At 41.7% G+C, this 558911-nt stretch overlaps 51 protein-coding genes and 5 long non-coding RNA genes across 105 annotated transcripts; 32 read left to right on the top strand and 24 right to left on the bottom strand.

Annotated features, from left to right (window-relative positions):
* Positions 1 to 39850: 39850 nt before the first annotated feature.
* Positions 39851 to 161407, top strand: Dus3 (Dihydrouridine synthase 3). 7 transcript variants are annotated; one of them, XM_089856199.1, is made up of 11 exons: positions 39851 to 40135; positions 42328 to 42590; positions 51624 to 51683; positions 51755 to 51802; positions 54694 to 54843; positions 156589 to 156750; positions 156816 to 157966; positions 159005 to 160100; positions 160176 to 160490; positions 160707 to 160835; positions 161271 to 161407. In XM_089856199.1, exons 7-11 carry the CDS (start codon positions 157905 to 157907, stop codon positions 161379 to 161381), a joined length of 1713 nt encoding a protein of 570 aa, XP_089712325.1. In that variant the 5' UTR covers positions 39851 to 40135; positions 42328 to 42590; positions 51624 to 51683; positions 51755 to 51802; positions 54694 to 54843; positions 156589 to 156750; positions 156816 to 157904; the 3' UTR covers positions 161382 to 161407. The 7 variants fall into 7 exon arrangements, with proteins under 7 accessions (XP_089712325.1, XP_089712300.1, XP_089712320.1 ...); XM_089856174.1 differs by lacking the exons at positions 39851 to 40135; positions 42328 to 42590 and adding exons at positions 50513 to 50850; positions 160571 to 160623; XM_089856194.1 differs by lacking the exons at positions 39851 to 40135; positions 42328 to 42590 and adding an exon at positions 160571 to 160623 and having other exon boundaries at positions 156816 to 157793; positions 157860 to 157966.
* On the bottom strand, positions 53177 to 53900 carry LOC149709604 (uncharacterized). Its single transcript, XR_016375803.1, has 2 exons — positions 53650 to 53900; positions 53177 to 53541 (listed from the first exon to the last, which is right to left on the bottom strand). It is a non-coding gene; the product is annotated as an uncharacterized LOC149709604 (long non-coding RNA).
* Positions 161408 to 161419: 12 nt separating the features above from the next.
* LOC149709605 (protein white-like) lies at positions 161420 to 165305 on the bottom strand. The gene is made up of 17 exons (XM_089856153.1): positions 164589 to 165305; positions 164283 to 164521; positions 164144 to 164215; positions 163969 to 164067; positions 163662 to 163900; positions 163479 to 163581; positions 163354 to 163416; positions 163251 to 163282; positions 163075 to 163186; positions 162875 to 163006; positions 162697 to 162789; positions 162567 to 162624; positions 162420 to 162497; positions 162202 to 162307; positions 162021 to 162121; positions 161613 to 161689; positions 161420 to 161550 (listed from the first exon to the last, which is right to left on the bottom strand). Exons 1-17 carry the CDS (start codon positions 164683 to 164685, stop codon positions 161446 to 161448), a joined length of 1806 nt encoding a protein of 601 aa, XP_089712279.1. The 5' UTR covers positions 164686 to 165305; the 3' UTR covers positions 161420 to 161445.
* Positions 165306 to 165363: 58 nt separating this feature from the next.
* Positions 165364 to 167675, bottom strand: LOC149709606 (protein white-like). The gene is made up of 14 exons (XM_089856267.1): positions 167628 to 167675; positions 167501 to 167575; positions 167344 to 167442; positions 167043 to 167281; positions 166878 to 166980; positions 166724 to 166819; positions 166530 to 166658; positions 166327 to 166470; positions 166159 to 166251; positions 166034 to 166091; positions 165880 to 165957; positions 165702 to 165807; positions 165549 to 165649; positions 165364 to 165479 (listed from the first exon to the last, which is right to left on the bottom strand). The coding sequence occupies exons 3-14, from the start codon at positions 167440 to 167442 to the stop codon at positions 165370 to 165372; spliced, it is 1356 nt and encodes a 451-aa protein (XP_089712393.1). The 5' UTR covers positions 167501 to 167575; positions 167628 to 167675; the 3' UTR covers positions 165364 to 165369.
* A 585-nt stretch (positions 167676 to 168260) lies between these two features.
* LOC149709607 (epithelial sodium channel subunit beta-like) lies at positions 168261 to 174815 on the bottom strand. 2 transcript variants are annotated; one of them, XM_089856256.1, is made up of 12 exons: positions 173169 to 174815; positions 171191 to 171245; positions 169917 to 170047; positions 169750 to 169838; positions 169520 to 169677; positions 169336 to 169440; positions 169152 to 169260; positions 168997 to 169075; positions 168894 to 168926; positions 168724 to 168814; positions 168619 to 168643; positions 168261 to 168554 (listed from the first exon to the last, which is right to left on the bottom strand). In XM_089856256.1, exons 1-12 carry the CDS (start codon positions 173411 to 173413, stop codon positions 168328 to 168330), a joined length of 1347 nt encoding a protein of 448 aa, XP_089712382.1. In that variant the 5' UTR covers positions 173414 to 174815; the 3' UTR covers positions 168261 to 168327. The 2 variants fall into 2 exon arrangements, with proteins under 2 accessions (XP_089712382.1, XP_089712372.1); XM_089856246.1 differs by having other exon boundaries at positions 168879 to 168926; positions 173169 to 174814.
* Positions 174816 to 175030: 215 nt separating this feature from the next.
* Positions 175031 to 177210, top strand: LOC149709608 (uncharacterized). The gene is made up of 9 exons (XM_089856288.1): positions 175031 to 175466; positions 175550 to 175601; positions 175667 to 175725; positions 175802 to 175884; positions 175972 to 176045; positions 176119 to 176189; positions 176254 to 176425; positions 176508 to 176599; positions 176674 to 177210. The coding sequence occupies exons 1-9, from the start codon at positions 175388 to 175390 to the stop codon at positions 176841 to 176843; spliced, it is 852 nt and encodes a 283-aa protein (XP_089712414.1). The 5' UTR covers positions 175031 to 175387; the 3' UTR covers positions 176844 to 177210.
* A 520-nt stretch (positions 177211 to 177730) lies between these two features.
* On the bottom strand, positions 177731 to 178872 carry LOC149709609 (uncharacterized). The gene is made up of 5 exons (XM_089856338.1): positions 178635 to 178872; positions 178378 to 178439; positions 178197 to 178298; positions 177993 to 178109; positions 177731 to 177931 (listed from the first exon to the last, which is right to left on the bottom strand). Exons 1-5 carry the CDS (start codon positions 178759 to 178761, stop codon positions 177875 to 177877), a joined length of 465 nt encoding a protein of 154 aa, XP_089712464.1. The 5' UTR covers positions 178762 to 178872; the 3' UTR covers positions 177731 to 177874.
* Positions 178873 to 180902: 2030 nt separating this feature from the next.
* On the top strand, positions 180903 to 188582 carry LOC149709610 (uncharacterized). 3 transcript variants are annotated; one of them, XM_089856210.1, is made up of 9 exons: positions 180903 to 181271; positions 182572 to 185545; positions 185606 to 185839; positions 185904 to 186122; positions 186198 to 186516; positions 186921 to 187060; positions 187122 to 187249; positions 187312 to 187539; positions 187597 to 188582. In XM_089856210.1, exons 2-9 carry the CDS (start codon positions 185399 to 185401, stop codon positions 187712 to 187714), a joined length of 1533 nt encoding a protein of 510 aa, XP_089712336.1. In that variant the 5' UTR covers positions 180903 to 181271; positions 182572 to 185398; the 3' UTR covers positions 187715 to 188582. The 3 variants fall into 3 exon arrangements, with proteins under 3 accessions (XP_089712336.1, XP_089712342.1, XP_089712330.1); XM_089856216.1 differs by having other exon boundaries at positions 185077 to 185545; XM_089856204.1 differs by having other exon boundaries at positions 180903 to 185545.
* On the bottom strand, positions 188533 to 192271 carry LOC149709611 (DNA repair and recombination protein RAD54B-like). Its single transcript, XM_089856143.1, has one exon. The coding sequence runs from the start codon at positions 191328 to 191330 to the stop codon at positions 188589 to 188591; it is 2742 nt and encodes a 913-aa protein (XP_089712269.1). The 5' UTR covers positions 191331 to 192271; the 3' UTR covers positions 188533 to 188588.
* Mi-2 (chromodomain-helicase-DNA-binding protein Mi-2 homolog) lies at positions 191615 to 204827 on the top strand. Of its 11 annotated transcripts, none has more exons than XM_089856132.1 (29): positions 191615 to 191726; positions 194425 to 194840; positions 194914 to 195223; positions 195294 to 195406; positions 195477 to 195668; positions 195745 to 195888; positions 195986 to 196162; positions 196617 to 197056; positions 197127 to 197418; positions 197496 to 197888; positions 197954 to 198091; positions 198163 to 198284; positions 198360 to 198477; positions 198563 to 199010; positions 199091 to 199215; positions 199284 to 199920; positions 199991 to 200038; positions 200126 to 200217; positions 200569 to 200660; positions 200857 to 200898; positions 201157 to 201343; positions 201413 to 201776; positions 201848 to 202175; positions 202260 to 202493; positions 202561 to 202655; positions 202724 to 202960; positions 203816 to 203912; positions 204096 to 204210; positions 204289 to 204827. In XM_089856132.1, the coding sequence occupies exons 2-28, from the start codon at positions 194541 to 194543 to the stop codon at positions 204160 to 204162; spliced, it is 5832 nt and encodes a 1943-aa protein (XP_089712258.1). In that variant the 5' UTR covers positions 191615 to 191726; positions 194425 to 194540; the 3' UTR covers positions 204163 to 204210; positions 204289 to 204827. The 11 variants fall into 11 exon arrangements, with proteins under 11 accessions (XP_089712258.1, XP_089712191.1, XP_089712200.1 ...); XM_089856065.1 differs by lacking the exon at positions 191615 to 191726 and adding an exon at positions 192763 to 192990; XM_089856074.1 differs by lacking the exon at positions 191615 to 191726 and adding an exon at positions 192763 to 192990 and having other exon boundaries at positions 199991 to 200032.
* Positions 204828 to 205137: 310 nt separating this feature from the next.
* On the top strand, positions 205138 to 208406 carry Pgd (phosphogluconate dehydrogenase). Of its 2 annotated transcripts, none has more exons than XM_089856235.1 (6): positions 205138 to 205445; positions 206534 to 207041; positions 207102 to 207236; positions 207316 to 207770; positions 207834 to 208056; positions 208129 to 208406. In XM_089856235.1, exons 1-6 carry the CDS (start codon positions 205432 to 205434, stop codon positions 208246 to 208248), a joined length of 1455 nt encoding a protein of 484 aa, XP_089712361.1. In that variant the 5' UTR covers positions 205138 to 205431; the 3' UTR covers positions 208249 to 208406. The 2 variants fall into 2 exon arrangements, with proteins under 2 accessions (XP_089712361.1, XP_089712353.1); XM_089856227.1 differs by lacking the exon at positions 205138 to 205445 and adding an exon at positions 205501 to 206417.
* On the bottom strand, positions 208268 to 209155 carry LOC149709614 (transmembrane protein 186). The gene has a single exon (XM_089856332.1). It carries the CDS (start codon positions 209017 to 209019, stop codon positions 208426 to 208428), a length of 594 nt encoding a protein of 197 aa, XP_089712458.1. The 5' UTR covers positions 209020 to 209155; the 3' UTR covers positions 208268 to 208425.
* Positions 209156 to 209224: 69 nt separating this feature from the next.
* On the top strand, positions 209225 to 210189 carry LOC149709615 (translocon-associated protein subunit gamma). The gene is made up of 5 exons (XM_089856349.1): positions 209225 to 209359; positions 209481 to 209607; positions 209681 to 209773; positions 209843 to 209974; positions 210058 to 210189. Exons 1-5 carry the CDS (start codon positions 209230 to 209232, stop codon positions 210122 to 210124), a joined length of 549 nt encoding a protein of 182 aa, XP_089712475.1. The 5' UTR covers positions 209225 to 209229; the 3' UTR covers positions 210125 to 210189.
* An 83-nt stretch (positions 210190 to 210272) lies between these two features.
* Positions 210273 to 211519, bottom strand: LOC149709616 (uncharacterized). 4 transcript variants are annotated; one of them, XM_089856296.1, is made up of 2 exons: positions 211364 to 211519; positions 210273 to 211241 (listed from the first exon to the last, which is right to left on the bottom strand). In XM_089856296.1, the coding sequence occupies exon 2, from the start codon at positions 211210 to 211212 to the stop codon at positions 210502 to 210504; it is 711 nt and encodes a 236-aa protein (XP_089712422.1). In that variant the 5' UTR covers positions 211213 to 211241; positions 211364 to 211519; the 3' UTR covers positions 210273 to 210501. The 4 variants fall into 4 exon arrangements, with proteins under 4 accessions (XP_089712422.1, XP_089712429.1, XP_089712446.1 ...); XM_089856303.1 differs by having other exon boundaries at positions 211360 to 211512; XM_089856320.1 differs by having other exon boundaries at positions 211305 to 211504.
* Positions 211520 to 211755: 236 nt separating this feature from the next.
* LOC149709617 (uncharacterized) lies at positions 211756 to 237892 on the top strand. 3 transcript variants are annotated; one of them, XM_089856043.1, is made up of 27 exons: positions 211756 to 211949; positions 222366 to 222527; positions 222604 to 222645; positions 222728 to 222961; positions 223027 to 226542; positions 226617 to 226868; positions 226945 to 227182; positions 227249 to 227337; positions 227417 to 227597; positions 227669 to 228951; positions 229026 to 229102; positions 229754 to 229807; positions 230684 to 231033; positions 231365 to 231547; positions 231623 to 232845; positions 232912 to 233253; positions 233338 to 233466; positions 233591 to 233626; positions 234484 to 235524; positions 235591 to 235752; positions 235825 to 235975; positions 236050 to 236423; positions 236496 to 236648; positions 236718 to 236900; positions 236965 to 237400; positions 237473 to 237596; positions 237660 to 237892. In XM_089856043.1, exons 1-27 carry the CDS (start codon positions 211902 to 211904, stop codon positions 237769 to 237771), a joined length of 11175 nt encoding a protein of 3724 aa, XP_089712169.1. In that variant the 5' UTR covers positions 211756 to 211901; the 3' UTR covers positions 237772 to 237892. The 3 variants fall into 3 exon arrangements, with proteins under 3 accessions (XP_089712169.1, XP_089712171.1, XP_089712179.1); XM_089856045.1 differs by lacking the exon at positions 229754 to 229807; XM_089856053.1 differs by lacking the exons at positions 222366 to 222527; positions 222604 to 222645.
* LOC149709618 (G protein-coupled receptor Mth-like) lies at positions 212133 to 213875 on the bottom strand. Its single transcript, XM_089856277.1, has 2 exons — positions 212892 to 213875; positions 212133 to 212710 (listed from the first exon to the last, which is right to left on the bottom strand). The coding sequence occupies exons 1-2, from the start codon at positions 213638 to 213640 to the stop codon at positions 212356 to 212358; spliced, it is 1104 nt and encodes a 367-aa protein (XP_089712403.1). The 5' UTR covers positions 213641 to 213875; the 3' UTR covers positions 212133 to 212355.
* A 127-nt stretch (positions 237893 to 238019) lies between the features above and the next one.
* Positions 238020 to 241153, bottom strand: tra2 (transformer 2). Of its 7 annotated transcripts, none has more exons than XM_089856559.1 (10): positions 240967 to 241153; positions 240742 to 240783; positions 240462 to 240658; positions 240328 to 240393; positions 240246 to 240260; positions 239982 to 240177; positions 239685 to 239873; positions 239507 to 239622; positions 239329 to 239423; positions 238020 to 238116 (listed from the first exon to the last, which is right to left on the bottom strand). In XM_089856559.1, exons 1-10 carry the CDS (start codon positions 240979 to 240981, stop codon positions 238100 to 238102), a joined length of 948 nt encoding a protein of 315 aa, XP_089712685.1. In that variant the 5' UTR covers positions 240982 to 241153; the 3' UTR covers positions 238020 to 238099. The 7 variants fall into 7 exon arrangements, with proteins under 7 accessions (XP_089712685.1, XP_089712699.1, XP_089712678.1 ...); XM_089856573.1 differs by lacking the exon at positions 238020 to 238116 and adding an exon at positions 238687 to 238736; XM_089856552.1 differs by lacking the exon at positions 238020 to 238116 and having other exon boundaries at positions 238687 to 239423; positions 239991 to 240165.
* Positions 241154 to 241341: 188 nt separating this feature from the next.
* On the top strand, positions 241342 to 253966 carry Khc (kinesin heavy chain). The gene is made up of 17 exons (XM_089856362.1): positions 241342 to 242066; positions 242393 to 242480; positions 247278 to 247456; positions 247525 to 247573; positions 247666 to 247809; positions 247891 to 248015; positions 248093 to 248197; positions 248275 to 248423; positions 248491 to 248890; positions 248960 to 249166; positions 249250 to 249884; positions 249957 to 250058; positions 250150 to 250607; positions 250691 to 250772; positions 250863 to 250906; positions 251384 to 251464; positions 251548 to 253966. The coding sequence occupies exons 1-17, from the start codon at positions 241941 to 241943 to the stop codon at positions 251550 to 251552; spliced, it is 2979 nt and encodes a 992-aa protein (XP_089712488.1). The 5' UTR covers positions 241342 to 241940; the 3' UTR covers positions 251553 to 253966.
* A 188-nt stretch (positions 253967 to 254154) lies between these two features.
* LOC149709621 (uncharacterized) lies at positions 254155 to 278839 on the top strand. Its single transcript, XM_089860735.1, has 13 exons — positions 254155 to 254374; positions 254709 to 254899; positions 254981 to 255181; positions 255238 to 255515; positions 255579 to 255757; positions 255839 to 255909; positions 255990 to 256383; positions 261922 to 262384; positions 273787 to 276575; positions 276653 to 276662; positions 276723 to 277287; positions 277376 to 277431; positions 277532 to 278839. The coding sequence occupies exons 2-13, from the start codon at positions 254791 to 254793 to the stop codon at positions 278633 to 278635; spliced, it is 6219 nt and encodes a 2072-aa protein (XP_089716861.1). The 5' UTR covers positions 254155 to 254374; positions 254709 to 254790; the 3' UTR covers positions 278636 to 278839.
* On the top strand, positions 263954 to 267475 carry LOC149709622 (uncharacterized). Its single transcript, XM_089856026.1, has 6 exons — positions 263954 to 263974; positions 264416 to 264445; positions 264501 to 265087; positions 265314 to 265368; positions 265436 to 266467; positions 266670 to 267475. Exons 1-6 carry the CDS (start codon positions 263954 to 263956, stop codon positions 267345 to 267347), a joined length of 2403 nt encoding a protein of 800 aa, XP_089712152.1. The 3' UTR covers positions 267348 to 267475.
* LOC149709623 (uncharacterized) lies at positions 271676 to 279886 on the top strand. The gene is made up of 2 exons (XM_089856592.1): positions 271676 to 271810; positions 279067 to 279886. Exon 2 carries the CDS (start codon positions 279085 to 279087, stop codon positions 279796 to 279798), a length of 714 nt encoding a protein of 237 aa, XP_089712718.1. The 5' UTR covers positions 271676 to 271810; positions 279067 to 279084; the 3' UTR covers positions 279799 to 279886.
* On the top strand, positions 272644 to 273705 carry LOC149709624 (uncharacterized). Its single transcript, XM_089856582.1, has 2 exons — positions 272644 to 272814; positions 272890 to 273705. Exons 1-2 carry the CDS (start codon positions 272788 to 272790, stop codon positions 273598 to 273600), a joined length of 738 nt encoding a protein of 245 aa, XP_089712708.1. The 5' UTR covers positions 272644 to 272787; the 3' UTR covers positions 273601 to 273705.
* Positions 279887 to 286471: 6585 nt separating the features above from the next.
* On the top strand, positions 286472 to 288152 carry LOC149709625 (uncharacterized). The gene is made up of 2 exons (XM_089860736.1): positions 286472 to 287137; positions 287239 to 288152. The coding sequence occupies exons 1-2, from the start codon at positions 286484 to 286486 to the stop codon at positions 287881 to 287883; spliced, it is 1299 nt and encodes a 432-aa protein (XP_089716862.1). The 5' UTR covers positions 286472 to 286483; the 3' UTR covers positions 287884 to 288152.
* Positions 288153 to 288270: 118 nt separating this feature from the next.
* LOC149709626 (uncharacterized) lies at positions 288271 to 302139 on the top strand. The gene is made up of 9 exons (XM_089856518.1): positions 288271 to 289797; positions 289858 to 290003; positions 290068 to 290360; positions 290435 to 290482; positions 299836 to 299890; positions 299952 to 300083; positions 300143 to 300228; positions 300674 to 300760; positions 300860 to 302139. The coding sequence occupies exons 1-9, from the start codon at positions 289656 to 289658 to the stop codon at positions 300957 to 300959; spliced, it is 1089 nt and encodes a 362-aa protein (XP_089712644.1). The 5' UTR covers positions 288271 to 289655; the 3' UTR covers positions 300960 to 302139.
* On the top strand, positions 290491 to 291652 carry LOC149709627 (uncharacterized). The gene is made up of 2 exons (XR_016375889.1): positions 290491 to 290644; positions 290707 to 291652. It is a non-coding gene; the product is annotated as an uncharacterized LOC149709627 (long non-coding RNA).
* Positions 291128 to 299785, bottom strand: LOC149709628 (uncharacterized). Of its 3 annotated transcripts, none has more exons than XM_089856397.1 (10): positions 298556 to 299785; positions 298343 to 298367; positions 295603 to 295795; positions 294875 to 295090; positions 293225 to 294598; positions 293056 to 293158; positions 292925 to 292980; positions 292642 to 292844; positions 292409 to 292568; positions 291128 to 292061 (listed from the first exon to the last, which is right to left on the bottom strand). In XM_089856397.1, exons 3-10 carry the CDS (start codon positions 295793 to 295795, stop codon positions 291748 to 291750), a joined length of 2619 nt encoding a protein of 872 aa, XP_089712523.1. In that variant the 5' UTR covers positions 298343 to 298367; positions 298556 to 299785; the 3' UTR covers positions 291128 to 291747. The 3 variants fall into 3 exon arrangements, with proteins under 3 accessions (XP_089712523.1, XP_089712518.1, XP_089712510.1); XM_089856392.1 differs by having other exon boundaries at positions 293056 to 294598; positions 298556 to 298616; positions 298683 to 299783; XM_089856384.1 differs by having other exon boundaries at positions 293056 to 294598; positions 298556 to 299783.
* Positions 295793 to 297449, top strand: LOC149709629 (uncharacterized). The gene is made up of 2 exons (XR_016375886.1): positions 295793 to 297335; positions 297398 to 297449. It is a non-coding gene; the product is annotated as an uncharacterized LOC149709629 (long non-coding RNA).
* Positions 301185 to 303700, bottom strand: LOC149709630 (PAT complex subunit CCDC47). Its single transcript, XM_089856485.1, has 11 exons — positions 303551 to 303700; positions 303035 to 303329; positions 302681 to 302960; positions 302419 to 302600; positions 302240 to 302341; positions 302071 to 302178; positions 301920 to 302002; positions 301790 to 301848; positions 301612 to 301721; positions 301348 to 301515; positions 301185 to 301271 (listed from the first exon to the last, which is right to left on the bottom strand). The coding sequence occupies exons 2-11, from the start codon at positions 303281 to 303283 to the stop codon at positions 301200 to 301202; spliced, it is 1413 nt and encodes a 470-aa protein (XP_089712611.1). The 5' UTR covers positions 303284 to 303329; positions 303551 to 303700; the 3' UTR covers positions 301185 to 301199.
* Positions 303701 to 303795: 95 nt separating this feature from the next.
* LOC149709631 (glycoprotein-N-acetylgalactosamine 3-beta-galactosyltransferase 1-like) lies at positions 303796 to 314249 on the top strand. The gene is made up of 5 exons (XM_089856508.1): positions 303796 to 304200; positions 306341 to 306704; positions 312569 to 312935; positions 313006 to 313312; positions 313397 to 314249. The coding sequence occupies exons 2-5, from the start codon at positions 306362 to 306364 to the stop codon at positions 313631 to 313633; spliced, it is 1254 nt and encodes a 417-aa protein (XP_089712634.1). The 5' UTR covers positions 303796 to 304200; positions 306341 to 306361; the 3' UTR covers positions 313634 to 314249.
* Positions 314250 to 315019: 770 nt separating this feature from the next.
* eIF2Bgamma (eukaryotic translation initiation factor 2B subunit gamma) lies at positions 315020 to 316625 on the top strand. The gene has a single exon (XM_089856497.1). The coding sequence runs from the start codon at positions 315202 to 315204 to the stop codon at positions 316567 to 316569; it is 1368 nt and encodes a 455-aa protein (XP_089712623.1). The 5' UTR covers positions 315020 to 315201; the 3' UTR covers positions 316570 to 316625.
* Positions 316565 to 319509, bottom strand: LOC149709633 (uncharacterized). Its single transcript, XM_089856449.1, has 9 exons — positions 319320 to 319509; positions 319061 to 319193; positions 318643 to 318760; positions 318370 to 318581; positions 317934 to 318295; positions 317537 to 317880; positions 317425 to 317470; positions 317086 to 317364; positions 316565 to 317026 (listed from the first exon to the last, which is right to left on the bottom strand). Exons 1-9 carry the CDS (start codon positions 319461 to 319463, stop codon positions 316613 to 316615), a joined length of 2052 nt encoding a protein of 683 aa, XP_089712575.1. The 5' UTR covers positions 319464 to 319509; the 3' UTR covers positions 316565 to 316612.
* Positions 319510 to 319581: 72 nt separating this feature from the next.
* On the top strand, positions 319582 to 337555 carry LOC149709634 (BMP-binding endothelial regulator protein-like). Of its 3 annotated transcripts, none has more exons than XM_089856435.1 (11): positions 319582 to 319612; positions 332369 to 332454; positions 334441 to 334540; positions 334645 to 334727; positions 334797 to 335015; positions 335086 to 335298; positions 335356 to 335662; positions 335736 to 336059; positions 336135 to 336307; positions 336376 to 336557; positions 336634 to 337555. In XM_089856435.1, exons 1-11 carry the CDS (start codon positions 319597 to 319599, stop codon positions 336968 to 336970), a joined length of 2040 nt encoding a protein of 679 aa, XP_089712561.1. In that variant the 5' UTR covers positions 319582 to 319596; the 3' UTR covers positions 336971 to 337555. The 3 variants fall into 3 exon arrangements, with proteins under 3 accessions (XP_089712561.1, XP_089712551.1, XP_089712557.1); XM_089856425.1 differs by lacking the exon at positions 319582 to 319612 and adding an exon at positions 326999 to 327649; XM_089856431.1 differs by lacking the exon at positions 319582 to 319612 and adding an exon at positions 327708 to 327887.
* On the bottom strand, positions 319815 to 326746 carry LOC149709635 (uncharacterized). Its single transcript, XM_089860726.1, has 15 exons — positions 325035 to 326746; positions 324851 to 324975; positions 324688 to 324794; positions 324194 to 324495; positions 324029 to 324129; positions 323706 to 323961; positions 323465 to 323652; positions 323226 to 323396; positions 322080 to 322326; positions 321899 to 322023; positions 321167 to 321273; positions 320797 to 321101; positions 320608 to 320723; positions 320267 to 320522; positions 319815 to 320202 (listed from the first exon to the last, which is right to left on the bottom strand). Exons 1-15 carry the CDS (start codon positions 325280 to 325282, stop codon positions 319836 to 319838), a joined length of 3021 nt encoding a protein of 1006 aa, XP_089716852.1. The 5' UTR covers positions 325283 to 326746; the 3' UTR covers positions 319815 to 319835.
* Positions 337556 to 337727: 172 nt separating the features above from the next.
* Positions 337728 to 339229, top strand: LOC149709636 (death-associated protein 1). The gene is made up of 4 exons (XM_089856616.1): positions 337728 to 337889; positions 338067 to 338193; positions 338259 to 338304; positions 338369 to 339229. Exons 1-4 carry the CDS (start codon positions 337838 to 337840, stop codon positions 338480 to 338482), a joined length of 339 nt encoding a protein of 112 aa, XP_089712742.1. The 5' UTR covers positions 337728 to 337837; the 3' UTR covers positions 338483 to 339229.
* A 154-nt stretch (positions 339230 to 339383) lies between these two features.
* Positions 339384 to 343409, top strand: E(z) (histone-lysine N-methyltransferase E(z)). Of its 3 annotated transcripts, none has more exons than XM_089856403.1 (8): positions 339384 to 339742; positions 340000 to 340129; positions 340192 to 340320; positions 340407 to 340767; positions 340846 to 341097; positions 341144 to 341509; positions 342147 to 343116; positions 343206 to 343409. In XM_089856403.1, exons 1-8 carry the CDS (start codon positions 339699 to 339701, stop codon positions 343264 to 343266), a joined length of 2313 nt encoding a protein of 770 aa, XP_089712529.1. In that variant the 5' UTR covers positions 339384 to 339698; the 3' UTR covers positions 343267 to 343409. The 3 variants fall into 3 exon arrangements, with proteins under 3 accessions (XP_089712529.1, XP_089712540.1, XP_089712533.1); XM_089856414.1 differs by having other exon boundaries at positions 341162 to 341509; XM_089856407.1 differs by having other exon boundaries at positions 340849 to 341097.
* Tpr2 (Tetratricopeptide repeat protein 2) lies at positions 343278 to 345875 on the bottom strand. Its single transcript, XM_089856460.1, has 8 exons — positions 345625 to 345875; positions 345344 to 345432; positions 345019 to 345257; positions 344754 to 344947; positions 344362 to 344680; positions 344115 to 344280; positions 343740 to 344048; positions 343278 to 343674 (listed from the first exon to the last, which is right to left on the bottom strand). Exons 1-8 carry the CDS (start codon positions 345723 to 345725, stop codon positions 343541 to 343543), a joined length of 1551 nt encoding a protein of 516 aa, XP_089712586.1. The 5' UTR covers positions 345726 to 345875; the 3' UTR covers positions 343278 to 343540.
* Positions 345876 to 345897: 22 nt separating this feature from the next.
* Arl5 (ADP-ribosylation factor-like 5) lies at positions 345898 to 359567 on the top strand. The gene is made up of 6 exons (XM_089856604.1): positions 345898 to 346096; positions 358127 to 358187; positions 358281 to 358428; positions 358504 to 358587; positions 358666 to 358817; positions 358920 to 359567. Exons 1-6 carry the CDS (start codon positions 346051 to 346053, stop codon positions 358969 to 358971), a joined length of 543 nt encoding a protein of 180 aa, XP_089712730.1. The 5' UTR covers positions 345898 to 346050; the 3' UTR covers positions 358972 to 359567.
* A 23-nt stretch (positions 359568 to 359590) lies between these two features.
* LOC149709640 (GPI ethanolamine phosphate transferase 2, catalytic subunit-like) lies at positions 359591 to 362848 on the bottom strand. The gene is made up of 2 exons (XM_089856374.1): positions 362703 to 362848; positions 359591 to 362628 (listed from the first exon to the last, which is right to left on the bottom strand). The coding sequence occupies exon 2, from the start codon at positions 362546 to 362548 to the stop codon at positions 359684 to 359686; it is 2865 nt and encodes a 954-aa protein (XP_089712500.1). The 5' UTR covers positions 362549 to 362628; positions 362703 to 362848; the 3' UTR covers positions 359591 to 359683.
* A 98-nt stretch (positions 362849 to 362946) lies between these two features.
* Positions 362947 to 364530, top strand: eIF2Bbeta (eukaryotic translation initiation factor 2B subunit beta). Its single transcript, XM_089856527.1, has one exon. The coding sequence runs from the start codon at positions 363081 to 363083 to the stop codon at positions 364113 to 364115; it is 1035 nt and encodes a 344-aa protein (XP_089712653.1). The 5' UTR covers positions 362947 to 363080; the 3' UTR covers positions 364116 to 364530.
* Positions 364531 to 364541: 11 nt separating this feature from the next.
* Positions 364542 to 365626, bottom strand: LOC149709642 (uncharacterized). The gene is made up of 3 exons (XM_089856629.1): positions 364996 to 365626; positions 364766 to 364924; positions 364542 to 364698 (listed from the first exon to the last, which is right to left on the bottom strand). The coding sequence occupies exons 1-3, from the start codon at positions 365039 to 365041 to the stop codon at positions 364565 to 364567; spliced, it is 339 nt and encodes a 112-aa protein (XP_089712755.1). The 5' UTR covers positions 365042 to 365626; the 3' UTR covers positions 364542 to 364564.
* Positions 365627 to 365722: 96 nt separating this feature from the next.
* LOC149709643 (cytochrome P450 2U1-like) lies at positions 365723 to 367844 on the bottom strand. The gene is made up of 7 exons (XM_089856472.1): positions 367555 to 367844; positions 367366 to 367487; positions 367189 to 367295; positions 366820 to 367115; positions 366633 to 366739; positions 366309 to 366564; positions 365723 to 366238 (listed from the first exon to the last, which is right to left on the bottom strand). Exons 1-7 carry the CDS (start codon positions 367806 to 367808, stop codon positions 365878 to 365880), a joined length of 1503 nt encoding a protein of 500 aa, XP_089712598.1. The 5' UTR covers positions 367809 to 367844; the 3' UTR covers positions 365723 to 365877.
* Positions 367845 to 368139: 295 nt separating this feature from the next.
* BI-1 (Bax Inhibitor-1) lies at positions 368140 to 369789 on the bottom strand. The gene is made up of 5 exons (XM_089856651.1): positions 369579 to 369789; positions 369326 to 369434; positions 368988 to 369258; positions 368747 to 368927; positions 368140 to 368675 (listed from the first exon to the last, which is right to left on the bottom strand). Exons 1-5 carry the CDS (start codon positions 369626 to 369628, stop codon positions 368570 to 368572), a joined length of 717 nt encoding a protein of 238 aa, XP_089712777.1. The 5' UTR covers positions 369629 to 369789; the 3' UTR covers positions 368140 to 368569.
* Positions 369790 to 383003: 13214 nt separating this feature from the next.
* On the bottom strand, positions 383004 to 389574 carry Rab5 (RAS oncogene family member Rab5). The gene is made up of 6 exons (XM_089856673.1): positions 389420 to 389574; positions 388457 to 388725; positions 387815 to 387966; positions 387448 to 387570; positions 385313 to 385406; positions 383004 to 385227 (listed from the first exon to the last, which is right to left on the bottom strand). The coding sequence occupies exons 2-6, from the start codon at positions 388623 to 388625 to the stop codon at positions 385112 to 385114; spliced, it is 654 nt and encodes a 217-aa protein (XP_089712799.1). The 5' UTR covers positions 388626 to 388725; positions 389420 to 389574; the 3' UTR covers positions 383004 to 385111.
* Positions 389575 to 389766: 192 nt separating this feature from the next.
* Positions 389767 to 393807, top strand: Taf5 (TATA-box binding protein associated factor 5). The gene is made up of 16 exons (XM_089856662.1): positions 389767 to 390733; positions 390788 to 390879; positions 390947 to 391025; positions 391191 to 391269; positions 391335 to 391577; positions 391648 to 391725; positions 391801 to 391901; positions 391971 to 392062; positions 392137 to 392256; positions 392339 to 392484; positions 392557 to 392694; positions 392761 to 392842; positions 392902 to 393013; positions 393102 to 393270; positions 393354 to 393573; positions 393654 to 393807. Exons 1-16 carry the CDS (start codon positions 389915 to 389917, stop codon positions 393763 to 393765), a joined length of 2682 nt encoding a protein of 893 aa, XP_089712788.1. The 5' UTR covers positions 389767 to 389914; the 3' UTR covers positions 393766 to 393807.
* Positions 393808 to 394441: 634 nt separating this feature from the next.
* On the top strand, positions 394442 to 395127 carry LOC149709647 (uncharacterized). The gene is made up of 3 exons (XR_016375899.1): positions 394442 to 394601; positions 394762 to 394852; positions 394924 to 395127. It is a non-coding gene; the product is annotated as an uncharacterized LOC149709647 (long non-coding RNA).
* Positions 395128 to 395679: 552 nt separating this feature from the next.
* On the bottom strand, positions 395680 to 397980 carry LOC149709648 (major facilitator superfamily domain-containing protein 12-like). Its single transcript, XM_089856765.1, has 2 exons — positions 396834 to 397980; positions 395680 to 396756 (listed from the first exon to the last, which is right to left on the bottom strand). Exons 1-2 carry the CDS (start codon positions 397443 to 397445, stop codon positions 395818 to 395820), a joined length of 1551 nt encoding a protein of 516 aa, XP_089712891.1. The 5' UTR covers positions 397446 to 397980; the 3' UTR covers positions 395680 to 395817.
* A 116-nt stretch (positions 397981 to 398096) lies between these two features.
* Positions 398097 to 471326, bottom strand: by (focal adhesion protein tensin). Of its 11 annotated transcripts, none has more exons than XM_089856690.1 (32): positions 470111 to 471326; positions 468428 to 468628; positions 452819 to 452945; positions 449314 to 449351; positions 425951 to 425989; positions 407725 to 407763; positions 406373 to 406416; positions 406247 to 406308; positions 405908 to 406179; positions 405777 to 405841; positions 405610 to 405693; positions 405430 to 405542; positions 405176 to 405236; positions 404893 to 405104; positions 404634 to 404822; positions 404446 to 404481; positions 404091 to 404351; positions 403217 to 404019; positions 402931 to 403103; positions 402414 to 402816; positions 402210 to 402357; positions 402066 to 402117; positions 401801 to 401914; positions 401479 to 401645; positions 401321 to 401407; positions 401133 to 401258; positions 400971 to 401063; positions 400827 to 400904; positions 400687 to 400752; positions 400409 to 400577; positions 400238 to 400345; positions 398097 to 400129 (listed from the first exon to the last, which is right to left on the bottom strand). In XM_089856690.1, exons 2-32 carry the CDS (start codon positions 468470 to 468472, stop codon positions 399967 to 399969), a joined length of 4437 nt encoding a protein of 1478 aa, XP_089712816.1. In that variant the 5' UTR covers positions 468473 to 468628; positions 470111 to 471326; the 3' UTR covers positions 398097 to 399966. The 11 variants fall into 11 exon arrangements, with proteins under 11 accessions (XP_089712816.1, XP_089712866.1, XP_089712848.1 ...); XM_089856740.1 differs by lacking the exon at positions 470111 to 471326 and having other exon boundaries at positions 404091 to 404183; positions 404265 to 404336; positions 468428 to 468635; XM_089856722.1 differs by lacking the exon at positions 470111 to 471326 and having other exon boundaries at positions 404091 to 404183; positions 404265 to 404351; positions 468428 to 468635.
* Positions 471327 to 471757: 431 nt separating this feature from the next.
* Positions 471758 to 473593, bottom strand: LOC149709650 (uncharacterized). The gene is made up of 7 exons (XM_089856801.1): positions 473343 to 473593; positions 473182 to 473279; positions 472965 to 473112; positions 472873 to 472905; positions 472722 to 472784; positions 472461 to 472574; positions 471758 to 472287 (listed from the first exon to the last, which is right to left on the bottom strand). The coding sequence occupies exons 1-7, from the start codon at positions 473364 to 473366 to the stop codon at positions 472168 to 472170; spliced, it is 600 nt and encodes a 199-aa protein (XP_089712927.1). The 5' UTR covers positions 473367 to 473593; the 3' UTR covers positions 471758 to 472167.
* LOC149709651 (uncharacterized) lies at positions 472487 to 472800 on the top strand. Its single transcript, XR_016375948.1, has 2 exons — positions 472487 to 472621; positions 472690 to 472800. It is a non-coding gene; the product is annotated as an uncharacterized LOC149709651 (long non-coding RNA).
* A 571-nt stretch (positions 473594 to 474164) lies between the features above and the next one.
* Positions 474165 to 480032, bottom strand: Cdc27 (cell division cycle protein 27). 2 transcript variants are annotated; one of them, XM_089856794.1, is made up of 13 exons: positions 479767 to 480032; positions 478410 to 478485; positions 478193 to 478340; positions 477951 to 478115; positions 477672 to 477876; positions 477306 to 477604; positions 476954 to 477232; positions 476575 to 476861; positions 476177 to 476502; positions 475911 to 476119; positions 475529 to 475850; positions 475292 to 475448; positions 474165 to 475219 (listed from the first exon to the last, which is right to left on the bottom strand). In XM_089856794.1, the coding sequence occupies exons 1-13, from the start codon at positions 479788 to 479790 to the stop codon at positions 475083 to 475085; spliced, it is 2634 nt and encodes an 877-aa protein (XP_089712920.1). In that variant the 5' UTR covers positions 479791 to 480032; the 3' UTR covers positions 474165 to 475082. The 2 variants fall into 2 exon arrangements, with proteins under 2 accessions (XP_089712920.1, XP_089712911.1); XM_089856785.1 differs by having other exon boundaries at positions 476954 to 477247.
* A 1949-nt stretch (positions 480033 to 481981) lies between these two features.
* Positions 481982 to 492960, top strand: kkv (hyaluronan synthase-like protein kkv). The gene is made up of 11 exons (XM_089856815.1): positions 481982 to 482375; positions 486916 to 487107; positions 487303 to 487702; positions 487771 to 488472; positions 488545 to 488813; positions 488878 to 489311; positions 489404 to 489666; positions 489740 to 490546; positions 490614 to 491773; positions 491840 to 492156; positions 492228 to 492960. The coding sequence occupies exons 2-11, from the start codon at positions 486983 to 486985 to the stop codon at positions 492623 to 492625; spliced, it is 4875 nt and encodes a 1624-aa protein (XP_089712941.1). The 5' UTR covers positions 481982 to 482375; positions 486916 to 486982; the 3' UTR covers positions 492626 to 492960.
* A 345-nt stretch (positions 492961 to 493305) lies between these two features.
* On the top strand, positions 493306 to 497845 carry LOC149709654 (ceramide synthase 1-like). 2 transcript variants are annotated; one of them, XM_089857044.1, is made up of 8 exons: positions 493306 to 493447; positions 495196 to 495349; positions 495408 to 495783; positions 496103 to 496259; positions 496325 to 496505; positions 496688 to 496849; positions 497263 to 497416; positions 497726 to 497845. In XM_089857044.1, exons 1-8 carry the CDS (start codon positions 493408 to 493410, stop codon positions 497786 to 497788), a joined length of 1287 nt encoding a protein of 428 aa, XP_089713170.1. In that variant the 5' UTR covers positions 493306 to 493407; the 3' UTR covers positions 497789 to 497845. The 2 variants fall into 2 exon arrangements, with proteins under 2 accessions (XP_089713170.1, XP_089713178.1); XM_089857052.1 differs by lacking the exon at positions 493306 to 493447 and adding an exon at positions 494603 to 494816 and having other exon boundaries at positions 495196 to 495294.
* A 151-nt stretch (positions 497846 to 497996) lies between these two features.
* Positions 497997 to 500892, top strand: LOC149709655 (ceramide synthase 1-like). Its single transcript, XM_089857103.1, has 5 exons — positions 497997 to 498296; positions 498356 to 498512; positions 498656 to 498998; positions 499057 to 499210; positions 500629 to 500892. Exons 1-5 carry the CDS (start codon positions 498075 to 498077, stop codon positions 500716 to 500718), a joined length of 966 nt encoding a protein of 321 aa, XP_089713229.1. The 5' UTR covers positions 497997 to 498074; the 3' UTR covers positions 500719 to 500892.
* Positions 500893 to 501264: 372 nt separating this feature from the next.
* Positions 501265 to 507932, top strand: LOC149709656 (chitin synthase chs-2-like). Its single transcript, XM_089856776.1, has 13 exons — positions 501265 to 501970; positions 502048 to 502289; positions 502360 to 502526; positions 502594 to 503543; positions 503801 to 503888; positions 503963 to 504132; positions 504191 to 504270; positions 504374 to 504509; positions 504579 to 504940; positions 505005 to 505199; positions 505259 to 506326; positions 506485 to 507312; positions 507387 to 507932. The coding sequence occupies exons 1-13, from the start codon at positions 501849 to 501851 to the stop codon at positions 507617 to 507619; spliced, it is 4641 nt and encodes a 1546-aa protein (XP_089712902.1). The 5' UTR covers positions 501265 to 501848; the 3' UTR covers positions 507620 to 507932.
* A 176-nt stretch (positions 507933 to 508108) lies between these two features.
* LOC149709657 (chitin synthase chs-2-like) lies at positions 508109 to 513068 on the top strand. Its single transcript, XM_089860737.1, has 12 exons — positions 508109 to 508337; positions 508411 to 508667; positions 508745 to 508911; positions 508974 to 509920; positions 509988 to 510176; positions 510243 to 510331; positions 510391 to 510502; positions 510574 to 510733; positions 510797 to 511004; positions 511063 to 511652; positions 511718 to 512313; positions 512371 to 513068. Exons 1-12 carry the CDS (start codon positions 508201 to 508203, stop codon positions 513020 to 513022), a joined length of 4104 nt encoding a protein of 1367 aa, XP_089716863.1. The 5' UTR covers positions 508109 to 508200; the 3' UTR covers positions 513023 to 513068.
* LOC149709658 (uncharacterized) lies at positions 513034 to 514081 on the top strand. Its single transcript, XM_089855974.1, has 2 exons — positions 513034 to 513382; positions 513447 to 514081. The coding sequence occupies exons 1-2, from the start codon at positions 513103 to 513105 to the stop codon at positions 513803 to 513805; spliced, it is 639 nt and encodes a 212-aa protein (XP_089712100.1). The 5' UTR covers positions 513034 to 513102; the 3' UTR covers positions 513806 to 514081.
* The last annotated feature ends 44830 nt before the right edge of the window (positions 514082 to 558911 follow it).

The following is a 558911-nucleotide window of genomic DNA, read 5'->3' on the forward strand; positions in this document are numbered from 1 at the left end:
GAAGTAAGTTCCCGTGGAGACGGGAAGTAAGTTCCCTCTGAGACGGGAAGTAAGTTCCCTCTGAGACGGGAAGTAAGTTCCCTCTGAGACGGGAAGTAAGTTCCCGTGGAGACGGGAAGTAAGTTCCCGTGGAGACGGGAACTAAGTTCCTTCGGAGACGGGAACTATGTTCCTTCGGAGACGGGAAGTAAGTTCCCTCTGAGACGGGAAGTAAGTTCCCTCTGAGACGGGAAGTAAGTTCCCTCTGAGACGGGAACTAAGTTCCCTTGGAGACGGGAACTAAGTTCCTTCGGAGACGGGAAGTAAGTTCCCTCGGAGACGGGAACTATGTCCCTTCGGAGACGGGAAGTAAGTTCCCTTCGGAGACGGGAACTAAGTTCCCTTGGAGACGGGAACTAAGTTCCTTCGGAGACGGGAACTATGTTCCTTCGGAGACGGGAAGTAAGTTCCCTCTGAGACGGGAAGTAAGTTCCCTCTGAGACGGGAAGTAAGTTCCCTCTGAGACGGGAAGTAAGTTCCCGTGGAGACGGGAAGTAAGTTCCCGTGGAGACGGGAAGTAAGTTCCCTCTGAGACGGGAAGTAAGTTCCCTCTGAGACGGGAAGTAAGTTCCCTCTGAGACGGGAAGTAAGTTCCCGTGGAGACGGGAAGTAAGTTCCCGTGGAGACGGGAAGTAAGTTCCCGTGGAGACGGGAAGTAAGTTCCCGTCTCAGAGGGAACTATGTTCCTTCGGAGACGGGAACTATGTTCCTTCGGAGACGGGAAGTAAGTTCCCTCTGAGACGGGAAGTAAGTTCCCTCTGAGACGGGAAGTAAGTTCCCTCTGAGACGGGAAGTAAGTTTCCTCTGAGACGGGAAGTAAGTTCCCGTGGAGACGGGAAGTAAGTTCCCTCTGAGACGGGAAGTAAGTTCCCTCTGAGACGGGAAGTAAGTTCCCGTGGAGACGGGAAGTAAGTTCCCTCTGAGACGGGAAGTAAGTTCCCTCTGAGACGGGAAGTAAGTTCCCTCTGAGACGGGAAGTAAGTTCCCTCTGAGACGGGAAGTAAGTTCCCGTGGAGACGGGAAGTAAGTTCCCTCTGAGACGGGAAGTAAGTTCCCTCTGAGACGGGAAGTAAGTTCCTTCGGAGACGGGAAGTAAGTTCCCGTGGAGACGGGAAGTAACTAGTTACCGTATGTGGCTCCCGTGTTCCCTTAGGCGTGACCACACTCTCTGAAGGGAACTAGACTTACGGTAACTAGGTTCCCTCGGAGACGGGAACTATGTTCCTTCGGAGACGGGAACTATGTTCCTTCGGAGACGGGAAGTAACTAGTTACCGTATGTAGTTCCCGTGTTCCCTTAGGCGTGACCACACTCTCTGACGGGAACTAGACTTACGGTAACTAGGTTCCCTTGGAGACGGGAACTATGTTCCTTCGTAGACGGGAAGTAACTAGTTACCGTATGTAGTTCCCGTGTTCCCTTAGGCGTGACCACACTCTCTGAAGGGAACTAGACTTACGGTAACTAGGTTCCCTTGGAGACGGGAACTAGGTTCCCTCGGAGACGGGAACTATGTTCCTTCGGAGACGGGAAGTAACTAGTTACCGTATGTAGTTCCCGTGTTCCCTTAGGCGTGACCACACTCTCTGACGGGAACAAGACTTACGGTAACTAGGTTCCCTTGGAGACGGGAACTATGTTCCTTCGGAGACGGGAAGTAACTAGTTACCGTATGTAGTTCCCGTGTTCCCTTGGACTTTAAAACTCGCAGAAGGGAACTAGACTTACGGTAACTAGTTACCGTATGTAGTTCCCGTGTTCCCTTGGACTTTACACTTTCACTTAGACTTACACTTGACACTCGGAGAAGGTAAAAACCCATGTTATTTTCCCATAGAACACACAGGTCACTACCTGATCATTAAAAATCTTAGGCAACGTTAGCCTAACTTGATTTTAACATGTAAAAATTGCTATTCAATGCCTAATAAATTCTATAAGACCTAACCTAACCTAACCTAACCTAACCTAACCTAACCTAACCTAACCTAACCTAACCTAACCTAACCTAACCTAACCTAACCTAACCTAACCTAACCTAACCTAACCTAACCTAACCTAACCTAACCTAACGATATGAGTTCCCATATTTTCTCTGCAAATATTTTCAGGTTGAAATATGCAGTTATGTATAAAAATACCTTGTTTCGTTTTCACTTTGCTTTTAGCTGACTTATGGGTAACCGATATGAGTTCCCATATTTTATCTGGGACTGAACGACGAGCCGCGGCTCGAAACGTCTCATTTTTAATTTGGATGTTTTAAATAAATTATTATTTAACTCTAATTACACGTGGTTTATCTCCGTAAATTTCTTCAATTTTCTAAATTACTTCACACCCGTGTATAATAATAGTTATGTTTGACCTTTTAAATATTTTCATGTTGAAATATGCAGTTATGTTTAAAAATATCTTGTTTCGTCTTCACTTCGCTTTTAGCTAACTTATGCAGATAAAATGTTGGAATTCATTTCGGTTACGCTGATGTTTACCTTTTGAAATATGATGTATGAAAATATATTCTTTCGTCTTCACTTCGCTTTTAGCTGACTTAAGGGTAACCGATATGAGTTCCCATATTTTATCTGCAAATATTTTCAGGTTGAAATATGCAGTTATGTGTAAAATAATCTTGTTTCGTCTTCACTTCTCTTTTAGCCGACTTAAGCCTAACTGATATGAGTTCCCATATTTTGCCTGCAAATGTTTTCCTCTTGAAATATGCAGTTATACAGGGTGTTTGTGAAAGGTCTATCAATAATGAAAGGGCGTATTTATTGGGCCATTTTGAGTCGAAAATGTTCTATGACATTTTGCCGTCCGAGCCACTGTTTTCAAGTTATGATTGGAGTAATTTACGGATGACCCCTTAAATTTAATTAAGAAATTGAAAGACAGCGCTAATTTAATGAAGGGGTCATCCCTAAAATATTCAAATCATAACTCGAAAACCGTGGCTCGGACGGCAAAATGTCATAGAACATTTTCGACTCAAAATGGCCCAATAAATACGCTCTTTCATTATTGATGGACTTTTCACAAACACCCTGTATATAAAAATATCTTGTTTCGTCTTAACTTCGCTTTTAGCTGACATAAGGGTAACCGATATGAGTTCCCTTATTTACTCTGCAAATATTTTCAGGTTGAAATATGCAGTTATGTGTAAAATAATCTTGTTTCGTCTTCACTTCGCTTTTAGCCGACCTAAGGGTAGCCGCTATGAGTTCCCATATTTTATCTGCAAATGTTTTCCTCTTGAAATATGCAGTTGTGTGTAAAATTATCTTGTTTCGTCTTCACTTCGCTTTTAGCTGACTTAAGCGTAACCGAAATGAATTCCAAAATTTATCTGCATACGTTTACCTCTTGAAATATGTATGAAAATATATTGTTTCGTCTTCACTTCGCTTTTAGCTGACTGAAGCGTAAACGATGAGTTCCCATATTTTCTCTGCAAATATTTTCAGGTTGAAATATGCAGTTATGTATAAAAATACCTTGTTTCGTTTTCACTTCGCTTTTAGCCGACTTAAGCCAAACCGATATGAGTTCCCATATTTTATTTGCAAATATTTTAATGTTGAAATATGCAGTTTTGTGTAAAATAATCTTGTTTCGTCTTCACTTCGCTTTTAGCCGACCTAAGGGTAGCCGCTATGAGTTCCCATATTTTATCTGCAAATGTTTTCCTCTTGAAATATGCAGATGTATGTAAAATTATCTTGTTTCGTCTTCACTTCGCTTTTAGCTGACTTAAGCGTAACCGAAATGAATTCCAAAATTTATCTGCATATGTTTACCTCTTGAAATATGACGTATGAAATTATATTGTTTCGTCTTCACTTCGCTTTTAGCTGACTGAAGCGTAAACGATATGAGTTCCCATATTTTCTCTGCAAATATTTTCAGGTTGAAATATGCAGTTATGTATAAAAATACATTGTTTCGTTTTCACTTCGCTTTTAGCCGACTTAAGCCAAACCGATATGAGTTCCCATATTTTATTTGCAAATATTTTCATGTTGAAATATGCATTAATGTGTAAAATAATCTTGTTTCGTCTTCACTTCGCTTTTAGCCGACTTAAGCCTAACTGATATGAGTTCCCATATTTTGCCTGCAAATGTTTTCCTCTTGAAATATGCAGTTGTGTGTAAAATTATCTTGTTTCATCTTCACTTCGCTTTTAGCTGACTTAAGCGTAACCGAAATGAATTCCAACATTTTATCTGCATATGTTTCCCTCTTGAAATATGATGCATGAAAATATATTGTTTAGTCTTCATTTCGCTTTTAGCTGACCTAAGGGTAGCCGCTATGAGTTCCCATATTTTATCTGCAAATGTTTTCTTCTTGAAATATGCAGTAATGTATAAAATATCTTGTTTCGTCTTCACTTCGCTTTTAGCTGACTTAAGAAAACCGATATGAGTTCCCATATTTGCTCTGCAAATATTTTCAGGTTGAAATATGCAGTTATGTGTAAAATAATCTTGTTTCGTCTTCACTTCTCTTTTAGCCGACTTAAGCCTAACTGATATGAGTTCCCATATTTTGCCTGCAAATGTTTTCCTCTTGAAATATGCAGTTATATATAAAAATATCTTGTTTCGTCTTAACTTCGCTTTTAGCTGACATAAGGGTAACCGATATGAGTTCCCATATTTACTCTGCAAATATTTTCAGGTTGAAATATGCAGTTATGTGTAAAATAATCTTGTTTAGCCTTCACTTCGCTTTTAGCCGACCTAAGGGTAGCCGCTATGACTTCCCATATTTTATCTGCAAATGTTTTCCTCTTGAAATATGCAGTGTGTAAAATTATCTTGTTTCGTCTTCACTTCGCTTTTAGCTGACTTAAGCGTAACCGAAATGAATTCCAAAATTTATCTGCATACGTTTACTTCTTGAAATATGATGTATGAAAATATATTGTTTCGTCTTCACTTCGCTTTTAGCTGACTGAAGCGTAAACGATGAGTTCCCATATTTTCTCTGCAAACATTTTCAGGTTGAAATATGCAGTTATGTATAAAAATACCTTGTTTCGTTTTCACTTCGCTTTTAGCCGACTTAAGCCAAACCGATATGAGTTCCCATATTTTATTTGCAAATATTTTCATGTTGAAATATGCATTAATGTGTAAAATAATCTTGTTTCGTCTTCACTTCGCTTTTAGCCGACCTAAGGGTAGCCGCTATGAGTTCCCATATTTTATCTGCAAATGTTTTCCTCTTGAAATATGCAGATGTGTGTAAAATTATCTTGTTTCGTCTTCACTTCGCTTTTAGCTGACTTAAGCGTAACCGAAATGAATTCCAAAATTTATCTGCATTAGTTTACCTCTTGAAATATGACGTATGAAAATATATTGTTTCGTCTTCACTTCGCTTTTAGCTGACTGAAGCGTAAACGATATGAGTTCCCATATTTTCTCTGCAAATATTTTCAGGTTGAAATATGCAGTTATGTATAAAAATACCTTGTTTCGTTTTCACTTCGCTTTTAGCCGACTTAAGCCAAACCGATATGAGTTCCCATATTTTATTTGCAAATATTTTAATGTTGAAATATGCAGTTTTGTGTAAAATAATCTTGTTTCGTCTTCACTTCGCTTTTAGCCGACCTAAGGGTAGCCGCTATGAGTTCCCATATTTTATCTGCATATGTTTACCTCTTGAAATATGACGTATGAAAATATATTGTTTCGTCTTCACTTCGCTTTTAGCTGACTGAAACGTAAACGATATGAGTTCCCATATTTTCTCTGCAAATATTTTCAGGTTGAAATATGCAGTTATGTATAAAAATACCTTGTTTCGTTTTCACTTTGCTTTTAGCTGACTTATGGGTAACCGATATGAGTTCCCATATTTTATCTGGGACTGAACGACGAGCCGCGGCTCGAAACGTCTCATTTTTAATTTGGATGTTTTAAATAAATTATTATTTAACTCTAATTACACGTGGTTTATCTCCGTAAATTTCTTCAATTTTCTAAATTACTTCACACCCGTGTATAATAATAGTTATGTTTGACCTTTTAAATATTTTCATGTTGAAATATGCAGTTATGTTTAAAAATATCTTGTTTCGTCTTCACCTCGCTTTTAGCTAACTTATGCAGATAAAATGTTGGAATTCATTTCGGTTACGCTGATGTTTACCTTTTGAAATATGATGTATGAAAATATATTCTTTCGTCTTCACTTCGCTTTTAGCTGACTTAAGGGTAACCGATATGAGTTCCCATATTTTATCTGCAAATATTTTCAGGTTGAAATATGCAGTTATGTGTAAAATAATCTTGTTTCGTCTTCACTTCTCTTTTAGCCGACTTAAGCCTAACTGATATGAGTTCCCATATTTTGCCTGCAAATGTTTTCCTCTTGAAATATGCAGTTATATATAAAAATATCTTGTTTCGTCTTAACTTCGCTTTTAGCTGACATAAGGGTAACCGATATGAGTTCCCTTATTTACTCTGCAAATATTTTCAGGTTGAAATATGCAGTTATGTGTAAAATAATCTTGTTTCGTCTTCACTTCGCTTTTAGCCGACCTAAGGGTAGCCGCTATGAGTTCCCATATTTTATCTGCAAATGTTTTCCTCTTGAAATATGCAGTTGTGTGTAAAATTATCTTGTTTCGTCTTCACTTCGCTTTTAGCTGACTTAAGCGTAACCGAAATGAATTCCAAAATTTATCTGCATACGTTTACCTCTTGAAATATGTATGAAAATATATTGTTTCGTCTTCACTTCGCTTTTAGCTGACTGAAGCGTAAACGATGAGTTCCCATATTTTCTCTGCAAATATTTTCAGGTTGAAATATGCAGTTATGTATAAAAATACCTTGTTTCGTTTTCACTTCGCTTTTAGCCGACTTAAGCCTAACTGATATGAGTTCCCATATTTTGCCTGCAAATGTTTTCCTCTTGAAATATGCAGTTATATATAAAAATATCTTGTTTCGTCTTAACTTCGCTTTTAGCTGACATAAGGGTAACCGATATGAGTTCCCTTATTTACTCTGCAAATATTTTCAGGTTGAAATATGCAGTTATGTGTAAAATAATCTTGTTTCGTCTTCACTTCGCTTTTAGCCGACCTAAGGGTAGCCGCTATGAGTTCCCATATTTTATCTGCAAATGTTTTCCTCTTGAAATATGCAGTTGTGTGTAAAATTATCTTGTTTCGTCTTCACTTCGCTTTTAGCTGACTTAAGCGTAACCGAAATGAATTCCAAAATTTATCTGCATACGTTTACCTCTTGAAATATGTATGAAAATATATTGTTTCGTCTTCACTTCGCTTTTAGCTGACTGAAGCGTAAACGATGAGTTCCCATATTTTCTCTGCAAATATTTTCAGGTTGAAATATGCAGTTATGTATAAAAATACCTTGTTTCGTTTTCACTTTGCTTTTAGCTGACTTATGGGTAACCGATATGAGTTCCCATATTTTATCTGGGACTGAACGACGAGCCGCGGCTCGAAACGTCTCATTTTTAATTTGGATGTTTTAAATAAATTATTATTTAACTCTAATTACACGTGGTTTATCTCCGTAAATTTCTTCAATTTTCTAAATTACTTCACACCCGTGTATAATAATAGTTATGTTTGACCTTTTAAATATTTTCATGTTGAAATATGCAGTTATGTTTAAAAATATCTTGTTTCGTCTTCACTTCGCTTTTAGCTAACTTATGCAGATAAAATGTTGGAATTCATTTCGGTTACGCTGATGTTTACCTTTTGAAATATGATGTATGAAAATATATTCTTTCGTCTTCACTTCGCTTTTAGCTGACTTAAGGGTAACCGATATGAGTTCCCATATTTTATCTGCAAATATTTTCAGGTTGAAATATGCAGTTATGTGTAAAATAATCTTGTTTCGTCTTCACTTCTCTTTTAGCCGACTTAAGCCTAACTGATATGAGTTCCCATATTTTGCCTGCAAATGTTTTCCTCTTGAAATATGCAGTTATACAGGGTGTTTGTGAAAGGTCTATCAATAATGAAAGGGCGTATTTATTGGGCCATTTTGAGTCGAAAATGTTCTATGACATTTTGCCGTCCGAGCCACTGTTTTCAAGTTATGATTGGAGTAATTTACGGATGACCCCTTAAATTTAATTAAGAAATTGAAAGACAGCGCTAATTTAATGAAGGGGTCATCCCTAAAATATTCAAATCATAACTCGAAAACCGTGGCTCGGACGGCAAAATGTCATAGAACATTTTCGACTCAAAATGGCCCAATAAATACGCTCTTTCATTATTGATGGACTTTTCACAAACACCCTGTATATAAAAATATCTTGTTTCGTCTTAACTTCGCTTTTAGCTGACATAAGGGTAACCGATATGAGTTCCCTTATTTACTCTGCAAATATTTTCAGGTTGAAATATGCAGTTATGTGTAAAATAATCTTGTTTCGTCTTCACTTCGCTTTTAGCCGACCTAAGGGTAGCCGCTATGAGTTCCCATATTTTATCTGCAAATGTTTTCCTCTTGAAATATGCAGTTGTGTGTAAAATTATCTTGTTTCGTCTTCACTTCGCTTTTAGCTGACTTAAGCGTAACCGAAATGAATTCCAAAATTTATCTGCATACGTTTACCTCTTGAAATATGTATGAAAATATATTGTTTCGTCTTCACTTCGCTTTTAGCTGACTGAAGCGTAAACGATGAGTTCCCATATTTTCTCTGCAAATATTTTCAGGTTGAAATATGCAGTTATGTATAAAAATACCTTGTTTCGTTTTCACTTCGCTTTTAGCCGACTTAAGCCAAACCGATATGAGTTCCCATATTTTATTTGCAAATATTTTAATGTTGAAATATGCAGTTTTGTGTAAAATAATCTTGTTTCGTCTTCACTTCGCTTTTAGCCGACCTAAGGGTAGCCGCTATGAGTTCCCATATTTTATCTGCAAATGTTTTCCTCTTGAAATATGCAGATGTATGTAAAATTATCTTGTTTCGTCTTCACTTCGCTTTTAGCTGACTTAAGCGTAACCGAAATGAATTCCAAAATTTATCTGCATATGTTTACCTCTTGAAATATGACGTATGAAATTATATTGTTTCGTCTTCACTTCGCTTTTAGCTGACTGAAGCGTAAACGATATGAGTTCCCATATTTTCTCTGCAAATATTTTCAGGTTGAAATATGCAGTTATGTATAAAAATACATTGTTTCGTTTTCACTTCGCTTTTAGCCGACTTAAGCCAAACCGATATGAGTTCCCATATTTTATTTGCAAATATTTTCATGTTGAAATATGCATTAATGTGTAAAATAATCTTGTTTCGTCTTCACTTCGCTTTTAGCCGACTTAAGCCTAACTGATATGAGTTCCCATATTTTGCCTGCAAATGTTTTCCTCTTGAAATATGCAGTTGTGTGTAAAATTATCTTGTTTCATCTTCACTTCGCTTTTAGCTGACTTAAGCGTAACCGAAATGAATTCCAACATTTTATCTGCATATGTTTCCCTCTTGAAATATGATGCATGAAAATATATTGTTTAGTCTTCATTTCGCTTTTAGCTGACCTAAGGGTAGCCGCTATGAGTTCCCATATTTTATCTGCAAATGTTTTCTTCTTGAAATATGCAGTAATGTATAAAATATCTTGTTTCGTCTTCACTTCGCTTTTAGCTGACTTAAGAAAACCGATATGAGTTCCCATATTTGCTCTGCAAATATTTTCAGGTTGAAATATGCAGTTATGTGTAAAATAATCTTGTTTCGTCTTCACTTCTCTTTTAGCCGACTTAAGCCTAACTGATATGAGTTCCCATATTTTGCCTGCAAATGTTTTCCTCTTGAAATATGCAGTTATATATAAAAATATCTTGTTTCGTCTTAACTTCGCTTTTAGCTGACATAAGGGTAACCGATATGAGTTCCCATATTTACTCTGCAAATATTTTCAGGTTGAAATATGCAGTTATGTGTAAAATAATCTTGTTTAGCCTTCACTTCGCTTTTAGCCGACCTAAGGGTAGCCGCTATGACTTCCCATATTTTATCTGCAAATGTTTTCCTCTTGAAATATGCAGTGTGTAAAATTATCTTGTTTCGTCTTCACTTCGCTTTTAGCTGACTTAAGCGTAACCGAAATGAATTCCAAAATTTATCTGCATACGTTTACTTCTTGAAATATGATGTATGAAAATATATTGTTTCGTCTTCACTTCGCTTTTAGCTGACTGAAGCGTAAACGATGAGTTCCCATATTTTCTCTGCAAACATTTTCAGGTTGAAATATGCAGTTATGTATAAAAATACCTTGTTTCGTTTTCACTTCGCTTTTAGCCGACTTAAGCCAAACCGATATGAGTTCCCATATTTTATTTGCAAATATTTTCATGTTGAAATATGCATTAATGTGTAAAATAATCTTGTTTCGTCTTCACTTCGCTTTTAGCCGACCTAAGGGTAGCCGCTATGAGTTCCCATATTTTATCTGCAAATGTTTTCCTCTTGAAATATGCAGATGTGTGTAAAATTATCTTGTTTCGTCTTCACTTCGCTTTTAGCTGACTTAAGCGTAACCGAAATGAATTCCAAAATTTATCTGCATTAGTTTACCTCTTGAAATATGACGTATGAAAATATATTGTTTCGTCTTCACTTCGCTTTTAGCTGACTGAAGCGTAAACGATATGAGTTCCCATATTTTCTCTGCAAATATTTTCAGGTTGAAATATGCAGTTATGTATAAAAATACCTTGTTTCGTTTTCACTTCGCTTTTAGCCGACTTAAGCCAAACCGATATGAGTTCCCATATTTTATTTGCAAATATTTTAATGTTGAAATATGCAGTTTTGTGTAAAATAATCTTGTTTCGTCTTCACTTCGCTTTTAGCCGACCTAAGGGTAGCCGCTATGAGTTCCCATATTTTATCTGCATATGTTTACCTCTTGAAATATGACGTATGAAAATATATTGTTTCGTCTTCACTTCGCTTTTAGCTGACTGAAACGTAAACGATATGAGTTCCCATATTTTCTCTGCAAATATTTTCAGGTTGAAATATGCAGTTATGTATAAAAATACCTTGTTTCGTTTTCACTTTGCTTTTAGCTGACTTATGGGTAACCGATATGAGTTCCCATATTTTATCTGGGACTGAACGACGAGCCGCGGCTCGAAACGTCTCATTTTTAATTTGGATGTTTTAAATAAATTATTATTTAACTCTAATTACACGTGGTTTATCTCCGTAAATTTCTTCAATTTTCTAAATTACTTCACACCCGTGTATAATAATAGTTATGTTTGACCTTTTAAATATTTTCATGTTGAAATATGCAGTTATGTTTAAAAATATCTTGTTTCGTCTTCACCTCGCTTTTAGCTAACTTATGCAGATAAAATGTTGGAATTCATTTCGGTTACGCTGATGTTTACCTTTTGAAATATGATGTATGAAAATATATTCTTTCGTCTTCACTTCGCTTTTAGCTGACTTAAGGGTAACCGATATGAGTTCCCATATTTTATCTGCAAATATTTTCAGGTTGAAATATGCAGTTATGTGTAAAATAATCTTGTTTCGTCTTCACTTCTCTTTTAGCCGACTTAAGCCTAACTGATATGAGTTCCCATATTTTGCCTGCAAATGTTTTCCTCTTGAAATATGCAGTTATATATAAAAATATCTTGTTTCGTCTTAACTTCGCTTTTAGCTGACATAAGGGTAACCGATATGAGTTCCCTTATTTACTCTGCAAATATTTTCAGGTTGAAATATGCAGTTATGTGTAAAATAATCTTGTTTCGTCTTCACTTCGCTTTTAGCCGACCTAAGGGTAGCCGCTATGAGTTCCCATATTTTATCTGCAAATGTTTTCCTCTTGAAATATGCAGTTGTGTGTAAAATTATCTTGTTTCGTCTTCACTTCGCTTTTAGCTGACTTAAGCGTAACCGAAATGAATTCCAAAATTTATCTGCATACGTTTACCTCTTGAAATATGTATGAAAATATATTGTTTCGTCTTCACTTCGCTTTTAGCTGACTGAAGCGTAAACGATGAGTTCCCATATTTTCTCTGCAAATATTTTCAGGTTGAAATATGCAGTTATGTATAAAAATACCTTGTTTCGTTTTCACTTCGCTTTTAGCCGACTTAAGCCTAACTGATATGAGTTCCCATATTTTGCCTGCAAATGTTTTCCTCTTGAAATATGCAGTTATATATAAAAATATCTTGTTTCGTCTTAACTTCGCTTTTAGCTGACATAAGGGTAACCGATATGAGTTCCCTTATTTACTCTGCAAATATTTTCAGGTTGAAATATGCAGTTATGTGTAAAATAATCTTGTTTCGTCTTCACTTCGCTTTTAGCCGACCTAAGGGTAGCCGCTATGAGTTCCCATATTTTATCTGCAAATGTTTTCCTCTTGAAATATGCAGTTGTGTGTAAAATTATCTTGTTTCGTCTTCACTTCGCTTTTAGCTGACTTAAGCGTAACCGAAATGAATTCCAAAATTTATCTGCATACGTTTACCTCTTGAAATATGTATGAAAATATATTGTTTCGTCTTCACTTCGCTTTTAGCTGACTGAAGCGTAAACGATGAGTTCCCATATTTTCTCTGCAAATATTTTCAGGTTGAAATATGCAGTTATGTATAAAAATACCTTGTTTCGTTTTCACTTCGCTTTTAGCCGACTTAAGCCAAACCGATATGAGTTCCCATATTTTATTTGCAAATATTTTAATGTTGAAATATGCAGTTTTGTGTAAAATAATCTTGTTTCGTCTTCACTTCGCTTTTAGCCGACCTAAGGGTAGCCGCTATGAGTTCCCATATTTTATCTGCAAATGTTTTCCTCTTGAAATATGCAGATGTATGTAAAATTATCTTGTTTCGTCTTCACTTCGCTTTTAGCTGACTTAAGCGTAACCGAAATCAATTCCAAAATTTATCTGCATATGTTTACCTCTTGAAATATGACGTATGAAATTATATTGTTTCGTCTTCACTTCGCTTTTAGCTGACTGAAGCGTAAACGATATGAGTTCCCATGTTCTATATGCAAATATTTTCAAGTTGAAATATGCAGTTATGTATTAAAATATCTTGTTCGTCTTCACTTCGCTTTTAGCCGACTTAAGCCTAACCGATATGAGTTCCCATATTTTATCTGCAAATGTTTTCCTCTTGAAATATGCAGTTATGTATAAAAATATCTTGTTTCGTCTTCACTTCGCTTTTAGCTGACTTAAGGGTTACCGATATGACTTCCCTTATTTTATCTGCAAATATTTTCATGTTGAAATTTGCAGTTATGTATAAAATTATCTTGTTTCGTCTTCACTTCGCTTTTAGCAGACTTAAGCCTAACGGATATGAGTTCGCTTTTGGTTTGCCATATTCATGGTCAGCGCTACATAAAATAAGTTAAACGTCAATTGCCACACTATTCCTCAGAAAATGCTTCCATGTAATTACAATGTCTATGTTATGTAATACGAGTATACCACAATTTCATTATTATAAAATCCTTCCATTGCAAGAAATGTCACAGTTGCAGTTGTACCTCGCCAACATTTCGCCTTACGCGAACTGAATGCGAATTGCTTAACATGCTAGGGTGAAAAGTCAAAGACTTGTAAATACGCGGAAAACTTCGCACATTACATACTACATAACGTGCAAAATTCTAACTTGCCATAGTGCTCCGAGTGAAAAGCGCTTTAATGCCTTCTAGCGCAAACATTTTCAGGTTGAAATATGCAGTTATGTATAAAAATACTTGTTTCGTTTTCACTTCGCTTTTAGCCGACTTAAGCCTAACCGATATGAGTTCCCATATTTTATTTGCAAATATTTTAATGTTGAAATATGCAGTTTTTTTGTAAAATTATCTTGTTTCGTCTTCACTTCGCTTTTAGCCGACCTAAGGGTAGCCGCTATGAGTTCCCATATTTTATCTGCAAATGTTTTCCTCTTGAAATATGCAGATGTATGTAAAATTATCTTGTTTCGTCTTCACTTCGCTTTTAGCTGACTTAAGCGTAACCGAAATGAATTCCAAAATTTATCTGCATATGTTTACCTCTTGAAATATGACGTATGAAAATATATTGTTTCGTCTTCACTTCGCTTTTAGCTGACTGAAGCGTAAACGATATGAGTTCCCATATTCTATATGCAAATATATTCAAGTTGAAATATGCAGTTATGTATTAAAATATCTTGTTCGTCTTCACTTCGCTTTTAGCCGACTTAAGCCTAACCGATATGAGTTCCCATATTTTATCTGCAAATGTTTTCCTCTTGAAATATGCAGTTATGTATAAAATTATCTTGTTTGGTCTTCACTTCGCATTTAGCGGATTTTAGGGTAACCGATATGAGTTCCCATATTTTATTTGCAAATATTTTCATGTTGAAATATGCAGTTATGTGTAAAATAATCTTGTTTCGTCTTCACTTCGCTTTTAGCTGACTTAAGCGTAACCGATATGAGTTCCCATATTTTCTCTGCAAATATTTTCAGGTTGAAATATGCAGTTATGTATAAAAATATATTGTTTCGTCTTCACTTCGCTTTTAGCTGACTTAATGGTAACCGAAATGAATTCCCATACTTTATCTGCAAATGTTTCCCTCTTGAAATATGCAGTTGTGTATAAAATTATTATGTATTATATAGACATTAGAACCTTCGGTCGTCGTGGCGCTTGTTGGTTTTTAGGACTTAAAACATTTGTGTATTAACAATAAAAAATGAAAACATTTGTGTATTAAAAATTAAAGCATCAAACATTCTACGTAAAGACTTCGCTTTAAGCTAATTGTTTTTATATATTTTCAGAGCTTTTCAATTCTTTATTTAAAAGCTAATGGTTTTTATAGTTTCATAGCTTTTAAATTCCTAAAAACCAACGAGGGTCAAGACAATCAAAAGTTAAATGTTATACGCTATGAATTCGCCAAACACTTAATATTAGCCCATCGCCCCACTTTATGTAAAATAACAATAAATGCGTCAAATATTCTACCTAAAGACTTCGCCATAAATATTTGAGAATCGCTTAACTAGCTGAAAATAGAAAAAAAACATGAAACAGTAAAGACTAACTATTAGTGTCTGCTATATAATTTCAAAGCTTTACTGTTCTAATATTTTATGTTGTCCTATAATTCAAAGTCACAAGTTCACAACTGAAGGTTCTAATTGTATACGATAAGAATTCTTCGGACGCTAAATATTTGCTAAACGCTTAGCTAGCTGCTAAAAACTAAAAAAAAAGAATGAAACATACTACGTTTAGTTCGCTTTTGGTTTGCCATATGCGAGGTCAGCGCTACATAAAATAAGTCAAACTTCATTTGCCACACTAGCCTACAAAAAATGCTTCCATGTAATTATTAGTTAGTTTTCAATTCGATATATCCCAGGTCATAGCTTTATACACCTGCCTACTAAGCACGCACCATCAATGTTTAGATCTCTTTTAGTTAGCCATAATGTCAGACTTTAGAATAATAAATGAACGAACATTTCATTTGTTATTTTTAGCACGCTGATTGAGACTTAGTTTTCTTGAAACATACAAGGCAAAACTGGAGATCCTATAAAGCATTCTTTCTTACCGCGATTTCTATGTTATGAAATCCGAGTACAACACAATTAATGAGTTCGCCTTACGCGAACTGTTTACGAACTGCTTAAATTTCTAGAACATAACAGAGTGAAAAGTAAAAAGACTTCTTAATACTCGGAAAACTCTTCGCACATTACATACTACCTAACATACCGTATGTGTTTCGATTGAAAAGCGCTTTAATGCCTTCTAGCGCATGACAGCTCAGAATTTTAGGTACCTAAAAAATTAGCTAACACTTCGCCTTATGCGAACTGTATGCGAATTACTTAATTTGCTACAAATAAGTGACATGAAATGTACTTCGCTTTTAGCCGACTTATGGGAACTCATTTCGGTTACGCTTATTTTATTTGCAAATGTTTTAATCTTGAAATATAAAGTTATGTATAAAAATATCTCGTTTCGTCTTCACTTCGCTTTTTGCTGACTTAAGTGTAACCGATTTGGGTTCACATATTTTATCTTCAAATGTTTTCCTCTTGAAATATGAAGTTATGTATGAAAATATATTGTTTCGCCTTCACTTCGGTTTTAGATGACTTAAGCGTAACCAATATGAGTTCCCATATTTTACCTGCAAATGTTAAGAACGCACCATCAATGTTTAGATCTCTTTTAGTTAGCCATAATGTCAGACTTTAGAATAATAAATGAATGAACATTTCATTTGTTATTTTTAGCACGCTGATTGAGACTTAGTTTTCTTGAAACATACAAGGCAAAACTGGAGATCCTATAAAGCATTCTTTATTACCGCGATTTCTATGTTACGAAAACCGAGTATACCACAATGTCTGTATTACGTAATCCGAGTATACCACAATTTCAATGTTATAAAATCCTTCGATTGCAAGAAATGTCACAGGGGCAGGATCCAATATACTTCGCCAACACATAGCCTTACGCGAACTGTTTGTGAATTGCTTAAATTGCTAGTACATAACAGCGTTAAAATTAAAAAGACTTCTTAATACTCGGAAAACTCTTCGCACATTACATACTACCTAACGTGAAAAATACTAACTTGCCATATGTTTTCCGAGAGAAAAGCACTTAAATGCCTACTAGCGCATGACGGCTCAGAAATAAAGGTACTAAAACAATTCGCCAACACTTCGCCTTACGCGAACTGTATGCGAATTACTTAATTTGCTAAAATAAGTAGCATGAAATGTACTTCGTTAGGACATCGATTTGCAAGAATTCCTTAGGTTTTGCGAAAATTTACACATGATATAATAAGGTATACTCATATAAATAAGAAGTAAATCCGAGTATACCCGAGTAATCATTCAATTAATCGGAGCATAGTCAATTATATATATGTGATAAATCCGAGTATACTAGAATATGTGGGAAATCAGAGTATACCAAAATACATACGTTATATATCCGAGTATGCTCGAATATGTGATAAATCCGATTATACTCGAGTACGCTATAAATCCAGGAATACCCAAATATATATGTTATAAATCCGAGTATACCCAAAAACATGCTACCAATCCGAGTATACTCGAATATGTGATAAATCCAAGTATACCCTAATACATCCGAGTATACACAAATACATCCGAGTATACTTGTTTCTCTATGGGTGTTCAACATGAGAATATTTCTACCGTGAGACACCAAAGGCGTTGCGGGAAATCGGACTCAATCCTCGGGAACAAGTTAAAACACCGTTGACTATGTGAACCGGGGAATATGGTGTGAGAATATGTTAAGTGACGAAAAATCCCCTAGACCTAACCTAACCTAACCTAACCTAACCTAACCTAACCTAACCTAACCTAACCTAACCTAACCTAACCTAACCTAACCTAACCTAACCTAACCTAACCTAACCTAACCTAACCTAACCCGAACCTCAATCATCACTTCCAACATTTAAACTATAGTGCTGAGATTAAACTGTTTGAACCCAAAATATCAGCCCATTTCAGATAACACTAAGAGCTCGCCTTTGGCGATACGATTGCTGTTCTTCAGAAACATAATAACTAGAGTTCCCTGGCAGAAGGGTAAAAAGGTTCCCTCGGAGCCGGGAAGTAGGTTCCCTTGTAGACGGGAACTATGTTCCTTCGAAGACGGGAAGTAGGTTCCCTCTGAGACGGGAAGTAAGTTCCCTTGGAGACGGGAACTAAGTTCCTTCGGAGACGGGAACTATGTTCCTTTGGAGACGGGAAGTAAGTTCCCTCGGAGACGGGAAGTGAGTTCCCGTGGAGACGGGAAGTAAGTTCCCGTGGAGACGGGAACTATGTTCCTTCGGAGACGGGAAGTAAGTTCCCTCGGAGACGGGAACTATGTTCCTTCGTAGCTAAAATTATGCAAGAGGTTAGGCGCCTAATTTCTTGCATAATTTTTTGCTAAAAAGTTTTGCATGAGGGTTAGGCGCCTAACCTTTTGGGATTCGGAGACGGGAACTATGTTCCTTCGTAGACGGGAAGTAGGTTCCCGTGGAGACGGGAAGTAAGTTCCCGTGGAGACGGGAAGTAAGCTCCCGTGGAGACGGGAAGTAAGTTCCCTCGGAGACGGGAACTAAGTTCCCTCGGAGACGGGAAGTAAGTTCCCGTGGAGACGGGAAGTAAGTTCCCGTGGAGACGGGAACTAAGTTCCTTCGGAGACGGGAACTGTTCCTTTGGAGACGGGAAGTAAGTTCCCTCGGAGACGGGAAGTAAGTTCGATCGGAGACGGGAACTAAGTTCCCGTGGAGCCGGGAAGTAAGTTCCCGTGGAGACGGGAAGTAAGTTCCCTCGGAGACGGGAACTAAGTTCCCTCGGAGACGGGAAGTAAGTTCCCGTGGAGACGGGAAGTATGTTCCCTCTGAGACGGGAAGTAAGTTCCCTCTGAGACGGGAAGTAAGTTCCCTCTGAGACGGGAAGTAAGTTCCCTCTGAGACGGGAAGTAAGTTCCCGTGGAGACGGGAACTAAGTTCCTTCGGAGACGGGAACTATGTTCCTTCGGAGACGGGAAGTAAGTTCCCTCTGAGACGGGAAGTAAGTTCCCTCTGAGACGGGAAGTAAGTTCCCTCTGAGACGGGAAGTAAGTTCCCTCTGAGACGGGAAGTAAGTTCCCTCTGAGGCGGGAAGTAAGTTCCCGTGGAGACGGGAAGTAAGTTCCCTCTGAGACGGGAAGTAAGTTCCCTCTGAGACGGGAAGTAAGTTCCCTCTGAGACGGGAAGTAAGTTCCCTCTGAGACGGGAAGTTAGTTCCCTCTGAGACGGGAAGTAAGTTCCCGTGGAGACGGGAAGTAAGTTCCCTCTGAGACGGGAAGTAAGTTCCCTCTGAGACGGGAAGTAAGTTCCCTCTGAGACGGGAAGTAAGTTCCCGTGGAGACGGGAAGTAAGTTCCCTCTGAGACGGGAAGTAACTTCCCTCTGAGACGGGAAGTAAGTTCCCTCTGAGACGGGAAGTAAGTTCCCTCTGAGACGGGAAGTAAGTTCCCTCTGAGACGGGAAGTAAGTTCCCTCTGAGACGGGAAGTAAGTTCCCTCTGAGACGGGAAGTAAGTTCCCTCTGAGACGGGAAGTAAGTTCCCTCTGAGACGGGAAGTAAGTTCCCGTGGAGACGGGAAGTAAGTTCCCTCTGAGACGGGAAGTAAGTTCCCTCTGAGACGGGAAGTAAGTTCCCTCTGAGACGGGAAGTAAGTTCCCTCTGAGACGGGAAGTAAGTTCCCTCTGAGACGGGAAGTAAGTTCCCTCTGAGACGGGAAGTAAGTTCCCTCTGAGACGGGAAGTAAGTTCCCGTGGAGACGGGAACTAAGTTCCTTCGGAGACGGGAACTATGTTCCTTCGGAGACGGGAAGTAAGTTCCCTCTGAGACGGGAAGTAAGTTCCCTCTGAGACGGGAAGTAAGTTCCCTCTGAGACGGGAAGTAAGTTCCCTCTGAGACGGGAAGTAAGTTCCCTCTGAGACGGGAAGTAAGTTCCCGTGGAGACGGGAAGTAAGTTCCCTCTGAGACGGGAAGTAAGTTCCCTCTGAGACGGGAAGTAAGTTCCCTCTGAGACGGGAAGTAAGTTCCCTCTGAGACGGGAAGTAAGTTCCCGTGGAGACGGGAAGTAAGTTCCCGTGGAGACGGGAAGTAAGTTCCTTCGGAGACGGGAACTATGTTCCTTCGGAGACGGGAAGTAAGTTCCCTCTGAGACGGGAAGTAAGTTCCCTCTGAGACGGGAAGTAAGTTCCCTCTGAGACGGGAACTAAGTTCCCTTGGAGACGGGAACTAAGTTCCTTCGGAGACGGGAACTATGTTCCTTCGGAGACGGGAAGTAAGTTCCCTCGGAGACGGGAACTATGTCCCTTCGGAGACGGGAAGTAAGTTCCCTTGGAGACGGGAACTAAGTTCCCTTGGAGACGGGAACTAAGTTCCTTCGGAGACGGGAACTATGTTCCTTCGGAGACGGGAAGTAAGTTCCCGTGGAGACGGGAAGTAAGTTCCCGTGGAGACGGGAAGTAAGTTCCCGTGGAGACGGGAAGTAAGTTCCCGTCTCAGAGGGAACTATGTTCCTTCGGAGACGGGAACTATGTTCCTTCGGAGACGGGAAGTAAGTTCCCTCTGAGACGGGAAGTAAGTTCCCTCTGAGACGGGAAGTAAGTTCCCTCTGAGACGGGAAGTAAGTTCCCTCTGAGACGGGAAGTAAGTTCCCGTGGAGACGGGAAGTAAGTTCCCTCTGAGACGGGAAGTAAGTTCCCTCTGAGACGGGAAGTAAGTTCCCTCTGAGACGGGAAGTAAGTTCCCGTGGAGACGGGAAGTAAGTTCCCGTGGAGACGGGAACTATGTTCCTTCGGAGACGGGAACTATGTTCCTTCGGAGACGGGAAGTAAGTTCCCTCTGAGACGGGAAGTAAGTTCCCTCTGAGACGGGAAGTAAGTTCCCTCTGAGACGGGAAGTAAGTTCCCGTGGAGACGGGAAGTAAGTTCCCTCTGAGACGGGAAGTAAGTTCCCTCTGAGACGGGAAGTAAGTTCCCTCTGAGACGGGAAGTAAGTTCCCTCTGAGACGGGAAGTAAGTTCCCTCTGAGACGGGAAGTAAGTTCCCGTGGAGACGGGAAGTAAGTTCCCGTGGAGACGGGAAGTAAGTTCCCTCGGAGACGGGAAGTAAGTTCCCGTGGAGACGGGAAGTAAGTTCCTTCGGAGACGGGAAGTAAGTTCCCTCGGAGACAGGAACTATGTTCCTTCGGAGACGGGAAGTAAGTTCCCTTGGAGACGGGAATTAAGTTCCTTCGGAGACGGGAACTATGTCCCTTCGGAGACGGGAAGTAAGTTCCCTTGGAGACGGGAACTAAGTTCCCTTGGAGACGGGAACTAAGTTCCTTCGGAGACGGGAACTATGTTCCCTTGGAGACGGGAACTAAGTTCCCTTGGAGACGGGAAGTAAGTTCCTTCGGAGACGGGAACTATGTTCCTTCGGAGACGGGAAGTAAGTTCCCTCTGAGACGGGAAGTAAGTTCCCTCTGAGACGGGAAGTAAGTTCCCTCTGAGACGGGAAGTAAGTTCCCTCTGAGACGGGAAGTAAGTTCCCTCTGAGACGGGAAGTAAGTTCCCTCTGAGACGGGAAGTAAGTTCCCTCTGAGACGGGAAGTAAGTTCCCTCTGAGACGGGAAGTAAGTTCCCTCTGAGACGGGAAGTAAGTTCCCGTGGAGACGGGAAGTAAGTTCCCTCTGAGACGGGAAGTAAGTTCCCTCTGAGACGGGAAGTAAGTTCCCTCTGAGACGGGAAGTAAGTTCCCGTGGAGACGGGAAGTAAGTTCCCTCTGAGACGGGAAGTAAGTTCCCTCTGAGACGGGAAGTAAGTTCCCTCTGAGACGGGAAGTAAGTTCCCTCTGAGACGGGAAGTAAGTTCCCGTGGAGACGGGAACTAAGTTCCCGTGGAGACGGGAAGTAAGTTCCCTCTGAGACGGGAAGTAAGTTCCCTCTGAGACGGGAAGTAAGTTCCCGTGGAGACGGGAAGTAAGTTCCCTCTGAGACGGGAAGTAAGTTCCCTCTGAGACGGGAAGTAAGTTCCCTCTGAGACGGGAAGTAAGTTCCCTCTGAGACGGGAAGTAAGTTCCCTCTGAGACGGGAAGTAAGTTCCCGTGGAGACGGGAACTAAGTTCCTTCGGAGACGGGAACTATGTTCCTTCGGAGACGGGAAGTAAGTTCCCTCTGAGACGGGAAGTAAGTTCCCTCTGAGACGGGAAGTAAGTTCCCTCTGAGACGGGAAGTAAGTTCCCTCTGAGACGGGAAGTAAGTTCCCTCTGAGACGGGAAGTAAGTTCCCGTGGAGACGGGAAGTAAGTTCCCTCTGAGACGGGAAGTAAGTTCCCTCTGAGACGGGAAGTAAGTTCCCTCTGAGACGGGAAGTAAGTTCCCGTGGAGACGGGAAGTAAGTTCCCTCTGAGACGGGAAGTAAGTTCCCTCTGAGACGGGAAGTAAGTTCCCTCTGAGACGGGAAGTAAGTTCCCTCTGAGACGGGAAGTAAGTTCCCGTGGAGACGGGAAGTAAGTTCCCGTGGAGACGGGAAGTAAGTTCCCGTGGAGACGGGAAGTAAGTTCCCGTCTCAGAGGGAACTATGTTCCTTCGGAGACGGGAACTATGTTCCTTCGGAGACGGGAAGTAACTTCCCTCTGAGACGGGAAGTAAGTTCCCTCTGAGACGGGAAGTAAGTTCCCTCTGAGACGGGAAGTAAGTTCCCTCTGAGACGGGAAGTAAGTTCCCTCTGAGACGGGAAGTAAGTTCCCTCTGAGACGGGAAGTAAGTTCCCGTGGAGACGGGAAGTAAGTTCCCTCTGAGACGGGAAGTAAGTTCCCTCTGAGACGGGAAGTAAGTTCCCTCTGAGACGGGAAGTAAGTTCCCTCTGAGACGGGAAGTAAGTTCCCTCTGAGACGGGAAGTAAGTTCCCTCTGAGACGGGAAGTAAGTTCCCTCTGAGACGGGAAGTAAGTTCCCGTGGAGACGGGAAGTAAGTTCCCGTGGAGACGGGAAGTAAGTTCCTTCGGAGACGGGAACTATGTTCCTTCGGAGACGGGAAGTAAGTTCCCTCTGAGACGGGAAGTAAGTTCCCTCTGAGACGGGAAGTAAGTTCCCTCTGAGACGGGAAGTAAGTTCCCTCGGAGACGGGAAGTAAGTTCCCGTGGAGACGGGAAGTAAGTTCCCTCGGAGACGGGAAGTAAGTTCCTTAGGAGACGGGAAGTATGTTCCCTCGGAGACGGGAACTATGTTCCTTCGGAGACGGGAACTATGTTCCTTCGGAGACGGGAAGTAAGTTCCCGTGGAGACGGGAACTATGTTCCTTCGGAGACGGGAAGTAAGTTCCCTCGGAGACGGGAACTATGTTCCTTCGGAGACGGGAAGTAAGTTCCCTTGGAGACGGGAACTAAGTTCCTTCGGAGACGGGAACTATGTTCCTTCGGAGACGGGAACTATGTTCCTTCGGAGACGGGAAGTAAGTTCCCTCGGAGACGGGAAGTAAGTTCCCTCGGAGACGGGAAGTAAGTTCCCGTGGAGACGGGAAGTAAGTTCCCGTGGAGACGGGAAGTAAGTTCCCTCGGAGACGGGAACTATGTTCCTTCGGAGACGGGAAGTAAGTTCCCTCTGAGACGGGAAGTAAGTTCCCTCTGAGACGGGAAGTAAGTTCCCTCTGAGACGGGAACTAAGTTCCCTTGGAGACGGGAACTAAGTTCCTTCGGAGACGGGAACTATGTTCCTTCGGAGACGGGAAGTAAGTTCCCTCGGAGACGGGAACTATGTCCCTTCGGAGACGGGAACTAAGTTCCCTTGGAGACGGGAACTAAGTTCCTTCGGAGACGGGAACTATGTTCCTTCGGAGACGGGAAGTAAGTTCCCTCTGAGACGGGAAGTAAGTTCCCTCTGAGACGGGAAGTAAGTTCCCTCTGAGACGGGAACTAAGTTCCCTTGGAGACGGGAACTAAGTTCCTTCGGAGACGGGAACTATGTTCCTTCGGAGACGGGAAGTAAGTTCCCTCGGAGACGGGAACTATGTCCCTTCGGAGACGGGAAGTAAGTTCCCTCGGAGACGGGAACTATGTCCCTTCGGAGACGGGAAGTAAGTTCCCTTGGAGACGGGAACTAAGTTCCCTTGGAGACGGGAACTAAGTTCCTTCGGAGACGGGAACTATGTTCCCTTGGAGACGGGAACTAAGTTCCCTTGGAGACGGGAAGTAAGTTCCTTCGGAGACGGGAACTATGTTCCTTCGGAGACGGGAAGTAAGTTCCCTCTGAGACGGGAAGTAAGTTCCCTCTGAGACGGGAAGTAAGTTCCCTCTGAGACGGGAAGTAAGTTCCCTCTGAGACGGGAAGTAAGTTCCCTCTGAGACGGGAAGTAAGTTCCCTCTGAGACGGGAAGTAAGTTCCCTCTGAGACGGGAAGTAAGTTCCCTCTGAGACGGGAAGTTAGTTCCCTCTGAGACGGGAAGTAAGTTCCCGTGGAGACGGGAAGTAAGTTCCCTCTGAGACGGGAAGTAAGTTCCCTCTGAGACGGGAAGTAAGTTCCCTCTGAGACGGGAAGTAAGTTCCCGTGGAGACGGGAAGTAAGTTCCCTCTGAGACGGGAAGTAAGTTCCCTCTGAGACGGGAAGTAAGTTCCCTCTGAGACGGGAAGTAAGTTCCCTCTGAGACGGGAAGTAAGTTCCCGTGGAGACGGGAAGTAAGTTCCCTCTGAGACGGGAAGTAAGTTCCCTCTGAGACGGGAACTAAGTTCCCTTGGAGACGGGAACTAAGTTCCTTCGGAGACGGGAACTATGTTCCTTCGGAGACGGGAAGTAAGTTCCCTCGGAGACGGGAACTATGTCCCTTCGGAGACGGGAAGTAAGTTCCCTCGGAGACGGGAACTATGTCCCTTCGGAGACGGGAAGTAAGTTCCCTTGGAGACGGGAACTAAGTTCCCTTGGAGACGGGAACTAAGTTCCTTCGGAGACGGGAACTATGTTCCCTTGGAGACGGGAACTAAGTTCCCTTGGAGACGGGAAGTAAGTTCCTTCGGAGACGGGAACTATGTTCCTTCGGAGACGGGAAGTAAGTTCCCTCTGAGACGGGAAGTAAGTTCCCTCTGAGACGGGAAGTAAGTTCCCTCTGAGACGGGAAGTAAGTTCCCTCTGAGACGGGAAGTAAGTTCCCTCTGAGACGGGAAGTAAGTTCCCTCTGAGACGGGAAGTAAGTTCCCTCTGAGACGGGAAGTAAGTTCCCTCTGAGACGGGAAGTTAGTTCCCTCTGAGACGGGAAGTAAGTTCCCGTGGAGACGGGAAGTAAGTTCCCGTGGAGACGGGAACTAAGTTCCCGTGGAGACGGGAAGTAAGTTCCCTCTGAGACGGGAAGTAAGTTCCCTCTGAGACGGGAAGTAAGTTCCCGTGGAGACGGGAAGTAAGTTCCCTCTGAGACGGGAAGTAAGTTCCCGTGGAGACGGGAAGTAAGTTCCCTCTGAGACGGGAAGTAAGTTCCCTCTGAGACGGGAAGTAAGTTCCCTCTGAGACGGGAAGTAAGTTCCCTCTGAGACGGGAAGTAAGTTCCCGTGGAGACGGGAACTAAGTTCCTTCGGAGACGGGAACTATGTTCCTTCGGAGACGGGAAGTAAGTTCCCTCTGAGACGGGAAGTAAGTTCCCTCTGAGACTTGAAGTAAGTTCCCTCTGAGACGGGAAGTAAGTTCCCTCTGAGACGGGAAGTAAGTTCCCTCTGAGGCGGGAATTAAGTTCCCGTGGAGACGGGAAGTAAGTTCCCTCTGAGACGGGAAGTAAGTTCCCTCTGAGACGGGAAGTAAGTTCCCTCTGAGACGGGAAGTAAGTTCCCTCTGAGACGGGAAGTTAGTTCCCTCTGAGACGGGAAGTAAGTTCCCGTGGAGACGGGAAGTAAGTTCCCTCTGAGACGGGAAGTAAGTTCCCGTGGAGACGGGAAGTAAGTTCCCTCTGAGACGGGAAGTAAGTTCCCTCTGAGACGGGAAGTAAGTTCCCTCTGAGACGGGAAGTAAGTTCCCTCTGAGACGGGAAGTAAGTTCCCTCTGAGACGGGAAGTAAGTTCCCGTGGAGACGGGAAGTAAGTTCCTTCGGAGACGGGAAGTAAGTTCCTTCGGAGACGGGAACTAAGTTCCTTCGGAGACGGGAACTATGTTCCTTCGGAGACGGGAAGTAAGTTGCCTCTGAGACGGGAAGTAAGTTCCCGTGGAGACGGGAAGTAAGTTCCCGTGGAGACGGGAACTATGTTCCTTCGGAGACGGGAACTATGTCCCTTCGGAGACGGGAAGTAAGTTCCCTTGGAGACGGGAACTAAGTTCCCTTGGAGACGGGAACTAAGTTCCTTCGGAGACGGGAACTATGTTCCTTCGGAGACGGGAAGTAAGTTCCCTCTGAGAGGGAAGTAAGTTCCCTCTGAGACGGGAAGTAAGTTCCCTCTGAGACGGAAAGTAAGTTCCCTCTGAGACGGGAAGTAAGTTCCCGTGGAGACGGGAAGTAAGTTCCCTCTGAGACGGGAAGTAAGTTCCCTCTGAGACGGGAAGTAAGTTCCCTCTGAGACGGGAAGTAAGTTCCCTCTGAGACGGGAAGTAAGTTCCCGTGGAGACGGGAAGTAAGTTCCCTCTGAGACGGGAAGTAAGTTCCCTCTGAGACGGGAAGTAAGTTCCCTCTGAGACGGGAAGTAAGTTCCCGTGGAGACGGGAAGTAAGTTCCCTCTGAGACGGGAAGTAAGTTCCCTCTGAGACGGGAAGTAAGTTCCCTCTGAGACGGGAAGTAAGTTCCCTCTGAGACGGGAAGTAAGTTCCCGTGGAGACGGGAAGTAAGTTCCCGTGGAGACGGGAAGTAAGTTCCCGTGGAGACGGGAAGTAAGTTCCCGTCTCAGAGGGAACTATGTTCCTTCGGAGACGGGAACTATGTTCCTTCGGAGACGGGAAGTAACTTCCCTCTGAGACGGGAAGTAAGTTCCCTCTGAGACGGGAAGTAAGTTCCCTCTGAGACGGGAAGTAAGTTCCCTCTGAGACGGGAAGTAAGTTCCCTCTGAGACGGGAAGTAAGTTCCCTCTGAGACGGGAAGTAAGTTCCCGTGGAGACGGGAAGTAAGTTCCCTCTGAGACGGGAAGTAAGTTCCCTCTGAGACGGGAAGTAAGTTCCCTCTGAGACGGGAAGTAAGTTCCCTCTGAGACGGGAAGTAAGTTCCCTCTGAGACGGGAAGTAAGTTCCCTCTGAGACGGGAAGTAAGTTCCCTCTGAGACGGGAAGTAAGTTCCCGTGGAGACGGGAAGTAAGTTCCCGTGGAGACGGGAAGTAAGTTCCTTCGGAGACGGGAACTATGTTCCTTCGGAGACGGGAAGTAAGTTCCCTCTGAGACGGGAAGTAAGTTCCCTCTGAGACGGGAAGTAAGTTCCCTCTGAGACGGGAAGTAAGTTCCCTCGGAGACGGGAAGTAAGTTCCCGTGGAGACGGGAAGTAAGTTCCCTCGGAGACGGGAAGTAAGTTCCTTAGGAGACGGGAAGTATGTTCCCTCGGAGACGGGAACTATGTTCCTTCGGAGACGGGAACTATGTTCCTTCGGAGACGGGAAGTAAGTTCCCGTGGAGACGGGAACTATGTTCCTTCGGAGACGGGAAGTAAGTTCCCTCGGAGACGGGAACTATGTTCCTTCGGAGACGGGAAGTAAGTTCCCTTGGAGACGGGAACTAAGTTCCTTCGGAGACGGGAACTATGTTCCTTCGGAGACGGGAACTATGTTCCTTCGGAGACGGGAAGTAAGTTCCCTCGGAGACGGGAAGTAAGTTCCCTCGGAGACGGGAAGTAAGTTCCCGTGGAGACGGGAAGTAAGTTCCCGTGGAGACGGGAAGTAAGTTCCCTCGGAGACGGGAACTATGTTCCTTCGGAGACGGGAAGTAAGTTCCCTCTGAGACGGGAAGTAAGTTCCCTCTGAGACGGGAAGTAAGTTCCCTCTGAGACGGGAACTAAGTTCCCTTGGAGACGGGAACTAAGTTCCTTCGGAGACGGGAACTATGTTCCTTCGGAGACGGGAAGTAAGTTCCCTCGGAGACGGGAACTATGTCCCTTCGGAGACGGGAACTAAGTTCCCTTGGAGACGGGAACTAAGTTCCTTCGGAGACGGGAACTATGTTCCTTCGGAGACGGGAAGTAAGTTCCCTCTGAGACGGGAAGTAAGTTCCCTCTGAGACGGGAAGTAAGTTCCCTCTGAGACGGGAACTAAGTTCCCTTGGAGACGGGAACTAAGTTCCTTCGGAGACGGGAACTATGTTCCTTCGGAGACGGGAAGTAAGTTCCCTCGGAGACGGGAACTATGTCCCTTCGGAGACGGGAAGTAAGTTCCCTCGGAGACGGGAACTATGTCCCTTCGGAGACGGGAAGTAAGTTCCCTTGGAGACGGGAACTAAGTTCCCTTGGAGACGGGAACTAAGTTCCTTCGGAGACGGGAACTATGTTCCCTTGGAGACGGGAACTAAGTTCCCTTGGAGACGGGAAGTAAGTTCCTTCGGAGACGGGAACTATGTTCCTTCGGAGACGGGAAGTAAGTTCCCTCTGAGACGGGAAGTAAGTTCCCTCTGAGACGGGAAGTAAGTTCCCTCTGAGACGGGAAGTAAGTTCCCTCTGAGACGGGAAGTAAGTTCCCTCTGAGACGGGAAGTAAGTTCCCTCTGAGACGGGAAGTAAGTTCCCTCTGAGACGGGAAGTAAGTTCCCTCTGAGACGGGAAGTTAGTTCCCTCTGAGACGGGAAGTAAGTTCCCGTGGAGACGGGAAGTAAGTTCCCTCTGAGACGGGAAGTAAGTTCCCTCTGAGACGGGAAGTAAGTTCCCTCTGAGACGGGAAGTAAGTTCCCGTGGAGACGGGAAGTAAGTTCCCTCTGAGACGGGAAGTAAGTTCCCTCTGAGACGGGAAGTAAGTTCCCTCTGAGACGGGAAGTAAGTTCCCTCTGAGACGGGAAGTAAGTTCCCGTGGAGACGGGAAGTAAGTTCCCTCTGAGACGGGAAGTAAGTTCCCTCTGAGACGGGAACTAAGTTCCCTTGGAGACGGGAACTAAGTTCCTTCGGAGACGGGAACTATGTTCCTTCGGAGACGGGAAGTAAGTTCCCTCGGAGACGGGAACTATGTCCCTTCGGAGACGGGAAGTAAGTTCCCTCGGAGACGGGAACTATGTCCCTTCGGAGACGGGAAGTAAGTTCCCTTGGAGACGGGAACTAAGTTCCCTTGGAGACGGGAACTAAGTTCCTTCGGAGACGGGAACTATGTTCCCTTGGAGACGGGAACTAAGTTCCCTTGGAGACGGGAAGTAAGTTCCTTCGGAGACGGGAACTATGTTCCTTCGGAGACGGGAAGTAAGTTCCCTCTGAGACGGGAAGTAAGTTCCCTCTGAGACGGGAAGTAAGTTCCCTCTGAGACGGGAAGTAAGTTCCCTCTGAGACGGGAAGTAAGTTCCCTCTGAGACGGGAAGTAAGTTCCCTCTGAGACGGGAAGTAAGTTCCCTCTGAGACGGGAAGTAAGTTCCCTCTGAGACGGGAAGTTAGTTCCCTCTGAGACGGGAAGTAAGTTCCCGTGGAGACGGGAAGTAAGTTCCCTCTGAGACGGGAAGTAAGTTCCCTCTGAGACGGGAAGTAAGTTCCCGTGGAGACGGGAAGTAAGTTCCCTCTGAGACGGGAAGTAAGTTCCCTCTGAGACGGGAAGTAAGTTCCCTCTGAGACGGGAAGTAAGTTCCCTCTGAGACGGGAAGTAAGTTCCCTCTGAGACGGGAAGTAAGTTCCCGTGGAGACGGGAACTAAGTTCCCGTGGAGACGGGAAGTAAGTTCCCTCTGAGACGGGAAGTAAGTTCCCTCTGAGACGGGAAGTAAGTTCCCGTGGAGACGGGAAGTAAGTTCCCTCTGAGACGGGAAGTAAGTTCCCGTGGAGACGGGAAGTAAGTTCCCTCTGAGACGGGAAGTAAGTTCCCTCTGAGACGGGAAGTAAGTTCCCTCTGAGACGGGAAGTAAGTTCCCTCTGAGACGGGAAGTAAGTTCCCGTGGAGACGGGAACTAAGTTCCTTCGGAGACGGGAACTATGTTCCTTCGGAGACGGGAAGTAAGTTCCCTCTGAGACGGGAAGTAAGTTCCCTCTGAGACGGGAAGTAAGTTCCCTCTGAGACGGGAAGTAAGTTCCCTCTGAGACGGGAAGTAAGTTCCCTCTGAGGCGGGAATTAAGTTCCCGTGGAGACGGGAAGTAAGTTCCCTCTGAGACGGGAAGTAAGTTCCCTCTGAGACGGGAAGTAAGTTCCCTCTGAGACGGGAAGTAAGTTCCCTCTGAGACGGGAAGTTAGTTCCCTCTGAGACGGGAAGTAAGTTCCCGTGGAGACGGGAAGTAAGTTCCCTCTGAGACGGGAAGTAAGTTCCCGTGGAGACGGGAAGTAAGTTCCCTCTGAGACGGGAAGTAAGTTCCCTCTGAGACGGGAAGTAAGTTCCCTCTGAGACGGGAAGTAAGTTCCCTCTGAGACGGGAAGTAAGTTCCCTCTGAGACGGGAAGTAAGTTCCCGTGGAGACGGGAAGTAAGTTCCTTCGGAGACGGGAAGTAAGTTCCTTCGGAGACGGGAACTAAGTTCCTTCGGAGACGGGAACTATGTTCCTTCGGAGACGGGAAGTAAGTTGCCTCTGAGACGGGAAGTAAGTTCCCGTGGAGACGGGAAGTAAGTTCCCGTGGAGACGGGAACTATGTTCCTTCGGAGACGGGAACTATGTCCCTTCGGAGACGGGAAGTAAGTTCCCTTGGAGACGGGAACTAAGTTCCCTTGGAGACGGGAACTAAGTTCCTTCGGAGACGGGAACTATGTTCCTTCGGAGACGGGAAGTAAGTTCCCTCTGAGAGGGAAGTAAGTTCCCTCTGAGACGGGAAGTAAGTTCCCTCTGAGACGGAAAGTAAGTTCCCTCTGAGACGGGAAGTAAGTTCCCGTGGAGACGGGAAGTAAGTTCCCTCTGAGACGGGAAGTAAGTTCCCTCTGAGACGGGAAGTAAGTTCCCTCTGAGACGGGAAGTAAGTTCCCGTGGAGACGGGAAGTAAGTTCCCGTGGAGACGGGAACTAAGTTCCTTCGGAGACGGGAACTATGTTCCTTCGGAGACGGGAAGTAAGTTCCCTCTGAGACGGGAAGTAAGTTCCCTCTGAGACGGGAAGTAAGTTCCCTCTGAGACGGGAACTAAGTTCCCTTGGAGACGGGAACTAAGTTCCTTCGGAGACGGGAAGTAAGTTCCCTCGGAGACGGGAACTATGTCCCTTCGGAGACGGGAAGTAAGTTCCCTTCGGAGACGGGAACTAAGTTCCCTTGGAGACGGGAACTAAGTTCCTTCGGAGACGGGAACTATGTTCCTTCGGAGACGGGAAGTAAGTTCCCTCTGAGACGGGAAGTAAGTTCCCTCTGAGACGGGAAGTAAGTTCCCTCTGAGACGGGAAGTAAGTTCCCGTGGAGACGGGAAGTAAGTTCCCGTGGAGACGGGAAGTAAGTTCCCTCTGAGACGGGAAGTAAGTTCCCTCTGAGACGGGAAGTAAGTTCCCTCTGAGACGGGAAGTAAGTTCCCGTGGAGACGGGAAGTAAGTTCCCGTGGAGACGGGAAGTAAGTTCCCGTGGAGACGGGAAGTAAGTTCCCGTCTCAGAGGGAACTATGTTCCTTCGGAGACGGGAACTATGTTCCTTCGGAGACGGGAAGTAAGTTCCCTCTGAGACGGGAAGTAAGTTCCCTCTGAGACGGGAAGTAAGTTCCCTCTGAGACGGGAAGTAAGTTTCCTCTGAGACGGGAAGTAAGTTCCCGTGGAGACGGGAAGTAAGTTCCCTCTGAGACGGGAAGTAAGTTCCCTCTGAGACGGGAAGTAAGTTCCCGTGGAGACGGGAAGTAAGTTCCCTCTGAGACGGGAAGTAAGTTCCCTCTGAGACGGGAAGTAAGTTCCCTCTGAGACGGGAAGTAAGTTCCCTCTGAGACGGGAAGTAAGTTCCCGTGGAGACGGGAAGTAAGTTCCCTCTGAGACGGGAAGTAAGTTCCCTCTGAGACGGGAAGTAAGTTCCTTCGGAGACGGGAAGTAAGTTCCCGTGGAGACGGGAAGTAACTAGTTACCGTATGTGGCTCCCGTGTTCCCTTAGGCGTGACCACACTCTCTGAAGGGAACTAGACTTACGGTAACTAGGTTCCCTCGGAGACGGGAACTATGTTCCTTCGGAGACGGGAACTATGTTCCTTCGGAGACGGGAAGTAACTAGTTACCGTATGTAGTTCCCGTGTTCCCTTAGGCGTGACCACACTCTCTGACGGGAACTAGACTTACGGTAACTAGGTTCCCTTGGAGACGGGAACTATGTTCCTTCGTAGACGGGAAGTAACTAGTTACCGTATGTAGTTCCCGTGTTCCCTTAGGCGTGACCACACTCTCTGAAGGGAACTAGACTTACGGTAACTAGGTTCCCTTGGAGACGGGAACTAGGTTCCCTCGGAGACGGGAACTATGTTCCTTCGGAGACGGGAAGTAACTAGTTACCGTATGTAGTTCCCGTGTTCCCTTAGGCGTGACCACACTCTCTGACGGGAACAAGACTTACGGTAACTAGGTTCCCTTGGAGACGGGAACTATGTTCCTTCGGAGACGGGAAGTAACTAGTTACCGTATGTAGTTCCCGTGTTCCCTTGGACTTTAAAACTCGCAGAAGGGAACTAGACTTACGGTAACTAGTTACCGTATGTAGTTCCCGTGTTCCCTTGGACTTTACACTTTCACTTAGACTTACACTTGACACTCGGAGAAGGTAAAAACCCATGTTATTTTCCCATAGAACACACAGGTCACTACCTGATCATTAAAAATCTTAGGCAACGTTAGCCTAACTTGATTTTAACATGTAAAAATTGCTATTCAATGCCTAATAAATTCTATAAGACCTAACCTAACCTAACCTAACCTAACCTAACCTAACCTAACCTAACCTAACCTAACCTAACCTTGACTTCGAACTTCAAACTTGCAACTTCGAAATACGAAAAACGAAATAGAAACTTGGAAATACAAACTTGGAACTTGGAAATAGAAAATCTTTTAAACCGTAATAGATAGCGTTAATTTGAAAGCAGAATTAAATAGAGCACTTAATTATCTTAATTAGTTGTAATTTTCATTAACTTTAAATGATAATTAACTTAATTACAAGCAAAATAAACTTTCAATGTATTTCCTATGGCCCCTTGCTGGGTGTCTTCTACGCTATACATATCTTAAAATCGCTATATCTTTTATACCGTAATAGATAGCGTTAATTTGAAAGCAGAATTAAATAGAGCACTTAATTATCTTCATTAGGTGTAATTTTCAGTAAATTTAAATGATAATTAACTTAATTACAAGCAAAATAAACTTTCAATGTATTTCCTATGGCCCCTTGCTGGGTGTCTTCTACGCTATACATATCTTAAAATCGGTATATCTTTTATACCGTAATAGATAGCGTTAATTTGAAAGCAGAATTAAATAGAGCACTTAATTATCTTCATTAGGTGTAATTGTCAGTAAATTTAAATGATAATTAACTTAATTACAAGCAAAATAAACTTTCAATGTATTTCCTATGGCCCCTTGCTGGGTGTCTTCTACGCTATACATATCTTAAAATCGGTATATCTTTTAAACCGTAATAGATAGCGTTAATTTGAAAGCAGATCTAAATAGAACACTTAATTATCTTCATTAGATTTAATTTTCATTTAATTTGAATGATAATTACCTTATTACAAGCAAAATAAACTTTCAATGTATTTCCTATGGCCCCTTGCTGGGTGTCTTCGACGCTATACATATATTAAAATCGCTATATCTTTTAAACCGTAATAGATAGCGTTAATTTGAAAGCAGAATTAAATAGAGCACTTAATTATCTTCATTAGGTGTAATTTTCAGTAAATTTAAATGATAATTAACTTAATTACAAGCAAAATAAACTTTCAATGTATTTCCTGGGTGTCTTCTACGCTATACATATCTTAAAATCGGTATATCTTTTAAACCGTAATAGATAACGTTAATTTGAAAGCAGATCTAAATAGAGCACTTAATTATCTTCATTAGGTTTAATTTTCATTTAATTTGAATGATAATTAACCTTATTACAAGCAAAATAAACTTTCAATGTATTTCCTATGGACCCTTGCTGGGTGTCTTCGACGCTATACATATATTAAAATCGCTTTATCTTTTAAACCGTAATAGATAGCGTTAATTTGAAAGCAGAATTAAATAGAACACTTAATTCTCTTCATTAGTTGTAATTTTCATTAAATTTAAATGATAATTAACTTAATTACAAGCAAAATAAACTTTCAATGTATTTCCTATGGCCCCTTGCTGGGTGTCTTCTACGCTATACATATCTTAAAATCGGTATATCTTTTATACCGTAATAGATAGCGTTAATTTGAAAGCAGAATTAAATAGAGCACTTAATTATCTTCATTAGGTGTAATTTTCATTAAATTTAAATGATAATTAACTTAATTACAAGCAAAATAAACTTTCAATGTATTTCCTATGGCCCCTTAATGGGTGTCTTCTACGCTATACATATCTTAAAATCGGTATATCTTTTAAACCGTAATAGATAACGTTAATTTGAAAGCAGATCTAAATAGAGCACTTAATTATCTTCATTAGGTTTAATTTTCATTTAATTTGAATGATAATTAACCTTATTACAAGCAAAATAAACTTTCAATGTATTTCCTATGGACCCTTGCTGGGTGTCTTCGACGCTATACATATATTAAAATCGCTTTATCTTTTAAACCGTAATAGATAGCGTTAATTTGAAAGCAGAATTACATAGAACACTTAATTCTCTTCATTAGTTGTAATTTTCATTAAATTTAAATGATAATTAACTTAATTACAAGCAAAATAAACTTTCCATGTATTTCCTATGGCCCCTTGCTGGGTGTCTTCTACGCTATACATATCTTAAAATCGGTATATCTTTTATACCGTAATAGATAGCGTTAATTTGAAAGCAGAATTAAATAGAGCACTTAATTATCTTCATTAGCTGTAATTTTCATTAATTTAAATTATAATTAGCTTAATTACAAGCAAAATAAACTTTCAATGTATTTCCTATGGCCCCTTGCTGGGTGTCTTCTACGCTATACATATCTTAAAATCGCTATATCTTTTATACCGTAATAGATAGCGTTAATTTGAAAGCAGAATTAAATAGAGCACTTAATTATCTTCATTAGGTGTAATTTTCAGTAAATTTAAATGATAATGAACTTAATTACAAGCAAAATAAACTTTCAATGTATTTCCTATGGCCCCTTGCTGGGTGTCTTCTACGCTATACATATCTTAAAATCGCTATATCTTTTAAACCGTAATAGATAGCGTTAATTTGAAAGCAGATTTAAATAGAGCACTTAATTATCTTCATAAGGTTTAATTTTCATTTAATTTGAATGATAATTAACTTAATTACAAGCAAAATAAACTTTCAATGTATTTCCTATGGCCCCTTGCTGGGTGTCTTCTACGCTATACATATCTTAAAATCGCTATATCTTTTAAACCGTAATAGATAGCGTTAATTTGAAAGCAGATTTAAATAGAGCACTTAATTATCTTCATTATGTTTAATTTTCATTTAATTTGAATGATAATTAACTTAATTACAAGCAAAATAAACTTTCAATGTATTTCCTATGGCCCCTTGCTGGGTGTCTTCCACGCTATACATATCTTAAAATCGCTATATCTTTTAAACCGTAATAGATAGCGTTACTTTGAAAGCAGAATTAAATAGAGCACTTAGTTATCTTCATTAGCTGTAATTTTCATTAATTTAAATTATAATTAGCTTAATTACAAGCAAAATAAACTTTCAATGTATTTCCTATGGCCCCTTGCTGGGTGTCTTCTACGCTATACATATATTAAAATCGCTATATCTTTTATACCGTAATAGATAGCGTTAATTTGAAAGCAGAATTAAATAGAGCACTTAATTATCTTCATTAGGTGTAATTTTCAGTAAATTTAAATGATAATGAACTTAATTACAAGCAAAATAAACTTTCAATGTATTTCCTATGGCCCCTTGCTGGGTGTCTTCTACGCTATACATATCTTAAAATCGGTATATCTTTTAAACCGTAATAGATAGCGTTAATTTCAAAGCAGATCTAAATATAACACTTAATTATCTTCATTAGGTTTAATTTTCATTTAATTTGAATGATAATTAACCTTATTACAAGCAAAATAAACTTTCAATGTATTTCCTATGGCCCCTTGCTGGGTGTCTTCGACGCTATACATATATTAAAATCGCTATATCTTTTAAACCGTAATAGATTGCGTTAATTTGAAAGCAGAATTAAATAGAGCACTTAATTATGTTCATTAGGTGTAATTTTCAGTAAATTTAAATGATAATTAACTTAATTACAAGCAAAATAAACTTTCAATGTATTTCCTATGGCCCCTTGCTGGGTGTCTTCTACGCTATACATATCTTAAAATCGCTATATCTTTTAAACCGTAATAGATAGCGTTAATTTGAAAGCAGATTTAAATAGAGCACTTAATTATCTCTATTACGTTCAATTTTCATTTAATTTGAATGATAATTAACTTAATTACAAGCAAAATAAACTTTCAATGTATTTCCTATGGCCCCTTGCTGGGTGTCTTCTACGCTATACATATCTTAAAATCGCTATATCTTTTAAACCGTAATAGATTGCGTTAATTTGAAAGCAGATTTAAATAGAGCACTTAATTATCTTCATTGTGTTTAATTTTCATTTAATTTGAATGATAATTAACTTAATTACAAGCAAAATAAACTTTCAATGTATTTCCTATGGCCCCTTGCTGGGTGTCTTCCACGCTATACATATCTTAAAATCGCTATATCTTTTAAACCGTAATAGATAGCGTTAATTTGAAAGCAGAATTAAATAGAGCACTTAATTATCTTCATTAGGTGTAATTTTCATTAAATTTAAATGATAATTAACTTAATTACAAGCAAAATAAACTTTCAATGTATTTCCTATGGCCCCTTGCTGGGTGTCTTCAACGCTATACATATCTTTAAATCGCTATATCTTTTAAACCGTAATAGATAGCGTTACTTTGAAAGCAGAATTAAATAGAGCACTTAGTTATCTTCATTAGCTGTAATTTTCATTAATTTAAATTATAATTAGCTTAATTACAAGCAAAATAAACTTTCAATGTATTTCCTATGGCCCCTTGCTGGGTGTCTTCTACGCTATACATATCTTAAAATCGCTATATCTTTTATACCGTAATAGATAGCGTTAATTTGAAAGCAGAATTAAATAGAGCACTTAATTATCTTCATTAGGTGTAATTTTCAGTAAATTTAAATGATAATGAACTTAATTACAAGCAAAATAAACTTTCAATGTATTTCCTATGGCCCCTTGCTGGGTGTCTTCTACGCTATACATATCTTAAAATCGGTATATCTTTTAAACCGTAATAGATAGCGTTAATTTCAAAGCAGATCTAAATAGAACACTTAATTATCTTCATTAGGTTTAATTTTCATTTAATTTGAATGATAATTAACCTTATTACAAGCAAAATAAACTTTCAATGTATTTCCTATGGCCCCTTGCTGGGTGTCTTCGACGCTATACATATATTAAAATCGGTATATCTTTTATACCGTAATAGATAGCGTTAATTTGAAAGCAGAATTAAATAGAGCACTTAATTATCTTCATTAGCTGTAATTTTCATTAATTTAAATTATAATTAGCTTAATTACAAGCAAAATAAACTTTCAATGTATTTCCTATGGCCCCTTGCTGGGTGTCTTCTACGCTATACATATCTTAAAATCGCTATATCTTTTATACCGTAATAGATAGCGTTAATTTGAAAGCAGAATTAAATAGAGCACTTAATTATCTTCATTAGGTGTAATTTTCAGTAAATTTAAATGATAATTAACTTAATTACAAGCAAAATAAACTTTCAATGTATTTCCTATGGCCCCTTGCTGGGTGTCTTCTACGCTATACATATCTTAAAATCGCTATATCTTTTAAACCGTAATAGATAGCGTTAATGTGAAAGCAGAATTAAATAGAGCACTTAATTATCTTCATTAGGTGTAATTTTCATTAAATTTAAATGATAATTAACTTAATTACAAGCGAAATAAACTTTCAATGTATTTCCTATGGCCCCTTGCTGGGTGTCTTCTACGCTATACATATCTTAAAATCGCTATATCTTTTAAACCGTAATAGATAGCGTTAATTTGAAATCAGATTTAAATATAGCACTTAATTATCTTCATTAGGTTTAATTTTCATTTAATTTGAATGATAATTAACTTAATTACAAGCAAAATAAACTTTCAATGTATTTCCTATGGCCCCATGCTGGGTGTCTTCTACGCTATACATATCTTAAAATCGCTTTATCTTTTAAACCGTATTAGATAGCGTTAATTTGAAAGCAGAATTAAATAGAGCACTTAATTATCTTCATTAGGTGTAATTTTCATTAAATTTAAATGATAATTAACTTAATTACAAGCAAAATAATCTTTCAATGTATTTCCTATGGCCCCTTGCTGGGTGTCTTCTACGCTATACATATCTTAAAATCGCTATATCCTTTAAACCGTAATAGATAGCGTTAATTTGAAAGCAGAATTAAATAGAGCACTTAATTATCTTCATTAGGTTTAATTTTCATTTAATTTGAATGATAATTAACTTAATTACAAGCAAAATAAACTTTCAATGTATTTCCTATGGCCCCATGCTGGGTGTCTTCTACGCTATACATATCTTAAAATCGCTATATCTTTTAAACCGTATTAGATAGCGTTAATTTGAAAGCAGAATTAAATAGAGCACTTAATTATCTTCATTAGGTGTAATTTTCATTAAATTTAAATGATAATTAACTTAATTACAAGCAAAATAATCTTTCAATGTATTTCCTATGGCCCCTTGCTGGGTGTCTTCTACGCTATACATATCTTAAAATCGCTATATCTTTTAAACCGTAATAGATAGCGTTAATTTGAAAGAAGAATTAAATAGAGCACTTAATTATCTTCATAAGGTTTAATTTTCATTTAATTTGAATGATAATTAACTTAATTACAAGCAAAAAAATATTTCAATGTATTTCCTATGGCCCCTTGCTGGGTGCCTTCCACGCTATACATATCTTAAAATCGCTATATCTTTTAAACCGTAATAGATAGCGTTAATTTGAAAGCAGATTTAGATAGAGGAGTTAATGGGCATTATTATCCGTAATTTTCATTTAATTTGAATGATAATTAACTGAATTAGAGCCAAAAAACATTTTCAGTGTAATTCCAATGCGAAAACCGTTAGTTAGTTTGGTGCTACGCCATCTATAGCGAGATAAATGAACTGCGTTAATGTTATTTAAACTTTCAAGTTTCAAAGAAATAATTGCGTAGTTAATTACGACTATTTAAGCTTCAATTGCCTCTCTAATCAAAATAATTAAACATTGTAGTTTTGAACATCGGCGCTTGCCTTGTTTAGATGTCGCCACACTATTAGTCCGAATTCTATAAATCGTTATATCTTTTAAACCGTAATAGATAGCGTTAATTTCAAAGCAGATTTAGATAGAGGAGTTAATGGGCATTATTATCCGTAATTTTCATTTAATTTGAATGATAATTAACTTAATTAGAAGCAAAATAAGATTTTATGGTATAGGTGTTTTCGGATCTCAAATTTCAAAAAAAGCCGCTGCGTTAATAGTGTGGCGACATCTATACAATACAAACTCAAATATTATTTGAATTTAAAACTACAATGTATAATTATTTTGATTGCAGGTAGAACTGAACCTTATTTAGGCAAAAGTAATTCTGCAATTAGTTCTTTGAAACAACAAAGTTTTAATTAATCACAATGCAGTTCAATTTTGCACATATAGATGGCAAAACCCGCCTATCAAGATACAAGTATAGACGGAGTAGCAAGAATATGTGTAGCTAGAGCGAGAATGAAGAAACTCATAGCTGGAATCGCCTTCTTTGTGTCGTTACTGCCGTCGTGACGTCGTAATCAATCAAAACTACGCAATATTTATTGGCCAGAATGTCCAGTGAGCCCCCCTTTAGTTTTTAAAAGCATTATAGGACATTAAAATATTATTAAACAATGCTTAATTCTCTGTGCTTATTTCCGGTCCTATCTGTGGCCGGCATCAGCTGAGTTCATCATGGCAGCCTGTGCTTAGCTCCTGTGTGACATTTCGTGTTTGCACCTTTATTTAGTTTAATTAAACCAAGTTCTTTCGTTAATTGCAATTAAAAATGGTTAAGAAGTGTTCAAACCATGATTACGCGAAAGAAACTTTAGTTTTTTATTGAGTTTTAAAGGCCAAAGGTAATCGAAAAAGCAATAATTATGGAAAAGTACCAAGGCTTAAGCAATGTTTAGATCAGTGGTGGGCAAATCGCGAGTGTCACTCGCATTGCGAAAGATCTTTCGTCTCTCTTAAAGAAGTCTCTCGCGCCGAAAGAGTGAGACAAGAATGAGTGACTTGTTAGCACTCGTGGCTTGAGAGTTTCATACACGCGAATTACAATATCTCACTCTCGCGAAGTAATGTTTTTCCAAAAGAGTGATAAGGTTTCTTTCACCAATGCCTCTTTCTATTGTCGGGAGTGACTTTCATAAATCGAGACGAAATCACTCTTAAGGACTTATAAATATAAAAAATTCGAGAACTTCACTCACTCTCACTCTCATTCAGTGAATGAAAATTATATTAGTTTGAAAGTGATTTTAGAGAGCGAGTGAAGTCCTCTTTTATTATGAAATTTTTACTGGGAATTGGGATAATCTGGTTTAGGAAATCTACTAGATTGAGTAAGAAAGAATCTCTAACGAGGGAGTCGTCACATGAGAAAGCTTATGAGTTAGCTTATTTAAGTGATTTGGATGACTAGGGTGATATGAATTATTTTTATTTATTTCGTTTATTTGAATTATATTGTTGATTAAGATGATTTAAATGACTTTGAATGACTATGCAGATTGATTTGATTTGAATGACTTTGCAGATATTTGATTTGAATGACTATGCAGATATTTGATTTGAATGACTATGTAGATATTTGATTTGAATGACTATGTAGATATTTGATTTGAATGACTATGTAGATATTTGATTTGAATGACAATGGTGATTTGAATGGGTCATTTGAATGACAATGGTGATTTGAATGGGTCATTTGAATGACAATGGTGATTTGAATGGGTCATTTGAATGACAGTCGTGATTTGAATGGGTCATTTGAATGACAGTCGTGATTTGAATGGGTCATTTGAATGACAGTCGTGATTTGAATGGGTCATTTGAATGACAGTCGTGATTTGAATGGGTCATTTGAATGACAATCGTGATTTGAATGGGTCATTTGAATGACAATCGTGATTTGAATGGGTCATTTGAATGACAATCGTGATTTGAATGGGTCATTTGAATGACAATCGTGATTTGAATGGGCCATTTGAATGACAATCGTGATTTGAATGGGCCATTTGAATGACAATCGTGATTTGAATGGGCCATTTGAATGACAATCGTGATTTGAATGGGCCATTTGAATGACAATCGTGATTTGAATTACAGTTGTCATTCAAATGACCTATTCAAATCACAATTGGCAATCAAATCACCGTACTCATTCAAATCAAATATCTGCATAGTCATTCAAATCAAATATCTACATAGTCATTCAAATCATCCTAATCAAAAATTTCAACCCTATAATCCAAATCAACAAATTCAACCCAATCAACAGTCGTTCAAATATCCCATATCAACAAAGTCATCACGATAATCCTAATCATTATTGCCATCCAAATAATCCTATTCAGCAAAATTATACCGATAATCCTAATCATTGTTGCCATCCAAATAACCTTAATCAACAAAGTCAAAAAATTCAAATCAATGAAGCCATTCAGAGCGACGAAGTCATTCAAATAATCTAAATCAACAAGATAATTCAAATCAACGAGGTCATTAAAATAATTAAAATTATCATTGCCATCTAAATAAACAATGTCATTCAAATCATCTAAATAAACAAGGTCATTCAAATCATCTAAATAAACAAGGTCATTCAAATCATCTTAATAAACAAAGTCATTCAAATCATCTTAATCAACAATAAGCTTCTCATGTCATACGCTATAACGCTGAGTGACGACTCCCTCGTTAGAGATTCTTTCTTACTCAAACACCTCCATCTAGTAGATTTCCTAAACCAGATTTTCCCAGTAAACATTTCATGTTAAAACAAGACTTCACTCGCTCGCTAAAAATCCCTAGCTCAAAGCCTTTCAAACTGAGTGAGAGAGTCATAACATTAATAGGTTATTCTCATTCATTCTTCTATAAAGAGTGAACAAATATTTTCTCTACTCTCTCACTCTTTTCTAATGAAGGAAATCGGAAGCGCGCGCTCACTTTCCCTCGCGGAGTGAGATTTTCAAATTCCCGAGATTTCACTCTCAGTTTGCGAGTGAGAGTGAGAAGGGTCAGTTAATAGAATTATCATTCACAGAGTGAGAGTGACAAGCATTTCAGAAGTTCGCGAATTTGCCCACCACTGGTTTAGATAGTGTAGAACACAAGATAGGCCTTTTTAAATGTAATTAACGCATTTTAATTTAATATTTGGGGCAACCCGCTGCTATAATGGATACAAAACAACCCCCAAAAGTACTTGGGGCGTTTAAAACCAGTCGTGTTATCCAAGTAGAGACTGTTATCAAAAGATATGCATGGCAAGGAGCTGTACAGCCGCTCGTTCTCCGCTGAAAGATCACTTTGTGTGGGCTCCTACAGTTTGAAGAAACTCAAGAAACACTTCGCTTAATGCCTGGTAAGTACCTCTTTAATTAATTATAGTGTCCAATTATTATAGCATTAAAATGTAAAGAACTCAAAAGGTACAGGCTCCAAATGGTTTACGTTAGGCTTAGGTTTTATGGCTTGTAACTCTGGTTCTACTAGAGATAACGGGATGTCCTTTGAGTATGTTGTAGTCCTATTTGTCCCCCATCCAACGATACTAAAAACATAGGACTACGACAAACGGGGGTCGAGTAATTAAGCAAAATTTTAATAAACATTCGCTCCGTTGAATTAAGACGGACTTATTTTACAAAACACCCATTAACTCCGGTTCTACTAGAGATACGGGGTTGTCCTTTGAGTATGTTATAGTGCAATTTGTCCCCTTTCCAACGATACTAAAAACTTAGGAATAGGACAAACAGGGGCCGAGTAATTGAGCAAAACGTAAACAATCAAACCCCCACCATAGGATTAACATTAGACTATACTTTGCAGGCTCGTAACTCTGGTTCTATGATCCAATAGTCCAACGGGGCAAGAAGGGCAGGTCCAGTCTAAGAAGGCCAGTTTCAAAAATACTCACCAAGGAAAGAAATGAAAATGAAAACTCATTCAAATTTGTAATTTTTTAATAAAATTCATGGAAATCTCAGTGAAACTTTTTTAATACGCTTCTGAAACCATTTTTTTCCGATTCCTTGCCTTGAAATTAATCAGGAAATATATTTTCCTTGTTAATGTACCTTAATTAGAAGCAGTAATTAAGGAAAATGCTCAACTGGGGGAAGCGTCACACTTCTACTTAGACTGTTACTTATAATTTTCACACTAAACTTTGGAGGCTCGTAACTCTGGTTCTATTAGAGATACGGGAATGTCCTTTGAGTATGTCATAGTCCTATTTGTCCCCTCTCCAAGGATACTTAAAACATAGGGCTAGGACAAACAGGGGCCGAGATATTAAGCAAAACGTAAACAAACCCCCCTCCATAGGAATAACATTACACCCAACTTTGGAGGCTTATAACTCCGGTTCTGTTATAGATACCCGGATGTCCTTTGAGTATGTCGTAGTTCTATTTGTCCCCTTTCCAAGGATACTTAAAACTTAGGGCTACGACAAACAGGGGCCGAGTAATTAAGGAAAATGTTCATAACCACCATACCCTCCGTTACACTAACCTTTGGAGGCTCGTAACTCTGCTTCTAACCTTTACGTGTTACTGTTATGACGTTTAGCTTAGGATAGGGGTGTTTTAGAGACATTTTGACCCTTAGAAGGGCAGATACGGAAGGTTTTTCCCGTTTTATGGCTCTATCTATCTCACTCGTTTAACCAACCCACTGCGTCATTCGTTTAGCTTACCCACCCCTCGACACAAAACTTAAAAGCGCCATATCTTTTAAACCGTAAAAGATAGAGCTAATTCGAAAGCAGATCTAGATAGAGCACTTAATGGAGATTATTAGCTGTAAATTTCATTAAATTTTAATGATAATTAACTTAATTAGAAGCAAAATAAATATGGCCAATTGCTGGGTGTTCTCGGATCTCAAATTCAACAAGTTTAGATGGCGAGGGGACCGTCACTACGCATCAGAGCGTACGAGATTTGAAATCACTACCGATTTTGATGATTTCAATACGATTAATGTGATTTGAATGATTTGTACGATCATAAGTTTATAAGATATGTTCCGTAAGTAAGTCACTACCTACACTTCGTAATGCCAAAGGCTTAATGAGAGCTAGTTCAATAAGGACAAGCGAGAATTGACTATACCTGGTTTTGCAGTCCATCCTCCTATTTAGTCTATGGTAAACCTTTGACAGCGCCCCAGTCACCACGCGTCGCTTTACGAGAATCTATGACTTTTCTCCTACGTCACTTCATGACAAGCTCTCATTAACACTTAAGGAACACATATCTTATTTACTTATGGTACGACTCGAATGATTTGGCATTGATTTGAATGATTTGAATTCTTAATTTGACTGCTTTGGATGGTGATTTCACTGATTTCATAGCGATTTTAGTGATTTTCTAGATTTGGGAAGTGATTTATGTGATTTGAATGATTTGAAAACCTAGGTGTATGAGATTTGAAGGAGTGACGGCCCCCTCGCGTCCCAATACACTGATTCGGACAGACAAACCTCGCTTCGGTTGACTCTCAGTGGTACGACTTGTTTCGTCCAAGTTTTCCCGCCGAACTATTTTCGACCTCCGCCTTTTCAACATTGCTTATCCCTCCGCCTTGAGTCAGTCCCGTTACCGTTGTCTACCCCCCCTTCTATTTGTAACCGCGCTACAATGTAGACGTAAACGTCAACTAAACTAAAGTGAATATATTGGTCGCCCATATTCCTCCCTGCGCTTGGTAGCGCTATCAGGTTAGCCGCGTCATAAAATAAAGAGACGATAAATTTCAATCTCTCTTTTTTTTCTTTCACCCCGCAGTAGTGGCAGCGCTGTGAGTTACTAGCGTTAAACCTTCCGTACATTTAAAACAGGGTGCCATTCGAGGGGGAAACCACTTGTGAAATCAGGTGTACAAAATTTTTGAAATCACAATTGAAGTCCATAAATTGTTTTTGAAGTCTCTATAAATCGCAAAGTTTAGTTGAAATCTCGGAAGTCTTAGGAAGTCCCTAGAGAATCCCTTGAAGTCATGCGAAGTCCCTTGGAAATCGCTTGAAGTCATTCGAAGTCTCTCGGAAGTCTCTTGAAGTCATACGAAATCCCTTTGAAATCTCTTGAAGTTTCTCTGAAGTCATACGAAGTCCCTTTGAAATCTCTTGAAGTCTCTTGGAAATCTCTTGAAGTCTCTTGGAAATCTCTTGAAGTCTCTTGGAAATCTCTTGAAGTCTCTCGGAAATCTCTTGAAGTCTCTTAGAAGTCATACGAAGTCCGTTGGAAATCTCTTGAAGTCAAATGAAGTGCTAGAAAAATCCCTTGAAGTCTATTGAAATTCCGTCTTTCATAAGTGGAAATTTCCTTTTCTTCAAATTTTATTTTCAATAGTCTTGATCAGGGCCGGAAATAAGCATAGGACACTGGAATTTTAAAATGTGCCATAATTTTGTTAAAAACTAAGGGGGTCACTGGACAGTTTGACCAATAAAATTTTGGAAGTTTTGATAGTTTGACTATGGAGATGTGATACTATTTCTCCACACTACAGTGGACAATGTCCTATAAATTTTCCAGTCAAACAGGGGGGGCCCTGGTCTTGATCCCTCAATTTTCAGCCGTTTTCGGAGGTGCAATGCTACCAGACTCTTGTGCCAGACACTCTTCCCCAGAATTTTTTCCTTTTTGGACTTATTGTCGTCTGCTAATCATTCCGTTTTCAAAGAATATTCGTAAAATCTATATATTTTTGTTTGTGGCGAAGTTTAATTGGCTTAATTTAAACTACTATTTAACTAAATTGGGAACCTTCAAAATACAGCATACAAGCAGCCAATTTAAAAATTGTGTCTTCTAGTTCTCTGAACTATGAATTCGAGTATGAATCAGACGATAATCAGTTTCAAAAACCTGAGGGGTCAAACGTTTTGGAAAAAGTGTACGGGATTTCGAAATCCAATTTGATTTCTTCGGATTTCGTTTGATTTCGTCGGATTTCCATTGATTTCGTCGGATTTTGTTTGATTTCAAAGTTCGATAAAATGCAACGGATTTTGCAATTTTCCCCGTGATTTCCTCGGATTTTTTCCATGATTTCGGCAGATTTTGGGATATTTCAATTGATTTCGTTGGATTTTGTGATTTCTTTTGAGCTTGGATTTCGTGAATTTTCTAATGGATTTCGCGATTTCGTTACTGATTTTGTGATTTCTTTGTTGATTTTGTGGTATCTTTACTGATTTTGTGATTTCTCTACTGATTTTGTGATTTCTTTACTGTTTTGTTATTTCGTTATTGATTTCGGATTTTTTGTGAGATTTCTTAAGTTGGATTTCGCGGGTAGCGTACGGAATTTCATGAATGACCGACCCCTTGCAAAAATTCTATTGAAGTCACTTGAAGTCTATAAAATGTAATGAAGTCACTTGAAGTCTATAAATTATATTGAAGTCACTTGAAGTCTTTATAAATTGTATTGAAGTCACTTGAAGTCTTTATAAATTGTATTGAAGTCACTTGAAGTCTTTATAAATTATATTGAAGTCACTTGAAGTCTTTATAAATTTTATTGAAGTCATCTGAAATCAAATACAGTTAGTGAAGTCTTTGAAGTCAAATGAAGTCTATGATAGTTCAATTGAAGTCATTTAAAATCTGAAATCAGGTGTACAAAATTTTCTTAGTGGTTTCCCCCTCGGTGCCATTAATCGAAACCCAATTCATTATTTGGGCTTAAAAATTATTTTAATTGATTTTAACCGCGATTTTTTTACTGATTACTGTTAGTTACGAAGTGCAACGTAGGATAGGGTTATTTTAGAGACATTTTGACCTTTAGAAGGGCAGATACGGAGGGTTTTTCCCGTTTTAGGCCTAAAATTAGGCCTAAATTAATTAACCCGATATGGATTTCGGGTTAGTTTTAGATGAGAAATCGATTGGTGATAGGCGAATCGGCCTAAAATGAACAAGGTGGCCGAAAATGTGGCTGTACGCTTCTGAAACCATTTTTTTCCGATTCCTCGCCTTGAAATTAATCAGGAAATATATTTTCCTTGTTAATATACCTTAATTAGACGCCTTAATTAAGGGAAAAACCTATTTTAAAAACTCCAAAATCAAGTCTTTGCAAACGCATGAAAAGTCTACGGACGGGAGACGCGAGGGGGAAACCACTAAGAAAATTTTGTACACCTGATTTCAGATTTTAAATGACTTCAATTGAACTATCATAGACTTCATTTGACTTCAAAGACTTCACTAACTGTATTTGATTTCAGATGACTTCAATAAAATTTATAAAGACTTCAAGTGACTTCAATATAATTTATAAAGACTTCAAGTGACTTCAATACAATTTATAAAGACTTCAAGTGACTTCAATACAATTTATAAAGACTTCAAGTGACTTCAATATAATTTATAGACTTCAAGTGACTTCATTACATTTTATAGACTTCAAGTGACTTCAATAGAATTTTTGCAAGGGGTCGGTCATTCATGAAATTCCGTACGCTACCCGCGAAATCCAACTTAAGAAATCTCACAAAAAATCCGAAATCAATAACGAAATAACAAAACAGTAAAGAAATCACAAAATCAGTAGAGAAATCACAAAATCAGTAAAGATACCACAAAATCAACAAAGAAATCACAAAATCAGTAACGAAATCGCGAAATCCATTAGAAAATTCACGAAATCCAAGCTCAAAAGAAATCACAAAATCCAACGAAATCAATTGAAATATCCCAAAATCTGCCGAAATCATGGAAAAAATCCGAGGAAATCACGGGGAAAATTGCAAAATCCGTTGCATTTTATCGAACTTTGAAATCAAACAAAATCCGACGAAATCAATGGAAATCCGACGAAATCAAACGAAATCCGAAGAAATCAAATTGGATTTCGAAATCCCGTACACTTTTTCCAAAACGTTTGACCCCTCAGGTTTTTGAAACTGATTATCGTCTGATTCATACTCGAATTCATAGTTCAGAGAACTAGAAGACACAATTTTTAAATTGGCTGCTTGTATGCTGTATTTTGAAGGTTCCCAATTTAGTTAAATAGTAGTTTAAATTAAGCCAATTAAACTTCGCCACAAACAAAAATATATAGATTTTACGAATATTCTTTGAAAACGGAATGATTAGCAGACGACAATAAGTCCAAAAAGGAAAAAATTCTGGGGAAGAGTGTCTGGCACAAGAGTCTGGTAGCATTGCACCTCCGAAAACGGCTGAAAATTGAGGGATCAAGACCAGGGCCCCCCCTGTTTGACTGGAAAATTTATAGGACATTGTCCACTGTAGTGTGGAGAAATAGTATCACATCTCCATAGTCAAACTATCAAAACTTCCAAAATTTTATTGGTCAAACTGTCCAGTGACCCCCTTAGTTTTTAACAAAATTATGGCACATTTTAAAATTCCAGTGTCCTATGCTTATTTCCGGCCCTGATCAAGACTATTGAAAATAAAATTTGAAGAAAAGGAAATTTCCACTTATGAAAGACGGAATTTCAATAGACTTCAAGGGATTTTTCTAGCACTTCATTTGACTTCAAGAGATTTCCAACGGACTTCGTATGACTTCTAAGAGACTTCAAGAGATTTCCGAGAGACTTCAAGAGATTTCCAAGAGACTTCAAGAGATTTCCAAGAGACTTCAAGAGATTTCCAAGAGACTTCAAGAGATTTCAAAGGGACTTCGTATGACTTCAGAGAAACTTCAAGAGATTTCAAAGGGATTTCGTATGACTTCAAGAGACTTCCGAGAGACTTCGAATGACTTCAAGCGATTTCCAAGGGACTTCGCATGACTTCAAGGGATTCTCTAGGGACTTCCTAAGACTTCCGAGATTTCAACTAAACTTTGCGATTTATAGAGACTTCAAAAACAATTTATGGACTTCAATTGTGATTTCAAAAATTTTGTACACCTGATTTCACAAGTGGTTTCCCCCTCGGGGAGACGTGGTTGATACGCGAGATGAGAGAGAATTTTTCGCAATTTCAATTTTCGGTTATTTTTAATTTCCCATCGAAATTAACTTAATTAATTAAATTAAATACACTTAATCTGAATGATTAAAACCTCCTGATTCCGATGGTACTAGTCGCGTCTCTCTACGACTAACCGTTAATTAACTACGTCATTAAACGTCCCGAAACGCAGCCCGTTTTTTCAGTTTTTCTACTTTCCAACCTCTTTTTGCCATTTAAATTTAAATTAATTAAACTTAAATTAACCGATTCGGACGTAGAGAACTCTAAGGAATCTAATGGAAGTGGTCCCAATATCGTGCGACTAGCGGTTCATTAGTTATTGCACTAATTACGGCTATGTCCGTTTTTAGTTTCAACCTAACTGTGTAGCGACTGTAAAGGTTATGGTCTACGGCCTCGCAGTACTTCCTGGTATCGAGTTATGTTGATTTTCATTAATTAGGGTTAAAACCTTAATTATCTTAATTTTTAGCGGAATATTTTTATTGAATAGTGTCTTTTGACCCGTTAAGAGTGTCATATTGAAAAATCAGACTGATATCTTTAGAAACGAGGTTTAAAACTGATTATTAGTGTTCCTTGTTTAAATATAATTTATTTTGATGAAACTGATATGGATTATATACTGATTTGAACTGATTTACACATTTCCAGCATTTTTGTGTTTGTGCCGCCATTTTGAAAAATGGCGGGAAACTAAATCTCGAGATAGGGCTCAAACTACTAACGCGATCTGTACGGGGTTACTCGCGTTGGATTCCCCATCAAAGTATCTATAAAATGACGTAAAGAAAGTTTCAAAATTCTTTATAGAATTTGCATAATTTCACTTTTAATATTTCAAATTCGGAGGTCAATAGTTCAAAACCTATCAGTTCTACGAACTCAAAACCAACATTTTCTGCTTTTTCGGACTCTGTTTAGTTTATTTAAGTTAATTTAAGCCATAAATTAAATTTAATTAGGGTTTAAAATCGAAAATGAAAATTGAAAGTAAAAATGACAGAGATCTGAAATTCAAAAAACCCGCCTAGCCAGCCACAAGTATTTACGGAGTAGCAAGAATGTAGACAGTTTGAGCGAGAATGGGAAACTGCATCCCCGGAATGGCCTTCTTTGCATTGTTACTGTCGTCGTGACGTCGTAATCAATCAAAACTATACAATATTTATTGGTCAAAATGTCCAGTGACCCCCTTTAGTTCTTAAAAGCATTATAGGACATTAAAATTTTATTATAAAATGCTCAATGCTGTGTGCTTATTTCCGGTCCTATCTGAGGCCGGCATCAGCTGAGTTCAGCATGGCAGCCTGTGCTTAGCTCCTGTGTGACATTTCGTGTTTGCACCGTTATTTAGTTTAATTGAACCAAGTTCTTTCGTTAATTGCAATTAAAAATGGTTGAAAAGTGTTCAAACCATGATTACGTGAAAGAAACTTTAGTTTTTTTATTGAGTTTTAAAGGCCAAAGGTAATCGAAAAAGCAATGTTTATAGAAAAGAACCAAGGCTTAAGCAATGACAGTTTGGAGAAAGGGCCAAGGCTTAGTGAGTGTCTTCAACTCTTCATAGAAAAGATTGGAATTTGGCGGGATGGTTAAATGTTACGTCAGTAGAGTATGTTCGGAACATTTTTATAGCAGGTAATATATGCATAATTTAATATTTAAGACTATTCAAAACATTTCTGTGTTCCCAAACTGTACTTTAGCCCTTAGCACATTAAAAATACACAGTTTTTTCAATAAATATCATTTATTCAAGGTTAATTATAGCATAATTAATTACATTTAAGTCGCGGAAATTAATTAAAATATACATTTTCCATGTTTTTTGTCTATATATTACCCTTCATATTATAGATTAGGTTAAGTTAGGTTGGGTTTGATTAAGCTAGGTTACTTTGCAGGCTTATAACTCTGGTTCCACTAGAGATACGGGGATGTCCTTTGAGTATGTTATAGTCCAATTTGTCCCCCATCCAACAATACTTAAAACTTGGATTTCGTCAAACAGGGGCCGAGATATTAAGCAAAATGTTCAAAAACATGCTGTAGGGAGAGCGTCACACCCAACTTTAGAGGCCTATAACTCCAAAGTTGGGTGTGACGCAAATCCTATGGAGGGGACGATCATTTTCCTTAATATCTCGGCCCCTGTTTGTCGTAGCCCTACGTTTTTAGTATGGTTTGATGGGGGACAAATAGGACTATGACATACTCAAAGGACATCCCCGTATCTGTAGTAGAACCAGAGTTAATGGGTGTTGTGTAAAATAAGTCCGTCTTAATTCAATGGAGCGAATGTTTATGAACATTTTGCTTAATTCCTCGGCCCCTGATTGTTGTAATTATTTAAAATAGTTTAATTTAATTTGTACTCCAATTAATTGGCTTTTTTCTTTTTATTTTTCAAGAAATTTGACCTTATAACGAAGTATTGCTTTTCCAAGTAACGAAGTTCTTGGGCCTGGAGAGTAAGTTTTAATTTCAAACCTAATTTAAAGTTATTAAGATATGTTTTTAATTTGTTTTTGTCTTTTTAAAGAATGCTCGAGAGTCCAATGGAACCTTTTTACGAAAATGCAACAGTTTGGCAAGTGTTTTTAATTTATTTACATTATTTTAAAGTTTTCGGGCCAAGGCTTAATGATTTAGACCCAAAAACGCAACTTTTATTACCAGTTTTGAAACATAGATGGCGCCACGTTTTCAGACAAAGGCGCCTTTTAACCCTGAAAACGCAACTTTTAATACCAGTTTTGAAAAATAGATGGCGCTAGTTTATCCACTAGGTTAGAATTTTCCAAGGAGTAATAATATTTATCGGGGTTGGGAGTTACAATGGAGTGTTCCTTGAAAGGCCAATATAATGCAATTAGGTATCTTTAGATATTGCTCCATGGTAAGTTTCTCGCTAGCAGCCAATCAAATCTGACTAACCACGGCCAACTTAGATACTCGACAAGCTCGCCAATAAGGCCAGCCAAGATTTATCGCCCTCTATGTTAACGAGCGTATGAGAAAAACCCGGAAAAAAATATGAAGCCGGGACAAAAAGAGACGAGCTAAAATTTTTTTATAATGTTAATCCTATGGGGCATGGTCCCGAGAGCGGATTCTGTCAGCAATTAAGAGTCCTTTTTACAATGTTTCCAATTTTTGTCAACTCTGGGGATTTTATGAGGCGTGAAGTAAGTTTTGAGCTTCATTTTGAACCTAATTTCATAATTTTACATAAATTATTTCGCTTTCAATAAATTATTGTTCCTAAGCCTTGGTCATGTTTTTGTTTAAGCAAGCCGGGACAACTCGGGACGAGCTAAAATGAGATTCTAATGCTATTCCTATGGAAAATGGTTTCGAAACTGGATTCTACCTTTAATTAGGAGTCGTTTTCAAAATGTTTCAGATTTTTATCAACTCTGGAGATTTTATGAGGCGTGAAGTAGGGTTTAAGCTTCATTTTGAACCTAATTTCATAATTTTAAATTGCATTGTTTCACTCCCACTAATTTTCTAAACTTGAACTTCAATTTGAAGGCAAGTAATTATGAAGCCTGGCTTCATTTCCCGCGAAATTTGAATTTGTAAAAAATGTAAATATTGCAATGTCAAAACTCAATAAATTTGAAAAATAATTTTTTTGCCGTTTTATTTTATCACAAAAAGTCATCTTATGTGTAATTTAATAATAAAAATACTTGTCAAGCTTCTAAAGGAAATCTTCGGTACCCAAGCAGAACTTTTGTAGCGAACCTTCAAAATTATGTTGAAGCTTGCCAAAATAAGATTCCGGCAAAAAGTAAAGTCTCTGTTACTTCTCAAGCTTGAAGACTGCGGCAATCAGCAACACATCCAGAAAATGGCATATCATTTCCCAAAAAATTAAAATGTTACCAAAGACCTCACGAATAAACCCATTAGTCGTAAAGTTTTGAAATTGTAACTACGAGTCATATGACAAACATTCAGTTTAAACATTGTTTATTTAAATGCAATGCGCTATTTAACATTTCATACATTTAATATAATATTAAATCTTATTCCATAAAACAAACAATTCCGTAGTGTAATATTTTAAAATAACACAGAGACGAGCCAAGGTCCAAGTTTAGAAAATTAGTGGGAGTGAAACAATGCAATTTAAAATTATGAAATTAGGTTCAAAATGAAGCTTAAACCCTACTTCACGCCTCATAAAATCTCCAGAGTTGATAAAAATCTGAAACATTTTGAAAACGACTCCTAATTAAAGGTAGAATCCAGTTTCGAAACCATTTTCCATAGGAATAGCATTAGAATCTCATTTTAGCTCGTCCCGAGTTGTCCCGGCTTGCTTAAACAAAAACATGACCAAGGCTTAGGAACAATAATTTATTGAAAGCGAAATAATTTATGTAAAATTATGAAATTAGGTTCAAAATGAAGCTCAAAACTTACTTCACGCCTCATAAAATCCCCAGAGTTGACAAAAATTGGAAACATTGTAAAAAGGACTCTTAATTGCTGACAGAATCCGCTCTCGGGACCATGCCCCATAGGATTAACATTATAAAAAAATTTTAGCTCGTCTCTTTTTGTCCCGGCTTCATATTTTTTTCCGGGTTTTTCTCATACGCTCGTTAACATAGAGGGCGATAAATCTTGGCTGGCCTTATTGGCGAGCTTGTCGAGTATCTAAGTTGGCCGTGGACTAACAGACTAACAGCCCGGTGGTGGTACCGTGCCTGCTGCGACGTCTCTAATTTTTTTAAGCCTTTGTTTTGCGTGGTTAATTATAACTTTTAATTGAGTTTCAATTATATTTAACGTAATTTTATTGATTAGTATAAAATTTGTGGATTCCGCGTATGAAGACGGGTTCATTTAAAAGACTTCCAGGGCCAAAGTAATTAATAGTTGTAGGTTTAAATGTTGTTAGGCCTACTTTTGGGTGGATACTGAAAATATTGGGCTAGATTTTACTTTAGCCCTTTGCACATTCAAAATACACAGTTTTTCAATAAATATCATTTATTCAAGGTTAATTAAAGGATAATTAACTACATTTAAGGTGTGGAAATTAATTAAAATATATATTTTCCATGTTTTTCTATATTTTACTCTTCATATTATTGGTTAGGGTAGGTCAGGTAGGGTTAGGGTTAGGGTTAATTTAGGGTTGATTGGGTTATATTTTATGGTATTTGGTGGCTAGGAAGAAGGAACTGGGTATAATTTTACGCTCATTAAATTATCGATTTAAGTTAATTTCCGCCGCGACTTAAATGTAATTAATAACCTTGAATAAATGATTATTTATTGGAAAAACTGCCGTATTTTGATTGTGCCAAGGGCTAAACCGTAAAGTAAAATGTTTAATAAGTAATTTTAACGCGATTTCATCTTATTAAGTAAGCGTAAATTATTCTAAATAATTTTAAGTAATCCTAAATCAATTTAAATAAGCCTAAATCCGTTTTACTTCGTTTATTTATTTATTAGGTGTCCGTGGGTTTAAGCGGTATAGGGTAATGGCAGCCCTCTGCCTTCGACTGTATTAAGCTCTATGGGGAAATAACATGGGGTGCCATTAGACCATAATGAAATACAACCACTCCAGCCCTCGGATCTTTCAAACTCAAGGGTCCTATGGTGAGTGAAATGTTTAGTTTTTTATTTTGTAAGGGAAGTTTTAAGGGTTTTGCCCGATAATTAAAATTAATTATTAAGTTGTTTGTTAATGTTTAAATTATTAATTACGTTACCAATAAATAAAATTGATCAAAATTATAAGCGCGGCGGCGGCGGACAACAACCAACCAACCAACCAACGTCTAGGGCGGGGCGGGGTTTTCATTGTCACGTGATACCACCTATCAAAGGAACAAATAGATCTCCTTATCTTAGGCCTATTTCCTTATCTTATCTGATATCCAAGGGGTAATAAGCGGAGTTGCGGAGTTATCAACCCCTTGGGGGTCAAATAAACGCGCCGATCTAGTAGTTGCTGGGCGGGGGTGGGGGCAGGGCGAGGGCGAGAGATTGGATGGACATCTCCCCCCAAATACGAATCTCCAAGAGGATTGAGCCCACAGTTCGATTTGAACGAGACACGAAGAAGACCAAGCTGGTAGAGTCAATTACTTGGAGCCAAGGCACTGCCAATATTTTCTTGGAAGAAATGAATACCAGGCTCTCATTGACCAGCCAATGGGGAACACGATAGGACACTGGCTCCCGTCCAACAATCGCCTCGGGCAAGCAACCAATACGTACTTTAACGCACTTTTGCAATACTCAAATTTTTTTGTATAATTTTAAATATATATAATGCCATAAATATATTATTTTACAAATAATAATAATAACGATGTCGATAATAATGTTACGCTGTGTATTTTCCGACCTTGTACTGTCAGGGCAACGTACTTGCGTGTTTCTTTTCTTAAATAAAGTATTTCATCTCTGTGTCTCTTTCATTCTACATTCCCGTTTCACCCTTTGCGGTAGTGGACTACTCGAGGGGTCGGACGGGGATGTCCTTAGGATATGTTATAGTCCAATTTGTCCCCCATCCAACCATACTATAAACTTAGGGCTACGACAAACAGGGGCCAAGTAATTAAGCAAAACGTAAACGAACAACCCCTCCATAGGAAAAGCGTTTGACCCAATTTTGGAGGCTCGTAACTCTGGTTCTAGTAGTGATACGGGGATGTCCTTTGAGTATGTTATAGATCAATTTGTCCCCCATCCAACCATACTATAAACTTAGGGCTACGACAAACAGGGGCCAAGTAATTAAGCAAAACGTAAACGAACAACCCCTCCATAGGAAAAGCGTTTGACCCAATTTTGGAGGCTCGTAACTCTGGTTTTAGTAGTGATACGGGGATGTCCTTTGAGTATGTTATAGTCCAATTTGTCCCCCATCCAACCATACTATAAACTTAGGGCTACGACAAACAGGGGCCAAGTAATTAAGCAAAACGTAAACGAACAACCCCTCCATAGGAAAAGCGTTTGACCCAATTTTGGAGGCTCGTAACTCTGGTTCTAGTAGTGATACGGGGATGTCCTTTGAGTATGTTATAGTTAAATTTGTCCCCCATCCTACTATACCAAAGGTTTGGGGTTGCGTCATATAGGGGCCGAGAAATTAAGCGAAATATTCAAAAACATGCCATAAAAATAGCGTCACACCCAACTTTAGAGTCTCGTAACTCTGGTTCTAATAGACATAGGGGGATGTCCTCTGAGTATGTTATAGTCCAATTTGTCCCCCATCCTACTATACCAAAGGTTTGGGGTTGCGTCATATAGGGGCCGAGAAATTAAGCGAAATATTCAAAAACATGCCATAAAAATAGCGTCACACCCAACTTTAGAGTCTCGTAACTCTGGTTCTAATAGACATAGGGGGATGTCCTCTGAGTATGTTATAGTCCAATTTGTCCCCCATCCAACCATACCAAGAACATAGGGCTACGACAAACAGGGGCCGAGATATTAAGCAAAATGTTCGTCAATGTATGGTATCTTCTCACCTTTATTTGCTATGTTACTTATGATTTTAGCACTGAACTTTGTAGGCTCATAACTCTCGTTCTATTAGAGATACGGGGATCTCCTTTGGATATGTTATAGTACTCTTTGCTCCCCATACAAGGATACTTTAAACTTGAGGCTACCTCAATATCGTCGTCAACTTATTTTTTGTCTCACTTATTGTTAGGAGGTTACTTTTGATTTTTGAAAATAAACTTTGCAGGCTCGTAACTCTTTTTCTAGTAGAGATACGCGGATGTCCTTTGAGTATGTTATAGCCCAATTTGTCCCCCATCTAACCATACTAAAAACTTTGGGCTACGACAAACTGGGGCCGAGTACTTAAGCAAAACGTAAAGAAACAAACCCCTCCATAGGAAATGCATTAAACTAAATTTTGGAGGCTCGGAACTCTGGTTCTACCAGAGATACGGGGATGTAAATAATGTGACCTTGACACAAATGTTCGGATAATTATAAAGGTCTTTACATATCCCAAGCGAAAAAAAAAACTTCGCGGTTTCGAACCTGTGGCCTTCCGTGAGTGAGGCGGATGTGTTAACCACTACACTACAGATATGTTATTATGGGTGACCGAGAATACAGGGCCGAGTAATTAAGGAAAAAGTAAAGAAACAACTCCTTCCATAGGAATAGCATTAGACCCAACTTTGGAGGCTCGTAACTCTGGTTCTAGTAGAGATAAGGGGATGTCCTTTGAGAATGTTATAGTGCAATTTGTCCCCCATCTGACCATACTAAAAACGTAGGGCTACGACAAACATGGGCCAAGTAATTAAGCAAAACGTAAACGAACAACCCCTCCATAGGAAAAGCGTTTGACCCATTTTTGGAGGCTCGTAACTCTGGTTCTAGTAGTGATACGGGGATGTCCTTTGAGTATGTTATAGATCAATTTGTCCCCCATCCAACCATACTATAAACTTAGGGCTACGACAAACAGGGGCCAAGTAATTAAGCAAAACGTAAACAAACAAACCCTCCATAGGAATTGCATTAGACCCAACTTTGCGGCCTCGTAACTCTGGGTCTAGTAGAGTTACGGGGATGTAAATAATGTGACCTTGACACAAATGTTCGGATAATTATAAAGGTCTTTACATATCCCAAGCAAAAAAAAAAAAAAAAAAAAACTTCGCGGTTTCGAACCTGTAGACTTCCGGGAGTGAGGCGGACATGATAACCACTGCACTACAGATATGTTCTGATGTTTGATCGAAAATACAGGCCAAATATTTAAGCAAAACGTGAACAAACAAACCCCTCCATAGGAAATGCATTAGACCCAGTTTTGCAGGCTCGTAACTGTGGGTCTAGTAGAGATACGGGGATGTCCTTTGAGTATGTTATAGTTAAATTTGTCCCCCATCTAACTATACTAAAGACTTTGGGCTGCGACAAACAGGGGCCAAGTAATTAAGCAAAACGTAAACAAACAACCCCTCCATAGGAATTGCATTTTAGACCCAACTTTGCTGCCTCGTAACTCTGTTTCTACTAGAGATACGCGGATGTCCTTTGAGTATGTTATAGCCCAATTTGTCCCCCATCCAACCATACTAAAAACTTTGGGCTGCGACAAACTGGGGCCAAGTAATTAAGCAAAACGTAAACAAACAACCCCTCCATAGGAATTGCATTTTAGACCCAACTTTGCAGCCTCGTAACTCTGTTTCTACTAGAGATACGGGGATGTCCTTAGAGTATGTTATAGCCCAATTTGTCCCCCATCCTACTATACCAAAGGTTTGGGGTTGCGTCATATAGGGGCCGAGAAATTAAGCGAAATATTCAAAAACATGCCATAAAAATACCGTCACACCCAACTTTAGAGTCTCGTAACTCTGGTTCTAATAGACATAGGGGGATGTCCTCTGAGTATGTTATAGTCCAATTTGTCCCCCATCCAGCCATACCAAGAACATAGGGCTACGACAAACAGGGGCCGAGATATTAAGCAAAATGTTCGTCAACGTATGGTATCTTCTCACCTTTATTTGCTATGTTACTTATGATTTTAGCACTGAACTTTGTAGGCTCATAACTCTCGTTCTATTAGAGATACGGGGATCTCCTTTGGATATGTTATAGTACTCTTTGCTCCCCATACAAGGATACTTTAAACTTGAGGCTACCTCAATATCGTCGTCAACTTATTTTTTGTCTCACTTATTGTTAGGAGGTTACTTTTGATTTTTGAAAATAAACTTTGCAGGCTCGTAACTCTTTTTCTACTAGAGATACGCGGATGTCCTTTGAGTATGTTATAGCCCAATTTGTCCCCCATCTAACCATACTAAAAACTTTGGGCTACGACAAACTGGGGCCGAGTACTTAAGCAAAACGTAAAGAAACAAACCCCTCCATAGGAAATGCATTAAACTAAATTTTGGAGGCTCGGAACTCTGGTTCTACCAGAGATACGGGGATGTAAATAATGTGACCTTGACACAAATGTTCGGATAATTATAAAGGTCTTTACATATCCCAAGCGAAAAAAAAAACTTCGCGGTTTCGAACCTGTGGCCTTCCGTGAGTGAGGCGGATGTGTTAACCACTACACTACAGATATGTTATTATGGGTGACCGAGAATACAGGGCCGAGTAATTAAGGAAAAAGTAAAGAAACAACTCCTTCCATAGGAATAGCATTAGACCCAATTTTGGAGGCTCGTAACTCTGGTTCTAGTAGAGATAAGGGGATGTCCTTTGAGAATGTTATAGTGCAATTTGTCCCCCATCTGACCATACTAAAAACGTAGGGCTACGACAAACATGGGCCAAGTAATTAAGCAAAACGTAAACGAACAACCCCTCCATAGGAAAAGCGTTTGACCCAATTTTGGAGGCTCGTAACTCTGGTTCTAGTAGTGATACGGGGATGTCCTTTGAGTATGTTATAGATCAATTTGTCCCCCATCCAACCATACTAAAAACGTAGGGCTACGACAAACATGGGCCAAGTAATTAAGCAAAACGTAAACGAACAACCCCTCCATAGGAAAAGCGTTTGACCCAATTTTGGAGGCTCGTAACTCTGGTTCTAGTAGTGATACGGGGATGTCCTTTAAGTATGTTATAGATCAATTTGTCCCCCATCCAACCATACTATAAACTTAGGGCTACGACAAACAGGGGCCAAGTAATTAAGCAAAACGTAAACAAACAAACCCTCCATAGGAATTGCATTAGACCCAACTTTGCGGCCTCGTAACTCTGGGTCTAGTAGAGTTACGGGGATGTAAATAATGTGACCTTGACACAAATGTTCGGATAATTATAAAGGTCTTTACATATCCCAAGCAAAAAAAAAAAAAAAAAAAAAACTTCGCGGTTTCGAACCTGTAGACTTCCGGGAGTGAGGCGGACATGATAACCACTGCACTACAGATATGTTCTGATGTTTGATCGAAAATACAGGCCAAATATTTAAGCAAAACGTGAACAAACAAACCCCTCCATAGGAAATGCATTAGACCCAGTTTTGCAGGCTCGTAACTGTGGGTCTAGTAGAGATACGGGGATGTCCTTTGAGTATGTTATAGTTAAATTTGTCCCCCATCTAACTATACTAAAGACTTTGGGCTGCGACAAACAGGGGCCAAGTAATTAAGCAAAACGTAAACAAACAACCCCTCCATAGGAATTGCATTTTAGACCCAACTTTGCTGCCTCGTAACTCTGTTTCTACTAGAGATACGCGGATGTCCTTTGAGTATGTTATAGCCCAATTTGTCCCCCATCCAACCATACTAAAAACTTTGGGCTGCGACAAACTGGGGCCAAGTAATTAAGCAAAACGTAAACAAACAACCCCTCCATAGGAATTGCATTTTAGACCCAACTTTGCAGCCTCGTAACTCTGTTTCTACTAGAGATACGGGGATGTCCTTAGAGTATGTTATAGCCCAATTTGTCCCCCATCCTACTATACCAAAGGTTTGGGGTTGCGTCATATAGGGGCCGAGAAATTAAGCGAAATATTCAAAAACATGCCATAAAAATACCGTCACACCCAACTTTAGAGTCTCGTAACTCTGGTTCTAATAGACATAGGGGGATGTCCTCTGAGTATGTTATAGTCCAATTTGTCCCCCATCCAGCCATACCAAGAACATAGGGCTACGACAAACAGGGGCCGAGATATTAAGCAAAATGTTCGTCAACGTATGGTATCTTCTCACCTTTATTTGCTATGTTACTTATGATTTTAGCACTGAACTTTGTAGGCTCATAACTCTCGTTCTATTAGAGATACGGGGATCTCCTTTGGATATGTTATAGTACTCTTTGCTCCCCATACAAGGATACTTTAAACTTGAGGCTACCTCAATATCGTCGTCAACTTATTTTTTGTCTCACTTATTGTTAGGAGGTTACTTTTGATTTTTGAAAATAAACTTTGCAGGCTCGTAACTCTTTTTCTACTAGAGATACGCGGATGTCCTTTGAGTATGTTATAGCCCAATTTGTCCCCCATCTAACCATACTAAAAACTATGGGCTACGACAAACTGGGGCCGAGTACTTAAGCAAAACGTAAAGAAACAAACCCCTCCATAGGAAATGCATTAAACTAAATTTTGGAGGCTCGGAACTCTGGTTCTACCAGAGATACGGGGATGTAAATAATGTGACCTTGACACAAATGTTCGGATAATTATAAAGGTCTTTACATATCCCAAGCGAAAAAAAAAACTTCGCGGTTTCGAACCTGTGGCCTTCCGTGAGTGAGGCGGATGTGTTAACCACTACACTACAGATATGTTATTATGGGTGACCGAGAATACAGGGCCGAGTAATTAAGGAAAAAGTAAAGAAACAACTCCTTCCATAGGAATAGCATTAGACCCAATTTTGGAGGCTCGTAACTCTGGTTCTAGTAGAGATAAGGGGATGTCCTTTGAGTATGTTATAGATCAATTTGTCCCCCATCCAACCATACTATAAGCTTAGGGCTACGACAAACAGGGGCCAAGTAATTAAGCAAAACGTAAACGAACAACCCCTCCATAGGAAAAGCGTTTGACCCAATTTTGGAGGCTCGTAACTCTGGTTCTAGTAGTGATACGGGGATGTCCTTTGAGTATGTTATAGATCAATTTGTCCCCCATCCAACCATACTATAAGCTTAGGGCTACGACAAACAGGGGCCAAGTAATTAAGCAAAACGTAAACGAACAACCCCTCCATAGGAAAAGCGTTTGACCCAATTTTGGAGGCTCGTAACTCTGGTTCTAGTAGTGATACGGGGATGTCCTTTAAGTATGTTATAGATCAATTTGTCCCCCATCCAACCATACTATAAACTTAGGGCTACGACAAACAGGGGCCAAGTAATTAAGCAAAACGTAAACAAACAAACCCTCCATAGGAATTGCATTAGACCCAACTTTGCGGCCTCGTAACTCTGGGTCTAGTAGAGTTACGGGGATGTAAATAATGTGACCTTGACACAAATGTTCGGATAATTATAAAGGTCTTTACATATCCCAAGCAAAAAAAAAAAAAAAAAAAAACTTCGCGGTTTCGAACCTGTAGACTTCCGGGAGTGAGGCGGACATGATAACCACTGCACTACAGATATGTTCTGGTGTTTGATCGAAAATACAGGCCAAATATTTAAGCAAAACGTGAACAAACAAACCCCTCCATAGGAAATGCATTAGACCCAATTTTGCAGGCTCGTAACTGTGGGTCTAGTAGAGATACGGGGATGTCCTTTGAGTATGTTATAGTTAAATTTGTCCCCCATCTAACTATACTAAAGACTTTGGGCTGCGACAAACAGGGGCCAAGTAATTAAGCAAAACGTAAACAAACAACCCCTCCATAGGAATTGCATTTTAGACCCAACTTTGCAGCCTCGTAACTCTGTTTCTACTAGAGATACGGGGATGTCCTTTGAGTATGTTATAGCCCAATTTGCCCCCCATCTAACCATACTAAAAACTTTGGGCTACGACAAACAGGGGCCAAGTAATTAAGCAAAACGTAAAGAAACAAACTCCTCCATAGGAAATGCTTTAGACTATACTTTGCAGGCTCGTAACTTTGTTTCTACTAGAGATACGGGGATGTCGTTTGAGTATGTTATAGCCCAATTTGTCCCCCATCCTACTATACCAAAGGTTTGGGGTTGCGTCATATAGGGGCCGAGAAATTAAGCGAAATATTCAAAAACATGCCATAAAAATAGCGTCACACCCAACTTTAGAGTCTCGTAACTCTGGTTCTAATAGACATAGGGGGATGTCCTCTGAGTATGTTATAGTCCAATTTGTCCCCCATCCAACCATACCAAGAACATAGGGCTACGACAAACAGGGGCCGAGATATTAAGCAAAATGTTCGTCAACGTATGGTATCTTCTCACCTTTATTTGCTATGTTACTTATGATTTTAGCACTGAACTTTGTAGGCTCATAACTCTCGTTCTATTAGAGATACGGGGATCTCCTTTGGATATGTTATAGTACTCTTTGCTCCCCATACAAGGATACTTTAAACTTGAGGCTACCTCAATATCGTCGTCAACTTATTTTTTGTCTCACTTATTGTTAGGAGGTTACTTTTGATTTTTGAAAATAAACTTTGCAGGCTCGTAACTCTTTTTCTAGTAGAGATACGCGGATGTCCTTTGAGTATGTTATAGCCCAATTTGTCCCCCATCCTACTATACCAAAGGTTTGGGGTTGCGTCATATAGGGGCCGAGAAATTAAGCGAAATATTCAAAAACATGCCATAAAAATAGCGTCACACCCAACTTTAGAGTCTCGTAACTCTGGTTCTAATAGACATAGGGGGATGTCCTCTGAGTATGTTATAGTCCAATTTGTCCCCCATCCAACCATACCAAGAACATAGGGCTACGACAAACAGGGGCCGAGATATTAAGCAAAATGTTCGTCAACGTATGGTATCTTCTCACCTTTATTTGCTATGTTACTTATGATTTTAGCACTGAACTTTGTAGGCTCATAACTCTCGTTCTATTAGAGATACGGGGATCTCCTTTGGATATGTTATAGTACTCTTTGCTCCCCATACAAGGATACTTTAAACTTGAGGCTACCTCAATATCGTCGTCAACTTATTTTTTGTCTCACTTATTGTTAGGAGGTTACTTTTGATTTTTGAAAATAAACTTTGCAGGCTCGTAACTCTTTTTCTAGTAGAGATACGCGGATGTCCTTTGAGTATGTTATAGCCCAATTTGTCCCCCATCTAACCATACTAAAAACTTTGGGCTACGACAAACTGGGGCCGAGTACTTAAGCAAAACGTAAAGAAACAAACCCCTCCATAGGAAATGCATTAAACTAAATTTTGGAGGCTCGGAACTCTGGTTCTACCAGAGATACGGGGATGTAAATAATGTGACCTTGACACAAATGTTCGGATAATTATAAAGGTCTTTACATATCCCAAGCGAAAAAAAAAACTTCGCGGTTTCGAACCTGTGGCCTTCCGTGAGTGAGGCGGATGTGTTAACCACTACACTACAGATAAGTTATTATGGGTGACCGAGAATACAGGGCCGAGTAATTAAGGAAAAAGTAAAGAAACAACTCCTTCCATAGGAATAGCATTAGACCCAACTTTGGAGGCTCGTAACTCTGGTTCTAGTAGAGATAAGGGGATGTCCTTTGAGAATGTTATAGTGCAATTTGTCCCCCATCTGACCATACTAAAAACGTAGGGCTACGACAAACATGGGCCAAGTAATTAAGCAAAACGTAAACGAACAACCCCTCCATAGGAAAAGCGTTTGACCCAATTTTGGAGGCTCGTAACTCTGGTTCTAGTAGTGATACGGGGATGTCCTTTGAGTATGTTATAGATCAATTTGTCCCCCATCCAACCATACTATAAACTTAGGGCTACGACAAACAGGGGCCAAGTAATTAAGCAAAACGTAAACAAACAAACCCTCCATAGGAATTGCATTAGACCCAACTTTGCGGCCTCGTAACTCTGGGTCTAGTAGAGTTACGGGGATGTAAATAATGTGACCTTGACACAAATGTTCGGATAATTATAAAGGTCTTTACATATCCCAAGCAAAAAAAAAAAAAAAAAAAAACTTCGCGGTTTCGAACCTGTAGACTTCCGGGAGTGAGGCGGACATGATAACCACTGCACTACAGATATGTTCTGATGTTTGATCGAAAATACAGGCCAAATATTTAAGCAAAACGTGAACAAACAAACCCCTCCATAGGAAATGCATTAGACCCAATTTTGCAGGCTCGTAACTGTGGGTCTAGTAGAGATACGGGGATGTCCTTTGAGTATGTTATAGTTAAATTTGTCCCCCATCTAACTATACTAAAGACTTTGGGCTGCGACAAACAGGGGCCAAGTAATTAAGCAAAACGTAAACAAACAACCCCTCCATAGGAATTGCATTTTAGACCCAACTTTGCTGCCTCGTAACTCTGTTTCTACTAGAGATACGCGGATGTCCTTTGAGTATGTTATAGCCCAATTTGTCCCCCATCCAACCATACTAAAAACTTTGGGCTGCGACAAACTGGGGCCAAGTAATTAAGCAAAACGTAAACAAACAACCCCTCCATAGGAATTGCATTTTAGACCCAACTTTGCAGCCTCGTAACTCTGTTTCTACTAGAGATACGGGGATGTCCTTAGAGTATGTTATAGCCCAATTTGTCCCCCATCCTACTATACCAAAGGTTTGGGGTTGCGTCATATAGGGGCCGAGAAATTAAGCGAAATATTCAAAAACATGCCATAAAAATACCGTCACACCCAACTTTAGAGTCTCGTAACTCTGGTTCTAATAGACATAGGGGGATGTCCTCTGAGTATGTTATAGTCCAATTTGTCCCCCATCCAGCCATACCAAGAACATAGGGCTACGACAAACAGGGGCCGAGATATTAAGCAACATGTTCGTCAACGTATGGTATCTTCTCACCTTTATTTGCTATGTTACTTATGATTTTAGCACTGAACTTTGTAGGCTCATAACTCTCGTTCTATTAGAGATACGGGGATCTCCTTTGGATATGTTATAGTACTCTTTGCTCCCCATACAAGGATACTTTAAACTTGAGGCTACCTCAATATCGTCGTCAACTTATTTTTTGTCTCACTTATTGTTAGGAGGTTACTTTTGATTTTTGAAAATAAACTTTGCAGGCTCGTAACTCTTTTTCTAGTAGAGATACGCGGATGTCCTTTGAGTATGTTATAGCCCAATTTGTCCCCCATCTAACCATACTAAAAACTTTGGGCTACGACAAACTGGGGCCGAGTACTTAAGCAAAACGTAAAGAAACAAACCCCTCCATAGGAAATGCATTAAACTAAATTTTGGAGGCTCGGAACTCTGGTTCTACCAGAGATACGGGGATGTAAATAATGTGACCTTGACACAAATGTTCGGATAATTATAAAGGTCTTTACATATCCCAAGCGAAAAAAAAAACTTCGCGGTTTCGAACCTGTGGCCTTCCGTGAGTGAGGCGGATGTGTTAACCACTACACTACAGATATGTTATTATGGGTGACCGAGAATACAGGGCCGAGTAATTAAGGAAAAAGTAAAGAAACAACTCCTTCCATAGGAATAGCATTAGACCCAATTTTGGAGGCTCGTAACTCTGGTTCTAGTAGAGATAAGGGGATGTCCTTTGAGAATGTTATAGTGCAATTTGTCCCCCATCTGACCATACTAAAAACGTAGGGCTACGACAAACATGGGCCAAGTAATTAAGCAAAACGTAAACGAACAACCCCTCCATAGGAAAAGCGTTTGACCCAATTTTGGAGGCTCGTAACTCTGGTTCTAGTAGTGATACGGGGATGTCCTTTGAGTATGTTATAGATCAATTTGTCCCCCATCCAACCATACTATAAACTTAGGGCTACGACAAACAGGGGCCAAGTAATTAAGCAAAACGTAAACGAACAACCCCTCCATAGGAAAAGCGTTTGACCCAATTTTGGAGGCTCGTAACTCTGGTTCTAGTAGTGATACGGGGATGTCCTTTGAGTATGTTATAGATCAATTTGTCCCCCATCCAACCATACTATAAACTTAGGGCTACGACAAACAGGGGCCAAGTAATTAAGCAAAACGTAAACAAACAAACCCTCCATAGGAATTGCATTAGACCCAACTTTGCGGCCTCGTAACTCTGGGTCAAGTAGAGTTACGGGGATGTAAATAATGTGACCTTGACACAAATGTTCGGATAATTATAAAGGTCTTTACATATCCCAAGCAAAAAAAAAAAAAAAAAAAAAAACTTCGCGGTTTCGAACCTGTAGACTTCCGGGAGTGAGGCGGACATGATAACCACTGCACTACAGATATGTTCTGATGTTTGATCGAAAATACAGGCCAAATATTTAAGCAAAACGTGAACAAACAAACCCCTCCATAGGAAATGCATTAGACCCAATTTTGCAGGCTCGTAACTGTGGGTCTAGTAGAGATACGGGGATGTCCTTTGAGTATGTTATAGTTAAATTTGTCCCCCATCTAACTATACTAAAGACTTTGGGCTGCGACAAACAGGGGCCAAGTAATTAAGCAAAACGTAAACAAACAACCCCTCCATAGGAATTGCATTTTAGACCCAACTTTGCTGCCTCGTAACTCTGTTTCTACTAGAGATACGGGGATGTCCTTTGAGTATGTTATAGCCCAATTTGCCCCCCATCTAACCATACTAAAAACTTTGGGCTACGACAAACAGGGGCCAAGTAATTAAGCAAAACGTAAAGAATTATGCATCGCGCCGTCGTCGTGAGCGGACGTGTTTCTGTGAGCTCTCGTTAGGAACGCTAACCCTTGGTCTTAACCCTAAAGTAAACGCGGTCCAGGCTTTGGATCTTAGCTTTATCTTAAGTTTTATTCATTTATTTTATCTTAATTTTGACTAGTTATTATTTAACTTTAAATAATTAATTTTAACTATGCCTAAACATTGTTGTGCGGATTGCAAATTTAACGGAGGAAATCAGAGACATGGGGCTATGATACATTGCGGTATGTGTAATGTATGGTTTCATTTGACTTGTTTGAACATTAAAGACGAGGTAGCTGGAGCATTTTGGATGTGTGCGGGGTGTGTGTCAACCCTAGTTAAGCTAAAACAATTTGCTGATGAGTTTTCTCAAGCCAAAGCATCTATTGATGAAAATCTAGACATTTACGCGGAACAAATATCAACTTTGTCTTCAAAACTTGAAATACAGCAAACAAGTATCGACGACCTTAAAGAACATAAAGATGAATTCGATACTGAATCAATTAGTAACCAACTTAACATACTGGACGAAGAATTCAAAACTTTTCGTGAATCTACCAAAACACAAATGCAAACATTGGAAACTACGTTGCGTGGGGAGGCAAATAAGGAGATCCACCTGACGGGAGCTTGTCCACTTGTTCGCAATGACAATATATCAGTAAGACCAAACATTAGCAACACTTTTCAGACTCAGACTTTTCCAAAAAAACTATATACTGATTTATTCATAAATCAAAGACCCAACACCAACAAGGATGTTGGTGTGGCACAATCTAGTCAGCCACAAATCCATAAAGGTTTCTTAAAACGAAAAGTACCCACACGGCCTGTAGGTAGAATGCCTGAAAGCAAAACTGAAAATTCACGTTTTAAAGGGGTATTGTCTCAAAATGATTACTTCGTCGGTAACTGTTCTCGATCAGCAACCGTTGAGACAATGAGAACCTTTATCACTAAAAGAAACATTAACGTTATAAACATAAAACTCTCTAGAAAATCTGAAGACCCTACATCAAAATATAACTGTTTTATATTTCAATCATCGTCAGGATGTAACGATATTCTAAAACCAGAATTATGGCCGTCTGGTATTTCCTGTCATAAACTATCTACCGTTCCTAACAACACAAGAGTATGGGGAATAAATGAAGACTCTGATGGAATCAGTCTATCAAATTCACCAACATCGAAGTACGTGTTATCAAACTGCCCAGCAAATTCATCCGCAGAAGAGGTAAAATTACATCTTCAAGATCTTGATGTCACAGATGTTACAGTATCAGAATTGGCTACTGTATCACAATGGAAGAGGTCATACTTAATAGAAGGCGGGCAAAAGTACGATACTATTATTTTAAATTTGGAAAATTGGCCAAATCCATTCAGAATTCATCGGTATCGAGAAACCAATAAGTTCAACGATGACCCAGTTATGGTCTGACTTGAGAACTTGTCTTCAAACGCCTCGGTTAAAAACAATGACATTACATCCAACAGTGAAACTAAATCAACTCGTGGTGGCTTGAAAATCGCTCATATTAATATCAGGAGTGTAGTACCTCATATTGAGGATATTATTTTCTTGCTAACTACCCATGACATTGACATTCTTTCTATAAGTGAAACTTGGCTTAAAACAGATATTCCAGACAGTCTAATTAAGATCGACGGATATGACGTAATCAGACTAGATAGGAGAAATAAGCGTGGCGGAGGTGTCTGTCTCTATCATAGGGATCATCTCAACCTTTCCATTGTCGACAATATTACGCAACATACAGACAAAGATTTAGAACTATTATGGTGTTTGTTAAAAGAAACAAACACTAAACCTCTTTTAATTGGAACATGTTACTGCCCCCCTTGTTTTAACCATGAAGAAACATTTGAAGAGCTAGATGCCCAACTCTTGCAGTTTCATAATATCTATCAGGATATCGAAATAATGATTTTGGGTGATTTTAACTGTAATTTCCTCCATAAACCAGTACTACCAAGAGTACGAGCGCTGAAGAAAACTCTCCTTAACTTTAAACAATTAATTGAAAGTCCCACACGTACAACCTTAACAACGCAATCGTTACTAGATCTAATTTTTACAACCCGTCCAGATAGAATCCTGTACCAAGAAGTTATACAAACCGGTGCATCTGATCATGACCTAATTATGTGTATAAGGAAGAAAAAAGCTCCGCGTAAAGAAAAAGAGATTAGTTTTATACGGGACTACAGAAACTTTGATAGTGACGAGTTTGTAAAGGACTTAATCAGTAACCTCGATCATTTAGGATTAGAAAACATAGATGATGGTGTCTCTTCTTTACAAAATACTATAAAAAGCACACTTGACAAGTATGCCCCACTACTATCAAAACGCAAATTTATAAATAGCCCACCTTGGCTTTCCAATGAGATAAAACATGTTATGCACCTTAGGGATATGGCCAAAAAGAAATCTTTTAAACAACCATTATTTATTGATAAATATAAAAAATTACGTAATTTGACGAGTAACTTGGTTCAAAAAAGTAAAAAAGATTATTTTCATAAAAAATTAAAGGGTGGGGCTAACTTATGGAAATTGGTAAAGCCCTTCATGAAAGCCAAATCTAAATCTATTGTCATGATACGTAATAATGGAATAGAATATACAACTCAATTTGAGATAGCAAATAACCTAAACAGGCATTTCACGAAAAATCCATGTATAATTAATCCACAGTTAACAATCGAATTGAATGATGTATGTAATTTAAAATTAGTAGAAGTATCAGAAAGCATGATTTTTACTTATTTAAAGAATTTAAAGTCTTCGAAAGCAACAGGGTCAGACGGATTGTCGAGTGACCTGATAAGGGGTCTAGCTATAGTAATTACGCCATTCTTAACTAAGCTAATTAACTTATCCATAAACAGTCACACCTTTCCAAATCAATGGAAAGATGCCAAAGTAGTCCCTTTATATAAAAAAGGTGACCCAACGGAACCTAATAACTATAGGGGCGTTTCAGTCCTGCCAATTCTTTCAAAGATCCTTGAAAAGATCGTATACGACCAATTGCTGGCACATGTTATCGATAATAATTTATTATATGAAATGCAGGCTGGCTTCGTACCGGGTCACTCGACGACCACGTGTGTCATGAACCTTTTTGAGACTATAATACAAAGTATAGAAAAAGAGTGGTATGTTGGAATTGTATTTGTTGACTTGTCTAAGGCCTTTGATTGCGTAAACCATGAAATATTGCTTAATGAACTTAGATCATGCGGGGCAGATACGGGCACCCTTAAATGGTTCACGTCTTATCTTAGTCAAAGAACACAATCCGTAATAATTGGTAATACAAAATCTCAATCAATGACTGTATCTACAGGTGTTCCTCAAGGTAGTATCTTGGGGCCACTATTATTTAACATATATACGAGACATAATCATAAATGCTTAAAATTTTCAAAGTCTTTTGAATACGCGGATGACGATGCCCTTCTCTCTGTATCAGATGACGCTTCTAAATTGATCACTGAATTAGAATCGGACGTAATAACTCTAAAGAAAATGTTAGCCTCACGAGGCCTTATTTTTAATGAATCTAAAACTGTTTTTATGATTATTGAACCTAAAAAATTAAGAGGTACAACGCAAGACATAAACAAACTTGGGTCCCTAGATATATCACGGGTAAAATCATATAAATATATCGGAACCATCATAGATGAAAAGTTAGATTTTATTGATCACATTGAATATGTACTAAATAAGGTAAATAAGAGACTCTGGCTCGTCCATCCACTTTATAAATGTTTGAACATTCAAAGTAAAATTACGCTACATAAATCTATGATCCAACCCATCTTTAATTACGGTAATTTATTTTACAATATTGGCCCCAAAAAATACTTACATAGACTTCAAATTATACATAATAAATGTGCCAAATTAATATTACTCCGAAATAAGAGATCATCTGCCACAGAGGCTCTTAAAAACCTAAATTGGATGACCCTATCTCAAGAATATGAATATCAGCTATTAGTACTAATGTATAAAATCTATAATAATCAAATGCCAAAGTATATCCTTGATATGTTTCATTTAGTCGATCATAACTATAATACCCGCATAAATCTTAAAACCTTTGTTCTGCCATCAAAATTAACGACAACCAACTTGAAAAGTTTAAAAAACAGGGGAATCCAATCTTGGAATAACTTACCATGTGATATAAAAAATATAGCTAACATTAATGAGTTTAAGAGAGATGTAAAACAGCATATTTTTAATTTTTAATGTTTAACAATTAATTTAACGAACGGACCCCTTTGTAAACCAGTTTCGACTGAACAGGGATATCCAATAAAGCTTTAATTATTATTATTATTAAACAAACTCCTCCATAGGAAATGCTTTAGACTATACTTTGCAGGCTCGTAACTCTGTTTCTACAAGAGATACGGGGATGTCGTTTGAGTATGTTATAGCCCAATTTGTCCCCCATCCAACCATACTAAAAACTTTGGGCTGCGACAAACTGGGGCCAAGTAATTAAGCAAAACGTAAACAAACAACCCCTCCATAGGAATTGCATTTTAGACCCAACTTTGCAGCCTCGTAACTCGGTTTCTACTAGAGATACGCGGATGTCCTTTGAGTATGTTATAGCCCAATTTGTCCCCCATCCAACCATACTAAAAACTTTGGGCTGCGACAAACTGGGGCCAAGTAATTAAGCAAAACGTAAACAAACAACCCCTCCATAGGAATTGCATTTTAGACCCAACTTTGCAGCCTCGTAACTCTGTTTCTACTAGAGATACGGGGATGTCCTTAGAGTATGTTATAGCCCAATTTGTCCCCCATCCTACTATACCAAAGGTTTGGGGTTGCGTCATATAGGGGCCGAGAAATTAAGCGAAATATTCAAAAACATGCCATAAAAATAGCGTCACACCCAACTTTAGAGTCTCGTAACTCTGGTTCTAATAGACATAGGGGGATGTCCTCTGAGTATGTTATAGTCCAATTTGTCCCCCATCCAACCATACCAAGAACATAGGGCTACGACAAACAGGGGCCGAGATATTAAGCAAAATGTTCGTCAACGTATGGTATCTTCTCACCTTTATTTGCTATGTTACTTATGATTTTAGCACTGAACTTTGTAGGCTCATAACTATCGTTCTATTAGAGATACGGGGATCTCCTTTGGATATGTTATAGTACTCTTTGCTCCCCATACAAGGATACTTTAAACTTGAGGCTACCTCAATATCGTCGTCAACTTATTTTTTGTCTCACTTATTGTTAGGAGGTTACTTTTGATTTTTGAAAATAAACTTTGCAGGCTCGTAACTCTTTTTCTAGTAGAGATACGCGGATGTCCTTTGAGTATGTTATAGCCCAATTTGTCCCCCATCTAACCATACTAAAAACTTTGGGCTACGACCAACTGGGGCCGAGTACTTAAGCAAAACGTAAAGAAACAAACCCCTCCATAGGAAATGCATTAAACTAAATTTTGGAGGCTCGGAACTCTGGTTCTACCAGAGATACGGGGATGTAAATAATGTGACCTTGACACAAATGTTCGGATAATTATAAAGGTCTTTACATATCCCAAGCGAAAAAAAAAACTTCGCGGTTTCGAACCTGTGGCCTTCCGTGAGTGAGGCGGATGTGTTAACCACTACACTACAGATATGTTATTATGGGTGACCGAGAATACAGGGCCGAGTAATTAAGGAAAAAGTAAAGAAACAACTCCTTCCATAGGAATAGCATTAGACCCAACTTTGGAGGCTCGTAACTCTGGTTCTAGTAGAGATAAGGGGATGTCCTTTGAGAATGTTATAGTGCAATTTGTCCCCCATCTGACCATACTAAAAACGTAGGGCTACGACAAACATGGGCCAAGTAATTAAGCAAAACGTAAACGAACAACCCCTCCATAGGAAAAGCGTTTGACCCAATTTTGGAGGCTCGTAACTCTGGTTCTAGTAGTGATACGGGGATGTCCTTTGAGTATGTTATAGATCAATTTGTCCCCCATCCAACCATACTATAAGCTTAGGGCTACGACAAACAGGGGCCAAGTAATTAAGCAAAACGTAAACGAACAACCCCTCCATAGGAAAAGCGTTTGACCCAATTTTGGAGGCTCGTAACTCTGGTTCTAGTAGTGATACGGGGATGTCCTTTGAGTATGTTATAGATCAATTTGTCCCCCATCCAACCATACTATAAACTTAGGGCTACGACAAACAGGGGCCAAGTAATTAAGCAAAACGTAAACGAACAACCGCTCCATAGGAAAAGCGTTTGACCCAATTTTGGAGGCTCGTAACTCTGGTTCTAGTAGTGATACGGGGATGTCCTTTGAGTATGTTATAGATCAATTTGTCCCCCATCCAACCATACTATAAACTTAGGGCTACGACAAACAGGGGCCAAGTAATTAAGCAAAACGTAAACAAACAAACCCTCCATAGGAATTGCATTAGACCCAACTTTGCGGCCTCGTAACTCTGGGTCTAGTAGAGTTACGGGGATGTAAATAATGTGACCTTGACACAAATGTTCGGATAATTATAAAGGTCTTTACATATCCCAAGCAAAAAAAAAAAAAAAAAAAAACTTCGCGGTTTCGAACCTGTAGACTTCCGGGAGTGAGGCGGACATGATAACCACTGCACTACAGATATGTTCTGGTGTTTGATCGAAAATACAGGCCAAATATTTAAGCAAAACGTGAACAAACAAACCCCTCCATAGGAAATGCATTAGACCCAATTTTGCAGGCTCGTAACTGTGGGTCTAGTAGAGATACGGGGATGTCCTTTGAGTATGTTATAGTTAAATTTGTCCCCCATCTAACTATACTAAAGACTTTGGGCTGCGACAAACAGGGGCCAAGTAATTAAGCAAAACGTAAACAAACAACCCCTCCATAGGAATTGCATTTTAGACCCAACTTTGCAGCCTCGTAACTCTGTTTCTACTAGAGATACGGGGATGTCCTTTGAGTATGTTATAGCCCAATTTGCCCCCCATCTAACCATACTAAAAACTTTGGGCTACGACAAACAGGGGCCAAGTAATTAAGCAAAACGTAAAGAAACAAACTCCTCCATAGGAAATGCTTTAGACTATACTTTGCAGGCTCGTAACTCTGTTTCTACAAGAGATACGGGGATGTCGTTTGAGTATGTTATAGCCCAATTTGTCCCCCATCCTACTATACCAAAGGTTTGGGGTTGCGTCATATAGGGGCCGAGAAATTAAGCGAAATATTCAAAAACATGCCATAAAAATAGCGTCACACCCAACTTTAGAGTCTCGTAACTCTGGTTCTAATAGACATAGGGGGATGTCCTCTGAGTATGTTATAGTCCAATTTGTCCCCCATCCAACCATACCAAGAACATAGGGCTACGACAAACAGGGGCCGAGATATTAAGCAAAATGTTCGTCAACGTATGGTATCTTCTCACCTTTATTTGCTATGTTACTTATGATTTTAGCACTGAACTTTGTAGGCTCATAACTCTCGTTCTATTAGAGATACGGGGATCTCCTTTGGATATGTTATAGTACTCTTTGCTCCCCATACAAGGATACTTTAAACTTGAGGCTACCTCAATATCGTCGTCAACTTATTTTTTGTCTCACTTATTGTTAGGAGGTTACTTTTGATTTTTGAAAATAAACTTTGCAGGCTCGTAACTCTTTTTCTAGTAGAGATACGCGGATGTCCTTTGAGTATGTTATAGCCCAATTTGTCCCCCATCTAACCATACTAAAAACTTTGGGCTACGACAAACTGGGGCCGAGTACGACAAACTGGGGCCGAGTACTTAAGCAAAACGTAAAGAAACAAACCCCTCCATAGGAAATGCATTAAACTAAATTTTGGAGGCTCGGAACTCTGGTTCTACCAGAGATACGGGGATGTAAATAATGTGACCTTGACACAAATGTTCGGATAATTATAAAGGTCTTTACATATCCCAAGCGAAAAAAAAAACTTCGCGGTTTCGAACCTGTGGCCTTCCGTGAGTGAGGCGGATGTGTTAACCACTACACTACAGATATGTTATTATGGGTGACCGAGAATACAGGGCCGAGTAATTAAGGAAAAAGTAAAGAAACAACTCCTTCCATAGGAATAGCATTAGACCCAACTTTGGAGGCTCGTAACTCTGGTTCTAGTAGAGATAAGGGGATGTCCTTTGAGAATGTTATAGTGCAATTTGTCCCCCATCTGACCATACTAAAAACGTAGGGCTACGACAAACATGGGCCAAGTAATTAAGCAAAACGTAAACGAACAACCCCTCCATAGGAAAAGCGTTTGACCCAATTTTGGAGGCTCGTAACTCTGGTTCTAGTAGTGATACGGGGATGTCCTTTGAGTATGTTATAGATCAATTTGTCCCCCATCCAACCATACCATAAACTTAGGGCTACGACAAACAGGGGCCAAGTAATTAAGCAAAACGTAAACGAACAACCCCTCCATAGGAAAAGCGTTTGACCCAATTTTGGAGGCTCGTAACTCTGGTTCTAGTAGTGATACGGGGATGTCCTTTGAGTATGTTATAGATCAATTTGTCCCCCATCCAACCATACTATAAGCTTAGGGCTACGACAAACAGGGGCCAAGTAATTAAGCAAAACGTAAACGAACAACCCCTCCATAGGAAAAGCGTTTGACCCAATTTTGGACAGGGTTGGCAAAAATCCGGCAAAAACTCGTTTTTGCCGGGACACGTGGCAAAAAGTGGAAAAAACCGGCAAAAACGGAAAAAACCGGCAAAAAGTGGCAAAAACCTTTTCCCTATTGAAATGATAATTAGAAATGCTAACTTTGGCTTTGTATTTGTCATTCGTGTTATTATATGTCTTCCAACAGCTAATATGTCTCAATCTTAATCAGTTTTATAACATTTATTGTGTTTTAAACGTTCGAGCTAAATCCACTTTAAACTTACAACTTATGAAATTTTGCTCACATTCCAAAGATCCGGCTTGCTTCGCATTTGATAACTAAACAATAATTTTTAAGCAGTTTCTAGCTTCAATCTGTTTCGAAAACTCAATATTAGCGACTTGAAAAAAATAGTGTTGAGCGAAAAATAAGGACTGATTTTTCATTTATTTGTATAACAAAGCCAAAACGTTCTTTGCCACGCGGTTTTTATCTCCATTTTATACTGAGAATGTAACCCACATCGTAAACCTATACAATTATGATAGAATTTTGGACGTTTTATTTTCATTTCAAATCCGAATTTTTTTATTTTCAAAATTTAGTTCGTTATTTCCACATAAAGTGGAAAAAACCGCGGCAAAAAGGTTTTTGCCGCGCGGTTTTTACCTGGAAAAAACCAGGTGGAAAAAACCGCGGCAAAAACTAGTTTTTGCCGCCCGGTTTTTTCCAGGTAAAAACCGCGGTTTTTTCCACCCCTGGCAAAAACGTGCCAACCCTGATTTTGGAGGCTCGTAACTCTGGTTCTAGTAGTGATACGGGGATGTCCTTTGAGTATGTTATAGATCAATTTGTCCCCCATCCAACCATACTATAAACTTAGGGCTACGACAAACAGGGGCCAAGTAATTAAGCAAAACGTAAACGAACAACCCCTCCATAGGAAAAGCGTTTGACCCAATTTTGGAGGCTCGTAACTCTGGTTCTAGTAGTGATACGGGGATGTCCTTTGAGTATGTTATAGATCAATTTGTCCCCCATCCAACCATACTATAAGCTTAGGGCTACGACAAACAGGGGCCAAGTAATTAAGCAAAACGTAAACGAACAACCCCTCCATAGGAAAAGCGTTTGACCCAATTTTGGAGGCTCGTAACTCTGGTTCTAGTAGTGATACGGGGATGTCCTTTGAGTATGTTATAGATCAATTTGTCCCCCATCCAACCATACTATAAGCTTAGGGCTACGACAAACAGGGGCCAAGTAATTAAGCAAAACGTAAACGAACAACCCCTCCATAGGAAAAGCGTTTGACCCAATTTTGGAGGCTCGTAACTCTGGTTCTAGTAGTGATACGGGGATGTCCTTTGAGTATGTTATAGATCAATTTGTCCCCCATCCAACCATACTATAAGCTTAGGGCTACGACAAACAGGGGCCAAGTAATTAAGCAAAACGTAAACGAACAACCCCTCCATAGGAAAAGCGTTTGACCCAATTTTGGAGGCTCGTAACTCTGGTTCTAGTAGTGATACGGGGATGTCCTTTAAGTATGTTATAGATCAATTTGTCCCCCATCCAACCATACTATAAACTTAGGGCTACGACAAACAGGGGCCAAGTAATTAAGCAAAACGTAAACAAACAAACCCTCCATAGGAATTGCATTAGACCCAACTTTGCGGCCTCGTAACTCTGGGTCTAGTAGAGTTACGGGGATGTAAATAATGTGACCTTGACACAAATGTTCGGATAATTATAAAGGTCTTTACATATCCCAAGCAAAAAAAAAAAAAAAAAAAACTTCGCGGTTTCGAACCTGTAGACTTCCGGGAGTGAGGCGGACATGATAACCACTGCACTACAGATATGTTCTGGTGTTTGATCGAAAATACAGGCCAAATATTTAAGCAAAACGTGAACAAACAAACCCCTCCATAGGAAATGCATTAGACCCAATTTTGCAGGCTCGTAACTGTGGGTCTAGTAGAGATACGGGGATGTCCTTTGAGTATGTTATAGTTAAATTTGTCCCCCATCTAACTATACTAAAGACTTTGGGCTGCGACAAACAGGGGCCAAGTAATTAAGCAAAACGTAAACAAACAACCCCTCCATAGGAATTGCATTTTAGACCCAACTTTGCAGCCTCGTAACTCTGTTTCTACTAGAGATACGGGGATGTCCTTTGAGTATGTTATAGCCCAATTTGCCCCCCATCTAACCATACTAAAAACTTTGGGCTACGACAAACAGGGGCCAAGTAATTAAGCAAAACGTAAAGAAACAAACTCCTCCATAGGAAATGCTTTAGACTATACTTTGCAGGCTCGTAACTTTGTTTCTACTAGAGATACGGGGATGTCGTTTGAGTATGTTATAGCCCAATTTGTCCCCCATCCTACTATACCAAAGGTTTGGGGTTGCGTCATATAGGGGCCGAGAAATTAAGCGAAATATTCAAAAACATGCCATAAAAATAGCGTCACACCCAACTTTAGAGTCTCGTAACTCTGGTTCTAATAGACATAGGGGGATGTCCTCTGAGTATGTTATAGTCCAATTTGTCCCCCATCCAACCATACCAAGAACATAGGGCTACGACAAACAGGGGCCGAGATATTAAGCAAAATGTTCGTCAACGTATGGTATCTTCTCACCTTTATTTGCTATGTTACTTATGATTTTAGCACTGAACTTTGTAGGCTCATAACTGTCGTTCTATTAGAGATACGGGGATCTCCTTTGGATATGTTATAGTACTCTTTGCTCCCCATACAAGGATACTTTAAACTTGAGGCTACCTCAATATCGTCGTCAACTTATTTTTTGTCTCACTTATTGTTAGGAGGTTACTTTTGATTTTTGAAAATAAACTTTGCAGGCTCGTAACTCTTTTTCTAGTAGAGATACGCGGATGTCCTTTGAGTATGTTATAGCCCAATTTGTCCCCCATCCTACTATACCAAAGGTTTGGGGTTGCGTCATATAGGGGCCGAGAAATTAAGCGAAATATTCAAAAACATGCCATAAAAATAGCGTCACACCCAACTTTAGAGTCTCGTAACTCTGGTTCTAATAGACATAGGGGGATGTCCTCTGAGTATGTTATAGTCCAATTTGTCCCCCATCCAACCATACCAAGAACATAGGGCTACGACAAACAGGGGCCGAGATATTAAGCAAAATGTTCGTCAACGTATGGTATCTTCTCACCTTTATTTGCTATGTTACTTATGATTTTAGCACTGAACTTTGTAGGCTCATAACTCTCGTTCTATTAGAGATACGGGGATCTCCTTTGGATATGTTATAGTACTCTTTGCTCCCCATACAAGGATACTTTAAACTTGAGGCTACCTCAATATCGTCGTCAACTTATTTTTTGTCTCACTTATTGTTAGGAGGTTACTTTTGATTTTTGAAAATAAACTTTGCAGGCTCGTAACTCTTTTTCTAGTAGAGATACGCGGATGTCCTTTGAGTATGTTATAGCCCAATTTGTCCCCCATCTAACCATACTAAAAACTTTGGGCTACGACAAACTGGGGCCGAGTACTTAAGCAAAACGTAAAGAAACAAACCCCTCCATAGGAAATGCATTAAACTAAATTTTGGAGGCTCGGAACTCTGGTTCTACCAGAGATACGGGGATGTAAATAATGTGACCTTGACACAAATGTTCGGATAATTATAAAGGTCTTTACATATCCCAAGCGAAAAAAAAAACTTCGCGGTTTCGAACCTGTGGCCTTCCGTGAGTGAGGCGGATGTGTTAACCACTACACTACAGATAAGTTATTATGGGTGACCGAGAATACAGGGCCGAGTAATTAAGGAAAAAGTAAAGAAACAACTCCTTCCATAGGAATAGCATTAGACCCAACTTTGGAGGCTCGTAACTCTGGTTCTAGTAGAGATAAGGGGATGTCCTTTGAGAATGTTATAGTGCAATTTGTCCCCCATCTGACCATACTAAAAACGTAGGGCTACGACAAACATGGGCCAAGTAATTAAGCAAAACGTAAACGAACAACCCCTCCATAGGAAAAGCGTTTGACCCAATTTTGGAGGCTCGTAACTCTGGTTCTAGTAGTGATACGGGGATGTCCTTTGAGTATGTTATAGATCAATTTGTCCCCCATCCAACCATACTATAAACTTAGGGCTACGACAAACAGGGGCCAAGTAATTAAGCAAAACGTAAACAAACAAACCCTCCATAGGAATTGCATTAGACCCAACTTTGCGGCCTCGTAACTCTGGGTCTAGTAGAGTTACGGGGATGTAAATAATGTGACCTTGACACAAATGTTCGGATAATTATAAAGGTCTTTACATATCCCAAGCAAAAAAAAAAAAAAAAAAAACTTCGCGGTTTCGAACCTGTAGACTTCCGGGAGTGAGGCGGACATGATAACCACTGCACTACAGATATGTTCTGATGTTTGATCGAAAATACAGGCCAAATATTTAAGCAAAACGTGAACAAACAAACCCCTCCATAGGAAATGCATTAGACCCAATTTTGCAGGCTCGTAACTGTGGGTCTAGTAGAGATACGGGGATGTCCTTTGAGTATGTTATAGTTAAATTTGTCCCCCATCTAACTATACTAAAGACTTTGGGCTGCGACAAACAGGGGCCAAGTAATTAAGCAAAACGTAAACAAACAACCCCTCCATAGGAATTGCATTTTAGACCCAACTTTGCTGCCTCGTAACTCTGTTTCTACTAGAGATACGCGGATGTCCTTTGAGTATGTTATAGCCCAATTTGTCCCCCATCCAACCATACTAAAAACTTTGGGCTGCGACAAACTGGGGCCAAGTAATTAAGCAAAACGTAAACAAACAACCCCTCCATAGGAATTGCATTTTAGACCCAACTTTGCAGCCTCGTAACTCTGTTTCTACTAGAGATACGGGGATGTCCTTAGAGTATGTTATAGCCCAATTTGTCCCCCATCCTACTATACCAAAGGTTTGGGGTTGCGTCATATAGGGGCCGAGAAATTAAGCGAAATATTCAAAAACATGCCATAAAAATACCGTCACACCCAACTTTAGAGTCTCGTAACTCTGGTTCTAATAGACATAGGGGGATGTCCTCTGAGTATGTTATAGTCCAATTTGTCCCCCATCCAGCCATACCAAGAACATAGGGCTACGACAAACAGGGGCCGAGATATTAAGCAACATGTTCGTCAACGTATGGTATCTTCTCACCTTTATTTGCTATGTTACTTATGATTTTAGCACTGAACTTTGTAGGCTCATAACTCTCGTTCTATTAGAGATACGGGGATCTCCTTTGGATATGTTATAGTACTCTTTGCTCCCCATACAAGGATACTTTAAACTTGAGGCTACCTCAATATCGTCGTCAACTTATTTTTTGTCTCACTTATTGTTAGGAGGTTACTTTTGATTTTTGAAAATAAACTTTGCAGGCTCGTAACTCTTTTTCTACTAGAGATACGCGGATGTCCTTTGAGTATGTTATAGCCCAATTTGTCCCCCATCTAACCATACTAAAAACTTTGGGCTACGACAAACTGGGGCCGAGTACTTAAGCAAAACGTAAAGAAACAAACCCCTCCATAGGAAATGCATTAAACTAAATTTTGGAGGCTCGGAACTCTGGTTCTACCAGAGATACGGGGATGTAAATAATGTGACCTTGACACAAATGTTCGGATAATTATAAAGGTCTTTACATATCCCAAGCGAAAAAAAAAACTTCGCGGTTTCGAACCTGTGGCCTTCCGTGAGTGAGGCGGATGTGTTAACCACTACACTACAGATATGTTATTATGGGTGACCGAGAATACAGGGCCGAGTAATTAAGGAAAAAGTAAAGAAACAACTCCTTCCATAGGAATAGCATTAGACCCAATTTTGGAGGCTCGTAACTCTGGTTCTAGTAGAGATAAGGGGATGTCCTTTGAGAATGTTATAGTGCAATTTGTCCCCCATCTGACCATACTAAAAACGTAGGGCTACGACAAACATGGGCCAAGTAATTAAGCAAAACGTAAACGAACAACCCCTCCATAGGAAAAGCGTTTGACCCAATTTTGGAGGCTCGTAACTCTGGTTCTAGTAGTGATACGGGGATGTCCTTTGAGTATGTTATAGATCAATTTGTCCCCCATCCAACCATACTATAAACTTAGGGCTACGACAAACAGGGGCCAAGTAATTAAGCAAAACGTAAACGAACAACCCCTCCATAGGAAAAGCGTTTGACCCAATTTTGGAGGCTCGTAACTCTGGTTCTAGTAGTGATACGGGGATGTCCTTTGAGTATGTTATAGATCAATTTGTCCCCCATCCAACCATACTATAAACTTAGGGCTACGACAAACAGGGGCCAAGTAATTAAGCAAAACGTAAACAAACAAACCCTCCATAGGAATTGCATTAGACCCAACTTTGCGGCCTCGTAACTCTGGGTCAAGTAGAGTTACGGGGATGTAAATAATGTGACCTTGACACAAATGTTCGGATAATTATAAAGGTCTTTACATATCCCAAGCAAAAAAAAAAAAAAAAAAAAAACTTCGCGGTTTCGAACCTGTAGACTTCCGGGAGTGAGGCGGACATGATAACCACTGCACTACAGATATGTTCTGATGTTTGATCGAAAATACAGGCCAAATATTTAAGCAAAACGTGAACAAACAAACCCCTCCATAGGAAATGCATTAGACCCAATTTTGCAGGCTCGTAACTGTGGGTCTAGTAGAGATACGGGGATGTCCTTTGAGTATGTTATAGTTAAATTTGTCCCCCATCTAACTATACTAAAGACTTTGGGCTGCGACAAACAGGGGCCAAGTAATTAAGCAAAACGTAAACAAACAACCCCTCCATAGGAATTGCATTTTAGACCCAACTTTGCTGCCTCGTAACTCTGTTTCTACTAGAGATACGGGGATGTCCTTTGAGTATGTTATAGCCCAATTTGCCCCCCATCTAACCATACTAAAAACTTTGGGCTACGACAAACAGGGGCCAAGTAATTAAGCAAAGCGTAAAGAAACAAACTCCTCCATAGGAAATGCTTTAGACTATACTTTGCAGGCTCGTAACTCTGTTTCTACTAGAGATACGGGGATGTCGTTTGAGTATGTTATAGCCCAATTTGTCCCCCATCCTACTATACCAAAGGTTTGGGGTTGCGTCATATAGGGGCCGAGAAATTAAGCGAAATATTCAAAAACATGCCATAAAAATAGCGTCACACCCAACTTTAGAGTCTCGTAACTCTGGTTCTAATAGACATAGGGGGATGTCCTCTGAGTATGTTATAGTCCAATTTGTCCCCCATCCAACCATACCAAGAACATAGGGCTACGACAAACAGGGGCCGAGATATTAAGCAAAATGTTCGTCAACGTATGGTATCTTCTCACCTTTATTTGCTATGTTACTTATGATTTTAGCACTGAACTTTGTAGGCTCATAACTCTCGTTCTATTAGAGATACGGGGATCTCCTTTGGATATGTTATAGTACTCTTTGCTCCCCTTACAAGGATACTTTAAACTTGAGGCTACCTCAATATCGTCGTCAACTTATTTTTTGTCTCACTTATTGTTAGGAGGTTACTTTTGATTTTTGAAAATAAACTTTGCAGGCTCGTAACTCTTTTTCTAGTAGAGATACGCGGATGTCCTTTGAGTATGTTATAGCCCAATTTGTCCCCCATCTAACCATACTAAAAACTTTGGGCTACGACAAACTGGGGCCGAGTACTTAAGCAAAACGTAAAGAAACAAACCCCTCCATAGGAAATGCATTAAACTAAATTTTGGAGGCTCGGAACTCTGGTTCTACCAGAGATACGGGGATGTAAATAATGTGACCTTGACACAAATGTTCGGATAATTATAAAGGTCTTTACATATCCCAAGCGAAAAAAAAAACTTCGCGGTTTCGAACCTGTGGCCTTCCGTGAGTGAGGCGGATGTGTTAACCACTACACTACAGATAAGTTATTATGGGTGACCGAGAATACAGGGCCGAGTAATTAAGGAAAAAGTAAAGAAACAACTCCTTCCATAGGAATAGCATTAGACCCAACTTTGGAGGCTCGTAACTCTGGTTCTAGTAGAGATAAGGGGATGTCCTTTGAGTATGTTATAGATCAATTTGTCCCCCATCCAACCATACTATAAACTTAGGGCTACGACAAACAGGGGCCAAGTAATTAAGCAAAACGTAAACGAACAACCCCTCCATAGGAAAAGCGTTTGACCCAATTTTGGAGGCTCGTAACTCTGGTTCTAGTAGTGATACGGGGATGTCCTTTGAGTATGTTATAGATCAATTTGTCCCCCATCCAACCATACTATAAACTTAGGGCTACGACAAACAGGGGCCAAGTAATTAAGCAAAACGTAAACAAACAAACCCTCCATAGGAATTGCATTAGACCCAACTTTGCGGCCTCGTAACTCTGGGTCTAGTAGAGTTACGGGGATGTAAATAATGTGACCTTGACACAAATGTTCGGATAATTATAAAGGTCTTTACATATCCCAAGCAAAAAAAAAAAAAAAAAAAAAACTTCGCGGTTTCGAACCTGTAGACTTCCGGGAGTGAGGCGGACATGATAACCACTGCACTACAGATATGTTCTGGTGTTTGATCGAAAATACAGGCCAAATATTTAAGCAAAACGTGAACAAACAAACCCCTCCATAGGAAATGCATTAGACCCAATTTTGCAGGCTCGTAACTGTGGGTCTAGTAGAGATACGGGGATGTCCTTTGAGTATGTTATAGTTAAATTTGTCCCCCATCTAACTATACTAAAGACTTTGGGCTGCGACAAACAGGGGCCAAGTAATTAAGCAAAACGTAAACAAACAACCCCTCCATAGGAATTGCATTTTAGACCCAACTTTGCTGCCTCGTAACTCTGTTTCTACTAGAGATACGCGGATGTCCTTTGAGTATGTTATAGCCCAATTTGTCCCCCATCCAACCATACTAAAAACTTTGGGCTGCGACAAACTGGGGCCAAGTAATTAAGCAAAACGTAAACAAACAACCCCTCCATAGGAATTGCATTTTAGACCCAACTTTGCAGCCTCGTAACTCTGTTTCTACTAGAGATACGGGGATGTCCTTAGAGTATGTTATAGCCCAATTTGTCCCCCATCCTACTATACCAAAGGTTTGGGGTTGCGTCATATAGGGGCCGAGAAATTAAGCGAAATATTCAAAAACATGCCATAAAAATACCGTCACACCCAACTTTAGAGTCTCGTAACTCTGGTTCTAATAGACATAGGGGGATGTCCTCTGAGTATGTTATAGTCCAATTTGTCCCCCATCCAGCCATACCAAGAACATAGGGCTACGACAAACAGGGGCCGAGATATTAAGCAACATGTTCGTCAACGTATGGTATCTTCTCACCTTTATTTGCTATGTTACTTATGATTTTAGCACTGAACTTTGTAGGCTCATAACTCTCGTTCTATTAGAGATACGGGGATCTCCTTTGGATATGTTATAGTACTCTTTGCTCCCCATACAAGGATACTTTAAACTTGAGGCTACCTCAATATCGTCGTCAACTTATTTTTTGTCTCACTTATTGTTAGGAGGTTACTTTTGATTTTTGAAAATAAACTTTGCAGGCTCGTAACTCTTTTTCTACTAGAGATACGCGGATGTCCTTTGAGTATGTTATAGCCCAATTTGTCCCCCATCTAACCATACTAAAAACTTTGGGCTACGACAAACTGGGGCCGAGTACTTAAGCAAAACGTAAAGAAACAAACCCCTCCATAGGAAATGCATTAAACTAAATTTTGGAGGCTCGGAACTCTGGTTCTACCAGAGATACGGGGATGTAAATAATGTGACCTTGACACAAATGTTCGGATAATTATAAAGGTCTTTACATATCCCAAGCGAAAAAAAAAACTTCGCGGTTTCGAACCTGTGGCCTTCCGTGAGTGAGGCGGATGTGTTAACCACTACACTACAGATATGTTATTATGGGTGACCGAGAATACAGGGCCGAGTAATTAAGGAAAAAGTAAAGAAACAACTCCTTCCATAGGAATAGCATTAGACCCAATTTTGGAGGCTCGTAACTCTGGTTCTAGTAGAGATAAGGGGATGTCCTTTGAGAATGTTATAGTGCAATTTGTCCCCCATCTGACCATACTAAAAACGTAGGGCTACGACAAACATGGGCCAAGTAATTAAGCAAAACGTAAACGAACAACCCCTCCATAGGAAAAGCGTTTGACCCAATTTTGGAGGCTCGTAACTCTGGTTCTAGTAGTGATACGGGGATGTCCTTTGAGTATGTTATAGATCAATTTGTCCCCCATCCAACCATACTATAAACTTAGGGCTACGACAAACAGGGGCCAAGTAATTAAGCAAAACGTAAACGAACAACCCCTCCATAGGAAAAGCGTTTGACCCAATTTTGGAGGCTCGTAACTCTGGTTCTAGTAGTGATACGGGGATGTCCTTTGAGTATGTTATAGATCAATTTGTCCCCCATCCAACCATACTATAAACTTAGGGCTACGACAAACAGGGGCCAAGTAATTAAGCAAAACGTAAACAAACAAACCCTCCATAGGAATTGCATTAGACCCAACTTTGCGGCCTCGTAACTCTGGGTCAAGTAGAGTTACGGGGATGTAAATAATGTGACCTTGACACAAATGTTCGGATAATTATAAAGGTCTTTACATATCCCAAGCAAAAAAAAAAAAAAAAAAAAAAACTTCGCGGTTTCGAACCTGTAGACTTCCGGGAGTGAGGCGGACATGATAACCACTGCACTACAGATATGTTCTGATGTTTGATCGAAAATACAGGCCAAATATTTAAGCAAAACGTGAACAAACAAACCCCTCCATAGGAAATGCATTAGACCCAATTTTGCAGGCTCGTAACTGTGGGTCTAGTAGAGATACGGGGATGTCCTTTGAGTATGTTATAGTTAAATTTGTCCCCCATCTAACTATACTAAAGACTTTGGGCTGCGACAAACAGGGGCCAAGTAATTAAGCAAAACGTAAACAAACAACCCCTCCATAGGAATTGCATTTTAGACCCAACTTTGCTGCCTCGTAACTCTGTTTCTACTAGAGATACGGGGATGTCCTTTGAGTATGTTATAGCCCAATTTGCCCCCCATCTAACCATACTAAAAACTTTGGGCTACGACAAACAGGGGCCAAGTAATTAAGCAAAACGTAAAGAATTATGCATCGCGCCGTCGTCGTGAGCGGACGTGTTTCTGTGAGCTCTCGTTAGGAACGCTAACCCTTGGTCTTAACCCTAAAGTAAACGCGGTCCAGGCTTTGGATCTTAGCTTTATCTTAAGTTTTATTCATTTATTTTATCTTAATTTTGACTAGTTATTATTTAACTTTAAATAATTAATTTTAACTATGCCTAAACATTGTTGTGCGGATTGCAAATTTAACGGAGGAAATCAGAGACATGGGGCTATGATACATTGCGGTATGTGTAATGTATGGTTTCATTTGACTTGTTTGAACATTAAAGACGAGGTAGCTGGAGCATTTTGGATGTGTGCGGGGTGTGTGTCAACCCTAGTTAAGCTAAAACAATTTGCTGATGAGTTTTCTCAAGCCAAAGCATCTATTGATGAAAATCTAGACATTTACGCGGAACAAATATCAACTTTGTCTTCAAAACTTGAAATACAGCAAACAAGTATCGACGACCTTAAAGAACATAAAGATGAATTCGATACTGAATCAATTAGTAACCAACTTAACATACTGGACGAAGAATTCAAAACTTTTCGTGAATCTACCAAAACACAAATGCAAACATTGGAAACTACGTTGCGTGGGGAGGCAAATAAGGAGATCCACCTGACGGGAGCTTGTCCACTTGTTCGCAATGACAATATATCAGTAAGACCAAACATTAGCAACACTTTTCAGACTCAGACTTTTCCAAAAAAACTATATACTGATTTATTCATAAATCAAAGACCCAACACCAACAAGGATGTTGGTGTGGCACAATCTAGTCAGCCACAAATCCATAAAGGTTTCTTAAAACGAAAAGTACCCACACGGCCTGTAGGTAGAATGCCTGAAAGCAAAACTGAAAATTCACGTTTTAAAGGGGTATTGTCTCAAAATGATTACTTCGTCGGTAACTGTTCTCGATCAGCAACCGTTGAGACAATGAGAACCTTTATCACTAAAAGAAACATTAACGTTATAAACATAAAACTCTCTAGAAAATCTGAAGACCCTACATCAAAATATAACTGTTTTATATTTCAATCATCGTCAGGATGTAACGATATTCTAAAACCAGAATTATGGCCGTCTGGTATTTCCTGTCATAAACTATCTACCGTTCCTAACAACACAAGAGTATGGGGAATAAATGAAGACTCTGATGGAATCAGTCTATCAAATTCACCAACATCGAAGTACGTGTTATCAAACTGCCCAGCAAATTCATCCGCAGAAGAGGTAAAATTACATCTTCAAGATCTTGATGTCACAGATGTTACAGTATCAGAATTGGCTACTGTATCACAATGGAAGAGGTCATACTTAATAGAAGGCGGGCAAAAGTACGATACTATTATTTTAAATTTGGAAAATTGGCCAAATCCATTCAGAATTCATCGGTATCGAGAAACCAATAAGTTCAACGATGACCCAGTTATGGTCTGACTTGAGAACTTGTCTTCAAACGCCTCGGTTAAAAACAATGACATTACATCCAACAGTGAAACTAAATCAACTCGTGGTGGCTTGAAAATCGCTCATATTAATATCAGGAGTGTAGTACCTCATATTGAGGATATTATTTTCTTGCTAACTACCCATGACATTGACATTCTTTCTATAAGTGAAACTTGGCTTAAAACAGATATTCCAGACAGTCTAATTAAGATCGACGGATATGACGTAATCAGACTAGATAGGAGAAATAAGCGTGGCGGAGGTGTCTGTCTCTATCATAGGGATCATCTCAACCTTTCCATTGTCGACAATATTACGCAACATACAGACAAAGATTTAGAACTATTATGGTGTTTGTTAAAAGAAACAAACACTAAACCTCTTTTAATTGGAACATGTTACTGCCCCCCTTGTTTTAACCATGAAGAAACATTTGAAGAGCTAGATGCCCAACTCTTGCAGTTTCATAATATCTATCAGGATATCGAAATAATGATTTTGGGTGATTTTAACTGTAATTTCCTCCATAAACCAGTACTACCAAGAGTACGAGCGCTGAAGAAAACTCTCCTTAACTTTAAACAATTAATTGAAAGTCCCACACGTACAACCTTAACAACGCAATCGTTACTAGATCTAATTTTTACAACCCGTCCAGATAGAATCCTGTACCAAGAAGTTATACAAACCGGTGCATCTGATCATGACCTAATTATGTGTATAAGGAAGAAAAAAGCTCCGCGTAAAGAAAAAGAGATTAGTTTTATACGGGACTACAGAAACTTTGATAGTGACGAGTTTGTAAAGGACTTAATCAGTAACCTCGATCATTTAGGATTAGAAAACATAGATGATGGTGTCTCTTCTTTACAAAATACTATAAAAAGCACACTTGACAAGTATGCCCCACTACTATCAAAACGCAAATTTATAAATAGCCCACCTTGGCTTTCCAATGAGATAAAACATGTTATGCACCTTAGGGATATGGCCAAAAAGAAATCTTTTAAACAACCATTATTTATTGATAAATATAAAAAATTACGTAATTTGACGAGTAACTTGGTTCAAAAAAGTAAAAAAGATTATTTTCATAAAAAATTAAAGGGTGGGGCTAACTTATGGAAATTGGTAAAGCCCTTCATGAAAGCCAAATCTAAATCTATTGTCATGATACGTAATAATGGAATAGAATATACAACTCAATTTGAGATAGCAAATAACCTAAACAGGCATTTCACGAAAAATCCATGTATAATTAATCCACAGTTAACAATCGAATTGAATGATGTATGTAATTTAAAATTAGTAGAAGTATCAGAAAGCATGATTTTTACTTATTTAAAGAATTTAAAGTCTTCGAAAGCAACAGGGTCAGACGGATTGTCGAGTGACCTGATAAGGGGTCTAGCTATAGTAATTACGCCATTCTTAACTAAGCTAATTAACTTATCCATAAACAGTCACACCTTTCCAAATCAATGGAAAGATGCCAAAGTAGTCCCTTTATATAAAAAAGGTGACCCAACGGAACCTAATAACTATAGGGGCGTTTCAGTCCTGCCAATTCTTTCAAAGATCCTTGAAAAGATCGTATACGACCAATTGCTGGCACATGTTATCGATAATAATTTATTATATGAAATGCAGGCTGGCTTCGTACCGGGTCACTCGACGACCACGTGTGTCATGAACCTTTTTGAGACTATAATACAAAGTATAGAAAAAGAGTGGTATGTTGGAATTGTATTTGTTGACTTGTCTAAGGCCTTTGATTGCGTAAACCATGAAATATTGCTTAATGAACTTAGATCATGCGGGGCAGATACGGGCACCCTTAAATGGTTCACGTCTTATCTTAGTCAAAGAACACAATCCGTAATAATTGGTAATACAAAATCTCAATCAATGACTGTATCTACAGGTGTTCCTCAAGGTAGTATCTTGGGGCCACTATTATTTAACATATATACGAGACATAATCATAAATGCTTAAAATTTTCAAAGTCTTTTGAATACGCGGATGACGATGCCCTTCTCTCTGTATCAGATGACGCTTCTAAATTGATCACTGAATTAGAATCGGACGTAATAACTCTAAAGAAAATGTTAGCCTCACGAGGCCTTATTTTTAATGAATCTAAAACTGTTTTTATGATTATTGAACCTAAAAAATTAAGAGGTACAACGCAAGACATAAACAAACTTGGGTCCCTAGATATATCACGGGTAAAATCATATAAATATATCGGAACCATCATAGATGAAAAGTTAGATTTTATTGATCACATTGAATATGTACTAAATAAGGTAAATAAGAGACTCTGGCTCGTCCATCCACTTTATAAATGTTTGAACATTCAAAGTAAAATTACGCTACATAAATCTATGATCCAACCCATCTTTAATTACGGTAATTTATTTTACAATATTGGCCCCAAAAAATACTTACATAGACTTCAAATTATACATAATAAATGTGCCAAATTAATATTACTCCGAAATAAGAGATCATCTGCCACAGAGGCTCTTAAAAACCTAAATTGGATGACCCTATCTCAAGAATATGAATATCAGCTATTAGTACTAATGTATAAAATCTATAATAATCAAATGCCAAAGTATATCCTTGATATGTTTCATTTAGTCGATCATAACTATAATACCCGCATAAATCTTAAAACCTTTGTTCTGCCATCAAAATTAACGACAACCAACTTGAAAAGTTTAAAAAACAGGGGAATCCAATCTTGGAATAACTTACCATGTGATATAAAAAATATAGCTAACATTAATGAGTTTAAGAGAGATGTAAAACAGCATATTTTTAATTTTTAATGTTTAACAATTAATTTAACGAACGGACCCCTTTGTAAACCAGTTTCGACTGAACAGGGATATCCAATAAAGCTTTAATTATTATTATTATTAAACAAACTCCTCCATAGGAAATGCTTTAGACTATACTTTGCAGGCTCGTAACTCTGTTTCTACAAGAGATACGGGGATGTCGTTTGAGTATGTTATAGCCCAATTTGTCCCCCATCCAACCATACTAAAAACTTTGGGCTGCGACAAACTGGGGCCAAGTAATTAAGCAAAACGTAAACAAACAACCCCTCCATAGGAATTGCATTTTAGACCCAACTTTGCAGCCTCGTAACTCGGTTTCTACTAGAGATACGCGGATGTCCTTTGAGTATGTTATAGCCCAATTTGTCCCCCATCCAACCATACTAAAAACTTTGGGCTGCGACAAACTGGGGCCAAGTAATTAAGCAAAACGTAAACAAACAACCCCTCCATAGGAATTGCATTTTAGACCCAACTTTGCAGCCTCGTAACTCTGTTTCTACTAGAGATACGGGGATGTCCTTAGAGTATGTTATAGCCCAATTTGTCCCCCATCCTACTATACCAAAGGTTTGGGGTTGCGTCATATAGGGGCCGAGAAATTAAGCGAAATATTCAAAAACATGCCATAAAAATAGCGTCACACCCAACTTTAGAGTCTCGTAACTCTGGTTCTAATAGACATAGGGGGATGTCCTCTGAGTATGTTATAGTCCAATTTGTCCCCCATCCAACCATACCAAGAACATAGGGCTACGACAAACAGGGGCCGAGATATTAAGCAAAATGTTCGTCAACGTATGGTATCTTCTCACCTTTATTTGCTATGTTACTTATGATTTTAGCACTGAACTTTGTAGGCTCATAACTATCGTTCTATTAGAGATACGGGGATCTCCTTTGGATATGTTATAGTACTCTTTGCTCCCCATACAAGGATACTTTAAACTTGAGGCTACCTCAATATCGTCGTCAACTTATTTTTTGTCTCACTTATTGTTAGGAGGTTACTTTTGATTTTTGAAAATAAACTTTGCAGGCTCGTAACTCTTTTTCTAGTAGAGATACGCGGATGTCCTTTGAGTATGTTATAGCCCAATTTGTCCCCCATCTAACCATACTAAAAACTTTGGGCTACGACAAACTGGGGCCGAGTACTTAAGCAAAACGTAAAGAAACAAACCCCTCCATAGGAAATGCATTAAACTAAATTTTGGAGGCTCGGAACTCTGGTTCTACCAGAGATACGGGGATGTAAATAATGTGACCTTGACACAAATGTTCGGATAATTATAAAGGTCTTTACATATCCCAAGCGAAAAAAAAAACTTCGCGGTTTCGAACCTGTGGCCTTCCGTGAGTGAGGCGGATGTGTTAACCACTACACTACAGATATGTTATTATGGGTGACCGAGAATACAGGGCCGAGTAATTAAGGAAAAAGTAAAGAAACAACTCCTTCCATAGGAATAGCATTAGACCCAACTTTGGAGGCTCGTAACTCTGGTTCTAGTAGAGATAAGGGGATGTCCTTTGAGAATGTTATAGTGCAATTTGTCCCCCATCTGACCATACTAAAAACGTAGGGCTACGACAAACATGGGCCAAGTAATTAAGCAAAACGTAAACGAACAACCCCTCCATAGGAAAAGCGTTTGACCCAATTTTGGAGGCTCGTAACTCTGGTTCTAGTAGTGATACGGGGATGTCCTTTGAGTATGTTATAGATCAATTTGTCCCCCATCCAACCATACTATAAGCTTAGGGCTACGACAAACAGGGGCCAAGTAATTAAGCAAAACGTAAACGAACAACCCCTCCATAGGAAAAGCGTTTGACCCAATTTTGGAGGCTCGTAACTCTGGTTCTAGTAGTGATACGGGGATGTCCTTTGAGTATGTTATAGATCAATTTGTCCCCCATCCAACCATACTATAAACTTAGGGCTACGACAAACAGGGGCCAAGTAATTAAGCAAAACGTAAACGAACAACCCCTCCATAGGAAAAGCGTTTGACCCAATTTTGGAGGCTCGTAACTCTGGTTCTAGTAGTGATACGGGGATGTCCTTTGAGTATGTTATAGATCAATTTGTCCCCCATCCAACCATACTATAAACTTAGGGCTACGACAAACAGGGGCCAAGTAATTAAGCAAAACGTAAACAAACAAACCCTCCATAGGAATTGCATTAGACCCAACTTTGCGGCCTCGTAACTCTGGGTCTAGTAGAGTTACGGGGATGTAAATAATGTGACCTTGACACAAATGTTCGGATAATTATAAAGGTCTTTACATATCCCAAGCAAAAAAAAAAAAAAAAAAAAAACTTCGCGGTTTCGAACCTGTAGACTTCCGGGAGTGAGGCGGACATGATAACCACTGCACTACAGATATGTTCTGGTGTTTGATCGAAAATACAGGCCAAATATTTAAGCAAAACGTGAACAAACAAACCCCTCCATAGGAAATGCATTAGACCCAATTTTGCAGGCTCGTAACTGTGGGTCTAGTAGAGATACGGGGATGTCCTTTGAGTATGTTATAGTTAAATTTGTCCCCCATCTAACTATACTAAAGACTTTGGGCTGCGACAAACAGGGGCCAAGTAATTAAGCAAAACGTAAACAAACAACCCCTCCATAGGAATTGCATTTTAGACCCAACTTTGCAGCCTCGTAACTCTGTTTCTACTAGAGATACGGGGATGTCCTTTGAGTATGTTATAGCCCAATTTGCCCCCCATCTAACCATACTAAAAACTTTGGGCTACGACAAACAGGGGCCAAGTAATTAAGCAAAACGTAAAGAAACAAACTCCTCCATAGGAAATGCTTTAGACTATACTTTGCAGGCTCGTAACTCTGTTTCTACAAGAGATACGGGGATGTCGTTTGAGTATGTTATAGCCCAATTTGTCCCCCATCCTACTATACCAAAGGTTTGGGGTTGCGTCATATAGGGGCCGAGAAATTAAGCGAAATATTCAAAAACATGCCATAAAAATAGCGTCACACCCAACTTTAGAGTCTCGTAACTCTGGTTCTAATAGACATAGGGGGATGTCCTCTGAGTATGTTATAGTCCAATTTGTCCCCCATCCAACCATACCAAGAACATAGGGCTACGACAAACAGGGGCCGAGATATTAAGCAAAATGTTCGTCAACGTATGGTATCTTCTCACCTTTATTTGCTATGTTACTTATGATTTTAGCACTGAACTTTGTAGGCTCATAACTCTCGTTCTATTAGAGATACGGGGATCTCCTTTGGATATGTTATAGTACTCTTTGCTCCCCATACAAGGATACTTTAAACTTGAGGCTACCTCAATATCGTCGTCAACTTATTTTTTGTCTCACTTATTGTTAGGAGGTTACTTTTGATTTTTGAAAATAAACTTTGCAGGCTCGTAACTCTTTTTCTAGTAGAGATACGCGGATGTCCTTTGAGTATGTTATAGCCCAATTTGTCCCCCATCTAACCATACTAAAAACTTTGGGCTACGACAAACTGGGGCCGAGTACTTAAGCAAAACGTAAAGAAACAAACCCCTCCATAGGAAATGCATTAAACTAAATTTTGGAGGCTCGGAACTCTGGTTCTACCAGAGATACGGGGATGTAAATAATGTGACCTTGACACAAATGTTCGGATAATTATAAAGGTCTTTACATATCCCAAGCGAAAAAAAAAACTTCGCGGTTTCGAACCTGTGGCCTTCCGTGAGTGAGGCGGATGTGTTAACCACTACACTACAGATATGTTATTATGGGTGACCGAGAATACAGGGCCGAGTAATTAAGGAAAAAGTAAAGAAACAACTCCTTCCATAGGAATAGCATTAGACCCAACTTTGGAGGCTCGTAACTCTGGTTCTAGTAGAGATAAGGGGATGTCCTTTGAGAATGTTATAGTGCAATTTGTCCCCCATCTGACCATACTAAAAACGTAGGGCTACGACAAACATGGGCCAAGTAATTAAGCAAAACGTAAACGAACAACCCCTCCATAGGAAAAGCGTTTGACCCAATTTTGGAGGCTCGTAACTCTGGTTCTAGTAGTGATACGGGGATGTCCTTTGAGTATGTTATAGATCAATTTGTCCCCCATCCAACCATACTATAAGCTTAGGGCTACGACAAACAGGGGCCAAGTAATTAAGCAAAACGTAAACGAACAACCCCTCCATAGGAAAAGCGTTTGACCCAATTTTGGAGGCTCGTAACTCTGGTTCTAGTAGTGATACGGGGATGTCCTTTGAGTATGTTATAGATCAATTTGTCCCCCATCCAACCATACTATAAACTTAGGGCTACGACAAACAGGGGCCAAGTAATTAAGCAAAACGTAAACGAACAACCCCTCCATAGGAAAAGCGTTTGACCCAATTTTGGAGGCTCGTAACTCTGGTTCTAGTAGTGATACGGGGATGTCCTTTGAGTATGTTATAGATCAATTTGTCCCCCATCCAACCATACTATAAACTTAGGGCTACGACAAACAGGGGCCAAGTAATTAAGCAAAACGTAAACAAACAAACCCTCCATAGGAATTGCATTAGACCCAACTTTGCGGCCTCGTAACTCTGGGTCTAGTAGAGTTACGGGGATGTAAATAATGTGACCTTGACACAAATGTTCGGATAATTATAAAGGTCTTTACATATCCCAAGCAAAAAAAAAAAAAAAAAAAAAACTTCGCGGTTTCGAACCTGTAGACTTCCGGGAGTGAGGCGGACATGATAACCACTGCACTACAGATATGTTCTGGTGTTTGATCGAAAATACAGGCCAAATATTTAAGCAAAACGTGAACAAACAAACCCCTCCATAGGAAATGCATTAGACCCAATTTTGCAGGCTCGTAACTGTGGGTCTAGTAGAGATACGGGGATGTCCTTTGAGTATGTTATAGTTAAATTTGTCCCCCATCTAACTATACTAAAGACTTTGGGCTGCGACAAACAGGGGCCAAGTAATTAAGCAAAACGTAAACAAACAACCCCTCCATAGGAATTGCATTTTAGACCCAACTTTGCAGCCTCGTAACTCTGTTTCTACTAGAGATACGGGGATGTCCTTTGAGTATGTTATAGCCCAATTTGCCCCCCATCTAACCATACTAAAAACTTTGGGCTACGACAAACAGGGGCCAAGTAATTAAGCAAAACGTAAAGAAACAAACTCCTCCATAGGAAATGCTTTAGACTATACTTTGCAGGCTCGTAACTCTGTTTCTACAAGAGATACGGGGATGTCGTTTGAGTATGTTATAGCCCAATTTGTCCCCCATCCTACTATACCAAAGGTTTGGGGTTGCGTCATATAGGGGCCGAGAAATTAAGCGAAATATTCAAAAACATGCCATAAAAATAGCGTCACACCCAACTTTAGAGTCTCGTAACTCTGGTTCTAATAGACATAGGGGGATGTCCTCTGAGTATGTTATAGTCCAATTTGTCCCCCATCCAACCATACCAAGAACATAGGGCTACGACAAACAGGGGCCGAGATATTAAGCAAAATGTTCGTCAACGTATGGTATCTTCTCACCTTTATTTGCTATGTTACTTATGATTTTAGCACTGAACTTTGTAGGCTCATAACTCTCGTTCTATTAGAGATACGGGGATCTCCTTTGGATATGTTATAGTACTCTTTGCTCCCCATACAAGGATACTTTAAACTTGAGGCTACCTCAATATCGTCGTCAACTTATTTTTTGTCTCACTTATTGTTAGGAGGTTACTTTTGATTTTTGAAAATAAACTTTGCAGGCTCGTAACTCTTTTTCTAGTAGAGATACGCGGATGTCCTTTGAGTATGTTATAGCCCAATTTGTCCCCCATCTAACCATACTAAAAACTTTGGGCTACGACAAACTGGGGCCGAGTACTTAAGCAAAACGTAAAGAAACAAACCCCTCCATAGGAAATGCATTAAACTAAATTTTGGAGGCTCGGAACTCTGGTTCTACCAGAGATACGGGGATGTAAATAATGTGACCTTGACACAAATGTTCGGATAATTATAAAGGTCTTTACATATCCCAAGCGAAAAAAAAAACTTCGCGGTTTCGAACCTGTGGCCTTCCGTGAGTGAGGCGGATGTGTTAACCACTACACTACAGATATGTTATTATGGGTGACCGAGAATACAGGGCCGAGTAATTAAGGAAAAAGTAAAGAAACAACTCCTTCCATAGGAATAGCATTAGACCCAACTTTGGAGGCTCGTAACTCTGGTTCTAGTAGAGATAAGGGGATGTCCTTTGAGAATGTTATAGTGCAATTTGTCCCCCATCTGACCATACTAAAAACGTAGGGCTACGACAAACATGGGCCAAGTAATTAAGCAAAACGTAAACGAACAACCCCTCCATAGGAAAAGCGTTTGACCCAATTTTGGAGGCTCGTAACTCTGGTTCTAGTAGTGATACGGGGATGTCCTTTGAGTATGTTATAGATCAATTTGTCCCCCATCCAACCATACTATAAGCTTAGGGCTACGACAAACAGGGGCCAAGTAATTAAGCAAAACGTAAACGAACAACCCCTCCATAGGAAAAGCGTTTGACCCAATTTTGGAGGCTCGTAACTCTGGTTCTAGTAGTGATACGGGGATGTCCTTTGAGTATGTTATAGATCAATTTGTCCCCCATCCAACCATACTATAAACTTAGGGCTACGACAAACAGGGGCCAAGTAATTAAGCAAAACGTAAACGAACAACCCCTCCATAGGAAAAGCGTTTGACCCAATTTTGGAGGCTCGTAACTCTGGTTCTAGTAGTGATACGGGGATGTCCTTTGAGTATGTTATAGATCAATTTGTCCCCCATCCAACCATACTATAAACTTAGGGCTACGACAAACAGGGGCCAAGTAATTAAGCAAAACGTAAACAAACAAACCCTCCATAGGAATTGCATTAGACCCAACTTTGCGGCCTCGTAACTCTGGGTCTAGTAGAGTTACGGGGATGTAAATAATGTGACCTTGACACAAATGTTCGGATAATTATAAAGGTCTTTACATATCCCAAGCAAAAAAAAAAAAAAAAAAAAACTTCGCGGTTTCGAACCTGTAGACTTCCGGGAGTGAGGCGGACATGATAACCACTGCACTACAGATATGTTCTGGTGTTTGATCGAAAATACAGGCCAAATATTTAAGCAAAACGTGAACAAACAAACCCCTCCATAGGAAATGCATTAGACCCAATTTTGCAGGCTCGTAACTGTGGGTCTAGTAGAGATACGGGGATGTCCTTTGAGTATGTTATAGTTAAATTTGTCCCCCATCTAACTATACTAAAGACTTTGGGCTGCGACAAACAGGGGCCAAGTAATTAAGCAAAACGTAAACAAACAACCCCTCCATAGGAATTGCATTTTAGACCCAACTTTGCAGCCTCGTAACTCTGTTTCTACTAGAGATACGGGGATGTCCTTTGAGTATGTTATAGCCCAATTTGCCCCCCATCTAACCATACTAAAAACTTTGGGCTACGACAAACAGGGGCCAAGTAATTAAGCAAAACGTAAAGAAACAAACTCCTCCATAGGAAATGCTTTAGACTATACTTTGCAGGCTCGTAACTCTGTTTCTACAAGAGATACGGGGATGTCGTTTGAGTATGTTATAGCCCAATTTGTCCCCCATCCTACTATACCAAAGGTTTGGGGTTGCGTCATATAGGGGCCGAGAAATTAAGCGAAATATTCAAAAACATGCCATAAAAATAGCGTCACACCCAACTTTAGAGTCTCGTAACTCTGGTTCTAATAGACATAGGGGGATGTCCTCTGAGTATGTTATAGTCCAATTTGTCCCCCATCCAACCATACCAAGAACATAGGGCTACGACAAACAGGGGCCGAGATATTAAGCAAAATGTTCGTCAACGTATGGTATCTTCTCACCTTTATTTGCTATGTTACTTATGATTTTAGCACTGAACTTTGTAGGCTCATAACTCTCGTTCTATTAGAGATACGGGGATCTCCTTTGGATATGTTATAGTACTCTTTGCTCCCCATACAAGGATACTTTAAACTTGAGGCTACCTCAATATCGTCGTCAACTTATTTTTTGTCTCACTTATTGTTAGGAGGTTACTTTTGATTTTTGAAAATAAACTTTGCAGGCTCGTAACTCTTTTTCTAGTAGAGATACGCGGATGTCCTTTGAGTATGTTATAGCCCAATTTGTCCCCCATCTAACCATACTAAAAACTTTGGGCTACGACAAACTGGGGCCGAGTACTTAAGCAAAACGTAAAGAAACAAACCCCTCCATAGGAAATGCATTAAACTAAATTTTGGAGGCTCGGAACTCTGGTTCTACCAGAGATACGGGGATGTAAATAATGTGACCTTGACACAAATGTTCGGATAATTATAAAGGTCTTTACATATCCCAAGCGAAAAAAAAAACTTCGCGGTTTCGAACCTGTGGCCTTCCGTGAGTGAGGCGGATGTGTTAACCACTACACTACAGATATGTTATTATGGGTGACCGAGAATACAGGGCCGAGTAATTAAGGAAAAAGTAAAGAAACAACTCCTTCCATAGGAATAGCATTAGACCCAACTTTGGAGGCTCGTAACTCTGGTTCTAGTAGAGATAAGGGGATGTCCTTTGAGAATGTTATAGTGCAATTTGTCCCCCATCTGACCATACTAAAAACGTAGGGCTACGACAAACATGGGCCAAGTAATTAAGCAAAACGTAAACGAACAACCCCTCCATAGGAAAAGCGTTTGACCCAATTTTGGAGGCTCGTAACTCTGGTTCTAGTAGTGATACGGGGATGTCCTTTGAGTATGTTATAGATCAATTTGTCCCCCATCCAACCATACTATAAACTTAGGGCTACGACAAACAGGGGCCAAGTAATTAAGCAAAACGTAAACGAACAACCCCTCCATAGGAAAAGCGTTTGACCCAATTTTGGAGGCTCGTAACTCTGGTTCTAGTAGTGATACGGGGATGTCCTTTGAGTATGTTATAGATCAATTTGTCCCCCATCCAACCATACTATAAGCTTAGGGCTACGACAAACAGGGGCCAAGTAATTAAGCAAAACGTAAACGAACAACCCCTCCATAGGAAAAGCGTTTGACCCAATTTTGGAGGCTCGTAACTCTGGTTCTAGTAGTGATACGGGGATGTCCTTTGAGTATGTTATAGATCAATTTGTCCCCCATCCAACCATACTATAAACTTAGGGCTACGACAAACAGGGGCCAAGTAATTAAGCAAAACGTAAACGAACAACCCCTCCATAGGAAAAGCGTTTGACCCAATTTTGGAGGCTCGTAACTCTGGTTCTAGTAGTGATACGGGGATGTCCTTTGAGTATGTTATAGATCAATTTGTCCCCCATCCAACCATACTATAAACTTAGGGCTACGACAAACAGGGGCCAAGTAATTAAGCAAAACGTAAACAAACAAACCCTCCATAGGAATTGCATTAGACCCAACTTTGCGGCCTCGTAACTCTGGGTCTAGTAGAGTTACGGGGATGTAAATAATGTGACCTTGACACAAATGTTCGGATAATTATAAAGGTCTTTACATATCCCAAGCAAAAAAAAAAAAAAAAAAAAAACTTCGCGGTTTCGAACCTGTAGACTTCCGGGAGTGAGGCGGGGACATGATAACCACTGCACTACAGATATGTTCTGGTGTTTGATCGAAAATACAGGCCAAATATTTAAGCAAAACGTGAACAAACAAACCCCTCCATAGGAAATGCATTAGACCCAATTTTGCAGGCTCGTAACTGTGGGTCTAGTAGAGATACGGGGATGTCCTTTGAGTATGTTATAGTTAAATTTGTCCCCCATCTAACTATACTAAAGACTTTGGGCTGCGACAAACAGGGGCCAAGTAATTAAGCAAAACGTAAACAAACAACCCCTCCATAGGAATTGCATTTTAGACCCAACTTTGCAGCCTCGTAACTCTGTTTCTACTAGAGATACGGGGATGTCCTTTGAGTATGTTATAGCCCAATTTGCCCCCCATCTAACCATACTAAAAACTTTGGGCTACGACAAACAGGGGCCAAGTAATTAAGCAAAACGTAAAGAAACAAACTCCTCCATAGGAAATGCTTTAGACTATACTTTGCAGGCTCGTAACTCTGTTTCTACAAGAGATACGGGGATGTCGTTTGAGTATGTTATAGCCCAATTTGTCCCCCATCCTACTATACCAAAGGTTTGGGGTTGCGTCATATAGGGGCCGAGAAATTAAGCGAAATATTCAAAAACATGCCATAAAAATAGCGTCACACCCAACTTTAGAGTCTCGTAACTCTGGTTCTAATAGACATAGGGGGATGTCCTCTGAGTATGTTATAGTCCAATTTGTCCCCCATCCAACCATACCAAGAACATAGGGCTACGACAAACAGGGGCCGAGATATTAAGCAAAATGTTCGTCAACGTATGGTATCTTCTCACCTTTATTTGCTATGTTACTTATGATTTTAGCACTGAACTTTGTAGGCTCATAACTCTCGTTCTATTAGAGATACGGGGATCTCCTTTGGATATGTTATAGTACTCTTTGCTCCCCATACAAGGATACTTTAAACTTGAGGCTACCTCAATATCGTCGTCAACTTATTTTTTGTCTCACTTATTGTTAGGAGGTTACTTTTGATTTTTGAAAATAAACTTTGCAGGCTCGTAACTCTTTTTCTAGTAGAGATACGCGGATGTCCTTTGAGTATGTTATAGCCCAATTTGTCCCCCATCTAACCATACTAAAAACTTTGGGCTACGACAAACTGGGGCCGAGTACTTAAGCAAAACGTAAAGAAACAAACCCCTCCATAGGAAATGCATTAAACTAAATTTTGGAGGCTCGGAACTCTGGTTCTACCAGAGATACGGGGATGTAAATAATGTGACCTTGACACAAATGTTCGGATAATTATAAAGGTCTTTACATATCCCAAGCGAAAAAAAAAACTTCGCGGTTTCGAACCTGTGGCCTTCCGTGAGTGAGGCGGATGTGTTAACCACTACACTACAGATATGTTATTATGGGTGACCGAGAATACAGGGCCGAGTAATTAAGGAAAAAGTAAAGAAACAACTCCTTCCATAGGAATAGCATTAGACCCAACTTTGGAGGCTCGTAACTCTGGTTCTAGTAGAGATAAGGGGATGTCCTTTGAGAATGTTATAGTGCAATTTGTCCCCCATCTGACCATACTAAAAACGTAGGGCTACGACAAACATGGGCCAAGTAATTAAGCAAAACGTAAACGAACAACCCCTCCATAGGAAAAGCGTTTGACCCAATTTTGGAGGCTCGTAACTCTGGTTCTAGTAGTGATACGGGGATGTCCTTTGAGTATGTTATAGATCAATTTGTCCCCCATCCAACCATACTATAAACTTAGGGCTACGACAAACAGGGGCCAAGTAATTAAGCAAAACGTAAACAAACAAACCCTCCATAGGAAAAGCGTTTGACCCAATTTTGGAGGCTCGTAACTCTGGTTCTAGTAGTGATACGGGGATGTCCTTTGAGTATGTTATAGATCAATTTGTCCCCCATCCAACCATACTAAAAACGTAGGGCTACGACAAACATGGGCCAAGTAATTAAGCAAAACGTAAACGAACAACCCCTCCATAGGAAAAGCGTTTGACCCAATTTTGGAGGCTCGTAACTCTGGTTCTAGTAGTGATACGGGGATGTCCTTTAAGTATGTTATAGATCAATTTGTCCCCCATCCAACCATACTATAAACTTAGGGCTACGACAAACAGGGGCCAAGTAATTAAGCAAAACGTAAACAAACAAACCCTCCATAGGAATTGCATTAGACCCAACTTTGCGGCCTCGTAACTCTGGGTCTAGTAGAGTTACGGGGATGTAAATAATGTGACCTTGACACAAATGTTCGGATAATTATAAAGGTCTTTACATATCCCAAGCAAAAAAAAAAAAAAAAAAAAACTTCGCGGTTTCGAACCTGTAGACTTCCGGGAGTGAGGCGGACATGATAACCACTGCACTACAGATATGTTCTGATGTTTGATCGAAAATACAGGCCAAATATTTAAGCAAAACGTGAACAAACAAACCCCTCCATAGGAAATGCATTAGACCCAATTTTGCAGGCTCGTAACTGTGGGTCTAGTAGAGATACGGGGATGTCCTTTGAGTATGTTATAGTTAAATTTGTCCCCCATCTAACTATACTAAAGACTTTGGGCTGCGACAAACAGGGGCCAAGTAATTAAGCAAAACGTAAACAAACAACCCCTCCATAGGAATTGCATTTTAGACCCAACTTTGCTGCCTCGTAACTCTGTTTCTACTAGAGATACGGGGATGTCCTTTGAGTATGTTATAGCCCAATATGCCCCCCATCTAACCATACTAAAAACTTTGGGCTACGACAAACAGGGGCCAAGTAATTAAGCAAAACGTAAAGAAACAAACTCCTCCATAGGAAATGCTTTAGACTATACTTTGCAGGCTCGTAACTCTGTTTCTACTAGAGATACGGGGATGTCGTTTGAGTATGTTATAGCCCAATTTGTCCCCCATCCTACTATACCAAAGGTTTGGGGTTGCGTCATATAGGGGCCGAGAAATTAAGCGAAATATTCAAAAACATGCCATAAAAATAGCGTCACACCCAACTTTAGAGTCTCGTAACTCTGGTTCTAATAGACATAGGGGGATGTCCTCTGAGTATGTTATAGTCCAATTTGTCCCCCATCCAGCCATACCAAGAACATAGGGCTACGACAAACAGGGGCCGAGATATTAAGCAAAATGTTCGTCAACGTATGGTATCTTCTCACCTTTATTTGCTATGTTACTTATGATTTTAGCACTGAACTTTGTAGGCTCATAACTCTCGTTCTATTAGAGATACGGGGATCTCCTTTGGATATGTTATAGTACTCTTTGCTCCCCATACAAGGATACTTTAAACTTGAGGCTACCTCAATATCGTCGTCAACTTATTTTTTGTCTCACTTATTGTTAGGAGGTTACTTTTGATTTTTGAAAATAAACTTTGCAGGCTCGTAACTCTTTTTCTAGTAGAGATACGCGGATGTCCTTTGAGTATGTTATAGCCCAATTTGTCCCCCATCTAACCATACTAAAAACTTTGGGCTACGACAAACTGGGGCCGAGTACTTAAGCAAAACGTAAAGAAACAAACCCCTCCATAGGAAATGCATTAAACTAAATTTTGGAGGCTCGGAACTCTGGTTCTACCAGAGATACGGGGATGTAAATAATGTGACCTTGACACAAATGTTCGGATAATTATAAAGGTCTTTACATATCCCAAGCGAAAAAAAAAACTTCGCGGTTTAGAACCTGTGGCCTTCCGTGAGTGAGGCGGATGTGTTAACCACTACACTACAGATATGTTATTATGGGTGACCGAGAATACAGGGCCGAGTAATTAAGGAAAAAGTAAAGAAACAACTCCTTCCATAGGAATAGCATTAGACCCAACTTTGGAGGCTCGTAACTCTGGTTCTAGTAGAGATAAGGGGATGTCCTTTGAGAATGTTATAGTGCAATTTGTCCCCCATCTGACCATACTAAAAACGTAGGGCTACGACAAACATGGGCCAAGTAATTAAGCAAAACGTAAACGAACAACCCCTCCATAGGAAAAGCGTTTGACCCAATTTTGGAGGCTCGTAACTCTGGTTCTAGTAGTGATACGGGGATGTCCTTTGAGTATGTTATAGATCAATTTGTCCCCCATCCAACCATACTATAAACTTAGGGCTACGACAAACAGGGGCCAAGTAATTAAGCAAAACGTAAACGAACAACCCCTCCATAGGAAAAGCGTTTGACCCAATTTTGGAGGCTCGTAACTCTGGTTCTAGTAGTGATACGGGGATGTCCTTTGAGTATGTTATAGATCAATTTGTCCCCCATCCAACCATACTATAAGCTTAGGGCTACGACAAACAGGGGCCAAGTAATTAAGCAAAACGTAAACGAACAACCCCTCCATAGGAAAAGCGTTTGACCCAATTTTGGAGGCTCGTAACTCTGGTTCTAGTAGTGATACGGGGATGTCCTTTGAGTATGTTATAGATCAATTTGTCCCCCATCCAACCATACTATAAACTTAGGGCTACGACAAACAGGGGCCAAGTAATTAAGCAAAACGTAAACGAACAACCCCTCCATAGGAAAAGCGTTTGACCCAATTTTGGAGGCTCGTAACTCTGGTTCTAGTAGTGATACGGGGATGTCCTTTGAGTATGTTATAGATCAATTTGTCCCCCATCCAACCATACTATAAACTTAGGGCTACGACAAACAGGGGCCAAGTAATTAAGCAAAACGTAAACAAACAAACCCTCCATAGGAATTGCATTAGACCCAACTTTGCGGCCTCGTAACTCTGGGTCTAGTAGAGTTACGGGGATGTAAATAATGTGACCTTGACACAAATGTTCGGATAATTATAAAGGTCTTTACATATCCCAAGCAAAAAAAAAAAAAAAAAAAAAAACTTCGCGGTTTCGAACCTGTAGACTTCCGGGAGTGAGGCGGACATGATAACCACTGCACTACAGATATGTTCTGGTGTTTGATCGAAAATACAGGCCAAATATTTAAGCAAAACGTGAACAAACAAACCCCTCCATAGGAAATGCATTAGACCCAATTTTGCAGGCTCGTAACTGTGGGTCTAGTAGAGATACGGGGATGTCCTTTGAGTATGTTATAGTTAAATTTGTCCCCCATCTAACTATACTAAAGACTTTGGGCTGCGACAAACAGGGGCCAAGTAATTAAGCAAAACGTAAACAAACAACCCCTCCATAGGAATTGCATTTTAGACCCAACTTTGCAGCCTCGTAACTCTGTTTCTACTAGAGATACGGGGATGTCCTTTGAGTATGTTATAGCCCAATTTGCCCCCCATCTAACCATACTAAAAACTTTGGGCTACGACAAACAGGGGCCAAGTAATTAAGCAAAACGTAAAGAAACAAACTCCTCCATAGGAAATGCTTTAGACTATACTTTGCAGGCTCGTAACTCTGTTTCTACTAGAGATACGGGGATGTCGTTTGAGTATGTTATAGCCCAATTTGTCCCCCATCCTACTATACCAAAGGTTTGGGGTTGCGTCATATAGGGGCCGAGAAATTAAGCGAAATATTCAAAAACATGCCATAAAAATAGCGTCACACCCAACTTTAGAGTCTCGTAACTCTGGTTCTAATAGACATAGGGGGATGTCCTCTGAGTATGTTATAGTCCAATTTGTCCCCCATCCAGCCATACCAAGAACATAGGGCTACGACAAACAGGGGCCGAGATATTAAGCAAAATGTTCGTCAACGTATGGTATCTTCTCACCTTTATTTGCTATGTTACTTATGATTTTAGCACTGAACTTTGTAGGCTCATAACTCTCGTTCTATTAGAGATACGGGGATCTCCTTTGGATATGTTATAGTACTCTTTGCTCCCCATACAAGGATACTTTAAACTTGAGGCTACCTCAATATCGTCGTCAACTTATTTTTTGTCTCACTTATTGTTAGGAGGTTACTTTTGATTTTTGAAAATAAACTTTGCAGGCTCGTAACTCTTTTTCTAGTAGAGATACGCGGATGTCCTTTGAGTATGTTATAGCCCAATTTGTCCCCCATCTAACCATACTAAAAACTTTGGGCTACGACAAACTGGGGCCGAGTACTTAAGCAAAACGTAAAGAAACAAACCCCTCCATAGGAAATGCATTAAACTAAATTTTGGAGGCTCGGAACTCTGGTTCTACCAGAGATACGGGGATGTAAATAATGTGACCTTGACACAAATGTTCGGATAATTATAAAGGTCTTTACATATCCCAAGCGAAAAAAAAAACTTCGCGGTTTAGAACCTGTGGCCTTCCGTGAGTGAGGCGGATGTGTTAACCACTACACTACAGATATGTTATTATGGGTGACCGAGAATACAGGGCCGAGTAATTAAGGAAAAAGTAAAGAAACAACTCCTTCCATAGGAATAGCATTAGACCCAACTTTGGAGGCTCGTAACTCTGGTTCTAGTAGAGATAAGGGGATGTCCTTTGAGAATGTTATAGTGCAATTTGTCCCCCATCTGACCATACTAAAAACGTAGGGCTACGACAAACATGGGCCAAGTAATTAAGCAAAACGTAAACGAACAACCCCTCCATAGGAAAAGCGTTTGACCCAATTTTGGAGGCTCGTAACTCTGGTTCTAGTAGTGATACGGGGATGTCCTTTGAGTATGTTATAGATCAATTTGTCCCCCATCCAACCATACTATAAACTTAGGGCTACGACAAACAGGGGCCAAGTAATTAAGCAAAACGTAAACGAACAACCCCTCCATAGGAAAAGCGTTTGACCCAATTTTGGAGGCTCGTAACTCTGGTTCTAGTAGTGATACGGGGATGTCCTTTGAGTATGTTATAGATCAATTTGTCCCCCATCCAACCATACTATAAACTTAGGGCTACGACAAACAGGGGCCAAGTAATTAAGCAAAACGTAAACAAACAAACCCTCCATAGGAATTGCATTAGACCCAACTTTGCGGCCTCGTAACTCTGGGTCAAGTAGAGTTACGGGGATGTAAATAATGTGACCTTGACACAAATGTTCGGATAATTATAAAGGTCTTTACATATCCCAAGCAAAAAAAAAAAAAAAAAAAAAACTTCGCGGTTTCGAACCTGTAGACTTCCGGGAGTGAGGCGGACATGATAACCACTGCACTACAGATATGTTCTGATGTTTGATCGAAAATACAGGCCAAATATTTAAGCAAAACGTGAACAAACAAACCCCTCCATAGGAAATGCATTAGACCCAATTTTGCAGGCTCGTAACTGTGGGTCTAGTAGAGATACGGGGATGTCCTTTGAGTATGTTATAGTTAAATTTGTCCCCCATCTAACTATACTAAAGACTTTGGGCTGCGACAAACAGGGGCCAAGTAATTAAGCAAAACGTAAACAAACAACCCCTCCATAGGAATTGCATTTTAGACCCAACTTTGCTGCCTCGTAACTCTGTTTCTACTAGAGATACGGGGATGTCCTTTGAGTATGTTATAGCCCAATTTGCCCCCCATCTAACCATACTAAAAACTTTGGGCTACGACAAACAGGGGCCAAGTAATTAAGCAAAGCGTAAAGAAACAAACTCCTCCATAGGAAATGCTTTAGACTATACTTTGCAGGCTCGTAACTCTGTTTCTACTAGAGATACGGGGATGTCGTTTGAGTATGTTATAGCCCAATTTGTCCCCCATCCTACTATACCAAAGGTTTGGGGTTGCGTCATATAGGGGCCGAGAAATTAAGCGAAATATTCAAAAACATGCCATAAAAATAGCGTCACACCCAACTTTAGAGTCTCGTAACTCTGGTTCTAATAGACATAGGGGGATGTCCTCTGAGTATGTTATAGTCCAATTTGTCCCCCATCCAACCATACCAAGAACATAGGGCTACGACAAACAGGGGCCGAGATATTAAGCAAAATGTTCGTCAACGTATGGTATCTTCTCACCTTTATTTGCTATGTTACTTATGATTTTAGCACTGAACTTTGTAGGCTCATAACTCTCGTTCTATTAGAGATACGGGGATCTCCTTTGGATATGTTATAGTACTCTTTGCTCCCCATACAAGGATACTTTAAACTTGAGGCTACCTCAATATCGTCGTCAACTTATTTTTTGTCTCACTTATTGTTAGGAGGTTACTTTTGATTTTTGAAAATAAACTTTGCAGGCTCGTAACTCTTTTTCTAGTAGAGATACGCGGATGTCCTTTGAGTATGTTATAGCCCAATTTGTCCCCCATCCTACTATACCAAAGGTTTGGGGTTGCGTCATATAGGGGCCGAGAAATTAAGCGAAATATTCAAAAACATGCCATAAAAATAGCGTCACACCCAACTTTAGAGTCTCGTAACTCTGGTTCTAATAGACATAGGGGGATGTCCTCTGAGTATGTTATAGTCCAATTTGTCCCCCATCCAACCATACCAAGAACATAGGGCTACGACAAACAGGGGCCGAGATATTAAGCAAAATGTTCGTCAACGTATGGTATCTTCTCACCTTTATTTGCTATGTTACTTATGATTTTAGCACTGAACTTTGTAGGCTCATAACTCTCGTTCTATTAGAGATACGGGGATCTCCTTTGGATATGTTATAGTACTCTTTGCTCCCCATACAAGGATACTTTAAACTTGAGGCTTCCTCAATATCGTCGTCAACTTATTTTTTGTCTCACTTATTGTTAGGAGGTTACTTTTGATTTTTGAAAATAAACTTTGCAGGCTCGTAACTCTTTTTCTAGTAGAGATACGCGGATGTCCTTTGAGTATGTTATAGCCCAATTTGTCCCCCATCTAACCATACTAAAAACTTTGGGCTACGACAAACTGGGGCCGAGTACTTAAGCAAAACGTAAAGAAACAAACCCCTCCATAGGAAATGCATTAAACTAAATTTTGGAGGCTCGGAACTCTGGTTCTACCAGAGATACGGGGATGTAAATAATGTGACCTTGACACAAATGTTCGGATAATTATAAAGGTCTTTACATATCCCAAGCGAAAAAAAAAACTTCGCGGTTTCGAACCTGTGGCCTTCCGTGAGTGAGGCGGATGTGTTAACCACTACACTACAGATATGTTATTATGGGTGACCGAGAATACAGGGCCGAGTAATTAAGGAAAAAGTAAAGAAACAACTCCTTCCATAGGAATAGCATTAGACCCAACTTTGGAGGCTCGTAACTCTGGTTCTAGTAGAGATAAGGGGATGTCCTTTGAGAATGTTATAGTGCAATTTGTCCCCCATCTGACCATACTAAAAACGTAGGGCTACGACAAACATGGGCCAAGTAATTAAGCAAAACGTAAACGAACAACCCCTCCATAGGAAAAGCGTTTGACCCAATTTTGGAGGCTCGTAACTCTGGTTCTAGTAGTGATACGGGGATGTCCTTTGAGTATGTTATAGATCAATTTGTCCCCCATCCAACCATACTATAAACTTAGGGCTACGACAAACAGGGGCCAAGTAATTAAGCAAAACGTAAACGAACAACCCCTCCATAGGAAAAGCGTTTGACCCAATTTTGGAGGCTCGTAACTCTGGTTCTAGTAGTGATACGGGGATGTCCTTTGAGTATGTTATAGATCAATTTGTCCCCCATCCAACCATACTATAAGCTTAGGGCTACGACAAACAGGGGCCAAGTAATTAAGCAAAACGTAAACGAACAACCCCTCCATAGGAAAAGCGTTTGACCCAATTTTGGAGGCTCGTAACTCTGGTTCTAGTAGTGATACGGGGATGTCCTTTGAGTATGTTATAGATCAATTTGTCCCCCATCCAACCATACTATAAACTTAGGGCTACGACAAACAGGGGCCAAGTAATTAAGCAAAACGTAAACGAACAACCCCTCCATAGGAAAAGCGTTTGACCCAATTTTGGAGGCTCGTAACTCTGGTTCTAGTAGTGATACGGGGATGTCCTTTGAGTATGTTATAGATCAATTTGTCCCCCATCCAACCATACTATAAACTTAGGGCTACGACAAACAGGGGCCAAGTAATTAAGCAAAACGTAAACAAACAAACCCTCCATAGGAATTGCATTAGACCCAACTTTGCGGCCTCGTAACTCTGGGTCTAGTAGAGTTACGGGGATGTAAATAATGTGACCTTGACACAAATGTTCGGATAATTATAAAGGTCTTTACATATCCCAAGCAAAAAAAAAAAAAAAAAAAAAACTTCGCGGTTTCGAACCTGTAGACTTCCGGGAGTGAGGCGGACATGATAACCACTGCACTACAGATATGTTCTGGTGTTTGATCGAAAATACAGGCCAAATATTTAAGCAAAACGTGAACAAACAAACCCCTCCATAGGAAATGCATTAGACCCAATTTTGCAGGCTCGTAACTGTGGGTCTAGTAGAGATACGGGGATGTCCTTTGAGTATGTTATAGTTAAATTTGTCCCCCATCTAACTATACTAAAGACTTTGGGCTGCGACAAACAGGGGCCAAGTAATTAAGCAAAACGTAAACAAACAACCCCTCCATAGGAATTGCATTTTAGACCCAACTTTGCAGCCTCGTAACTCTGTTTCTACTAGAGATACGGGGATGTCCTTTGAGTATGTTATAGCCCAATTTGCCCCCCATCTAACCATACTAAAAACTTTGGGCTACGACAAACAGGGGCCAAGTAATTAAGCAAAACGTAAAGAAACAAACTCCTCCATAGGAAATGCTTTAGACTATACTTTGCAGGCTCGTAACTCTGTTTCTACAAGAGATACGGGGATGTCGTTTGAGTATGTTATAGCCCAATTTGTCCCCCATCCTACTATACCAAAGGTTTGGGGTTGCGTCATATAGGGGCCGAGAAATTAAGCGAAATATTCAAAAACATGCCATAAAAATAGCGTCACACCCAACTTTAGAGTCTCGTAACTCTGGTTCTAATAGACATAGGGGGATGTCCTCTGAGTATGTTATAGTCCAATTTGTCCCCCATCCAACCATACCAAGAACATAGGGCTACGACAAACAGGGGCCGAGATATTAAGCAAAATGTTCGTCAACGTATGGTATCTTCTCACCTTTATTTGCTATGTTACTTATGATTTTAGCACTGAACTTTGTAGGCTCATAACTCTCGTTCTATTAGAGATACGGGGATCTCCTTTGGATATGTTATAGTACTCTTTGCTCCCCATACAAGGATACTTTAAACTTGAGGCTACCTCAATATCGTCGTCAACTTATTTTTTGTCTCACTTATTGTTAGGAGGTTACTTTTGATTTTTGAAAATAAACTTTGCAGGCTCGTAACTCTTTTTCTAGTAGAGATACGCGGATGTCCTTTGAGTATGTTATAGCCCAATTTGTCCCCCATCTAACCATACTAAAAACTTTGGGCTACGACAAACTGGGGCCGAGTACTTAAGCAAAACGTAAAGAAACAAACCCCTCCATAGGAAATGCATTAAACTAAATTTTGGAGGCTCGGAACTCTGGTTCTACCAGAGATACGGGGATGTAAATAATGTGACCTTGACACAAATGTTCGGATAATTATAAAGGTCTTTACATATCCCAAGCGAAAAAAAAAACTTCGCGGTTTCGAACCTGTGGCCTTCCGTGAGTGAGGCGGATGTGTTAACCACTACACTACAGATATGTTATTATGGGTGACCGAGAATACAGGGCCGAGTAATTAAGGAAAAAGTAAAGAAACAACTCCTTCCATAGGAATAGCATTAGACCCAACTTTGGAGGCTCGTAACTCTGGTTCTAGTAGAGATAAGGGGATGTCCTTTGAGAATGTTATAGTGCAATTTGTCCCCCATCTGACCATACTAAAAACGTAGGGCTACGACAAACATGGGCCAAGTAATTAAGCAAAACGTAAACGAACAACCCCTCCATAGGAAAAGCGTTTGACCCAATTTTGGAGGCTCGTAACTCTGGTTCTAGTAGTGATACGGGGATGTCCTTTGAGTATGTTATAGATCAATTTGTCCCCCATCCAACCATACTATAAACTTAGGGCTACGACAAACAGGGGCCAAGTAATTAAGCAAAACGTAAACGAACAACCCCTCCATAGGAAAAGCGTTTGACCCAATTTTGGAGGCTCGTAACTCTGGTTCTAGTAGTGATACGGGGATGTCCTTTGAGTATGTTATAGATCAATTTGTCCCCCATCCAACCATACTATAAGCTTAGGGCTACGACAAACAGGGGCCAAGTAATTAAGCAAAACGTAAACGAACAACCCCTCCATAGGAAAAGCGTTTGATCCAATTTTGGAGGCTCGTAACTCTGGTTCTAGTAGTGATACGGGGATGTCCTTTGAGTATGTTATAGATCAATTTGTCCCCCATCCAACCATACTATAAACTTAGGGCTACGACAAACAGGGGCCAAGTAATTAAGCAAAACGTAAACGAACAACCCCTCCATAGGAAAAGCGTTTGACCCAATTTTGGAGGCTCGTAACTCTGGTTCTAGTAGTGATACGGGGATGTCCTTTGAGTATGTTATAGATCAATTTGTCCCCCATCCAACCATACTATAAACTTAGGGCTACGACAAACAGGGGCCAAGTAATTAAGCAAAACGTAAACAAACAAACCCTCCATAGGAATTGCATTAGACCCAACTTTGCGGCCTCGTAACTCTGGGTCTAGTAGAGTTACGGGGATGTAAATAATGTGACCTTGACACAAATGTTCGGATAATTATAAAGGTCTTTACATATCCCAAGCAAAAAAAAAAAAAAAAAAAAAACTTCGCGGTTTCGAACCTGTAGACTTCCGGGAGTGAGGCGGACATGATAACCACTGCACTACAGATATGTTCTGGTGTTTGATCGAAAATACAGGCCAAATATTTAAGCAAAACGTGAACAAACAAACCCCTCCATAGGAAATGCATTAGACCCAATTTTGCAGGCTCGTAACTGTGGGTCTAGTAGAGATACGGGGATGTCCTTTGAGTATGTTATAGTTAAATTTGTCCCCCATCTAACTATACTAAAGACTTTGGGCTGCGACAAACAGGGGCCAAGTAATTAAGCAAAACGTAAACAAACAACCCCTCCATAGGAATTGCATTTTAGACCCAACTTTGCAGCCTCGTAACTCTGTTTCTACTAGAGATACGGGGATGTCCTTTGAGTATGTTATAGCCCAATTTGCCCCCCATCTAACCATACTAAAAACTTTGGGCTACGACAAACAGGGGCCAAGTAATTAAGCAAAACGTAAAGAAACAAACTCCTCCATAGGAAATGCTTTAGACTATACTTTGCAGGCTCGTAACTTTGTTTCTACTAGAGATACGGGGATGTCGTTTGAGTATGTTATAGCCCAATTTGTCCCCCATCCTACTATACCAAAGGTTTGGGGTTGCGTCATATAGGGGCCGAGAAATTAAGCGAAATATTCAAAAACATGCCATAAAAATAGCGTCACACCCAACTTTAGAGTCTCGTAACTCTGGTTCTAATAGACATAGGGGGATGTCCTCTGAGTATGTTATAGTCCAATTTGTCCCCCATCCAACCATACCAAGAACATAGGGCTACGACAAACAGGGGCCGAGATATTAAGCAAAATGTTCGTCAACGTATGGTATCTTCTCACCTTTATTTGCTATGTTACTTATGATTTTAGTACTGAACTTTGTAGGCTCATAACTCTCGTTCTATTAGAGATACGGGGATCTCCTTTGGATATGTTATAGTACTCTTTGCTCCCCATACAAGGATACTTTAAACTTGAGGCTACCTCAATATCGTCGTCAACTTATTTTTTGTCTCACTTATTGTTAGGAGGTTACTTTTGATTTTTGAAAATAAACTTTGCAGGCTCGTAACTCTTTTTCTAGTAGAGATACGCGGATGTCCTTTGAGTATGTTATAGCCCAATTTGTCCCCCATCTAACCATACTAAAAACTTTGGGCTACGACAAACTGGGGCCGAGTACTTAAGCAAAACGTAAAGAAACAAACCCCTCCATAGGAAATGCATTAAACTAAATTTTGGAGGCTCGGAACTCTGGTTCTACCAGAGATACGGGGATGTAAATAATGTGACCTTGACACAAATGTTCGGATAATTATAAAGGTCTTTACATATCCCAAGCGAAAAAAAAAACTTCGCGGTTTCGAACCTGTGGCCTTCCGTGAGTGAGGCGGATGTGTTAACCACTACACTACAGATATGTTATTATGGGTGACCGAGAATACAGGGCCGAGTAATTAAGGAAAAAGTAAAGAAACAACTCCTTCCATAGGAATAGCATTAGACCCAACTTTGGAGGCTCGTAACTCTGGTTCTAGTAGAGATAAGGGGATGTCCTTTGAGAATGTTATAGTGCAATTTGTCCCCCATCTGACCATACTAAAAACGTAGGGCTACGACAAACATGGGCCAAGTAATTAAGCAAAACGTAAACGAACAACCCCTCCATAGGAAAAGCGTTTGACCCAATTTTGGAGGCTCGTAACTCTGGTTCTAGTAGTGATACGGGGATGTCCTTTGAGTATGTTATAGATCAATTTGTCCCCCATCCAACCATACTATAAACTTAGGGCTACGACAAACAGGGGCCAAGTAATTAAGCAAAACGTAAACGAACAACCCCTCCATAGGAAAAGCGTTTGACCCAATTTTGGAGGCTCGTAACTCTGGTTCTAGTAGTGATACGGGGATGTCCTTTGAGTATGTTATAGATCAATTTGTCCCCCATCCAACCATACTATAAGCTTAGGGCTACGACAAACAGGGGCCAAGTAATTAAGCAAAACGTAAACGAACAACCCCTCCATAGGAAAAGCGTTTGACCCAATTTTGGAGGCTCGTAACTCTGGTTCTAGTAGTGATACGGGGATGTCCTTTGAGTATGTTATAGATCAATTTGTCCCCCATCCAACCATACTATAAACTTAGGGCTACGACAAACAGGGGCCAAGTAATTAAGCAAAACGTAAACGAACAACCCCTCCATAGGAAAAGCGTTTGACCCAATTTTGGAGGCTCGTAACTCTGGTTCTAGTAGTGATACGGGGATGTCCTTTGAGTATGTTATAGATCAATTTGTCCCCCATCCAACCATACTATAAACTTAGGGCTACGACAAACAGGGGCCAAGTAATTAAGCAAAACGTAAACAAACAAACCCTCCATAGGAATTGCATTAGACCCAACTTTGCGGCCTCGTAACTCTGGGTCTAGTAGAGTTACGGGGATGTAAATAATGTGACCTTGACACAAATGTTCGGATAATTATAAAGGTCTTTACATATCCCAAGCAAAAAAAAAAAAAAAAAAAAACTTCGCGGTTTCGAACCTGTAGACTTCCGGGAGTGAGGCGGACATGATAACCACTGCACTACAGATATGTTCTGGTGTTTGATCGAAAATACAGGCCAAATATTTAAGCAAAACGTGAACAAACAAACCCCTCCATAGGAAATGCATTAGACCCAATTTTGCAGGCTCGTAACTGTGGGTCTAGTAGAGATACGGGGATGTCCTTTGAGTATGTTATAGTTAAATTTGTCCCCCATCTAACTATACTAAAGACTTTGGGCTGCGACAAACAGGGGCCAAGTAATTAAGCAAAACGTAAACAAACAACCCCTCCATAGGAATTGCATTTTAGACCCAACTTTGCAGCCTCGTAACTCTGTTTCTACTAGAGATACGGGGATGTCCTTTGAGTATGTTATAGCCCAATTTGCCCCCCATCTAACCATACTAAAAACTTTGGGCTACGACAAACAGGGGCCAAGTAATTAAGCAAAACGTAAAGAAACAAACTCCTCCATAGGAAATGCTTTAGACTATACTTTGCAGGCTCGTAACTCTGTTTCTACAAGAGATACGGGGATGTCGTTTGAGTATGTTATAGCCCAATTTGTCCCCCATCCTACTATACCAAAGGTTTGGGGTTGCGTCATATAGGGGCCGAGAAATTAAGCGAAATATTCAAAAACATGCCATAAAAATAGCGTCACACCCAACTTTAGAGTCTCGTAACTCTGGTTCTAATAGACATAGGGGGATGTCCTCTGAGTATGTTATAGTCCAATTTGTCCCCCATCCAACCATACCAAGAACATAGGGCTACGACAAACAGGGGCCGAGATATTAAGCAAAATGTTCGTCAACGTATGGTATCTTCTCACCTTTATTTGCTATGTTACTTATGATTTTAGCACTGAACTTTGTAGGCTCATAACTCTCGTTCTATTAGAGATACGGGGATCTCCTTTGGATATGTTATAGTACTCTTTGCTCCCCATACAAGGATACTTTAAACTTGAGGCTACCTCAATATCGTCGTCAACTTATTTTTTGTCTCACTTATTGTTAGGAGGTTACTTTTGATTTTTGAAAATAAACTTTGCAGGCTCGTAACTCTTTTTCTAGTAGAGATACGCGGATGTCCTTTGAGTATGTTATAGCCCAATTTGTCCCCCATCTAACCATACTAAAAACTTTGGGCTACGACAAACTGGGGCCGAGTACTTAAGCAAAACGTAAAGAAACAAACCCCTCCATAGGAAATGCATTAAACTAAATTTTGGAGGCTCGGAACTCTGGTTCTACCAGAGATACGGGGATGTAAATAATGTGACCTTGACACAAATGTTCGGATAATTATAAAGGTCTTTACATATCCCAAGCGAAAAAAAAAACTTCGCGGTTTCGAACCTGTGGCCTTCCGTGAGTGAGGCGGATGTGTTAACCACTACACTACAGATATGTTATTATGGGTGACCGAGAATACAGGGCCGAGTAATTAAGGAAAAAGTAAAGAAACAACTCCTTCCATAGGAATAGCATTAGACCCAACTTTGGAGGCTCGTAACTCTGGTTCTAGTAGAGATAAGGGGATGTCCTTTGAGAATGTTATAGTGCAATTTGTCCCCCATCTGACCATACTAAAAACGTAGGGCTACGACAAACATGGGCCAAGTAATTAAGCAAAACGTAAACGAACAACCCCTCCATAGGAAAAGCGTTTGACCCAATTTTGGAGGCTCGTAACTCTGGTTCTAGTAGTGATACGGGGATGTCCTTTGAGTATGTTATAGATCAATTTGTCCCCCATCCAACCATACTATAAACTTAGGGCTACGACAAACAGGGGCCAAGTAATTAAGCAAAACGTAAACGAACAACCCCTCCATAGGAAAAGCGTTTGACCCAATTTTGGAGGCTCGTAACTCTGGTTCTAGTAGTGATACGGGGATGTCCTTTGAGTATGTTATAGATCAATTTGTCCCCCATCCAACCATACTATAAGCTTAGGGCTACGACAAACAGGGGCCAAGTAATTAAGCAAAACGTAAACGAACAACCCCTCCATAGGAAAAGCGTTTGACCCAATTTTGGAGGCTCGTAACTCTGGTTCTAGTAGTGATACGGGGATGTCCTTTGAGTATGTTATAGATCAATTTGTCCCCCATCCAACCATACTATAAACTTAGGGCTACGACAAACAGGGGCCAAGTAATTAAGCAAAACGTAAACGAACAACCCCTCCATAGGAAAAGCGTTTGACCCAATTTTGGAGGCTCGTAACTCTGGTTCTAGTAGTGATACGGGGATGTCCTTTGAGTATGTTATAGATCAATTTGTCCCCCATCCAACCATACTATAAACTTAGGGCTACGACAAACAGGGGCCAAGTAATTAAGCAAAACGTAAACAAACAAACCCTCCATAGGAATTGCATTAGACCCAACTTTGCGGCCTCGTAACTCTGGGTCTAGTAGAGTTACGGGGATGTAAATAATGTGACCTTGACACAAATGTTCGGATAATTATAAAGGTCTTTACATATCCCAAGCAAAAAAAAAAAAAAAAAAACTTCGCGGTTTCGAACCTGTAGACTTCCGGGAGTGAGGCGGACATGATAACCACTGCACTACAGATATGTTCTGGTGTTTGATCGAAAATACAGGCCAAATATTTAAGCAAAACGTGAACAAACAAACCCCTCCATAGGAAATGCATTAGACCCAATTTTGCAGGCTCGTAACTGTGGGTCTAGTAGAGATACGGGGATGTCCTTTGAGTATGTTATAGTTAAATTTGTCCCCCATCTAACTATACTAAAGACTTTGGGCTGCGACAAACAGGGGCCAAGTAATTAAGCAAAACGTAAACAAACAACCCCTCCATAGGAATTGCATTTTAGACCCAACTTTGCAGCCTCGTAACTCTGTTTCTACTAGAGATACGGGGATGTCCTTTGAGTATGTTATAGCCCAATTTGCCCCCCATCTAACCATACTAAAAACTTTGGGCTACGACAAACAGGGGCCAAGTAATTAAGCAAAACGTAAAGAAACAAACTCCTCCATAGGAAATGCTTTAGACTATACTTTGCAGGCTCGTAACTCTGTTTCTACAAGAGATACGGGGATGTCGTTTGAGTATGTTATAGCCCAATTTGTCCCCCATCCTACTATACCAAAGGTTTGGGGTTGCGTCATATAGGGGCCGAGAAATTAAGCGAAATATTCAAAAACATGCCATAAAAATAGCGTCACACCCAACTTTAGAGTCTCGTAACTCTGGTTCTAATAGACATAGGGGGATGTCCTCTGAGTATGTTATAGTCCAATTTGTCCCCCATCCAACCATACCAAGAACATAGGGCTACGACAAACAGGGGCCGAGATATTAAGCAAAATGTTCGTCAACGTATGGTATCTTCTCACCTTTATTTGCTATGTTACTTATGATTTTAGCACTGAACTTTGTAGGCTCATAACTCTCGTTCTATTAGAGATACGGGGATCTCCTTTGGATATGTTATAGTACTCTTTGCTCCCCATACAAGGATACTTTAAACTTGAGGCTACCTCAATATCGTCGTCAACTTATTTTTTGTCTCACTTATTGTTAGGAGGTTACTTTTGATTTTTGAAAATAAACTTTGCAGGCTCGTAACTCTTTTTCTAGTAGAGATACGCGGATGTCCTTTGAGTATGTTATAGCCCAATTTGTCCCCCATCTAACCATACTAAAAACTTTGGGCTACGACAAACTGGGGCCGAGTACTTAAGCAAAACGTAAAGAAACAAACCCCTCCATAGGAAATGCATTAAACTAAATTTTGGAGGCTCGGAACTCTGGTTCTACCAGAGATACGGGGATGTAAATAATGTGACCTTGACACAAATGTTCGGATAATTATAAAGGTCTTTACATATCCCAAGCGAAAAAAAAAACTTCGCGGTTTCGAACCTGTGGCCTTCCGTGAGTGAGGCGGATGTGTTAACCACTACACTACAGATATGTTATTATGGGTGACCGAGAATACAGGGCCGAGTAATTAAGGAAAAAGTAAAGAAACAACTCCTTCCATAGGAATAGCATTAGACCCAACTTTGGAGGCTCGTAACTCTGGTTCTAGTAGAGATAAGGGGATGTCCTTTGAGAATGTTATAGTGCAATTTGTCCCCCATCTGACCATACTAAAAACGTAGGGCTACGACAAACATGGGCCAAGTAATTAAGCAAAACGTAAACGAACAACCCCTCCATAGGAAAAGCGTTTGACCCAATTTTGGAGGCTCGTAACTCTGGTTCTAGTAGTGATACGGGGATGTCCTTTGAGTATGTTATAGATCAATTTGTCCCCCATCCAACCATACTATAAACTTAGGGCTACGACAAACAGGGGCCAAGTAATTAAGCAAAACGTAAACGAACAACCCCTCCATAGGAAAAGCGTTTGACCCAATTTTGGAGGCTCGTAACTCTGGTTCTAGTAGTGATACGGGGATGTCCTTTGAGTATGTTATAGATCAATTTGTCCCCCATCCAACCATACTATAAACTTAGGGCTACGACAAACAGGGGCCAAGTAATTAAGCAAAACGTAAACAAACAAACCCTCCATAGGAAAAGCGTTTGACCCAATTTTGGAGGCTCGTAACTCTGGTTCTAGTAGTGATACGGGGATGTCCTTTGAGTATGTTATAGATCAATTTGTCCCCCATCCAACCATACTAAAAACGTAGGGCTACGACAAACATGGGCCAAGTAATTAAGCAAAACGTAAACGAACAACCCCTCCATAGGAAAAGCGTTTGACCCAATTTTGGAGGCTCGTAACTCTGGTTCTAGTAGTGATACGGGGATGTCCTTTAAGTATGTTATAGATCAATTTGTCCCCCATCCAACCATACTATAAACTTAGGGCTACGACAAACAGGGGCCAAGTAATTAAGCAAAACGTAAACAAACAAACCCTCCATAGGAATTGCATTAGACCCAACTTTGCGGCCTCGTAACTCTGGGTCTAGTAGAGTTACGGGGATGTAAATAATGTGACCTTGACACAAATGTTCGGATAATTATAAAGGTCTTTACATATCCCAAGCAAAAAAAAAAAAAAAAAAAAAAACTTCGCGGTTTCGAACCTGTAGACTTCCGGGAGTGAGGCGGACATGATAACCACTGCACTACAGATATGTTCTGATGTTTGATCGAAAATACAGGCCAAATATTTAAGCAAAACGTGAACAAACAAACCCCTCCATAGGAAATGCATTAGACCCAATTTTGCAGGCTCGTAACTGTGGGTCTAGTAGAGATACGGGGATGTCCTTTGAGTATGTTATAGTTAAATTTGTCCCCCATCTAACTATACTAAAGACTTTGGGCTGCGACAAACAGGGGCCAAGTAATTAAGCAAAACGTAAACAAACAACCCCTCCATAGGAATTGCATTTTAGACCCAACTTTGCAGCCTCGTAACTCTGTTTCTACTAGAGATACGGGGATGTCCTTTGAGTATGTTATAGCCCAATTTGCCCCCCATCTAACCATACTAAAAACTTTGGGCTACGACAAACAGGGGCCAAGTAATTAAGCAAAACGTAAAGAAACAAACTCCTCCATAGGAAATGCTTTAGACTATACTTTGCAGGCTCGTAACTCTGTTTCTACTAGAGATACGGGGATGTCGTTTGAGTATGTTATAGCCCAATTTGTCCCCCATCATACTATACCAAAGGTTTGGGGTTGCGTCATATAGGGGCCGAGAAATTAAGCGAAATATTCAAAAACATGCCATAAAAATAGCGTCACACCCAACTTTAGAGTCTCGTAACTCTGGTTCTAATAGACATAGGGGGATGTCCTCTGAGTATGTTATAGTCCAATTTGTCCCCCATCCAGCCATACCAAGAACATAGGGCTACGACAAACAGGGGCCGAGATATTAAGCAAAATGTTCGTCAACGTATGGTATCTTCTCACCTTTATTTGCTATGTTACTTATGATTTTAGCACTGAACTTTGTAGGCTCATAACTCTCGTTCTATTAGAGATACGGGGATCTCCTTTGGATATGTTATAGTACTCTTTGCTCCCCATACAAGGATACTTTAAACTTGAGGCTACCTCAATATCGTCGTCAACTTATTTTTTGTCTCACTTATTGTTAGGAGGTTACTTTTGATTTTTGAAAATAAACTTTGCAGGCTCGTAACTCTTTTTCTAGTAGAGATACGCGGATGTCCTTTGAGTATGTTATAGCCCAATTTGTCCCCCATCTAACCATACTAAAAACTTTGGGCTACGACAAACTGGGGCCGAGTACTTAAGCAAAACGTAAAGAAACAAACCCCTCCATAGGAAATGCATTAAACTAAATTTTGGAGGCTCGGAACTCTGGTTCTACCAGAGATACGGGGATGTAAATAATGTGACCTTGACACAAATGTTCGGATAATTATAAAGGTCTTTACATATCCCAAGCGAAAAAAAAAACTTCGCGGTTTCGAACCTGTGGCCTTCCGTGAGTGAGGCGGATGTGTTAACCACTACACTACAGATATGTTATTATGGGTGACCGAGAATACAGGGCCGAGTAATTAAGGAAAAAGTAAAGAAACAACTCCTTCCATAGGAATAGCATTAGACCCAACTTTGGAGGCTCGTAACTCTGGTTCTAGTAGAGATAAGGGGATGTCCTTTGAGAATGTTATAGTGCAATTTGTCCCCCATCTGACCATACTAAAAACGTAGGGCTACGACAAACATGGGCCAAGTAATTAAGCAAAACGTAAACGAACAACCCCTCCATAGGAAAAGCGTTTGACCCAATTTTGGAGGCTCGTAACTCTGGTTCTAGTAGTGATACGGGGATGTCCTTTGAGTATGTTATAGATCAATTTGTCCCCCATCCAACCATACTATAAGCTTAGGGCTACGACAAACAGGGGCCAAGTAATTAAGCAAAACGTAAACGAACAACCCCTCCATAGGAAAAGCGTTTGACCCAATTTTGGAGGCTCGTAACTCTGGTTCTAGTAGTGATACGGGGATGTCCTTTGAGTATGTTATAGATCAATTTGTCCCCCATCCAACCATACTATAAACTTAGGGCTACGACAAACAGGGGCCAAGTAATTAAGCAAAACGTAAACAAACAAACCCTCCATAGGAATTGCATTAGACCCAACTTTGCGGCCTCGTAACTCTGGGTCAAGTAGAGTTACGGGGATGTAAATAATGTGACCTTGACACAAATGTTCGGATAATTATAAAGGTCTTTACATATCCCAAGCAAAAAAAAAAAAAAAAAAAACTTCGCGGTTTCGAACCTGTAGACTTCCGGGAGTGAGGCGGACATGATAACCACTGCACTACAGATATGTTCTGATGTTTGATCGAAAATACAGGCCAAATATTTAAGCAAAACGTGAACAAACAAACCCCTCCATAGGAAATGCATTAGACCCAATTTTGCAGGCTCGTAACTGTGGGTCTAGTAGAGATACGGGGATGTCCTTTGAGTATGTTATAGTTAAATTTGTCCCCCATCTAACTATACTAAAGACTTTGGGCTGCGACAAACAGGGGCCAAGTAATTAAGCAAAACGTAAACAAACAACCCCTCCATAGGAATTGCATTTTAGACCCAACTTTGCTGCCTCGTAACTCTGTTTCTACTAGAGATACGGGGATGTCCTTTGAGTATGTTATAGCCCAATTTGCCCCCCATCTAACCATACTAAAAACTTTGGGCTACGACAAACAGGGGCCAAGTAATTAAGCAAAGCGTAAAGAAACAAACTCCTCCATAGGAAATGCTTTAGACTATACTTTGCAGGCTCGTAACTCTGTTTCTACTAGAGATACGGGGATGTCGTTTGAGTATGTTATAGCCCAATTTGTCCCCCATCCTACTATACCAAAGGTTTGGGGTTGCGTCATATAGGGGCCGAGAAATTAAGCGAAATATTCAAAAACATGCCATAAAAATAGCGTCACACCCAACTTTAGAGTCTCGTAACTCTGGTTCTAATAGACATAGGGGGATGTCCTCTGAGTATGTTATAGTCCAATTTGTCCCCCATCCAACCATACCAAGAACATAGGGCTACGACAAACAGGGGCCGAGATATTAAGCAAAATGTTCGTCAACGTATGGTATCTTCTCACCTTTATTTGCTATGTTACTTATGATTTTAGCACTGAACTTTGTAGGCTCATAACTCTCGTTCTATTAGAGATACGGGGATCTCCTTTGGATATGTTATAGTACTCTTTGCTCCCCATACAAGGATACTTTAAACTTGAGGCTACCTCAATATCGTCGTCAACTTATTTTTTGTCTCACTTATTGTTAGGAGGTTACTTTTGATTTTTGAAAATAAACTTTGCAGGCTCGTAACTCTTTTTCTAGTAGAGATACGCGGATGTCCTTTGAGTATGTTATAGCCCAATTTGTCCCCCATCTAACCATACTAAAAACTTTGGGCTACGACAAACTGGGGCCGAGTACTTAAGCAAAACGTAAAGAAACAAACCCCTCCATAGGAAATGCATTAAACTAAATTTTGGAGGCTCGGAACTCTGGTTCTACCAGAGATACGGGGATGTAAATAATGTGACCTTGACACAAATGTTCGGATAATTATAAAGGTCTTTACATATCCCAAGCGAAAAAAAAAACTTCGCGGTTTCGAACCTGTGGCCTTCCGTGAGTGAGGCGGATGTGTTAACCACTACACTACAGATATGTTATTATGGGTGACCGAGAATACAGGGCCGAGTAATTAAGGAAAAAGTAAAGAAACAACTCCTTCCATAGGAATAGCATTAGACCCAACTTTGGAGGCTCGTAACTCTGGTTCTAGTAGAGATAAGGGGATGTCCTTTGAGAATGTTATAGTGCAATTTGTCCCCCATCTGACCATACTAAAAACGTAGGGCTACGACAAACATGGGCCAAGTAATTAAGCAAAACGTAAACGAACAACCCCTCCATAGGAAAAGCGTTTGACCCAATTTTGGAGGCTCGTAACTCTGGTTCTAGTAGTGATACGGGGATGTCCTTTGAGTATGTTATAGATCAATTTGTCCCCCATCCAACCATACTATAAACTTAGGGCTACGACAAACAGGGGCCAAGTAATTAAGCAAAACGTAAACGAACAACCCCTCCATAGGAAAAGCGTTTGACCCAATTTTGGAGGCTCGTAACTCTGGTTCTAGTAGTGATACGGGGATGTCCTTTGAGTATGTTATAGATCAATTTGTCCCCCATCCAACCATACTATAAGCTTAGGGCTACGACAAACAGGGGCCAAGTAATTAAGCAAAACGTAAACGAACAACCCCTCCATAGGAAAAGCGTTTGACCCAATTTTGGAGGCTCGTAACTCTGGTTCTAGTAGTGATACGGGGATGTCCTTTAAGTATGTTATAGATCAATTTGTCCCCCATCCAACCATACTATAAACTTAGGGCTACGACAAACAGGGGCCAAGTAATTAAGCAAAACGTAAACAAACAAACCCTCCATAGGAATTGCATTAGACCCAACTTTGCGGCCTCGTAACTCTGGGTCTAGTAGAGTTACGGGGATGTAAATAATGTGACCTTGACACAAATGTTCGGATAATTATAAAGGTCTTTACATATCCCAAGCAAAAAAAAAAAAAAAAAAAACTTCGCGGTTTCGAACCTGTAGACTTCCGGGAGTGAGGCGGACATGATAACCACTGCACTACAGATATGTTCTGATGTTTGATCGAAAATACAGGCCAAATATTTAAGCAAAACGTGAACAAACAAACCCCTCCATAGGAAATGCATTAGACCCAATTTTGCAGGCTCGTAACTGTGGGTCTAGTAGAGATACGGGGATGTCCTTTGAGTATGTTATAGTTAAATTTGTCCCCCATCTAACTATACTAAAGACTTTGGGCTGCGACAAACAGGGGCCAAGTAATTAAGCAAAACGTAAACAAACAACCCCTCCATAGGAATTGCATTTTAGACCCAACTTTGCAGCCTCGTAACTCTGTTTCTACTAGAGATACGGGGATGTCCTTTGAGTATGTTATAGCCCAATTTGCCCCCCATCTAACCATACTAAAAACTTTGGGCTACGACAAACAGGGGCCAAGTAATTAAGCAAAACGTAAAGAAACAAACTCCTCCATAGGAAATGCTTTAGACTATACTTTGCAGGCTCGTAACTCTGTTTCTACAAGAGATACGGGGATGTCGTTTGAGTATGTTATAGCCCAATTTGTCCCCCATCCTACTATACCAAAGGTTTGGGGTTGCGTCATATAGGGGCCGAGAAATTAAGCGAAATATTCAAAAACATGCCATAAAAATAGCGTCACACCCAACTTTAGAGTCTCGTAACTCTGGTTCTAATAGACATAGGGGGATGTCCTCTGAGTATGTTATAGTCCAATTTGTCCCCCATCCAACCATACCAAGAACATAGGGCTACGACAAACAGGGGCCGAGATATTAAGCAAAATGTTCGTCAACGTATGGTATCTTCTCACCTTTATTTGCTATGTTACTTATGATTTTAGCACTGAACTTTGTAGGCTCATAACTCTCGTTCTATTAGAGATACGGGGATCTCCTTTGGATATGTTATAGTACTCTTTGCTCCCCATACAAGGATACTTTAAACTTGAGGCTACCTCAATATCGTCGTCAACTTATTTTTTGTCTCACTTATTGTTAGGAGGTTACTTTTGATTTTTGAAAATAAACTTTGCAGGCTCGTAACTCTTTTTCTAGTAGAGATACGCGGATGTCCTTTGAGTATGTTATAGCCCAATTTGTCCCCCATCTAACCATACTAAAAACTTTGGGCTACGACAAACTGGGGCCGAGTACTTAAGCAAAACGTAAAGAAACAAACCCCTCCATAGGAAATGCATTAAACTAAATTTTGGAGGCTCGGAACTCTGGTTCTACCAGAGATACGGGGATGTAAATAATGTGACCTTGACACAAATGTTCGGATAATTATAAAGGTCTTTACATATCCCAAGCGAAAAAAAAAACTTCGCGGTTTAGAACCTGTGGCCTTCCGTGAGTGAGGCGGATGTGTTAACCACTACACTACAGATATGTTATTATGGGTGACCGAGAATACAGGGCCGAGTAATTAAGGAAAAAGTAAAGAAACAACTCCTTCCATAGGAATAGCATTAGACCCAACTTTGGAGGCTCGTAACTCTGGTTCTAGTAGAGATAAGGGGATGTCCTTTGAGAATGTTATAGTGCAATTTGTCCCCCATCTGACCATACTAAAAACGTAGGGCTACGACAAACATGGGCCAAGTAATTAAGCAAAACGTAAACGAACAACCCCTCCATAGGAAAAGCGTTTGACCCAATTTTGGAGGCTCGTAACTCTGGTTCTAGTAGTGATACGGGGATGTCCTTTGAGTATGTTATAGATCAATTTGTCCCCCATCCAACCATACTATAAACTTAGGGCTACGACAAACAGGGGCCAAGTAATTAAGCAAAACGTAAACGAACAACCCCTCCATAGGAAAAGCGTTTGACCCAATTTTGGAGGCTCGTAACTCTGGTTCTAGTAGTGATACGGGGATGTCCTTTGAGTATGTTAAAGATCAATTTGTCCCCCATCCAACCATACTATAAACTTAGGGCTACGACAAACAGGGGCCAAGTAATTAAGCAAAACGTAAACAAACAAACCCTCCATAGGAATTGCATTAGACCCAACTTTGCGGCCTCGTAACTCTGGGTCAAGTAGAGTTACGGGGATGTAAATAATGTGACCTTGACACAAATGTTCGGATAATTATAAAGGTCTTTACATATCCCAAGCAAAAAAAAAAAAAAAAAAAAAACTTCGCGGTTTCGAACCTGTAGACTTCCGGGAGTGAGGCGGACATGATAACCACTGCACTACAGATATGTTCTGATGTTTGAACGAAAATACAGGCCAAATATTTAAGCAAAACGTGAACAAACAAACCCCTCCATAGGAAATGCATTAGACCCAATTTTGCAGGCTCGTAACTGTGGGTCTAGTAGAGATACGGGGATGTCCTTTGAGTATGTTATAGTTAAATTTGTCCCCCATCTAACTATACTAAAGACTTTGGGCTGCGACAAACAGGGGCCAAGTAATTAAGCAAAACGTAAACAAACAACCCCTCCATAGGAATTGCATTTTAGACCCAACTTTGCAGCCTCGTAACTCTGTTTCTACTAGAGATACGGGGATGTCCTTTGAGTATGTTATAGCCCAATTTGCCCCCCATTTAACCATACTAAAAACTTTGGGCTACGACAAACAGGGGCCAAGTAATTAAGCAAAGCGTAAAGAAACAAACTCCTCCATAGGAAATGCTTTAGACTATACTTTGCAGGCTCGTAACTCTGTTTCTACTAGAGATACGGGGATGTCGTTTGAGTATGTTATAGCCCAATTTGTCCCCCATCCTACTATACCAAAGGTTTGGGGTTGCGTCATATAGGGGCCGAGAAATTAAGCGAAATATTCAAAAACATGCCATAAAAATAGCGTCACACCCAACTTTAGAGTCTCGTAACTCTGGTTCTAATAGACATAGGGGGATGTCCTCTGAGTATGTTATAGTCCAATTTGTCCCCCATCCAACCATACCAAGAACATAGGGCTACGACAAACAGGGGCCGAGATATTAAGCAAAATGTTCGTCAACGTATGGTATCTTCTCACCTTTATTTGCTATGTTACTTATGATTTTAGCACTGAACTTTGTAGGCTCATAACTCTCGTTCTATTAGAGATACGGGGATCTCCTTTGGATATGTTATAGTACTCTTTGCTCCCCATACAAGGATACTTTAAACTTGAGGCTACCTCAATATCGTCGTCAACTTATTTTTTGTCTCACTTATTGTTAGGAGGTTACTTTTGATTTTTGAAAATAAACTTTGCAGGCTCGTAACTCTTTTTCTAGTAGAGATACGCGGATGTCCTTTGAGTATGTTATAGCCCAATTTGTCCCCCATCTAACCATACTAAAAACTTTGGGCTACGACAAACTGGGGCCGAGTACTTAAGCAAAACGTAAAGAAACAAACCCCTCCATAGGAAATGCATTAAACTAAATTTTGGAGGCTCGGAACTCTGGTTCTACCAGAGATACGGGGATGTAAATAATGTGACCTTGACACAAATGTTCGGATAATTATAAAGGTCTTTACATATCCCAAGCGAAAAAAAAAACTTCGCGGTTTCGAACCTGTGGCCTTCCGTGAGTGAGGCGGATGTGTTAACCACTACACTACAGATATGTTATTATGGGTGACCGAGAATACAGGGCCGAGTAATTAAGGAAAAAGTAAAGAAACAACTCCTTCCATAGGAATAGCATTAGACCCAACTTTGGAGGCTCGTAACTCTGGTTCTAGTAGAGATAAGGGGATGTCCTTTGAGAATGTTATAGTGCAATTTGTCCCCCATCTGACCATACTAAAAACGTAGGGCTACGACAAACATGGGCCAAGTAATTAAGCAAAACGTAAACGAACAACCCCTCCATAGGAAAAGCGTTTGACCCAATTTTGGAGGCTCGTAACTCTGGTTCTAGTAGTGATACGGGGATGTCCTTTGAGTATGTTATAGATCAATTTGTCCCCCATCCAACCATACTATAAACTTAGGGCTACGACAAACAGGGGCCAAGTAATTAAGCAAAACGTAAACAAACAAACCCTCCATAGGAATTGCATTAGACCCAACTTTGCGGCCTCGTAACTCTGGGTCTAGTAGAGTTACGGGGATGTAAATAATGTGACCTTGACACAAATGTTCGGATAATTATAAAGGTCTTTACATATCCCAAGCAAAAAAAAAAAAAAAAAAAAACTTCGCGGTTTCGAACCTGTAGACTTCCGGGAGTGAGGCGGACATGATAACCACTGCACTACAGATATGTTCTGATGTTTGATCGAAAATACAGGCCAAATATTTAAGCAAAACGTGAACAAACAAACCCCTCCATAGGAAATGCATTAGACCCAATTTTGCAGGCTCGTAACTGTGGGTCTAGTAGAGATACGGGGATGTCCTTTGAGTATGTTATAGTTAAATTTGTCCCCCATCTAACTATACTAAAGACTTTGGGCTGCGACAAACAGGGGCCAAGTAATTAAGCAAAACGTAAACAAACAACCCCTCCATAGGAATTGCATTTTAGACCCAACTTTGCAGCCTCGTAACTCTGTTTCTACTAGAGATACGGGGATGTCCTTTGAGTATGTTATAGCCCAATTTGCCCCCCATCTAACCATACTAAAAACTTTGGGCTACGACAAACAGGGGCCAAGTAATTAAGCAAAACGTAAAGAAACAAACTCCTCCATAGGAAATGCTTTAGACTATACTTTGCAGGCTCGTAACTCTGTTTCTACAAGAGATACGGGGATGTCGTTTGAGTATGTTATAGCCCAATTTGTCCCCCATCCTACTATACCAAAGGTTTGGGGTTGCGTCATATAGGGGCCGAGAAATTAAGCGAAATATTCAAAAACATGCCATAAAAATAGCGTCACACCCAACTTTAGAGTCTCGTAACTCTGGTTCTAATAGACATAGGGGGATGTCCTCTGAGTATGTTATAGTCCAATTTGTCCCCCATCCAACCATACCAAGAACATAGGGCTACGACAAACAGGGGCCGAGATATTAAGCAAAATGTTCGTCAACGTATGGTATCTTCTCACCTTTATTTGCTATGTTACTTATGATTTTAGCACTGAACTTTGTAGGCTCATAACTCTCGTTCTATTAGAGATACGGGGATCTCCTTTGGATATGTTATAGTACTCTTTGCTCCCCATACAAGGATACTTTAAACTTGAGGCTACCTCAATATCGTCGTCAACTTATTTTTTGTCTCACTTATTGTTAGGAGGTTACTTTTGATTTTTGAAAATAAACTTTGCAGGCTCGTAACTCTTTTTCTAGTAGAGATACGCGGATGTCCTTTGAGTATGTTATAGCCCAATTTGTCCCCCATCTAACCATACTAAAAACTTTGGGCTACGACAAACTGGGGCCGAGTACTTAAGCAAAACGTAAAGAAACAAACCCCTCCATAGGAAATGCATTAAACTAAATTTTGGAGGCTCGGAACTCTGGTTCTACCAGAGATACGGGGATGTAAATAATGTGACCTTGACACAAATGTTCGGATAATTATAAAGGTCTTTACATATCCCAAGCGAAAAAAAAAACTTCGCGGTTTAGAACCTGTGGCCTTCCGTGAGTGAGGCGGATGTGTTAACCACTACACTACAGATATGTTATTATGGGTGACCGAGAATACAGGGCCGAGTAATTAAGGAAAAAGTAAAGAAACAACTCCTTCCATAGGAATAGCATTAGACCCAACTTTGGAGGCTCGTAACTCTGGTTCTAGTAGAGATAAGGGGATGTCCTTTGAGAATGTTATAGTGCAATTTGTCCCCCATCTGACCATACTAAAAACGTAGGGCTACGACAAACATGGGCCAAGTAATTAAGCAAAACGTAAACGAACAACCCCTCCATAGGAAAAGCGTTTGACCCAATTTTGGAGGCTCGTAACTCTGGTTCTAGTAGTGATACGGGGATGTCCTTTGAGTATGTTATAGATCAATTTGTCCCCCATCCAACCATACTATAAACTTAGGGCTACGACAAACAGGGGCCAAGTAATTAAGCAAAACGTAAACGAACAACCCCTCCATAGGAAAAGCGTTTGACCCAATTTTGGAGGCTCGTAACTCTGGTTCTAGTAGTGATACGGGGATGTCCTTTGAGTATGTTAAAGATCAATTTGTCCCCCATCCAACCATACTATAAACTTAGGGCTACGACAAACAGGGGCCAAGTAATTAAGCAAAACGTAAACAAACAAACCCTCCATAGGAATTGCATTAGACCCAACTTTGCGGCCTCGTAACTCTGGGTCAAGTAGAGTTACGGGGATGTAAATAATGTGACCTTGACACAAATGTTCGGATAATTATAAAGGTCTTTACATATCCCAAGCAAAAAAAAAAAAAAAAAAAAAACTTCGCGGTTTCGAACCTGTAGACTTCCGGGAGTGAGGCGGACATGATAACCACTGCACTACAGATATGTTCTGATGTTTGATCGAAAATACAGGCCAAATATTTAAGCAAAACGTGAACAAACAAACCCCTCCATAGGAAATGCATTAGACCCAATTTTGCAGGCTCGTAACTGTGGGTCTAGTAGAGATACGGGGATGTCCTTTGAGTATGTTATAGTTAAATTTGTCCCCCATCTAACTATACTAAAGACTTTGGGCTGCGACAAACAGGGGCCAAGTAATTAAGCAAAACGTAAACAAACAACCCCTCCATAGGAATTGCATTTTAGACCCAACTTTGCAGCCTCGTAACTCTGTTTCTACTAGAGATACGGGGATGTCCTTTGAGTATGTTATAGCCCAATTTGCCCCCCATTTAACCATACTAAAAACTTTGGGCTACGACAAACAGGGGCCAAGTAATTAAGCAAAGCGTAAAGAAACAAACTCCTCCATAGGAAATGCTTTAGACTATACTTTGCAGGCTCGTAACTCTGTTTCTACTAGAGATACGGGGATGTCGTTTGAGTATGTTATAGCCCAATTTGTCCCCCATCCTACTATACCAAAGGTTTGGGGTTGCGTCATATAGGGGCCGAGAAATTAAGCGAAATATTCAAAAACATGCCATAAAAATAGCGTCACACCCAACTTTAGAGTCTCGTAACTCTGGTTCTAATAGACATAGGGGGATGTCCTCTGAGTATGTTATAGTCCAATTTGTCCCCCATCCAACCATACCAAGAACATAGGGCTACGACAAACAGGGGCCGAGATATTAAGCAAAATGTTCGTCAACGTATGGTATCTTCTCACCTTTATTTGCTATGTTACTTATGATTTTAGCACTGAACTTTGTAGGCTCATAACTCTCGTTCTATTAGAGATACGGGGATCTCCTTTGGATATGTTATAGTACTCTTTGCTCCCCATACAAGGATACTTTAAACTTGAGGCTACCTCAATATCGTCGTCAACTTATTTTTTGTCTCACTTATTGTTAGGAGGTTACTTTTGATTTTTGAAAATAAACTTTGCAGGCTCGTAACTCTTTTTCTAGTAGAGATACGCGGATGTCCTTTGAGTATGTTATAGCCCAATTTGTCCCCCATCTAACCATACTAAAAACTTTGGGCTACGACAAACTGGGGCCGAGTACTTAAGCAAAACGTAAAGAAACAAACCCCTCCATAGGAAATGCATTAAACTAAATTTTGGAGGCTCGGAACTCTGGTTCTACCAGAGATACGGGGATGTAAATAATGTGACCTTGACACAAATGTTCGGATAATTATAAAGGTCTTTACATATCCCAAGCGAAAAAAAAAACTTCGCGGTTTCGAACCTGTGGCCTTCCGTGAGTGAGGCGGATGTGTTAACCACTACACTACAGATATGTTATTATGGGTGACCGAGAATACAGGGCCGAGTAATTAAGGAAAAAGTAAAGAAACAACTCCTTCCATAGGAATAGCATTAGACCCAACTTTGGAGGCTCGTAACTCTGGTTCTAGTAGAGATAAGGGGATGTCCTTTGAGAATGTTATAGTGCAATTTGTCCCCCATCTGACCATACTAAAAACGTAGGGCTACGACAAACATGGGCCAAGTAATTAAGCAAAACGTAAACGAACAACCCCTCCATAGGAAAAGCGTTTGACCCAATTTTGGAGGCTCGTAACTCTGGTTCTAGTAGTGATACGGGGATGTCCTTTGAGTATGTTATAGATCAATTTGTCCCCCATCCAACCATACTATAAACTTAGGGCTACGACAAACAGGGGCCAAGTAATTAAGCAAAACGTAAACGAACAACCCCTCCATAGGAAAAGCGTTTGACCCAATTTTGGAGGCTCGTAACTCTGGTTCTAGTAGTGATACGGGGATGTCCTTTGAGTATGTTATAGATCAATTTGTCCCCCATCCAACCATACTATAAGCTTAGGGCTACGACAAACAGGGGCCAAGTAATTAAGCAAAACGTAAACGAACAACCCCTCCATAGGAAAAGCGTTTGACCCAATTTTGGAGGCTCGTAACTCTGGTTCTAGTAGTGATACGGGGATGTCCTTTGAGTATGTTATAGATCAATTTGTCCCCCATCCAACCATACTATAAACTTAGGGCTACGACAAACAGGGGCCAAGTAATTAAGCAAAACGTAAACAAACAAACCCTCCATAGGAATTGCATTAGACCCAACTTTGCGGCCTCGTAACTCTGGGTCTAGTAGAGTTACGGGGATGTAAATAATGTGACCTTGACACAAATGTTCGGATAATTATAAAGGTCTTTACATATCCCAAGCAAAAAAAAAAAAAAAAAAAAACTTCGCGGTTTCGAACCTGTAGACTTCCGGGAGTGAGGCGGACATGATAACCACTGCACTACAGATATGTTCTGATGTTTGATCGAAAATACAGGCCAAATATTTAAGCAAAACGTGAACAAACAAACCCCTCCATAGGAAATGCATTAGACCCAATTTTGCAGGCTCGTAACTGTGGGTCTAGTAGAGATACGGGGATGTCCTTTGAGTATGTTATAGTTAAATTTGTCCCCCATCTAACTATACTAAAGACTTTGGGCTGCGACAAACAGGGGCCAAGTAATTAAGCAAAACGTAAACAAACAACCCCTCCATAGGAATTGCATTTTAGACCCAACTTTGCAGCCTCGTAACTCTGTTTCTACTAGAGATACGGGGATGTCCTTTGAGTATGTTATAGCCCAATTTGCCCCCCATCTAACCATACTAAAAACTTTGGGCTACGACAAACAGGGGCCAAGTAATTAAGCAAAACGTAAAGAAACAAACTCCTCCATAGGAAATGCTTTAGACTATACTTTGCAGGCTCGTAACTCTGTTTCTACAAGAGATACGGGGATGTCGTTTGAGTATGTTATAGCCCAATTTGTCCCCCATCCTACTATACCAAAGGTTTGGGGTTGCGTCATATAGGGGCCGAGAAATTAAGCGAAATATTCAAAAACATGCCATAAAAATAGCGTCACACCCAACTTTAGAGTCTCGTAACTCTGGTTCTAATAGACATAGGGGGATGTCCTCTGAGTATGTTATAGTCCAATTTGTCCCCCATCCAACCATACCAAGAACATAGGGCTACGACAAACAGGGGCCGAGATATTAAGCAAAATGTTCGTCAACGTATGGTATCTTCTCACCTTTATTTGCTATGTTACTTATGATTTTAGCACTGAACTTTGTAGGCTCATAACTCTCGTTCTATTAGAGATACGGGGATCTCCTTTGGATATGTTATAGTACTCTTTGCTCCCCATACAAGGATACTTTAAACTTGAGGCTACCTCAATATCGTCGTCAACTTATTTTTTGTCTCACTTATTGTTAGGAGGTTACTTTTGATTTTTGAAAATAAACTTTGCAGGCTCGTAACTCTTTTTCTAGTAGAGATACGCGGATGTCCTTTGAGTATGTTATAGCCCAATTTGTCCCCCATCTAACCATACTAAAAACTTTGGGCTACGACAAACTGGGGCCGAGTACTTAAGCAAAACGTAAAGAAACAAACCCCTCCATAGGAAATGCATTAAACTAAATTTTGGAGGCTCGGAACTCTGGTTCTACCAGAGATACGGGGATGTAAATAATGTGACCTTGACACAAATGTTCGGATAATTATAAAGGTCTTTACATATCCCAAGCGAAAAAAAAAACTTCGCGGTTTCGAACCTGTGGCCTTCCGTGAGTGAGGCGGATGTGTTAACCACTACACTACAGATATGTTATTATGGGTGACCGAGAATACAGGGCCGAGTAATTAAGGAAAAAGTAAAGAAACAACTCCTTCCATAGGAATAGCATTAGACCCAACTTTGGAGGCTCGTAACTCTGGTTCTAGTAGAGATAAGGGGATGTCCTTTGAGAATGTTATAGTGCAATTTGTCCCCCATCTGACCATACTAAAAACGTAGGGCTACGACAAACATGGGCCAAGTAATTAAGCAAAACGTAAACGAACAACCCCTCCATAGGAAAAGCGTTTGACCCAATTTTGGAGGCTCGTAACTCTGGTTCTAGTAGTGATACGGGGATGTCCTTTGAGTATGTTATAGATCAATTTGTCCCCCATCCAACCATACTATAAACTTAGGGCTACGACAAACAGGGGCCAAGTAATTAAGCAAAACGTAAACGAACAAACCCTCCATAGGAATAGCATTAGACCCAACTTTGGAGGCTCGTAACTCTGGTTCTAGTAGAGATAAGGGGATGTCCTTTGAGAATGTTATAGTGCAATTTGTCCCCCATCTGACCATACTAAAAACGTAGGGCTACGACAAACATGGGCCAAGTAATTAAGCAAAACGTAAACGAACAACCCCTCCATAGGAAAAGCGTTTGACCCAATTTTGGAGGCTCGTAACTCTGGTTCTAGTAGTGATACGGGGATGTCCTTTAAGTATGTTATAGATCAATTTGTCCCCCATCCAACCATACTATAAACTTAGGGCTACGACAAACAGGGGCCAAGTAATTAAGCAAAACGTAAACAAACAAACCCTCCATAGGAATTGCATTAGACCCAACTTTGCGGCCTCGTAACTCTGGGTCTAGTAGAGTTACGGGGATGTAAATAATGTGACCTTGACACAAATGTTCGGATAATTATAAAGGTCTTTACATATCCCAAGCAAAAAAAAAAAAAAAAAAAAACTTCGCGGTTTCGAACCTGTAGACTTCCGGGAGTGAGGCGGACATGATAACCACTGCACTACAGATATGTTCTGATGTTTGATCGAAAATACAGGCCAAATATTTAAGCAAAACGTGAACAAACAAACCCCTCCATAGGAAATGCATTAGACCCAATTTTGCAGGCTCGTAACTGTGGGTCTAGTAGAGATACGGGGATGTCCTTTGAGTATGTTATAGTTAAATTTGTCCCCCATCTAACTATACTAAAGACTTTGGGCTGCGACAAACAGGGGCCAAGTAATTAAGCAAAACGTAAACAAACAACCCCTCCATAGGAATTGCATTTTAGACCCAACTTTGCTGCCTCGTAACTCTGTTTCTACTAGAGATACGGGGATGTCGTTTGAGTATGTTATAGCCCAATTTGTCCCCCATCTAACCATACTAAAAACTTTGGGCTACGACAAACTGGGGCCGAGTACTTAAGCAAAACGTAAAGAAACAAACCCCTCCATAGGAAATGCATTAAACTAAATTTTGGAGGCTCGGAACTCTGGTTCTACCAGAGATACGGGGATGTAAATAATGTGACCTTGACACAAATGTTCGGATAATTATAAAGGTCTTTACATATCCCAAGCGAAAAAAAAAACTTCGCGGTTTCGAACCTGTGGCCTTCCGTGAGTGAGGCGGATGTGTTAACCACTACACTACAGATATGTTATTATGGGTGACCGAGAATACAGGGCCGAGTAATTAAGGAAAAAGTAAAGAAACAACTCCTTCCATAGGAATAGCATTAGACCCAACTTTGGAGGCTCGTAACTCTGGTTCTAGTAGAGATAAGGGGATGTCCTTTGAGAATGTTATAGTGCAATTTGTCCCCCATCTGACCATACTAAAAACGTAGGGCTACGACAAACATGGGCCAAGTAATTAAGCAAAACGTAAACGAACAACCCCTCCATAGGAAAAGCGTTTGACCCAATTTTGGAGGCTCGTAACTCTGGTTCTAGTAGTGATACGGGGATGTCCTTTGAGTATGTTATAGATCAATTTGTCCCCCATCCAACCATACTATAAACTTAGGGCTACGACAAACATGGGCCAAGTAATTAAGCAAAACGTAAACGAACAACCCCTCCATAGGAAAAGCGTTTGACCCAATTTTGGAGGCTCGTAACTCTGGTTCTAGTAGTGATACGGGGATGTCCTTTGAGTATGTTATAGATCAATTTGTCCCCCATCCAACCATACTATAAACTTAGGGCTACGACAAACAGGGGCCAAGTAATTAAGCAAAACGTAAACAAACAAACCCTCCATAGGAATTGCATTAGACCCAACTTTGCGGCCTCGTAACTCTGGGTCAAGTAGAGTTACGGGGATGTAAATAATGTGACCTTGACACAAATGTTCGGATAATTATAAAGGTCTTTACATATCCCAAGCAAAAAAAAAAAAAAAAAAAAAAAACTTCGCGGTTTCGAACCTGTAGACTTCCGGGAGTGAGGCGGACATGATAACCACTGCACTACAGATATGTTCTGATGTTTGATCGAAAATACAGGCCAAATATTTAAGCAAAACGTGAACAAACAAACCCCTCCATAGGAAATGCATTAGACCCAATTTTGCAGGCTCGTAACTGTGGGTCTAGTAGAGATACGGGGATGTCCTTTGAGTATGTTATAGTTAAATTTGTCCCCCATCTAACTATACTAAAGACTTTGGGCTGCGACAAACAGGGGCCAAGTAATTAAGCAAAACGTAAACAAACAACCCCTCCATAGGAATTGCATTTTAGACCCAACTTTGCAGCCTCGTAACTCTGTTTCTACTAGAGATACGGGGATGTCCTTTGAGTATGTTATAGCCCAATTTGCCCCCCATCTAACCATACTAAAAACTTTGGGCTACGACAAACAGGGGCCAAGTAATTAAGCAAAGCGTAAAGAAACAAACTCCTCCATAGGAAATGCTTTAGACTATACTTTGCAGGCTCGTAACTCTGTTTCTACTAGAGATACGGGGATGTCGTTTGAGTATGTTATAGCCCAATTTGTCCCCCATCCTACTATACCAAAGGTTTGGGGTTGCGTCATATAGGGGCCGAGAAATTAAGCGAAATATTCAAAAACATGCCATAAAAATAGCGTCACACCCAACTTTAGAGTCTCGTAACTCTGGTTCTAATAGACATAGGGGGATGTCCTCTGAGTATGTTATAGTCCAATTTGTCCCCCATCCAACCATACCAAGAACATAGGGCTACGACAAACAGGGGCCGAGATATTAAGCAAAATGTTCGTCAACGTATGGTATCGTCTCACTTATATTTGCTATGTTACTTATGATTTTAGCACTGAACTTTGTAGGCTCATAACTATCGTTCTATTAGAGATACGGGGATCTCCTTTGGATATGTTATAGTACTCTTTGCTCCCCATACAAGGATACTTTAAACTTGAGGCTACCTCAATATCGTCGTCAACTTATTTTTGTCTCACTTATTGTTAGGAGGTTACTTTTGATTTTTGAAAATAAACTTTGCAGGCTCGTAACTCTTTTTCTAGTAGAGATACGCGGATGTCCTTTGAGTATGTTATAGCCCAATTTGTCCCCCATCTAACCATACTAAAAACTTTGGGCTACGACAAACTGGGGCCGAGTACTTAAGCAAAACGTAAAGAAACAAACCCCTCCATAGGAAATGCATTAAACTAAATTTTGGAGGCTCGGAACTCTGGTTCTACCAGAGATACGGGGATGTAAATAATGTGACCTTGACACAAATGTTCGGATAATTATAAAGGTCTTTACATATCCCAAGCGAAAAAAAAAACTTCGCGGTTTCGAACCTGTGGCCTTCCGTGAGTGAGGCGGATGTGTTAACCACTACACTACAGATATGTTATTATGGGTGACCGAGAATACAGGGCCGAGTAATTAAGGAAAAAGTAAAGAAACAACTCCTTCCATAGGAATAGCATTAGACCCAACTTTGGAGGCTCGTAACTCTGGTTCTAGTAGAGATAAGGGGATGTCCTTTGAGAATGTTATAGTGCAATTTGTCCCCCATCTGACCATACTAAAAACGTAGGGCTACGACAAACATGGGCCAAGTAATTAAGCAAAACGTAAACGAACAACCCCTCCATAGGAAAAGCGTTTGACCCAATTTTGGAGGCTCGTAACTCTGGTTCTAGTAGTGATACGGGGATGTCCTTTGAGTATGTTATAGATCAATTTGTCCCCCATCCAACCATACTATAAACTTAGGGCTACGACAAACAGGGGCCAAGTAATTAAGCAAAACGTAAACAAACAAACCCTCCATAGGAATTGCATTAGACCCAACTTTGCGGCCTCGTAACTCTGGGTCTAGTAGAGTTACGGGGATGTAAATAATGTGACCTTGACACAAATGTTCGGATAATTATAAAGGTCTTTACATATCCCAAGCAAAAAAAAAAAAAAAAAAAAACTTCGCGGTTTCGAACCTGTAGACTTCCGGGAGTGAGGCGGACATGATAACCACTGCACTACAGATATGTTCTGATGTTTGATCGAAAATACAGGCCAAATATTTAAGCAAAACGTGAACAAACAAACCCCTCCATAGGAAATGCATTAGACCCAATTTTGCAGGCTCGTAACTGTGGGTCTAGTAGAGATACGGGGATGTCCTTTGAGTATGTTATAGTTAAATTTGTCCCCCATCTAACTATACTAAAGACTTTGGGCTGCGACAAACAGGGGCCAAGTAATTAAGCAAAACGTAAACAAACAACCCCTCCATAGGAATTGCATTTTAGACCCAACTTTGCAGCCTCGTAACTCTGTTTCTACTAGAGATACGGGGATGTCCTTTGAGTATGTTATAGCCCAATTTGCCCCCCATCTAACCATACTAAAAACTTTGGGCTACGACAAACAGGGGCCAAGTAATTAAGCAAAACGTAAAGAAACAAACTCCTCCATAGGAAATGCTTTAGACTATACTTTGCAGGCTCGTAACTCTGTTTCTACTAGAGATACGGGGATGTCGTTTGAGTATGTTATAGCCCAATTTGTCCCCCATCCTACTATACCAAAGGTTTGGGGTTGCGTCATATATAGGGGCCGAGAAATTAAGCGAAATATTCAAAAACATGCCATAAAAATAGCGTCACACCCAACTTTAGAGTCTCGTAACTCTGGTTCTAATAGACATAGGGGGATGTCCTCTGAGTATGTTATAGTCCAATTTGTCCCCCATCCAACCATACCAAGAACATAGGGCTACGACAAACAGGGGCCGAGATATTAAGCAAAATGTTCGTCAACGTATGGTATCTTCTCACCTTTATTTGCTATTTTACTTATGATTTTAGCACTGAACTTTGTAGGCTCATAACTATCGTTCTATTAGAGATACGGGGATCTCCTTTGGATATGTTATAGTACTCTTTGCTCCCCTTACAAGGATACTTTAAACTTGAGGCTACCTCAATATCGTCGTCAACTTATTTTTTGTCTCACTTATTGTTAGGAGGTTACTTTTGATTTTTGAAAATAAACTTTGCAGGCTCGTAACTCTTTTTCTACTAGAGATACGCGGATGTCCTTTGAGTATGTTATAGCCCAATTTGTCCCCCATCTAACCATACTAAAAACTTTGGGCTACGACAAACTGGGGCCGAGTACTTAAGCAAAACGTAAAGAAACAAACCCCTCCATAGGAAATGCATTAAACTAAATTTTGGAGGCTCGGAACTCTGGTTCTACCAGAGATACGGGGATGTAAATAATGTGACCTTGACACAAATGTTCGGATAATTATAAAGGTCTTTACATATCCCAAGCGAAAAAAAAAACTTCGCGGTTTCGAACCTGTGGCCTTCCGTGAGTGAGGCGGATGTGTTAACCACTACACTACAGATATGTTATTATGGGTGACCGAGAATACAGGGCCGAGTAATTAAGGAAAAAGTAAAGAAACAACTCCTTCCATAGGAATAGCATTAGACCCAACTTTGGAGGCTCGTAACTCTGGTTCTAGTAGAGATAAGGGGATGTCCTTTGAGAATGTTATAGTGCAATTTGTCCCCCATCTGACCATACTAAAAACGTAGGGCTACGACAAACATGGGCCAAGTAATTAAGCAAAACGTAAACGAACAACCCCTCCATAGGAAAAGCGTTTGACCCAATTTTGGAGGCTCGTAACTCTGGTTCTAGTAGTGATACGGGGATGTCCTTTGAGTATGTTATAGATCAATTTGTCCCCCATCCAACCATACTATAAACTTAGGGCTACGACAAACAGGGGCCAAGTAATTAAGCAAAACGTAAACGAACAACCCCTCCATAGGAAAAGCGTTTGACCCAATTTTGGAGTCTCGTAACTCTGGTTCTAGTAGTGATACGGGGATGTCCTTTGAGTATGTTATAGATCAATTTGTCCCCCATCCAACCATACTATAAGCTTAGGGCTACGACAAACAGGGGCCAAGTAATTAAGCAAAACGTAAACGAACAACCCCTCCATAGGAAAAGCGTTTGACCCAATTTTGGAGGCTCGTAACTCTGGTTCTACTAGTGATACGGGGATGTCCTTTAAGTATGTTATAGATCAATTTGTCCCCCATCCAACCATACTATAAACTTAGGGCTACGACAAACAGGGGCCAAGTAATTAAGCAAAACGTAAACAAACAAACCCTCCATAGGAATTGCATTAGACCCAACTTTGCGGCCTCGTAACTCTGGGTCTAGTAGAGTTACGGGGATGTAAATAATGTGACCTTGACACAAATGTTCGGATAATTATAAAGGTCTTTACATATCCCAAGCAAAAAAAAAAAAAAAAAAAAACTTCGCGGTTTCGAACCTGTAGACTTCCGGGAGTGAGGCGGACATGATAACCACTGCACTACAGATATGTTCTGATGTTTGATCGAAAATACAGGCCAAATATTTAAGCAAAACGTGAACAAACAAACCCCTCCATAGGAAATGCATTAGACCCAATTTTGCAGGCTCGTAACTGTGGGTCTAGTAGAGATACGGGGATGTCCTTTGAGTATGTTATAGTTAAATTTGTCCCCCATCTAACTATACTAAAGACTTTGGGCTGCGACAAACAGGGGCCAAGTAATTAAGCAAAACGTAAACAAACAACCCCTCCATAGGAATTGCATTTTAGACCCAACTTTGCTGCCTCGTAACTCTGTTTCTACTAGAGATACGGGGATGTCCTTTGAGTATGTTATAGCCCAATTTGCCCCCCATCTAACCATACTAAAAACTTTGGGCTACGACAAACAGGGGCCAAGTAATTAAGCAAAACGTAAAGAAACAAACTCCTCCATAGGAAATGCTTTAGACTATACTTTGCAGGCTCGTAACTCTGTTTCTACAAGAGATACGGGGATGTCGTTTGAGTATGTTATAGCCCAATTTGTCCCCCATCTAACCATACTAAAAACTTTGGGCTACGACAAACTGGGGCCGAGTACTTAAGCAAAACGTAAAGAAACAAACCCCTCCATAGGAAATGCATTAAACTAAATTTTGGAGGCTCGGAACTCTGGTTCTACCAGAGATACGGGGATGTAAATAATGTGACCTTGACACAAATGTTCGGATAATTATAAAGGTCTTTACATATCCCAAGCGAAAAAAAAAACTTCGCGGTTTCGAACCTGTGGCCTTCCGTGAGTGAGGCGGATGTGTTAACCACTACACTACAGATATGTTATTATGGGTGACCGAGAATACAGGGCCGAGTAATTAAGGAAAAAGTAAAGAAACAACTCCTTCCATAGGAATAGCATTAGACCCAACTTTGGAGGCTCGTAACTCTGGTTCTAGTAGAGATAAGGGGATGTCCTTTGAGAATGTTATAGTGCAATTTGTCCCCCATCTGACCATACTAAAAACGTAGGGCTACGACAAACATGGGCCAAGTAATTAAGCAAAACGTAAACGAACAACCCCTCCATAGGAAAAGCGTTTGACCCAATTTTGGAGGCTCGTAACTCTGGTTCTAGTAGTGATACGGGGATGTCCTTTGAGTATGTTATAGATCAATTTGTCCCCCATCCAACCATACTATAAACTTAGGGCTACGACAAACAGGGGCCAAGTAATTAAGCAAAACGTAAACGAACAAACCCTCCATAGGAATAGCATTAGACCCAACTTTGGAGGCTCGTAACTCTGGTTCTAGTAGAGATAAGGGGATGTCCTTTGAGAATGTTATAGTGCAATTTGTCCCCCATCTGACCATACTAAAAACGTAGGGCTACGACAAACATGGGCCAAGTAATTAAGCAAAACGTAAACGAACAACCCCTCCATAGGAAAAGCGTTTGACCCAATTTTGGAGGCTCGTAACTCTGGTTCTAGTAGTGATACGGGGATGTCCTTTGAGTATGTTATAGATCAATTTGTCCCCCATCCAACCATACTATAAACTTAGGGCTACGACAAACAGGGGCCAAGTAATTAAGCAAAACGTAAACAAACAAACCCTCCATAGGAATTGCATTAGACCCAACTTTGCGGCCTCGTAACTCTGGGTCAAGTAGAGTTACGGGGATGTAAATAATGTGACCTTGACACAAATGTTCGGATAATTATAAAGGTCTTTACATATCCCAAGCAAAAAAAAAAAAAAAAAAAAACTTCGCGGTTTCGAACCTGTAGACTTCCGGGAGTGAGGCGGACATGATAACCACTGCACTACAGATATGTTCTGATGTTTGATCGAAAATACAGGCCAAATATTTAAGCAAAACGTGAACAAACAAACCCCTCCATAGGAAATGCATTAGACCCAATTTTGCAGGCTCGTAACTGTGGGTCTAGTAGAGATACGGGGATGTCCTTTGAGTATGTTATAGTTAAATCTGTCCCCCATCTAACTATAGTAAAGACTTTGGGCTGCGACAAACAGGGGCCAAGTAATTAAGCAAAACGTAAACAAACAACCCCTCCATAGGAATTGCATTTTAGACCCAACTTTGCTGCCTCGTAACTCTGTTTCTACTAGAGATACGGGGATGTCCTTTGAGTATGTTATAGCCCAATTTGCCCCCCATCTAACCATACTAAAAACTTTGGGCTACGACAAACAGGGGCCAAGTAATTAAGCAAAACGTAAAGAAACAAACTCCTCCATAGGAAATGCTTTAGACTATACTTTGCAGGCTCGTAACTCTGTTTCTACTAGAGATACGGGGATGTCGTTTGAGTATGTTATAGCCCAATTTGTCCCCCATCCTACTATACCAAAGGTTTGGGGTTGCGTCATATAGGGGCCGAGAAATTAAGCGAAATATTCAAAAACATGCCATAAAAATAGCGTCACACCCAACTTTAGAGTCTCGTAACTCTGGTTCTAATAGACATAGAGGGATGTCCTCTGAGTATGTTATAGTCCAATTTGTCCCCCATCCAACCATACCAAGAACATAGGGCTACGACAAACAGGGGCCGAGATATTAAGCAAAATGTTCGTCAACGTATGGTATCGTCTCACTTATATTTGCTATGTTACTTATGATTTTAGCACTGAACTTTGTAGGCTCATAACTATCGTTCTATTAGAGATACGGGGATCTCCTTTGGATATGTTATAGTACTCTTTGCTCCCCATACAAGGATACTTTAAACTTGAGGCTACCTCAATATCGTCGTCAACTTATTTTTTGTCTCACTTATTGTTAGGAGGTTACTTTTGATTTTTGAAAATAAACTTTGCAGGCTCGTAACTCTTTTTCTAGTAGAGATACGCGGATGTCCTTTGAGTATGTTATAGCCCAATTTGTCCCCCATCTAACCATACTAAAAACTTTGGGCTACGACAAACTGGGGCCGAGTACTTAAGCAAAACGTAAAGAAACAAACCCCTCCATAGGAAATGCATTAAACTAAATTTTGGAGGCTCGGAACTCTGGTTCTACCAGAGATACGGGGATGTAAATAATGTGACCTTGACACAAATGTTCGGATAATTATAAAGGTCTTTACATATCCCAAGCGAAAAAAAAAACTTCGCGGTTTCGAACCTGTGGCCTTCCGTGAGTGAGGCGGATGTGTTAACCACTACACTACAGATATGTTATTATGGGTGACCGAGAATACAGGGCCGAGTAATTAAGGAAAAAGTAAAGAAACAACTCCTTCCATAGGAATAGCATTAGACCCAACTTTGGAGGCTCGTAACTCTGGTTCTAGTAGAGATAAGGGGATGTCCTTTGAGAATGTTATAGTGCAATTTGTCCCCCATCTGACCATACTAAAAACGTAGGGCTACGACAAACATGGGCCAAGTAATTAAGCAAAACGTAAACGAACAACCCCTCCATAGGAAAAGCGTTTGACCCAATTTTGGAGGCTCGTAACTCTGGTTCTAGTAGTGATACGGGGATGTCCTTTGAGTATGTTATAGATCAATTTGTCCCCCATCCAACCATACTATAAACTTAGGGCTACGACAAACAGGGGCCAAGTAATTAAGCAAAACGTAAACGAACAACCCCTCCATAGGAAAAGCGTTTGACCCAATTTTGGAGGCTCGTAACTCTGGTTCTAGTAGTGAGACGGGGATGTCCTTTGAGTATGTTATAGATCAATTTGTCCCCCATCCAACCATACTATAAACTTAGGGCTACGACAAACAGGGGCCAAGTAATTAAGCAAAACGTAAACGAACAACCCCTCCATAGGAAAAGCGTTTGACCCAATTTTGGAGGCTCGTAACTCTGGTTCTAGTAGTGATACGGGGATGTCCTTTAAGTATGTTATAGATCAATTTGTCCCCCATCCAACCATTTTATAAACTTAGGGCTACGACAAACAGGGGCCAAGTAATTAAGCAAAACGTAAACAAACAAACCCTCCATAGGAATTGCATTAGACCCAACTTTGCGGCCTCGTAACTCTGGGTCTAGTAGAGTTACGGGGATGTAAATAATGTGACCTTGACACAAATGTTCGGATAATTATAAAGGTCTTTACATATCCCAAGCAAAAAAAAAAAAAAAAAAAACTTCGCGGTTTCGAACCTGTAGACTTCCGGGAGTGAGGCGGACATGATAACCACTGCACTACAGATATGTTCTGATGTTTGATCGAAAATACAGGCCAAATATTTAAGCAAAACGTGAACAAACAAACCCCTCCATAGGAAATGCATTAGACCCAATTTTGCAGGCTCGTAACTGTGGGTCTAGTAGAGATACGGGGATGTCCTTTGAGTATGTTATAGTTAAATTTGTCCCCCATCTAACTATACTAAAGACTTTGGGCTGCGACAAACAGGGGCCAAGTAATTAAGCAAAACGTAAACAAACAACCCCTCCATAGGAATTGCATTTTAGACCCAACTTTGCAGCCTCGTAACTCTGTTTCTACTAGAGATACGGGGATGTCCTTTGAGTATGTTATAGCCCAATTTGCCCCCCATCTAACCATACTAAAAACTTTGGGCTACGACAAACAGGGGCCAAGTAATTAAGCAAAACGTAAAGAAACAAACTCCTCCATAGGAAATGCTTTAGACTATACTTTGCAGGCTCGTAACTCTGTTTCTACAAGAGATACGGGGATGTCGTTTGAGTATGTTATAGCCCAATTTGTCCCCCATCTAACCATACTAAAAACTTTGGGCTACGACAAACTGGGGCCGAGTACTTAAGCAAAACGTAAAGAAACAAACCCCTCCATAGGAAATGCATTAAACTAAATTTTGGAGGCTCGGAACTCTGGTTCTACCAGAGATACGGGGATGTAAATAATGTGACCTTGACACAAATGTTCGGATAATTATAAAGGTCTTTACATATCCCAAGCGAAAAAAAAAACTTCGCGGTTTCGAACCTGTGGCCTTCCGTGAGTGAGGCGGATGTGTTAACCACTACACTACAGATATGTTATTATGGGTGACCGAGAATACAGGGCCGAGTAATTAAGGAAAAAGTAAAGAAACAACTCCTTCCATAGGAATAGCATTAGACCCAACTTTGGAGGCTCGTAACTCTGGTTCTAGTAGAGATAAGGGGATGTCCTTTGAGAATGTTATAGTGCAATTTGTCCCCCATCTGACCATACTAAAAACGTAGGGCTACGACAAACATGGGCCAAGTAATTAAGCAAAACGTAAACGAACAACCCCTCCATAGGAAAAGCGTTTGACCCAATTTTGGAGGCTCGTAACTCTGGTTCTAGTAGTGATACGGGGATGTCCTTTGAGTATGTTATAGATCAATTTGTCCCCCATCCAACCATACTATAAACTTAGGGCTACGACAAACAGGGGCCAAGTAATTAAGCAAAACGTAAACGAACAAACCCTCCATAGGAATAGCATTAGACCCAACTTTGGAGGCTCGTAACTCTGGTTCTAGTAGAGATAAGGGGATGTCCTTTGAGAATGTTATAGTGCAATTTGTCCCCCATCTGACCATACTAAAAACGTAGGGCTACGACAAACATGGGCCAAGTAATTAAGCAAAACGTAAACGAACAACCCCTCCATAGGAAAAGCGTTTGACCCAATTTTGGAGGCTCGTAACTCTGGTTCTAGTAGTGATACGGGGATGTCCTTTGAGTATGTTATAGATCAATTTGTCCCCCATCCAACCATACTATAAACTTAGGGCTACGACAAACAGGGGCCAAGTAATTAAGCAAAACGTAAACAAACAAACCCTCCATAGGAATTGCATTAGACCCAACTTTGCGGCCTCGTAACTCTGGGTCTAGTAGAGTTACGGGGATGTAAATAATGTGACCTTGACACAAATGTTCGGATAATTATAAAGGTCTTTACATATCCCAAGCAAAAAAAAAAAAAAAAAAAAACTTCGCGGTTTCGAACCTGTAGACTTCCGGGAGTGAGGCGGACATGATAACCACTGCACTACAGATATGTTCTGATGTTTGATCGAAAATACAGGCCAAATATTTAAGCAAAACGTGAACAAACAAACCCCTCCATAGGAAATGCATTAGACCCAATTTTGCAGGCTCGTAACTGTGGGTCTAGTAGAGATACGGGGATGTCCTTTGAGTATGTTATAGTTAAATCTGTCCCCCATCTAACTATAGTAAAGACTTTGGGCTGCGACAAACAGGGGCCAAGTAATTAAGCAAAACGTAAACAAACAACCCCTCCATAGGAATTGCATTTTAGACCCAACTTTGCTGCCTCGTAACTCTGTTTCTACTAGAGATACGGGGATGTCCTTTGAGTATGTTATAGCCCAATGTGCCCCCCATCTAACCATACTAAAAACTTTGGGCTACGACAAACAGGGGCCAAGTAATTAAGCAAAACGTAAAGAAACAAACTCCTCCATAGGAAATGCTTTAGACTATACTTTGCAGGCTCGTAACTCTGTTTCTACTAGAGATACGGGGATGTCGTTTGAGTATGTTATAGCCCAATTTGTCCCCCATCCTACTATACCAAAGGTTTGGGGTTGCGTCATATAGGGGCCGAGAAATTAAGCGAAATATTCAAAAACATGCCATAAAAATAGCGTCACACCCAACTTTAGAGTCTCGTAACTCTGGTTCTAATAGACATAGAGGGATGTCCTCTGAGTATGTTATAGTCCAATTTGTCCCCCATCCAACCATACCAAGAACATAGGGCTACGACAAACAGGGGCCGAGATATTAAGCAAAATGTTCGTCAACGTATGGTATCGTCTCACTTATATTTGCTATGTTACTTATGATTTTAGCACTGAACTTTGTAGGCTCATAACTATCGTTCTATTAGAGATACGGGGATCTCCTTTGGATATGTTATAGTACTCTTTGCTCCCCTTACAAGGATACTTTAAACTTGAGGCTACCTCAATATCGTCGTCAACTTATTTTTTGTCTCACTTATTGTTAGGAGGTTACTTTTGATTTTTGAAAATAAACTTTGCAGGCTCGTAACTCTTTTTCTAGTAGAGATACGCGGATGTCCTTTGAGTATGTTATAGCCCAATTTGTCCCCCATCTAACCATACTAAAAACTTTGGGCTACGACAAACTGGGGCCGAGTACTTAAGCAAAACGTAAAGAAACAAACCCCTCCATAGGAAATGCATTAAACTAAATTTTGGAGGCTCGGAACTCTGGTTCTACCAGAGATACGGGGATGTAAATAATGTGACCTTGACACAAATGTTCGGATAATTATAAAGGTCTTTACATATCCCAAGCGAAAAAAAAAACTTCGCGGTTTCGAACCTGTGGCCTTCCGTGAGTGAGGCGGATGTGTTAACCACTACACTACAGATATGTTATTATGGGTGACCGAGAATACAGGGCCGAGTAATTAAGGAAAAAGTAAAGAAACAACTCCTTCCATAGGAATAGCATTAGACCCAACTTTGGAGGCTCGTAACTCTGGTTCTAGTAGAGATAAGGGGATGTCCTTTGAGAATGTTATAGTGCAATTTGTCCCCCATCTGACCATACTAAAAACGTAGGGCTACGACAAACATGGGCCAAGTAATTAAGCAAAACGTAAACGAACAACCCCTCCATAGGAAAAGCGTTTGACCCAATTTTGGAGGCTCGTAACTCTGGTTCTAGTAGTGATACGGGGATGTCCTTTGAGTATGTTATAGATCAATTTGTCCCCCATCCAACCATACTATAAACTTAGGGCTACGACAAACAGGGGCCAATTAATTAAGCAAAACGTAAACGAACAACCCCTCCATAGGAAAAGCGTTTGACCCAATTTTGGAGGCTCGTAACTCTGGTTCTAGTAGTGAGACGGGGATGTCCTTTGAGTATGTTATAGATCAATTTGTCCCCCATCCAACCATACTATAAACTTAGGGCTACGACAAACAGGGGCCAAGTAATTAAGCAAAACGTAAACGAACAACCCCTCCATAGGAAAAGCGTTTGACCCAATTTTGGAGGCTCGTAACTCTGGTTCTAGTAGTGATACGGGGATGTCCTTTAAGTATGTTATAGATCAATTTGTCCCCCATCCAACCATACTATAAACTTAGGGCTACGACAAACAGGGGCCAAGTAATTAAGCAAAACGTAAACAATCAAACCCTCCATAGGAATTGCATTAGACCCAACTTTGCGGCCTCGTAACTCTGGGTCTAGTAGAGTTACGGGGATGTAAATAATGTGACCTTGACACAAATGTTCGGATAATTATAAAGGTCTTTACATATCCCAAGCAAAAAAAAAAAAAAAAAAACTTCGCGGTTTCGAACCTGTAGACTTCCGGGAGTGAGGCGGACATGATAACCACTGCACTACAGATATGTTCTGATGTTTGATCGAAAATACAGGCCAAATATTTAAGCAAAACGTGAACAAACAAACCCCTCCATAGGAAATGCATTAGACCCAATTTTGCAGGCTCGTAACTGTGGGTCTAGTAGAGATACGGGGATGTCCTTTGAGTATGTTATAGTTAAATTTGTCCCCCATCTAACTATACTAAAGACTTTGGGCTGCGACAAACAGGGGCCAAGTAATTAAGCAAAACGTAAACAAACAACCCCTCCATAGGAATTGCATTTTAGACCCAACTTTGCTGCCTCGTAACTCTGTTTCTACTAGAGATACGGGGATGTCCTTTGAGTATGTTATAGCCCAATTTGCCCCCCATCTAACCATACTAAAAACTTTGGGCTACGACAAACAGGGGCCAAGTAATTAAGCAAAACGTAAAGAAACAAACTCCTCCATAGGAAATGCTTTAGACTATACTTTGCAGGCTCGTAACTCTGTTTCTACTAGAGATACGGGGATGTCGTTTGAGTATGTTATAGCCCAATTTGTCCCCCATCCTACTATACCAAAGGTTTGGGGTTGCGTCATATAGGGGCCGAGAAATTAAGCGAAATATTCAAAAACATGCCATAAAAATAGCGTCACACCCAACTTTAGAGTCTCGTAACTCTGGTTCTAATAGACATAGAGGGATGTCCTCTGAGTATGTTATAGTCCAATTTGTCCCCCATCCAACCATACCAAGAACATAGGGCTACGACAAACAGGGGCCGAGATATTAAGCAAAATGTTCGTCAACGTATGGTATCGTCTCACTTATATTTGCTATGTTACTTATGATTTTAGCACTGAACTTTGTAGGCTCATAACTATCGTTCTATTAGAGATACGGGGATCTCCTTTGGATATGTTATAGTACTCTTTGCTCCCCATACAAGGATACTTTAAACTTGAGGCTACCTCAATATCGTCGTCAACTTATTTTTTGTCTCACTTATTGTTAGGAGGTTACTTTTGATTTTTGAAAATAAACTTTGCAGGCTCGTAACTCTTTTTCTAGTAGAGATACGCGGATGTCCTTTGAGTATGTTATAGCCCAATTTGTCCCCCATCTAACCATACTAAAAACTTTGGGCTACGACAAACTGGGGCCGAGTACTTAAGCAAAACGTAAAGAAACAAACCCCTCCATAGGAAATGCATTAAACTAAATTTTGGAGGCTCGGAACTCTGGTTCTACCAGAGATACGGGGATGTAAATAATGTGACCTTGACACAAATGTTCGGATAATTATAAAGGTCTTTACATATCCCAAGCGAAAAAAAAAACTTCGCGGTTTCGAACCTGTGGCCTTCCGTGAGTGAGGCGGATGTGTTAACCACTACACTACAGATATGTTATTATGGGTGACCGAGAATACAGGGCCGAGTAATTAAGGAAAAAGTAAAGAAACAACTCCTTCCATAGGAATAGCATTAGACCCAACTTTGGAGGCTCGTAACTCTGGTTCTAGTAGAGATAAGGGGATGTCCTTTGAGAATGTTATAGTGCAATTTGTCCCCCATCTGACCATACTAAAAACGTAGGGCTACGACAAACATGGGCCAAGTAATTAAGCAAAACGTAAACGAACAACCCCTCCATAGGAAAAGCGTTTGACCCAATTTTGGAGGCTCGTAACTCTGGTTCTAGTAGTGATACGGGGATGTCCTTTGAGTATGTTATAGATCAATTTGTCCCCCATCCAACCATACTATAAGCTTAGGGCTACGACAAACAGGGGCCAAGTAATTAAGCAAAACGTAAACAAACAACCCCTCCATAGGAAAAGCGTTTGACCCAATTTTGGAGGCTCGTAACTCTGGTTCTAGTAGTGAGACGGGGATGTCCTTTGAGTATGTTATAGATCAATTTGTCCCCCATCCAACCATACTATAAACTTAGGGCTACGACAAACAGGGGCCAAGTAATTAAGCAAAACGTAAACGAACAACCCCTCCATAGGAAAAGCGTTTGACCCAATTTTGGAGGCTCGTAACTCTGGTTCTAGTAGTGATACGGGGATGTCCTTTAAGTATGTTATAGATCAATTTGTCCCCCATCCAACCATACTATAAACTTAGGGCTACGACAAACAGGGGCCAAGTAATTAAGCAAAACGTAAACAAACAAACCCTCCATAGGAATTGCATTAGACCCAACTTTGCGGCCTCGTAACTCTGGGTCTAGTAGAGTTACGGGGATGTAAATAATGTGACCTTGACACAAATGTTCGGATAATTATAAAGGTCTTTACATATCCCAAGCAAAAAAAAAAAAAAAAAAAACTTCGCGGTTTCGAACCTGTAGACTTCCGGGAGTGAGGCGGACATGATAACCACTGCACTACAGATATGTTCTGATGTTTGATCGAAAATACAGGCCAAATATTTAAGCAAAACGTGAACAAACAAACCCCTCCATAGGAAATGCATTAGACCCAATTTTGCAGGCTCGTAACTGTGGGTCTAGTAGAGATACGGGGATGTCCTTTGAGTATGTTATAGTTAAATTTGTCCCCCATCTAACTATACTAAAGACTTTGGGCTGCGACAAACAGGGGCCAAGTAATTAAGCAAAACGTAAACAAACAACCCCTCCATAGGAATTGCATTTTAGACCCAACTTTGCTGCCTCGTAACTCTGTTTCTACTAGAGATACGGGGATGTCCTTTGAGTATGTTATAGCCCAATTTGCCCCCCATCTAACCATACTAAAAACTTTGGGCTACGACAAACAGGGGCCAAGTAATTAAGCAAAACGTAAAGAAACAAACTCCTCCATAGGAAATGCTTTAGACTATACTTTGCAGGCTCGTAACTCTGTTTCTACTAGAGATACGGGGATGTCGTTTGAGTATGTTATAGCCCAATTTGTCCCCCATCCTACTATACCAAAGGTTTGGGGTTGCGTCATATATAGGGGCCGAGAAATTAAGCGAAATATTCAAAAACATGCCATAAAAATAGCGTCACACCCAACTTTAGAGTCTCGTAACTCTGGTTCTAATAGACATAGGGGGATGTCCTCTGAGTATGTTATAGTCCAATTTGTCCCCCATCCAACCATACCAAGAACATAGGGCTACGACAAACAGGGGCCGAGATATTAAGCAAAATGTTCGTCAACGTATGGTATCTTCTCACCTTTATTTGCTATGTTACTTATGATTTTAGCACTGAACTTTGTAGGCTCATAACTATCGTTCTATTAGAGATACGGGGATCTCCTTTGGATATGTTATAGTACTCTTTGCTCCCCTTACAAGGATACTTTAAACTTGAGGCTACCTCAATATCGTCGTCAACTTATTTTTTGTCTCACTTATTGTTAGGAGGTTACTTTTGATTTTTGAAAATAAACTTTGCAGGCTCGTAACTCTTTTTCTACTAGAGATACGCGGATGTCCTTTGAGTATGTTATAGCCCAATTTGTCCCCCATCTAACCATACTAAAAACTTTGGGCTACGACAAACTGGGGCCGAGTACTTAAGCAAAACGTAAAGAAACAAACCCCTCCATAGGAAATGCATTAAACTAAATTTTGGAGGCTCGGAACTCTGGTTCTACCAGAGATACGGGGATGTAAATAATGTGACCTTGACACAAATGTTCGGATAATTATAAAGGTCTTTACATATCCCAAGCGAAAAAAAAAACTTCGCGGTTTCGAACCTGTGGCCTTCCGTGAGTGAGGCGGATGTGTTAACCACTACACTACAGATATGTTATTATGGGTGACCGAGAATACAGGGCCGAGTAATTAAGGAAAAAGTAAAGAAACAACTCCTTCCATAGGAATAGCATTAGACCCAACTTTGGAGGCTCGTAACTCTGGTTCTAGTAGAGATAAGGGGATGTCCTTTGAGAATGTTATAGTGCAATTTGTCCCCCATCTGACCATACTAAAAACGTAGGGCTACGACAAACATGGGCCAAGTAATTAAGCAAAACGTAAACGAACAACCCCTCCATAGGAAAAGCGTTTGACCCAATTTTGGAGGCTCGTAACTCTGGTTCTAGTAGAGATACGGGGATGTCCTTTGAGTATGTTATAGATCAATTTGTCCCCCATCCAACCATACTATAAACTTAGGGCTACGACAAACAGGGGCCAAGTAATTAAGCAAAACGTAAACGAACAACCCCTCCATAGGAAAAGCGTTTGACCCAATTTTGGAGGCTCGTAACTCTGGTTCTAATAGACATAGGGGGATGTCCTCTGAGTATGTTATAGTCCAATTTGTCCCCCATCCAACCATACCAAGAACATAGGGCTACGACAAACAGGGGCCGAGATATTAAGCAAAATGTTCGTCAACGTATGGTATCTTCTCACCTTTATTTGCTATGTTACTTATGATTTTAGCACTGAACTTTGTAGGCTCATAACTCTCGTTCTATTAGAGATACGGGGATCTCCTTTGGATATGTTATAGTACTCTTTGCTCCCCATACAAGGATACTTTAAACTTGAGGCTACCTCAATATCGTCGTCAACTTATTTTTTGTCTCACTTTTTGTTAGAAGGTTACTTTTGATTTTTGAAAATAAACTTTGCAGGCTCGTAACTCTGTTTCTAGTAGAAATACGGGGATGCCCCATCCAACCATACTAAAACTGCTATCGTCTCATTTATAGTTATCATGTTATTTATGATTTTTGACACTGAACTTTAAAGGCTCATAACTCAAGCCCCACTATCTCTCCTGTCTTATTCCAGGACAAGTATCCCTGAGTTTTGATCCCCTTGGAGTCTACCCACTGTGACGAAGAGAAAGGAGTTTAGTGGCAGTGCATCGGTATTTTCAGGAAAAAAATTGGGATGGAGAGGTAGAATTTGTGCAAATGGATTTCTGCAATTGAACAAGATTAAGAAATCAACGTAAGTTTGAAAACTAAGTTTTACATATTAAGTCGCTTTTTAATGACGGTGTGCAATTATTATAGTGTCAAAATGAAAAGAACTCTTTGAGTTTTAACCCCCAGTGGCCTAACATCCTCAACTTTGATAGGATTTTATGGGAAAAAAGTCAAAAATTGAATTTGCCACTATTTTTAAATTTTTACAAACTTCTCCAGAAATGGGGTTTCCTCCGTAATAATGGTACTAATTAGTGTCAAAAATAATTAACAATAATCTAATTTGCAAGATAGGTCTCAAACTACGAACGCGATCCGCGTCAAATTATCTACAAAATAAGGAAGAGACATTTTCAAAATTCTTTATAGAATTTGACATAATTTCACTTTGAAGGTTACAAGTTCGGGGGTCTACAGTTCCAAACCTGTCCGTTCTACGAACTCAAAACCAACGTTTTCGGATTTTTCGGCCTCTGTTTAGTTTATACAGTTTAACTTAAGCCATAAATTACATTTAAGTATGTTTGAAAATTGAAAATAAAAATTGGTAAAAATGACAGAAATCTGAAATTGAAAAAAGCCGCCGCGTTAATAGTGTGGCGACATCTATACGGTGCAAGCTTCAATATTATATGAAATTTAAAACTACGATTTTTAATTATTTTGATTGCGCGATAAAATTTATCTTAATTAGCCGCAATAAGTTACGCAATTATAAATTTGGAAGTAACGTTTTTAATTAATCCCAATGCGGTTAATTTATTATAGTATAGATGACGTAGTAATATCGGGCAATGCCTTTAAGGGTGACGTTGCCACAGGGAAGGGCGTTCGCCAGTCGCGTGACGTGATCCAGCATCCAGGAGGCGACGCTCTATTTGACCATGAACCTTTTATTTTGACGGTTCAGGGTTTGACTTTGACCATCACTGAACTGAACTGAATCTGAATCAATGGGAGAGTAGCTTGGATTCGGTATCGAGTTAGTTTGTTCGATTAACAGCTAGTGCACTGTTTAAATACGGTAAATAAACCCCTCTCAAGGCCGAAGACGTAATTCGCGAGGTTTTAAACGGGTTAAAAGTTTAAATACTATCACCGAGTTTAATTTTAATCGCGATTTTCGTTAAGCCTTTGTATCGGAGTAGTGGGAAATTAGGCTTAAGATTTGAAAGCATGGCGGCTTCTCCTGGTAGTAGCCGTAGTAGCGCCGGCGGCGTTGCTCAAATAAAAGAAGAGTAAGTGGAGCGCCTTTAGTCACAGGGTTCGTACACGACCTGGAATTCCTGGAAAAGTCAGGTAAATTGAAAATGGATCTAAAAAGGGGTCCGGGAAATGTCGGGGAAAGAAAAATATATTGGAGGGAAATTGAAAGTCTGGACATTGTTGTCTGAGCGGGTTAGACCAAATTCGCGGAGCTTCTTCGCTCTGATTATTTATGATTTACTTACAACGAAATAGTTGGCTGATTTTTAGGAAAAACTTTACTTTAATTAGCTCGCACCTTGAAAATACAGCTTTTCCAATAAATATCATTTCTTGGGGGTTAATTATATTTAAGTCGAAGCGGAAACTATTTTAATCCATATTTTTATGACCATAAACACCACCCGACCACTTCCTTCTTCCTAGCCACCAAATACCATAAAATAAGGTATCTAATAATATAACCCAACTTAATCCAACCCAACTTAACTTAACCCAACCCAACTCAACCCAACCCAACTTAATCCAACCCAACTTAACTTAACCCAACCCAACTCAACCCAACCCAACTTAACCTAACTTAACCCAACCCAACTCAACCCAACTTAACTTAACTTAACCCAACCCAACTTAACTTAACCCAACCCAACTTAACTTAAGTTAACCCAACCCAACTTAACTTAACTTAACCCAACCCAACTTAACTTAACCCAACCCAGCCTAACTTAACCCAACCCAACTTAACTTAACTTAACTTAACCCAACCCAACTTAACTTAACTTAACCCAACCCAACTTAACTTAACTTAACCCAACCCAACCTAACGTGACCCGACGGTCCGACCTAACTTAACACGACCCAACCTAACTTAACCAATAATATGAAGGGTAAAATATAGTAAAACAAGAATAACAGTAGCGGCAACTCGTGCAAAAGTGATTCGAGTGAATTTCGATTGGTTTTCATATATTTACGACACGTCGGGGAATTTCATTTCGTAAATTTTGTACGAACCCTGTTGGATATAATCTAAGAATGAGGAAAAGAGTCGGAGTATTTTGTTTCGACAGGTTCTTAGCGAAAGAGCGCGTTCGCGAACTGAACCTGGAATTCGTCTCCAAAGATGACGCTGGGGAGGGGGAGGAGCGCCGGGGGGAGGATGGGCCACCCCGCAAGAAACTCAAGGGCCAGAACAAGAAAAGGCCCAGGGCCCCTAGAGTGGCCAAAAATGAGAAAATCTGCCTGGGAATTATGTCGGAGACGGGTTGTCCTTACGGCCAAACTTGTTGTTTCAGTCACGACGTTGAGAAGTTTCTTTCTCGACGTCCGCCCGATATCGGAGAGAAATGCTACGTTTTCGAGACATTCGGTTATTGCCCTTATAGTTTTCAATGCCGTTTCGGAGCTAGTCATTTTAGCGAGAAGAAAAACGTCACCAATGACGCGCTGCGAGATAAAACCAGGGACTTTGCGTCCACGCTGAACAATTTGAGTCAAGAGGTTCGAGTGGCCCTGCGCAAACGAAACTACGACTTTAAAAAATCCGACGACGTCTTGAAAGAAATTGGCAAATTAAACTCGGGCGAAGGGAAGGGGGGAGGGGCCATGCCGCTGATGGGAGCTTTGACCGACGAGGGACTGGTCAAATTGAGAAGTCGCGAAAAGAAGAAAGTCGACTTTGACGACAAGTTGTACTGCGCCCCTCTGACGACGGTGGGGAACCTCCCGTTTCGAAGGATATGCGTGGAATACGGGGCGGACATCACCTGCGGAGAAATGGCCATGTGCGTCAATCTCTTGCAAGGACAGCCGTCGGAATGGGCCCTCTTGAAGAGACACCACTCGGAAAAAGTCTTCGGCGTCCAAATCTGCGGAGCGCACGCCGACGTCATGACCAGGTGCGCCCAATTGTTGAACGAGAACGTGACGGTGGACTTTGTGGACGTCAATATGGGCTGTCCCATCGACTTGGTCTTTCAAAAAGGAGCCGGCTGCGGACTGATGGGGCGCGCCAAGAAACTGGAGGACATCGTTTACGGGATGAGCTCCGTCATGGACACGCCCTTGACCCTGAAGATGAGGACGGGCATTCGCAACAACAAGAATATCGCCGACGCCCTCATCGCTAAAATCCGTTCTTGGGGGGACAGAGTGGCCATGATCGCCGTGCGTATTTCCCCCCCCCCCCCCGCCTTAATGCCGCCACCGCCTCTTAACCCGGCCCCTTTCTAATCCAAACAGTTGCACGGTCGTTCGCGAGAGCAGCGTTACACGAAAGAGGCCGATTGGAATTACATCGGGAAGTGCGCGGAAGCGGCCAAACCCATTCCCTTGTTTGGCGGCGGCGACGTCTTGTCCTTCGAGGACTACAATCAGCGGCGCCGAGAGAATTCGGCCGTCTCGGGCGTCATGATCGCCAGAGGGGCCCTCGTCAAACCCTGGATTTTCACGGAAATCAAAGAGCAACGTCATTGGGACATTTCCTCCCAAGAACGATTTGAAATCCTCAAGAAATACACCAATTACGGCTTGGAACTTTGGGGTTCCGATAACGAAGTGAGTTCATTCGGATGCAATCTCTCTCTCTCTGACCAACAACGGAATGGCGACGTTACAATTTCTCTTTTCAATGACAGGGTGTCGAAAGAAGTCGACGATTTCTACTAGAGTGGTTGTCCTTTCTCTACCGGTAATTCCCTCTCTCTCTTTATTTAATGACGTCGTTTCTTTCCGGGGGGGGGAGCTTGACTGTTTCTGTTTTATTACGTTTAGTTACATCCCGGTTGGCGTTCTGGAAAGAGTTCCTCAGAAGATCAACGAGCGACCACCACCCTTTTGCGGACGGGACCATTTGGAAACGTTGATGGCCAGCCCCAGCTGCTCCGATTGGATCAAGATCAGGTAACGCCCCTCCCCCTCTCTCCCTTACTTTCTTGGCGCGCTTAGTAACTTGATGGCGCTTTTCCCTTGACACGCACGCACGAACACGCCTTCCTTAATATAGCCTCGTTTTTATTTGTCCGTTTAACCCGAGATTGGTTGAGGGGACACGCTCTCCTCTCGCCCCTGTACTATTTATTTTAGCTGGCCAAATGGTTGGCGCCATTCCTCAAGCCCGCAACCTTTCCCCCCCCCCAACCACCACCATCTCCAGCAATCCAAATTCCAATAGTCCGAACTATCCTGGGCACTCATTTATTTTGTCGTCAACGTGACAATGTTTCCCCTGGTTGTTGTGTTGCTGGTCCTTTCCCCCGTCCCCGGTCCCCGTCTCTCGCGCGTCTTGAGATGGTATTTCTGACGCTTTGCAACGGCGTCTTTGTTGACTCGTTTCAGCGAAATGTTGCTGGGTCCCGTTCCGGAGGATTTTACTTTTCTACCGAAGCACAAAGCCAACGCTTACGATTAAAAATATATTTATTATTCTTAGCGATGGAACATTATTAAAAGAGTAACGTGGGGCCGCCACTGCCTTTCTTTTGACTGTTTTCGGGGTCAGGGGGGTCAGGGGTTATTCTTTGAAGAGTCTGGCGCGAATGTTGAAGAGAATGTTGCCCAAAATAATGTAAATCAGGGATAATAGAACGAGGAAGGCCACGTCGTACCCGAAATTGTCCTGCAATACAAAATGAATGAAGACAACGCGGAGCTGGGGGGGGGGGGCAGGGGGCGCCTGACCTTTTCAAATCCGATTGTTTTCAGTAACTTGATTCCGGTGTCGGCGCAACTTCCGTCGCTCGATGGTTGTTTGCATTCTTCAAAACGGAAATCATAGTTTTTTTAGAGACACTGATTATTAAAGGGACTGTGAAGAAGGGCGGGTGGGTGGGGAAATACGTCAGGGGCACCACGTGACCGAGGAGAGGCGTGGTTCAAAGAAACTTAGTTCGTTTTATTTCGAACGCTACCACTTGACGGAATGGGTTGTCCTACTGCAATCTCGCGAAAAACCAAGGACTAGACGTTAACTAGTTCCACCGCATGAGGAGTCTTTGTATTTTGGCGTCACGTGATGTCTGTGACGTATTTCAAATGCCTTCTTTGCAGTTCCTTTAATATATATGACCACTATCGTTTCGAGTTTACCCAAGGGTCCGAAATCCTTCCATACGCTCGTATAGACGTTGTCCAATAGATACGAGAACCAAGAGATTTCTTTTATCCACTTGAAATAAGTCGGAATGGTCCTGTACCAAGAATACCCCCCCCCATTAACAATTCAACCCCCTGAACTCTTCGACCTTCGACCTTAGCCGTATATAATTACCTGACGTTGACCCAGAATCCACTGGGAATGATTAGCAAACTCAAGAGGATATTGGAGAATTGCGTCATCAAGTAAAAGTTATTTATGAGCGGAACATACAAAATGGCTGCCAAATTAGGCCCAAATATTACTTTTAAGGCGCTGAATCGCGCTCCTAACCTAATTAAAACTAAAGCTGACCAATGTCCTTGGCGCCGCTTGTCCTTCTGTCAACTTACCGAAACACAAGGAGGCTATAACTGACAAATAGATTAGGAGTAGAACTTTAAAGTAGACGACGACTGACGCTGGCAAACCTAACGAAGCGGCCAGCGTTAATTATTATTATTATAATTAGCGTGGGCGCTAATTATATTTTAACTTACCGATACACCAATAAATAATATTGATATTTAAGAGTAAGGGAAGCGTGTACCAAATTACCTAAATATTAATGGGATTAGAATTGAATTGGAGCCTCGTGGCAATTTACTTTGGTCGCTGGCGGCGTCTTACCCAACTGAAAAACGAACTGAATAGGAAGACGACCGTCCCGTACAAGTTTTGGTTGCGTTCCTTGAACGTTAACCTTTGATTTATCGACAAACCCTAACGCCGAGAGAGAGAGAAAGAAAGAAAGAACGTTAGGGTCACTTTACTATTGTCTCTTTGGTCGCTCGCCAATTCTTCTGACCAGAGCTTCGTGTATCAAGTAAAAGAAAGACAATCCCAGTAATAACATGAAGAGGCCGTTGTTGGTGTTGGTGGCGCCGACGTCACTCGCCTCCTGTTGCCAGTATATCGTCACGTAGATGACGGTCACGATCTGTATTGAAAGGGAACGCCCATTTAAGCGAATGAGCTTTGGCTTCCAAAACTACGACGCTACTCAACCAATTGAGTGGCCAAGGTACTGAGCCAGCTCCTTTCGGTTCTCCATTTCATGATGAGACTTCTCCACATTAGCAGTCGCATTTGCGCGACAATCGACGCTCCCTCGCCTTTCCTACGATAAAATTAAGCTATTAGTCCTCGGTGTTCTTTAGGTCTCCAATAAGGTTCCAGCTTACCACCCTTTTTCCTTGTCACCGGCGTCCACGTCCTGTCGCGGTTAATGACGTTCAGGTAAGAATTAAAAACTTAAAGGGTTGCGTGTGCCAATCTTATTATTACCTTTGTTGTCTTGGGAATAATTCTCGCGGAGGGTTGGACGTTTCGAAAGCGTTGACATATCATCTGAAAAAAAATAGTTTTTATCATACATACACATTAGTCAATGGGGGGGACGTGTTTTGTACTCTGTTTCGAGCGCGACACGCTTCTTCGTATCCGGGTTTGACGGCCAGTGTCCGAATAAAGAAATCGGCCGGGTTGATGTTGGCGGGTTGCGTCAATTCCAACCTGAACGGTAAATAAGGTCTTAGAAGAGACGCCATAGATGGACAATAATGTTAGTGTGGGGGGGGGGCGAGGATACTGACGAGTTGAAGAAGGCCGTGGCGTCCTCTCTGTTTCCGTTGTAAGCCACTCGTCCGTCACTCAGCAACATCAGGCGGTCGAAGAGGGAGAAGACGCGCGAGGACGGTTGGTGAATGGTGCAGATGACCACCCTCCCGCGGTCGGCTGTCAAACGTAAGGCTTTGACGACTTCTTCCGCCATGTGACTGTCCAATCCCGTCGTTGGTTCGTCGCAATTTATCACTGAGACATCGGACAGAATCTAAATAAAAAGGCGACCCCTATTATTTTCCCCTCTAGTTGAAAGAAGGGGTGAGATCTTGTCCTTACTTCGGAAGCCAAAACCAATCTCTTGTACTCTCCGCCCGAGAGCGTTTTCATGGCGCCGGGAATTCCCACGTAGTTTGAGGCGCAGTTTGCAAGTTGCAACTACGCGAAAAGAAGAAGCCCCCCCCCCCGTTATTCATTTGCCAGAAGCGGCAATTTTCGTGGCAATTTTCTTTACCTCGTCAATCAAATTTTCCACCTTTTTCGCAATCTGTTGTCCACTTAGTTCTCCGCCCAATTTCAGTTCGGCCTATTTAAAAGCGATGACGCGGCGATGAGTGTTAGGCCGGGTCGGCATTTCAAAGAGTTACGCTTACGTAGAATTGTAGGTGTTCCCTGACCGTTAAGCACGGATAATAATCCTCGAATTGTCTGACGTAAGCCGTCTTCCTCCGGAGTTCCTCCCGACTGACCAATTGACCGTTTATTTCGATACGGCCCGAGTATCTGACGCTACTCGTTTTGACTCCCGTTAGAATGTTCAAGAGAGTGGTTTTGCCGGCGCCGCTGGCCCCCATAATCGCCAATAGTTGACCGGCGTAAGCTTCTCCGGACACTAAAAGAAACGGTTCGAGATGATAGGTGACGAGACTCTTTCGTGGGCAAATGGCGCCTATACTTACCGTCGTCCAAAATGATCGTCTGGGAATTTCCTGGAATTTGGACGTCGGCCTTTAAGTGATTCCAAGTTAAGACGGTACTGCCGGTGCCGGAATCCATTTTTCTCGTCTAGATATGTAACGACGAATGAAACGTTGGCAATTTCTGTAAAGTAGCGAGCCGTGCGACACCCGATTAACAGTGTAGTGGTAGGAAGTTTGTTGTCGCGTTGTTGATCGTTAAATCGCTAGTTCTAAAACAGCTGCAACTGTAAAATATTCTTTTTTACCTCTACTGGCGTAAACTTTTGGTTTTCCAATTAATTTGTCAGAGTTTTAGGATTCTGCGAAATATCTCTGTCGTTGAAGCCCTCCTATCAAATTGACTTAAGAAGAATAATTCGCGGGCTCAACCACCTACCATATTTTTGTTTTGATTTGTCAGTCTAGATTTGGTTAGCTAGCGGAAACGTTATAACGCGGAAGAGGCAACTGCTGGTCTCCAGCAGCAGTTCGGGACATCCGCGTTAGCTTAAAACTCGTTTACTCGCTCTGAAAACCCCGTTTTATTTTCAAATGACAGTTGACGTTGATATTTATTTCATAATTTTAATATCGTTCGAGAATCCAAATTGTAGCGGTATACGCTTGAAAATAGAATGAGTGCTAATTCTTGTTTTTCCTCAAACGAACGTACAAGACCAGACTGGCAATCGTGTAGAGGATCAGGCTCATCAAGCCCAGTACGGCGCAGTCCCGCCAGATATTCTCCTGTTGTCCAAAACAGAGACTTATTAAGGATATGTTATTCGCCTAAATAAATGATAGTTGCCTGGGAGAAGCCGTAATAATCCAATAGGGCCTTTCCCGACTCGAAACACGTCGCCTCCTCGTTATTAATCGCCCCGGAACATTCTAGAGAGAGAGAGAGAGATAGAGAGAGAGTTAATTAGCCATCCCACAAATTGCGTAAGGATAACATACCGATGAAAGGGATATTCCTCCATTGATTGGCCATGAAAGCTTCCATAGAGTAATGCATGAATGAAATGTCCCTGAACAGGGACACTATCCAATTGACGTCTCTGAAATGCCAATGTTAGCCTTTCATCACGTCATGGTGAAGAACTCGGTTACTTTGTGTTAATGAAGTAGCCGCTCATTAGGTTAAAGGAAAGCATGATGGGGGGGACGATGGCCCTCAGAATGACCCACGAATCGATCAAACAAACGAACAGGAAACCTATATCCGAAATATTAATTCCTTCAGCCAGATTACGTCCGAGGCCATGGTCTTGCCTATTTCATTCATTACCCATAGTTTTCGAGCAAATAGCACTCAGTATCATAATTAGGAGGAAGATAGCGAAGGCTGACCCACTCTGGTACAATCCTACATAGAAATAGACCTTTTTTAATATATAAAGATGAAGTTGGCTGTTGTAAAGCCACGATGGATTCTCGTCTACCGACACTCCAGTAAAAGATCAGGCTGTGAAGAAAAGTACTGGCCACGTCCAAGGGCATCTGTTCCGAATGGAAGGAAGGCGATAAGTCGTTAGCTTAGCGGCGAGCGACTCTATCTGTTTATCACCTCGGAGACTAGTTTGGTGGTGACGTAGGCGAAACAGGAGTACATTCCGGCTCGGTTCTCTTGGAAAATCGGTGGAAACTCCGTCATTAAGCTCTGAAAAAAGCGTAGCCAGCCTTAAAAACGTAAGAACCACCGGCAGCTATTAAAATGGAAACTATTCAAGATTACGAAAACTTCTCTGTTCATGTTGAGAGCGTTGAAGAAGTTGACGAAGAAAACGAGCGCCCCGCATAGATCCACGGCCTCTTTGGCCCGGAAGGAGACTCCTATTCCCGGGTTCCAGAACAGGGCCGACGCGCACAGCGTCACGGTCTGCCAAACAGCGAACCCTTAGTCAATTAGTTAATGGGCAAGCTGGTTAAGGCGCTAACCCAAGACGTGGCTTCCAGTCCAATCATATTCCTGAATTTGCGTCGACCCACCAAGAAACTCCTCCACAGGAGAGCGGTCATCTGCTGAGACAAGATTGCCCGCCATTCGGCCCCTTTATCTCCGATTCTCTGTACTCGAGAAGAGTAGAAGCGTTTAGAAGCGTACAACTATCGTCGTAATGAACTGAGCTAACCGTCATCTGAACTGATGGATTCTCACCGGATCTTTCGGGAAATGTCGGCTGACACGCTAAAGCGTAAGGGCTTTTCCGGAACTCGCTCTGGATCATCTGAGGAATAGAATTATAATTCAACAAGTAAAGTTTGGCCTTGATGGACTTGGCTTACCCGAACTCTATCTTGGCATAGCGCCACCTGTCCGGGTTGAATTGCCAATAATCTGACGAAGAAGTCGGCCGGGTTGAAATTATCCGGACATGAAAATCCTAAACTGTAAAGGGGTCGAGGGGTTCGACAATTTTCGACCAATTGTTGATTTGCCGTCGATTTTACCTTTTAAAAAAGATCAGAGCGTCACGGGGTTGTCCGAAAAAGGCCAGGCGTCCTTGGGAAAGTAAGAGAACCCTGTCGAATTTGCCGAATGAGGATGAGGAAGGTTGGTGGATGGTGCAAATGACCGTTTTCCCCTTATCGGCCAAATTCCTCAAGACCCCGACGACTTCGGCGGCCAAATAATGGTCCAGACCACTCGTCGGCTCGTCGCAAACCAACAACGGCGCCTCGTTTAAAATCTAACGAATAGAAAACGTTAATTGTCTCGGAGACATGAGCGCGAAGCTAGATTTATCGGTACTTGCGAGGCCAGCGCTAGTCTTTTCATTTCCCCACCGGAAATGCGTTGGTTTCGACGCGGCAAACTGATAAAGTTATCTCGACACTTTTCCAAGTGCATCTGCGCGGTAGAAACTCGGTTTTTGTTCTGATCCAAGAAAAAGGACTTGGTAACTTACTTCGGAAATGATTTGATCGACGACTTTCTTTCGCTGTCCGTCTTCGTAATTGCGGGATGGTAGTTTTAGCCTGGACTGAGAGAAAAGCGATAAATATTGAATAGTATAAGATTAATGTCTGTCTGACCACGAAGTACAAATGTTCCGTGACGGTCAAACATCCTATGAAAGATTGAAACTGGGGAACGTAGGCGCTGACTTTGGAGATATCTTTCGGGAGAAATGGCGTCCCGTTCACCAAGATGGTACCCTCAGTCTTCAGGTTTTTGACGAAGCGTCCCGTTAAGGCGTTTAACATGGTGCTTTTTCCCGTTCCACTGGCGCCCATGATCGCCAACATTTCACCAGCTTGAGCCCAACCTGTAACTATCAAAGCCAAGTACGCCTAAGTTTTCCAGGTACCCCAAGGTGTCCCTCCTTCCCTCCCTGACTGTCGCGTACCATCTTTGATGATTTCAACGGTGGTTTCGCGGGCAAAAACATTGAAATTCTGCAGGAAGTTCTTGGAGGCTTTCTTTGTTCGAATGGAAACTCCGAGCTTCTCCCAGCTGAGAGTTACTTTCTGATAGGTCGCGCCTTCCAAAGAGCTCATGGTCGACTAGCTTACAGTTACGTCTCTTTAATGACCATTTCCGTCTTTATATATAGATGGCTTATTAATTAAGGTACTGGTATATCCAATTAAGTTAATCGGTGTTTGGGAAAACAATGGCAAATTGCTCGTTATGTCGAGAAGGAAGCTTTAGCCGTTTGATTTTGGTACAAAAAGAAACATCTTTATTGATCTATCGTAGATTACACGTTTAATTATAATAGTATAGTTGATCCTAATTGACCCTGACGGGACTATGTCTCGAAGAGGGGGCGTGGTTAGAGCGCAGTTGTCGCGTCATGATGGACGTCGAGATGACCCTCATTTCCCTATTGTTGGTGGTCGAGGAAGAGGGCGGGGTTTTCCTCTTGACGTAATGTTTGTAGAGGTCCACCAATAAACGGACGAACATGTCGTATAGCAAAGGAACTGACATTCCCAGCCAAATTCCCAGGTATCCTCCTGTTAAATAAAGGACCGCTCAAACGCCACCCCTGTCAAATCAATACTAGGCCTGAGAACTTACCGATATTTGAAAAGATTTCTACTGGCTGTAGATAGATATCATTATTATGATCATTAGCGCCGTCTTAAATGAGGGGAGGGAGTAGGAAAATTAGGGTATATTTACCGAAATTTGTGGTTTGTGATTAAAAATGACCACGACGTTTCCTCGCAGTTCGTGATAAACCTCGGCGATTCTGAGCCTGTCAGATTCGCGTCTAGTCATGAAGAAAGAGAAATTAGTGGCGTGGTTAGGCGCTGGTACGTCGTACCAGAACGTACTTGGCAAAATCGTACAGTTTCGTGATGCTGTATTCGTAATATTCCGTGCTGCGAAAAGAAGGGAAAAAATGGTATCAGTTAGGAGCGCGAGACGCGTCCAGCAAATGAATGAACTGACTGGCATCCGATCGGACATCGATCTTTACAGATTTCGTCCCGCTCCGTCAAACCATCCTTTAGTAACGGTTGACACGTTTCTGTTAAGTGGCCATTAAAGTAACGAACCATTAAACGAATGTAATGGAAGGAGACGCCGCTAATGGCTAATCTTACGCTTTTCCGATCGGTTGCAGGCGTAGTAACCCTCGTGAAAGGCGTTGGTCGTTGGAATGCAACCGCAACTCGAGTTTAAGTAGGTCAGAAGACAACTGTGATAGCAGGCCTTTAACAAGAACATGGCGCCATTTCAGTTGTCGCTTAAAATAATAATAATATTGGGGGGGGGGGCGTGTCTTACCTCCTGACTGACTTCAAAGTTGTTTTCAATGTCATTGAACTCTGAGATTTTGGAGTAATTAAAACAGTTGGTCTTGTAGGGTCTTTCTAAGCGATTGACGATAGTCTGGGTGTGACCAATTTCACATTAGCTATAGGGGGAGACGTATCTCGCCTCGAAGGGGTCGGGTGTCGGGGTTGCTTACCTTTTTGAAGGAAGCCTTGTAGAGGGCGTTGGGCGAAATGAAAAAGGAGCGGATTTCTCTGGTAGGGTAGACTTGGGGACTGTGGAGGAAGATGTCCATTCCTTGGATGCGCTGGTTTTGAGGTTGTTCCACGAACGTATCCACGCTGTACATGAATTCTGCCCATGCAAAGAACGATTAAACTTAATTTTTGGGGTTAAAGGTCGAGTGAGAGAGGGGGGGTTGCGTACCAGCGTAGCTACTTTTGTTTCGCAAGGAATTGTTACCCCAGTCTACGTTTATGACGACGCACGGTTCCTGACCGTTAAAAACCCAAGCGCTGCAAAAAGCAAATGGCGTCTTTTAATTCATTTCGTAAGGGGTTGAGCTGGTAAGGGTGGGGGGGTTGAGCTGGTACCTTTGACATTCCTCGGGTGTCAAGACGTCATCGCTGTTGTTCATGTAACGGAATTTGCACTCTTTGATCATCTTGACCCTGGCCTCGTCTCGCGTCACCACGTACGCCTGGTTCTCGAAGTTGCTCATACTCTGGGGGGGAAACGAGACATAAAAGGCTTCCGTCGTAATCGTGTTCCCACGGGGGGGGGAAGAATCGGCCTAACGGGGGTTTGATTCATTTAAGATAGGACCTTCAAGGTCAATTTCGAAGGAGGCGATCCTTCTCGACCAATGAAATTGATCCTCGCCTCTTGGACCGAGTAATGGTCCGAGAGACACACACCTGTCTCTCCCACCCCACCCCACGAGCGTCCCCCGTCCTAACCAAAGGAATCCTTGGGGGGGGGGGTTGAATAGGTAGGTGAGGCGGCACGCAGTTTGTGGGAAATGTAACACCTGTTATTTATGCCACCTTGATCATTCTGACGTCATTGGAGAAGCCCTTTCTATCGGGATCCGATAAACGAGGATATTGTTTACCTGGAGGGGGTGGTGGGGGGTGAGAGGGCGGAAGAGGGTTAAGCTTTTAAAGGAGACCCCTATCATCTCTATTGTAATGCGCCTAATCGATATTCGGCGGTGTTCGAAAGGACACCAGTTCGATCATGCCACTCGCGACAGCCCATCCATATTTTACAAGTTAAAATGCAACCCCATTACTACAATACAACAATCCCCTGGAAATTCAAAGAAAACGATACGTAATCGTTCTGTTTTTTCATAGACGAGAAAATTTGCGAATTTATACGTTTGTCCAGTCGATATTCTATACTACCATAAGTTCCTAAGATATGTTCCATCCATAAGTTTGTCACTGGTAACTTTGAAACTTTAGCTTGTCACGAAGTGAGTGAGGTATAGTCATAGATTCAGGGTAAAGCGAGGGATGCCCCTGGTGAGGCGCTGCTGTCAAATTTGGGCTTAGTACCTAATTCAGACTAAATAGGACCTAGATGGAACTTGGTCCTGCATGCAAAATTAACCACCGAGTGTAGGACTTCCGTCGTTCTCGAACTATAGCTCGAGCTGTCTCTAGCATTACGAAGTATAGGTAGCGTCATACTTATGGAAGGAACATATCTTATTAACTTACGCTACTACATTTGAAAGAAGTAGGTTTTAGCTCGGATAAGTTCAAACGGGCTCTAGAAGCTTAGTAGATTGGGGTGGTACCGCGTGAAGGGGCTTTCATTTGAAGGTTTAATATGAAGAAAAGAAAAGGATTGAACTTACGTGTAGGTCGCAGTAAGAGTTTGATTTAGTTTGGCATAGAATTTTGTACAGCAAACTGCGAATAAAAAGAAGAGAAAGCGGGTTTAAAATGGCATGCACCCTTGGAAGGAAGTTATTTCTAGGGTTTCTATTTGAGGACATCCATTTTTAGGGAGTCCCCATGAACGCCCCGCCCCCTCTCTCAACTTGATTGCTTGAAATATTCGATTTTATACTTTGCGTGAATTGTCGAGTAGCGCTTGAAAGACTTTCCATTGTTTGTTTATTTATTTAATCTCAATTATTTTGAAACGTTTATTATGGATTTTTCTCTGGCCGAATATGGATTGCTTTGGGGAGAAGGTTTTACCCTATATTGTTCGTCCACGATTAACCTATAACCCCATGGTCAAGCGCGGCCAAGCATAGACGTCTCACTCCGCCAAAAAGTTTTAACTAGTTTCGGTTCGCAGTCCTTAAAAAACTGCGTTTATAGTATACGCGATACTTGGCGACACTTTTTCAAACCCACAAAGAAAGGGGGGGGCAGAAATTAGAAATTATTATGACGTGTATTGCAGTTTGAAATTAAGTTTAATCGATATGGGAAATTTGGTTTTTATCGCGTAGTTCAAACATTCGTTATGATTCGAAATTTTACAAGAAAGACGGGTATAAACGCGGCGGAGTTTCGAGATAATTGAGCTTAGATTTTCACGTACGAAATTGTTCTAGTAAAAAGTTATCCGTGTCAAATAATTAAGGCGAACAAATACAATTTAATGAGCTTTTAGCATTTACATTTTTCAGGGTGGAACGGAACACTTATTTAGTACAGGCAAAGGCAGGGCAATATAATAATGATAGTAATAGTATGAATTCCACCATTACGATAAAAATTTATTATTTTTATTAAGAAAAAAAATAAAATACTGTTATTTTGAAAAATTCCCGTTAAACTTGTCTCTAAGGCGAAGGCCTAAATCATCAACTCCTTATAGGGTTTTACGGTCAACTAACAATGTTTCCAAATATATACTCCACGCACGAGGATTCCCCGGTATTCGGAAGGGAAGGCGCACGCGCGGCGGCACCTTTGAGCTTTGAAGTCTGGGCGCAAGCGCGGTGGCAGGGGTTTCCCAGCTGCCAACTTCAAAGATGCCGCTTTAACAGTGCAGATACTACATACCAACGGAGGGTTTCCCCCAAGAATGCGGAAAAGAGGTACCGGAAACAGACGCAATAGAAGCACGCCGACCTTTTTGGGAATGCGGAAGGATTACGTAACACTTCCTTTTTAGCTCCATCCACAATTATATATAATTATGAGTGACTTATAATTTAACGCCCAGACCGAACCGCTTTACATAGGAAGTTGAAATTTGGCAGGGACGTTATACTTAACTAGTAGATGATCATTAAGAAATATTTTTGTAATCCGCTGCCATCTTGAAAAATGGAGGCCATCCCTACCCTAGTCGTTATTTACGTTAATCGCGTAGTATATTAAGTATATGATTGTAACTAACCGATAGACGGGCGACAATTCTGACCAGAGATTTTTAGAAACGCCGCCGCGTTTATACCCGTTTTTGTTGGAAAAATGTCTAATCATAACAATCGTTTGAACTACGCGATTAAAAGCAAATTTCGCATATCGATTAAACTTAATTTAATTTCAAACTGCAATACACGTAATAATAATTTCTAATTTCTGGCCCCCCTTTGTGGGTTTGAAAAAGTGTCACCAGACCAAGGACTGCGAAGTGAAACTCGTGTTTTTGTATAATATCTGGTCCTTTTTGAGGAGAAACGTTTCTTTAGGAAATAAATTAGTTCAAAAAGAGGATATTTTTAGCGCACTGCCCAGTAAATTTCCAAATTGTACCTATTTTGTTGAATGAGTCTTATGACGTCATGGTTAACTGCCCAGCGTCCAACTTAAGATTGAGGGAGGGAGAGGGTGGGAGGGGGGAGGGGGGTGTCTGGTCATACTCACTCGTTATTGTAACAAATGGTGATGGCCGGAACTTCGGTGTTCCTGTCGGTGAGGACTTCGGCGTCGACTGAGGTGGGGAAGGCAAAGTAGACGATTAAGAATTCGACCAATTGGTACATGCAGATGAAGAAACACGTCGAGCAAACGACGATCTTGATCTTGCGATGGGTCGAAGCCCACGTTGTCTTTCGCAGACTCTCCATGCCGTAGATGCCCCGTCGCATTTTCTCCACTTTGTTACTCATTTAGAATTACGGCTTAAAGAATGACGAGGACACGTAGATTTCACGTCGGCGTCACACCAACATTCCCCCATTGTAAAGCCGACCCCCTCTCGGCCATCCTTATCTTTCTCAACTTAAATGCTTCAACAAGTTTCTTGAAGACGCGACTTGAATTTAGTTCTTGGCTCTCTCTCTGTCTCTCGTCGGGCGCTCGCTTTACTCGAGAGATGACCACGAAATGACCGGGACCCTTCTAGCTCTTGTCCCTTCCACACCCCCGCTTTTTCCCCGCTGACCAGTGGCCGCCGCTCCACGGAGAATACGAACGAATCAATACTTAAAGAAACGGGGGAGAATGAGGGGTGTTAGTTATTTAGAATTCCTTCTTTTTCAGGGTCATCTCCGTACTAGTCTTTCCGTTATCTCCCTAAAATTTTGATGTTGTCGTTGGTCCAAACTCGGGTCCCTGTTTGTTGTAAGCTGCTGGTATCTCTTAAGTTATAGAATCGGCCGGAGTTACGAGCCTACAACGTCGCGTGCAAGTAACTCCGTGGAACGAATACAAACCAATTAGTTTTGCTTAATTACTCGGGCCCTAATTGTCGCAACAAAAAAGAGACCTATAACATACGCGAATCGTTCGCATGCACTATCTCTTTTAGAACCTCGTTTAATGTAGCATAAAGTTTCACAAATTTCCGTGATCTCTTTCTCTGAGCGACTGTGACGTAATTTTTTTTAAATAACTTGAGAAAGCATTTAAAATCTGCAGTTTTAAAGTTGAGTAATGGTAGTCACCAGCTTACAGTGGTGCCACTAGTGTCTCTAGGCTGACTTCTGCCCTATCCATGGCTGTGGAAGGCGTTATTTGCGCCCCTCGTTTGACACCGCTTATTTGGTCAGTCACGATCTTTTATAGATTCTGTTATTAGCCGGGCCGTAGCTGAGGCAGCGCCCGGACGTTTTAAATAAATTGATTCGAAAGAGTACGGTCCTAAACTCGTATAGTAATGTGTCCGAACGTGAGATCGCCAACAGGTGCTATCCCTAGTAGCTACGAGAGGAGAGAGAGTGCAGTCGCGAAATTGCACGCTTTATGGATATCCGGCACGGAATATTACTTTTGCATATATGATTGCCAAGGCATTAATCATGTATATTTGCCACTCATATTTTCCCAACTATTATAGTGTTATTTTTGGGTTGGGCAAGCCGCTCAAATACTATAGGCGGACCCCCCCCCCTCCCTCTACCCTTTTGGTCAGCTCCCCGTCTTTATCAGCGATTGTCAATTGTGTGACAGACAGTCTGTCATAGTTGACACCGCTGGCTGCTGATTTATCTTGTTAATTTTAGGCTTCTTAATTAGCTTTCAAGTTCACCTTCTAACAAATAGACCCAAATTATTTTCCAATTTATTTATTAGGATATGATTCACTCTTTTTTTTGCCGTTTTTTCATTGGTTGCTCGCAACTGAAAACATGGAGTAATATTCATTTAGACATGGATGCGTTTAATGCAATTTTAAGGGAACTTTCGTTTCACCGGGAAACGGCAAATGGCATTATTTATTTTTCGATAAATATCTCTCCCTCCACCCCCCTTCCTCGTCTAACATTATGCAAATTAAGTCTTGATGAACAGACATCGTTAATACTCGTATAAGGCTGTGTTAATCGTGCGCGTAGAGATACGGTCGACTTGTGTGTCTCTTTTCGCTTTCGCCTCCTTTCTCCCTTCATCCTCCCTGGTGTACTGTTATTATCGCGTCGTCTGCTAGGAAGTAGGTGTAAAGGAGCCCTTTAAACGTCAAGCCGGTGAGCGGGTGATACTGGACTGGAGAACTGGATTGGTTCGTATTAGTTTAAAATTGGCATTTAATCGACTCGAAACGATTAAATTAGTAATAATAATTGAGGAATTGGATCATTGGCGTAAGTTGTAAGTCTAGATTTTGCTAGTTTTCATTTTAAAAAGGGAAAGTCGGTTTAAAAATGAGTGAAAGTCAAGAGCAGGGGGCTGACTCCTTGATACTGAAACGTGGTAACGCGTCGGCCGAAATCAAACTATTTGGTCAGTTTTTATTACCAATAATTTAAGCTTCTTTTTGTAACCCCTTAATGAATAACATCGGGTCGGGCCTATCCCGTTTTTAGGGGCCACTCTCGTCTCTTGGAAAGTTGACGAGGCCGAAATATTGTTCGTTAGGTAGGCTAGGTACATTCATACCCCCACTTGTCCACTTAGTTACCCAGAATGTGTCCCTGTTTCAGTAAAAACGCCGTCTTTGACAAGAAAAAGGCCATCAGAGGAGGCGTACCCTTTGTTTTTCGTAAGTCCGACAGTCGCTGTCGTTTTCACTTAGAGTTATAAAAGTTCTAGCTGGGATAATGTTCGTTTAACGGTAGCTCATTTTGGTGCCTGGCCTTTGGGAGCGCAACACGGTTTTGCCAGAACTAGTACGTGGTCTGTCGTTCAAGAACCACGAGAGGTGATAATAATAATAATAATAATAGCTAATTAGGGGCAAAATAGGAACCATTTTATAAACCCAGGTTTTAATTATTTAATGAATTAGTTAGAAAACGGTGATATTGAAGCCATTTTAACGTTAGCCGATAATGAGAGCACAAGATCAATGTGGGATTTCAAGTACGATTTTTTCTCAGTAAATTAGATTAAAAGTAGTTGGAATTAATTAAGGTTATCGCGTATAAAATTATAGTTTCAAAATTTTGTACACGATTACGTTGGGAGAAGATGAACTGATTACCGATGTCAGAGTTAAGAATGAGGGTGAGATCTTATCAAATGATTGCGGTTGATTGCGGTTGATTAAGTCGTTGGTTTAATTGAATAGGAGATAAAACGTTTTCGTTTACGCTCCTTTTGCACACGTATTTCAACGTCCCTGACGTGACGAAATGCTTGGTGACTGGTTTAAGCGGGAACATTTACCAAGATAAAGTTAAAAACGGAGAATCCTTTACCGAAACGAGATACGACGTCTCCGTATCCGAATTTACCGATAGGTAAAGAAAGAGTTAAACTCTTGTTTTTAGTTTCATCAATCCAAATTGAGCTGCAGTGTTGCCATTCATTTTGTTATTAAAGAGTGTATCAAAATACGGGCAACGAACACTTACTAACCAACGTCAACGGAGGACGAAGCGTCAAAATTATTAAGGATAATTTCCCCGACACCGGTGAGATTTTTCATCCGTCTACTCTTAATTGAGAGAGATTAAATTGACCCCCCCCCTCCCACGTGACGTCATAGTTATTTGGAACCCCTGGAAAGAGAACGCCCTGAAAATGTCGGACTTTGGAGACGAGGAATATAAGAATATGATTTGCGTGGAATCCGGTTGCGTCTCGGAACCCTTCATTTTGCCTCCCAAAGAAATCTTCAAAGCCGCTCAAATGCTACGATTAGTCAATGGATTATAAAATGACCACTCTGTCTCTTCTTTTTGCGAACGAGTTAGCCACAAACTGAACTGAACTAAAATCATTGAAAACCTTGAAATTAATTCATGAAAATTTAGATGTGAAAAAAATTTACGTTTCGAGTACATTCCTTCAATTATTTCGTTACCTGAATTAAAAAGTTTATTATTCTTATTAATTAGAAATTCCGCGCCTACGTTCAATTCAAAAAATATAATTCCTAACAAGCCACTGAAGGAGTAACGCAACACTACGCGGCCACTGAGCTTACTTAACATTCTTTTGCCTGCTTTGTGCAAGGTGATTTTTGCGCGCGGAAGAACCTGTAACCCATTTTATCAAATAAAATCCAAATTATACTCCTTGAGCGACTTGACCTGTGCCGTTTTGACAATGGGGGTGAGAGGGAGGGGGGGATTGTTTGCATTTTAGGCCTATTAAACTTGTCTTTCCTCTCTGCTTTTTATACTGTAATGTGAAAGTTACAATTACACTCCTTGAGCTGCTTGGCCTGTGCCCCGTGTTTGGGGTTTTTTTTTTTTCAGTTTCATTTGACAATGGGGGCGGAGAGGGGGATGGGGGATTGTTTACATTTTAGGCTTATTAAACTGTTCCTCGGGACACGTTATTGATCGCTCGGACTGACCTTGACGTCATGAATGACGGTGACGTCGTAGGCCTCTTGTTTATCGCGGAAATCGACCAGACCCGCGCGCGTTAATAGGTGATTATCTTGAAAGCCAAGGATTGGGGGGGGGTGTAATTAGGAGGGGGGGCGATAATGGACCAATGGCTGCCCTCCACCTTGGACTGTATTAAGTTCGACGGGGGTTGCCGCTACTCCATACTCGGATTAAAGTAGTAACTTTATCAACATTTAAGAACAATTTTTACGGAGCAAATGTTATTTTGTCAACTTTTATTGTTTTCTAAGGAAAATTTTCAATGGTACAAAAAATGTCTGAAAGCGGGGGGGGGGCGAATATTTGGGTGGGGGGACACCTTGGTTTTATTTGGGTGCGGCGGTTCCTTCAGTCGCTGCAATAAAACTTGGCCGGGAATGTCCCGTAAACTTGATGGTAACATTTCTGTATAAAAAGAGAGAGATGGTCAGTTGGTTTGAAGCCAAGAAAGAGTTTCTTAATTTACCAATATGTCGTAGTCCAGTTCGTCAATGGCGAAGGTGGCGGCTGGACATCCGGTCAGACTGCAACCGGCAACCGTCCCAAAATAATTGGCCATACACCCGAACATCGGCGAGGCCGTCTAATCAATAATTGCAAGGGATATTTTGTTTAAGTGGGACTGTATCACCCACCAGTGGCGGGGGTTGGGGAAGGGGGGGCAATTTACCCTATTGGTGTGCATGGCGCACATGCGCGCTGCGGCGGCCGGCTCGTTGGTCGTGTCGATACCCGTGAAGTGGGAAGTGCAGTTTTGAATGCCTGTGATGAACTGTCACAATTAATTAGACAGGAATTATTAATTAGATGAATAATTTTAAGGACACCCCCAATTATCTGGCTGGCTTTACCTGATATTTCGATCCACGGACGCAAGTGACGAAGTCGGCTTTTTTCCCGTCCCGGTATCCATCTGTTTATGTAGAATTATTTCAAATTCACGATTAAAATTATTTGGTAGGGAACAGTTTCTAGCTCCGTGTCTCGGAGACGCTCTCGTGTCCCCCTCCCCCCCCCCCCGAGAGACGTTTTTTCGGGGAGCGCTCTCGGATCATCCCAAATGGAAAACGTTATAAGCTGGACTAGAGGGGTGAAGGTTGTAACTCACGACAGGCGTAGTGGGCTGTCCTCCGAAAGCTTTCTCCGGCTTGACACTCTTGCTCTGTGGAAGCGGCGCTGGTCTCGGGGTCGCAGAAGGCGCCCGTGACGCAAAGGAAGAAGACCAAGAATTTCATCGTGCTATACAGTAGTTCTCCGAGCAAGCAGGGGAGTGGGCAGCGGTTGATTCGACTTTAGGAGTCGAGGGTAATCGAGTATGCCTCTTGGACAACTTTCCCCGGTCTTTTATAGCTTAGGGGCTCCACTCGAGATGGTACGGACCCGCTTGTTATTCTCGCTCTTTGGCCGCTATCGTGGGGGAAAATGGTTATCTTTTTGGGCTCCTTGAATATTGCACTTTTTCAAAAACCTCGACGACTCGAGCACTTTAAAGTCCACTCGTGATTTTCCTCTTTGGTGGCCCCGCCTGACCCCTCCAGTCTCAAAGTCGATGAACTCTCTCTCTCTCTCGATTCCTTTCCACTCGAGTAGAGATATGTAAAATTAGACGCTCTTAAGTAATCGAAAGAATTTCTTCTCGACGCTTTAAATAATAATCCCTCATTTCTCGACGATCACTCTCGTTTCTTATCAATTTCACTCCAAAACAACAACAACGATACTTAAACTTCGGGCTACGTCAATATCTTCAACTTATGTTGGTGTCTCACTTATTGTTATAAGGTTACTTATGATTTCCAACACTGAATTTCAAAGGCTCGTAACTCTGGTTCTACTAGAGATATGGGGATGCCCTCTGAGTATGTTATAGTCCAATTAGTTCCCCATCCAACCATACTATAGACTTAGGGCTACGAAAATAGGGGCCGAGTAATTAAGCAAAACGTAAACGAACAACCCCTCCATAGGAAAAGCGTTTGACCCAATTTTGGAGGCTCGTAACTCTGGTTCTAGTAGTGATACGGGGATGTCCTTTGAGTATGTTATAGATCAATTTGTCCCCCATCCAACCATACTATTAACTTAGGGCTACGACAAACAGGGGCCGAGTAATTAAGCAAAACGTAAACAAACAACCCCATCTATAATAATAGCATTAGACCCAACTTTGGAGGCTCGTAACTCTGGTTTTACTAGAGATACGGGGATGTCCTTTGAGTATGTTATAGTCCAATTAGTTCCCCATCCAACCATACTAAGAACTTAGGGCTACGACAAACAGGGGCCGAGTAATTAAGCAAAACGTAAACAATCAACCCCATCCATAGGAATAGCATTAGACCCAACTTTGGAGGGTCGTAACTCTGGTTCAACTAGAGATACGGGGATGTCCTTTGAGTATGTTATAGTCCAATTTGTCCCCCATCTAACCATACTAAAAACTTAGGCCTACGACACACAGGGGCCGAGTAATTAAGCGAAATGTTCAAAAACATACCATAGAAATAGCATCACACCCAACTTTGCAGGCTCGTAACTCAGGTTCTACTAGAGATACGGAGATGTCCTTTGAGTATGTTATAGTCCAATTTGTCCCCCATCCAACGATACTAAAAACGTAGCCCTACGATAAACAGGGGCCGAGAAATTAAGCAAAATGTTCGTCAACTTTGGTATCTTCTCACTTATTGTTATTGGGTTACTTATGATTTTAACACAGAACTTTGGAGGCTCATAACTCTTGTTCTATTGGAGCTACGAGGATCTCCTTTGGATATGTTATAGTCCTCTATGCCCCCCATTCAAGGATACTTTAAACTTGAGGCTACCTCAATATCTTAGTCAACTCATTTTTTGTCTCACTTATTGATATTAGGTTACTTTTTTTGAAAATAAACTTTGGACGCTCGTAACTCTGTTTCTACTAGAGATACGATGATGTCCTTTGAGTATGTTATAGTCCAATTTGTCCCCCATCCAACCATACTAACAACTTAGGCCTACGACAAACAGGGGCCGAGTAATTAAGCAAAACGTAAACAAACAACCCCATCCATAGGAATAGCATTACACTAAATGTTTGAGGCTCGTAACTGTGGTTCTACTAGATGACCTATCGTAGGAAATTGAGCATTACACACACTTTTACCTTAGTTTCGCTCTAATTGATTGACATTGTATTTCCATCTCTAAAGTCTTAACTACATTTAGTTTGGAACTCGCCATGCAAGATTGTATCCCTTGGGACTCGAGCCCGAAAGCCTTGATTACAGCGGGGGGGGGGATTGGTAGGTGAATAGCCCTAAGATGATGGCGCTTTAAATGTCGTCCGAAGAGTCAGTCAGCGAAGGCGAGAGAGAGAGAGGGGGGGGGTCAGGGGAGGGGTGGTCAGGGAAGCGTTTGCAGCTCCTCCACGGAATCCTTAGTGTCGTAATAAAACGATCCCTTTTGTGGCGCATGCGTCTGACCATCGCCGATCGGAGATGCCGGGAGTGAGTGGACCGATGCTCTCGTTTCGAAGCATCACCCTTCCATAGTGAAATCACTGCCTTCTTCCGAGTTATTTTGTGAGTGAGTGCGGGCGGTCGGTCGGTCAGTCGCCGGTCAAGTGGCGCTATAACGGAAATGTCCACGTCTTTTTCTCTATTATTATTACTATTATTCCGTTCCCTAGTACAATACGCGGCGGCGGCGGCGGTCGAGATTGGAAGGCGCGAGTGGTGACCCTTCTTTCTTCCCAAGAAAGGTATTTCATTTGCCATTTCTAGTTTTTCCTTTGGAACCCTTCAAAGTCATGTCAGCGTGTAGGACAGTAGGACAGTGGGATGAGCGATAGCTAGTTAGTTTATATTTATTTTGCTCCTTGAAAGTGAAGTGATGGTGCGACGCGTTATTTTTTAGTTTTCCTCCGCTTGAACGGGCTGGCTTCAGCGGAGTGAAACGCTTCTCTCTCCCTGTGGAGTTTTGGGGCCCATTTTTATAATCTTTATCGCCCTTATTATCCGTCTTTCTTCAATTTTGGCCCCGTCTCAGTTAACTTAATAATTACTGGTGGGCCACGTAGATCGGAGTACCTAGACCATGCAGGGCCTGGAATATTTGCGTAGGAGCTAGACTCCACAGACTATCTTTCCTATAACTCTATAGAGAACGGTATGGGCTTATGGTTATCGGCAACTTGAGGCTCTTTTTCATGGATCGCGTGCTTGAATGTCGTTTGTATCTGTTGATGTCTTTCGTTTCGTTGCCCCCGAACCTTTTTATGGTCATTCTTTTTTATACGCTATATTTTACGTTGACAATTTTATTATTAAACGTTTATGAAGTCCTCTTTTGCAAATGCCAAAAATGACAGGAATGTTTTAATACTGGTCGTGGGTTAAATTAGCCACGGTAATTAATGGGGCCAATATTATCTCTGGCCTGTTTTATTGTCGCAATTATTTTTTTTGTGTTCCGTTTGTTTGTCAAATGGGCGTCAGTGGGACGCCCAACTAGGAGCCTTTACAGTGAGTGGTCAAACTTCGCTTAGAAGCTGGGCTGGGCAACGGGGGTAAAAATAATTTGTAAAGTGCGCGGAGACAGTCGTCCAATTCTTTCTTTCGTTAAGGGGGAGGGAGGTGTAAGTAAGATCGTTAGTGTTCCTCTTTATTCTAATAGGACACTCGAGGAGTGATAATGGTGACCTTCGGTTGACTCTTATCCGAAGAGGGGGGTGGTCCTTTGATTACTCGTCCCTTAGATAGTGTCTGTCCGCTTCTCAATTGCGGGGCCGGGATCTTTTTGTTGTCGGCAAGACGACATGCAGTAGTTGGGGCGGCCATCTTTCCTCCTAATGTTGTTCCCCCCCCCTCGGCCTTCGCTCCTTGGGGCAAATCAATAGCCGCGTGTCGAAGGGGAGGGGAGGGGAGGGCAGATAGAATGTAGCCGCCGCCGCCAAAATGAATCCCCTCAAGTTTCGAACGACTTCTATCGTCGTCGTCGTCTCGTTTTAACGCTAGTCCTATTGGAAACTTTAGCTGATCAAATTTTCCCCTTTATTTTAGATTATAAAATAATGAAATGGTGGCGTTTATTTTGTAACGTAACAATTTTTTCGTTGCTCCTAATGGCTGGCTTCTCCGCGAACACCGGTGTGCTGAGGGGTAAACATTTCTACAGGCGCCGCTACAATTAACCCACCAGGCTTTTCCCCTGGATGTTGGCTTAACCTTGTTGACTTTTTTTTTGAGGAGTGTAGTGTTTGAGGGGCTTGTTGAGAGCAGGATTAATGTGTATCAAGTTATATCGGCTGATATTTCTTAAGAAACGTGACAACGAAAGTGTAACGGTTGAAAGATTCTGTGTTAAAAGGTGGGTGATGGTCAGGCGGTGGCCAGGTGGGCGTGTCCTGCCCACTGACAAGAATAACTCAACAAAGAAGGGATTATTCGAAGCCTCTTTCCGTCTTATCCAGTCGCCTTTGTTGTCTGTCTGTTTGTCTAATCCCAAAAGTGACGCTTCTAAAGGATCCCGTAATCTTACCAGAAATTCTAGTTCAAGTAGTCATCCGCTTTGGAGTCCCTCCCTTTAGGGTCAAAGAAGGCCCAATTCGATTCTCGTTTTCCGCTCGAGTTTAGTCGAGGTCATATCCTAGACAGACAGACCAACCCAACCCAAGACGGGACGACCAACCTGAAATCTATTCTCTTCTCTTTCGTTTTGAATATTTTTGGGCGGTTCAACTCTTGCTCAGACGAACCCCTGATCATTATTCATTTTAGAATAAAAAGCAAAATGATGTTCGGTCGTAGAATGCTTTATATCTAAAGGCCAAGCGAGGTAAAGCGGGCGGGCGTCAACGAGGAAGATACCAATTGGTTCCTTTTAATGGAATTCGGCCAAAATTCAGTCTTTCGTCGCGTCACGTGGCCTTTAGAGAGAGAGTGGGGGGGGGGGGGTAGCTTAATTAGCGCGTATTCCTTGCCTGAGCGACTAATTGATCTCTTTATATCCGCCAGTTCTTTTATGATTTTTCTTCTTTCGAAGGCCTCAAATCTAATTTGGTCTCCTCCTTCTTATCGGCCCTAATTTTACATTTTCGGTACTTGATAATATTCCGGGCCAATTTTTCCCCCATTCATTCCCACCGTGCTTTGAATATTTTAAATACTTTTCAAATGAAGCATATTTGAGGGAACGAAATTTTAGCCGGAAAAAGAAAGAACATTTCAATCAATGCATTAGGCTTTGTTTCTAGTTGTTTAATACGTTGAGTATCCTTCTCTCTCGGCCGGGAAAGTCTTTTATCTGGCTTATAAAATTGTACGCGGCGGTATCGGTGTGTCTTGCGATCGAGTGCCGTTCCGAACGGTTAGATCTGCCGTCCCGTGGCCGGATTAATTCGCTGGCTAGATAGTGACTCTCGGGTTCGGTGCAACTGGTTGCCGCTAGCAACGCCTTATCTTCTTGGTCCCTACCTATTTCTCGGGTGCACACACTGCTGCTTCTATCGGGCGCGCTCTGTCTCTTTCTCTATTGATTGAGAGTACTGGCCAGTGCTACCTCGGACCAGCCAGAGAAAGAGAGAAGAGCCTTACCGCCTTTAATGGTACGACGGACCGAGCGGTACCCCAGCAGCCTGGCTTATTATTACCACTTTAAGATGCGAGAAGAAGGAGCTTCTCAACACTCCGTTTTCTCTCCATTCTCTATTAGTCTCCATTCGAACACATTGACCACCACCGTCGTTTTACCGGTAAGCCTATAGCTCCTCTATTTTATGGTCCTTCCAGATGAAACGAATTACGTAATCTTAGATCTAGCAGTCCCTTCTTTTAGACATCACCTGTTGAGTCGGATAAATTAGACCAAATGACGTCGTAATTGCGACGAACGAAATACCAATAGCTAAAAGTCAACGTATTGAGCGAGACAGATAATAATTAATTAGGTTGTTCCTAAAAATGTTTCGCTTAATTGGCTCTCGCGTACGTCATAAGCGAACGGACGTTGTAATTAAGGGTTGCGGACGGACTAACGGAGATATCGCTCGGTCCCTCGTATTGGGGGGAGGCGAGTGGGGTATCATTTTTCCGCCTGTCTTTTTGACTCTATAGTTCTATTATTCAGTCTCTCTTTGTTTTGAAACCTGGACTGTCTGTTAAACCCTTCCTCGGTTCAAAAATATCTTTTTCGTCTGATTTTAATGAAAAATTGTGGTAAGCGATACGTACTAGCCGCGAATGTCGCTCTGGGAGTTAAATTATAATTCAAGGCTCGCTAGCGTTTGACAGGATTTTTTGGCAAAGGTATCTTCCCGAGAGAAGAGAGAGAGAGAGACATTTTCTTGGGGCTTATTTTTAGTTCATTTTCAAGGTATTTCATTCCCTCGTTTAGGCTGTTTCGCGAAAACGAGCCATTTCTGAGCTTTTTAATCGATAAACTCCAAAGAAATGAAAGAGTTAGAAGGCGGCGCTTCATTTTTATCAGTTAAAGCAACAGTGGTCCTATCTTGAAACGTTAACGTCATCGACGTCATTTTGTTATCTTTTTAAATTTCTCGGATGAAGGAATAAGCGTCGGTCATTGGGTGAGTGGACTCTGAACAGGCACCGCGAGGATATCCGGTTAAAAAAAAGTACTACGAGAATAAAGACGCAACTTCTCCCTCCAATTTTTATCGCGTGTCTCTCGCTTTTCATTGCCATTTGCGGCGCCCGCTTTCGAATGTCTCGAGTTTTACGGCTCTCGCTCCTTCGTCCCGGAATTGGCCTCGTCCCGGAAGAACTTTTCTCGGCCCATCATACGGAATAAGTGCTAGTTCGGACGCTACTGCTTTTAAAGCTGTAACGAGATGTGATATCTTCGATTAAAGCCCGAAATCTCTCGAGCATGAGTGGTAGTGAGAGTCAGGCGGCGCCACTCCAAGATGTCCTCGTTGCCAACCAGACTGATCTCTCCTCGTTCCCCAACAACAACGCCACTTTGTCCGACAGCGACGCGCCCCCTTTGGAGGATTGGTGGCGCGAACGAGTTCAGGTAAGTACCGCGCGCCAATAGCCGGAAACAAATTAGAGTAACGCTATGATTGACGCTTAGGTAGCGCCAGATTTCGAACGCGTCAGTGCCGAGTTGACTTGGATGTGGCAGTTGCACATTTTAGGCGTGGCCAGTCTCTTCTTGGTCTTGTGCGTCGTGACGTTCTTCACCATCTTGGGTCTGCGCGCCCAGTTGTCTTCCCGACGCCATCTTTCTTCGCTCAATCTCTTCGTCTGTTTGCTGTCGGCCTCTCGATGCCTGATCCTCTTCATTGACCCCTACGCTTCCACCAGGGTCAATATATTCCTTGACCATCATCGTGAACCAAACTCATTTGCGTATCGTTACTTTCGATCAGGTGATGCCTCGAGTTATGTTCGCGATTTTGTGGGACTTGGCCTTCCCGTGTCTGCTGTCGGCATTTGCCCTGTTGCAACTGGCCTTTCTGCAGATGACGCGCGTCAAGCTGGGCTCCAGTAAGATCAGCAACGAAACGTGCGTGACGCTGGTCGTCACTTCTCATTTCTGCTTGGTCATCGCCTCGGACATTCTTTGGTCCTTGCAAAATTCCCTCCGGGTGACGCATTTCTCCTTCTTTCTCGGGGTTTTCGATGTCCCGGGGTAACTCTAGTGTTTACGGTCGCTTTTGCAGATGCTTTGGTTGGTGACGCAGATGTCATCGGCGCTGTGGGGCATCTTGCTGTGCTGTTCCTTCGTCTGGGGTCGCGTCCGTCTGCGACGTTCGGCGGCGAGGGAGGAGTGTTGCTGGGTGGAGGGCGAGTCGTTGAGGGCGCCCGTCCTCTTGGGTCCCGTCAGTCGTCAACAGAGCGTGGCCTCTTCGTCGAACGGGACGACGCGCTCCGTCTCCACCAAGGGTTCGTACACGCCCAAGATTCGCATCACGGACGAGAATGAGCGGACTTTCATTTACGCCGCCAGCGACGCTTCCCAGCACCCGAATGACGTTGCATGTGAGTCATGATGGGAGCGTCGGCCTTTCAAACTTAACCCCGGGTAGCACGCGCCGCCTCCCCCATTTAATTAAAACCCTCTTCTTTAAAGGAAGGCTTTAATTAAACCCCCCGTTTTTAATTCTTCTCAATTAATTTACTAATATTTGGATTAATTTATTGGCTTCGTCGCGCTCGTCGTTTTATCCGAGAAAAGATACTCGACGAGCGCGAACAATATTAAGTTTTAACAATAATTATTCCTATTTTAAAATGTGGTTAATTTTATTACTGATGATTTAAGTCGCGCATGATCTGCCCTAATTAATTAGGCACGTTCAATTAACCTTTAGTTATTTTAGCGTTTAAACGTTGAATACGGAACGATGTAATAATTAATTAGCCTAATTAAGAATTAATCGTAGGCGTCGTTCACTCAGAATCGGTGGTTGGCACGAGCGGCGGCCAACGAGATGGCAAGTCGCAATGGGCCAGAAAAAGTTCAAAGGTCATCGGCTCCCAGAAAGACGGAGCCGCCGATATCTCCCAATGCTATCCTCTCATGGTTAGTCCTCGACTTTATTCATTCCTCCTTCTTAATGAATGCCCCCCCCCTTTTTCTTTAGGGTGAGAAGGTGGTCGAGGAGGAGGAGAGTGGTGGGGGTGGCGTGGGAGGTCGCCCTATTTCCGTCATAAGCGAAGACATCATCAGCCGGTCGCGACCACCCAGCATCATCAGTAAAAAATCAGCCAAGTCAGTCTTAAAAACATTCTTTATTGTATCTGGTTAATAATTTGTGATGACGCCGATGGCAGTTGCGCCATCAGGGTGGCGGAAGGGGATATATGCCGCTTCCCAGCGACCAAGTACAAAGAAGGAGAATCTCGCCTGGATAAACTGATCCGCAAGATGACCTTGACGGCCGCCATGGGCATCCTGGTCTGTTTGTTTCAGATCTACGGGGTCTTGGGACCGCACGGATTGTCGGCCTCCCGAGGCAAACCCGCCATCATTCCTTGGTTTTGTTACCAGACCATTTACAGGTAGGTCGACTGACTGGCGTGGGCTGGCGTGTCGTTGACTCATTGGGCCCGTTTCAGAATCAGCGAATTCGTCATGGGTTGCGTCATGGCCAGTATAAGCCGGCAGTCGTTTCACATGAACTGTTATCCGCCGTTCAGTGTTGGGGCCAAATACAGAGAATCTCTTTTCAGTTAAAAAAAGAGACGCGAGTTTATTTTGTAAAACTAGAGCGATGAGCGCGCCAAAACCCGACAATTACGGCCATTTTTTAATCTTAGCTCGAAAATGTTCAAAGTTATCTACGTCTCTCGATCTCTACCAATCGATAATATAATTGTATTATAAAAGCTCTTTTAGAAATTGTACGAAATGGGCTCCAAGGCTTTGAATGGAACTTCTTTCGACGACTACAACTCGAAAACATTACGTCCCTCCCGAACACAATGGCCATTTTTTAACAATATTTGTCAGTCAGAGCTGGTTGGCTGAAATCAGCCGTTTCAAATCATTTTTTTTAAAGAAAACGCCAAATAACGAGTTAAGGAGCTTAATTATTGTCGAGTCATTCGTTTCGTTGTTGGTTAATTAAGAGGCCAAGGCCCCGAGAATTTTTGTTCATTTTTAAATGCCGTCCACGTAAAAGACAAACGCGATTCTTGGATAATCTCATCTGACTCAAGATAAAACAATTGACCGAGAAATGACGTGTGCCAATTAATATTCATTCGTTTCGAAACTATAGCTTACCAATAGTCACTCGGCTTCTCTTGGGTTGGCTTGGAGCCACGGATTTACTTACCATTCTTCCGAGACCGTCGATACTACGCTGATAAACTAATGTCGGATTCAGTTGGCCTAACCTTAATCTGCCCTCATTGTTATTTCCTTAGAAATTTATTGTAATATAAAAGAAACAAGCTTAGCCCCGCCCCTAAACGAATGATGTCCAATAAAAGAAAAGTGAAAGCGCGACGGGAACCCATTGTTGAAAGAAAAGAAAACAAATGATGATATTATCTTGGAATATAAAGATTTTAATGAGAATACAATTATTGAATTAATTAATTATTTATTGGTTCTTTGTTTCGTCGCGAAAGACAAAGTTGATCTTTTCGGAAGCAGCCAATAAACATTCGTCTCGAACGGAAGCGGAAATGGGTTGGGAAATGTGATCCCATCGCGACAGTTCCTCCATTCCGCGCTCTTTACTCGGGCCCGAGAGGCGGGATACCGATTTGATACCCTTGCCCAGTTGACACTGTCTTCTGTCCTCCTCCACCTCCTCCGGGGGCAACTCGTCTCTCGGGACGCTGGGCGTTTGACAAGGACATCGCATCGAGTCGTGCGTTTCACTCGCAGAGTCTTCCTTCAAAGTGAAGAGATCTCTGAGCATTTCCAGGCTGAAGCGAACTTCCTTTCCTCCGTAATTTTTGTCGTCCAAGACGGTGGCGCTCAAACTCTGCTTCTTCACTTGTCTTTGGTACATTTTCTCTTCCAGAGTGCCGGAAGTCAGGAGGCGGTAGCGATAGACGCGTTTCCGTTGACCATCCCGCCAAACGCGCCCTAAGGTTTGCAGGTCGGTGGCCGGATTCCAGTCAATGTCGTACAGGACCATCCTGTTGGCTCCGATCAAGTTTAAGCCGACTCCCCCGGCTTTGGCGCTCAACAGGAAGACCGAGGACGAAGAATCGCCTTTGCCCTCGTTGAAACTGTCCACCAGCGATTGGCGTTTGGCCGTCGGCGTCGTCCCGTCCAGCCGCGAGAAACGGTAACCTCGCGATCGACACAATTCCTCCAGGACGTCTAAAGCGCGCGTCGAATGCGCCGCGATGACCATTTTCTCTTGGAAATTTCGCTCGGACAGTCGCTTTAACATCGAGGCCACGACGCCCAACTTTCCCGAATCATCTTCGGACCGACTTAAGTCGTACTTGTCGGGAAAGAGCGACTGGATCTCGTCAAAAATGCTCCCGTCGTCCTCGTCATCATCTTCGTCGTCCTTGGTGTGATAATGGGTGCCGCTTGGCGGCTTTTCGTACAAAAGGTAAGGATGGTTGCAAAGTTTCTTCAAGGCCGTTATGAGAGCCAGGTGACGCGCCCCGTTGCGCCCATCGGCGCCCGCCTCCCTAAAAGCGGCCAAACAAGAGCCGAGGGCTTTGGAACTCAGGATCTTCCGGTATAGATTCAATTGCAAGTGACTAGCTTTGCAAAAAACCACGTAATCCACCTTAGTCGGCAAGAATTCGTTGATGACGTCTTTGGTTCGCCTCAGGACGAAGAGGCTGGTCAAACGGGACAATTCGGCCGCGCGCTCTTCGCCGATTTGTTTTAGGGCGCCGGAGGCGTTGGCCTTTTGACTTTCCAAGATGGGCTTCTCGTAAATTTGTTGGAATCGAGAACTGGAACCCAAAATTCCCGGATTACAGAAGTCTATGATCGAGTAGAATTCTCGGAGGTCGTTTTGCACGGGCGTCCCGCTCAGCACGATTCGTTTACTCGTGGACAACTGGCTAATGGCGGCGCTGGCCTTGATGGCGGAGTTCTTCAATCGATGTCCTTCGTCGCAGATGACCAGGTCGAAGGCGATTCGGCCCAATTCCTGGCAGCTTCGCACGAACATCTCGTAGGAAATGATCAAGACCGGGTAGAAGCGCGACGAGACGTAATCCTTGACGTGGCCGGCTCCTTCCACGGCCAAGGGTCTCAACTTCTCGCTGGGCAACCATTTCTTAAACTCTCTCTCCCAGTTTTTGACCAAGCTACTCGGCGTGATGACCAGGACGCGGTTGGCCATCGGGTATCCGCCGTAGGGACCTTGCTTCAAGAGAGTCCAGATCAAAACGATACATTGGAGGGTTTTTCCCAAGCCCATATCGTCGGCTAAGATAGCTCCTTCTCCGCCATACTCGCGCATTCCCATGACGCACTCGTACAGAAAGATGACGCCCCGCTTTTGGTGCTCTCGAAGATGGACGGCCAGTTGGGGGTCAACAACGACGTCGATGATGGGAAAACCTTTCTTGTTGCGCGCCCATTGATGGCGGGCGTTGGGCCTCGGCAGAACAAAGGCTCCCGGTGACGAGACTGGGTAGCGGGGACTCGTGGTCAGGGGACCATTCTCTTTAGTCACTTTGGATTGATCCAGTAAAGGATTACGGAACTTTTTGTTGGCTGGGGGAGCGGCGTTACTAGTTTGTTCGGCCAGGACGGGTGCTCCCTGAAAGCAACGTCCGCTGAGGTAATCGGCGGTGGTGACGCTTCCCTGGATTTGGCATTCTTTGCCGCCAACCTTTAAGGTCGACCCATCCTCTAGTTCCTCTAGATCTTTCAGTTTGTAACCCATTCCACTGCCGATGACTTTACCGTCGGTGTCTTTGAGCGTCACTGATCTCGTTTTCACTACGAGAATGGCGTCGCCTTCCCATTTTTTGTGTTTTTTCGTGGATAGTTTGCACCACATGACGCTGTAGTATCGCTCGTTTCCAAGTGACTCGGCGGCGGCCTTGGGCTCGCGTCCTTCATTCTCCTTGGCCGTTCCGAGTTCCTCTTCAACCTGCTCGACCTCTTTCTCGAGATTCAGAAGGTTGAGAATGTCATTAGTCCCTCGTACTTGAGCTGATGATGATGGTGGATAAGTAATTGAGACGCTTGCTGGTAAGGATGATTTTGTTTGGTCTACAGATTCGATTTTGGTGACTTTGCAAGGTCTGTCCTCAGTTTCAGTTTCGGCCGAATTTGTGGCGTTTTTGTTTAGAAACGGAGAAACGAAGGCGCTTCTTTTCCGTCCTTGTAGAATTTGCGAGCGACGCATCGTGTTTACTTTTTTTTAAATCTTCCCGCCCACCGGTATCAAAGGCTTACCACTTCCGGGCATCCAACGACTTTTAACCCTATAAATCGATCGGCTAGCGAATGAACCGTTACTAAGCTTTAGAATGTTGATTTTAAATATTTTATACGCTTAAGTAATTAGAATAATCAGAATAATCGCCATTCTTCTTCAAAACTATCCCTTTTTGCCGCCTAAACTTACGTCGTCCGCTTATAACCGTCAGCTCTCGTCGACAGATGTCGCCGGTAACTGAGTAAGTCAATATTATCTTATCTTTCGCGCCAAAATCATTAACTTGAAGTTGAACTGTTTGTGGGCATCTAATTTACGCGCTAACTAATTAGTACTTTCAAATAACTAAGTTGCAATTTTCCGGTAAGTTAACTTAACTTTAAAACTTTATATGGCTTGCTATCAAATTGGAACGGTAATTAGCCAGTATTCGTAACATGAATAATGACTCGTGGTCATAAAAATTATCACCATGCCTAAAGTTCTCCCTACGCCACTTCACTCCTATCATTTGTACTCCTTGGTCGGTTCTGATTGGCTTTTGGGGAACCTATCCGGTACGAGGCGGCAAAATTTGAACCTAGAAACGTGGTTACTCGAAAATGTATCGGGAAAACGTTTCCACCTTCAAAGTTTTGGGAGATAGGTCAAACATCATCCTTGAAAAGGGTTATCCCAGATAGGACTTTGACCTTTGGATGGCGTAATTTTTTTGTACTCGTATAAACTAGGCCTAATTGAATATTTTTTTAAACTCCGGGGCAAAGATCTCTTTCGATTCGAGTCTATTCTCTCGTTTTTATAATTTTAATCAAAGCGATTAATGGAATGGTAAAATTTGGATGCAAAAAGGTTTTAATGGCTTTTTGCGAGAAATGTTTTAGTAAAAGCGAATGATTAATCGTCGACATCTGTCATTTGTTCATGTTATTCATTATTTATTCCAGAGGTGGGGGGGGGTAATCAAAGCCCCCTTACTAAATAGTATAGTGGTACATTTGGGGTAGGTGTACATTTGATGCCAGTTGTACAACACCTACACGCTACACCTTTGGTCTCGATTAAGCAATCTTTAATAGAGATAAATAAGCGGCCGCTTGATTATTTACAGTTTATTGGTCCTTAAAATTATAATTTTTTGTCATTTTTTGGTCTCGAAACTTTTTTTTCGCGATGCCGGATTGATTCGAAACGTTGTTAAAAATATAGGTAATAAATCGTTTGAAATTAATTTTTTTTTGGAGTAAAAGTGAAGATAATAGTTATCCCATAGTTATCCCGAATGCGAAATAATATGGGATGTCGCGCCTCCCCCCTTTTTGCCCCCCGCTCGGCTCGTAGCGCCTGCGCGGTGACGTCCTCGTCGAGAGGGTGGCGGGGAAAGGGGCTCGAAACGGCGGAATTATCGCGGACATCTTAGAAGATTGTTGTGCCTCGTCAAGGAAGGGGGTGGCCTACCTGGCGCGTTGTTGTACTCTACTCGAGTCGAGAGATCACTTTTACGCGTTACGACTTTTGTTTAAATTTTAATATTGTGGTGGCCATTAAATCATTAAAATGCCGACACCTCGCGCGGAAGATTCCGACGATCAGGAAATGAACAACGAGGACGACGATTCTTTAGCCGGTAAGCCATATAATTCTAAACCCTGGAACTTCCAACCAAACCGCGACGTCGTTTCGGGCCGATTTTTTTGCATTTTCAAAATGGGTCTGTTTCCTCCTGGCATTATTGACCTCGTCATCGATAGCTAAGCTACCAAGTCACTTAGTCTCTCGCCGCCACAGTATAGCTAGCGTCTTTATAGGCCTAACGAAATGGCCCGTTTGACGGACGGTCCCCTTCATTCTTCCTGTCATTTTGGCGCCCAAATCCCGACACACATTTTTGGGGGTCTTTTTAAGTACTTTGAGTGTTCGTGGCGTTGCGGCTTTTCCGCCGCGTATTTCGGCCGATTCCGCGGCCGCCGGTTCAAGCAACGAACTGGGATGAGCACATGGTTTTGTTTTGATTTTCGGCCAAATGTTGGGCATTTTATGCTTGGAAATGGGTTATTTTTTCGTCTAATCACTCTTTTCGAAGTGTGGGGACAAATCGATATTTTCAACGCTAGATTGAGAACTAAGGAAAGTAACGGATAAGTATTAGGATAACTATTATTCATTAGCATACGGATGCCGCTCTGCCACCAGAACGCCAAGGCGGGCGGGGGGCGAGGGGGAGGCCGCTTTAAACGGGGAGAGAGAGGACGGGGCCATTTTTGACTTTAATGGAGGGGTGGAAGGAAGGCTAAACTCATTAGCATTTTACAACATTAAAATTTGTTGATTCACTTTACAACATGGAACCATACCTATTTAAATTTCTTTATCATTGGTGGGTCCTCTTAAAAAAATAAACTTCTATAGACTAATGGCACCCCATGTTATTTCCCTACAGTCGAAGCTAGAGGGCTGCCATTACCCCATCCTTAAATCAGGGTTCATACAGAACCTGGGTAACCGGTCCTCTTAAAAAAAAAACTTCTATAGACTAATAGCACCCCCATGTTATTTCCTCGTAGAGCTTAATACAGTCGAAGGCAGAGGGCTGCCATTACCCTATCCTTAAATCAGGGTTCATACGGAACCTGGGTAACCAGGATAAGTCGGGGATTTGGAAAAATGGAGGAAACGGTCAGGGATTTAAAGTTTTCTTCCTTAAAAGTCGGGGATGGGTCAGGGATTTCGTTTGCTATATTAAACCATGATTGCTTCGAAGTTCGTGCAATCGGCTGTGTATGGGCCCGCGGGTGTCGTTATGAAGTGGACACCTTAAAATGGTCAGGGATATCGCCAAATTTCGTCGGGGATTTTCAATATAAAAATTTCGACCGAACCCTGTAAAATAAGTATTGGCGAGTTCGTTTAGTCGCCCCGTTTTGTAGACGCGTATAATTACGCGGTGTAAGTGTCGTTACCTTTAAGATAAATTGAAACGAACGAACCGAGAGCCTAGAATTGGTCACTTCGGTCGTAGGGATTGTGGTCAGTTTCTCGAGTTTGTTTTAATTTACGGTAGAAACTGAAGGAGAGGAAGAGTGCGACGAAGGCGAAGCGACCTTAGGAGAGGAAGAAGCGGATGTCCGACGTCGTTACGGTAGTAATACGGTGACGGACGACGACCAGTTAGTTAACATGGGGGGAGGTCCCGAGGATCCCGACCCCCCGCTCTCGGACGAGGAGGCCAAGGAAGAGGAGTCCGAGGAAGAAGTGCCCGTCATTCCGCAAAGCAAGCCCAAGAAAGAAAAGGGCAAGAAACGAAAGGCCAAAGCCGACGGAGAACGCAAAAAGGGCAAGAAAAAGAAGAAAAAGAAAGCCGTCTCCGAAAGTGGGGAGGAAAGCGAACCAAATCCCATCGTCAATCAAACTTACTCGGACAATGACAGCGACTACGTCATGGAGACTAAAAAGTCCAAGAAACCCAAAATAGAAAAAGTAATTGCCGAACGAGAGTCCACGGTTCGCGCGCATCCGTTTAATGAATTTATTTATTTGGGTGGTATCGCAGGGCGCCACTTTAGGCGGCGTCAGTACAGGCTCAAAATCGTCGGCGGACGTTTGCGCCGAATTAGGTTTAAAAGACGTCGAGATGGATTTCAGCGACGCCGACTATCAAAATTTGACGACGTACAAGTTGTTCTCGCAACACGTGCGTCCGCTCATCGCCAAAGAAAACCCCAAGATCGCCATGTCCAAAGTGGTCTCCCTCATTTCGGCCAAGTGGCAAGAGTTCTTGGAGAATAACCCCAACAAAGAAAGCATTCTCGAGGAAGAAAAGTCCGGCAAAAGCAAAGGAGGCGGCGCCGCCACACCAACCGGTAATGACCACCCCTACCACCACGACCACCAACACCCTAATGACCCCTTTACGCGTATTTTGTCTGCCAGAAACGGAGAAAAGCTCGGGCAAGAGTAAAAGCTCAAAATCAAAATCCAAAAAGTCGGTTCCGCTACTTAAAATTAAACTGGGCGGAATTGGAAAACGGAAAAAACATAGTTCGGTAAGTTTTTATAGAAGTGGTAACGCACGGACTTGACTAAGAGGTCGCGATGACGCTGCCGCTTCTTTAGGAGGACGATAGCTTCAGCGACAATAAAAGCGACGCGGACTTTGAAGCGGCTCTAGAAGAAGCTCAAAACTACACTCCTCCCCCCAAATCAGAGTCGAAAAAGAAATCCAAAACTAAGAAGACCAAGAAGAAGAAGAAGACGAAAACTACGTCGAGTTTCCCGGGATCCGAGGGCGAAAATGAAGGCTACGAGGTAAGCCAGCCCCCGTGCCCCCTATTTTAAAGCGGCCCGCCCCCCTTAACGCCATTGTTGTCTCCCCTATTTTCAGACTGATCATCAAGACTATTGCGAAGTTTGTCAACAAGGAGGCGAAATCATTCTGTGCGACACGTGTCCGAGAGCGTACCATCTCGTCTGCTTGGACCCCGAACTGGAGGAAGCTCCCGAAGGAAAATGGAGCTGTCCTCATTGCGTAAGGACGCCTCAATTTAGCCAGAGATTCGTTTTTCCGGTCCCAATTAGGGAGGTTTCGTTAACTCTGGTGTCTTTGTTGCTTCGTTCGTCTTTAGGAAGGAGAAGGGATTCAAGAACAAGAAGAAGACGAACATATGGAGGTCTGTCGTGTATGTAAAGATGGCGGAGAGCTCCTTTGCTGTGATAGTTGTCCTTCGGCTTACCACACACACTGTCTCAGCCCTCCTCTTAAGAACGTACCAGATGGGGACTGGCGTTGCCCGCGCTGTTCAGTAAGTTGAGAACGTGTACCCGTACGTATAGATTTGCCCAAAACCAATAATCAATGGCGCTGAACTAAAAAACGAACCTCGGCCGTCGCTAAAAACTAAAATAATAAATAAATGATTAATGACCATTTGAAAAAGTCAATGCTCAATCAATATATCAATTTGGAGACATACCGGTATACGTTCTAATCTAGTCACTCTGGAATGAAACAGTGTCAGGAAGCCTCGAAACCATAAATTACACACACACCACGCAAATACTACATTCTTTTTTATTATTATTATTATTACCATCTCATCTTACTTCAACCAGATACTCTTGGTTTTTACTTCTACCCACATCTTTTTTTTATTTTATTTGAAACACTTTACTTTTAATTATTTTCCTTCAAAACTTTCCGCGGCGGTTCATTTTTTTAATTTTATTTCGCTCTTTGTTTCGTGGCGTTTATCGCAGGTCGAACCCCTGAAAGGTAAAGTGGCCAAGATCCTGACCTGGAGGTGGGCGGAAGTGCCCAAGGAGGAAGGGTCCGGCGCCGCCGAACAGAACAAGGACGATATTCCCGCGGCCCAACCTTCCACCAGCAAAAAGGTTCAACCCAAACCGCAACGAGAGTTCTTCGTCAAATGGCACGAAATGTCCTATTGGCATTGTAGTTGGATCTCCGAGGTGCAATTGGACGTTTATCATTCCATGATGTATCGCAATTATTGTCGCAAGAACGACATGGACGAACCGCCGCCCTTGGATGACGGAAGCAGCTTGAACGCTGACGGAGAAGAAGTGGCTCCCAAGAAGTTGGACCGCGCCGAGGACCCCCAGAATTTGGAGGAACGATTCTATCGTTACGGTATCAGACCCGAATGGCTTCAAGTCCACAGAGTTATTAATCACAAGTAAGATCGTCGTCATCCGGTAGTGGTGTGGCGATGGGCTTTTCTCGATTGATTCCTTTTGTACTTGTAGGAATTTGCGCGATGGGCGAACGATGTATTTGGTGAAATGGCGCGACTTGCCCTACGATCAAGCGTCCTGGGAATTTGGCGACATTTCCGAGGAGTTCGAGATGGGCCCCGACATGCAAAAGGCCATCAACTTCTATTGGGATTTGCGTAACTCGATCGAACAAGGAGATACCGGCGGCGGTGGCGGCAAGAGCAAGTCCAAGGGCAAGAGCAAATCGAAACGTTCCAGGGAACTGAAGGATGACGATCGCGAACGAAGAATGACTCCGCCTCCCGACAAACCCACAGTTGACGTACGCCCTTTTCCATCCTATTCATTAAGGCGTGGCGAGGTGAGGCCTAACGAACGAAGCTTCTTTTTCATTTGTAGCCCAGGAAGAAGTACGACAAGCAACCGCCTTACATTGAAAGTACGGGCATGATGTTGCACGAGTACCAGCTGGAAGGTTGCAATTGGTTGCGATTCTCTTGGGCCAATGGAACCGACACGATCTTAGCGGACGAAATGGGTCTGGGCAAAACGATTCAAACCATCGTCTTTCTGTATTCGCTGTACAAGGAGGGACATTGTCGGGGTCCCTTTCTGGTCAGCGCGCCCCTCTCGACCATCATCAATTGGGAAAGGGAATTCGAGACGTGGGCGCCCGACTTTTACGTCGTCACCTACATCGGGGACAAAGATAGCCGAGCCGTCATTCGCGAGCACGAACTTTCCTTCGAAGAAGGCGCCGTTCGCGGTGGCAGCAAAGCCGGACGGATCAGGGTAGGACGCCCCCATGTCCCTCTTAGGGCTCATTAATGATTTCATCTTCTTCTCGCCCCGAGCAGAAAGACTGTCGCGTCAAGTTTCACGTCCTTTTAACGTCCTACGAGTTGATTTGCATCGATACGGCCACCTTGGGTTCCGTCAACTGGCAGGTTTTAGTGGTGGACGAGGCCCATAGGTTGAAGAATAATCAATCTAAGGTAAAGTTAATCTTATTCTTATTGAGAAGGCGCGAGTGTCCCTTTTAATCTCGCTCTTTTATTCTACGCAGTTCTTTCGAATTTTAAATTCGTACAAAATCGCCTACAAACTCTTACTGACGGGAACTCCCCTTCAAAATAACTTGGAAGAACTTTTCCATTTGTTGAATTTTCTCAGCCCCAGCAGTTTTAAGTAAGTTTCCCTCGAGTAAACATATCCTTTGGTGGGTCCTAACGCACCCCCCCCCCTCTCGCTCTCTCGTTTCAGCGATTTGCAAGGTTTCCTTAATGAATTTGCCGATTTGGCCAAAGAGGAGCAGGTGAAGAAACTGCACGATCTTTTAGGATCCCATCTGCTTCGGAGACTCAAAGCTGACGTTCTTAAAGTAATTGGCCCTTATCCGAGCTTTCTCTCTCTCTCTCTCTCTCTCTCTCCATCTTAATACACGCGTATATTTGAAAAATCCGTAGAACATTCCAGCCAAGAGCGAGTTCATCGTTCGCGTTGATCTGGCGCCCATTCAAAAGAAGTACTACAAGTTCATTCTGACTCGCAACTTCGAGGCTTTGAACGCGAAAGGGGGCGGCCATCAAGTCTCCTTGCTCAACATCATGATGGACTTGAAAAAGTGCTGCAACCATCCTTACTTGTTCCCGGCGGCCGCCTTGGAAGCGCCCAAGATGCCCAACGGCGCCTACGAAGGCTCGGCCTTAACGAAAGCTTGCGGAAAATTGCTTCTACTGCAAGGCATGATGAGGAAGTTGTACAACGAGGGACACCGAGTTCTCATTTTCTCGCAAATGACCAAAATGTTGGACCTTTTGGAAGATTTCTTGGAACACGAGGGCTACAAGTACGAACGCATTGACGGAGGCATTACTGGCAACATGAGGCAGGAAGCCATCGATCGTTTTAATGGTAACGTGATATAATAATAATAATAATGATAACGACGCGCACCCCCTCTAACATACCCCCCTCCCCCTATTTGGCCGCAGCGCCCGGCGCTCCACAGTTTTGTTTCTTGCTCTCGACGCGTGCCGGTGGACTCGGGATTAATTTAGCCACGGCTGACACGGTCATCATCTACGATTCCGATTGGAATCCTCATAACGATATTCAGGTCTGTTTCACTCTGGATGATATTAAGGAGCGCGTCTCGACTTACATCTCTTTGTTACGGGGGGGTAGGCTTTCAGCAGAGCGCATCGTATTGGTCAGGCCAACAAAGTCATGATCTATCGGTTCGTGACGCGCGCCTCCGTCGAGGAGCGCATCACGCAAGTGGCCAAGAAGAAGATGATGTTGACGCATTTGGTGGTCAGACCCGGAATGGGACGCAACACCAACACCATGTCCAAACAAGAACTGGACGACATCTTGAGGTTCGGAACCGAGGAACTCTTCAAGGACGAGGAGAACAAGAAAACTTTGGAGAATCAAGACTTCCCGGAGGAAATCATTCATTACGATCAAAAGGCCATCGACGACTTGTTGGACCGAACGAACGAGGGCATCGAGCAGAAGGAATTGTGGGCCAACGAGTATTTGAGCTCCTTCAAAGTGGCCGCCTACGTCACCAAAGAGGTCGAGGAGGAACCCGAGACGGAGATCTTGAAACAGGAAGTGGAATCGGCCGACCCGGCTTATTGGGAGAAGTTGCTGAGGCACCATTACGAGCAGCAACAGGAGGACATGGCCAGGACGCTCGGCAAGGGCAAACGCGTCCGCAAACAAGTCAATTACAACGACACGGTCGGCAATCAAGACGACACCAACTGGCAGGATAATCTCTCGGATTATAACTCTGACTTCTCGGTCCCGTCAGGTGAGGGTACCATTAATAGGCCTTTGTCGCGCCATTGTCCTCGCAATTGTCATATTAACCTTTCTTCTAGATGACAATGAAGATGACGACGATTTTGAAGAGAATAAAGAAGGTAAAGGTTCGCTAACGTCACTTTTCTCATTCCCTTTTTTTATCCATCTTTGTTAGTCCAGTCTTTTGTCTTTAACTCGAATGCCTTTTGCAGAAAAGAGTTCTCGTAACAGGAAGAACCGCGGCTTGAACGAGAAAGACCGGCCCTTGCCGCCCTTGTTGGCTCGAGTCGGAGGAAACATTGAGGTAATTAACAATGAGGGGGCGGTGGTGGTAGTTCGGGTGGGCGGGCGCCGCGTGATGAAGGACCATTCTTACTCATTTGACGAGGACCAGTCCGATTTTAGTATCAGTTTTCCAGCTAGAGTTAAGTTTGGGGAAATATTGTTTGGACTGAAATTAAGTCTCGGGGCGTCGAAGTCCAAATGGAGAATGCGCGCGCAGATTGGCGTTTTTCTTAAAGGCGACTTCGTACAGTTTAATTAACTCTATGATAAGACGTTAGCGACTGACGGGCGCAAGAATTTAGACCGGATCTTGTGGTGGTAATCTCTTTGGGACACGCGAGTGTTAATTCGGTTTCGTCTTTAACATTAGGTGCTGGGATTCAACGCCCGACAGAGAAAGGCTTTCTTAAACGCCATTATGAGATACGGAATGCCGCCTCAAGACGCTTTCAATTCGCAGTGGTGAGTGTCTTCCGTTATTCGTCATTGGTTAACCCTCCAAATGGCGGACGGCCGTGTCCCTTGATGGCCGACGACGCTTTTGGAGAGTTAATGGCGCAAGCGCGGATAAAAAAGTGTTTTAAAAAAGATAGATTAGACGCTGAATTCATTTTTCATGATGTAAAGTAGTATATTGTAGGTATCTCACTTTTTACAGTGTTTCAGATGCTAAGTTGTTCAAACATTTTAAACTTACCTGGTAACAACTTTTTTGGACATTTTATATCATGTTAATTACTATTGTTTTTTTTTGATCTCGAAATTAATTATTTCCGGGACTTTTAATTTTAATTTTGCCTGCCATTTTGAATTCTTTCCGTTTTAATTATTTTTGAGTGTGCTTGTGTATTATATTTGTGGAAGGGGAAGGGGACTCGTGATGACGTGTTATGGAGGGGGGCGGGGCGTCGATTGCCAATTTTTTGCTGTATCTGTTCGCTTATTGTTCTTACTGTAGGCTCGTTCGAGATCTACGCGGCAAATCTGAAAAGAACTTCAAAGCCTACGTTTCGCTTTTCATGAGACATTTGTGCGAACCGGGCGCCGATAACGCCGAAACCTTCGCCGACGGCGTCCCCAGGGAAGGTTTGTCCCGGCAACACGTCTTGACCAGGATAGGCGTCATGTCCTTGATTAGGAAAAAGGTACCGTTTAAGATCATTTAAGAATCATTCCGAGATGGGGGAGATTAGCTAACGCGCGTTTTGGGTCAGGTTCAAGAATTCGAAACCATTAACGGGACCATGAGTATGCCAGTGGAGATTCTGGACCCGAAAGTGGTGGCCGAGGGGCAAGTGGGGGGCGCGGCCGCCGCGGCCGGTTCCACCACGCCATCCACGACGCCGTCGGACAGTAAAGCTTCGACTCCGGCGCCCACCCCCGTCGCTACCCCCGCCCCTTCCGGCCTGTCGGCGGCCAACGAGGAAAGCTCCGTCAAGGACGAGGAGAAAGAAAAGAGCGAGGAAAAGAACAAAGACGAGAAGAGCGACTCGGACAAGAAGGACGAAGCCAAATCGGAAAAGAAGAAAGGCGCCGACGACAAGGCGCCAGTCAAAGACGAACCAGACACTACTGATGGTCAGTCACTCTCAATAAGACTAAAATTGGCGGCCTAACCAACTCTTTTATGGGGCGGCGCTTATTTTCAGAGAAACGCAAAGAAAAGGAAGAAGAGCAAGTGGTGGCCATCGATTTGAAGAAAGAAGCGGCGGAGAGCAACGCCGACGAAGAGACCCCGAACAAAGAGGCAGCTGATAAAGCGTCCGCCAGCAAAGACGACGTCAAGGAGAAAAGCATCTCGCCCGAAATGGTCAAGGCCGCCGTCGGAAAACAAAAGTTCATGTTCAATATCGCGGATGGCGGCTTCACGGAGCTGCACACTTTGTGGCAAAATGAAGAGCGCGCCGCCGTTCCCGGAAGGGAATACGAGATTTGGCATCGAAGACACGATTACTGGCTCTTGGCCGGCATCGTCAAGTATCCTTTTTCTAGTTTTTAGTTTCCCCACTAGGCTCTCCTACTAAGATTGTCGCGTTTTCCTTAACTGGCGCTCGTTTGAAGGCACGGCTACGGTCGTTGGCAAGACATTCAAAATGACATCGCTTTCGCCATCATCAATGAACCTTTCAAGATGGACGTCGGCAAGGGAAATTTCCTCGAGATTAAGAACAAATTCTTGGCCAGAAGGTTTAAGCTTCTAGAGCAGGCTTTGGTCATCGAAGAACAGCTCAGGCGCGCCGCCTACTTGAACCTGACGCAAGACCCCACTCATCCCGCCATGGCCTTGAATGCCAGGTACTCCTCGACTTCAATGTCGCCAACAGACTCCTCCCCCTTCTCTAACGCATTGGGACCATTTCAGGTTTGCCGAGTTGGAATGTCTGGCCGAGTCTCATCAGCATTTGTCTAAAGAATCTCTGGCTGGGAATAAACCGGCCAACGCGGTCCTTCATAAAGGTAAGGTGTCTCTCTCTCTTTAGGAATGAATGGACCGAGTGTTTAAACCGTGTATCCTCCGATCTCAGTGCTCAATCAACTGGAAGAGCTGCTTAGCGATATGAAGTCTGACGTCAGTCGCTTACCGGCCACGTTGGCCCGGATTCCTCCTGTGGCTCAGCGCCTGCAGATGTCGGAGCGCAGCATTTTGTCGCGCCTGACGGGCCAGCCTCAAATGGGGCAAGCGGCCATGAACCCTCCGATGGCGGCGGGCGCCCAGCTACAACACCCCGCCTTTTCGCAACAAGCGGCGGCGGCCCAACAAGGTTTGTCGAAACCTTTCAATATACATTCTCTTTTACAAAGTAGGCAAATGTAACGAAATAAAAAAGCGACAAAAGACTTTACTCGTCTAAAAGAGACGAATCCTTTTCACCAATCATCCTCGTCTTTTATTTAAGAACATTTTGTTTTTGCGCGAAACCATTTTTGTACTTCTCCTCCTCTCATTTTAATCGCAGATAATTCGCTGTAAATACGGCTTCATTTAAGCGACCCTTAACCCTTCCAATCCAAAAACCTTTAAGTATTCGTTCTCAAAACCATTTGAATCCCGTTTTAAAAGGGCGTGTCCCGTTCGAAGCCGCTTTAAATTTTTATCCCAACCAAATTGAAATTGAATAAACTTGTAACATTTTGCGAAAAGACTGAAATGCGTTAATAATAAACGAGAAACCTTGGCTCCCCGATTGATTTTAAAATGACGTCATTTTTTGGTCAATATTACACCCTGAATAAATATTTTGCAGTCTCTGTAGACGTAGCCGAAGGTGAGTTGACGGTGACCTTTAACACAATACGATTGCGACTGCACCCTTAGATAGATTGCCCCCCCCCTCCCCTTTCCTCCGGCATGATTGTTGATGTTGAAGTAGTTTTAGCACGCACCCTTTGATCCCCGCTTGTCGCCCCCCCCCTTTTCGTGGCATCCCTTCGTAGCATTTTGATGCGGACGACGGATTCGAATGGCTGCTCGAGCATGACCTTGACGTCATTCTCGAGTCATTCATTCATTGGTGTCGTTCGCGTGTTGCGTTTGTCGTTGCTCGAGTTGTCGCTGCGTTTGCGCGCTGGCTGGTCTGGCTGTGTATTCCAAAAAGAAATGTCTGCTTTCCATCTAGGCTTTGCTTCGGCGCACCATTTTTCCGGAACCAATTTCCCCTACCATAGCCAGCTGCAGCCTCTTCCCCAGTCGGCTTTCCCTGGCGGCGGCGGTATGTGAGTAATTTTTCTTCCATTGTTTAGTTTGCCCCTCCCCCGCCGCGCGAAATCTCCGCCGTGGGGCGCGCCCCTCCCCTCTAAAGTCTCAAGACGGATACATTTGTTTACTTTTTACACTTGGGGGGCCTACGGGTTCTTGACGCGTCTTTATAAGTCTCTTTTTGCGTTCTTCTTTGGTAGCCGCGTTGAAACAACAGTTTCAAGGAAGAAGTCATCCCAGTCTCGGCCTGGGGGGGACACCCTTTAAAGGAGAGATTCCCGCCGAACTCTTGGCTCATCTGGTAGCGGCCAATTCGTAAGCCAACCGCACTCGAGAGAGTGTCCGTCCTCTTTCAATATTGAATTCGAAACTAATTGAACTCTTTCATTTCAGTGGCAATAGAAACCAAAGCCATCATGATAACCATTAACGTCACTTTAATAAAAACCAAAGCCAAGGGCAGGCGACGACACCAATTTCTCTCGCGTTCTATCGTTAAAAATAATTTCTGTAAAAAGTTATCATCGACGAAAATTTATACATTTCAATTGAAAAAAGTGTTTCGTTATTTTATTCTTTTTTTTATTATTACAACATAATTTATAAACGAAATGAGAACAAAAAGATGTTATTTGGGGGACCAGTTCGTTAATTCACTTGATTTGGTTCTTCGGTCAAAAAGAATTGAAATTTGAACAGTTGTTTTTTCTTTGAATCATTATTCATGAGTTGACAAAAAGAAGCAGCACCGCGCTTGGAATCGAGTTGTCGCGACAATATTTTATAAAAACAAACTGAAAAGTCTCGGGGCTCGGAGCCTCCGAAATGAAAACTTTTACAAGACGGATTATAATAATTGTACAAAAGAACTCCGTTGATTGATAATTCCTTCTTCTTCTTCTTATAATAAAACTAGTGCGAGTTCCGTTTGAGTCGCCTTTCGTTTCCTTGGAAATTAACAGGAATCGGAGGAAGAAACCAATGATGACGTCGCTATGACGCTGCTGGGTGGTGCCCCTGCTAAGGACAAACACGTAAGCAAACTAGTGGTGAGCTTCGGAGTCTGAGGAGAGAGAGGGTTGTATAATTAATCTTCATTATTCAATAGTACTCGTGTTGTGACTGAATTTTTATTAAAATCCAAAGAATGGGGTAACGCGTCATTGTAATCACCTTTGTATTTCGTTAGGATGTAAAATTAGTGAAGTTTCCCACGCTTTAAGAAATCTTACGTCACCGTTGTCACGTGCTTTGTGGGTACAAAACGTGCCTTATCGGTATTCGCAATTGGCGCGCTTTCCTCGTTGGTCGAATGTCTTTCGACGTCATCGGGTGACCACGTGATAGATTGGTTGGGTTCGGAGGCGTTGATTGGCGCGTTTCGTTAGTCACGCCATTGCGTGGAAGCCGGTGTGTATGTACATAAGCTGACTGAGCTAAATTTTGTATCTCATTCATCGTAGAGTTTTCATCGTGATTAAACGCCGGCTCTTATTTAATTTAATCGAACTACGTTAATTTGGAAATTAAGCGAAGATGTCCGAAGCAAAGTGAGTATAATATTTACTACTTTAATTTCTTTTAAGGCCATTTAAAAGCGTCTTACACGGACTAGTTCACCCTCCGTGACCCCTGGCTGGTATTGGCCGGCCCGCTCTGCGTGGACCCTTTCTTAATTATTTTATTTCGCGCTTTTTGACGCTAAATTAATTTGTCATCAATTAAAATTAAGTAGGCGTTCAAAGTCGAGTTCGATCCTTGATAATCGTGATAATTCCGAGTAATCTCTGAACGGAAAAGCCCGAGAGTCCAAGATTGGTACTTATTATTCGGTGGGCACACGCTATAGTTGACCTACTGACATTCTACCACCCGCAATTAAGGATATTACTGAAGAATGAAATTATCTAGACATAGGCTTAAAAAACTTAAATAAATCTCGGTTATTTATCTACATCTACCTGCTTTTATAAAACGTTCCGCGGGTCGGGTGGGGGAGGGAGGGTTGTGACGCGGTCTGGCATTATTCTCGGAGTTGCGGAAATATCGCGGCGGCGTAAATGTTAGTGAAAGTGAAAGTAGGTTCCTGAGGAAACCAGTTAAAAGGCGGAGCCTAAAGGCCAAATAATTACGCAATGTCGCTCGTAACAGGATTTAGGAGAGTCGAGTTTTTTAAACTTATTTTCAATCACTTCGTATCCCTCCCCTCCTATCCCCTCCCTCCCGGGGTGACCATGCTTACTAAAGGGTGACCACCGTGATTCGACCCACTTTCAAATGCCTCTATAGTAATTTACGCGTTAGCTTGCCAGGGGAGGCGGGGGGGGGGAGATTTCGAATTAATTTATTTGGCTTTCCACGCCTCTGATTTAGTTTAAGAAACTGGTCACTCGGTTAATCTTTCTCAAGAAGGTTGAGTGACAGTAATACTAATAGGTTTCCCCCGACTCTCGCGTTATTCCGTATTTTATAATGGGTAATGGATTGTGTAAATTTTCTCGCGAAATGAAGCTGGAACCAGTGTGAGTTGAATTGATTTTTAACTTTTAGAGTTAATTGTTGGTGCCCCAAATTATATTAAGCTTATTTAAATGACCTTTATGGGGGATATTAATGAATTTGTCGTGGGGTTACCTAGGGCCGATATCGCTTTGATCGGGTTGGCCGTCATGGGTCAAAATCTAATTTTGAACATGAACGATCACGGATTCGTTGTCTGCGCTTATAATCGAACCACGGACAAAGTTGATCAGTTTCTAAAAAACGAAGCCAAAGGAACCAAAGTCATTGGCGCCCATTCCATCGAAGAAATGGTGGCTAAACTGAAGAAACCGCGCAAAGTCATGCTCCTGGTCAAAGCTGGCGACGCCGTCGACGCTTTCATCTCCAAGCTGGAACCTCTGTTGGAAGCCGGGGACATTATCATCGATGGGGGCAATTCCGAATACCAGGATACCAACCGCCGATGCAAAGCCTTAGCCGAGAAAAATATCCTATACGTTGGTTCGGGGGTCAGTGGTGGCGAGGACGGCGCCCGATACGGCCCTTCTCTCATGCCAGGAGGAAACTCGGCCGCTTGGCCAGCCATTAAGGACATCTTCCAAGGCGTCGCCGCTAAAGTCGGAACGGAACCCTGTTGCGATTGGGTAAGACGCGCGTCACTTCGGAATCCAACAGGAATCGACTGACGATGTTTTCTCCGTTAGGTTGGTGAAGGGGGTTCGGGTCATTTTGTCAAAATGGTTCACAATGGTATCGAATACGGTGACATGCAACTTATTTGCGAAGCTTATCACTTGATGAAGGAGGCCTTGGGAATGACGCCCGACGAGATGAGCCAAGTAAAGACATCTTGTTCCTCCTCCCTTAAGTGTCCCTCCGCCCGCCGCCATTCTAAATACGCCCACCAACCTTTTCTAGGTTCTGAGCGAATGGAACAAAGGAGAATTGGATTCGTTCTTGATCGAAATTACGACGGACATTTTGAAGTTCAAGGACACCGACGGTCAACCTTTGGTGGATAAAATTCGAGATTCGGCCGGCCAAAAGGGAACGGGCAAATGGACGGCCATCGCCGCCTTGGACTACGGCGTTCCCGTCACGCTAATTGGCGAGTCCGTCTTCTCCCGGTGCCTGTCATCCCTGAAGGAAGAGCGAGTGGCCGCCAGCCAATTGCTGAAAGGACCCGCCACCAGTAAGTACAGCGGCGACAAAAAGGACTTTGTGGAAGACATCCGAAAGGCTTTGTACGCGTCCAAGATCGTTTCGTACGCCCAAGGCTTCATGTTGTTGAGGGAAGCGGCCAAACTGTTTGGCTGGAAGTTAAACTACGGCGGAATCGCTCTGATGTGGAGAGGCGGTTGCATCATCAGAAGGTAAGACCATCCCCTACCGCGGGTTGAAGACGATCCTCGGCAATTTGGTTTTTGCCTTTCTAGCGTTTTCTTGGGAAATATTAAATCGGCCTTTGACAAAAACGAGAATTTGAGCAATCTCCTGTTGGACGACTTCTTTCGCGACGCCATAGAAAAATCGCAAGCGTCTTGGAGACGCGTGGTGGCCAACGGAGCTCTTTTGGGAATTCCCACGCCCGCTTTTAGCAGCGCTTTGGCCTTCTACGACGGATTTAGATCTCGCGTCCTGCCAGCCAACCTGATCCAAGTATGAAACGACAAGACGGGACGTCGTCCTAGTTCCTCAAACTTAATGGATTCTCTTATTCCGTTTTGTTAGGCGCAAAGGGATTACTTCGGAGCGCACACCTACGAATTATTGGCCAATCCGGGGACGTTTCATCACACCAACTGGACCGGACACGGTGGCAATGTCGCCTCCTCTACTTACAACGCTTGAAGGGCAAAAACTAATCGACTTAATCAACAATCTTTATTATCTATTTAAAAAACAAAACGTATTTACACTGTGTTATTGATTGTTATATTTTTTCAAAGCAACGTTGTTATTTTCAAATTAGTTTCGTAGTATTTAATAAATAAAGTCTTTTTCAAAAACGCTTCTTTCTTTCTTTCTTCACGTAATTCTCGGAGGATTTCCAAATATTTTAACAAATCTTTCCCGATCAATTATTCCTCCGTATCTAAGAACGAAGAACAATTCTTCGGCATTATCGTAACGTTTCAGTTTATATAATAGGTCTCGGGGATCAAAGTCAATCTCGGAAAGTGGAATGATGGACTGGGCGGGAAGTCTTTCGACAACCTTGCCGCCGAAGAATGTTAAGCGCGATACTCGGACAATGTCCCCTTTCTTGTTGAGGTCCATGATGCCGATCAAACGACGGAAAATGTTTCCCATGACGTAAAGCATAGCACAGGCCAGACTAGCCAGGCTGACCAACTGAAGGCAATCGTCTCGCGTCGCCAGATCGTTCGAATATAGCGCCAAGGAGACGGGAACGCTACTTATGGTCAGCGCCGTTTGGTACAGTTTTAATCTGTTTAATAAACGGGCTTGATTGATGTAGGGAAACCTGTAAAAACGAATCCATTCTTCCCGGTCTGTCTCGGAATTCGTATTTGACGAATAATATTTAAGGTTTAATCTCCTAAATAGGATGATGTTTCTCGATAACCCAATAGGGTATTTAAATACGCCAATATTCATAATAACGAAGTCGTGGTCGTCCGAAACTAAGACCACGTGCGTGTCCTCTAACTTTAACCTTCTTAACCTTTCGACTCCTCCGTTGCCGGCTGATCGACCAATCAGATTGTCGGATTTCTAAGACACGAACGCCGTGACGTGTCAATAATTTTCCAGTCGCCGCGTACGAAACGAAAGTTGAACGTCTCGATTAAGTTATCGTGTTTAATTATGGCAGGCGGACGTAAATCCTTAACTAAGGAAGAAGAATTGCTTCTTCAAGATTTCAGCAGAAATGTTTCCACAAAATCTTCCGCTTTGTTCTACGGAAATGCCTTCATCGTTTCCGCCATTCCGAATTGTAAGTAAACCGAGGCTTAAGTCAAACGGAGACGCGTGGCCAGCTGGTCAGTGACCATACGAGGAGAGCGGCGACGTTATCACTGACCGAAATTGATGTCGTTCTCCTTGAAATTAATTAGGGTTGTTTTGGAGGATACATCAAATGGATCCTTACCAGTCAATCGCCCTATTTGTCGTTGTGACCCTAGTAAGCACGTGGCTGGTGGCTTTCGCCTACAAGAACGTCAAATTTGTTTTGAAGCATAAGTACGACTCCCTCTCGTTTGATACTAGCTTATTTTCAGGCCTGAAATAATAATAAGGGAATTTTCCGTATCAGGGTGGCGCAGAAACGAGAGGAAGCCGTAACTCGGGAGATCACCAAGAAGCTGGCCGATGATAAGAAAATGTCCAAGAAAGAAAAGGACGAGAGGTTTGAAAAGTACCTCGTCTTATTAAGAGTAACGAGGGGCTGAGCTCTCTTTCTCTTTTATTTAAACAGAATCTTGTGGAAAAAGAACGAAGTGGCGGATTACGAAGCTACAACTTTCTCCATCTTTTACAACAACGCTTTATTCTTAACCCTGATCATTTTCACCTCCTTTTACGTCTTGCGTTCGCTAACCCCCAGCGTGTATCCTTTAAAAACGCCCAATTATTGATTGATTTAGAGCACCACTTTGAGGTCAATCTTTTCCTTAACTCTATTTTCTGTAGGAACTACGTTTTGTCAGCGGCCACCGCCAGCGGTTTGTTAGCCTTGCTGTCAACGGGATCGCGTTAAAATCTGTAGAAATTGCGAGTGTGGTGGCAATAAATGAGGCTTTTTTGTACCTAAAGGGGAAACAATTGCGTCTTAACAATTATTTTCAAAGCCTACAATTGCATTTTGCATTTTGATAGGTCGGAGTGTGAGTCAAATAAGGAGGCGATTTTTTGACAAGCTTCAGTTTAATAAACATTACAAACTTCTTAACTATTATAACAATGACGTCGAGTAATGGCACCGGGAACAACTTGGGTTTTATCAATTTTGAACAATTATTTCCTTCCGAAGTTAAAAAATAATTCTTTATTTCGATTTAAATACTAAATTTGATAGAATAATTAATATTAGACATTATAAATGCGATCATTTTTCGAGTAGATCTAGTTCATTATTTAAGGCGCCGTTTGGTTCTGAAAAATTTGGTTGGAGGAGATTCTGAGTGCCATTTCTTTATAATTTTTGTCCGTTTCTCTGGCCAATTCTTTGGCTTTATTGAGCTGAAAGTCCAGCAAGGCCAAGCTGCCGTCTTCCACGCTATCGCGATTCTCGATTTCTTGATCGATGCTCTCGTTTTCGTCGAGGGTGCGCGCCGCTTCTTCCAAACTGCGCGTGGCCGCCTTCAGGCCACTCTCCGACTTGCCCAAATCCGCCTCCAGAAGTTGAACGCGATTGTTCAAGGCCACGATCTCCCCTTCGGCCCGCTTTAAATAAACGTTCATGATGTTGTGCAGTTCGTTCGAGATGATGCGCAGTTTCATCATAGTATTTGATCCAAAGACGGAATTGCCGAAGGACAAGCCAGGGTAGCCCGCGCTAGATTGTCCCGTCCGACGATTTCTTTCCGATATAACTTCCGTTTGAATACTAGAGCAACGTAATCGAGCTAGTTCCGCCGTTTCGGGGTCTTCCTCGTTCGTCACCGCTACACTATGCTCTTCCCTATTGGTAGCTTCCGCCCCGTCAACCACCCTTTCCGAGCTGGGTCCATTCTCCCCAGGCTGCACACCCGACGCGCTTTGAGTTTGTCGGACTATGCTCGGACTTCCCCTCGTTGTCGGCCGCCTGGAGCTTTTAGCGGGTGATGTGGAATTTCTAGCGCTCATAATTGTCGTAGTCACCCGTTCTTCTCAGCCTGTTCGGGTAAATGTTTGTTAGGTTAGTGGATAGGTATGTCTAAGCCCCGCCTCTAACCTACGTAATTTGACGAAAAAGTGTTATTATTTATTAAATAGGAAAAAAATCAACTTCACCCACAAAAATTATCATCATTTATTGGCAAAATTAAGTCAACATTAGATAACCAATGTAATTATGTCAGTCACCAAATCAGGTACACACGCAGGGGTGTATTTTTCTATCCCGTTTCCCCGAATCCCTGCGCTCAGTGCGCTGTCTGTTTTTCCAAAGTCGTCTGCTACAACTTCGTATTTAGCGTCATAAGTGACTGGTGCCTCGACTTTGTAATATATTTAACGTAATTAAACTCATTAGACGTCCAATAATTAAAGATTATTTATAGTATTAGATCGTTGCGCAACTACTTAAATCAAGAACAATTTATCCTGGAGAATAATAAAAGAGAAAATAGCCTATAAACTTATTCGTAGGGACGAGCTACAGTTTCCACTCCCGTTAAGTATTCAGGCTCCATGGTAAACGCAATTTGTGTCGCCGTTGTCAAAACATTTGCGGGCTGCGGCGGTTTTTCGTCAAAGACAAGGACTAATTTTAGTTTAATTATTCGCGTGATTTATGTAAAATATAATGAAGTGGAACGAAGAAAAGTGATAAAATGGACGACGAAGAACGACGCGTCAAACTGGAGGCTGGAAAAGCTAAGGTAAGCGATTGTTTTAGTCTTAGCATGGGTCACCATTTTTAAGCCTTGGTTGACGGACTCTCTATGGAGCGGGGAGGGGGCCCAGGGGGTGGGAAGGGGAAAGCGAACTGGGGGAAAATCATTATTTTTTGGTGTAGGCGTAGGAATGGGCTCGCCATCGATTAAAGTAATACTGAATGCGTGTCAAGGGCAGAAAAATACATTGATTTTTTATTGTAAAATGGCATTTGAGTACAATGTTGGGTCACTCTGTACTGACTGACTGTACGTCACTGGCTTCCACTGCTGAGGTGGGCTGGCACCTTACGATTAACTATTCCGACCACGGTCTGGTGTAGGATGGGGCGTTAATTACTGGCCTCGTTTTTTGGGCACGAAACCCTTAGTTCCAACGCGAGTCGTTATTCTAAACGATACTGGTATTAAAGGATACATTTCCTTGACTATTGGATAAGCTAGTGCTATTTGTGGTAGTATAAGATTTGAAAGTACTTTGACTGACGGTACTCGGTAGTTGAGTAAGTTTACCACCGTTTTTGACGCAAAATCGGTCCCAATCAAAGCAGCGTACTCCCATTTCTCGCTTCAAAGATCGAAAGACGGATTTTTTACAAATAAATATAATGAATAGGAGAAACCCGTAGAGAGAGGTGACAATACCAGCCACCATGTAAAGTTGAAAGTAGCCGGTCATCCAAGGAATGAACTCGGATAGCCAAACCATGCCCATGATTACGAACAGCTTCAGATACAAATATAACCTGTTTAAATCAATTTGAGAAAGAAATCGTATTAAAATCATCTTCTACGCATAGTGTTTAGACTAGGAGGGTTGATACCATTTACACTGCAGGAGACGAGGCTTGGCGACGCGTTTTGTCCACCAAGTAGCCTGTTGGCCACCCGCAGTGTAAATGAGGTATCAGTCCTCGGATCATAGACCTTTTTCTGTGTTGACTCATGTTAAATTTGGCCGTCATCTTGCCAATTTTAATCAAAGCTCGGGCTGTTAGTCCAAAAAACGTAAAGTTGCTTATTAAAATGATTCCGACGGGGCCGTTGAAGTAGATTAGAAAAGCGGGCGTTCCATTCAGCCAACATCTTCTGGTGGCGAATGAGGGCGAAACGCCGTCGCTCAGTACACTCGAGGCGTCCACTATGATGGCCGGTAGGGCCAAAATGACCGTCCCGACCCAAGCGTAGAGCGCGTACTTCCAATACTGCTTAGATCTCCCGGTTTTTGAAGCGGGGTGGGCGGGTCCGTTTGAACTGACCACCGCTCGCCAAATATCGAAAGATAGAACGTTGGTCCACATAAAAACGCTTAGAAAGGCCAGATGGGTTAGAATGGCCAGGCTTTTGCAAAGGGATTTGTTCAGGCGACGGTTTAAGATAAAATCCAGCGTTAATAAGGCGTAAGTTAGGATCAAACAGCTTGACAACGATATCAAGTTCTTTCCCGGGATGTTTTTGAATTCGGCTAATTTGGCGTAAATGATAATTGTCACCAGTAGACAGACGATGGATAGAGTTAGAGTGGATATTAGTATGGGGTAATACCATTTGGGTAGAGTTCTCTTGATGGCCAAAGACGTCATTTGGCCCACCGTGGTGGTGCAATCATTCTCGCCTCCGTAACTTTCATTCATTTCTGCTAATAAGCATCGCGTCTCGTTCCACAAATCATCCATTCAAATCCTAAAATATTTAAACGATTGTAATCGACTATCTTCTTCCGTCGCTTGGTTGGTAGTGAGAGTGACATTGGCTTTTTCACTTTGTCGAATTTGTCATAGGCGGCGGCGGAAATGTTTTTGCTCCGCTAGCCCAACCTCCCCCCCCCCCCGGGACGGGTTAAGGGATTTCCCCAAAAATAAATAAATAGATGCGTGAAATTATTCGAAGCGGATCTCAAGGAGAAAGAGAGGAGGTGGAAACGGCATCCGATAAACGAGAGCTCGTCTTCTCTCTCTCTCTCCGAAGACCGAGGGGATGCCCACTCGACGGAATTACGCGCCGCCTCATGACGAGTGTACAGGGAGGGAATTGTTATTAGACCCCTCGAATTTCTTATTCCTCTTCCTGAATCGACACGGGGTGTCGTCTTTATTTTCAAGGTTTTCCACCCCTGGCGTTACCCCGTTGTCAAACACTCGTTTCTACAAACGTTCTTGCCCCCAAGAACAGTCGAGGTACGAATGACGTTGTATTACGCCAGCATTTATTACCCTAAGAGGGTCTTCAACATTTTTGGGTTTTTTTCTATCTTACTTTAAACCAAATTTTATCTCGATATAATTGTAAAATGGACACTTACCCGCCGCCGCCGCGTCCTGTTCGTCAATTACGCGAGACTTTGCTTTCTGACAAATTTCCCTTCGTGTAAAAAATGTGCGTGGGTTTTTACCGTTTGTCAGTTCCTCCTTTGGAAACGCCAAGGAAATGAGCAATATTGCCTAATAATAATAATAATAATAATAATATGGGTTCAAAAATCTCATTGGTTTGAAGGGAATTCCTGGAAAATTTTACTTTCGTCTCTCTATCCAGAATGACACATACATCGCGAACGAATGTAATATTTTACGCTATGTTATAGTCCTATTCGTCCCCCATCCAACCATACTAAGAACATAGGGCTACGACAAACAGGGGCCGAGAAATTAAGCGAAATGTTCAAATACATGCCATAGAAATAGCATCAAACCCAACTTTAGAAGCTAGTAACTCTGGTTCTAGTAGAGATACGGGGATGTCCTTTGAGTATGTTATAGTCCAATTTGTCCCCCATCCAACCATACTAACAACTTAGGCCTACGACACACAGGGGCCGAGTAATTAAGCAAAACGTAAACAAACAACCCCCTCCATAGGAATAGCATTAGACCCAACTTTGCAGGCTCGTAACTCTGTTTCTACTAGAGATACGGGGATGTCCTTTGAGTATGTTATAGTCCATTTTGTTCCCCATCTAACCATACTAAAAACTTAGGCCTACGACACACAGGGGCCGAGTAATTGAGCAAAACGTAAACAAACAAACCCCTCCATAGGAATAGCATTAGACCCAACTTTGCAGGCTCGTAACTCTGTTTCTACTAGAGATACGGGGATGTCCTTTGAGTATGTTATAGTCCAATTTGTCCCCCATCCAACCATACTATGAACGTAGGCCTACGGCAAACAGGGGCCGTGCAATTAAGCAAAACGTAAACAAACATGCCATAGGAATAGCATCACACCCAACTTTGCAGGCTTGTAACTCTGTTTCTACTAGAGATACGGGGATGTTCTTTGAGTATGTTATAGTCCAATTTGTCCCCCATCTAACCATACTAAGAACTTAGGGCTACGAACAACAGGGGCCGAGATATTAAGCGAAATGTTCGTCAACTTTGGTATCGTCTCACTTATTCTTATTATGTTACTTATGATTTTTACGCTAAACTTTGGAGGCTCATAACTCTTGTTCTACTAGAGATACGGGTATCTCCTTTGGATATGTTATAGTCCTCTTTGCTCCCCATTCAAGGATACTTTAAAGTTGGGGCTACCTCAATATCGTCGTCAACTTATTTTTTGTCTCACTTATTGATATTAGGTTACTTTTTTGAAAATAAACTTTGGAGGCTCATAACTCTGTTTCTACTAGAGATACGGGGATGTCCTTTGAGTATGTTATAGTCCAATTTGTCCCCCATCCAACCATACTAAGAACGTAGGCCTACGACACACAGGGGCCGAGTAATTGAGCAAAACGTAATCAAACAACCCCCTCCATAGGAATAGCATTAGACTATACTTTGCAGGCTCGTAACTCTGTTTCTACTAGAGATACGGGGATGTCCTTTGAGTATGTTATAGTCCAATTTGTCCCCCATCCAACCATACTAAGAACGTAGGCCTACGACTCACAGGGGCCGAGTAATTAAGCAAAACGTAATCAAACAACCCCCTCCATAGGAATAGCATTAGACTATACTTTGCAGGCTCGTAACTCTGTTTCTACTAGAGATACGGGGATGTCCTTTGAGTATGTTATAGTCCAATTTGTCCCCCATCCAACCATACTAAGAACGTAGGCCTACGACACACAGGGGCCGAGTAATTGAGCAAAAAGTAAACAAACAAACCCCTCCATAGGAATAGCATTAGACTCAACTTTGCAGGCTAGTAACTCTGTTTCTACTAGAGATACGGGGATGTCCTTTGAGTATGTTATAGTCCATTTTGTCCCCCATCCAACCATACTAAGAACGTAGGCCTACGACACACAGGGGCCGAGTAATTAAGCAAAACGTAAACAAACAACCCCCTCCATAGGAATAGCATTAGACCCAACTTTGCAGGCTCGTAACTCTGTTTCTACTAGAGATACGGGGATGTTCTTTGAGTATGTTATAGTCCAATTTGTCCCCCATCTAACCATACTAAGAACTTAGGGCTACGAACAACAGGGGCCGAGATATTAAGCGAAATGTTCGTCAACTTTGGTATCGTCTCACTTATTCTTATTATGTTACTTATGATTTTTACGCTAAACTTTGGAGGCTCATAACTCTTGTTCTACTAGAGATACGGGTATCTCCTTTGGATATGTTATAGTCCTCTTTGCTCCCCATTCAAGGATACTTTAAAGTTGGGGCTACCTCAATATCGTCGTCAACTTATTTTTTGTCTCACTTATTGATATTAGGTTACTTTTTTGAAAATAAACTTTGGAGGCTCATAACTCTGTTTCTACTAGAGATACGGGGATGTCCTTTGAGTATGTTATAGTCCAATTTGTCCCCCATCCAACCATACTAAGAACGTAGGCCTACGACACACAGGGGCCGAGTAATTGAGCAAAACGTAATCAAACAACCCCCTCCATAGGAATAGCATTAGACTATACTTTGCAGGCTCGTAACTCTGTTTCTACTAGAGATACGGGGATGTCCTTTGAGTATGTTATAGTCCAATTTGTCCCCCATCCAACCATACTAAGAACGTAGGCCTACGACTCACAGGGGCCGAGTAATTAAGCAAAACGTAATCAAACAACCCCCTCCATAGGAATAGCATTAGACTATACTTTGCAGGCTCGTAACTCTGTTTCTACTAGAGATACGGGGATGTCCTTTGAGTATGTTATAGTCCAATTTGTCCCCCATCCAACCATACTAAGAACGTAGGCCTACGACACACAGGGGCCGAGTAATTGAGCAAAACGTAATCAAACAACCCCCTCCGTAGGAATAGCATTAGACTACTTTGCAGGCTCGTAACTCTGTTTCTACTAGAGATACGGGGATGTCCTTTGAGTATGTTATAGTCCAATTTGTCCCCCATCCAACCATACTAAGAACGTAGGCCTACGACTCACAGGGGCCGAGTAATTAAGCAAAACGTAATCAAACAACCCCCTCCATAGGAATAGCATTAGACTATACTTTGCAGGCTCGTAACTCTGTTTCTACTAGAGATACGGGGATGTCCTTTGAGTATGTTATAGTCCAATTTGTCCCCCATCCAACCATACTAAGAACGTAGGCCTACGACACACAGGGGCCGAGTAATTGAGCAAAACGTAATCAAACAACCCCCTCCATAGGAATAGCATTAGACTATACTTTGCAGGCTCGTAACTCTGTTTCTACTAGAGATACGGGGATGTCCTTTGAGTATGTTATAGTCCAATTTGTCCCCCATCCAACCATACTAAGAACGTAGGCCTACGACTCACAGGGGCCGAGTAATTAAGCAAAACGTAGTCAAACAACCCCCTCCATAGGAATAGCATTAGACTATACTTTGCAGGCTCGTAACTCTGTTTCTACTAGAGATACGGGGATGTCGTTTGAGTATGTTATAGTCCATTTTGTCCCCCATCCAACCATACTAAGAACGTAGGCCTACGACACACAGGGGCCGAGTAATTGAGCAAAAAGTAAACAAACAAACCCCTCCATAGGAATAGCATTAGACTCAACTTTGCAGGCTAGTAACTCTGTTTCTACTAGAGATACGGGGATGTCCTTTGAGTATGTTATAGTCCATTTTGTCCCCCATCCAACCATACTAAGAACGTAGGCCTACGACACACAGGGGCCGAGTAATTAAGCAAAACGTAAACAAACAACCCCCTCCATAGGAATAGCATTAGACCCAACTTTGCAGGCTCGTAACTCTGTTTCTACTAGAGATACGGGGATGTCCTTTGAGTATGTTATAGTCCATTTTGTTCCCCATCTAACCATACTAAAAACTTAGGCCTACGACACACAGGGGCCGAGTAATTGAGCAAAACGTAAACAAACAAACCCCTCCATAGGAATAGCATTAGACTCAACTTTGCAGGCTAGTAACTCTGTTTCTACTAGAGATACGGGGATGTCCTTTGAGTATGTTATAGTCCATTTTGTCCCCCATCCAACCATACTAAGAACGTAGGCCTACGACACACAGGGGCCGAGTAATTAAGCAAAACGTAAACAAACAACCCCCTCCATAGGAATAGCATTAGACTATACTTTGCAGGCTCGTAACTCTGTTTCTACTAGAGATACGGGGATGTCCTTTGAGTATGTTATAGTCCAATTTGTCCCCCATCCAACCATACTAAGAACGTAGGCCTACGACACACAGGGGCCGAGTAATTGAGCAAAACGTAATCAAACAACCCCCTCCGTAGGAATAGCATTAGACTACTTTGCAGGCTCGTAACTCTGTTTCTACTAGAGATACGGGGATGTCCTTTGAGTATGTTATAGTCCAATTTGTCCCCCATCCAACCATACTAAGAACGTAGGCCTACGACTCACAGGGGCCGAGTAATTAAGCAAAACGTAATCAAACAACCCCCTCCATAGGAATAGCATTAGACTATACTTTGCAGGCTCGTAACTCTGTTTCTACTAGAGATACGGGGATGTCCTTTGAGTATGTTATAGTCCAATTTGTCCCCCATCCAACCATACTAAGAACGTAGGCCTACGACTCACAGGGGCCGAGTAATTAAGCAAAACGTAGTCAAACAACCCCCTCCACAGGAATAGCATTAGACTATACTTTGCAGGCTCGTAACTCTGTTTCTACTAGAGATACGGGGATGTCGTTTGAGTATGTTATAGTCCATTTTGTCCCCCATCCAACCATACTAAGAACGTAGGCCTACGACACACAGGGGCCGAGTAATTGAGCAAAACGTAAACAAACAAACCCCTCCATAGGAATAGCATTAGACCCAACTTTGCAGGCTCGTAACTCTGTTTCTACTAGAGATACGGGGATGTTCTTTGAGTATGTTATAGTCCAATTTGTCCCCCATCTAACCATACTAAGAACTTAGGGCTACGAACAACAGGGGCCGAGATATTAAGCGAAATGTACGTCAACTTTGGTATCGTCTCACTTATTCTTATTATGTTACTTATGATTTTTACGCTAAACTTTGGAGGCTCATAACTCTTGTTCTACTAGAGATACGGGTATCTCCTTTGGATATGTTATAGTCCTCTTTGCTCCCCATTCAAGGATACTTTAAACTTGGGGCTACCTCAATATCGTCGTCAACTTATTTTTTGTCTCACTTATTGATATTAGGTTACTTTTTTGAAAATAAACTTTGGAGGCTCATAACTCTGTTTCTACTAGAGATACGGGGATGTCCTTTGAGTATGTTATAGTCCAATTTGTCCCCCATCCAACCATACTAAGAACGTAGGCCTACGACACACAGGGGCCGAGTAATTAAGCAAAACGTAATCAAACAACCCCCTCCATAGGAATAGCATTAGACTATACTTTGCAGGCTCGTAACTCTGTTTCTACTAGAGATACGGGGATGTCCTCTGAGTATGTTATAGTCCAATTTGTCCCCCATCCAACCATACTAAAAACTTAGGCCTAAGGCACACAGGGGCCGAGTAATTGAGCAAAACGTAATCAAACAACCCCCTCCATAGGAATAGCATTAGACTATACTTTGCAGGCTCGTAACTCTGTTTCTACTAGAGATACGGGGATGTCCTTTGAGTATGTTATAGTCCAATTTGTCCCCCATCCAACCATACTAAGAACGTAGGCCTACGACACACAGGGGCCGAGTAATTGAGCAAAACGTAATCAAACAACCCCCTCCATAGGAATAGCATTAGACTATACTTTGCAGGCTCGTAACTCTGTTTCTACTAGAGATACGGGGATGTCCTTTGAGTATGTTATAGTCCAATTTGTCCCCCATCCAACCATACTAAGAACGTAGGCCTACGACTCACAGGGGCCGAGTAATTAAGCAAAACGTAGTCAAACAACCCCCTCCATAGGAATAGCATTAGACTATACTTTGCAGGCTCGTAACTCTGCTTCTACTAGAGATACGGGGATGTCGTTTGAGTATGTTATAGTCCATTTTGTCCCCCATCCAACCATACTAAGAACGTAGGCCTACGACACACAGGGGCCGAGTAATTGAGCAAAAAGTAAACAAACAAACCCCTCCATAGGAATAGCATTAGACTCAACTTTGCAGGCTAGTAACTCTGTTTCTACTAGAGATACGGGGATGTCCTTTGAGTATGTTATAGTCCATTTTGTCCCCCATCCAACCATACTAAGAACGTAGGCCTACGACACACAGGGGCCGAGTAATTAAGCAAAACGTAAACAAACAACCCCCTCCATAGGAATAGCATTAGACCCAACTTTGCAGGCTCGTAACTCTGTTTCTACTAGAGATACGGGGATGTCCTTTGAGTATGTTATAGTCCATTTTGTTCCCCATCTAACCATACTAAAAACTTAGGCCTACGACACACAGGGGCCGAGTAATTGAGCAAAACGTAAACAAACAAACCCCTCCATAGGAATAGCATTAGACTCAACTTTGCAGGCTAGTAACTCTGTTTCTACTAGAGATACGGGGATGTCCTTTGAGTATGTTATAGTCCAATTTGTCCCCCATCCAACCATACTAAGAACGTAGGCCTACGACACACAGGGGCCGAGTAATTGAGCAAAACGTAATCAAACAACCCCCTCCGTAGGAATAGCATTAGACTACTTTGCAGGCTCGTAACTCTGTTTCTACTAGAGATACGGGGATGTCCTTTGAGTATGTTATAGTCCAATTTGTCCCCCATCCAACCATACTAAGAACGTAGGCCTACGACTCACAGGGGCCGAGTAATTAAGCAAAACGTAATCAAACAACCCCCTCCATAGGAATAGCATTAGACTATACTTTGCAGGCTCGTAACTCTGTTTCTACTAGAGATACGGGGATGTCCTTTGAGTATGTTATAGTCCAATTTGTCCCCCATCCAACCATACTAAGAACGTAGGCCTACGACACACAGGGGCCGAGTAATTGAGCAAAACGTAATCAAACAACCCCCTCCATAGGAATAGCATTAGACTATACTTTGCAGGCTCGTAACTCTGTTTCTACTAGAGATACGGGGATGTCCTTTGAGTATGTTATAGTCCAATTTGTCCCCCATCCAACCATACTAAGAACGTAGGCCTACGACTCACAGGGGCCGAGTAATTAAGCAAAACGTAGTCAAACAACCCCCTCCATAGGAATAGCATTAGACTATACTTTGCAGGCTCGTAACTCTGTTTCTACTAGAGATACGGGGATGTTCTTTGAGTATGTTATAGTCCAATTTGTCCCCCATCTAACCATACTAAGAACTTAGGGCTACGAACAACAGGGGCCGAGATATTAAGCGAAATGTACGTCAACTTTGGTATCGTCTCACTTATTCTTATTATGTTACTTATGATTTTTACGCTAAACTTTGGAGGCTCATAACTCTTGTTCTACTAGAGATACGGGTATCTCCTTTGGATATGTTATAGTCCTCTTTGCTCCCCATTCAAGGATACTTTAAACTTGGGGCTACCTCAATATCGTCGTCAACTTATTTTTTGTCTCACTTATTGATATTAGGTTACTTTTTTGAAAATAAACTTTGGAGGCTCATAACTCTGTTTCTACTAGAGATACGGGGATGTCCTTTGAGTATGTTATAGTCCAATTTGTCCCCCATCCAACCATACTAAGAACGTAGGCCTACGACACACAGGGGCCGAGTAATTAAGCAAAACGTAATCAAACAACCCCCTCCATAGGAATAGCATTAGACTATACTTTGCAGGCTCGTAACTCTGTTTCTACTAGAGATACGGGGATGTCCTTTGAGTATGTTATAGTCCAATTTGTCCCCCATCCAACCATACTAAAGACTTGGGGCCGGGTCAAACAGGGGCCGAGTATTTAAGCAAAATGTTCAAAAACGTTCCCTCCATTGGATTAACATCAACTAGACGATTTAATGAGGGAAATTCTGTATAATATTGACGGTGTTATATCTTTGATTGGCGCGAAGCTTACGAGAGACGCGTATCAATGTTGTTGTATCGTAGTTTGCAAAGTTTTTGAAAAAGAAAGGCGGAGGCGAAAGGAAAAGAGAGAGCGTCTCTAAGGAAGCTCGCGAAAGAGCTCCCGCTGACCAGCTTGACCATTTCGGTCGAGCCGAGACTGAAAGCCTCGATAACAGCGAGTGTTTGAGTTCTAAAGATGAAGAGGTACATTTTGCAAAACCTTAAACCTCCCGCGTCCGCCAAATTGGTTTTAATTTCGTTATTAATTAAAATAAATTAGGGGGATCCGAAATCTTCTCTGAGCGACGAAATATCCTGGGAGGTAGGTCCTTTTTTTGTTATCCCCCCTTCTTTGAGAGGTAGTCAGTCTTAGGGCTCGGTTTCAAAGAAATTGGCACTCGTAGGGTTCTCCGTCGAAGGAGCGTTCGAAATGCGATTTGGTTATCGCGCGACAAAGAATTTTAGAGCTACAAGAATTGGTGGACGGCAAAAATGAAACGGTCGAAATGACCCTCGAGGAAAATAAAGATCTGAAATGCGAATTGTCGCGAATGCGAGAAAGATCTCTCAGCCCCCCAAATAGTAACGATGACCCTTCAAGTTGCGCTGGCTCCATTGTCGAACGATATAGCCAAAAAGTACGTCCACTTTTGAGTAATCACACTCTCTATCGGGGAATTAAATGTTAATTAAATGAAATTAGGTTGAAGAATATAAAATGGCCTTGATTCAGAGGGAAGAAATAATCCAGCAATTAACGGATAGGTTAGTGGCCACTTTGGCCAGCCGCGACGAGGTCCAGAAAGACGCCTTGGTTCAATCGGAAAGCTTGGCGCGCGAAATTAGCTCCTTAAAGTCGCGATTGAAACAAGCGACCGAAGTTCTTTTGAAACAAGAAAGCGGAGCCGGAATTTCGCCCCAAGAACTCTTGGAGGCCCGAAACGAAGTGGCATTTCTTAAGCGAGAAATCCTGGCCAAAGACGCCCTAATAGAGACGGCCAAGTTGGACGCCGATCACGCCAGAGAGAACTACCATTCGGAGTTGTCGCGTTGTCAGTCCTTGGAAGCGGAGATGGCCCAAATTCGAGTGTCAACTGAAAGTCGCGTACGAATGGCCGAGGACCAAATTCATCTCTTGAGCGAAGAAAATCGAGAACTGAAGCTGAAATTAGTTGGAGCCTCGAAAGGCGTCGTGTCCAGTTTCGAGGAAGACGAAATAAATCGGACGAATTCCGACGATAGCTGCTCGTCTTTGGGAAGTCCTTCCAAACAACAAGGACTTATCGGCAAAGAACTCTTTAACTTAATCGAGCTCGAGATCGACGAGGATGATATTGGCAAAATTCAGCTGGAATCTGGGAAAGGTCGAGCTTCTATTTACGCGTTGGCACCGTCGGATCGGGAAGGCATGGGCTACTCGGAAAGCGATTCGAGGACTGAACCCACTTCGAGCGAACTCTTAGAGGGCGAGTCGATTCGGAGCAAGGACGTCTCCTTCAGCCTGAAGGCTTTCGAGTCCGAGAAACAAGCCTTGCAAAGCGAACTCGAGAATCTCGCTCGACTCTTCTCCGAAGTCAACGAACTCAAGAACTTCCTGTCCCAAGCGCAAAAGGCCACCCTCGAGATCGGATCTCAAGTACCCAATTTACTCGAAACGCGCGAAAAATTGGCCGAAATGCAACGCCTAATCGACGGTGAGAAATTGAGCAAAGAAACTTTGTTGGAAGATTTGACTCTGGTTCGAAGAGAAAACGAAACTTTGAAGGACAAAGTGGCCCTTTTGGAAGAGAATTTGAAAAACAAGTCGTCGGAACTCGGACGCTACGAAAGCGAGGTCCGCAAGTTGGAGGAATACGTCAACGGGTCAATCGTCAGCGACTATTCGACGGACTCTTCCATCGAGGCTCTGGTGGGCGTCTTCAAAATGTTCCAAGAGCTACGGTCCCAAAACCAGTGCCTGAACAGCGTCCTGGAAGAAAGCGAGTACAGCAAGGCGCATTTGGAGAAATCCCTTCTGCAACTGACCGAAAAATACCAGAACGAATTGCAGGAGAAAGAGTTGGCTCTCATTACCGTCTCGGAAAATTGCCTCGATAATCATTTGAAGAACTTGGAAATTTGCAATACGGGAGCCACTTCCGCTAACCACGCTAATTACCAAGGCGAAATTGACGAAAGCGCTTTGGCCGAATTGGAAAGAATGTCCAACGCCGTCTCCCAAGTACAGATCCTCAATGGCCGCCTGCGGGAAGTCGAAGACGAGAAAATCACCTTGGAGCGCCAGGTGGCCCAACTGGCCCACGATTTGGAGGAATTGGTGGAAGCCAACGCTCAGTTGAAATCCGAAAAAAGTAGAATCGAAATTGAACTGAAGGAAAAAGTCGGCGATCTGGAGGAAACGAAGCGAGATTTGGAGGCTCACGCCGACAAACTCAACGTCCAATTGAATCTGTTGGAAAGCGCCAAGGAAGAACTGGCGCGAGAAGTTAATCTGTTGACGGAGAAACACGATAAGTGGTTGCTGATGAGCCGAGACCAATTGGCCGAGGCTCTACCCAATTACGTCGTGGAAGAACACAGGAACTGCGCCGCCGCCTTCCTGCTCTTGGAAGAGCGCTTGAGGATGGAAGCCGAACGGAAAAACGCCATTTTAGCCCAGTTGGCCTATTACTCCAAAAGAAACGAACAACACGAGATCATGTACCGAGAAATTCTGAAACGCTACCACGAAATGAAAGAGCGGCTAAGACACCTTTGGGACGAACGCGACAATTTAAAAAGGCAGTTGATGGAAACCAAATACGAGAAGGGCGCCTTGGAAGCCAACGTATCCACGCTGAAAGAGTCCTTGGCCCAACTAGTCTCTAGTAAAGAGTCCGGGGAAATTGTGGTCAAGAGGGTGACCGATTTGGGAGTCTTTCCCGCCCCCATTCAAAACTCGAGGAATTTCTTGGGCGAAGAATATTATTTGGATCTAGTCGGCAGCCAGGCTCGAGGACAAGGTGACTCGGCGCTGGCCGCCGTATTCGGCGAGACGTTACTTAACAATATTCATCAAGTGGTTAACTTGAAGAAGCTTTACAAAAATGGCTCGGAAAACGAGGCCGTCCGGGAAAAAGTCGAATATTTTTGTCAGCACGAATCGGAGCGATATAGTTTGTACAAAAGCGTCATCGAAGACTCCCGCAAAACGCTGAAAGACTTAATTTGGTTGAGGAACGCCTTGGAAATCCTCGAGAGCGACATCGAGTACGAAGAGAGCGAGACCCGCGAGAGAGAAGCCGAAATCCGCCAGTGTCAGAACCAACTCTCTTCCGTCGTTGACGCCTTCGAGTCCGACAGCACCGTCGTCAAACGCGTCAGTAACTTGGGCGCCGATCATCGGACCACCTCGGAGGAGGGAGACGAAGCCAAAGATAGGTACAAGGAATGTCGCTTTGATTTGGACGAATCGTGGTGCCAGAAGACGGAACTGGATAAGAAGACGATGTACGAGATGGCTCTCGGGAAACTTTGTGATATTGAAAAGGAGTTGCGGGTGGATGCCTTGGAGAAATGGAACCGCTCCTGCTTGACTTACTTGGAAATAACTGTGATAAAACGGAAGGAGATGGCCAAACTGGAAAGCGTTAGGAGTCGCCTGGCCCAAGCCGTCAACCAAAAAGAATCTCGGGATTTTGTCGTCAAGAACGTCCCCGATCTGGGAGGAGGCGACGCCGAGGACGACGACAACTACAGTCAAGGACACCACGACAATTACGATATTTTGAAGGAAAACTCCTCGTTAACGGACGATACTCAATCCCGGTCACAAATGAATACCGTCGTCTGTCCGGATCAGGATAAACTCGACAGTAGCGGTCACGAAGGGGAGCCGAAGCGGCGCCCGGAACTCTTCTCGGACAATTCCTCGTCCATCAAGGAAGAAATCGAGGAGTTGAGCGACTCGTGCATCTCCGACGATCTCTACAATATCTTGGAAAACCAGTTTCTGAACGGCGCCGCCAATGACTTACTGGAAAACGCCGAAGCCTTCATGAGCGTGCCGCCCGAAATGGACGCCGACAAACCGGACCAGGATGAAGAAATGGCCGGAGATACGAAACACGGGGAACTGGAGGCGCATTCGGGTCTGGCCGACAACGCCCGACTTCTGATGGAATTACAAAACTCGCACTTTGAGTTCATCCGTAAAGAAATCGAAACGCACACCGTCAAGGTAAAGAGAGACCCCCCCTTCTTTACCAGAAAGTAAGTAAGCGTAGTTCAAGCGTCGTATGATCCCTTTACCAGATGGAATCGGCCGTCAAAGAAAGCTACTTGGAAATGATACACAAGGAGAAACTGGTCATGATGAGGGAAATTCTGACCAAGGAAAAACTAGAATCATTGAGACGACTTAAAAACCAAATGGACGAATTCCACCAGAAAGTTGTACGCGGCGTGAAAATGCAACTAGAAAAAGAGTACGTTGACAAGGAAAACAAATTGAGAGAAGAATTTAACCGGACACTCTCGGAAACCAACGATTCTTACGTCGAAAAGGTATTTAGGATTAAGACAATTCTCGCCGCCGCGTTTGCCAAGAAAGGGGTAAATGGTCAACCTTGTTTTTGGGCAGTTGAGCGATTTGCAAAGACGAGCCACGGACCGAGACGAAGATTTTAAAGAGGCCCTACTAGCGGCCGTCAACGAAGCCAATTTACAGGTGAAAATGGTCGAAATGAACGAGCGAATGTTTGACGAAATGAACAAGTACAAGGAAGAGATGGATAAGAGGTACCAAGAACAAACTAACATCGACCGCGAAATTTCTGACATTAAGAAACAAATTGAGGAAGGGGTGGCCGAGAAAACTGGTAAGTTAAGTGAGATTATACGCACGTATCTATGGCCCACACCCTTCTTTGACATTTCTTGGACAGTTTACGGTTCGGCAACTTACGCCGAGACAGGGACGCCATTTTATAAAGTACTTAACGATATCGCCAAGGAAGTGACGGAACATTTGAACGTACGTCACTCGATCGCGTCCCTAATTCGAGGCTTACGCTTAACTTAAAACAAACCCCCCTCGTTTTGACGCGTAACAGAATCTAATCAAGAGATGGTCGTTAAACGTTACGTTCAACTTGGACGCCTTGCCCAAACTGGACGACGTATTTTCGCCATCATTTTCCTTTGAGGACAGTGACGAGGTTGAAAAAATGATGGCCCTACAAAACGCCAGTCTTATTCTCGACCAAAAGGAGAAATTGTTGCAACAAGCCAAAGGTAAGCCCCGCCTCCAGTAACTTTTAGTTTCAGTTTGTTCATATACAGGTACTGTTCATTTTGATCGAAAGATGCCCAAGATTATTTGGAAACTTATTCGGCTCGCTTGAAAAAGTTGCTCAAAGCCATGGAAAATGATTACGAGTTGATTCTAACCAAGAAAGAGGAGATGAACAGAGAATGCACCGAAATATCCGATCGAGAAACCCAAACTGATTCCGATTGGCCAGAAAGCGAGCTACATCCGGCCCCTCAAGAAAGGCTCGAAACCAAAGAAGAGTTTTGGCAAACTGACGCCCCTAATCCTAGGGTTGTTCATGACGAAGAGATCGAAGAGAAATACCGAGTGCAAATTGACAAACTTTGTTCGGAAAACGCCGCCAAAGTTGGACAACTCGTCGCTAAACACAACTCCGAAATGAAGGGGTTAACGCGGGAATTGGAAGTCCTGAGGGAGAAAGAACGGCAAACGGGAGACTTGGGACTCGAAATGAGTCACCTGATACAAGACCATAAATCGCAAGTCGAGCAATTGGAGGAACAAGCGCGGTTGGAGGCCGACAACTACGAGAAAAGAGTGGCTCAGATCCGGGAGGAATACCAGATCCGAGTGGAAGCTCTCGAACTGGAATTGGAATCGGAGAAACGGAAATTGACCGAGATCGGGGCTGATCACAGCGTCATAATCAGTCAGTTGATTCAAGATCATCAAAGCGAGCTGCAAAATTTGAACCAATTGTTGACGGAGGCGCGGAACCAAGCTCGGAAACTGGAAGAAATCGTCGACGAGATGAAGACGCGTATCGAAGGCGCCGAACAGACTCGTTCTAAAGAAATTGAAGAATACCGGAAGCAAAAATTAGAGACCGATGAAGAAATAGTCAAGTTGAAAAGCCAAATTGATTCCTTGAAAATGGAAGTCGAGGTGAGCGAAGAATTGAGACGAGAACGCGACCGATTGAACGCCAGATTCTCCAAGACCATAAGGCTTTACGACTATCTGATGACCAAATTGTCCGAACATTGCATCCAAATGGCCAACATCAACCTGGACGAAGACGGAGTCAAGACACGCGCCCAAGATTTTACCAAGAACATCCTCGACCAAATCAACCAGTTTGAAAATTCAACCGAAACATCGGAGGACGCGGATTTGGAATTGAAGATTTTGAACTTGCAACAAACGGTGGCCCTGGACCTGGAAACGCTGATCCACGAGAATCAGCGAGAATGTGCCACCAACAGCACCCAGGAGGAGGGGTCCGCGGTGTCCCTGACGGAGGAGATCGGAATCCAACAGGAAAACGAAGCTTTGAAGACTGAAATTGGACTTCTTGAGAAGCGAATGATAGAAGTAGGAGAGCGTGTCTTCTCGCCTCCTTGGACCAATTAATGAATGCGGGCGTGTGTTTGTTATGATTTTTGCAGTTGGAGGAGGTCATTTCCAGTCTGCGAGAGGAACTTCTGAAAGCCAACTCTTCAAAAAGCCAGGCCAAAAGCTCGAGGTAAGCCCTACCACATTTTCTTATGGCCTTTTCAGTTTTTTCTTTTTGTAAAAGTCGTCGGCTTTCTTTCTCGCTTACCGTTGTTTTTATTGATGGAACAACAATTACGCCTAACAATTAATAAGCCTATTGAATTGACACCCAAATGGTTAAAGTTAACGACATTTACTAACCAAGGTCTTTAATAGTCCATCATGAATAGCTATTTATTAATATTAAGTTATTAACATTCTGGTAAATCTCGAGGACGTTACGCGTTTTTATTCAAGATTTGTGTCCGATATAGCTTAAGTAACGGAACAACGACACCGGTATGATGATAAGGGATGGCCCCGAATTACGTTCGCGTTTCACTTTATCTCGGAAGTCTTAGTGTGACGTCACCCACGCTAATTATTCCCTAGAATCAAAACGGTACCTAGTATGGCCGGCCGTGATGTCACAACGGAGATTTAGGTTACTATGGGCGTAATCTCGGGTGTTCCGGGTGGGTACTTGAGCGTTGTGGCGTACCGTGTCCGAAACATCTGTTGTCGCTAATTAATTTGTTTTTATCCCGATTAAATGAACGGTGGTCGGAGATTGCGAACTTACTAACCGAGTCCAGACCTAACTGACCCTGTTTTTTTGCTTGTGTCCTCCCCCCTTTAGGGATTGGCTAGCAGGTACTGACTTGTCAGCGGCTGACATTCAAACGTGGCAGGTGTAAGTCATCCATTACAATCACATCCTCTCTCTCTCTCTCTCTCTCTCTCTATTAACAATAGATCCTGTCATTAATATTCAATATCCTCTCGATACATTTACTAAAAAATTCCCCCCTCTCTCTTCACACACTCTCTCTTTAAACTGAGTAGTTTATAGTTGTTATTTTCGATGGTGTTGGGATGTCTCTAATATTTATGTCTAGTCCTCTATTTTTGTTGTCTCGGGTATCTCTCGGGTGTCACGTTACTTATGTCGTGGTCTCGTGGCTCACGACGTACTGGCAATAGTTTCGTTGTGTCGACCCCCTTGATTTTAAGCCTAGTATTACCGGTCTGTCAATCTGCAGTCTTTCAGTGGTTTGAAAGATATCAAATTTATCAATGATAAGTGCAAGCCCCTGAAGGACTTTTAAATATCTGGTATCCTTATCGTTTGTATCGGTATCTTTTCCTTATCCGGTATCCTTATGGTTTGTATCGGTATCTTTTCCTCCCTGGTGGTGGTGGTGTAACCATTTGGGTCCACGCTGCTTCTTTAAAAACGGGTATTTTGTTTGAACGCGCTTAAATTTCGCATCTGTTGTTAACGAGGCGTGAAGGCGCGGCTTGGTAGCGGCGCTTGCCATACTTATGGGCTTCTACATGTTTGTTTGATTTTTTATCTCGGATCCAGTTTTTAAAACTAGTTATTTGGGAGATAAAATTGCTGGGAAATCTTTGGCTTTGCCGTCATCCTATCTCTTTTCTATTGTTGCCCGCAGTTTTTAAAAAAAACGCCACTTGAGAATGAATATTTGTCAGCTTCTTGTTTAGTTTGTAAGCGGCGCGTTTAATATGGTTCCCATTTTGTCGTGTCTGTCGGCGGCGGGTACAGGCATACGGCGCAAACCAATTCACGTCTTATGAATGTCTTGTCGGACCTGGTGAAAACCTTCGTGGATACCGAACAAACGATCGAAAGGCATTTGTCCAGTTTGGGTTTGGGGGCGCAACATTCCTCCTCCGAAGGCGCCAGTCTCCACGAAGACGAGAATGGACCCCTTTCGGGAACCTTTCACGGATCCCGCGAAGACTGCACCCAGCTGTCTTCCTTGGGTGACACTATTCCTTTGGAAATGTGCGACGATATCGGCGATTTGACGCCCAGAGCTTGGGACGCCGTCACCAACGCCATCAGCGGGATACAACAGGAACCGGAAACCGAAGGAGAAGACCTGGTTCTCGGTAAGTACCGCACCGACTTTCGCCTTAATTCTATTGTACTTGTACGAGTTCGCGTCGACCGAAACCTCCGGAAACCCTTGCCTCTTTGCGCTTCATTATAACTTCGGTTTAATTAAATATTTTTGACTCCATTTATAGCTTGCAAAGTTAAAGCGCTAAGTGAGTAGAGTCATTATTAGTAATTGCTTAAAAATGTCTTCATTATTATTTTGATTTTGATTTGGGAAGGGGGGGGCGTTGCGTTGCGTTCTTGTTTGTGATACGTAGGATAAATACGTAGGAAATTCTTAGCTTTTTTTGAAATGGTACGTTTGTTTGCGCGTTTGTTCAGGAGCCAGTCGTCGGTTGAGGGCCGCCGTTGATCGCGTCCTGTCGCTTTTAACGGAACTGATCGAAAACTCGTCAAACCACGAAATAACCGATCTGATCCTTAAAAATCATAAACTAGTCGTCCTCTTGAAGGAAGAGTCGCGAACAAAGTGGCAATTGCAACAAGCCTTAAACAAAGCCGAAGGTAAGCCCCCCCCCCCCACGACCTTTCTTCCACTCTCGCGCGCTTAACACTTTCGCGTGACCATTGTCGCTTTAGAAATTTTAGCGTCTTTGAGGGCCGAAGATGGTGGTGGTAGTTGGTCTTTGCGGGACAGTCAAGGCGACGTCTCTAAAGCGTACGTCTCCGCCAGCGAGACTAGTCCCAAACAAGTGGTCCAATGTCTGCGAAAAAGTAAAGAAGATATCATCGAGGACACGACGGCCTCCGAGTCCTATTCCGAAGTACTTAAGAGAGACGTTGAAAGTCTGACTCGAATGGCCGACAGCGGAGAAATGAAGGAGGATTGGAAACAGTTGCTGAAACGAGTCCATTACTTGGAATTGGCGCTGGAAGAACTCTCCAATCAGAAGGAAGAGATGGCCGAAGAGAAGCAGAAGGAGATCGACGATCTGAAGGAACAAATGGAGGCCATGGAGAAACAGATGCAATCGAACAAGAGATTCATCGAGGAACAAGCCCACGAACGCGAACAAGAACAGGAAGAGTTCTTTCGGGAACTGGACAAGATTCGAGACTCTTTGAGGGAACGAGAGAAAAGCCACTCCGAAGAGGACGAGGACGGCGCGCTCCTGGGCCAAGTAGAACTCCTCGAACAACAACTGAAACTGAAATCGCAATCTTGCGACGACCTCCGCGACAAGACGAGCCAATTGGAGTCGCGACTGCGAAGCTCCGAAGAGAAAATCAACGACCTGCGAGAGGTCATCTCCGAAATGGAGAACCAATTGGAAAACAAGAACAAAGCGAACGAGGATCTGAACGCCGAGTTGGAGGCCTTGAGGACACTCGTCACGGAACACGAACGAGCTCAAAGCGAAATGACCAATCGGATCGAGGAACTGAAAACGTCGCTAAAGAAAGAATACGACGATCACGTGGCTTCCTTGGAGGAACGACTCCAGTCGAAAAACCAGGAGATGGAACAGATGGCGCATTGTCAAACCTTGATGCAAGAGTTTCGCAGTCAGATTCACGTCTTGGACGAAAGACTGGAGAGCAAGATCAGGATGTTAGAGTACTTTTCGTGGCACGCCAGTCCGGGAACCAGCGAGGACAATTCCCTGAGCGACTCCCGGGACCAGGAAGAGAGGTTGTTGTTGATCCAAGAAGGACGCGTCCTCTCGCCCAGATCCATTCACGGCGAAGAGATCAAGAAACTCGAAACGAAAATCGATTCCCTACTCAACGCCACCGACGAAGCCATCAAGAGACTCAAGGACTCGGAAATTCAAATCAGAGACACCAAGTTCAAAACTGACGTCAGTCTCCGTTTAATCGCGCCTTAATCGCAATCACTTACTGACCGGGTAAGATTTATTTTGTAGGAACTTCAAACGGAACGGGCTCTCCTTCAAGAACAGTTGAACGATCAGTTGTACCAAATCTCCACGTTGAAGACGCGAATGGAAGACGCCAGATACGACGTCAAGAGCAAAGTCAGCTCCAAGGAGTTGGCCCAACTCAAGGAGACGCTCAACCTCGAAAAGGAGAAAGTCAAAGACTTGAAGCGAGAGCTGGAAACCTTTCGAGTCAATTACCCCAAAATTGAGAAAGAACTGGTCGACGCGAAAGATACCCACTCTAACCTGCAACGGGAAATGTCAGAGCAAATCGAGCGTTTGGAGAAAGACAACGCCAGAGCGAAAGAGGACTTGATTCGAGTACAGGTAAGGAAGGACACGGTTGCCAACTCGCCCCCGCTCTTCCTCGAGCTTTAAAGACGCCTCTCTTTATTTATTGGTGTACTTTAGGAAGAGCTGAAGGTGGTCCTTAGTGAAAAAGAACTGATCTCCAATGAAATGCGCGAGCTTAAGTCTGCCAATGAGAAATTGGTCCAATCCCAAGAGGCGACAGACGTCGTCGTCGCGCAAAAACAAGAGGTTTGTTTGCCAAAGTGTTAAATAATTAATCGTGCCAAGATTTGCCCGCCGCCTTATCCGCCAGTCTTACGAACCCAATCATTTAGGCTACTTTGTAGTTTTTAAGTAATTTTAATTCCAACAGGTAACGCTTCTTCAATCGTCGTCTTTCCAGGCTCTGGTAAGTCACTCTTGTTCTTTTTTATTGGGTCAAAATATGACCTATTGACTGTCGTGGGGGGATTTTATTAGTTTTAGTAACGCGCGCGGCACTTGGCAAACATTCAGGGTGTAGTCGTGAAAGTTCGATATACTTGCGTCTCGATCGCGCTTGCTAAGTCCTCATTTTAAATCTGTTAAGAACGGAATAGCTCTATGGTCCCGGGGTTATCCTCTCAGTGCCAACCAACCAAGCGCGCCTGGCTAGATAAACTTAATAAGAACAGTACTGGGCCATTTGCCAAGTTTTAATATAAATAGATTGAATTCGTTCGCGCCGCGCTTCATCCATTTTAACTCGACACAGACACAGAGAGCAACGGATATTTAATTAACTGTTCGGGATGTTCTCGGGCTCGGAAGTTAAATAATTAGTTTAATTAATCGCAAACATGGCGAGGGTCGAGTGGCCCTACGTTACTCGTATCTTCAATTATTTATACGCGACAAACGCTTCTAAAAGGTAGTCCCTAATTCGCTAATTAACTACGAACTTAACTAAATTAGAATTAAAAGCGTTTATTGCTAATTATAGTTTCTTAAACTGGCTATTTTGGTCATCGATTAAAAGCCATCGTATTAACAAGGACTTTATCAAGGTTTTTGGTAACTTACGCCTCTTCCAACCAACCATAGGCCCAATTAGTTTTTTTATTGTTAATTGGATTGGACAATGGATTTGATTGTTTCAAAGAATATTTGCTTGAGAATGAATGTGATCGTCATTAAAAGAGTGTTTGACGCGTGTTTGTAACCAGTTGAAAGGACGCCTTCTTACGTCCCGCTAGTTTATTAAGGATGAATTAATTTGACGCGTAGGAAAATGACGTCAGAAATTTAAAGGCCTCGTTACTGAGCGAAGAAAAGCTAAGGTTGTCTCGCGATCGAGAGATTGACCAACTCGAAACCAGGGTGAAGGAGTTGAACGGGGTGGCCGAGGAATTGAGAGGCGAAATCGCCGCCAGAGACGAAGATCTGAGAGAAGAACGGAAGCGACGTCAAAGAGAGTTAGAGGAAGCCACGCTCGCCTTCCAAAGAGAAATGGACTTCAAATTGAGAGAGATCCAGAGCTTAAAAGAAAGCGTGACGCAAAATGAAAGACGAGTCGAGGATCATTTTCGAGAAAAGTTGGACGCGGAATCTCGAGCTCTGCGCGACACTTACGAACAAAGTTTAAACAAAATCAGGGCGCAACACGAAGAGAGCGTCAAAGAATTGGAGGAAAGACTCGGCCAGTCCTTCGCCGATCAATTGGCCGCCCTCAAGGACACTCACGACCACGAGTTAACGGCCGAAAGGCAAAAATGGAGCAAAAAGTTGGAAGAATCCGGAGATTCGCATCTGTCCAATCAGAAGTGTATCTTCGACGATTACGAGGCCCAACTGGAGAAATTGACGGACGAAAATAAAGCGCGTCAAGAGGCTCTGAGCCAATCGGAACGGCTCTTGACGCTCAAGGAAAATCAGTTGAAGGAATTGACGGAAAAGTGTCGTCGATTGGAAAGCGAGTTGGAAAGATTTCGAAATAATCTGTTGTTGTCTCGAGATAGCACTCCCGAATCGGACGCCACGGCCACCACCGCCACTTCAACGGGGGACGAAGGAAGCGGCACCGACTCCGTCAAACTACCCAATCATATGCAGAAATTATTCGATAAAGTTTTGAAGGAAGGACTGGAGGTCTTGTCCCTGACTGAACGCCGACAAATAACGCGTCACGTTGAACAGGAAGCGCCCGGCGGCGGCGCTCCTCGCTTCAACGTCGAGGAGAACGCGCCGGCCGCCTTTCACCAACTGTGGCTACAAGCCAAAGAACAACTCTTGGAGGAAGCCAAAGCTCTGAGAGAAATAACCGTCGAAGTACGTTCGACCACGACGCGCGCTTGACCATCGAGGAATATTTTAATGATAAAAGGAATTTTGCAGGAAAATCGGGGTAAGAACGACGAATCGATTTCCGTCATCCTGAGGGACTTTTTGAAACGAGAGAAGAATCGTTTGTTGATCGAATTGCAAACCTACTCGACCAAAGAAGGACATCGGGTTCTCTCGAATTGTAAAGAACTCGAAGACAAAATCTATTCATTAGTACGACGCCGCGCCTACTTATTATTAACTTAATTAACGAACGAACCGATTTAATTTTAATTAAAATTGTAGGAAGATCGGCAAGAAGCCACTTTAAAGGAATTGTACGAATTGGTTCATTCGCAATTATCCAAAGAAAAAAGTAACAACCTTCAAATGGAACGAGAAATACTCGTCCTCAAAGATCAAGTGGAAAAAGCCGATTGGCAAATCAAAAAACAAAGTAAGTAGGCCTAGTGTCCGAAACTCGGGCCTTCCAAGAAGGCGCTCAATTAGTAAGTCGCCATTACTCCCCAGGGGATCTATTGGAGTACAAAGTGAAACAAGAAAAATTGTTGAGAGACGAGTTTCAATCGTCTTTGGAAAGGGAACGAGTCAACAACGAACAACTGAGTCAACAATCGCGCCAAATGAGAAGTAGGTGCTCGGAACTGGAGCTGTCGCTGTCCTTGCGTCAAGCCGAGTTCCAAAAGATGCAAAATGAACTGGAGAGAGCCAGGAAGGAAACGGAGAACTTCCGGTCGAACGCGGAAGTCGAGAAGAACCGCGCCAACTCTTTACTTCAAGCCCTGGAAGCGGAACGCCTCAACTTTAGTCAAATTCATATGGCGCTCGATTCCGAAAGGGAACACAGAAAAACGTTAATGACGCGAGATCAACGGATTATAAACGTAATTAATCAATCTTGAGGTGGGTGATTGAGGTTAGGTTTACGATTAAATCCCCCCGGGATCGATTTGTAGAAATTACAAGCTTCGGTGGACGTTCATCAGAGTTACTCGGAGTCGGTGGTCTCTTCGCGTACCCTCTCTCCCGAAGTGGCCAGGTTCCGAGACGATGACAGTTCCTTTAATCTAGTCTTGTCGGCCAATAATTCCGCCATCGTACCTGTCAAGGTATTTATAGACAGTTTATAATCGTAGTCCTTTAGTCACTTTGAAGAAACGGTTAATGATTCGTTTCAGGATAAATGTCTGAAATGCGGTTTCTACGAGAATATGTTGAGTCAAGAACGAGGTAATTGGCAAAAACACGAAGAGACGATGACGCGATTGTTGGCCAGCGCCGAGAACGAAGTGGCCCAATTGAAACAGAGAATATTGTTATCCTCTTCCAAAAATGACGCCGCCTCTAGTCAAAGACAAAAGGTGAGCGGCGAACACAAAGACACTCGTCCCTTCAGAGACTCAAATCTTTAAAACTTGTTGCCAGCTTTTGCAAGTTCATTGGAAGTACCGCAAATCGGAGAAACATCGGGCCTCGCTCGTCTACCAGAAACGCTATCTTTTGAAATTGCTTCAGGGTTACCAGAAAACGGAGCGCGCCACTCTGTCCGTTTTGAACGAAATGGGCGTTTGCAGTCCGACATCCTCGACCCCCGGAAGTCTCTACGAAGAGAGTTATTACTCGGTGTTGACGCCACGTCCTCAGAAGCGTCCGAAATTCCGCAGCGTCGTTCAACTGGTCATTGGCGCCATTCGCTTCAAGTTTCTCCTGGATCGATCCAATCAAGCGCGACAGTTCTTTATCTACGGTAAACAGCAACAGCAATTGGCGGCGGCCACCGCCAATCAAGTTCTTCCCCAACACACCACTGAACTGACCCCACGCAAGTTTGCAAATTTCGCACCCTACAACGAACCTTACGGTAAGCGATTGTCCGCCCAACCCAGGCCTGCCTGATTTCAATTTTTGGCGACGGGTGGCGTTTGTTTTGCAGGATTGTCGCACCTGTTTTCGAGCACGAGTTGCAGTTCTTCTTCGAGCGCGTCTGGCACACACTACACCGGTAAATTGCATCAACAATTAGTCTTTGACCCCACCAATGACGACCAGTCTTGCGGGTAAGAGCAATTTTTATTTTAAAGCAAGTCCGAAGTGAGTGAGACTCTCTTTTTTCCTTTTAGTTCGGGTCAGAGCGAGACGAGCAACCGCGACTTGACCCGGGGTCAGCGCAAACTCCAGGAGTGCGTTTTAAGATTGGAGCACATGCATAAGGCTCTCGGCCTCGACGCTTAAATAAATTATTAAAAATACAATACGGAAGACGCACCGCGAGCGACCAAAATGTTCTGTATATATTATTAACGTTTCGCTTAATTAATTGTCCTTGTAAATAAAATATTTTTCATAATGTAAACTGGCGCGCACACGCAACCATAAATAACGTCTGCCACATTATTTACCCGACAAAAACAGACAGTTCTACGAACAAATTGAATCGAGAGACGTCGTAATTGGAAGGTATATAATAATAATTGGACCAATTTTAGTTTTAAATATTTTATTTCCGAGTGTGTTTACAAGGTTAATTGGTGTCTTCAGTGAGAATGAATCGTCCCGGCTCTTAGTGGTGATGATGACCTGTAAAAAGCAAAGGACAATATGAAAGCCCGTTTATTTTAGCCCCTGAAGACAAACCATGCTGCGTGTTCCAGGCGATGCCGTCCAGACAACGTTGAGGCGACGAGATAGGCTTAAAGTAAGAGTAAGTAAGAAAGGAACCCTAAACCCCTATAATGCCAAGAGAAGAAAGGCAAACCCTTCCTCCTCAAACTTGTTCCGTTTTCTCTCGCAATCAGCTTCTCTCTGTCCCTTTCTTTCCCTCTTTTTCTCTTGCACTCGTTTCATTTTGAGGTTGACTCGCTTCGCCCGAGCAATCGTCAACTTGCAAATTCTTTTCTCCTCTTCCCAATTTTTTTATTTTCCTTTTGTTCTAAATTCTCTTCTAATAAACTAATCTTCCCCTCTGTCTGTCTCTCTCTTGAGATATTTCCAAGGAATCGGCGCTAAAACTGTTTTTGGTTCCGCCTCGAACCTTTCTTGAACTTTTTTTGTTTAATTTTATAAATTCTTCTACGGTAAAATGTTTTCAAGGTATTTTTTTTCTCTTGACTTTTGTTTGTTAAAGGTAAATAAGTAAAGTCCGATATCTTCGGTATCTTCCAGTTTACTTTTTTATTAAATTTTCTTTCTTCAAAACCCTTTGAAATGTTAAAAACAAAAGGTCTCCATTAAAGGTGTGTCATTGGCCCGCCGCCGCCCGCCGACCTTACAATCTTACGAAAACTTACACAAACAAAAGAATTTTAGATTTTTTGTTTTCAAAAAAGAATAATAATGATACCGGACAATCAATGAGTAGTTAATTACAATGCACACAAAGAGATATTAATTATAAAATGACCGCGAGTGAGAGAAATACGCGACTGGCGTCAGCCAATTACTGACTGGCGTGGGGCGAAAAGGTATTTAATCTTTTACCATAATTGCGGTAAATTACGTCGGTAACGATCACTCGTTAAGGGTGGGGGGTTAACTAACTTTACAATTAATTCCCCCTCAAATTTAATTAAACTATTTTTCATGTTATGAGTATGAAAAGAAAAAATGTATTTAAATGTACAATTGGCGTATTTTAATTTTGCGTTAGGAAGCGAACAAAAGTGTCTATTTGGGGGTGTTTGGGGGTGGGGGGTGTTTTGGGGGGCGCGTGTGTGGTTTAAAAAATGTCCCTCGGTTAATAATACGAGGCGTATTTGCGGGGTGAAATGGATCGCGATCGGGAATACCTACGTCCACGGTAATAAGGCGAAGGCGATCTCCCTCCTCTGTAGCTGCCACCTCCGCCACCCGCGCTGCTTCCTCCTCCGCTACCGTTACCCCCGCTACTGCGCGCGCAAAGGTAAAAAACAAACGGGTTACTTCTTCCCCTTCCTTCTTTGACAAGTACAATGACGCGGCGGCGACTTACTACGTGGGTTTTCCCATGTAAATGCCGGGAGTCGGCGTATGAGCTCTTTGGGTGATGGAATAATCGACTCGGATTTTACGTCCGTCAATTTCAATCCCGTTGCAACGTTCTTTCGCCTGTTGAACATAAATAATTTGACGATTCTAAAGGGTTTCTCGTCCTCTTTAAGAGTACTCACGGCTTTAGCGTCTTCGACATTTTCGAAATAGACAAAAGAGAATCCCCTGGATCGTCCACTCTGGGCGTCGTAAACGACTTGCACGTCTTCGATTGGTCCGTATTTGGAAAAGACTTCCTTCAGGTCGCGTTCTTGGGTGTAAAGACTCAAGCCAAAGACTCCGATGCAGCGACTGGGAGCCGGGTTGTCCTGTCGTGGTATAAAAGCGAACAAAACGTTTAAAGATTCTCAGATGAGAGTTGTCCTTTGTCAAAATGATATAAATGGATGGAAAAGAAAAGAAAAGATGTCGCTTACGATTCTTACCCTGCTTCCAACATGCCTGCGCCTGTTGGACATAGGGGAACGACTGTGGCTGCGGTGGTACTCGCGGTGACGGTCATTGTAGCCGTAATAGCGACTTCCTCCGCTGCTGCCGCCATAGTAGGGCGAGCGTCCACGCGGACTGTAAGAGCGACGAGGCGAACTCGACCTCCTGGGGCTGTAAGAACGACTAAATGTAAAACACCTCCGTTACTGAAACCGTCAAGTCTCAGGGACCCAAAGAGAGACGCGACTTACCTTCTGCTACGAGAACTGTTGAAAAAAAAAGAAATAGGGTATTAGTATCAATGTAATTTCTTTTGTTAGTTTCAACACTCACTATCTGCGGCGTCTCGGTGATCTAGAACGAGATCGACTGTAATAATGGTGACGATGTTTTCCAGATCTACAATGGCGTCATTAGTGTCAAGTGACGAGCTTATCGTTGGTTACGAACAATCTTTGGTCTCTTACCTGGAACGCGAGTACGAGTGTCTGCGATGGGAATAGGATCGAGAATATGACCTTGACCTTGAACGGGACCTGGGAGTTGGGCTATGGACCGAAGCGGACCTCCTTCCAGCCTCGGGGGAATGTGAACCGCCGTGAACCGAGGGCGATTTCTCGCCCGAATGGTGAGAGCCACCATTTTCTTGACCACTAGGGCTTGCCTAATAAAAGCGGAGCAAAACAAACGGGCTACAGTTTAATGGCGGGTCGCGTTAGCGTCATTCTTAAATGATTGAACAGCTACCCTAATTGCCTTTTTCTTTGCTAAGCTTACGTCGTGTTTGAACTATTAATGGAAATGGTGGTTTCGGTCACCGTGCAAAATAAAAACAATCATTACAAGTAGCGGGAGGAACGCGGCGGTGGCGGCGGCGGGACAAAGGAAATGGTCGCCCATAGCCGTGCGCATTTTTTTTTTTTTTGTTAAGCCTAACACCGTAAAGTAAAAGAAACAATAGCTGAAACTTACCTCACGATCACTCATTTTGACTTTATTTTGTCGAGCGAAGTTTCCTTCTCTTTGTACGACAAGAGTTTGACAATATTCGCGAGTAAATAATACTTAAAGTCGAGCGTAATTAGCTCCCGCGCTTTGCGGAGAAAATGGCGCCGATTGACTCGATCAGTGAGCAGTGCTGCCAATCGTCGCGATACACGTGAGAGAAAGCTACGGCCCACGCGCCGAAAAACGCGCCAAGATTTCCCTTTCCCAATTGGTTAATTCTCTAATTGGCGCGTGAGTTGGCGGCAATTTTGAATCTCGACCTCGGTACGGTAGATGGCGACAGGCTCTACGTAGATAAGACTTTAATGACGTAATTCCTCGGAGTGACGCAATTTGACCTACTAGCTCGTGCATTTCGGTCGCCGTTGACGTCGTTCGCGGTCCTTAGTTCAGTGCGCGTTTTCGACGTACGATTTTATAGGATAATTTCAATAAATAGTATTAAGTTTCATTATTTATTTACAAATTTATTCGCGTTTATATAATATATAATATTTTTTAGTCCGTTTGTACCGCGAAAAACCGGGTGGTGTGGAAAGTAATTTTGACGCTATGGAAAGTTGACGTGAGCCAGCCTATAATTGAGTAGAATCGGGCCTTGGCTCGAGTTGCGCGGAGTTCAACCCACGGTTCGCCTGCCTGACGGCCGCGGAGACCGTGCTAACCCTAAATATTTTTTTATTCGCCGAGGCTTAAAAGAGAAGGATAATAAATCGAAAGATTATAAATCTTTACACCCGATAGCGAAGGGTTCTAAATATTGAATCGCCGCGCCGAAAATAGTGAAATATTGTTGGTTTTCTTTTGGTGAAATGAACCGAATGAAGTGTCGGAAAGTCAACTTCCGGTAGCCTAATTAATTATTCCAAAGGATCCTAGAAAAATCCAGTCAGTCAGTGTGATATTACGATAATAGACGAGATAAAAAGCCTGAAAATATGGCAGACGAGTGTAATATTAAAGTGGTGTGTCGGTTTCGACCCCTCAATGACTCGGAAGAAAAAGCCGGAAGCAAATTTATCGTCAAGTTTCCTCCGGGATCCGAAGATTGCGTGAACATTGCCGTGAGTACTCTATTTTTACAACTCAACTTTCGCATTCTATAGGCCTATTCTTTTAAAGTTTGACCACTTTATCATCCCTTAATTCGTGAAAGAACACTAAAAGCGCGTTATCCGAAAGCAATTAGTAGCAAAAACGTGTCAGTGCTATATGTATAATGATTAGATTAATCATTCAACAAGTTTTTTTGGCTAAAACAAAGTGACCCCACCCTCTTGTTTGTTTTTAACCTATCAAACGCGGTTGTTGAAGTATCGTTAGGCCTAAATCATTAAGTTATCTGTAATCCTGGCTTGATGCTAAAGCGGTATCATGATATAATTTTCAGGGTAAAATCTACATGTATGACAAAGTCTTTAAACCAAACGCGACTCAAGACAAGGTTTACAGTGAAGCGGCAAAAGCCATCGTTAAAGGTAAACACCATTTTTTCTTTTAAATTTCGGGTCAAATGGTTTCACCCCCCCCCCTTTTGTGCCAACATAAAGACATTCTTAAACGTCCGCGAAAGTATTTTGAAGAGATAAAGAGATAATGTAACTATGAACAAAATGTATATATTTTGAGTATCCCTTTAAATTTTAATGGTCATTATAAATTTGAATCGCTTCGGTGGGAGGGGGGGGGTGTTTTTTCACGGTGTTTGGTTTATGTCACGCTTGAGAGTGTAGTAGAGCCTTTCAGGCGTCCCCACCAGGCCCCGAAATAAGGAGAAATTTAGAATTTAATGCTTAAATAGAAGTAGATTTATTTATTTAAAAATGAAAATATATTTTTCAACTTCCTGGGGAATACAATAGCAGCGTATTAGTCCGATGGCATCCCACGCGGCGGCAGAATGCATTGCATTGCAGCCTTTCCTTTAATGAGATTATCATTTTCAAGGCGTCTTTCGTTGTCGTCTCGTCTATTGTGGCGTAGGAGGAGTGGGGGGGGGTGGAGGAGTGGCGGCCTCTTTTAACTTATTGCGGCGCTCAGACGGTCGTGTCTGACGTCATCTCTCGGGGCGTTTTTCGATTCGTTCGGGTGGGGTAGCCAAGACGGCGAACGCTTCTTTACAATGCCCCAAATTTCTTCAGGGGGGGGGGGGTTCTATTGTCGTTTTTCTTTGGTGCGTTTTATTTAAAATTGGAGGAAAAACGATGTCTTTGTTGGCAATGCAATTTGAGGAGGAGTGCCGTGACCCCGTGTCAATGCGCTGGTCACGGCGCGTCTCCAGCAAATTGACCACCTCTCTTGGGATCTAGGGAAAGCGCCTCTAAATGTTTGACCCCAAAATTGGAAGAAATTTCACGGGGATGATTTGATTGGCCCGTCTAAATATTTGTTTTTAATGTATCTTGATGCTATGAGTCATCGTCTTTAGCTATAAATAATCCTCTCCGGGAGGGACAGGGGGGGGGGGGGTTGGAAGGAGGATTGTGATTGTCCGCTTCCGATAAGACGCGTGAGATCGGGCTAGAAGCCGGCCGAAAAACAGGGTTCTTACAAACCTGGAAAACTCGTGGAAATAAATTGTTGACAATAAAAACCTCCGGAAAATTTTGAATTTTTAGTAAAATTCAGGGAAATTTTTAAGGTTTGAGTAAGTCGAAGCCCCCAGAGGTCCTATAATTCCTACGTGGGGTCACAGCAAACAGGGGCAGAGTAATTACGAAAAATGTTCGTTAACATTCGTTCCAAAGGATATATTGGAGGGGGGGACGTGAAAAACTCGGGGGGGGGGGGAAGACGTGGTAATGTGAGGAAGGGAGATTGGTTTTCCAAAAGTTGTAGGAACCCTGGAGAAATCTCTGGAAGCCGCACACGGGCTTACTCTTTTCAATCTAGGGAGGGAGGAGGGAGAGAGAGAGAGAGGTCTTGGACGTTTGATATCCCTGCTCCTCATTTTCGATTTCCCAAGTACTCCAACTCGCTCTTCTCTCCAACTTAGTGAACGATATGTTTTTCTATGGTTTCCTTCCATCTGGCACGCAAATTCTACTGGCTACTTTTCAATTCCTTTCCATAGAAAATCATCTATTCCAAATATTATTGACATTCTTCTTAAAAGAAGGTGATTTCTGAGAACCGAAACCCCGATCCGTGGTGGTATCGTCGAACAACCCCCCTCCATAGGAATAGCATTACACCTAAACTTTGGAGACACATAACTCTGGTTCTACTACAGATACGGGGATGTCCTTTGAGTATGTTATAGTCCAATTTGTCCCCCATCTAACCATACTAAGAACATAGGGCTACGACAAACATGGGCCAAGTAATTAAGCAAAACGTAAACAAACAACCCCCTCCATAGGAATTGCATTAGACCCAACTTTGCAGGCTCGTAACTCTGTTTCTACTAGAGATACGGGGATGTCCTTTGAGTATGTTATAGTCCAATTTGTCCCCCATCTAACCATACTAAAAACTTAGGCATACGGCAAACAGGGGCCGAGTAATTAAGCGAAATGTTCAAAAACATGCCCTAGAAATAGCGTCACACCCAACTTTGCAGGCTCGTAACTCTGTTTCTACTAGAGATACGGGGATGTTCTTTGAGTATGTTATAGTCCAATTTGTCCCCCATCCAACCATACTATAAACTTTGGCCTTCGACTAACAGGGGCCGAGATATTAAGCAAAATGTTTGTCAACTTATGGTATCGTCTCACTTATTTTTATTATGTTACTTATGATTTTTAAACTAAACTTTGAAGGCTCATAACTCTTGTTCTACTAGAGATACGGGGATCTCCTTTGGATATGTTATAGTCCTCTTTGCTCCCCATCTAAGGATACTTTAAACTTGGGGCTACCTCAATATCGTCAACTTATTTTTTGTCTCACTTATTGTTATGAGGTTACTTTTGATTTTTGAAAATAAACTTTGCAGCCTCGTAACTCTATTTCTACTAGAGATACGGGGATGTCCTTTGAGTATGTTGTAGTCCAATTTGTCCCCCATCCAACCATACTAAAAACTTAGGCCTAAGACACACAGGGGCCGAGTAATTATGCAAAACGTAATCAAACAACCCCCTTCATTGGAATAGCATTAGACTATACTTTGGGGACTTGTAGCTCTGTTTCTACTAAAGATACGGGGATGTCCTTTGAGTATGTTATAGTCCTATTTGCCCCCTTTCCAATGCTGTAACCGAATGCTTTTACAAGTGTCAGGTGCGTGGAATTTTCGCCACGTCGTATGATGTATATCTGGGATGGTGGGGGGGGGGGGCGCCGTTTCACCCCGTTAGATTTGTAAAAAGGCATTCAGCCGTTGTTGTTTATTGTTGGCGAATCGAATCGCTAATCAGCGTGCGGGTTTGTTGTTTCTCTTAGCCATCGAGGAGGGGAGAGGGAGCGATTAATGTTTTAGGATTTGGGTTAAAATGCGCCATTCTTTCATGCTCGCTACGTGTGTGATTGACCTCTGCCCCAATCGCCACTATTTTATAATGGCGCTACCATAAGGTCGTAAGATATGTAGGCCATAAGTTTGTCACTGGTTACAAACTGGAGCTTGTCACGAAGCGAGTGACGTAGGCGAAACGTCGTAGACGCTTGGTCAGGCGCTGCTGTCAAATGGGCTTAGTAACGCGGACTAAATTGGAAGATGGACCTCGTAATTAACCAGCGATTGTAGTTCTCGAACTAGTCTCTAGCATTACGAACTTGTCATCCTTATCATTGTTGATATCTTACAAACTTATGGCTCTACGGACTGAATCGGTCGAAATATTGGGACGGCGGAAATTCTTTCTTTTTGTTTTCAATTTGCCGTCTTTAATTTGAACTACGATTGGCGGAAAAACGAGTAAAAACCAGGAGGAAACGAGTCCATTTTTAATTTCAAAATATTTTCGTTCCGGGCGAATAAATTTCCGAATCTCATGATTTTTGTCGATAAGATTACGTCAACTAAAACTTTTGCTCGAGATTATTTTATCCGTCAGTTCTAATTTTAAACACTGACAAACGAGTTAGTTGACTTTGAAAATTACCCCCCCCCCCTTCCCCTAATAGACCCGAGATATATGGGTAGAATTGACACTAATCGTGTGACACTAACTAAACACTGTACTGTCGCTTTGGAGGCGTCGGATGAAGTATTTATTATTATTTTGAATGGAGTCTAAATCGTCCTCTTTTCATTGTTATACTCGATGACTCCATAATTTATAATAACGATGATTGAAATAATTTATTAATCAATGGACATGTTTATTCGCCCCTCCCCCGTCGAGGGGCCAAACACTGTGACGGCTGAGAAGAATAGAAATGGGAAATTGTTCGAATAGAACAGTTCCTGTTTAGGTAATCGTGTAGCGCGTGTGAGCATCCCCTCGGAGTGAAACGCGGCGCTCGAATGACGAGTTGTTATTTAGATAAGATGTTGAAAAGGGTCCCGAGTGGTGCTGGTGGTGACTCCGTTCCTCCCTAATGGTACAGCTGGGATTCAGTAAAGAAGTGGCAGAGAGAGGGAGGGAGGGAGGGACTTAGCGGGGTCCCGTTGACCGCTACGTTGGCGCCTGCCACTCGCTCTGCCGCTGCTGCTGCCTATTCTTTGAGTGCCTCGAAAACGGCGGCTTTGACCCTGGACTGACTATAGGGTAGGGTGGAGCGATCGATAAATACGGGCGGAACCTTACACCGGCCGCCTGCCTGCCAGCTCTCTAGAGTAGAAACAACAATAATCCCACTACACTCACTCCCAAGTTTCTACCAGAATGTAAATTCTCGCTCTCCTCTGCGCCCCCCCCCCCTCCATTTCTTTGGCCGCCTTCCAACCAGGGTCAACCCATCCCAATTGTCAGGGAAGTCCCTTTCGGAGAAATTGTACAAATTGACCGCGGGTCAAGTTTATTGAGCGCGTTTTTATAGATTGGCCTACATTTTCAATGTCAATTCAAATAACTCGATGAGAAACTTCCGCCACATTTGATGATTGTTAGTTCTCTCTTTCATCTCGCGCTGCTGGTGGTGGGTCTAAGTTCTTAATTTTGGGAGAAGAAGGTAAGGTGGGCGTATTAAGGAGAGGCCATCTTTCACGAGATGACGATCGCTTTCGCGGAATCAATTTATTTCTCGTTGACGAGTCGAGACATCCTCCTCTAGAGATTTTAGGCTAAAAATAGGCTTTCATCGCGCTAATCTTTTCGAGGCGATAAGCTCCAAATTCCGAGAGCGTCTCTTTACCGGCGTGTGTCACCTTGGGTTTGTTGTAGATGTGCTCAGTGGTTTCAATGGGACGATATTCGCTTACGGTCAAACCTCTAGCGGTAAGACGCATACGATGGAGGGTGTTTTGGGTGATAGCGTACATCAAGGTATTATTCCGAGGATCGTCAATGATATATTCAACCACATTTACTCCATGGATGAAAATATCGAATTTCACATCAAAGTAGGCTCATACCCCCTTCGAAATTAATGGACACCACTAAAACCAAAAAAATCTAAAATTTAAAACAGGTCTCCTACTTTGAAATATACATGGATAAAATTCGGGATCTACTCGATGGTAATTAATTCGTTTAAGTAAAGCTCGTTAATGATGAAGTCAGGCTAATTTTCGTATCTCTCTCTCTCGCGCGCGTCATGTGACGACTGCAGTATCCAAAACTAATTTGTCAGTCCACGAAGATAAAAACCGAGTTCCCTTCGTGAAGGGAGCGACCGAAAGGTTCGTTAGCAGCCCCGAAGAAGTCATGGAGGTTATCGACGAAGGAAAAGCGAATAGACACATAGCGGTCACCAGTACGTTACCACTTACCTCGATTTGAATCGCTACAACCCTTCTTCGCCCTCGGTCAATCTTCAATCTTACTTGTTATTTAGATATGAATGAACACAGCTCTAGAAGCCACAGCGTCTTCCTCATCAACGTTAAGCAGGAAAACCTAGAAAACGAGAAGAAACTTAGCGGGAAATTATATTTAGTCGATTTGGCTGGTAGCGAGAAAGTGCGTTCTATTATTGGTTCTGATAGTGTCGCGTAGGTGCCCATATTCTAAAGTCGTTGGCCATTCATTCTCGTTAGGTTAGTAAAACGGGAGCGGAAGGAATGGTCTTGGACGAAGCGAAAAATATCAACAAGTCCCTTTCGGCGCTAGGAAACGTCATTTCCGCCCTAGCCGATGGAAACGTAGGCTCCCCTATATAAATTTGCCAATTACTTGGGGTTTTTTAGGAGTAATTAATCGAAGCCTACTTTGAACGCAGAAAAGTCACATTCCTTATCGTGACAGTAAATTAACTAGGATCTTACAAGAGAGTTTGGGTGGCAACTCGCAAACCACCATCATTATCTGTTGTTCGCCGGCTTCTTTCAACGAGGCCGAATCCAAATCGACGCTCGATTTCGGAAGGAGGTAAGGTTGTAGGGTTGGTCGCCTTCAAAGGCGGGGGTTCATTGGTGGTGTGGTCGTTCTCGCGCAGAGCCAAGACCATCAAGAACGTCGTGATCGTCAACGAAGAGCTGACGGCCGAGGAATGGAAGAGACGCTACGAGAAAGAAAAGGAAAAGGTCAACAAGTTGAAGACGCAGTTGGCCAAGGCCGAGAGCGAACTTAGCCGATGGAGATTGGGCGAGTCGGTGCCGTCGGACGAACAGCTCAGCATGAAGGATCTCGAGACCAGCACCTTGAGTTTGTCGGAAGCGCCCGTCGCCCCCGTCATCCAGACCGTCTCGGCCGAACCCATCAGCAACGAGGAGAGAGTCAAGTTCGAGGAGGAACGAGTCCGACTCTACGCCCAGTTGGACGAGAAGGACGACGAGATTGACAAACAGTCGCAACTTATCGAGAAGATTAAGGAACAGATGCTCGAACAGGAAGAGGTAAGTCGTTTTACGCCCAACTAACTCTCGTCAACCGCGACTAACCTTTGAAATCGGACGCGCCGCCAGCTTATCACGTCGACGCGTAAAGATTACGAGACTCTTCAACAAGAGATGAGCCGCATTCAACAAGAGAACGAGTCCGCCAAAGACGAAGTCAAGGAAGTCCTTCAAGCCCTCGAGGAATTGGCCGTCAACTACGACCAGAAATCCCAAGAGGTCGAAAGCAAGAACAAGGAGTACGAGAGTTTGAGCGAAGAGCTCACTCAGAAACTGGTAAGTTTAAGCGAGGGGGTGGGCGGGGGGATCTTAAGTGGGGATTTGCGCTTATCGAGTTGACACGATGACGCCCTTGGCAGTCTCAATTGAACACGACGCAGAACGAACTGCAGCAAGTTCGAGACAGCAGTTTGCACCAACGTAAGAGGATCACGGAAATGTTGACCAATTTATTAAAGGATCTGGGAGAAATCGGGCAAGTTTTGGGGGGAAACACGGCCGACATGAAACCGGGCGGAGACCCCAACTCGAAGATCGACGAGGAATTCACGGTGGCCAGACTGTACATTAGCAAGATGAAGTCGGAAGTCAAGGCCTTGGCCCAACGTTGCCACCAATTGGAAACATTCCAAGTCGATTGCAATAAGAAGATCGAGATTAACGAGAAGGACTTGGCCGAGTGTCGTCTGCTGATCAGTCAGTACGAAGCCAAGATGAAGTCGCTGCAAGAGTCCATGAAGGACATCGAGACCAAGAAGAGGTCCTTGGAAGAGGCCGTCGACGCCCTGAACGAGGAGTGCTCCAAGTTGAAGGCCGCCGAAGAGATGCACATCGTCAGCACCAAGGAGAAGGAGAAGGAGAAGGACTCCGCCGAGAAGATGAGAGAGGCCTTGGAGGAACAGATCGAGAAACACCGCGAATCACACCAGAAACAACTCTCCACGCTCAGGGACGAAATCGCCGAGAAACAAGCTCTTATCGAACAACTCAGAGAGTAAGTCTACACCCCCGATTTTTAATTAATTCATATGATGGCGTTAAATCGCGATTCATTCAATCTTTGCAGCACCAATCAAAAGCTGTCTTTGGCTCAGGAACGATTGCAACAGGATTACGAGAAGCTAAAACAAGAAGAACACGATAAGAGTCAGAAGCTTCACGAACTCATGTAAGGCATTTTTCTTCTTCTTCTTCTTCGTTAAGGAATTAATTAGACGAGAAGTAATTGGGGGAGTTTGTTTTTGTCTCTTGGGGCGCAGCACGCTAAGTGATAAACGCGAACAAGCTCGTCAGGATCTTAAGGGGTTGGAGGAGACGGTGGCCAAGGAACTGCAAACGTTGCACAACTTGCGCAAGCTCTTTGTGCAAGATTTGCAAAGTCGCGTCAAGAAATCGGCGGCCGGCGAGGACAACGAGGACGCCGGCGGCAGTTTGGTGCAAAAGCAGAAGATCGCCTTCCTGGAAAACAACTTGGACCAACTGACCAAAGTGCACAAGCAACTGGTCAGGGACAACGCCGATTTGCGCTGCGAATTGCCCAAGTTGGAGAAGCGACTCAGGGCCACGATGGAAAGGGTCAAGGCCCTGGAATCGGCCCTGAAGGAGGCCAAGGAGAGCGCCATGAGGGACAGGAAGAGGTATCAGTACGAGGTCGACAGGATCAAGGAGGCCGTCAGGCAGAAGAACTTGGCCCGACGAGGACACATGGCCCAAATTGGTAAGATCACTCACTCACTCACTCACACGACGTCGGACGGGGCTCGAGAGGTTAATTAAAAACGTCTCCTTTCATTTTCTTAGCTAAGCCAATCAGAGCGGGCGGAGGACAGGGCAAGCAGGGAGTCATCTTGTACCCTCGACCAGCCACTGGTGTCGAGAAAATGTAAGTACTTGCCGCCTCTCCCTCCTTTCTTAATTCCTTTCTAGACTTAATTTCATCATGGTGCAATAACTGTCATGTTTTGGGTGTTAGGAACATCAACAATTTAAATGCTTCTGAGGAAGGACGCAAAATGGGTAATGAAAATAATATTTCATTTCTAATGTCGGCCTATTCTAGCGAATTTAACGGCGGATTGTTGCGAATTTAACGGCGGATTGTAGCGAATTTAACAGCGGATAGTGGCGAATTTAACGGGGGATTGTAGCGAACTTAACGGCGTATTGTAGCGAACTTATCGGCGTATTGTAGCGAACTTATCGGCGTATTTTAGCGAACTTATCGGCGTATTGTAGCGAACTTATCGGCGTATTGTAGCGAATTTAACGGGGGTTTGTTGCGAACTTAACGGGGGTTTGTAGCGAATTTAACGGGGGTTTGTAGCGAATTTAACGGGGGTTTGTAGCGAATTTAACGGGGGTTTGTAGCGAATTTAACGGGGGTTTGTTGCGAACTTAACGGGGGTTTGTTGCGAACTTAACGGGGGTTTGTTGCGAACTTAACGGGGGTTTGTTGCAAATTTAATTGCAATTAAAGTTAAATTGAATTTTCAGCGCAAAATATGTCGGACGCCGACTTAAAGAATAAGAATAAGAAAATTATAGGTGGAATGAAAAGCCCGATCATTCAGAAAGGTAAGATCTTCATGAGGCCTTTGAGTTCTCTCTCTCCTTCTGCATATAATGACGCCTTATCATTCTTCCTTTTTCCTTTTTAGACTAAAAATTAAAACGGAAATCTTTGGTTAATGTCATTTAATCGGGCCGCGCTCTCTTTTAAAACAAAGAGGGCTGCTCCGTCTTTCCTATCCTATCCCACTATCCTATCCCCCCTCCCCCCTCCCCTCCCTTGGAATTCCCCGATGAAATCTATTATTGTCATAAATAAGTACAGACTATTCTAAAAAAAAACATCTAACGCTAAAATATTAATCGTAGTTTAGAAGTAACAAATAAATGTCACACACCACAAACCAACCAACCGACCAAGATCGGGCGCACTTTCCTCCTCCGCTGATATTTTGGGATTAGCCCCTTCCCCCCCCCCACGCTGAATCTATTTAATTAAAGTAATTAACCCACTTAGGTAGATTAAAATTAAATATTAAAAAGTTGATCAACTTTGCGCGTCTAAATACGTTGAAATTCTCGAACCAAAGACTAGCTAGGACTAGAGGATTGGACACTATCTAATTCTTCTTCGTTAATTGATAATAATTAACGAATTATATAATATTAATACGGATCTAGGTTTTATTTAGGATGACGTACGTTTCGAAATTGAACCAATTTTAAATTGTCGCTGAGGGACACGAGAAAGGTTTGTTTGTTGTATTGTACAGGTCTTAATGGGGGGCGGGGCGAAAAAAAAAGAGGCATCTAAGTTAGAAATTTTATTCAAAGTGAAACGAACGCTAATTTTCTCAGAAAAAATATATTTAATCTCGTGATTGTCGATGTGCTTATGTAAAGAAATAACAAACGCAGTCTGGGACAACATAATTTGGTGCTTAGCTAGGACATACATACCTACATACATATATATAGATATATTATACATACATTATACATACGTAAGAAACTTAAAAAATGACCAACCAAAGCCAGCCCCCCCCCCCCTCGCACTATTTCCTCTCCGAGAGACTCGCTAGAATTTAGACCTCACCCACCCCTAATACCCCTTTTTGATGGCTACGCTGAAAAACCAAAAAAAAACAAATATTAGAATGAATTATACACTTATAAATGAAATATACATCCTACGATTTAGAACTTATTATCATTTACTCTCGGTTTTAAAAGTTATTCCCCCCCCTCCGGGGGCGTCTTAGCTTCATTTCTTCATTGGATAAATAGGCCAGTTTGTCAGGATGATCTAAGGAAGGATAAGAACTTATTATCATTTACTCTCGGTTTTAAAAGTTATTCCCCCCCCCCTCCGGGGCGTCTTAGCTTCATTTCTTCATTGGATAAATAGGCCAGTTTGTCAAGCAAGGATAATGGGGGGGACGCTTGAAAATGGGGGAGGAATAAACGGAACAATGGCGGGGGGGGGGTCTTCCTGATGGACTGCCCGCTATTTTTCCGAGTATTTTCCCCCTTTTCTACCCTCCCACTGGGCCTGAGGCGTTCCACAGTACAGCGTGACCCGTTTCCCTCGGATTACGCGTCCCCCCCCCCTCATCCTTGACCAAATACTCCCGAGTTTTTATAAGAACTAAGCCTAATTTATCCAGTTAAGGAATTTCCTGAAATTATTTGAAAAAGGCTTTTTCAGAGATGGGTTCTTGTATTACAGGAACGTGAGCCCTTAAATTTGGTTGCTACTCTTCCCAACTAGCTAATTCTAAATCCCTTTGCCCCCCCCCCTACTCTTTTGTTAGTTAAAATTAGTTTAATTTGAAAAAAGGAGCACTTCGCTATTACGACGTTAATGGAAAATCTGAAATCAGTTCAGATGCGTCTAATACGCGCGAGTTTGAATCCTAAATGAGATGTTTAATTTCTGTGATTTTATTAATTATTATTTAGTAAAAATTGATCTTTGATGGTTTAAAGCGGGATGATACGCTTAACGTAGTGACTCGAAAACTTTTGATTTTGAATGATTAATGACGAGTGAATGTTTCCACTTTTTTTTTCGTTGCGAATAATTATCGGGCTTTAATTTTAACGACGGGTTTAATTAATTAATTAATGGGTTGTGTATGATTTTTGTTTATAATTGGAAGAAAATGAAATCTAGTTGGCTCGCGTATTTATAACAGTGCAATCTTTGTGCATAAAAAATTTAAAACCTCTTCTCCTTTTACGCTAATTGATAAAAATAAAAACAACAAATCTTGTATAAAAATAATATATTTTTAATTTTTTTGTTAATGTTTTGAAAAAGAAATGAAAAATTTTTTCGCAATTTCTTTAGGGATTTATTGTAGTTTATTTTTTCCCTTTCGTTCCTAATACCCCAAATATAAAAAAAAATTAAGATGAAATAAAAATTAATGCAATTGTAATTAGGTAATCGTTAAATCAATTTCAATTTAAAAATATTTTTTTTTTTTATTTCGTAAATTATCTCGGCTGTACCACCACTCTGTGGCCTAAAAATCATGAATAAACAGTTTTTTTCTTTGAAAATCTGCGTTTACAATTAGGCCTAAACAAAAGTGTCTTATCCCTCTTTTAGTATCCCCGATGAAGAGTCGTCACACCCCGGGTCACGTGTCATCCTCGTCTAGTACACCGTCCTATCCCTAGTTTTTCTACGAGACTATTTTCTCGACGGGATTTAATATATAATATCCCTCCGCTACAGAGTTGGACACGCTGAGCTTTGGGGTGGCGGCGTATATCTTCCCATCCGCCATTTTTCGCATCCGTTCGGTCTGGCACTTTGGCGGCCATTTTTGGTCCCTCGAAAAAGTGAAAAGCGGCATCGATAAAAGGCAAAGCCGTTGCGCCAGCGTCGAGGGCTCGGCAGCTTAACTCTTGTAAATTGTAATTAGTAATTCTAAACGTTTATCAACGTTGTACGATAGTTTTATGGCAAGTATTAAGTTTCCTATATTAATGACGTTCGTTTAATTTGTGGGTTAGGAATTGCGGCGTTAAATTGCGAGCGATTTTTTTTTGACCGAAATTTGAGTGTTTGACATATTTTAATAAAGATGATGATGATGCTAGTGTGTTTAATTTATTGATAGCCATAATAATAAAGATTTGGTCGTGTTTAGCGTTATTTTTCGTTCCATTATGGAAATTGTTTCCTATATTTTTCGTTGTTATCGCCTTGTTTTCGTTGTATCGTTTGATCTGTCAATGTAAGCCGAGAAAAGGCAAAGGGGACGATATTAGAAGGATTCCGTTGTATATTTTGCAGATTATTAACCACATTCCTACGCGGAAATGTCCCAAAATTACGGATAAATTAGCGCGTTCCATTTCCGTTTCCTTAAAAAAACATGGAAGAGGAAGATCTTCCTAATGTGAACAGGGCCAAACACGCGGCGTTCTACTTGCATCAACACTTGTTAGCCAAACCAGATACCGGAACTGCAATTACTGGAATGGGTAGGCAAAGGCCTAAAATTGATTGTTTATCGGTGGTTATAGAGAATAATAAAGAAATTAAAACGGGGCGCGATCATTTAGCTTCATCCTCTCAATGCAAACCATCAAAATGCGTTCAGACGGATCCGGTTGAGATTGGCGACGGTGGCGTTGTGGCTAATGATAAACCGGCGGAAGAAGGCGGCCCTCCTAATCCTAAAAAATGGTTGTCCCTCTTCCAAGAGACGCCACCCTTTTCGGCACTTTCCGATTTAGTCAATCACCTTTCCACTAGAAATATAGGTAGGCCAAAGTCACCAGGCGCCCTCGCCCTGGTCTAACCCGTTCTTCCTTTGCAGACAAATACTGTTTTAAGTATCGTAGAAATCGCGACGGAGCGATTGAACAATTGGAAGTGGCGTTGGAGAACGCGGTCATCACGGTGTCAGCGTTCAGCGACGTGCCAACTAGACTCTTATTTTCCAAAAAGGGCAAACTGACCATTCTGACGTTGTTTCGCGACCCTTTCCAAACGGAATACATCGACCTCGTCAGTGGCGAGGTTTTTGACAATGTTGTCGAGAACGCCTTTCTCACGCTCGATAACGAACAACTCTTCTGTCCCGGAGTTCCTAAAGTAAATAATTGGGACCCAAATTTAAATAAAAGCGCTCTGTTTAATTGACGATTGATTTGGCAGGACATTGCTTCGAAACCGAGTATCGGCAAGAAAGTTCAAAAATTTCGTTTTCCCTTTGAAAGATTTCAATCGCGCGGTTGTCCCGTCTGGTTCGACCCCCCGCAGGACGAAATCTTCGCTCAGGATATCTTAATACGCAAGGGAATTCATCCTTGCGAAAAATGCTTTAAACTCTACAGGTACCGCCCGCCTTGACCACCCACCTTGACCACCCCACCTGCTGATCAAGTTTAACCAAACCGGCGCCAATTTCTTTTTAGTTTGGCTTCTAACGACGTTGAATCGGACGATGGCGCCAATGCCCCTGGTGAGGAGGAACCAACGGCCACCAGTAAGTACTCGACCTAGATCTACTCCGCCGCCCTAGTAGACGAAAATAGGTCTAACGGCGTCGTCTCTGTTTTGTTTCAGCGTCAACGAAAGACGAATCTCCTTCTAAGAGAAAAACGGGGGCCAAACGAAAATACGTCAAGAAGAAAGGAGCAGCGGATCCTTCGCCCACCATGGTTCCGCGCGCCGCCGCCGCCAACATTCCCGGCGGGAGTCAAGAAGGGGACTCCCTGGAAGGAGGCGAAGAGGGGGCCGGCGCCGCCCTTGGAGGGGAGGGGGCCGATTCCGGGGACGAGGACTTTGATCTGGGCGGAGGCGGAGCCGAGGAATCGGGCGATTCCGATCAAGGGTCGGACTACGCGCCCAGCCCCGAACCCCAAACTAGGAATAAACGCAAGAAGTCCGAGGAGAAGGCCACGCCCAAAGCCAAGAAAACGCCCAAGAAATCCAGCTCCGAAGATGAAGCCACGTCGGGGTAAGTTCAATTAACTCTTTTTAGCGCGCGCGCGTCTGCAGCCCGGGCTTTCAGTTGCTCTCTAACCCTTTAAGTTCGGTAAATCGCGCTTGCGAAGCTTAATTATTGCGTTACACTAAACTTTGGAGGCTCGTAACTCTGGTTCTACTATAGATCCAGGGATTCCCTTTGAGTATGTTATAGTCCAATTTGTCCCCCATCCAACCATACTAAAAACTTAGGACTACGACAATCAGGGGCCGAGTAATTAAGCGAAATGTTCAAAAACATGCCATTGAAATAGCATCAAACCCAAATTTGGGGGCTCGTAACTCTGGTTCTACTAGAGATACGGGGATGCCCTTTGAGTATGTTATAGTCCAATTTGTCCCCCATCCAACCATATTAAAAACTTAGGACTACGACAAACAGGGGCCGAGAAATTAAGCAAAATGTTCAAAAACATGCCCTAGGAATAGCGTCACACCCAACTTCGCAGGCTCGTAACTCTGGTTCTACTAGAGATACGGGGATGTCCTTTGAGTATGTTATAGTCCAATTTGTCCCCCATCCAACCATAATAAGAACGTAGGCCTACGACACACAGGGGCCGAGTAATTAAGCAAAACGTAAACAAACAAGGTAGGATTTCGGTATGAGTGAATAAGGTCAAAAATAATTTTAGAGCAAAATCGAGCACACCATTCGATAGAGCGTAAAATTTAGATCTAAAATAACCCCCGCTTTTTTCAAATTTCCAAAAAAGAAAATTTTGCAGTATAGGTGAACAAGGTCAAAAACAGTGTAAAATATTCAGAGGGCCAATAATTTGCCACCTTTTCCAACCTAACCTAAGCTAACCCTAAGCTAACCTAAGCTAACCTAACCTAACCTAAGCTAAGCTAAGCTAACCTAAGCTAACCTAAGCTAAGCTAAGCTAAGCTAAGCTAACCTAAGCTAAGCTAAGCTAACCTAAGCTAACCTAAGCTAACCTAAGCTAAGCTAAGCTAAGCTAACCTAAGCTAAGCTAAGCTAAGCTAACCTAAGCTAACCTAACCTAAGCTAACCTAACCTAAGCTAACCTAAGCTAAGCTAACCTAAGCTAACCTAACCTAAGCTAAGCTAAGCTAACCTAAGCTAAGCCAACCTAAGCTAAGCTAACCTAACCTAAGCTAACCCTAAGCTAAGCTAAGCTAACCTAAGCTAACCTAACCAAACCTAACCTAAGCTAAGCTAAGCTAACCTAAGCTAAGCTAAGCTAAGCTAAGCTAAGCTAACCTAAGCTAAGCTAAGCTAACCTAAGCTAACCTAAGCTAAGCTAACCTAAGCTAACCTAACCTAAGCTAAGCTAACCTAACCTAAGCTAACCTAAGCTAAGCTAAGCTAACCTAAGCTAACCTAAGCTAAGCCAACCTAAGCTAACCTAAGCTAAGCTAACCCTAAGCTAAGCTAAGCTAACCTAAGCTAACCTAACCAAACCTAACCTAAGCTAAGCTAACCTAAGCTAACCTAAGCTAAGCTAACCTAAGCTAACCTAAGCTAAGCTAACCTAAGCTAACCTAACCTAAGCTAAGCTAACCTAAGCTAAGCTAACCTAAGCTAACCTAAGCTAAGCTAACCTAAGCTAACCTAAGCTAAGCTAACCTAAGCTAAGCTAACCTAAGCTAAGCTAACCTAAGCTAACCTAACCTAAGCTAAGCTAACCTAAGCTAACCTAACCTAAGCTAAGCTAACCTAAGCTAACCTAAGCTAACCTAACCTAACCTAAGCTAACCTAACCTAACCTAAGCTAACCTAACCTAAGCTAAGCTAAGCTAAGCTAAGCTAAGCTAACCTAAGCTAAGCTAAGCTAAGCTAACCTAAGCTAACCTAAGCTAACCTAACCTAAGCTAACCTAACCTAAGCTAAGCTAACCTAAGCTAAGCCAACCTAAGCTAACCTAACCAAACCTAAGCTAAGCTAAGCTAAGCTAAGCTAACCTAAGCTAAGCTAAGCTAAGCTAAGCTAACCTAAGCTAACCTAAGCTAACCTAAGCTAACCTAAGCTAACCTAAGCTAACCTAAGCTAAGCTAACCTAAGCTAAGCTAAGCTAACCTAACCTAAGCTAAGCTAACCTAAGCTAAGCTAACCTAAGCTAAGCTAACCTAAGCTAAGCTAACCTAAGCTAAGCTAACCTAAGCTAAGCTAAGCTAAGCTAACCTAAGCTAACCTAACCTAAGCTAACCTAAGCTAAGCTAACCTAAGCTAACCTAACCTAAGCTAAGCTAACCTAAGCTAAGCCAACCTAAGCTAACCTAAGCTAAGCTAACCTAACCTAAGCTAACCCTAAGCTAAGCTAAGCTAACCTAAGCTAACCTAACCAAACCTAACCTAAGCTAAGCTAAGCTAAGCTAACCTAAGCTAAGCTAACCTAAGCTAACCTAAGCTAAGCTAACCTAAGCTAAGCTAAGCTAACCTAAGCTAACCTAACCTAAGCTAAGCTAACCTAAGCTAAGCTAAGCTAAGCTAACCTAAGCTAAGCTAACCTAAGCTAACCTAACCTAACCTAACCTAAGCTAACCTAACCTAAGCTAAGCTAACCTAAGCTAAGCTAACCTAAGCTAAGCTAAGCTAAGCTAACCTAAGCTAACCTAAGCTAAGCTAACCTAAGCTAAGCTAACCTAAGCTAAGCTAACCTAAGCTAAGCTAACCTAAGCTAAGCTAACCTAAGCTAAGCTAACCTAAGCTAACCTAAGCTAACCTAACCTAACCTAAGCTAACCTAACCTAACCTAAGCTAACCTAACCTAAGCTAACCTAAGCTAAGCTAAGCTAAGCTAAGCTAACCTAAGCTAAGCTAACCTAAGCTAAGCTAAGCTAAGCTAACCTAAGCTAAGCTAACCTAAGCTAACCTAAGCTAACCTAACCTAAGCTAACCTAACCTAAGCTAAGCTAACCTAAGCTAAGCCAACCTAAGCTAACCTAACCAAACCTAAGCTAAGCTAAGCTAAGCTAAGCTAACCTAAGCTAACCTAAGCTAACCTAAGCTAAGCTAACCTAAGCTAAGCTAACCTAAGCTAAGCTAACCTAACCTAAGCTAAGCTAACCTAAGCTAAGCTAACCTAAGCTAAGCTAACCTAAGCTAAGCTAACCTAAGCTAAGCTAAGCTAAGCTAACCTAAGCTAACCTAACCTAAGCTAAGCTAACCTAAGCTAACCTAAGCTAACCTAACCTAACCTAACCTAACCTAACCTAAGCTAACCTAACCTAACCTAAGCTAACCTAACCTAAGCTAAGCTAACCTAAGCTAACCTAACCTAAGCTAAGCTAAGCTAACCTAAGCTAACCTAACCTAAGCTAAGCTAAGCTAACCTAAGCTAAGCTAACCTAAGCTAAGCTAAGCTAACCTAAGCTAAGCTAAGCTAACCTAACCTAAGCTAACCTAACCTAAGCTAACCTAACCTAAGCTAAGCTAACCTAAGCTAACCTAACCTAAGCTAAGCTAACCTAAGCTAAGCTAAGCTAAGCTAACCTAACCTAAGCTAAGCTAAGCTAAGCCAAGCTAACCTAAGCTAACCTAAGCTAACCTAACCTAACCTAAGCTAACCTAACCTAAGCTAACCTAACCTAACCTAAGCTAAGCTAAGCTAACCTAAGCTAAGCTAAGCTAACCTAAGCTAAGCTAAGCTAAGCTAACCTAACCTAAGCTAAGCTAAGCTAAGCTAAGCTAAGCCAAGCTAACCTAAGCTAACCTAACCTAACCTAACCTAACCTAAGCTAACCTAACCTAAGCTAACCTAACCTAAGCTAACCTAACCTAAGCTAACCTAACCTAAGCTAAGCTAACCTAACCTAAGCTAAGCTAAGCTAACCTAAGCTAACCTAACCTAAGCTAAGCTAACCTAAGCTAACCTAACCTAAGCTAACCTAACCTAACCTAAGCTAACCTAACCTAAGCTAACCTAACCTAAGCTAAGCTAACCTAAGCTAACCTAAGCTAAGCTAACCTAAGCTAAGCCAAGCTAACCTAACCTAACCTAAGCTAACCTAACCTAAGCTAACCTAACCTAAGCTAACCTAAGCTAAGCTAACCTAAGCTAAGCTAAGCTAACCTAAGCTAAGCTAAGCTAACCTAACCTAAGCTAAGCTAACCTAAGCTAAGCTAAGCTAACCTAAGCTAAGCTAACCTAACCTAACCTAACCTAACCTAAGCTAAGCTAACCTAAGCTAAGCTAACCTAAGCTAAGCTAACCTAACCTAAGCCAAGCTAACCTAAGCTAACCTAACCTAAGCTAACCTAAGCTAAGCTAACCTAAGCCAAGCTAACCTAAGCTAACCTAACCTAAGCCAAGCTAACCTAAGCTAACCTAACCTAAGCCAAGCTAACCTAAGCTAACCTAACCTAAGCTAAGCTAACCTAACCTAACCTAACCTAAGCTAAGCTAACCTAAGCTAACCTAACCTAAGCTAAGCTAACCTAAGCCAAGCTAACCTAAGCTAACCTAACCTAACCTAAGCTAAGCTAACCTATCCTAACCTAACCTAACCTAACCTAAGCTAAGCTAACCTAACCTATTCGGCCTCTTAAGTGAAAATGAGCCCTAACGTTAAACATCAATATTTTGGAAAAGGTGGCAATTCTTTTGGGGGATAAGACATTTTTTTTTTTTTTTGGAAATTTGAAAAAAGCGGGGGTTATTTTAGATCTAAATTTTACGCTGTATCGAATGGTGTGCTTGATTTTGCTCTAAAATGATTTTTGACCTTATTCACTCATACCGAAATTGTACCACAAACAACCCCTCCATAGTAATAGCATTAGACTATATTTTGCAGGCTCGTAACTCTGGTTCTACTAGAGATACGGGGATGTCCTTTGAGTATGTTATAGTCCAATTTGTCCCCCATCCAACCATACTAAGAACGTAGGCCTACGACTCACAGGGGCCGAGTAATTAAGCAAAACGTAAACAAACAACCCCTCCATAGGAATAGCATTAGACTATACTTTGCAGGCTCATAACTCTGTTTCTACTAGAGATACGGGGATGTCCTTTGAGTATGTTATAGTCCAATTTGTCCCCCATCTAACCATACTAAAAACTTAGCCCTACGATAAACAGTGGCCGAGATATTAAGCAAAATGTTCGTCAACGTATGGTATCGTCTCACTTATATTTGCTATGTTACTTATGATTTTTGCACTAAACTTTGGAGGCTCGTAACTCTCGTTCTATTAGAGCTACGGGTATCTCCTTTGGATATGTTATAGTACTCTTTGTTCCCCATCTAAGGATACTTTAAACTTGGGGCTACCTCAATATCGTCGTCAACTTATTTTTGTCTCACTTATTGATATTAGGCTACTTTTTTGAAAATAAACTTTTAGAGGCTCGTAACTCTGTTTCTACTAGAGATACGGGGGTATCCTTTGAGTATGTTATAGTCCTATAGGGTATTATATGGGGAAATCGGTTTTCCCAAAGTTGTACGCGCCCTGTTATAAGACTAGGCCAACTCCGCGTACTCCTGTTAACGCCGGGTCCTAATTCCGTTTTGTAAATTGTGTCTCGGTCTTCAGGGAGGACTCGGGCAAAGAAGGAGGTGGCGGTGGCGGCGGGGAATCCAATTCCAGTTCGGAGTCGGAATCGGAGAAAGAGGCGGCGGCGGCGCCCAAGAAGACGAAACAAACTCGCGGTCGCAAGAAGAAGGAACCGAAGGAAAAGTTCCGATTACGCGAAGTGTTTCGGTGCGAGGATTGTGATAAGAACTTTGCCCAAGAAAAGCCTTGGAAGACGCATCGAATGAGCGAGCACGCCGACGAAAAACCTTACAAGTGCGACTTGAACTGTCCGTTCACCACCCCGGACAAAACGGAACTGATCGACCATTACGCGTCCGCGCACGCCAACGACCAAGTCCTCAAGTGTCGTTTCTGCTACAGACAATACATCAAAGCGGGAGAACTGAACGCGCACACTCGACACCACAAGGGCGAGAAACCCGTCAAGTGTCAACAGTGCCCCAAGATACTCAGCAACGAGGTAAGACCACAACCCACTCTCTCTCTCTCTCTCTCTTACACTTAGTCCGTCACTTTGCTGGCGCCAATTCGTACGCCTCTTAAAATGGTAATTGGTAACGCTGAATAGTGGTAAAATACCAATTCCGAGCGAGGAGGCGCCTCTTTAAGAATAGGTGACGTCGCTTGGACGGTGCGCGCGCCACCAAATGCCATTTTATCTCTTATTGGCTGGACTGAATTGAGATTATAATGAAATGCTCGGAGCATTTTATTATAATATCAAAGGGTTCGTTTTAGTTTGCAAAAAATTAAATAAGCAACATTGGTGGATCAAAAATCTCAATCAAAAGCGAGCCACTTCATTTCTGATGATTATTTAATCATTCGTTGTCGAGTTTTAAATACTCTGACCAATTGAACTCGCACTTTTGATCCGTATCTTCGATTTAGCCAATGTCTATTTAGAGAGCGGCGCCCCGTGTCTTAGCTAGAATTGAATCGAATGAGAACGAAACCATGTTGATGGATTTACGCTCCACCAATAATTAATTAATTAATTAATTTGATAAGAACGCCATTTTACATATTGATGGAAATTAAATTTAAATTCCGCGTAAATTCATCAATGTTTTTTCGTCTCGAACGAGTCGGGTCGCTAGATTATTCCCACTGCGCATGGCCGTATTGCTGCCATTTAAATCTTGACAATTAAACCTTCGACTTAATTAATTAACTTTATTGTTTAATTATATTTAAAATGGGGAATAATCTATCGACCGGCGCAATCTAATACTAGTCTAGTTTCACACAATTTTCGAACGTCTTTTGCATTTGCTAATAGAGCTATCTCAGTTATGACGTCACTGCCCAAGTAAAACGTCACGGGCTAAGCTTTGGCATTCTGTGGCCATTCTTGGTACCATTTAATTGGTTCTCCCGTGGCTGACGTCGCACTAAGGCTTCTGAGATAGCTCTATTATTTGACTGATCAAGAGCGTGGCCAGATTCGGTCGCTAGATCGATAGAGTAATGGCACTTTAAATTCCCCCGTCCGTCTTTGGCTACGTAACGTTCTACCGGAAGTAAACGTCACCGCGGAGTGCCCTTACTCTTTGTAATTATTGGCTATAAAAAAATGTGTGTGAAATTAAGGCTGAGGTGACATCTTGATATCGCCAGCGGTTGTCCTTGGCGCTTTCAAGGTGATTTCCCCGGATGACGGGGCCGTTTTTTGTGGAGTGTATTAGTGGAATAGGCATATTATACGTAGATTTCCACACTACAAATGCTTAAGAGAGCCCAGGTCAACCTTCTAACCAATAGGAGCTTCGATTACTACCAATTGGGTTGTTTTGTTTTAACGAGCTAGTCGCGCCCCCCCTCCCTCCCTCCCTAACCCCCTTCACTTTAAACGCACCATTTCGTGGAAATAAGAGCTCGAATCGCATGGTAAGTACACTTCACTTCCGGATGTAGCGACGAAACGCGGTGGCGTCGCGCCAACGCAACCGCGTCCAACAAAAAAACTCCAGCGTTTAATTCGTTCTCGCGTTCTTCATCCAATGATAACTCGCGCCATCAATCAAGAATGGCCGCGACCATCGACCAAGTTTTAGGTTGACAACGTTTGTTCGTTTCTTCAGTCATAACGGGTTGTTGTACCTACTTATTGTACTTGTACTTGTTGTTGTATGACGGCAGTTGGGCGCGCAAATACTCAAGCGTGTTTCTTGACGCGTCACTCTTGTTTAGTGTGGAAATCTTCACTCTCAGTAATCATTGTATTCGCGAGAAGGGATTCACTTTCCCACCGAAAAGCTATTCGCGCACCCTAGTATTTATGGTGTGGAAATCTTATTAAAATTAGTCGTAGCATTTTCGTCAGCGCATGAGCGCCAGGGGAGAGTAACGACTCAACAAAGGCCCCGCCCCCTCTCCACTCGTCACGTTGTTGTACTTAACCTTATTCGCGTCTACACACGCCAATAAATAGTTAAGGGAAGGGGACACGCGTGCATTGTAATTCCCGTACTTAATGGCCTTTGGTTAGGTGGTCTTCGATGGCTTGGGACTGGAGGTGGTAATTATTCGGTTGGCGATTTAAAATAGGGCCAAAAACCCCGTTGTTTGTTTAGGGTCGATTGAAAGAACATTTGAAAACGCATACGGGAGAGAGTCGTCGTAAACGGCACGTTTGCGAATTGTGCGGAGCGGCTTTTACTCAAAAGATCTATTTCGATATTCATACGCGCTCCAAACACACGGGTCAACGACCTTTTAAGTGCGCCACTTGCCACAAAGACTTTGCTAGTAAAAATATCTATAAAGATCACGTCAGGACGCATTCCCGACTTAAGAAGCATCTTTGCAACGTTTGCGGAAAAACCTTCGCGCAAAGTTCCTCCTTTTACAAGCATAAGCGACAACACACGGGGGAGAGACCCCACAAATGCCAGCTATGCGGAAAATGTTTCGCCTTCAAGAAGGGACTGAAACGTCACGCCTACACCCATACCGGCGAAAAACCCTACGTCTGCCCGATTTGCCATAAAGCCTGCTCGCAAAGAGGCAATCTAAACATTCATATGCGCACCCATAATAAAAGACAGCCTCTTCCTCCCGCGGAGAATAAAACCGCCGCGGAAAATACTCTTCCCCTCGTTTATAATTACGCTTTAGGGTACCCGGCTGCTGAAATGACGCGAGAATATTTCGCCAGAATGTAACTGTTTGGGGAAAATGATAATATTAAGCCGTAGTTTAGCTTTGATAAACTTTGACCCATTTGGCACGGGTTGCCAAACAGTTTAAGACGCTAATCTTTTTAGGTAGTCAATGCGGGAAACCAATTTTACGAATGTTTCTTAATTGTCCAAGCGGTTCCCAAAATATAATACGTATCTAGGTTTTATCTGGGTCGACCCTTAAGCATTTGCGTGACCTTTAAGTTCTCGTCTCCCACGGCACGCTTCCCTGAACGGAAGTTGGCCTAGCGTGACGGGGGTGACCTTCTTGGAATATACAACCTTGTCTCGGATGGGGTCGGTTCCCCCCCCCCTAATTATTGTAGGAATGTCTTGGTCAAGGCGTCAAACGTCCCGCCATCGACAAACCGATCGTTTGCGAAGCTTGTGGCAAACGCTACCAAAGCAATTCGCAATTGCGAGCTCACCTTCGAACGCATACGGGCGAGAAACCCTTTCAATGCCCAACGTGTCAGAAGAGTTACTTTACCAATATGGACTTGAAAAAGCACTCGGAGATTCACGCCGGCGACAGACCGACTTATTTGTGCTCGAAATGCGGCAAGAGTTTGTTCAGCAAACAAGCGCTGAAGAATCACTCGCGACGTCACGACGGCGTCAAACCCTTTCAATGCGAAACGTGCGGGAAACATTTCGGATCTCGCGATAATCTGAAGACGCACGCCCGGTACCACGTGGCCGAAAAACCCAATCAATGCGAGTTTTGTGGAAAGTCCTTCTACGAGAAGCAAGCCTTGAAATTGCACGTGGCCAAGATACACGAAGGAATCGAAATCGAGCCGAAACCCAGACGCTTTCGTTGCCACATTTGCGACCGGGCCTTCGTCCGTCAATCGCGCTTGCAAAGCCACGTTCGCACTCATACGGGCGAACGACCCTTCCAATGCCCCTCCTGCGACAAATCCTTCTTTTCCCAAACCATTTTGAATTTGCATCGACGAATTCATAGCGAAGAACCCGAGTCCAAATGCGAAATTTGCCAGAAAACCTTTTCCTCGAAATACAATTTGAAAGTTCACGTCCGGCGGCATACGGGCGAAAGACCTTATCAATGTGGCGTTTGTTCCAAGAGCTTCACCCAACAGAACGTTCTGGCGGCCCACGCCGTCACACATTCCGACGACAAACCCTTTATATGCGAGATATGCGGAAAGGGATTCGCCGCCACCAATTACTTGAAGAGTCATATCGCGCGCATTCATAGCGGCAACACGCCACGAACCTCGGCCAAAAAATGTAAAAATCGCGACGAAATGAAAGAAACCGCCGACCACGACGATGAACCCGTCCAAGAGGAATGTAGTAGCGTGGATTTTGGGGCTTACAAGGACAGTACGTAGACTCTCTTAGCGATTAATTACCTTTGAAGGCGGTGTATCCGTTGTTATCTATTGTCCCTACCAAGCTCTTAATAAATTTGACCGTAGCTGGAAACATTGAATTAGTTTATTTTTTATTTGACTTTGACTCTCTTGAGAATGTCGGTAGTGTGTTCTTTTGTCCCGTTGTCCTTTCTAAAACCAATGCCATCTTTCTTAGTACGCCTTGAAACTTCACACGAAGTACCATACGGGCGAAATCACCCGCAGCTTCGTTTGCGAAACGTGCGGTCGCGGCTTCACCACCATGCGCAACTTGACCACTCACAAACGCACTCATACGGGCGAGAAGCCGTACCAGTGCGACGTTTGCGGTCGCCGCTTCGCCTACCCCAACATTTTGACCCAACACTCGGTTATCCATACCGGCATCAAAGCCTACTTGTGCACCATTTGTGGCAAGTCCTTCACTCAAAGTAACGCCCTGCAAAAACACGTTCGAATTCATACCGGCTACCGACCCTTCGCCTGCGAAACTTGCGGCAAGACTTTCGTGACGCGCGATAAGTTGACGCGTCACAATATGACGCATTCCGGGGAGAGACCCTATCAATGCGACGTTTGCCAGAAACGCTTTCGACAAAACGCTCATTTAACCGATCACATGCGCAGTCATACGGGGGAACAGTCGCGTAAAAGGGCCAAGAAAATCAAAGCGGCCGCCGCTAGCCTGGCCGCCGCCCACCAGACCCCCGAGGAAGCGTCATCGGCTGGGACCACCGGCACCGCGACGACGCGCGAGAAAGCTTTCCCCGAATATAACGAATTCTATTTGAACTATCCTTACGGACACCCGCCTTCCATGGCTCCGCCCGCTAATTACTATACTCAGTTGTAGACAGACACTCCCCTTCTTCGATTGGCTCTCGCTCCCATTGGTTAGACGGATGGGCGTTTCTTAAGCATTACTCGCAAAGTAGTATGTGGAAATTAGCTCGCCCCTCCAACTTGTTCTCTCTCTCTCTGTACTAGAAATGTCTGAAGCTTCACATGAAATACCACACGGGCGAAAGGGTCAAGAAATACATTTGCGAAATCTGCGCACGCGGTTTCGCCATCAAACAGAATTTGAAAACGCACATGCGCAGCCACACGGGCGAGAAGCCTTACCAGTGCGAGATCTGCGGCAAGAACTTTCCCTATCATAACGCCTTGAAGAAACACGCCGTCGTTCACACCAAAATCAGAGCCTTCCTTTGCATGCTTTGCGGAAAATCTTTCGCGCACCCCGAAACGCTGAAGAAACACGTCAAGAACCACTCGGGCATTAAACCTTTCGTTTGCGAAGTCTGCGGAAAGTCTTTTACGTCGCGCGATAAACTAAAACGACATTCGATGACGCACACGGGCGTCCGACCTTACCAGTGCGACGTTTGCGGCAAAGCTTTCATTCAGAACTCGCATTTAACCGAGCATAAACGAATACACACGGGCGAAAAGTCGCCGCGAAAACCGCGTAACCACGACGCGGCGGCGAAAGCGCGTCAGAAAGCCGCCGCTAACGCCCTTCCCCTGGAGGAAGCCTCGCATTCCGAACACTCTTTTCCCCTTCCTCAACATTCTTACAATTACTTTAACTACAATTACCAACAACCTTTTATACCACCGGCCGCTAATCCCTATTATACGCAATTATAAACCAACCCACCCGGACATTTTAATTCGACGGCGAAATACGTTCGTCACAGTGACAAATAAAAGTAACGGAAAGCGACCCAAGGGTGATGATGAACTGTTCCCCCTTTTTGTCGTCCCCCCACAGTTAGCCCCCATCATTCTTGAGCGTGCGGAAGACGCTCTGTGTTTAGATGCCTTAAATTTTCATATTATGTTCCCAGTATAGAGTAATGTCAGTTCTAACAGAAGTATATAATACTTCTCTTCGAGAGAAGTGTACAAGCACAAAGCGGGGTAAGTGTAACGTCACTCTTCCCAACATCGGATCATTTAGAGCAAGGTTACTAAACCGAATCACATACACGATAAATAGTTCCCTCAACATTACTCTATTAGCGTTTAAATATTTGGCAAGACGCATGCGCTTGTGCATTTTTGTCCCACGTCAAGACGAAGTTTGTGGGATGATTGCTGGGGATTTAGTGCCAAACATTTATAGAATTCACCTTACGATGCGATGCCCGTTTGTAGTTTGATGAGCGGGAAAGCAAACTAAAAGGGTGAGGGGCCTGGGAAGAATGACGTCACGTAACTAAAGCATTAAGAGGATACAGAGCGTCATCCTTCTTCTATTATCCCCTTCTGATTCTACATATGCAAACGTCATACCCTTCTATCTCTTTGCTCAGTGTCATCCCCCCTTACTGGGAGCGTACAGTATCCCCTCTTACAAAAGCGCGCCTAGAGGGAGGGAGGGATACACAGTCTACTCCCCTCTCTACCGACACTACTCTATAATGAAATATCCTAATTAATTTTCATCTGACGTCTTATTTTTTTTTTAATTGACCAAACGGACGAAATGACCTAATTAGGTTCATTTGAATAATTTATCGTAGCGTAAATTGTAAATTTAATTCGACGGATGACGGCGTTACTAGGCCCAAGCGCTTTCCGTTATTTCTATTTGCTCTTGACCCTAGTGGGGGGGTCACTGCATGGGGGAAGGGAGTAGCTCTCGGCCAATGTCGTACTGATGACGAAAAAGCCAACGGACAATTATGTAAATCCAGTGTGTGAAATTAATAATCATTTTAAGTTTTTAATGTTGTATCAATTGGAGTTTAAGAAATAAAATTGAGCATTTTCGAGTGTAAACGCGACTCCTCGTCAAGCCTGAAATGGGATGTAAGAGTTGAATGTTATTTGAGCATTTCTAGTGTGGAAAACTAAGAGTAGGCGTGTCTAGACGATGACGTGTTTTTAACGCGTCCATGATATTGAATTCCCGATAGAGAGCGCTGATATTGCACACGAAATACCGTCACAAGAATAACGGGGAAGACGACGAGAAGTCGGGGGCGGGCTCGCCTAAGAGCAACGTTTGCGACATTTGCGGAAAACGCTTCGCCCTGCCGCGACATCTCGTCATTCACAAACGAACGCACACCGACGAAAAACCCTATCAATGCGAAACGTGCGGAAAAGATTTCCGTACCCAAAGTAACCTAATCAATCATAACGTGACGCATACGGGCGTCAAAAAATATCTCTGTACTCTGTGCGGAAAATGCTTTCCGCGCGCCAACGCCCTGAAAGGACACATGGAAGCGCACGCCGGCATTAAACCGCACAAATGCCAAGTTTGTGGAAAATCTTTCCGCACTCCCGATAAAGTACGCCAACACATGGTGACGCATACGGGGGAAACTCCCTTTCAATGCGAATTATGCGGAAAAGGTTTCAAGCGGAACGACGGTCTGGCCAAGCACATGTTCGTTCATTCCCCCCAATTCGGAGACAAGCCCTTTCAATGCGAACTCTGCCATCGGACTTTTAAGCAAAGCGAGTCCTTGGCCCGACACGAGCTGAGTCATTCCGCCAAAGGTTCCGCCGCCCAAAAACCCTTTCAATGCGAACGATGCGGAAAAAGCTACATCAATAAAATGACTCTGACCTTACACATTCGCACGCACACGGGCGAGAAACTGTTTCATTGCGATCAGTGTCAACGCTCTTTCACCAACGGAACTCATTTGCGAATTCACGCCCGCTCCCACACCGGCGAAAAACCCTTTCAATGCGAAATCTGCTCGCGATCTTTTCCCCTGAAAACCAATTTGGCCCGACACAAACTGACGCATACGGGCGAGAAGCCTTACCAATGCGAGATCTGCGAGAAACGTTTCGCCCAAAAACCCCACTTGGAAACGCACCTTCGAACCCATACGGGCGAGAGACCCTTCCAGTGTCCCGTCTGTCAAAAGGCCTTCGCCATGAAGGGCAATTTGAACGACCACGTTCGCAGCGTACACGATGGACAAAAAACTCGACGCAAAAGCAAATCCGCGCGGGTGGTTGCCCCACCGAAAGTCGTCGTGGCCCAAGAGCAGCCTTCCGCCGAGGCAAAAACCTTCGCTGAAAACAGCGACGTTATTTATTACAATTTCGGGTACGCCCATCCGAGCGTGGCCACGCCAAATACGAACTACGCCACTCGCTTTTAACCAAATGAAGAAATATAATTAATATATTTGTCATTTGTAACGTACCGAGTAAATTTCTCTGGAAAGTGTCTACCTGATTATTATTATAATTTTCACGGAAGTTTGTAAGCTTTTAAGCATTCCTAGTGTGGACATCTACGTGGTGGTATTCGTTGTGTCCACAAGATGAGGGAGCTATCCATATACCTTTTGTAGGTAAGTCTCGAGGGTCATTCGGTCAGCGACGTCCTCCCCCGAGGGAAGAAGAGTCAACCGATCAAGGTGACGTGCGATATTTGCGGAAAAGGTTTTCCACACGCCTCCAAATTGTTACGACACAAGCGAGCGCATACGGGCGAAAGACCCTTCCAATGTCAAGTGTGTCAGAGGCGGCTGACTGACGAGCGCTCTCTGGAAAAGCACAAGTTGGTTCACGGTGGCGCCAAACCCTTTCTTTGCAGTATTTGTGGCAAATCTTTCATGAAAAACGAGACATTGCGCAATCATTCGCGAGCCCACGCCGGAATCCGACCACATCAATGCGAAACCTGCGGAAAAGCTTTCGTGACGCGAGTTCAGCTCCAGAGTCACAATCGCACGCACACGGGCGAGAGACCCTACCAATGCGACAAGTGCGGAAAAAGCTTCATCGATCAGATCGGTTTCAATCGACACGTCGCGGCCCATCATCCCCAAGAGGGCGGCAAACCGTCGCTTCCTCGCGACAAACCTCATCAATGCGAATTCTGCGGGAAACGCTACTCCATCAAGGCCACTTTGACCATCCATCGACGGAGTCATACGGGCGAACGCCCCTACCAATGCGACGTCTGTCACAAAGGTTTCGCCCTGAAGGCTTACCTGGGTCGACACAAACGCTGTCACACGGGCGAGAAGCCCTTTCAATGCAAGTACTGCGAGAAGCGATTCCGACAAAGGAACCACGTCGAACATCACGAAAGGACTCATACTGGCGAACGGCCTTACCAGTGTCGCGTCTGCCAAAAGGCCTTTGCCTTGAAATATAATTTGGACGAGCACTCACGCATTCATAGCGGTCAACCTACCAGAAGGTCCCGTCAGAGAATGGCCGCGCCCCACCATGAACCCCCGGACCCCGATCAACCCCCCGAAGAATATCGGCAGACTGATTATTTTAATTACCAAGAAGAATACGGTCGCTTTTCATAAATAATTGGTAAAAAAATAAACCTTTATTGATTGATCCCAAAGTAACGCGACGTGTCTTTGACACTGCTTCAATTTTCAATTAAATGTTCCTTTTGAAATTACGATGCTTTAATCGGGGGGGCGGGGGGGTTAAGACTTGTATGGTAGACGAATGAACGTCAAAATCTCGTAAATGAATATCGGACTTTGTTTTTCGTTACTGTTCTAAGTTGGGTTTTCAAGGTACGACGAATCTCTGCTAAACTATTGTTTCATGGATTTATTTAAGTAGTATTTAGGATTGCTGATCATTTTTAGTGTGGAAATCTGGAATCGCGTTAATCAGGGTTTCTAGCTAATACCGTCTTATATGTATATTATGTACCGTGCGTAGCGGACTTTGAAAGACCACGTCAAACAAATTCACAGCCAAGATGGTCGCGTCAAAAAATTCGTCTGCGAAACGTGCGGCGCGGCTTTCACGCAAAACACCTACTTTTTAGTTCACAAGCGAAAACACACGGGCGAAAAACCCTTCCAATGTACCGTCTGCTCGAAAGGCTTCACCGGCAAGAATAGTTTGAGAATTCACATGACGACTCACACCCAAGTCAAACCTCATTTGTGTACGGTCTGTGGAATGGCCTTCCGTCAAACTTCCGGTTTAGATCGACACACCATGAAGCATACTGGTGACAAACCCCACGAATGCCAGACGTGCGGAAGATGTTTTAACACTCCGCGAGCCCTCAGGTTGCACGTCATGACGCATCTAGGTGAAAAACCGCACGAATGCCAAGTGTGCGGGCGCCGCTTCACCCAAAAATATAACGTCACCATTCACATGAAAACTCATAATCGCGTTGGTGGAAACAGCGCGCCCGCCAAGAAGAAACCATCATCGGCATCGTCGGGTCCCGTTGGCGACGGCGCCGAGTTTTTCGCGGCGGCAGCGACGGAGGGCTATTTCAATTTTGGTTATCAAGGCCCTGAATTTTGAAATAAATGAATTTAGCGAAGCTACTGTTGTTGGTGGGCTCTTTTTAGTATTGATAGTGTGTAAATGCTCTCATTAATCTTGTTAACTAATGGCGTCTTTAATTCAAGATAACGTTGAAAAACCACATGAAAACGCACACCGGAAGTACTCGCGTTAAGCGTTTCGTCTGCGAGACGTGCGGACAGGGTTTCACGCAAATGAACTACCTGTTGGTTCACACGCGAAAACACACGGGCGAGAGACCCTTTCAATGCGAAACGTGTGGCAAGTCTTTCACCGGCAAACAGAGTTTGCGTATTCACGTGGCCATTCACACGGGCTCCAAGCCTCACTTGTGCACCTTTTGTGGGAAGGCTTTCAGTCAGCGCTGCTACTTGAACCGGCACGTCTCCTGGCATACCGGCTACAAGCCGCACAAGTGCGAAACTTGTGGACTTAGTTTTAACGTCCCGCGAGATCTGAGGCGTCACGCCATGACGCATTTGGGCGTCAAACCGCACGAATGCGAAGTCTGTGGCCGTCGCTTCACCCAGAGATACAATATGAAAGTTCACTTGAACACTCATAACCGCGATCGAGCTAACGTGGCCACCACCCCTAGAAGGAAGAGCAAGTCTTCATCCTCCTCGCCCAACAAAAGTCCTCGAATGAGCGCCCCCAATTACCCCCAGCAAAATCAAGCCCCCGCCGCCCAATCGTCGCGGGATCAGACGTTCGCGGTGCAAACGCCGCCACCCCCCACCCAGACTTACTGCAATTACGAGTACCAAACTCCGACCATGTTACCGCCATCCAATTACTACACCGGACAGTTTTAGGCCGAAACATTTAGCTGACAATCGCCTAGGCCTATATTTAAATTGAAAGCTTTAAGATCCTTGTACGATTTATGATTTTATAAACGTCATTAAAATAAAGAAGCATTTTTAGTGTGTGAAAATCCAGCACTTGCACTAGGCCTAAGTTAATCGCTTAATTTCTTAAACACGTTCCTGAAAATACAGAAATTGTTGAGTTTTCACTTGAAAACGCATTCGGGGCAAAAGGCCAGAAAACCTTTCGTTTGCGAATTATGCGGAGGCGATTTCTCTAAAGCGAGCTATTTGGCAGTTCATAAGCGAAGACACACGGGCGAAACGCCCTTTAAATGCGACACTTGCGGCAAGGCTTTTTGGTCCAGACAAAATCTAAGGAAACACCTCAAGATCCATAACGAATTGAAGGAATGCTTGTGCGCCATTTGCGGTAAGGGCTTCCATCGAGCCGGGGACTTGACGCAACACGTGCGCACGCACACCGGCGATCAACCCTATAGGTGCGACACTTGCGGGAGAGGCTGCCTAACTCTTTATAAACTGAATCTACACGCCATGACTCATACCAAAGAGAAACCTCACAAATGTCGCGTCTGCGGACGGGGATTCACTCAAAGGTACAACGTCAAAATTCACATGAAAACTCATCGTGACAAAGGAGCTAGTGAAACCAGCGAGGCCGCCAAAGAGATCGTTGTTCAAGCCACTAACGATAACGAGGTAATTGTTGAAACCGAAAATGGCAAGAAAGTATCGCCAAGAATCGCTAATGCCGAAAAAGTATCGCCTCGAATCGCTAATGCCGAAAAAGTATCGTCTCGAATCGCTAATGCCGAAAAAGTATCGCCTCGAATCGCTAATGCCGAGAAAGTATCGCCTCGAATCGCTAATGCCGAAAAAGTATCGCCTCGAATCGCTAATGCCGAAAAAGTATGGCCTCTAATCGTTAATGCCGAAAAAGTATCGCCTCGAATCGCTAATGCCGAAAAAGTATCGCCTCGAATCGCTAATGCCGAAAAAGTATCGCCTCGAATCGCTAATGCCGAAAAGGTTTCGCCTCGAACCGCTAATACCGAGAAAATATCGCCTCGAACCGAAAAAGTTTCGGAAGACGCATCTGATGAAGCCTATAAATGTGAGACTTGCCCAAAAAGTTTCACGACTCGTTATAGACTGATTCGTCATTCCATGACGCACCTCAGAGACAAACCACACGAATGCCAAGTTTGCGGGAGAGGATTTTCTCGAAGATCCGACGTCACCGTTCACATGATATCTCATACGCGCAGGAAAATTGCACCGAAAGTCAATGGACCCAACTGTAGCGCCAAAGACTTAGCAGTTACGCAAATTACTGAATCCAACGATGTTATTGATGCTCAAATTTCTCAATCCAACGATCTAATTCATGCTCAAATTTCTCAATCCAACGATCTAATTCATGCTCAAATGACTGAATCCAACAATGTAATTGCTGCTCAAATTTCTCAATCCAACGATGTAATTGATGCTCAAATTTCTGAATCCAACGATGTATTTGATGCTCAAATTACTGAATCCAACGATGTTATTGATGCTCAAATTTCTGAATCCAACGATGTATTTGATGCTCAAATTACTGAATCCAACGATGTTATTGATGCTCAAATTTCTGAATCCAACGATGTATTTGATGCTCAAATTACTGAATCCAACGATGTTATTGATGCTCAAATTTCTGAATCCAACGATGTATTTGATGCTCAAATTACTGAATCCAACAATGTATTTGATGCTCAAATTTCTGAATCCAACGATGTATTTGATGCTCAAATTACTGAATCCAACAATGTAATTGATGCTCAAATTTCTCAATCCAACGATGTATTTGATGTTCAAATTTCTAATTCCAACAATGTATTTGATGCTCAAATTTCTGAATCCAACCATGTAATTGATGCTCTAGTTAACGATCCCAAAGATGTAATCGTTGCTCAAGTGAACTATCCCAAAGATGTAATCGTTGCTCAAGTGAACTATCCCAAAGAAGTAATCGTTGCTCAAGTGAACGATCCCAAAGAGGTAATCGATTCTCAAGTGAGCGAACCCAAAGATGTAATTGTTTTTCAAGTCAATGAACCGAAAGAGGTAATCGTTGCTCAAGTGAACGATCCCAAAGAGGTTATTGACGCTCAAGTGAACGAACTCAACGATGTAATTGACGCTCAAGTAAACGATCCCAACGAGGTACTTGATGCTCAAGTAAACGATCAGAATGCGTTGTTTACGCGAGTAAACGATTCCAATGAGGTAATTGCGCAAACCACTGCCAACAAGGTAGTAATAACACAACGGACAAATTCGAATACGGATGATAAACTCTTTAAATGCGACATTTGCGGAAAAGCGTTCGTAAGTCGTTCTAAATTGAATAGACACGTCAAGATGCACAGCGAAGAGAAGCCTCACGAATGCCAAATATGCGATAAACGTTACAAGCATAAACATACCCTGACCCTTCACCTTAGGACCCATAATCCCGAGACTAACGAAGACGGATCAAATGGCGCGCCTTCTAAGCGATATTCGCGGCCGCATCCACGCCCTAAACCCCATAAATGCGACACTTGTGGAAAGTGTTTCACGGAGCGTGGTAGACTGGCGAGACACGCCAAGACGCACACCATGTCCAACCTTTACGATTGCCCGGTTTGCGGGAGGCGATTCAAGCAAAAATCCAACGTGACAGTTCACATGATATCTCACGAGCGTGACAAATCAAAGTCTTCGAAAGCCGAAGAGACGGTAACCACCAACAGCCCCAACGACGTAGTATGTCCGCAAACGCTAACGGTCAATGCCGACGAGTTAATATACGCCGAAATAAACGAGGCCAACGAGTTAGTTCTTCCGCCAAATGCCGCCAACGAGCTTTCTGGGCAAACAACCGGCTACATTGTCCTTGATTACGAAGATTTAAATCACTTTCCCCCGGCTCAGTTTTAAGACACTCTGTAAATTTACACTCTGGGCAATTGCACGTTAAAATTTGTCGGTTGCACGGGCTCTATTTCAGCATTTTTAGTGTGGAAATCTTTAAAGACATCGAGGAGGAAGCCTTGTTGAAATACGTTTGACCGATTTAGGCTTGTTTGAAACAACACGCGAAAACGCACACGGGCGAGAGCCTTCTGAAACGATACGTCTGCGAAATGTGCGGACAGGGTTTCACGGAGAAGAAGTACTTGGACGTTCACGTCCGAAAACACACCGGCGAGAGACCGTTTCGATGCGAAACGTGCGGAAAATCGTACGCCTGCCGGAACATTTTGCGAAACCATTTGGTCGTCCATAGCGGCACCAAACCCTATCTGTGCGTGCATTGTGGCAAGTCTTACTCCACTAATTCGGCGCTGCAATCGCATTCGCGATCGCATACGGGCTTCAAGCCCCACGTTTGCCAAACTTGCGGAAAGGCTTTCGCCGTCAAAGAGAAATGCCAACTGCACGTGTTGACGCATACGGGGGAGAGACCTCACGCGTGTCGCCTATGCGGAAAGAGGTTTAGCCAGAAATACAACTTGACGGTGCACACGCGCACCCACGCTAAAGACAAGAAGGACTCGACGACCCCACCGACGCCGACCCAAGATCCGAGAACTTTCGCTCCGCCTCAAACTACCGATCATCACCTTGATTATTTCAAGTTCTGTTACTAATTTTTATCGATAACGGAAATGGTTATTTTCAATTGAATGCCTTTGTAAAATAAAAGTATACGAAATAAATTTATTTAAAGTTTCAATTTCAATCGTCAGTTACGGAAAAGAAGCTCGTTTGAAAGAGGTTTTCTCGGTCGCTGATTGGCCAGATTCTTTTAAGCATTGAGTGTGGAAATTGACGATAGTTTTTTGGTAGTTACGATCATGTCTGTGAAACTTTCCACCACCTCTAGCTGTGTTTGAGACGTCACGTCAAATTGCGTCATACGGAGGAAGGCCTTCGCAAAGACGTCGTCTGCGAAGAATGCGGGAAGGGCTTCGAAAACGCCTCTCGCCTCCAAGTTCACAAACGAACGCACACCGAAGAGAGACCGTATCAGTGCGAAATCTGCGGGAAAGGTTTCAATTACCAACACGTCTTGAAGAAGCACGCCGTCGTCCATACGGGCGTCAAAGCCTTCCTGTGCACCATTTGCGGCAAATCCTTCGCGCAAACCGCTTCCCTTCTCTCCCACCAACGTTTGCATTCCAACGACAAATCGTTCCAGTGCGACGTTTGCGGAAAACGCTTTACCTCCAAACATAATCTCATCCAACATTCGCGAATTCACACTCGCGATAAGAGCGAACTGCGACGTTGGCGATCGCGCGTCGATCCCAGCGAACGAGTCCATCATTGTCAGTTTTGCGAAAAGAGCTACGTCACCAGAAGCAATTTGGTCTCGCACATGAAAATCCATACGGGCCAGTTGCCCTTTCAGTGCGAAATTTGCCACAAGAGATTCCAATTCAAATACTACATGGATTATCATAAGAGAACGCATACGGGCGAACGACCTTACCCTTGCAAAGTGTGCGGAAAGAGCTTTATCACTCAGGGGAACTTGAATTTGCATACGCGAACGCATACGGGAGAGAAGCCCTTCAAATGCCAGTATTGCGAAAAGGCCTTCACCATGAGCACGCATTTGACTTCGCACACGCGCACACACACCGGCGAGAAACCCTACAAGTGCGACGTCTGCGACAAGGCCTTCGCCCTCAAGTACAATATGGTCGAACATCGACGCATTCATACCGGTGAAAAATCCAAAAGGAAACGAAACGCCAACGCCAAACCTCGGAAACCTCGCGTCCCTCCTCCCACCAACACCAACACGGCAGCCACCGCTACTTTGGTCACCTCCATGACTCAAGAACCAACGGCGGAAATGGTGCCGTCGCAGGCCCCGCCTCCTCATAACGTTGTTGAAGGGAACGCCCCGGGGGGGACGGAAGGCAACGCGGAATACGCCACGCCTTCCAATTATATACATTTTAGTTACATGTATCTCTAAGATCTCGGTATAGACGGACAATGATCGTATTTATAAATGGATGTCTAGCTTAGTTTCGAGAGACGTTTCGTCGTAGCCGGTGTAAGAATTCTAGACTTAATTATCGTCATTTGTAAAATTATTTCATCCAGTTGTTGATTTTATTGCCCATTCATTTGTGAATATCCCGCCAACATAGTAAAAAAGATTCCATCGCGTAATTTACTTTGGAATATGTTCATTAGATTAAAGGGATTACTATAAAATACTATGGGTTTCGGGATTTGGAACGTGTGGGAGGCGTGAGATTGACGCTGACTACAAGCGCTCGAGTCGAATCCCCCTTAAAATAAGTTTGTAGATCTGGTTGGAGCTTAAGCATTTCTAGTGTGAAAACGTATCATTCATTTGTACAATTAACTATATTAATATATTGGTATGGGTCCACGTAGAAAAACTTGAAACGCCACATGCGACTTCACACGAAAGAAAGCCAAGAGAAGCGTTTCACGTGCGAATTGTGCGGACAGGGTTTCACGCAAGCCGCCTACTTGAAGCTTCACAAACGAAAACATTCGGGCGAACGACCCTTCCAATGCGAAATATGCGGCAAAAGTTTCGCCTACAAATTCGTTCTGGAAGATCATTACGCCACGCATACGGGAGTCAAGGCCCACTTGTGCACGCATTGCGGCAAAGGCTTCGCGCAGATGGCCTCCCTCCGGACGCACACGCGCAGTCACACCGGAAATAAACCCCACCAATGCGAAACGTGTGGAAAGGCCTTTGCCGTGCGCGAGAAACTCCACTTGCACAAGTTGACGCACACGGGCGAGAGACCCCACGCCTGCGACGTCTGCGGCAAGAGGTTCAGTCAGAAGCACAACTTGAAAGTGCATACTCGCACCCACTTTAAGGATAAAGGCGGACAGAAATCCAAGATGCCAAGAGGGGGAGGGGGAGGGGGAGCGGTGCCGCCACCCTCCAAGGAAACGGCCCCCTTACAAGAGGAGGCGTCAACGTCGCGCGCCGACTACTTTAAAGTTGGCAAGAAGAAGACTACGACGGAAGTTTCGGCGCCCGAAGAACGCTTATTCGCGGAACCCCCGGCCACGGCTTATTTTAATTTCGGTTATCAATTACCGACTATGGTACCGCCCGAAAATTACTATAATCAGTTTTAAAAATAGTCGCGCGTAAGCATTTTTAGTGTGGAAATCTGTCAGTTTCTAGACTCTCTGAATGAAGTGATAATGAATTGGCCTTTGATATGTCTAGAAATCTCTGAAACAACACATGGAACTTCACAGCGGCGTCAAACGGGAGAAGCTGTTCGCGTGCGAGCACTGCGGCCAGGGGTTCGTCAACCGTAGCAAGTTGGTCATTCACGAACGGACGCACACGGGCGAACGACCCTACCAGTGCGAGGTTTGTGGCAAGGGCTTCATTTACAGCCACGTCCTAAAATCGCACGCGGAAATCCACCGAGTGGGCGGAATCGTCAAGAAACACTTGTGCGATACGTGCGGCAAAGGCTTCAAAAAGGCCTCGGAACTGAAAGTACACACGCGCAAACACACGGGCGAAAGACCCTTCAAATGCGAGTATTGCGGCAAGGACTTTGCCCGCAAGTGGAGTTTCAAGTACCACGTCAAGACGCATAGCGGAGAGCGCTCGTACGTCTGCGCCATTTGCTGCAAGACTTTTACTCATCAACAGAATCTGAGCGCGCACATGAGTTTGCACACGGGCTACAAACCGCACGAGTGCGCCACCTGTGGAAAGAGATTTCGGACCAAAGTGACGCTGACGACGCATATTCGCGTTCACACTGGCGAGAGACCTTACGTCTGCGAAATCTGCGGCCGAAGCTTTTCCCAACGACAGAGTATGAAGACTCATATGGGGACTCATACGCGAGACGGCTCTAGAATCGTTAATTACTCCCCCAAAAATAAGAAACCCCCCGTTGTTAAAATGCCAGTGGCGCCACCACCGGTGGCCGAAATTAGCGGGCGGCAAAACGCGCCGGGCACCTCTTCCGGCGCCACCTCTGCCGCCGCCGCGACGACGCAGGACGCCTTCGCGGAAACGGCCAGGAACGTCGGTTACTTTAATTTCGTCTATCAGCCGTCTGTTTATCAGCCACCCGATAACTATTATCATCATCAGATGTAACCGGTCAATAACAAACAACACAAAATGTATAAAATTTATTAGTCCTTGATTGTTCGAAATAATCCAATTATATAAACCACGATCGAGACGCGGTTTTCGTTACGCAATATTTTCAACAAAAAAAATATGAAATAAAATGCATATTAAAATCATTTTCCGGTTATTTAGAAGTAATTTAAGCATTTTCAGTGTGGAAATCTGTAAAAGCGGCAGTGGCAGTGGCGGATTGCAGAGTAACGATTTAATCTTTCCCCGTTTTATAGCGCATGTTAAGGCAACACATGAGAATTCACACGGGAGCCAACCTACTTAAACCGTGCGTCTGTGAAATCTGTGGCCAGGGCTACGGCAACTCGAACAGGTTGGCCGAACACAAGCGCAAGCACACGGGCGAAAGACCCTATCAGTGCGAAATCTGTGGACGAGGATTCGCCTACCAACACGTCCTGAAATCGCACGTCCAAACTCACGTCGACGGAAGAATTAAATCGCATCTTTGCGAGGAATGCGGAAAGGGTTACGCCAACGCCCGCGATCTCAAAACGCACAAATTGTCGCACACCGGCGAGAAGCCTTTCAAGTGCGAAATATGCGGAAAAGAATTCGCCAAACAAGCCTATTACAAATCGCACCGGGCCATTCACAACCAAGAGAGGGCCTACGTCTGCACCATTTGTGGAAAGGCCTACACACATAATCAGAGTCTGTACGTTCACGCCCTGGTTCACAAGGGAATCAAACCGCATCGTTGCGAAACGTGTGGAAAATGTTTCACCACGAAACAACTCTTGAAGATGCACACCAGGATCCATACGGGCGAGCGACCCTACGTTTGCGACGTCTGTGGACGGGCTTTCACTCAGGGTCAAAGTTTGAAGACGCACAGACGCTCGCACGACAATCAGGCCAACTCCCTACCCTTAACGCCCAAGAAATCCAACGCCAGAAAGACCAACGCCGAATCCGTTGGAAGGAAAAACGCTCCGGCGGCGACTACTTCTTCCGCGGCGGAAAATTTCCCGGAAACGGCTCCAACAGCTGCCCCGGCTTTGGCATATTTCAATTACGCTTACCAACCGGCCATGTTGCCGCCCCAAAATTATTACCAAGAGTTTCGAAACTAGTCTTCAACTCAAATTTCGTTTTTAACGCGCCATTAATCGTCACAAATAAAATTTTATCGCTTCAAAGAATATCGTGGCGGAAAAAGTCTATTCACACCGAATTTTGTTTATTATTTCAGCTAGCCTCGCAACGTGACCTATTTCTATTATTAGCCAAAGATTTTAAAAGTTCATTTAATTCGAGGTTTAAGCGTCAAAGGTCAACATCGTTAGGCCTAACTCTTAAGCATTTTCAATGTGGAAATCGGTCACTTTTAGGAAGCGAAATTAACGTCGGGCCGTTTGACCGTTTAGCGTTGTTTGAAGCGACACGTCTTGACGCACACCAGGGAAAGCGTCAAGAAAAGATACGTCTGCGAAGTGTGCGGCCAATCTTTCGCTCAAATCGGCGACATGAAGATCCACGGGCGGAAACACACGGGAGAACGACCCTACAAATGCCAAGAATGCGGCCGGGATTTCGCTAAAAAATCCAATTACGTTCGACACGGCGTCATCCACAGCGGAATCCGAGCCCATTTGTGCGTCATCTGCGGCGCCTCTTTTCGACACGTCACCAACTTGCATAGCCACACGCGCTCACATACGGGCGATAAACCTCACGTCTGCCTTCATTGTGGCAAGGCCTTTAAAACGCGCAGACTCCTGGTGACTCACGTTCGAATTCACACGGGCGAAAAGCCCTTCGCTTGCCAAATATGCGGAAGGTCCTTCACTCAGAAGCATAGCGCGCAATCGCACGCCCGAACTCACGCCTCCACTCGAAATGGCCAAACTGAAGTGGGCGTGGCATCTGATTCTCAATTAAATACTTACTCTTATCATGACCGGGGGCAATGACTTGTAGTTTTACAATCCCTTAGTAGACAGCGGCCCCGAAATTCTTAAGCATTTTAGTGTGGAAATAACTGACATAATTTGATTAACGCCGATCGCTCTGTCCCACCCAACTACAGCAAAACCTGAAGCGTCACATGAAAATCCATACGGGTGAAAACTTGGAGAAGCGTTTCGTCTGCGAAACGTGTGGTCAAGGATTCCGGGCCATCGCCTCCCTGACCGTTCACAAGCGAAAACACACGGGGGAACGACCTTTTCAGTGCGAAATTTGCGGCAAGGGTTTCGCCAAAAAGTCCGTTTACGTCGATCACGCCGTCATTCACACGGGGGAACGACCCTACCTATGCGTCATTTGTGGAAAAAATTATCCTCAAAAAACCTCCCTAATTGGACACATGCGCTCCCACACGGGCGATAAGCCTCATAAGTGCGACGTGTGCGGCAAAGGTTTCGGCGTGCGAAAAACGCTGGCTTTGCATATGCTGACGCACACGGGCGAGAGACCCCACGCCTGTGACGTCTGTGGCAAGAGGTTCAGCCAGAAATACAACCTAACGGTGCACACGCGCACCCACAATAAAGACGGAAAAAACGCCCGACGAATCGCCCCGGTAGCTACCGCGGAAAATAACGCCGTTGCCGCCACCAGCGCCGCCGAATGTAAAACGAAACGGAAAGCGATAACGCCGGCGGTGACGGGGGGTACCGCGGTTGGGGCCACTCCAGCCACTCCGGAAGATCGCCTTTACCCCGAAAACAATCAAGCCGATTTGTCGTATTTCAATTTCGGTTATTATCCTTCCATGGTCGCGCCGTCGAATTACTATACTCAGTTGTAGCCAACAAAGACTAATTCGAATTGCATTCTGGGAGGGAACTTTTTTTTATATATTTTAACGTGTAAATATTTGCTCAAATGAACTTGAAATAAAACCAGAACGGGAAAATTAAATAAGCTTTTGTAGTGTGGAAGCCATGTTTTAGCCCGAGGTATTGAACATGACCTTTGACCCTTCCAGAGAAATTACAAAACGCACCTGAAACTGATGCACTTGGCGGAAAAAATTCAATCGATCTGCGACATCTGCGGCAAGGAATTTCGCAAGAAGAGTTACTTGAAAATCCATAAGCGCTCTCATACGGGCGAAAGACCTTGCGTCTGCGAAATTTGTGGCAAGAATTTCGCCTCGGCAGACGTCATGAAGAAACATTCTAAAATCCACGTGGCGGTCAAGCCCTATTTGTGTTCCGTTTGCGGAAGGGCCTTTAGCTTGACCAACACTCTGAAGCAACACATGTTGACGCATACGGGCGAGAAGCCGTACCAGTGTCTGACTTGCGGAAAAACTTTCCCTCGTCAACCTTCTTACAAACTGCACTTGCGAACCCATACCGGCGAGAGACCCTACGAGTGTCCCGTCTGCAACAAGAGATTCAGCCAAAAGTATAATTTGACGGTGCACTCCCGGACTCACACCCGGGCCAAATTGCGTCACAAGAATAAAAACCCGCCCCCGGAAACCAAAGATTCCGAGACGGTCCTGTTCTTTCCGCCTCAAAGCGTCGATTACTTTGGGTACGCGCCACCTTCCGCCAGTACTTATTACGCCCAATCGTAGAGTCACCATTACCGTGTCAATATTCGATTAAAAGTTCAAGTTCCAAACTTAAAAAGCGTAGCGTCACTTTTATTTGATAGAGTATGGGTAGTGACAATTTCCGGAGCGTTTAAATAGTGTGGAAATCTTCGTGGTAGAGTTTTAATGTTGATTAGGGCGAAGTCATCATTTTCATTTGTTCCCCCCCCCCCCGTAGTACACCTTGAAAAAGCACACGCAAATTCATACCGGGAAAACCTGGATCGTCTGCGAAATCTGCGGAATGCGCTTCACCGAGACGGGATACTTGAATATTCACAAGCGAAAACATACCGGCGAAAAACCGTTCGTCTGTGAAAGTTGTGGCAAAGGGTTCGCTCGCAAATCGACGCTAACGGCGCACGCCTTGATTCACACTGAGGAACGGCCCCATTTGTGCGGAATCTGTGGAAAAGCTTTTAAGCAGAGCTCCAATTTGTTTTCTCATCAACGGATTCATACGGGTGACAAAAAGCACCGATGTCAGACTTGCGGAAAATCTTTCGGCGAAAGATTCAAGTTGGATCTTCACGCGTTGACCCACACCGGACAACGACCACACGCTTGCCCAATTTGCGATAAAAAATTCAGTCAAAAATCAAACTTGGCCGTTCACCTGAGGACTCATAACAAAGATCGTCAGAAACCTTTAAAAAAACCGCTCCAACTTGAAGAAATTCCGCAAACAAGGCGGGCAGAATCGGCAGAGGGTGGACGGGATTTTTTCTCTTTTGGATCTCAGCAGTTTTATACGCCGGAACCAGCTTCCCCTACTTATTTTAACCAGAATCAGTATTAAAAAACATGAGTCATGTGACATGTCCAACTCGTATTCGGTATTAAACATTATACCGTTTGAGTAACGCGTCCGTAAGACGTTTTCCAAGCCACCAAATATATACTAATATTTATTTTATCAAAATAAATCAATTTAGGGGTACAGCCAACATTTAGGGGCGGAGCTCTCCGTGTATTTTGCCATAGCCCCTGTAGAAATGTTGTTCCTGCCGCACACCCGTGTCCAATCGCCAAATTTAATTTCCCTAATTGGTGGCTGGCGCGCAAACTCTACCAGGGAGAAAGAAATAATTATTCCACTAATTAATTTCACGTTTAACATTACCCTCAAAGTCAAAACAACGCGAGAATAAATGAGAAATTAATTTGAAAACTAATCATACTCCCCTTTATAATAGTGGCTTATTTACATGACACCCTTTAACTCTGGTTCTATAAGAGATACTAGGATGTCCTTTGAGTTTGTCATAGCCCTATTTTTCCCTTTACAACGATACTAAAAACTTGGGTTTCCGTCAAACTGGGACCGAGAAATTAAGCAAAATGTTCAACTAACTTATGGTAGCGGCACACTATGGTATTATGTTACTTATGATTTTGGACACTATACTTTGCAGGCTCGTAACTCTGTTTCTACTAGAGATACGCGGATGTTCTTTGAGTATGTTATAGTCCAATTTGTCCCCCATCTAACCATACTAACAACTTAGGGCTACGAACAACAGGGGCCGAGATATTAAGAAAAATGTTCGTCAACTTTGGTATCGTCTCACTTATTCTTATTATGTTACTTATGATTTTTACACTAAACTTTGGAGGCTCATAACTCTCGTTCTATTAGAGATACGGGTTTCTCCTTTGGATATGTTATAGTCCTCTTTGCTCCCCATTCAAGGATACTTTAAACTTGGGGCTACCTCAATATCGTCGTCAACTTATTTTTTGTCTCACTTATTGATATTAGGTTACTGTTTTGAAAATAAACTTTGCAGGCTCGTAACTCCGGTTCTATAAGAGATACGAGGATATCCTTTGAGTATGTCATAGCCCTATTTTTCCTCTTTTCAACGATACTAAATACTTGGGGTTACGGCAAATAGGGGCCGAGTAATTACTATGCCTAGTTTCAAAATTGTTATTTTGGTTTTCCCAACTTATATTTGAGCTCCGTTTATTATTCTCCAGAGCATTATTAGTGTGGAAATCTAGGCTAGGCTTCTCGTTACATTTACTTATAAAACGGAACCAATTATTCTGTTGATATAACCGCGTAGTACCATCTGAAAAATCACATGTTAATCCACACGGGAAAGCGGCTCTTAATATGCGAGATTTGTGGCAAGGGCTTCTCGGAAACTGGCTACTTGAACATTCACAAACGGAAACATTCGGGGGAGAGACCGTACGTTTGCGAAGTGTGCGGCAAGGGTTTCATGGAGAAAGCCACGCTGAGAAGACATTCCGTCGTTCACACGGACGTCCGAGCGCACCTGTGCGTCATTTGCGGCAAGGCCTTCAAGCAGAGCTCCAGTTTGTTGTCGCATTCCTTGATTCACAGCGGCGACAAGAAACATCAATGCGAAAGCTGTCCCAAACGGTTCACCAGTCGATTCAAGTTGGATCTTCACACGCTGACGCATACGGGCGAGAGACCTCATCAATGTCCGGTTTGCGACAGTCGCTTCAGTCAAAAGTATAATTTGACGGTCCATTTGCGCACGCATAACAAAGACGGCGCCAGGCAAAAGAGAGTGAAAAGCGGCAAGACGGACTCGCCCAAGAAAGACGCGCTTCTCCAGGAGGAGGAACAAGAATTTCGAGAGAAGACGGTGGCCGAATCGACGGATGCCAACTGCAGCAGCGAGGGCGGCGCGCGAGACTATTTTAATTTCGGGAGCCAACCCTTTTTCGCTCCCCCTCCTTCGACGGCCTACTTTAACCAGTATTGATTACATAACGGGCTCTCGATTTAAATTGTAGTGTGGAAATGTACAGACTCAACAGCTCTAAGCCTAATTACAATAATAATGATGATTCATTTATCTAGCAATATCTGAAACAGCACATGAAAACGCACACGGGCGAGAGCCGGGTGAAACGCTACATTTGCGAGCTGTGCGGGCAAGGTTTCGCCATGAAGATTCGCATGACGGAACACAAGCGGAAGCACACGGGCGAAAAACCTTTCTGTTGCGAAATTTGCGGAAAGGGATTCGCCGTGAAAACCGTCTATCAGCGTCACGTCAAGACGCACGACGGAGTCAAGTCGTATCTGTGCAACGTTTGCGGCAAGGCCTACTCGGCCAGCGCCGCTCTCTTTATGCATTCGCGCACGCACTTGTCCGTCAAACCGTTCACTTGCGAGGTTTGTGGGAAAGGGTTCGCGCGTCCGGGACATCTGTCGTTGCACGCCTTGACGCACACGGGCGAGAGACCGCACCAATGTCAGGTCTGTGGCAATCGCTTCAGTCAGAAATACAATCTGACCGTGCATTTGCGCACGCACAACAAAGAGGGGGGACATTCCAAGGCTCCCAAGAGGAAGACGCCACCGACCGCCGAAGATCAACAAGATGCACCCAATTCGGCGCGGAAAAACTTTCAAGCTCGCAATTCCGCCGATCTAGCCACCTTTGCCGAATACACTGCCGTTAATTACTTTAATTTCGGTGGTTATTCCAACCAGTTTTAGTTTGAAAAACAACAACTTCTAATCGTAAATTTACGCCTTTCTCGAAGCTCAACAAAGAGTATGGGGGTTGGCAATGTATTTTAACTTTCCACGGAGTTTGGTACAGTCAAAGGTTGGAGCTGCCATATCCCTGCAGGATTCTAATTAGGTTCTTGGCTTAATCATATCTCCCTTAACATTAAAAGTTTCAATTATATATAAAAATTAAATACATTTTTTTGTAATATCATGATAAAGAAAAATCATGCTATTAAATGAATAACTTTAAATTGGTGGTTTCTAGCCAATGGGAAGAGCTCGCGACCCATGAAGAGTGCATGAAGGGGAGGTTTTTTCCAAGCCTTATAGTTCTGTTTGCTTAAATCTCGTCGTTTGCTACGCGTGTACCACCTGGTACCCCTTTGGTTGGTGATTTAAAGGATTGTTCATAGCCAAGAATGAAGCCGACATAGAGTTTCATAGACATCTTGGGAAATCGTTCTAGGAGCCGCGATGAGGCAAAGGTAAGATATTTTCCAAGGTCAGTATCTTTCTCTTTATTTTTTCAGGGTTCATACAAACCTGGAAAACTCAGGGAAATAAATGGTTGAACAGAAAACTCTGGGAAATGTAGAATGTTTAGTAAAATTCAGGGAAATTTGTTAGGTTTGAGTTACTTTGCAAACAGGGACCGAGTAATTAAAAAAAATGTTCGTAAACATTCCCTCTCTACGCGATTTTTCATATTATACTTTGGAGGCTCGTAACTCTGTTTCTATTAGAGATACAGGGATGTCCTTTGAGTATGTTATAGTCTAATTTGTCCCCCATCCAACCATACTAAAAACTTAGCGCTACGACAAGCAGGGGCTGAGTAATTAAGCGAAATGTTCAAAAACATACCATAGGAATAGCATCAAACCCAACTTTGGGGGCTCGTAACTCTGGTTCTACTAGAGATACGGGGATGTCCTTTGAGTATGTTGTAGTCCAATTTGTCCCCCATCTAACCATACTAAAAACTTAGGGCTACGAACAGCAGGGGCCGACATATTAAGCAAAATATTCGTCAACTTTGGTATCGTCTCACTTATTCTTATTATGTTACTTATGATTTTTACACTAAACTTTGGAGGCTCATAACTCTTGTTTTACTAGAGATACGGGGATCTCCTTTGGATATGTTATAGTCCTCTTTGCTCCCCATTCAAGGATACTTTAAACTTGGGGCTACCTCAATATCGTCGTCAACTTATGTTAGTGTCTCACTTATTGATATTGGGTTACTTTTGATTTTTGAGAATAAACTTTAAACACTCGTAACTCAGGTTCTACTAGAGATACGGGGATGTCATTTGAGTATGTTATAGTCCTATTTGTCCCCCATCCAACGATACTAGAAACTTGGGGTTACATCAAACAGGAGTCGAGTAATTAAGCAAATTGTTCGTTAAGATCGCTCCACAGAATACTCCATGTCAGGGATTGGTTTTGCGAAAGTTGTAGGAACCCTGTTTTTTCCTCTCTGGCTTAAAATGCTGACGGGTGATTGGCTGAATGATATGGCGGGCCATTCAAGGTCTCTGAAGGAGCAAGGTCCGCCACCCACCGCATTTTTGTCCGCGTTTAATTTATTTACGCGTAGGTGTAGAATTTTATGTTGATAAGCAACCAGAACGCTATGTCTAGATCTAGCTCTCCCCTTTATCATAGTCTCTTAATGCTCGAGTGCCACTTTGCGTTGAAATCAGTAGTCAAATAGGTCAACCACCACCACCAGCAGCTGTAGCAGCATGAATAGGCCAGATTTTTTAGATTTATCGTTAGATTTTCCACCTACTTACGTGAAAGGATTGCACCGAGCCCAAGATGTCATTAAAATGCCTTATAAGACGCTGGGAAACACCGACATGAAAATATCCAAATTTGGATTTGGTAAAATTGAAAGTAGGGATGAAGAATTTTTCGCGCGGGTAAGTGAACTTTTCATTTTAGGTAGTTGTCAACTGGGTCATCTTTTAAACACCGATAAAGAGTCGGAAGCGATTAGGGTGGTAGAAGAAGCCGTCAAAATGGGTGTCAATTACTTTGACGTGGCTCCATGGTACGGTTTTGGCACGTCGGAAATCGTTTTAGGGAAAGTAGGTGAAATTTTCAACCGCGTCGTGTCGAAGTGTCCATCGACTTAATTGTCTAAAAACGCAGGCTTTGAGACGACTCCCGCGACAATCTTATTACATCGCGACAAAGGTTGGACGCTACCAGTCCGATTACCCCAATATGTTCGATTTTAGCGCCGAAAAAACTTTGGAAAGTGTCAATATCAGCCTGGAAAAACTGGGTGTCGATTGCGTCGACTTGATTCAGGTTCACGACGTCGAATTCGCTCCGTCAATTGATATAATTATCAACGAGACTTTGCCGACTTTGCAAAAAGTCAAAGAAAGTGGTAAAGCCAGATACATCGGAGTCACGGGTTATCCTTTGAGCAAACTAAAGTACAACTTTTAATTAACAAACTCGAGGTGGTGGACTTCCCTTTATCAACGATTCTTTGTTCGCTGGTTTTCAGGGAAGTTATTGAGAAAAGTCCGGTTAAAATTGACACGGTTTTATCTTACTCCCCTGTAACAAAATAGACGTTGGCCCGACTTCGTCCGACCGACGCAACACCGACAGACGCAAAAGGGTCGGTGAACATGCAGTTTGACCGTCGAAATGTCCTAGCCATGAAACGGTTGGCCAGACTCTTGCCCGACTGTATTTTGCCAACTCCGAAAACGTAACATTACCACCCCAAAAAAACATAGTTTTCCGACTGTATTCTGTACCACTTGCCAACAGATAAGAATCTTAATGGGCGTCTAAACCGACTATTAATGGTGTTCCTATCCGACTGCTAACGGTCGTCCGCCCGACTGTTAACTATAATCACGCCCGACTGCTAATGATCGTCTTGCCCGACTGCTAATGGTTGTCCGCCCGACTGTTAACTATAATCACGCCCGACTGCTAATGATCGTCTTGCCCGACTGCTAATGGTCGTATCGTCGGACTTATATCTGTTGACTCGCCCGACGTTTAACTGTCTTCTCGCCCGACCCTAAATATTCTTTTTGCCATACTGTAAATATCCTTTTTGTCCGACTGAAAATCGTCCTCTTATCCGACTGCAAACGATTGCCTTACCTGTCTCGTTATCACGCTGCGGGCAGCGAAGTTGGTTTTTCCTTAGGTCCCAAAAATTGTGAATTTTACACATATATAGATTTCAAGAACATAAAAATAGTTTTATTCCAAGGTCACTTTAGCATCTCACACATAGTCATATCACATCTTTTAACATAATGGTATCACTAAATGACCGTTTTTTGATCATGTGGGAAAAAATTGGAGGAAAATGAATTTTTTGTAAATGCAATATTTTGTTAGGACCAATGAATTAGAATACTAAATTTCATGTACAATATAGTTTAGGAACATTAATTACATGAAATACAAATAGTTTTGAGGAGTAACAATGACTTAAATATTTTGTTTGGACCAAATAACTTGAAAACTTGTTTTACTATTTAAACATTGAAGTTTGAAAACACTTCAACTTATATAGTTAAGGGATAATTAAATGACGAAAACACTTTCATATTATGCAGCTCAAAAGCTTTAAAGGGAGAGTTAATTCTGACATAAAGTGATATAACAGAGTCCATGTTCCAAAAAACGCCCAATGAATCCAGTTTATTTATAAATATAAAGGAATTTATAAATATAAAGGAATTTATAAAAACCACTTTTTGCTAGAATAGTCTATAATCCCTTAGGATACTTGGAAAAGTTCGTATTAAAAATACTCGTCTGAAAAGATAAAGTGAAGTCTCTATATACTTAATCAGTTAAAGAATCTTCACTGTCGAAACGCCTGCTTTCATCATTGGACGTTTGGCACTTTTCATAGTTCAAACCCTCATCTATGTTCCCTTTATCTTCAGGGTTTTCTTCTTCATTACTGTTTTCGTCGTCATCAATTCGTTCATCTGCATCAACACTATCACCATCTTGGGAAATTATCTTATTTTCTTTCTTTCTTCGATCCAGTCGACCCCCATCGCGGTCAGACTTATGTTTAAGCCATTTTTTAATGACACATTCAACATCATATTCCGTAGATCTTCTTAACTTCGGATTTGCCATTACTGCAGCTACAAGTAAATAAATTATTTTATCTCTCTGAATAAAAACAGGAATGTGATAAATACACATTCCAACAATATATAATTACTTTAAACTAAACTTACCAAAACCTTTCCGTTAATTTAATATTGTTTTTCAAAGTTTCAAAAGTTGACTTAAAAAGTCAAAATTTAAAAGTTTGAAAAACTATATAAAATGAACGAACAGATTTTGATAAGTTTTGTTATTGATTTTGATGTTATTTTAACAATCTTAATCGATTTAAAAATGGTTCTGAGATTATTTCTTTATCCCTTTATGATGAATAGTTGTTGAAGATTTATGCGCTTCACTAGCACTTAAAAATAATACTAACCATTGATTACATCTCTTAAAATTAATTTTGAATAGCCAATTTTTCCATTCGATCCCATCCAGTTCATTTGCAAAACTAAACCATGTTTGAAAGTTTTCGCCAAGGCCCTCCTTATAATATCATCCGGATACTTTCCACCCCAAGTTCTGATCATGGCAATCTTCAAATAATAAATTACACTCATTTCATGTCACAACCGTTTTTGAGTATTAATTGGGAAAGGATTTACTTACGGCTTTTTCTCTTTCTTCTTCACTTTGAAGGAGTTCTTCAATTTGTTCTAGCACTTGTATATCTGGAATTGGTAACTTTAAACGATTTGATGTAGTCGATGACGTTGTATTAAATCCAAAATTTTCCGAAAGAGCCTTTGACATTTGAGCAAACTTGGAATTTAAGTCGGTAAGCATAAGAACTACAGTTTTTTGAAATTTTTCTGTAATCCAAAATTTTTTATAAACCAAAAAAACAAAATATTTATAAAATCAATGAAGTAAAAAGCGTTCTCATTTTTACCTTGAGACATTATATTTCCAGTTAAACTGCAAGCTGTGTCGTCAATATTCATTGTACTATGATAAATAAATTAGAATAGGCTGTTGTAACTTGGCATTTTGAGAGTTATATTGCTTAAATTTTACTCATACTTCATTTGAGTGGATATACTTTCTGGGTTACTAGTCGATCCAATAAAACCATATTTTTGAGTTGATTCGCTATCTAAAGCTCGAGTTGATCCGCCTGATGCACCTATATGAGTTGAACCGCTAGGTAATCCTTTCCTGCCATTACGGAGTAATTCGCTTTCGCTTTCACCTTTTCGAAATGATTGGCTTTCACTTTTGCGAGACGATCCATTTAGACTTTTGCGAGATGAACCGATAATATCTTTGCAAGGTGATACGGTTATATCTTTGGAAAATGATCCGGTTATACCTTTGCGAGCTGATCCGGTTATACCTTTGCGAGCTGATCCGGTTATACCTTTGCGAGCTGATCCGGTTATACCTTTGCGAGGTGATCCGGTTATACCTTTGCGAGGTGATCCGACTAGACCTTTGCGAGGTGATCCGACTAGACCTTTGCGAGCTGATCCGGTTATACCTTTGCGAGCTGATCCGGTTATACCTTTGCGAGCTGATCCGACTAGACCTTTGCGAGGTGATCCGACTAGACGTTTGCGAGGTGATCCGACAAGACGTTTGCGAGGTGATCCGACAAGACGTTTGCGAGGTGATCCGACAAGACCTTTGCGAGGTGATCCGACAAGACCTTTGCGAGGTGATCCGACAAGACCTTTGCGTGTTGATCCGACAAGACCTTTGCGTGTTGATCCGACAAGACCTTTGCGTGTTGATCCGACAAGACCTTTGCGTGTTGATACGACTAGACCTTTGCGAGATGATCCACTACTAAATAAATGAGGCCCCGATTCGCTGACAACTGATTTAGTTGTTAATCGGTTAAATGACTTTGAGGTTGAAGCCCTATCTATGGGTTTATGAACCCATCCGCTAGCTCCATTCTTTTCAGTACTTCCGGTTTCATTTTCATCCACAATTTTTTTATTATTTATCCCAATACGGGGCTCTTGCTCGTCATTTTGTTTCTGCAAGTAATTTTCTGCATTATCGTTTAAGACGTCTTCAACTACGCCTATTTTTGAAGATGTTATATGCATTTCTCTTTGAGATGAGATTTTTTTATTTTTATTTTGCAAAGAAGTGTTAATAGCTTCCAGTTTTGTTCCTCCTATGTTGCTATTTAAGCTTAGAGGTTGCACGCTGAAAGGCAAATTCAGATCTTCGGACCTTCCCTCAGACGAATTGTTGTAAGTTGTATTTTCTTGTGATTTATTGTTGAAAGCCCCTGGGGATACATAGTTTTCATCCGAGCCATTTTGTGCACTGCTTTGAGTTTCTGTTTCTTGTAGTGAAACTGTAGGTGAATCTTTCACTAGAGATGACGAAACATTTTGAGGAAACTCAAATCTGGATTTTTCCGTTATAGCCGGTGGCAATATCTCAGATAGATCCCTTTCGACTAGATTAGTTGAATCCATACTCTGCCCTGACCTTAAAAAGGTTTTTTGACTAGTCTGTTTGTTTGGATTACTTTCCGGAAATGGAACAAATTCCGGTGGAGATGGAAACTTAATGACGGTAGAGCCCTTGGGTTTGAGAACCAAATCTGATAATATATTAGGAAAAAATTAGTACAACCTTTTAAGGGATACTTAAACCCAACCCAATATTTTCTTATTGAAAATTCATAAAATGAGTCTTTTTGAAACATGAATAATAAAAGAAATGAAGAAAATTTAGTACCTCAACAATTACAAAACATAAAAATGTTTTTGACAAATTGTAAAATTGTATTTATCCCCGATTCTCCAGAAAGTATATCAATTTAATCTCCTAATTGCTGTTCTCATTTTTAGTATTGAAATAAGATATTTTTATTTACCATTTGATATCTCCTTTTTTTTCTTAAACTTCTTTTTTCGTTGAGTCAGTTCATTATCAGAACGGCTCGATTCATCTCCATCTCCTCTGTCACTTTCTTCGTTGCTTAGATAGGCTGTATTTCTCTTTCTCTTTCGTTTTCCGTTTTCGATTTCACTTTGCAAATCCGATGTATCTTCCGCCCTCTTGCAAAGTTGCCTAGCTTTATTGTACGTCGCTTCAGAAGAAAAACATGGAATATGAAATTAATTACCATTTGAGACCGGGTAAATCGAAAAATAACTATACTTTTATGCGGTACCGCATTTAAGACTTGTTTACATAATAATAACGCATGCATTTTTTGCAAATGCTTTGAATTTTGAACTATTAGATGTCTTAATCTACCATTCACGTGCGTGTCAATGCAAATCGATCTTTGTAGTTAACCTCTCATTTAATTCTTTCTTCATCATCCCATTTAAGGGGTTCTTCACCGAAGATGAAGAGGCAGAGCATATTTTGCAATTTTCGGCGAAAAAATTTCGTCTACAGAGTATGCACGACTTTCTAACCAATGAAATCACCTCTCGTCATACCAGAGGGCGCTGCTGGTTGGTTGGCAAGTCACGCATGCTCTGGATATGAAAGTTTGCGCCGGAAATTTCAAAAAGGCTCCTCGTCTTCATACTCGGTGAAGGCCCCTTTAATAATCATTTACAATAAATTGAAACACTTTTAAATACTTACAGGCTTTAGATAGAATCTTTACGTTGAATGATTCCCAGTTCATTGAGGGAGGATGACAAGCAATTTGTAACTTAGATATTTCTCCGCGCTTAGATTTCATTGGCCATAAGCACTTGTTTTTGGCAACACACCAAGATGATGGCACAATATCAATAGCCCCAGGCTCATCGAGAAAACTAACTATTGCATACATCTGATTCAAGAAAGATTGAAATTTAACTTACATTGCTTAAATTAGATCTTAAAATCATCTTGTCATTAATAATTTTTTTAAACAAAGAATATACGCTTCTCTTTATTTAAAAAAAATACCAATGGTAGGTTCATTTTTCAACCACAGGCGCTTATTTTGAATTTGTAATATCAATGGGGTTTTAAATGTTAAAATCCAATCAAGCAGAAAAATGTTTAGTTAATTTTTGTTACTATCTAGGCATCATGCATCAAAGGAATCACGCTGAATAAATTATTCTCTATTGGCAACAGTAAACACTTCATCTTTAGACTTGAATAACTGTAAGTGCTAATTTGTTTTGAAAACCGCCCTATAAAAATACCTAATTTGGAAGATTCCAGGGGATAGTCAAAAAGGTCATTGACAAATTTACAAACACTTCCGCAAACAAATATTTCACTATCTAAATTTTTAAAAATCGCTTTTATAACCAATGTTTCACCAGATTCCAACAGAAAACAATTATCCCCGTTTGATACTGACACAACAAATTTTTGTGTATGAAGTTTTTTGAACGTTTCTACATTTGGAGGTAAAAATGGATAGTTGGCTTTAAAACGTTTCTTTAGACTTAGACCTTGCCTAATTTGGGATTTGGAAAATGATTTGGATTCTTCAATCCTTTTAATCAGTTGCTGAAGTGGTTTGTTCGGACTTCTTAAATGTTTTTTAATGAAATGCAAATGATTTTCGAATGGAAAGGCACTATAAGAATCTAGTGCTCCAAACATCTTTACATCCTGAACAATATGAGAAAGAGAATGGACATTCATTACAATGAACTCTAATCCATAAATTTCTTTTGACATGTTTATGAATATTTTCAGTAACTCTCCTGCATAATCGGCATATTGTTTGTGCAAAATTGGGTGTGCTAAAATATAAATTGCGCAGTGAAGCAACCGGAAATGTTTTAAAACATCATCTTTGAGTATGCCTATCAAAATTATTGGACCAGTATACAATAGAAACTGCCTAAGTTCTGTTGCTTTCCACAGTTTAATGTGCTTTACAGCTCGGGGTTTTCTCGCAAATTCATTTGGAACATACTGTCTACAGTTTAGGAGTTTCTCAGATAGACGTTCACATAAGTGGTTAGTTAATCTAACATTAAGTTTTCCGGTTAACCAACACTTGGCCATCCTTCTCATCACACCAAGGCAAACCAAATGCATGTAATCCAATGGAAACTGCCGAACCATGTTTACATTCAAGTCTATTAGGGGAGACATGTTACCAACTAAATGATGAAAATCATCATCTTGGATTCGAAATAATTCATTAGTACGAGGTGGCGTGCTAAATTCTTCATCAAAAAAAACAGTTCGGCGGAGATGTCTACTGCCTCTTATAGAACATTTGTCACATGAGTTGAAACCTGTGTGACCCTTTGTATTCTTAACAAAAGCCCGAGCAGGAGTGTCAAGAATAAAGGGCCCTTTAACATTGCAGATATATTTTTTATTTTCATATTCAAATCCGTTGACTTCTAAATTTTGTAAGTCAGTAATCAACGGCCTCAAAAATTCTTCTAGGTTACCAGGTTTAACTTCCCCGCAGAACACACCGACCACAAAAGGCTTACCTATCATCCCCTGAGAAAAACTAAAAACACTAGCTAATATGGGCCAAAAGTGTTTGGCATCACTATGGAAAATTGGAAGGCCATCTATATTTATGGCAAAAGATATTTCACGATCATAATGGGGATTTCCTTGTAAAAATGTTTTTAAACCTTGACTAAACCCGGCATGATAATATTCGCCGTTTTCTATATTTACTACCATAGCTGACCTTGGAGTCTTTAAAAGAGTACGTGCATCCTTTGGCAGTTCCATACCATTATCTCGCAACAACACCAGTAGGGCATTAATAGTAACGTGATTAACACTGTGATTTAATGCCCAGTTACGCAAGCCCGAACGAATGTCTAACAATTCCTCTTCCGATGAGCTACTCGAACTTTGCTCTGAATTTAAACTACTAGGGTCTGAACTATTGTCAATATCAGAACTTATTGAATGACGTGAACCACCAGAATTAGAAGTATCTCGATTGTAATCGTCACGATGAGAGTTACTCATATTTGAATCATTGGAACCTGGAATATTTTCCCCGCTAACACGAAGCGGACCTTCTGCATCCGAAGAACTTGACTGCGTAAACTCAGGGGTCGAACCCTCTAAAGACGGACTATTACTTCTTTTGGAGAAAGTGTTAGAGCTACTGCCCTGATTTTCGCTAATTGTGTCATTCAATGATACCTTATTAACATCATCAACTCGATCTAAAACACTCGCAAGATATCTAGCTCTCTTTCGACGTTTCTGCCTATCACTCAAATTATTCAACGACTTATAACTACCCCGTGGAGCTTGGCTATCATCCATTATCTAATAGCTGAACCAATAACCCAACTTAACAAACTAATTAATGCTTAAAACTGTAAACTCACCTAATGTATGTTGGTTAATCTTTTGAAATTCTATTTAAATACTTTCTTACCTTTATTAACAACACAGTTTCAAACCTAAAGAGAGAAATATAATATTTAGATTAATGGAGTCATAACTTACAGTTTAACTAGCTTAATTTTAGCAAAAGAGCAACATTCAAGTCCCCTCTGTAGAGGCACAGGCTTAAATACACTATCAAAATCAGTTCTTTCTTTGTCATTCTGTAGCAAAGGCTTAGCGAAATTATATACAAAGAACTCACCTCTTTACACAAAAGCGTTTGTACAATAAATGCTGAGTTTCATTAGGTCTCTCTTAAATACCTTTAGAATTTAGAGCTGCAGTTAAAGAAGTATCATTAAATTTAAGTTTAAAGGCGATAAACCCACGGGCCACAGCAGTATCAGGCTCTATCAGCGCAGTAAACACGAGACAAACGCGGAGCGAAGAAAGCGCGAGAAACGTTAAGAGTCGGCCGCGTAAGTGAGAGTGGGAGACCTTAACGTGGTAAAACCCGACACAATCAGCGCCGAGGATGAGACAGAGCTACCAGATTTTTTATGGATACCGCACAATCCAAAAAAATCCCGCACAAATAAAATAGGTTTTTCCGGGAAACCGCCAATAAAATTCCATGAAAAAACCACAATTATTTACATTTATATATAAAAGTTTTCTTCAATTAAATATATCTTGAGCAACGAACTCTATTGGCATATTTCTCTTTGTCTACTGAAATATAAATTCCAAAAAAGCCAAATTCGAGATGAAAACCGCCCATCCGGAAACTCTGGAGTGAGAATGGATCAAAATTCAAAATTTATTTATCAAAGACTATATAACATTTCTCCATGAGCAAATGGACTCACAAACTCTATATTTTATATGGTTTAATAACTTCCTGCTCAGTGCCGGAATAATTACACGGAGTTTTTACACCATTTATATTAACTAAGAATTTTTTTGTATATTTTTATTAAATACGTAAATGACTATTTTTATTTCCTCATCGTTTATACTACAACTTAATTTTTTATTTTTAAATAAACGACTTCTCGACCTTTTACCAACCTAAAAGCGGTACGACTAGCTACATTCAAAACGGCCGACTCCTTACCAACCCTTTAAAAATGATTTAGATTTAATCTAACTAAACGTAGTTCATAGCATTGTGTCAGGACGAGAATTAATTATTGGCGCGTTTTCAGATATTTTAAATATTTAGAAATGATTAATTTTCGTTAAGGTCAGACCACCCGCAATAGAGTCGGTAGGAAGTCGAACATTCCGACAGTTTGTTAATTCGAGAGTTAATCCAAACTGCATCTCGGTTGATAAGAATTGAGAAATCGATTGGAACTTAAAAACTTCTTGCGACTACGAACCGTAACATAAGCCGACCATTATTTCGAAGTACTGTTAGCCGACCTTATAACGGCGTAGTCAACTAATGTCGGCATTTAGTCGTTAGAGAACACTCAACGGACAGCCGACGATTCGACCAAAAACCGACGAAAATGCGGAGAGCTTGTGCTACTGGGGCTGTCGCTACAATCTGATTGACCAGGAACTCTTAAATTATATACCATATTTTAAAGTATTTGAAGCCTTAAATATTAATTTTTAATTATTATTTAATAGAATTAAGTTAATTTTAGGAAAAGGGAATCGGGATTATCAACGCTTCTTATTTAGGAATGGGATTGTTGACGCCCTACCAACTTCCTTCGTGGCATTGCGCCACGTCAGAAATTAAAGACGCCTGCCAAAGAGCCAACCAATATTGCCGCGTAATTAGTTATAATTAACGTAAATTAAGTCTATCCGCTATTATTTATTCATGTTTTAGGAGAAAGGAGTTTCATTGCCAAGATTGGCCGCGTCTTACGCTCTAGAGTTGGACGATCCCGCGACTCATCTTGTTGGATTTGCTTCGTAAGGCTCTCTCTCTTAGTTTTCTTACGAAACAAAAGTTTATAAGATATGTTGGCCATAAGTTTGTAATGTCTGGTAACTTAGAAACGGGAGCTTGTCACGACGTGAGTGAGGGGGTAAAGCGACGCCTGGTGAGCGATTCACTGCTATCAAAGGCTTAGTAACGCGGACTAAATAGGAACTAGATCGAAGGGGCGCAAAATTAACCGAACCAAGTATGCAATTCTCGCTTCCGTCGAGCTGTAAGTCTCTCAGTAGCAATACGAAGCGTAGAAAGTGTCAAACTTATGGAACGTATCACGTATAAACTTATGACGCGATGGATATTGACGCAAAATTCGTGGTTTTTGCCTGAATGATTGAACACACGATGATAAATTTTTCAATATTTTTTATTCGATAAATTAGAAAAGAAACAATTGTATTTTATTATAATTTATTTCAGATTGGAACTTTTGAATGACAATATGAGAAATCTCTTTGAACCATTAGACGAAATGGAAGGACAAATACTCGACTACATTTTAGAAACGTCAGTCATTCAAAAAAATGAATCAACAAAAACCAAAAAACAAGATTATTTTATTTCTCGATTCTAATAATAGTAATTTATTTATTTTATTTATTATAGATATTTTAAACCTTTAAAAGTGAAAAATTGGGAAGGAATTGAAGTGGCCAAATATTGGCGCAAAATTGACGCCTACAACAAGCAATCCAAAGTGGCTTGACAACCCCCGGGTGGCCACACACACCGACACGAGAGAGAGAAAAATCATTTCATCTAACCAAAACAAAAACGAAAAACGAAAAAAAACAAAATTAAAACGAAGCTCTCTTAATTAATTAATTAATTAATTCTAATTGGGGTAAGTTCTAATATCTACATTAGTTAGTTTAATTTAGAAGAGAGGGGGGGGGGTAGTTAGTATTAGGACGTTGACGGACTGTTCTAATAGAGAAGAAGATACTTATATCGTTTTTACTTTCAGTTGCTTCATTTTGGGCGCCTTCTTTTTCAATTCGCGACGATGTTCTCGTTCCTGTCAATACATTGTACTCGTTATTTAATAAGAAGATCTATATATATATATTTTTTGAATGCAATTGGGGACTGACTTCCCACTTCCTTTGTTTGTCAGGGTCTTCTTCGTTCATGATTTTTTCTTTTTCAGCGCGTCTCTTATCTTCCCTTCTTTGTTGGGCAGCTTCTTGACGTTGAGCGTGCGTCGTCTTCAAAAACGCCTCTTCCACTCTCTGGCGATTCTTATCCGATTTAGTTTTGGCCTACATTTTCAAATGGGTGGGCTCTCTTATTAGTTCCGCCCGCGTCGCCCCGCCCCCGCCCCCGCCCCGTCTCCGCCCACCCCCCACGTGACTCACTTCCTTGGACAATTTAAAACGTTTTATTTTATCCATAAAGTAGAAGACCAATTGCAAGAGGGGTTTGACATTTTCCATCGCTTCCGCGTTGACGTGTCCGCGACCAGGAACTGAAAAATGACCGGTAAAGGCGTCAAGGACGTCACCCAACAACACCCCCCCACTAATTATTTTTTACCATTGAAAGCAAAAATCAAAGTTTTCTTGACCTCTGGTAATTTAGTGGCCTGAGATTCCCTGCAAATTAATTATTAATGATTAATGATTAATTTAATGTCGCGAGTGGCGTCCTGGCGTTGGCGTCTTACTCTTGAACTTTGGCCCCCGAATACTGGTCTGAGAAGTGAAGAAAATCGATGCATTCTTCGTATTTTTTAAGTATCGAAATTACCTAAAAATATAATTTAATCTAATTAGACTTAAATTAATCTAAGGGAGATTAATTTAATTTTGTCGTACCCTACTATCCAAAAGAGTCGAAGCCACTTCTCCAATTTCATTCATTAAATAAAAATTGGAAGACAATCCGTATTTTTCAGCAGATTTTTTCTCAGGACAAAACGTGATCTAATTAAAATACTTCATTAGGGTTAAACCAAAGATAATTAATTGGGGTTAATTAACGTACAATATCATTCATATCTTTCATGAGTTTAACCGCCGTTTTCTTGCCAGCCAAACAAAAGACAAAATTATCCATGGCATCCGCGTTCATGTTAACTTTAACTATCTGCGGCAAAGTTAATTTAATTTAATTTTGAATTAATTTGAGTTTAATTGAATTAAGTTCAAGACGACGAGTCATACAATTTGGTCACAGGCTGGCCTTAAAAGATTGGACATGACGCTAACTAGATCTTGTCGTTTTAGGAACTTTAATTCCACTAACATTCCTTCCACGCAAACGCGACCGCTACACCACAATGTGTAGACGTTTTCGGATACTTTGATGAAACCCGGGTCTTCGATCTCTTTTTTCCCATCGTCCCCTGACAAGAAAAAACCACGCCCTCTTTATAAGAGCTGGACCCTAAATTTAAAGGGGGGGGGGGGTGTTGTTGTTTCTAACCGACTAACGTAAAGTTGTTTTCAAGTATTTGTCTATGAGAATTGAGCCAAGCCACGGCAAGATTTTGATTTTTTGTTCTTCCCGAAATGAAGTTGATAAAGTAGACGAGTAATCCCGCGATAAAGAGAAATTCCAAGTAGAAACTTTCCCAGTTGCTTCTCAAATGTAACGGAACTTTGGTGATTTTCAAATCAGGTTTTTCCGTTGGTTTCCCTTTCTGGATTTTATCCACATCCAAACCTTCAAATTCCTCTTCGTCAAAATCGTCGTCTAAATCCTCCTAAAACAATCGAGACCATCCCATAGTTGGCTTATTTAGATAGATAAGAACTATGAATAGATCGAGTAACTAACATCAACTTTAGCCTCATCTTCGTCATCATCAACTACGACTCTTTTAGTTTCTTTGGGAGCTGCGAAGTTGGGTGCTTCCGAGGGTTTTTTGGAAGCCGGTTCCGTTTCTTTAATGACGACGACGTCCTCCTCCTCGTCAAACTCTTCAAATTCCGCAAACTCATTGTCCTCAATTGGGATTTTACGATGATCTATGGCACTGACTGAGTAAATGAAAAAGCCACAAAGGACGAGCGGCCACAAATTCATCTTGAAAGCTTCTACGAAATACGGGTTTGTTCGATTATATTATTATCTATCGCGAAAAAGGGGAGAATTTCGCGGGAAAAAGATTAAGGTACGAGTTTTATCGCTGATAAGCAATTCTATTTTAGATATTTTTAGGGTTTCTTTGACCTAAATCGCTTTAAAATGACGATTTAAGACGATTACGCTTCAATTATCGATCAAAAATAACTATCCAAATCTAATATACTCTATATTAATAAATAAATAATAAAAATAAATCTCATTTACCGGATTAATGACCCCAAACTGTATGCCGGTCGTAAAATTACCACGCGCTTACCACCATTTTTAAATGGCCGGTCTCTTACGTCATAGATGGCAACACCGTCAACTATTTTTCTTTCCCGGAGCACAGCCCAGTCGATCACGGCCGCGAGCTACTTGGTCTAGCCTATAGTGTATATAGGCTCGTATATAGGTCGAGCCGCCGCCAGCTCGCGTTCCTAAGCGGGGATCGGGTGGGCTATTGGATGAAAGAGAGGAAATTATTTCTGCAACTCTCGTTCAGTGCGGTAATCAACTCCTATTACGCAAACCTTAACCGATGGGTCTGTTGCCAAAAGGGAACGTTCCGAATTAGGAAAACCGATGGTAGGCGTGGCTTCTTCGGTCCGCGGCTCATTTCACGGCGGCTTTGAAGTCTCTCCCATCAGAGTCGTAAGATTTTCGGTCGTTCAGGGAGTCGTCTGTAAGTCGGATCGTGCTTCGAGCGAATCTAGACGGATTCGCGTAAAAATCAGCGAGAAAAATTTACGTAAACATGAAACAAATTACGAAATATACGCGGCGTTAGTTAAAAGACTTGATTAGCGTGGGAAAATGACGGCGTTGAATACTTTGTCACCAAGCCTTGGCTAATTCTCTTTAAATTTATTCAGGTAGGACCCTTCCTTCCTTCTCGGGCTATATTTTGATTCTCTACCTCCGGGACTCTTCTAGGGGGTATCCGCGAATGTAGCGAGCGCCTTTTTATGGGGGGAGACGCGTGAAGCCCGATTTTGTCTAATTAAATATGCACGAACATTGTGTAAGAAATTCCCACATTCGTGGTAGCGTGATAAGAGCGCCTTAGGACTCTCGCATTCGCGCCTTTTCAATTTCAAGAACGTTGACCTTCGCTGGTTTTTAAATACTCCCAATAAAAGATGATTTTTCTCGAGCCCCGATTGAGATTAAGACCTTGTATCTGATGTTATTTTATAGAGGTCAATCGGCGCTACCTCCTAGCCGGAAGGGATTTCCCCCAATTTTATGTTATGATGTTTTAAAGTTGGGGACTCTGGTCAGGCGGGACTCGGGCCAGGGGTCAAAATCGATATTTTTATTCAAAGACGATACTTGGGTTTAAATATTTCGTAAATTTGAATGAAGGGTGATTTTAGGTATCAAATTATGGTTACATCATTCTTAGAATAGATGTAACTGTTAAAATAATAATTATATTTATTTCGTAACCAACATTACTGGCAAACATTTGAAGTGGCAACGAAACAATAAACACACATAAATTAACATTCAAGGTTCATACAAACCTGGAAAAATCAGGGAAATAAATAGTAGATAAAAACCTCAGGGAAAATTCAGGGAAATAGGGAAATTTGCGTCAAACAGGGGCCGAGTAATTAAGCAAAATGTTCATAAACATACCCCCCCCCCCTCCATAGGATTAACATTACACTATACTTTGGAGGCTCGTAACTCTGCTTCTACTAGGGATACGGGGATGTCCTTTGAGTATGTTATAGTCCAATTTGTCCCCCATCCAACCATACTAACAACTTAGGCCTACGACAATCAGGGGCCGAGTAATTAAGGAAAACTTAAACAAACAAACCCCCTCCATAGGAATAGCATTAGACCCAACTTTGCAGGCTCGTAACTCTGTTTCTACTAGAGACACGGGGATGTCCTTTGAGTATGTTATAGTCTAATTTGTACCCCATCCTACCATACTAAAAACTTAGGCCTACGACACACAGGGGCCCAGTAATTAAGCAAAACGTAAACAAACAACCCCCTCCATAGGAATAGCATTAGACCCAACTTTGGACGCTCGTAACTCTGTTTCTACTAGAGATACGGGGATGTCCTTTGAGTATGTTATAGTCTAATTTGTCCCCCTTCTAACCATACTAAAAACTTAGGCCTACGACGCACAGGGGCCGAGATATTAAGCAAAACGTAAACAAACAACCCCATCCATAGGAATTGCATTAGACTATACTTTGGGGGCTCGTAACTCTGTTTCTACTAGAGATACGGAGATGTCCTTTGAGTATGTTGTTGTCCAATTTGTCCCCCATCCAACCATACTAAAATCTTAGTATGGTTTATGTATGGCGCTCCTTGAAAGGCCCAGGCCAGATAGGGGCCCCACTTCCACGAGCCACGTGGCTAATATAGTAAGAGAAACGTGGGAAACCGATAGTATGTCAAATTTTGTAAATAGGTTGTGAAAAAAAAACCGTCCTCTAGTGTAAATGGCGTGAATCCTCCATGTGTGTAAACTATCTATTTACGCGACCTGTACATCAAATTGCGTCCTCACTCGCAACTTGTTTATATATAAATTTGGGTTGATATCTGACTAACGTGGAAAGTTTGCATCGGTAATTATCGTTACCCTGATAAAATGTAGGCGGCGCGTCACCTTCTGGTTAAAGGTTAAATTTAGCTCTTTAGTCGCGTACTGTACATCGTTCGAAGGAAGGACGTTGGAATGACAAACAAGAATAGTTGTTTTCGTCGCCTGCCTACTCAATTTGCGAAATTGTTTTATGATTTGGCAAAGTTTAGGGTTTATACGTTGACGCGTTTTTCCAATAGTATCCTTTCGGTCGATGGTCCAATATCCATTTTGCAACCACTGGCTTTAAAATTAATCTATACGTAGCTTAATGAATATTTTAAACGGCAATCCTCAGGTTAGCCCATTTTGAAAGTGCCAGCTTAGTCCGTCGCTTAATGAGAGGTCCGTGTTCGGACTGGTCGTTGATGATGATGGTGGTCTCTTTTCAGAATAATCGTCGCCGCGACGTCATGGTGACGTGTAAATACGAAGCCGCGAGTAAGGGCGAATCGAACGGACACGCCACTTCGAGTTCCTTTCGGGGGTCCGGGGTCTGCCAGGCGGTGACGAGTAACGGGACGATGTCGCGCAAGTTCTTGTTGACGCTGGGCATCGGGATCAGCTTCGGCTTCGGTTTCGCCTACATGATGCTGAACGTGGTGTCGTGGGAGCGCAAGGGGGGCCTGGGCTTCGTCTCGTCCTACGTCTCCGTCCCCAACTGGAACGACCCCCACTCGCACGCCGACCTCGAGGACGCCGCCGGACCTCAACAACCCGTGCATTTTCACGGGACGGACGAAGACGCCCATAAAGGTAGGCTCTCCTCTCCTCTCCTCTGTCTCTTGTTCGTTCGTTCGGGCCTTATCCTCAACTAGTGTCAAAAATCTAACCTGCTGGGCTCCCCGTTAGCCACCGTTCGGCAAAGGTGCCCCCTCTCAACTCCCCCCCCCCTGGCTATAGGCCTATTTGAAAATTTGGGGGTTCCGTTTGCTTTAAAAGCGTCATCATGTATTTACCATGGGTTGGGTTGGGTGTGCTGTCTCCTCTGAATGAATATAAGAAAAGCGTGACGTTTACTTTCTGGGAAAATAAATTCCGACGCCTGCCAATAATAGGCAATCGCGTGGTAGGTGGTAGGCCAAAAAGAATCCTGCTAAGCAAATCGGATTTTGAATAATTATAAGTCACTACTGTTCACTATTGGCGTTTCAGCCGCAGTCGGTCGGGGTGTAGGGACTAGTTATTTCTCTTGGTAAGAATAGTCGGACACCTTTTAACAAAACTGTCATTAAATTGAGTATAGGCCTAGTAATGTTCGGGTAATTGCAGCTGCGTTTCACGCGCTAACAAAGCAATAAATAACCGGCTTTTTCTAGGCCTGTCCGCGGTCTGCCACCTTTTCCTTTATTAACACAATGTAACCCATTCGTTATGGACTTGACCAAACAGACAGCTCTTTTTTTTAAAAAAAATCGAGGGGTTGGATATTATTTGCCACGTCATTACGCCTAGGAGTTGGCCTTTAGCCGTCATCGGCGTACCGCGGTTCCCGTAGGAGAGTGATTAGCCTCTCGGATGAATTAAAGCGGCCCGTTTCGTTTGACAGCTTGAAAATATTCGTGGATTTGGGTAAAATTATTTTTTCCGCCTTTGAAAAATTGCCAATTATATGAAAATGAGTTTGAAATGAAGAAGAAATTCGCTGACATATTTCCCAAATCCATAAATAATTTTGGAATGTCATCGTGAATGCCACCTAAAACCACCCTTTCCAACAACTACTCGCACCTTATCTCCCTCCCTAATAGCCTAGGCCCTAACTAACTTGATTCAAATTTGCTAGCTATTCAAAATTTAACTTCCCCTCGCTCGTAATCCTAGAGCCGCGGTACAGCCTGGAATTTCGTGTAAATTTCACTTATAGTTGAAGTATTTTCGTCAACCAATTAAAATGAGAGGGATATCTGAAGCGAATAGGGTTCATACAAACCTGGAAAACCGGGAAAAATCAGGGAAATAAATAGTTGACAAAAGCCTCAGGGAAAATTCAGGCAAATTAGGATTAACATTAAACTATACTTTGGAGACTCGTAACTCTGTTTCTACTAGAGATGCGGGGATGTCATTTGAGTATGTTATAGTCCAATTTGTCCCCCATCCAACCATACTAAAAACTTAGGCCTACGACAAGCAGGGGCCGAGTAATTATGCGAAATGTTCAAAAACATGCCATAGAAATAGCATCAAACCCAACTTTGGGGGCTCGTAACTCTGGTTCTACTTGAGATACGGGGATGTTCTTTTAGTATGTTTTAGTTAAATTTGTCCCCCATCCAACCATACTAAAAACTTAGCGCTACGACAAACAGGGGCCGAGAAATTAAGCAAAATGTTCGTCAACTTATGGTATCGTCTCACTTATTCTTATTATGTTACTTATGATTTTAACACTGAACTTTGGAGGCTCATAACTCTTGTTCTACTAGAGATACGGGGATCTCCTTTGGATATGTTATAGTACTCTTTGCTCCCCATTCAAGGATACTTTAAACTTGGGGCTACCTCAATATCGTCGTCAACTTATTTTTTGTCTCACTTATTGTTAGGAGGTTACCGTTTTGAAAATAAACTTTGCAGGCTCGTAACTCTGTTTCTACTATAGATACGGGGATGTCCTTTGAGTATGTTATAGCCCAATTTGTCCCCCATCCAACCATACTAACAACTTAGGCCTACGACAATCAGGGGCCGAGTAATTAAGCAAAACGTAAACAAACAAACCCCTCCATAGGAAAAGCATTAGACTATACTTTGCAGGCTCGTAACTCTGTTTCTACTAGAGATACGGGGATGTCATTTGAGTATGTTATAGTCCAATTTGTCCCCCACCCCCCTCTTTCGTTAACATTTGCTCCATAGGATACTCCATATAAGCAAGGGAAAAACCTGTAAAATTCAGGGAAAAACCTCATGGAAATCTCATGGCAATTTGTTGTTTTCCAAAAGTTGTATGAACCCTGAGCGAAATATTTGTTCGGACAGCGACCTTTTATGGGTCCAGGCTAATATATATCGTATTCTGTCTGTCTCGTAAACAAACAAATAGGTTTTAGTCATTATTCCATGATACAAATGGTTCGCCACTCGCCCCCGCCCCCATTCTGCCCAATTGTTAGTTATTCAATTACATCGTTTCAAATTTCCAGAGACTAGAATCTAGTAGAATGTAGAACTCTTTCCTCTCTCTCCCTACGAAATAAATGAAGTTACGGTTGCCATGAATTCCGTCCGTCTTTCCGCTTGAATTAGTGGATTTAATTGACGTATATCCGGTGTTGATACTCTCTTCCCCCCCCCCCTCGGCCCCCTCTTTGTATTTTGGAGCGCGTAGCCGGTAAAAGGGGGACAAGGGGAGGGGGGTGTCGAGATATAAGGACGCTCGACGTGGGAATTGTACCGGTCACCGACAGACGTCATCTCCTATGACCTCACCTCTATTTACCACTAATAATACGCCGACTCGAGCCACAGCTTCTATATCTCAAAGACTCGGGTTTTCATTTAGGCCTATTTGAAATGTTTTTAGCAGCGACTAAACTATAGGCCAGTTTGACTGTTTTTGGGCGACATTTCCGGTATGGGTAATTGAAGAATGCCCTGAGAATCTCCCCAGGGTTGCTATATAGTTAAAGAATCGATCAACGTTCTAATCAATGTTAAATCTTTCAATCTGCATGGGGCTAGATGTCTGAGGGGAGAGCGTTGTTCTATAGTTTGGCCTCCAAATGGAAGATGTTGATTTTCCCCGTCTTATCTAACGAATATCATTGTTAAAACTAATAAAAACTTGGCTGGTTTATGCTAATATTTCAATCTCCTCGTTATCCGCTCCTTCTTCCGCCCACGCGAGAAGATAAACTTAATATCTTTGGAAAGGGGTAAAAATGGGACGTACTCAAAGAACTCCCCCCCCCCCAATTAAGAAAGGCGTTGTCGCCAAGTTAATACTACGGAGAGGACGTTCGTAAACGTTTCGCTTAATTAGGTTCGGGTCTGGAACCAAAGTTAGGGGCTCGTCACCGTCACGCGATAGACGTATTTGTGTTCCAAGTAGCCTCGACATTTTTTTTCGGAAGAAATTAGTCGCTGCTGATCTTATTGTTGTCTTTTGTTGGCTGCTGGTGAAGAAGAAGAATGAGAATTTGAAATGATTTTCCATCGGTCTGAGTTTCGGGGTTAATCGGAAGCGGCGCGATGCCGTCACGATGACAAAAGGCGACAGACAACTAATCCCCAGATATATTTAGCCGTTGACGCGAAAGTAATACTTCGTTGGTTGGTTGTTGTTAGCGACGTCTCGAATTTACTCGGGTAGTTCCGCCCACTAGCTCTTTCTCAATGAATTATGGGTCGCGTGGTCGAACAAAGTCAGGAAGACTTTCGCGCTCTTTAATCAAACGGGAAAGGATTAAATTTCCATTATTCTTCCGTCCTTGATACGGCGGCTGAAACCGGCCCTTTGAGTATTTCACTCTCCCTTTAAACGAAAGCGGAATAGTACCTTCGAAGATGTCCTCCTCACCCCCCCCCCGTGTTGACCTTTCCCCCGACCTCTTTTAATCGTATTGAAACTATTATTCGCATCATTCCTTTAAATTGTATTGTTCGAATGGACTTTCCCCTATTTGAGAAACACTTTCTACGACAAAATAACTCCTCCTATATTGTTGAGAGATATTAAAATTTTATTCTTCAACTTCTTTTATCGCGTTGGACATCGGATGAGAGAGGGGTCCAGCAGCAGTCTGTTAGGGAAACTCAAGGCCGCGTTCTATATATTAAAAGAATTTGACTTTTTTTTTCTGGTCTTAGACCCTGGGATTGGAAAGGTTAGCCAATCTCTTAAGCAACGCTTTCTTTAGCAATTACGCGCAGTCTCTAAATTATAATATAAAAATTTCGTATGAACCCTGGAATTATTTATTAAATTTACTTATCCGATTCCCTGTAATTATTTATTGGATTTATTTACTTAGCGTATCCGATTATTTGCCTAAGAGAAATTAATGAAAATAGTACAGATTTCTCTCTCTCTCTCTCTCTCTCTCTCTCTCTCTCTCTCTCTCTCTCTCTCTCTTTATTGTTCCATTGCGGTTTATTCAGCTGGCCTAAAAGTGCAGCTTGATATAATATATTTAGTTTTAGCAGCGTGCTTGTTTTGCGAGTGTAAATGTTTGTCACGTTGTTTTTCGAAAGAGAAATTTCGATCAGCAGCAGCAGGCTAAGCATGAGCAGTATGTGAATATTGCCAGCCCAGTGCATGGGAAAATTTTAAATTGGTGCCGGCGGCTCAAATCATTATCGTTATCGGTTGGTTTTACAACCCCCCTCCCCCCTAACACCCCCACTATCACTTATCGCCGCTTGTCTGCATTTCTCGAGCCAAACTTTAGTTTGATATCCGACTACTTGTTTATCAATTTAAGTACCCTATATTTGAATTTTTCTTTTTCTTTTTTTCCTGCCTGTTGTTTGAATTGACAATCAATGTAATATTTGCGAGTTTGTTTGGCGCCTGTTATAGCCTTTTGTTTACGTTGACAATCGAGTCAACTGTTCAAATTTTACAATCGTCAGGAACAACCTTCCCTATTGTCTTTTCGAGTATCTCTATCGTTATTTGTTTGGAATGGTCGACAAATTAAAAGATGTCCGCCCATTTCGAGGGCCTGCGAGTACAAGATATGTTCCTTCCATAAGTATGACACTACCTATAAAGTTCGTAATAGCTAGAGACTTACGCTTCGAGAACGACGGTGGTTAATTTTGCAGCTAGGACTTCCATCCAGTTCCTATTTAGTCTGTACATACTAAACCTTTGACAGCAGCGCCTCACCAGGCCTAACTCGCTTTACCTTGAATCTATGACCTACCTCACTCACTTCGTGAAAAGCTCCGAGTAACTAGTTACAAACTTATGGAGGAACATATGTTACGAACTTGATACGTGGAATTTGCCTTCTTTGCGAGTGCTCAAGGTATGGCATCGAAAGAGGAGAGTACTTGTAACGACCCTGCTTTATAAATTGCATTTTATTGAACTGACAAGTGTTTCTAGGTAATTTAGGTACAAGTACCGTACTTGCTAAAATGCATGGTGAAGGGAATTTTTCCGAACTAAAGTATTTTTCTGGAAGGTTTGGGAGGGGGGGGGTGGGGGTTGGCGGCGGCAAAATCGGGAACGAGATCGTGTTTAAAGGAGACTTGCCGCGAAATCTCGGGGTTTGATGCCCCCAGAACTCCCCGCGTACTCTTCCATTTACTATCTGACGCTACTCTATGGTTGGTTGGCTGCGGGTGGGCAGCGGTCAGCTAGAGCGTGACCGAGTTGTCCTCTTTCGTTAATGCTCTCTTCTATTTCGGTGCTAAAATTGGGCATTTGTTCGCGAGCCAAGAAGGCACTCGTAATAATAGTATGGTATAGAAAAGCGAGATGGTTCGCTCGTTACGCCCATCGAACCAATTGAAATTTTTCTTCATTGTCTATTTCAAAGTTATTCCCGTATATATATTTTTAATTAGACAATACAAGGATTGGTTGTTTGTTTTTTAAGTTAGCGTTCCGTGAATTTATCGTAATTTGCTTTCTTTCCTTTCTCTGTCTCTGTTTCTGTCAGACGAAGATCTGATAGCCAAAGAGATGTTTGAGAAAGTTCGGGTCTTGTGTTGGGTCATGACGAGTCCCAACAACCACGAGAAGAAGGCGCGTCACGTCAAAGCGACGTGGGGTCGTCGATGTAACGTCCTCTTATTCATGAGTTCCTCGAAAGACGACGATTTGCCCAGCGTGGCCCTCAACGTCTCGGAGGGACGCGACCATTTATGGGCCAAAACGAAACGAGCCTTCCAATACGCCTACCACCATTACGCCCAAGAAGCCGATTGGTTCATGAAAGCCGACGATGACACCTACGTCGTCGTCGAGAACCTCCGCTATATGCTGGCCACGCACGACGCCAACGAAGCCGTTTACTTCGGCTGCAAGTACGTATCCTCCGAGGGTCGAAGCGAGTTAACCGGTCCCTTACTTTCTTATCCCCTCCCCCCGTTCCAGGTTCAAGCCTTTCGTGTCGCAGGGGTACATGAGTGGCGGAGCGGGTTACGTTCTGAGCAGGGAAGCTCTGCGCAAGTTCGTGGAAGAAGGCGTGGAGAAAAAGAGTCGTTGCCGTCAAGACGACGGTGGCGCCGAAGACGTGGAGATGGGCCGTTGTTTGGAATCTCTGTCCGTCAAGGCGGGCGACAGTCGCGATAGTTTGGGCCGAGGAAGGTTCTTCCCCTTTGTGCCCGAACACCATTTAATTCCCGGTCACGTTCCTCAAAATCATTGGTTTTGGTCCTACATTTATTATCCCAGCGAACTGGTAAGTCCGCCCGCGACCCCCAACTTGGCCTTCTCTCCCCTCCCGGAAGCCAACTAAAAGGTGGGTCCTGGTTCTCTTTCGCAGGGCATGAATTGCTGTAGCGATTCGGCGGTTTCCTTTCACTACGTCAACCCTAACATGATGTACGTCTTAGAGTACCTAATATATCACTTGCGGCCGTACGGGGTCCATTCCCAATTGGTGGCCACCACAAACACCAACAAAGCGACAACGCCGCCACGAACTTTACCCCCGGTGGTCGTGAACTCGAACGCGAAATCATCATCCGATGACGACGTCGCAGACAAAAATAAATTATGATTCTTTTAAGTGATACATTAAAGTCGGATCCCCACAGACGGTCGAATCCCTTCCTTCCTTCGTTCTAGGCTTCCTTAACCCTTTAAACCGGCCCCCCCGGGCCCCCCACCGTCTTGAGAACGAAATCCTGGCGCCAAATTGATTGATGGTTCCGAACTAAGAGAAAATTTTGATGATGGACTCTCGGGAGATGATCCAAGATATGTTGTAATATCTTAACGCAAAAAAAATCATCGGTGATTTTATTTTTTAATTTCTGTTCAAAATTTATTTAGAAAGTTTATTTTATTATAATTATTATTTGGATCCGAATTTAATTAAGATTAACGCTAGTCCCGGTTATTGTCGTTACTAATTATTTATCTTCGATTAATTAAGAAACTCCGAGTGTGTTGTGTAAATAATGGTCATTAATTATCTCTTTAATATGTATTTATGAGAAAAAGGGAAAACATTTCAGCAACGAGTGTGTTCACATATACTTCCATTTAATTAATTCTGGTTTAAACGGACTTAAGAGTATGACGCCGAGTTTAATTTAAATAGTCATTGTATTTATCTATTCTAGTCAAGTTTTTTTTAAATTTGTCGGATTATTAAACGTTTAAAACAAAAATTTCGTTTCATTTCCGTTAAAATTGGAAACTTCCTTTTTTTTTCTTCTAGGGTTCCAATTTATATCCTTTAATTCGCGCCATTTTCCATAGCCAATCAACTTGGGGTATCCAAAGTCCGAGGCATAGGTTATTTATGTCATTCTTATTGGAAAATTTATCATGAAAAGGTAAGGACTAGCGGATACTAAATCGGTAATTTACAAAGGTAATTGTAGTTCACGAATTTGCCTGGTTATTTACGAAAAACGATAATTACGCGAGCAGCTTGCGTCGTGACGCGCGTGATCGAGTGGGCTATGACCTAGGCGAGCGGGCGCATGCGCCAGTTTTAGCTCGACAATTGTTAAGCCTAAATTCTTTTGTTTCAAATGAAGTTCGTGGTGCACGAAAATGCTTTAAGCTTGAACAGTCACGTAATTATTTTATTCATCAATTAAAAGTAATGGAATTAGGCCTAGCCTAGTAGTAATTGAAGGAAATTATAATCTAGATCGTGGAAATAATTAACCGCGATTCACGTATGAAAGTGGAGTAAGAACGGCAAAACTAGTCCTTGGAAGTTCAAAGGCTAACTTAGGCTGCTAAGTCGAGTTGAACACGAGTTACGTTTATCGTCATTAATTATAATTAACAATAAACGAGTACGGACAGTGATTCAAATTTAAAGTGAAAGAAGAGTGGACGAGCTACGTTGCCAAAGTACGCTAAATTTCTTTTACTACCGCGCGTTAACCACGAACGACGAACCACCATTGCCAACAGTTGGGGTTTTTATATTTCGCGCTCTCTTAAGCCTTGGTCATAACAAAGCTAGAGAGAGATCAGAGACACGTTATGGTATGCTTAGTAGTCGCGCAATCATAACCAAACCAGTAATTAATTGACATTTCGGTATTTTAAGTCGCTTATTTTATAAAATAAACCCTGTTAGTGAGATAAAGCCGCGTAAACATGGCTATAACGCCCGAATTTCAAGCGGTGGTGATGGCAGCTGGTAAAGGTTCGAGAATGACGGAAATAACGTCTGGTTGCCACAAATGTTTGCTACCCGTGGGAAACACGCCCCTTCTGTGGTATCCCCTGATGTACTTAAAGAACAACGGCTTTCAAGAAGTTATCGTCATCGTACCCGAGAATGCCAAGTCGAAATTAGACGCCGCCTTGAAACCCCTGGAGTTGAAGCTGGACATCGTGACGGTACCCGGCGGAGAAGATTGGGGAACGGCCGACAGTCTCAGACATATTAAGGATAAAATCACCTCGGATCTGGTCGTCTTGAGCTGCGACACCCTCACGGATTACCCTCTGTATTCCTTGGCTAATTTGCATCGGGTCAACAACGCCTACGTCACCATACTTCTCTCGGAAGGTCATCTCTCTTTGGGAAGCCGCGAAACTCCCGCTCCCGGACAAAAGGGCAAACATCGTCAAGAGAAAGACATCATTGGGCTGGAAAGCGACTCGGAGAGATTGATGTTTCTCAACTCGGAAGCCGATTTTGAAGAAAACATTAGCGTCCGAATGTCCCTGCTAAAGAAACACCCCAAGATTGAAATCACGACAAATCTTTTCGACGCCCACTTATACATCTTGAAGAAATCCGTCTTGGACTATTTGGTCCAACACGAATCCATTTCGACCATCAAAGGAGAACTCTTGCCCGCTTTATTGAGCAAACAATTCAGCGCCAAACGCGCCGAATCCGAAGCCTCTTTGCTGTCCAAAAAGGAAGACGGTGCCGGTGGCGGCGCCAATAAAAACCAAGGTGGCAAAAACTACGAAGAGTTAATCGCGGAACTGTCCACTTGGAACAACGGCCGGACGAATCTGAAAGAGTACATGGGTCCGGAAGAAACGAGATGTTTCGCTCGAGTCAGCAAGGAAGGTTTCTGCCTCAGGGTTAACACCCTCTCGGCTTACGTCGAAGCCAATCGGCAAATTGCCAAATTGCGACCGGCCTTTGCCAAAGAGGAGGCGAAAGCCACGTCGACTCCCACCACTCCCAAGTCTCAGATTGGCAACGATTGCTTATTAGGAGAGAATGCCAAAGTGGGAGAGAAAGTTTCGGTCAAAAGATCGGTCGTGGGACAAAATTGCCACTTGGGAGAGAAGACGAAAGTCATCAATTGCATTCTGATGGACAACGTGACCATTCAAGACGGTTCCACCGTTCAAGGCTGTATCGTTTGCGGAAACGCCTTGATCGGGAAATCGTGCGACCTGAAAGATTGCGTCGTGGGCAAAGGAATGCAAGTGGGCGATTATTCAAAGGTCAACAACGAGGTTTTGCAAGAAATGGACGAATACATGGAAATTTGATTTATTGGAAATGTTTATTTAATTTGAAATAAAAATACACGATTTATGTCATGAGAGTTCCGCAAAGAGTACAATGAGGTTTCAGATACCAAATATTTTCCCTTAGCGCCAACGTGTTGCAGGCGACGCATTTGACGTAACTACGCGAGTCGATGACCAAGAGGGAATGACAGCAACGAGCGAATTTGTGTCCGGTGGGGCAGGAGGCCTTGAAGATATGCTCGAAGGCGATGGCCTCTTGACAAATGTTGCAGCGTTCTTTGGTCGCGTCGAAAATCTCCTCCAAATCAAATTCGCTGACTTTGACCTTGTAACTGCTTTGAAGCCAATCCGACATTAAACGCAGCGAGAGTTTCTGCAATTTCGTCAGTTTCTCTAAGCGACTCAAAGTCGTCGTGCAGATTTTCAGACAGTGGTTTTTAACCATTAACATTTCCAGCTTTTTCACTTTTTCAGGCTGCAAAATAATAATTAGGCTTAGCGTCCCGGGACGGTTAATAATTCCCACCAACTTACGATATTTTCAATTTCCGATCCGAGAAAAATGAGTCCGTTCTGACTGGCTTTTAACAGGAAGCGAATTAGTTGCAATTTGCAAATCGATTGGTATTCCCAATTAGAATTAATTAGTTCGATTAAGAAGGCGAAGGGTTTCGTCTCGCTCGTCCATAAACTGACCAAACAGTCCAAGATGTCCGAATAATGATTGGCGAAGGGGATCAGGACGTTCCCCGATAACTGCGATTCCAATTTGGACATGACGTCATCCATTTTATCGAGAGTGAAGATGATTAACTGCGAAATTACTTAATAACGATCGAGAGAATTGGCCAAAAAGGAAGAGGAGATAATTACCAATATGGGATCTCGTCTGACCAAATGATCAAATAACGGCGTCGTACTGAAAGTTTAAATTTAATAATTAATTACCAATGTAAAGGACGCGGTACCAACAGGGAGGACCAACTTGTAAGCGATTAAATGAAGAGTATGATTGGGTGAAGTGGCAATTCCTTGAGGACACAATTTCGGGTTATCCGCGCTCAATTTGATCTCCTCTTGCTTCAAGACTAGCGCCGTTTCGGTCGGGTGAATGGTAACCCGGACTGTCCTGCCATCCATAGAAGTGACCATAAACCTCCTCTGGGGCGTTTCCCCGTCGACGGCCATTAAACCGGTGGCTGGAAGACTATGGAGGCCGGCCACGCAACTGACCTTTTGAACTTTCATCTCCAAATTGGCGATGACAATCTCGCACGTTCCTAAGAAGCGACCTTTCGTGAAGACCACCACGAAGCGATTTCTGGCTTGCTGCGAAATAAACTCGGTCATTGTGGATTCGGGATACGAAGATGACAACGTACCTTGAGGACTTGAAGACAAGTTGGAATAACCTTATCGCGGTCCTTCCATAAGTACAGATTGGCGGAGATGAGAGGACACGACCTTCTGGTTTCGCTGGTCGACTCCGTGATGCAAAGAAGCAAGACTTCTCCGCTGTGACATCCGATGACCAGGAAGCCCGACGACCTCCCCGTCGGTTGCCAATACAAGGATTTGGGGTTGACGATACTGCCTTTCCACTCGCCGGCGATTTCCACCTTCAGCTCGCGACCGAATATGACGCGCCAAAGAATAAAATGGCCGCTTTTACTGCCCACAATCAAGTAACACCATTTCCCCAGAGAGGATATGTCTTTATCGAAGATGTGCGTCCAAACCATGACTGCGTGCGTCACGAAAACATCGAGAGAAAAATAAATAATCAAGGTGACGACTGGAAGTCGAGACTGCAATTACCATTGGCGGCCATTTTATAAATTTCGTCTCTCAGAGCGTAATAATTATTCAGGGCTTCTTGTTCGTTGGAACTTCCGAATTCCGTTTGAGGGAACATGGTTTTGCAATGGTTTAACAGGAGTTCCGTCAAATCGGCCACCATCACCCAGTTGTTGTTCAGATCTTCGTACAGGTTGACCGCGTGGTCATTCGTCAAGGTCGCCAGTAAACAGCTAATACGGTTTATCAATATTAAACGAGGAATTATTTTGGAATCCACTTTAAGTTAGTTACCGTTTGAAACCAGCGGCACCGACTGGTGACCAAATGGCTGACCGAAAGATGGTAAAAGGCGAGGGACCCGCGATTTTAGGGCTGACTGTATGATCCATCATCATTTCAAATAGTTGGTCTATCAAAGAGGTCGGATTTATGTTCGCGTGACATTGAAATAAATTCACGCTGGCTCTTCTATAGAGTAATGTCAGTTCAACGTATGCAAACGTCATACCCTTCTATCTCTTAGCTCAGTGTCATCCCCCTACTGGGGCGCGTACAGTATCCCTCTTACAAAAGCGCGCCTAGGGGGAGGGAGGGATACACAGTCTAATCCCCTCTCTACCGACACTACTCTATAGTAAAAATTTCGAGGGGCCAATCACAATCACGATCTGGATTATAGTGATTGTCCCCTCGGAAATGTTAGCCGTACCTTTGGGTAAATGGAGATGCAAGTCGGCACGGTTGACGGGAAATTCCAACTTTTGGGGTTTTTGCGGACACGCTATGAATTGTTTGTGGATTGAAAAGGGGCTTAACGCTTCCGAAGGAGACGAGTGCGAAGACTGAAATCGAAAATTAACACTTTCAAGTACTCGAAGCGATTTGAATTTGGCGCCTACTATTTTAAAGGGCAGACCACTACCACCACCACACCAGGGGCCCCCGGATGCGTTAAATTTCTTACTCACCAGGATGTGTATCCCTTGTTCCGTACATAATGCGATTTTATTATTGCCGGACCAATTAATGGCATTTTGACTGTTAATTGAACCCGTAAATGTTAAACTATTAATTACGTTAAAATCGTTCCCCTCCGTACTGGGTGACGCCATTTTCGCGTCTCAACTCAAAATTTCCATCGATTAAAAAAAGCGAGGTTTGAAACTAGTTTCGCCGATATAGGCCGAGATGGCGACACTTAACGCTCTACACCAAAGTCACCAATTTTGAAAAACCAATTCACACATGATGTCACTTTGCTATGGGTAGACCTTAGTTTGACCGTGTTTGATTCGAAATTAATACTTTTTATTATGAAAATCTCGATGAAATGAAAGCCCAAATAATTTTCCCGACGTACCTTGCGGGTCCCAAGCTCTTTAAGACTATTTAGTATTTATTAAAAGCTGCGGAAACGAGACTTTAGTTTATAGACTTTATTTTCTAGAAAGTTGAAGCTACAGTTTGTAAGTTACAGGCTACGTTTAATATCTGGTCTCGACTCTGATGATTGGTTTGACGACCATTTGCGTCAAGACGGTCATTTCGTCCATGCAGACGAAGCCGTTTTCGGGGGGCAGAAATCTCAGTTTTTGTAGCAAGGTCGTGATGAAAAGAAAGACCTCGACTTCGGCCAGTTTCTCCCCCGGACACATGCGCTTTCCCACCCCGAATGGGATGACGCGTTCCACGTTGACGATCGACTTGAAGTCCTTGGACAAGAAGCGTTCCGGTCGGAAATTCTCGGGGTCACCCCAATATTCCGCGTCATTGTGAACGGCCCATAGGTTCAATATGATAAAAGTGTCCTTGGGAATCGAGTAGCCGGAGACTTCCGTGTCCTCCGATGTCCTATCAAGGTAGATAACCATTCCTTTAGCGAGAGATATCATTTAAGTTGGATGGGATATGTTACCAATGGGGGTCGCTGAGCGTCACCAAAGTCTTAAATCGCGAAACTTCGAGTATGAGCGCCTGCACCAAGACTAGTCTTTCCCTATCCTTCCATTCCACTTGTCCGTCGGTTCCCAAGACCTCGATGATTTGTTTATGCACCAGTTCTTGGAATAGTTGGTTCCTGGCCAAACAGAGTAGCGTCCACTCGATCGTGCTTCGCGTCGTCTCGCTACCGGCCATCAGTATGACTTGCGCCGTTCCCAAGAGAGACGGAACTGAAAACGGAAATAAACCCTTCCTCGCTCGCTCGTCAATGCCCTAAGATGTAAATACTTATCGAGAGAATTAACTCGCTTATACCGGTGAAAGTGGTGCCGGCTTCGTCCGAGTTCCGTTTGATTTCCTTCAAGAAGAACTCGATGTAGTCGGCTGGTCTCTCTTCGGCCGGATCTTTAAGACGTTGTTTGATTTCTTCGCTAAATAATGGTAGAACCAACCGTGTGAAAAGGATTGATTATATCCGTTTTGATATCTTTACTCCGCACTTACCCGAGAACGTTTTCAAAGGTCATCAAGTCTCTCCTGATGTCTTTGAGGGTGCCGCTGTATTTCCATAAGAGTTTTCGAATCAACGGGAAGAAATAAGCCAATTTACTCCTCTCGAAATATTCGAGCAATTTAAATTGGTAGTCGCTGAGCATTTTATTCTGTTCGTGATTGGCTTCGTACGTTTTCCCGCAAATTAGTGATAAAATGATATTGTTGATAGCCGGGGATAAGATGTCTCGCATATTTATGTCCGTCTCGGACTGCGATCTGATTTTGAATTGCTCCACCGTATAGTCGATTTGTTCCTATGGTGTAAAAGTTAGCTAGGCTAAATCGCGAACCGCCCATCCTCTGTCCAATTGACGCTTACCTTGATACTTTCCTCGACTTTTAACTTGCCCATGCCGACGTTGCGCAAAGTACTCAGCAAGAATCTGCGTTGTTCTTTCCAGGGTTTTCCACTCATAACGCCAATGTCTTTAAGACGTTATTATTAGGTATCTTTAGTAAGCATGGGCGAATACCAGTTTTTGACTGTCGAGACGAATATCGAATAGTGAAAAATTTTCTTATCGAATACCGAGACGAATAGTTCTTTGGGAACCGAATATCGAATAATTAGGCTTAACTTAAAATTGCCCTTATCGAATAGTTATCGAATAGTCAGAAATAGAAGGATTAATTAAAATCAATTTAAATTATATTTAGAATTTAGATGCGCTATAGAGTAGTAGCACTTCAGGCCTATTTTCCCACAGAAACTTATACATTAAAAAGTGTAACTGCCAAACTGCCATTACTTTTTTAAAACATTTTTAGGGTTAATATTTTTGTTTTCTTGAATAGTTAATCGAATATTTAACGAATAGTTAATCGAATATTTAACGAATAGTTAGTCGAATATTTAACGAATAGTAGGCCCGAATAGTAAAATTCACTATTCGTTATTCGTTCGAATACCCGAAATGGGGCTTATCGAATATCGAGACGGTTATTCGTCTCGATATTCGATCGAGTTATTCGTGTTACTCGAGTATTCGCCCATGCTTAATCTTTAGATTTTATGTCGCTTGCATGGAGACGTTTCGGGAGTCGGACTTACGAGTGTTGCTATCGCTCCAATGAAAAAAGTCGGGTGGTCTATTGGAGAACTCGTCTTTGCGACCAGATTCTTTCAGGGCGTCGTAATTGTTAATAACCACGGCGTTTATTTGTCCAAACTTGACGCTGGACCGAGAACCGGTTAAAATAGTCCCTCTGGGGAAAAATTGTTTTTACAATACCTGAAAATGTCTCCGTATTTCTTGCTGGTGGCCGTTAGCGTCTTGTGAAGTTCTTCATCGAAAAAAAGTGGCGGGTAGCCGATAATGGGCAGTCCCAGGGGGCCAGGTGGGTATTTGCCGCTTCTACGCCAGTACGCCCATATTCGGGACGCGACCAAAGCGGCGAAAACGCTTATTAAGGTCCCGAGAATGGGCTGAGCCCCAAATAGATCCCTTAAATAATCCAACATGTCCGTCTTCTGTCGTTCTTTATCCCGTTATGGCGTCGAGATCGCCGACCGAGATTTAAGAGGAAAGATTATTAAACGTGTTAAATGAGATTAGATTGTTTTGACCCTCAACCGAGATTCTTTTATTCTCTTAGCAACTAGCCACTCTCTCTCTCTCTCTCCCTCGTGGCCTCGACACTCAATTTAAATTGTCAACCGCCGTAATACCCCTACTTCTTTTGACTGTTCGTTATATAGTTACGAATACGGTGTTTACTAAAACAAGGATGACAAAAAAAAAATCCAATATTCATAGGCGCAAATATTTTTATTCGAGATTACATTTGTTTTATCTGAATTCTAGTCGTACCATAAGTTTATAAGATATGTCCCATAAGTGTGTCACTCGTTAATGAGAGCTTGTCATGAAGTGACGTAGTCGAAACGTCATAGATTCGAGGTAAAACAACGCCTAGTGAGGCCCTGTCAAATAAGGCTTAGTACAGACTAAAGAGGAGGATGGACTGCAAAACCGAGTGTAATCCTTTCTCACGTCGTTCTTGAACTAGCTCTCATTAAGCCTTTAACATTACGAAGTATAGTAGTGACATACTTATGGAACATATCACTTATAAACTTATGGTCGTACTAAAGGTACAAAAATATCCGCGCGGTTCAAGCCATCATGCAGCTGGCTTCTAACCCGCTATACGCCTATTTCGAGTCATCGCAGCCGTCTATAGTTTCTTTGCCCCCCCCCCACCTTCACACACAGACACACTCGTCTATTAATAAGTACGCCATGTTTATTCATCTGAAAACATTAACCTTGGAATTTCATATTTCGATTAAGGAATGAAGCCTTCAAAGAATTAAGTTGTGTGTTTATCGCCTTTATTCAAATATTATTACATTAAATTTGAATGACCGGGTCATCTGCGTTCCAAGCGGACCAAAGGACTGATTACCATTTGGTTGAAAACGCAGACTTCGTCCAAACAAACGTGGCCGCTTTCGGGTGGCAGGAATCGGAATTTTTGTAGCAAGGAGGTAATGATTAGGAATAATTCGACTTCAGCCAATTTCTCTCCGGGACAGTTGCGTTTACCTGTGATTTAAATTTAAATGAAAATTGAAACGACGTTCTTGTATTAATAAACAAACAAACAAACATACCCGATCCGAAGGCCACAACCCTCTCAGAATTAACGATTGATTTGAAATCTTTGGAAAGGAATCTTTCGGGTCTAAAATTCTCGGGGTCACCCCAGTAACCTGGGTCATTATTGACCGCCCATAAATTAAGCAGTATATTCGTTCCTTTCGGTATTTTGTAGCCCCCCAGTTCAGTGTCCCTCGATGTCCTGCAATTCCTCGCTTCAGATTCGATATAGTAACTTGAGGTTAAGTGACTTACCAATGAGGGTCGGTGACGGACGCGACTGTCTTGTAGCGCATGGCCTCCAGGATAAGCGCTTGTACTAGAATTAAATTCTCTTTGTCCTTGTATCGCGGTAGTCTTTCTTGACCTATGACCTCGACAATTTCTCGATAGACCATCTCTTGTATTAGTTGATGACGCGCTAAAATGAGTAAGGTCCATTCGACGGTACTGCGAATGGTTTCTCCGCCTCCCATGCTGATAATTTGACTGTTCCCCAGAAGTAAACTGTCTGTCCAGTCAATTAAAAGCGGCTCGTTTCAGTTAGGACTCCGATATAATTTCCTGTTTAATATTACTGTAGAAATTCTTGTTGCCTTTCTTGATTTCTGACAGGAAAAAATCCATGTAATCTTTTTTCTCTGGTTCCGGAGATTCTTCGTGTTCTTCGATCTCGGTCCTGAAATATTTGAAAATAATGATCAATTGAAAGATAATTGGGGGTCGGCCTCGGCGAGTCTTACCTCAAGACCTTTTCGAGCCAACCGAGTTCTTTTCGAACTCTTTTCAAGAAGGGGCTGTATTTCTCGTAAAGCGCGCAAAGTCTCGGGAAGAAGGAGGCGATGCGAATGCGAGCCATGTAGTCCAGGATGTCGTACTGACATTTCGTCAGGGTCACGTGGAATTGGTCGTCGGCCTCGAAGGTTTTCCCGCAGATTAAAGACATCATGATATTGTTGGATACTGGTGCCAAAAAGTCCCTCAAGTCCACGTTGACGTCGCTAGGTTGCGCCCCGAGCTTTTCTACCAATACCTCTATTTGTTCCTGCGTAAATAGGGGGCGGGGCTTAGAATCGGGCTTGACTTTACTAACGCTACCAAAAGCAAATAGAAATGACAGAAAGTTCGCCTGTACTGACTGGGGTGGACGAAAGCCCCTAATGACGTCAGCGATCGAGGCTTCCTCTCGCTGTTTTTTCTATTTGCCAGCGAGTATATAAAAAGAGAGCTCCCTGACTTGTAAACTGTCCTCGACCTTCAAGTTGTTCATACCAACATTGCGTATGGTTGTCATGAGGAATTTGCGGTGCTCTTTCCTGGAGTCACCGCTCATCCCACCCATGTCTGGAAATATAGTCTTTGAGCCACTAGGGCGGCTTAAACCCCAAAATTCATCTTACGCGGTATATCTTCGTTCCAAACGAAATAATGCGGTGGTCTGTCCGAGAAGGCTTCATCGCGACCTTGTTCTTTCAGTCCTTCGTAATCGTTGATAACTACGGTGTCGACGTCGCCTAATTTTAAACTAATTACGAAGAATCATTAAGACATTCTCGATGTAGTAAGTCGGGGGATTATAGCTACCTGAAGATTGGTCCGTATTTCTTGGCTAGTTTGGCGAAATCCTTATGTAGATCGGGACTCTTTAGTATGAATGGAAGGTAACCAACTATGGGTAGACCAATAGGTCCGGGCGGGTAGCGGCCACCCCGTTTCAAGTAAGTCCATAGACTATTGGCGGCGATTAAGCACGCGAGTATTACGGCAAGGCTTAGCAGGAACGGTTTAATTCCACCGATGCTAAGCTGCTGTAATACTTCGTCCCCCAACATTCTGGGTAACGACTGAACTTACAATGAACAGCCTTGAGTTTTACCACTGGCTTCACGTTATCGACGAAGCCGCCTCTGCGCTTATTCAAACTAACGTAACACAACTCCTCTCTCTCGTCTCTCCGGCTAAGACTTAGATTACTCTTTCGCTGCTGGAGAATTTAAAGCATTTCATTATCTTTTTAATTAATTTTATCGGTTTTTAAACCTTTAAAATTTCGTCGAAACAATGGAATATCTATACCGAAATCGGTACTTAGTAACGAATTTTGTTCTTATCATCGAATTCAATTATTTAATACGATTAAAATCTTATCTCGTTTTAACGTAACTAGTTGCGTAAGTAAGGCGATAACGGGAGTCCATCGAGGACGGGGGGGGGGGGTTAAGGACAACCTTAGTGATAAAGATCAATAAGTATGATTTGACGACACAGTTTTCCTTTGAAGGAACGCTCCAAGTGTCTCGGTTTCATCGTAACAAGGAGAAACGTCCATGTAAAATAAACGGGGGGAGGGAATATTATAATAATCGGCCGTGGTGACTAGTCGACAATGGCTTAATTATCAGCCAGGCAGAGAACTTAAAGACGGATGTGGTAAGAAGAGAGGCAACTGCAGCTCATTGGCGCACTATAGCGGACAAGAAGGAGGGGGTGGGACGGGGGCCCACTGTTATTTGTACGCGGAAGCATCTGGTGAAATAAAGAAAGTTGACGGAACGCCGAACAGACATTAGCCACATGCCTGTGCATGGACGCGAGCCTTTTCTCTCCCTCTCTCTCTACAAGGGACATGTATCAGCCAAATCTATTTGCGCAACGCGTAAAATCAGTTCATTAGTGACCAAATGCGACTATCGTCAATTATTCGCTTCCTTACACTCGTACTTAATTAACTACGGTTGGGAATTAAGCGTCGAGCGGGGCTGGTCGGAATTTGACCAAATTGCTTATTGTTGTTATTAGTAACAAAGGGGTAATTAAGCGAGTACTTTATTTGGTCGAGAGGAAGAAAAGCATTAGCCATTAATCCTAGTAGCTTTCGACCAACGTTCTGTTCTAAATACCCGGACCCAAAGACCATATAGCGCGTGTCTCCCTAGACTGGAGGACAGTTTAAGGTGCCACTTGCACGACAGAAGTTGATCCAATTACTTAATAATCACCCGGTGTAAAAATGTAAAGAAATTTGTTAAAAATTTCAGCCCGCACTTTTTCTCTCTCTCTCTCTCTCGCCCTCTCTCTCTCTCTCTGGTATTTTTCTTAGCGTCTTCTGGAAGTCGAGTCGAGTTGAGTGGCTCGTGGCCAGCGAGGGGAGGGACAAAAGAGTCTCTCTCTCGAAGAAGGAATAGCGAAACCTTTTTCAGCTTAAACTAATATAACTCGACTGGGCTTAATCTTTCTGGCGTTTTCTTCGCTTGCCTTCTACTGTTCCCAGCCCGTATATTGTACGTGTCAGAAGGAGACTGACTGGAAAAGAAGTAGTTCGTTCGCCTCCGGGCCTTTTCTTAAGAATCTCTTTGCCCCCCCCGGGTCTCTCTCTCTCTCTCTCTCTTGGCGTTCGTGTCCCTCCCCTCCCGAAGCCTGTTATTTGGTTGACTGGTGCCAGTGCCGACGGCGCTCTAGCTTAGCCTAGCTACTATAGAGCAGAGCGACGCGATAGCGAATAGCAGCGCTAACGGAAAACGTTGGATTCTAAGAAAGGCCTTGGTCATGGAAGAAGGAAGGGGCAAGACGAACGGCGCTCGGCTAGCGAGTACCGCCTTGGCGGGACAGTTCCCACTTGACTCTCCAGCTCAGTATTAGTTCAGCAGCCACGGAGTGCGCGCCGCGTACTACTTGACTCGACTTCCCAATCGTCACTCTCAAAATTCCACTTTATTTTAATTAAGAGTAATTAATATTGTGTTCGAATTGAAGATGCGTCAATGTATTGGCGTGAAATTAAGCCTTCTTCGTCCTCCTCGATGATAACGTCCAAGGGTATTTAAGTTAAGGTTGCCAGATATCGTCTGGAGTGTTCGTTCCATCGCGGCGGTCCACGCGTCTCGTTCGTTCGAGTGGCCCCGTTTTCCCCTCGTGCAACAATTTAAAACTCTCGATGTATTGACATTCCTATTAAGCCGTATACGAAAGAAGAACTCTTGGTCGTGAAAGTGTACTTGCGCGGGACACGGACGGTGCAGTGCGGAGTGAGTGTAGTTAGCGTAACGCGGTAGCCACGTTGCGGTTTATTATTAGGAGAATGGCTCCACCACCGCCTCGGCTCCTTAATCCGTCCTTTCTGACGGATATCTTACTAATCGCCTTTATCACCTCCTGTTGTTCGTTCTGCCTCTCCAACGCCAACGCTGGCTTTATGAAAGGTGATTATTCCTCCAGCCTGCCTTTTAACCCTGCCCTTGACCACCAACAGTTAATTGGTCAATACGACGCTCTAGCTGGCCTCCAATATGTCATTATTAATTGGCGTATTGATTAATTGAATTCGTTTGTCCGAGGAGGTGACTCATCTCTCCGTCCCTAGAAATCTCATTAATACCGTTGAATATATGGACATGGGGCGAATGAATCGAATTCGGCCACCAACCCAAGACGGAGACGGTCGGTAGTATTTTCATTCAGAAGGTTGTAGGCCACGGGGGGTGTCCGACCCTGGTCCGAATGAACGAGCCTCGGCTTTGTTCCCTTTGAAAAGGTCCCATCCGATATATGATATATAACAGACTTTAGAGAGGTTAAAAGGTTGACTTTCCATTCCTCCGTTATTAATACCAAGTCTGAGGGAGGGGGGGTGTTAAAAGGCCCGTATACTCATTTTCGGCCAGAGTGCTTTTTCTTCTTTCCTGGACCTTAATTTGTTTTATTCGAAACACGAGCGAGCCAAGTGTGCGCCAACAAAACCAGCTATAGCCCCCGCTTAAGCCAGCTCCTTGCAAGACGCCAAATTAAAGACACCTTAACCACCGTGCGGGTATTATAAGTCACCCTTTCATTTTATTATTATTATGATAGAAAAGTGGTGAAGGCCCCTTAACACTCGCGCTCCACATATTTCGCGAAATATTTCTCTTTTATTTCGGGACATAGCCTCTACCTCTACCCCCCGGGTTAAGAGGGAGGGGGAGGGGAGAGAACGGCCACTTTTGATTGGCCCGTCCCGTGGAATCACGTCATCAGATCGTTAGTAGTAGTAGTAGTTGTAGTTTGGGGAAGGAGGGGTGTAAGGGGGTAAGGAACCGAGAGCGTAATTAATGCCGGTGCTCATTAACTTAAGTCGTTCTGGACAGAGTCGCGTACGACCGACAAAAAAGTAAAGACTTCTTTTTTAATATTTTCGCCACATGTTGGTTCAATCCATTCCTGACCAAACTAAAATGAAATGTTTATCCTCTTATAGAAGCTATTAATAATTGTCCATTGATACATTTTGCCTTCTCTCTCTCTCTCTCTCTCTCTCTCTCTCTCAGCAACGCTGGAGGCATCTCCCCTTTCGATATAGGCCTCTGGGGGGTGGGACGTAAAGGGGGGCTGACGAGAACACTTAAAAACGATTGAAACGAGTCGCTTCGAGTTACGTTAGGCTATGAATTGATTAATATATACAGGAATAAACCAAAATTTTAATAGATTTCCTGGTAACAATTGAGGATATTATTTAGTAAAATTATTTTAAGAACTTAGTGGAGGGTTGGGGGGTGAGTATTTGTTTATTAAGAGTGTATAGCAATTTTTGAATGACGCATTTTCAAAATTGTGTTGTTATTGTTATTTGGTGATGGTGGTGCAAGGTTTTCCATAGAGTCAAGGCGGGCAGGCAAATGGATGATGATGATAGGCCAAATGCGAGACGGCGGCGTGGTGCTGGCTTTAGAGTAGCTTATCCGTCGCCAAATTCAATTCGGCTTTAATCATTTCGAAAAGATTGCCGTCGCGTCGCGCAATTTGCGCCCAAATCTCGACTCTCTAGCTATTATTAAAACACCGAGCTTGGCCTGCGCTTGTACGCGCGCGTCAGACGGACGCCATGCACAGCCTTTTAACAAAGCCAAACCAATTAAGGCGGCTATACGCGGCGTATCTTGCCGCTCGCTCTTGTTGCACCACACCATGGCTCGAATTCGCGCCCGCCTTTCATCATAATATAATTTCAGAATGTTGGCGCATTCGTTTCATTTCCGAATTTGATTAGAAAAAGCGAGTATCAGCTTTTGCTTAACTTTGAAAGTGTTTCGCCGGGTTCAGTTCTTCTCGAAGTTCGGACAGAGCTGGCGTGGCCCAACCCCCTATCACCAATTAAGAACGTTGTCCTATATTCTAGACTCCCGTTAAACCTAAATTATACAGATAATAGAGTAGTTTCTAGTTTGGATCGACCAAAGACTGCTATTTCATAGTCTTTGGGTAGACGCGGGAAACGTTTTGTCGGTTTCGAGTCTCCCTCCGTTGTTTCGTTTATTTAATTTTAAATGATATTTTCATTAAAAAGCTGGCGTTCCGAGAAACGACATCATCGGGTTACTAATTAACGTACATCCGCTTTAACGCGCGTTGACTACTCGACTAATGTCTCATTTTCTTATAATCGCGCCGGACATTGACTCAGCGCGCTCAAAAGCCCAACAGCAGCTTGGCTTATGACTCGGTCTTCGAGTCGCATGCATCGAGTCACACTCCGGCTAATTAGACCATCTTAGTTAATTGTAAATGAAGAGTCGTCATTCCGTTATCGAAGCGGTGGTGATTGCGCGTTGCGATGATGACACATATCCCTGGACACTTTTTCGATATCAATCTTGGCAATCGCCATCTCTCGACTCTCGTACTCGAAATTAGAGATGCTAGATTATACAGAGAGAGAAATGCCTCTCTCCGGCCGCCACTTTCTTTAATACGGAAATAGATATAAGTCGACGACTATCATCTCACGGTCGTTAATAATTATTACTCCATCGATTCATTATCTCTTCATCCATCCAGAGTCAGGCTGTAGTCGATATCGGCTGATGGAAAAGTTTCTCACGGACGCGCGCTCGTAAAATTCAATTCAAAGCCCGGAACCTTGTTTATACTAATTTAAACCGGGCTTTGACGCGTAATCGACAAGAAAATCGCCGCTTCTTTACGCGCCATTTAATAAATAACGGAACCTATTGGCTAATTAAATTGAACGGCGGTGATCTGACGAACGCTTCAATCTGATGGCAAATTATCCATTCTAGTCGATCTTGGTAGTCGCGATACATGTTCCAAAAATTGAATACTTCAACTTTAAGGGGGGACCATCCGATGTTCGCGAGTCGTTTAGGGTCTGGCAAAATCGGTTGTGTACAAGTGACATTTTCTACTATATGGGCTCGAGTAGAAGCAGGGTCATTTTTGGAAGAGCCTGCTATATAAATAGGTCTATTTGGCGGTATAAATGGCGTCTTTTTCGTTATATAACGTTGTTTGGGGGGGGGGGGTATGAGCGGCCTCCGGGCTTAAGAAGTTACTTGCCCATAAAACACGTTTCATCCCTTTTTTTCGGTGGTGGTGGTGCTACAACGGAATGCGGATTCGCTTTTCCGAGCAGCAGCGCAAAGTACTTTATTCCGCCCCCACCGTCCCCGCCACCGAGTTAAAGGCCATCCCGAGGAATTATTCATTTTTGGCGCGTTCTTTTTCTAACTAACCACCGGCTCAGAATGCAGCGGCAATCTCATCCGCTCAAGAAGAAACGCCGGCTAAAACGGAGCCTCGATCGTACCAAAAGTATATACACATATAAAAGAAAGTACGCTTTGTTGAAAGTCGCTCGCGCCGTGTAGAGAAGAGGGGAGAAGCCCCCCCCCCCTTCATTCCAGAATAGTGTCTAAGGGAACTTATATTTCTGGATAAACCGCGTGCCATTTTGTCCAAGCATATCTTAAGCGAAGCATTGGCGGGTTCGGGCTTATTAGCGTTGATTATCAGTCGCAGTCAAGAGGGATTATTACTCGGTCCCTTTCACCATCATTTCATTTCATTTCCTTGGAAGGGATGGATAGGGAAGGGTGGTAAGGGTAAGGGTGGTACCAAAGAGGAAAGGAGCTCATCGGGGGGAACCGCGCTGTCTGAGAGAATCGGAAAACGAAGATGAGTCGCTTCAACAACAACAAATAGGGCTGACTTTTTTACCAGAGACCGAAAGAGAGAGAGAGAGGGAGCTCGGAGTTTTTATTTATACACATTTTAGACACGCGGTGATGGGATGGGGGACCACTTTTAAAGGCCTAGTATCCGACGCGTCCTAGCTCTTGGAATTAAAAGCTTTCGAAAGGATTATAAGTTACGCCGAAAGGAGGAGACTTGAGGAGGAGGAATACTCTATCCCTTTAGGAGACGATGAATCCACGCTCTCTGTCTTTCCGTCATCGTTCTTGCAGGTGCCAACGACGTCTTTCGCTAACGAGACTATCTCACCCCCCCCCCCCCGGGTTTTTCTTCTTAGTTTGTTTGTTTTGACAATATGCCTTTTCGTCTCTTCTTCAGCTTGCAGCTCTTTTGGCACCGATTACGAAACAACCCGCGGATTGCCGCGCCAAGCTAAATTAGCGTCTTTTAAAACAGACGGCAGCAACGCGCTGCAACTTCAAAAAATATATATTGCCATCGGCTAAGAAATCTACTTAAAATATCATCATTTCACAAGTCCTATTTTCTAATTCGAACTCTCACCCCCCCCCTCAATGATAACGCGAGTTTATAGCTGATATGTTCCTTCCCTAAGTATGACACTTCCTATACTTCGTAATGCTAGAGACAGCTCTAGTTAGTTCGAGGGAGAACGACACGCGATAATTGAAGTCCTATACGCGTTTTTTGCAGTCCATCTTCTTATTTAGTCTGCCTTTGACAGCGCTTGACCAATCGTCGCTAATCTATGACCTACGTCACTTCGTGACAAGCGAGTCATTAACCCGTGATAAACTTATGGGGAACGTATCTCACGAACTTATGCTATAAATAATAAGGCGATATTTTTATACTACGCTGGTTGCTATCAAAGTGTTTTTAATTCGAGGGAAATCAAAATTAATTGTGTATTATTTTGTCGTTGACAGGGAAAACGATTACGTGCAGAAACGAGGGAGAGCTGGTGGAAATTCCCGCCATTTCGGACAATCCTTGCATCACCTGCCGGTGTCAGGTAATCCAACGTCGTTCTATCAACTTCGGAGACTCGAAGGCTCCCTCATTCGTGACGCAACCCGAAGAAGTCGTTGATACGGCCTTTCTTTTTGGGGGTAGAGGGGCCGGGAAAGTTCATTTGAATATATATTTGTCGGTTAAAGTTGTCGACCTCGATACTGTAAGAGTGGCGCGGCCCTCAACTTTCTCTGTCCTTGCCGATAGCGACCGAAAACCTTGGGACAAACCAGGGATAGTCTACTTGAAAGTTAGCCAATGACCTAGCTTCTTCCCTTTCATCATCTATTAACACGAGCTAGTCCCGAGATTCGATCGCCATGTCCTAAGAATTATCATTCAATCGGTGCCAATTAGCATCAACGGTGGTGTAAAACGCCATGCAAATCTGTACGGACGCCTACCACTTGTCACGTCATCTTTTGTCTATCGCGTATATTATTGCGGGCCCGCTGATTTCGAGATATCTCCAGTTTGTCGTGGTATCCTTGCGCGCCTAGTTTAGGCCGGCCACGCTCTAAGAGCGTGTACAGTTACAATTAACCAACCGAGTTCTGTTCTGGGTGTGGTAATTTCAATTCCAGCAAAATTCCTTTCGTACCCCCCTCCCCTCGTCTTGTTCTCCCCCCCCCCCCCGGGGCCGTTTTTGTTTTGAGATCGGAGAATGCGCGCGTGGGATTCTTAAAAGAAATTCACCCCCCCCCCCAAACACCACCACCTTACTTTTAAAGACGGCCCGTTCGCACTGGCCTTCTTTCTTTCGTCGACAGTCTTTTGGCAAAATCTAACGTAATGAGTCTCTATAGTCAAGGTCGACCCGCAGCGGGAATTTCTTTTAACAACGATATTAAATGCCTCTGTCTCTTTCTCTCTAGTCTTTTAGCAGCTTGGGAAATGTTTGTACGTACGTTTGTACTAGGAGCTTAAAGAGTAGGTTAGTTCCGTGGATGCCTGTCGTCGTGCCAGAGTACAATAGAAACTCTTTGTTAGTCTTTTTTCGTACTGCGTCTTTGGCCCGGTTGAAAGAAGTCTTTTGTCGGTGTCATTTCTTTTTGGGTTTTAAAGAAACGAATGTCATAGTTCAGACATTTTTTTGGTTTTGTTACGGAAACCTTTTAAAGGCCTTTTCAGACGATACGACTTTTGACTCGACTACTAGATCCGGGTCAAAAATTGGTCAGTCGTCAATTTTTAATTTGTTCGGTGGTTCAACTCGCGCAACCAACTTCCGTTCACGCGACTAGTTTACTCAACTCGAATTGACTCGTCTAAATGAGTCAAAAAGTGGTTTCGTCTGAAAAGGCCTTAAGTGTGGGTTGTAGGAGTTACGTGGCGGGCAAACAAGCCAAGAGTTATTTTTTTAATTGTTCCAACGTCTTGGTTAATTAATCTTGGCCGCGCGGCCTTAATTCGGCCTGCTGGCTACCAATTCTTTGCCTTTCTTTTATTTGATTAATCTCCCCAAATAGAAACTCGGCCATCCTTTGCCATGCACTGCACCACGACATTACACCTAATTAGTATTTAATTTTAATCGAATTTTTGAAGAAAGACACGACCGTTACGACGTTGTTCGTTTTGAGGAGCATTAATGAAAGAACAAGAAGGTCTCTTGAATTAAACTGCTCATTTTTATTTAGACGAATTTAATACGGTGTGTAATTGAAATTTGGGAACGGTTGAGAGACGGGACTGCCACGAAAGTTGAGGCGCGTGAAGAATTAAACTAGTCTTTGTCCTACTCGCGATTGGTGCGTGTTTGTCTCTTCAATTAAGATCGTTGGTTGTTTGCGAGACGATTTCCGCACCCCGCGTGGCCCTTGCCAGTAATGGCGTGAAAAGCGAATTAAGATTCTTAAAAAGCTTTAATTTCCGCTTTGTCAAATTTGATTGCCTCGAAATTAGGAAGTCATTTTTCTTCTTCTTCTTCATCGTTGTCGTCGTCAAATCAAATGGTTATTTTTTCTTTATTATTATTTTGACGCAGAATGGAGTCGTGGCTTGTGATAAGAAAAGTTGTTCTCTGTCGAGTTCGTGCCATTTCGCCACGCCAGGAAACGAAAGCGCTTGTTGCGACGTTTGTAAAGGTCAGTAAAGGTCAATCATTGCTTCCTTCGTTGATATAATTAGGCCTAACCGCGGTCTCGAAAGGTTCGATTGACCAAATGGCACTCGCCACAATTCCGTTAAGATTGCCACTGGAGAGGGACGCGGCGAGCTAACGACGAAGTCTGGACGGACCCCGACGACCCTTGTCAGGTCTACGCTTGTCAGGTTCGTTTCCCCCCCACGACCCCGGCTCCTTTCCCCCCGCCTTCAATTAAATTACCGACTTTAAATCAGTCAGGTGTCCTAACGCGAACGAAAATCGAGTGCCACGTTCAATGCGGCGAAAAGAAAGCCTCACCGCCCTTGCCCGGACAGTGTTGCCCCAGTTGCCCTTCGCCCAGCTGCCAAGCCATCGCCGACGCCTTGGGACAGCGCGACAACGTCCCTCGATCCTACACCATTCCCGTCAGCGAGAAAGAAACCACCGACCCCTGCGTTCAATGCCAATGCTTGGTACGCTGCCCCCCCCCTTAAGGCTCCAGATACTCTGGGTTTTCTTTTAACGAATGATACTCGTCATTAGAACGGTTTCTCGACGTGTTGGAAACGAGCGTGTCCCGTCCTGCCCTGCGCCGAGACGCGAGTTTATCATCGTCGCGGCGAATGCTGCCCGCAGTGCCAAAGAGGCTTCAGGAGAGTCCGGGACGTTCCGGGAGTTTGCTACTTGAGGAAGTTGGAACTGAGGAACGACGGGAGGTCTCATTACGAGGATGACTGCACCGACTGCGTTTGCAAAGTAAATCCAATTACAGTCGGAGATTTTTAGGCGCTTATTATTAATATTCCGTCTCAGAACACGACGGTCAGTTGCTTCCGCAAAACGTGTCCCAGTCTGTCGTGTCCTCCGGAACACCGGACGAAAGAGGAGGGGGAATGTTGTTCTCGATGCCGCGACCACCAAGAGCAAAAGCGCGTTTGTAACGTCCGGGGCAAGATCTACAAGGAAGGCGAGAGTTGGTGGGCGGCCAATTGCACCAAGTGTTCTTGCCACAATAACAAGATTCATTGCGAAGCCGTCGATTGTTCCCGGTTGAACCCTTGCCCTCCTGGATTTCAGGAGAAACTTCTACCCGGGGAATGTTGCAGAACCTGCGTCGAAGGTAATTCATTTATTTACTTCTTTTACTCTCTTTCTCTTCATTTGCTTAAGATCCTCGGCGGTATATTTCTCAGCCGACGCGGTTTGCTCCGTCTTCGGCGATTCGGGCTACAAGACTTTCGACGGCGCCGTCTTCGGCTTCCGCTCGTTACCTTGCCGCTACTTACTGGCCAGGGATTGCAACGGCAGCAACTTTTCCATCAGTATCGTCAACGACTTGAAACACGGAACGACCAAAACGAGATCCGTCGTTTTAAAAGTGGAAAACACCAAAGTTCAATTAGGTAACAACTTTCGCGTCAAAGTGGGTCGAAAACGCGTCAAATTGCCGCACGTCATCCTGAGCGTCCTGTCCATTCGCTCGGAGAACAATCAGATCGTCGTTCGTACCAATAATGGTAAGTTTAATCGTTGGCGGCTCTCGTTGCTCGATCCGATTGCTTAACGAGGCCCCCCCCCCTCTATGTCGTCAGGGATCAAATTACTGTGGGACGAGGAGAACTACTTGGAAGTTCACTTGGCGACCACTTTTAAGAAGAAGGTCTGCGGTCTGTGCGGAAATTACGACAACGACCCCAAGAACGATCAGATGACCAAAAAAGGACAACAGGCCTCGAGTATCGCTTCCTTGGCGCAATCCTGGATGGTCAGTAGTACGCGTTGACCACCGAGAATTTAACCGAGTCTAAAAAATGTTTGCCTATTGTCTCGCAGTCTGGTAAGAAGGCCGAATGCAAGTCAAAGACGCCCGTGACGGTCAAGGAATTGAACGATTGCGATCGTCGTTGGGACATGAAATGGGACAGTCGGCGAAGGGCGCGTGTAGATTGCAACCGCCTGAGTGACCCTCCTCTGGCCGCTTGCCATTCCAACATTGACTCGGCGCCTTACATCGTGTAAGTAACGCTTTATTTATCGGACAGATGAGACGGGTTTCAGTTCAGTTGAGGAATTATTATTGTTGTTGATCAGCGCTTGTATGACGGAGCACTGCGACTGCCAGTCGCGTCCCAAGACGTGTCACTGCCAAGTCTTGAAGGCTTACGTCAGCGAGTGCCAACGCATGGGCGTCTCGTTGAGCAACTGGAGGAACGCCACCAATTGCCAAGGAGGCGGAGGCCGATGTCCGGCCGGCTCCACCTTCACTCCGTGCGGGGCTTCCTGTCGCAAAACGTGTAAAGACATTCAACAGCGGCGGAATCGGGCCGTCAATTGCCAGGACAAATGCCAGGCCGGTTGCGAATGCGAGAAAGGCGCCGTCTGGCATAGACACCGGTGCGTGGCGCCGCAGTTCTGCCCCAGGACTTAGCCGCCGGTGGGGGCGGGAGGGGGGAAGGGGGGGGCGTGGCGCCGCTAGATTTAGATTCGGATCAATAGACACTGTCAGGATACGAACTTCCAAGCTACCTCCGAGTATAATTTGCAATATTTTTTAACGAGAAATCGCGCTTCCATATTAATTATATTTAGTTTCTACTTAGTGGAATTCCAGCCGCGAACGCCACAGTTAGGCTTAGGAATAGGCCTCGCGCTTCTCGGGCTTCGTCTCTTGGAGGAGGAAAGCGCGCTTGTATTAATGGTGTGGAGAAGCGGCGGCGGCGGCGGCGGCGAATAAGTTATTTATAGGCGACGTAGATGGGGCGCCAGAATGTCGCGTATTTATATGACGGAAACTTGACTATTTTCCCTTCTGCAAATTTTAGTGAACTGGGAAAGATTTCCGCCATTTTTTATAAAATCAAATATAATATTATCAGTGTTCTCGTTGGTGCTTGTTGCTGATCTCAATTTTTATTTTGTATTTTGTATCGTTGTAAAAAAAAATCAAAAATATCCCGTCTCATTTACGTAATTATGTATTTTTAATCTTATAAAAATCTTTAAAAACTTTCAATCGTCAACCTTCGAAGTAAATTGAATTTCCCGCCAATCTTTTCCATTTATTGGACCTCATTAAAGTTAAAACTGAACTGAACTGAACTAAACTATCATAAAAATAATTTATACTGAAACTGAACTGAACTGAACTGAAGTGTAATGAAATATTTTCAAGGTCATTAACCTAGTACGTCTTGAACAACGTCATAGTAAGTGCCGCGTAGTTGTTGTTTCGACTTTCGAGCATCGTGGTCGTATCAAAAGGGATTAGTTTGAAGTGTTATGGTTTAAAATTACGATGTCGTCAAGCGAAGAAACGAACGAATTAAAGGCGGGACATCCCCCAGCTGGTAATTATAATTAAAATTAATCAATTACAATTAGTTTTTTCGAATTTGGAAAGTTAACGTATGGACGAACCAAGGCTTAGCGTTGCTCCCCCCCCCTGCACCAATAACGGGCCCATAATATTGATAACAATGGTGATTTTGGTCATTTTAACGTAATTACGTTATTTTTAATGACAGTTAAAGTGGGTGGTATGAGGATTACTCAACACAAACCGCCAGCGCAAGAGAAAAAAGAGGAAGCTGTCCCCAAGAAAGAGGGTGAAGGTGAAGAAGGGGAGGTGGAAGATGAGGAAAATGCTGAAATGTAAGTTGACCAACACCATCCCTAGTATTTAATCAATTCTTAATTAATTTCTCATTCTTTTAAAGTACTCCTAAACAACCCTCTCTAGTTATATCAGGCGCAGTTGCTAGGGTATGTTATTTGTGTTAGTGGTGGGATATTGACAGAGACTAGAAGAGTTTATTTCCACGAGTAGGGAGATGCTGATTTTCCAGCGGAAGCTGTTCAAGCATTCCATACCAAGCCAGCACCCATTCACGATTTCCGTCCCGTTTCCAAACCCAATATAATTCACCAACCTAGGAAGTAGATTAATCCTAATCTATTCAAATTGGAGATTCATTAATATACGACTGATTGAAACGGAACTTTGAAAAATGGATGAATGGATTTAATAATTAATTTCTGGGACCCAATTAATAAGGGGCGGGGCTTGTTTTTTTTTTACGAATGCCATAATGAAGAGTACATGGACAATTTTTTTGAAACTTTTTGTTCAACACGAAATGCCAATTCTTTGGCTGTATCTTTTTCATCAGAGGACAACATTTTTAGTTTTAATGGAAAGTCAATTACTTTCCCGTAATTTTGCAAGATTTTGAAAACAATGGCAGCCTCTTCATCTTCTTCTTCTTCTTTGAATAAAGATAATGCCTTGAAAATTTCACTCATTTCCAGTGTTTGAAGCCAAAACTCAATGACACTGTGTTTGTAAGCTTTTAAAAGAGCTTCAAACCGTTCTTTGTTGTTGGCTCTTCGCCAAAAACGAATAATTTCTTGTTCGTTAACCTCGGTTATATCAATCTAATTATAATAATTCCATAAAAATTCATTTTAATTGAAAAAAAAAAAAAATACAGAAAAATACCAGTGATTTTGCATGATTTGTAATTTCAAAATTTGTATTTTGGTGTTTGAAATTTGAGGAGAATTTATTCCAAGTTTGGTTTCTATTTTTTTTATCGATGTTATCGTCTTTTTTTATCGCTTTCAAATGAGCTGTTTCAACTGTTTTTCTGTAATTAAAAAGTTGTCATTAAATTTTCAAGTACTCTCACACCAAGACTGCTCTATCTTTGTCTCTAATCCAAGTACCAAATGGTATCAACCCTCCTAGTCTAAAAACTATGCCTGCACTGTACTTGAAATCCTCGTAATTTTTGGCCTCTTTTATCGCCCTGAGTTTCGCCTCGTTTATCACCCGATAATTTTCATCTTCGGCGCTTTTTAATCTCATTTCATTTTCAATTTTAGCGTAAACGTTTTCCATTTTTATAATATAAACAATATTATCGTGTTGTAGAATACGTAAGCGTCGTTGTCGTCGCCTAGGCAACGAAGGTAGAGTGCGTTCAGTGTAAAGTATCTTATTGAAAGAAAGTATCGGTTGTTGATCCGTTGACAATGGAGGATGTATCCTAGGCGCGAGCTTGGCCTCGGAATTTTCAATAATTGGTATTGGAAGGATATTTAATTAGGTTTAATTGGATTTTAAGGCGTTTTAAGTAATAAACTATAAGTTGAAAATGCCAAATCAAATGAACCCTCATCATACTGCCAGCACGTCGAGGTAAATAATGCTAAGCCTTGGCTTCTCTATTGTTTATTATAGAGTAGTGACACCGCGTGTTAACTACCCATATATTTTAATATAGCCAAAGGTATATAGGTGCCATTACTACGGTTTGACGGTTTAATATTTAAGTTAATTGACCACAACCCTCCCCCCCCCCATTTTGAACCTGACCTAACCCAAGTAGATCTAAAATATTGGGGGATACGTGTTGTTAATTGTCATTATCCCCCATATATATGAAAAATGAACAGGCTGCCATGCATGAAAACCAAGTGCGCGATTGATGTCACGAAAATCTCTATTGAATGGCGTAAAAGGGTGAAATCGGAGTACATGAGACTTCGACAGTTAAAAAGGTTCAAACGTCACGATGAAGTCAAAGTAAGCCGAAACATTCATTCCAGTTGGTGGGCGCGATTAGTCATTGATAAACATGATTTTAGGCCACTTATGTTTCAACAAGATCTTACATTAGTAAAACATTGGCGTATTTGGCCAAGAAAGCTCCCGAAAAAACCGCCATCTTCGCTTTTCCCCTAGAAGCATCGCCACATTCTTCCATTATGAAGAAGGTAGATTAAAACGCGATCCAGTTGGACGCCCCCTCTCCCCTCCCCCCTTTTCATTCATCCGTCAATCAATCTTGTCCCCGCCTTAGTGCGAAGTTGAACAAGCGGACGGCGTGACGCAATCCAAACCAGTTCGTTATATCTACGCCGTTTCGCCCATTCCCACCATGTACACTTGGGCACCGACCCAACAGAATTTCATGGTGGAAGACGAAACGGTTCTTCACAACATTCCTTACATGGGAGACGAAATATTAGACCAAGACGTCTCCTTTATCGAAGAGCTCTTGAAAAACTACGACGGTAAAGTTCACGGAGATCGAGACGGAGGCTTCATCAATGACGAGATATTTGTGGAATTGGTTCAAGCGCTCATTCCTTATCAGGACGCCGCCGAAGACAAAGACGATACCAATGGAAAAGCCTTACTCGAGAAACCTAGTACTTATAGTAGGTTTCCACGCACGCACCCGCCCGCCCACGCGTCGACGCGCCTCTTTAATAGTTCGGGTGGTGCTTGTTTTTCAGAAGAAGGTAGTGGCGTCCCCGGTGACATCGTTTTCGCCGCCATCTCGGCCGTTTTTCCCGACAAGGGTAGTCCCGAGGAACTGAAAATTCGCTACAAAGAGTTGGGCGAAAAGTTGGACCCGGTCTCCGTCTTGGAATGCACGCCCAACATCGACGGTCCCAACGCGCACAGCGTGCCCAGAGAACAAAGCATGCACTCCTTTCACACGCTCTTCTGTCGACGTTGCTTCAAATACGATTGCTTTTTGCACCGTAAGTGACGGGGATTTTTTCCGTGGCAAATAGCGCCTTAAAATAGACTCTGACCACCCCTTAGCGTTTCACCCGACTCCCAGTCAGTTGAAGAAGCGAAAAAGCTGCGATTTGAAGTCGGACGGCGAAGCTTGCGGTCCTCAGTGCTATCTGCATCTGGCGCAAGTTCGCGAGAAGATGAAAATCGAGCAACAACGCCGCGAAGAACAAGATCTGGTCGAGAGGAGGAAGATCAGGAAGCAAAACTCCGTCGATAGCGGAAACGAAGCCAGCAGCGAAGACAGCAACGACAGCGTCAGACTTCACAATGCCAGTCATTCTTCCAACGAGAATGAGACGACCACTTTGCGCCTCAGCTCGGAAAATAACAGCAACAGCAGTTGCGGAGCCAACAAAGAGACTGATAACGATGGTAATTATAGCGTCCACCTTCTCCTTTTCGGAAAGTCTTTCTTCTCTCGTCGTTGTTGTTGTTGCGTGTATCTTTTTTCCGCGTACCTATTTCTCTTTTCGCCTTGTTTATTTTCTAGATGTCTGCGCCAGTGCGAGGCCCTCGACCTCCACTGGCTCAGCTTCTATTTCCAACTTTGCCCCCCTGTCCTCCTCCCGCTCCTTGGCCCGTCCACCGTCTTCTTCCACTCCTCTCCCGCCGCCCTCGACTTTCTCTAAAGCGCTTAAAAGTGGCGATGGCTGCACCCCTTGCACTAATCACCACAATTACTGTATGGCACCGCCCGGGACCTCCCGCGACAAGGTTCACCCTCTGGTCGTCAATCAACGCCGCTGCATCTCTGTCCAGACAGAGTTCTCGGACTCGAGCGACGAAGGAGGCGACGACGATAGCCCTCCTCCCGTCCCCGGGACGGACGATCCCAAGGTTGAGGCTTCGGCCGTGGGAAGGGCGCCGCCGTCCGTCAATCCCGCTGGTTCTGTCAATCCGTCTTCTAAGTCTCTGTTCGCTTTCATTTCGTCCCCCTTTTTCTATCATAACTCGCAAAGCGGGGGCGCCTCTTATCGGCGCCGCGGTAAAGCCTCTTCATCCTCCGCAGGCGCCGCCGCCGCCGCCAAGGCCGCGAAGAACGTCGGTAACGCTCCTCTGGTGGCGCCCTTGGATCCGGCCAAACAGGAAGTGGAATGGTCGGGTGCCGAGCAATCCATCTTCCGAGTTCTGTGGAAGGTCTTCCTGGGCAATTATTGCGCCATCGCCATCATGATCGAAACGAAGACGTGCGCCCAAGTCTACACTTTCGCGCAACAAGAGCTGTTGGAATGTCCCTTGGACGAGAACAACCACGACAGCACTCCCCCACGCAAAAAGAAGAAGAAGCATCGCCTGTGGTCCATGCATTGTCGCAAAATCCAGATGAAGAAGGACGGCTCCTCCAACCACGTCTACAACTACCAGCCTTGCGACCACCCGGGACAACCTTGCGACCAGTCTTGTCCCTGCGTCAATAGCCAAAACTTTTGCGAAAAGTTTTGCCACTGCTCGTCCGACTGCCAACAACGTTTCCCTGGATGTCGGTGCAAGGCCCAGTGCAACACGAAACAATGTCCCTGCTACTTGGCCGTCAGAGAATGCGATCCCGATCTGTGCCAGACTTGCGGAGCCGACCAGTTCGACGTGGCCAACATCTCTTGCCGAAACGTCAGCGTGCAGCGCGGCTTGCGCAAACACCTTCTGTTGGCGCCGTCGGACGTGGCCGGTTGGGGCATTTTCCTGAAGGAAACGGCCCAGAAGAACGAGTTCATCTCGGAATATTGCGGCGAAATCATCTCTCAAGACGAGGCCGATCGACGCGGCAAGGTTTACGACAAGTACATGTGCAGTTTCCTCTTCAATTTGAACAACGATTTCGTGGTGGACGCCACCCGTAAAGGCAACAAGATTCGCTTCGCCAATCATTCCGTCAATCCCAATTGCTACGCTAAGGTCATGATGGTCAACGGAGATCATCGCATCGGAATCTTCGCCAAAAGACCTATTCAGTCCGGAGAAGAACTCTTTTTCGACTACAGGTTTGTCTCATTCCGGCTAATATAGTTCTCCATCGAGCGCGCGCACCCCTATACTAACGGCCGGCCTCTGGCGTCTTTCTTTCTTTCAGATACGGACCGACGGAGCAGCTGAAATTCGTGGGCATTGAAAGAGAATTGGAAATAACTTAAGCGGGAACTCGTTGGTTTTTGAAGCGATTGAATTAAATTCGTTTTTTATTGTCAGTATAATATTACAAAGGAAGGAACCGTTCGGGACTTTGTTTTTTCCACCCGCAAATAAATCACGACTTCTTTAAAAGTAGTTCAATTAATACACGAGAAATTATTCTTTAATATTTTTATCATTTCTTTTACATCTGCGCGTTCAAAGTGAAAGGGGGGGGGAGGGAGTAAGTTAACCGTTATTTGAATCCAGAAAATGAAAGAAGAGTCGAGAGTTAGTTTAACTAAATTGAAATTGAAATCCGCTGCTACGAGGAAATCCTTGACTCGAAAAGTGATTCTGTCCTCCGCCTGCCCCAAAATGGAAACCACCCGGTCCGGCAAAGAATGAACTGAACATATTTGGATCCAGATCTACGCAAAGAGAAAACATAGTGACGTCCGATCTATGGTTATTATTATTATTATGGAATAGTTACCTTGGAATCCTCCTCCGCCAACTCCGTCCTCTTCCAAATCCAAGCCATTGTCGTAACGCGACTTCTTTTTGGGGTCGGACAGAATGTTGTAGGCTTCGCCCAACTCTTTGAATTTCTTTTCCTGTTGTAATTTTTTCTCGTCAGTTTCGTGCGAGTGTCGGTCGGGGTGGTGAATCAAGGCCTGTTTTTTGTAAGCCTTTTTAATCTCGTCATCGGAGGCGTTCTTCCCCACCCCCAGAACCTTGTAATAATCTTTGCGTTTGCTCTTTTTCAGTTCCAGTTTCGCCATATCCAACAATTTCCGGTTTTCTGTAAAAAGATCCGCCGACATTAATGGTCAGCCGCTAATCAGGCCGCCGCTTTTATTAACCCCACCCCTGGATTTATCTTTTTGGTAGACAGTTTCGTAGTCGGCCACTGCTTCTTCGTACATTTCCAGTTCGACGTAACTTTTGGCGCGACGCAAATACGCCTTGATGTAATTTGGATCCAGTTTGATGGCGTTGGAAGAGTCCTCGACCGCTTGGTTCGTCTTCTTAATCTGAAAGAGTAAATTAAATCGGGTTAAAAGGTCACGGAGAGGGGGGGGGCGGGTGACGAGGGCGAGGGAGTATAATCGTACTTTGGAGCAAACGGTGGCGCGATTAAAGTAGAGTTTGGCGTTCGTGGCGATGTTGTTGGGATCGACGGCCAAGGCGCTGGTGTACAGGTTGTAAGCTTCTTGATAGTCGCCGTTTTTGAAAGCCGTATTGCCCGCTTCTTTCTTCTGTTTCAAGACTTTGGTTTTCTTGTAAGCGTCCAGCGCTTTTTGGTGATCGGGTGCCAGTTGTAAGACCGACTGGAAATGCGTCACCGCCTTGTCCACGTTGTCTTGGTAATACAAGCATAAACCGCGAATGTAAATGGCGTCCGCGTTTAGATTATCTTTCATCAAAATGTCGCTAAAAGGGGAGGAAAATAAGAAGGGCCTCGGTCAGTTTACGATCCAACGGACGCGAGGGTCACCCGTCTCACTTGGCGATCTCTTGGGATTCTTGGTAACGAGCCAAGAGAGCTAGACATTCCGCCCGTTTCAACTTGAAATTGGTGCAAGCGACGGACACCCTTAAGAGCTGATCAATGTGGAACAAAGCTTGACGATATTCTTTGCGGTTCCACAATTGATCTACTCGATTCAGATGTTCTTCTAGTTGAGTTACTTGACGAGACTATAGAGAGAGAGGAGTAAACCAGTTTAGACGCGCCATATTACTGTACACGGAGATAGGCTCGGTCTAACCTCCGCGGTTAATTCGGGCGTTTTAGGATCTATATCTCTAATTCGTTCTATAGTCCTTTTGGCGGCGGCTATGTCACCCAGCGCCACTTGACATCTGACTTCTCGCAAATATCCTTTGATAAAGGCGGGGTCTAAACGCACGGCTTGCGACGCGTCTTCCAGAGCGTATAAATAATTATGGACCATCATGTGGCAAGCGGCTCTGTTGCCGTAATAAGCCGCGCAATTCGGGCAAAGATCTAATAGAAACGTACTCCCGCCTTAGTTTGATTCACCACCTAGAAAGCTTAAAACGCGGCGGCGACGGCGCTCGTCTTATACTTACCAATAGCGTGGCTGTAGCATTCCAAAGCGTCGTTATATTTATGCTGCTTGTAAAATTGGTTTCCTTCGTCCTTTTTTTGATCAGCGAGTCTGTCAATGAGAAATCGTAGGATACAAACAAGGCCCCCCTCCTTTTTAATTAAAACCGTGATGCAATAATCGCTCTCAGCCGAGAATTGGTTATCAACAACAGTTTCTCTAAGCCTTGTTTGTACGAATTGGCCTTAAAGGCAGGGACGGAGGGACCCAATTGAATTAATTAGTTATATTTAAAGGACTTACTTTTGTTTATCTATGACGGGTTCGGTTTCCATCTTAATTTCGTCGTCGGAAGCTTCCGAATTATTTAAAGATTCGTCGCTGATTATTATTTCTTCCGCCATTATCGTCGATATTCGATGATGGTCAAGCGAAAAACGGAGAAAGAATATCAGCTGCGAAGTGCGAACATCCCTAAGATAAACGAGCGGATATTTTCTACCAATCGCGAGCGAGGTACGAATGACGTCACAAACTCAGTCTTCCTTCCCACTTGACTTTCCTCGCGATAATTCAGTAGCTGCTATGGCCTGGTTAACCCGTCGCAGTATGTTTGTCGCGTTTTTCTCTAATTAATATTGTTAATTTTAATATTTAAACGAAGTTTTTTTAACAATGATATAATCGTTATTAAGGTATAAATTATTAGTTAGTCCCTAATTAGCCACCATGGGGCTAATATTCGCCAAACTTTGGAGTCTTTTCACCAATGAAGGTAAGAGCAGTTGCCTTGTCCTAGACTTAAGCCTTGGCTTATAAAGAAGCAAATTTATTTCGCTGGTGAACTTCTGAGAGTTGAGTTGAGACAGACCATTGCGTTATAACGTAGGCAATGGACAGACAAGTGGGACAACCCTTTTCCCCAATTTCCTTGAAAAAAAAGTAGGCCCTCCGTAATCTAGATCAAGTAGAAACTTGTTTTTAATTACTTAAGAGTTTAAGACATTGAAAGAATCCAGTTTGAAATTATTTTATTGCGATACGTTATTGATTTGTTTGGAGAAAACTTGCTATTCAGGGTTCATACAAACCTGGAAAACTCCAGGAAATAAATAGTTGACAAAAAACTCGGGGAAATCTAGAATTTTTAGTAAAATTCAGGGAAATTGCAAACAGGGGCCGAGTAATGAAAAAAAAAAATGTTCGTAAACCTTCCCTTCATAGGGTTAATGTGGTATTTTTCACGCTATACTTTGGAGGCTCGTAACTCTGGTTCCACCAGAGATCCGGGGTTGTCCTTTGAGTATGTTATAGTCCAATTTATCCCCCATCCAACCATACTAAAAACTTGGGTTTGCGTCAAACTGGGACCGAGTAATTAAGCAAAACGTAAACAAACAACCCCCTCCTTAGGAATAGCATTAGACTATACTTTGCAGGCTCGTAACTCTGTTTCTACTAGAGATACGGGGATGTCCTTTGAGTATGTTATAGTCCACTTTGTCCCCCATCCAACCATACTAAAAACTTAGGCCTACGACACACAGGGGCCGAGTAATTAAGCAAAACGTAAACAAACAACCCCCTCCATAGGAATAGCATTAGACTATACTTTGCAGGCTCGTAACTCTGTTTCTACTAGAGATACGGGGATGTCCTTTGAGTATGTTATAGTCCACTTTGTCCCCCATCCAACCATACTAAAAACTTAGGCCTACGACACACAGGGGCCGAGTAATTAAGCAAAACGTAAACAAACAAATCCCATCCATAGGAATAGCATTAGACCCAACTTTGGAGGCTCGTAACTCTGTTTCTACTAGAGATACGGGGATGTCCTTTGAGTATGTTATAGTCCAATTTGTCCCCCATCCAACCATACTAAAAACGTAGGCCTACGACAATCAGGGGCCGAGTAATTAAGGAAAACGTAAACAAACAAACCCCATCCATAGGAATAGCATTAGACCCAACTTTGCAGGCTCGTAACTCTGTTTCTACTAGAGATACGGGGATGTCCTTTGAGTATGTTATAGTCCAATTTGTCCCCCATCCAACCATACTAAAAACGTAGGCCTACGACAATCAGGGGCCGAGTAATTAAGGAAAACGTAAACAAACAAACCCCATCCATAGGAATAGCATTAGACCCAACTTTGCAGGCTCGTAACTCTGTTTCTACTAGAGATACGGGGATGTCCTTTGAGTATGTTATAGTCCAATTTGTCCCCCATCCAACCATACTAAAAACGTAGGCCTACGACAATCAGGGGCCGAGTAATTAAGGAAAACGTAAACAAACAAACCCCATCCATAGGAATAGCATTAGACCCAACTTTGCAGGCTCGTAACTCTGTTTCTACTAGAGATACGGGGATGTCCTTTGAGTATGTTATAGTCCACTTTGTCCCCCATCCAACCATACTAAAAACTTAGGCCTACGACACACAGGGGCCGAGTAATTAAGCAAAACGTAAACAAACAAATCCCATCCATAGGAATAGCATTAGACCCAACTTTGGAGGCTCGTAACTCTGTTTCTACTAGAGATACGGGGATGTCCTTTGAGTATGTTATAGTCCAATTTGTCCCCCATCCAACCATACTAAAAACGTAGGCCTACGACAATCAGGGGCCGAGTAATTAAGGAAAACGTAAACAAACAAACCCCATCCATAGGAATAGCATTAGACCCAACTTTGCAGGCTCGTAACTCTGTTTCTACTAGAGATACGGGGATGTCCTTTGAGTATGTTATAGTCCAATTTGTCCCCCATCCAACCATACTAAAAACGTAGGCCTACGACAATCAGGGGCCGAGTAATTAAGGAAAACGTAAACAAACAAACCCCATCCATAGGAATAGCATTAGACCCAACTTTGCAGGCTCGTAACTCTGTTTCTACTAGAGATACGGGGATGTCCTTTGAGTATGTTATAGTCCAATTTGTCCCCCATCCAACCATACTAAAAACGTAGGCCTACGACAATCAGGGGCCGAGTAATTAAGGAAAACGTAAACAAACAAACCCCATCCATAGGAATAGCATTAGACCCAACTTTGCAGGCTCGTAACTCTGTTTCTACTAGAGATACGGGGATGTCCTTTGAGTATGTTATAGTCCAATTTGTCCCCCATCCAACCATACTAAAAACGTAGGCCTACGACAATCAGGGGCCGAGTAATTAAGGAAAACGTAAACAAACAAACCCCATCCATAGGAATAGCATTAGACCCAACTTTGCAGGCTCGTAACTCTGTTTCTACTAGAGATACGGGGATGTCCTTTGAGTATGTTATAGTCCAATTTGTCCCCCATCCAACCATACTAAAAACGTAGGCCTACGACAATCAGGGGCCGAGTAATTAAGGAAAACGTAAACAAACAAACCCCATCCATAGGAATAGCATTAGACCCAACTTTGCAGGCTCGTAACTCTGTTTCTACTAGAGATACGGGGATGTCCTTTGAGTATGTTATAGTCCAATTTGTCCCCCATCCAACCATACTAAAAACGTAGGCCTACGACAATCAGGGGCCGAGTAATTAAGGAAAACGTAAACAAACAAACCCCATCCATAGGAATAGCATTAGACCCAACTTTGGAGGCTCGTAACTCTGTTTCTACTAGAGATACGGGGATGTCCTTTGAGTATGTTATAGTCCACTTTGTCCCCCATCCAACCATACTAAAAACTTAGGCCTACGACACACAGGGGCCGAGTAATTAAGCAAAACGTAAACAAACAACCCCCTCCATAGGAATAGCATTAGACTATACTTTGCAGGCTCGTAACTCTGTTTCTACTAGAGATACGGGGTTGTCCTTTGAGTATGTTATAGTCCAAATTGTCCCCCATCTAACCATACTAAAAACGTAGGCCTACGACAATCAGGGGCCGAGTAATTAAGGAAAACGTAAACAAACAAACCCCATCCATAGGAATAGCATTAGACCCAACTTTGCAGGCTCGTAACTCTGTTTCTACTAGAGATACGGGGATGTCCTTTGAGTATGTTATAGTCCAATTTGTCCCCCATCCAACCATACTAAAAACGTAGGCCTACGACAATCAGGGGCCGAGTAATTAAGGAAAACGTAAACAAACAAACCCCATCCATAGGAATAGCATTAGACCCAACTTTGCAGGCTCGTAACTCTGTTTCTACTAGAGATACGGGGATGTCCTTTGAGTATGTTATAGTCCACTTTGTCCCCCATCCAACCATACTAAAAACTTAGGCCTACGACACACAGGGGCCGAGTAATTAAGCAAAACGTAAACAAACAACCCCCTCCATAGGAATAGCATTAGACTATACTTTGCAGGCTCGTAACTCTGTTTCTACTAGAGATACGGGGTTGTCCTTTGAGTATGTTATAGTCCAAATTGTCCCCCATCCAACCATACTAAAAACGTAGGCCTACGACAATCGGGGGCCGAGTAATTAAGGAAAACGTAAACAAACAAACCCCATCCATAGGAATAGCATTAGACCCAACTTTGCAGGCTCGTAACTCTGTTTCTACTAGAGATACGGGGATGTCCTTTGAGTATGTTATAGTCCAATTTGTCCCCCATCCAACCATACTAAAAACGTAGGCCTACGACAATCAGGGGCCGAGTAATTAAGGAAAACGTAAACAAACAAACCCCATCCATAGGAATAGCATTAGACCCAACTTTGCAGGCTCGTAACTCTGTTTCTACTAGAGATACGGGGATGTCCTTTGAGTATGTTATAGTCCACTTTGTCCCCCATCCAACCATACTAAAAACTTAGGCCTACGACACACAGGGGCCGAGTAATTAAGCAAAACGTAAACAAACAAATCCCATCCATAGGAATAGCATTAGACCCAACTTTGGAGGCTCGTAACTCTGTTTCTACTAGAGATACGGGGATGTCCTTTGAGTATGTTATAGTCCAATTTGTCCCCCATCCAACCATACTAAAAACGTAGGCCTACGACAATCAGGGGCCGAGTAATTAAGGAAAACGTAAACAAACAAACCCCATCCATAGGAATAGCATTAGACCCAACTTTGCAGGCTCGTAACTCTGTTTCTACTAGAGATACGGGGATGTCCTTTGAGTATGTTATAGTCCAATTTGTCCCCCATCCAACCATACTAAAAACTTAGGCATACGGCAAACAGGGCCCGAGTAATTAAGCAAAACGTAAACAAACAACCCCCTCCATAGGAATAGCATTAGACCCAACTTTGCAGGCTCGTAACTCTGTTTCTACTAGAGATACGGGGATGCTCTTTGAGTATGTTATAGTCCAATTTGTCCCCCATCCAACCATACTAAAAACGTAGGCCTACGACAATCAGGGGCCGAGTAATTAAGGAAAACGTAAACAAACAAACCCCATCCATAGGAATAGCATTAGACCCAACTTTGCAGGCTCGTAACTCTGTTTCTACTAGAGATACGGGGATGTCCTTTGAGTATGTTATAGTCCAATTTGTCCCCCATCCAACCATACTAAAAACGTAGGCCTACGACAATCAGGGGCCGAGTAATTAAGGAAAACGTAAACAAACAAACCCCATCCATAGGAATAGCATTAGACCCAACTTTGCAGGCTCGTAACTCTGTTTCTACTAGAGATACGGGGATGTCCTTTGAGTATGTTATAGTCCAATTTGTCCCCCATCCAACCATACTAAAAACGTAGGCCTACGACAATCAGGGGCCGAGTAATTAAGGAAAACGTAAACAAACAAACCCCATCCATAGGAATAGCATTAGACCCAACTTTGCAGGCTCGTAACTCTGTTTCTACTAGAGATACGGGGATGTCCTTTGAGTATGTTATAGTCCAATTTGTCCCCCATCCAACCATACTAAAAACGTAGGCCTACGACAATCAGGGGCCGAGTAATTAAGGAAAACGTAAACAAACAAACCCCATCCATAGGAATAGCATTAGACCCAACTTTGCAGGCTCGTAACTCTGTTTCTACTAGAGATACGGGGATGTCCTTTGAGTATGTTATAGTCCAATTTGTCCCCCATCCAACCATACTAAAAACGTAGGCCTACGACAATCAGGGGCCGAGTAATTAAGGAAAACGTAAACAAACAAACCCCATCCATAGGAATAGCATTAGACCCAACTTTGCAGGCTCGTAACTCTGTTTCTACTAGAGATACGGGGATGTCCTTTGAGTATGTTATAGTCCAATTTGTCCCCCATCCAACCATACTAAAAACTTAGGCATACGGCAAACAGGGCCCGAGTAATTAAGCAAAACGTAAACAAACAACCCCCTCCATAGGAATAGCATTAGACCCAACTTTGCAGGCTCGTAACTCTGTTTCTACTAGAGATACGGGGATGCTCTTTGAGTATGTTATAGTCCAATTTGTCCCCCATCCAACCATACTAAAAACGTAGGCCTACGACAATCAGGGGCCGAGTAATTAAGGAAAACGTAAACAAACAAACCCCATCCATAGGAATAGCATTAGACCCAACTTTGCAGGCTCGTAACTCTGTTTCTACTAGAGATACGGGGATGTCCTTTGAGTATGTTATAGTCCAATTTGTCCCCCATCCAACCATACTAAAAACGTAGGCCTACGACAATCAGGGGCCGAGTAATTAAGGAAAACGTAAACAAACAAACCCCATCCATAGGAATAGCATTAGACCCAACTTTGCAGGCTCGTAACTCTGTTTCTACTAGAGATACGGGGATGTCCTTTGAGTATGTTATAGTCCAATTTGTCCCCCATCCAACCATACTAAAAACTTAGGCCTACGACACACAGGGGCCGAGTAATTAAGCAAAACGTAAACAAACAAATCCCATCCATAGGAATAGCATTAGACCCAACTTTGGAGGCTCGTAACTCTGTTTCTACTAGAGATACGGGGATGTCCTTTGAGTATGTTATAGTCCAATTTGTCCCCCATCCAACCATACTAAAAACGTAGGCCTACGACAATCAGGGGCCGAGTAATTAAGGAAAACGTAAACAAACAAACCCCATCCATAGGAATAGCATTAGACCCAACTTTGCAGGCTCGTAACTCTGTTTCTACTAGAGATACGGGGATGTCCTTTGAGTATGTTATAGTCCAATTTGTCCCCCATCCAACCATACTAAAAACTTAGGCCTACGACACACAGGGGCCGAGTAATTAAGCAAAACGTAAACAAACAAATCCCATCCATAGGAATAGCATTAGACCCAACTTTGGAGGCTCGTAACTCTGTTTCTACTAGAGATACGGGGATGTCCTTTGAGTATGTTATAGTCCAATTTGTCCCCCATCCAACCATACTAAAAACGTAGGCCTACGACAATCAGGGGCCGAGTAATTAAGGAAAACGTAAACAAACAAACCCCATCCATAGGAATAGCATTAGACCCAACTTTGCAGGCTCGTAACTCTGTTTCTACTAGAGATACGGGGATGTCCTTTGAGTATGTTATAGTCCAATTTGTCCCCCATCCAACCATACTAAAAACGTAGGCCTACGACAATCAGGGGCCGAGTAATTAAGGAAAACGTAAACAAACAAACCCCATCCATAGGAATAGCATTAGACCCAACTTTGCAGGCTCGTAACTCTGTTTCTACTAGAGATACGGGGATGTCCTTTGAGTATGTTATAGTCCAATTTGTCCCCCATCCAACCATACTAAAAACGTAGGCCTACGACAATCAGGGGCCGAGTAATTAAGGAAAACGTAAACAAACAAACCCCATCCATAGGAATAGCATTAGACCCAACTTTGCAGGCTCGTAACTCTGTTTCTACTAGAGATACGGGGATGTCCTTTGAGTATGTTATAGTCCAATTTGTCCCCCATCCAACCATACTAAAAACGTAGGCCTACGACAATCAGGGGCCGAGTAATTAAGGAAAACGTAAACAAACAAACCCCATCCATAGGAATAGCATTAGACCCAACTTTGCAGGCTCGTAACTCTGTTTCTACTAGAGATACGGGGATGTCCTTTGAGTATGTTATAGTCCAATTTGTCCCCCATCCAACCATACTAAAAACGTAGGCCTACGACAATCAGGGGCCGAGTAATTAAGGAAAACGTAAACAAACAAACCCCATCCATAGGAATAGCATTAGACCCAACTTTGCAGGCTCGTAACTCTGTTTCTACTAGAGATACGGGGATGTCCTTTAAGTATGTTATAGTCCAATTTGTCCCCCATCCAACCATACTAAAAACTTAGGCCTACGACACACAGGGGCCGAGTAATTAAGCAAAACGTAAACAAACAAATCCCATCCATAGGAATAGCATTAGACCCAACTTTGGAGGCTCGTAACTCTGTTTCTACTAGAGATACGGGGATGTCCTTTGAGTATGTTATAGTCCAATTTGTCCCCCATCCAACCATACTAAAAACGTAGGCCTACGACAATCAGGGGCCGAGTAATTAAGGAAAACGTAAACAAACAAACCCCATCCATAGGAATAGCATTAGACCCAACTTTGCAGGCTCGTAACTCTGTTTCTACTAGAGATACGGGGATGTCCTTTGAGTATGTTATAGTCCAATTTGTCCCCCATCCAACCATACTAAAAACGTAGGCCTACGACAATCAGGGGCCGAGTAATTAAGGAAAACGTAAACAAACAAACCCCATCCATAGGAATAGCATTAGACCCAACTTTGCAGGCTCGTAACTCTGTTTCTACTAGAGATACGGGGATGTCCTTTGAGTATGTTATAGTCCACTTTGTCCCCCATCCAACCATACTAAAAACTTAGGCCTACGACACACAGGGGCCGAGTAATTAAGCAAAACGTAAACAAACAAATCCCATCCATAGGAATAGCATTAGACCCAACTTTGGAGGCTCGTAACTCTGTTTCTACTAGAGATACGGGGATGTCCTTTGAGTATGTTATAGTCCAATTTGTCCCCCATCCAACCATACTAAAAACGTAGGCCTACGACAATCAGGGGCCGAGTAATTAAGGAAAACGTAAACAAACAAACCCCATCCATAGGAATAGCATTAGACCCAACTTTGCAGGCTCGTAACTCTGTTTCTACTAGAGATACGGGGATGTCCTTTGAGTATGTTATAGTCCACTTTGTCCCCCATCCAACCATACTAAAAACTTAGGCCTACGACACACAGGGGCCGAGTAATTAAGCAAAACGTAAACAAACAAATCCCATCCATAGGAATAGCATTAGACCCAACTTTGGAGGCTCGTAACTCTGTTTCTACTAGAGATACGGGGATGTCCTTTGAGTATGTTATAGTCCAATTTGTCCCCCATCCAACCATACTAAAAACGTAGGCCTACGACAATCAGGGGCCGAGTAATTAAGGAAAACGTAAACAAACAAACCCCATCCATAGGAATAGCATTAGACCCAACTTTGCAGGCTCGTAACTCTGTTTCTACTAGAGATACGGGGATGTCCTTTGAGTATGTTATAGTCCAATTTGTCCCCCATCCAACCATACTAAAAACGTAGGCCTACGACAATCAGGGGCCGAGTAATTAAGGAAAACGTAAACAAACAAACCCCATAGCATTAGACCCAACTTTGCAGGCTCGTAACTCTGTTTCTACTAGAGATACGGGGATGTCCTTTGAGTATGTTATAGACCAATTTGTCCCCCATCTAACCATACTAAAAACGTAGGGCTACGACGAACATGGGCCAAGTAATTAAGGAAAACGTAAACAAACAAACCCCATCCATAGGAATAGCATTAGACCCAACTTTGCAGGCTCGTAACTCTGTTTCTACTAGAGATACGGGGATGTCCTTTGAGTATGTTATAGTCCAATTTGTCCCCCATCCAACCATACTAAAAACGTAGGCCTACGACAATCAGGGGCCGAGTAATTAAGGAAAACGTAAACAAACAAACCCCATCCATAGGAATAGCATTAGACCCAACTTTGCAGGCTCGTAACTCTGTTTCTACTAGAGATACGGGGATGTCCTTTGAGTATGTTATAGTCCAATTTGTCCCCCATCCAACCATACTAAAAACGTAGGCCTACGACAATCAGGGGCCGAGTAATTAAGGAAAACGTAAACAAACAAACCCCATAGCATTAGACCCAACTTTGCAGGCTCGTAACTCTGTTTCTACTAGAGATACGGGGATGTCCTTTGAGTATGTTATAGTCCAATTTGTCCCCCATCCAACCATACTAAAAACGTAGGCCTACGACAATCAGGGGCCGAGTAATTAAGGAAAACGTAAACAAACAAACCCCATCCATAGGAATAGCATTAGACCCAACTTTGCAGGCTCGTAACTCTGTTTCTACTAGAGATACGGGGATGTCCTTTGAGTATGTTATAGTCCAATTTGTCCCCCATCCAACCATACTAAAAACGTAGGCCTACGACAATCAGGGGCCGAGTAATTAAGGAAAACGTAAACAAACAAACCCCATAGCATTAGACCCAACTTTGCAGGCTCGTAACTCTGTTTCTACTAGAGATACGGGGATGTCCTTTGAGTATGTTATAGACCAATTTGTCCCCCATCTAACCATACTAAAAACGTAGGCCTACGACAATCAGGGGCCGAGTAATTAAGGAAAACGTAAACAAACAAACCCCATCCATAGGAATAGCATTAGACCCAACTTTGCAGGCTCGTAACTCTGTTTCTACTAGAGATACGGGGATGTCCTTTGAGTATGTTATAGTCCAATTTGTCCCCCATCCAACCATACTAAAAACGTAGGCCTACGACAATCAGGGGCCGAGTAATTAAGGAAAACGTAAACAAACAAACCCCATCCATAGGAATAGCATTAGACCCAACTTTGCAGGCTCGTAACTCTGTTTCTACTAGAGATACGGGGATGTCCTTTGAGTATGTTATAGTCCACTTTGTCCCCCATCCAACCATACTAAAAACTTAGGCCTACGACACACAGGGGCCGAGTAATTAAGCAAAACGTAAACAAACAAATCCCATCCATAGGAATAGCATTAGACCCAACTTTGGAGGCTCGTAACTCTGTTTCTACTAGAGATACGGGGATGTCCTTTGAGTATGTTATAGTCCAATTTGTCCCCCATCCAACCATACTAAAAACGTAGGCCTACGACAATCAGGGGCCGAGTAATTAAGGAAAACGTAAACAAACAAACCCCATCCATAGGAATAGCATTAGACCCAACTTTGCAGGCTCGTAACTCTGTTTCTACTAGAGATACGGGGATGTCCTTTGAGTATGTTATAGTCCAATTTGTCCCCCATCCAACCATACTAAAAACGTAGGCCTACGACAATCAGGGGCCGAGTAATTAAGGAAAACGTAAACAAACAAACCCCATCCATAGGAATAGCATTAGACCCAACTTTGCAGGCTCGTAACTCTGTTTCTACTAGAGATACGGGGATGTCCTTTGAGTATGTTATAGTCCAATTTGTCCCCCATCCAACCATACTAAAAACGTAGGCCTACGACAATCAGGGGCCGAGTAATTAAGGAAAACGTAAACAAACAAACCCCATCCATAGGAATAGCATTAGACCCAACTTTGCAGGCTCGTAACTCTGTTTCTACTAGAGATACGGGGATGTCCTTTGAGTATGTTATAGTCCAATTTGTCCCCCATCCAACCATACTAAAAACGTAGGCCTACGACAATCAGGGGCCGAGTAATTAAGGAAAACGTAAACAAACAAACCCCATCCATAGGAATAGCATTAGACCCAACTTTGCAGGCTCGTAACTCTGTTTCTACTAGAGATACGGGGATGTCCTTTGAGTATGTTATAGTCCAATTTGTCCCCCATCCAACCATACTAAAAACGTAGGCCTACGACAATCAGGGGCCGAGTAATTAAGGAAAACGTAAACAAACAAACCCCATCCATAGGAATAGCATTAGACCCAACTTTGCAGGCTCGTAACTCTGTTTCTACTAGAGATACGGGGATGTCCTTTGAGTATGTTATAGTCCAATTTGTCCCCCATCCAACCATACTAAAAACGTAGGCCTACGACAATCAGGGGCCGAGTAATTAAGGAAAACGTAAACAAACAAACCCCATAGCATTAGACCCAACTTTGCAGGCTCGTAACTCTGTTTCTACTAGAGATACGGGGATGTCCTTTGAGTATGTTATAGCCCAATTTTCCCCCCATCTAACCATACTAAAAACTTATGGCTACGACAATCAGGGGCTGAGTAATTAAGGAAAACGTAAACAAACAAATCCCATCCATAGGAATAGCATTAGACGCAACTTTGGACGCTCGTAACTCTGTTTTTACTAGAGATACGGGGATGTCCTTTGAATATGTTATAGTCCAATTTGTCCCCCATCCAACCATACTAAAAACTTGGGGTTACATCAAACATAGGCCAAATAATTATGCAAAATGTTAATAAACGTCCTCTCCATAGTGTATCACTTTTTTGTATTATGTTACTTCTGGGAATGTCTCACTTATTTGTATTATGTTACATCTGGGCGTGTCTCACTTATTCATATTATGTTACTTCTGGGCGAGTCTCACGTATTGATGTTATTTATGGTAACGTATCCCTTATTGTTATTAAACATTGGTTCTTTTGGAGTTGCGTAAAAGTCCTGTAAAACTTAGGGAAATATGTTGGGGAAAACCTGGAAAACTCGGGGAATTATATTTGGGGAAAACCTGGAAAACTCGGGGAAATTGGTTTTCCAAAAGTTGTATGAACCCTGCTATTGAGACGCGCGTTTCTTATCAGATTTCCCCTCCTTCCCAAACTTAATTTGATAAATGACAGACCTTTAATCGATTGATGTATTAATTATATAGAACATAAAATAGTAATTGTTGGTTTGGACAATGCGGGAAAGACGACTATACTCTATCAATTGTAAGAGTCGCTATTTATATTTTTGAACAACTCTAAAGACTTTATCTTAAAACAAACGCTAATTATAATACAAAATGACCAATGAATACGTAGTTTAATGAACGAAGTTGTCCACACGTCCCCGACCATCGGTAGCAACGTTGAAGAGGTGGTTTGGAAGAACGTTCACTTTATTATGTGGGATTTGGGTGGACAAGATTCTTTACGGGCCGCTTGGAACACCTACTACAGTAACACCGAAGTAAACCTCTAAATCCCTCCCCCCCCGTCCATTTAGAGGAACGCTTTTCGATTCAAATGATATCCCTTTTTGCAGTTTCTGATCGTGGTAATAGATAGTACGGACAGGGAAAGACTTCCTCTAACCAAAGAAGAAATTTGGAAAATGCTCGCTCACGAAGTGAATATCCTCTTATAGACCCTTAATTCTTACAAAATGGCCGACCCTAACACCAGTCTCTCTTAATTCCTTTCAAAGGATTTAAACAAAGCCAACGTTTTAATATTCGCTAATAAACAAGACGTGAAAGGATGCATGAGTCCGGCTGAGATTTCGGAACAGTTGAATTTAACCTCCATCAAGAAACACAGGTGGCAAATTCAAGCCTGTTGCGCTCTCACCGGAGAAGGGTAAGCATTCGCCCCCTTTTGTCTTTTCTAGAAGACGCCAATCTGACCCCGGGGTCAAATTGCCGCCACCGTCTTTGGTAACCCCAATCTTTCTCCATTCAGATTATACCAAGGATTGGAATGGGTTTATTCTCAATTAAAAAATAAAAAGTGATTCTTCAACTCGGGAAGACGAACGAGTCAACAACCCTTTTTAATATCCACAGAATGAATAATTATTTTTTACGATTACAATCAATTTCTTATCATTCATTTTTGTCCCCCCCCCCCCAAGTGATTTCAGATAGTCAAGAATCGTCATTGCGTTAGAAATCATCTTCCCCCCCCCCCCATTTTCGACGGAACTTTTAAAGTCCGGTGAATGAAATTTTGTGAAAAGTTCTCTTCTCTTTTATTTATACGGTTCTTTTGTTTGTAAAAAAAAAAAAAAGATTAATTAGCCAAAGACTGTTCGTTAATTAGATAACGGGATAAATTAATAGGAATAATAATAATAATAATAATTGTAGGAGGTGACGTGTTAAGATTAGTCGCGCGAAATTATACTAATTATTGTAATTAGGGACTGATATTTCGGAAGGACGCCCGCCCCCGCGCGCAATTTGTATATAAACTGACAGACTTTGGTGGTATTTTTGCTCTGTAAATAATATTTCTCTTTTTGGTAAGAAAATATTTAAAAAAACAAACAAACAAACAAAAAATATATATATGAAATAAATAAATAAATAAACGTATTATTTTTAAAGCTTATAACGGAAGAGACACTCTAATAATTTCGGAATCTTTCTTTATTTCAGCGACTTGTTATTATTTCTTGCATAGAAACTACAGTTATTTTTAAGGTCAAGGACTAGAATCGATTCTTATATCTTTTGTCTATATTTATTAATGACGTCCGTCACGATTAAGACGCAAGAGACGAAGGAGACGATGACGAGCGAATGGAATGTTTCGTATAATAATTTGGGGGCGAAGACCGACCAAATGAATAAATGGTATCTCAGGAATAAAACGGTGACCAGGTAGACGGCCACCGCGAAAAAGCGACAAGATAAGAGAGCCCCCAAACTAAAGGGGATTTGTCGCAAGGTGTTGACGCTGTCTTTGGTCACCAGCGTTAAAAATCCGCAGACGAAACGAATCAGCCAAAAGATCAATCCGGCGTACGTGTGGCAATAAATTAAAAGGGCCACGCACCAAGCCTGGTAACCGGACAGTCCGACGTAACCCGCCGAGACGTCGATGGTGGAAAGTCCGTTGGAATTGCCCTGGTAGAAGAAGGCGCACATTCCCATCCAGGCGTAGGTGATCAGACGAATGGTCAGCGACATGCTCTGCTTCCAGACCAACTCGTGCGCCAAGCGCTCTTGAACGACGATCAGAGCCACCAGCGGAAGGTCGCGACTTTTGCTTTGAAGCGCGAACAGGAAGAGCCAAGCGCTGGAGAGCGAGCGCGTCACGCTCAAACATTTTCCGCTCGGACAAAGGCTCGGGTGATAGTAGACGTAAATGCACGTTTCGACGACGCTGAAGAGCATCAGCGCGTACGATAAGCGCGGGAACGTGTTCTGGTCGAAACCGACGACGACGATGGCCGGTTCGAGCCCGTTTTCCAAGTGATACAGGAAAATCAGCAGCACGTTCAACCACGTACAGATAAATTGCAACGTTCGGCGCGTGCTCTGAGTCAAACCGACGATCAGCATGGCGCCCACCATCAAAAGCATCAACAAGACGTAATGCTTCTCTAAAATTAGCCAATCGCCGACGTCGGGGACGGAGGCCCACTTGTTCCCCGTTTGATTCCACGAACGGAGCAGTCGGGTGACGAATAAAAGCAGTCCGCCGACGACGATCTTCTTGACGATCGTGTCGCGATAAGTCACTTCGTTGCCCGCGCTCGACCCCGTTTTAAATTGATCCAGATCCATGGATAGGTCGTAGGTTTGGGCGATTTCGCGGATGTTTCGAAGGAACAATAAAAAAGAGAGCGTCATGGCCAGAAAGTACCAAGTTTGGTGTTCCTCCTCGACGAAACTGGAGGAACCCAAACTAACGCCGTGAAGAAAGGTGGCCAGCAAGATGAAGTTCGAGATGGAGAGAGAGAGGGCTTCTTGAACCGTCTCCAAAAAGAGAAACGAGAAGAATTTCAAACAACTAAACAAGAAAAAGTTAATGATTCCCGTCGGCGCCAACCAAAAGAAGGAATGGCAGACGCGACTGTCCGCCTTGATGCAAATGATACAGTGCACCGTTAAGGAGATGCCGAGACCCAGCAAGCCAAAGATGACGTCGCCGAAGCCCATGACGTGGCTCAAGCGACTCGGGTCGATAATCAAAGTGAAAATGGTCAAGAAGGCCGAAACGACGGCCAGAACGCCGATAATCATGGCGTAAACGTCGTATTTGCTCATGGAAGACTCCAGCGTGTGACTGATCTCGGCCATGATTTCGATGTAACCCGATTTGACGCTGCGAAACATGGCCGCGTCGTCCGAGAGTTTTTCGTCCCAGATTCGATGCAGGCTGTAGATGTTGCTCAGTTTCGTCTGGTAAGTGTCGAAGGCGCGATCTCCTTTTAGCACGTCCAGCAATTGGCGAGAGTTGTAGTAAAAAGAGTATAACTGCTCTTTGCGACTGAAGTTGGCTAGGTTTAAAACGCCCGGGATGACGCTCCCGATGTTGTTGGCGGGAATGGGAAGACCCATTAAGGCGGACAAGGTGGCGGCCAAATCGACTTGCAGGATTTTTCTTTCGTAGATTTGCGTCGATTTTTCCATTAAAGAAGCCTTCATTTTGACGGTCGAGATGAAGACCAATGGGACCGAGATCTCTTTTTCGCTGACCCCGCCGTGGTTCCCCACGTTCGTCATGCCGTGATCTCCGAAGAGAACTATCAGACTGGGTTTTCCCGTCGCCGTCAATTTCTGGTAGATTTTCTTGACAACGTCATCCATTTCGCGGAGTTTGGGCGTAAATAAATGGCTCAAAGGTCCGGCCAAATGCCCGATGTGATCCAAACCCAGGTAATGGAGAATCAAGAGGTCCCAGTCGTCTCTCTCGAGATCGGCCTGGACGTTTCGCGTCACGTTCTTATCGACTTGCGTGTAATCGGAGACGAAAAAAGAGACTGTTCCTTCCGACCGACTGAATGTCTCGGGGAATAATTTCAACCAAGTGTCGTCTCCGTAAAAGTTAATCCTTTTCTTGGCTCGTACCGCTTGGTACAGAACGTTGTCCTCGTTCAAAGAGGAAGCTCGCAAGTTGTTGATGACGTTTAAAAAGGCGGGGACGGTCCCCGTCATGGTGGCCTTGACTCGGGGCAAAGTGACGGTTGGGTTATTGGCCCAACTTTGATAGCCCGTAGCGACGAGTTGGTCTTTCAAAAGTTCTTCCACAAACGGCATGGTGCCTTTCTCAAAGTAATCTTCTTGAATGGTGGGAATGAAATCGGTCCTCAAGCCATCCACCAACATCAGCACCACCTTTTCAAAATGGTTCTTGTACAAATGCCTTAGATCTAAAGAGGCGTTTCTGATGCCATTGGCGATAGTTCGAGGTCGGCTATATTTCCCAAAATCTTTTGGTAAGTCCGATACGGCGCTCGGCGCTTTCAGCTCCTTTGATTCAGGGAAGAACCCAATGGCGAAGATGGCCAGTCCCAAGATATGCACGCCCACGCTGATTAGTATAATTAGTTTGGAATATTTTGCCGAATAGGGCTTCATTTTAATCGTGGAAATTTGTTTTCAGCACCACTCTCGCTCGCCAATCCTCGACGGTTTTACTTCACTCGCCCTTTCTTTATCTGAAAGGTTCTATATTTTTAGAACCACCGTAATGAAACTCAACGCGAATTTATTGAGAATCATAAATTTTTACCTCGTTCATTCGAAAAATAATCTAATTTCGATTATTTTTCTTTTTAAATACAGTTAATCCCCGCTGACGGCTTCCACCGTTTTCCACATCCGTAAGTCCACCGTCCCAGGAGCACTCAGATACTAAAAATGCGTTTTTAGCTGGCTACGATGAAACCGAAATGACCGATTTCGCGGTTATAAAATTGAAAACCGATAGTTTTGATAAGTTACACCGAACGTAATACGCGTCTTTCCGTCGTCTGCTCGGTACCGGTCTTAACGCGTGGCTGTGGCAATCCGGATGATTATTATCGTCAGTTAGTTTCGGTTGTGCACATATGGACATAAATTTGGCCGTATTTTAGAGTTTTGTTGGTTAATTAATCGATCAGTTAAGATGGAGGAGTCCAATAAGCTTTTGGGTAAGCTGGTAGAAGACGTGAAACTGGGGAATTTGAAAAGCTACTACGCCATCGCCTACCGGACGTTGAAGGTTTTGACCAAGTTCATATCGGAATCGTCGTGGACGTACGCCGACGAATTGATCGAAATGCTGCGAAAAATTGGAAAAGAGCTGATGGAAGCGGAACCGACGGAAACGGCTGCCGGAAATATGGTAAGAAGAGTTTTGAAAATAGTCAGGGACGAGTACGCCTCGGCTCAAGGTCAACACGTGGAAGGCGATCCTCAGGAATCCTTGCAAAAAATGTTGCTGTCGCAAGGACAGGGCGCCGATTATAAGAAAGTCTTCCCCAATCTAAAAGACGCCATTCTCGATAACCTAAACGAGTTGGAGACTGAGCTGGAAACGAGCGCTGATAATATTACTACCCAATCGTTGCAACACATTCACTCGGACGAAGTCATTATGACGGCGGGCGGCTCCAAAACTGTGGAGGGATTTTTAAAGCGCGCCGCCAAAACTAGAAAGTTTCAGGTCATCGTGGCCGAGTTTGCCCCCTTTTATAGCGGCCAAGAATTAGCCAAGTCATTAGCTCTAGCCGGGATAGAAACGACCTTAATACCCGACGCCAACATCTTCGCCATCATGTCGCGCGTTAACAAGGTTATTATTGGCACGCATTCTTTAATGGCCAATGGGGGACTGAAAGCCGTCAGCGGCACCCATTCTCTAGCTTTGGCGGCCAAGTATTACTCGGTTCCCTTGATCGTTTGCGCGGCCATGTTTAAATTGACCCCTCAGTACTTGTGTTCGTACGATCAGAATGCCTTTAACAAGTTTACGTCTCCCGAAGACGTTCTCGACTTTAGCAACGATTTGATCTCCAAGGTGCAGATTTACACGCCCTTTTTCGATTACGTTCCCCCCGATCTCGTGACCCTTTTCATTTCGAACATTGGCGGCAACTCCCCCAGTTACGTTTATCGCCTTCTCAGCGAACTCTATCACACCGACGACTACAATCTATGAACGAAACGTTTTATTTGAGGCGTTACAAATGAATACAGAGGAATATTAAACAATTATCTATATAGTTGGCGGCGCTTTTACTGGGGCTGGCGTATCGCAGTAATGTTTTTCGGCGTCAAACTCTAAACCGGGATCGCAGCTCCAGTGATAGGGAATGCCGTAATAACATTCCCAGTACTTGTTTTTGTCATCCGCGTCGGCCGTGTACGAAAACTGTTCATCGCATTTACGCGCGTAACCGTCTAAATTAAATGATAAACCGATATGACGCCGCCCCCCATTACCACTATCCATTTTGAAACATGTATAATTTACCGCAAGTAGCGTCTTGGCTGCAAACTCCGTTGATTGTATCAAAGTTTTCGTTTGATTGACAAGTTCTATCGAAAAAGAAAAATTAAATATCCGATGGCTCTTGATTCAATCTATATTATTGGCTTAATTCTTTCTTACGCGTAAGTGGCGTTTTGCGCGAAGCAACTCCAATATCCTTTGCAAGTTGAATCGCTGATGTCCGGATAATTGGCGTCGATCCAAGGACACTGGAAGCTTTTTACAGGTGACGCGATCGGGGGTCGCCAGCCTGTAAGGTCATTAATGGTAAGATGAAGCCGAGTTCCTTTTGGGTTAGTAATAGGGGATCAACGCACCGACGCATTTTTGGGGGTAGAACAGCATGGAGTCGTTGCAGGAACCGTGTATGCTATAGCCCATGGCGCAGAGGTAAAAACCTCCTCCAGTTATGTCGTTGGTGTCCTCGAAAACACCGAACCATGAAGGGCAGGAAAATTGCGCTGCTCCGTAGGAATCTATAATGTTTCGGTAGGATTTTAGGATTGTGTTTCTTAGCTTCTCGAAGGGGTATTTTGGAATTGCTTACGGGTAAAAAGAGCCGAAATAAACGCGAATATTCTTAAATTCAGCATGATGGTAGCGGGGAATGGCGACGACTGAATATTCTAGGAAAGAAAGCTATAAACGCGTTGCCAAATGTAAAGGTTTCTATCAAAAGCAACTGTTTCGTTTATTGAGTTTTCTAGCCTTGAGTCAGCTGCTAGTGTTTTTCTACATATTATTTTGACGATGGAAAAATTGCTGTTTTCGCTATCAAGGGAATCAAGGTAATGGTATCGCCAAGGATATGTCACCTCTCCTACCATATTTATTGAAAACAAAAATGTTATCGCTATTTTTGGGTATAACAAACCGCGCAAAGTCTATAGTAGACGCTGAAAGCCTACTTGAAATTAAAAAAAAAATTATCTAGCGCATTTAGTTTTTCTAAGGTAATTAGCGCGCCTGCAAAAAATGTTGGACGAATTAATTAAAGATAATTAAACGAGATAATTAGCCAATTTTCGGTAGATTTAAAACTTGGCATATTCAAAACCGAGCCATCAACGTGGCGCGCGTAAATCCAAAATATTTTAGAGGTTACGCCGTTCAGATCAGTGCAGAGTTCGGACGTACTTTCGCTCCATCACCAGCCCACTCGATCTGGCCTTTTCTTCGGACGGGGAATTTAAAACATATTTTATCTTTTCAATGGAATCAATTTTACCTATTTGAATTCCTCCTTTGAAACAATGAAATAATGACAAAATATCAAAATTTATCGTATCTTCTGATACGCGGAATTATTTAATCCGATTATATTTTATTAGTTACATAATGACAATTAGTAGGACACTTCCTATAAATATGATCATCGTGACAAAAAAATCAATTAATTTTGACGAGAGAACATTTTCATTAATATTAATTATCTTAGTTCAAGGCTAATTACGGGATTAACGACCATCAAAGATAGGAAGGTCATTCCTTCCATATTGACGCCCATTTTTGGTGGTAAAAAGCGGTATTTCTGCAAGAGAGCCGTTAAAAAGAGAAAGATCTCGAGTTCGGCCAGTTTCTCTCCCGGACAATCGCGTTTGCCAATCCCGAATGGAATGACGCGTTCCGAATTGACGATCGATCGGAAATCCTTGGACAGGAAGCGATCGGGTCTGAAATTTTCGGGATCTCCCCAGTACGACTCGTCATTGTGCACCGCCCATAGATTCAAGAGGACCATGGTACCTTTGGGAATTTTGTAGCTTCCTAACTTGGCGTTCTTCGCCGTCCTGCGTGTACATTACGAAAAGCCAAATTGACAACTGATAGTCTTAATTAAAGTAGCGATTATAGATTTACAAGTGAGGGTCGCTGATAGGTACCAAGGTCTTCCATCGGTAGATTTCCAGGATGAGCGCTCGCACCAGGGTTAACTTTTCTCTGTCCTTCCATTCGGGAAGTCTGTCCGTCCCTATCACCTCGATGATTTGCCGATGCACCTGTTCTTGGAACAGTTGATGCCTAGCCAGACTTAGCAAGGCCCACTCCACGGTAGCTCTGATGAATTCCGCCCCCGCCATTAAACTTACTTGACAATTAGCCAATAAGACTGGTACTGATCCCGATCAAGTTAAACGCCTTCTTAAGTAATTTCGTACGTACTATATGGTACTCGTCACTTACTTTCAAATCTCGGGTTCTTCTTGGCTTCAGCCAGGTATAAGTCGATGTAATTGGATTTAAGTTCCGGGTTGGGCTCCACCGATTGCTGGTGTTCTTTGATCTCTTCTCTGTATGTTACGATCAAGTACTTAACAAGTTTGACTGGCGGAGAAGAACTTGAAATACAATTAAGTTCTGGCTTACGTACGTCATGTGTTGATCGTAAATAGACATTTCTTGTCTAATTTTCCTGAGAGTCGGGCTCAATTTTGTCCACATTTGGTATATGGAAGGGAAATAAGAGGGTACTCGAACACTTTCGAAGTATTCCAGTATTTTAAACCGGAAATTGGTCAACAAGTAGTTGGTGGCGTCTTTCCCTTCGTAATTGCGCCCACAAACAGAGTACAAAATGAGATTATTCATAACTGGGCTTAGAATATCCCTGACATTGACGTCTCCGCTACAGCCTTTCAAATCTTCTAGGGCGATTCCAATTTGTTCCTGCAGTCAATTAATTAACCTTCTCCAGTTAATTAAGGCATTCCCGAGACGGTACTGGCTGGCCTTAATTTACCTTAACTTTTTCTTCGTACTTTGAGTTGGCCGCGAGCGTGCTCCTAATGGACGTCATCAGCATTTTTCTCTGTTCCTTCCAGGGTTTTCCGTTCAAGCTTTCTATGTCTGCGTCGTACGATCCAACATTACGTTACTTACGACAACGTTTATACCAACTGGGATCCTATATACTGACTCGGGGTGTCATTCCATTCGAAGAAATAAGGCGGTCTGTCCGAGTATTCGTCCATTCGACCCGATTCTTTCATGGCCTCAAAGTCGTTGATGACCACCGTCTCCATTTGACCTAATTTCAAACTGAAATAGCTTAATTAGAATTAGCGAAGATCATCGGCGTGTCCTCCTTTCAGGGTCAATCTTGTACCCGTAAATACGTCCGTATTTCTTTCCTAATTGGTACAGATCTTGGTGCATGGTTAATCCGTTTATGAATGGGATATATCCGAGGATGGGCAAGCCAATTGGTCCCGGTGGGTAATGGCGGCCCCGTCTGACGTACGCCCAGATTTCCCTGACCAGGTAGATAATGACAATTACTAGGGTAAGGCCGTATATTGGTTGTAAACGAAAAAGGTCTTCCATCCATTTGAAAACGCGTGTCGCGCTCGGGCCATCCATTTTTTTTTCTCTCAATGTCAAGTTTGGCTTCTTTTTTTTAATTTATTTGGGGGATGATGGAGAAGTTATCGTATTACGTAGATAACTAATCACAAACGAACTTTGAACTACACGACGCGTTTAAAGAAGTAAAGGCCTTTTCAGACGACGCAAAAGTCAAAAAAAGTTGAGTCAACAAAACATCTAAACCAGTTGCACTCAAGACGTGGACGCGTCTAAAGGAGTCAAAAAGTTGTATCGGCAGCGTGGCCTTGGGGGTAAGTTCACTTGAAATTAAAAGACATTACCAAGTAGGCATTAATTGAGAGTAGGATAATAATTGAAAATAATATTTAAAACATTGAGCTTGTTTTTTTATTTTAAATTTTAATCTTACAAAATACAATACAGATATTTTATAATAATATTTGGGTTAGAGTGAGTGAGAGAGAGTGTCTAAAGCAAATACAATGTCAACCCCCTTTCTTTTTTATCTCCAGACAATTTTACATCTTTTTTTTTACTTTAAACAAACCAAACTGATACCACAAGGAGGGGAGTGATGTTTAAAAATAAAAATCAAATTAAATTCCAAGGCCATAAATTTCTTTTTTTTATTTTTTTGTACTTTTTTTCCTTTAAAGTTTAAAATATTTTTTTCCGTTTTTTGTTTTCTTTGGACACTGGCACAATTTTAAGTGATAATATCTTGTTTAATATGATAGAAGTTTTTATAATTAAGGAGTTTCTTGGGGTTGTTTTATTCTTGTTTATACAATAAATTAATTATTTCTCTTCTTCTTTTTCTTGTCATCGGCGTTTTGCATCAAAATAATCAGAATGTGACGGAAAATATTGATAAAGTCCAAGAATAAGTCAACGGAATGCCTGAAACACCCAAATTATTTTGGTTATAACGCGGGGGTTCATTGGGGGGGGGGACGTAAATAATTAATTACCAGATGTAATCCTTATCGTGTCTCAAACGTTTCTCAATAATGGCCTGAGTGTCGTACAGAATGAAAGCGCAGAAAACGGCCAAACCCAAGTACAATTGCACTTGGAAAACCAGTTTTGATCCCATGAATATGTTAGCCAATCCCAAAAGTAACAAAACCGAGGTAAGGGACATTAAAGTTCCTAAATTATCAGATAGTGATTAAATATTTGTCGTAATATCTGGGGAGTGTTTGATCTTACCACCCAGGTAGAGCCATTTTCGTTGTTCCGAGTAGATGGCACTCAGAGTGAAGCAAACAAACACCAGGCAAGTGCCCAAGAAAGCCGTCGCGATAATGGCGGGGTCAATATGAAGGGCCATATCGACCAAAGGTCCCAAACCCAAGCCAGTACAAAAGGCAAATGCCAGTAAGAGGCCCAAACGAGTGTTTTGGTTCTTGCCCTCATTGTAAGGGGTAGCTGAAAGGCCAATCATGAAGCCCAGGGCCGCTAATGATGTTAAAAAGTTGCCCTAAATAACGGGGGGGGGGGTATTTAAATTTTCCCTAATCGTTTTCCCGGGTATTTCGTAATCATACCTGCAGGAAAGTTGTGAAAACGTGAACATAGGCTCCGACACCCGCTGCCAGTGTGGCCAAAGACAGGCAGGTGTAGACATTTTTCAAATGACTTTTAACAGGCGCGTCACTAATTAGCGGGGATAAATATTCGTTAAAATATTAGAAACTTTACTTTGGGAAATTATAATTTCCAACAAAACGTATGGAATTGGAAAATTTCCCAAACCAAGGCTTAATGACGAATGACCCTGATTCGAAAATCTATACTTACAGGCGTCTGTTTAAGGAATCAACGAAAGAATTAACGTTGAAACTATCCATTTTTTAATCTCGCTTTATTTTTAGTCAGACTTTAATTCAAAATATTTACGCTATGGAACGTTTCACACCAAAAAAGTAAGTTACTCGGATATCGAGCTACGTCTCAGGAGTCAGGACTCGGGAAAATTTGCTCTCTAGAGTCTAGAAACTTCTGTAATCACAAAATACGTCACGCCTTTGTGTCATACGTTTCGTGCTGAATTCTGATTGGTCCGCACACCCTACTGTATTGCATCATAGCGACGATAGGAGCCCGCTCAATCGACCCTTGTGAGAATAACATAGGTTCGGTCTAAAATTCAAACCCGTCTGGTTTTAACAAGGGCGTTAGCTTCGTTTAGCTTCGTTTAGCTTCGTTTAGCTTCGTTTAGTTTCGTTTAGCTTCGTTTAGCTTCGTTTAGCTTCGTTTAGCTTCGTTTAGTTTCGTTTAGCTTCGTTTAGCTTCGTTTAGCTTCGTTTAGCTTCGTTTAGTTTCGTTTAGCTTCGTTTAGCTTCGCTTAGCTTAGCTTAGCTTCGTTTAGCTTTGTTTAGCTTCGTTTAGCTTCGTTTAGCTTAGCTTCGCAAAGCTTCGTTTAGCTTCGTTTAGCTTAGCTTCGCTTAGCTTCGTTTAGCTTCGTTTAGCTTCGTTTAGCTTAGCTTCGTTTAGCTTCGTTTAGCTTAGCTTCGTTTAGCTTCGTTTAGCTTAGCTTCGTTTAGCTTCGTTTAGCTTAGCTTCGTTTAGCTTCGTTTAGCTTAGCTTCGTTTAGCTTCGTTTAGCTTCGTTTAGCTTCGTTTAGCTTAGCTTCGCTTAGCTTCGCTTAGCTTCGTTTAGCTTCGTTTAGCTTAGCTTCGCTTAGCTTCGCTTAGCTTAGCTTAGCTTAGCTTAGCTTCGTTTAGCTTTGTTTAGCTTAGCATAGCTTCGTTTAGCTTCGTTTAGCTTAGCTTAGCTTCGTTTAGCTTCGTTTAGCTTAGCTTCGTTTAGTTTCGTTTAGCTTCGTTTAGCTTCGTTTAGCTTCGTTTAGTTTCGTTTAGCTTCGTTTAGTTTCGTTTAGCTTCGTTTAGCTTCGTTTAGCTTCGTTTAGCTTCGCTTAGCTTAGCTTAGCTTCGTTTAGCTTTGTTTAGCTTAGCATAGCTTCGTTTAGCTTCGTTTAGCTTCGCTTAGCTTAGCTTAGCTTCGTTTAGCTTTGTTTAGCTTAGCATAGCTTCGTTTAGCTTCGTTTAGCTTCGTTTAGCTTCGCTTAGCTTAGCTTAGCTTCGTTTAGCTTTGTTTAGCTTAGCATAGCTTCGTTTAGCTTCGTTTAGCTTAGCTTAGCTTCGTTTGGCTTCGTTTAGCTTCGTTTAGCTTCGCTTAGCTTCGTTTAGCTTCGTTTTATTTCGTTTAGCTTCGTTTAGCTTCGTTTAGTTTCGTTTAGCTTCGTCTAGTTTCGTTTAGCTTCGTTTAGCTTCGTTTAGCTTCGCTTAGCTTAGCTTAGCTTCGTTTAGCTTTGTTTAGCTTAGCATAGCTTCGTTTAGCTTAGCTTAGCTTCGTTTAGCTTGGTTTAGCTTAGCTTCGTTTAGCTTAGCTTCGTTTAGTTTCGTTTAGCTTCGTTTAGTTTCGTTTAGCTTCGTTTAGCTTCGTTTAGTTTCGTTTAGCTTCGTTTAGCTTCGCTTAGCTTCGTTTAGCTTCGTTTAGCTTAGCTTAGCTTCGTTTAGCTTCGTTTAGCTTAGCATAGCTTCGTTTAGCTTCGTTTAGCTTAGCTTAGCTTCGTTTAGCTTCGTTTAGCTTCGTTTAACTTCGTTAAGCTTCGTTTAGCTTCGTTTAGCTACGTTTAGCTTCGTTTAGCTTCGTTTAGCTTCGCTTAGCTTCGTTTAGCTTCGTTTAGCTTAGCTTCGCAAAGCTTCGTTTAGCTTCGTTTAGCTTCGTTTAGTTTCGTTTAGCTTCGTTTAGCTTCGTTTAGCTTCGCTTAGCTTAGCTTAGCTTCGTTTAGCTTTGTTTAGCTTAGCATAGCTTCGTTTAGCTTCGTTTAGCTTAGCTTCGTTTAGCTTCGTTTAGCTTCGCTTAGCTTCGTTTAGCTTCGTTTAGCTTCGTTTAGCTTCGCTTAGCTTCGTTTAGCTTCGTTTAGTTTCGTTTAGCTTCGTTTAGCTTCGTTTAGCTTCGTTTAGTTTCGTTTAGCTTCGTTTAGTTTCGTTTAGCTTTGTTTAGCTTCGTTTAGCTTCGTTTAGCTTCGCTTAGCTTAGCTTAGCTTCGTTTAGCTTTGTTTAGCTTAGCATAGCTTCGTTTAGCTTCGTTTAGCTTCGCTTAGCTTAGCTTAGCTTAGCTTCGTTTAGTTTCGTTTAGCTTCGTTTAGCTTCGTTTAGCTTCGTTTAGCTTCGCTTAGCTTAGCTTAGCTTCGTTTAGCTTCGTTTAGCTTAGCTTAGCTTCGTTTAGCTTCGTTTAGCTTAGCTTCGTTTAGCTTCGTTTAGCTTCGTTTAGCTTCGTTTAGTTTCGTTTAGTTTCGTTTAGCTTCGTTTAGCTTCGTTTAGCTTCGCTTATCTTCGTTTAGCTTCGTTTAGCTTAGCTTAGCTTCGTTTAGCTTCGTTTAGCTTAGCATAGCTTCGTTTAGCTTCGTTTAGCTTAGCTTAGCTTCGTTTAGCTTCGTTTAGCTTCGTTTAGCTTAGCTTCGTTTAGCTTCGTTTAACTTCGTTAAGCTTCGTTTAGCTTCGTTTAGCTTCGTTTAGCTTCGTTTAGCTTCGCTTAGCTTCGTTTAGCTTCGTTTAGCTTAGCTTCGCAAAGCTTCGTTTAGCTTCGTTTAGCTTCTTTTAGTTTCGTTTAGCTTCGTTTAGCTTCGTTTAGCTTCGCTTAGCTTAGCTTAGCTTCGTTTAGCTTTGTTTAGCTTAGCATAGCTTCGTTTAGCTTCGTTTAGCTTCGTTTAGCTTAGCTTCGTTTAGCTTAGCTTCGTTTAGCTTCGTTTAGCTTCGTTTAGTTTCGTTTAGCTTCGTTTAGCTTCGTTTAGCTTCGTTTAGCTTCGTTTAGTTTCGTTTAGCTTCGTTTAGCTTCGTTTAGCTTCGTTTAGCTTCGTTTAGCTTCGCTTAGCTTCGTTTAGCTTCGTTTAGTTTCGTTTAGCTTCGTTTAGCTTCGTTTAGCTTCGTTTAGCTTCGTTTAGTTTCGTTTAGCTTCGTTTAGTTTCGTTTAGCTTCGTTTAGCTTCGTTTAGCTTAGCTTAGCTTCGTTTAGCTTTGTTTAGCTTAGCATAGCTTCGTTTAGCTTAGCTTAGCGTCGTTTAGCTTCGTTTAGCTTCGTTTAGCTTAGCTTCGTTTAGCTTAGCTTCGTTTAGCTTCGTTTAGCTTCGTTTAGCTTCGTTTAGTTTCGTTTAGCTTCGTTTAGCTTCGTTTAGTTTCGTTTAGTTTCGTTTAGCTTCGTTTAGCTTCGCTTAGCTTCGTTTAGCTTCGTTTAGCTTCGTTTAGCTTAGCTTAGATTCGTTTAGCTTCGTTTAGCTTAGCATAGCTTCGTTTAGCTTCGTTTAGCTTAGCTTAGCTTCGTTTAGCTTCGTTTAGCTTAGCTTCGTTTAGCTTCGTTTAACTTCGTTAAGCTTCGTTTAGCTTCGTTTAGCTACGTTTAGCTTCGTTTAGCTTCGTTTAGCTTAGCTTCGCAAAGCTTCGTTTAGCTTCGTTTAGCTTAGCTTCGCTTAGCTTCGTTTAGCTTCGTTTAGCTTCGTTTAGCTTCGCTTAGCTTCGTTTAGCTTCGTTTAGCTTCGTTTAGCTTCGTTTAGCTTCGTTTAGTTTCGTTTAGCTTCGTTTAGCTTCGTTTAGTTTCGTTTAGCTTCGTTTAGCTTCGCTTAGCTTAGCTTAGCTTCGTTTAGCTTTGTTTAGCTTAGCATAGCTTCGTTTAGCTTCGTTTAGCTTAGCTTCGTTTAGCTTCGTTTAGCTTCGTTTAGCTTAGCTTCGTTTAGCTTCGTTTAGCTTCGTTTAGTTTCGTTTAGCTTCGTTTAGCTTCGTTTAGCTTCGTTTAGCTTCGTTTAGCTTCGTTTAGTTTCGTTTAGCTTCGTTTAGCTTCGTTTAGCTTCGCTTAGCTTCGTTTAGCTTCGATTAGTTTCGTTTAGCTTCGTTTAGCTTCGTTTAGCTTCGTTTAGCTTCGTTTAGTTTCGTTTAGCTTCGTTTAGTTTCGTTTAGCTTCGTTTAGCTTCGTTTAGCTTCGTTTAGCTTCGCTTAGCTTAGCTTAGCTTCGTTTAGCTTTGTTTAGCTTAGCATAGCTTCGTTTAGCTTCGTTTAGCTTAGCTTAGCTTCGTTTAGCTTCGTTTAGCTTAGCTTCGTTTAGCTTCGTTTAGCTTCGTTTAGTTTCGTTTAGCTTCGTTTAGTTTCGTTTAGCTTCGTTTAGCTTCGTTTAGCTTCGTTTAGCTTCGTTTAGTTTCGTTTAGCTTTGTTTAGTTTCGTTTAGCTTCGTTTAGCTTCGTTTAGCTTCGCTTATCTTCGTTTAGCTTCGTTTAGCTTCCTTTAGCTTAGCTTAGCTTCGTTTAGCTTAGCATAGCTTCGTTTAGCTTCGTTTAGCTTAGCTTAGCTTCGTTTAGCTTCGTTTAGCTTAGCTTAGCTTCGTTTAGCTTCGTTTAGCTTCGTTTAGCTTAGCTTCGTTTAGCTTCGTTTAACTTCGTTAAGCTTCGTTTAGCTTCGTTTAGCTACGTTTAGCTTCGTTTAGCTTCGCTTAGCTTCGTTTAGTTTCGTTTAGCTTCGCTTAGCTTCGTTTAGCTTCGTTTAGCTTAGCTTCGCAAAGCTTCGTTTAGCTTCGTTTAGTTTCGTTTAGCTTCGTTTAGCTTCGTTTAGCTTCGCTTAGCTTAGCTTAGCTTCGTTTAGCTTTGTTTAGCTTAGCATAGCTTCGTTTAGCTTCGTTTAGCTTAGCTTCGTTTAGCTTCGTTTAGCTTAGCTTCGTTTAGCTTCGTTTAGCTTCGCTTAGCTTCGTTTAGCTTCGTTTAGCTTCGTTTAGCTTCGCTTAGCTTCGTTTAGCTTCGTTTAGTTTCGTTTAGCTTCGTTTAGCTTCGTTTAGCTTCGTTTAGTTTCGTTTAGCTTCGTTTAGTTTCGTTTAGCTTCGTTTAGCTTCGTTTAGCTTCGTTTAGCTTCGCTTAGCTTAGCTTAGCTTCGTTTAGCTTTGTTTAGCTTAGCATAGCTTCGTTTAGCTTCGTTTAGCTTCGCTTATCTTCGTTTAGCTTCGTTTAGCTTCGCTTAGCTTAGCATAGCTTCGTTTAGCTTCGTTTAGCTTCGCTTAGCTTAGCATAGCTTCGTTTAACTTCGTTTAGCTTCGTTTAGCTTCGTTTAGCTTCGTTTAGTTTCGTTTAGCTTCGTTTAGCTTCGTTTAGTTTCGTTTAGCTTCGTTTAGCTTCGCTTAGCTTAGCTTAGCTTCGTTTAGCTTTGTTTAGCTTAGCATAGCTTCGTTTAGCTTCGTTTAGCTTAGCTTCGTTTAGCTTCGTTTAGCTTCGTTTAGCTTAGCTTCGTTTAGCTTCGTTTAGCTTCGTTTAGCTTCGTTTAGCTTCGTTTAGTTTCGTTTAGCTTCGTTTAGCTTCGTTTAGCTTCGTTTAGCTTCGTTTAGCTTCGTTTAGTTTCGTTTAGCTTCGTTTAGTTTCGTTTAGCTTCGTTTAGCTTCGTTTAGCTTCGTTTAGCTTCGCTTAGCTTCGTTTAGCTTCGTTTAGTTTCGTTTAGCTTCGTTTAGCTTCGTTTAGCTTCGTTTAGTTTCGTTTAGCTTCGTTTAGCTTCGTTTAGCTTCGCTTAGCTTAGCTTAGCTTCGTTTAGCTTTGTTTAGCTTAGCATAGCTTCGTTTAGCTTCGTTTAGCTTAGCTTAGCTTCGTTTAGCTTCGTTTAGCTTAGCTTCGTTTAGCTTCGTTTAGTTTCGTTTAGCTTCGTTTAGTTTCGTTTAGCTTCGTTTAGCTTCGTTTAGCTTCGCTTATCTTCGTTTAGCTTCGTTTAGCTTCCTTTAGCTTAGCTTAGCTTCGTTTAGCTTCGTTTAGCTTAGCATAGCTTCGTTTAGCTTCGTTTAGCTTAGCTTAGCTTCGTTTAGCTTCGTTTAGCTTCGTTTAGCTTAGCTTCGTTTAGCTTCGTTTAACTTCGTTAAGCTTCGTTTAGCTTCGTTTAGCTACGTTTAGCTTCGTTTAGCTTCGTTTAGCTTCGCTTAGCTTCGTTTAGCTTCGTTTAGCTTCGTTTAGCTTAGCTTCGCAAAGCTTCGTTTAGCTTCTTTTAGTTTCGTTTAGCTTCGTTTAGCTTCGTTTAGCTTCTTTTAGTTTCGTTTAGCTTCGTTTAGCTTCGTTTAGCTTCGCTTAGCTTAGCTTCGTTTAGCTTTGTTTAGCTTAGCATAGCTTCGTTTAGCTTCGTTTAGCTTAGCTTCGTTTAGCTTCGTTTAGCTTCGTTTAGCTTAGCTTCGTTTAGCTTCGTTAAGCTTCGTTTAGCTTCGTTTAGTTTCGTTTAGCTTCGTTTAGCTTCGTTTAGCTTCGTTTAGTTTCGTTTAGCTTCGTTTAGCTTCGTTTAGCTTCGCTTAGCTTCGTTTAGCTTCGTTTAGTTTCGTTTAGCTTCGTTTAGCTTCGTTTAGCTTCGTTTAGTTTCGTTTAGCTTCGTTTAGTTTCGTTTAGCTTCGTTTAGCTTCGTTTAGCTTAGCTTAGCTTAGCTTAGCTTAGCTTCGTTTAGCTTTGTTTAGCTTAGCATAGCTTCGTTTAGCTTCGTTTAGCTTAGCTTAGCTTCGTTTAGCTTCGTTTAGCTTAGCTTCGTTTAGCTTCGTTTAGTTTCGTTTAGCTTCGTTTAGTTTCGTTTAGCTTCGTTTAGCTTCGTTTAGCTTCGCTTAGCTTCGTTTAGCTTCGTTTAGCTTAGCTTAGATTCGTTTAGCTTCGTTTAGCTTAGCATAGCTTCGTTTAGCTTCGTTTAGCTTAGCTTAGCTTCGTTTAGCTTCGTTTAGCTTCGTTTAGCTTAGCTTCGTTTAGCTTCGTTTAACTTCGTTAAGCTTCGTTTAGCTTCGTTTAGCTTCGCTTAGCTTCGTTTAGCTTCGTTTAGCTTAGCTTAGATTCGTTTAGCTTCGTTTAGCTTAGCATAGCTTCGTTTAGCTTCGTTTAGCTTAGCTTAGCTTCGTTTAGCTTCGTTTAGCTTCGTTTAGCTTAGCTTCGTTTAGCTTCGTTTAACTTCGTTAAGCTTCGTTTAGCTACGTTTAGCTTCGTTTAGCTTCGTTTAGCTTCGTTTAACTTCGTTAAGCTTCGTTTAGCTTCGTTTAGCTACGTTTAGCTTCGTTTAGCTTCGTTTAGCTTCGTTTAGCTTCGCTTAGCTTCGTTTAGCTTCGTTTAGCTTAGCTTCGCAAAGCTTCGTTTAGCTTCGTTTAGCTTCTTTTAGTTTCGTTTAGCTTCGTTTAGCTTCGTTTAGCTTCGTTTAGTTTCGTTTAGCTTCGTTTAGTTTCGTTTAGCTTCGTTTAGCTTCGTTTAGCTTAGCTTAGCTTAGCTTAGCTTAGCTTCGTTTAGCTTTGTTTAGCTTAGCATAGCTTCGTTTAGCTTCGTTTAGCTTAGCTTAGCTTCGTTTAGCTTCGTTTAGCTTAGCTTCGTTTAGTTTCGTTTAGCTTCGTTTAGCTTCGTTTAGTTTCGTTTAGCTTCGTTTAGCTTCGTTTAGCTTCGCTTAGCTTCGTTTAGCTTCGTTTAGCTTAGCTTAGATTCGTTTAGCTTCGTTTAGCTTAGCATAGCTTCGTTTAGCTTCGTTTAGCTTAGCTTAGCTTCGTTTAGCTTCGTTTAGCTTAGCTTCGTTTAGCTTCGTTTAACTTCGTTAAGCTTCGTTTAGCTACGTTTAGCTTCGTTTAACTTCGTTAAGCTTCGTTTAGCTTCGTTTAGCTACGTTTAGCTTCGTTTAGCTTCGTTTAGCTTCGTTTAGCTTCGCTTAGCTTCGTTTAGCTTCGTTTAGCTTAGCTTCGCAAAGCTTCGTTTAGCTTCGTTTAGCTTCTTTTAGTTTCGTTTAGCTTCGTTTAGCTTCGCTTAGCTTAGCTTAGCTTCGTTTAGCTTTGTTTAGCTTAGCATAGCTTCGTTTAGCTTCGTTTAGCTTAGCTTCGTTTAGCTTCGTTTAGCTTAGCTTCGTTTAGCTTAGCTTCGTTTAGCTTCGTTTAGCTTCGTTTAGTTTCGTTTAGCTTCGTTTAGCTTCGTTTAGCTTCGTTTAGTTTCGTTTAGCTTCGTTTAGCTTCGTTTAGCTTCGTTTAGCTTCACTTAGCTTCGTTTAGCTTCGTTTAGTTTCGTTTAGCTTCGTTTAGCTTCGTTTAGCTTCGTTTAGCTTCGTTTAGTTTCGTTTAGCTTCGTTTAGTTTCGTTTAGCTTCGTTTAGCTTCGTTTAGCTTCGTTTAGCTTCGCTTAGCTTCGTTTAGCTTCGTTTAGCTTCGTTTAGCTTAGCTTAGATTCGTTTAGCTTCGTTTAGCTTAGCATAGCTTCGTTTAGCTTCGTTTAGCTTAGCTTAGCTTCGTTTAGCTTCGTTTAGCTTAGCTTCGTTTAGCTTCGTTTAACTTCGTTAAGCTTCGTTTAGCTTCGTTTAGCTACGTTTAGCTACGTTTAGCTTCGTTTAGCTTAGCTTCGTTTAGCTTCGTTTAGCTTCGTTTAGCTTAGCTTCGTTTAGCTTCGTTTAGCTTCGCTTAGCTTCGTTTAGCTTCGTTTAGCTTAGCTTCGCTTAGCTTCGCTTAGCTTCGTTTAGCTTCTTTTAGCTTAGCTTCGTTTAGCTTAGCTTCGTTTAGCTTCGTTTAGCTTCGTTTAGCTTCGATTAGCTTCGTTTAGCTTCGTTTAGCTTCGTTCAGCTTCGTTTAGCTTCGTTTAGCTTAGCTTCGCAAAGCTTCGTTTAGCTTCGTTTAGCTTCGTTTAGCTTAGCTTCGCTTAGCTTCGTTTAGCTTCGTTTAGCTTAGCTTCGTTTAGCTTCGTTTAGCTTCGTTTAGCTTCGCTTAGCTTCGTTTAGCTTCGTTTAGCTTAGCTTCGCTTAGCTTCGTTTAGCTTCTTTTAGCTTAGCTTCGTTTAGCTTAGCTTCGTTTAGCTTCGTTTAGCTTCGATTAGCTTCGTTTAGCTTCGTTTAGCTTCGTTCAGCTTCGTTTAGCTTCGTTTAGCTTCGCTTAGCTTAGCTTCGCTTAGCTTCGCTTAGCTTCGTTTAGCTTCGTTTAGTTTCGTTTAGCTTCGTTTAGCTTAGCTTCGTTTAACTTCGTTTAGCTTCGTTTAGCATCGTTTAGCTTAGCTTCGCTTAGCTTCGTTTAGCTTCGTCTAGCTTCGTTTAGCTTCGTTTAGCTACGTTTAGCTTCGTTTAGCTTCGTTTAGCTTCGCTTAGATTCGTTTAGCTTCGTTTAGCTTCGCTTAGCTTCGTTTAGCTTCGTTTAGCTTCGTTTAGCTTCGATTAGCTTCGCTTAGCTTCGTTTAGCTTCGTTTAGCTTCGCTTAGCTTAGCTTCGTTTAGCTTCGTTTAGCTGGGACTCCCTACTGTTACCCCCTGCTGGGGGTCACTCTAAACCACTCTAAACCACTCTAGCCACTCTAATTAAGCTAAGCTAAGCGAAAGCAAAGCTAAGGTAAGCTAAGCTAAACGAAGTTAAACGAAGCTAAGCGAAGCTAAACGAAGCTAAGCTAAGTTAAACGAAGCTAAACGAAGCTAAGGTAAGCTAAGCTAAACGAAGTTAAACGAAGCTAAGCGAAGCTAAACGAAGCTAAGCTAAGTTAAACGAAGCTAAACGAAGCTAAGGTAAGCTAAGCTAAGCTAAGCTAAGCTAAACGAAGCTAAGCTAAGCTAAACGAAGCTAAACGAAGCTAAATGAAGCTAAAAGAAGCTAAACGAAGCTAAGCGAAGCTAAACGAAGCTAAGCTAAGCTAAGCGAAGCTAAGCTAAGCTAAGCTAAGCTAAGCTAAGCGAAGCTAAGCTAAACGAAGCTAAACGAAGCTAAGCTAAGCGAAGCTAAACGAAGCTAAACGAAGCTAAGCGAACCTAAACGAAGCTAAACGAAGCTAAACGAAGCTAAGCTAAGCGAAGCTAAACGAAGCTAAGCTAAACGAAGCTAAACGAAGCTAAGCTAAGCGAAGCTAAACGAAGCTAAGCTAAGCGAAGCTAAACGAAGCTAAACGAAGCTAAGCTAAGCGAAGCTAAACGAAGCTAAACGAAGCTAAGCTAAGCGAAGCTAAACGAAGCTAAACGAAGCTAAGCTAAGCGAAGCTAAACGAAGCTAAGCTAAGCGAAGCCAAACGAAGCTAAACGAAGCTAAGCGAAGCTAAACGAAGCTAAACGAAGCTAAGCTAAGCGAAGCTAAACGAAGCTAAGCTAAGCGAAGCTAAACGAAGCTAAGCTAAGCTAAGCTAAGCTAAACGAAGCTAAACGAAGCTAAGCGAAGCTAAGCTAAACGAAGCTAAACGAAGCTAAGCGAAGCTAAGCTAAACGAAGCTAAACGAAGCTAAGCGAAGCTAAGCTAAACGAAGCTTAACGAAGCTAAACGAAGCTAAACGAAGCTAAGCGAAGCTAAGCGAAGCTAAACGAAGCTAAGCTAAGCTAAACGAAGCTAAATGAAGCTAAAAGAAGCTAAACGAAGCTAAACGAAGCTAAACGAAGCTAAATGAAGCTAAAAGAAGCTAAACGAAGCTAATCGAAGCTAAACGAAGCTAAATGAAGCTAAAAGAAGCTAAACGAAGCTAAACGAAGCTAAGCGAAGCTAAACGAAGCTAAGCGAAGCTAAACGAAGCTAAACGAAGCGAAGCTAAACGAAGCTAAGCTAAGCTAAACGAAGCTAAGCTAAGCTAAACGAAGCTAAGGTAAGCTAAACGAAGCTAAACGAAGCTAAGCTAAACGAAGCTAAGCTAAGCTAAGCTAAGCTAAGCGAAGCTAAGCGAAGCTAAGCTAAGCTAAACGAAGCTAAACTAAGCTAAGCTAAGCGAAGCTATGCTAAGCTAAGCTAAGCTATACTATGCTATGCTAAGCTTAGCTAAGCTAAGCTAAACGAAGCTAAACGAAGCTAAGCGAAGCTAAGCGAAGCTAAACGAAGCTAAACGAAGCTAAACGAAGCGAAGCTAAGCTAAGCTAAGCTAAGCTAAGCTAAACGAAGCTAAACCAAGCTAAACGAAGCTAAACGAAGCTAAGCTAAACGAAGCTAAGCGAAGCTAAACGAAGCTAAACGAAGCTAAGCGAAGCTAAACGAAGCTAAACGAAGCTAAACGAAGCTAAGCTAAGCGAAGCTAAACGAAGCTAAGCTAAGCGAAGCTAAACGAAGCTAAGCTAAGCTAAGCTAAGCTAAACGAAGCTAAACGAAGCTAAACGAAGCTAAACGAAGCTAAGCTAAGCTAAGCTAAACGAAGCTAAACGAAGCTAAACGAAGCGAAGCTAAACGAAGCTAAGCTAAACGAAGCTAAGCTAAGCTAAGCTAAGCTAAACGAAGCTAAACGAAGCTAAACGAAGCTAAACGAAGCTAAGCGAAGCTAAGCTAAACGAAGCTAAACGAAGCTAAACGAAGCTAAGCTAAGCTAAACGAAGCTAAGCTAAGCTAAGCTAAGCTAAACGAAGCTAAATGAAGCTAAAAGAAGCTAAACGAAGCTAAACGAAGCTAAGCGAAGCTAAGCGAAGCTAAACGAAGCTAAACGAAGCTAAACGAAGCTAAGCGAAGCTAAACGAAGCTAAGCTAAGCGAAGCTAAACGAAGCTAAGCTAAACGAAGCTAAACGAAGCTAAACGAAGCTAAGCTAAGCGAAGCTAAACGAAGCTAAACGAAGCTAAACGAAGCTAAACGAAGCTAAGCTAAGCGAAGCTAAACGAAGCTAAGCTAAGCTAAGCGAAGCTAAACGAAGCTAAGCTAAACGAAGCTAAACGAAGCTAAGCTAAGCGAAGCTAAACGAAGCTAAACGAAGCTAAACGAAGCTAAGCTAAGCGAAGCTAAACGAAGCGAAGCTAAACGAAGCTAAACGAAGCTAAACGAAGCTAAACGAAGCTAAGCGAAGCTAAACGAAGCTAAACGAAGCTAAGCTAAGCGAAGCTAAACGAAGCTAAGCTAAACGAAGCTAAGCTAAGCTAAGCTAAGCTAAACGAAGCTAAACGAAGCTAAACGAAGCTAAGCGAAGCTAAGCTAAACGAAGCTAAACGAAGCTAAACGAAGCTAAGCGAAGCTAAGCTAAACGAAGCTAAACGAAGCTAAGCTAAACGAAGCTAAACGAAGCTAAGCGAAGCTAAGCTAAACGAAGCTAAGCGAAGCTAAGCTAAACGAAGCTAAACGAAGCTAAACGAAGCTAAGCGAAGCTAAACGAAGCTAAGCTAAGCTAAACGAAGCTAAGGTAAGCTAAGCTAAGCTAAGCTAAGCTAAACGAAGCTAAGCTAAGCTAAACGAAGCTAAACGAAGCTAAAAGAAGCTAAACGAAGCTAAACGAAGCTAAGCGAAGCTAAACGAAGCTAAACGAAGCTAAACGAAGCTAAGCTAAGCTAAACGAAGCTAAACGAAGCTAAGCGAAGCTAAACGAAGCTAAACGAAGCTAAACGAAGCTAAGCTAAGCTAAGCTAAGCTAAGCTAAACGAAGCTAAACGAAGCTAAGCTAAGCTAAACGAAGCTAAACGAAGCTAAGCTAAGCTAAGCTATGCTCAGCTCGGGCTCAAAATCGATAGAATTTAAGGCTCACCTCGAGCTCGGGCTCATTCAATTTAGTAAGCTTAAGCTCGAGCTTGGTCTGATATTTCCGGAGAATATTTCTTCCAAACAGTGTAGATGTTTAAATAAATAATTTTTCAGCTATTTTTACGCGATAAATGAAAAACTACAATACATATTTACTATCCAAATGACTTGCACTACATTTGTAGTAAAAAAATTTCAAAACTTCATCTACCAAAGAGTTACGCTAGTTTCTGATGGCACTGAATACGGCGCTTTGCCAAGCTGAGCGCAGTCTCAAAACAGTGAGCGCCCCTTTCAAAATGAGCGGTCTCATAGTTTTCAGTTGGCCCCGCTCGAGCTCAGGAAAGCCAAAACATTCGTAAGAGCGCTCAGCGCAAGCTCTCGTTGATTTTACAGTTGAACCTGGGCTCAGCTCAAGGCTCACTTTGTTTGTGACGTATTGTGAGCCCGGGCTCAAGCTCAGAAAACTTTTTCATAAACTTTCGGGCTCGGCTCGGGCTCGTGACTTTATCAATTATTTCGAAGAGCCTCGCTCAATTCGCGCTCGGACTCGCTAAATTGAGGTGAGCGCGGACAGCTACGCGGGGAAGAGAGGGGACGGGACGGGGAAGGGATGGGACGGGAAAGAGACGGGGAGGGGATGTGAAGGGGAAGAGACGGGACGGGACGGGAAAGAGACGGGGAGGGGATGTGAAGGGGAAGAGACGGGACGGGGAAGGGATGGGATGGGGAAGGGATGTGAAGTGGAAGAGATGGGACGGGGAAGGGATGGGATGGGGAAGAGACGGCTTAAAATACAATAAACAGCTAAAAACTATAAAAAAAGAGAAATTAAGCGACAATAATATCAAGTAAGAAAATTTTTATTTATACTGGTGTTTTCTCTTCTTTTTTTGGTTGGTTTTTTTTTTTGACATAACTACTCCGACCGATATTAATTTTTATATATATAATAAACTAAGAGAAAAAAACCAAAAATATATATATTTAAATCGCGTCGTATATACCGCTTGTTTATAATTATAATTTCTTTGATTTCGTTTCACGAAGCAGCAGCGCCATTCATTGTTTATTAATTATAGTTAACCGCTTCTTGTAAAAAAGAAATGGAGGAATAAGAAATAAAATAAAAGACTCCCCTAAGTGTGTCTGTGTTGTTTTGTAAAATTTAAATGACCTTATAACCCCTTAGAAGTTCATTTATTTTCGCGCTGCTAAATATTTAATTTGCATTTTCTCTCTCTACCTATAAACTGAAAATTAATTTAATTAATACGGAAAAAATTAGGAAAAAAGGGTTATAGATAACAAAGCCCGTGCCATTAATTTATTTATAATAATAATTATAAAGACAAAATAAATTTTTTACACCTCTAAAAAAAAAAATAAACATTAATGAACAAAACAAAAAAATAGGTATCATTGGTCATCATTTTCAATCATGATTATTAATTAATTAATTAATTAAATTTTTTTTAATAACATTTTACAGACATTGCCGCCGTTGCCGCGATGGAGGGTTTTTTTTTTTAATTTAATTTTCAGTTATTTTTAATTAATTATTATTTTCACCTAATTTAAAATTGACATTAAACTAAGTATTATTATTCTTTTATAGACAGGGTATTTGAAAAAAAAAATACTCTAAAATATATATATATATATGTATATATGTATCAAGCAATAATTTCTAAATTAATTAATTATTTTAAATTACAATTAATAATTAAAATTATAACAACGGGGGGAAAGGGGGTAGGGGCGAAGGGGGAGGGGGGTTTAATTGGTTGGCGACACGTACTAATTAAATTATTTATTCCCTTTCTCTGTAAACTTGAAAAAGCTCATTATTAATTTTTTTTACATAATTAATTAATTATTTATTTATTTATTTAGACACATCCTTTTAATATTATGTAAATGTTATAGGTTGGGGGCGGGGGGCGGGGAGGGAAAAAATATAAATGTTGATAAATGGAAAGAAAGAACGGAAAGAAAAAGAAAGAAAGAGACGACCTCCACTTCGGTTTTTTTGTTTTGAGAATGGTCCATAGAAGGTAAATATATATATATGTACACAATTTGTTTTTGTTTGTTTTTTTGTTTGTTTCTTCTTTGTTTGTTATTTTCCAATATACAATTTAAACACTTTTTCATTCAAAAAAAAACGTTTTGCTCTTTTTACGTTTAAATGGTTTAATAATACTAATATTTAATTATTATTATTAAATTAATTAATTACGCAAAAAGAGCACGCGCGGTTTTTGTCTAATCGGGGGGGGGGCAAATTTGGGATAGAGAGAATAAAAGGGGACGTTTTCCGTTTTTTAATTTTTTAAACCTTTTTAAATTAATTCCTTATTGATATTAAATTAATTAAACTAATTACACCGAGGATTTCAAATATCTTTCAAATCCAACGATAATTTAATTATTTCTTTTAGAAGATTAATTTATAAGAAACATTACATATTCCATATAAAGAAGCGTAAGACGGGGGGCCACGGGGGGGGGCGGGAATTGTAAATTCATTAAATCGGACGACGTTACTTTTTATTTATTTACGAATATAAAAAAATTAATTATTATTTTGCCACGCGTAAGCGTAAAATTTAATTAAAATTAAATTTGTATTTGAAATGTTTTTATTTTTATTTTATACCTGTATTAAATTTCTTTACTCTTTTTTTGATATTAAATGGAAAAATTCGCGCGGAGGGGGGGGGGCGGGGAAATCAAACGTTTTTTTTTATACACTTTTAAGAGAATTGTCGAGGGTCTATTTATACTTTTTATACGGGGAGGAGAACCGAAATTAAAACTGAATGAATGAATCTTTTCGTTTTTTGAATCCTCCCCCTCTTATTCCCTCGATAACCCCGCGAAATTTTGGTTTTTTGACGCTTGTTTCTTTGTTTTTGTATTTTTTTTATAGTATAATTGACAATAATCGCATCATTTGCAACATCCCCCGCCAGCTTGTTGCTGATTTTCACTTAGGTCTACTCCTCGTCTACCTTGCCCGGTCCCGGCGCCGGAGCTGCCTTGATCGATCTTTGGCAGCTTTTTAGCTTTGGTTTTTTTTTCAAATTAAATCAGACGCATTTTCACAATTCAACTCTTAGGCGTTAAGATTAAAATGAAATGAATACTCACCAATTGCCAAGAAGATATCATTTACGTTCATCGCGGTCTTTGCCGATGTCTCCATGAAAAGTAGACCATTTTCCTCAGCATACGCGAGAGCCTCCTGTTCAAGTGTACACAAAAAACACCCCAATTTTTTGATTTCACTAAGCTTTTAAGCCCATTTTGAAGCCTCCAAGGACTTTCCCGACCGTTCAGACGTTCCCCCGACCGTTCAGACGTTCCCCCGACCGTTCAGACGTTCCCCCGACCGTTCAGACGTTCCCCCGACCGTTCAGACGTTCCCCCGACCGTTCAGACGTTCCCCCGACCGTTCAGACGTTCCCCCGACCGTTCAGACGTTCCCCCGACCGTTCAGACGTTCCCCCGACCGTTCAGACGTTCCCCCGACCGTTCAGACGTTCCCCCGACCGTTCAGACGTTCCCCCGACCGTTCAGACGTTCCCCCGACCGTTCAGACGTTCCCCCGACCGTTCAGACGTTCCCCCGACCGTTCAGACGTTCCCCCGACCGTTCAGACGTTCCCCCGACCGTTCAGACGTTCCCCCGACCGTTCAGACGTTCCCCCGACCGTTCAGACGTTCCCCCGACCGTTCAGACGTTCCCCCGACCGTTCAGACGTTCCCCCGACCGTTCAGACGTTCCCCCGACCGTTCAGACGTTCCCCCGACCGTTCAGACGTTCCCCCGACCGTTCAGACGTTCCCCCGACCGTTCAGACGTTCCCCCGACCGTTCAGACGTTCCCCCGACCGTTCAGACGTTCCCCCGACCGTTCAGACGTTCCCCCGACCGTTCAGACGTTCCCCCGACCGTTCAGACGTTCCCCCGACCGTTCAGACGTTCCCCCGACCGTTCAGACGTTCCCCCGACCGTTCAGACGTTCCCCCGACCGTTCAGACGTTCCCCCGACCGTTCAGACGTTCCCCCGACCGTTCAGACGTTCCCCCGACCGTTCAGACGTTTCCCCGACCGTTCAGACGTTTCCCCGACCGTTCAGACGTTTCCCCGACCGTTCAGACGTTTCCCCGACCGTTCAGACGTTTCCCCGACCGTTCAGACGTTTCCCCGACCGTTCAGACGTTTCCCCGACCGTTCAGACGTTTCCCCGACCGTTCAGACGTTTCCCCGACCGTTCAGACGTTTCCCCGACCGTTCAGACGTTTCCCCGACCGTTCAGACGTTTCCCCGACCGTTCAGACGTTTCCCCGACCGTTCAGACGTTACCCCGACCGTTCAGACGTTACCCCGACCGTTCAGACGTTACCCCGACCGTTCAGACGTTACCCCGACCGTTCAGACGTTACCCCGACCGTTCAGACGTTACCCCGACCGTTCAGACGTTACCCCGACCGTTCAGACGTTACCCCGACCGTTCAGACGTTACCCCGACCGTTCAGACGTTACCCCGACCGTTCAGACGTTACCCCGACCGTTCAGACGTTACCCCGACCGTTCAGACGTTACCCCGACCGTTCAGACGTTACCCCGACCGTTCAGACGTTACCCCGACCGTTCAGACGTTACCCCGACCGTTCAGACGTTACCCCGAACGTTCAGACGTTACCCCGAACGTTCAGACGTTACCCCGAACGTTCAGACGTTACCCCGAACGTTCAGACGTTACCCCGAACGTTCAGACGTTACCCCGAACGTTCAGACGTTACCCCGAACGTTCAGACGTTACCCCGAACGTTCAGACGTTACCCCGAACGTTCAGACGTTACCCCGAACGTTCAGACGTTACCCCGAACGTTCAGACGTTACCCCGAACGTTCAGACGTTACCCCGACCGTTCAGACGTTACCCCGAACGTTCAGACGTTACCCCGAACGTTCAGACGTTACCCCGACCGTTCAGACGTTACCCCGACCGTTCAGACGTTACCCCGACCGTTCAGACGTTACCCCGAACGTTCAGACGTTACCCCGAACGTTCAGACGTTACCCCGAACGTTCAGACGTTACCCCGAACGTTCAGACGTTACCCCGAACGTTCAGACGTTACCCCGAACTTTCCCGCCCCATTAGACGTTTCCGCGACATTTTGGCCTATTTTAAAGCTTCCCTGAACTATGGCAATCCTATGCAGTGTCAATTAATCTCCAATAGACGCGTGTAAAGGAGGGGGGGGGGTTTGATCTTACCTCGTATTCGACAACTCGTTTATTGGCGAGGTCGGCTTTGTTTCCAGCTAAGGCAATGACAATGTTCGGGCTGGCCTGGCGTTGCAGTTCTTTCACCCAGGTTTTGGCTCGACTAAATGTGTCCTATAAAAGAATTTGTAAACAAATATAGCGCCCTTCCAACAACAAAGGAGTAGAAGAAGACGTCAGAATGTATGCCTTTACAGACAAAGATATTTTCAAAGTCACACTTGATAGGTTTCCCTATTAAAAATACCTCGCACCTCCAGGGAGGGGGGGAGGAAATAATAAAGAAGAGTGTCTAGCTTCATTTAGTTGGTTTCTTAGAAGGGGGGGGGGAGTCAGAGTGGAGAAGAGAGAGACTAACCTGATTAACGATGTCATAGACGACGATAGCGGCTTGAGCTCCTCTGTAGTACATGGGGGCCAAACTGTGATAACGCTCTTGACCAGCGGTATCCCAGATTTCAAATTTAACCGTCGTATCATCCAGACACACCGTCTGGGTTAGGAATGCAGCTACAAATTAAAAAGCTTCTATCAAGAACCGACCAATACAATCATTATGTAACCCAATCTTAGACAAAAATTCTTTATATAATAACAGGGATCATAGAACTTTTGGAAAACCTATTTTCCAGAGTTTTCCAGTTTTTTCCCCCATATATTTCCCTGAGTTTTCCAGGTTTTTTCCCATATATTTTCCCGAGTTTTTCAGGGTTCATTCCCATATATTTCCCAAGTTTTTTCAGGTTCATTCCCATATATTTCCCAAGTTTTTTCAGGTTCATTTCCATATACTTCCCCTATTGTTTTCAGGTTTTTTCCCCATATACTTCCCCTATTGTTTTCAGGTTTTTTTCCCCATATACTTCCCCTATTGTTTTCAGGGTTTTTTCCCCATATACTTCCCCTATTGTTTTCAGGGTTTCAAGAGTTTCCCACTTTTGTATGAACCCTGACTAATTAATAAACCACAACAGAAGGGGGGTGGATGGGTGTTTCTTACCTCCAATGGTACTCTCTTGGTATTCGTGAAATTGTCCTTTAACAAAACGCAAGACCAAACTGGATTTTCCCACGGCAGATTCTCCCAACAAGACTAGCTTAAACTGACATATTTTCCCTTGGGTTCCTCCTGCCCCATTCGGTCGCTGGGCTCCACCTCGACCAGCCATTAGATACAACTTTTATTGCTCTTTCTTGTCTCCTTCCGCTATTAAAAACCTCCTCCTCAATTTGATTCCGAGTATCAGCTCCTCGCGAATTATTTTGAACCTGACAAATAAAAACACAAACAATGCGCTATTGTTTTCATTTAACTTTATATTCTAAGATTATTATCACGATTCATTGCAAAATATCGCCCCTCAATTAGACTGCAACTTTTATCGAGGCGCGTGAGGCGGAATAAATGTCAAGGCAAGATGTACTACTGTTTTTACATTTTTACAAATAAAAACTTACCCTAAGACTTGGCGCTAGTTTTTAAAATGCCTAAACTATATATTGAGCTCTCGAGTCTTAAAGTAGGCTGACTTAATTCGAATTAATTTATTTTCACGGAACGGAATTGTACGGGTTTACTGGAAACAAGGCTTAGGTTTTTGACATTAGAAAGCCTACTGGTCCTAAAGAGCGAGGATTAGGGATAAACTTCGGAGGGTCAAGGTAGGCTAATGTTTCGAGAATAACTCGAAGATTAGGCCCGATTTAATTTCGATAATTAGGGCAATAAAGAGCGGCCGGATAAATCTAAGAAGAATTGGCGTAATTGCCCTTGTCTGAATTATAATTTCTCAAGGGTTATGACTCAATAAAATTTGAAGGGAAAGGCTTAGCGAGGGTCAAGACTCGACTCGAGTAGCAGCGCGCTTCGTAGTTACACGGGCCGAAATTAATCACGTCAAATATAAACAAAATAGGTAAAATAGGACGTATAATAATTAATAAGAAAGTGATTAACGCTTACCGATGATCCCGAAACAACGCAAATTAGGAAGGACAAGGGGGGCAGGATTAACGCCTTTTGCAATTACGTTTAACTCGCGAATCCTCCCTCAACAATGGAGACAATAAAGACAGCCTTGAGAAAGGCTGGCCTCGGCGGCGGGTAATGATTCCATCAGCGACAAGGCTGCCAGAAAAACAAATTAAATTTCATTTTTATAATTTAAAATTGACCACGAAGAATGGATTAACGCGTAAATATTATCAAATTCCATTCTAATTAAATTAATATTTCTCGCGTTAAAGCGATATTGTCATTTTAAAGGAAATATATTAAAAATTTAGTTCGAGTATTTCGGCTTATTTCCAGACCCAATAAAAAGTAAACAAAAATGGCGGCGTTTAAAGGGTCGTTTAGATGAGAAATTTCGACAACTTTGAACTTATCTTCAAACTTTTGGCCTATTTAGTACACGCGGAGGTAGGATATTGAGCGGAGCCTATTCTCTATATAGAAATGGACCATAGCAATGGTCAACCAACTACCATACAAAGTACCGGTCAATTGATGACTAATAGTTTGAGTTACCAAGCTGAGCAGCAACGCCAGCAACAAATTATTCACCAACATCAGCAATTAGCCCAACAGCAACAACAACAACAATTGGCCCAGCAACAGTTGGCGCAACAACAATTAGCTCACCAACAAATGGTTCATCAACAACAACTGGCTCAACAATTTGCCCAGCAACAAAAACATCAACAGCAAATTAACCAGCAACATATAAACCAACAACCACCTAATCAACAGCAAATTAACCAGCAACATATAAACCAACAGCAAGCTAACCAGCAACAACAAATTAACCAACAACAGCAAATTAATCAGCAACAGCAAATTAATCAGCAACATATAAATCAACAGCAATCTAATCAGCAACAACAACAAATTAACCAACAACAGCAAATTAACCAGCAACAGCAAATTAATCAGCAACATATAAATCAACAGCAATCTAATCAGCAACAACAGCAAATAAACCAACAACAGCAAATTAACCAGCAACAACAAATTAACCAACAACAACAGCAAATTAACCAGCAACAACAACTTAATCAGCAACAGCAAAAAATAGTGCAACCTCAACAAAGTGTCATAACACCAACTACAAGTACAGAACCCATAACTCAAGCATCAGAATCACCCGCAATTACAGCAACAACCAGCAAGGAAAATGATAAATCGTCTGACCTACCAGACATAAGCCAAGAAAATGGCAATGAAACTGCCAAACTTTTGGCTATATTGCAATTTTTGAAAAAACATAATTTGCAAGTATGTTAATTGAATTAATTTCAAAATGTTGTAAAAAAATAAATGATTCTTCAGGAAACTGAAGGCATTTTGAGAAAAGAAACCAAATTATTGGAAGGAGTGACCGGCAGTTCAGATGTCAGTAGTGTCTTGGACACTTATAAAAGGTCCTTAAACAATTGCCATTAATTGCTGCTGGCAAAATAATTTTTAACCTACGCGAATATTTAACAGTGAGGGAGATCCAAATAACTACGAAGGCTCTTACTGTACCTTAAAAAAATTCATAGAATCAGCCCTCGACTCTTATCGGGTACATTTCACTTTCCCTTTAAATCGAACGAGTAATGGCAGCCCGTGTTATTCTTCCATAGAGTATAATACACTCAAAGGCAGGGAGCTGCCATTTCCGTATAATTTAAAGGGAAAGTGACATGTAAAATAATGGTTTTTTTTTTTTTCTTCTTTTAAATCTCAGCATGAATTAGCGCAAATTTTATACCCCGTTTTTGTTCACATGTATTTGGAGTTAGTTTATAACGAACACGAACAGCAAGGTACTTAGTTGAACTAATTTAATATTGATATATATAATATTAATATTAATTTTAATTTAATTTAGCTGTTCAATTTATGAAAAAATTTGGTCAAGAGCAAGAAGAATATTATTTAGAGGATATTAAACGCCTTTCGTGTTTAACGACCAAAGATCACATGAAAGGAAATGAATTTATGGATAATTTTCGTTCCGGACAATTTACGGTCCGGTTATCAAGAGACACTTACAATTTCCTTAAAAGATTTTTGCAAGACAAAAAGAACTCCATTTTGCAAAATATTATTCAGGAGCATTTATATTTGGACGGTAATAAACTGTTACATTATTTAAATTACGCTAATTATAATAATTAATTAACAATAAAATTTTAAAATAGTTTACGAAGGAATTACAAGAACAAAACAACAAGTTGATGCCACCTCGGGGGCTTTCATGGGTGAAGCTGCCAGACAAGGTACCCCCCTTAATTAATTAACTAAATTAAATTAATGACTAATTATTTTTAATTTATAATTAATTAATTTTAAAGCCAATAAAAGCAAAATATTCTACGGTTTATTAAAAGAACCTGAAATTCATATTCCATTGGATGATGATGAAGAAACTCCCGAAGGAGAGGATAAACCCAAAGTAACTTAATTAAATTAATTAATTACATTAATTATTACTTACTAATTATTAATTACAATTAATAAATAGAAAAAGAAAACCAAAAAGGACCCATTACTTTCAAAAAAGGCTCGGAATGACCCAAATGCCCCTCCACTGACCAGAATACCTCTACCAGAATTGTCAGTTAATTAATTAAAATAAATAAATATTAAATAAATGATTAAACTAAATAATTGTAATTAAATTCTTAAAGGAGGGACACGGATAAAGCTGATAAAATTGTGGCACTAAGAGAAGCAACAAAAAGACTAAAATTGGGTCCAGATTGCCTCCCCTCAATTTGCTTCTATACTTTTTTGAATGCTCATCAAGGGTAATTGCGCCGCACCCCCCCCCCCCACCCCTAATATAATTATTATTAGTACTAATTAATAATAATTAATTAATTAATACAGCGTGACTTGCGCCGAAATATCGGAGGATTCCAGTTTATTAGTGGCTGGATTTGCAGATTCGGTCATTAGAGTTTGGAGCATGTCTCCCAATAAGTTAAAGGGAATGAAAGCAGCCTCTGAATTGGAACAAATTGATAAAGAAGCCGGTAATGACTAATGACGACAATTAGGCGCCAATTTTAATTATTAGGATATTAAATTAAATTTAATTTAATTAGATGATGTTCTTTATCGAATGATGGATGAAAGAAATGCCACAGAAATGAGGCTTCTCCTGGGACACAATGGTCCCATTTATTCCACAAGTATTAGTTTTGATAGGACCACTTTATTGTCCTGTTCCGAAGATTCAACCAGTAAATTAGTTTCATTAATTAATTAATTTACAATCTTATTAATTAATAATTAATTTTAATTCTTAGTTCGTTTATGGAGTTTGCAAACTTGGACCAACATTATGTGTTATAAGGGACATTGTTTCCCAGTTTGGGATGTGAAATTTAGGTACTTATTAACAAAACTAATTACTTATTCAAATTAATTTTGATTAATGTTTGTTGTAGTCCCCATGGATATTATTTTGCCAGTTCGGGTCATGACAGAACTGCCAGATTATGGTCAACTGATCAACATCAACCAATAAGAGTTTTTGCAGGACATGTTTCCGATGTTGATGTCAGATCAGAAATTATTAATTTTAATTAATTTAATACTTAATGTACTTAAGTTAATTATTATTTTGTCTTTTTAAATATGAATACAGTGCGTTCAGTTTCATCCAAATTCAAATTACGTGGCAACTGGTTCAACAGATAGAACAGTCAGATTATGGGATGTGTTAACTGGGAATTGTGTTCGGTACATGACTGGTCATAAAGGAAGAATTTATGTCATGGCTTTCTCTAATTGTGGCAGATTTTTAACCTCCGCTGGTAACTAATTTAATTAAAACTAACTAATTTCAATAGTTAAATGAATTATTTTAATTATTATTTATCATCTTTTTAATTAATAGGGGCTGATAAAAAGGTCTTAGTTTGGGACATAGCTCATGGTCATTTGGTTTCTGAGCTTCAAAGTCATACTGACACGATTTATACACTGTGTTTTAGTCGGGATGGGACCTTATTAGCCTCAGGGGGGATTGATTGTTGCGTCAAACTTTGGAATATGGCCAAATTGTATGAGGAATTGGATTTGGAAGATTTGAACATGTCCCATGCTCCTAATGTCAGGTACATATCCCCCCCCCCCCACTTATTTATTGTTTGAATTCATTAATCGTTAATTAATTAATGTTTAAATTGATTGGCAGGACTAATACCGAAGGGCTTCTATTGGGAAATTACCCCACAAAATCTACATCTATTTTAACATTACATTTTACACGTAGAAATTTATTACTTTGCGCTGGAATGTATCATTGATTTTTTACGAATTTGATGATTAAAAATTACTTTTTTTTCTAACTATCGTTCATTATCATTATTAATTAATTAAATAATTACCTTAAAATGGTCTTAATACTACCAACTTCCTTGTTAAGCCTTGGTCCAAATTTACTGTTGTAACTAGAATATTATTCCTTGGGTATATTTAATGGGGTACCGACAATCGAGGCTTAAAATATTAACTTAATAAACACAAATTAATAGTTAAAAATTAAATTAACACTCAAGAAAGCACTAAAGAATATAAAAACGGAATATTTTGAGTTTCTGACATAAGCAGACACTGCAGAAGACGAATGGGAAGAGTGTTATCTTGTAACTAGCGACATACTTACACGAGTATTTTTATTGGAGTGGAAATGTAACTTCCTTGAAAGAGAATGGCATCATAGCTTAAACTCCTATAATATTGCTCCATGGTAGTGAATTTGAGTTTTTGACAGAAGCAGACGCTCAAGACGACGAATGGGAAATAAGGATTTTTTAAAACAGGATTACGCAGCGATGAGTAGTTTTATTGGAGTAGAAATGGAACTTCCTTGAAAGTGACTGGCATCACCGCTTCAACACCCATAATATTGCTCCATGGTGGAAACGGTGGCGAGATAACGAGTCGTTCCCATAATTCCTTGGGAAACGTGACGACCTCCTTCCCTTCTCGCTTCCCTATTTCTTCCTTTTCCTTCATTTCCGTACATCGATGAGATGGTACGCACGTAACTAATTTTTCATCCAGTTAATCTCGATTAAAAACCCAACTGGGATTTAATAACTCGAGTTTAAAGTAACCTTAAAGAAGTATGCGAGCTAAGGTAAACAATATTTTACTTAATTTAAAGCTTTTTCCACGAGAAACGGCGAAAATAAGATACGGGCAATATGCCGAGGGTTAAGATAGATTACCACGATGGCGAGGCTTAAGTTAATGGAGAGCGGGGACCCAAAAATTAATTAAATCTTTTTAATTATTAGTGGAGAAAGAAGCGTATGAGAAGGCTGAAGCGTAAGAGGAGGAAGATGAGAGAAAGATCGAAGTAGATTAGCAATCCGCTAAGCACATTTGGTAAGTTAACGTGGTCTGTTAATTGGGAAAGGGGTAACGAATTAACAAGGCGATTCTAATTACCGTTTCAGGAGCTTGAGAATCTTTGAAGAAATCTTTGCCTTGAGGAATACGCATTTCGTTGGAAGTGTCGTGATGTTTGGTCAAAGATTGTTCTCTTCACCCAAGATTTTCGCTTTGAAATTTTCATTATTTTCAATACTTTGTATTAAATACATACCTTGTGAATTGGGGAGAGTGTGGTTACAATAAAACCATTGACGTTTCCATGGAAACTTGTTGTCCTGTTTCATTTTCTTTCTTTCTTAAGGGTTCATACAAATCTGGTGTAAAACTCCGGGGGGGGGAATAAGTGGTTGAAAAATACGGGAAAATTTCCCAAAAAAGGACTGAGTAATTAAGCAGAATGTTACCAACATTCACTCCGTAGGATAATAAATGTATGGTAATAAAAACGTGGAAAACTCAGAAATTAGTTCTCCAAGAGTTAGTTATGAACCCTGTTCAAAATATACGCTCAGAACACGACACATGGCTCACGGTAATAGACTATTGCGAAAATTACATACAGAGAAACAACACGCAGGCGCATTGGGGTCTCCTCCCTCTAAAAAGGGCTGTACCTGTTAGAGGCAACTCAAATTGGCCAGCGTCCCGCCTGGTGTAGTGAACTCTGGCCCCATTTGGCGTTGCTTTTCGAGTTTGATGCCCCAATGGCGGCCTCGCCCCCGCGTGTTTATTTCTCTGTTTGTAATTTCCGAAATGGTCCATGTTCATACAAAAGGCTTGAAATCAATAGAATTTGTCACCAAGAAATCGTGACAACATTTTTTAGGCATAAATATATATTTAATAATATAATCTCTGTAATCACAATTCGTTTTAGGCGCTAATTAATAGCACCGCATTATTACAGTTAACACTGTAACGTGTTGTTTAAAAAATATTCTGTATTTATATTAAAATTAGTTGACGGGTAAGGGGACGGTATCGTCTACCGATTCAGCGTGTCGTAAATATTTATTAGATGCCGGGTTACTCTGATTTTCGGCGTCGCAAGATTGAATCAAGATGGTCCTATGACAAGTCCCCATTTTATCGCGAGCCATCGTTAGTAAAGAGAGAAAACCGGAAAGAGCGGCGGCGCCGCAGACGAAAGTTAATATTTGAATATAATAATTGGAACAATCGCCGCAATGGTCGTCGCAGGGATGACCATTTTGAATGACTAAAATCCCCACTCCGTTGGTCAGTTTATCTAAAAAACTCATGGCGCCGTAAACGAAAGCTCCGCTCGAGGAATTATGTCCGATTAACTCGGAAGTTAGCGATAAACTCGTCACTAACATAACCGAACTGGCGGCTCCCGTTAACGCGGCCACCACGTAAATATACTTCGTTCGATAATCTTCTCCGTGGCCGTAAAAAATCCAAACGCAAGTTCCCAAAGCCAAACAAGTCGAGAAGAAATAGGTCAGCTTAAGTCCCATTTTCTTGCTAAGAATTTGAGATAATTGCGAGAAGACGAAACCACTCGTGAAGGCTATCAAAGGGATGATAGCGATACTCGTGCGGTGGAGTCCCAGCGTATCTTGCAAATAAAGTGGAATGTAAACTTGAGATAAATTAACGTATAGTCGAGTGGCCATGTACAAGGCGCCGATTTTGTAGAATCTCCATTCTTTAAACCAATCGTGCCATCGCAAGTGAACCGAGATTTCGACAGAGGCTAAGCTGCTCGACGCCGCTCCGTCAGTTTCTGATACGCTTTCGCGGGGAATTTCGTTAAAAGTGGACGCAGGTTTTTCTCTGACGAAAACGTGGAAGATCATGGTGGCCACCAGACCGATGGCCACCACGCTAAACATCGTGTATTGGAATCGTTTAGCGTCTTGGGGGCCAACCTGCAGATGAAATCAATTAAAGTCAATGTGAACTAAAGAGTGTTAAACATTTTGAGGAGGGCGGTTTCGATAATTACCATCGTGGCTCCGAGTTCTTCGCTTTCGGCCCCGAAAAATCCCCAAGCCACGCCATAAACGATTAAATTTGATATGACGGTGCAAGCGTATCGTTTGGAATTCAGTTCAACTTTATCGTTTAAATTTGTCGCGATGTCGGGGATCATAGACAAATGGGATATTTGGACGAAAGCCCATCCTATTTGAAAGATCCCCACTAACGGAATGTAATAAAATAGTTGCGACCACTGATCGGGATTGTGGCCCAATAAGCACTTGGTGAAGAGGAACGGGAAACTTATTAAAACGAATACTGTCCCGAAAAAGTGCCAGGTTTTTCGTCTACCGTAACTACTTAGACGCGAGCAATCGTTGCGATCGGATTCGTAGCCAACCAGGGGCGTGGAAATGGCGTCCACTATTTGTCCCGTAAATAAAAGTACGCCGGCGTACTTATTGGTGAAGTTAAGAACAAAGTGGAAGTACACTAGGAAGTACGTGAACCACATCGACGCGCATACGTCGTTCAAAACGTGTCCTACGCTATAAGCGTATTTTATCGCGCGACTTAGACGCTGCCCGTCATTCGCAACTACTCTTATTTCTCTACTCGATAAACTATTTCGATCCATATTGGACCGAAATTCGCGAAAACTTTAGTTCAAGATACTGATTTCGCGATCAAACGTCTGACTGCGGCAACTTCCTACTATTAAATTCGGCAATAAACTCTCTAAGTTCCTACTCTGATAAATTAAAAATCAAAATCGCGCGATAAAGTCATTTATCAATTTTAATAAACTTAAAACAATGGGTTTGTTTAGGATAATTAAGATTAAAAAATTATTGCGTAATACGTAACGTACATTAGTTACCACCTACCTACCGTACCGACCGTGTGGTACTTACGTTTACGTTACGTAGTAGTTGACGACGTTGGACCGTTCGTACTCGTAACCGAGGCTTAGGGAAATAAATACCACACGACTTGTTTATCACTCTTCTAGTAAACAAATGCAGCATAAATAAAATAAAGGTAGTCTGATAATACTGAAGAGGTATTTCACCAAACTTTGACCGTCTAAATCATAATCGAACTTTGAATCGTGATATTTCACTTTTGGAAGATTTTGGAGGAGGAAGACACGAACACGACCTTCTCGCCTTATGTAATAACTAAGCAGATGACAACATACTCGCGCGTAATTCTGCGTTTCTGACGTATACAGCTTGCCACTCCCCCCAATTGAGGTTTCAACTTAAAGCCACGTTCAAACTAGAAATAATTAAGCAAATAGTAATTTTATTCAAGTCATTTTTAAAAGCAGTCTATATACTTTGAAACCGACTACACTGTAATATAATTGTTTAATTTTAAATTGTTTCCATAACATCATCATGACAAAGAAAAACTTGGCACAGAGCGATTTAATTCATCTTAATAATTAATTTCGGATCATTTTAATTCCCCTTAGAACAGTAAACGTATCAGCGCGAACAAAACCTATTTAGTTTCATTCGCTCTCGGGGTGGGGGGGGGGGAAGGATTTTAATCAGGAGACCATGAAAAATAAAACATCCAACCCCAAAAACATTTAAGCGTGGTTCGTTAATTTTTCTCGTAATGTTTCTATACATTAGTCTAATTAAAAAAACAATTAAAACCCAATAATTGTATTTTGTTACAAAAAGTTTCAGGCACTTTGGGACGCTTGTTCTTTAAACGACGAAAAATTAAAAATACTTAAAAGTAATTAAGTGGCGCGATTACAACTTGGGGTGGGGGGGGGCGGTGAACATGTTTTGGCAATGTTGGCCTAATTAAATGGTTTATTTATTACCACATCGAGATTGTTAGGTAATTTGCACGCGGTTTTCTACCAAGAGATTAAGCGGGAAAAAAGGAAGAGGGGTGGATCACTACCGCAATAAAATTGAGGGCTAACTGATAGTGATAATAACAAAGCAAGGACGGTTTTGCTGATTTTGACATAAAAGTAACCATAGAGAAATTAACCCTGGAGTAGCTATCGCGTTATTCCACATTTACTTACGATGTTTTTTCTCCCGCGTTTTTGTCCGTCCCTGCCTGTAGCCAATGAAATGGCCCGCCACCCCAGGGACTTATTTCTCGATGTATATATAATCCAAGGGAAGGTTACCAAAACAAATAATTAGAGACAAAAGACACAATGCGCGAATTTTTTTTTTACATATCAGGTACGAAAAAAAAAAACAATTTTGGGTTAAAGGTTAATCTCTCATTTTTCATTTTCTTTTTTTTTATATATAAGTTTGTAAAAACGTCAAGAAACTGATATTCTTATATAATTGTTCCGTTTGTATAATTAAATCTTTAACTATAATGCCTCTTAATTAATTAATTAATTTTAAGCGGGTTGTTAAATATACTTGGGATTAATTAAAAATTCAACGATTTCATAAATAACAGAACGCGTATTTTAAGGTTTTGTATGTTTTTGTTTTTGTTAAATAAAGCTGATATATATAGATATATTTTGTATATATATAATTATATGTATATTTTATACAGTGTGTGTTTGTGTGAAACAATTTCTCTAACGTTTTAATGTACAACTGACGGTCGTTGCCTAGACCTAACTACTCAAGCGTCAACTACGCGGACTAATATCATATAATATAGAACAAGGGGGGGGAGTGATGGGGGGGGGAAGTAGTTAGTTGGTTAATTTGTTTCCTTTGTCCTAAGCGATTAACAATTAACGCGATTAATACGTACGACTGTTAAAAATGTCAATAACAATAACCACGTTGTTAGGCACTATATATACTGAATTATATTTTTAAAAGTTGACTTAAAATTCAATCAACACGCGCACGCGCGCGTTTGTAACTTACTAAGTTTATTAACTTATGATTGGTAACGTTTTCGGGATAGATAATTTTTTTCTCTTTTAACGAAGGGTAAATATCGTTCATTTAATTATATATATTAATTAATTTCGATTCTAATTGAGTATAGATTGTTTTGTTCCTAAAATCAACTAGTATATAAATTGAAATTCGTTTGATTTTGTTTTTTGAAATAAAAGATATACTTAAAAAATCAACTTGAAGCGGCGAATTAAAGAGTTTTCGTTTCTTTTTTGAACACAGTCTCTTACTTGTGTCTCAGACCATATTGGACTTTACGTTTCTAGAACCCGCCATCATGACCTTCGTCACGAAATTGACTATGGCCGAAGCGGGTTGCTCGGGATCCAGCTCGGCAAAGATGTGGCACTGGTTATCCGTCTTGCTTGTTGGCTTGCGAGCCACAAATCCAAAGCAGCGGCTTCAAAGACAATTAAGTTACTTATGAATTACGCGGCCCTAATACAAAAGGTCCCTTCGCGACCGCCACCGCTGTAATTAAGTTAAGTCCGGTGAAAAATGGTCTTACTTTGAGGTGGGAACGCCAGATTCTGACTTGACTGGCCATCGGGTATCATTGGGGTCGAGTCCGCAATGGGTAATGGCGTTAACCGGATAGTGCCTCCTAAAGAATAGCCTTGAAAAGAAACGGAAGTTCCTTAATTGTCAGTCGCTAATAGGACAGAGTCATTAAGCCTACTTTCTGTTATTGTCAGTAAGTGTAATGCCCTGCATGGATACTTTAAAATGGACGACGACGGGCTCGGGAGAATTCTTCGATTCGAGGGTCGTGGCTAGCGCCTTACGAATGGCCTGGGGACCCGTCAACGACTCCGTATCCAAAGTATTTAAGTATAATACATTGCACGCTGTTTAGTAATACACAGTTAGCGATCATTAAACCAACAATAGAAGCATGGGGTAAGTCACTATCGAAAAAGGATGAGTGACTCGCCCCTCGGAGCTAGAGACACGAACCTGCACCCTGAGATAGCAAAGCCGTTGCGGAATTTAAACCGTCCAATTGGTTTAATTCCGATAAGTCTATAAGATAATGTTGGGAAGGAAGAGTTAGGGTTGCGCAAATCTCGATGGTTCATTCATTGTTCGATTCTCACCTGACTCGGGTAGTAACAATTTACAAGGAAGCGCTAACGCCGTGATTGAGTGTTGATAAACCAGGGCCGATAGACTTCCTGTAAACCAGATAAAGGAGATTATGTTAAAGAGATAACCCACCAAAGAGATAAAACGAGGCTTACCGAATACGGGTTCATTGGGACATCCTTTCAACCGAACGCCTTTCGTTGTGGGTTCGATTAGAAAATGGCGCACCAATTCGTTGCTCAAGTCCCCTGTTGAAATACGAGTCGCGCCGCTTAGCGACCAATACGAGTTACTAATTACTATCTTAATAGGCTTACCAGTTTTGTTTTGGACATTCGGTGGAGGTGTGGCCACTTTCAGGGCTAATCCAAACGCGCCGGGAAACGAATTACTATCTCGAACTAAGAATGTCCCGGGCGTTTTGTCTTTCAACAAGCTTATGGCTGTCGCGAAGGAATCAAATCAGACGAGAGACAAAAAGGGTTATCCTTAAAAAAAGACTTACCATCTTCTCTGCTGATGTCCGGTTTATACCAGTACTTGGAAGTGTCTTTGACGAACAATGGATGATGGTGGATGACCTCGCCCGGTTCTAATAGGTAACAAAGACAACGCTAAAAAACGTTGAACGAGTACCGCCTAAACGATTATTAAGCCGCCTACCATTTAAGGACTGTAAGCTAGCTCTCCTGGACTGTCCGAAATAAACCGATGGCGAACTCTGTCCATTTTCCGTGAAAGGAGTATTGGACACGGGATGGTCCGAGCTTTGATTAGCCAGCCCTTGCCTTAGCGCCTGAAGAGTTGCCGGTGATGGACTTCTATCCTTCCTGGAGTTAATCGAAGAGTACATTTAACAAAATTCGACGCGATAATAAGAATTAATTCTACCGGGTACTAGTTATTATTTCGGGTCAAAAACGGGCGCGTCAGGATCGTGGGTTTGAAAAAATGGCTCGGTAATTAGTATATTGTTAAGATATACCTGGCAGGCAAAGTGCTGACGCAATAACTATTATGCTGAGGAGAACTTTGAGACCAAGAGAAGGTAGCGTAAGTCGGACTCGGCGTCGGAACGCTTTCTCCTCGTCGATACGCGCTGCACTCGTCATAAGTGGGTTATATTAGTAGTCCAAATATTAAAGTTACGCGTTTTGCCAGACAAGTGTGTTACGTAGCCAAGATTAAATTAAAATTAAACACGCTCGGTTAGATATTAATTAATTACTTTTGAAGGTTGCGGTACTTACCGTGATAACGTCGGACTTTTCGGTGGTAATCCCGTTGAGGATATTGGAGACTCTGCGTAAATAATTATTGAACGATTTTATTCATCCGTTAAGACGCTCTCGATAAGACGCAGTGTCAAACGAATTGCATCATTCGATACTTACCTTGATTCATATACGGAGTTCTGGGGGCCACTGGGAAGGAAGGCGTCGCGGGTCTATCCCCGTGAAGCGGACTTCCGGCTGGACTGTGACTAATGGGCGCCGTAGATGGTGACCACGATATTGGTGTCTCGCTTTCGCTCGATATTCTCTACGGATGAAGATTAAGTCAGTCCCGAACAATGGCGAACGTTTCATTTGACCAACCTTGATGGGTGTGGAGTGAGAGTACGACGGCGTTGGTTGAGATCTTCGCGTTAGCGACTGGATCGACTGTTCCAAATCGTCTAATCTACTGGATCCCGGACTGATTGAAGGGGGTGACTGTTTCTCATCGTCCATATAAGGAGCGAGTAAGACCGACGTGTCTGATATGTCGGACACTTGTCTTCTGTAGGGCGTCGTTTGATGTTGTTGATAAGGATAGGCGCTACCGAAGGCTAACAATTGTTCCGGGTACGCGTCACTACCCGACCCGTTGGTCAGCATTTGATCCTTGGCATTTTGATGCGTTCTCTTGACCGAAACAAACGGTCTTTCTCGGTCGTAAGAGGTATCAGATTTTTGGCGGGATAGAGACGGTTTAGGCTGCGTTTGCCAATGTTGGAATCTGTTCAAATTTAGAGAGGAAATTGGGGGGGGGAGGAAGGGGTCTTATAAACTTTCCTCTCTCGTTTTTGCATCCGCGCCTTGGAATTAATGAGTAGAGATATTTTTAGCTTACTCTTGAACGTACTTGGTTTTAGTTATTTCTCGGCTGCTCGATCTCGAAGGGATTATCGGCGAACCGAGGCCGCTACTACCCGTAGGGGTCTTCCCGCCCGGAGGCGGTTTGCTACCTGGTGGCAACGTCGTGGAGTAGCCGTTATGCGTCGTGTGAACGTGTAATGGGGATGTCTATATGGAATTTCAATTAACTGTTAATTTAACTGATGTTTGAGGAGTTGGTTTCTTGGTTTAAAGATTCGCGACGGTTAGATTATATTTACAAGAAGGTTACGGTACGATACCTTGGATGGAGAGTTTTCCCTGGAAGAAGCCGAGACGTCAGTCAACAATGCACCGGTTTTGTCAGGCTCTAGTTGACGCGAAGGACTCGATAAGCCGTCTAGCGCGTCCTCTCCTTTTCTCGTATGCGTCGAAGAGCGCAGTTCCTGAATGAGTTGATGCTCGATCTGTTGGCGATCTTCCCAACCCCTCCCTTCTTTGCGGGCCTTCAGTTTCTGTTGGTGCCTTTGCAACCACGTCAAACTGTTTTCGTCGCTCGATCGTCTGTCGGGTTCGGGGCTGAGGGACAAATCGCGAAGCAGCGGATCGTCTTCTCCTCTTCCGAAAACCGTCACGGGATGGGCCGAGTCGGACAAGAAACGCCGACGTCTTTGAATGGCGGGACTGTCCGAAGTCAACCCGTACGTGAAGGGCGCGCTGGTTTTTCTCGCGTGATAAGGGACACCGTCTTCGTCGTCGGTGAAGACCGTTTCCGTTATCCAACTAGGGGTAGAAGCGCTGGTACTAGGTAAGGCTTGTCGCGTTCCGTTGACGCTAAGAATAGCCGAATTTGGGCTGGGGGGACTCCCTAAGGACGAAGGCGCCCTCTGGAGGTTCGAGGTTGTCGTGATGGTCGAAAATTTCGTCGTCGTCGTGGATCGACGCGGTACCGGTGGACTGCGACTATCGTAACCCAAGGCTGGCGGGTCGGGGATGGATTCGATTTCTCGAAGCATGCCGTTCAGTAACTCGTCCAATTGGGCTTGTTCCGATTTGTTGCCGACGCTGTACGGAGCTCGATTCGGATCGGTACCGTGAACATCGGCTAAAACCGAATTGAGAATTGATTTCCAAGACACTCGACGGTGTTGGCAACTAGTACTCGTAGCTTCTTACCGACGGTGGACGGGGAAGGATGTCCGCTGCTCCCGTTGAGAGTAGCGTGCGTCAAGTTGGAACTGGGCGTGGCGCCGGACGGAGCTCCGGAAGCTGATGATATTCCAGAGTCCATACTAATAGTATGAATCCCCTCAGAGTCACTAAGGCTATTGGTTGTATTGGCTCCCTTACCGGAATTCGGGTTGGGATTGTTAGACCTCTTTTTGTTAACCGTGGCGTAAATACTTCCATCCAAGGGTCCCTCTGAAAGCGGACCCTCTGTTTGAATAATCAAGGTTCGATCTATCGGTTTTCTATCTACACGTAAAACACTACGAAAGCGAGCGTTCGTAATCGACATTTAAACACCTACGTTTTAGTTTAGAGGGAGCGGACATTCCTTCAATTCCTGTTAAAAATACGCTACGTTTTTTAAGTGGTTAAGAATACCATTTAAGACAACAAGGGAGAGAATATTAGGCCGAAAACGGTTATCATCAGAACTAGCGGGTTGTTGTTAGGCTTAGAGGGATTACGATTAGTTAAAGTAAAGCCACGAACCCAGGGACCAACCTTCGAGATTGTCTTCGGGCATGAGATCGAAATTTTCGTAAGAATCCCATTTGACCATGGGTTCGTTAACGCTGTCGATGGGTATAATGGCGTCCATGGCCGAGCCATTCTCCTTGATCTCTTCGGAGACGGACGAAAATTGTAACTCGACTTTCCCATCGAAAGGAAACCTGGAATCTGTATCCCAGGACGAAGAGCGAATTAGGCGAAACCACACGAGCCTAACTGTTCCCTAGATTAGTATTACCGTAAATGGCATCGTCTAACTCCTCTCTTTGAAATACCAGCTTATCTTGCTTATCGTCGGTCAAAGTTCCCGTATGAAATTGAACCCTAAAGACTGGAAAGCGTCCCGGCGGTCTTTGTCTCTTATGGTAGCACTTGATGAGGACATCGCCTCGCAGAGGAAGGCTCGGATCGATTTTGATTATGATTCTGCGAGCTCTTTCTCCCACCGCGCTGCAATTCAACGCCTCGTTAACCCGAGAAAAAGTTTTCAATACCCCAAAGAGTCTTCAAAATTCACTTACTAGACGCCCGAAGTATAAATGGCCTGCATTTCTTGGTAGATTTTTATAAAAACTCGACAACCTGTGAACGGTTGACGCGATTAGACGCGGATTTAAGATACGCGTGCTTAAACAATACCTGGAATATCTTAGCAGCGCGCACAAAAAAAAACATTTAGCGTTAAGCAAACTTTATCTTAGCATTTAACCCCATTTCGGAAAAGCCAACTTAATCAGGGTACGTTCAATTGGTCGAATTAAAAAGCTCTAATTACCTCCTTTGGGCTCAAAATTTGGCACGCCGTGGATAACCAAATGATGCATGTAAAGTGGCTTGTTACTCATTTTGATGCTACCAGATAGTAAACCCGAAAAGTACTGTACGTATCTGAAAAGAAATCCAAGAATCTCGTCGAGATAACCGCGTCTTAGAAGATGACAATTTCTGGACATACCTGCGTTGCGAAGGGTGCATGGAGCTACTCAATTTATCATCGTAGAATTTTTTCATGGCCAATTTATCCAGCGGTTGATTGTCGCTGAAACGACAGCAGAAAAACAAAATTACATACACCGTCATTTCCCGAGTTATAGTGTATATTATAATTAGAACGTAACGTACTTGGCGCATATTGTTGTGTAATGGATATAAGCCGCTATTACAACGCCAATCCTACCTTTGTCTCCCTATAACGCAATCCGCGTTTCAAAATGTATTAATATAGATATTGGGTAAAATATTGACGGGCATACTTTGGAATGGAGAACGGCTACGTGATAGGGGTCCGATTTCAACCAGGATTCGAGAGATTTACATAAACTGCATAACCTTTCGATGGGTGGGGCCAAATGTTGAGGCCAACCGAAATCCAGGACTTGAGGGTTAAAATTTTGAAGGTCGTATCGCTTCTCGGACAGGTTGAAGACCATATAGCGGTTGCCGTGCTTGGATTTAAGCATTTTTGTCACGTCGCTTAAGTTGTTTCTGTAGGTCGCGTTGTTCGCCGTGTCCGGGAACGACAGAGCTAACAATTTAAGCGTTTAATTTTAATCGAAATTAATTTTTAGTATTTAAAGATTTATTTCTAGTACCTATAATTCGCTCCGTAATGTAAGTAATATCCATGGCGAAGCTGGGAGCTTGACCGATAGCTCTACGAGTCATTTTAATTAAGTACTCGAGCGTTAATTATTATCGACAGTTTAATAAGTACTTACCGCGGACTTCTTGGTCTTTCGGGTGATCTGGAACTGGGGCTTTTCTGTTCAAATAATAATTATATTTTGTCTTACGAGATGAAATTTGTTTTTTTGGTTATAGCTTAAGGAAATAAGTAGCTAGCTTTCGATTCGATCGGTCTCTATCAAATTAAACCTTTCACTAAAAAGATGATGACTTTTCTTTTTCTTACTAATTCCCGGCGAGAGATAAATTAAAATCATTTAGAGATAATGAAGAGAGGACGCGCTAGACCCGCACTTATAGTAAAAGTGGGCTTATCAGTTATCAGTCCCGGAGTAATTGAATAATATAGACGCCATTGATGAAAGAAGAAACATAAATCCATTTGAATCGGATTGATTGATTTTCGAGAAACCAGTAGAACTTTCCAATTTTAATATTTAAAATAACGGGCCATGGAAAAGTAGAGGCGCATTTTAAAATAAACTTGGGTCGGCATAAAAAATTCACGAAAAACTTTTAAAATTTTAAGTACAGTATCGGAAAAATACTCTACGCTCTAGACTTTTAGGCAAATTACTAGCTAGCTATATATACGAAACAGAGAGATCGAACGAAGGTAAAATTTATTAGACAAAGTAGGCCCTAGAGTCCTTCGGGAGAATCTAGTAGAACCATAAGTAAGATAACAACAATAAGTACGATACAAAATCAACAAAATACGTCTTCTTAAGGCGCGCTTTATGTGCACGACTTTTGCAAACCCAATTAAACATTTTCGTTAGTTGCCATTCAAAACTATAGCTTCGAATCGAAGCGGATTGACTCAGGGAGGGTGCTGAACCAATAAAACCAATAAACGGATACTTCTTTAGAATTGATCCCAAATAGCTAATTTAGCAGTTTTAGGCGAAGAAACCAAAAATTTTAAAAAGGAAGTCGGCGAGCGGGAAATAAATACTCGAAAATTTACGAAGAAGATAAAATATGGCGATTTGATAAGAAAAGGGGGATGATGGGGAGAAATTTAGTAATGACTTGGAATTACTGGCAAAGCGATAAGCGGAATTAAGGAAGATACGCGACACGCGCTTCAAGTAGAAACTTATCCGTAGGGTACGACTTAAACCCAAAAACTACCATTCATCACCATGAACCATCTTCCCGTCTTACTTAATAACTGTTTGTTTAGAACCCATTTCCTTTGATTGATGAATAAATATGAACTCCCGAGAGCACTACGTTCCTCTTATTAAAGGTTACGAATCCTTAATTAACCTTTACCTTAATTAATTTCAATTAATAAAGCCTTAATATGCCAATTCACTATTTCGTCTTTAATATTAATCGCCTATAATAAAAAATATAAAGGTTTCTGATAACTTACCGATCTTCTTAAGTTTGGTTTCAGCCCTTCGTGATTTTGCTGCAATAAGAAATAAAAGAAAGGAAAAATGATTTTCTCCGTAAAAACGTACAAAGATATCGTTACGTCAGCATCGCAATAAAAAACTGTAGACGTTCACGTTATAATAGACAACTTAAGCCCGTTTTATCAGAGGCTGATAAAAAGCTTTTCAATACGGAACCAATAACAAGAAAAATTCAATTCAATCTTGAATGAAAATATTAAACTATGATATTAAAGGGAAGATAACCGATTAGGGCTTAAAAACATAACTATACCCATTCATTCATTCATTTGATTTACTTTATTTGTATATAAAAACTTTAAAGTAATTTACTTCTGGAAAATTAAAAGACTACCATTTGAATGGAACGTAAATCATCGGAGACGGTAGGAAATAATTGAGACGAATAGAAAGAACTATTTTGATCCGCCGGTAGCCACGCCCCCCCCCCATCTCACCCACACACACTTAAACCCAAAACATTCCTCGATTTTTCTTAAAAGGAAGTATTCGAAAATGATTTGTCGACGAATTGACGTTATCGCTCGGCAAAGAATCACGAAAGTCGTGCGGCAAAGCCACCTGCGCAACCGCAACCCCACCCCCTCCCCCTCCGCTATAGCTCTAAACCACCACTAAACAGGTAGGCAGTCAGCCGCACGCCGCCACAGTTCTGGTTTTCAGGTAGCACTGCAGCTCCCAAAGAGGAGAAACGTCTAACGTCAACGTCTGGAATTTAGGCACTCCTTTACGTTGACGTTGACGTCGGGAGCGGCGGTTCTCTTTTGGCAAAGATAGCGACTTAATTAAAGAAATCATGGCATATTTTACTCAAACGCGAGAAAGCCCAGTTTGAAATCTAAAAGGCTTATAGCAAAACTGCGTAGATTTCCCCTAGATGACCCCTAAAGTGTACAACCGTAGGGGCCTACAATCCACGTTAAAAAATTGATTTCTTTCTATACTATAAAAGCGAAATAAAAAATAAGTTGACCTTTCGGTCAGACGGTTCCTTTCCAAATTAAGTCACGTAACATTTTTAAAAGGCAACGTCCATAAACTCGGACCACCTTGCTCGAGTCCGAAGGGAGCAAGGATATATCGAGAAAGTAAAACTAAGGTTTTCTACATTCCAGCAGTTTGTGATCAATTAGGAAATAAATTTAAGCTTAAAACGTGGGTCAAGACGCGGGAGGTCAAATGAGAAACACGTACGCGTTAAACGAAATTCAGCTACAAGATTAAAAGAGAGTTTCTAATTCGTAGAGAGAAAAGGTAGAGAGAGACGCCCAAGCAAGCTATTTGGACCCATTGTTTTAATATTAACTACTTTGGAAACAATTGAATTAGTCGTGTTAAACTCGATTCCTTTTTATTTTCTTATTGAATAATTACAATTTTGTCCGAGGGACGCCTGCCTGCAATTGGAATTTAAAATAATCATTTCAACTTATTTTTATATTTCCTAATTTCAGAAGATGTATCCCCCCCTTCATAAGCTGAGTATCCCCCCCCCTTCATAAGCTCACTGCCTCATCTATTTTGATGGCAAAAATCGAATCTCCTCTTTCCCGGTCCTCTTTAGAATTAAGTCGTACCAAAGAGGATTGTATTTTGCCGATATAGTGTGCGGGTTGACCTTTGAGGGATTATGGTTATAGTAAGTCGTCTTAATTGGCAGCAGATCAGCTCCGGCCTTTCTTCGCCGATCCCGACCTAATATTGTAACCCTTAAATCTCTATTTAAACTTTAAAGGGGGCCAAATGTAATACGCGTTCTGGCTGCTGGATTAATTAAGTTAATTTTGCAGAAACGTGTCAATTCTTCAAGCTGGGCTGGCAAAGAGAGTCGCTCGGAATTTCCCAAACGACCACGGTTTTCTATCATTTGAACGGAGCCCGGTGCAAAAACAGTCTCAATATCCGACAAATAAGTTTAGATTTTTTTTTATTTCAAAGCCCGCGAGGCGCGCTTATCCCGAGAAGCTGCTATAGCAACCACCTGGGAAACCACCGTTGCTAGGCAACCGAGGAATCCCTCTCTCTCTCTCTCTCTCTCTCTATAGGCTCTTATCTCTATCTTTCGTAGGACCCGAATCCGGCCGCTCAAGGGAGACTGAAATAATCAAAGAAACCCGGGAAAATGATCCAACTCGAGACGGAAACTAGGCCCGTTTAAGTAACGCTTTAATGTCTTGGCTGCGGCCTTAGACGATGGGACCTGGCAGTACGTCGGAAAGAGAGGGAAGAGTAAAGTCACGGGGATCAGGGTAACTGCCGAGTGATTTTGACTAAGAGAAGCGAAGCGAGAGAGGATGAAGAGCAGGGAGAAGGCGGAGGGGGGGTCCTAGAAAAAGCTGGCGCTATTTTTAGAAACAGTTCGGCTGGAAAGAGTGGGCGTTTTGGCGGGAGAAGTATAAAAAGAAAAGATATATACGGCATAGAGAGGATGCGGCCCAAAACACTAGATAGCGAGAAAAAAGGGGACTCTCTTCTTTTCCCGACAAGTAGGCCCAGTTGCGGGCTACAATAGAAGCCCAAACTTAGGCCCCCGGGCTAGGGTGATCAAAGAGAAGGTGACACACGTACGCGCTAGAGAAAGATTTGCTAAGAAGGAGGTTTAAGAAAGAACTCGTTGCGCGAGACTTAATCCGACCCTAAACCTTCCCATTTTCTCTGGAAAGTTTGAGCGCAAAGTTTGAACGCGAAAAAACACGGTGAACAGCGACAAAAGAGGCAGAGAGTGTAATGAAAAACGTAGTATAACATCGAGCAATTTATGATCGGAACCATATCCTTATAAATCCGAAAATATTGGAGGACCTTAATTTTGGACCATTTTGGATCGTGGGAAAAATATTGGGCCAACATATTTTTTTATATCTAAACCCATTCATAAGTCTATGACGATTCGTAATATAAGTCTACAACGCTCAATGACAATACTTATCCCCGTTGCCGGAGAGAAGATCAATTTGGCAGTTGGCAATTACACGACGCGGTCTTACAGTTAGACCCGGATAGATAGACTTATAGGCCCTATAGGTATACGTTTGATGATGGGTCTGGAGAATTGCTGTTGTTATTTTTTGGCGTTGATACCAAAAAGGATTTGTCGAAACAAATAAGTATAAGGTCGAAGTGAGTCTAGTCAAGCGAGAACAAATCCTTGAGAGTTTCCAAGTGATGGAGAAGGAAAAAGCGGGAAGCTCAAGAGCGAACCAACGCGCCATGGTTGTTCGATATAAGTTCCGTAGCAATTACCCCCATCCTTATCCCCCGCCCAAACAGGGGGAGAAAGAATAGCTCGTTACACCCTGCACGATTTAGGCTATTCCCTCCAGGAAAACAATATCCTGAACTTCCGAATAGGGGATGTGGGGTGCCGGGGGTCGTCGCTTTAGTCTACCCATTGGAGTCGTTAGAGACGACGACGTGGTGCAGGAATGGATCTAGCTAGACCTTTTTCTTTCGTAATATACTCCATGGAATAAATGAAGCGAGATATCAGAGGACAAAGTATACGACGATATCTCAAAATTAAAGGATCAATACTGCAAATTGCAATTCTACCAAAAGGTAATTCAATCTTTAGAAACGCGTACAAATTGGGATATCAAATCGCCAAGGTATCTTTTAAAATGTTATACGGTCAAGGTTATTTTCAAAGTTTGACAAATTTGATGGTTTCAGCATGGTGGATCAATTGATTTCTTTCCTTCTTAGAGCTTATACGGAATACTAACCATAGGGCTCCGTTTTTATCCCAGGTATCTTTTTATTTGTCAAATTCAGTCTCTCTTGATTTGTTTTTGAAAAGAACGAGGCTGCATTCAGTGCTACGATCGTTTCCATCGAATAATTCGGCGCCCGCAGGTGGAGCAGCTTGGTGGTCCTTTTTCACGTAATAACTATATATATATACATAGAAAAGGATGAATCGGTACATTACATTTCCGATGGCCGACATCATCCCCCGCTTTCCAAAAACACCTCGAGGGTGACGTCGTTTGATTTTATCGTCTAGAGACTGAAGCCCCGGAATATCAAAAGTAACGTAGCGGAGCCACCAAATTCATTCTCCGGCTCTGCAGTTTTCCCCCCAGCACCCCAATGGAGAATATTTCACGCCACTCAAAACCAATTCAAAGGACGACGTCACCCGAGCTGCCGGTAGATTTGTAATTAGATTTACGGTTGCTTTTGAAATTAAACTCTTTAAAGTTATTATAAATATTTGTAAAAAAATGCATTGGAAAAATTTGCGTATTCAAATAAAGGCAATGTGACGTTGCAGAGAATGATGCATTTTTAACTTACGAGACTGAAGCGCATTCGAATCTCATCTTTAGAAGAAAAAGGATAGGATATGAGATATAAATTCTTTCTTATCCAAAATAGAATTAGGCGCTAAAAGCGGAGGGAAATTTGGGGTGAAAGCAGCGAAGGAAGGCGGTGGTGGTTTACCGCGGGAATGCCAAAGGAGAAGAAGGGCAAGAGGAAAGAGAAGAAAAATTCTTTAGGAGAGAAATAAGGAAGGTAGCCAGAACCATTTTGATTAAAAAGCCTGCGCGAATTCCAGCCTGGCCTTCATTCAACGCGGGTCAAGCCTCGCTCCCTCCGTCTACGCCTCATAAATTTTACCATCTCATATTTCTTTCCAATCCCAGTTTGGACTGGGGGGGCTTGAAGGGGGGGGCGACATATTTACCCAAACTTAATTATCTCGACATTTCTTCCAAAAGCAAGCGATACACTTTCTTTTAAAACTAGGTTAGGATTATTATTTGATTAACCGCGGTGTAGGCATACGTCCTTTAAAATTTGAATTCAATGCATGGTGAAGGAAGACGTAGGCCTACTTCACCTTACTTCTGATAATAACGAGAGACACGCACGACAGGCGAATGAATAAATTATTTAAATTTCAAAAGCAAAATAGAATGCATCGAAGGATTAATATAAGTGACGTACAAAAATAAATAAATAATTTCCTTGCAGCTTTGGATATGTTTGATTCATTCGGTATATGCGTGATGGTGATTCGTTACTCTTTTAGATTGGAAAAGACAGTATCTAAGCCTATCTCGGGTTGGGTTGGGTAGGCGGTGGGGGGAAGAAGACAAAGATCCGTTGGTATAGTAGCCGCTACATTCATTGATCATCTTCAAAAAGAGGGCGTCGGAAAAGGCGCGAAAAGGTTCTGGAAGAGGCTGCAATCCACGATGGAGATGCATGCCTCGAGTCGGGACTAGCGAGAGGAGAGAGAGAGGGACGGAAGCGGGAACCGGATAGGTCAAAGGTCACGGAGACACGCGACCTTTTATACCCCGAAAGACATCCATATCCCCCGCTCTCCTCCTTTTCCTCGACAATTCCACTCAATTTGGAATTTCCGTCTAAAGTATTATATTATTGATACGGGGTTGGGACTCAGGCCTAGAGTATCTAAAGGATTCGAGTGGTCAACCCGTTAAATAAACCCACCCACCCACTTCTGACCTATTTAGAGTTCTACAAAGATTGACCTACTTTTTGGCCTATTTTTGTTTTTCGGATTTTCTCGCCGTAAAATTGAGAGAATGTTTAAGTTTAAAAGGAGAGTAAGATTAAGAAGCGACGAAATTAATTGCTATTATAATGTAAATAAATAGACGCGTAGTAATTATATAAAAAAAGGCAATTGGGAATTTTTATAAAAGAAGATGAGAATAGCCAGGTAATTACCTGCAAAAACGCAGCCGAGCACCATATGCTCCTCGATAACTGATAAATGACTTTCCGTACAACCATATAGCGATAAGGAGGTCGTCTCGGAGTTGCCGGCGACAACCCGGACAATCTTCCGCTACAACTGTGGCTTCTCCTGGCCATATTTCACTCCAGTACTTGACCCTTTTATCCGTACCCCAATTGCACTAACTAATTCAGTTTTCTAGTTGAAAATAGTTAAAACAATCCTAATTCATCCATCCATCATGGCACGTGGACGACTCCAGCAAAGTCTAGAGTCATCATTTTTGGAAAGGACCGGCACACGCGCCACTAAGATGACCACACGACCGACTATAGGAACTTGGGGGAGGGGGGATTGAATCTAGAAGGTTAAGAGTGTGTGTGGAATCGCCGCTTTCCGGCAAAGCACAACCGCGGGAAGCCGTTGGCTCGGCGTGGCTCGAGAGCCCTAGCTGGACGACGCTTCAAATCTCGCTGCTGGGAGCCTGGGAAGCTGCATGGATTTTGCAACGCAATACAGTCCTAGCTTGGCTGTATCTAAACGACGCTAGCGCCAACCTCACTACGTAACGGGAGACTGGCGGCGTAATTACGCCCTATTTCTATCGACTTTCCCAGAAATGGCTTGGCCCAAGCCAACAACCCAAGAGCTAATACCACGTAAGTTTTTATACCCCTGCAAAGGTGGCTTCCGAAGAACAGAATTAGTTACTCGGTTAATACTTCATTCAGACGCTGATAGTGAAGTCAATTTAAACACGAGGCTTAGGCCTGAATAACAAAAATTAATATTCAAGAATCAGATAATTTTGGAGCTGTTACTTCACGAATAAACAGGGCCACGCAGTCACTCGTGGAATTAAGTAAATTAAGCGGGTCTTCCCCCATGCAGAAACGCGTCAGAAAAATCCACCATTCGGCGCAGTTACAACATAATCACGTCCCTGCACCATCGGTCCCTTCTTCGCTAATCTGGGAATACGAAATGTTCTAAAGCGGAAATAACTATAAAACTCGACATCCTGGACGTAAAAATTGAAGAAAGCTCGCGCCGAGACACGATTGTGCAGGCGGATATGTTAGTTCAGGCCGCGCATATAGATCTTTGGAGATGACACCTCCGGCACAATTTATCGATTCTCCATTGATACTTTTTGTCGGGCATCGGATCGCGGAAGCCGGCCGCCAGTCAAAACAAACGTTGGGGGCCATTTCCCCCATCCCCTCTTAGAAATTTGGGAGGCTCATATATCTACAAGGGCCAGATAGGGCCTGTAGAATCGCGGGTCAATGGGCTCGCCTTAAAATTCGGCTATATACTAAATCGGTTTACGTCGACCAATTCCCTTTCGAATTTATTTAGTAGGTAAAGAAAATGAGTCTTTCTCTAGATAAACGAGGAGCAGCCTGCAGCAGCGAGGCACGCTGGGAAATGCGCGCAAACGACCGTTTTGGTTTTCTCCTCTTTTGGAAGATGATTTTAGGTTTGCTTCCCAGCACTACCACCCTTTCTCTTCTCTTCTCCTCGAGACATTTAACCGAACCGCCATCGAGTCTTTCATTTTTTCTTTCAATGGATTCGGAAGGCTTCCAAATTGAATATCGAATGGGTCCCCGCATCCCTAAAAACTACGCCTTTAAAAGAAAGTAAATTGCCAACGTCAAATGTCTCCATCCCTGCGGAACGTAATTCGAACGAGACGGAACAAAAAATTGTCGTTCTAGTACTTTGGGACATGCGGGATTATCGGGTATAGGGTCATTTAACTGGTTTTAAGTCGTTAAGCCTAATTTATACCGGTGTTAAGCCTGACGCGGTTTCAAATATAAGAATAATTAACCTATAACTAGCCTTTATATTAATCCTAATTAAGTTGTTTAACAAATTTTTATACGTAACATCTCAGAAACGAACCGGAAGTAATTGTAAGACGGCGACGGTTGGTAACTAATTTCGAGTTATTCCGAACATATTTTCCATTCTGTAGTATCGTCAAATCAAGCGGTAAACTTTGGACGCACGATCACGCTACAATCCTCTGAATAAAAGAGCTGGAAAAATATATTTAAATTTAGCTAAAAAGAAACATTTATTTACGATCAGATCTTGTTGAAATAACGCGATATAAAAAATAAGAAAAAAAATAAAACGGGGGCAGACGTAGGGAATCGACCGAGAAGAGGATATTATCGAAGAACATAAAATAGAGAAACATAAATAACTTTCCATTGAAAGCAGCTTGAAGGGGGGGGGGAGATCCCCAAATATTCACCAAGAGAAAAAAGCATCAATAAATATCTCTTCAGTTCGCCTCGAGAGAGAATAAAGAAAAAAACAAGCCCCATCTTCTTCCCATCGCTCCGAAGGAATAAACGAATTTATAAATCGGTTAAAGTGAACCTGAAATGTCCATTCTCTCCCTCCCCCCTCGATGTCAAGAAGAAAAGCGATGGTCAATCAAGAAAGGTCCAAGGAAGGAATGAATGAGAAACCGAAGCGTGTACGCATGCACTCGGAGGAAAACACCTCGAGCGAGCGAGTGTTTTCCATTCTCTCTCTCTCCAGCAGGAGGAAGCTCCTGCAGCCTCTTCCAATCCCAAGAACGCGACTGCCGAACCATCCCCGAACCGAAATAACCTTCCTTTCCCCTTCGTCGTCAGTTTATTCTTTAGGTCAAGGGTCAGTTTAAGAAGAACTCGCCCCAAACATTCAACAAGACCTATAAGGTCTAAAAGAATTGGGTATGACCGAACCCCGTTATCAAAGAAATATATTTTGGGCCTTCCCCCATACAAGGATGGATGGATAGCTACTTCGAACAGAAATGAAACGAAACAAAAACTAGGTTAAGAAAACAATACTCGGCTCTCTCTTTCTATATAGCGAGCTTTCGCCTTTCGCCGAGTTCTCTAGTAGCTCCAAGAATAACTTTTGCTAGTTTTTCTTTGCGCCCGAGCGTTGTCGAATCGACCATTCGTTTATCGGAAACCTTTTTACTCGCGTTACTTACTTATATAAATATATCTTTGATACTAAGGTACACGATAAAGGTAAAACTCGGAGCTTAGAGAAATAACAAAAAGTTCTCTTTCGTTTCCCAAGACATAAGGAAAATGTTAAAGTATTCACACACACATACACAAAATACTAATAGTTCAATTTGATTTGCTCATATATGGATGGATGAATTGAATTGAATTGAACTCTAACGTCAAATTATTCTAACCATAACGCGATTAAACTCTATTTAATGAATATATCGGAGATAAAAATCGTATAGTCGTCTAATTTGGAGTTGGAAAAGAGATTTGAGAGAGAGCTGGCTCATTTGATTTTTCGGCCCAAAAGGCTAAATATTGAAATAAGTTATTAAAGGCAATTCGCTAAGCCTCGTTTAAAAGCTAACCCTTCTCCCCCCCCCGCCCGATCGAAAGAGGGAACTTCTATATTTAGTTATTAAAAGAGCATCCCTCTCCTCTCCTCAACCCTTTCTCTCTCTATCTCTATCGCGATTTGAAAGCCGATCAGTCAAGCGAAAAATTAGTTTGCCAGACTATCGAGAAGTTACCAAATAAGCTTCATTGCCGAGTGCAAGTTGTTAAAAATGCATCTTTCAGACTTTCACAACGTTGCTTCTAAGTTAATAAACAATAAACTGATTTCGTCTTTGATCACGAGGGTGTTTTAATTTAGAATATCAACAAATTTAAATTAAAAAAAAAATAGAATCATTTTTGAAAAGTATATAGTCAAGAGTAAATCCGTATGACACTTTATATTATTAACCCGTATAATCCAGCACTGTCAAAGGCGGATAACTGCCATTAACCAAAATCCCGAGCAAGCCTTGTAAGTAAATTGAAAAGGCGAAGTGATAGCATCTTGAAAATTGGCGTATGGGTCCCGCTCAAATATTAATCCCAGAGGACGCGGGCGCGCTTTATAAGCCAGCCTGTTCGATAACGAAATTGAATCGCCTCGCTAAGCCTATTAAGAAAATCATAGTTCGCTAGGCCTTGCTTAGAAAATTTGTTTCACAACGAGAGTTCAGTTACTGGGTAAAGACAGACGAGGATAAAAATTGATGGAGCAGTTCTTTCAGACTCCAAATCCGGGCGCTACTTCTTTTTTCTTAAACGCGCTAATTAATAGTGAAAACAAACTTCGGCATTCGATACTCGTAGAAATAAAATAAAACGAGTCACCGCGTTCATTGGATGATACTATATTAAAATCTATTCCTTTTAATTGAATAACGAAAGTTTAAAAGGCGCATACAGTTAACTATACAAAATTAGGTTATAAATCTTTGAAAGAAATGTAGCCTTCCGTGAATCTCCTCATTAAGTTATATTGAATAGAACACGAATTATAAATAACAATATAGACAAGTACAATCACCGAATAAGACAGCCCAACCCACTCCCGGACCCGGCATTTACCCGGGCGGGAAAGTATAAAAAAGGCGCGAAAAATATCCCCTGGAGTAGATATAGAAAAACATTCTCTCCTCTCGAGCTTCCTTTTCAGCATCGTCCTAGCTCCATCACGCGGATGGGATGAGATCGGATGCTGGAAGAGGAGAGAGAGACGGGGGAGGGGGAGGGGGGACGGAGATGACACCATCCGAGGACTTGCCCATCAATAGCGAAAGAGAGAAGCCCAGCAGCCGAGAGTCGAAACAGACGGGACCCCCATTAGTGGAGAGCGGTGCACTGCTAGGCTGCCAACCAGGGAACACACCGCTAAAAGAATGACATTCCACGGGTTCCCTTGCCGGCCCGCTTCTTAATTCTACATACCAAGAGAGTACCAAGTCCCAGAAGATCTCGCATTCTCTAAGAAGGAATACGAACGCCAAGAATAGCATAGGATCATGTAACGCCATTGCTTGAGTACATGGCAATCTGTTAATACGGAGAAATATACTGGGGATTTCGCGTAGCTATTCATCGATTTGATTAGAGTGTACTAAAGAGGATATGTAACTAAGTAATTACTGGCCAAGTCATCTTAACACATCTCATCACATTCTCGCCTAACTTTGAAATTTAAAATGACCTTGACGTACTACAATCCTTCAGTTGAGTTTTCCTTCCTATCGCCGTAGTTGAGCGTTCCCTGTTGGTGGCATGGCGAAAGGGACACGCGGTCACAGGTCGGGGGGGGGCGTACCGGGGCGGATAGGGGGGAACGAACGCCCACTCTTTACCCTTTTAAAATATTCGCCTATATTTTGGATCAGGGCCAAAAAATGAGGGGGCGAGCTCCGCTTTTTGTAAGAATCCGAAAGAAGAAAATATTCCTTTTTGACTTTAAAATCACGTCCACAATGTGGCTAAAAAGAAATCCTTAATGGGAGGAGTTGGCCCATTATACCAAAAATCCCGATATCACGCGCTTCGCAGCCCCCCCCCCCCGCTTAATTATATAGGATGACATCACGTGACCTCCCCCATTGGCCCGTCCGTCCTCCAAAAAGGTCATAGGTTATAATGTTCGATCTATTTAGTATAGACGAGACTTATTCTTCTCGACGTGACGTCACGGATTAGAATAAAATTATTAGGATGGTGATTCCGTTATCTTCCTGCTCCGAGGGATAAGTCACTGTTGTCAAAAACAAAACTTAACTGGTTTAGTCGAATAGGCAACTTTGTCAAAATCTAAGTTAATAAATGCTCCGTCTGGGTGTTTAATTTTTTGGTAAAATTATTTTTGACAAAAAAAAAACCTGTAAAAGTCGTGAGCGTACTAAAAACGAAGGTCTTAAAACTAAAATGGTTAATTTTAATGTATAATTATAATAATTTCAGAGTAGATTTAGTCCAAAAACTTTTCCAAGACGCGAATATATAGACTATATAAAGGGGTACTTGGCTTTTGAGCAGATATTAACTGGGCGTTGGAGGACAGAGCACCTCGGACCACCCTGACAAATTAGAAGCCACGTACTCGGAGAGAATCACGAAATTAAACCGTAATAAGAGATTAAAAACTTTTTCCTAGTACGAAGTAATTAACTGCAGCGGCCAGGGTTTTTTATAAATTTTCCCCTTTTAACGCGAGTACTAGCGAGTTACAAATGTTTCGGACTAATTACCTCTTGACTGGAGATTAATAGAAGCATTTTTCCAAACATCGTGAGATTTTAAGAATACGATAATGAAGAGCGGACCTCATTTTTTATATTTCGGCTAAAGGACCAGTCTCGCGAAATTGCGACAACCTACACGCCAGTTTCAAATTGTAAATCGGCAAAGGTCAAATGGTAAGTAGATCGAAAAGGTTATAGGGCAAATATCCTCGAATTCATTCATTCATTAAGTGATTTATGTTTCTGTTATTTTAAGTTTCTCCATTAGCCTAAAGGCATCAACTTGTACGTTATTTAATTACTAAATTATTTATTCAATTCAAGTCGTTTGTTAATCACTTTATATAGGGACTACTTTCGGGTATCCATCCGCTGGCATAATCCTTTTGATTAGAAATGTGGCAATAATAATAAAAATCAACCTAAAATGATAAAATAAAAGGAAACACGGGGGGTTTATCTTTGCCGGTTGCTTATTTGCAGTAATTCTTAATTCACCTAGTTTTCCCTTTTGGGCCGACGGCGAGGTCGCTCCGGCCTCAATAATGATCACGCTGCTAGCACCAGCGCCACCCTACCTCCCAGGGGTTCACAACGACTACCACCAAATATATACTTAAGTACATTACCAACATGGCAAAAGAAGTTTTCTTCACTAAGCCTAACGATTTTAGAATTAAAGATGAGAGACTGTAAAATTTGAAGAGCTCCGATTTCATATTTCATCGTCAAGTTCTATTTTTTTTAACCTAAGGGTGCACTTAAATGTAATAGTATTTACAAAATCTTTATCGACCATACATATCGATTTCTTTTTATCTAAATATAATATTAATCGAGGCAATATTTATCAAGCCAATATATCTAAAAATTTAATCCATCTTTACGGATAGAAAAAATTTAAATATTAATTCCTATATTAGGCTATAAATCTTAAAGATTTTCGCGGCCGGCAGGTGGCGTTTCAAACACCGGTAACCGCGCGGGGGCGCCAAATCAATCAGATGAACCCTTTTCGCACGCGCTGCCTTCCTATTGGTTAGTCCCAACACACACTATCTCCGATTTTTGAAATCATTAAATTAAATAAATAAATATAAAGTCAATTAAGCCTTGGTTTTAAATGAGCGGATCCTCATTAGGGTTAAGTTTCGTACTAATCTATAAATCAAGGCCTAATGGCATTCCCCATTAAATTAAATTAAGAGGCGAATTTAATTACAGATAATTAATTAACTTACGTTTAATTCGAAACGCATATTTTCTCGATAATTATTATATTCCATAGCACACACACAAACACACGCGAAATACACGGACTATACACAATCACACTGGAGCACTAGTACGCGAAACTTCCATCAGGGACGAGACATACTCGGCTCGTGTCTCATTCGCTTCTAAATTCGAGTCGAACTAAACTAAAGTTAAAACAACTTTGAAATATTTTCCCCCTTTCAAGTCCGAAAGCAAATTTTCTTCCATTTCTTTTTTTCTCGGCGGTTTTAAGAAACACGTTTTTTAAAAGTAGTTCCAACTTCCAAGCAGGCTCGTTTAAAAGAAACGTCTTCTAAGACACTAAAGAGACGAAAATTCCACACAACGCGGTGGTTACGTAAGAAAAATCTGCCCTCTCGAAAAGGGAAAACATTTTAACCAAAATTATTAAGTCCTTTCGTTTTCTTTACATTCTTTTTAAGAAAAGAATTTAAAGAAAATATCCCCTTAAGGAAGTGACGCCATCTAAGAGCTTTTTAAGAATGAGTTGAAGAGTCAAGGGATAATGAAGTGTTTCTGCAGGTTTCAACTCCGTATACTAAGTAATTTATATTAATTAAATCAAATTCACGTCACCTAATTTAGAGAGTGTTTCACCGTCACTTTATGGCAATCAAAAAAGCCGAAAGCTAGGGAAACAGAGCGCTCTCTTATAAAGGTCAACGCACTAATTTTTTTTTTCTGGAGGAGAAATGAGATGATGATGATATTTGCCTGTCTTGATAAATTCGTCACAATTTTTGGACCCTTTGCGCGGATGGATTTCTGGCGGCTAAAGCTAGCGCGCTCTCGGAAAATGTTATACATTGAGAAAAGCTTCTACAGGAAAGGAGAAAACGTTACTAATTACGTTGATAATTAAGGATTAAAACGGGTAATTATTTTAAAAGCGACCTTGAAAGAAAAAAATAAAGAACATTCTATGGCGGAGTCTATTATCATATCATCATATCATCGCGACTTCGGGTAACATTAAAGGCGAACTGACATCAAAATTTAATACAATTCCATAAACGAAAACGAAACCCGATATACTGGAGGATGAATTCTTATACTAACAGTTCTCCTTTGAAGCCGTAATACCCGTAAAAGTCCGTCCGTACATATTCTAAATCCCTAAAGCCAACATCAGAAATAACATCTGGGGGCTATACGCTGAAGTATCAAGCAGCTACTCCATTTATGGTTACTTAGACGCGGCGATTATAAGGCCATACAATTTCTTTATGACGAAGACTTAATTATGTCTATGAATGTATAATAACATCATCATCATCTAATTCTCTTAAAAGGCGACCGCCACGCCACAACTGCAGCACCCACTTTAAAATTCCAGTTTATATTATTTGATATATTCTTTTTTAGATGACTATTTGTGATTGAGAAGTTATACAACCAAGTTCTAGGGATACCATATATTTTAAAGGCAATAAAAGACAGACTTTAACTAGGGGGGAACACCGCTAGCAGTATGTTTAGATTTTAATCGGGATGCTACTTAAATTGTTATTATACCCTATAGGAATTTCCAAAACCTACGCATGCAATGTTGTCTGCCTTAGTTAGTCTACGTGGATTATTATTTCCAAGTCTTGCCACGGGAACTAAATTAGTATTTAATGTTTTATTAAAATATACAATTTTGCCAAGAACGTGCTGGTGGGTCAGGGTCAGTTTTGGTTTGGGTTTTCAAGGCCTTTTTATGGGAACAAAATATATTCAATAACTGGTTAAAATACATATTCTGAAAGTGGACGGGATTTCGAGTTGTAATTTGACCTTAAAATCATTTCGATATCGTAATTTGAACTCTCGAGTTATTGGTTGCAACGTGAGAAATTGAAAATCCTAGTTATAGTATTTCCAGATAAACCCACGCAAAAATAAATTACAAAGAAATGTAAAGAAAACTGTCCAATCGATCATAATTATTACCAAGTAAAAAGACCAAAAAAAGCCACCATTTTCCTCATAGGGGAACTCGAGAAAGCGAAAATACTAGGACTATAGAGTAATGGCAGTTCCCCAGCTTTGACTGTATTAAGCTGTATAGAAAAATAACATAGTGCCACTAGTCTATATCTAAAAGTAAAACACGTAATTCCAATTTCTCTCGTTCCGAGTAAACAAGACTGAAGTAAGCAACTGAATTCTCCTCTCCATTCCACTGATCTTTGATTTATTTGGCAACCCTTGACAATTTCAACCCCTAACCTTCCTCCTTAACTCTGACGCAACACGGTAAGGGGGAGGGAGGGAGGACATCTTTAAATTGGGTCCCCCCCCCCACAATCCTTCTCTAAGGCTCTCCGTCATAACTCAAGAGAGGGGGGGTTGGGGGCGACGCGTCATGTCCTCAACTATCGGGGTTAGACTTTCCGGAATAAAGAAACATAAGAGTTGTACTTGATGAAGACGGCAGAAATTGAGTGGGCGGGCGGCTTGAGAAACAAGACTTGGCTAAAGACTTCATTCATTCTGGTCAATGTATGGCTTCAACTACAGCGCAGTCGTTCCTGGCATCCAACTTCACCGACTTTCATTAACCTCCCGCGGTCGTTTCAGACCTCAAAAAAGTCAAGGTTAGATTGTAGACCGTTATAAAGTAGTTAAAACGAGTATAAATGCTTTCTTTCTCTTTCCCTCCCTCCCTTCTTTCATCTTTCGTCTGATGATTGAGAGAGGGAGACTGCAGTCAGGGGTTGAAGAGGGTTCCATGGAAAATTAAGACGTTATTCCTTTTGTGTATTTTCTATGAGCATTTCGAGAAAGCCCCCCCCCCCCAACATAACAGTCAAGAGTACTCTTAAACTAATTTAGCCTTCACCGAACGAACGTTTTATTAATTAAAGTCTAACGAGGAGTGATTAGTTTAATCGCGACGATGCAATTATCATTTTGTTTTCCGCTGCTGCAATTATTTTAGAGGCGCCATTTTATTTGCGGGGAGGGGGCCGCCGCAATATTTTTTTTACAGTTAAAATACTTTCTTTACTTCAAGAACACAACACAAATACAAAAGAAAACCCTACACCTATATTAGATTTTATCAGGCTGCTGCACTTTCCGCAAAACCATATTTTTTTCTTTGCATATTTACTTTTATAGCTTTTAATTTCGCGCCAAAATTTGATATATGGCTTTTAGATAAAACCCGGCAAAACATATGGTACGTACTATGTACAATATAACGCGCGCTATAAACTATATTTCAACATAGCGCCATTTTAATTTTACCGAGGGAATAGCCACTCCGAAATACGGGACCTCAGCCTTGACGCCTATGCCGAAATAATCTTGATTTACGGCTAAGGGATTTAGGTTTTAATTCCACCACGGGATTTAGGGGCTCCTACGAAACAAGTGTATATTGGGGAATTAGCGACTTATCTTGGCATTATTACACTTATGACGTCCCGTTAAAATATTAGGTTGTCATGGCGACTTGACTAGATCGAGTATGCCCTTGGAGTCGGACAAAAGTTACAACGGTTCAATATTTAATTAAGTACAACGGCGGGTTTTAGCAACATTGCAAATTCCGGTTGACACGAACCATCAATCAATCATCCTGGCTAATGTAAAACACAGTTTCCCGGCCCCACCCCCACCCCCGTGCCCGAACTAAGCCTAACATCGTGTTTTACGTAAATAGTCAAATATAAACGTGGCAAAGAAGAAAAAAACTCGGTTCGGTATCTCCTGGTCCCTGGTTCTCGAAGGTCATTAGGGGTTAACTTTAGAGTTAGGCCTAACGCTTCAGTGGGGCATAATTATAATCTGGCCTGTTTGGATATATTTATTACCATGACGCTGTTATGTGTTGCGAGAGAAAGATATACGATATGACCATGATGCAAAGTCGATCGAGATTCGCGGGTCACTTGGAAAAAAAATGCGCCAAAATAAATGGTGTAAAAAAGCGCGGGAATTAGTTAGTTGGATGATAGAGGCGCCGCATATGTCGCCAACTACACGTTACAGATCACGAACAAACGACGCGACAAGTTGGTTCGACGCCACAACATGACGTTACTCTACGTCATAAACGCGCCTTATTTTCGTTACGTCATAAATGCTGATATCTTAACGCGTCTCCAGATCCGCGTCGTATTAATCTACGTCTTATATTCCCTTTAAAATAAAACTTAAAAGCATTTGGTTCTCAGAAGCCAAAGTCGTAAATCATACTAACTATTATTATTAAAAAGTATAGTAGTAGACTAATGGGTTAAGAAAACCCGCTACCCTCATTGGTTACGATACTCGACGCAGTTAAGATATTAAGAACCTGAAAAGCGAGAGTGAAACCACTATAAGCTCAGTTGAATTCCATTGAAAGAAGTCATTAATATAGGCCAGAGATACTTTAACTCAAAGTGATTTCATATTAACTAGTGGTTTCCCCCTCGTCGTCGAGGACTTCTTGACGAGGAATTTTTGTAGGTCCTAAATTTCCCAGTGATAAAAAAATGAGACTCGAGAGAGTACATTAAGTCAGAGAGGGGGCGTAATTACACTCGGGTATAGGACCAACGAATGCGTCAGGGGACAACTTATCTAAACAAGCCTGCCTGCCTGCGTGGTCTGTCTAAGTGACCCCGGCCGTCATACGTTCAACTCTATCACTAAATATCGCAGATATGCAAGTAAAAAACAGTATAAGAGTTAGCAGGCAACACCGTTATTCTCCAGTCGTTCCCGAACCTCTCAAAGGACGCATTCACGTCTACCTTACGTAGTTTATCGCGTTTGATAATGGATTTTTAGATGGTTACGTTAATGTCGTAACTCATTGTCTATTAAAGGAAACGTGAAACAGTGGAGTCAAATTCGACTTGACGAAATAAACAAAACATGTTGAAAAACTTGGTTAATGGTACGTTTTGGAGGGTTATAACTCCGCAGCCATTGATACGGGGAACTAACTCTTCAAGTCCTATTTATCCCCTTTCCAATGATGATAAACACTCGTGGTTACGATAATCGGAACCCCGAGAATTAAGGCATTTGGAGAATTAAACGTTTCACGCTTCCTTTTGAAATAAACTGATATCATGCACGATAATTAGATAAAAATGGTACTCACCAATTCGTAAGTTTCTGGTGGCTCACATGACGCTATCACCTATAGAACGAAAAAGAAACCAAAAAAGAGTTGACGTTAATACCGAACTAAAAAAACATATAGATAAACAAATTAATTACGCGATAATCTTTGCTCTTGGATATTTAAACAAATTATTGAATTGAATTGAATTGATAACAAAAAATTATGGTATTTTTATTAATTTTCATCACAATTTGCCACGAGAAAATTCCTGGCGAAGATGGAATTTGTAACGAAACACTCGAGAAAATTGCAAACGTTAAATTCTACCACCGCATATTATCTAAATAAAACTGATTAGGGGCCCGACTGCGGCCGACGGAGCTTTTAAGGTAGATTACGCAAATTCAGAGAAAAGCAAAGCACTCTACCTTATCTTTAAAAATAGTCCGCGAAGATGACGCTAGGGGATCGGTGGTTAAAATAAATAAACCTTAAATAACTCGCCTGAAATATATATACTTTTAAAAACTAGTTTACGTATTTTTTTTTTAAAAAAAAAAGGGATTATGACACTATAGAAGATAGTGCATACATTCCGAGTGAATATTCATTCGGAACGCTGGCGAACGGTATATACATTATCACTTCGCCACGTTCTCCTCACCTTTTAAGCGCAGTTTTAACGCAAAAAGCGATGTATTTTTTTGATAAAACACGAAAAGGTGCGCGATGAACTTTAATTATTAGACTTTTATCGCTCGCCCCCGGGTGATGAGATGTTGAAAAAGACGTTACCCATAATTACAATTATATATTGAGGCTGCCATGCACAGATTATCTGGACCCGCCATCTATCTCCTCGCAAATTTGGTCTGCGCGGTGTTAATTTTAACACCGTTGTCGTAATCTTGCCCCAAAAATCGAAAAATTCAGTTAAACGAGATTGCCTGATTTTTTGGTATGAGTTATAGTAGTCGTAGCCCTTTCAAAGTTCAATAAGCTAGATTTAACTTTTTTTGGCAAAAAAGACTTAATTTTTTATTTAAAATTGTTTTGCCAATAAATACAACAACGTTGAGGGGCGGTTATACTGTAAAGATATAGTCTATTTGAGCGTGAAATGGTTGGAAAACGTGGAATATCACGCTTCAAAAGGCATCGCAATTGCAAAAAATAACAAAGATCGGCTTAGAACAACACGGCGCGACAATAGAATTTACAACAAGACAATCCTGAAACGAAAACAGCGTGGAACGTCTTGGAGAAAAAAAAAACAAATTCACCATCTGCAGCTTTTAAAGCCCCGATGGTTTTTTCTACGCGTTACGGGCATTTCCCGCTTTATTTTCGCGCCAAAATAAAGACACACTCTTTCCATAAACAACCAATATTACCAAAGATTTTGTAAAACAAGGCGTGCGAGTAACGCGAGTCAAATCAGACAGTAAAAACTTTGTCCAAAATTCCGCGCGACAAATCCGTCGAAAAAATTCCAGCCAAAAAAGTCCCCCCCCCCTGAAGAAAACCTGACCCCACAGAGGTCAAACAATTTGAAATGTATCCATCCGCGTCTTGGTGTTAGCCCGGTCTATCACCAAGTAACAGATTGAAACGTAACAGAAGGATAGCGTAGATGGTCCGTAGTCGTACCATCTTGGAATATCAGAGTCATACCAGGACCGTACCCTGACACTATCCAGATGGTCAACCGAAACATGGGCCGCTATTCAACACGCACCATTCCCGAATGGAGGGGGTGGCCCAAGAAACGCGCGGTGCGCATACGTCCCAAGATGAAATGATACTAGAAGCGAAGTAGGGGGAATGACTCAGGGAAGGTTCAGCCTGGGTTCAATTTGAAGTTGAGAAAGTAGATATGGGGTGCCCTCGAGTCGCGTGCCACAATACGCGCCACCCATGGAATTTAGGCGCGAGCAGGCCGGGGAATCTTCTTATGGTTTATTTTTGGAACTGGATACCAAGTACCCAAAATAACCACGCTCCTTCCTAGACTATAGACAAAGAGACACCACATGCTCGACGACAGAAAATACGCCGCCATATATCGAGATTCTGTCTCGCCCCATTTTCCACTCGAATAGCCGTAAAAAATAGACTCATTTCACGGAAATTTCAAAGATTGATTTAACTTTAATATACGCGCCACACTGTACGTCGTTAGTTTGCGCTTATTCTCTTCGTTAACAGTTTGCAAACAATGTTAATAACTTTTAGTACAATTGTAAGGCACTCTTACGCTAAAAACTACGCATCTCGTAAATAAAATGGAGATATTTTTGCACCTCGCAAGTGATTATTTACTTTTTCAGTAAATAAATGAGACTCAATGACCCTAGATTCTAAAAATACCTAATTGGCGCCCCGTTCTCGGAAGATTTCACGAGAAATCTTACAGAGTCTTGCATCAGGTAGAAGTTACATCGTGTTTGGCGCTAAGCCTAACCATGGCTCATGAGCTAACTTTCGTTTCATAGCGTTTAATGTCCGAGATGAACTAAGTAAAGACACGTCATCAAAAGAGGAAAGATGCCACCACCAAGGCACCACTAAGGTAGCGTTGAACTCTAGTGTTAGCGGCACCCTGAGTACTAATTTTGCTCGATGGGGAGCTTGCTACAAGAATAGTCACCTCCGAAAAGCCAAATTCAGCTGGCGACCAAAAATGCACGAAGCGTGGGTAGACAAAATGTTTTCTTCCACGCAGATCTTAGGCTTAAGTTATTATATTTTTCTAGGTGGTACCACGCCTGTTAATTGGGCCATAAATTGGTGCCTATTAAAGACGACAAACTCATTTATTTTTCGCGAGCATCCTTCTAAACTAATGACGTAACGAGCGCAATTTTAAGTCTAACTTTTTCTTTAGTCTTGCTCTTAGCTATTTTAGGATATGAGCTAGGTTGAAAATGACGCGGTCAACAATAATGCAATTCGTCAAATTAGAACCAGGACTTACAAATTTAAATTTTGACGTAGGCGATAGAACTTTCGAGATTTTGAGCATCTTTGAATATTATATCATTTGTGTAAGGACGATATTATAGGTGTACGGGTTTATTTGAGATGTCGCAAAAATGGGCGGACAAAATTTGTTTATATAAAGTTTGTAAGCGCGTCATATTGCTCTTCTAAAATCTAGGTTACGGGTGTTCAAATTAGAAACTGCTGTAGCAGCGGGACGCGTTGGTTTAGTTTTTATATACAAGACGAGTATATATTTGACAGAATTGACTAATCACCCTGGGCAGTTGTTGGAATTGAACAAGCGAGAAAATGTAATAAATTTTGTATTGTACGTACACAGAGCGTGGGAGTATATAGTGAACTAATAAAATGTATTAAAATAACACAACCCAAAAAGTGTAGCAATTTCTCAAAATAAATTGGAACGGTCTTTATTAATCTATGGCTTATTTTGGTGGAATGCATCTTACTTCAGTATGTCGTGTTACTTAGGCGCGGGTGTTGCGTGCGTACCTGGAATACCGAGGTTAGAAAGTGCCCATTCATGGTCAATAAATCTCTATGGGAACCCAAATAAAAATTCCGAGCTTAAATCACGAGTGATGAGTTGACGCAATTTTTTAAGAAATTCTTCATTTTTTTTTGGTAGCCGAGCTAAGCCTATTTTTGTTTATTTCTAAAGCAAAACTTGTAACTGAAATTCTAAGCCTAATTTCCTGGTATAAGGCTAATGATTATTTAATTTCTCGGTGGGAAAATGACGTTAAAATTAAGCAAAAATAATTATAATCTAAAGAATTTTCCGCGCTTTCATAGAAACAAAAAAAAAAAAAAGAAATTGTTAATTACTAGAATTATTACTTAGAGAATCTTTTGTAGTAAACCGAAATTATATCAAAAACATCTCAACCCGAGACTTCAATATTGAATGGCGTTAAACCAATAGAGGAGAGGGTACGTATTGAAGTACTTATTCAGAATGGTACGGACTGTTTTTTGATAACCCTTTTGGTCCGTAAAAACGTCGAGGGAATAAAGGCTTTGAAATAAAACAGTCGTCGGGGCTTGTGAGCCGCGCACAAGTGTTTGTCGCCGCTCGACTTGAGCCCAATTCCTTAAAATTTAAAGTACTTCCTGATTTGGCCTCCGAGTCACCCTGCAACCACCCAGACCCCCTCACTCTTGCACGGTACGTTAATTTTTCTACATCAGAACTTTTCGTAATTTAAAGTGAAAATGAAACGCGACGCCGTCTTAATTTAAAGGAAACTATATATAGTTTAAGTTGTCGCGTGTCACCCTCCCTTTAGAAAACGTAAAACAAGAGTGGCTCGCGCTTAATCTTGATAAGTCTCACTCCCGTAGCACCGTTCAGTTCCTTTTTAGGAACTACCGAGTAATCCGGTATTAAATGACAGGAACGAAGATCTAGAAACATTCCTTCAAACGCCTTTCGCCCAGTGAAATCTCGAGGCGAGGATAGAGACGCCACTCATTTAAATCAACAGGTACGCGAATTAATTATGGAGTTAATTAATAATGCCATAAGGCGACGGGAAAAATAAAAATGACGGCACGACATCTTCAAATTGATTTGGGATTGAGCAGCGCTGGTTTTTCTCCATTTCTAGTTTCTTTTTGGGTTAAAAACGACATAAATTTGGCAAAATTTTGGATTTTCTCATCTCGCATTTGCGAGGGACTTGGCGGGAGATCTAAATTCAAGCCGAGTTCGCGCGCCTTCATTGGAGAATTTGATAATATAAATATTTTTTAGTTATTAAAAGAATTATAGTCTATACGCGGATTAGAAAATATTGATCTCGTTTCAAGTCACTCAAAGAGTATAGGATCAAACTATAGCCCCTTAAATTACCAATTTATAAATTCCAAAGTTAATTATAATTTCTAATTAACGAATATCACCGATGATGTATAATCCGTCGTGTGTTAAAGGTTAAAACATAAATCTAGGTTATTTAATTTGGTTCTCACGACCTTTCAGATATAGCCCTTAGAAGAAATGAACATTTTATCGGTCCCTTAATATCATTTGAACCTGCTCGGCTCGAGTAGTACTGCTACACGCAAACCATTTACATCGGAAGTCGACAATTACTTCCGCTTTATCTCTAAAGGAGTACATTATAAATTCGGGTCCCGTTTAATATTTGCTTTATCGCGCGCTGTCTGTAATAGAGGACTTTTTGTTACAAAAACATTCCCAACCAGGAACCAGCGCTCAATGATCGTAGAACGCAACTTCCGTTTTTCCCAACAATTCGAATGACTAATACGATAATGTCAAATCGACAAATCGCAATGACTAAATTTAGACACACTATATCATTTGGTAATGTTTAAAAATATACAAATAGTTACGCAATTTCAAAGATTAAATAAAGATATTTCGTTCATTGGCTAAAGAGTAACGGGGATAAGAATAAATTGAGAAAGTGACGAAGACCCTGCGACTTAAGGGGTTGTTATTTACTTATGATATCAATAATTTGTTGTAAGGGACTAAGGGCGCATTTATTTATAGTTTAATCCATTTAAAATTAATTCAATTTAAATATGGCCTTGAATATTTTCCATTTTATTCGCAAGTTCAATTAGTTTAAGCGAGATTCAATCGGAGATTACTCTAATGATACGCCTAAGCGATGTATTTTTATACGTAACATCCGGTAGAAAATAGCATCGTATATATTGACAACCGAGGTTGAACTGAGGAAGTCGAACTTTATGAATCAAATTATGACGTGTCTGAATTCGTTAAACGCGAATTAAAATTAGGGCTTATCATTATGCGGAGTACACTATTAATAAATAGTATAAGATTAAAATTGTCGGTCAGTGAAGCGGTTTTAATTGACTACAATTGAATTAATTTCATACGTTGCGTAAACAAATGACAACGGTTAATTAATACGACCTCAAAAACTAATTAAAGCAACCTAAAAACAAAAAAAAAACCACCCCGAATTACGCTGGCGTAATCAAAGTATGACTGATGAACTAAGCGTAATTTCCAAACTAAAAGTTTTTAAAGATGTCATACGATTTTTAAACAAGGTCGGAAGGAAGTTCGATTTTTAATTATTAAATTCACATCCTAAATTGAATTATTATATCTATTTTATACATTAGAACAAGGACTAACTAATATAAGTCTGATTTGGACGGAAAACATTAGGTTAAAATCGTCAGAAATGATTCCTAATCACTTAGGCCTATGGCCAAAATAAAAATAACCCTTCAAACCCACATTATTATCTTCAATTACGCAAATTTACTTCAAAAAAACACCCAAAACGTTTCTCCCGCCTATAGAGTACCGCTACTTATTGGCGCTTAGCAACATTACGACATGTCTTTCGTCAACAGTTTCGGGATGGCTTTGAATTTAAAGAACTGTGGGTGGGCGGCAACACTCCAATATGTTGTCAAAAAAGAATCAATTCCCAATCTAAACAACACATGTATTCGATAAAATGGGAGTTAAAATCTCTCCTATCAATTTGACTTCAAAAATTTGCTTTTACTATTTTTACCAAAAAGCTTAAAACGCCCAAAAGAGCCAGCGCAAATACTTTTTTTATCCATTACGACATTCGGGTGTTTATGGTAAAGGTTGACCTAACTTAGAATCGAGGGGCAATTCACTCTTAGATTCACCAATCAATTCATGATATTTCAAACTACGTAGTCGAAGAGTACTTCTGCCAGTGGCAGATGTTCGGGGAAATAAACCAACAGATGTATTAGACCCGTACTCATTCGGAGTGAGTCACCCCTCGATTTGAATAAACACTGACAAGACATATTTCCATACCAGTACCTCGCCATCACATCGTATCATTTAGTTTAGGGACGAGGGGAGGTTCGTTTTGGACGTGGTCCAAATAATAACACTTATATTTAAATGACTGTCCGACTGTATTAAGTAAAATTACTACAATTTTTGGCAATTGGTTGCGCTTCAAATTGAACAAGAAGCGAGCGTGTGTGTGTCTGTATGGGTGGGCCGTTTATTATCATCCTTCCCTATTTATTTACGACGGTAATTGTTTGTTTTAAAAAGGTATAATTATCATATTTCGCGTGGAAACAAACACGTTTTGGTATAGCCATTGTTTGTTTGGGAAAGATTTCAAGTTCGAGGAGGCCTCGATACAAATACTCGTCGCGCAAAGGGATACTGAAATGCATCCTAAATAGTTCGAACCCGCTTATATGGTAGATTTACATGAACCGCGAAAATTGACGTCACTAGCTCGCTTGTCCAGATAATTTGAAAGATAAAATAGTTCCTAAGTTTTTTGTACGAAAGTTTCGCCCCCACGTAACTCTGAATTATTATGAAAACTTATTAATTTAAAACTGTTGAGAAATCCGGAATACTTTATAAGGTATCATAACTGAAGTGTTTTTCATCAACTTCCGCGTGGCGAAGGACTTAAACATTCCAACGAAACCAATTCCAGATTTAAATTAAAATTTAAAGTGCAAAAGTGTTACGCCTGATTTACCTCGGACTGCTTGCGTTGTATGAGTCCAATATGATGACAGGAGCATCGACAGTCCGGCGATGGACTTCGGACAATGGTCGGCTTGGCTCTTTTACGACCACGTTTACCGAAACACCCGAAAAACATGGCCGCGACTAATTAAGGCGAATTAACGAATAAAACTGAAAAATTAACTAATTACTCGAAATATTATCATTTTTCGTTTCGATGAATAATGCTAAGTAGCGAGCGGGGTTTTAGTTAAGTTTAATCGAAGATTATGCCCGGGTCAAAGGTTAACATGATGACCGCGAAGTAACGTGGCCGAGCTCACGCGCACTCTGACTGACTCTGCCAACTTCTAGCTTCGAATTCAGCAGTCTGTCGCTCAACGTTACGAGTTAGCTAGCTTTCGCGAGCGAGGGGGTTGTTCGCTTACCGCGCACAGGCCAAAAACAGAAACTAACTTTTTCTTTCGCCTGACTAAGCCTAAAAAAGTCTTCTTCCCCAGCTTATGTTCCGCACTGTGCTATTTTAGCGCGGGGAGTTTGGAATCGGGGGAGCCGCGTGCCTGTTTTTACTATTGGGAAATGGCAGTTAAAGACCTACGAACTCGCTTGGCTCTACCAGAAGATAACGCCAAGTGCCTATACGAAGTGATATAAAATTGGCGCCTTTTTATGGTCGACAGGGTTGCCTGGTGGTGCTGGTGAGTTCGAAGCGAGGCTTATAGGTTACGTGCAAAGTAATGTTAAATTTTTGGCGTCGTCTGCAAAGATTAATACCGGAAGTTATTTACTAACCCCGGCCTACAATTTACTAAAATAGGTAAGAAAGAACTAAATTCAAATAAGAATAAGTTAATTTAATTTAAACTCTTCCCAAAGTTGTTAAGCGAACAAAATATCAAGTGAAACCCTGCACTTCTTCCAAGACATTCAAGAACCACGTATACTTGTATCTCAAAATGGCCCCGTGCTAGAGATACGACACCATTATGAAAAATAAATACATCAAAATAAATATATATGTTTTTTCGTGTAACATGGCACTAAGACGCTTCTGGCTTTTGGTAAAGACGCGTGATATTTGGTTTAAAATTCCAAGAAGCGACTTAATGTACCAGTAATTCAGGCAGTGGTGCTGCAGTGCTGGTATAACATAGTAGTGCGAGGAAGGATCGTACAAATTTTGATAAGTAGGGGGCGAGAAAAAATGTTTCTTTATGGGTTGTGGGTGTCCGTGGGAGGGGCCCGCCAGTGCCAAGATCCTTTTTCCAGATCTCAACTCCTCCAAGAATTTGAACCCCTAACGTCTCCCTCCATTCCAATAGAACTTGATCATTCAATTCTGAACTGTAGAAAGATTCAAGTTAACCTCATCTCGAAGGAAAGGAGCGGAACATCCTACTCTTTCATTACCCCCTCCCCCCCGGTATTACAACGAATATATTTTTAAAGATAAAACATCCTCCAAAGAAATATTTATTAAAAAAGGGGTACTGAAACGATTGGTTCAATTCCGACTTTCCTCATCAGAGAATCACCTAGCGTTTCTAAAACAATACGCGGCCGAGGCGCATACAGTTATTACCGATATACGTGTTCAAAATACGTATTATCCGAGACTAAAGGGAGGGAGGGGGTAGGGGGCCCACGTACATTATAAATAACGGGACCCTCATCTCGAAGACAAGTGAAATTACCAGTTACATTCGGAGTTAGTCAGTCAGTTACCACCGCTCATTTCAAATTAGTCAGGATTCAGCTAGCGTCTCGATAAGTACCCTGATGATATTGGTCGGAAAGAGAATCACCCCCCAACCTCCTGGTTGACCATAGGGCCCCCCTCCCCCCGTCACTTAGACGCGGCTTGCTAATATTAATGAAAATTGTAATAGAGAGGAGAAAAAAAAGTGAATTTTCTGGAATGGTGGGCCTCTCTCCCTTATAGGATGTGTTGCGTGAAAAATGCCGATAGATTTTTTAAACCACTAGAATTATTAACGTTAACAGAATACCAAATTCTTCTTACGTGGCAGCATTTTGAGACTCCCTTTTATAGCCAGAGCGACCCCTTATAGCAACGACCTATACCGTTTCTAAATGTGGTCCGTCAGTTTAGTCCAGTTCAACTTTGAAAGGGGTGGAATTTAAAGTAGAAATAATGGAGTTTTCTACCTCTTTCAAGGTTGAACTCTACTATATATGAGTGGTTTCGGCTAAAGGTAGCAGCTCGCGATTTCTTGTTGGGGTATAGCGTGAGGGAACCTTTTTGATTGTAAAGAAGTCATTTTTTTTCATCCGCCCAAGCTTAAGTAGATTTTGTCCGAGACTTGACGGGCTAATGGCACCGCGTGCTATTTAAGAGTACGGTTAAAGGCGGGTTAGTGTCATTACACTATGTCCAAGACAAGAATCCGCCAGCGTCTTTTCATTTTTGGCGCGAAAAATTTCCAAAAGGGGCCCGTGCATCTTTAAATTTTCTTTTATCCTCTGACTGCAGCTACGTAACGTTTTTTTTTTACGATCCTCGCAGCTATGACCTCCGCGCGATACGCCACTCCACAACCAAAAATCCCTTCTTTTCAACTCAGAGTTTACCCCCAAAAAAAGCGTTCCCTCGCGGTCGAGCCACCCATCTTTATCTTTCTTTACTATTGGACGGTTAGAGTGTCCCGGGAAGGAATTTTAAGTTTCGATGGCATTCTTAACACTATCCCGGGAAAAATGTTAAATAACACTCGGTTTATAACTAATGGCGTAGTGTTAAGGCGTTTGCGGACGCGAAGAACGATGGTACGGCTAGGAAACCCAGTCTGAACAAGCCTTAACAATGTTAAAGGGGTAGTCGTCGTACGGGCATTCATCCTCGGTGTCAATACTTAGATTGGCTGCGCTTTACACTCCAGGGTTCGCTTCTTCACTCCGAGGAAATTCTCTCGAGTTATTTCCCTCTAATTCGCATTGAATAATTTAAGGCCTTATTCTGGGAAATTGTAATCAAAGCAAATTAGGAGCTAGCCAGAAAATTATAATTTGGAAGATTAGAGTCGCCTAAAATCCTGGCTGGCGACGTCCTTTACATCGAGAAATTCTTTACAGACTTTGAAAAAACCAAAACCAGGAGTTATATTATTAATCACCCTTGGCAAATCTCTCCCCCTCCCCACTCAATCCAAGCTCACCCTCCGTGAATCGAGGAAACGGTAGCGGCGTCATTTTTTAGACTAATTTGGCGCTTTTTAAGACGAACTCGAAATTAGCGGGAGTACCCCAGCGAGCAAGCACCAGCACCCATCAGGCCGCACCACTCATTCCTCCCGCGTCTCCTCTTCCCTCTCTATGGAATATTTATGACCGTAAAAAGGGTTCAAAAGGGAAGTTGTTAGGAGTTCCTTTGGCGAGAACACGTGCGGGGGTGGCGGAGAAATTTCCCCCCAAAAACCTCCACAAAGCGCGTGCATTTTTTGGCGGGAATAAAAAAAACACGTAACAGATGCTCGTGATTTTTCTTACGTCGCGTGGCTTGTTTTTTTCTTTTTATTTTAACGCAGTTTCGAGAGGAGGGGCACTATGTCTAACAATATTTGAGAGTTCAAACATTTAAACTAGCGTGGATCACTCTTAGGTTAGGCGCGTAAACTAATTTTAATTATCCGAGTGATTTACCCCTCGAAATATTTCTGATTCTAAAGTGGGCTCTCGTTATAAAAATGGAGTCTATCGGTTTACCGCGCATTCGGATCCGCGCAACTTGGACGGATAATAGTTAAGTATACTTAAGTATCTGGTAAGTTTTTAGGGCCTATGGCTTAATGACGGCCTATCGAAGCGGACAACGTTTATTTTAGCTAAATATAAAAAGGGGTAGAGGTTGTTTTGTAAATTTTGTTTTGATAAAACATTCTTTTGCCGAGTACGAAATCCTAGGCCTAGTAGAGAGAGCCCTATCGCAATTTATATTTTTGACATATTAAGTGGCGAAATTCTTAGTTAGTGTACGTATCTCTTGTTATTATAACCTCGGGGTTCATCGCCGAGAAAGAGTTGAATAAACACTTTACATTGCGCAGATCTAGACAGATTTCGTTAAGGACTTTCATTTTAAACTAAACGCTTGAATGGAATTAAATTAAACACGTTTAAACCTATTTTTTAAATAACTTGAAAAAATCCCAAATCAATTCTAAGAAAATGGATAGAGAAAGTTATAGGAACCAAAAAAAATTAAGGTTTGGCAATTAATGATATAGTCCAGATGTCGCTAGAGAAATCCCTGGCAAATTAAAAAGAAATCTATCGAGGGATGGGCCACTTCACTACCGAAAAGTCAAAAATAAAATTTAATTCCAATCCGGAACATTTTCGATAAAGTCCCAGATTTTGAACTATCCTATATAAAAAACTAAAACAAAATCAATGAATTGTAGTGTCCGACCCCTCAATAAAAACAACACTGAAAGAAGAAGTGTACGTTATATTTCAACACTCGAATATGAACATAAACCATTCTCACTCTCACGTCATTGTTCAAAACAAAGAACAAGAACCGAGTGTCCCAAAACAGAAAAAACAACTCGTAATTTAACCAGTCCGTTATTTTTCTATTTTTTGCTTTACTTGTACTGTGGTGCCACGTTAACGTTTTCCATGTTCTGTTGACGTCATGGTGGGAATATAGACGTTAGAGAGACTACAATACAAAGAACTAAAAAACAAGCGAGAGTCAATTGAATGACTAATTACTCGGCGTAATCTACTTCTGAATACAAGAAGCTCGTACCACCGTTTTCTGTTTTGGAACCACCGAGTAGTGGCACCGTGTGATAATTACTTAACAGAAAGTGATGTAGTAAAAGGCAGGGAGATGTCAATAATGTATTATTAGGGAGCTAGGAGAAAAGAAAGAAAGGGTTTTTGAGGACGCGTCAAGCGTAGACGTGGCGTCGCCCCACGATACCCAATGAATAAGTAATTATTATATTAATGCTGCGAAAGTACTAAGGGTGAACGCGCAGAAACACGCACTCACCACTGATTTATTTTAAGTTTGTTTAACGAAATTGACTTACTACGTTGTAGAGACGTAACTAATATCGAGGGCTTATCATTTTAGTATAGCTTATCTTTATTGGTTCTATTTGACAGAACGGGAATCAGGCCGGAAAACACAGATGCTTATTGTATATAGTATTTATTAATACTTGTACAACTAGTACTCTAGCTAGAAACGCCATCGAACCATACGTGGCCGCTTAATCATTTTCCAATATGTCTCTTTCGTAAATACAGATTTCAAGGTCTAACCGCGCGAGCTGTAGGCGAGACTGTCGTACCTTTAACGCCTACATTTCCTAATGCAAACAGATTTCAAATGAACAGCGAAACGCTTTCAATTGAAAAGAAATACCTTCTTTACACGACGAAACTTCTGTATACGTTTCATATTCCCTTTAAAATTCGCTACTCGAGGAAGTAGCGAACCAACTTATATACACGTATTATGTCATCGTAAAGTCTGGCCTTTATTCTTTTGACACTTTCAAAAGAAGTTTACTAAAAAAATGGTGTGTTTTTTTGTTCGCCCCGTTTGATGTATTGTGAAAAATATGTCAGGAATTTCTATATTTTTACCACTAAGCCTAACCCTTCATTGTTACACCGTAAAAGATTTACTTGTCAAAATGCCGACATTTAAACTTTAAGTTAATTTAAGTTTAACCTTCATTCAGTAAAATACCGACAATGGCAAAGAAAAAATACGCGGCCAATTAAATGGGCATTTTTCCGCAACAGAATTCCCCTTTAATAATTAATTAAATTGGAGATCAAATCAGTAAAAATTCAATTAAAAATTATTTCGCTAGAACCTTCTTGTTTCCTACAGAAGCGTAGACTATAGGAAATTCTCGGGGTCCTGTTAAATAACTGGAGAGGCGTTGTAAAGTTAGTCTTTGGGCAGAAATGAAACAGCGGGATCCGTCAAAGATTAAAAAGGTTCAAAGAAAACTACTTCTTATTCTATTCAAATTTTAAGTATGTGTATACTTATGTATAGTCAAGAGTATATAGGCAATAGGCGGTAGTTGCTTAAAGAGTTGACGCGAAACGGGTTAAAAGTCGAGTACGTGGGTGTCTTTCTTAAATATTGTTACGTCGCTACTTCTTCCAACTATTGTTGTACAATTTCTAGTAGACTATAGTAAAATAGGAAAACTATACTTAGTGCGAACAAGACTTAGGATTGTTTTCGATTGATATGACATCACTGTTTTTAAAGGCAACTTTTATCTTGTTAAATTAAATTAAGTTTGTTATTTTAAATTCAAGTAAGTTTTTACTTGTGAGGCATAAAATTGGCCTTACGGTAATAAAACTCATGGAAGAAATGGGATGAGGGCGGAGGGATACGTTATCAATGATAAAATGAGTGTAGAAACATCTTAAACATCCCCAGTGCAAGAAGAGCCTCGTAAGGTAAATATCTTTATCGCACTCAGTCAGGGGGGGGAGGTAGAGGCAACCAAAATGGACGTCGTAAAAGTCAAAATCGTTAACCTAAATATTCCGCCAACATTCTATCATCGGGGAAGAACATCGGTCCAACACTCGACCCAAGGATACTTAAAGGGATACTTCATCGCCGCGCTTTAAGCATCCCTTTAAAAACCTCAAAACGTCAACGTTCATTGGGGGCTAAAAGTTACGTAACCGTTAACCCCACAATATTATTTTTTCTTTTAAATCTAAAAATTTCTTTTTTTTAAATCATCGGCCAAGGTCGTAATTCATCAATGATAAAAATTGTGACATTGCAATTTATTACAAGTAGGAACGAGACTTAACTTTAAGCCTAATTCATCAAAAAGATTTCTCCGCTTCATTTAAGAAGTAAATAGCCTCTTCCCCCGCCCCCCGCGTCTTTCCACTTGTCGGTTTAAGAGTCCTTTGACAGAATTTAAAAGAATAACATAAAGTTTAGAACAAGTTCTAGAAAGAAAACGAAAAGACATCGCGGCATTAAATGATTATAACAGCGCGCGTTTAGCATACGCATATTTTGATAAGTTTCTGGCTAAGCCTTTTCCGAGATATCTCGTTTTGACGTCGCTTATTTTAATTTCAATCGTGTTTCTTATCGAGTAATTTTCATTCAAGTTTAGATGAGATTTAATAAAATGACAGACACCAAGGGACGATGAACTACATTCTTAAATTTATAATTCATTTTTTTAAATAAACATAATTTTCTCTACCCCTTTAATGATTTAATATATTCATCCTTAATGGCGTTAATGATAGGGTAGGACAAGCTAATTAACAAAACACTTTTTAAGGTGCCAAATTTAACAACCGCCTGGAATTATAATTAAGGTACTATATAAGTAAATGTTTTGTAAAGATACGTCATATTTACATATAGTTCGCGCGAATAATTTGCATTCAACCTAATTACGCTTAGCGGAGCGGGCAAAAACAGAAAAGAAATTTAAATAAAATTTTCATTTCAGGCGTAAAAATTTCGAAAACGTAACCGAGTCTCGTTCATACTAGAGACCTTGAAATATATTTCAATTTATTTTTAACCACTTTGAAATGGCGGTAATGGAAATATGGGAGTTTGAAAGTACGGCGCGAACGCGACTTGGCACGCGCGTGGGCGAGAAAAGAACAAAAAGCGCGCGCTCGGAAATTGCGCCAAAAATGGGCTTGAAAAATGAAAACTGCTAAGACAGCTGGTGCCATCTACTTTCACCCGAGAGAACTAAAAATGTAAACAAACCATTTTAAAAGTTTTAATACGGATTTTTCTTTTTAAATAAATGAGTCATTCTGGAATCTAAACAAATGCTCCTCACATTAAGATTTATTTATTTACTTAAAGTTGTCTAAATTAATTAGTCTCCGGGAAGATTGTTGCGCCCCCCTCCCCGTGTTCTGGGTAACATCAATCAAGAATAAATAAACAAAAACATCCATCTAAACGTTTATAGAATAGCGTAGTGGTGATAAAACCCCCTGGATAACTAAGCTATCAGGAAATGTTTTAGAGCTCCTGTATTTTTCAATCGAAAATTAACCGAAACTCGAAAGTGAGGTAAGAAAACCCAAAAACACTTAGACGCGGTTTAGTTGCAAAACAGGGAAGTTTGAAAAACGGTGGCACTCCAAAACTAACAATTTTTACACACTAAAAATATATATTTGCTCCTTGAAAAAAATAAAAGAAATTCACAGCTAAACAACTTGAAAAGCCTCTCAAAAAAAGCTACCCCCCTCCCCATCCCCATCCCACTCGAGACTCGGATTGTCTTCAAAAATAAATTTATTAAAAATAGCGTAGAATATTTTTTTCAGTTTCACCGGCGGCGGCACCAGACTTTAGTCATCCTCTATTAGAAGTCGACAAATCCCATAATAGCATCTGAACCCCAACCACCAATCAGAAGAACAGACTCTCAAACTCGAGCTACAACCTTTAAAAAGATACGGGGTACTCCATAGAAAGACACCATTCCCAGAGTGTCACCAGATATAACTAGGCTCTTCTGACATATCCTTCCACATTGCCTGCACACTCTAGTGTTTATCTTTTCCTATTTTGGAAGGCGCGAGAAAAAGTGTCGTCGCCAGTGTTTCCTCGGCTTCGCTTTGCCACCCCCCAACGTATGTTGTGACTATTTGGAATCGAAGGGCAGAGTTACCGTTCTTGATGTTCAATCCCATCCGGGTCACAGGGCAGAGGTTTTGTCACGGAAAAACGCAACCTTTTCGGGGATTTTAAGCTAAACATAAGGCGGGTTGTTTAGGTACCGCTAAAACATCTTTTGATGTTAATAGACTTATAGCGAGCGGGCCACGTGCTCAGGAACCGTCTGCTTAGTATTCAAGATTTGACATTAACGGTAAACACGAAAATTAATCTTCCCTCACCAAGTTCACTCTCGAAAATACTCGGTTAGATCTAATTAGAAAATCGTGAAACGATTATTAATTACATTTTATCACTCGGCACTTGTTTATTAATAAATTAACACAAGGGACATTTGATTTAAATTGAATTTAAACGCGGGGGGGGGCTTTAGGGAGCAGGTGCTTTCCCACGCTGCAAACAGTTGGCACATCCGTAATAACGCGTAACGGCACCACGCACTATCTTGTCATAGAGTTTAAAATAGCCAATAGTAAAGCACTGCCATCCCTATCGAATAAACTTCTAAAAGGGGACCGTTTATCACCAAACGCCAAACCATACCTGCGTGGTAATAAATTTCGAAACTAAGCCTATTTCGAAAAAGAAAAAAAAAACACAGGTCAAAGTGGTCAAAAGGGTTTATATAAATTTTACCGAAGAAGTTTTCTACCCTTGAATAATTTTTAATTATAACGTCCGTTCGTTTGGGCGAATGAAAAATAGCCTTTCAATTAAGAATTACTACGAATTATATTTAATGACTGTAATTATTTTAATTACTCGTTAGGCCAAGAAAGAAAGAAAGAAAGAAAGAAAGAATTAAAATTCCAAGTTTAAATTAAAAATTAGGAATTAACCCTTTTTTACGGTTTCGTGGCTGCCTTTCCAAAAACATTTGGTTGGTTACGCTAGAGACTATGTTTGTACGAATTCGTTTCCCCTCATTATTCAAAATAGCTCAACCAATTTATTACTAAAGAAGAAAAGTTCTTTCATACGTCGAAACGTTTACTTTTTGCCTGGTTTACTTAAAGGGCTGATGAAACGCACTCCTTATCTTACGTAAGCCAGTTTTTTTTAAAAAAATTTACTTACATACACCTATTTTAAATCGCCAATGACCTAAAGCCATAAATCTCTTGAGAAAAACGGAACGGTGACGTCACTAAGATACCGCCTACTAAACTCAAAGTGATATGCCACTTTCGATTTCAGTCAGTATTTTAAACATTTCACCAGCCCCTTACTGAATAAACAAACTCGTCATGTAGTGTACTACGCCTTACATTTTTGAATTAAAATAAAGAAAGCTCGGTTGATTGGACGAATTGGGTCACGTGGAAATTAGAAAAAGGAATTTCTTAAAATATGTTGGAACGGAAATAGGGAAGCTTCCAGCAATTGAGAAATAACAAAATTTCTGCGCTATGGCCAAGAAAACTTCTTATACCTTTAAAACAAGAGTTCAAAAATGTCACCTACGGCAAGTCGTACGACGATATACATTTATTTAGGTTGGGAACAACATGTAAACTCTAATTATAAAGTTAAAATAATTAAGTTAATTACAAAGCGCGAGCGTACGTGCTTTATGCCCATCCCTTAAGCGGTTGACGACAGCCTTTATTTTTAATAATTACTAATTACTACATACGCTTTTGGCCCGGCCAACAACTAGTCTAAATTTAATTATGGCTCACTCATACACCGTGGAATTGTTACAAACAATTATCATAATTGTTTGTGTACACATATAAATATACTTGTAAGCAGTTACATACGTGCCTTTAATGTTTACAAGAAAGAAAGAAAGAATGAGGGGGTAACCACGCAACACCGATTGAAGACAAGACTGAATTTAAAATACAGAATTACACCTAATATTATCACTAGTGGTTACACCCTCGTTTTAGATTTCAAATAATAATCCAGTTTCTTGTTTGCCAAAAAAACCAAAACTAATAAAAATACTTTCTTGTTTATAACTTAATTGCAGTTTAATTTCGCGTAATTTTCTCGCACCTTAATAATTTTAATTTCAGGTTTTAGCGAGCAAACCTCGAATAGGGAATTTTTTATTTCATAATTTGACCCCGAATTTTGGCACGCATAGATACTACGTGACACGAGAAAAAACCAATACCCGACCACGTTTCAATTGAATAATAAAATTGGAGAGAACAAAAATTGAAAGCTTACCCATCACAGTTCGTAATTACAATAAACAACCAGTAATTAACTCGAGGAACAGGCATCGGTGGCACGTGCCACCAAGAGGAGAGAGAGATAATTTACGAAATGACAAAATAAACTCTCTCTTTTTGATGATGAATAAAACAACCCGCGAATGGGTGCCAGGGATGTAAAAAAAAACTTTATCAATGAAAAGCGTGTACGTAACTGTAAAACGGGATAAAAAAAAATTTGATCCTTTCAGCCGGAAGTCCTTCTAATCCGGCGACGCGACAGACCCGGCCCGAGATTAAAGTGATATAGACACAATCTCGAAGGAGTTAAAAGAAGGATCGACCACGCGACCATAAACCAGTCTCACTTTTAAAAGTCCGCTGTCCCGTTCCTTGTTGTTTATGAAATCTCCTAAAATCTCACGCGCGTACTCGGGGGGGGGGGGGAAGGCGGGAACACGCGCGGGTTTCAGGGCGCGCGCGCAAAAGTTACTTAAATTTTGAGAGATTGAAGTAAAGGAAAAGGAAAGGAAGGAAGGAAGAGCCCGGACTCGGAGCCGGCGCCTCTCTGGGCCAAGAGCGTCTTTGCTCAGTCTCTCTTCTTGAAATCGAGAAGCAAGACGCGGCGGAGGAATAGGCTAAAAATAGAATCAGGGGAAGAACTTTATATGGAGCTTGGGGGTGGCCGGCCCAGCCTTAACCCCACTTGTCAAAAAGACGTAACCAGAAGTAAAAGATTAATTCATATCATTCTCTATACCCCCCCCCCCCCACCCCAATTGGTCTCCGAGTGAATTGGTTGGAAACGATATTCGAATCCATCGAATAACCTTAGGAGCAAAGGAAGTAGGCATTTCGCGTGTAGCGTTTGAGCGGCTTTCTAAACTACCTCTTAACTACAAGATACGAACTTTTAGTTAAAGAGTGTTAAAAAACAACGTCGTAGCTTAGGGGAATGGAGCGAACGCAGTCTACGCTGTCTACGCAGTTTTTGGCGCGTAGAAAAAACGCTCGCGCGTCACGGCACAGTGGACGACGAATAACATTACATTAGTGACCCTTAGACATCCGACCTCCTCCCCATCCTAGATAGTTTCCTCCTCCGCTTGGTTACATATTTCATTTCATCCTCTTCTTACTCAACTCTCCTCTTGCCAAGATCGCTTATTCCTACAGCGTGGTTCGGATCGAAATAAATCCGCGCCGATATTAAAGGTACATTTTAAATCTAAACCCGATATCATTGGTGACCCGTACCACTCTGTACGTTGGGCTTTTACCAACTTCCGGACGAAAGGGGTAATGCTTTTTAGGGTTGAAAGATAAAGAAAATTTTAGGGTTTTTTTTAGGCAGGCAAGAGCCGAGATAATGTCTTTTGTATTTTTATTACTGTTAAGTTTTGACATTAATCGAGGAGCGAAGAAAAGGAACCTGATTAATAACGTGTACCAACCTTTCTTTTGTTAACATTAACAATATAGGGTTACGTTATTAAAAGAGAACGTGAAACTACGCGACGTATCATATAGTACGGTATTATTGACGATAAATATTAATAAAACAAGAGTCTTTCATCTTTCCTTTAAGTAATCCTAACATTAATTAAAATCTTCCTTCGTAAGTAATTATTAATTTGTAGTCAGGGGGACCTCCCCCCTTATATCGTTTATTACAAAGATATATTGTCAAGGGGCCAAACAAAAAGAACCTTTGTCTATCAATAACCTTTTTATCAGAGAGGGGAATCTTTGGTTTGGGACACCGAAGCTATACCAGAGAAAGATGCCATCCATTGTCAGAGGATTTAATTTCTACCACCTGTCCCTACGGACTATTTTCTATCTCCCTCCGCCCGCAGACTCTTCTCTTTCAAATCCATAGATTCACGAAGATCGCTTATTATAAACTTATCATACTAAAGCATCTATAATAGTAAAAAGACTTTGGTCTATAGTAAATAGGTCAAATTGAACGCGTCGAGATATTAGAGAAGATAGCTCCTGTAAAAGTGTTTAACACGCTTCGCACCAAAGTGTCGCGGGTAAATCAACCCCGAAGGAGAGATGGAAACTCCGTTCCGAGTTCTAGAATTCTTATCACCGCGTGAATTTCCGGGATATTATATAAATAGTTTATTAGTTTTAAATGGAATGTTTATCTTAATACGATTTTTAAAGGTCAAAAAAGCACTTACTAGCCTAAAAGGAAGATAGAGTGGAAACTGACTTTAAAACAAGAACGCTATATCTGATCTCGATTATATTTCATTTTAAATTGACTATATCGTAATCAATAGTTAAAGGAGTAGTCTAACGACTAATCATCGCAATTTCCCCCTACAAGATTTCTACACTCCAATAAGTATAGTACAATACAAGTTACAGTCAAAAGAACCCAAGCGCACGTGTTTCCAGGATCGAGATCTGTATGACAGATAACCGCAACATTGGTTTTTGGGCCAAGAAATACGTAAGACGGAAGGCGCAAAAACGCGCGAGACACAAACACACTCGCAGAGAGACGGCGTTAAGACAAAAGTGGCGTATAAACTTACAGCTTCGCCCCCATCCCACGAGGAAGGTCTCGATTTACGCACAAATTTGAGCATCTTCGAAATTGTCTACACCTAGAAAACAATCCGGGCGCGAAGAAGAACGCGACAGGGAGACAACTCTATCTATATAAAGCGCCAGCGACACTTTGAACCACGTAGTAAGACGGGCACCAGCACCAGCACCAGCACTAGCACCTTCGTCTTTCAACTTTCTTGGCTCGAAGCGAGATCCGCGGGGCGCGAAATTTGGAACACTACGAGAATATGAAACGTCAAAAAACTCAAGTACTTCTGGATAACTGAAAAATTCTAAACAAGCTACATGGCGGGTGCACTGCGCGACGACGGTGTCTCGGTGCCAAAAGTTCCACGAGAGATTGGTCGGTCCCGCCAGGAGTTGGTTGTGCCAAATCAAAGCTTCTACCCCAAAACCCATACACACATATAGACACACACGTTTGGGATTGGGCGCGTAGGATATACCAAAGATTCTCGTAAAACTTTGCAGCTGTTTTTTGCCAACTTCCTGTTTCTCAGTCTCTTCTTTTTTTCAATCCTCGACAACTCTCTTGGACGGTCTCGGAGCCGAGCTAGGATCCCAGGCCTAAACATCTTCCCAACATATCTTACACCTTTGGAAGGAGAGTTATTAGGCTTAAGTCTCGGTGGCACGCGCCAATCCCTATAGCTCTTCCTCCCCGCGCTGCTCTCGATATAAATAGTAAACCACTGCCACGTGTGAATAAATAGCTTACATGGCCCGTCTATTGCTGAATGAATTACTCGGGACTATGGAATGGCAAGAGCAAAATTTATAGACACGCGTTGCTCACGAGGTATACCCGCCAATTTTCTCTCAGCTTCGTGTATACATCTTCGCCACGCACCGAGGGGGATGACGTAAATGTTTACCGGGTTAATGGTTATTGACGTACGTCATGTTACATAGACGGGAGCCTGGGGAAGAAGTCACTATGTACACCGGGACATTCTATAATGTCGAGGGGACATTTACTCCGGATACGGTACGGGAATAGTATAGGGGAAAACCTATCCGCACTTCAGGCCAATTATATTGGTTCTCGATCATTGCAGATGGAATCTTGTAGGTACCATTCCGTACCAATTCTATCTACGAATGCTCTGGGTTCGTGGTTGGTAAATGGACAAGGATTCTTGGGTACCAACATCCTGCGTAAGGTAGGTAATATTTAATTCTAAAACGCTCTGATCTATATGTTCCTCGGAAATCACTCAAAGATGACGAGGAATTTTCGGAAAAAATAAATGGAAGGCATGCATTTTTGAGGCAATAAAAATAAACAGATGGGAGCTTTATAGGCGTAATAACATTATCTCGAGCGACCAGAATTTCCAGAAATGTGAAAGATAGGCTCCATTTGGCCCCGATTCTTTATTTTTTGGAAGAAGTAGAAAACGAAGAAGGAAAACTCCGGGAGAAGTGGAAAAAATTGAAAGCTTCTTTTCCCAAATCCTTTAAAACTACTGGAAATTTCTTGGCCGATTTCCAGAGAAGGAAGGATGCCTTCCTCCTCATCTCCTCATCGCTCTTCGTCTTCCTTCATGCACCCAACCTGACAGGGACGTCCCAAGACTAATCCCCGCAATACCAAAGTTTAAACCCCATAGAGACCAGCCTGACTTATGACGTACTTCCCCAGTTTTCACCCGTTTACCAGAAGTTACGCCGTTAGATCACTCCGAGAGTCTCGCCTTAATCCGTCGCGACGATGATGGCTTCGTATTAGGAATAGGTTCGAATCTACGGCAATTCGGGGTTGAAACGAACTTTGACGCTAAGAATGCTCGGATTTTCTTTTCACCAAATTCGCGTAACGTTAACATGTCCCGCACCCCTGAACCCCGGACAGAACGACAACGCGCACACATTTTTCCGTTTGAAACCTCAAATTCTACCCGAGGAATTTATGACTAATAAATCGCTGTTTTCTAAAGTTTTTCCGTAAAATTATAATTCGCCAAGTATTGTTGTAATTAAAATTGAGGTAGTTGGCCATATCAAGAGCGAGTAAAAGTATATTGAGAGGACCCGAATGGATCATACGCGCGTGAAATTCAAGGCGGAGATAAAAACCAACGCGGATACGGATCAGCGCTTTCCTCGCGGATTAACGGCGCGTAGGATTACAAGAATACGTCACGCCTGAAGACATAAACTAAGCGCGTACTGTCACTCTCTCTTTCAAACTGAGCCATCTTCCTTTTGGATCATGACCAAAAATTGGACAAGCCGCTCTATTGAACCCAACGAAGTTCAATTTGTGCGCCCTACAACTCGCTCGGTACTTGCCGAAGTTCGACCCCTACCCCTTATTGTACGTTGTTATAATTATAATTCGCGTAAACAATAGTATACCTTATACTTTTGTGGTATTTAAAAGATATACAAGAACGTGTTTCGTAATAAAAACGAGACTTACCTTAACTTCGCATTCCGTATGGCAAATGTATTTGCAAACTGTAATTACAAAAAAAAAAGGTTATTTAAAAACTGTAATAAACATTTAACAGGTTTTTAATAGAACTTCCAAATATATATTCATGGTTTTAATAATTACAACGAAACAAAAGGGCATTAACATCTTTTAAAATATGGCTGTATATAATAAAGGGAAGATGACACGCCGCTATACCAGGGACAATGACTAACGCCGAATGAACTCAATATTTCTCGGGTAACATTCAATAAAAGCGAGTAATTATTAAGAACCAGATCCGGCATGCACTCGCCCTTGAAACAATGATGTAACAGAGCGGAAGTTGTCGACATCGGAACGCGAGTCTTTCAAAATGGAAAGTAATCGAGGAAATTAGGACTATTTTTTTCTTAATAGGCTCAGGGAGGGCAGATAGACTGAGTAATGACAGCTTGGTCGTCTTGAACATATACGATTCTACGGCGAGATAAGGCTGGCTGCCATTACCGCGCCTATATGTATCATTTTTAGGAGCAGCTCGGCATAACTCTAGACGTCCCTTGTTATTAAATTAACATTAAGGCAAGAGAGAAAATTGACTTCCACCAAACGTAATTGGCGCTTCAATTAGCGCGGAAGATGGCACCAGCCGTTGACCCTGCAGCCGCCTTCAAATATTCTCGACTAATTACAATCGGCCCCTAATTGAATTTTGACTGAAACCTTACTAGAGTAATTGAGAAATTAAATTTGAACTCGTCAAAACTTTATATACAGTTAATAAGCCATAAAATTTAAAAATAGCTGCACCACCCCCAAGCTCCTCTAAGGCCATCAGCGAGACCACCTCCAATAAACGCGTTAAAATCCAAATTCATTTTAGATTTTTAAAAGATATAGGCGATCTAGGAATCTTGACATGAAATGGAAAAATGATTAGGAGTAGTCAAAACGAATCGGCCAATGGATAAGTGAAGAGATGAAATAGAGGGAAATAAGTCCCATCGGACAGTCCTGTCAAAATAGTTCAATTCATATCGAGCCAGCCACTCAGGGGTGGGTGGAGTCTGCTAAAATAACTACTTAAGATTTGATTCGAATGGAATTGAATTGAATTATAAACCACCCACCCACCCACCCACTCAAATAAGTATATAGGCGCGATTAGGGGTTCCAGTTTGTGGTCGCCTCCCTGACGTATTTCGAATAAAAGCCTAGCTCCTTAAGCTTACTTCCTGTTAAGTTAATACTTGAATTAAACAAGATATATACCAAGGAAATTTGTCTTTTTCGAGGATCTAGTCGGCCTTGGTTGGTCATATACGCCAACCAAGAAACTACGGCGCGGGAATAGAAAGTCCCGTCATGGAGTAAATTTTCAGATCAATCCGATCCGATGGTTGGCATTTAAATTTGTCTCTCGCTATGCGTCATTTTAACCAACCGGAAGCGGAAGGAAATGAAGAACGCTTTTAATCGTAACCTATAACCTTCTATTCCGGGATTATGTTTTCTTGCTGGGATACGGAGTAAAACTCGACTATACGCTAAATTTCTCTTATAATAAAACGAGATAAAGAAAAAGGTTGGGGGAAGAAGAATTTCTGAAACGCACGCTGCGATTACGTGTTTGTATTGTACGCCGCTTTTACAATCGATTGAAAAAAAAACTATACACTCATTGAAAAGAGAAATCTTTTTGGCCCCCGGATGTCTTGAGAAAATATAAAGGCGCGTATCGTCCCTTTCAAAATGATAAACCCGGCGTGAAATTCGATTTCAAATAGAATAACTTGGAATTAACTTTGAATTAAATTAAAGTTCACGGTGTTATATTTAAAGACACCGCGATAGTAAATTGGTTTTTTTTTTTTCAAAATAATTCACGAGCTTATTAAGCAAGGTCAAAAATGATCCCGGACATTTGTCAGGCGTGTCCATTTGCTAGGACTAATTTCGTCAATCTTATACTTGACGATACAAATAGACGTAAGGGACTCGTATACCCGCAGAAATCGGTGGACGTTTTAGACCACACAAGTTTTAAAGTTTGCGAAACATTTAAAATAAAAAGAAAGAAAACAAACTCGGGGGGGGGGGGCATTGGACGCGGGATACGATGATACGTACGTAGATACATACTCGAGAAGAAAAATGTTTTTATACGGTATAAAAAATTCTGTCAAATAATTTTCATCGAATCATAAACTTGAGAATCGCCTTCTTTATACTGGTTAGCCCCGAGGGATGTCAAAAAAATATATGGGAAGAAAGACGTGACTTTTGTGACGTAAATTCAACACGGCATGTCCCTCCGCCGTACTATAACCTACGCTACCGAGTCAAACTTTAACTGTCGAGGATATAGGATTTGATTTTGACTTCTTTCGAACTGAACTCCGAACTCAAAACAGCGAGGAGAAATTACCCAAAATATTTTAAAAACCGTATCCTCGAGACCCTCTCTAGATGTCAAGTTATCTATAGCATCTTGTTTGAAAACATCTTCAATATTTTCGCAAACATTTTTTTCATGTAGGAAATTTGAATTTCAAAGGGTTTTTTCTTTTTCTTCCGAGGGGTCGACGCTAATTCTAGAAATTGCGACTAATTTTAGCAATCCGCGACGTTTATTTTTTTTTAAATATAAAATTTTAGAAGATATTTTTGACTTTAAACCGGAAGAATTTGCGGCGGCACGACGACCGTTAACAAGTTGGGTGCTTCGAAGGAATAAATGAAGTTCCACGGACAGTGACTTTTTGGGTAAACGGGTGGGTCATCGCGCAAGGTTAACAACTTTGAAACGCAATAACTTTAATTCAGACACGAATCAAGGGAAATCCTTCAAGAAGCAAATAGCCCTAAATGTCCTCATGGTCCTATCATTTGTTTTGCAATACAACATTCAAAATACGTAACTTTCCATATATTTGAAAACAGGTAGGCCGGACTATAAATTCACGAGATTTATTTTGGAGAAAACGGGTGAAAGAAAAAATGTTAAAAGACACTCACACACACTTACGTGTAGTGTTCTATTTTTTTGGATGAGTGACATAATTCGAGCTAGTCCTATCAAGGGAGAGAAGGAAGAAATGTTGATCTTGGAATTGCTCCCGAAATCATTTCCATGAGCGAGGGGCTACCAATACAGGCCCGCTATACGCGTGATGTCCCGGCACCTCACCTCACGCGTACCAGGCCTCGAGGTCCCCCAAGATGGAGTCATTAATAAAACAACCCTTCGTGGCGCACCAAGCCACCAAGAGTGACAACGTTTGACAATCCCTATTTTCTTTGGCCCACAACAGCCGGTTCGTATTTCTCTTACAATTTCCGTTTCGAGTTACTGTACAATTGTTACAAGGAGGTCAGGGTGGTCCCGTTAATCGCGAAATCTCCTATTTAATTCGTTACTCGTTCTTTTAAATTTAGGTGGACGAGGTCAGAGGTCACTGGGGTCCCAACACGCGTAGAAAGGTGATATAAAATAATGAGAAATTACCTCGACAAACGGATCCTTGATCGTAGACGTTCTGTTTGCAAAAATCGCAATTTCTGGGTTTGCGAAAATTCTTTTCTCTGAAGGTATGGACGCTTTTAAGTCTGACAGCCGCCAACGATTGTTGAGTCTGCAATAAAACGACCAGGATGAAAAACATTTCTTTTTAAGTACCGTACAAAAATAATACAGTAATAAATGCAGTCCGAGTTATCCCCAATTTCTAATCCACTGGTCTTTAAAAAATACACCAAATCAAGAATGACGCTTCAATTACGAGCTACTTAAATTTAAATTCAACCTACGAAAGACGCAATTTCTAATCGGATTATAGTTTAAAATAGACCCGATTTAAGGTTGCGATTCGAGCCGCTTTAAATGAAAAGATTACTTAAAACGTGATGGAAATTGAATCTTCCGATCATTCTTTCGTTCATCTAATTCGACGCTGTAAAGGTAAGCGGGGGAAAGGCCTAAAACATACGCAAACACCGAGCCTTACACAGTATTGGCTCAATATTATTGAACATCGTAATAAAAAAGAAATATTTCGTGTATAAAAAACCGGTAAAGATCGTAAAATCCTTTATGATCTTTAAAGAAAAAAAATCTTTTATATAAAATTTTGATTTCTTAATACGGATTTAAAAAAAGGCTTCGTGCGCAGGTGGTCCTTGTCTTTAAAAACAGTTCGAGGGTGGTCCACTTCGCCGTAAAAGCGACTCTCCTGCACCGTTAATATTCTTTTCGAGACTTTTATTATACAATATCTTCCTTTCAAGTAATCCTTATTTCATAATTTAGCTATTTTACTAATATTCGCTCCCATCACGATAATGACGACTTAAAACCATTGAAACATTTTAATACGAAAAAGGGTTCGAATCGAATTCGCTGCTCGTTAATAAACCAAAAGGAAAACTAATAGAGGTTTTTGTATAGACCAAATGTTAACCGCGCATAATGAATTTAGGCTCTCTGAAATAAATGAAAGCCGAAGTTCGCCTTGGCCTGAAGGGATATTCGTATTCTATTAAGAATCGACTTGGTGTACTCGATCTGTCTTAATTCTATGGTCCGCGCAAAATGTAATCACGATCCATCTTTTAAACACTAGAACCCTGGTGAAAATATAAAAGGCTAGAAACTCATTTGTAAAGTTCTAAAAAAAAGGTTTCGGGTTACGCGCATGCAGCAGTGAGCAACCCCAAATCTTGGTTAGTAATATCATTTTCACTTCAACTATTAGCCCTTATATTTCTTGAAGAAAAAAAATTAAATAAAAATTAATAATGATAAGCGCTTTGGGCCGGTAGACGAGTTGGGTGGGCGCTTTTTTATACTCGAACGATTAGCGTACTCCGCTTAATGTACATTTTAGCGATCTGGAAATGTTCTTGAAATATTTGTGGCGCGATGAAAGATTTTCAAATCGAGTACTTTGAATTTAAATAGGTACAATGCCGTACATGGCTTTGGTTTGGGGTTCTTGAGTCAGAGTTAACGTCTAGAAATCTATTTCAAGGCCACAATGACCTAAGGGTTACGTTCACTTAAAGAACTTTGATGAACTACTACCATAGTTCAAGGTCAATGTCAATGTCATTATAACATTGGGCTAGGCTCCATAATGGTTAACATTGATAAACTAGGTCAAGTGGTCCATAGTTCAAGGACACTAACATTGGGTTATATTGATTAGTCCTTTTTGAAAAGGTCACGAGGTCGTCGAGTTACACGAAAACTCTTAAAAATGGTGCTGGCAATGAAAACGGGCCTTTTCATTTAAACAGTTTAAAAATAAATTAAGCGTTTATAGCTTAACGAGTCCGAAATTAATTGAAATAAAAAAGATGTTTAATTATAAGTAAACTTATTAAATTGATAAGATAAAATTACCCGGGTATCATTGAAACGTGCTCTGAAAGCGAAATAAATCAATTTCTATATCACCATGTAAGCCAGCGATAAGGGATTGAAATTGGACGCATTTAAAACTGAACGTGCGTGCTTATTACGAACGGTGAAAATAATTATCAATACCAAGAACTCTCGTAAAGAATCTAAACCGAGACGGTAAATAATGGTTCTAGAATCGAAGCAAATACGAATTAATATTTAATGACAAGGTCAGGTGCGGCGGCGGCGGCGCCATCAAAGATCATTTTGATTATTCCGAAAAGGGTGGTGAATATTCAATTTTCAAAGGGGGATTCTATCGAAAGATTTTCATGTCGTACAAAGTGTGAAAAGTAAGTGCGCGGTTTGCTAAGCGTTTAACGTGCAAAGAACGTTTAACATATTTTATCAATTTAAGAATTAATAAATTTTTTGAACTCATCGAAGGACGTTTCGCTTTAATTCGTCGCCAAATTAAAATTATTTATTACACTTTGAAATTTGGTTTTTTTGGTTAATTAATATTTTAAACTATACGTATAAATTGTCCGCGTCGAACCAAATTTAGACTTTGAGCTTATCCTCGAGTCCAACGGACGACGCTCTAACTAGGAATGATCACGTGATCTAACAAGAAAATTAAAACATTTGACCCCTGAAATTTTGCTTAAAATCATCCATGAAATAAACGGGTAAATCCCCTACATTATTTGGGTCTTTTTCTTTGACGCACCTACGACTAAATCTCCCACACACGCGCGCGCGCGAGTTAAAGGCGCGTCATAAACGAGCGTCGACGTCACGGACAAATTCGTCAAATCAAAATTCATTAATTCGGAGATGGCCGCCAGCCAATTTAATTTAATTTCGGGATCGTATTTTGTTGGCTCCACCCCGACCATTAAAAACGCGTAATTAATCCTAAAAATCTTTTTCCTATTAAGAAAAATTATCATACGTAATTATATATCCTCGTATTAATGGATAATTCGTTCGTTGTAGCCGCCAAGCAACTTATAATCCCCTTTTTTCAATATTTATCATCGGTTTCGCCTTTCATTTATTTTATTTAATTTCACATACTGTTTTTCTTTCCTTTTATTTTAATTTTAATTTCAGACGAAACTCGAGATGGAATAAAACTAAAACTAAAGCTAGAGTGGTTCACCTTCCCTTTAGCGTCTCCCAACCTACATATAGTTACCGATAACAAAAAAGCGTAAAACCCAAACAACCCACTAGAAAAAGTTCAATAATCTTCCATGGGGAAAAAAAAAACCAGTTCAAATTCAATAACTCGCGAGTACCTGCACTATAAAGTGATCGCTAAACCCTAATCAAAACAAATCATTAAAAACTAGGCCTATAAAGAGGTAAAATATTATTTTAACTTTTTCTATCGCGTGCAAGTATGTTTTAACAAAATATTAAAATAAAATAATTAAAATAATTATGAAGAGATAAATATTATTTTAACTTTTTCTAGCACGTGCAAGTAGGTTTTAACAAAATATTAAAATAATAAAAGAGATAAAAATATTATTTTCAAGCACGTGCCTGTTAAATGTTTTTAACAAAATATTAAAAAAGAAAAAATATAGAATATTAAAAAAGAAAAAATATAGAATATTAAAAAAGAAAAAATATAGAATATTAAAAAAGAAAAAATATAGAATATTAAAAAAGAAAAAATATAGAATATTAAAAAAGAAAAAATATAGAATATTAAAAAAGAAAAAATATAGAATATTAAAAAAGAAAAAATATAGAATATTAAAAAAGAAAAATATAGAATATTAAAAAAGAAAAAATATAGAATATTAAAAGAGGTAAAATATAATTTTAACGCGACTTTTCAACAAAATATTAAACATATTTAGGAAAGCAATTTTTTGTCGGAATGTTAAGCTGCAATTCAATATCAAATAACCATCAATTCTGGCGGCGCGAGCGTAAAAAAGGGCAGACGTCAACGGTTGTAAAATAGAGCCCCTAATTATTAATCTTCACACCGCCACCATCCATTTAGCATCCCCCTCCCCCCGAGGGGAACAACCTTGAACCCCCGTGAAAAGTCCCGGCTAAATCTATAATAAAAGTTGCTATAAAAAATCTAAATTCGAGATGCTGGTCAGATTGGAGGAAGAAATATTATTGATAACGTTCAGAAGTATCAGAAAACGCCCTAAAATTCCCAAACCATAAGAAGAATTCGTGTATATAGACCCGGGCCGCCGTTTAATTCAAAAACTACAGAGAGATATTACAAACTTTATGTTCAATTTTATACAGAAGCTAGCCCGATGCGTTTTATAGATATTTTTATTATTGAGGGGTAAGTAACTCAAACATCTTACAGCGGACTTAATTTAAAACCAATACGTTTAATACGGAGAGTGGTCTACCCCTCGTTTACGAATTTATAATTTGAAGGCCGAGTATATATATTTATTTTTTTATAATATTATTCGTCGAAGATTTCAATCTTGTTATAAAGTTTGCTTTTGCGAAATTATATACGACGAAGTAGTCGAGGTAATCGAGAAAAGACGCGGATTAATACCTATCGGATAAAAAAGAAAGTAGCGCGGCCGAGTCTCTCTCTCTCTCGAGATTATATTCGAGAATCGTGACTAGAAACACAGTTTCTTCTTAATTTCGATTATTAAATGGCCAATTTAAATTTTAATCAAGCTCCAGGTTTTCTAAATTTAAAATTGACGGCTCAAGTTATCGTATTTCAAACCTATATTACAATTCTTCCGGCTCTTTCGGACAGACAAAAACAATGTCTCGAGTTAGACAAACAATAAGACAAGAATGAAATTTAAGTACGCCAACGTTACTCGAGCTAGGTGGGCTAAAGCCGTTGCATTCCACAAATGAACGCCGAGAAATCTTATTTCTCGCCTGGAAGGCATCGTTACCCGAGTCTAAAAACTAATACTTCATTCGATTATTCCGTGACGTTACAAAAACAAAACAAAGAACTCTAGGGTGGCCGCAAACATCTCGCGAATCCCTCCAAAGTATCCTACGCACTTGGATTATCCCTCTTCGAGGGTCAATAAATTCAAAGATACGAGAAGACAGTTAAAAAAATTAAGATAAGACATAGGTAGTTCGATTTCACTTTAAAAATTGACCATCAGCGTCCGAAAAGAGTGTATATATTAACTAAATTGTGTTTTGAGAGAAACTATCACGTATCTATTATAGAGTTCCCAAAGGAAAAGCGACAGTTCGTCGCCTATAGCTTTATAAATCTCTACGAGAAGATAACGCGGAGTGCCATGTTTCTATATATCCGAAAATGATAATAAAATAAAAAGACGAACGATACTTCTACTTCTACATCTTCTTCATGCTAAGTCAAACTAATGCCCCCATCGTTAGACGTATATCACACGATGTGGCTAAAAAGAATTCATTTCGGTCAATCTATATATAATCAAGGTTCTCGAATTATATGGACTTGTAATAATTGGATTCACATTCCCTTAAAGGGGTTGGAATAAGCGCGGCCGATCGAGGGTAATTATATCCCAGTTACAAATTGTTTAATGATCATTGGCATGAAAGTACAAAATAAAAAGCTAATTCATATAATGGGATCCGGCTTTCGTGCCTCCCGGCTGCCACTCACCATTCTATAGATATAATACACAATAGAACCATTAGCTCGCTCCTCAACAAGCCCCCCATTTGAATTTAAATTGGATCCCGATATTATTATTAGAAACAACTATATTGGTAGGGGCTTTCCTTTTTGGGCAGAAAATTCATAAAAAACCGGTTTTCAAACATTAACACTAAGACCCTCCAAAACTATAGTACCTATATATATATATTAGGGGAAGGTACATTTACATTAATTAATGATTCTAATTAAACCTAAAACGATTAATACCCACTTACTAACCTTAATGGCTATATTTAAAATTAAAAAAGTTATTTTTAATTTTTGCAATTTACTAAAGATGGAAAAAAGCTTCAGTTCCAATACATAGTTTTCAGGCTAGGAGGATTGATATCATTCACACTACAGGAGGCGAAGGTTTAGGGAACTCCAGTTTGTCCACCAAGTAGCCCCGGGGCCTCCTGGTGTAAATGGTATCAACACTCCTAGTCCGAAACTTAGGGGTTAAGAATAACATTAGGCAAATAAAGCCCTGGTTAAAAAACCCCAAAACCAAATAAAATTAAAAAAAACAAAACGGGACTTACTACTTTACGAGTCATTACGCAACGGTACAAGTACAACGCGGCACCACGCGTCAAACAAAACCCCAAAAGAAAACCCCTTTTTATAAAACTCAAGCGTATCGCTAAGGCTTAATCGATTTAAGGCAAAAGACAATTGGTTTTCGCGTAGTACAACACCATAACGATTATCCAATAGAAAAAGAAATTGAAAGAAACATCCTCGCTACGGAACGTTTCAAGGATTACTAAAACAATCTTATAAGGGTTCGAGAAGACGAAACTCTCTAAACTAAATTATTACTAAGAAAAAAAAGCCTTAATAACGAATATCAGTTTGAGTTGACAACGCGTAATAAGCCCGACTCCCACCTTGGCTTCGATAGTGATAGCCTGAAAGGAAGTCGCCTTTCAACTTGAAATTAAATACGCCACCACCAAAAATGTTGGTAACTCGCGAGTGAGCTAGCGAGTCCAGCCCACAACTTCTTGGCTTGCCCGCCTACGGACTCTCTCCGAAACTTTACAGACATAAAAGATCTAGAGGTTTTAGCAAAGATAATCAAACCCTCCATTTGATCTTAACTTCTACTAGCGAATTTAACCCCCCCCCCCCCACTCCAGCATGCAGTAATTCATTAAATTCCAGATTTAAATGTAGGCTATATTATTCAAATTCGATACTAGTTCGAGTAGGTGCGCGAGTTTGTGGTTCTTTTCTCTTTCGAAAGAAGAGTTTAAATTCACCCAGATTTTTTTAAAGTGATGTAAAATTTAAACTCGGTGGTTGTTACGAGCTCGCTCCCACGCTTAACCACTACACGTCATAGATATTATACTCGAAAGTTGTACAGCGTTTCATCATCGCATTTGAGGCCAAATATTTTAACCAATTATGGAATATAAAATATTGAAATATAAATGCAGATTTAAAAGAGAAAAACATATTTTAAAGGGGGTATACCGTTCCAGAGGGTTCACGCGTAACGCCTACTCTACCCAATCAGCCTTTTAGTTAGAGTCCCCCCCCAATGGTTTCGGTTCAAGTTTCCAAGGGTTAAGTTCATGGGGGGGGGGCAAGGTCATATTGCCGTAATAATAATCTTAATAGTTCGAAAATTAGCGCGTAATTAAATTAAAATTCACATACCCAAGGCTTAAATATTTATCTAGCAGGCGTCAATCAAACTGATCTCGGACCGTAATCAAAGAAGGCGCACTCGAGAAACAAGTATCATTACAGAATCTCAATGTCATTAAAAACTGATATCAGACCGAGGTAATTCATTCGAGGGAACCGCCCTAAGTATCGAAGAAAGATCACGTGACAAAGAAACCAATCGTATGGTTCGTATCGTTTTACACTAAGGACTTATTCAAATATTTATAGACCGAGGAAATAAATGTTTTACTTTATAGTCCGTGTTATTCTTTGGCAAAGACTTGTCAAATAAAATGAGGCGTAAAATGTCCCTGAATCTTTGCCAGAATACACAAAAGCCACGAGCAGCTTGACAAAAGTTATTTCCAAAGCGAAACTGGCAATCATTTTTTACGACCCTACATTTATTGAGGATGAAAAAAACTATTTCTTTGTTTGTTCGGGCTGATTTTTATATCAGACGACGTTATTTTAAAAATAAGTTTTGGTAACTAGTAGCCGTTGCTTAGCAACGCGTTGAATAGGAATTGTGTAGCGAAAGATTCACGCGCGATACATTTCACGAGACAACTTCAAAGATTGCTTTAAGCCTAATCCTCAAATTTTAGGCTTAAATGTTAACTTGGTTTGAAAAGATCCAAGCTTTACTTCTAATTTCACTCGATCCTAGAGGTCATACAGGTCGAAAAACCTTTCAAATTCATAATTTTAAGTAGCACTATTTTGTTTTGAAATCATTAAGCCTATTTTCTTACGTTAGAATGTTAAAACGTTGGTCTTACCACTCGGTTATTGCAGGTTTAAAGCGGGGATACAGGATATATAGTGGCGTGCAGCGGCGGCGGTCTTTTAAACATGGACACGACGGATAAATACGTTTTGTAAATTCCAACAGATGCTCGCTCCGCAATGGCTCACGAATTTAAACTTGACCCTTTTTTTATCGATAATAATAAAGCAACCGTGAGAAAGCCGGCCTTAATTATGTTAATTTAATTCCACGTTTAATTCCTCCAAAGTGACGTCAATAAACTTTAATTTTTATCCAATATTTCAATGCCTAAAAGAAGAAGGCTATTGAGGAACGACGACGCGATAACTGCAGTTTGTTTGTCCCGCTGCTGCACTCATGCACCATTCCATTGACTGACTGACATTAGACGTCAAAATAGGCTTAAGGATTTCTTTTCGGCCGCGTAGGTAGCCATCTTCCCCCGGGTTCCCAATTCATTATTCCAAGTTTGTATAAATATAAAGTACACACGGTACAAATCCGTTTTCACGTCATCCTACGAGGGTAGATTAAACCAAAAGTGGGTTGTTACGGTTTCCGGTTTCTCGAGTAACCTTTCGTGGAACAAAACCTACGTAAGTAAGTTTCGCCAAACTAAACACGCTTTAATGAAGGGGGTTATTACTGAATATTGACCTTTGAACTTGGATGCACGCGTTAGTTAGGGTTATAACCCTCGGAGCAATTTGACTTGATCAAATTAGAAAAAGGAATCGGACAATAAAGAAAAATTCAGTACGAGAAAAGTATTCCCTCATTGAATGCTTCATTCATAAAATTCTATGAAAGAACTTTCCGATGTAATCGAGGGGGGGGGAAAGGGGGGGTATTTGAAATTAATGACTATACACGGGCAAAGGTACAACAGGTACACTCTTATTTCACCCCGCGTATCTCTTTGCTTTGATGGCTTCAATAGCCAAATAACAGAAACCTAGCATTAAATGTCATTAGACACGCGCGTAAAAGCCAACATTTACGCCAACTCGACCTCAAGAATGTTAAAGGGAGGCTGAAACTACATAAGCTTGGCTGGCCTCTTGTACGTGCGACTTATTCAAATATCAGAATGAGGATTTATTTTTCCTCTCGTCTCTAAAAGTTGTTGGGGAAAGCGGAAAGCCATTGCAATCGGTAAGTTGGTTTCGTGTAGTCTTTTAGCACCTAGGAAGGTTCTACTAAGATATTCTAAATGTTTACGAGTTTTAGGTCACGAGGTTAAATGAGACGTAACCAAAATATACAGTATATAGGCCCATAAAATTTTAACCTATAGATTACGTACAAAAATAAGAAATAACAACTAAATTTTCTGTTTATACAGATTTTGTTTTTCGATTGTAAATAAAATCTAAAACAAGTTTAAAACATTCGCGTGTTTTTTCTTGTTTTATTTTATTTCGTGGATTGTAAATTAAAGGCGTCACAACATTTTTATCCTCTTTGAATAATAAAATTTAAAGGAAAATTTAGGTAACTAAATTTTAAAAAAAATTATCTTTCTATAAATCGTAGCCTTTAAAATCGAAATAATTTGAAAAAGGTGATGGAAAAATTATTCCAATTTAAATTCCAAGTTGCGATGATAAGATAGACTCGAGGAAAAAGGGTTTCATAAATCTCAAATCTTTCAATCAAAGATTTTTTTAAAGAAATCTTCAATTTTGACAACCGCGAATTTTCCAGACGAGAAATCTAATAAATAATTTTAAAATATTTGACCAACATTTAAAGGGATACTGAAATAGCCTCAACTCAACCGAACTTATTTAAACGAAGCGTAGCATATATTATAATTACGATAACTCTTTGCCACGCGAGGTGACATACTTATGGAATATAAACATAATGACTTGGTTATTTTTGAAAAATTCCAGACGGGATGGAAATTTTGATGACGCAAATTACAATATAAAGTTCAATCTGACACGGGGCGGGGAGCCTTCTTAGAAACGGCGGGGGGGGGGCGTTTATATTAAGTAACAAAGGTGAAAAACCCCAGGCAGGTAATTTCTTTGATAATTCGATTTTATCATCTCCAATTAGACGCGGTTTTTTTTAAAGCACGCGAGGAAAAGGTGGTGTTAATTCATCCCATTATTTTACTCGCATCTACATCGATACAGAAACGAAAATTTAAAGAGAGCCTGAAATCAAATTATTTCAGTTTTCACGGAGACTCATCATACTGGGCACTACGACACCCATTTCTATTCTCTTTTGCTATCACCATTAAAGACGTTCGCAAACAGGTTCAAATTATTTATTAAAATTTAAAATCTACGCAACCGATATTGTAGGGAAAACCTTGGAAGACGTAGCTTGGGTGCCGGTGGTGGTGGTGGGGGGGGGGGCGTATTAACCTCGAGCGATGATAATCAGGTGACCCGCGCGCACCCGAGATTTTTGGCGGGAAGATTAGCGCCTATAATAAGAAGCGCCGTTTAATTTTTAAGCTAAACATCATCTTGATCTTATACTTCAGGGGGACAATCGTTGGTAATAATCATTCTTCCCGTTACTATCTTCCTGAGAAATCTCGCCTATTTTTACCACCACCACCTAAGCCAAGGATGGCCCCCCGGGCATCTTCGTGATCCCATAAACGATCCTTGAGAAATCGTCTCCGTGCTCCTTCCTTCCAGAGAGAGAGCGTTGGGTTTGGGTTTTTTATATATTTTAGCGGGGTCCATTGATTGAAGAAGCCGAGAGCCAGTTCCTTCTTGAAGGAGCAGCGGGATTCCAGCGCCGGGTTCATCGGGGTCAACCATTATGCCCGTCAGCCAAACTTCTAGGAGGAGGATACTCTAGCGCGGCCTTGCCCCTTATTCCATTCGAACCTGGTCCATCACCCATTCCCCTACACGAAACCCGCGTCACATGATCTTATAAACCAAGCGAGGGATTGCGAAACTAAGAAGAACGTAATTGCATTGTAGAATGTCCGAAGACATCAGTGGATTTTGGCAATCCAGCTCTCTTTTCGATAGAAGCCACGACGCGAGCTGTCAAACATGGGAGCGTTGGGGAAATTCGTGTATCGATGATCGAGGTCGATCGTTTATTCAATTAAGTCGGAGGCGCTGCTGCTTTAATTAGAAGATGCCAATTTCTTTGATCTTAATTTAAGTCAAGATCGTCTCGTTGTTGTTGGGTCAACTCCGAAACTAATCTAGATTATACAGCGTGCCAAGTTGGCCTATAATATACGCAAGCCAGGGCTGTTGAACTTGTAATATCTGGATCAAAAATGTGTCGGGGAGGGAGAAACACCTTGGGGGGGGGGAATAATTCATTCGATGATCCCCCCCAGTATCAAGGAAGGTAGATGAAGACGAAGATTGATACAAGACGCCTTGTTTTCTAATTTAATAATCAAAATACCTCAAATCTTTTTCGATACTCATTCATTACGTGTGCCACAATATTTACCATTTCTTTTCATGATTATTTTTGGCAATTTTTTGCGCAAACCCGTAAACACCCTTTTCTTTCTTTATATCTATATATACACACACACACACACACACACACACGTAATTCCATCATCTTGAGACTGTAGTACCAACGGAGCAAGGATTTATTTTTCACTTTTTAGGATTTCATTTTTTCTATGGGGAGGGGGGAGGCTTGACCTTTAAGGGTCAGTATATAGAAAAAGCAGCCTCTTAGAATAAAACACTTCCATTTTTCCCGCGTATAGCCCAAACACTTATTCGCGAATCGTGACCAGATAATTTTATATATTATTTTTTCGCCTGAATCGCCTTCTATAGCTAAGATAAGAAGTTCTACCTGTCTATGGAAGAAGCGAATAAAATCACTCCTTGATTGTTTACATTATGGCGCGCTTTTATAGACAAATTAAAACCTTACCCGGCGCTTTTAACTTCTTAACTTCAACGACGGTGAAGAAATATTTATCCTTGACCCAAATGAAATTAGATTTCTTAATTTTGATTGGGGGAAAACCAAGCAAAATTTATTTAAAAAAATATATTAACCGAAAATAATTTCGATTTTTTTTTGAAATGCCTGCAATTTGGGATGACCCTACCTTTCCCAGACTGATTCTGACCATCCCAAAAAATAACCCTTTAGATACCTGAACATCATGGCGTATTCAAACCGGTAAGTATTTAATTTAAGAGGGAAAACCCAATTTGAAATGGCGCCAATTTATAAATAAATAAATCAAACTGTCATAACTCAAAGGTTACCTAATTAAAATCTTAGAAAAAACCCGTCTTCAAACCTGGGAATAAATTTTTAAATAAATTAAAATCATAAACGTAAATTGTAAGGAAAGAAATAGTTTTTGTCGGAGCGGCGTGGGTGGAAAAAGAAAAGGCATACATTTTTAAAGGGATTATGACACGAAAGAATACGTAATAAAGTGATCAAATGTTTAAGTTTCGAAACTTTAAAACCAACTGATGGATGGGTGACCTTTATCATAATGTAATAACACTCCGTGATATCTTTTTTCTCTCCAAGCTTACGCCCAAATACCTGTACATTTTTTATTTCAAATGGTTTTTATTTAAGATAAAGAGTATTAAAATTCGAGGTTACTTTTACGAGCTCTTCCCAAATTATAAGCCGAGTTAAGCCGAAATTTTACGGTTTTATTATTTGATAAAGGTGCGCATGGTGCTTTTATCTCTCTTACCGAATATTAAACCGTAAAAATAGCGCCCTCGCCATATCAGAGACGATATACACCGAGTCAAGACTCTCGGGATAACGCGCAGAATATTGAACTCGCCATATTCCAGACGATGCTAAATACTCGGGTCCACATCAACCCGAGAGAGCGTCAGTAAATAATGTTGGAAATTAAGAATTTTTGGAACCCTACGGAGGACCTGTGTATACTTGAACATTCGTCTGGTCCAATTTGGTCAAAAGAGCATGCACCGTCTCAGGGCCAGGGCCCAGCCTGATTGGTCGGCGGGGTTGTGGCTCGCCACGCGGGTATCAAATATCGCCATCGTTTTTAACGCCCCCCCCCCCGAAGAAAAAAAGCTCTTTCTAGTTCAACAATGGGTAACTGATATCCTCGAGAAATGAAAAATACAATCCTTCAAGCAAGCTTGGCGAGGAAGCGAAAAAACAAGCCCAACTCGAAGGTAGAAGGTAAACGCGGTAAAGAAAAAAAAACACTGTTGGTAAAAGGTAAACACGGCGAAGGAATGTTTCCAAATGTTTGACCTCCCGCTTACGAAACGTCAAATACAACAATTCGCGAAATTGCGCGCCCGCCAACCAAACTAATTCAAGCCCACTTTGCTCCGCAATCGGGTTAGGGATAGCCCCCAAAGGGACAGTGAAATCCCTCCGAAACGCGGTGTTTCCGAGGAGGAACGAAACACGGTTCTATTTAAGTAATTAGAATCTCTCTTTAAATTCCAGTTACTAAGACGCGTTTCCCCGACAACCGAATGTTAAATTAGATCTATTTTCCCAAAGTACGATATTCATTTAGCAAACTGGGCTTGGACCCTACCAAGCGTAATGGTGACCATACCGAGCGGGAATAGCGAAGCAGGAAGCCCCGAAGTATTTGAGCCAAGCATCCCGCTGCTCCAAAAACTACGCGGCTAGCTAGGGTCCTTGGCTTCATCAGGGTCTTTGCCGCTCGGTCTTCAAAGACCAAAAAAAGAAAACTCGCGGAACAGAAAACGCTGAGCTTATGAGAAAAAGGCGCTATAGCTAGAGGATTGAAGCCGTCAACCACGCCCATTCAAATTATAAAAAATAACATCCACCACTATCTTGGAAAAGGAACGAAAATATATATACACTGTTTACTTATGGGTGCGGTCATCCTATCCTGCATTGGTACGGGCTGAATGCTGCTATCGCCTTTTGGGACCTCAAAACGCGCTATGTAGCTAGCACAATCACGATTTTCCAAGGGTGCCCCCGCTTATACTAAAAGGAAAAACTCTCCGGGGTCAAAGGTCAATACAGAAAAAAGAGAGAGAGAACTTAAAAGTCAATTGGGCGTCGACTCTCGTACGTGCGAGTTGCGTGACCCCCCATAATGGCGGATCGCGACACTTTGAATAAAGTTGCACCACCTGATAGTCTTCTAGTGGAAACGTTTACAATTTTTATAACGTCGGTATGGAGAAATTAATTAAGTACATTTTATTGGATTGGGTTAATTCGGATTCAACTCATTCTAGTCAATAGAAGAATTATCTCTAATTAACAATTAAGATGCACGGACAGACATTTCTTGAAATGAACGTAACACTCCAGTTGTTTAAATTTAAATAGTTTTTAAAAGTCTGGTACAGACTACAGAAACGTATCGCGCCCTCGATGACTCCTCGAGATTAGATGGTTGTTCATGAAGAACACCCGTTCCGTTCCGTTATATAATTTCGCCGACTCCATCCATCGCATCGTCGGGTTCATTGTAATTGCACCTATACCCTCTCTAATACCTATCCACCTTAACCCCCCCCCCCCCGAGGGAGGAGAAGATTATTGGCAGGCAAGGTCGTGCCTTGGCTTTTTCAAACTAATTTTTGAAGAGGTCTAAAATTTAAAAATTCCCCCCCCCCTTTTCTTTTGAAAAGAGGTTCGCAACTATAACTTGGCACGTAGGTGCCAAGCCATAACTAATTAAACTCTATTTTAAAGGGAGAGTGAATAAAATACCCTAATTATTACTAGAGGGAGTGTAACATGACGAGGGAGAGGGGGGGGGTGTGACTACTCTCTTATAATTTCATATTTTTGCCATGGCTAAGCCTATTTAAATGGCAACAACGTGGCACGGATGTAGCTAAAACTCCACTTTGGACTAAACAGCCCGTGAAACAATGTAAACGAGGTCTTGTAGTATAATTTTCTAATATCAAAACTGAAAAAAATACGGCGGCTCACCCGCCTTTGATCTTACACGCGATACCACGAAGTTATGAAAAAAAAGTTTAGAAAAAATAAACATAGCCATGCAAAATATTAAAGATACAACATCACGCGCGCGGCTCTACCTTCGTAACTCCGCATATTTTAAGTTAAATCTATTCTATTTTATAAATCCAAGAATTCCAAGTTGTCATTGGAAACCAAGCGTACTTTTAATAAAAGAATCTAACCTTCAACCCTCCTCATAATGAATTTTAATCTAAATTAAACCTAAAGAACGTGGTTACGACCTATTGGCACCCACCACCTGTTGCGTACATCTACCACTATCGTAGTAAACGCCTTGGAGATGACCAAAAGCCTATTGGAAAACGGGTTTTCTAACTTGGACTTTTGTCGCGTCCAAGCCACTCAAAGGTTATAATATGGATTAGCCCGGTATCAAAAAACGGATACGAAATTTGTAAATTCGTCAATAATGGCTACCTTGGGTTGATTACATATCGTGACTACGCGAATCGTACCCTACCCTAGTTACCATTTGAAAAATGATAACACCCCTAGTTCTACCCAAGCTTCCTCCAAAAAAACGCACGCCTCTCGACTCTCAAATGACATAACAGGTCCGGGAAAAGAAATAAAATATCAACAATTTTGTTGAGATTACCTTTTGATGATCGTCGTTGTTCCCACAGAGGCAAGACGAAAACATTTTGTAGAGTTCTTACAACTCCGCGTACGCTGTAGTCGATTAAAGTGGCGCACTTCCTACATTGGCCGAACTTGTGCCAAGTATTTTGGCGCCAAATTAAAATCCGGGAAAGGTTGGTCGGTTTATTTCCAGCACGAGTTTTCTTCGCGCCAAAAACTGCACGAGACCAAGGCGGGCGTATTCGGTGTTGGGATTTTACGGTTTACCGTTCTAGCTACCTCTCTCGTCTAGCTCTTTTCATTGACGTCATACGTGGGCGCCAAAGAATACGCGATCTGTCTTATATGAGATATAAAGTTTGTATGTCCGGAAAAAGGAGAACGACGTTAATCGACGTTAATGGCCTTTATATACGTGTAAACACGAAGGTCTTTTTGCATTCAAAATTGCTATATTAAATAAATTATGTGCACCGTTATTTAGGATAATTATAATGTACACATAATACACATAATAGACCTACATTTAAAATGAGAAGACCAAGTATTTTGTATCAAATTTTATTTCAAGTAGTAACTTTTTTCATTTTCATTTTATCATCGTCAGCTTTGAAAGGTGATGGCAATAATTCATTCTTATAATAGTTCGTAGATTTGTAAAACCTTACATTAAATTAAAAGTTCATGACGTAAATAATATTTACCTTTCAGAAAGAATTAGCAACGCGCCGTTACCGCCTAAGATTTGAATTTATAACGGATAATCGGCCTCGCCCTCTCCCTAAACCATTGAAAGTTAGGTAGGGGTGAAGAAGAAAGGGGGTATACAATTTTCAAAGTAGAGAGACGTTTTCTCTCTGGACGCAGCCACCGCGGATTCTTGTTTCTAGCCCACGTAAGACGTCATAGTAAGGGAAAAAATTACTAGAGCCCCCCTACTACAAAAAGGAGAATCTCCCGCTTACCACCCCTGAAGGATGCTCCGACCTAATAATGCGAAGCGGTATACAGACCTTGGCACGAGACAACTGCAACAAACCGCGCGATACTTTTATAAACAAAATTAGCAGACGATTCTAACGCTTAACTAAACTACCGTTATCCGGAGATCTTAAACTAAGCCTTTTCGACTGAAAAATATGACTTAAATTTGGCTGTCAATTTTAAAATTTACTTTCCCGAAGGTTTTTGTCACAATCGAAACGAAAAACAAAAAAAGCAAAATCGAGTCTAACTGAAATGGAACTTTGAACTGACACGTACCACCAGCACGAATTCTAATTTAAATTTACATTTACTTTAAAAAGGGGGCTATTAAACGTTTCCCTAGTAACACTACCTATGCATTTTTTTTAAAGGAAAAATAAGAATTTTTCACGTTACTCCGTACACATCTTGGCCTGATGAAAAAAATTACTGACTGAGCGGCGGCTCTCGGGGGAGATTTTTAGAGCTCCTTGCGTAAGTCCGCCCGCCACCTCTCCCCCATCCCCTCCCCCCAGATGGGGGCAAAAAACGGGAGCGAATAAGAATCCCCCGAAATATAAAAAAAAATAGTCCAATAAAAAAAGCTTAATAAACCTTTAAAGAATGGAATAGACTTTCCGCCCCCTTCCCTAAGAAAAAGGCTTAGCTCTTAACTTAAAGGACAAGTCCAACTACTTCTTGAAATTTGCAGAACCACTGCCTTTAAATTTACCTTTCCTCGATGGTGCAACGTTACGTTGATTTACGCGAGACTTGTCCTTTCAAAAGATGTTCCACACGATCTTCGGAGGGAAGATTGCGTAGTTAGTTGTAGAGAAACACGCATAAACGTCCGGTAGACACTTTAAAGAATAGCTTTGGCCGCCGCCAAACGCCAGGGATAGAATTCAACCCGGGAGAAATGGAGGGATAGCGACTCTAGGCCTTCAACAGTACGGGAAGATAGCGCGGGGTGCCACTACTCTATAGACGGGGTCACGTGGGGTGGAGAGAAAAAGGCGCTAAGACGTTTTGGCGGGAAACAAACTGCCCCTGAATGGAAGGAATTATTTTCGTCTACAATTTCACCTCGGGCTGTGTTTACGCGAGACATAAAATAGGATTTAAAACCAATAAATTGAGCGCCATTATCGGGGAAAATCTTTCGCCAAAGAAAACACGTCCAAACTTCAAACTTGTACGTCTAATAGTTAAGCTTACAGAGAGAGACAGAAGTTTGCATCTTATACTTTTAGCTTCGTCTAGAAACTATAGTATTTGAGTGAATTGGAACGAAGGGGAAAGCTTTGGTAACACTTTCAAAGTTGCAAAATATAAAAAACCGGTTTTTCTATTGTCAATTAATACTGGTAGCGCTGAAAGGATGAATAGTATACATTTCACATAGGAGTAATCCATTAATGGTTTGATACGATTATACCAACCCCTTCAGGGGCCAAGAAGAACTGACAACCAACCCGTAACCTCTAGCGACAAAAAATCAACGATGACAAGCGGGGATTGACCTATTGACCTCTGTACTTTAAGGGTGCTCGAGGGTTCATGGTGTGGGAAATTTTAACCCGAGCTTTTTTTTCTCTACTGGTTGGAATGCGCCGTCCGGAGAAACACGTTACTATTAAACTTGGGCTTTGGAATAATTCAATGGAGGAAGGGCTTTTTTCCGTTCAAATAGAACGAGGTTTTTTTTTTTTTTTTTTTTTTTGAGTGTAAGCAGGGGAAGGAAATGAGGTTTACTTGGGAGGTGACGGATGGGGTGTGGGGGTCAAGTCACCTCCGGCGGACACGGGGCAGTCGGCACCTATAGGGTAGGATCGCCGACATGTGTCTTATTCCCTCAAACTTTGCCGCCCAGTAGCTTGGCTTACAGGAGTGCGCCACACTCCCGGCTAGAACGAGGTTCCGAGTGCCCCGCGCCGGGGGGGGGGGGGGATGATGGTAAGACTCGGGGGGGGGGGGGTCTTCAGTCAGGCCGCGGTCTCTCTTCCGCCAAACCAATTTCTAAGCCTACAAACGGAACGGCCTTCTAGGGTTGAACAGTTCCTTCATCCCCCCCCCCCCCCGAGACACTGTATCTGAGAGGGAGGAAGAGTGGTGTGAAATTTGGTCTATTTTAGGCAAAATTTGGCCTACTTTAGGTTAAATCCCAAGAAGATTGGTCTATTATTGGCCTAAACGCGTTGCCTCGCGATTTCATTGCCCCTTTAAGCGGTAATATTGGTGAAATGTAAATAAAGGGCTGTAAAAAGCAAAGTCAACGGAGCGTATATATTTTCTGAGGAGAACTGTACCATTACCACTTTGAAAAGATGCTCGCTTTTTGTAGAGGCGACTTTATGGCGTCAGTCAAATACAAGGGTAAAGACTCCTATTTTTTTTATTCAATCCAAATGTTCAATTTTACAAATAATCACATTTTTTTTGGTTTCCAAATGATGCAAAGTTGTAGTGTTTTATTATCCACATATAAAAGCTGATAAATTGTATTTTACAAACTTTTGTTAATTTCGCTAAATATTAAAGGCCACCTTAATAGACATTGTTTTTTCTTTGCTCACTAATAGATATGCATCCATTCATTATTTTTTGGTTTTGATATTAATTATTTTGTCTTTGTCTCCAAAACGTTTAAATTTTGAATTAAATTTTCTTTTTGGAAAAAATATTTTTGACTAAATTTAAATTCTATAATTTTTTTTATTAAATAGAAGTTTAATAATAATAATTTTAATTTTAATAAAATCACTCAAAATATATATATATATATTTTTATTCATTTGATTTATCAGAATGTTTATGGCGATGATGGTGGTGCTTTCGATGTCTGTCTGATTTCTTTTTCTTACAGTTTGCTGCCAATTTTTGATTTTTTTCCTCCTCAATTAAACCCTACATTCGCGTTTAATTTAATTATTATTAAATACATTTAGAGACTCGAATTGTTTTATAATAATTCCTCTTTAATTTTGCCAAGCCTAGAACCATAGCCCACTTGATCACGCGCGTCACGACGCAAGCTGGACGCGCGTGATCGAGTGGGCTATGCCAGAACCAAGCATTACCTTCTGGCTGGAGTCACTGGAAGAATACTCTGCTCTATCCCGACTTCTGGATTTTTTTTCTCTCTTGGACGATTTTTGGCTTCTATGCCTTCTACGTTTATGTTTACCGTGAATCTTCCATTTTGAAAGTGAGGCGCGGATGAAGAAATATTTTTAAAAAGGTTTGATATTGTTTGGGGAAAAGGAAAAAAATAGACAAAATTAGACTAAAATGCATTCTTGAATGAAGGGGTTATTGATTGGTGTAAAAAGGCGACTTACTTGATGACTAGGCACGGAACTATCACTGGAAGAAATGGAAGATGAAGAAGAGGAACTGGGAGACTTAAAAAAAATAAAACTAGTTGGCTCAGAATACGGCAATTTTGCCCAAATTTCAATAAAATTGCTATGAAAACAAACAAAACCTCACCCTTTTGCGTTTCTTTTTCTTTAAATGTTTACTCTAAATAACGAACAACACTTTTTAAAATAAGATTGGAAGTTAGAGCGCCAAAAACTGACCTCCGATGTTGAGGAAGAACTTTGCCCTAGCAATTTATCCCTATTTTTTTGAAGTTCATCTTTGAAATCTTCGTTTAATTTCTCTTCCCAAGCCGCTAGAGTATGGCAACCTTCTTTCTTCTTTTTGAGCAGTTGTTTCACTTCTTCCCTGAGGTTTAAGTTGCCATCAATACCTAAATACCTAAGCTACAAAGACCGTAAAGACGAGTAAACTTACCAGGATGGACGATCTCGGCTTAAATAATCCCTAATAGTTGGACCACTCGAGCCACTAGGGCCTCGAGATCTAGCCATGGCTATGGGATTCATGTATGCCTAATAATAATATAATTTTAATTAATTAAATTAAAAATTATAACGCCAAAATGGTCCACTCACGTATCTTGTATCTCGTTTCCCCATTTTCCCTCTGGGCCTGGACGTTATCACTTTGCTAAGCCTACTTTTACTTCGACGGATTTTCAAGCAATTTAACGACAAAATTCGTCATTTATAACGTTAAATTTAATTAAAACAATTAACTAAACTCTAATTTTGAATTAGAAAACGCGGCCTTATCTTAACCAAAACATAAATAGCTCCCCTATAAATATTCAGGGATGCCAGATTGAAAACCTTCAACCCGCCAAAATCAAATTGAAAACAAGCCCAAAAAACCGCCAATCGGTGTTTCGAAAAGAAGCCCAAAAACTGCCTAAGATCTAAACTATCCAGCCCAAAAACAAGCCAAAAATTTGTCGTGAAAATTTGAAATTAGTTTTTTTTTCAGAAATTTTAATGCAAATTCTATACTGACACCATTTTTAAAACGCAAAACAAAATGAAATCATTTTATTTAATCATGAATTGTAAGCCGCTCAAAAGGTTTGACAGCACCATTTGTCAGTTTTTTGGGCATTCTAATGATCTTCCCCTATTGGCGGTATTTTAAGTACAGAAAGCCAAAAAAAAAACCCCGACAAGCCCAATTTCCAGCCAACAGCCAACCATTTTATTTCAAGCCAATATTTTTGAGAAGAAGCCCAATTGGCGGCTTTCCAGCCCAATATGGCAACCCTGTAAATATTCCCCGGGAGTTGGATGATCTCATTTTAATTACGCTTATTTCCAGCCCAGTAATATTCCGGGAAATCACGGCCCACCCGATCACGCGCGCGCGGCAATGAGGCGGCGGTTTTTTAAATGACAAAGACACGTGTGTTTTTTGGAACATTTACAGTTTTTATTATTGCATAATACAAATGGAAATTAAAAAGGCGCGATAAATTTATATTAAACTAAGATCAGAAATGATTTTGGGGTTCTTTTTATTTCAGTTTTTTCAGAGAAAGGGCCCGAATTTTGCGTGTATTTTTACATATATTATTAAAGTCATCCGATTTTTGTTAAGCCTTGGTTGGGCAAAATTTGTTTCTCAAATACAAGGGCGCTAAATTTGGATAGGCATAATTTGACAAAGGGATAAGGGGGGCGAAGGAGGCGAAAGGGCCAATTATTTTCCTTTCAATGAAAAACGTTCGTATTTAGCGAGTGGAAGTTCATATAAATATTTAAAACTATAAAAACTTTAGACATCCAACAGACTGAAAACGGGGGCAACGAGGGGGGGGAAAGGATGATAAATACAATGTACCCTGGATCCCGCGTCGCAGGATACAAAATATCACACACCCCCAGAACGAAAAAAAAACTTTACAAAATAAAAAACGTCCTAAGAAAGGATCTGACAATCCCAAAAAGGGGAAGAAGAAATAGTTTTTCTATACATTTTTTCTTTTTTTGTTTAAACCACAGTTAGTATATTTTTGTTTTTACGATTTTTGAGTGTTCTATAATATTATGAAACACCAGATATATTCGCGCGCGTCTTCTTCAAAGACGAACGTTTCCTTTAAATTTTGCTCCGAGAAATTAAATGGGGGGAGGGAGGGAGGGGGGAATCAATCAATTAATTAACGCGAGAGGTTTATAAATTAATTGTTCATACTTTCCATAATTGAAATAAAAATAAAATAAACGCATTCGTTAACTTTCTTGTTTTGTTTAACGGGAAATTAATTGATTTAAACTTGGGGGGGGGGGGGGGGTACCGATTGTTAATCTGATAAGAATTTTAATTTAAAAACTATCGTCACTTTCCATTTGTTGAAGTCTAATATCGTCCGAGACTGATTCCATAACGGAACTATCTCGTGACGAATCGTGATCAGCGTTAGCGCTACCCAAACTACACGAAGCCGTATCATCCATGACAGCTGATGATTTAACGAAGCCACCGTGTTAATTAACAAAGTTTTGTAGGCTAATTGACTAAGTAGATTACTTACTCGGTTCGTGGGATGTTGATAGGACTTCTTCGTCGTCATTAGTATACCTCTTATCAATGGCTTCCTTTATTTGATTGTTGGCGCCTTTAGGATCCAAATCCATGGCCCAAGAAAAGTTAGTCAGAGCCAGATGAGTGTTGCCCAGTTTCTTGTGGACCTAAGCGGCCGCCGAAACAACGAATTAAGTAACCTAAGGAACCGAGGGGTGAGGACAAAGAAAGGGAGGCGATTAATTACCTTGCCAATAAGGAAAAAGACGAGTGACTCTTTGGGGACAATTTCTTTCAGTTCTTCGAGTTCTTTCAGAGCTTCCTGATGTTTGTCCAAGGTGAAGAAAATGGAAGCGCGATGAAATTTACATAAGGGGTTCTTGGGGTCCATGGCAATGGCTTTATTTAGCATGGCTAACGAGGCTTCAGTCTTCTTTAAAGCGTGTAAGACGACTCCGACGTGGCACATTAGCACCGAGCTTTGAGGGTGAATAGTTAGAGCTCGCTTAAAGTGAACTTCCGCCAGACAAAACTTTTCTTGTTTATAGTAAATCATGCCGACACCGTACCTTCAAAAGAAACGCCGCCTCGTTAATTCTAAGTAATTAAGAAGCAAGTATATATATTACCAGGCGTTGTAATGTCTGGAATCAATTTTGATGGCGTTTCTAAAGTTGCACATGGCGCGATCCATCTCTTCCGTGATGACGTGTTCGTGTCCTAAGAGCGTGTACGCGTAGGCAAAATCAGGGTCCACTTGAACGGCTCTCTCCAAAAATTTAATGGCAGTTTCGTGCTCCTTTTGTAAGCTGAAGCAATTGCCGAGAACGCACCAAGTCTACAAAGAGATCGTTAAACTCCCCCTCCTGTCCAGTCTCTGAATCGATTTGATTACCTGAGGGGCTTCTTTGGCGATATCTTTAAGTTCCATGGCCAAGGCGGAGAGGGCGACTTCCTGTTGCAAATGCCATAAGGCGGTGCTGTAATATTCCATTCCCTGCAAGCGATGAGGTTCCAAACGTCGTACTTCTTGAAATAACGTCACGGCTTGTTCGTATTCGGCCAATTCGAAGTGAGCTTTGGCCAAGAGCACCAAGACCCATCCAGTGTGAAGGTGATTTTGAGGAAGAGCGTTCAAGACCTCCATGGCTTTGGCGCATTGATACTGACCAAAAAATACTCGCGCTTTCCCCAATTCTTGCAACAGTTTCATTAAACCCTCTGAAAAGACAATATATAACAAACGCGACTTTTGGCTACCCGAAGTAATCTAAAGGGTCGGTGGTATCTTACCGGCCGAGTTCTTCTGCATGGACAAGGCGGCTTGACAGACAGAAAGGGCGCCGGTAATGACGGGTTTACTCTCGGCGGAATCCGATTTGTTCAGTTCGTTCAATTCGGTTTCTTTGGAGGAACAACTTTTGACGGCTCGAGATGCTTTGCTCTTTTTGGAGGTAGCTTTGGAGGTGGCGAAACGACCCGTTTTTGAGCTCTTGTTGTTCTCTTTAACCGAATTCGAGCTGCTAAATAGACGAGAGCTACGACGCACGTTGCTAAGACCACCCGCTCCCACCGTCGTACTAAAAGTAAAACATCTCCCCTCATTAGCGACAACGAACACTCGTTCTCTCTCTCTGTCTCTCGCGCCCGCCCACCCTCGAAGGAAACGAACCTGGTTTGTTGGGAAGTTGCCTGCGTGACGTTATTACTACTATTGTTACTGGACTGACTAAAAATTTGAAATTTGGGAGGATTGATTGATTGGCCTCGACGCAGACCCGTAATCTTCTCTCGCTTTGTGGGGGCGCGCGCCTCGTTGGATTGAGTGGTAATAAGCGCGGGAGACGAGGGCGTCACGGGCATAATGTAATTCTCCGTTCCGTCGGGAGGCGCCGAGACATTGTTGCTCTGATTGTTACTAGGCGACTCCACCAAAGGTAAGACGCCGAAACTGCAAGGTGAAAGACTTCATTTATAATTAGTATCGCGGCGTTAACTAGTAACTCCTTAATGGTTCTAAGTACCTGGGGGACATGGAGGAACCTGTTGTGCTAGAACTAGAATTGAAGAGACATCGGGCCGTCACCCGACTGGTAGGTTTTGATTTAGTCGTGCGCGTAGAGACGACGGGCGGCGCCGCGGGGGCGTTGTTAGGATTGTTGGAGGCCTGAATGGGGTGCCAATGGTCATTCTCGGGAGTCCAAACCTCGATGGAAGCGGAAGCGTCGATGGAAGATTGAGAGGTCGATCGCAAGAGGGCGATCGGGGTATTGATAGACACGGGGAAGTTACAAAAGGCTTTGTTGCACGATTGACTAGAATCCTGATAGAAAACCCCCCAACCAATTATTTTCAATGGCCAAGCCTAATGAATGTTCAGTTGTTGATACCTCTTTCGTTTGCGTATAGTTATTGGTACCACCGCCTAAAAGTTCCGTTTTGTTGTAGAGGTTTATCAAAGGATTTGATCCTTGACAGCTCGAGAAACTGTCAAGATTGGCCACCGAAAATATTTTAGTCGGATCGGGACGTTCTCCGATATTGATAAGAGATTCGTAAGAAGTCCATAAAAATGGATTCAGTTTTAGGCTTTTCCTGCAACGATTAATTCCGAATAAGCCTCGAGTTTAACCTCCCACCCCCAAAAAATGTCTAAAAACTGGGCTGACTTATAAGCGTCTCCTGCTCTGGATAATTTCTCAACTTTTGAACAAATATAGCCCAGAAGTTGAAGCGCAAAGGGTCCTGAATCACCAAAATCACTGGCTATTTCATCCGTGGATTTTGTTTTCCCAATTATGCAGCCTGTTAAGGCCAACTCCGCTTCCGAATATCTTTCAAATTTAACACAAAATTGGTAAGAATCAATTCTTTTTATCAAGGCTGGGTATTCAGATTCGGGGCTAATTACTTTTTCAAGTCGATACAGCATTTTGCTAATAAATATCTACACTTGGACGATTTACACCCTTTTGTTTGTAAAAGTGAATAGGCGGAGAAAACTTCACCAGCTTGATAGTAACAAGTGGCCAATAGGTAAAGAGACTCATCTGTTGTGACTACATCGGAAGATGGGTTGCGTATATATATAGAAGGGGTTTAACTAAGGGTCAAAGTTCAATTTATACCTTCAGCATAGAGTCTTTCTGCTAGAAAGATAGCGTCTGCAAATGCATAATGATCCAGAGCGTGTCTAATAGCTGCCTGTGATGGTCAAGATTAATGGTAATGTAAATTTCATAAAACATTTTTTTTATTAAATATGACGCCCATACATTGTAACTAGGAGACTTTACAGAATAGCTTCTGGTAGCAGGTCTATTTTGTTTTTATGTTTGTTTTATGTAAAATTGTATGAAAAGAAAAATATGGTGCAAAAATGTTTCGGTGCAAATAATTATTTGAAAAGTTATGAGTGTTTAATACTTTCGCTTACACAAAGGCTTAAGATGCATACCGTCCGCTACAAAAGCAATAATAAGTAGAGAAGGACCAAACACGTACAGGAGCCAGGATGAAAATAACTTAACCAAACCCAACCTAACCCACCCTAACCGAGTGATAAGCTATTTTCCGTCTGCAGGGGGCTTAAGTTGTTTATGAATTGTCTGCAGGGGGCTTAAGTTGTTTATGAATTGTCTGCAGGGGGCTTAAGTTGTTTATGAATTGTCTGCAGGGGGCTTAAGTTGTTTATGAATTGTCTGCAGGGGGCTTAAGTTGTTTATGAATTGTCTGCAGGGGGCTTAAGCTGTTTATGAATTGTCTGCAGGGGGCTTAAGCTGTTTATGAATTGTCTGCAGGGGGCTTAAGCTGTTTATGAATTGTCTGCAGGGGGCTTAAGCTGTTTATGAATTGTCTGCAGGGGGCTTAAGCTGTTTATGAATTGTCTGCAGGGGGCTTAAGTTGTCTATAAATTGAAGTTGGCACACTAGTAGCAGACAACATGGAGCTCTAAGCATTCTCATAAGCCAAAGTTACTTTTAAACTCTTGTAACTTTTTAAATAATTATTTGCGCCGAAAAATATTAGGGCCATAATTATTTTCATCCCATTTTACATAAAATAATCTTAAAAACCAAAGAGACCAGGAGCTATTCTGAAATATTTCCCTATTGGGAAACTATATACGCTAAATAATAAGAATATCTACTCGTAAATTTTAAGTAACTTTACTTTTAAATTAAATTAAATTAAATGTAAATAATTTAAATCATTAAAAAAATACAAAGGAATCCGAAAATTTTATAGGCCTAAGGCAATATCTTTCATTATTTAATTTAAAGGGTTATTTATAAGCCTAACATTTAAAAGTTCATAAAAATTTAATCTATCATCTAAATTAAATGACAAAATTAAAGATAAATATCGCAGATTTTACGATTGATAAACGAAATTTTGAAAAGAAGGGAGATGCCAATGACCGAGGCTTAGGCATCCACCTTAGGCTAATGCAATGTAGGGTATTTTTGTTGGAAGCCAACTCACCTGCACTGGTTCTTGAATGATCATTTTGCAAATTGTGGGCAACACTAGCTTTCTATTCGAATCTTAAACGGTAAAAGATCCTTTAAACGGTTTATAAAACTGCTAAGGCGTGCATAGATACGTCGCGAACAGAAACTAACTAAAATAAATCCGAAATACTATCATCAAATCAATTTAAATTCCAAATTTTAAACCTTGTCCCCGCAACGACAACCGAGAAAACGTTACGAAGGCGCCATTGTTTAGCAGCGGTGCTGCCAGACACTCACGAACCAAATCATTTTTGCCCAGTGACTATGGCCACCTCGCGTTGGTATTACGAACTAAATAATTGGCGCGCTAATTTTGAACCGCGGAAAACGATGACAAGCGTTTTAAACGATAAAAAAGTTACTTTTTCAAGCCTACACAAACATAAATACATTAAATAAATTAAATTGTATGTGTTTTGAATTGTTTTTCGTGTTTTATGGGAGTTTCAATGGGAAAAGTTGAATTTTTTTCTTTAAATATATTAAGGGAATCTCTCGTCCGCTCTTAAAAGCTAATTAGGCCTAACTTCCGGTGAAAATAATTAGATATACTTCCTAAACAGTGTTGTTCTTAGCAATTTTGGGAATGTACTTTTCTCAACTCTAAAACGTACTTTTCCAGAAAAAAGGGGGGAAAACGTACTTTTAACTTTCACCCCCCTCCGAAACGCTTAGCGCGCCATCTAAGATACAAAATATCTTAAATATAATTATAAGATTATTTTTTATATTAATTTATGGAATACTATTTATTTTATTCTAATTGTTTTATCGATCCATATTAATTAAAACCAAGTAATTAAAACTAAATAAACCACGGGAACATCAAGAGTCTCAAGCGTTAAAGTGTTAGTGCCACGTTTTTTGAAAAGTGGCTAATTTTCGTTTTAAAACATCAATTGGGTTATAATAACAGTAGATCCAAGGTAAAAAGTCTTATAGAAATTGATTCATTTTGTAATATGAAAAAGAAAATTGATATTTCACATACCTCATTTAAACGGAATTATAAATATACCCCTGGTGACGTCATAAGAGGTTGACCAGCGCGAGACAGATTTCATTACGAGAGCTAAGCCTAGTTTTTAAACATCGCGCGCGCGTCAAATTCGGTCACTTTGAAAGCGCCACCAATCAATTAAAAAAATAGGACTTGCGGAGTCGCGCGTGCCGCTGGCTCACGCGCGCTCGAATCGTGACGTCAACAGGGGTATATGGAGTATTCAACTGTCAAAATAGTTTGAAAAAATTCTGCGAGTAGGTTCCGAAAGCCCTGGTTTTAATAATATTTGAAAAATTATAATGCATTATATAAATAGATATTCTGAATAAGAAAGATTTGATCTTTCAGATGGGAATAAAACCTTTTAGTTTTAAAAATAGCGATTTTTGGTGACTCTAACACTTTAAGGAATGCTTAACCTCTCTACTCCGATAGCAGTAACACGTTTAGTCGTTTCCCCCGGACCCCCACTCAAGTTTAGCGCCACTCTGGAAAAAAAAAATTCCAGGGAAAGGGTTCAAAGGGTACAAAAGAACGATGAGTGATTGGCTCATTTTTCCTTTTGGCTTTTTTGCCATGCGTAGAGACTTATTTTTTTTAAAAAAAGGAAGTGAGTTGAAAAATAAAACAAGGTGTCCGCCAGATTAAGTTCGTCCAAAAAAAGAATCAACTTTTTTAAATACTAAGATATTAATTTCCTCGTCGTTATTCAAAAAAGTGCAAAATCGTCCCCCAAAAAAATTAAAAATTACTTCCCATTCTAGAAATTCCAAAAAGTACTAAATAACCTACCAAAAATACAAAATGTATTTTTCGTACTCGAAATTTGAAAATGTACTAAAAAAGTACATTTGTACTACCAAGAACAACACTGTTCCTAAATTCCGGCGAAAGAGTATCAAAGAAATGAACGTGTCACGAAACTATCCTTTGCGAGCTTTTCACGACACTGTACACTAACAAAAAGCCGCTAAGACCTCAAAACGAGTTTTTCTGGTTGATATCTATCGGTGGGTGACTCAGGTATGAAGGCAGCCCGTTTCGCAGGTATCCCAGCTGAAGCGTACCAAAGAGATAACTGACTCTCCTTGAGAAGTAAGATTTGGGAAGTAAGCTCTAGAGATAGAGGGGTAAAATTTAAAAAACCCCGAGCCCCTGTTCCGTTCTACCTGCCAACGCGTTGCCTTCCCTCCCCCGAAACTTTCCTGGATGGTGGAAAAACATTTTGGGGAAAATTCTTTTTGGGCAACGGCACTACAGTCAGTCCATGTTATGTTACAGTAGAGAAATCGAGGACACGAGCTACGTGTGCAGTGCACTCCTTTTTGGCGTACTTTTAGGCCTAAGTCACCTGTTTTATGGTCTCTTCTTTTCTACAAGATTGGTGGTATCTTCCATTTCCCTAAAACGCTAACGCTTCGGGATTTATTAAACGCTATCATAACGGTAACATTCGCCGCTTTCACGGACTTAAATCAAATCATCGGGATTACGCGCTTTCCCTAAATTGTTTCATCAAGAAAATTCCTCGAACAAATTGAAGCGGGTTTCACTCCGCAATTAGGATAACAGACGTAAGTTAACATTTCAAGTATTTGGTGATGGAATTATTTTTAAAATTATTTTAAGATTGAAAGTTTTAAAACCTTATTTTACAAATAAGCTTTCACTTATTTAAGATAACGAATCGCGAAGGTAGAAGCTTTAAAATGGGTTCAAGAAACCACGCGTTAATAATTCGGGAGGAAATTAATCGAGGGGCGAATCACTACGACATTACGAGAAATTACTTAAATCAAACCCACACTCGAATGATTAGTGATTTTCCCCTCGTTGAAAACAAAGATTATTCCGCCATTTAGGCTTAGAAAAAGTTGAAAAACCCCTTTTTCCATAAACCAACGTCTTAAAAATTTAAAAAGAAAGGTTGAAAAACTTTAGTGGGTAGATCAATTTTATAGGAGTGTTGGTTGTCCGAAAGTTTTAGACCTCCTACTCAAAAACCCGCTTAGATGCGATTTCCCTTTTTAACAAATCGACAAAAATATTGTCAAAGAATTTAAACAGATAAGTAAGGCGCCCTTCAAACTTTTGAAAATTCTCGAAAGCAACTTTAGCCCGGGTGCCCCAAATCTATATTTAGTTCGAAGGGAAAACTTTCCTTAAAAATCATAGACATCATCATCAAAATATCTTTTGATGAATGGAAAAAATCCATCGCCCCCTCCCCCCTTCTTTTGAAAAATATATCACAACAAAGTAGTTTGTACGCCTGAATAGCGATTATACTGGAAACCCAAAGACCTAGCTGGCGATCTTAGCTAGAGCCGTTTTCTAAGCAGCCAACCTAAAAAGGAGGTCAACTTAAACCTGATTTCAAATTTCGAACATTATAGTTTTATAAGACTTAATATCGTGGAATTGTGACGTACAAACGTACAAAGAGTATAACCGTCTAACTCGTCACTAAAGCGGAGCCTAGCGAAGATACTGGGAAAGACGTAGCGTGTAGGGTCAACCGACTTCACGCCTTACTGGGCAGAAACCAAATTTCTTTTATTAATCATACCGGTTTTCTTTTGATTACAATAAATAAGTGGAGCGACTTATTACCACCGTAGCCTGAAAGACAAAAACCACCGACTTCGTTCGTTTTAAAATTGCTATCATAATTATAATTAAGAAGCCAGAAATAAATTAAAAATTAAAATTAGTGGACAGGGTATTGAATTATGACATAAGTATGTTCGATAAAGCTGACTCGGGTCCTAGATTCTGGCGCCAAAGGCTTACTAAAGACTAAATATAGAGGCGGACTGCGAAACTACGTGCCGCGTATTAGTTAATATAGGAAGGGTCACACTTGTAAGAAGCATAAACTTATGGTTATGGTCGTTGCCCAGAAAATCAGTTTAGCGGTCATCCTAATCAATTTGTTCTTTGTTCGGGGCTCGTAACGAAATGATGGGGATAAGAGAGTCATCCTGTTTTCACACCTATAATCTAATTTCGCGTGACGTCAGTTTCGCGCCTTTCCCACGTTTTCCAAGCCTTTATTAAGAAAGAGCTGCGGAAGACTCGGATGCAATGGCGTCCGAACTAACGTATTTCGCGCTTAATTAGACTAAAGTCTTCGTGCCTAAGAAAAGAAAAGACAACATTTTGGCCGAGGGAGATTCGCTCTAGGTATTTTTCCGGCCCCAGTTAACTTTAAACATGATCTTCTCAAAGCTCGAGTTTCGAAACCGTTATAATAATCGTCAGGGCAGAACGTGGCGTAACGGTACGACCACATTTTTTTTTTCAAAGGATAAACCAGGCGAATAACTATCAAAGCATGACCAACGTAAAAATTCTTTATCCCGAGCCTTCTTTTCGAAAATACCGTCCGTGGTTCCTTTCTTTCAATATAGTCTTTGAGGGGCTTGGATTTTCCAGAAACTTCACGCTGAAAACCTACCCAACCCAGTTTTGGGGCGGATTTTCTTTTTTTAAGTTGCTCATTCAGTCAGGGACCACATAAATATAATCGCCCTAGGTCCCCCGTGACCTTCGCTAATAATGGAAGAAGGAAAGGGCAAATGTTCTCACTTGGTAAACACCTGATAAGAGAGCGGAACATTTTTGGTCAAGTACCTACTACATTGACAAAAGAGCTAAGAGAACCAATTCCAAGAAAAAAAACTTTCTTTTCAAATGGAAAGGAGTGAATGGCCCTTTTTACTTCGTTTTTGGGTTTTTTCTCTTTCTCTCTCTCTGGTGCAGTATGTTTGAGTGACAAGGACATTACGTCCAATCAGAAGCTCGTTATTCATCTTTTAAAGATGAATTTGACCTCTGAGAGTCAGCGCTCCTCGGGGTCAACGTCACTTATCTTAAAAGGGGGATCATTTGGGGTATCTACATTCTAAAATCAGCGCCACACGTGTCGCCCCACATCCAGGGGGGGGGACCAAATAAAGGGTATAACAAATTGGTTTCTAAATCTCAACAAGTTTCGTTTAACTTTAAACTTTCGCCAAACTTATACCAAGATTGAAATTTGGATTATTCTACTAAAGATTTGGTTTACTTCTCGGGTCGATTATGCTTATTTAATCACCGATTTTGACAAGTTACGCTGCCAGAAACTTTAACGAAACCGGGGAGGAGGGGGGGGGGTTTAGATTTTAGTGTTTGATATGATATCAAAGAGGAGGTAAGAAAAAAATCGTCCCAAACTGAATTATTTTTGGCCGCGGGCGAATGAGAACGCGGCGAGCAAGGTCGACCAGACCTAACAGGATACTTGGAATGTTTTGTATTTTTTTTTAGAAACCAGAGCTTTGATTTCGAGTCTTTGGGTTTGGCCTCGAAACACGATTAAAACGTTTTAGACTATAACCGTCCACTAAGCTTTAGCTTTGGAAATTCCCGATATTTAAAATAATTATTCTAGGCATATTTTACAACTTTAAGAAAACGAATTTCACGACAATCTTTTATTTTAAATAAATCAACAACAAGTAACCTTTTTCTCGAATTATGGGGTCGAGTTCAGGGGCCTTGAATTCAGACTTGACATTTCAAAATCTCCGACCCTCAAAAGGCACCGGGGAAAATAAACCTCTACCTTCAAAAAATGTAATATTTGAATAACAAAACTAATTTCTAAATCAACGAATGCGGCTTTAATATCAAAGGGATGGTGAAGCGACAGAGGCCTCTAGTCTCTCTATTGAAATACCGAAGAGAGGGGGAGTGATATTTCATCCTTCCTTTAAAAGGAAATCTTCCTGTGGTGGAAGCTTATGGGTTCAAATCGGGGCAAACTCGAGTTGTTCACCGAAATCGTTGTAGTGTAGCCAGGATTCTTCTTAATGGTGGAAAAGGGGCTACTTCCGGATTTAGCGGAAAAATACTGTATCATAGTTAAGGGGAAATATACGGTTCTCGCCTAGAAATGGCAGCTTAACATTACGTTCTACGGCGGAAATTACGTTTAGTGTCATGGCTAGATATTCTTTTGTTTTTTCCTAAAAATGATTTCTTACTATTTTGTAGTCAAAAGAGAGAAATATGTCGCCGCCGCCGCTCAGTTTTAAACCAAATAGTTACGTAATTTTAGTTGATTTACATCATAATTGCGACCTCAATTATTCAAACGTTTCTCGATCTTGCTCTAAATTTAAAACACCCTATAACGTCGTAATTGACTGGCGACGCTGACTGCGCGAGTCTTATTAAACAATTACAATAATGCTATTAAAATATTATTTTCAACGCGAATTCTTCGAGATACTAAACGTCTAAAGGTGGGTAATCAATCCCTAAATCGTCATTTAATTTCTAAAGTAATTAAGTAGGACCAAATTTGGGTAGTTTGGGACGTAGAGCGGGAGGAGACCACTTGGGCAAAATGATTTCGGGCTTTATTGATTTCCCAAAACAATTGGTTACCCCCTCGGTGAAGGTACAGTCGAGGGTACAGTTCCCGTGACTTTGTACGACGTTGTAAGTCGAACAATATAACCGTTAATTGATTCGATATGGTAGAGTTTAAAACTAAAATTCTAAATAAATTAGTCCCGAATTGATCTCTTTCCTTGGGAGAGAAAAGAAAGAAAAAGGAATTAAAAAGGAAAGCGGCGGGCTAGACATTGATACATTGGCAAGAATACAAGTTTTTAGTGTTTTATTCTTAAAAGGCCCTGATTAAAAGGGTGTAGTGCCCTAAGAAACCGGTCCTAAGTACAGGTAGTATAGATATTTGGTACGCATTTTCGCCGCCCGAGACACGAAAGCGGGCGCGCCAGCAAGGTCTCAAAGCATGACGGACAAAAGGCGTAGGCACCCTACCAGCTTTCACTTTACTTTTTAAAAAAGTAGACCACCCGATTTTAAAACACACTTTTAATTCTATTGTTATCTTTTTAAGAAAATACATATTTTCACGATTAGGTTTACCTTTGAGTTGACCCCTATCCCGCCAAAGGTAAAATTTCGCGGGGGGCCAAGTTACGCCTACCGTCCGGGCCAAATCGTTTGACCTATTTATTAAGTTCGATAATTTAAATTTACCTAAGGCTTACATATCGATTAATTTGAATTTGGTTTTTTTTTTAATTTCCGTAGGAAATGAACGTCGGACAGTCGTGACCCGGATAGAAAACAAGAGCTTTTTTAATTTATTGCGGCGAGAATGCCGCCCACGCAATCGCATTACCAGTTATCTCAAAATAGGAGACCCTCCTCGATTCAATCCGAGGATGACGAATCATTTGACGAGGATGAGAGGGCACCACTCACCGAAAACACCTATCAAAGGTCAGTTTCTAAGCCTTCAACCCCCCCCCCCCGTCACGTGTTTCTTACCGGGGTTATAAAAAATGGACATGTACAAGGTTTTGGAGTTTAATCGTGTTAGTTTCGACTGGCATGGCATATTGTCATGTCGCGAACCAAATTAACAAACAAAATGGGTCCAACCATGTTAAGCGGAATTGAATCTTTGCAATTTAGCCGGACGGAGATGAAAGGATGGGACGTCTTTATCGTCACCCCCGATGAAGACGAGGACGAAACGCAGACGTCCAAAGCCATAGAAGTCATCCTAAAGATCTTCAAGATCTTCGTCTATTTTTTCACATTCGTGGTAGTGCTGGTCACCTCCGTTTTGTCAAAAGGAACCCTCCTGCTCATCACCTCCAACAGTCGCGGCGCCAAAACCTTACAAGTATGCAACAAAGGATTGGGTAGAGGCAAAGAATTCGAGGCGCACATTCCGGAAACGGAAAGAATCGCTTGGATATGGTGCCTATTCTTTATTCTGGTTGTTCCCGAACTCTTTGTCCTGTTCAGGAGTACGAGGATATGCGTCTTCAAGTCGCACACCAAACCCAGAGGAAGCACCTTTTTCATGGTAAGTCTATTTTTCGTCGTCATCGACGTCAAGGGTGGCCCAACGTACTAACCGGTAAAATTGGATAGGTCTTTTTGATGGAAACGCTTCACACCATCGGTCTAGTCTTGTTAACCTTCGTGGTACTTCCCGATTTGGATGTCGTCAAAGCGGCCATGCTGACTAATTGTCTTTGTACCTTGCCGGCTTTCCTATCTTTGCTTTCGCGTTACTCCGGGGAAGACAAAAGGCCGGGAAAGGTCATCTTAGATATCCTGTCGTTGTTGGCGCAAGTCACCGGTTTCGTCATTTGGCCCCTAATCGAATGGCGCGACCGTTCTTGGGCCATCCCGCTCAGCGTCTTCTTGGTTTCCCTGGGATGGTGGGAAAATTACATCGACCGTCGTTCGCCCTTGGCTTGCATCCGAAAGTTATCCGAAATGAAGGAAGATTTGAGAAAGAGTCGATACTTTACGTTCATCTTCATGTCTCTTTGGAAAATGTTGCTCATCTTCTGTACCATGCTCGGCTTCTTGTACATGACGATGGACGATATTGGAAATTTGTTTAAGAGCTTCAGCGCCGCTTTCAAAAGTCACCCCATCATAGTGGAAGAGATCCGTCAATCGTTAAGTAGCCAGAATCTTCCCGATTTAGTCACGGTCGGACCCTTAGAAAAAGAACAAGTACCTTCGGACAACATGGCCCCGATCTACGTGGCGTTGATTCAAATTTCGGCTTCGCTTATTTGCTACGTTTTTGCCAAATTTTCTTGCAAGATTTGTATTCAAGTACGTATTTGTAGTTGATGGCGGCTGACAGTACATCGGGGACGATTCTAAATAACGTCCATCCTCTTTTAGGGTTTCAGTTTCGCGTTTCCAGTCTCTCTAACAATTCCCGTCACCATTTCTCTGCTGATCGCCGCTTGCGGTGTCCGTACGGAAGACTCCTGCTTTTTCCAACAGTACTTGCCCCGATATCTCTTCTGGACTTGTCCCGACGGCGATTTCTTCCAGGAGTTTGTGACGCGAGAACACGCTTGGATATGGATTCTTTGGTTACTGGCGCAAACCTGGGTTGCCGTTCACATCTGGACTCCAAAGGCTGAGAGATTGGCTTCCACCGAAAAGTAATTTTCCCCGCTTTTCCCGAGTTGAAAGTCAATTTTGACGAATGCCATCTTCCTTTTGCAGATTATTCGTCAATCCAATGTACGTTGGCGCTTTGATCGACCAATCGCTTGCCTTGAATCGCAGACGAGACGACGAAGGCGAGATTAAAAGCGAAGAAATAGACTTGGAAGTCCCGGATGACAACGACATATCCCAATACTACGAAACCATCTCTTTGCACACGGAAACATCAGGATCGCAAGCCGGTGGAGCAACTAAAGAGGTCAAGGGTGTCAAGAGCGGAACAACGGCGACGACCAACGGCGGGGTACCCATTAACCGCTCCTCGGACCACATTACTCGAATTTACGCTTGCGCCACAATGTGGCACGAAACGTCAGAGGAAATGATACAAATGTTAAAATCTATTATGAGAATGGACGAAGATCAAGCGGCCAGAAGAAACGCCCAAAAGTACTTGCGGATTGTTGACCCAGATTATTACGAGTTCGAAGGTACTTTTTCCTACTCTCTTTAATTCCAGTAATGAATACCTAATTCCAGTAATGAATACCAGATTCTAATAATTTGTAATTTATTTTAATAGTTCACGTATTTTTCGACGACGCTTTTGAACTGAGTGACGACGATGACGAAGAAATGGTTGTGAATCGTTTCGTAAAGTTGATGGTTCGCGTCATTGACACAGCGGCTAGCAACGTTCACGAATGTAACGTTCGTCTCAGACCACCAAAGAAACTTCCGACACCGTACGGAGGTCGATTAGTATGGACTTTACCCGGAGGAAATAAACTCATCTCTCATTTGAAAGACAAAGGCAAAATTAGGCACAGGAAACGATGGAGTCAAGTACGTCGTCCCTGTTCAACTTCAACCAAAGAAGTATTATCGTAACAATTAAAATAACCACGATTTACTTTAGGTGATGTACATGTACTACTTATTGGGACATCGTCTCATGGAACTGCCCATTGACGTCAACCGCAAGGCGGTCATGGCCGAAAATACTTACATCTTAACCTTGGACGGAGATATCAATTTCCGACCTCAAGCCGTCCAACTTCTGGTCGATTTGATGAAGAAAAACCGTAACTTGGGCGCCGCTTGCGGTCGTATCCATCCAGTCGGTACGGGACCCATGGTGTGGTACCAAATGTTCGAGTACGCTATTGGCCATTGGCTGCAAAAAGCCACCGAACACATGATCGGCTGCGTCCTTTGTTCCCCCGGATGTTTCTCGCTTTTCAGAGCGAAGGGTTTGATGGACGACAATGTCATGAGACGATACACGACCAAGTCCGACGAACCGCTCCATTACGTCCAGTACGATCAGGGTGAAGATCGTTGGCTTTGTACCTTGCTGCTCCAGAGAGGTTATCGAGTAGAGTACAGCGCCGCTTCGGACGCCTACACTCACTGCCCCGAAGGTTTTGGCGAATTTTACACTCAACGTCGTAGATGGGGTCCGTCTACCATGGCCAACATTATGGATTTGCTTTGCGATTACAAGAGAACCGTCGCCGTCAACGATAACATCTCAGTGCCGTATATTATCTACCAAGCTATGTTGATGATCGGTACCGTCTTGGGTCCCGGAACCATTTTCCTTATGTTGGTGGGTGCTATGGTCGCCGCCTTTAAGATCTCCAACTGGTATTCCTTCACATACAACATTTTCCCCATTTTGTTCTTCATGTTCATTTGCTTCGTGGCCAATAACAATATCCAGGTAATCATTAATAGATTCTCGTCACCTAGCGGTACTCGGGGCTATAAATTTATTGTTTAACTCGCAGATATTACTAGCGCAAATCATGAGTGCCGGATACGCCTTACTTATGATGGCCGTACTCGTGGGTACTTCGATCCAGTTAACGGAGGATGGTGTCGGTTCGCCGTCTTCCATTTTCTTGATAGCGCTGTCGTCGAGTTTCTTCATAGCGGCGTGCCTCCATCCGCAAGAGTTTTGGTGCGTCGTTCCCGGTTTCTTGTATTTCCTCAGCGTTCCTTCTATGTACTTGTTGCAAATCATCTACTCGCTCGTTAACTTGAACGTCGTCACGTGGGGTACTCGTGAAACGCAAACGAAAAAGACCAAGAAAGAAATGGAGGACGAAAAGAAAGAGGCCGAAGAGATGAAGAAAAAGAAACGATCGGACACCTTCTCCTGGTTGGGAATGATGAATTCCCAAGACGACGAGGAAGGAAGTATATCCATCTCCTTGGCCAACCTCTTCAAATGCATGTTTTGCACCTATCCCAAACCCAACGACGAAAAGATCCAATTGGCTCGTATCAGCGACCAATTGGAATCTCTGACGAAGAAACTCAACTCGATGGAGAGACACATGGAAGGAGGCGGTACCGGCGGTTCATTTAGTCGAAGACGCATCTCTAGCGGACGCGGACCGACCAGGAAAAGCGAAACTTTATCGTCGGTGGCCGAAGGCGAGGAAGATCCGGGTGATTTCAGCAACCCGGAATCAATGTCCGAGGAAAGTGAACGATTAGAGCCGAGACAAGAACGAGATGACCTGATCAATCCCTATTGGATCGAAGACAAAGATTTGAAAAGAGGCGAAGTCGAGTACTTGTCCGGACCCGAGATTCAGTTTTGGAAAGAACTGATCGAAAAGTACTTGTACCCCTTGGACCAGAATAAAGAGCATCAAGCTCGCGTCGCCACCGAATTGAAAGAACTTAGGAACAAAGTCGTCTTCGCTTTCTTCATGACGAATGCCTTGTTTATCCTGATTGTTTTCTTGTTGCAATTGAACAAAGATACGTTGCACATCATTTGGCCTTTGGGTGTCAAGACCAACATAACCTACATTCCGGAAACATCCGAAATTCGTATCGACAAGGAGTATTTGGAATTGGAACCTATTGGTTTAGTCTTTGCCACTTTCTTCGGATTGATTTTGATCATTCAATTCACGGCTATGTTGTTCCATCGGTAAGTTATTGACACTCGTAATGGTAGTTAACATCGTACTAACTGGAAGCCTTTTTTCCCTGACAGATTCGGAACTTTGTCCCACATCTTGGCCTCGGTCGAATTGAACTGCTTCAACCGCAAGGTTGATGAGATCAGCGACGAAGCCTTGATCCGCAAGAACGCCGTCCAAATTGCCAAAGCCTTCCAGAGATTGAAAGGCATCGACGGAGATTACGGGGGCACCAAAGGCGGAGGCTCCGATGACCACCGTCCCGCTAAACGAAAGACGATCCACAACTTGGAGAAACGCAAGAACCAGACGAACAAGATCGGGACGTTAGACGTGGCCTTCAGGAAACGATTCATGAGCTTCAGCGCCAATGAGAATCCGGGCAAAGAAGGTATATTACCACGGTTTATTTTTTCCACGGGGCTTCTCTTTCTAAAACTTCTTTTCGAAATCGTTTTTCAGTTGGAACGCCAGTCTTGAATGGCTTACAAAGACTCAGCATTCGCCACGACACTTTGAAGGCTTTAGAAGTGCGTCGCAACACCGTCTTTGGCGGCAATCCCAGTCGCATGAAGACGCTGGGCGCCAAGAACGAATACGCCGCCAACGGAGGACATCGTCGACCTCGGCCCCAAGTTAGTCCCACCCGCCGAGCCGATCGACTTTTCGCGGGAACTCCCAACGGGGACACTGGCTTCAATAACAGCGGCTACGAAGGCAGTTCCGACGAAGAATTGGGAAGGTTGAGGATGCAAATCTACGGAACTGGTTCGCGTCATAGTGCCGCGGGATCCACATACCGAGAGGAACACGAGTCGGCTTTGACACCGAGAAGACCGAGTAGACAAAGCAATTTGTAGGATGAACGCGACAATTTCAATTTTAGACAATGGCCAAAAAAAAAACGATTTTACTGGAAAGTGAAGAAAAATGGATTAATTTACTACAAAACGCGATTTTTCCGCGTCAATTTTTTTTAAGTGTTGTTATTTTTAAATGGACGAAATCTGATGATGACGCGATTTTTCGATGAGATTAAATACAAGTTATTAACTCAAGGCCAAATCATGTGATTATTTTTAAATAATTGAAACTAAACGGATACTTCTCATTTTTCAACGATGTTTTTCTTTTGATTTATGTAAAAAGACATTCTTTAAGATTTTATTGATATATTAAAGAAATGTTCTACGAACTTGTCGTTTTTCTTTCCAATAATCGACCCTAAGGGAGGCTATTTTAACTAATGGTCAACAAAATGGCACAGTGGGAACAGTTACCGAGTAATTGAGGGAGCTTGTACGCCCAAGCTCCGGGCAAGAGGTAAAATTGAAAAATAATTTACTTATGAAAGTTTTCCGTTTAATGCGCAAGGTCGAGGACTCGAGGCGAAAGTCTGTCTAGTTGGAAACGCGCTTATATTGTTGTTGTAAGTACGGTACATGTATATAGTTTTCACAGCCTATTCCAGCTCGTCCTTGCCTCTAATCGTCTATTGAAAGAGGAGAGAGAACTGTAGAATCACTTTAGATTGTCAAATTTTGGCACGACACCAGACCCATCGGCTGACGTATCTCCATCTGTAATAATAAAGAACTATCATTAATATCTCGTTAGCCCGTTCAAATGGAAATAGAACTAAATGAGGTTCAACAACGAAGTTTCTATCGCCGGCGCTCGAGGTAAGCCTGCTCAACTCTCTCTCTCTCGCCTTTACCGTTACAACGTAAAACCCCCGTCAGGTGCTATTAAAAATTAACTTAAACATTGAAATAACCCTTTAATATTTCCTAAAAATAAACTTGGTTACGTAATTATGACTCTTGTAGAGTGTAGTTTGTAGTATACAATCACGTGACAAACAGTTACAGTTACAATCGCGCGAGTTCAAAAAAAAAATGAACTGGTTAAACTTAATTCGCGAGCGAGCACGTTGCCAACAGGTTTCGTCTTAACCTCTATACATAATCGTCCGCCAGATACGGGTAATTGGGGCCCGAACGACTACCTTACATTTCCGGTTATGAAAGCGAAAGTATTATACAGACGCACACTTTCTTAAATCGCCCGAGTCATTCCGTGTTATAGTACCATCATCGATCTCTATTGTTAAGTACTTTTTAAGCCACCCATAAGTAATTAAAAATACGCCCCCATAATTAAAAACAATACATCTAAAGTTGACGTCGCGTCTTTACACAGCTTAAAACTTTCTTTATAATCATATTCGACTGTTCGAGATAGGTGTATTTTCCTCCCGCGGTAGAAAAAAAAAGTGCCGTGTAATCGCCTGACGATCGGCCGACCCACTTGGATTAAAACGTTACGTCGTAGCTCGGCTTTCGTTGGTTTAAGTCGAGATGAAAGTTTCGTTCCCTACAAGAAGGAAAAGAATTTAAGAATTCGAAAACACGATCGAGGACGTCATCGGCTTTAATTCGGTTCTTTAGTAAAAGTACAGAGCGCGGTTGCCTTAAGATTTCTCTAATACTCGGGTTGCTACGATAATACTCGAGATATCAGATAGCAAAAGGTGATTGTAATTACATCAAAGTGATCTGCCGTAAAAAGTGGAATACCGCCCTGGTGGGTGACGTCTAACGGGTGCTTAACTCTTCCAAATAATTCAGGTACGAATTTCTAAATGAGATTTAATCGTACATTTAGTCTAGTGACATTTCTAGATAATCTCGCGAGCGCGAATATAAAAACTAAAATCGAAAATATAGACGATGTTTACGATATTTCAATCTGAAATTTCGGCGGCGGTGTTTTGAAATCAAGCGTACATATCATTGCAATCTATTTTGAAAGTTCAAGTGGATTTTCCTTTTTGAACTTAATTTATAAACGTTTTCGGTGGAGCGCGGGGTTTCTTCTACGACGACGAGGGAGCTGGTTGGCGTCGTTCCAAAACTTCTAATAAATTTTAGGAGAAAGTTCAAAACGCCAAGCGGAAAAGGAAGGAACAGAGAGTTTATTTTCGCCGACTTTCAAAAATATGTTAAAATATTCTTCCAGAAAAACGAGAAGCGAATGTCCTCCTAAAGAGTAATTATATTTTAACTTCCGGTTTCCCCGACGGACCACGCGACCGAGTCTCGGATATTTGTTTACAAAAGCGTAACGGGAAGACAATCTCGGACCTTCCTCCCCCCCCTCGCGGTATAGTTTTCCTTATTGAAATGTTCCGAATTTACCAGTTCTATAGCTTTAATCATAAATGTCGAATCGTAACTAAATATCACTTAAATTTTCGCTGTTAAATAAGAGATGATTACGGTAATTGTCAACGAAGCGTGGGAAAATCAAGACCATATAGTATAGCGTTTGAGCGGTTTAAACGAATATTTTCGAGTCGTTCAAGTTCCTAAAAGGCTACTATGGAAACAGCAATAAATAACAAAACTATCTTTTGTGTTTATTTCAGTAAATTTATCTGAAATCCGATCCGAATTGGACCCCGAGATATTTTTGAAAGATACCCACGCTGTAGGGGGAAATGAGGAGAAATTAGAACCAAAAAATCGTAAGATAATAATAACAGTCGTATTGCAGTTTGAGAGTAGGCGTCTAACAAAAAGGTTTATCTAAAAACTTCTTATCGGTTAACTGGCTGATATTAAATCATCCCCTGATTAGGCGAGCGTTGCCTGAAGGAATCGAACCATTTGTGAGAATCGGGACTCGTCAGTCAGTCAGTAATCGGCTTCAGAGTTCGCGTCACATTTTAAAGAGACGCGCGGCTGGTATCGTTTTAAAAAAAGAGATGCCGGAAGTGAGGAGCCAGGAATGGGAGCCCATCCCTACCTACTGGGAATTTTTTCAAGATTCACTCTGGTTCATTAAAGACAGTCGTTCCCGCCACGTACCAATCTTGGAAGATGACGAAGAAACCCTGAAATCGGCCGAACTCGGAGTCAGTTTGCAAATTAAACTCGCCCAATGTATCTTCGTCATTGCGGGGGCCGTCTTCTGGACCGAGGTCAGGAAGTTCATCAATAAGAGATTGGCTGAGGTGAGAAATAATCCTTCCTTTCGCTAACGCGCAATTGCTTAGACCACGTGACTAAAGATAAGATTGAGTATATACGCCCCATGTTATATACGTTTGTAAATGCGAATCGTTAATTAGGTATTTTGAAGTGTTAATAGATGGTTTACACACATGGAGGATTCATACCTTTTACACCCGGGCTACATGGATGACAAAAACCAGTCTGCATTTGTCCTCCAGGTAGCCCGGCCTCCGGGTGTAAATGGTATGAATCCTCCATGTGTGTAAATGATCTATTAACGAGTTAAAACTGAAATTAATCAATTTGGGACGTCCGCAGCCAATCGGGAGACACTTCAAACTGACAAAGGGGAGACAATACGACTTGGAAACCAATCTATGGGCTCTGGTTTACAACGTCTCGGCCTGGCCATTCCTATTCTTCACGGTCTACTATCAACACGAACTATTCCAGAGACCATCGATAGTCTGGGACGGTAAATATTCAAACGCCATCCCTGATTAACTTTAAATTAATCGCTCATTAATTGATGGTAATTAGATTGTTGCGGTTCGGCCCCAGTTCCTTGGGATATCACGCTCAATTACCTAATATGGTCCAGCTACGAAGTGCATTTACTATACGCCTTATATTTCATCGAATCGATGGCCAGCGACACTCTCTTGTACACGGTACATCACGCGGTCACCTTGGCTCTACTAGGAATGTCCTGGGGCTTAGGGTAAGACCGGAGATGGCTTCATTAACGTTGAATTTTACGAAGAAACGTTGCCCTTGGGTTTATTGATAAAATTCAGTTGATAAAGGAGTCAATCTCCGAACATGAGTCATTTTAAATTCGGGATTATCTTAACCGAGTTAAATTTAGACCAATGTTGTTAATATTTTTTCTTTTTCTTTTAGATACCAAAGAGTGGGTCTACTCGTTTTGATTCTGTTAGAATCGACCAACATTCCACTTAAAGCCATGAAGGTTTTGAGCTCCTTTAGATTACAAGAAAATCGAGAAATTCCCATAGTCACCAAGATATGCACCTTATTTTTATATCTCTTCGCCGCTTCTTGGTAAGACACGTCAACGTCTTAAACTGACACAATCGAGGCCAAAATACTCGACTTTTAAACCCCAGAAAGATAATCATTTATTGAACTTAAAAGACAGAAGTAAATTAAACCCAGCTCGGTTAACTATATACGAAACGTTAAAGGCGTTTGCCGATTCACCGCCTGGCGCTGGATTTGAGCGCCGGGTCAAGGGTCGGATCCGAATCACAGTTCACCCCCCCGGGGTGCGGATGCGTCAGCCGAATCGTTGCTCGCGATGATTGTTTCGAGATAATTGATTTATAATTTGATGATCTTTCTGGCTAAGATTGTTATTTTCTCGAGAGTATATAAATACTCGAAAGACTTGATAAGAGGAAATCTTGGGGATAACCTATTGGAAGTTGAAACGTGGCGTGATTTGTTTTTGACAGGATCTTGTTCAGATTATACTGGTACCCATTAAAGGCCATATACGCCGCCGAACACATACCAAAGAGACTACAAGTACCGCAACAACTCAGTTATCAGTTTTCTTGCGTAGCTCTGCTCTTATTTTTGCTAGCCTTAAACATATTTTGGTTTATGGTAAGTAACTTACCATCGGACAGTCGACCTCCAAATAATCTTTACGCCTAAATTATAATTAATAACGAAGCATTTGTCAGGCGAAATCTCAAAGTATAGACTAATTACATCTTCGAGTATTTTAAACTAGAAGAGGGGACCCTCATAAATCCACATTGACGTTAGCTCTTATATCTGACGTCAATGTGGATTATGGTCCTAGGGTCACTGTTTCATCTTGTACGTTAATTTATTTGGTGGTTCACTGTCCCTTTAAACGTTGACCATACGTCACTGAGAACTAACGTACGATTTTATATAATATTATAGTTAATAGTGAAACTTGTATGGAAAGTATCCACGGGAAAGAAACAACCCAAATTACGAAAATGACACTCCTATACAATGTTTGTAAAAACAAACTTTTATGAATAAATTTAATTTCATTTATTTCAATTCAATTACTCGGACAAATTCCACGTTTAATCGAATAAAAATGAGCCTTAAATATACTGCTGTACATTGACATTAAATTCCAGATGTTGACGGAAAAATAGAACAAGTGGGGGGTGGATAATGTTTCATTTCCGGTTATGTGACTAACACGAATATCGAAAACTATTTAAATTACTCTTATATTCTATAACATATACCATATTATAAGTGAGCGGTATCGAGTATGTCCGTGTCCTTAAATAAGAGTTGTAAGTGGGAGACGGAACCCACTATCAAGGAATTTATCCACGATTTAGTTGACTTCTTCAAAGAAGCCGGTAAGCTAAAGGATCCAGTGGTGGTAGAATGGCGACAACAGATATACGCCGAGGACATGTATTGTTTTATGGCGGCCACGCTGGCCTTCACGATCGCCGGACTTATTTGCAAGAATGTTGTTTTCAAGGTTTGTGTACGCCCGCCTGTTTTCACTCGTTTGCGATTTTAAATTTGTCCCGTCCGCAGGATTTGATTAAAAATCTGGATATCCCTGAAGCCAAAAAAGTTCAGATACGTGAGAATTTGTGGTACACGCTTTCCCTAATGGTCCTGTTGTTCATTTCTATTAAATACGCCGTTATATCGGAACCATTTTTTCAATGTCCTAGTACCATGTGGGATGGTGAGTTAATCAATTACCATTCATCACCAGTTTAATGTCAAAATTAACGAGATATTTTTAAATACAATTATTAATTGATTTGTCGCGAGGGGGGGGGGGGTTGTGACGCCACGTTATTCCTTGACCTTTAAAACTGTCTTCAGATTGGAGTTTAACCGAGCGTATCGGCGACAAGTACTTCTTGACCGTGGCCTTGGGATCCGGGTACTATTTGAACAACATGATATCGGTCGTCTTCTTGGAAGCCCGGCGGAAGGACACGGCTTCCGCCATGTTCCATCACGCGGTCACTACCATCCTCTTCTTTTTCACCTACTGTCTCCGTTATCACCACGTCTCCGTCTTGGCTACCGTGGTCCTCAACGTCACCTCGATACCGTTATTCGCCTTGCAAATACTTTCCCAATTAAAGGGACTCAAAGACGCCCGGGTCAAATACGTTTTTCACGGACTCAACGTCTCACTCGGCTTGTTCTTCGTTTCGTGGTATTTTAGGATTTTAGGCCTATTTTTAGATCTAATTTTAATTGTATTTTAAACGCAGGATCGTCTTTCGTCTGTATTGGTATCCTTTAAAAGTCTTGTACGCTGTCGGTCCAGTTGTGGTCAAGAAAAAACTCTTACCAAAGTTGCCTTACATTTCCATCTACGTCTTTTTGCTATCGTTGTATTTAGTCCTGAATGTTTTTTGGTTTATAGTAAGTTGGTGTTTGTTTTTGGTCTATTTTAAAGCCTATTCCAGTAATCCTTGGCTCTTATTAGATATTTATACATAGTATACAAAAACCAGTTTTGTTTCGCAGTCCTTAAAAACTGCATTTATACACAATCCTTGGCGACACTTTTTCAAACCCTTAAAGTACTAAAAATTAGAAACTATTACGTGTATTGCAGTTTGAAATTAAGTTTAATCGATACGAGGAATTTGCTTTTAATCGCGTCGTTCAAACATTTGTTACGATTCGAAATTTTACAAGAAAGACGGGTATAAACGCGGCGGAGTTTCGAGATAATTGAGCTTAGATTTTCACGTACGAAATTGTTCTAGTAAAAACTTATCCATGTCAAATAATTAAGGCGAACAAATACAATTTAATGAGTTTTTAGCATTTAAATTTTTCAGGGTGGAACGGATAAGAAGAACGCTTAGTTAGTACAGGCAAAAACAGGGCCTTGCGCCCAAATATAATAATAATAATAGTATGAATTCCACCATTACGATAAAAATTTATTATTTTTATTAAAAATAAAAAATACTGTTATTTGCAAAATTCCCGTTAAACTTGTCTCTAAGGCGAAGCCCTAAATCATCAACTTCATATAGGGTTTTACGGTCAACTAACATTATTTCCAAATATATACTCCACGCACGAGGATTCCCCGGTATTCGGCAAGGGAAGGCGCACGCGCGGCGGCACCTTTGAGCTTTGAAGTCTGGGCGCAAGCGCGGTGGCCGGGGTTTCCCAGCTGCCAACTTCAAAGATGCCGCTTTAACAGTGCAGATACTACATACCAACGGAGGGTTTCCCCCAAGAATGCGGAAAAGAGGTACCGGAAACAGACGCAATAGAAGCACGCCGACCTTTTTGGGAATGCGGAAGGATTACGTAACCCTTTCTTTTTAGCTCCATCCACAATTATATATAATTATGAGTGACTTATAATTTAACGCCCAGACCGAACCGCTTTACCTAGGAAGTTGAAATTTGGCAGGGACGTTATTCTTAATTAGTAGATGATCATTAAGCAATATTTTTTGTAATCCGCTGCCGCCATCTTGAAAAATGGAGGCCATCCCTACCCTAGTCGTTATTTACGTTAATCGCGTAGTATATTAAGTCTATGATTGTAACTAACTGATAGACGGCCGACAATTCTGACCAAAGATTTTTAGAAACGCCGCCGCGTTTATACCCGTTTTTCTTGTAAAATGTCTAATAATAACAATCGTTTGAACTACGCGATTATAACCAAAGTTCCCATCAACCTTGGGTTACTCGTGAAAAATTATCCACCTTGTAATGTTAAGTTCCATAGAGATTAACATTACGATTTCGGATTAATATTTTTGAGGTGGAAAATGAGTAAGATATTAAGTTGAACGCTATTATTTCAGATGTTATTGAAAATGATGTACAAGGTTGCCGTGTCGGGAATGAAAGGGGCCAAGAATGATTGCAGTTCAATGGATAAAAAGGAGACTTGAGTTTAGATGTGGCTTGAAAAGACACTAATATCTGTAAAAGTAATCCAGGCACTACTGGACAAGTTTAACATTTCTTCTTTGTCACCCGGTTGGGTTTTTCATATTTCTGTTGAATAAAATATTTGATTTACGACATAAATAAGAAAATGTCATCAAAATAAAAGTACCAGCCTGTATTTATTTTGTAATTTCTAAGTCATATCGAGTATAGATAGAGAACTTAGATTGCTCGGGTTCGGGTTCCAAAAATAATGACATGTTTTTTAGGTGCCCTTTAGAAGTACCATGTCACAATATGATTTTACATCAAGTCGTTGATAAGTTGTACGCAATGTCAAGAACAGTAGGTACATCGTCGAAAATGAGATAAACAAAAGAAAAGAAATGGCTAATCTCTTTGTAATTTGGTGATAAAATATTCGGTGGAAGAAGCGCGACAAGAGATAACCCCCGTGTTAAATTTTAACCTTTAAGAATTCTGCTAATCACGAGTTAAGTGATACTCTTAATAGTTGAAGAGCAAATTAGAGGCGCTAACCAATTTTATCCCAATTATTGATAACTGAACCTAATCCAACCTCCTTCTAGTATTTGAGTGGATTGCTCTCTGAATTATTTACTATTTTACAACGTATTAGCTTAGGAGTGTGTTAAAGCGGCCGGGATAATTATTAAAGTAAATATTGGGATTAATTTAATAGTTAATATGAAAATAAAGTGCGTATAGAATTCGTCAGTCGTATCGTTATCGTATCTTATCTCGATAATACGAGCCATAAATGTCATAGTTTCAACCAGATAAAATACTTACGTTGCTTAGTTTGGTGCTCGCGCGTGCTATTTAAAATTTTCCCGTTCAGGATGTGTAATTCCGTCGCGAATATTTTGAAATATCAACCCTTACTGATAAGGGTTTCGTTTTATTACACGACAAATCCTAAACTTACCACCTCAGAATGAAACACGAGTCGAACCGCCAAAGGTGTGGCGCGCCTGCAAATTTCTTCTAAAGTAGCAACCGCAGGTATTGTCGGAAATTACACCAGGATACGGAATAGATACAAGATAATTAGGGAGTGTCGCGATTAAAATCGTTTCGAGGATCGTTTCTACCGATTCATTGTCCAGAGATGGAGTCCAATAAAGTGGAAGGCGACCCTATCCTGACGCAAAATGACAACGTCATGATCGTCGATGGAACTACGCATCGGACGGCTTCCAGAACCACTTCCGGATATCAGAGTGTAGATGGGTAAGTCATCCGACCAACTCAACGTCACTCGACCTCAACTTACGGGGAATTATTTGGGGTTCGTCTCCAACTCGCAGAAACACGAACCGGAAGTCGAAGGAAACGCCACGATGGGACATTTTCAAGGAAAAGAAGAAACGAGAACAAAAACGAGCGGACGAGTCCCGCCTTGTCACGATCCCTTTGAAGATAATGCGACTTTTATGTTACGTTTTCTGTTTCGCTTTTACTTTGGGTACTTCCATCATGGGCAAGCTGACTTTGTCCCTGATGACGTCGCAGACAAAATCCAACAGAACCATGGACTTATGCGTGGAAGGTAAGTACTATCGGGTAGCTGGCTGGTCTGTACTCGTTCAAATATTAAAGGATCCGTACGCGGTGTACAGGTACGAACAAAAGATACATCGTAGACACGCCAATCTACGAACGAATGGGTTGGAACTGGGCGCTCTTCTTCGTCCTAATTGTCCCCGAATTTTTCGTCTTCGTCACCTGCGTTTGGGTTTGCTCCTTCAAAAATTGTTTAAAACCAAGAATCGACGCCTTCTTGATGGTGCGATTTATGATTTTTCTTATGGAGGAAGAATTGTCTTAATAACCCTTTGATATATCCTCCCCAGGTATTTTTAGGCGAGACTCTTCACGTCATCGGTATTTGTCTACTAGTCTTCGTCTTGGCACCGAAGATGGACGCCATCTCGTCGATCATGTTCCTGAACGGTCTTTGTCTCGTTCCGGCTTGCCTGAACCTACTAAGTCGTTCATCGAGCGACGATAATTTCCTTTTGAAGGTGGCCTTTGACTTAGCGTCAGTGTTGACCATATTGGGTGGTAGTATTTTGTGGGCCATCGCCGAACGCGCTTGGCTCCTGCCCTTCGTCGGTATCCTGATTTCTTGCGCCTGGTGGGAGAATTATATCGACGAAGAATCCCCCGCCAAGGTTTTCCGCTATTTGACCGAGTTACGAGCCGACTTGAAGGAAAACAACACGAGATATTTCACCTACGCCTTTATCTCGGTCTGGAAAGTAATCGTGATTTTCGTTATATTTCTGATTTACTTGGGAACAACGGCAGACCACGATCTACTGGACATACTGTCCAACTTTGCCGAGGCTTTTCACCAACATAAAATCGCTTTAATTCAAACGTGGCAGACGAGCGAAACTTCGTTACCCGGGATTCGCGGCGAAGACTTGTACTCGACCGCCTTACTCCCTCTATACATTCTCTTGATTCAAATCGGTTGCGCGCTACTGTGCTTCTTAACTTCGGTCTTCAGTTGTCAAATTTGTATCCAAGAATTCAGTTTCTCTCTGCCCTTGAGCATTTCGGTGCCCATCGCCGTCTTCTTGACCAGTTCCGCTTGTAGTTGGAGGATGGAGAACTATTGTTTCATGACAAAGTTATTCCCCAAATACGTCTACTGGCAATGTCCGGATGGTGATTTTTTCACGGACTTTTTCGGCTATAAATACGGTTTCGTTTGGATTCTGTGGTTCCTGGCTCAAGCCTGGGTTACCAGTCATATATGGAATCCATTGAATATCAGAAGGGCAGCCATTGACCGGTAAGTACTTTGGACTTTCAATTATACGCCAGTCTTTATCTTAACCCTAAAACTAAACCACGGGCTTGGTACTTTTAATTTTCGTTGCCTTCGTAAATAACGCTAAGAGATAAGAACGTGAAAAAGGTTTTATAATCCACCAATTTTGACTGACACCTCAAGGTTTATTATTCGCGAGATAACTTTGATTAAGAAATTAAGACGTTTTCGCGGGATATTCGTAATTACGAATTAACGTTACGGTACCAAATTGACAGGTTATTCGTAATTCCATTGTACAACGGAGCCATAATCGAACAATCGTTGTTGCTAAACCGAAGAAAACATAAAAAGACACATTTTTCGGTAAGATTAGGGCACTAAGTTCCTTGGCGGCGCGGGATCTGCAGAGTCGCAATAATGGCGCCATTACATTATAGGATCATTATACGGAAGACGACCGAGGGGCATTTCCAACAACGTCTTACGAAGATCTCTACGAGAATCCGGAATCGCTAAAACCAAAGTCCGATACGAAAATCTACGCGTGCGCCACAATGTGGCACGAAACCAAGGATGAAATGATTGAAATGCTTAAATCAGTCATGAGGTTGGTCAGCGCGCTCGCCGCGTATTAGCTTAATTACTTATCAAAAATATAATTACAGAGTGGACAAACACTTATCAAACCAGCGTGAAAGTAGAAGGTACTTGAAAGGAGATCCAAGAGCGGATTACGAATTCGAAGGTAAGTTCTCGGCCTTACCCCGGCCGCCTTACGATTTAAACGCATTTAATGGCTGCTGATTACGGGAGACTCAAAGCGTTGATTACGCTCATTACGAATTTAGTTCACATCTATTTCGACGACGCTTTTCAATTCGAAGAGGAAATCGTGACAGTTGATGGACAAAAAGTCAAGAGAAAGTACAAGCTCGTCAACGAATGGGTCAAGGCCCTCATCGCCCAAATGGGTAAAGCCGCGGCGTAAGTTCATCATACCGTGGCGGAATTCCGAATTTCCCGTCAACGTGTTTTTCCGTTTTCACTTTACAGGAGGATCTACCCGGAAAACATTCGGGAATTATCAGCGCCATCTTTAACGCTAACTCCTTACGGTGGACGTCTACAATGGAACATGCCCGGTGGGACGCCCTTTATAGTTCACATCAAGGACAAGGACCGCATACGTCACAAGAAACGATGGAGTCAAGTCATGTACATGTACTATCTCATCGGTTACATCATGATGGACCCCAAAAATAACCACCGACGAAAGGAAATGGAAGAGAACACTTTCATCTTGGCTTTGGACGGTGATATTGATTTCAAAGCCGGGGCAGTCACCAGATTACTCGACTTGATGGACGATAAAAGCTTGGGAGCCGCCTGCGGAAGGATTCATCCCATCGGAGCCGGTACGATATCTGGCCTACTCTGAGTTTGTCCGGAAAAAGGATTTAATTTAAAAAAATATCGTAGGTCCCATTGTATGGTATCAGAAATTTGAATACGCCATCGGTCATTGGCTTCAAAAGGCGGCGGAACACGTGACGGGTTGCGTTCTATGTTCCCCCGGTTGCTTTTCCCTATTCAGAACCAAGGCCCTGATGGAAGTCATGAGGACTTACGCCACGGTGGCGGATCAGGCCATTGAATACTTGCAATACGATCAAGGTGCGGCATTCCGTTAATTAAATAAACATTGGGATAGATCTAATAAATGATGTTTTTAGGGGAAGACCGTTGGCTTTGCACTCTTCTACTTAAAGAAGGCTACCGGATAGAGTACAGCGCCGCCTCGGACGCCTACACGCACGCTCCCGAAAGTTTTTCCGACTTTTATATCCAAAGACGACGGTGGGGACCATCAACCATGGCTAACATCATGGATTTGTTACTGGACGCCAAGGAAACAGTGCGAAAGAACAACAGCATCTCGACGCCTTACATCATGTACCAATGCATGATTATGTTGGGTACCATTTTAGGTCCCGGTACCATTTTCTTGATGGTGGTCGGCGCCATGGTCTCCGCCTTCCAGATATCCAACTATCACGCGCTAATGTACAACGCCATCCCGATGGCAATCTTCATTCTATTTTGCTTCTACGCCGAGAACGACGTCCAAATTACTTTCGCCATGATACTCAGCGCCGCCTACGCCTTGCTTATGATGGCCGTACTCATAGCCACGGCCATCCAGTTGCAAGAAGAAGGCATTTCGTCTCCGTCCGGCATTTTCTTGGTGGCCATCGCGTCCAGTTTCATAATATCGGCCATCGCGCACCCTCAAGAGTTCACGTGCGTCTGTCACGGCTTTCTCTACTTTATGCTGGTTCCCTCCATGTACCTCTTACTGCAAATCTACTCTTTGATTAACCTCTACAACGTTTCGTGGGGCACCCGAGAAAACCCGGCGCAAAAGGCCGAAGAAGAAGCTCTATTAAAAGCCGCCGAGGAAGAGAAAAAAAGCAAACCGGGCGGCGTCTCCGAGTTCCTGGGTTTAAACGACAAAAAGTCCAATTTGTCCAAGTTGTGCCAATGCTTTATGTGCACTTACGACAAGAGCGAAGACGTCAAGGAAGCCGAGGGATTGATTAAGAGCAATAACAAGCACTTGGAGGATATTAACAAGAGAATGGTCATCGTTGAGAGGTCAACCGAAGCCATTTGCGAAGCCCTGGGACGCCAGCACTCGCCCGCTGTGGTGGGCAGACGTTTCTTTCAGAATAACAACGAAGCCTTGTCGACTATAACGGAAAACAATAACGAAACTGATACCGTCGTCTTGAGGGACAAAGGTAAGATTCGGCCATCTTAACTAAATTTTCATTTCATCCGCAACCTATATGGAGTTTTTACTTTTACGGGGAAATTAATGCTAAGCCTAAATTGAATTTACATTGGGAAAAATTATTGCAACATCAAGGTCACAAAATAAAGTTAGTGTTTATTTCAGCAACTAAAGAAAAAGGTCCGAGACCGAAAACGGAAATATTTGACGACGAAGAGCATCCTAGATGGGCGCAGGATCAAGTCTTCAACGACTCGCGTCGTCTAACACTACCAAAAGAAGAAACGGAATTTTGGAAAGAGATGATCAAGAAATACTTGACTCCGTTGGACCGCAACGTCAAAACGGAAAAAAAAGTCAAAGCCGAGTTAATCGATTTGAGAAACAAAGTGGTCTTCGCTATATTCATGATGAACGCCATCTTCATCTTAATCGTCTTCTTGCTGCAGCTGAACAAGGACCAACTCTTCATCGAATGGCCCATCAACGCCAAATATAACGTCACCTTCCTATCGGATAGCAGCAGAATACAAATTGACTACGAGTATTTGAAAATGGACCCAATCGGATTGGTCTTCGTCGTCTTTTTCGGCACCATCCTAGTCTTCCAGTTCTTCGCCATGTTGGTCCACCGATTCGGGACCTTCTCGCACATTATGGCCGATACAACCTTGAGCTGCAAGAGCGACCTGGTCGAAGAGTACGACGGTCTCGACGACGACGACGAGGAGGAAGAAACCGAGCCCCAAGTAAACGTGGTGGTACAAGTAGATTCCAACAACCCACCGCCGCTTCCGGAAACTCCTAGGCCATCGCAGCGACGCAAGTCTAAAGTACTGAACAATCACATCGCGCTACCGTCGCAACCGGCTGACAGAAATGTCTCTTTGTACTTTCTCAACCACGACACGGCGCCAAAATTCGAAACGTTGGCGGACGCGGCCAAAAACAAGATGAAGGATACCATACAACTGATGAAGAGACAAAACTCGGGTAAGTACGGCAACCTTTCCAACCCTCGATGAACGTGCGGAATCAATTGACCTTTAACCCTCGCGTCCTTATAGTTGACAGCAGAAAAGTCTCTCTGTTAAGACGAGCTAGTCAAAACCAGAGCATCAAAAGAGTATGGCGAAAAGAAGGCATCATTAGCGACAGTGACATGGAAGACAACGGCGCCATGATGAATTCCTCGACAACGGCTACTAAGAGCCCGTCCATGTCGATCAGATCGAATCATAGGAAACCGAGTCCGTTATCTTTGACGAATAACGCTTTCGTGGGTGACGAGGCAGTTTGAAACTTTCAATTTGATAAGGAGAAAGTCACGAAATTATTTAAGATAGCTCTCGAACAAAACCTACCGCGACTATTTAAACATTTCGCTCTCCTAAAGTGCCAGCGTATTTGTAAAAAGCTATTTATTTTCCTAGTTTTATCCACTAATTATATTATTAACGATTTTAGTTCCAAAACTAAACGACCCCTAAATTGTTATTAACCTTTTTATCTAATATAAAAGTAGAGAAGATTACAATACGAAACGCCAGTGTATAATTCGACGAAATAAACGTTGCAAAAGTACATTGCATAAACGCCTATTATCATTTCATTCGACGTCACTGATGCCACCATTTTGACATACTTCATACGGCTTTATCTTAAACGAATACTTATTATTGATTATTTGAACTATTTGAAGGTAGATAAGAGACGATAACGGCGGGTGATTAGAGCACCTCTTGATCGATTCAATTCGGGCGAAACATCGAAACAAAAACCAGCGATTCAAGAGAGCCTAACTAATTGCTCGTAACATCTTATGGAACAGATTTATTTTAAATTAGGGATAAATTAGTTTAAGAACTTTTTCCAACCATCATGGTGGGACAAAGACGCCTTGAAAATGATCCCAGTAGTGACCTGACCGCCTTAGATAAAGAGTTCTCCGACTCGGAGGAACGAAGGTCGGGGGAAGTGGGGGAAGGGGAGGGAAATTTCGCTTCGTTACAACCGAGGTAAGTCGTATCCAGTCTTGATCCCTCATTGGCCTAGTGTAGGGAAAAGTAAACTCGTTCAATTTTACCCAAGAGCTCCCGAAGCGCAAGAAGTGAAGGTAGAACTACCATGGAAGAAAATAAGAAAAGACCACCCCAAAATGCAAGCAAAAACCAAGACCAGTCGGCGCGACTCGACGTGTTACATCTTCACTTTAAAGTTTTTGCGATTCCTGTGCTTCTTCTTCAGTTTCTTCCTGATTTTGGGCTCTTCGGTCATGTCCAAATTGTCTTTGACCCTATTGTCGTATCAGAACAAGCCCAACAGAACCATGGAACTCTGCGTCCAGAGTAACGAACCCCTTTTTTGGTTTTAGTTACGGTATTACAAGGTATTTCCAAAAACTAAAACGTTTCCCAAAATTCAGCTCCGAACAAATTGTTTACGGTGGTTACGTCGCCGTTAGAGAGGCTGGCCTGGAGTTGGTCGCTCTGGTTCCTTTTACTCATACCGGAAGTGTTCGTCTTCTTGGAAAGTTGCTGGATTTTCTTTTTTAAGAAGGCCAAGTTCCCTAATTTGCGCTCATTCTGCGCCGTAAGCCGAGCCGTAACAACGGAGGCTAACTATATATACCTAGAACAAATTTTGCATTCTAGGTTTTTCTTGGTGAAACCTTACACACCATCGGCATCTGCTTGTTGGTCTTCGAAGTGATACCGTCGCTGGACGCCATTCGCGGGGTCATGTTATTCAACGGGCTGTGCTTTATTCCGGGCTGTCTGTCCTTACTATCCAGGGACAAATTCGAGGACTATTTCCATTGGAAGTTGGCCGCGGATATGGTATGCCTGGTTGGCATTCTGGCGGGATCAATTTTATGGGCGTGGGAAGAGCGAATGTGGATTTTACCCATCACGGGAATCCTCGTCTCTTGTAATTGGTGGGAAAATTACGTCTCTAAAGATTCTCCGGCGTCTTTCGTCATTACGCTAGTCAAATGCAAAAATCATCTTCAAAAGCACAATCGAAGGAACTCCGCTTACTTACTCGTTTCATTGTGGAAGATCTTGATGACCTTCCTGGCCTTAATAATCCATCTGGTGGTGCATTCTACCGGACCGGGAGATCACCTACTCGACTACTTGGGTTATTTTTCGTCGGCGTTCAAAGAACAGCCTGTCGGTCTGATTCAAGCTTGGCGCACTTCCTCCTCCACTCTAACCGGAAATGAAGGACAGTTCCTGACTTCTTGGGCCTACCTCCCCGTCTATATATTACTATTTCAAGCCGGTTGTTCATTATTGTGTTACTTGATCTCCGCCTTCGCGTGTAGGATCGGCATTCAAGAATTCTCTTTCTCTTTGGCCTTAATGATATCGACTCCCATCGCGGTCTTCCTAAGTAGTTCCGCTTGTAGTTGGCGAGCGGAAGACCCTTGTTTCTTGACCAATCTCTTCCCGGAGTACGTTTACTGGCAATGTCCTCTTCACGGCTTTTTCGATACATTTTTAACTTTTCAACACGGTTGGGTCTGGATTTTTTGGTTCGTCAGTCAGATATGGTTGACTTCTCATATCTGGGCTCCCGCCAGAAACAACGACAGGTAAAGACTAAATAATTTTCCGCCATTTCTTATCCGTAACATCCGCGTGATGGCCATGTTTTAACAGCTTGTTCGTGGTACCTATGTATTCCGGGGCCATTGTGGAGCAGTCCTTAGTCAACAACCGAGTAAATAGGCCAATTAAAAGCGAGGAGGCCTCTCTCGGACCTAGATCCAACACTATCATTTACGGGTGCGCCACCATGTGGCACGAGAGCAAAGAGGAAATGAGGGATTTGATGAAATCAGTAATGAGGTAAGTCAGTGTACCGCCGTCCGTCTAAGTATTTCCTACGTAATTACCATTTAAATTCGTGACTAGAATGGACAAAGAATTGCAAAAAGAGCGCCTTAAAATAGAAAAGCTGGAAGTACGGGTCGAGCGAATGAAATACAATTTCCGATTTGAAAGTGAGTAAGCGATAATTTAGGCTAACGCAGATTTAAAAATTGATCTATTTTAATTTAAGCGCATATATTCTTTGATGACGCTTTTACCATCAAGAAAGTAGGCGAAAGACACATTCGCGTTGTCAACAAGTACGTCAAAGACTTTGTCGAATCGAAATTTAACGCTGAAAAGTAAGTAGGATTTTTGAAACTCAAACTGTCTTTGAGAGCTTGACCTGTACGACGATATCTTCATTACGCAGAGGTATATACGGACGCGATGGTGTGATAATGGGCCTAAAACCAGATATTTACGTCACCCCTTACGGTGGTCGACTAGAATGGACGCTGCCCGGTCAATCCAAAGTATACGTTCATCTTAAAGACAAGGCTTTGATCAAAATCAAAAAGAGATGGAGTCAAGTAGGCTGGCTGATTGGGCTCGTAATAAGTTACCGCCAGATATACTAAATCGAGTACTTATAGGTCATGTACATGTTCTACTTGTTGGGTTACCTTATGCTGGATCCGAAAGAAATGTTTTACAGGCACAAAGCGGAGGAAAACACGTTCATCTTGGCATTGGACGGTGACGTCGACTTCAAACCGGACGCCATTCAAAAACTCCTCGACTTGATGCAGATGAATCCGGAACTGGGCGCGGCTTGCGGCAGAATTCACCCGGTAGGACAAGGTAATCGTTTTATCAGCTCGCTCGAGTCGAGAGGCAAAAACTGAAGGAAATTGTTTAGGCCTGATTCCTTGGTACCAACGTTTCGAATACGCCATCGGACATTGGCTTCAAAAAGCCACTGAACACGTGACGGGTTGCGTCCTATGTTCGCCCGGTTGTTTCTCTCTCTTCAGAGCCGAGGCCTTGTTGAAAGTCATGGAGACTTACTCGCAAAACGCTCAAAAACCCAAAGAGTTCGTCCAATTCGATTTGGGTGAGGACCGCTGGTTATGCACCTTACTCTTGAAACAAGGTTACCGTATCGAGTACAGCGCCGCCTCCGACGCCTTCACCCGATGTCCCGAATCCTTCGAAGATTTTTACAAGCAGCGACGTCGCTGGGGGCCTTCGACCATGGTCAATATTATGGATATCTTGACCGGTTGGAAAGACACGGTGCGAGTCAATAAGAATATATCCACTCTCTACATCTTGTACACCGGTTTAATTATGGCCGGAACCATCTTGGGACCAGGGACCATCTTTCTCATGGTGACGGGGTCCATTTCGGCCGCCTTTCAAGTCTCGAATCTAACGGCTTTATGGGCAAACCTTATTCCCATAACTATCTTTATCTTGATATGTTTCTTCACCATAGACAAGATTCAGGTGAATTATTCGCTACAGTTAATAACCCTGGAAGATTTCACCACCTTTTTGTCCTTTTTGCGCAGATCCTTTTCGCCGGAATTCTCAGCACCCTGTACGCCCTTCTTATGATGGCCGTCTTGATCGGCGTCATAATCCAACTGCAAGAAGACGGCGTGACATCACCGACCGGTCTCTTTTTGATCGCTTTGGCTTCGAGTTTCGTTATCGCGGCCATCGCCCATCCTCAAGAATTTCACTGCTTGAAGCACGGCATCCTTTATTTCTTATTGGTGCCGTCGATGTACCTCCTCTTGACGCTCTATTCGCTGATCAACATGAACGACGTCAGTTGGGGGACGAGAGAAACGGCCAAGACGGACAAAAAGGAGGGAGAAGCGACTGCGGAGGGGGAAAAGGGAACGGCCGATCAGCAGCTGGCAACGAACCAAAATGACAAATCCTCGACGACGAAAACGCCGGAGGAAAGCTATTGGGCAAACTTCGCCAAGTACTTCGGTCCCTCTCAGAATCGGCGGGAAGATTCGGTAGCGTCGCGGCTTTGTTCGTGCTTCATATGCTCCCAAGACCACGAGGATGAAGCGACGAAACAGCTCTTGCATAAAGTGGAAATCATGGTTGAAGACACGAAAAAAAGCATATATCATATGGAACGGTTCAGGTACTGTTCCCGATAAAATAGTCGTATAACGCCTGACAATGACTCTTAACTTTTCAGGACACCGGGCCTGGCATCACCCGGCGTCTTTCGAGACAAACAATATTTCCCACCGTCATTGGGGGCCAATCAGGCGTTAGATCCAGTACCGGAAAATGTTTACGGCAACGCCGAAGATACGAACCCCGTAGAAAAGGAAGCGAAGCCCGAGGATAAAAAGGATGGGGAGGTCGAGGAGGACCCCGAGGTGGTGAGGCAACGGGAACTTTGGACCAAGGCGAAAGTATTCAAGGATTGTGAAGTGTTCTACTTGGAATACGAAGAGGAAACGTTCTGGAAGGAAATGATAAAGGATTACTTGACCCCCGTCAAGCCGCCAGAAGACGAAGAGAAGAAAGCCGAAGAGGATAAGCAGGCCAGAAATGACTTGAGGGATATGAGAAACAACTACATTTTCGCATTTTTCATGTTGAACGGATTATTTATCCTGGTTATATTCCTTTTACAACTCAACAAGGAAACGTTGTACATTATTTGGCCCATCAACGCCAAGACCAACCTGACTTACATTCCCGTTAGTAGCGTCGTTAAAATTGATTACGAATATCTGCACCTGGAACCATTCGGTTTCGTCTTCGCCCTTTTCTTCGGAGTCATTTTGGTCCTTCAGTTCTTGGCTATGCTGGTTCACAGGTACTCGCGCTTAAATTGAAACTGCCAACTTTTACAAATTAACTCGAGCCGTCTTTTCACCCTCGACGCGGCCACAGGTTCGGCACCTTCACTCATCTAATGGAGAACACCACTTTGAGCTGCAAACTTAAACAGGAGGACTTTGACTTTGACGAAGACTCGACCGATAACGAAAGCGACGACGACGTGGACTTTGAAGAGGAACGCAAATCCGAGCCGAGAAAGTCCATCGCTCCGGCGGTCAACCCGCGACGACCCTCCACGGCACAGATGCTAGCGTCCCAAGAAGAACAGCCCGAACCATTCAACAACCTAGAAGAATCGTACCTGGCAAATATGAGAAAACACTTGGCGCCCGTTAGAGATGGCCCGGTCATGAGTACGACACGTATTTTGAATTTGTTTATCCCGACGCTCTAACCCGAGCGTCATCACCTTTTTAGGGAAAAAGAGCAAGAAATGGGACGCGTTACGTCGCCGAATGAGTCAGGATCCGAGAGTGATGGAAAATCTGTACAAGGACGATGACACCGAGTCAACTCGCAGTCGCACCAGCTCGGTTCGAAGTACGCGAACTGATTCCAACGTTTCGAATTTCACCAACAGGAAATATCAGAGAAATTTTCCGGGAAGTACCAACTCGACCAGGACGGGCGTTACTCGTTTCAGGCCGCAGCACTCGGTTAGCGTGGAGGAAAGACGGGCTCAAGAAATTCCCATGTCCAAACTGGCAATAACTGGACACACCAACGAGGCCTTTACGATTAACCACGACCAAGTTGGAACCACTTCAACCACGTAGTTTAAGAATGCCTTATTTTTGTATAAAGACTCGAGTAATTTAATTAATCTTAACTTAATGACAAAGTCTCGTAGAAATACACTCGAGAGTTTGAAACTCAATAGCGCTCGACCACTTAAGAAAGGGACTTTCATTATACTTTGGATAGTTTCATCGCGTAATTATAAATAAAATAAATGAATGTTTGAAAAGAGACTCTTATACTTGGGAAAAGTTCTAACCAAACGAGGGCGAAAAATATACACCGAGTTTGAAGGAAAATTGGAATAAACACGTTGATCCCACATTTAATTCCAAAGAGAATGGGATGAATATGAAGAAGGTGCAATAGGAATAAGAAAAAAGGGGTCTCAGTCGATGGAAAGAGAGAGACGATAATCCCGTAATTTCGCGTATATGTAAACTCAGTGGGAACTTTACCAATCAAAACCTCGGGGGAGGGGGGATGAGGTTGTCGCCCCCTCCAAGTGATACCGGGAAAAAAATCAACGTAAGAATAGCCAATATTCCCTAGAATTTCAATAGCAAATGAACCCCTTCTAAGATAAAGAGTAAACGCGTAGGTTTTTGGCATCAGCCATGCGGGTCTTTCGAGGCGTCATTAGCGTCCAAACTGAATGAGAAAGCTAGGGAGTTAGTCTGACCCAATCAAATTACTGATGGCGGTACCGCGTATAGTGGCAATGCTTGACCAGCTTTTGGCCGTCGACCGCCGCCTATCTAAGTAAGTGCTAAGCTCTTCTACGGGGATTACAATCGGAAAGAGGGGCGAGGGGTGACGCCACTTCTCTCCCGCTCATCGTTAGGCTTAACACGCAACACTCGTAACGAAAAAAGCAAATTACGCGCAAATGGATATTCCCGGGACGCGATTGAAACGTTCGGGACTGCCAATGATCGATAGGAAAGTGGGGGGGGGGAGAATAAGGATTAACAATTGTATCGCACCCGACGATAGACAAAAATAGCCGGTGTCGCGGAAACATGACGGCTAAAGCTGAGAAACTCGACCATTATCTGACCGAGCAACAATTCTTCTTTTTCAAAGCTCTTTTAACAAACTGAAAGATGGGCGGCGGCATTAAGATATCAACTTCGCTTTTCTCGTCGATAAGAAGGTCGTACGTCACCACTCTGAAAACATTTTTTTCAGTCGAGCTTACCGAGCTAGAGAATTCTGGCGAAATGGTTCTCTTTGTTTTTACCCCCATTCCATCTCAGTTGTAATATTCTCCTTTCGAGTTTGGCTAAGGTTTGACCGTAAGACTGCGGGCGCATCCGCTTCGAGGCGTTGGAAAAACGTTGGCTTAAGACTAGACGTAATGGTACACGACACGGTGCGATGATTCCCCTCGGGTTGAAAAGACCAAAGCTTGCTCCCCTTTCCTTTCCAAGGGCTAGATTACTTCAGTCAAGAAAGACTCGAAATATTCGCCACATATTTCCATTGACGCGAAAGAAACCGCCATTGTAGTAACGGAGCTGGTACGCGCTCTTGTTTTCGAGGATTTGTAGCGCAACTTCCAAATGGCGAAATGGCCAAGTTTGAAAAGCCACGGAGGAGGTCGACTTACAAGGGAAATATTACAGCTAAGTTAGAGAGCCTGAGCCCCCATTGAACTTAACATAATAACAACGGGGGACGGCTCGGGTCGCCAACGCGTGTTTAACTTATCGGGAATCATCGTTATCAGCTTAGGAAGGCCAAGTAATTACCAATGCCGATATGTTGGGTATTAGCTTTTAGGGAAGGAGCCTGTTCTAGGATACGAGGCAACGCCTTCCTCTCGGGAGCTACAATGTCCTTTTCCTTATAAAGCCGGCGCTCGTAAAAGATAGGATATAGGATTCGAGAGAAAGGGAGATTTTGGTTTCATTGGCGCCATAGCCAATTAAAATTTAATTACGAAGATGGGCTAGCTCCCATCCTAGAGTCTTTTTCTCTCTACAATTAGCTAATTAGCGGGAATCTCTTTAAAAGTGATTTTTCTTCATTACTTCTAATTAGCGATATAATCCCCTCCTTATAGTCTCTTTCTTTCTTTCCTCCAATCCGATTTAAACTCGAGCGACCGCGCGCTATATCCCAGAGTGCACCGCGACCGCGTGCACTCCGCGCCGATTAAAGGAGAGATTTCCCTGGACTCAAATATCCTTAATTAGCGCGGATATGACTTAACATCGAACGAGGAGGAAGAAATGGGAAACCCAAAATCGTAACTTTAGTCAAACAATCTTTCTAATATTTTTCAAGGATTTGGCCATAAAGAGGATTACAAAGAGTACCCTATATAGGATAGCGAAATATAAATTGAAAGCTTCCGGGAAATAATAAATTGAACCGAAAAGATTAATAAATCGTTTCTAGAACTAAAAATTCTCCGGTTGCGGCTTAAAAACTTTTTAATATTGACTTTTAAATTAAAGTAACCGAAGTCTTAAGCTTGAATCACTGAAAAAAAGTAATTCAAATTATTTTTCAAAAAAGAAATATATATAATTCCTAGTAATTATTAAACTAACTTTGACCAAATTTTTTTCCTTCAAATAATATTTCTTAAAAGCTTGGACTGTTAAGTCGTTTCGAAAAAACGCTATTAACAGCGAAAGCTTAAAAAGTCCGTTCTTAATTTTTTTTACTTTCCAAACTGAAAGAGACAACGTTTAAGAAGGAAGGTAAGACAAAAAGTAGGCTGGGCGGGGGGCAGTACTTGAAAGGAATATTTTTGAAAAGGCTGACGACTAATCTTTAGGAACATTTTGACTTAATGAAATTTTCTTTGCGAGTTGGCGTTAAGTTGATCAAGACGTTAACGGACCACTGAAGAGGATTAAAATTTCTCTTCAAACTGAGTTGTTTAAATTTAATTAGATAACTCACTAATTGAATTAAAGAGCTTTTTAGGCATTTTTTGGTTCAGGACGCCAGAGACTTCACTCTCTTTTTTGGCGACCCCCCCCTCCCCGAGGCGCACCAATTAATTACGTTAAACAAGCATGCCTTGCGAATTTCGTAACTCCAATAAAAGACGCCAGGAATATCTGAGATTGACCTATCTTTACGAGAACCGCAATTGTCCTCTATTAAAAGGATATACTAAATAATTGCTATTATCCGAATCAAGGCAGCTCGGAAACATATTGCTTCAATCGGGGGGCAAACTTATTTCGCAAAGTGTACTGTCAATGACAAGCTGGAGAGGGAGACAGTTTGCCCAAGAAGAATGTATACATCCTCCTTGGTGTCCCTTTCCCGGGCCCGGGGGGGGGGAGGGGGGTCAGGCAGAGCGGGGGCGATAATGTCATTTTCGCCTCCGAAATTGCTTCTTTGGAATCTCAAAACGGAACTGAATGGGAACAAGTCCATAGACGGCGGCGTGAAAAGTCCATCTTCGCGCCAACCAAATAACCAATAAAAGGAATATCCAAAGAAGACCCTTTTTCTTTTTAGCTCAGACTTAATTCTTCTCTTCCTCGGGCTCAATTCCATCATCTGGAACGCTTCTCGAGCCTCTTCTTCTCATCCAAACTTTTCTATCTCTTTAACGGGTTCGATTGAACGAGATGATGCCATCGCTTCCCACCCAACCCGAGGATAAAAGTTGCAACTTGTTAAGGGAAAAAATAATCCCTAAATCAAGCCTAAATAGAAGGTAATCTCTCCCGTAAGAGAATAACGGTTAATTAACTTAGAAACCGATTGGGATCTCTAATTGATACTGTCTGGCGAAAACCTCGGATTAAAAGATTTGTTTAAACCGCGAGTGCCGCTTATTTAAGTTATTTCTTGGCGGGATTATAACTAAGGAACTAAACGCCAGCTTGAGCTTACTTCCGGTGCGAGAAATAATTACGCATAACACTTTAATCGCGATCTACATTTTCTCATATTTAAACGTTGGTTGCTGGCTATATAAGGGCCGAAACAATTCCAAGGTTGAAAACGCGTATAATAATAAATCAACAAGGGATAGAAGAGAAAAGAAAATCTTCAAGAAAGAATTTCTTTCTCGCTTTGATATATACGTTATTTTTTTTTAAAGAAAAAAAAAAGGAAATATATCTGGGAAAACAGAGTGCGTGTTTTCGCCGGAATATGGGAAAACAAAAATAAATGTGAAATCTTTTAGGATCTACGGGCTACATACTTCATAATATTCTTTTCAACAAAAGGAGAAACATTCCCTCTCATACCGTAAAGAAAAAGACCCCGCGATATATATCGATAATCAATTCGACGATATTACGACCCCCCTCCTCCCACCCCCACGCGTCTGACCTTAGAATTTAACATCGAAAAATGGGTTGCACCGCTCTTGTACTTGTATACTAGTTTTTACCGCGTTGATAAACTGAGTTCTTTGATTTGTTGTTATTTAACGCGTGTATTCGATCCATTTAGAAGCACGGAATCGGGGCGATAGATTATCTTTCCCGGGGGGGGGGGACAATTACTTTGGAACCCTCCACTAATATCGCCATCGATTAAAGACCCGATCTGATCAAGAGTCCCTTTAACCATGTCTAACATTCCCCTGACCACGAGAAAATATGACGTCGCAATTTCTCTTTAAAAATTCAGTTCAAATCGATGTAGGCCTAGTAAAAATCGACGATGTGTTCGATTCCGTTGACCTCTTGATTGGCGCGGGGTCAACCGCTCGGAGTATAGAAAAGGCGGGAAATTATTTGACAGGGAGACAAATTCTTCCATTAAGAGGCTGGCGGCTTTCCATCACGTTGCGGAAGCAATTTGCCAGGAAGTTGAGAGCTGGCGAGGAAGTATAGGAGGTGCGAAAAATCGCTTAACGCCGGCTCCTCGCGCCAACCAGAAATTTCTCATCGTTGGGCAAAAATTACCATTAAGAAGCGGCGCATTCTGGGCCCTAAAGGCCGGCCGCGTGCCCTTTTCTCGTCTCGCCTAAGATACCAATACCAAGAGACGGAGAATGGTGGGTGCCCCCCCCCCCAATATTGCCCCAACTTCTAAGGCGATCTATAGTCACTTAGATCTTGTTATAGGGCAACTAGTACGTGTCGCACTCCCGTAAGCCAAGCTTCTGGGCGACAAAGTTTGAAAAAATACGACACGTGTCGGCTATCCTACCCGCGTGTCCGCGCCGGAGGTGACTTGACCCCTCCCAAGTAAGCCTCATTTCCTACCCCCCCCCCCGGATTAACGGCACCCGCCAAGGCCTAAGTAGCCGCTGTGGCTTTTACTCCAAAAACAAGACAGCGACTGGCAATTGGCAAGGTTAGTATAAAATCGCTATAAGTGGGCAATTGGTAGATCGCAATCTCAAAGTTACAATGTTTTAAGAAACTACAGTAGGGTAATAGTTCGTAGTTGAGAATGCAAAGAGATATTAGCGCGTTTCTCATTGGCTTTCTCGTAATATAATCTAGATGGGGGTGCTAACCTCCATCCATATATTACCAAAGCTGCCCTCACTTAAACTGAATGTTAAATACCGCTCTAGGTACCGACGCGTTTATAAGGCAAACCTTCTAGCCAATTTTCCTTACATAATTCATACAAGAGTCAAAATTAAGTACTCACCATACGGGCTTGAAGCCCCGAAGTAGTAACTCATTCCTCCACAATGCGGGTTAAATCTCTTTCGACGATTAGAGTCAACTTAAGCCTTGGCCAGCTGTCTTCAAAAATTCAAACTCGAAGGTATAACCAAATTAATCCCGAAAAAGGGGCACGCATTCCCGCCGCACTTTCACGAAAATAAGTTAATTAACGACTTTCTTAAGCCTAAATTACGATAAAATTAATTGATTAAAGGTGTATTATTAACGAAACTCTGAATAGCGTCTCTAACTCGCCTGTACGAAAGTTTGACCTCAACTTGAACTTGGGTATGGTTCAGTTCAGTTTAGTCAAAGCCCACTCGATCACGCGCTGAACGACGCGATTTAGTGCTCGCGGTTTAGTTCTTCGTAATATTATTCCTATACCTTTGGAAATAAATAAATTTTAACATTAGAATTAATTTAAGTGTTTTATTGGATTTTTCACTACAAAATACGGGCTCGAAGACAGTTTTTGAGGGAGTTCAAAATTACAAATTAATTTGAATTACTCGTAAGTGGAAAGTTGGAAAAGTTCTGTCCAGGTGTCGGTGCTATGGGATTTCCATAAAAACTAATTTACGAATATATTAATAAAAAATATATGTACTGAAACTACAATTTTTTCGGTGAAATCAATCCGTGAATGTATTTTAAGTTGTTTGTGGTGTATTGAGATTTGTATAATTAATTTACGGTTCTATAATTAATATATTATGATTTAAATTTGAATAATATTAAAATTTTGAATATTATATATCTCCCTCTTTCCTTCATTTAACACATATTTTGATCACATTGTTTTTGGTTTAAATATAATTACATAGCCCGTCTGACTTATATAACGGACCATAGACTGGACTCGCGAGAAGGGGTGGGTCAGTCCCAATTTGCTCCATTGACAAAGGTACGCCTTCCTTCGACGTAACACGGCCAATAAAGCAATCCCTCGTACCCCCCGAGAACGTGACAATAATACTGTATTTGTTTTGTTTTTTTCATATAATATAATATATATAGGTATATAATTCTCTTTATATAACAGTCAAAATGGTTTTTGGGGCACCAGGCCCACAAAGTTACGGTGCGGTATGACGATACCACTTTTGTTAATAACAACTCGTGCACTGTACGTCCAAGCAACGCCTCGAGTACATCTTTGGGTTTGGGATGGCTACTTAGACGCGGGAGCGCAACCAATTAAGGGAATATAACACGGGCCACCAACAAGGATCGAGGGCGCCTTAATGGTATCCTCGATGTAGGCTTTGTTCGTGACCAATGACTTACTTGGTCGCGTCACTCACTGCACGGTAACTGATAAGTAACGAGTAATAATAGGCGAGTGGCGCGGTTGGATCATACGAAGGAATTGTCCACGGTCGACTTGTCCTCGGTGTTCAAGATGACGGTGGAACTGGGCGCTGAGTGATTGGGCGCGAATGACGCGTTAATGCTGGTGGAACGACCTCCCGAGGAATAGGCCTCCAACGTCTTCTTTCGAGACAGCGATAGACTTTTGTTGACGGGCGCGTTCCGACAACTGTGCAACTGGATGCGTTGAGAATTGGCCGAGGATCGCCCTGAGGAACGGGACATGGCCGTTTCCGTCATGGTCGAGTACTCGGTGGGACGTTGTAAACTGCCTGACCTGGTCATCCGACGGACCGAAGGCCAACACCAGCACAAGTGCTCGGCCATCCAATTACATAAGGGCAACCGTCTACAAATAAAGTTCAACAAGCATTGATAACACTGGCGCTTGTGGGGATTTTAAAATCTAAAAATTTGGGGTTCATTTCCGAAAAAGAACTAGTCGATTCCAACTATTTTTGGAGGAATTTCCCCCTTGGGTGAAAAAAGCTCCCGCCAATTATAATAACGAGGATCTCAAATTGGAATTAGTTGTTTTTTTTTTTTAAAGTACGCGAGCAACTTTATTTTAAACGAATAAAAGTTTTTCTAATCTGCGTGGCTGAAGTATAAAAGGTGTGGTGGTAGGTTTCTAGATCGCGGTTTAAACCCCATTCATCGAAAAAAGAATAGCGAAATAGACATAAATGAATCCAATTAAATATTGAAAAGTCTCTATTCATTCTTCGCAGCCGAGAGAGACTCTTTAGAAATTATTCTGTTTTAAACGAATGAGCTCGTCGCGTAAGGGACCTCTTCAGAAACGAAAGTCAAACAATTTCGATCCTGAATAGGCGAAATCTAAAGCCATCTTCCTATATTCCCAAATTGTCCGTTTATTCAAATTTCCCACAATTTTAATTAACGAGCTAGGAATAATTGTAACTTATTTCTTCGGCCATTAAAGACGAACGATGTCATTTCTTTGGCTTCGAAGAAAGTTTTGACAATTTATCTTGGCGGTACACCTTTTAATTAATCCATACATAGCGGCTTGATGACAAAGTATCACGCGATATACGGGGAGCCGAAATTAAGCTTTGCTACACATGGAAAACTATTAATTAACTATTAATGGTTAATGTCGGTCGGACGAAGGCGCTTTAAAGCGATTAATATCGTTATGAAGCGTCATTCGAGCGACCTAGACGACATCATAAGTGGGCTGAGTGTCTACATAGAGGGTTAAGGCATTTTCAGCGCAAATACAACGCCGAAAGTTTAGAAATAAACATGTTTTTGAAATCGAGTGCTTCTTAATAATTCGGGGAATTAGGGTTTGTTATTGAGTTTCCATCCGCTCTTAGGACTCAAAATTGAAACAACCGTCTTAAGCCTAATCCCATTATAGAACTCAATTTATAATATACACAGATAGATTAGCGGGAAAGTAATCAAGTTTCGAGTATACTGGGGGTCAATCTTAAGGGGCAGTTTACTGCAAGCCGGGACAAAGATGACATCTAACCCTCGGGTTACTTAACCAGAGAGAGTGTGTGTGTACCGGAAAGCATAGCCAGCGTGATACGACATACCGACTACGAAAGAAAATGCGCTTTAGTTTAAGAGGAAAATCGAATTTAAAAGCTAGAGCTAAAAGCAAATCCCCTGACAATTTGAAGGACTACTAAAACTATACGTTGAAAGTACGTAACAATTTTTTTGTATAGTTTACAGACTAGCAGGATTGGTACCATTTACGGAAGGAGGATAGGCTTCAGGACGCGTTACACAAGGAGGACAGACTCACTGGGTGAAGTCATTTCTTGTGTAAATGATACGAATCCTTCTAGTCTCTAAACTATGTTACATTAACAACGTGACGCGCGTCTAAGTATCTCTTGGTGGAGTGAAAAAAGATTAGGGGACTCGGTAAGTGGCTTATGTTTCCTGGAAAAGATTTTAAAGAAAGATTCTTCGAGTCTGTCTCGGTATATCTTTATAGAGGCGGGGGTGCCGAGTGTCGAAGGGTTGTTTACCTGAGATTTCTGCAGAGTTGCGTGGAGAATAGGCAGTAGATGACTGGATTGGCGGCGCTGTTGAGAGGCGCCAGGCTTTGAATGAACGTTGATATGGCGATGGACGTTTGACTCATGTCGATGTAACCGTACACTTGAAGCAAATCGTAAACGAAATACGGCGACCAACACAGAACGAACACTACACAAATAAAAAAGATATTCATTTTAAATCATTTTTTTTTAATGATTTCCCGGAATATTTTTAAATTTAAATTTAATTCCCCCAGCTCATTAAAAAATATATTAATTATTAAATCATTTTTGAAAGGATTCCTTTATAGAAAGCATTCGGATTTTTAATGAGAAAAGTTTAACAAAAATGATTTGATAGGGAAATTTCTAGGAAACTCGGTGAAAAAATCATTAAAATGGAAATTTGATTTCTTTTTTTATAAGTCGTAATAAGATCGGAAGTTGATAAGGTAAAAGACAAGCTAAGATCTATGGCTCGAGAGAGTTGACATTCCAATAACTTCCAAGAGAGATTGTCAAACGCAATAAAACTAAATCCTAAAAGTGTAAAATTTAAAAGTCATCTTGGGTTCGCGATGATGTAACCGCGAGAGGAGATTTTGGGAGCTTTCAACGCGACATAGATTAGCGGGCGGGCGGGCGCGGGCGTATCTGCAGGTGGAAGGAGGATAGCTGTTCAAAGAGTTTCCTTGTTGCGTCTTTAAGCGCTAAAGCGTGTCGACCATTCTAGATGATTCCCCCTTCCTTAAATTGAGTGGAACCGAGACGCGACGCAGACTCGACTTTCCTTCTTTCTTTCTTTCCGCTGAACTGCACGCTCGGGTTAAAGAAAGAAGGAGTCCTTAATAACAACGTCGGCTTTGTAAGCGACGAAACGCCAAAAATTTCCGAACATCCGGAATTATTTTTCCTAGGACATCTCGAGGAAACATTTTGGGAGCCCGCGTTTCCAAATGATCATCCCGAATCTAATTTTAGATCAGACATATTTCTCGACGTTGTCATTATTTATTTAAAATTCAACTGGAATCTAAAACATTTCCAATCCGGAGATTTCGTTTTTGCGTAAAGTGGATTTTTAGCCAAAGGGTATATTCGCTTGTCGAAAGAAGAGACCACGACCAACATTGATTGCTGCCTTAACAAAGAGAAACAGCGTCTTAAAACATCGCGTCGCAATATAAGTTCATAAGATTGTTTCATAAGTTTGTCGCTGGTTACAAACTGGAGCTTGTCACGAAGCGAATAAGGTACGTCATGATTCAGGGTAAAGCGACGCCTGGTGAGACGCTGCTGTCAAATAGGGCTTAGTAATGTGGACTAAATAGGAACTAGATGGAAGTCCTGCAAAATTAACACCCACCGAGTGTAGTCTGTAATTCTCGCTTCCGTCGTTCTCCTTCGAACTATAGCTCTCAGTCTCTAGCATCGCTAAGTATAGGTAGTGTCATACTTATGGAAGGAACGTATCACTTATAAACTTATCACGGGGAAAGAAAATAGTCTGAAGCGCGGAGTGTCAATGAAGGCTCAACGGAAGTCAAAGAAAACGGTGTTCTCTAAAGTATTTGGCTCCGACGTTGACAGCTAATGAGAATACGAAGAAAGATATATTGTTACAAATGTTCCGACTTGACTCTGCCGTCGAGGCGAGAGATGGAGAGACAGGGCCACTCTCTTAATTCTTACATTTCCTTCTGACTTATTTTTTTCAAAATAAATAACTAGTTACTAGAATTAGGGTATATTTAGTTCAAGCGCGACTTTGAAAAATTGAAATCTCAAAGTTAATTCGTAAACAAGTCAAACTGTACAAGGCCTAGAGTACTAAAATCAACACAGCCTAAAACCGAAAGCGTAACGCATTCAGCCTAGAGCGTAGTTTCCAATTGAAATGGGAACTAGGCTACACTCGCTTAATTCATTTAATTTTAGAATTTTCTAAAAATGGTCAAGCCGATCGCGTAAATTGAAAGAACGTTGCATTAATAATATGTTAAGCAGGTGCGTGGCCCTAATTAGACTAATTAGTATTTCCCATTGGCGAAAATATATGAATTTAAATTAAATATTTAATTATAACGGGGATTAAAATTGACGCGATTTGATCGGATTAGTTAGAATGAAATTGAAAATAGTCCAATTGTTATTAAGGAAAGCGAGCCTATACCCTAATTATTCAAGCTGATACGGGGGGGTCGTATCTAGACTTGATCATATCTAGACACTGATGAATGGCAAGGATTAAATTCTTATTGACGTCATAGTTCGCCCGTAATTAGGCCGTTTTAATTCCAAGGTATTAACTTAAGGGTCAAAAATTGACCTTCACTCCCTCCCAGAGTATTTAGTTTTGGTCTATATTTTAGTATAGTTTGAAGTAGAGTTCCGTAGCAAAATATCCTAAGCATCTCGAATATCGCATTGGCGCGTTCAACAAAAGTAAAACTTGAAATAGGAGAACGCGCTATTTGTCGCGAATTTTTCAACGTTAGTTTCAAATTTCAGAAAAAAATTGTTCAGTCTCGTAATATAATTTCCTTAGCTCTTTCTTAAAAATTACGCAAAAATATTCTAGTACGAATATTTGAAAAGTCGAGTCGCAACCTCCCAAGAGGAAGATAACGTCTTTACGGGTCCAACAACAAAGAAATAGAGAAAGCAAAGATTTTCGGGGATTTTTCTGGCGCGCCAGACTTAAACGGGACCTTAGTTATCGACCAACAGCGTTTTGAGATAAAAATTATGGAAAAATCTAGGCGAGTTGAAGCGTTCTTTGAAGAAATAGTTATAGGGAGGTAATCTGATAAAGGCCGGTCATCTTCGTTTACGCCCGTCAACTCCAAGGTGGAAAATTAAGCCTCGAGATATTAAAACTATTAATTAAAAACTCACCAAAAACGATGACAAAAGTCATTTTGACCGTTTTAATCTTGGCTTTGGGAATAATTCCTCTGGAACTGGCCCGTTTGTGTTCGACGTCATCCGCCTTGTTCTTCTTTTTCAACGTCTCGTTATGGCCTGCAATAAAAAAAATAATTATAACTCGCTCCTATCAGTTCGTAAACAACTCAAACCAATTCCCCAAAATATAATAGAATTTTCAATATTTCTTTGCAACTAAAATTGTTCCTCCCGTCTCTCTCTCTCTCTGGGGATACTCGGTTTTATTTGCTCAAATTTAGTTGTCGAAAAACATATTCGTCCCTCAAATAGATTCCGGGATATACTTAATGGAAAATATATGGAGCTGGGATACCAAGAAAGATATATATAGGCCTAGATTTAATATTCGTCGAATATAAATCCATTGAGCTCTTATTTACCGAAAGATGTAAAGAGCTTATACCGACCGGGCCGAGTTTTGTTTCGTCAAATTTTCTTTTCGCGATATTCCTAAGATCGCCGATATTCCAAGAAATAAGATATCAAGGTATTCGCCAAATAAAAATACCATTTTTATCAAAATATTCCCAATGCCGGCCGCCGCTATTCAATATTTATCAATACGCATTTATGATCAAAACAGCTAGGCCGAAAAATATAAGATTTTTCAATTTCAGTTTTAAGGTCGGAGAAGTCCGCTTGCTTTTATGAAAGGGAAAAAATGCTTCGAGTGTGTCTTAGTTCATGTCCAACTTCTCCCCCCTTTCCACCTATAGGGTTACGACTGATCCTGGATATAGGCCTAATAATTAAGCGAGATGTTCATACGGGGGCTTATACCCGCGACACCCAGGTTCAATATAAGACAGCGTTATTGGTCCATAAAAAGGAAAAAGGAGGTGTTGGTTCTGATTACCTTTAACGAGCGTGGATGTTTTGGTGAGCTTGGGATAGGCCATGATTTTGCTTTTGGTCCAAATAGTGTAGACGATGATGCCGTAACAGGCGGAAATGATGAGAGCCGGGATGAAGAAGAGCGAGACGGCCACCAGCGTAATGTAGATCTGCCACTCGTGTTCCTCCAACTCGATCCAGCATTGGCATCGACCGTTAATGAACTTTTCCTGGTTCAGAAAGAGGGCCGGAACGGACAACAGAGCGCTCGTACCCCAAGCCGACGCCACCAGAATACGAGCTCGCTTCCCTGCATGGAAACAATTCAAACTGAGAAAAAACCGGAAAGACCTCTTCATTCGTGGACACCTTAAACAGTTCCTAACGTAACCGTACCCCTTCACGATACTTCTCAGTTACTCGTAAATCGCAATTCCCAAAAATAAGTAATTCGTAGCTCTCGAATTTTTCAACAAGGACTAGGTTTGAAAGCGTGGGAACGTATCTTAACTTACGCTATCAATAATGAATGAAAAAGGGATTCTAATTTCATTGGAAGACATCCTTATAATTGAAACGAAAAAAGCAACCGCAATTTTGATGATAACTTAGCGTTCAACCTTTGAACCTTCAACCTCAAAGGTAAAAAAACCCATTTAGTACTTGATTAAACTCTCTCCTATAAATTCTCGAGGGAAATTTGAACAAAATACAAACAACCATTTGAGTTGTTGCTTTTTTATTTACGATCGGGGACGAGGAAGGTTCCAGAGAGAAAAAAAAAACCCCCGTCTCATTCTCATTAAAGATTCAAAGGTTTTTTATCTTTCTATTTTGGTAAGTTTTAATTAAAATCATCTTCAAGGGACGCGTAAACAAGTTGTCAATATTCGAGGGTGCCTTCATTAACGCGCTGAATATTTACGAAATTAAATGAAGGCCGGGAAAAAACCTTATTTAGAGAAGACTCTGTATAGCTAATACGTGACAAAAGGACTATGTTAATTAGCGTTATAGTTCGTAGAGTTTAATTTTAACAGGCATAGGCCGCCCGGAATAATAAGGAGTCGCGGGCGCGGGGCCTGTGTATTCTGGTAGCCGCACGCACGCAGCCGTCCGAAAAGGTGATAAAACAAAACCAATCTTTTATAATAGCTCTCGGCCAAGCCATAGTTGTTATGCAAATCATTTACAAATTAACTCGTTAGTCTGGCTTCCGGGCAAGTATACGCTGAAGCCGCTTTATCAATTTATTTTTTTCATTCTTTATGGTTGACAAAAATCTTTGACGAAGGAAAGAAATAAGGCCCGAGGCAAGAAACTCCGACGAAATAATTATTTTTCTCCCAGTTTTTTCAGCCTCCCCCCTCCCCCCTTAACTTGGAAATTAAAAAGAGGGTGAAAAACTCGAAAGCGGAATTAAAAAAAAAGGCCTAGCTCGTGGTCCCCGCCCGGAAAAGTTCACCTTCTTTTAATTAAGATAAATTTAAAAAAGAAGCTGGTCCAATTAATTTAAAACTATTTTGGTTTTATCTAAAATTATTTTTATTAATAGATACGAAATAGATCCAGTCTCGCGAATAAATCTAGAAATATAGACTTTCAAATTAAGTACAGGGTCGTTAAACACGCCGAGCTAACGGGACTTAACATAGTTGTTCAATGAGAAAATTATACTCCCTGGCAAGATTGTAAACGACGAAAGTTATATACGCTTTACCTCTCTGGAGGAAGGCATTCATTCTTAAGCCTATTCTTATCTAACGAACTAAGCCTATATTTGAAAAACAAGTTCTTAAGTCTAATGACGCTGTATCGTTTACGTTGGGTGAGAGGATAGAGGATGGCGAAGTAATCCGGGCCTAGCTTTCAACTTACAATCTAGTTATTGTTAAGGCTGACAAAGTGAAAAGACCCGACTAAAAGAATTGAGATAAGAGAGAGAAGAAAATAAAAATGGCCTGAGGAGGTGGGTGGGGGAGGGGGAAGGGGAGGGAGATCCGGATGAAAAGCAGTCAGCCATCGAGAGATGGAGAGAGAGAGGGAGAGAGATGGAGAGAGAGAGGGAGAGAGAAGGAGAGAGAGTGGACGTCGGCCTCCAAACTGATGGACAAAAAATGATTTAGGAAGAAAAGAGTAAGTGAGAAACGAGAAAGAAGGGAAGAAAAGAAGCGGCGTTTTGCGTCACGAGAGCCACCATCCGGGATAGGCGCGAAAAAGAAATGTAAGTGGCGGCGCGTATACGCAGTTGGATATACTTACAGCTGCCTGAGAAATTCATAGGATGAGTTATGGCGTCGTATCGGTCAATACTGAGAGCCACAAGCACGTAAGTTGAGCCGTAGGTTACCAGAACCTGCAATCAAACCAATCATTACCATTAAACGAAGACCGCTAACAATCGAGGGTATCGTCAAAATCTTGTACGACTAACCCTTTATAAAAGAAAGGGCCGGGTGAATATATTTTTGGGAAATATTCCTACTCGTAAAAATTCCGAGAAAATTGAAGTATAGCGAGTTTAAAAGGAAAAGCTTTAAAACAATTTCATCTTGGGGGAGCGGTGGTATAGTCTCGAGTCCGTCATCGAAATGTATTCGAATTCCTTTACGGACAAATTTTACTTTCAAAGTTTTGGGTCTAAAATATTTCTCTCATCCATTTATGTCCATTTCGTGCATGAATGGGATCACGAGAGAGAGAAAGAGAACCTTTAGGTTTTCGATATCAAATAGCGTTCTTTTAAAGGTGCAATGAATAGCTAGTCAACCGAATTAAAAAAAATAACCTAATCATGCCAAAACCTGATGAATATATTTGGGGGGGGGGGGAGGGAAATACGTTTAAGCATCGGAATGCCCACAAAATAAAAAATCAAAAAAAGACCACGGAGACTATAAGGCCAATATTTCTGCATTAAAACGCGTTCCATTTTATTCTCCCTTCTGAATGAAAATTCGCATTACCATAGGAAATCGGGCGGAAAATTTTGTAGGAAAGAAAATCCCCCTCCAGGCGCGAGTGAATTGAACTGACAGGACACACGCCATCGTGGTCAGGTGGTGATGGTGGTGGTGTGACCGTCCGTGTTTCCAGAGGCGCGAGTTCCAAACGCGCTATTAAACGGTTTCGGCGTTGGTGTCTTGGTGGTGGCCGAAGCGAGAAAAATTTGCGGAATCTGAAACCGAAACCTCGGGAGGATCCATTCATCCCTTAAGAAAAGGGCGCCACGCCGATTTAAAGAGATTGACAAGACACGAAGAAAGCTCGAGCAGGAACCAACCACTCCCCCCCCGGATCCCTCTAGACGGGGTGCTGGAATACAGAAGCATGCACGCTGAACAGCTAGCAAAGATTATTCCCGGCAAAAATGGTATATGATGGATGGGAGCTCTTACCGAGAACGCATCAATCTTGGACTTACAGAGAGTGAGAGAGAGAAAGAGAGACTGGTCCGCTGCAGACTAGATCGTCTTTTTACACTTAAGCTTCTTCTTTCAGCGATAATGTCACCGTTTAGACAAAGTGACAAATGGGGTCACCCACCCCAAGCACCGTGAAGAACTTTACACCATTATTTTAAGCAATACGAAGTAAATTCATTAAGATATCGCGGTTCTCCAATTAACGTTTCCACTGGCAACATTAACATTGCCTAACCACGAATACTCGGTTGGCCCTTCTTGGTATTGGGGCATGATCTCGGGTGTAAACGCGGGATCGTCTTTAACCCCTCGATCCGGACAGACATGACGAGGGGTTGCGCCCCCTACCTCGCACGCCCATACTTTTTAATATAGCAGCGAGACTTAAGCTAAACTAAGAACTTAGGGTTCAAAGCTAATCGCTCCAGGATGTACAGAGCGAGAGCGAGAAAGAAAAGGGAAATTTGCGAAAGATGAGAAATTATTTTCCTCACTATGATCTTTTGTTCTTTCTTTGGCGCCTCCAGCATTCTCAACTATTTTAATTAAAACCGGACAAGTTTTTCTTGTAAATAGCGGCAATGCAAAGTTCGTCCTAGCTCCTTTCTTCGAGATATCACTTCTACTTTGAAATTTGTTTGGTCAACCAGCATTAACTCGAAAAATACTTCATTAAAACAAGTATAGACCTCAAAGGAACTTGGAAAACTTGATAACTTTAGCCACTTGGAAACGATATTTCAAGCTGCGAATTTGACTAATTTTAATCGTAAATTTCGAGTTTGTTTAAAGAAAGAAACTATGTGGAGATGAAAACATTTTAGAAAAGGCAAAAATGTTACCGATTTCCACTTTTAGATCCTTGCTTTTTGGGGAATTCACCTTAATAACTGGGATTTGCCGCTTTGGGGGGGGGGTGGCTGTTTCACCAAAAAAAGAAGAGAATTGCGCGGGATAAAGAAGAATCGAACAAGGAAGGGTCTTTGGAACAAAACGTGCTTGGAGCAAATCCACCGCGAGTGGATCGAAAAAGGAATAGAGCGAAGAAGGGGGATATCGGTGGAGATCTTTTCTCAACAAGATTAGCATCGTTGTCCGCGTCAACGCTTTTACCTCGGTTCTCTCTCTCTAGATCTATCTATGTCCGCGAAACCGTCCCTATTCCCCCGTGGTGGACATCTAAAAAATAAGGAAAAGGTCCAAGTTCTAGTTGTCCGGGTTGCGCGATATATCGATTCGCTAGAATGATTTCCCAGCTCCTAATACCTACTCTGACCTTCCGGGCGCAAGAACTTATACACCCTCGTCTTCCGAACTATATTCCAAAGTGTATATTTAAATTCTAGCCTCGAGGATAGACAATTCTTAGAAACTTTATTAGATAAAGAATAAGACTGGAAATTATTTTAAAAGTCTTCAATTCATTTAGCATAACAATGCGTCTTTGAAAGAAACAAATTTAAGGAAACATCTTGAAAATAATAAAGAGCGAAAATAAAATAGGATTCAACGCGGCTCGCGGTGTCAATTTGTCTGAATTTATGAATTTTCAAACTTAATCTCCGTAAGGAAATTAAACTAACTTCTAAGGAAAGATTTTATACCAAGGAAAGAGAGTCAACAAAGAGAGAGAGAAGGAACTTTGTAGCTAAAACAAGAAGAAGAAAAAGGAGTGACCGGAAGCCACATTTTATTTCCGTTTTCGCGCAACCTTTCTTCCATTTCCGTTTTCATCCATAGTTGGTTTCCGTTAAAGTAAACCACCTACGTACGCGTTTATATATAGAGTTCCCTCCTTTTATACGCTGAACGAGACCCGAGAAGCCAAATTAAGTTTTGGCCCGTATAAAGAGCCCTTGATTAAAGACGATTCCAAAATTATCCACGCGCAACCGAAGCTAAAAATTCGCCCCCCGATCAAGTCAACAGATTGTAAGGCGCCGAACGCGGACTTCAAAGATTTTAGTCGTAAAATAAAATCCTACGATCCGAAACTTTTAATTAAAACCCTAAATCTTCAAGATTCAGTTTGCTACAATAGGCTACAGCTAAAGTTCGCTTTTCCATATCGAATTGTAACGGACTACTTTGTCTCTAGGGGATTTAATACGTAATATTCATCCGCCCTGATACGTCAAAGTGGAATAGGTTAAAACCGAAATTTCCTACATTATTTGAGTTTCGAGAAAGTATTGTTGCAAAATTATAGACGTAAACATCAAGGACGGGAGAGGTAAACTATATAGTTGGTAAATATTGGTAGTTTTGTTTGGGTATAGCGTCAAGTTTTACACCAAATTAACAAAGCGAGAAAATCTTTATTTGCCCCTAGATTATGGAAGGGGAACGCGTCGAGTGACGAGTCAAATAACGAAATTTCAATTTCGGCTTGCTTTAGAGGTGACGGGGTCAGCCGGGGTCACTCAGTGCCGGAGGAGGAATGTTTTTGGAGCCAAGAAGAGAAATTTATTTTATAACTTCCGGGATATTTGTTCCCGCGAGAAGAGTTTAACCCGATAGATCTACAGCACTGCCGCTGTCTTTAGACGAGGCCCAATACATATAGACACTAAAAGGACAGTGAGACGACGGTACACGGAGTTTCTTCCTATAAGAACAAAAGCCTGACAGGGACGCTGGTGGCAACGGAACGCCGCGAAAGGAGGTCAAGAATTGGTCATTGTCGGCCGTAATCCGAACCTTTTCCCTCGGTCCTTTTTATCTCCCAAAGTCTGGCAGAGTGGCTTAGCTAAAAGGAATTGAACCCGCGCTATCATAAAGAATCGAGTGGTCGTTGAGTATTATCATCGAATAATTGAATTGAAGGGTATGTTTGTCCTGTTGTCCAGCATATAACGAATTTCCTTCGAATAGCTAAGTCACTCGACGCATCAGGATCGGATTCCAGAGATTCGTTGGATAAAACTCGTCTTCCAAAAGCATTCGTTCAATAGTCGAGGACAACGTCCAAATTATAGCGCGCCGCGCGTAAAAACCCGCTCGGCTACTTTGCTTTTCCATATAAATGGTCTCAGAGAGCCGAGATAAGTCAAAGGACATACGGGAACACGAGGAAACTCTAATGAAACGATTCAATTGACCGCGTCCGTATCTTTCATTGCTGGTCCAAAACCCACCCCAACCCTACCCTTCGACCCCTCGACGGATAAGTAAATCAACCAATTGAGAATAATCAGATCTTCGTATATTAAACAGAGCACGATAGAGAACGCGCGGCACGTCAAAGGTGCTCCGTCCTTATCGAGGGCCCAATTAGTCAGCGTGCTAACCAAATATAATACCACCACCACCATGCCACCAAGAATTTGCGAATTGACGCGCTTACCTGAAGAAATTTGATAATTTTGCAGAGGATATTTCCTCCGTGAAAATCAATGGTCATCTTCCAAATGATGTCCGTTAAGACATTCGTCAATCCCACTGACAAATCTAATTAAGAAATAAAAATAATACAAATTATTAATTAATATATGTTCGAGGATCTACTTGAAAAACGCGGTAATGGGCTTATGTTTGGCATCTTAAAGGTTTGAAAACCAAAGTAAAGAATGTCCGGGATAATTATTTCTTGACTAAATTGGTTACATTGCGGGAATGCCACTAATTCGGGGAAGAGAGTTTCAACAGTCGCGAAATCAGAGATGGAGAGAGAGAGGGGTAAACCACTTCGACACGGTTTCCAATACAATTTACAAAGTATCTCGGCATCTATTACTTTACTGAACGAAGCATATACGAATAAAGAGGCGAAATTCTGTGAGTGACTATCCCCTCGAGATCCCGATAGAGCGTCATTACATTTCTCCAATAATTTGGTCGAGTTGCTCCTTAGAACAATTATCGGTGTATATACATACAAGCGGGCGGGCGCGGGCTTCTATAGCTGGAACTAATTCCACGGACACGCGCTCAATACCAGCAGCACGCTGCATGCCAGTATAATATTTAACTTGGCTAATTGGCTACCGAGTAGATTATCAATATTTCTAGGTACATTGGAGAGGGGACAAGAGAGAGAGAGAGAGGACCCAATGATTCCGGCCTCGCATTCCGTACACGGCGGAACCAGCCGGGGAATGCTACGATTCTATAATTTACAACAACTTCAAAGCCCGAATATACAGTATAAACTGCAGGTTTAAACAACTTGGTTTTAAAACTTTGTCATTGTAAATCTCGCTTTCTAGAATTTAATCGTTCTTCTATATGCAATAAGAGATATCGGATGTCTTTTACAATTCCACCATGTAACTCCGCGATCATTTAAAAGACCAGCAAATCTTTCGGCCTATCACGCCTATTGTCATAAGTCTATAAGATAAGTTCCATAAGTATGACATTTGGGGAACGTATCTTACGAACTTACGATATTGTACAATAAAACGAAATAGGTTTTAGTCTATTTAATAAAGAAATTTGTGATTTGAGCTCGGAATGATGACACAAATGATATAAATAGTGAATTACCAGCAATGGCTAACTGCATGATGAAGAAATTCATCCTGGATTTTTTACTCTTGGAAAGCAACAGGGCTCCCAGAACGGAAACGTTCCCAACGACGATGACGGTGAAAATGATCCATAAAAACGTCAACTGTTCCGTCTGCAATAAGAATAAAGGGAACGAAAAGAAAATTAAACTCGTATATTCGCCTCATAAATTGCCAATAACCCGCAAAAATGAAATTGCCAGCGCAGGAAAACGAAACGATATAAACGTAACGCGCGCTCAATTACTCGGAAAGAAGCGTTAATACGACGCCCTCCCAACCAAAAATAGACATTAGGGAGCGGGAAATAATCATTTTTCCCTAAAGAAATTATACACCCTTCCCCCCCCCCCATTACAGGTTTTAAGCGAGCCACCATTCAAACACCTACGCTTATTTTCCAGTTAAAAAAAATGATATATTTCGAATGAGTTTTATTCGTGGAAAATCCCGCGAGAATGTCATGCACGACTCAAATTGTTTTAATGATAAATACGAGTATAGCCTACATCAATCCGGAATAAACAACTTGAAACGAAAGATAATATAAGAGCGCGCTTCTCTTTAAACAATGAGCGCTTTGAATCCCGTGGGCCAGATATTCCTCTCTATGTACAATATATTTCTGTCAGACGTTTTTAGAAAACTCATCATAAAAATAAAAAAATAAAAATGTGCAAGCTTGATATCATTCTTTATATATATATCAGATCTGGAAGCGCATCTTGAATTTTGTTTCCTTATATTCTGGAAAAGAAGGAGCTCCTCTTATTCGGAAGTTTTCAGGTGGAATTTGGAAAGACGCGCCGCGCCGGAGCTGCATTATCTATCCTAGTCCATCTGCAAAAGGCCCATTTCTCCTCCTCTCTATAGCTATTGCCATAAGTTCGAAATCTGATATATTCCATAAGTTTATCACTGGTTATCGAGAGCTTTTCACGAAGTGCACAGTGAGGTACTAGGTCACTGGTGAGACGCTTAGTAATGCGGACTAAATAGGAACTAGATGGAATTCCTGCAAAATTAACCACCGAGTGTAGCCATTCAATTCTCGAACTAGCTCTCAGTCTCTAGCATTACGAAGTATAGGTAGTGTCATACTTATGGAAGGAACATATCACTTATAAACTTATGGTATAGCTTATTCTTTTTCCAGCGCTTTTCCTCTCTTTCTCAAAAGGAATCCCCCTTTATTCAGTTTTCATCTTGTATACAGACGAGAGAGAGAGAGAGAGAGAGGGGGGGGCTTAGGTGTTGGGTCGCCCAAGCAATCCTCCTTTTACCGCCTTCCCATTGTTAGGAATGTTTCCAATTTTTTTACTATTTTCAAAGGAGAGAGAGAGAGAGAGAGAGAGAGAGAGAGAGAGAGAGAGAGAGAGAGAGAGAGAGAGAGAGAGAGAGAGAGAGAGAGAGAGAGAGAGTTTTTTGTTTTTACAAAACGATCTTTTATTCTGTCAGATTACACGAAAAAGTTGAGCACTAAATACAAATTAAACATCGGATACAAAGAATACTTTCAGTGTGTTGTGGTGGGGTAATAAATAAACATAATAATAATAATATAAACGCGGTGGAGATTCTTTGGTACAGTTAAATTAAGAAGGTCAAGAGGGCAAAGGCACTGGAAGTTTAAAAAGTGGCGTCAAGCCATGATTACGGAGGAAATTTTCAGGGTCAGATGACCGTGATTGCAATGCACTAATTCGGCCAATAATAATTTTATGATGTTTACGGGTTAAGTTATTCACGAGGGAGTCAAAATCATTAGGCTCAAACCCGAGGCGCGGGATTTGACTATACAGTTCATAAAAAATTCGTCGTAAGATAAGGAAAGCCAGGTTGCACACGTCATGACCTCGACCGCGAGCCAAAAGCCAGGTGTCGGCAATGTCATGCTGGTGAGCCCGAGCTAACGAGATCCAGCGGAGGATATGTAAACTCACCGATTCAAAAACAGGGCAAGTAAGATAAATGTGGCCAAGTGTACCTAGCGCAGGACAAAAGGGGCAAAATGGAGTGACGTAGTCATTGTGAAGATGGACGAGACGCGTGGGGCAGGGAAGACTACCATGCAGGAGCCTCCATTGAAGACCGTTTTCCATCCGTGTGGAGAAAAGTGAGAAACGGGACGGGCGCCAAAGATCTGCATGCCTGCGAAGAAGTAAATCCTCAAGCAAGCATGAAGGGGTGACTGGTGTTGGTGGAATGACATTAAAGTGCACTAGAAATCGATAAATAGATCTAGTCACCGAAAAATCCGTCAGATCTACACTGCAGTTTCCAAAGAAGAGATTGGCATGGAGGGAGTACGACGGTGTTGTGGATCCCCCGAAAATATGTCCGTGAATAACTCCGTAATTGTCAAAAATGGTGGGGAAGGTGGAGATTACTGAAGTTTTAATCAGGTCAAAAGTTTTGAGCTGAAAACGCGAAGGGCGGTCTACTACAATGGCAGACTCTAAGGTGTGCCAGCGTAGAGTACGGTGATTAATAAGGTCACCAATGGTTCGTATACCAGCAGTTTTAAGACGGGAGTGAAGTGAACCAAAAAGCGGCTCACCATCCTTCTCCTGGACAAAGCGGTTATCGAAAATATTGATGGAAAATACTGTCACGCGGTCGCATAAGTCTAGCGACAGTTGAATTGGGGAAGAAAACCACGCTTTCAGACACGAACCATGGAATGGAATCGAAGAAAACGAGAGGTGTGGGTTTTCGAAATATATCTTAAGATCGCGGAGATCAGGGAAATGGCTCCGAAGAACCGCGAAGGCGGTGTTACAGTAAGGTGCCAAGACAGGATCCCCACGAAGGAGGTCAGCCGCTTGGACAAGACGAAAAGCGCAAACCTTTGTCGCAACGTCGACTAAGCCCATTCCGCCGCACCTTTTGTCGAGAGTGAGTGTCTTCAAAGGTACCCAATGAATTCCATCCCAAAGGAAATGAATGAGACGTTGTTGCACCGTAGTGAGAAAATCAGGAGGCGGGTCAAGTACTTTGAGTCTATGCCATAACACCGAGGACGCGAGTTGATTTATGATCAAGACACGACCATAAATGGAGCACAAGTGTCTCAGTCTATACCAACGTCCAAGTGTGCGTTGAAGACGTGTTAGGAGATCGGGCCAGTTGTTTTGTTCATAATCTGGGTCATTGCCGAGGAAAACTCCGAGGAACTTTCCGCCGTCATAACGCCAAGGAATGTTTAAGGGTGTGTCTACACGGGTTTTCCACGAACCACACCAAAGGCCAAAAGACTTGGTGAAGTTTACAGAAGCCCCAGAGACCCGACAGTAGAGTTCTAAGGCCTGACGCAGAAGCTGGAAATCGTCCACAGACCGTATGAAAACATTGAGGTCGTCAGCATATGACGTGTATGAAAGCCTCATATGTGATATAGAGGCGTTTTTGGTGAGGGTTCGTTGTATGTTCAAGAGGAGCGGCTCAATCGCGAGGGAGAAAAGGAGTCCTGACAAGGGACAGCCTTGCCTTATACCGCGACTAAAAGAGATCGGTGAGGAGAGCGAGTTATTTATCCGAACCCTAAAGAACGCGTTGGAGTAAAGGGCCTCAATCTGTTGGACGAACATAAGCGGAAAACCTAGACAACCGAGGAGACGAAAAAGGTAGTTATGGTCAACCCTATCAAAAGCTTTCTCAAAATCAATATTGATGACAGCTAAGGCCTCATTCTGGCGGTTTGCAAGATAAATAATGTCTCTGAGTGTACCGAGTGTTTGGAAAATGGACCGTTCCGGTATGGAGTAGGTTTGGCCAGCACCAACCAAAGAGCCGATGACCTGATTCACTCTAAGCGCAAGTATCTTAGAGTAAATCTTATAATCGGCATTAGTTAACGAGACAGGCCTCCAGTTTTTCAAATCAAGCAGATCACCGTGCTTAGGGATTAAACTGACGACAGATTCTGTGAAACGTCTTAAAGAATTGGGGTGTTGTAAAAAGTCCTTAAAGGCATTAAGCATATGAGGACCTAGGATGTTCCAGAAGGTGAGATAGAACTCAACTGGGAGACCATCGAGTCCAGGAGCCTTCCCTCGAGACAAAGATTTAGCAGCTGTGAAAAGCTCAGGCGAAGTAAAATCTGCCTCAAAAATTTGAGCCTGGTCACTGGTGAGGGTTGGTAAGCCGTCAAACAGTGGGGAAGGAGAGATGTTTAGATTGGAGTCAGCTGAGTATAGGTTTTCGTAGAAAGTTGTCGCAAGGTTTCGAACCTCGGTCGGATCAGTGCATAGCACGCGACCGGGTCCGTAGAGTCCGTGAATCAAGTTCGAGGAGAAAGCCTTCTGTTCTAAATTGAAGAAGAGCTTAGATGGAGTGTCAATGGACGTAAAATGTTCAGAACGCGCTCGTTTGAGGCACTGGCGAGCTTCAACAAGTTGAAGCTCTCTGAGTTCTTCAGAGTAGGTTGCGTGAAGAAGGGAGTTAGCTGGGCAAGTAGAGAGTAGGCGTTCAAGGGTGGAAACGCGCGCATTCTCCTTGCTCTTAAGTGCATGCCAGTAACTGACGCTGAAGGACTTTATAAGCGGTTTTAGGTGATTAATCCACCAATCACCAGCTGAAATATTGTTCGGTTTCTGGGAAATGAAGGTGGTGAGGTGAGCCTGCATTTCCGAAATAAAACGAGGGTCATCTAGAAGTAAGGTGTTAAAACGCCAGTAAGGCGGCCGACGAGGCGTCGGAGATTCCGGGAAGAAATCGCAGAAAACACCATCATGATCAGAGAAGTGCGTTTTAATATGCCGGGCGTAGCGTAAACGGGTGTTATCCGAGACATAAATGCGATCTAAACGGGCAGCCAAAAGTTTGCCATGGTTGAGGGAACGCCAGGTAAATGCTAAAAGATGAGGGTTAACTGATCTAAAAACGTCTTTGAGGTCAAACCTGTCGACCAGGTCGCGAAGTGCAGCGCAAACGGGGGTACGGCGTTCGGCGCAGTCTTGGCGATCGAGTGAAGGGTCGAGAGTGCAATTAAAATCTCCGGCAAGAATAACTTTATCTGAGTCCCCGGCTTGATCTAGGATACGCGCGATAAAATTAAACAGCTCTGCAGCAGAGGAGTTATCCGTCGGTGGTACGTGAACAGAGAAGATGTGCGTGTTAGTATCTGGCGAGTTTACGTGCTGCTCAAGTAAGCGTACGTAAACGCAGTTACTCGCAAAGAGGTCATGAAAAACAACCTTAGAGGCTAATTCTCGCGAAACACCGACAGCTACCCCCGAACCTTGAGTTTGAGCCGAGTGAGCGTGAAAAAATTTATACTGGGACCTAGTCCAAATGAAAGTACGCGCAAAAGCGGGGGAGACGTTAGTTTCTTGAATACAAACTACAGCCGGACGCTGTTTTGCAATAAAGTTCAAAGCCCTTACGCAATTAATTTCAGTGCCCATGCCCCTAACATTTACAGTTAAAACACTTAACATAACTGGGTATAATGTGAAAAAAAAAGACATTAAACAATAATAAAAATAAAAAACCATAAGGTTAGACTTGCGAGTCATAATTATCAGTTCCGGATTGATCCGACGAGACCGTGGAGTAAAGTCGACGAATTTCCTTAGAAACGTACACGTAACGTTGCCGCGCGCGATGTCTTGCACGCGTATCGGAAATCGACGAGATCGTAGGGTCAGTAAAGGCCAAAATAGTCACTTGTCTGGCAAGGGTGGAAGCTTCCTCGCCATTTTTAATGAAGCTTTCTATTAGGCGCCGTTTGTCCAGCGCAGTGCCGGCTAAGGCCTTAAGCATGAAATTGTTTAGAGTGTCTAGGTCAACGAGGGGCGTCAGCTGACCTTCAGTGTCAGTCCAGGTATTTGAAGACCCGTCATAATAAAATTTATCAGCCGAGCGCCGAGTAATTTTCTGGGGCACGAGGGAAGGTGGCGGCATAGAGCTTTTGTCAGGAGCAGGCGGTGTGGTAGAAGCTTGACGCGACTTCTTTCTTTTACGACGGGGGGTCACAGTTTGAAAGGCCGTATTATTCTCAGCCAGACTCTTGTCAGGGTGATCAGAGACCACCGTTTCAGCCAAACCGTCAGGGGTCTCAAGCGAGGAAGCTTTCGTGGCAAGATCTGCCAAGCGATCAGTTTGAACATCAGCATGAGTAAGGTTAGTGTCAACGTCCATTGACGTAGAAGCCACGGCATCGACAATGTTATCGCGAGTTTCCACATCACCCTGGCCTTCACCCTGGCCTGGAAGTGGCATTGTAAAGGTAGGGCAAGTATGCTGTTGATGCCCGATTTCCTTGCACAAATGGCATTTCAGGGGATTATTTAAGTAGAATTTGTAGCGCTTCATGCCATAAATACATTCAATAGAATCAGGTAGGTCTTCAAAGTCCGAGTCCGTCGCGAATTGAAGGGTGACGGCGCGTCGAAAACTATGAATAGTTCCAAAGAGAGTGGGGTCAACAGAGGCCGGCAACCGTTCAATACGACCTTGAACTTTGCCAAACTCAGACATGGCCTGACGAAGTTCAGGGTCTGGGAAGAATGGCGGTACATTGGAGATAATGATACGTTTGGGGGCAATAGAAACTGGAAGGACGTCAATGCGGGTACCTCTGAAGTCGAGACCAGAAGCAATGAGTTGACGTGCCCAACCGGAGTTTTTAAAATAGACCTGAATTGATCCAGAGACACGGGAAGAGTCAGTTATTTGGTCCGGTGGAATTGTCGCCGCAATGGCAGAGAGGTAATCATTAAGAGAGGTATTCGGGTGGTTCGCTCTAAACGTCACAGCTCTAGCAAGCCATGACTGAAGATGCGAAGTGTTCGCGGAAAAGTTAAACACAGTCCTTTTACCCAAAGGGGTACGATTGGTATGAGCACTGTCTTGGTTACGCGACTGGGACGTAAGTGTGTTACTGCCAGCGGCAGCTTGAGAATAGGACGCGGTACCAGGAGCAGTTGACGACGACGTTGAGGTAGTGGTCGTAGAGGTAGTAGAAGTCAGGGTCGAACTGATAGCAATTATGCTTGAGATCGTAGACAGAGAATTCGTAGTGTTAATGTAATGAGGGACATTGGTTGTGCTGGCGTTATCTCTTGTGAGCGTTGGAGAAACGGACGTAGAGAAAACAGCAGCGTTAGAGATCGTAGTCGGAATTGTTAGCGGTGGGACGGTAACGTTTGAGAGAGTTGGTGATATGGTCGTAGGAATAACGGTACCATTTGAGGTTTTTTCAGTAGTAATTTTCAGAAGGGGGGTAGACATCGAGGGAGAGGCGCTAGCAGGTGTTGCGGCAGCAGCACTGGGAGCCTTCGTCTTGAGTGAGAGGGCGCCGGCTGAAGCTACGCCAACCGGCGGGGTGGTCTGGGGGTCCGCACCCGTCCCAGACGAAAGGGAATGAGAGTTCCGTCGGGCGAAGGCGAGGGGGGAATCATCACCCGATGAGGAGCTAAACTCACCCATCGGTAAAAGCCGTTGAAGAAATCAGCCAAGGCTTAGGAAAAGCGCTCCAAAGGAACGCTAATAAAACACCGGAAAAGTCCCGAAAGGGGTAAAAAACCCCAGAGTCACCGACTAAAAGGGGTAACTAGAGACCGTGCGCAAAAAACCTGGTCAAAATCCGCAAAAAAACCGGTTAAAAAACAAAAAACATCGGAGCGCGAAAAGAAGCGTAACCGACCAAACTCGAGAGAGAGAGAGAGAGAGAGAGAGAGAGAGAGAGAGAGAGAGAGAGAGAGAGAGAGAGAGAGAGAGAGAGAGAGAGAGAGAGAGAGAGAGAGAGAGAGAGAGAGAGAGCGAGAGAATTGCCTTTGGATATAAAAATATAGTTGCGATCATTTTTCATAAGAATGGGATACTTGTAGGAGATAAGTTATTATTCTGGAAGCTATAGATTTCGGATGGCGAGAACCGCTCGAAAGAAGTTTGTCTATATTAAGGAGTTTCAAAGTTCAGTGTTTAGGTCAGAGTCAAAAACTTCTTCGACTTAATCCGATGCGCTTAACAGTTTGTCAAAGACATAGCTTGGGGACTGGCGAATAAGATATTTTAAAGCCAATTACGAGAATGAACCCGTTTAGGCCCAACTGCTGGCCTCGAAACGTGACAAAATAAATGGCCATTTCTCTCTTTCCAGCTCGCCATCCGAAACGTTATTAAAATGCAAATTCCTCCTTTAATTTTGAAAGCGGAATCTGGAGACCACGCGGGAGGAGTTTTAAAAAGTTTCTTAAATGTCTAAAAATTAACTGCCAGCTAGGGCAGGGAGGGAGCTAGGGGAATACGCTTCGAGCTGTTGCCTTAAGTGGCACGCAATTTGTAAGGCTCTTACTTGACGCGATTTATACGTGTTTGGACCATCTTTAAATCCGAGTGTCTCGCGTGCAAACGCTAAGGTTAAAGATTAATGGCGACTTACGAGCCACTCAAATACTACAAACACCTAAAGCCAGATGGATCTTTACGACTGTGAGAAATAATTTGTTGTACGTAAAAATTTGAATTGCAAAGCGATTTAAAAACTGTTAGTTTTCGTGAAAAATTTTAAGTGGCTTAAAAAGGGGGCAATATATTTTAAAATACCAGATTTATATAAATTTATATAATTTCGTTTTATTCTATATATTTATTTCCAATTTTCTAATAATAAAGACGAACATTAATAGGCGTTTTAACAAAGGGTCAAAAATTGTCCTTTTTGAGGAGACGCGCATCCCCGCTAAAACAATTAATTTAAAAAGACATATTTCTGGTTTGATGGAACACGTACAATAATAATCAATTTCGCAATATTGATCGTTAAGCCTCGGTTCTCTCTCCCCCTCCCCATAATTCCTCCCATTCAGGATCGCAATCTCATTTTGCAAAGCGACTTTACACGCTGAACTGATTCTATTAATATATTAAGATGAAAGAAAAAAAATTGGGAGGAAAAAGAAAAACGCGATGAAAACCGGATGCGATCAGCCTTAGAAGTACCTGATCTAATAATGATTTTCCAAGCGAAATAACTGCTTCAAAGAGTGAATTCTTACTATAAAGACAACGAGGAATTTCTATTGAAAAATTAATTAAATAAAGATCGAAGGTCGAGATATTTAAAATTATAAATCAAATATTACTTTACTTGGAACTTAATTTTAAATTAATTAATCTCTAGGCCTTTGTAATCTGATCGAATAGTTATCGCAAACTCCGCGGGTGTGTTAGTTTGCCACGACGAAAGATTAACGAGCTATCTTTAGCAAACCACTTTTCACGCCACCACCAATACAATACCCTTTGCTTAAAAAAAGAAGGTTTCTAAAATGACAAAGACCTTGTTGGGCGTATAATAATAAGAATAAGAAAAAAGAATATTATTCAGGGCTGATGGAGAGAAAGTCAACAGACGGTCAGGAAGCACGTACCAGAAGTAGATCAAGCCATAATTATAATAAGAGAGATTAACTTAATCTTCAACCAGGACAAACATTCTAAACTTTACCCAGCGTTACCGCCAACGATAAAGATTGGAATATTTAGTTACTTTGAGTTAATCGACTGCTAATTGCGTAAGAGCCTTGGACGGAGATTAATAAGCTCGAGGCGAAAAGTTAAAAATCGAAATCACCAGCTTCCATACAATAAACGTCGATTTTAAAACATCACCATCACCGCTGTGTACATAATGATAACCGAACCGAACTGGTATCGTTAATTCAATTCCTATATAGCAAAATGCGGCTCCTCAAAAATCTTTTAAACGTATAATAAAGCGCTTTATAGAACCTGAAACGAAATTCAATTTAAAAGTTGCAAAGTAGGTAGATCTTCTATTTCTTTTCAAAAAGGTGCTCTCACACGGGTCAAAGAGATAATTACAAAGTTACCTTCGCCGAAAATTGCCTCTCTTTCACATAAAAGAAAATGGAAAAACCCCCAAAAAGCAGCAGCAACAAGATTTTTAAAGGGACTCCTCTCCAGTCGCAACTCGTGCACCACTTTTCTACTTCAATGAAACTCCCCCACCTTTTTTTCTCTTAGGTAATTTCCCCCTCCCTTTAATTCGCTCTCTTGGATCGAATTGCCCCCCCCCCCCTCCATAAAGCGATTGGTTGAACTCGCCAACCGAAACCGGAAATAAGAAATGGGAAAATAAGAAAGAAACAATCTTCCAGAATGAAATTTCAAGAAAAACAAAGTCAAAAAGCAAGCGCGCTGTCACTTCCACTACAGGCAGGCCTTTTGCATCCAAACAAGGGCGAAAGAAAACCAACAAAAGAATGAAAACCGCCGACCAAAGGGAAATGGACTTTCAGGCCCAGTGCTCCTTATACCTCCCGCGTAAGAAAAACCACACGAGAAGACAAGGTAATAACCACAAGTCAAATTTGCTATTTAATTTATAAATTTCGGAAACACTAGGATAGTCTTTCACGGTATTTGCGTCAGCCCTGAACTTTGGAAATGTCAAATACCAATCTTACCACGCGCAATAAAGGACGGGAAATGCATATTCTCTACCAACTCTGCAGAGAGATCTAAGAATAAAAAGTAGGTGGGTGTAAGGTCTTGATACAAAGCGAAAGAAAGCCTGCAATTCTTAATCAAGGAAGAACCAACGAATGAATAGTCGCGGGTATTCAAATAAGGAAATCGGGTTAACTAACTAACGTTACCACGTACGTACGACAGAGAAGGCATTTGTGAATCGCCAAGCAGTCTCATTCTTGCAAATGCGACTTTAGCGTCAAATTATATATTGAGAGGAGCCGTCGACGCCGTTGAAGGAACTGCTGTATGGAAATTGGGGAGAATGGCAGCGTAAAGCGCTTCCGAAAAGTGAAGGAAGGAATCAAATTCGAAACGGAAATTATTAGTGATCGAGGAATGGAAAGGAGGATTTCCAAATGGAACGAGCGATCAAGGTATATACGCCAGGCCGGGGTTAAACAGGCTACGATCTTCGTCTCAAAAGGACTCGAAGGAATGACGTCAACTTTAAGAGAGAAGATGCCCACGCACTCTTGAGAGAGAGATGTTTAGAGAAGCGAGGCGAGAGTGGAGAAAAGATGGATGATGGATGTTACCGATTGCTCTTTAGACTCTACTCTCTCTCTCGCTTTCGGATGATTCCGATTCGAGAGTCGTGTTATTAAAATTAAGCCTTAATTGGAACGGAGGTGATGCAAACATTTCCATTTAGTTAAACAAGAGGAGGCGTCGTTCAATTTCAAGGTAATTCGAACGGAAGGAAAAATTTGGAAAATATCGAGGTATCATGCAATTAAGGGGTCGGAATTGGGTCAAACTTCGGGACATCGGAATTCTTTTAAATAAATAAAATGCTAAGAGGAAACAATTTGAGGATGTTATAGAGAGAATATTGTACCAAATATTCGTTATTAAATAATAATAAAATTTTTAAATAAACCCTAATCAGCCGAGACGGGGGAAGGGGGGGGGGGGGTTCCGAATTCGTTAAAATATTTCAGATTAAATTGGGTTTAACTTCGAGTAACGTGTCGTGTCAAAATATATCTAACTTAATGTTACGTCAATTTTAAATTCAATTTTTTGTTTTTTGGGCGGATATGCGGTATCACTTATCAAAAGTCACTTGGGGAGCGAGACGCCACCTGACCAAAGCGCCCAATTGAGTAGATATCGGTACAAGATGACAGGCGAGCGAGAGAGAGATATATAACTAATTTAAGAGGGTCAAATAGGGGGGGGGGGGTTAAGCCCCGTGACGAAACGCGTCTTTGAAACTCAATCAAGCGCCGGCCAGCTATACCTATATTATAAATTATATTTAGCTACCTATATATTATATTAGAGGGAAGGGCTCTTTGGGAAATGTCTAACTCAATTTATACTCTCTCAGGATGATACGCAAGAGACTTAAATGGAGGAAAGGCACCGTGAAAGCTATAGTGACGTCGTATAATTATATTTATTTTTAAGTAAATAACGCTGGAAATAATTAGGCTCAAATTATTTAAACTATAGAATTATTTAAGATATCCAAAGCTAGAAGAGACGGGTATCAAATTGAAAGTGGAGGGCGCGTAATCACGATGAATTTAATTCGAAATGAAATTAAGACCCTCGAATCTCTTCTCATTATTTCAATAATCCAATCTATTCTATAGAATCCAGAGTGACGCCGGTAATTCTTATAGTTATAACTCTTTCGTATTTAAAGGCAATACCTATAATTAATATTTAAATTTAGAAACGACCAAAGTTTATTTTTCGTATCCGTAAAAACCCATCGTTAAACGCGTTTATTTCGTTTTTATTTCCATGAAGTTAAAAAAGGGGTAATTGCCGGGGCAATTAAGAAACGATATACACGATCCCCATTATTACTTAAAAATAATTATAATTACGGTTGTTCTTAATGGTTTCTTAATATCGGAGAGAGCAACAGCCCTTCAAGATATATATACGTATAAAAAATAATCTGAATTTTAATCCATAGTGTTTTGTTTTTTTCGGTTAATATCTTTGATGTTAATTTATCTTTTATCGATAAAAGGTTCTTGTCCTTGTCGAATTTATTTCGGGAAACTAGCTGAACAAAAAAATATACCGATTTTTACAATGAAACTTAATCTATCGAGTTTGTATAAAAAGGATAGAAAAAAATACAGCTTTTTAAAAGGGTTAAAAAATAAAATTGTAGATAAAAAGAATATTCAAATTCTTTCGAAAAGATTTTCCAACTTCCATTTTATTTTTTTAAGCAATGGGAAACTCGCGTATCCCCAAAGAAGCTATATACTTAAAAAGGTACTATTTGATAAAGACTACTTTCCTTCATTCTTCCTTACGAAGTTAAACACGGCGTATTCATCCGCGTCAGCATTCCCCCGAATTCCTCTCCCACATATTCTAGAAATCGATGAGAGGCAAAAAACCAAAAAAAAATTTTTCCAATAAAAAAAAAAGAAAAAAACTGGCCATTTTTAAGACAATATATAAATATACCTTGATAGGCATAGAGCCCAAAATTCAACACAACAGATGGTGTCGCTTCGAGAGGTGAGCAATATAGCACCGCATACTTAATCGTCGAGATTTACGCTTCAAATCCTTGATATTTTGAAAAACAATAGAGCTATCTCAGTGTGACGTCACCCATGCTATTTGCGCTTAAAAACCAAAGCGGTTACACCAAACATGGCCAACTGCCAAAGCTTATTTTACCGTAGCTCTATTTCTAAACAAAGTGTCCTACCCCTCGGGGTCTAAAAATTGCCGGGCGCCTTTATGAAAAATATTGCAGGCGTGGTGTTTTTCTACGTCTCCAAACATTGATTCATTAAAATTTTGTATATTTATCCAACAGCTCGCTTCTGGTCCTCACCGTATTACGCGACTATCAACGAAAGCTTAAAGTAAACTCGCGGTTTTTTCGAAGCAAAACCACGCGGAAGCTTGTACCTTATTTCATTCAGGCGTAAGGTAGTTAGGCTTAACGATTCTTACTATATACGCTAGAGTAAACATATTCAAAAAAAAAAAAAGAAAACCCGCAGGCTGCCCTGTTACATAAAGAAAAGAAAAAAAAACATCCCATTTAGGATATAACTATAGCCTTTGAGTTTCAACCCAGCGTACCCGCATTTAGGTAAATCAAAGGATGAACTAAAGCGTATTTACCTGCACGTAATTATTTTTGCCTAAATAAGCGCTCTATTTAAATATTTAGAATTGGGTGTTGACATGGTTAAAGGAATACGTCAATTGACGTATGCAGTCTTCGGTGACTTATAAGGTATAGCTCGGATGGGCAAGAGTACTTACTCTATGGAGGGGTCCTGGAGGAATTAAGAAGACATTCGTCTTAGGGACGCCGCGCGGAGGAAACGATAAATCTATCCCAAAGGAACTTGATGCTCTTTCATCGAATGTTACGCGTCAATGAAGAGTAGGGTATATAAATGGGACTTGAATACAAAGAAAACCAAATATTCCCTACATCTTTAACAGTAATCACGTTGTTAATTTATAGGTACTCTTTTGTTCTGCGAAAGAAACGAGGTTTTTTTGTTTCTTTATAAAAAAGGTTACTTTAAATTATACAACAGCGGAAATGAAAGTCTGCTAATCCCAGCTAGAAATCTCAATTCCAATCAAGACTCGAGGAAACATTAAACAACCTTTTTTTTAAATAAAAGGGATGGGGCAATTTACAAAGATTAAAGACGAAACTAATGGTTTGAAAAGAGAAAAAAAAAATCTCAATGCCACAAGCGAGCGCTAACATGTGTATTCCCAAAGGAGCGTTTTATCTTATCAAAAAAGCATTTTCGAATTTCGAATTTCAGAAATTGCGAATTTACCTTAGATTTCTTCGGAGAGGAAGCGAAAGGAAGTTACTTCCAGGCGCAATTCGGAAGCGGATGTTATTAATAGCAACAACTTCTTTCTTTCTTTCTTCCTCTGAAATCTAATAGGACTTCAAAATAATAATAACAACAATAATAATAATAATAGCGATAAATAAAAAAGCCATAACGTAATAGTCCATAATACCATAAATCAAGTGTAATGAAAAATTGAATGTTTTCAAGCGAGCCCAAAAGAAAAGAGAGAAGAAAAATGAGATCCTTTTATTTCCTTGCCCCCTGCACCCCCCCCCCCTTGCCCGAAGCCGTTTGGTGTAAAAAGAGGAAATACTCTTCGCTAACTCAAACCGATAAATAACGGTATAACATAATCATTACACTGATTTCTACTCTCCGGATCCCGGAGTAACTCTAGAGCAAGAAAGCGGAGCTATGGAGCAAGACTATCGCCATAAGACCGCGGACAACTTATCGTTTTACACGTTCAACCCGAGCTTAAATTAAGCGTTAAACTTCAGTTCCACTATCACGTTAACTTGGCGGAGAACAAATCTTCTCCATTTCTTTAATCGGGTTCGAGTTTCGGGTCGAATTGATACTCTAGTCCAAGTTAAGTTTCTAATAAGAATTATACGGGATTGTAGCTTAGTACGCGCTGTAAACTTAAGTTGAGATTACGATTAAAAGTCTGTCTTTATGTGTGTGAGAGAGGGGGGAGAAAGTATAGAAAAATAAATGAGAGAATTCAAGTATGTTGGATATTTGCTAAGTGCTCGGTGATCTATGAATCACTCCCCCCCCCCCCCGTTTTCAATAAAAGATGGCCACCCCCGTATATTTATCAACAATTATAGGGGGTGCTAAGTGCATCACCCTAATGACGTCATCGTGGATATCTTTACAAATTGACCTAGGTCAATGTTCCCATTATAAGTGTAAACATATTGATTTAAAACTTGGAATATTTTTTTCGTTTAAAGGGACAGTCTCACTCGAGACGGCGGAGGCTCAATAAGTCGCTCATGCATTGCAATTTCTAGCCTCTCTCTCTAATTGGACGGAATATATCTTCTACCGCCAAAGTATACACACAGACAGGGACGTGCCAAAATTAATTTTGGGCTTTTTGCCGCTGGAATTCTTTTTTTGACATTTTGCCCATCGGAATATTGGCGTTCTGTCGACTGCCAGTGCCAGAAGGGGGCAGCGCGAGAGAGAGAGGGTAAGTATTGGCGGCAAAACGGAAATGATGAAAGACGGTGGGAAAAAAAGACGTTACTAGGGATGAATTTTGTTCCCTTTCGAGGGGTCACTCACTCTCCCTCTCTCTAGGCCTGAAATTGAACCAGTTCACGTAACGCTATTCAAAGTCTTACAAAATATTTGATAGAAGTTATAGGCTATCTCTCGTTTAATCAGCTTACGAACGACAAAGTTCGTCAAAATGAAATGAGAAACCACATTATTCTTCTGGCTCGCTCCGAGAGGGGATTTAGCTTTGATAAAACTTCCTTGGAATCCATTCATTCGTAACGAAAATAACTATAGTTTAGACCAAAATAGAGTTGCGAGTACAAACTCGTTACAAAGTTCAAGATGGCGCCCATCAATAAACATCTGATTTTCTTCGGATTAAATTTTTATTATATTACGAGAAGGCGAGGTACTTCCCAGACCCTGGTTAGACCGCCTACTCGCGGGGTTAAAGGTTATCGCAACTTATCCCCTGAGCTTCTTCCCCCACGACTCGAGCCGTCTGTCGATGTTTAATCCGACTAAATAAATAATACAAAGGGCTGTCACAGAAATCTGGAGGTAGAATCCGGAAGCGCGTATATTTGTACCGGAAGTTACAGGCTGTTCTCGTCCCTAAAATATCCGAACCGAATAGAATTGTCGCGAGGATAAAAAACAACCTTTTGGAGGTCCCGAGCTGGGGTTTTATATTTTCAAATATGAAAGGCCAACCTTAATCCTCAATGGCTTAAAAGTTCAATTTGACACTAAAATCTAGTTTGGCCCAATACAGATCACGTGACCTTCGGTTCCATCTCGAAGAGGAAGATTACTCGATCGACTGGTCATCGGAATGTAGGCGTAGTATAACTAGATAAAATAGGTCCCTGGATGGAGCTAGGTTCTGTCTATTTGGCCTTCAAATTGGGATTTTATTGGATATTTCCAACAACTTCGTTTCTTCTTCTTGTTCAATTTCTGCTTCAGAATGAAATCCCCCGGCAATAATATGATTGCTGCCTTCAATTGGGCCTTAACTCTCTTCCGGTTCGTTGAAAAAACCTTATTCGATCTTTGGCCAACTCCTTAATTTGTTTGGGGGCAAAAGAGAGAGGGCCCATAAACCAAAATGATCAGAAGGAGTCAATGTACATACTCGATATTACTAAACAAATATTCCCTACTGTATACTTGCCGAGTAACGAGTCTGCAGCCATAAGTTCGCGACAGTGGCGTATGGCGCGTAGTCGGAAACAACGAGTATTGGCAACTCGTTGACTTTGACGGTATTCGGTTCAATGTAAAGGTAACGTAAGATGCTAATACTCTTTTCTCGACTAATAAAAATGAATGCCTTAAACAAACTAACTAATCAACCGTTTTCCATTGCATGAGTTTTAAAAATAGAAGGGGACTCGAGAGTAATTCCCTTGGGCCCAGAATTTTCAACTAAAAGCTTATTTACACTTATTTTACCTGGCAAATAAACGGTGATTTTATAATCAATAGAAAAATTTGTCCGCGAGCTAATTTTGTAATTTCTAAAAGTTTAATTCATTCTGTTGAAAAGACTCCGCTCTTATATAACATCCGAGCTTTCATTTCGCAACTGGTAATTCGGGCCCATTGTAACAATATTATCTCATTATAGATAATCGCCTACCGAAGTTTAACATTTCGTATAAAAACTTTACCGATATACCGCTCGCGGTACACTTATATTTCCAGAAAGCAATAATAATAATTAGGGGAAAAAAATACCCCTCCCCAACAACAATGGCGGCCATATTTTTTGTTGAACATTCTTATTATCCACGATAGCTTAATGTTTGGAAAACCTTAACGATATTTGATCTCTCCCTCCCCCCCTCTCTCTCTCTCTCTCTCTCTTTCGTACAAGATCGAGAATGAGGATACAAAAAAAGAGGAAAAAAACTTGATTTTGTTTTTCTTTGGGATGAACGTAAAAAAGCAGTAATCTTGTTATTTCTTGCTTGGTTGTTTTTAAAGCCCATGGGGTACATTTTACCGCGTAATGTCTGCGACATAATGGGACCCTCGAACATTCAATTCAAAAAAATATATTTACAAAACAAACCGTCTTTCTTTTTTATCCCCTTGAATCCAGAACCATGGATGCGCCTGATAAAGATTCGACTAGGAGTAATGATACCATTTACGCCTCTGAACTTTGTGTAAATGCAGTATCAATACTCCTAGTCTGAAAACTATACTGCAAAGTAGCGTCCAATCTTGTTCAGGCGCGTCTTTATCCGAAGAAAACACCGATTTCCAGTATGAAATTAGGCTTAGCATTAAAGTAATAGAAGTATCGCGTGAAACATTCGCGTATTCACGAGCCGAGCAGAGCAGAGGCTCGAGCGTAGATGTATATATAACGGGTACCTTTCTTTCATCTATCGCGATTTGTAAAAAAAGGTGAAAAACATTGAAAGCACGTGATCAAAAAATAAACGAAAAAGCGTAACCAATAAACTCGGGTTTGTATCTATAGACTTGAGACGCGCTTTTTCAAATAAACAGACCGAGAGACAGAAACATTTCAAATGGAGAAAAATAAAAGGTTAACATTTTATCTGTTTTCGAAGGGTTTGGCGCGGTGGTGAAGGCTCTAGAAAAAGAGAGCTTACAGCACGGAGCCTGCAGCGTTTTACGATACACAACCCCCTTCTTTTTTCTCTTCAAACCTTAATACACTCCTAAGTTTAACGCCACTCATTTCAAACGGACAGATGAAGCTTTATTCAATCCCCTCTCGTTTCACTACCAGTCTTCTTTACGAATACGAAACTCGGGAGTATAAGCCCTACTAATATCTCTACCGAATTCCCAGGATTGGGATGGACTTATTATTGGAGCTTGTATTTGCGGATGAAAAACAAATTTAGGCCACGTGTTAGTGTCAAAGCCAAGAGAAAACATTACCATCCTAGATTGGAAAATGATAGACGCGAATTATTTGCAATAGGAGGATATTTTAGGAACGGAACCGAGATTATGTAATGACATTTTCTAATACAAAAATAATTGAATTACCAACTTGTTTGTCACGTGGATAAAGCCCTTAATAAGAATATTAAAAGTTACAAAAAATGTATAACTTCACCTCCATTATTAATACTCCACTCTATTTAATTATAAAGATCTAAAATCAAAATTTACTTTCACCAATAATAAATAGCGTTATCGCCTGGTGGGTAGCTTCTCCCTGAACGCGGGTGTATAGCGGGTGAAACATTTCTACAGGGGCCATAGAGTTTACACGGGGTCGTTTCAGCCTGGTGGGGGCTTTCCTAGCATTGCGCAAAAAAAACCCAATTTTTGTTTTTTTTTCTCCTAAATTTCTCGCTTCGATCCGATTAAACAAAAGAAATAAAGCGTATTTTCAGTGACGCACTCTCATTTACGTAATTAAATAGTCTAGGGGTAGGTATTAATTATTACCACCACAGGGTCTTTGACGAATTAGCGGGCCGTGGTAATGAAGCGAAATTCAGAAACCCCGATCCCTTTACGGGGCTTGTATCTTAGCGCATCCGATAATAATAATTACTTTAGCCGACATAAAGCTAATTAACCTTAATTGTCAGTCAGCAAGAAATAAGGCCCGCATATTCGTAAAGACCTAGCTCGGTCTTAACGACAGCTAGACCACGTGACATTAACAGCGAAACAAAGGCCCTGCATGGTTGCTCTAGGAACTGGTCTACGAATATTATCGCGTTCCTTACGCAACAACCAAGCAAGCAAGACGTAAAACTTATTATAAAGAGGCTAAAGTTCGCTAGGCCTAATATTAAATTTCGGGAATTTTCGGATATGTCTCGTAATGGAGAGCTGGGATTCATCAGCTAGAGTGCGCGGCTCATTATTTAAACGAGGGGGAAGAAGGAGAGGAAGGAAGAAGAAGGGGACCTCGCCGACAAACGAAGTTAATTTCGGTTAAGGGGTTAAAAGCGTTTGAAAGATTAGCCGGGGTCGAGAGGTCACGCCCCTCCGACACCCTCCTTAGGAGATCCTATAGCGGGTTAGAAAAGAAAGACAACAGAGACGACGCTTCCAGCAGCTAGCACGTATACATTTGGGAAACCCGACCCAGAGACTTAAGGGCAGGCAGACTCGCATGCATGGGAGTCATATATAGGGCGCGAATGCCCGCTGGTGGTCACGTGCGGCGAGTCTTTTAGAGGTAAAAGGCTGATTTGATTAAGAAAATCCAAGTACGAGTGCAACCTAAAGACACCGCGAGCTTCGTCTCGCCGCGTGCCGTCTCTTACTCTTAGATAATATTTAGAATATTCTAATCAGCTATAATAGGATTATTTTCAGTTTTGAACACCTAAAAATGAGAATAATCAACTCATCCGATTGAAGCACGCGGCTTTATAAAACCAAACTGCGGTAAATAATTCCTCCGTGTATATATTTAGAACGGACTTTGTTTGGTATAAACAAAGGCGCGCGTAAGTTTCAACCACCAACCGAGGTCGTATTACGAATCGTTAAGAATTCTAACAAGAGGAGTCGACGCTCGTCTCTAATCCCTTTTAAGTCCGAATTCATTAATTCTCAGCTCCGAACGCCGTTTCGAAAGAGGAGTAAAAGATTAAAGTATTCGGTACGCGTTGTAGCTTTGGAAGAACGGAACGGAAAGTGGGGGGTGTTTTCGATTTGAGAGGATAATCCGGAGCAAGGACAGTAATCTTAATTAAAAGCGGGATTGAGACCAACACTTGGAAACTTGATCGGGCTGTTTACCCATCAGATCGAAAGTATAAAAGAGAAGAGTTCATGCTTTCGCATTCCAAATAGCTTCTTCCCCCCTCCCCCTTATCCGGCCACCAGGTCCGTTATGTGACACACGCGAGGAGGATATGGAAAGAAGAAAAAGGACCTATACTGGGCTAAAGTAACCAAACATCGGAGACGCGGATCTTTATGGACAAATATTTAACTTCTTCATGGCTATTTCACGCTTGCCCGATCCAGACGCAAACTATATTCAATGGACTTTTACAAATATATCTAGGGCCTTCTTTTATTAGAATTCTATACGGGGCTTTATGAATGAACGGGGGAAACATAAAAAGAAAGGCGCGTACTTATAACTGTCAGGTTACCTACTTATGATAATATTTGTCCAATAAATTTGATAAAAAGTTTAACTCGGCTACAAAATTTTAAAATGAGGTTTTTCTCTCATTTTTTGGTTCGTATCTTTTAACCCAAAACTAGTTTAGTGTCAAAACGCATTCGGGTCTTGACAGATATAACGCGTATTAAATTGGCCCTTTTGAGATAATCCGTCCGATCGAATCATCTGGTCGGACATCAAGACGCTAAATACCACGTCGCGGCTTTAATATATCGTACAGGGGTTTGGTCTTTTGGGGAATATCGAGACAAGCTTTTTAACGACGATATTATAACCCCCTTAATTCATTCTTATCTATATATTTCTCGAGAAAAACGAAAGTTAAGTTGTCGGGATTTCTATATACCCAAAGGGACAATGAAATGCGTACTATTAAGGCCGGCTTTAACCCCTATGAAAGGTATAACGCCAATTACAGTTTCATCCTCCCTTTGATGGATTCTTGGGCGTCGGAATTAAGGAGAAGAATATGGGTTGGGTTGGTTTAGGTATTATTTTAGCACGTGGATGGGCGGATCCCGATCCATTTAGAAACGCTAGTGATAGCTCCCCGATAAGGACACTCTTTTGGTTTTACTTTACCGCGGCGGACAGATAAGGATATAGAAAATTATCTTTCCCAGCATAACTTACTCTTTTCTAGCTATAAAGAGGTCACGACCCGAATCTGACTGACGGATTGATCATCTTTTCGCCCCGCCAAGAATTAAATTACGCGCCTTAAAAAGCTATTTAACGAAAATCATCACTTTTAAATCTTGAATGATTAGAAAATTAAGCGATTACTAAATCCGGCAAGCTCTTTAAGTTTAACTACAATATAGACCGCGCCGAGAATCCTCTCAAGAGGAGTGGAAATTAATTAACACTTTCTTATATCTTCCGGGTCAACGCAATATCTTTTTTCTACTCCCGCTAATATAATTCTCTCTGGAAATATTTATTATTATCATTCTGGGAGTGGCACGGGTGGTTTAATTCGCATTTACGAGGGTAAAGTGTTTAAAATGTTGTTCATCATTTATGAGAGGGGTAATTTCGTAAACACTTTTTTATAATACTGACCTAGCTAATAATTACGCTTATTTGCTTATTTAAAATTACTAAATCATTTTATGGAAATAACGCTTCAGTAACTAAATAGTGTCAGCCACAAAACTACAAAGCTAATATCCCGATAACGTTAACTTAATCGTACTTAAAAGCGTAATTAATATCTAATATTTCCATAAATCTTTAATTGTTTCCAGAGCGCAATAATTCATCTTGAAACCTAGCGCCCTCTATTTATAACTCCCGAGATAAAAATGGAAGCAAAAATTCATATATGTGCTCAGTCGAAATAAGTTAAAGAAATACATCCTTCACTGCCGCCGCAGTCACGCGTGCGTGCTCGCAAGGAACTATGGGAGCGCGTTTATAATCCCATCAATCAGAAGCTATAAACGAACCCTTCGAGATAACGGTCTTTTAAGAAAAGCTGGAATACTAAATTTTATATGTATTCATTTCGCAACCAGAATCGAGTAACTCCTGGAGAAACCAATTGGAGATACGACGTTTTGTCATTAACCAATGCCCGTTGTTATCTTTGGCCCCCTCCTCTCAGACGCGCGCGTTAAGTAACAATCCCGTAAGGAAAAATACCCGACCATAATTTGACTATAATATTAAAAACCTTTACTCGGCAATTTATTACTTGAAATCGTAAATCAAAATCTACCCCGCTTTCTATAAATGTTATTGTTCATTCAAAACGCTAAAGATAACCTAGCTTCGAGCGACTTGCAAAAATATCTACTAAACTTGCACTATATTATTTTTAATTTAAATATTATTTGATCACACAAGGCGCTAAAAGACTATAGCAGATATTCTTAATTTGAATACTTCTCTGGTTTCGGTTTTGTTTCCAAACAAATAATAAATCAATAGAATTCTAAAAAGAAAAAATTCGATTTATTTTCCCCCCTCTTTTAGTCAAAAAAAAATAAACCAAACTGAATCCATTGATAAAAATATATTTTCAAATAAAAAAAATGTTATCATAAATAAACTCCGAGTATACGGACCTCCACAAGAAAAAAATAAATATTTTTTTAAAGAAATAAATTAAAGTAAGACCCGAATAAAATATTTAAATTTTATCTTAAGTAAAGTTTGGAAACCAAATAATCAGGCTACCGTTTGGTTTGCTTATAAAATAAATTCAATACTGAAATATTAATTTTAAAAAGTTGAACCGCGCCGTCCCAAAGGGGAGTATGATATAAACGTATGAATAAATATGAAAGACCACAAATATTTTTTGGGGCATTAAATATGGTTCGTTAAGAATTCGCCGAGTTGGTGGGAATGGGACCATCCATTTCATTCTCGCGTCTCCCCCTCCCCCCACACTTTAGCCCCCCTCCCCCCGCCAAGAACTCTGCTTTAATTAATATAGCTTTGAGAAGGAGAGTAAGAGAGTGGTGTGGAAATTAATATTCCGTCGAAGGGCCAAAAGAGCGGATCGAATCGAGTGAGACCAAAAAACTAAATTCCCGCAGCTATTAAAAATGTTTCTTAATGCACCGATATAATTACACGTTACATTTCAAATCGCCGCCGACAAAGAGAGAGAAAAATAACAGTCATAAATTCACTTTCTTTCGATAATTCTGTTTGGCGTCAAGACACTCCACTATTTATTTAACCCCCCCCCCCCCGCCCCTAAGAGATACGACCCCCAAGAGTAGATTAACGCAAGGAGTGAACTGTAATTCGGGTCCGCGTACTCTGAATAAACGTTTAATTTCTCCTAACAGACCTTTTTAAAATAATAGCTATAGGCCTAGCCAACTGTTTATTTTTTCACGTAATAATTTCAGCGTTTTTACCTTACTTTAGCGACGACGAAGCATTTTGGTTGGGGGGGGCTGGGGGGAATTATTAAATGTCAAACGTGACAGCGAAAACGCAAAGTATAACCTAAACCTGTCACATTTGTGTCCAAACTGCCAACTACTTTTTAAACACGGAATTTAGTGTTAAAAACATTCAATTTGGTGTCCCCTCTCCCCCCTCCCACACCCCAGGTTCTACAAGATCTTAAACCAATTGGAATTTACAAGGTAGGAGAAATAAAACACCAGTACAAATGTACACAGTTCTATATTCTGCCATGGTACAAATTATCTCCCAAGTACTATACTATGTCCTACATTCCTCTTTTCGCGAGCGACACCTTTACCTTTCTCAATTAGAATTGTCTCTGACATACCACCGAGCGGTTAAAAAGGCTCGCTTTGGTAAACACCGCGATTAGTAAGGGCTGTCGTCAAAACTCAAAAGGGATACAACATATTAACTACGACGACTCCAAAAATGCCAAAAAATAAAATGAGAACATTAATTAAAATGTAGGCTGTACTCTCGCGCGGCTTAAGTCGAAATAAGATATTATATTTCCCGAGGGGGTCAAACACCGAGTCCTTAACAATTTTTATCGCAATGATAAGATTCGTTTAATTTCGAAGGTGTCGAGCCCCTCGGGCCCTCCTATTTGGCGTGTCGCGGTATTAATATTACGCGTAAGTTTATAAGATATGTTCACCATAAGTTTGTAAATCTCTGGTTACAAACTGGAGCTTGTCATGAAGTGAATGAGGTAGGTCGTAGATTCAGGGTAAAGCTATGC

This window comes from Phalangium opilio, unplaced genomic scaffold (genome assembly GCF_054372755.1).
Source record: "Phalangium opilio isolate 3A_F unplaced genomic scaffold, DU_Popi_V2 ptg000011l_1, whole genome shotgun sequence".
NCBI classification, from domain to species: Eukaryota; Metazoa; Arthropoda; class Arachnida; order Opiliones; family Phalangiidae; genus Phalangium; species Phalangium opilio.

What these genes read in the sequence shown, in the direction of transcription:
- Dus3 (XM_089856174.1), top strand. Translation starts at nt 157,905, where the DNA reads ATGGCGGCTTCTCCTGGTAGTAGCCGTAGTAGCGCCGGCGGCGTTGCT. An exon ending in TGGTTGTCCTTTCTCTACCG is followed by an intron (nt 160,624 to 160,706) that starts GTAATTCCCTCT and finishes TATTACGTTTAG; the next exon opens with TTACATCCCGGTTGGCGTTC. An exon ending in TCCGATTGGATCAAGATCAG is followed by an intron (nt 160,836 to 161,270) that starts GTAACGCCCCTC and finishes GACTCGTTTCAG; the next exon opens with CGAAATGTTGCTGGGTCCCG.
- LOC149709605 (XM_089856153.1), bottom strand. Translation starts at nt 164,685, where the DNA reads ATGGATTCCGGCACCGGCAGTACCGTCTTAACTTGGAATCACTTAAAG. An exon ending in TTATTCCCAAGACAACAAAG is followed by an intron (nt 163,283 to 163,353) that starts GTAATAATAAGA and finishes TAACCGCGACAG; the next exon opens with GACGTGGACGCCGGTGACAA. An exon ending in TATTATTTATTGGTGTATCG is followed by an intron (nt 162,498 to 162,566) that starts GTAAGTTAAAAT and finishes CCGCTTCGTTAG; the next exon opens with GTTTGCCAGCGTCAGTCGTC.
- LOC149709606 (XM_089856267.1), bottom strand. Translation starts at nt 167,442, where the DNA reads ATGCACTTGGAAAAGTGTCGAGATAACTTTATCAGTTTGCCGCGTCGA. An exon ending in ATCCATCAGTTCAGATGACG is followed by an intron (nt 166,659 to 166,723) that starts GTTAGCTCAGTT and finishes TCTCGAGTACAG; the next exon opens with AGAATCGGAGATAAAGGGGC. An exon ending in GAGGAATATCCCTTTCATCG is followed by an intron (nt 165,480 to 165,548) that starts GTATGTTATCCT and finishes CTCTCTCTCTAG; the next exon opens with AATGTTCCGGGGCGATTAAT.
- LOC149709607 (XM_089856246.1), bottom strand. Translation starts at nt 173,413, where the DNA reads ATGAGTAACAAAGTGGAGAAAATGCGACGGGGCATCTACGGCATGGAG. An exon ending in ACCATTTGTTACAATAACGA is followed by an intron (nt 171,246 to 173,168) that starts GTGAGTATGACC and finishes TTTTATTCGCAG; the next exon opens with TTTGCTGTACAAAATTCTAT. An exon ending in AAACTGTACGATTTTGCCAA is followed by an intron (nt 168,815 to 168,878) that starts GTACGTTCTGGT and finishes CTTCATGACTAG; the next exon opens with ACGCGAATCTGACAGGCTCA.
- LOC149709608 (XM_089856288.1), top strand. Translation starts at nt 175,388, where the DNA reads ATGAGTGAAAGTCAAGAGCAGGGGGCTGACTCCTTGATACTGAAACGT. An exon ending in GGCCGAAATCAAACTATTTG is followed by an intron (nt 175,467 to 175,549) that starts GTCAGTTTTTAT and finishes TCCCGTTTTTAG; the next exon opens with GGGCCACTCTCGTCTCTTGG. An exon ending in AGATCAATGTGGGATTTCAA is followed by an intron (nt 176,046 to 176,118) that starts GTACGATTTTTT and finishes ATAAAATTATAG; the next exon opens with TTTCAAAATTTTGTACACGA.
- LOC149709609 (XM_089856338.1), bottom strand. Translation starts at nt 178,761, where the DNA reads ATGAAATTCTTGGTCTTCTTCCTTTGCGTCACGGGCGCCTTCTGCGAC. An exon ending in GACAGCCCACTACGCCTGTC is followed by an intron (nt 178,440 to 178,634) that starts GTGAGTTACAAC and finishes CTACATAAACAG; the next exon opens with ATGGATACCGGGACGGGAAA. An exon ending in TCCGTGGATCGAAATATCAG is followed by an intron (nt 178,299 to 178,377) that starts GTAAAGCCAGCC and finishes TAATTGTGACAG; the next exon opens with TTCATCACAGGCATTCAAAA.
- LOC149709610 (XM_089856204.1), top strand. Translation starts at nt 185,399, where the DNA reads ATGAGTGGTAGTGAGAGTCAGGCGGCGCCACTCCAAGATGTCCTCGTT. An exon ending in GGTGGCGCGAACGAGTTCAG is followed by an intron (nt 185,546 to 185,605) that starts GTAAGTACCGCG and finishes ATTGACGCTTAG; the next exon opens with GTAGCGCCAGATTTCGAACG. An exon ending in CCCAATGCTATCCTCTCATG is followed by an intron (nt 187,061 to 187,121) that starts GTTAGTCCTCGA and finishes CTTTTTCTTTAG; the next exon opens with GGTGAGAAGGTGGTCGAGGA.
- LOC149709611 (XM_089856143.1), bottom strand. Translation starts at nt 191,330, where the DNA reads ATGCGTCGCTCGCAAATTCTACAAGGACGGAAAAGAAGCGCCTTCGTT.
- Mi-2 (XM_089856065.1), top strand. Translation starts at nt 192,921, where the DNA reads ATGCCGACACCTCGCGCGGAAGATTCCGACGATCAGGAAATGAACAAC. An exon ending in CCGACAAACCCACAGTTGAC is followed by an intron (nt 197,419 to 197,495) that starts GTACGCCCTTTT and finishes TTTCATTTGTAG; the next exon opens with CCCAGGAAGAAGTACGACAA. An exon ending in TCAAAGCTGACGTTCTTAAA is followed by an intron (nt 198,478 to 198,562) that starts GTAATTGGCCCT and finishes AAAAATCCGTAG; the next exon opens with AACATTCCAGCCAAGAGCGA.
- Pgd (XM_089856227.1), top strand. Translation starts at nt 206,368, where the DNA reads ATGGGTAATGGATTGTGTAAATTTTCTCGCGAAATGAAGCTGGAACCA. An exon ending in GAAATGAAGCTGGAACCAGT is followed by an intron (nt 206,418 to 206,533) that starts GTGAGTTGAATT and finishes GGGGTTACCTAG; the next exon opens with GGCCGATATCGCTTTGATCG. An exon ending in CGCCCGACGAGATGAGCCAA is followed by an intron (nt 207,237 to 207,315) that starts GTAAAGACATCT and finishes AACCTTTTCTAG; the next exon opens with GTTCTGAGCGAATGGAACAA.
- LOC149709614 (XM_089856332.1), bottom strand. Translation starts at nt 209,019, where the DNA reads ATGAATATTGGCGTATTTAAATACCCTATTGGGTTATCGAGAAACATC.
- LOC149709615 (XM_089856349.1), top strand. Translation starts at nt 209,230, where the DNA reads ATGGCAGGCGGACGTAAATCCTTAACTAAGGAAGAAGAATTGCTTCTT. An exon ending in AAATTTGTTTTGAAGCATAA is followed by an intron (nt 209,608 to 209,680) that starts GTACGACTCCCT and finishes TTTCCGTATCAG; the next exon opens with GGTGGCGCAGAAACGAGAGG. An exon ending in AAGAAAGAAAAGGACGAGAG is followed by an intron (nt 209,774 to 209,842) that starts GTTTGAAAAGTA and finishes TTATTTAAACAG; the next exon opens with AATCTTGTGGAAAAAGAACG.
- LOC149709616 (XM_089856296.1), bottom strand. Translation starts at nt 211,212, where the DNA reads ATGAGCGCTAGAAATTCCACATCACCCGCTAAAAGCTCCAGGCGGCCG.
- LOC149709617 (XM_089856043.1), top strand. Translation starts at nt 211,902, where the DNA reads ATGGACGACGAAGAACGACGCGTCAAACTGGAGGCTGGAAAAGCTAAG. An exon ending in TTGAGAAGCGAATGATAGAA is followed by an intron (nt 228,952 to 229,025) that starts GTAGGAGAGCGT and finishes TGATTTTTGCAG; the next exon opens with TTGGAGGAGGTCATTTCCAG. An exon ending in AAGACAAAATCTATTCATTA is followed by an intron (nt 235,753 to 235,824) that starts GTACGACGCCGC and finishes TTAAAATTGTAG; the next exon opens with GAAGATCGGCAAGAAGCCAC.
- LOC149709618 (XM_089856277.1), bottom strand. Translation starts at nt 213,640, where the DNA reads ATGGATGATTTGTGGAACGAGACGCGATGCTTATTAGCAGAAATGAAT. An exon ending in ATGAGTCAACACAGAAAAAG is followed by an intron (nt 212,711 to 212,891) that starts GTCTATGATCCG and finishes TGATTTAAACAG; the next exon opens with GTTATATTTGTATCTGAAGC.
- tra2 (XM_089856537.1), bottom strand. An exon ending in TTGGAAGCAGGGTAAGAATC is followed by an intron (nt 239,874 to 239,981) that starts GTAAGCGACATC and finishes ATACCACGACAG; the next exon opens with GACAACCCGGCTCCCAGTCG. An exon ending in TACATGGGAAAACCCACGTA is followed by an intron (nt 239,424 to 239,506) that starts GTAAGTCGCCGC and finishes TTGCGCGCGCAG; the next exon opens with TAGCGGGGGTAACGGTAGCG.
- Khc (XM_089856362.1), top strand. Translation starts at nt 241,941, where the DNA reads ATGGCAGACGAGTGTAATATTAAAGTGGTGTGTCGGTTTCGACCCCTC. An exon ending in AAGATTGCGTGAACATTGCC is followed by an intron (nt 242,067 to 242,392) that starts GTGAGTACTCTA and finishes TATAATTTTCAG; the next exon opens with GGTAAAATCTACATGTATGA. An exon ending in AGGACACATGGCCCAAATTG is followed by an intron (nt 250,608 to 250,690) that starts GTAAGATCACTC and finishes TCATTTTCTTAG; the next exon opens with CTAAGCCAATCAGAGCGGGC.
- LOC149709621 (XM_089860735.1), top strand. Translation starts at nt 254,791, where the DNA reads ATGGAAGAGGAAGATCTTCCTAATGTGAACAGGGCCAAACACGCGGCG. An exon ending in GGAGGAACCAACGGCCACCA is followed by an intron (nt 255,910 to 255,989) that starts GTAAGTACTCGA and finishes GTTTTGTTTCAG; the next exon opens with CGTCAACGAAAGACGAATCT. An exon ending in CCTTGATTATTTCAAGTTCT is followed by an intron (nt 277,288 to 277,375) that starts GTTACTAATTTT and finishes ATTTATTTAAAG; the next exon opens with TTTCAATTTCAATCGTCAGT.
- LOC149709622 (XM_089856026.1), top strand. Translation starts at nt 263,954, where the DNA reads ATGGCCGCGACCATCGACCAA. An exon ending in ATGGCTTGGGACTGGAGGTG is followed by an intron (nt 264,446 to 264,500) that starts GTAATTATTCGG and finishes TTGTTTGTTTAG; the next exon opens with GGTCGATTGAAAGAACATTT. An exon ending in GGGCTTACAAGGACAGTACG is followed by an intron (nt 266,468 to 266,669) that starts TAGACTCTCTTA and finishes CATCTTTCTTAG; the next exon opens with TACGCCTTGAAACTTCACAC.
- LOC149709624 (XM_089856582.1), top strand. Translation starts at nt 272,788, where the DNA reads ATGAATTTAGCGAAGCTACTGTTGTTG. An exon ending in TAGCGAAGCTACTGTTGTTG is followed by an intron (nt 272,815 to 272,889) that starts GTGGGCTCTTTT and finishes CTTTAATTCAAG; the next exon opens with ATAACGTTGAAAAACCACAT.
- LOC149709623 (XM_089856592.1), top strand. Translation starts at nt 279,085, where the DNA reads ATGCGACTTCACACGAAAGAAAGCCAAGAGAAGCGTTTCACGTGCGAA.
- LOC149709625 (XM_089860736.1), top strand. Translation starts at nt 286,484, where the DNA reads ATGTTAATCCACACGGGAAAGCGGCTCTTAATATGCGAGATTTGTGGC. An exon ending in CGGCCTACTTTAACCAGTAT is followed by an intron (nt 287,138 to 287,238) that starts TGATTACATAAC and finishes TCATTTATCTAG; the next exon opens with CAATATCTGAAACAGCACAT.
- LOC149709626 (XM_089856518.1), top strand. Translation starts at nt 289,656, where the DNA reads ATGAATAGGCCAGATTTTTTAGATTTATCGTTAGATTTTCCACCTACT. An exon ending in AATATCCAAATTTGGATTTG is followed by an intron (nt 289,798 to 289,857) that starts GTAAAATTGAAA and finishes TTTTCATTTTAG; the next exon opens with GTAGTTGTCAACTGGGTCAT. An exon ending in CGGAAATCGTTTTAGGGAAA is followed by an intron (nt 290,004 to 290,067) that starts GTAGGTGAAATT and finishes CTAAAAACGCAG; the next exon opens with GCTTTGAGACGACTCCCGCG.
- LOC149709628 (XM_089856392.1), bottom strand. Translation starts at nt 295,795, where the DNA reads ATGTATGCAATAGTTAGTTTTCTCGATGAGCCTGGGGCTATTGATATT. An exon ending in AAAAAAGGAGATATCAAATG is followed by an intron (nt 294,599 to 294,874) that starts GTAAATAAAAAT and finishes ATATATTATCAG; the next exon opens with ATTTGGTTCTCAAACCCAAG. An exon ending in TGGAAATATAATGTCTCAAG is followed by an intron (nt 292,845 to 292,924) that starts GTAAAAATGAGA and finishes TTTGGATTACAG; the next exon opens with AAAAATTTCAAAAAACTGTA.
- LOC149709630 (XM_089856485.1), bottom strand. Translation starts at nt 303,283, where the DNA reads ATGAATTTGTGGCCGCTCGTCCTTTGTGGCTTTTTCATTTACTCAGTC. An exon ending in TTTGATTTTTGCTTTCAATG is followed by an intron (nt 301,722 to 301,789) that starts GTAAAAAATAAT and finishes GTCATTTTTCAG; the next exon opens with TTCCTGGTCGCGGACACGTC. An exon ending in GTTTTAAATTGTCCAAGGAA is followed by an intron (nt 301,516 to 301,611) that starts GTGAGTCACGTG and finishes TTGAAAATGTAG; the next exon opens with GCCAAAACTAAATCGGATAA.
- LOC149709631 (XM_089856508.1), top strand. Translation starts at nt 306,362, where the DNA reads ATGGTGACGTGTAAATACGAAGCCGCGAGTAAGGGCGAATCGAACGGA. An exon ending in GGACGAAGACGCCCATAAAG is followed by an intron (nt 306,705 to 312,568) that starts GTAGGCTCTCCT and finishes TGTTTCTGTCAG; the next exon opens with ACGAAGATCTGATAGCCAAA. An exon ending in GCCGTTTACTTCGGCTGCAA is followed by an intron (nt 312,936 to 313,005) that starts GTACGTATCCTC and finishes CCCCCGTTCCAG; the next exon opens with GTTCAAGCCTTTCGTGTCGC.
- eIF2Bgamma (XM_089856497.1), top strand. Translation starts at nt 315,202, where the DNA reads ATGGCTATAACGCCCGAATTTCAAGCGGTGGTGATGGCAGCTGGTAAA.
- LOC149709633 (XM_089856449.1), bottom strand. Translation starts at nt 319,463, where the DNA reads ATGGCGTCACCCAGTACGGAGGGGAACGATTTTAACGTAATTAATAGT. An exon ending in GGTGCCGCTGGTTTCAAACG is followed by an intron (nt 318,582 to 318,642) that starts GTAACTAACTTA and finishes AAACCGTATTAG; the next exon opens with CTGTTTACTGGCGACCTTGA. An exon ending in GATCGGAAATTGAAAATATC is followed by an intron (nt 317,027 to 317,085) that starts GTAAGTTGGTGG and finishes ATTATTTTGCAG; the next exon opens with CCTGAAAAAGTGAAAAAGCT.
- LOC149709635 (XM_089860726.1), bottom strand. Translation starts at nt 325,282, where the DNA reads ATGTTGGGGGACGAAGTATTACAGCAGCTTAGCATCGGTGGAATTAAA. An exon ending in TCCGTCACCGACCCTCATTG is followed by an intron (nt 323,653 to 323,705) that starts GTAAGTCACTTA and finishes GAGGAATTGCAG; the next exon opens with GACATCGAGGGACACTGAAC. An exon ending in ACCTTTGAAAACGTTCTCGG is followed by an intron (nt 320,724 to 320,796) that starts GTAAGTGCGGAG and finishes ACCATTATTTAG; the next exon opens with CGAAGAAATCAAACAACGTC.
- LOC149709634 (XM_089856425.1), top strand. Translation starts at nt 327,529, where the DNA reads ATGGCTCCACCACCGCCTCGGCTCCTTAATCCGTCCTTTCTGACGGAT. An exon ending in GCATCACCTGCCGGTGTCAG is followed by an intron (nt 332,455 to 334,440) that starts GTAATCCAACGT and finishes ATTTTGACGCAG; the next exon opens with AATGGAGTCGTGGCTTGTGA. An exon ending in CCTTGGCGCAATCCTGGATG is followed by an intron (nt 336,308 to 336,375) that starts GTCAGTAGTACG and finishes ATTGTCTCGCAG; the next exon opens with TCTGGTAAGAAGGCCGAATG.
- LOC149709636 (XM_089856616.1), top strand. Translation starts at nt 337,838, where the DNA reads ATGTCGTCAAGCGAAGAAACGAACGAATTAAAGGCGGGACATCCCCCA. An exon ending in GGCGGGACATCCCCCAGCTG is followed by an intron (nt 337,890 to 338,066) that starts GTAATTATAATT and finishes TTTTAATGACAG; the next exon opens with TTAAAGTGGGTGGTATGAGG. An exon ending in TATCAGGCGCAGTTGCTAGG is followed by an intron (nt 338,305 to 338,368) that starts GTATGTTATTTG and finishes TTCCACGAGTAG; the next exon opens with GGAGATGCTGATTTTCCAGC.
- Tpr2 (XM_089856460.1), bottom strand. Translation starts at nt 345,725, where the DNA reads ATGGCGGAAGAAATAATAATCAGCGACGAATCTTTAAATAATTCGGAA. An exon ending in ATGCTACAGCCACGCTATTG is followed by an intron (nt 345,258 to 345,343) that starts GTAAGTATAAGA and finishes CGTTTCTATTAG; the next exon opens with ATCTTTGCCCGAATTGCGCG. An exon ending in CGCCCGAATTAACCGCGGAG is followed by an intron (nt 344,948 to 345,018) that starts GTTAGACCGAGC and finishes CTCTCTCTATAG; the next exon opens with TCTCGTCAAGTAACTCAACT.
- Arl5 (XM_089856604.1), top strand. Translation starts at nt 346,051, where the DNA reads ATGGGGCTAATATTCGCCAAACTTTGGAGTCTTTTCACCAATGAAG. An exon ending in GAGTCTTTTCACCAATGAAG is followed by an intron (nt 346,097 to 358,126) that starts GTAAGAGCAGTT and finishes TTAATTATATAG; the next exon opens with AACATAAAATAGTAATTGTT. An exon ending in ACGACTATACTCTATCAATT is followed by an intron (nt 358,188 to 358,280) that starts GTAAGAGTCGCT and finishes ATGAATACGTAG; the next exon opens with TTTAATGAACGAAGTTGTCC.
- LOC149709640 (XM_089856374.1), bottom strand. Translation starts at nt 362,548, where the DNA reads ATGAAGCCCTATTCGGCAAAATATTCCAAACTAATTATACTAATCAGC.
- eIF2Bbeta (XM_089856527.1), top strand. Translation starts at nt 363,081, where the DNA reads ATGGAGGAGTCCAATAAGCTTTTGGGTAAGCTGGTAGAAGACGTGAAA.
- LOC149709642 (XM_089856629.1), bottom strand. Translation starts at nt 365,041, where the DNA reads ATGCTGAATTTAAGAATATTCGCGTTTATTTCGGCTCTTTTTACCC. An exon ending in TATTTCGGCTCTTTTTACCC is followed by an intron (nt 364,925 to 364,995) that starts GTAAGCAATTCC and finishes GAAACATTATAG; the next exon opens with ATTCCTACGGAGCAGCGCAA. An exon ending in CTACCCCCAAAAATGCGTCG is followed by an intron (nt 364,699 to 364,765) that starts GTGCGTTGATCC and finishes ATGACCTTACAG; the next exon opens with GCTGGCGACCCCCGATCGCG.
- LOC149709643 (XM_089856472.1), bottom strand. Translation starts at nt 367,808, where the DNA reads ATGGATGGCCCGAGCGCGACACGCGTTTTCAAATGGATGGAAGACCTT. An exon ending in AGTACGAAGAAAAAGTTAAG is followed by an intron (nt 367,116 to 367,188) that starts GTAAATTAAGGC and finishes AATTGACTGCAG; the next exon opens with GAACAAATTGGAATCGCCCT. An exon ending in CCTATCAGCGACCCTCACTT is followed by an intron (nt 366,239 to 366,308) that starts GTAAATCTATAA and finishes ATGTACACGCAG; the next exon opens with GACGGCGAAGAACGCCAAGT.
- BI-1 (XM_089856651.1), bottom strand. Translation starts at nt 369,628, where the DNA reads ATGGATAGTTTCAACGTTAATTCTTTCGTTGATTCCTTAAACAGACGC. An exon ending in GATTCCTTAAACAGACGCCT is followed by an intron (nt 369,435 to 369,578) that starts GTAAGTATAGAT and finishes CCCGCTAATTAG; the next exon opens with TGACGCGCCTGTTAAAAGTC. An exon ending in AAAATGGCTCTACCTGGGTG is followed by an intron (nt 368,928 to 368,987) that starts GTAAGATCAAAC and finishes CTGATAATTTAG; the next exon opens with GAACTTTAATGTCCCTTACC.
- Rab5 (XM_089856673.1), bottom strand. Translation starts at nt 388,625, where the DNA reads ATGGCTGGTCGAGGTGGAGCCCAGCGACCGAATGGGGCAGGAGGAACC. An exon ending in CCAAGAGAGTACCATTGGAG is followed by an intron (nt 387,967 to 388,456) that starts GTAAGAAACACC and finishes TTTAATTTGTAG; the next exon opens with CTGCATTCCTAACCCAGACG. An exon ending in TGATATCTTCTTGGCAATTG is followed by an intron (nt 385,228 to 385,312) that starts GTGAGTATTCAT and finishes AAAAAACCAAAG; the next exon opens with CTAAAAAGCTGCCAAAGATC.
- Taf5 (XM_089856662.1), top strand. Translation starts at nt 389,915, where the DNA reads ATGGACCATAGCAATGGTCAACCAACTACCATACAAAGTACCGGTCAA. An exon ending in AGAATACCTCTACCAGAATT is followed by an intron (nt 392,063 to 392,136) that starts GTCAGTTAATTA and finishes AAATTCTTAAAG; the next exon opens with GAGGGACACGGATAAAGCTG. An exon ending in CTGTTCCGAAGATTCAACCA is followed by an intron (nt 392,695 to 392,760) that starts GTAAATTAGTTT and finishes TTTAATTCTTAG; the next exon opens with TTCGTTTATGGAGTTTGCAA.
- LOC149709648 (XM_089856765.1), bottom strand. Translation starts at nt 397,445, where the DNA reads ATGGATCGAAATAGTTTATCGAGTAGAGAAATAAGAGTAGTTGCGAAT. An exon ending in AAGAACTCGGAGCCACGATG is followed by an intron (nt 396,757 to 396,833) that starts GTAATTATCGAA and finishes TTTCATCTGCAG; the next exon opens with GTTGGCCCCCAAGACGCTAA.
- by (XM_089856690.1), bottom strand. Translation starts at nt 468,472, where the DNA reads ATGTTTTCGTCTTGCCTCTGTGGGAACAACGACGATCATCAAAAG. An exon ending in CACCAGAAACTTACGAATTG is followed by an intron (nt 407,764 to 425,950) that starts GTGAGTACCATT and finishes TTCTTATTGCAG; the next exon opens with CAAAATCACGAAGGGCTGAA. An exon ending in GGGAAAACTCTCCATCCAAG is followed by an intron (nt 403,104 to 403,216) that starts GTATCGTACCGT and finishes AATTCCATATAG; the next exon opens with ACATCCCCATTACACGTTCA.
- LOC149709650 (XM_089856801.1), bottom strand. Translation starts at nt 473,366, where the DNA reads ATGGGGAAACGAGATACAAGATAC. An exon ending in GTTCCGTGCCTAGTCATCAA is followed by an intron (nt 472,575 to 472,721) that starts GTAAGTCGCCTT and finishes TCAAAATGGAAG; the next exon opens with ATTCACGGTAAACATAAACG. An exon ending in CCAGTGACTCCAGCCAGAAG is followed by an intron (nt 472,288 to 472,460) that starts GTAATGCTTGGT and finishes ACGCGAATGTAG; the next exon opens with GGTTTAATTGAGGAGGAAAA.
- Cdc27 (XM_089856785.1), bottom strand. Translation starts at nt 479,790, where the DNA reads ATGATCATTCAAGAACCAGTGCAG. An exon ending in ACTATACGCAAACGAAAGAG is followed by an intron (nt 477,605 to 477,671) that starts GTATCAACAACT and finishes GTTTTCTATCAG; the next exon opens with GATTCTAGTCAATCGTGCAA. An exon ending in GCAACTTCCCAACAAACCAG is followed by an intron (nt 476,862 to 476,953) that starts GTTCGTTTCCTT and finishes TTTTACTTTTAG; the next exon opens with TACGACGGTGGGAGCGGGTG.
- kkv (XM_089856815.1), top strand. Translation starts at nt 486,983, where the DNA reads ATGCCGCCCACGCAATCGCATTACCAGTTATCTCAAAATAGGAGACCC. An exon ending in AGATTATTACGAGTTCGAAG is followed by an intron (nt 489,312 to 489,403) that starts GTACTTTTTCCT and finishes TTATTTTAATAG; the next exon opens with TTCACGTATTTTTCGACGAC. An exon ending in TGAGAATCCGGGCAAAGAAG is followed by an intron (nt 492,157 to 492,227) that starts GTATATTACCAC and finishes ATCGTTTTTCAG; the next exon opens with TTGGAACGCCAGTCTTGAAT.
- LOC149709654 (XM_089857044.1), top strand. Translation starts at nt 493,408, where the DNA reads ATGAGGTTCAACAACGAAGTTTCTATCGCCGGCGCTCGAG. An exon ending in TCAATAAGAGATTGGCTGAG is followed by an intron (nt 495,784 to 496,102) that starts GTGAGAAATAAT and finishes GGACGTCCGCAG; the next exon opens with CCAATCGGGAGACACTTCAA. An exon ending in TAAACATATTTTGGTTTATG is followed by an intron (nt 497,417 to 497,725) that starts GTAAGTAACTTA and finishes ATAATATTATAG; the next exon opens with TTAATAGTGAAACTTGTATG.
- LOC149709655 (XM_089857103.1), top strand. Translation starts at nt 498,075, where the DNA reads ATGTCCGTGTCCTTAAATAAGAGTTGTAAGTGGGAGACGGAACCCACT. An exon ending in GCAAGAATGTTGTTTTCAAG is followed by an intron (nt 498,297 to 498,355) that starts GTTTGTGTACGC and finishes TCCCGTCCGCAG; the next exon opens with GATTTGATTAAAAATCTGGA. An exon ending in TGAATGTTTTTTGGTTTATA is followed by an intron (nt 499,211 to 500,628) that starts GTAAGTTGGTGT and finishes CTATTATTTCAG; the next exon opens with ATGTTATTGAAAATGATGTA.
- LOC149709656 (XM_089856776.1), top strand. Translation starts at nt 501,849, where the DNA reads ATGGAGTCCAATAAAGTGGAAGGCGACCCTATCCTGACGCAAAATGAC. An exon ending in AGCGGATTACGAATTCGAAG is followed by an intron (nt 504,271 to 504,373) that starts GTAAGTTCTCGG and finishes TTACGAATTTAG; the next exon opens with TTCACATCTATTTCGACGAC. An exon ending in GATGAAGAGACAAAACTCGG is followed by an intron (nt 507,313 to 507,386) that starts GTAAGTACGGCA and finishes GCGTCCTTATAG; the next exon opens with TTGACAGCAGAAAAGTCTCT.
- LOC149709657 (XM_089860737.1), top strand. Translation starts at nt 508,201, where the DNA reads ATGGTGGGACAAAGACGCCTTGAAAATGATCCCAGTAGTGACCTGACC. An exon ending in AATTCACCCGGTAGGACAAG is followed by an intron (nt 511,005 to 511,062) that starts GTAATCGTTTTA and finishes GAAATTGTTTAG; the next exon opens with GCCTGATTCCTTGGTACCAA. An exon ending in TCACCATAGACAAGATTCAG is followed by an intron (nt 511,653 to 511,717) that starts GTGAATTATTCG and finishes CTTTTTGCGCAG; the next exon opens with ATCCTTTTCGCCGGAATTCT.
- LOC149709658 (XM_089855974.1), top strand. Translation starts at nt 513,103, where the DNA reads ATGGAGAACACCACTTTGAGCTGCAAACTTAAACAGGAGGACTTTGAC. An exon ending in TAGAGATGGCCCGGTCATGA is followed by an intron (nt 513,383 to 513,446) that starts GTACGACACGTA and finishes TCACCTTTTTAG; the next exon opens with GGAAAAAGAGCAAGAAATGG.